We start from the raw sequence: 576,716 nt of genomic DNA, 5'->3' as shown, positions 1-576,716 counted from the left end.
GACTTTTTGAAAGCTTAAACTCCCTCCTGAAACCTAAAGTACAGGCCCCCATCTCCAATCTCAGTGGTGAGGATCTGGCCACTTATTTCCTAGAAAAAAATCAACCACATCCATCAGAATATCTCAGCCCAATCTCCTCAGTGCCTGGATCCCCTTCCCTGCCGCACCTCAAGCTCACTAGACATCTTTGAGCCTGTTTCAGAAGACGTTTCCAAGCTCCTCGCTTCTGCTCGGCCTACAACCTGCAACAGTGACCCCATTCCTTCACCTCTCCTGCAGTCTCTGTCACCAGTAGTCACCACTCACCTGACTAAAATATTTAACCTCTCTCTTTCCTCAGGTATCTTTCCCTCCTCATTTAAACAGGTCATCATTACTCCTTTACTTACAAAGCCATCCCTGGACCAGAACTGCACGGCTAACTACAGACCTGTCTCTAACCTTACCTTCATCTCTAAACTCCTGGAACGCTTGGTCCACTCCCGTCTACTTTATTAGCAAAGGCCTCGTTCTCAATCCGTCAAAATATTCAACAAGTAGTAGCAGTGGATAGAAATTACATTAAAACATAACTTTTAATGAGTTATTTCTATAAAATATTATATACACATACAGTAGTGAAGTGCTAGGTGCAAAAAAATGTGAAAATGTGGCAGTAAAAAATATATACAAAGGATATACCACTAAATAAGTATATAGAAACTATTTCCCTTATTATTAGGGTGTTTCTATATAATTGTATATTTGCTCTTTACTCCCAAATCAGATAGGTAACCATTCACCTTCAACAATGTACACTTAGTATACTAGGTATATGATTTATACTCAAGAGACGGATCTGATAATAACAAAATAATTCGCTATACATTGATGCTTGTGCCATATTAGACATGCACTCAGTACTCCATAATAGTCAAGATTATCAAACCGTTCAGGTATGTACTCTAACCCGAAACACCTCTATATGCTCAACACAGTACCATGTAGGACTAATCACATATCCATCTTGGATCCATATTATGTGATACCTTATATGGCATTACAGACAATATTTTTAGTGGTATACGATAGACCACTCCCGTCTTACCCGCTATCTCTCGGATAACTCTCTTCTTGACCCCTTACAATCTGGTTTCCGCTCTTTACACTCCACTGAAACTGCCCTCACTAAAGTCTCTAATGATCTAATAACAGCTAAATCCAAAGGTCATTGCTCTCTGCTGATTCTCCTGGATCTCTCTGCCGCATTTGACACTGTGGATCACCAGCTCCTCCTCACTATGCTCCACTCCATAGGCCTCAAGGACACAGCCCTCTCCTGGTTCTCCTCCTACCTCTCTGACCGCTCCTTCACTGTATCTTTTGCCGGCTCCTCTTCCTCTCCTCGTCCCCTTACTATCGGGGTCCCGCAGGGCTCAGTCCTAGGCCCCCTCCTCTTCTCTCTATACACTGCCCCTATTGGACAAACAATCAGCAGATTTGGGTTCCAGTACCATCTCTATGCTGACGACACCCAATTATACACTTCTTCCCCCGACATCACCCCTACCCTAATTCAGAATACCAAGGATTGTCTGTCTGCTGTCTCTAACATCATGTCCTCCCTCTATCTGAAACTAAATCTCTCCAAAACTGAACTTCTTGTGTTTCTCCCTTCTACTAACCTCACTCTACCCAACATCGAAATTACCCTGGAGGGTTCAACCATAACTCCCCAGCAGCATGCCCGCTGTCTTGGGGTCATATTCGACACTGAACTTTCCTTTACTCCCTATATCTGATCACTCACTCGCTCTTGTCACCTGCATCTTAAAAACATCTCCAGAATCCGACCTTTTCTCACCGTTGAAACTGCTAAGACTCTTACTGTCGCTCTTATTCATTCCCGTCTGGACTACTGCAACTCTCTTCTGATCGGTCTCCCTCTTTCCAAACTTTCTCCTCTCCAATCCATCTTGAATGCGGCAGCCAGGGTCATATTTCTGTCCAGCCGCTTCACCAATGCCTCCATCTTGTGCCAGTCATTACACTGGCTACCCATTCGCTACAGGATCCAGTATAAACTCATCTCTCTCACCCACAAAGCTCTCCACAGTTCTGCACCGCCTTATATCTCCTCTCTCATCTCCGTCTATCACCCTACACGTGCCCTCCGTTCTACAAATGACCTAAGACTAACATCCCCCGTAATCCGAGCCTCGCACCTCCGTCTCCAAGACTTCTCTCGTGCTGCGCCACCTCTCTGGAATGCACTTCCCCAGACGATCAGACTGATACCTAGCCCCGACCTATTCAAGCGCGCTTTAAAAACCCATCTCTTCAAACAAGCCAACCACATCAACTACTCAGTAAAGTAACTTTGTCCTGTTCCCTCCTTCCAAATATTACTCTGAATCTGCCCCCTACTATTCATCAGTCTCCACACCCTCCATGCACACGATAACTGCACTTGATACTTGACTATTGCACTTAAACACACGGGCTGATGACCGGATCATGCAGCTTTATATGAAAATCCCTATTTATTATAATTGCCAGACCTGAAATAACGAGCACTTTTCACCTATTGTGTCCCCCATTTCCTTGTAGATTGTAAGCTGTGAGCAGGGACCTCACCCCTAATGTCACTGGTTAAATTGTCTTAACTCGCACCGAATTTATTGTTTGTACATGTCCCCGCTTAATTGTAAAGTGCTGCGAAATATGTTGGCGCTATATAAATAAAAATTATTATTATTATTACCTGTGTCAGATGCACAGCGGTACGCCTTGTTGATGAGGCCCAGAAAGAGCATGTGCTCAAGTGGATGGCAAGCGCAGCTTCAAGTGGCCTCTCCTTCCTCTGCCTCAACATCACACCCAGTAGTCCACAGAGGTGGCACCCCAATTGCCCTTGCTTCCCCTCGCGTCACAACTCTCCAACTGCCCAACTAACTGTAGGGAACCACAGATGGGTGAGTGAACAGCTGTTCACACATTCTATGCCACGACATCAAAAGTGCACTCAAAAGCTTCACAGAATCCAAGCTAACAATTTTTTAGCTTGGATCTGGGGCAGGACGAAGTAGGGTCCGAGCAGCATCTTGACAATTATAACCATACGTTAACCCCGGGGGGCGAGGAGGTGATCCTGATGAGACTCAAATATCTGAGGCTCACTCAGACTGCACTGTGCTGTCAGGGCAGGAAGAGGAGGAGGGTGACTCTCAGGGCGAGGAGTATGATAAAGGATGATGATGTGGTATATCTCAGTTGGCATGAACACAGGAACACAGCTGTGTAGCTCATCTGAGGAAGTGGAGGAAGATGAGCAGGTTATGTTGCACCGTACGCCGCAGATACGTAGTGATGTAGCCATGACGAGCAATGCATCCTCAGCCACAACTGTGACTGTGGCCAGCAGCGTTCACGGGTCTGCAGCTCGCAGGGGTGGCAAGGGTTGCCTGGTCGACTCCGTGTGTACACACGAAGTCTGGACTACGGTGTATACAGTACAGACCAAAAGTTCGGACACCCCTTTCTCATTTAAAGATTTTTCTGTATTTTCATGACTATGAAAATTGTACATTCACACTGAAGGCATCAAAACTATGAATTAACACATGTGGAATTATATACTTAACAAAAAAGTGTGAAACAACTGAAATCATGTCTTATATTCTAGGTTCTTCAAAGTAGCCACCTTTTGCTTTGATGACTGCTTTGCACACTCTTGGCATTCTCTTGATGAGCTTCAAGAGGTAGTCACCGGGAATGGTCTTCCAACAATCTTGAAGGAGTTCCCAGAGATGCTTAGCACTTGTTGGCCCTTTTGCCTTCACTCTGCGGATCCAGCTCACCCCAAACCATCTTGATTGGGTTCAGGTCTGGTGACTGTGGAGGCCAGGTTATCTGGCGCAGCACCCCATCACTCTCCTTTTTGGTCAAATAGCCCTTACACAGCCTGGAGGTGTGTTTGGGGTCATTGTCCTGTTGAAAAATAAATGATGGTCCAGCTAAACACAAACCGGATGGAATAGCATGCCGCTGCAAGATGCTGTGGTAGCCATGCTGGTTCAGTATGCCTTCAATTTTGAATAAATCCCCAAAAGTGTCACCAGCAAAGCCCCCCACACCATCACACCTCCTCCTCCATGCTTCACGGTGGGAACCAGGCATGTAGAGTCCATTCGTTCACCTTTTCTGCGTCGCACAAAGACACGGTGGTGGGAACCAAAGATCTCAAATTTGGACTCATCGGACCAAAGCACAAATTTCCACTGGTCTAATGTCCATTCCTTGTGTCCTTTAGCCCAAACAAGTCTCTTCTGCTTGTTGCCTGTCCTTAGCAGTGGTTTCCTAGCAGCTATTTTACCATGAAGGCCTGCTGCAAAGTCTCCTCTTAACAGTTGTTGTAGAGATATGTCTGCTGCTAGAACTCTGTGTGGCATTGACCTGGTCTCTAATATGAGCTGCTGTTACCCTGCGATTTCTAAGGCTGGTGACTCGGATAAACTTATCCTCAGAAGCAGAGGTGACTCTTGGTCTTCCTTTCCTCGGGCGGTCCTCATGTGAGTCAGTTTCTTTGTAGCGCTTGATGGTTTTTGCCACTGCACTTGGGGACACTTTCAAAGTTTTCCCAATTTTTCGGACTGACTGACCTTCATTTCTTAAAGTAATGATGGCCACTGGTTTTTCTTTACTTAGAATTTGTATTATGGCAAGAAAAAAGCAGCTAACAGTCTATTCAGTAGGACTATCAGCTGTGTGTACACCAGACTTCTGCACAACACAACTGATGGTCCCAACCCCATTTATAAGGCAAGAAATCCCACTTATTAAACCTGACAGGGCACACCTGTGAAGTGAAAGCTATTCCCGGTGACTACCTCTTGAAGCTCATCAAGAGAATGCCAAAAGTGTGCAAAGCAGTCATCAAAGCAAATGGTGGCTACTTTGAAGAACCTAGAATATAAGACATTTTCAGTTGTTTCACACTTTTTTGTTAAGTATATTATTCCACGTGTGTTAATTCATAGTTTTGATGCCTTCAGTGTGAATGTACAATTTTCATAGTCATGAAAATACAGAAAAATCTTTAAATGAGAAGGTGTGTCCAAACTGTTGCTCTGTACTGTACAAGAAGTCTGGACTCCTTGTATACACTAAGTCTGGACTCAGTGTATGCAAGAAGCCGGGGCATCGGTGTATACCTCTTCCGACAAGCCTACATCCTCAACCTACTGAACCGCCGCACAACCTGCCCTACCCTCTCCTAGTGTATCCTCACCCACCCCCTGCAGACTGTGAGCCCTCGCAGGCAGGATCCTCCCTCCTTATGTACCTGTGTGCCTTGTTTTTTGCTCATGTTTAATGTATTTGTCTATATTTGCCCCGTATTCACATGTAAGGCGTCATGGAATAAATGGCGCTGTAAAAATGTATAATAATAATAATAACAATACAAGAGGCCGGGGAGTCTGTGTATACAAGAGGCTGGTTGGGGTCACTTTTCTTGCCTGGGGAAACAAGTTTCATCTCTTCGAAGCCACATTTGGCCAAGAACATCAGACATTATGACACAGAGGTCCAGTTATAAATATTAGTTTTTGTGAAAAGTGTATGTCCTCTAGTTATGGGAGACATATTTTCGGCATCATGACAAAGCAGCAAACAAAGCATTTACTTACATCACTGGGCGGTCGCCACATCGGCTCCAAATTAATATCTGACAGATAGAAAACGATATATTCCATGTTCCCCATCTACGGAAAGCTAAAATCATGATAGGAAATATAGCATTAATATCTCCCGCCTGGGACCTCCACGTTGAGATATCCTTATCCTGCGGATCTAATAATTTTTTAGGACCTAGCCGCATCACATTGTGCAGCCCCAATCTGAGGTCACTCAGGGGAGGTATGTGGGTAAGACTTTAATCTGATAAATACAGATTTGAGTTATAATCATTGTCAGTCCTGGAAGACACGTTTCGCCGTAGTTCTGTACTATTTTCCTAAAAGGAGAGCTTCACTCTGCTAGACATCAGTGGATAGCACTGCAGCCTTGCAGTCTGGGGTCCCGGGTTAAAATCCCACCAAGGACAATGTCTGCAGGGAGTTTGTATGTTCTCTCCGTGTTTGCGTGTGTTTCCTCCCACATTCCAAACACATACTGATAGGGACCAAACCAAAAGGAAAAAAAAATCCGCACTGAACAGCTGCTGAAACACTGGTATAGAGTATATAAAGCTTGCTATGCGTTAAATAAGCCAGTTCATAGGATTCGGGTGCTCATTGAAAAAAGCCAAAGTCCAACACGATATGCAAAAACAAAAGGGAAAAAAAGAGCACTCACCATCCAAATGAATTCTTAGTCTTTATTGTGGCATTAAAATAACAGCAGGGTCCCACAGGGAGAACAGTAGTGTCAGGAGACGACGGCCGTTTCGCGCTGCCACGCTTCTACGGGTCAGACTATTGTTCTCTGTGGGACCCTGCTGTTATTTTAATGCCACATTAAAGACTAAGAATTCATTTGGATGGTGAGTGCTCTTTTTTTCCCTTTTGTTTTTGCATAACATACTGATATGGAACCTAGATTATTAGCCCCAAGGACAGTGCCGATAATGTCTGTAAAGCGCTGTGGAACTAATGGTGCTACATAAGCGAGTAAAATAAATAAATCTATATTCTCCATGTGTTGGAATCGGAGGTGTATACGCTATATGTCCAATATTTGGTCTAGTAGCGAAAGCAGCCGTGAACTCGTCCATTATTGCCAGTCAACAGCGTAATTGTCCTGATGATTGGAGGCAACGGAGCGCTGCATGTGACAACTTGGTAAAAACAGGTTGATACCTCTGGGATTCCCCGACTGGTTCCCTGACACAAAGCAATATGTTTAACCCTTAATATCAGCTCTGGGATATCAGTACGTTCCCATCTCCTCTGTACATGTCTGTCACTATTGGTTTGTTCATTGTAACTCCAATTTAGGTTTTGTATGTGATGCCTTCCTATGTACAGCACGATGAAATCAATGGTGCTATAAACATACACAATAGTAATGTTTCTTTGGATTACTTTGCAGCATTGGTGTATTTGTAAATGCAGTAATAACAAAAAAAGGTTAATAATGATAATTCAGCGTGATCACTTCGAAAGCAAACAAGTCTCCAATGATAGGAGTCACACGTTAACTTCTGTTTTTTTTTGGGAGGGGATGTTGGCTAATCTAGCTTAATTCTACCTAAAAATTAAAGTCTATTTGGCTATAAACATTCCCTGAATAACCTGGAGTATATTTATTATCTTACAGCATTTTTCACATTCCATTCGAAAAAAGAAAATGGATTCTTCTCTGTGTGAATTCTCTGATGAGCTTATTTATTTCATTGTAAAATGTTTTTCAGATACAGCACATCAAATTGTCTTCTCGCTTATGTGACTTCTCTGATGCTTACCAAGATGTGATTTGTCTGTAAAGCATTTCCCACATTCTGAGCATGAGTACGGTTTCTCCCCTGTGTGAATTCTCTCATGTTTCACAAGATGTGATTTATCTGTAAAGCACTTCCCACACATTGAACATGAATACGGCCTCTCTCCTGTGTGAATTCTCTCATGTATAACAAGGCTAGATTTACCGGTGAAACATCTTCCACATTCTGAACAGGAAAATGGTTTCTCGCCTGTGTGGATTCTCTGATGCTCCTTGCGTTTGGCATTGGTAATAAAACATTTCCCACATTCAGAACATAAATATGGTTTCTCTCCTGTGTGAATTTTCTCATGTGTGACAAGATTTGATTTTGATTTAAAACATTTCTCACATTCAGAACATGAATATGGCTTCACTCCAGTGTGAGTTCTCTCATGAATAACAAGACTTAATTTACCTGTAAAGCATTTTCCACATATTGAACATGAATAAGGCTTCTCCCCTGTGTGAGTTCTCTCATGGATAACAAGACTTGATTTATCTGTAAAACATTTCTCACATTCTGAACAAGAAAAAGGCTTCTCTCCTGTGTGGATTCTTTTATGTGTAACAAAATTCGATTTATCTCTAAAAAGTTTCCCACAATCTGAACAGGAGTACGGCTTCTCTCCTGTGTGAATTCTCTCATGTATAACAAGTTTTGATTTTTCCATAAAACATTTCCTACATTCTGAACATGAATATGGTTTTATCCCTGTGTGAATTCTCTCATGTGTAACAAGACTTGATTTCTTTTTAAAACATTTCCCACATTCTGAACATGAATACGGCTTCTCTTCTGTGTGAATTTTCTCATGCTGAACAAGGCCTGATTTACAAGTAAAACATTTTCCGCATTTTGAACAGGAGTATGGCCTCTCTCCCGTGTGAATTCTTTTGTGTGTAAAAAGAACTGAGATATAAGGAAACCATTTGCCACATTCACTACACTGAAACCTTTTACCTCCTTTCTGACTTGTAGTTGTGGTAATATTCTGTGATTGGTAGGAAGGTTCCTCATCAAGGGAATTATAGGATAGAGTTGTAGATTGAAGTTCTGGATTAAGGGTATTGAATGTTTCTTCTGAGGTATGCTGCAGGATATCTTCATCTTCTACTTTATTATAAAGCGTTAATTTGAAACTTCCTTCAGAGTTCTTACAGGAATTTTCTGTTAGAATTAAAAAAGGATTTCATGATTTTATTTTTTAATCACAAAGCAGACTAATTCAAGATTTAAATATATATTTTTCTTAACCCCCTTAACACCGTTTTCCCCTTCCTGACGAGGACATAGTTTTGAATTCTGACGTGTCATTTTAGGTCGTAATCATTCTGGAATGCTTCAACATATTCCAGTGATTCTGAGAGATTTTGACACATTACACATTATGTTAGTGATAAATTTAGCTCGATATAATTTGCATTTATTTGCGAAAAAAAATTAAATTTGATAAAAAGTTAGAAAAATTCACAATTTTTGAACCTTGAAATTGTATGTCTTTATAATATATAGTCATACCACTAAAAAGTACCATTTTTTTGAATGATAAACACACTTTTTTCCTAAAATTTTTTTGGGAGAAAATGGGGATGCATCTTATAATCCGAATGTAGCTGGAAAATAGGAAAACAATTTTTTAATAAAATGGTGGTGTGTCTTATAGTCCGATTTCTGTAGCTTTCCAGGGTGGGGTGGCTTCAGTGGAGCCGGGTCGCTGCCGTAGGGAGAAGAGATCTCAATCTGCGCATGCGGCCATTTTCCTGAGGTTCATCGCACTGAATACAATAGAAGTGGTTACAGACTAAATTTTCTTAAATCCCAGGGCTTGCTGCAGCCTCGCACCGCCGAACTCACCCTCCTGCCCGCCCGAAGCCCGCAGCATCGCCCCACTCTGGCTGCAGCCAAATATCTGCAGCAGAGAACTGGCCTCTTTGGACCCTGCTGCACTGCAGTCGCCACCCCCAGAAAGCTACAGCAAAATAGGACTATAAGACACGCCAACATTTTATTAAAAACATTTTTTTCCTATTTTCCACCTCAAAATTTGGAGTGCGTCTTAAGGTCCGCTGCATCTTATAGTCCTAAAAAATACGGTAATTTAAAAAATATATATATCCGTCACCAGGTTTTCACTACCTCATTTGAGAGCATCATAATGTAGTAAAAGTGACACGGATTCCAGCGATGTATCACTTTGCTTATTGGGTGCAGTAGTTGTGATATAGTCAGAGTAGGAGGCCTCAGAAAGCCGGCCCGGCCAAACCCCGATTACCAGCTTTCTATATACATTGTATACCAACAGTAAGATGCTAATCAGTGCTGCACGCGGCAGCTAGTCCGCAGGGTCTCAGCCCAGATCTCATGCTCCCAACAGATTACATAGAAAAAAGCTGCTGACATATTCCACATGTTAACTTTACATCACCGCCATTTTTCACACATATATTTATTTTTGTTGTTAGAAACGCAGAAGGGTTAAACATTTAGCAGCAATTTTTCCAACTAAATTTACAAACATTTTCATTAGGTACCACTTCACACTTAACGTGACTTTTGGGGCCTATGTCAAAAAACCCACAAAAGTGACCTCCTTTTAAAAGTGTATGCCTCAGTGTTAGGGCTGGCGGATCGCACTAAATATAAATGAAGATCAAGTGCGATCACAACCCGGGGACCATCGTGCGGTGATGGAAAACCGCAGCTAGTGAGCTCACACTATAAAGACTCGCAGTGTGAACAGAGCGCCAAGTACCCGGATCTGTTACACCACAGAGCGGTACGAAGAAGAAAGCACTCAGAGCTTTACCGCTAGACGTCACAGGAGTAAAGCAGGAATGGCGCTAGTTGGGGTCCCTATAGCTGCCCCCCAGGGAACTCTAAGCTGCTGGTTGTGCTAACCGCACACACGACTTGAGCCGCCTGGAGTCAGGTGCTAAGCCAAGCGGGAGTTCCCACCCTACACTGCCTGCCTAGACGCCGCACACAGAGCCGTAACATATCCACCAACACACAAGACAAAAATGATCTCAGCACGCCCCAGGAAACCTTTTATACATTCCTCTTCAAGCCCAGTCACACAGGACCTTTCTCGTGGACCAATACGGAACTGCCACATCACCTGAGCAGCTGACGACTGACCACCAATGAGCGGTCACCACCTCACGAGCATGCTCTGTAGAGTGATTTCTGGACTTAGCCTCTGGGACGCCTGCTCGCCGCTGCCTATTGCTAGTTACTATAGCTTTGGCTGGGGAGCCTGCAGTAACCAAGCGAACAGCACAAGTCTGGGAAAGACGCTGAGACTGACGTCTTTGCTGACAAACTCCCACTGCACCGCAGAGGCAGGCAAGGCTTGAGATCTACCCCGTGCAGCTGGAGAATCCTGGCACCTAACACTCACGTTGAGATCTACCCCGTGCAGCGGGAGAATCCCGGCACCTAACACTCAGGTTGGGATCTACCCTGTGCAGCGGGAGAATGCCGGCACCTAACACTCAGGTTGGGATCTACCCTGTGCAGCGGGAGAATGCCGGCACCTAACACTCAGGTTGGGATCTACCCTGTGCAGCGGGAGAATCCCGGCACCTAACACTCAGGTTGGGATCTACCCCGTACAGAGGGAGAATCCCGACACCTAACACTCAGGTTGGGATCTACCCCGTGCAGCGGAAGAATCCCAGCACCTAACACTCACGTTGAGATCTACCCCGTGCAGCTGGAGAATCCTGGCACCTAACACTCAGGTTGGGATCTACCCCGTGCAGCGGGAGAATCCCGGCACCTAACACTCAGGTTGGGATCTACCCTGTGCAGTGGGAGAATCCCGGCACCTAACACTCAGGTTGGGATTTACCACTCCACCGAAACTGACGTGACAAAAATTACTAATGACATACTCACAGCCAAAGATAACAGAGTTCTCCATCCTCCTCCTCCTTGACCTGTCCTCTGCTTTCGACACAGTCGATCACTGCATACTGCTACAGATTCTTTCTTCCCTTGGCATCAAAGACCTTGCCCTGTCCTGGATTGCCTCATACCTTTCCGACCGCACATTTAGCGTTTCCCACTCCAACACCACCTCCTCATCCCACCCTCTCTCTGTTGGAGTCCCTCAGGGCTCTGTCCTAGGGCCCCTACTTTTTTCCATCTATACTCTTGGCCTAGGACAACTCAAAGTCCCACGGCTTCCAGTATCACCTGTATGCAGACGACACTCAGATCTACCTCTCTGGCCCAGATGTCACCTCCCTGCTGTCCAGAATCCCAAAATCCTAAAACTCAATGTAGACAAAACCGAACTCATCATCTTTCCCCATCTCGCATATCCCCCCCTACCTGATCTATCTATTATGGTAAACGGCATCACGCTCTCTCCCGCTCCTGAAATCCGCTGCCTCGGGGTAACTCTCGACTCATCCAAACTCTTGCCACCTCCTGTCGCCTCCAACTCAAAAATATTGCCAGAATCTGTTCCTTCCTCAGCCCACAATCTACCAAAACTCTTGTGCATGCCCTCATCATCTCCCGCCTCGCCTACTGCAACACCCTCCTCTGTGGCCTTCCCGCTAACTCTCTTGCACCTCTCCAGTCTGTCCTCAACTCTGCTGCCCGGCTAATCCACTTCCCTCCTTGCTACTCCCCTGCTTCTCCCCTCTGCGAATCCTTCCACTGGCTCCCAATTCCCCAACAAATCCAGTTCAAACTACTAACACTGATCTACAAAGCCATCCACAACCTGTCCCCTCCCTATATCTCTGAACTAATCTCACAATATCTTCCCTCATGTAATCTCCGGTCCTCCCAAGACCTCCTCCTTTCCTCCACACTTATTCGTTCCTCACACAACCGCCTCCAAGATTTCTCCCAAATATCCCCCATCCTCTGGAATTCCATGCCTCAATAGTCCGACTATCGACCACCCTCGGCTCCTTCAGACGGAACCTGAAAACCCATCTCTTCAAGAAAGCCTACAGCCTGCAATAACCATTCTGCCGCCTCACCATCGCCAGAGCTGCCGCCTCGACCCGACATTCTGTCTCTTCCCCACTATCCCATAGAATGTAAGTCCGCAAGGACAGGGTCCTCTCCCCTCTGTACCAGTCCGTCACTGTAAATTTGTTTACTGTAATCGATATCTATAACCCTGTATGTAACCCCTTTCTCATGTACAGCACCATGGAATTAATGGTGCTATATAAATAAATTATTATTATTATTATTATCTGCCTCATTATAGGGAATCTTCCATCTGAATCAAGTATTTCAGAGATTTACACGGAAACCCTGGTGCAAGTGCTCAGCGGAGAATAAATGTGCGCCGAGCCTTACTGCGATCTTTGGGAGGCAGAATGAAGAAATAAACAGCAGGTGAAGAATTGGTTTTCTTTATTTTTTACCCTGTTTCTCGTGCGGTATAAGTGTTTAGGCGACTTTCTTCGGGTCGGTGCGATTACAGTGAGATCCGTTAGCTAGTGGGGATCTCATTGCAGCTCAGCTGGGAATGCAGCCTCAGTGACCGCAGGTAACCTCTATCACGTCACCCCCGGTCACGGACGCTGCGCTCACAGCAGCAAATTCACCAGTGGTTCTCAGTCTGGACGGTCGCATCTTGGCACTGTCCAGGTTGAAAACTATTTATCCCTAAACATGGATTACGGAACAGAACAACTGACAGGTGAGGGATATGGCTGTTTTTTAATTTTGTTTTATTACAGGAGACGAGGACTTCGGTGGAATAAGTGTTAGATGAGTATAACTGTGTTTGTTATTTTTAAATAAAAATGGAAAATTGTGTTTAGTCTTATTTCAAATAAAAGACTTTATTCTGGCTGTGTCTTTATTTACCATATAACTATAGGATTAGTAATGGATAGGGGTCTTATAGACGCTTCTTTATTACTAAGCTGTGGGCTTGATGTCACCTGACAATACAAAGACAAAACCTCGCTCCAGCACTTTGCGGCTGTATGGATCCTAAAAACCAGAGTCCAGGCTGGGGATTGGGACGGTCTCATCAGATATTGCCTTACCTCGTCAGGAGCAGATCATATAGATGGCTGTGGGAAGCCACAGAAGACAAGATGGAACAGAAGTGATTACCGAGCCCAGAAGCCAACAGAGACCGGACAAGGCCTGATGATGGCACGTACTACGGCACAGTGGTGATGGACAGTGGCCGGCCAGCGCCACAATCTACAGGATTCCCCCACTGTGCTTCGTGCAGTTGGGATTCGTATGTGTATAGAGGAGAGGGAGTCTCTGAAGTCCAACTGGCCATGATTACCGATGTGCTGCTATGTATAGCCATTGTATACAGCCATTATGACATCCCAGTGATATCACTGTAAAATAGTCATTATTACACGCCTGTGATATCACTGTAAAAAACCATTACACGCCTGTGATATCACTGTATAGTCATTATTACACCCCTGTGATATCACTGTAAATAGTCATTATTACACCCCTGTGACATCACTGTATATAGTCATTACACCCCTGTGATATCACTGTAAATAGTCATTATTACACCCCTGTGATATCACTGTAAATAGTCATTATTACACCCCTGTGACATCACTGTATATAGTCATTATTACACCCCTGTGACATCACTGTATATAGTCATTATTACACCCCTGTGATATCACTGTAAATAGTCATTATTACACCCGTGACATCACTGTATATAGTCATTATTACACCCCTGTGATATCACTGTAAATAGTCATTATTACACCCCTGTGATATCACTGTAAAAAACCATTACACGCCTGTGATATCACTGTATAGTCATTACACCCCTGTGATATCACTGTAAATAGTCATTATTACACCCCTGTGACATCACTGTATATAGTCATTACACCCCTGTGATATCACTGTATATAGTCATTATTACACCCCTGTGATATCACTGTATATAGTCATTATTACACCCCTGTGATATCACTGTAAATAGTCATTATTACACCCCTGTGATATCACTGTATATAGTCATTATTACACCCCTGTGATATCACTGTAAGTAGTCATTACACACCCGTGATATCACTGTATATAGCCATTATTACACACCTGTGATATCACTGTATATAGTCATTATTACACGCCTGTGATATCACTGTATATAGTCATTATTACACGCCTGTGATATCACTGTATATAGTCATTATTACACCCCTGTGATATCACTGTATATGGTCATTATATCCCTGTGACATCACTGTATATAGTCATTATATCCCTGTGACATCACTGTATATAGTCATTATTACATCACTGTATATAGTCATTATTACACACCTGTGATATCACTGTATATAGTCATTATTACACCCCTGTGATATCACTGTATATGGTCATTACACACCTGTGATATCACTGTAAAAAACCATTACACCCCTGTGATATCACTGTATATAGTCATTATTACACCCCTGTGACATCACTGTATATGGTCATTATATCCCTGTGACATCACTGTATATAGTCATTATATCCCTGTGACATCACTGTATATAGTCATTATTACATCACTGTATATAGTCATTATTACACACCTGTGATATCACTGTATATAGTCATTATTACACCCCTGTGACATCAGTGTGTATAGTCATTATTACATGCCTGTGATATCACTGTATATAGTCATTATTACACCCGTGACATCACTGTATATAGTCATTATTACACACTAGATGGTGGCCCGATTCTAACCCATCGGGTATTCTAGAATATGCATGTCCACGTAGTATATTGCCCAGTCACGTAGTATATTGGCCAGCCCACGTAGTATATTGCCCAGCCACGTAGTATAATGCCCAGCCACGTAGTATATTGCCCAGCCACGTAGTATATTGCCCAGCCACGTAGTATATTGCCCAGTCACGTAGTATATTGCCCAGTCACGTAGTATATTGCCCAGCCACGTAGTATATTGCCCAGCTACATAGTATATAGCAGAGCCACGTAGTATATTGCCCAGCCACGTAGTATATAGCAGAGCCACGTAGTATATTGCCCAGCCACATAGTATATAGCAGAGCCACGTAGTATATTACCCAGACACGTAGTATATTGCCCAGCCACATAGTATATTGGCCAGCACAGAGCCACGTACTATAGAGACTTTAAAAAAAACACAAAAAAAACAATCACCTATAGCCCGTTGAAGTCCTGCTATACTCACCCTCCGCCGCCTTTCTCGCTCCTCGCCACGCTCCCGGGACCGCTCCATTGCAAGCGGCAGCTTCCGGTCCCGTCCCAGGGCTGGTGTGCGACAAGGACCTGCCATGACGTCATCATAGGTCCTGCTCACACCAGCCCTGGGACGGGACCAGAAGCTGCCGCTTGCAATGGAGCGGTCCCGGGAGCGTGGCGAGGAGCGAGAAAGGCGGCGGAGGGTGAGTATAGCAGGACTTCAACGGGCTATAGGTGATTGTTTTTTTTTTATTATTTGTAACATGACATATTTTTACTTTTGATGCCGCATAGGCAGCATCAATAGTAAATAGTTGGGGACACACAGGGTTAATAGCAGCGTTAACGGAGTCCGTTACACCGCGGGCCGTTACCGCTGCCATTAACCCTGTGTGAGCGGTGAGTGGAGGGGATTACGGAGCGGGCGCCGGACAGTGAGTGCAGGGGAGTAGGGGAGGGACTAATCGGACTGTGGGCGTCACTGATTGGTCGCGACAGCCATGACAGGCAGCTGTTGAGACCAATCAGCGAACGAATAACCGTGACAGAAGGACAGACAGACAGACGGAAGTGACCCTTAGACAATTATGTATATAGATCTGTGACATCACTGTATATAGTCATTATTACACCCGTGATATAACTGTATATAGTCATTATTACACCCCTGTGATATCACTGTATATAGTCATTATTACACCCCTGTGACATCACTGTACATAGTCATTATTACACCCCTGTGATATCACTGTACATAGTCATTATTACATCCCTGTGATATCAGTGTATATATTCATTATTACACCCGTGACATCACTGTATATAGTCATTATTACACCCCTGTGACATCACTGTATATAGTCATTATTACACCCCTGTGATATCACTGTATATAGTCATTATTACATCCCTGTGATATCAGTGTATATATTCATTATTACACCCCTGTGACATCAGTGTATATAGTCATTACACCCCTGTGATATCACTGTATATAGTCATTATTACACCCGTGATATCACTGTACATAGTCATTATTATATCCCTGTGATATCACTGTATATAGTCATTATTACATCCCTGTGATATCACTGTATATAGTCATTACACACCTGTGACATCAGTGTATATAGTCATTATTACACCCCTGTGATATCACTGTATATAGTCATCATTACACCCCTGTGACATCACTGTACATAGTCATTATTACACCCCTGTGATATCACTGTATATAGTCATTATTACATCCCTGTGATATCACTGTATATAGTCATTACACACCTGTGACATCAGTGTATATAGTCATTATTACACCCCTGTGATATCACTGTATATAGTCATTATTACATCCCTGTGATATCAGTGTATATATTCATTATTACACCCCTGTGACATCAGTGTATATAGTTATTATTACACCCCTGTGACATCACTGTATATAGTCATTACACCCCTGTGATATCACTGTATATAGTCATTATTACATCCCTGTGATATCACTGTACATAATCATTATTACACCCCTGTGATATCGCTGTATATAGTCATTATTACACCCGTGATATAACTGTATATAGTCATTATTACACCCCTGTGACATCACTGTATATAGTCATTATTACACCTCTGTGACATCACTGTATATAGTCATTATTACACCCCTGTGACATCACTGTATATAGTCATTATTACACCCCTGTGACATCACTGTATATAGTCATTATTACACCCGTGACATCACTGTATATAGTCATTATTACACCCCTGTGATATCACTGTATATAGTCATTATTACACCCCTGTGATATCACTGTATATAGTCATTACACCCCTGTGATATCACTGTATATAGTCATTATTACATCCCTGTGATATCACTGTACATAATCATTATTACACCCCTGTGACATCACTGTATATAGTCATTATTACACCCCTGTGACATCACTGTATATAGTCATTATTACACCCGTGACATCACTGTATATAGTCATTATTACACCCCTGTGATATCACTGTATATAGTCATTATTACACCCGTGTGACATCACTGTATATAGTCATTATTACACCCGTGTGACATCACTGTATATAGTCATTATTACACCCGTGATATCACTGTACATAGTCATTATTACACCCCTGTGATATCACTGTATAGTCATTATTACATCCCTGTGATATCACTGTACATAGTCATTATTACACCCCTGTGATATCACTGTATAGTCATTATTACATCCCTGTGATATCAATGTATATAGTCATTATTACACCCGTGACATCAGTGTATATAGTCATTACACCCCTGTGACATCACTGTATATAGTCATTACACCCCTGTGATATCACTGTATATAGTCATTATTACATCCCTGTGATATCACTGTACATAATCATTATTACACCCCTGTGACATCACTGTATATAGTCATTATTACACACCTGTGACATCACTGTATATAGTCATTATTACACCCTTGTGACATCACTGTACATAGTCATTATTACACCCCTGTGACATCACTGTATATAGTCATTATTACATCCCTGTGACATCAGTGTATATAGTCATTATTACACACCTGTGACATCAGTGTATATAGTCATTATTACACCCCTGTGACATCACTGTACATAGTCATTATTACACCCCTGTGACATCACTGTATATAGTCATTATTACATCCCTGTGACATCAGTGTATATAGTCATTATTACACACCTGTGACATCAGTGTATATAGTCATTATTACACCCCTGTGACATCACTGTACATAGTCATTATTACATCCCTGTGACATCAGTGTATATAGTCATTATTACACACCTGTGACATCACTGTATATAGTCATTATTACACCCCTGTGACATCACTGTACATAGTCATTATTACACCCCTGTGACATCACTGTATATAGTCATTATTACACCCCTGTGACATCACTGTACATAATCATTATTACATCCCTGTGACATCAGTGTATATAGTCATTATTACACACCTGTGACATCACTGTATATAGTCATTATTACACACCTGTGATATCGTCTCCTGGAATCTCCTCCTTCACATCACTCATACATGGCCGATCACCCATTATCTGCTCTTCTTCATCGATTACTTTAATATCAGTCAGATCTCTAACCTAAAGTCACACATATAACAATTACAAGAACCCCCCAAATATAGGAGTTATGAGCCCCACATAGCGGTGTGGGCTCAGCTTCTTCTACCTTGTGACACAGAGGAGCCGGACCACCCTCCGGGGGGATTCCTGCATGGAGTCCATCTAAAGGAACCAGCGAGACAAGAGCCAGTGACGGATGGGGGCGGCATCCCGGGGACGCTCCCTCCGTACACTGCGCACCGGCCAGGAAAGCCTCCTCCTCCTCTTCATCTACAACCTCAACTTTAAGGTCAAAAACATCTTCATCCTAAAAAATACAAGAAAAGTGTGAAAAGAGCAGAGAATCAATGACTGATGGCCCCGGGGGCGACACGATCACCCACCTACCTGATAATTCACAGGGAAATGCTCCTCTGGGGCGTCCTGAGAATAGCGAGGGGCCGGACATCTCTCCAGGGGACACACTGCAGTGTATTCATCTGTGGGAGACACACAGCGTCTGCAGGACCCCCATATATCTACATACCACACACAGCGTCTGCAGGACCCCCGTATATCTACATACCACACACAGCGTCTGCAGGACCCCCATATATCTACATACCACACACAGCGTCTGCAGGACCCCCATATATCTACATACCACACACAGCGTCTGCAGGACCCCCGTATATCTACATACCAAAGCCTGCAGGACCCCCGTATATCTACATACCAGAGCCTACAGGACCCCCGTACATCTATATACCAAAGACTACAGGACCCGGTATATCAATATACCGAAGACTACAAGACCCCCTATATCTATATACCAAAGACTACAGGACCCCCATATATCTACATACCAGAGACTACAAGACCCCCGTATATCTATATACCAAAGACTACAAGACCCACGTATATCTACATACCAAAGACTACAGGACCCCGTATATCTATATACCAAAGCCTACAGGACCCCCGTATATCTATATACCAATGACTACAGGACCCCGTATATCTATATACCAAAGCCTACAGGACCCCCGTATATCTATATACCAATGACTACAGGACCCCGTATATCTATATACCAATGACTACAGGACCCCGTATATCTACATACCAAAGACTACAGGACCCCGTATATCTATATACCAATGACTACAGGACCCCCATATATCTACATACCAAAGACTACAGGACCCCGTATATCTATATACCAAAGCCTACAGGACCCCCGTATATCTATATACCAAAGACTACAGGACCCCGTATATCTATATACCAAAGCCTACAGGACCCCCGTATATCTATATACCAATGACTACAGGACCCCGTATATCTATATACCAATGACTACAGGACCCCGTATATCTATATACCAATGACTACAGGACCCCGTATATCTACATACCAAAGACTACAGGACCCCGTATATCTACATACCAAAGACTACAGGACCCCGTATATCTATATACCAATGACTATGGGACCCCCATATATCTATACAGCAATATGCAGAAGATTGGGCACCAATGGTGAAATTTACTGCTATTGTCAACAGTTAAGCAAAGTGAAGATGAAATGATCTCTACAATTTACAGTTACAGAACGCGTGTGAAAGACTTGGGTATACTAACAGATCACAGACTGCACATGAGTCAACAGTGTGATGCAGCAGCAAAAAAGGCAAATACAGTTCTAGGATGTATTAAGAGAAGCATAGAGTCTAGATCACGTGAAGTCATTATTGCCCTCTACTGCTCCTTGGTCAGACCTCATCTGGAAACTGGGTCCAGTTCTGGGCACATTGAACTTGCTCCAGTTTTTCTGTTTTTTTTTTCAGAGAAGAGCGACCAGGATGGTGAGCGGACTGCAAATTATGTCGTACGGGGAACGGTTAAAGGATCTGGGAATGTTTAACTTGCAAAAAAGACTAAGAGGAGACTTAACCCCTTTACCCCCCGAGGGTGGTTTGCACGTTAATGACGCACCAATTTTTACAATTCTGACCACTGTCCCTTTATGAGGTTATAACTCTGGAACGCTTCAACGGATCCCAGTAATTCTGACACTGTTTTCTTGTGACATATTGTACTTCATGATAGTGGCAACATTTCTTTGATATTACCTGCGTTTATTTGTGAAAAAAATGGAAATTTGGCTAATATTTTGAAAAATTGCGCAATTTTACAACTTTGAATTTTCATGCCCTTAAATCACAGAGCTATGTCACACAAAATACTTAATAAGTAACATTTCCCACATGTCTACTTTACATCAGCACAAGTTTGGAAGCAACATTTTTTTGTTAGGGAGTTATAAGGGTTAAAAGTTGACCAGCAATTTCTAATTTCTACAACACCCTTTTTTTTTTTTTTTTTTTTAGGGACCACATCACATTTGAAGTCACTTTGAGGGGTCTATATGATAGAAAACACCCAAGAAAACACCCAAGAAAACACCCAAGTGTGACACCATTCTAAAAACTGCACCCCTCAAGGTGCTCAAAACCACATTCAAGAAGTTTATTAACCCTTCAGGTGCTTCACAGGAATTTTTGGAATGTTTAAATAAAAATGAACATTTAACTTTTTCACAAAAAAAATACTTCTGATCCAATTTGTTTTATTTTCCCAAGGGTAACAGGATAAATTGGACCCGAAAAGTTGTTGTACAATTTGGCCTGAGTACGCTGATACCCCATATGTTGGGGTAAACCCTTGTTTGGGCCCACGGAAGAGCACAGAAGGGAAGGAGCGCTGTTTTACTTTTTCAACGCAGAATTGAATGGATTGAGATTGGACATCATGTTGCGTTTGCAGACCCCTGTTGTGCCTAAACAGTGGAAACCCCCAATTATAACTCCAACACATCCCTAATCCCAACCTTAACCACACCCATAACCCTAACCACACCCCTAACCCTAATCCCAACCCTAACCACACCCCTAACCCTAATCCCAACCCTAACCACACCCCTAACCCTAATCCCAACCCTAACCACACCCCTAACCCTAATCCCAACCCTAACCACACCCCTAACCCTAATCCCAACCCTAACCACACCCCTAACCCTAATCCCAACCCTAACCACACCCCTAACCCTGACACACCCCTAACCCAACTGTAAACGTAATCCAAACCTTAACCCCAACTTTAGCCCCAACCCTAATGGGAAAATGGAAATAAATTTTTTTACTTTATTATTTTTCCCTAACTAAGGCGGTGATAATGGGGGGCTTGATTTACTATTTATAGCGGGTTTTATGTTTGGCAGCCATCACACAATAAAAGACGCTTTTTATTGCAAAAAATATTTTTTGCGTCTCCACATTCTAAGAGCTAGAATTTTTCCAGATTTTGGTCCACACAGTCATGTGAGGTCTTGTTTTTTGCGGGACGGGTTGATGTTTTTATTCGTACCATTTTCGGGCACATGACTTTTTTCATCGCTTTTTATTCCGATTTTGTGAGGCAGAATGAACAAAAACCAGCTATTGAATTTCTTTTGGGGGAGGCGTTTATATCGTTCCACGTTTGGTAAAATTGATAAAGCAGTTTTATTCTTCGGGTCAGTACGATTACAGCGACACCTCATTTATATCATTTTTTTATGTTTTGGCGCTTTTTAACAATAAAAACTATTTTATTGGAAAAATAATTATTTTGCATCGCTTTATTCTGAGGGCTATAAATTTTATTGTTTCCCTGATGATGCTGTATGGCGGCTCGTTTTTTGCGGGACAAGATGACGTTTTCAGCGGTACCACGGTTATTTATATCTTTTTGATCACGTATAATTCAACTTTTTGTTCGGCGGTATGAGGATTTTTTTTTTACGATGTTCACTGAAGGGGTTAACTAGTGGGGTTAACTAAAAAACATTTGTGGGGAAAATATGATTTTCTTTTATTTTTACAGTCTAACGTTATAAACTTCTATGAAGTATTTGGGGGTTCAAGTTACTCAACACATCTAAATCAGTTCCTTGAAGTGTCTAGTTTCTAAAATGGGGTCACTTTATGGGGTTTCCGCCTTTAGGCCATCAGGAGCTCCCTAAACTTGACATGGCGTTTGCTAATTCTGCATTCAAAAAAGTCAAATGGTGCTCCTTCCCTTCCGAGCCCTGCCGTACGCACAAACAGTAGTTTTCCCTCCACATTTTGGGTATTGGTGTACTCAGGAGAAATTACGCAGATTTTATGGGGCATTTTCTCCGGTTACGCTTTTGAAAATAATAAAAAAAAAAAAATGGGGCAAAATACAATTTTGTGGGAAAAATTAGATTTTGTATTATCACGGTTCAATATAATAAACTTCTGTGAAGCACCTGGGGGTTTAAGGTGCTCACTACACATGTAGATAAGTTCCCTGAGGGTTCTAGTTTCCAAAATAGTCACTTTTGGGGGGTTTCCACTGTTTAGGCACATCAGGGGCTCTCCAAACGTGACATGGTGTCCACTAATGATTCCAGCAAATTTTGCATTCAATAAGTCAAATGGTGCCCTTTCCCTTCTCAGCCCTGCCGTTCTCAAAAAACATTTATTTTAAGATGACGATGTCCAGTCAGGCGCAGGAGAGGAATTATAAATTACTGACACGCTGGTATAGGTGTCCCGTCCTTCTCCACAGGATTAACCCGAAGATCTCGGACGCCTGCTGGAGATGTGGCTCTGCCACGGGCTCTATGCTTCATGTCTGGTGGTCCTGTGGTCCCCTGCAACCCTTCTGGAACTCAGTCTTCGATGCCTTTCATTTGATGACTGGGGTCCGCCACGAGCCCTCCCCCCAAATGGCACTACTGTCCCTGATACCCAGTTCGATAGCTTCCGTTAAAAAGGGGATCCTGAGATTTTGCCTCATAGCTGCTAGGGCAGTTATTCCCCGACATTGGAGGTCCACTGGGGTCCCCTCCACGGAGGAATGGATAGCTGAAATGGATAGATTACATCGTCTAGAGTTGCTGGTGGCGGGTGATGGTGATGCTGCATATGTCCAGGGACGCACCTGGTTCCTCTGGCAATCCTTCAAGGAAAGCACAGGGTTCCTGACTTGGCTGCGTACATACTCATAATTCTCAATACGTGGGCGTATACATTGCTGGGTCTCCCTTAATCCCCCCCTTCTTCCCCTCCCCCCCCCCCCCTTTTTTTTTCTCTCTCTCTTCTTCTCTTTCTTTCTTTTTCTCCTATCTCTACAATTGCTTTTCTCACAGGTTTTGTATCCTGTATCCATGTCCCGAGGTGATTCTCAAGATGAGAAGCATGTACCCTTTATGTGCCAGAGTCCTTGTTCAACTACACTTGTGCTGTGTGCTCAGAGGCGTAATGTATAGTTCTGGACATTGTAATGATTCATTTTATTGTTCTTCCTGTTTAAAATTTCAATAAATATATTTACTGGAAAAAAAAACAAAAAAACATTTCTTTCCCCCCACATATGGGGTATCGGTGTACTCAGAAGAATGTGGACAACACATTTTATGGTGCAAGTTCTCCGTTTACCCTTGTGACAATGCAAAATTTGGGCCTAAAAACATTTTGTGTGAAAAATTTTATTTTTATTTAGGTTCATGGCTCAACGTTATAAATTTCTGTGAAGTACCTGGGGGTTCATGGTGTTCACAACACATCTAGATGATTTCCCGGAGAAGCCTAGTTTCCAAAATGGTGTCACTTTTAAGCGGTTTCCACCATTTGGGCACATCAAGTGGTCTCCAAACGAGACATGCCATCCGCTCATTATTCCAGCAAATGTTAAATTCAAAAAGTCAAAGGACGTTCCTTCCCTTTCGAGCCATGCCGTGCGCCCAAACAGTGATTTTCCCCCACATATGAGGTATCGGCATGCTCAGGAGAAGTTTTATGGTCTATTTTTTCCTGTTATCTTTACTAAAATAAAAAAAATTGGATCTAAAGTAAATTTTTAGTGAAAAAAAGCTAAATGTTAATTTTTTCCTTCGACATTCCACCAATTCCTGTGAAGCACCTGAAGGGTTAATAAACTTGAGGGGTGCAGTTTTCAGAATGGTATCACTTAAGGGTATTTTCTGTCATATAGACCCCTCAAAGTCACTTTAAATGTCAGGTGATTTAAATAAATGCAAGTCATATCGAAGAAGTTTTGCCATTGTCATGAAGTACAATATATCATGAGAAAAGTCTCAGAATCAGTGGGATCCATTCGAGCGTTCCAGAGTTGTAACCTCAGAAAGTGACAGTGGTCAGAATTATAAAATTTGACCTGGTCAGGAAGGTGATTACAGGCTTCGGGGTGAAGGAGTTAACCCCTTTTCAACATCGGGAGTAAATTTACACCGATGTCAGTCTCCCTCCCTTGAACAGCTGACATGTGCCCGTAACGGCTGCAGGGAGAATTGCGATCCACCCCACGGCTATTAACCCGTTAAATGCTGCTATCAAACTCCAACAGCATCATTTTAACAAGCACTTCAGGCAATCATGCTGAAATCCACCGATCAGTGACCCCTGTCACGTGATTGCGGGTCACCGGTGGGTTAGCATGACAACCAGAGGTGTCCTGGAGACCTCTATAGTGGTCACTGCCGGATTGCTATGAGTGTAGCCTGGTGGTCCGTGCTCATAGCAAGTGAGGTATTCTGCTACATACAGGCGATCTGATCATCGCCTCTATGTAGCAGAGCCAATCAGATTATGGCGTCTTCTAGCCTCCCATAGAGACTGTTGAAGCATGCCAAAAGTGAAAATATAAATAAGTTTTTAACCCCTTCACCCCGAAGCCTGTTTTCACCTTCCTGACCGGGCCAATTTTTACAATTCTGACCACTGCCCCTTTATGAGGTTATAACTCTAGAGCTTCATTGGATCCCAGAGATTCCGAGATTGTTTTTTCGTCAAATATTGTACTTCATGATAGTGGTAATATTTCTTCGATATGAACTGCGCTTATTTGTTAAAAAACGGAAATTTGGCGAAAATTTTGCAATTTGCAAACTTTTTACTTTTTATGCCCTTAAATCAGAGTCATATCGGATTTCTCAAAATTTACAAAACCATTTTAGGGACCACATCACATTTGAAGTGAGTTTGGTGGGTTAATGTCACTGGAAATATCCAAAAGTGACACCATTCTAAAAACCGCACCAGTCCAGCACACTGATCAAAGTGAACCAATGGGAGAAATCTCCTATTGCTGACGACTGCGCATGCGCTCGCCATTTTCTTCCCGGAAGACAACACCGAGGGATGCAGAAGGTGCCGGAGGTACCGGGAAAGTGGGGGGCTCGGGGGACCCCATTTCTCTCCCCCCTGATGTGCTGGATCATAGAGGAGAGAGAAATAAATAGGAAATCTGCCTTTTTTGGGGGTCATCGTTATTCCATGAAAAACGGTGATGGCAACACTGGGGTCAGTAAAAGCCGACCCGAATCATGTTCTCCAAGGTCTCAGCCGAAACCCCAGAGAATTTTCGACGCTGGGGGGAGCTATAACCTTATTTCACAGCGTCGTTAATAAGCGGCGCTGAGGAATAAGTTCCCTTAACTACCACCTTTAAAAGGTCGTTAAGGGGGTAAATATCAGCAGCACACGAGCCATCCCTACCCTGTGACACCACCCTGTTACAAGAGAGTCTAAGAAGAGGAGACACAGCAGTCTGTCAATTGCCTTAGTATCCGTGGGTGAATGCCACCTGGGCTGGGGAATTTGGGGACTCCTTTCTGTGTTATACTAGTTATATCAGGTTGTGAACTTGGATTTTTGCCTTGTTGAATGATCCCTGTAACGGACAATTTATTGGGGAACACGGAAGAAAAGTGCCGTATATACTCGAGTATAAGATGACCCCCCTAATTTAGCCACAAAAACTGGGAAAACTTAATGACTGGAGTATAAGCCTAGGGTGGGAAATGCAGCAGCTACCGGTAAATGTCAAAAATAAAAATAGATACCAATAAAAGAAATTGAGACATCAGTAGGTTAAGTGTTTTTGAATATCCATATTGAATCAGGAGCCCCATATAATGCTGCATAAAGGTTAATGATGGCCCCATAAGATGCTCCATAAAGGTTAATGATGGCCCCATAAGATGCTCCATAAAGGTTAATGATGGCCCCATAAGATGCTCCATAAAGGTTAATGATGGCCCCATAAGATGCTCCATAAAGGTTAATGATGGCCCCATAAGATGCTCCATAAAGGTTAATGATGGCCCCATAAGATGCTCCATAAAGGTTAATGATGGCCCCATAAGATGCTCCATAAAGGTTAATGATGGCCCCATAAGATGCTCCATAAAGGTTAATGATGGCCCCATAAGATGCTCCATAGAATAATATGCCCCATATCATGCTGCATTAATGTTAATAATATGCCCCATAAGATGCTCCATAGACTATTATGCCCCATATGCTGTTGCTGCAATGAAAAAATAAATAAATGACATACTCCCCTTCTCGTGGCTCAGGCCCCGGCACTTGCTATAGTCACCTTTCCCCGCTCCACGCCGCTGTGTCTTACGGGTCCCTACAGTGACTGTTCCAGCAGAGGGCAGCGTGCACACTAAACATCATCGCGCCCTCTGACCTGAACCTCACAGCCAGAGGACGCGGAAGACCGAGCCCGGCGGTGGAACGGGGTCAGATGAATATTGCATGGCTCACCCTCCCAGTCATACCCCTTCCTGGCGCGGTCTGCACATCCCTGCTTCTCCGACGGTCTCTGGCGCACTGCAGCAGCTCTTCCTGTGTTCAGTGGTCACATGGCACCGCTCATTAAAGTAATGAATATGCGCTCCGCCTATGGGAGTAGAGTCGCGCCCATATTCGTTACTGTAATGAGTGGTACCACTTGACCGCTGAACACAGGAAGAGCTGCGGGCGCCGGAGAAGCAGTGATGTGCAGAGACGTGCCGGGAGCAGGTGAGTATGATGTGACAGCTGCCGCTCCCCCTCCACTGCCACGTGACTTTTTGATCGCTTTCCATTCTGATTTTTGGGAACACCAGCAATGTAGGATTTTTTGTTTTGTGTTGTTCAGCTTGTGGTAAAGTTAATCAGACAGCTTCTTTCTTCGGTCAGTTCGATTACAGCAATACCAAAATTACATCTTTTTTTATGTTTAGACGCTTTTATGCAAAATAATTAGTACATATTTTATAGAAAAAATAATGTTTTTTTGCATGGCTTTATTCTGAGAGCTATAACTTATTTTTCCACTGATTACGCTGTATGTTGGCTTGTTTTTTTGCAGGACAGATGATGTTTTCAGCCGTACCATGTTTATTTATAATTGTCTTTTTTTTCCATAAAAATATTAATTCATGGGTACAATACATTTAGATTTTTTTTTTTTTTTTTTTAAATAAGTTTACAAATTATTATTATTTTTTTTTTTTTACATTGTCCCACTATGGGCCTTTTATTTTTTACAGGTTGGCCGCTTGTATAGCATCGGGATGCAGCAGCCTCTCCATACTATAGAAACTGTCAGCCCTGCACTGTGCAGGATCGGCATCTTTCCAAGCTCTGGCGACCCGGATCATGACGACATCGGGTCACCATGGCAACGGCCAGGACCCCGCATCACGCTGCGTGGCCTCCGATCCTGTCAGCCCTCCAGGAATGCTGTGATCGAGCTCGATGGTAGCATTCAGGGGGTTAAAGTGCCGGGAGCGGTGCGGAACCACTTCTGTCATGGAGTGCCGGGTGTCAGCTGTCAGAGTCCGGTGACACACGGAGGCGATCGCTGGGAACTATCCATACGTCCCAGGACAATTAGACCCGGGTCGCAGGGATACATCCAAGGTTGGAAAGGGTTCATGAGCAGGTTTTTTTCTAGTCTAATCTGTCGGTGTTTCCTTTCCTGGTGAAGAGCCTTCCTGTTGATTCTTCACATGTAGTTCAGTTTTGAGAAGGTCTGAATGTGAAACGCGTTAATAAAAGCGATGTGAAGTATGACCGCATGTGGACCTACTCCGGGCACAGCAGGATCTCGGTGTCTGACATCTCCACCATCTGCAGACGAGACGGGAGCAGATGAATTATAATCTACAGGAGTTACTGGAGACGGGACAGAACTCGACCAGGAGCAAAAACACCCCACCTACAATGTGACCATCAACTAACCCTGGGGCTTATATTCTTCTTACCCGCTGATGTCACGAGCTGCTGATCCCGGTACTGTTCACGGTGTCCTCCTACATAATCCCACTCCTCCATCGAGAAATACACAGCGACGTCCTGACACCGGAGGAGAACCTGACAACCAACGAGACCGACATCACCCAGAATCCTCCAGAGTATACTATATACAATCTCCCAGCAGTCACCTCTCATCACCCAGAATCCTCCAGTGTATACTGTATAATCCCCCAGCAGTCACCTCTCCGGTCAGCAGCTCGGTGATCTTGCTGGTGAGGTGGAGGATCTTCTGCTCGTTGATGTCCTTGTGTATATGTAGGGAAGGCTTTGCGATTGGGCTCTTGGTTCTTTCCCACCCTTCGGATACAGGAGCTAGGCCGCATTCACTATTGATTTTCTTCAGTGACATGAAATTCTGAAAAAAGGGATAGATTGCACATCACTAGTCTTTTGCAGAGTCATTTCCACCTCCGACTACCACGCAGTAACGTCATCAGCTTCTCTCACCTCTCCTGTGAGCTGGAAGACGATTTCTAGGGTGAGATTCAGTATCCTCTCTGCTGTCTTCTTCTTGTCCTCATGCATCCTGGGCAGGTTGGTCAGCACAACACTGTTAAAACTGAAAGGAAAGAAGAAGAGGTAGAGTATAAGACTCTACAACCATCTCTAGAGATACAGAAAGAAGGAGGCACAGGACGTTCTTGTGTATAAATAGACCTCACCGATGAGTCCCCAGGGAGATTGAAATATCACAACCCACTCAGTGACCAGAAAACCCAAGGACCCAACGATAGTAGTGTTCTATTAGATGACACATTATGTCACAAACAGGAGACTCCGAGGGAGGCAGAACTCAGAATATCAGTCACCAAAACGTAAGTGGCCTCTGAAGAGACAGCAGTGAGACCGGATCGTGCCACATCCACCCAAGCTCCACAATGACGGCAGAAAGAAGAGACCGGATCGTGCCACATCCACCCAAGCTCCACAATGACGGCAGTAAGAAGAGACCGGATCGTGCCACATCCACCGAAGCTCCACAGTGACGGCAGTAAGAAGAGACCGGATCGTGCCACATCCACCGAAGCTCCACAATGACGGCAGTAAGAGACCGGATCGTGCCACATCCACCCAAGCTCCACAATGACGGCAGAAAGAAGAGACCGGATCGTGCCACATCCACCGAAGCTCCACAATGACGGCAGTAAGAAGAGATCGGATCGTGCCACATCCACCCGAGCTCCACAATGACAACAGCAAGAAGAGACTTTCTCCACTCATGGTTAGTGGTTGGGTGAAGCCATTTATTGTTATTCAACACCTTCAACTCTCTCCTCAATCCCCCAGCACCTCCTCCCTCCCCACTCATCTCAGCTGAAGACTTTGCCTCATTTTTCAAGCAGAAGATTGAGAACATCAGAGACAGTTTTAGTAAACAACCCCCAGAACCCTTCCTCCCAACTACCCAGCCCTCCACCTCCAAAACCAACTTCTCCACCATTACAGAAGACGGACTCTCCACTCTACTCTCAAAGATCGCATCTCACCACCTGTGCACTTGACCCACTCCCATCCCACTTCATCCCAAACCTCACCACAGTCTTCATCCCAACCCTAACCCATCTCTTCAACCTATCACTAACAACTGGCATTTTCCCCTCAAGCTTTAAACATGCCTCAATCACACCTATCCTGAAAAAGCCCTCTCTTGACCCATCCTCTGTATCTAGCTATCGCCCTAGATCACTTCTCCCCTATGCCTCCAAACTACTGGAACAACACGTCCATCTTGAACTGTTCTCCCATCTATCTTCCTGCTCCTTCTTCGACCGCTTTCAATCAGGCTTCCGGTCACACCACTCCACTGAAACTGCCCTAACTAAGGTCACCAATGACCTATTAACCGCCAAGAGCAAGCGACACTACTCTGTCCTCCTCCTCCTCGATCTGTCGGCTGCCTTTGACACAGTGGACCATTCCCTGCTGCTGCAGACCCGCTCATCCCTTGGAATCACAGAATTGGCCCTATCCTGGATCTCATCATACCTAACTGACCGTACATTCAGCGTCTCCCACTCACACACCACCTCCTCACCTCGCCCCCTATCTGTCGGAGTCCCGCAAGGTTCAGTTCTAGGACCCCTGCTCTTCTCCATTTACACCTTTGGCCTGGGACAGCTCATAGAATCTCATGGCTTTCAGTATCATCTCTATGCTGATGACACACAGATCTACATCTCTGGACCAGATATCACCTCCCTACTAACCAGAATCCCTCAATGTCTGTCCGCTATTTCATCCTTCTCCACTAGATTTCTAAAACTTAACATGGACAAAACAGAATTCATCATCTTTCTCCCATCTCACACGACCTCCCCAACGAACCTATCCATTACAGTAAACGGCTGCCCACTCTCCCCAGTCCCACAAGCCCGCTGTCTTGGGGTAATCCTTGACACCGATCTCTCCTTTAAACCACATATCCAAGCCCTTTCCACTTCCTGCCGCCTCCAACTCAAAAATATTTCACGGATCTGCACATTCCTAAACCAAGAATCTGCAAAGACCCTAGTCCATGCCCTTATCATCTCCCGCCTTGACTACTGTAACCTCCTGCTCTGTGGCCTCCCCTCTAACACTCTCGCACCCCTCCAATCTATTCTAAACTCTGCTGCCCGACTAATCCACCTGTCCCCCCGCTATTCCCCGGCCTCTCGCCTCTGTCAATCCCTTCACTGGCTCCCCATTACCCAGAGACTCCAGTACAAAACCCTAACCATGACATACAAAGCCATCCACAACCTGTCTCCTCCATACATCTGTGACCTCGTCTCCCGGTACTTTCCTGCACGCAACCTCCGATCCTCACAAGATCTCCTTCTCTACTCTCCTCTTCCCACAATCACATACAAGATGTCTCTCGTGCATCCCCCCTACTCTGGAACCCTCTACCACAACATATCAGACTCTCACCTACCATCGAAACCTTCAAAAAGAACCTGAAGACCCACCTCTTCCGACAAGCCTACAACCTGCAGTAACCACCGATTGACCAAACCGCTGCACGGCCAGCTCTACCCTCACCTACTGTATCCTCACCCATCCCTTGTAGATTGTGAGCCCTCGCGGGCAGGGTCCTCTCTCCTCCTGTATCCTCACCCATCCCTTGTAGATTGTGAGCCCTCGCGGGCAGGGTCCTCTCTCCTCCTGTATCCTCACCCATCCCTTGTAGATTGTGAGCCCTCGCGGGCAGGGTCCTCTCTCCTCCTGTATCCTCACCCATCCCTTGTAGATTGTGAGCCCTCGCGGGCAGGGTCCTCTCTCCTCCTGTATCCTCACCCATCCCTTGTAGATTGTGAGCCCTCGCGGGCAGGGTCCTCTCTCCTCCTATATCCTCACCCATCCCTTGTAGATTGTGAGCCCTCGCGGGCAGGGTCCTCTCTCCTACTGTATCCTCACCCATCCCTTGTAGATTGTGAGCCCTCGCGGGCAGGGTCCTCTCTCCTCCTGTATCCTCACCCATCCCTTGTAGATTGTGAGCCCTCGCGGGCAGGGTCCTCTCTCCTCCTGTACCAGTTATGACTTTTATTGTTCAAGATTATTGTACTTGTTTTATTATGTATACCCCTCCTCACATGTAAAGCGCCATGGAATAAATGGCGCTATAATAATAAATAATAATAATAATAATAATAAAATAATTGTTCAACATCTTTATCAATGATTTAGATGAAGGAATTGAAGGTAAACTGATTACATTTGCTGATGACACGAAGCTAGCAGGGATAGCTAATTTTAGAGAAGAGAGAATTCAAAAAGATATAAATAAACTGGAGCAGTGGGCAGCAACTAACAGAATGATTTTTGACAGGAAAAAAATGCAAAGTACTACATCTGGGCAATAAAAAAAGCATTTACAGAATGGGAGGAAAAGGGCTAAGCAATATTATGTGTGAAAAAGACTTGGTTATACTAATAGATCATAAACTGAACATGAGTCAACAGTGTGATGCAGGAGCAAAAAAAGGCAAATACAATTCTGGGATGTATTAACAGAAGCATAGAGTCTAGATCATGCGAAGTCATTATTGCCCTCTGCTCCTCCTTGTTCAGACCTCATCTGGAATACTGTGTCCAGTTTTGGGCTCCACATTTTAAAAAAACACATCAACAAACTGGAGCAAGTTCAGAGAACTATATATATATAATTGTCTAAGGGTTTTTCTGTCTGTCTGTCCTGGAAATCCCGCGTCTCTGATTGGTCAAGGCCGCCAGGCCTCGACCAATCAGCAACGGGCACAGCGACGATGATGTCATAAAGGACGTAGACATCTCACGTTTCTGATTCAGCGACGGGCACAGTATCGACATAGATGTCATAATGGTTGCCATGGCGACGATGTCATAAAGGTTGCCTCGACCAATCAGCGACGGGCACAGTCTGCTGCGAATTCTGGAATCATCATTGTCCATATACTACGGGGACATGCATATTCTAGAATACCCGATGCATTAGAATATATATATGATTGTGGCCCGATTCTAACGCATCGGGTATTCTAGAATATGCATGTCCCCGTAGTATATGGACAATGATGATTCCAGAATTCGCGGCAGACTGTGCCCGTCGCTGATTGTTCGAGGCAACCTATGACATCATCGTCGCCATGGCAACCATTATGACATCTATGTCGATACTGTGCCCGTCGCTGAATCAGAAACGTGAGATGTCTACGTCCTTTATGACATCATCGTCGCTGTGCCCGTTGCTGATTGGTCGAGGCCTGGCGGCCTCGACCAATCAGACGCTGGATTTCTACGTCCTTTATGACATCATCATCGCTGTGCCCGTTGCTGATTGGTCGAGGCCTGGCGGCCTCGACCAATCAGACGCTGGATTTCTACGTCCTTTATGACATCATCATCGCTGTGCCCGTTGCTGATTGGTCGAGGCCTGGCGGCCTCGACCAATCAGAGACGCGGGATTTCCAGGACAGACAGACAGACGGAAAAACCCTTAGGCAATTATATATATATATATATATATATATATATATATATATATATATATATATATATATATATATATATATATATATATATATATATATATAGATACATACATACACATATATATATATATATATATATATATATATATATATATATATATATATATATATATATATATATATATATATATATACATACACACACACACACACACACAAATACACTGTAAAAAATTTTTTTTTTTAAATTCCTAAAGAAAAAATAAATATTTTTGCAATAAATACATTTCTTTATGTAAATACAAAAAACAAAAAATAAAAAGTACACATATTTAGTATCGCCGCGTCCGTAACGACCCGACCTATAAAAAAACTAGTTAACCCCTTCAGTGAACACCGTAAAAAATGTAAATAAAAATGAGGAAAAAAAACACTTTTTCATCATACCGGCGAACAAAAAGTGGAACAACACAAGATCAAAAAGACGCATATAAACATGGTACTGCTGAAAACGTCCCGCAAAAAACGAGCCGCCATACAGCGTCATCAGCAAGAAAATAAAAAAAGTTATAGCCCTCAGAATAAAGCGATGCAAAAATAATTATTTTTTCTATAAAATCGCCAAAACATAAAAAAAATGATATAAATGAGGTATCGCTGTAATCGTACTGACCCGAAGAATAAAACTGATTTATCCATTTTACCAAACGCGGAACGGTATAAACGCCTCCCCCAAAAGAAATTCATGAATTGCTGGTTTTTGGTCATTCTTCCTCACAAAAAAAATAATAATAAAATAATAAAAAGCGATCAAAAAAGTCACTTTCCCTGAAAATGGTACCAATAAAAACATCAACTCGTCCCGCAAAAAACAAGACCTCACATGACTCTGTGAACCAAAATATGGAAAAATTATAGCTCTCAAAATGTGGAGACGCAAAAAATATTTTTTGAAATAAAAAGCGTCTTTCAGTGTGTGACGGCTGCCAATCATAAAAATCCGCTAAAAAAACGCTATAAATAGTAAATCAAACCCCCCTTCATCACCCCCTTAGTTAGGGAAAAATAATAAAATTAAAAAAAGTATTTATTTCCATTTTCCCATTAGGGTTAGGGCTAAAGTTATGGTTAGGGGTGTGTTTAGGGTAAAGATTAGGGGTGTGTCTGGGTTAGAGGTGTGGTTAGGGTTACCGTTGGGATTAGGGTTAGGGGTGTGGTTAGGGTTACCGTTGGGATTAGGGTTAGGGGTGTGTCAGGGTTAGGGGTGTGGTTAGGGTTACTGTTGGGATTAGGGTTAGGGGTGTGTCAGGGTTAGGGGTGTGGTTAGGGTTACCGTTGGGATTAGGGTTAGGGGTGTGTCTGGGTTAGAGGTGTGGTTAGGGTTACCGTTGGGATTAGGGTTAGGGGTGTGTTTGGATTATTGTTGGGATTAGGGTTAAGGGTGTGTTTGGATTAGGGTTTCAGTTATAATTGGGGGGTTTCCACTGTTTGGGCACATAACATCAGGGGCTCTCCAAACGCGACATGGCGTCCGATCTCAATTCCAGCCAATTCTGCATAGAAAAAGTAACAGTGCTCCTTCCCTTCCGAGCTCTCCCGTGTGCCCAAACATTGGTTCCTCCCATATATGGGGTAGCAGCATAATCAGGAGAAATTGGACAACAACATTTGGGGTCCAATTTCTCTGGTTACCCTTGTGAAAATACAAAATAGGGACTAAAAATCATTTTTGTGTAAAAAAAAAAAAAAAAAAAAAAAAAAAAAAGATTATTTTCACGGCTCTGCGTTATAAACTGTAGTGAAACACTTGGGGGTTCAAAGTTCTCCCAACACATCTAGATAAGTTTCTTGGGGGGTCTAGTTTCCAATAAGGGGTCACTTGTGGGGGACTTCTACTGTTTATGTGCATCAGGGGCTCTGCAAACGCAATGTGACGCCTGCAGACCAATCCATCTAAGGCTACGTTCACACTAGCGTTCGGCTAGTGTGCGTCGCGCGACGCAGCAGCGACGCACGCGTCATGCGCCCCTATGTTTAACATGGGGGACGCATGCGTTTTTGCTTGTTGCGTTTTCCGACACGTGCGTCTTTTTTGACGCTAGCGTCGGACCAAGAAAACGCAACAAGTTGCATTTTTCTTGCGTCCGATTTTCGTCAAAAAATGGCGCACGCGTCGAAAAACGCAGCGTTTTTGCGTGCGTTTGCACGCGTTTTTCGGTGCGTTGTGCGTCGCGTCACCGACGCAGCGGCGCACAACGCTAGTGTGAACGTAGCCTAAGTCTGCTTTCCAAATGGCGCTCCTTCCCTTCCGAGCTCTGCCATGCGCCCAAACGGTGGTTCCCCCCCACATATGGGGTATCAGCGCACTCAGGAAAAATTGCACAACAACTTTTGGGGTCCAATTTCTCTGGATACCCTAGGGAAAATACATAATTGTGGGCTAAAAGATCATTTTTTTCCACCAAAATTTTTTAAATTTTCATAGCTCTACATTATAAACTTTAGTGAAACAATTGGGGGTTCAAAGTGCTCACCACACATCTAGGTAAGTTCCTTAGGGGGCCTACTTTCCAAAATGGTGTCACTTGTGGGGGGTTTCAATGTTGAGGCACATTGGGGGCTCTCCAAACGCAACATGGTGTCCTATCTCAATTCCAGCCAATTTTGCATTGAAAAAGTCAAATAGCACTCCTTCCCTTCTGAGCTCTGCCATGCGCCCAAACAGTGGTTTACCCCCACATATGGGGTATCAGTGCACTCAGGACAAATTGCACAACAACTTTTGGTGTCCAATTTCTCCTGTTACCCTTGGGAAAATAAAAAAATTGGATCTGATGTAATTTTTTTGTAAAATAAAAAAAAGTTAAATGTTAATTTTTTTTTTTAAACATTCCAAAAATTCCTGTGAAGCAGCTGAAGGGTTAATAAACTTCTTGAAGGTGGTTTTGAGCACCTTGAGGGGTGGAGTTTTTAGAATGATGTCAATTTTGGGTACTTTCTGTCATGTACACCCCCTCAAAGTGACTTCAAATATGAGGTGGTCTCTACAAAAAAAAAAAAAATATGGTGTTGTAAAAATAAGAGATCGCTGGTCAACTTTTAACCCTTATAACTCCCTAACGAAAAAAAATTGGGGTACAAAATTGTGCTGATGTAAAGTAGACATGTGGGAAATGTTACTTATTAAGTATTTTACTTATTAAGTATTTTCCAACTTTATATTTTCATGCCCCTTAAATCACACGTCACGTGTGATTTAAGGGGCATGAAAATATAAAGTTGGAAAATTGCGAAATTTTCTAAATTTTAGCCAAATTTCAATTTTTTCCCCAGAAATAAACGCAGGTAATCTCAAAGAAATTTTACCACTAACATGAAGTACAATATGTCACGAGAAAACAGTGTCAGAATTACTGGGATCCATGGAAGCGTTCCAGAGTTACAACCTCATAAAGGGACAGTGGTCAGAATTGTAAAAATTGACCCGGTCAATAACGTGCAAACCACCCTGGGGGTAGAGGGGTTAATCCCGTGTATTGCCGTGTATGACAGCTTGAAGTCTTTTATGGTTAGCTGTGGATGAGGGTCTTTATTTTCTCAGATGGTAAAGCTGCCCACTCTTCTTGGCATAAAGCCTCCAGTTCCTGTAAATTCCTGGGCTGTGTAGCATGAACTGCGCGCTCGAGATCTCCCCAGAGTGGCTCAATGATACTGAGGTCAGGAGACAGAGATGGCCACTCCAGAACCTTCACTTTGCTCTGCTGTAGCCAATGAGAGGTCGACTTGGTCTTGTGTTTTGGATCGCTGTCATGTTGGAACGTCCAAGTACGTCCCATGGGCAGCTTCCGGGCCGATGACTACAAATTTGCCCCCAGTATTTGCTCATAACGTGAACTGTAGAATGTAAGCCCGCAAAGGCAGGATCCTCTTCCCTCTGTACCAGTCTGTCATTGTTAGTTTTGTTTACTGTAAGTGATATTTGTATTTTGATGTATCCCCTTCTCATGTACAGCACCATGAAATTAAAGGTGCTATATAAATAATAATAATAATAATAATAAACGTGCTGCTTTCATCTTTCTTTCAACTTTGCCTTTGTAGCTCTCACATCCAAAACTTCAGCGATCCACCTCCATGCTTTACAGTAGGAATGGTGTTCCTTTTATCATAGGCCTTGTTGACATCTCTCCAAATGTAACATTTATGGTTGTGGCCAAAAATTTCAATTTTGGTCTCACCACTCCAAATTACCTTGTTCCAGAAGTTTTGAGGCTTGTCTCTGTGCTATTTTGCATATTGTAGGCGAGATACTTTGTGCATTTGCGCAGTAATGGCTTTCTTCTGGCAACTCGATCATGCAGCCCATTTATCTTCAAGTGTCTCCTTATTGTGCATCCTGAAAGCCACACCGCTAGTTTTCAGAGAGTCCAGTATTTCACCTGATTTGTGGGTTTTTCTTCACATCCCAAACAGTTTTCCTGGCAGTTGACATTTTTGTTGGTCTACCTGATCGTGGATTTTTTGTTACAGAGCCCCTGATTTTCCATTTGTTAATCACAGTATGAACACTGCTGACTGGTATTATCAATTCCTTGGATACCTTTTTGCATCCATTTCCTGTTTTACACAGTTCAACTACCTTTTCCCATAGATCTGTTGACAATTATTTTGCTATCCCATGACTCACAATCCAGAAATGTCAGTGGCTGGATGAAAGATGCCAGAGTCTGTCTGGATCCCAGAAACTCACTCAGCTTTTACGACCAAACTGATTACAAGCAAACAGGTCACAGGTGAGGATGTTACCTGTAGTAGCCATTCACACCCATTTGTGTCAACTTCTGTGCATGTTAACAGGCCAAAATCACCAGGGGATGTGAACTTTTGATCAGGGTCATTTGGATGTTTTGGGTTGTCATTATGATTTAAAAAGAGAAAACACAGTAGTCTCACAATAAATGGCTTCACCCAACCACTAACTATGAGTGGAGAAAAGGTTTTGGTGTTATCATTTATATTCTGTGAAAAAAGGCCAAGGAAACAAAAATTCTGCCGGGGTGTGTAAACTTGAGCACAACTATATGTGCGGTGTTCGTGCGTTTTTTACCTGCATATTTTCCATAACTGATGCAATTGTAGTGGGAAACTTGACACATAAAACTCATCGCACTCGTAAGGGAAATAGTCAGATTACGGATGTCAGATATGAATCGCAGGTCAGGTTAACGCTCTGTAAAACAGAAAAAAAAAACACGGTCACTGGAACTGTAAGATGCTTTTCACCAAAAGAAATACGCAAAGTAAAGAACTCGCTAAAAACTCATCATGGGACCTTCCCCTTACAGGTGTGCATCCAGCATTCAGAATGACAGCTTAAAACTAAGAGAGTTTATTCTTTATAGCTAATACATCAATTAAAAATAACACCAAAATAAAAATAAACTTTAGTGGGGGGTTTGGAGCGGTGCCACTGCATAACACGATGCACTGGCGTTCTCTAGGATCCTCCATGCAAGAACTGACATACGCCAATAAAAAGCTCGGCGTCACCAGGTAACATTGGTTACATGGGGAATCCTGAACGCGTCGGCATGAGCGGCCCATGTACATACCCAGGACAATTGTAATCCTAGTGTCCATGTAACCAGGCAACATCAGTAACTACAGAGTGATGACTGTATATGCCGCCATCAGCTGCGCAAGAGCATAGCGTACCACTTAAAGCCACAGTGTCGTACACATCAGACAACACTGCTCTGCGCCATTAGGGTTAGTTCTCACTACCTCTAGTGGTCCACAGTGACTGCTCTACGCCATTAGGTTAGTTCTCACTACCTCTAGTGGTCCACAGTGACTGCTCTACGCCATTAGGGTTAGTTCTCACTACCTCTAGTGGTCCACAGTGACTGCTCTACGCCATTAGGTTAGTTCTCACTACCTCTAGTGGTCCACAGTGACTGCTCTATGCCATTAGGGTTAGTTCTCACTACCTCTAGTGGTCCACAGTGACTGCTCTATGCCATTAGGTTAGTTCTCACTACCTCTAGTGGTCCACAGTGACTGCTCTACGCCATTAGGGTTAGTTCTCACTACCTCTAGTGGTCCACAGTGACTGCTCTATGCCATTAGGGTTAGTTCTCACTACCTCTAGTGGTCCACAGTGACTGCTCTACGCCATTAGGTTAGTTCTCACTACCTCTAGTGGTCCACAGTGACTGCTCTACGCCATTAGGTTAGTTCTCACTACCTCTAGTGGTCCACAGTGACTGCTCTACGCCATTAGGGTTAGTTCTCACTACCTCTAGTGGTCCACAGTGACTGCTCTATGCCATTAGGTTAGTTCTCACTACCTCTAGTGGTCCACAGTGACTGCTCTACGCCATTAGGGTTAGTTCTCACTACCTCTAGTGGTCCACAGTGACTGCTCTACGCCATTAGGTTAGTTCTCACTACCTCTAGTGGTCCACAGTGACTGCTCTACGCCATTAGGTTAGTTCTCACTACCTCTAGTGGTCCACAGTGACTGCTCTATGCCATTAGGTTAGTTCTCACTACCTCTAGTGGTCCACAGTGACTGCTCTATGCCATTAGGGTTAGTTCTCACTACCTCTAGTGGTCCACAGTGACTGCTCTATGCCATTAGGTTAGTTCTCACTACCTCTAGTGGTCCACAGTGACTACTCTACGCCATTAGGTTAGTTCTCACTACCTCTAGTGGTCCACAGTGACTGCTCTATGCCATTAGGTTAGTTCTCACTACCTCTAGTGGTCCACAGTGACTGCTCTATGCCATTAGGGTTAGTTCTCACTACCTCTAGTGGTCCACAGTGACTGCTCTACGCCATTAGGGCTAGCTCTCACTACCTCTTGTGGTCAACATTGACTGCTCTACGCCATTAGGGTTAGCTTTCACTACCTCTAGTGGTGCACAGTGACTGCTCTACGCCATTAGGGCTAGACATTTATTCTCAGTGAGGTAAGGCAAATGTAGGACCTGGTATAAGAGAGATGCCGTAAAGGGGCTACCAGGTACACATAAAATTGGCCATTTTTATGCGCTAAACGCTCTCATTTTTCATATTTCTAGTGCAGTAATGCGGTTCAAATTTCGTTTTTCAAGTTTGTATGTTCTAGCGCTGCAGTGTGCTGCCTTATTTACTTAACTATATACACGAGTTGGCGACTCTAGGTTCAGCACCTGTTCACACTGAGTCTATGTTTGGATGTGCCGGTCAGGTTTTTGAAACATTTAAAAGGGAACCTGTCACCCCCAAAATCGAAGGTGAGCTAAGCCCACCGCCATCAGGGGCTTATCTCCAGCATTGTGTAATGCATTCTGTAATGCTGTAGATAAGCCCCCGATGTAACCTGAAAGATGAGAAAAAGAGGTTAGATTATACTCACCTGGGGGGCGGTCCGGGGTCTCCCATCTTCTTACGACGACGTCCTCTTCTTGTATTCACGCCGCGGCTCCGGCGCACTTTGCCCTGTTGAGGGCAGAGCAAAGTACTGCAGTGCGCAGGTGCTCGGCCTCTCTGACCTTTCCCAGCGTCTGCGCACTGCAGTACTTTGCTCTGCCCTCAACAGGACAGATCAGTACACCTGCACCGGAGCTGCAGCGTGAAGACAAGAAGAGGACGTCATCGTAAGAAGATGGGAGGCCCCGGACCGCGACACCCATCGTACCGGGACCACCCCTGGGTGAGTATAATATAACCTCTTTTTCTCATCTTTCAGGATACATCGGGGGCTTATCTATAACATTACAGAATGCATTACAGAATGTTGTAGATAAGCCCCTGATGCCGGTGGGCTTAGCTCACCTTGGATTTTGGGGGCGACAGGTTCCCTTTAAGCCAGAGAGCTCACCTGGCTGCGTTGGAGAAGGATGCCGAACTGGTGGCTAGCCTGACCGAGTTTGCTGATGTGTCCGCCAGAAAGCAGCAGCCCCCTCATTACGGGAATGGAATTTAGTATTGTGTATCTATGGGGTTTTGTCTCTTAACTGCGACTCCAGCTGATCCAGCCAGACCATTGGTGACCTGGCCGTACAGTGGGGGCTACTGCTGGTTTTAGCCCATCCCCAGCGGCCTCCTATGAACCCTTTAGGAACGAGTCTGCTTTTTTATCCAAGGGGTCTTTTAACACCCCCATATCCTCAAAGGGAAGGGCACATTTTTTAGAGGCGTTGGCAATAGTCATGTCTAGCTTTGGCGCCTTATCCCAAACGACCAAACAGGGTCCTCAAACAGGTATTTCCTTTTTGGGGTAAGAAGGCCCTTCCTGCTTTTTCCCCATTCTCTTAACCCCTTAACGACCGCCGATACACCTTTTAACGGCGGCCGCTAAGGGTACTTAAGCCACAGCGCCGTTAATTAACGGCGCTGTGGAAAAAGTAAATAGCGCCCCCCAGAGTCCGATTTTCTCCGGGGTCTCGGCTGCCGGGGGTAGCCGAGACCCCAGAGAACATGATTCGGGGGGGTTTTTACCGACCCCGCTTTTGCGATCGCCGGTAATTAACCGTTTACTGGCGATGGCAAAAAAAACCCAAAAACGCAATTTTTTAAATTTCTCTGTGGTCCCAGGTAGCCCCCCAATACTTAACTGTCTCCCCCGGTGCTCCTCGTGGCTCCCGATGGGCGCCGCCATCTTTTTCCGGCAAAAAAAAATGGCGGGCGCATGCGCAGTGCGCCCGCCACCGGGAGAATCTTTGGGGTCTCGGCTGCCGGGGATAGCCGAGACCCCAAAGAACATGATCGGGGTCGGTTTTACCGACCCTGTTTTGCGATCGCCGGTAATTAACTGTTTACCAGCGACCGCAAAAAAAAAGAAAGTAAAGTGTAATTCTCTGTCCTCTGATGTGATCGCACATCAGAGGACAGAGAAATAGGGGGATTCGGGGACCCTGCCATACTTACCAGTGTCCCTGGGTCCTCCTGCTGCTCCTCCTGGCCGCCGGCGTCTTCATGGCAAAAGAAAATGGCGGGCGCATGCGCAGTGCGCCCGCCATCTGTCGCCATCTGCCGGCCGGCAGGAGAAGAGCAGTTGGGGCAAAAATTAGGGTTAGGGCTAAATTCAGGGTTAGGGTTGGGGCTAAATTTAGGGTTAGAGCTGGGATTAGGGTTAGGGTTTGGATTAGGGTTGGCATTAGGGTTACGCTTGGGATTAGGGTTAGGTTTGGGGTTAAGGTTAGGGTTGTGATTAGGGGTGTATTGGGATTAGGGTTAGGGTTTGGATTAGGGTTGGGATTAGGGTTAGGTTTGGGATTAGGGTTAGGTTTGGGATTAGGGTTAAGGTTAGGGTTGTGATTAGGGGTGTATTGGGATTAGGGTTAGGTTTGAGGTTAGGGTTGAGATTAGGATTAGGGGTGTGTTGGATTTAGGGTTTTGATTAGGGTTATGGTTAGGGTTGACATTAGGGTTGTTTTGGGGTAAGGGTTGTGATTATCGTTAGGGTTAGTGATTAGGATTATGGATCAGGTTGGGATTAGGGTTAGGGGTGTGTTGGGGTTAGGGTTGGAGCTAGAATTGGGGGGTTTCCACTGTTTAGGTACATCAGGGGGTCGCCAAACACGACAGCCAATTTTGCGCTCAAAAAGTCAAATGGTGCTCCCTCCCTTCTGAGCTCTGCCGTGCGCCCAAACAGTGGGTTACCCCCACATATGGGGCATCAGCGTACTCGGGATAAATTGGACAACAATTTTAGTGGTCCAATTTCTCCTGTTACCCTTGTGAAAATAAAAACTTGGGGGCTAAAAAATCTTTTTTGTGGAAAAAAAATCTTTTTTATTTTCACGACTCTGCATTATAAACTTCTGTGAAGCACTTGGGCATTCAAAGTGCTCACCACACCTCTAGATAAGTTCCTTGGGGGGTCTAGTTTCCAAAATGGTGTCACTTGTGGGGGGTTACTACTGTTTAGGCACATCAGGGGCTCTGCAAATGCAAAATGCCATGCCATCTCAATTCCAGCCAATTCTGCATTGAAAAAGTCAAACGGCGCTCCTTCACTTCTAAGTTCTGCGGTGCGCCCAAACAGTGGTTTACCCCCACATGTGGGGTATTGGCGTATTCAGGAGAAATTGCATAACAAAATTTATGGTTACATTTCTGTTTTTACACTTGTGAAAATAAAAAAAATGGTTCTGAATTAAGATGTTTGCAAAAAAAAGTTAAATGTTCATTTTTTCCTTCCCATTGTTTCAGTTCCTGTGAAGCACGTAAAGGGTTAATAAACTTCTTGAATGTGGTTTTGAGAACCTTGAGGGGTGCAGTTTTTAGAATGGTGTCACACTTCGTTATTTTCTATCATATAGACCCCTCAAAATGACTTCAAATGTGATGTGGTCCCTAAAAAAAAATGGTGTTGTAAAAATGAGAAATTGCTGGTCAACTTTTAACCCTTATAACTCCCTAACAAAAAAAAATGTTTCCAAAATTGGCTGATGTAAAGTAGACGTGTGGGAAATGTTATTTATTAACTATTTTTCGTGACATATCTCTCTGATTTAAAGGGACACTGTCACCTGGATTTGGAGGGAACAGTCTTCAGCCATGGAGGCGGGGTTTTGGGGTGTTTGATTCACCCTTTCCTTACCCGCTGGCTGCAATATTGGATTGAAGTTCATTCTCTGTCCTCCATAGTACAAGGCTGCACAAGGCAAGATTGCACCATGCGCAGGTGTGTACTATGGAGGACTGAGAATGAACTTCAATCCAATATTGCAGCCAGCGGGTAAGGAAAGGGTGAATCAAACACCCCAAAACCCCGCCTCCATGGCTGAAGATTGTTCCCTCCAAATTCAGGTGACAGTGTCCCTTTAAGGGCATAAAAATACAAAGTTGGAAAATTGCGAAATTTTCAAAATTTTCGCCATATTTCCGTTTTTTTCACAAATAAACGCAGGTAATATCAAAGAAATTTTACCACTATCATGGAGTACAATATGTCACGAGAAAACATTCTCAGAATCAGCGGGATCCGTTAAAGCGTTCCAGAGTTATAACCTCATAAAGGGACAGTGGTCAGAAGTGTAAAAATTGGCCCGGTCATTAAGTACCAAATTGGCTCTGTCACTAAGGGGTTAATTAAGGATTGTATTGGTGGGGTCCCTCTGAATACAGGTGGTCACCACATCACTGAAGGGTACTTGTACCACTGTGATTCTCAGATCCCCCCTACAGGCAGTCATCTCTGTGCCAGCGTCTCCTACCCTCATTTAAAGGGGCCACATCACTACAGTGACTACTGTACTATTAGGGGGTTACTTTTATCCTTTTTGGTACTTCTTATGACATCATATACTAGGATTATCTAGTCCGTTTGTACTTACACAATTGGCACATGTTCTGTCTTGATTCTAACTGCTAGGGGTTGTTTTTCATTTACTGTATATACTTGAGTATAAGCCGAGATTTTCAGCACTTTTTTTTAAGCTGAAAGTTCCCCTCTCGGCTTATACTTGAGTCATTGTCCCAGGGATCGGCGGGGGAGGGGCAGTGGTCACATCATACTCACCTGCTCCCGGCGCGTCTCTGCACATCACTACTTCTCCGGCGCCCGCACCTCTTCCAGTGTTCAGCGGTCACGTGGTACCGCTCATTAAAGTAATGAATATGGGCACGACTCCACTCCCATAGGGGTGGAGCCGCATATTCATTACTGTAATGAGCGGTACGATGTGAACGCTGAACACAGGAAGAAGCTGCCGATGCGAGCCGAGACCATCTGTCAGTGACAAGTAGGGACCGAGCAGGTGAGTATAACAGGGGAAGGGGAGTATTCCGATATTCACCTGTCCCCGTTACACCGCAACGTGCCGCTCAGTCTTCCGCGATAACGTGTTTAGTGTGCACGCCGCCCTCTGCCTGAACAATCACTGTAGAGGACACGGAAGACGGAGCCCGGCGGTGGAACGGGGACAGGTGAATATCGCAAGTGCCGGGGGCCTGCTCAGCACAAGAGGTGAGGATGTCATTTTTTTTTATCGCAGCAGCATTATATGGGGCAAATGTTTATATGGAGCATCTTATAGGGCCATAATCAACCTTTGTGCAGCATTATATGGGGCAAATATCTCTATGGAGCATCTTATGGGGCCATAATCAGCATTTATGCAGCATTATATGGGGCATATTTTGTATGGAGCATCTTATGGGGCCATCATGAACTGTATGGAGCATTATATGGGGCTCCTGATTCAATATGGATATTCAAAAACAACCTACTGATGTCTCAATTAATTTTACTTTTATTGGTATCTATTTTTACTTTTGACATTTACCGGTAGCTGCTGCATTTTCCACCCTAGGCTTATACTCGAGTCATTAAGTTTTCCCAGTTTTTTGTGGCAAAATTAGAGGGTCGGCTTATACTCGAGTATATACGGTATATAACTTTTTTCCATTGATTTGGTTAGGTGTTCATTGAGTGGTGAGCGCCAGTGTGACTTATTAATATTTATCTTGGACACTATGTTGTTTAGGTACACGGCGGCTAAGACGGGGCAACTGGAATTGGGAGCGGAGAATTTGCCGAATTTCTTTTGGCGGGAGAGGAGCAATTTTGCTTTTCCAGAGCCTTTGGGCTACCACTAACGTGGAAGCCCCCTATATTAACATATGACAGATCTGAGTGGGGACTTGCATTTTTTGTTCCGCGTGTGCTAAAATTGGTAAGGCAGCTTTATTCTTTGGGTCAGTATGATTACAGAAACCACATTTATTTTTTTATGTTTTGGAACTTTTACACAATAAAAACTTTTTTTATTGAAATCAATATTTATTTTTGCATGGCTTTAGCCTGAAAGTTATAACTTATTTTTCTGCTGAAGGAGCTGTATAGCGGTGTCACGATACGTATAGCGACCCCACGGGGGTCGGTAACAGATGGCAAAACAACCAACGGGATGGAAAAGGGGGGGGAGGAAGGCCCTATCAATACGGAAATTAAAGAATGGTCACCTCCTGCTCAAACCTGAGCCTGTCCCTCCACTCCCCTAGTGCCCTAAGTGGGTCCTTCCCCCCCACCACCGTCAGGAACCTTGTCCCTCACTGACACCTAGCACTGCCCTGGCTAGTGCACTGGTTGGCAAGGAGCGCTAGCCTCACCACTGCAGATTGTCACTATGCCCTGGGTGTTACTAACACAAAAGGGACGAAGAGAAAACACCACACTTAGCTTTCAGACAATGCTGCCAAGCTCCACACCACAGATAGCACAGCAACTGGACTCCAAAACACCCAAAGTGGCTGACACCAGAGAGCTGCTCCTGCTAGGCTGGTCTCCAGAGAAACTATCACAAACAGTCAGCAGATGCATCAGGTGACCATTTAAAGGATGGTGGGAGAGGTCACCGCCACATCAGCTGACCTAAAAGAACTGAAGTTACACCAGATTGCCAACCGGGGAGGGGGCAACTGACTGACCCCCGATGGCCCTGAAAGGAAGACAAGATTAAAAACAGAGAGTGCCAAACAGTTGCCACAAATCCAAAAATGGATTATGACAGTATCCCCCCTTACAATGAAAGGCCTCTGGACCCTGAACACCGGAAATGACGTACGGTGAGGGAGCCTCGATCCACCAGAGTTCACCTGCAGTCACCTGATCCTCAGGCTTAAGGCAAGTGTAGCCCGATGGCAATAATGAAGGCTCCGCAAATCTCCAGAGTGCTGAGTTGTGGAATACATTGTGTACGTCCATCACCGGCAGGAACTCCGGCGGGAACGTCCCCGGGCCGAGAAGACTCCGGCGGGAACGTCCCCAGGCCGAGAAGACTCCGGCGGGAACGTCCCCAGGCCGAGAACAACATCCCCACATGGCGGCTTTACTGCAGCGCTATTTGTAACATGGGATTCTACTTTGTCAGCATTTTAGGACGTTTAAAAATGTAGCAGGAATTTGTCATTTTTCCAAGGAAATTTACAAATTTTTTTTTTTTTTTAGAAACCTATCCAGGTTTGACATGAATTTGGGGTCCTACGTATTTTAAAGCCTCCAAAAGTGATACCATGTTAAAAACAGATAATACACAGGCGACGTCACAAGTCCGACCATCAGACGGAGGCAGATTACACACAGGCGACGTCACAAGTCCGACCATCAGACGGAGGCAGATTACACAGGTGACGTCACAGGTCCGACCCTCAGACGGAGGCAGATTACACACAGGTGACGTCACAGGTCCGACCCTCAGACGGGGGCAGATTACACACAGGTGACGTCACAGGTCCGACCATCAGACGGAGGCAGATTACACACAGGTGACGTCACAGGTCCGACCCTCAGACGGGGGCAGATTACACACAGGTGACGTCACAGGTCCGACCCTCAGACGGGGGCAGATTACACACAGGTGACGTCACAGGTCCGACCATCAGACGGAGGCAGATTACACACAGGTGACGTCACAGGTCCGACCATCAGACGGAGGCAGATTACACACAGGAGACGTCACAGGTCCGACCATCAGACGGAGGCAGATTACACACAGGTGACGTCACAGGTCCGACCATCAGACGGAGGCAGATTACACACAGGTGACGTCACAGGTCCGACCATCAAACGGAGGCAGATTACACACAGGAGACGTCACAGGTCCGACCATCAGACGGAGGCAGATTACACACAGGTGACGTCACAGGTCCGACCATCAGACGGGGGCAGATTACACACAGGTGACGTCACAGGTCCGACCATCAGACGGAGGCAGATTACACACAGGTGACGTCACAGGTCCGACCCTCAGACGGAGGCAGATTACACACAGGTGACGTCACAGGTCCGACCATCAGACGGAGGCAGATTACACACAGGTGACGTCACAGGTCCGACCATCAGACGGAGGCAGATTACACACAGGTGACGTCACAGGTCCGACCATCAGACGGAGGCAGATTACACACAGGTGACGTCACAGGTCCGACCATCAGACGGAGGCAGATTACACACAGGTGACGTCACAGGTCCGACCATCAGACGGAGGCAGATTACACACAGGTGACGTCACAGGTCCGACCCTCAGACGGAGGCAGATTACACACAGGTGACGTCACAGGTCCGACCATCAGACGGAGGCAGATTACACACAGGAGACGTCACAGGTCCGACCCTCAGACGGAGGCAGATTACACACAGGTGACGTCACAGGTCCGACCCTCAGACGGGGGCAGATTACACACAGGTGACGTCACAGGTCCGACCCTCAGACGGAGGCAGATTACACACAGGTGACGTCACAGGTCCGACCCTCAGACGGGGGCAGATTACACACAGGTGACGTCACAGGTCCGACCATCAGACGGAGGCAGATTACACACAGGTGACGTCACAGGTCCGACCATCAGACGGAGGCAGATTACACACAGGTGACGTCACAGGTCCGACCATCAGACGGAGGCAGATTACACACAGGAGACGTCACAGGTCCGACCATCAGACGGAGGCAGATTACACACAGGAGACGTCACAGGTCCGACCATCAGACGGAGGCAGATTACACACAGGTGACGTCACAGGTCCGACCATCAGACGGAGGCAGATTACACACAGGAGACGTCACAGGTCCGACCATCAGACGGAGGCAGATTACACACAGGAGACGTCACAGGTCCGACCATCAGACGGAGGCAGATTACACACAGGTGACGTCACAGGTCCGACCATCAGACGGAGGCAGATTACACACAGGTGACGTCACAGGTCCGACCCTCAGACGGAGGCAGATTACACACAGGTGACGTCACAGGTCCGACCATCAGACGGAGGCAGATTACACACAGGTGACGTCACAGGTCCGACCATCAGACGGAGGCAGATTACACACAGGTGACGTCACAGGTCCGACCATCAGACGGAGGCAGATTACACACAGGTGACGTCACAGGTCCGACCATCAGACGGAGGCAGATTACACACAGGTGACGTCACAGGTCCGACCCTCAGACGGAGGCAGATTACACACAGGTGACGTCACAGGTCCGACCATCAGACGGAGGCAGATTACACACAGGAGACGTCACAGGTCCGACCATCAGACGGAGGCAGATTATACAGGTGACGTCACAGGTCCGACCCTCAGACGGGGGCAGATTACACACAGGTGACGTCACAGGTCCGACCATGAGACGGGGGCAGATTACACACAGGTGACGTCACAGGTCCGACCATCAGACGGAGGCAGATTACACACAGGAGACGTCACAGGTCCGACCATCAGACGGAGGCAGATTATACAGGTGACGTCACAGGTCCGACCCTCAGACGGGGGCAGATTACACACAGGTGACGTCACAGGTCCGACCATGAGACGGGGGCAGATTACACACAGGCGACGTCACAGGTCCGACCATCAGACGGAGGCAGATTACACACAGGCGACGTCACAAGTCCGACCATCAGACGGAGGCAGATTACACACAGGTGACGTCACAGGTCCGACCCTCAGACGGAGGCAGATTACACAGGTGACGTCACAGGTCCGACCCTCAGACGGGGGCAGATTACACACAGGTGACGTCACAGGTCCGACCATCAGACGGGGGCAGATTACACAGGTGACGTCACAGGTCCGACCCTCAGACGGGGGCAGATTACACACAGGTGACGTCACAGGTCCGACCCTCAGACGGGGGCAGATTACACACAGGTGACGTCACAGGTCCGACCCTCAGACGGGGGCAGATTACACACAGGTGACGTCACAGGTCCGACCATCAGACGGAGGCAGATTACACACAGGTGACGTCACAGGTCCGACCATCAGACGGAGGCAGATTACACACAGGAGACGTCACAGGTCCGACCATCAGACGGAGGCAGATTACACACAGGTGACGTCACAGGTCCGACCATCAGACGGAGGCAGATTACACACAGGTGACGTCACAGGTCCGACCATCAAACGGAGGCAGATTACACACAGGAGACGTCACAGGTCCGACCATCAGACGGAGGCAGATTACACACAGGTGACGTCACAGGTCCGACCATCAGACGGGGGCAGATTACACACAGGTGACGTCACAGGTCCGACCATCAGACGGAGGCAGATTACACACAGGTGACGTCACAGGTCCGACCCTCAGACGGAGGCAGATTACACACAGGTGACGTCACAGGTCCGACCATCAGACGGAGGCAGATTACACACAGGTGACGTCACAGGTCCGACCATCAGACGGAGGCAGATTACACACAGGTGACGTCACAGGTCCGACCATCAGACGGAGGCAGATTACACACAGGAGACGTCACAGGTCCGACCCTCAGACGGAGGCAGATTACACACAGGTGACGTCACAGGTCCGACCATCAGACGGAGGCAGATTACACACAGGAGACGTCACAGGTCCGACCCTCAGACGGAGGCAGATTACACACAGGTGACGTCACAGGTCCGACCCTCAGACGGGGGCAGATTACACACAGGTGACGTCACAGGTCCGACCCTCAGACGGAGGCAGATTACACACAGGTGACGTCACAGGTCCGACCCTCAGACGGGGGCAGATTACACACAGGTGACGTCACAGGTCCGACCATCAGACGGAGGCAGATTACACACAGGTGACGTCACAGGTCCGACCATCAGACGGAGGCAGATTACACACAGGTGACGTCACAGGTCCGACCATCAGACGGAGGCAGATTACACACAGGAGACGTCACAGGTCCGACCATCAGACGGAGGCAGATTACACACAGGAGACGTCACAGGTCCGACCATCAGACGGAGGCAGATTACACACAGGTGACGTCACAGGTCCGACCATCAGACGGAGGCAGATTACACACAGGAGACGTCACAGGTCCGACCATCAGACGGAGGCAGATTACACACAGGAGACGTCACAGGTCCGACCATCAGACGGAGGCAGATTACACACAGGTGACGTCACAGGTCCGACCATCAGACGGAGGCAGATTACACACAGGTGACGTCACAGGTCCGACCCTCAGACGGAGGCAGATTACACACAGGTGACGTCACAGGTCCGACCATCAGACGGAGGCAGATTACACACAGGTGACGTCACAGGTCCGACCATCAGACGGAGGCAGATTACACACAGGTGACGTCACAGGTCCGACCCTCAGACGGAGGCAGATTACACACAGGTGACGTCACAGGTCCGACCATCAGACGGAGGCAGATTACACACAGGAGACGTCACAGGTCCGACCATCAGACGGAGGCAGATTATACAGGTGACGTCACAGGTCCGACCCTCAGACGGGGGCAGATTACACACAGGTGACGTCACAGGTCCGACCATGAGACGGGGGCAGATTACACACAGGTGACGTCACAGGTCCGACCATCAGACGGGGGCAGATTACACACAGGTGACGTCACAGGTCCGACCATCAGACGGAGGCAGATTACACACAGGTGACGTCACAGGTCCGACCATCAGACGGGGGCAGATTACACACAGGTGACGTCACAGGTCCGACCCTCAGACGGGGGCAGATTACACACAGGTGACGTCACAGGTCCGACCATCAGACGGGGGCAGATTACACACAGGTGACGTCACAGGTCCGACCATCAGACGGAGGCAGATTACACACAGGTGACGTCACAGGTCCGACCCTCAGACGGGGGCAGATTACACACAGGAGACGTCACAGGTCCGACCATCAGACGGAGGCAGATTACACACAGGTGACGTCACAGGTCCGACCATCAGACGGAGGCAGATTACACACAGGTGACGTCACAGGTCCGACCATCAGACGGGGGCAGATTACACACAGGTGACGTCACAGGTCCGACCATCAGACGGAGGCAGATTACACACAGGTGACGTCACAGGTCCGACCCTCAGACGGGGGCAGATTACACACAGGAGACGTCACAGGTCCGACCATCAGACGGAGGCAGATTACACACAGGTGACGTCACAGGTCCGACCATCAGACGGAGGCAGATTACACACAGGTGACGTCACAGGTCCGACCATCAGACGGAGGCAGATTACACACAGGTGACGTCACAGGTCCGACCATCAGACGGGGGCAGATTACACACAGGTGACGTCACAGGTCCGACCATCAGACGGAGGCAGATTACACACAGGTGACGTCACAGGTCCGACCATCAGACGGAGGCAGATTACACACAGGTGACGTCACAGGTCCGACCATCAGACGGAGGCAGATTACACACAGGAGACGTCACAGGTCCGACCATCAGACGGAGGCAGATTACACACAGGTGACGTCACAGGTCCGACCATCAGACGGAGGCAGATTACACACAGGTGACGTCACAGGTCCGACCATCAGACGGGGGCAGATTACACAGGTGACGTCACAGGTCCGACCATCAGACGGAGGCAGAATACACACAGGTGACGTCACAGGTCCGACCATCAGACGGAGGCAGATTACACACAGGTGACGTCACAGGTCCGACCATCAGACGGAGGCAGATTACACACAGGTGACGTCACAGGTCCGACCATCAGACGGGGACAGATTACACACAGGTGACGTCACAGGTCCGACCATCAGACGGAGGCAGATTACACACAGGTGACGTCACAGGTCCGACCATCAGACGGGGGCAGATTACACACAGGTGACGTCACAGGTCCGACCATCAGACGGGGGCAGATTACACACAGGTGACGTCACAGGTCCGACCATCAGACGGAGGCAGATTACACACAGGTGACGTCACAGGTCCGACCATCAGACGGGGGCAGATTACACACAGGTGACGTCACAGGTCCGATCATCAGACGGGGGCAGATTACACACAGGTGACGTCACAGGTCCGACCATCAGACGGGGGCAGATTACACACAGGTGACGTCACAGGTCCGACCATCAGACGGGGGCAGATTACACACAGGAGACGTCACAGGTCCGACCATCAGACGGAGGCAGATTATACAGGTGACGTCACAGGTCCGACCCTCAGACGGGGGCAGATTACACAGGTGACGTCACAGGTCCGACCATCAGACGGAGGCAGATTACACAGGTGACGTCACAGGTCCGACCATCAGACGGAGGCAGATTACACACAGGTGACGTCACAGGTCCGCCCATCAGACGGAGGCAGATTACACACAGGTGACGTCACAGGTCCAACCCTCAGACGGAGGCAGATTACACACAGGTGACGTCACAGGTCCGACCATCAGACGGGGGCAGATTACACACAGGTGACGTCACAGGTCCGACCATCAGACGGAGGCAGATTACACACAGGTGACGTCACAGGTCCGACCATCAGACGGAGGCAGATTACACACAGGTGACGTCACAGGTCCGACCATCAGACGGAGGCAGATTACACACAGGTGACGTCACAGGTCCGACCATCAGACGGGGGCAGATTACACACAGGAGACGTCACAGGTCCGACCATCAGACGGAGGCAGATTACACACAGGAGACGTCACAGGTCCGACCCTCAGACGGAGGCAGATTACACACAGGTGACGTCACAGGTCCGACCATCAGACGGAGGCAGATTACACACAGGTGACGTCACAGGTCCGACCATCAGACGGAGGCAGATTACACACAGGTGACGTCACAGGTCCGACCATCAGACGGAGGCAGATTACACACAGGTGACGTCACAGGTCCGACCCTCAGACGGGGGCAGATTACACACAGGTGACGTCACAGGTCCGACCCTCAGACGGGGGCAGATTACACAGGTGACGTCACAGGTCCGACCCTCAGACGGAGGCAGATTACACAGGTGACGTCACAGGTCCGACCATCAGACGGAGGCAGATTACACACAGGAGACGTCACAGGTCCGACCCTCAGACGGAGGCAGATTACACAGGTGACGTCACAGGTCCGACCATCAGACGGAGGCAGATTACACACAGGAGACGTCACAGGTCCGACCATCAGACGGGGGCAGATTACACAGGTGACGTCACAGGTCCGACCCTCAGACGGAGGCAGATTACACAGGTGACGTCACAGGTCCGACCATCAGACGGAGGCAGATTACACACAGGAGACGTCACAGGTCCGACCCTCAGACGGAGGCAGATTACACAGGTGACGTCACAGGTCCGACCATCAGACGGAGGCAGATTACACACAGGAGACGTCACAGGTCCGACCATCAGACGGGGGCAGATTACACACAGGTGACGTCACAGGTCCGACCCTCAGACGGAGGCAGATTACACACAGGTGACGTCACAGGTCCGACCCTCAGACGGAGGCAGATTACACACAGGTGACGTCACAGGTCCGACCATCAGACGGGGGCAGATTACACACAGGTGACGTCACAGGTCCGACCCTCAGACGGAGGCAGACTACACACAGGTGACGTCACAGGTCCGACCATCAGACGGAGGCAGATTACACACAGGTGACGTCACAGGTCCGACCATCAGACGGGGGCAGATTACACACAGGTGACGTCACAGGTCCAACCATCAGACGGAGGCAGATTACACACAGGAGACGTCACAGGTCCGACCATCAGACGGAGGCAGATTACACAGGTGACGTCACAGGTCCGACCCTCAGACGGAGGCAGATTACACACAGGTGACGTCACAGGTCCGACCCTCAGACGGAGGCAGATTACACACAGGTGACGTCACAGGTCCGACCATCAGACGGGGGCAGATTACACACAGGAGACGTCACAGGTCCGACCATCAGACGGGGGCAGATTACACACAGGTGACGTCACAGGTCCGACCCTCAGACGGAGGCAGACTACACACAGGTGACGTCACAGGTCCGACCATCAGACGGAGGCAGATTACACACAGGTGACGTCACAGGTCCGACCATCAGACGGGGGCAGATTACACACAGGTGACGTCACAGGTCCAACCATCAGACGGAGGCAGATTACACACAGGAGACGTCACAGGTCCGACCATCAGACGGAGGCAGATTACACAGGTGACGTCACAGGTCCGACCCTCAGACGGAGGCAGACTACACACAGGTGACGTCACAGGTCCGACCATCAGACGGAGGCAGATTACACACAGGAGACGTCACAGGTCCGACCATCAGACGGAGGCAGATTACACACAGGTGACGTCACAGGTCCGACCCTCAGACGGAGGCAGACTACACACAGGTGACGTCACAGGTCCGACCATCAGACGGAGGCAGATTACACACAGGTGACGTCACAGGTCCGACCATCAGACGGGGGCAGATTACACACAGGTGACGTCACAGGTCCGACCATCAGACGGAGGCAGATTACACAGGTGACGTCACAGGTCCGACCCTCAGACGGAGGCAGAATACACACAGGAGACGTCACAGGTCCGACCATCAGACGGAGGCAGATTACACACAGGTGACGTCACAGGTCCGACCCTCAGACGGAGGCAGATTACACACAGGTGACGTCACAGGTCCGACCATCAGACGGGGGCAGATTACACACAGGTGACGTCACAGGTCCGACCCTCAGACGGAGGCAGATTACACACAGGTGACGTCACAGGTCCGACCATCAGACGGAGGCAGAATACACACAGGTGACGTCACAGGTCCAACCCTCAGACGGGGGCAGATTACACAGGAGACGTCACAGGTCCGACCCTCAGACGGGGGCAGATTACACACAGGTGACGTCACAGGTCCGACCATCAGACGGAGGCAGATTACACAGGTGACGTCACAGGTCCGACCCTCAGACGGAGGCAGAATACACACAGGTGACGTCACAGGTCCGACCATCAGACGGAGGCAGATTACACACAGGTGACGTCACAGGTCCGACCATCAGACGGAGGCAGATTACACACAGGTGACGTCACAGGTCCGACCATCAGACGGAGGCAGATTACACACAGGAGACGTCACAGGTCCGACCATCAGACGGAGGCAGATTACACACAGGTGACGTCACAGGTCCGACCATCAGACGGGGGCAGATTACACACAGGTGACGTCACAGGTCCGACCCTCAGACGGAGGCAGATTACACACAGGTGACGTCACAGGTCCGACCCTCAGACGGAGGCAGAATACACACAGGTGACGTCACAGGTCCGACCATCAGACGGGGGCAGATTACACACAGGAGACGTCACAGGTCCGACCATCAGACGGGGGCAGATTACACACAGGTGACGTCACAGGTCCGACCCTCAGACGGGGGCAGATTACACACAGGTGACGTCACAGGTCCGACCATCAGACGGAGGCAGATTACACAGGTGACGTCACAGGTCCGACCCTCAGACGGAGGCAGATTACACACAGGTGACGTCACAGGTCCGACCCTCAGACGGAGGCAGATTACACACAGGTGACGTCACAGGTCCGACCCTCAGACGGAGGCAGATTACACACAGGAGACGTCACAGGTCCGACCATCAGACGGGGGCAGATTACACACAGGTGACGTCACAGGTCCGACCCTCAGACGGAGGCAGATTACACACAGGTGACGTCACAGGTCCGACCCTCAGACGGAGGCAGATTACACACAGGTGACGTCACAGGTCCGACCATCAGACGGGGGCAGATTACACACAGGTGACGTCACAGGTCCGACCCTCAGACGGAGGCAGATTACACAGGTGACGTCACAGGTCCGACCATCAGACGGAGGCAGATTACACACAGGAGACGTCACAGGTCCGACCATCAGACGGGGGCAGATTACACACAGGTGACGTCACAGGTCCGACCCTCAGACGGAGGCAGACTACACACAGGTGACGTCACAGGTCCGACCATCAGACGGAGGCAGATTACACACAGGTGACGTCACAGGTCCGACCATCAGACGGGGGCAGATTACACACAGGTGACGTCACAGGTCCGACCCTCAGACGGAGGCAGACTACACACAGGTGACGTCACAGGTCCGACCATCAGACGGAGGCAGATTACACACAGGTGACGTCACAGGTCCGACCATCAGACGGGGGCAGATTACACACAGGTGACGTCACAGGTCCAACCATCAGACGGAGGCAGATTACACACAGGAGACGTCACAGGTCCGACCATCAGACGGAGGCAGATTACACAGGTGACGTCACAGGTCCGACCCTCAGACGGAGGCAGACTACACACAGGTGACGTCACAGGTCCGACCATCAGACGGAGGCAGATTACACACAGGTGACGTCACAGGTCCGACCATCAGACGGGGGCAGATTACACACAGGAGACGTCACAGGTCCGACCATCAGACGGGGGCAGATTACACACAGGTGACGTCACAGGTCCGACCCTCAGACGGAGGCAGACTACACACAGGTGACGTCACAGGTCCGACCATCAGACGGAGGCAGATTACACACAGGTGACGTCACAGGTCCGACCATCAGACGGGGGCAGATTACACACAGGTGACGTCACAGGTCCAACCATCAGACGGAGGCAGATTACACACAGGAGACGTCACAGGTCCGACCATCAGACGGAGGCAGATTACACAGGTGACGTCACAGGTCCGACCCTCAGACGGAGGCAGACTACACACAGGTGACGTCACAGGTCCGACCATCAGACGGAGGCAGATTACACACAGGTGACGTCACAGGTCCGACCATCAGACGGAGGCAGATTACACACAGGAGACGTCACAGGTCCGACCATCAGACGGAGGCAGATTACACAGGTGACGTCACAGGTCCGACCATCAGACGGAGGCAGATTACACACAGGAGACGTCACAGGTCCGACCATCAGACGGGGGCAGATTACACACAGGTGACGTCACAGGTCCGACCCTCAGACGGAGGCAGACTACACAGAGGTGACGTCACAGGTCCGACCATCAGACGGAGGCAGATTACACACAGGTGACGTCACAGGTCCAACCATCAGACGGAGGCAGATTACACACAGGAGACGTCACAGGTCCGACCATCAGACGGGGGCAGATTACACACAGGTGACGTCACAGGTCCGACCCTCAGACGGAGGCAGACTACACACAGGTGACGTCACAGGTCCGACCATCAGACGGAGGCAGATTACACACAGGTGACGTCACAGGTCCGACCATCAGACGGGGGCAGATTACACACAGGTGACGTCACAGGTCCGACCATCAGACGGAGGCAGATTACACAGGTGACGTCACAGGTCCGACCCTCAGACGGAGGCAGAATACACACAGGAGACGTCACAGGTCCGACCATCAGACGGAGGCAGATTACACACAGGTGACGTCACAGGTCCGACCCTCAGACGGAGGCAGATTACACACAGGTGACGTCACAGGTCCGACCATCAGACGGGGGCAGATTACACACAGGTGACGTCACAGGTCCGACCCTCAGACGGAGGCAGATTACACACAGGTGACGTCACAGGTCCGACCATCAGACGGAGGCAGAATACACACAGGTGACGTCACAGGTCCAACCCTCAGACGGGGGCAGATTACACAGGAGACGTCACAGGTCCGACCCTCAGACGGGGGCAGATTACACACAGGTGACGTCACAGGTCCGACCATCAGACGGAGGCAGATTACACAGGTGACGTCACAGGTCCGACCCTCAGACGGAGGCAGAATACACACAGGTGACGTCACAGGTCCGACCATCAGACGGGGGCAGACTACACACAGGTGACGTCACAGGTCCGACCATCAGACGGAGGCAGATTACACACAGGTGACGTCACAGGTCCGACCATCAGACGGAGGCAGATTACACACAGGTGACGTCACAGGTCCGACCATCAGACGGAGGCAGATTACACACAGGAGACGTCACAGGTCCGACCATCAGACGGAGGCAGATTACACACAGGTGACGTCACAGGTCCGACCATCAGACGGGGGCAGATTACACACAGGTGACGTCACAGGTCCGACCCTCAGACGGAGGCAGATTACACACAGGTGACGTCACAGGTCCGACCCTCAGACGGAGGCAGAATACACACAGGTGACGTCACAGGTCCGACCATCAGACGGGGGCAGATTACACACAGGAGACGTCACAGGTCCGACCATCAGACGGGGGCAGATTACACACAGGTGACGTCACAGGTCCGACCCTCAGACGGGGGCAGATTACACACAGGTGACGTCACAGGTCCGACCATCAGACGGAGGCAGATTACACAGGTGACGTCACAGGTCCGACCCTCAGACGGAGGCAGATTACACACAGGTGACGTCACAGGTCCGACCCTCAGACGGAGGCAGATTACACACAGGTGACGTCACAGGTCCGACCCTCAGACGGAGGCAGATTACACACAGGTGACGTCACAGGTCCGACCATCAGACGGGGGCAGATTACACACAGGTGACGTCACAGGTCCGACCCTCAGACGGAGGCAGATTACACACAGGTGACGTCACAGGTCCGACCCTCAGACGGGGGCAGATTACACACAGGTGACGTCACAGGTCCGACCATCAGACGGAGGCAGATTACACACAGGTGACGTCACAGGTCCGACCATCAGACGGAGGCAGATTACACACAGGTGACGTCACAGGTCCGACCATCAGACGGAGGCAGATTACACACAGGTGACGTCACAGGTCCGACCCTCAGACGGAGGCAGATTACACACAGGTGACGTCACAGGTCCGACCCTCAGACGGAGGCAGATTACACACAGGTGACGTCACAGGTCCGACCATCAGACGGAGGCAGATTACACACAGGTGACGTCACAGGTCCGACCATCAGACGGAGGCAGATTACACACAGGTGACGTCACAGGTCCGACCCTCAGACGGAGGCAGATTACACACAGGTGACGTCACAGGTCCGACCATCAGACGGAGGCAGATTACACACAGGTGACGTCACAGGTCCGACCATCAGACGGGGGCAGATTACACACAGGTGACGTCACAGGTCCGACCATCAGACGGGGGCAGATTACACACAGGTGACGTCACAGGTCCGACCCTCAGACGGGGGCAGATTACACAGGTGACGTCACAGGTCCGACCATCAGACGGGGGCAGATTACACACAGGAGACGTCACAGGTCCGACCCTCAGACGGGGGCAGATTACACACAGGTGACGTCACAGGTCCGACCATCAGACGGAGGCAGATTACACACAGGTGACGTCACAGGTCCGACCATCAGACGGAGGCAGATTACACACAGGTGACGTCACAGGTCCGACCATCAGACGGGGGCAGATTACACACAGGTGACGTCACAGGTCCGACCATCAGACGGAGGCAGATTACACACAGGTGACGTCACAGGTCCGACCATCAGACGGGGGCAGATTACACACAGGAGACGTCACAGGTCCGACCATCAGACGGAGGCAGATTACACACAGGTGACGTCACAGGTCCGACCATCAGACGGGGGCAGATTACACACAGGTGACGTCACAGGTCCGACCATCAGACGGGGGCAGATTACACACAGGTGACGTCACAGGTCCGACCATCAGACGGGGGCAGATTACACACAGGTGACGTCACAGGTCCGACCATCAGACGGAGGCAGATTACACACAGGTGACGTCACAGGTCCGACCATCAGACGGAGGCAGATTACACACAGGTGACGTCACAGGTCCGACCATCAGACGGAGGCAGATTACACACAGGTGACGTCACAGGTCCGACCATCAGACGGAGGCAGATTACACACAGGTGACGTCACAGGTCCGACCCTCAGACGGAGGCAGAATACACACAGGAGACGTCACAGGTCCGACCATCAGACGGAGGCAGATTACACACAGGTGACGTCACAGGTCCGACCATCAGACGGAGGCAGATTACACAGGTGACGTCACAGGTCCGACCCTCAGACGGAGGCAGATTACACAGGTGACGTCACAAGTCCGACCATCAGACGGAGGCAGATTACACACAGGTGACGTCACAGGTCCGACCCTCAGACGGAGGCAGATTACACACAGGAGACGTCACAGGTCCGACCATCAGACGGAGGCAGATTACACACAGGTGACGTCACAGGTCCGACCCTCAGACGGAGGCAGATTACACACAGGTGACGTCACAGGTCCGACCATCAGACGGAGGCAGATTACACACAGGTGACGTCACAGGTCCGACCATCAGACGGGGGCAGATTACACACAGGAGACGTCACAGGTCCGACCATCAGACGGGGGCAGATTACACACAGGTGACGTCACAGGTCCGACCATCAGACGGAGGCAGATTACACACAGGTGACGTCACAGGTCCGACCATCACACGGGGGCAGATTACACACAGGTGACGTCACAGGTCCGACCATCAGACGGAGGCAGATTACACACAGGAGACGTCACAGGTCCGACCATCAGACGGGGGCAGATTACACACAGGAGACGTCACAGGTCCGACCATCAGACTGAGGCAGATTACACACAGGTGACGTCACAGGTCCGACCATCAGACGGGGGCAGATTACACACAGGTGACGTCACAGGTCCGACCATCAGACGGAGGCAGATTACACACAGGAGACGTCACAGGTCCGACCCTCAGACGGGGGCAGATTACACACAGGAGACGTCACAGGTCCGACCATCAGACGGAGGCAGATTACACACAGGTGACGTCACAGGTCCGACCATCAGACGGAGGCAGATTACACACAGGTGACGTCACAGGTCCGACCCTCAGACGGAGGCAGATTACACACAGGTGACGTCACAGGTCCGACCATCAGACGGAGGCAGATTACACACAGGTGACGTCACAGGTCCGACCATCAGACGGGGGCAGATTACACACAGGTGACGTCACAGGTCCGCCCCTTACTCCGGGTGTGCGCGCTGCTGCAGAACATCTTGCCGCTGTGACCGGGCACTTTCTGCTCCAGTGATGAGAAGCTGGTGGGAGTAATGACGTCACCGGAAGGGGCGGGGCCTCCTCGTGCTGACTGTAGCTCCTCCCACTCTCCTGACTAATAAGGCTGCCGTCACACTAGCAGTATTTGGTCAGTATTTTACATCAGTATTTGTAGCCAAAACCAGGAGTGGGTGATAAATACAGAAGTGGTGCAGATGGTTCTATTAGACTTTTCCTCTAATTGTTCCACTCCTGGTTTTGGCTACAAATACTGATGTAAAATACTGACCAAATACTGCTAGTGTGACGCCGGCCTAATGCTTCTGTATGGAAGTTCTCAAGGGGTTAATGGCGCAGACGTCGCCGGCCAGACGGGAAGGGGTTAATGGCGCAGACCTCGCCGGCCAGACGGGAAGGGGTTAATGGCGCAGACGTCGCCGGCCAGACGGGAAGGGGTTAATGGCGCAGACGTCGCCGGCCAGACGGGAAGGGGTTAATGGCACAGACGTCGCCGGTCAGACGGGAAGGGGTTAATGGCGCAGACCTCGCCGGTCAGACGGGAAGGGGTTAATGGCACAGACGTCGTCGGCCAGACGGGAAGGGGTTAATGGCACAGACGTCGCCAGTCAGACAGGAAGGGGTTAATGGCGCAGACGTCGCCGGTCAGACGGGAAGGGGTTAATGGCACAGACGTCGTCGGCCAGACGGGAAGGGGTTAATGGCACAGACGTCGCCGGTCAGACGGGAAGGGGTTAATGGCGCAGACGTCGACGGGAAGGGGTTAATGGCACAGACGTCGTCGGCCAGACGGGAAGGGGTTAATGGCACAGACGTCGCCGGTCAGACGGGAAGGGGTTAATGGCGCAGACGTCGCCGGTCAGACGGGAAGGGGTTAATGGCGCAGACGTCGTCGGCCAGACGGGAAGGGGTTAATGGCACAGACGTCGCCGGTCAGACGGGAAGGGGTTAATGGCGCAGACGTCGACGGGAAGGGGTTAATGGCACAGACGTCGTCGGCCAGACGGGAAGGGGTTAATGGCACAGACGTCGCCGGTCAGACGGGAAGGGGTTAATGGCACAGACGTCGCTGGTCAGACGGGAAGGGGTTAATGGCGCAGACGTCGCCGGTCAGACGGGAAGGGGTTAATGGCACAGACGTCGTCGGCCAGACGGGAAGGGGTTAATGGCACAGACGTCGCCGGTCAGACGGGAAGGGGTTAATGGCGCAGACCTCGCCGGTCAGACGGGAAGGGGTTAATGGCGCAGACCTCGCCGGTCAGACGGGAAGGGGTTAATGGCGCAGACGTCGCCGGCCAGACGGGAAGGGGTTAATGGCGCAGACGTCGCCGGCCAGACGGGAAGGGGTTAATGGCGCAGACGTCGTCGGCCAGACGGGAAGGGGTTAATGGCACAGACGTCGCCGGTCAGACGGGAAGGGGTTAATGGCTCAGACGTCAGACGGGAAGGGGTTAATGGCGCAGACCTCGCCGGCCAGACGGGAAGGGGTTAATGGCGCAGACCTCGCCGGCCAGACGGGAAGGGGTTAATGGCGCAGACCTCGCCGGCCACACGGGAAGGGGTTAATGGCGCAGACGTCGCTGGTCAGACGGGAAGGGGTTAATGGCACAGACGTCGCTGGTCAGACGGGAAGGGGTTAATGGCGCAGACGTCGCCGGTCAGACGGGAAGGGGTTAATGGCACAGACGTCGCCGGTCAGACGGGAAGGGGTTAATGGCGCAGACGTCGCCGGCCAGACGGGAAGGGGTTAATGGCACAGACGTCGTCGGCCAGACGGGAAGGGGTTAATGGCACAGACGTCGCCGGTCAGACGGGAAGGGGTTAATGGCGCAGACGTCGCCGGCCAGACGGGAAGGGGTTAATGGCGCAGACGTCGCCGGTCAGACGGGAAGGGGTTAATGGCACAGACGTCGCCGGTCAGACGGGAAGGGGTTAATGGCGCAGACGTCGCCGGCCAGACGGGAAGGGGTTAATGGCACAGACGTCGCCGGTCAGACGGGAAGGGGTTAATGGCGCAGACCTCGCCGGTCAGACGGGAAGGTTTTTTACGATGTTCTAGATTTTATGGATTTGGATGGACTTTATGCTTTTCCTGATTTATGAATATTACATTACTGTATTATATTATTATTATTACTATTATATTACTATTATATTATTATTAGATTGTGGCCGCATTCTAACACATCGGGTATTCTAGAATATGGATGTAGTTTATTTAAGAAGATTTCAAAATAATGCAATGAATACACGGGCTGTCGGGGGTCTTCGGTGGGCTGTGGGGGGTCTGTGCCGGGCTGTGGGGTTCTGCGGCGGGCTGTGGGGGTGGTCTGCGCCGGGCTGTGGGGGGTCTGTGGCGGGCTGTGGGGGGGTCTGTGTCGGGCTGTGGGGGGTCTGTGGCGGGCTGTGGGGTTCTGCGGCGGGCTGTGGGGGGTCTGTGCCGGGCAATGGGGGGGGGGGGTGCCGGGCTGTGGTGGGTCTGTGCCGGGCTGTGGGGTTCTGCGGCGGGCTGTCGGGGGTCTGCGCCGGGCTGTGGGGGGGGGTCTGTGCCGGGCTGTGGGGGGGTCTGCGGCGGGCTGTGGGGGGGTCTGTGCCGGGCTGTGGGGGGGGGTCTGTGCCGGGCTGTGGGGGGGGTCTGTGCCGGGCTGTGGGGGGGGTCTGTGGCGGGTGTGTGCCGGGCTGTGGGGGGGGGGTGTGCCGGGCTGTGGGGGGGGGTGTGCCGGGCTGTGGGGGTCTGTGCCGTGCTGTGGGGGTCTGCGGCGGGCTGTGGGGGGTCTGTGCCGGGCAATGGGGGGGGGGGGGTGTGCCGGGCTGTGGGGGGTCTGTGCCGGGCTGTGGGGTTCTGTGCCGGGCTGTCGGGGGTCTGCGCCGGGCTGTGGGGGGTCCTTGGGGGTGTGTGCGCGTGCAGGCATCGTCTGATGGGACTACAAGTCCCATCGGGCTATGCCAGCTACAGTGACAGTGATTGACACATTAGCCAATGATGGGACAGTAGTAGTCCCATCATCCGGCTAATGTGTGGAATGTAAAAAAAAAAAAAAACACAAACATACAACATACTACATACATACTGCAAACATACAACATACTACATACATACTGCAAACATACAACATACTACATACATACTGCAAACATACAACATACTACATACATACAACATACTACATACTGCATACAGTACATTCATAGATTACATACTCACCATTACTTGTCATTTTGATCCCCGAAGCCAGTGTCACCTGTAAAAAATATTAAAACAACAAACACTATACTCCCTGATCCGCAGAAATCCTCTGTCACGCACGCGCCCAGACTGGTTGGCGCGGGCATACGGGGGTGTGGCCCCACTGGACCACAGACCAAACTTCCCTGGAAGGGGCGTAACTAAGTAGCTTCCTAGGTGTTCGCTGGAGCCTCTGATGGTGAGGTCAGACTTGTGCAATAGGAAGCTACCAGGTGCCACTCCAGGGTGGAGTCTGGCTGTGGCTGCTGATCCCACTAAGGAACGGAGCGGGCACGGCTGGCACTCTGGCTGGCAGGCTCTCTGGTAGGCAGGCGGGTACGGCTGGAACATAGGAAGAACCGGTAGGGACCGGTCTGCAGGCAGGTATGTGAAACAGGTTGGAACCTGTTCAGACGGGAGGACCAAGTAACAAGTAGAAGGTGGAACTAAGAGAAGAGAAGGAGAAGGCAGAGCCAAGAGCGGAGCTGCAAGTGGCGGAGCCAGGGGAGGAGACGCTGGAGGCGGAGCCAAGAGCAGAGACGCTGGAGGCGGAGCCAAGAGCAGAGACGCTGGAGGCGGAGCCAAGAGCAGAGACGCTGGAGGCGGAGCCAAGAGCAGAGACGCTGGAGGCGGAGCCAAAAGCGGAGACGCTGGAGGCGGAGCCAAGAGCGGAGACGCTGGAGGCGGAGCCAAGAGCAGAGACGCTGGAGGCGGAGCCAAGAGCAGAGACGCTGGAGGCGGAGCCAAGAGCAGAGACACTGGAGGCAGAGCCAAGAGCAGAGACGCTGGAGGCAGAGCCAAGAGCAGAGACGCTGGAGGCGGAGCCAAGAGCAGAGACGCTGGAGGCGGGGCCAAGAGCGGAGACGCTGGAGGCGGGGCCAAGAGCGGAGACGCTGGAGGCGGGGCCAAGAGCAGAGACGCTGGAGGCGGGGCCAAGAGCGGAGACGCTGGAGGCGGAGCCAAGAGCGGAGATGCTGGAGGCGGAACCAAGAGCGGAGACGCTGGAGGCGGAGCCAAGAGCGGAGATGCTGGAGGCGGAGCCAAGAGCGGAGACGGAGCCAAGTGCAGAAACACAGGAGGCGGAGCCAGATAGAACCGCAAAGAGCGGAGCCACAGAGCAAAGCCAGAGAGTGCAAAGCAAGGTCTGAGTGCAGAGCCGCAAGAGTGCGGAGTGTAAGCAGACTGAGAACACAAGGAAAGACAAAGCAGGGAAGGAAGCCAGAGACAAGGAGACCGAGAAAAGACAAAGTACAGACAAGGCAATGGAACAAGACACAGGGACAAAGACACAGGGACCAGGATATTCTGCCTCCTGGAGGGCGGACTACAAGATCAAGGCAATAGCACAGAGAAAAGCTCAGAGGGAGTAACACAGAGCAAGGCCAGGCAAACTCAGCAGCTAAACACTAACTGAGCTAACACATTGCACAGGCCCAGACCACAGGGTGGAGCTGCACTATATACAGGAGGCCTCTTGGTAATTGGTCAGGAACTGATTAGACAGATGCACCTGATTCCTATCAGAAACAGAGAGTTCAGGCGCCGGCCCCCTATACACATAGCCATGAGGCATGCAGAGAGCAGAGACACAGAACATGGAGCTGGCATTAAAGAGAAAGCACATCATGGCCTGGAGCAGTGGGTAAGATTGTGTGAGAGATGTGAGGCCATGCCGTGATGCCAGCAGAGTTGTTACATCCTCGAGTGTCGAACAATGACGGGAGGAAGGTATCCTTCCACACTGTATTCCTCTGCCGCTGTAAAAAAATAGTCCCTAGTCTCACTTGTGGCACTGCTGTGTGAGAAAGTTCCCACACAGCAATTGCCATAAAGTGAGACCAGTGAACTACAGTAACCTCTCAGTGATGCAGTGCAGGAGCCATTGTCTCCGGTCAGTGTGTCACTGAGGGTCCTATAGAGCGGTGACATCACCCGATGTCACTGTTCTATAGGGGAGATCATCGTGGGACCCTCGTTATTAACCCCTTCCCCCCCCCCCCCCCCGAAGCTTTTTCCGCTTTTTCCGCTTTTTCATTTTCATTTTTTGCTCCCCTCCTTCCCAGAGCCATAACTTTTTTATTTTTCCGTCAATTTGGCCATGTGAGGGCTTATTTTTTGCGGGATGAGTTGTACTTTTGAACGACACCATTGGTTTTAACATGCCATGTAACAGAAAACGGGAAAAAAATTCCAAGTGTGATGAAATTGCAAAAAAAGTGCAATCCTACACTTGTTTTTTGTTTGGCTTTTTTGCTAGGTTCACTAAATGCTAAAACTGACCTGCCATTATGATTCTCCAGGTCATTATGAGTTCATAGACACCTAACATGACTAGGTTATTTTTTTATCCAAGTGGTGAAAAAAGTGGTGAAAAAAAAATTCCAAACTTTGCTAAAAAAAAAAAAAATTGCGCCATTTTCATAGCGTCTCCATTTCTCATGATCTGGGGTCGGTTGAGGGCTTATTTTTTGCGTGCCGAGATGACGTTTTTAATGATAGCATTTCAGTGCAGATACGTTCTTTTGATCGCCCGTTATTGCATTTTAATGCAATGTCGTGGCAACCAAAAAAAGTAATTCTGGCGTTTCGAATTTTTTTCTCGCCACGCCATTTAGCGATCAGGTTAATGCTTTTTTTAATTGATCGGGCGATTCTGAACGCGGCGATATCAAATATGTGTGGATTTGATTTTTTTTTAATTGATTTATTTTGATTGGGGTAAAAGGGGGGTGATTTAAACTTTTATTTTTTTTTATTTTTTTCACATTTTTTTAACTTTTTTTTTTTTTACTTTTGCCATGCTTTAATAGCCTCCATGGAAGGCTTAGAAGCAGGCACAGCACGATCGGCTCTGCTACATAGCAGCAATCTGCTGTTCGCTGCTATGTAGCAGAAATGCAGGTGTGCTGTGAGCGCCGACCACAGGGTGGCGCTCACAGCCACCGGTGATCAGTAACCATAGAGGTCTCAAAGACCTCTATGGCTACCATCCTGATGCATCGCCGACCTCCGATCATGTGACGGGGGTCGGTGATGACGTCATTTCCGGCCGCCCGGCCGGAAGCTGTAGTTAAATGCCGCTGTCTGCGTTTGACAGCGGCATTTAACTAGTTAATAGGTGCGGGCAGATCGCTATTCTGCCCGCGCCTATTACGGGCACATGTCAGCTGTTCAAAACAGCTGACATGTCCCGGCTTTGATGCGGGCTCACCGCGGAGCCCTGCATCAAAGCAGGGGATCTGACCTCAGACGTACTATCCCGTCCGAGGTCAGAAAGGGGTTAATAATGGATAGGTGTCTTATTAACGTCTCTCCATTATTAACCCGGCTTAATGTCACCTAACAATAGCAAGGTGACATTAACCCCTTATTAACCCATATCCCACCGCTACTCGGGAGGGAGAAGAGAGGGGATAAGTGCCGGAATTGGCGCATCTTACAGATACGCCATTTCTGGGGTGGCTGCAGACTGGTATTTGTAGCCGGGGGGGGGGGGGAGGGGGGCAATATCCATGGCCCCTCTCTAGGCTATGAATATCAGCCTGCAGCTGTCTGTGTAGCCTTTCTGGCTATAAAATATAGGGGGACCCCACGTCATCTTTTTTGGGGTCCCCCTATTTTAATAGCCAGTAAAGGCTACGCAGACAGCTGAGGGCTGCTATTCATAGCCTGGAAATGGGCCATGGGTATTAACTGTTATGGACCTGGTGGTTAGGAGCACCCGGAACGACCTGATGGTTAAACTCACACAGGACAAGCTCTGGGAAGTGGGAGCTCTGCCGACCGCAACCCCTAATCCTATCACACACACTAGAAATAGCCGTGGAGCGTACCTAACACGACCTAGACGCCTCTTCACAGCCTAAGAGCTAACTAGCCCTAGAAATAGAAAATAAAGCCTACCTTGCCTCAGATAAATTCCCCAAAGGAAAAGGCAGCCCCCCACATATATTGACTGTGAGTTAAGATGAAGTCACAAACACAGAAATGAATCAGGTTTCAGCAAAGGGAGGCCAGACTTACTAAACAGACAGAGGATAGGAAAGGTATCTTTGCGGTCAGCACAAAAAACTACAAAAAGACCACGCAGAGTGTGCAAAAAGACCTCCGCACCGACTCACGGTGCGGAGGTGCCACTCTGCATCCCAGAGCTTCCAGCTAGCAAAGCAAGGTCATGATAGCCAGCTGGACAAGGAAACAATGAACAAATAATTAACTAGCAGGGACTTAGCTTCTGCTGGAGTAGACAGGTCACCAGAAAGATCCAAGAGCGAACTGAACCAGTACAAGAACATCGTCAGCTGGCATGGAGTAACGATCTGAGTGGAGTTAAATAGAGCAGCCAGCCAAAGAATAAACTAAGTCACCTGTGGAAGGAACCTCAGAAGCAGCAGCTCCACTCACAGCCACCAGGGGGAGTCCATGGACAGAACTCGCCGAAGTACCATTCATGACCACAGGAGGGAGTTCGATAACAGAATTCACAACAATTAACCCCTTCCCAGGCTAGAAATATTGGCCCCCTGCTTTCCCCCTATGGCGCAGAAAAATGCGCGAGAGCCCACACCGTTTTTTTCCTTTTTTTTCTTTATGTTCATTAATCTAAACAAAGAAGTAAGACAGGCAATTAACAGTAAAAAGAAAGCATTTGCACTACTAAAGCAGGATGGCACCATTGAAGCTCTAAAAAACTATAGGGAGAAAAATACTTTATCTAAAAAACTAATTAAAGCTGCCAAAAAGGAAACAGAGAAGCACATTGCTAAGGAGAGTAAAACTAATCCCAAACTGTTCTTCAACTATATCAATAGTAAAAGAATAAAAACTGAAAATGTAGGCCCCTTAAAAAATAGCGAGGAAAGAATGGTTGTAGATGACGAGGAAAAAGCTAACATATTAAACACCTTCTTCTCCACGGTATTCACGGTGGAAAATGAAATGCTAGGTGAAATCCCAAGAAACAATGAAAACCCTATATTAAGGGTCACCAATCTAACCCAAGAAGAGGTGCGAAACCGGCTAAATAAGATTAAAATAGACAAATCTCCGGGTCCGGATGGCATACACCCACGAGTACTAAGAGAACTAAGTAATGTAATAGATAAACCATTATTTCTTATTTTTAGGGACTCTATAGCGACAGGGTCTGTTCCGCAGGACTGGCGCATAGCAAATGTGGTGCCAATATTCAAAAAGGGCTCTAAAAGTGAACCTGGAAATTATAGGCCAGTAAGTCTAACCTCTATTGTTGGTAAAATATTTGAAGGGTTTCTGAGGGATGTTATTCTGGATTATCTCAATGAGAATAACTGTGTAACTCCATATCAGCATGGGTTTATGAGAAATCGCTCCTGTCAAACCAATCTAATCAGTTTTTATGAAGAGGTAAGCTATAGACTGGACCACGGTGAGTCATTGGACGTGGTATATCTCGATTTTTCCAAAGCGTTTGATACCGTGCCGCACAAGAGGTTGGTACACAAAATGAGAATGCTTGGTCTGGGGGAAAATGTGTGTAAATGGGTTAGTAACTGGCTTAGTGATAGAAAGCAGAGGGTGGTTATAAATGGTATAGTCTCTAACTGGGTCGCTGTGACCAGTGGGGTACCGCAGGGGTCAGTATTGGGACCTGTTCTCTTCAACATATTCATTAATGATCTGGTAGAAGGTTTACACAGTAAAATATCGATATTTGCAGATGATACAAAACTATGTAAAGCAGTTAATACAAGAGAAGATAGTATTCTGCTACAGATGGATCTGGATAAGTTGGAAACTTGGGCTGAAAGGTGGCAGATGAGGTTTAACAATGATAAATGTAAGGTTATACACATGGGAAGAGGGAATCAATATCACCATTACACACTGAACGGGAAACCACTGGGTAAATCTGACAGGGAGAAGGACTTGGGGATCCTAGTTAATGATAAACTTACCTGGAGCAGCCAGTGCCAGGCAGCAGCTGCCAAGGCAAACAGGATCATGGGGTGCATTAAAAGAGGTCTGGATACACATGATGAGAGCATTATACTGCCTCTGTACAAATCCCTAGTTAGACCGCACATGGAGTACTGTGTCCAGTTTTGGGCACCGGTGCTCAGGAAGGATATAATGGAACTAGAGAGAGTACAAAGGAGGGCAACAAAATTAATAAAGGGGATGGGAGAACTACAATACCCAGATAGATTAGCGAAATTAGGATTATTTAGTCTAGAAAAAAGACGACTGAGGGGCGATCTAATAACCATGTATAAGTATATAAGGGGACAATACAAATATCTCGCTGAGGATCTGTTTATACCAAGGAAGGTGACGGGCACAAGGGGGCATTCTTTGCGTCTGGAGGAGAGAAGGTTTTTCCACCAACATAGAAGAGGATTCTTTACTGTTAGGGCAGTGAGAATCTGGAATTGCTTGCCTGAGGAGGTGGTGATGGCGAACTCAGTCGAGGGGTTCAAGAGAGGCCTGGATGTCTTCCTGGAGCAGAACAATATTGTATCATACAATTATTAGGTTCTGTAGAAGGACGTAGATCTGGGGATTTATTATGATGGAATATAGGCTGAACTGGATGGACAAATGTCTTTTTTCGGCCTTACTAACTATGTTACTATGTTACTATGTAATCAACATCGGCCTATCTATGGATATATCTATAGATATATCTATAGACTAGATGGTGGTCCGATTTTAACGCATCGGGTATTCTAGAATATGTATGTATATAGCAGCCACATAGTATATAGCACAGGCCACGTAACACTTACAGTCACGTAGTATATAGCACAGCCACGTAGTATATAGCAGCCACTTAGTATATAGCACAGCCATGTAGTATATAACATGGCCACGTAGTATATAGCACAGCCACGTAGTATATAGCAGCCACATAGTATATAGCACAGCCACGTAGTATATATCAGCCACATAGTATATAGCACAGCCACGTAGTATATATCAGCCACATAGTATATAACACAGCCACGTAGTATATAGCACAGCCACGTAGTATACAGCACAGCCACGTAGTATATAGCAGCCACGTAGTATATAACACAGCCACGTAGTATATAGCAGCCACATAGTATATAACATAGCCACGTAGTATATAGCACAGCCACGTAACATATAGCAGCCACGTAGTATATAGCACAGCCACGTAGCATATAGCAGCCATGTAGTATATAACACAGCCACGTAGTATATAGCACAGCCACGTAGCATATAGCACAGCCACATAGTATATAGCAGCCACGTAGTATATAGCACAGCCACGTAGTATACAGCACAGCCACGTAGTATATAGCAGCCACGTAGTATATAGCACAGCCATGTAGTATATAACACGGCCACGTAGTATATAGCACAGCCACGTAGTATATAGCACAGCCATGTAGTATATAGCAGCCACATAGTATATAGCACAGCCACGTAGTATATATCAGCCACATAGTATATAACACAGCCACGTAGTATATAGCACAGCCACATAGTATATAGCACAGCCAAGTAGTATATAGCAGCCACGTAGTATATAACACAGCCACGTAGTATATAGCAGCCACATAGTATATAACACAGCCACATAGTATATAGCACAGCCACGTAACATATAGCAGCCACGTAGTATATAGCACAGCCACGTAGCATATAGCAGCCATGTAGTATATAACACAGCCACGTAGTATATAGCACAGCCACATAGTATATAGCAGCCACGTAGTATATAACACTGCCCATGCAGTATATAACACTGTCCACACAGTATATAACACTGTCCACACAGTATATAACACTGCCCATGTAGTATATCACACAGGCACATAGTATATAGCACAGCCACGTAGTATATAGCAGCCACATAGTATATAACAGCCACGTAGTATATAGCACAGCCACGTAGTATATAGGAGCCACGTAGTATATAACACAGCCACGTAGTATATAGCACAGCCACGTAGTATATAGCAGCCACATAGTATATAACACAACCATGTAGTATATAGCACAGCCACGTAGCATATAGCAGCCATGTAGTATATAAGCACAGCCACGTAGTATTTAGCAGCCACATAGTATATAACATTGCCCATGCAGTATATAACACTGCCCACACAGTATATAACACTGCCCATGCAGTATATAGCACAGCCCACGCAGTATATGACACAGCCCACGTAGTATATAACACTGCCCACTGTTGTGAATTCCGCTCTTGGGCTCCCTCCGGTAGTTGTAAGTGGCACTTTTGTGAGTTCTGCTCTTGGGCTCCCTCCGGTGGTTTTAAGTGGTATGGCTGCTCCTTGGATTTAGCAGTCTGCAGCTGCTTCCACTGATTGTCTTTCTGCTCGGCTATTTATGCCTGGCTCTCTCTTCAGCCAGTGCCACTTGTCAATGGTTCCTGGTTGGATTCACATCTCTTTGGATTTCCCTGTTATCCTGACCAGTTCAGCAAAGCTAAGTCCTTGCTTGCTCTTTTCTGTCCACAGGTTGTGGACTTATCCGTTCTGTGCTTTCTATGTTTGTCCAGCTTGTCAGTGTGAATTAATTCAGTGAAGCTGGAAGCTCTGGGAAGCAGATTTACCCTCCACACCTTTAGTCAGGTGTGGAGATTTTTGTAAACTCTGTGTGGATATTTTGTAGTGTTTTATACTGACCGCACAGTATTCCATCCTGTCCTATCTATCTAGCTAGACTGGCCTCCTGTGCTCATCCTGGTTTCATTCTGTGTATGTCTTTTCCCTCTCCACTCACAGTCATTGCTTGTGGGGGGCTATCTATCCTTTGGGGATTTTCTCTGAGGCAAGATAGTTTTCCTGTTTCTATCTTTAGGGGTAGTTAGTTCTCAGGCTGTGACGAGATGCCTAGGGAGTGTCAGGAGCATCCCACAGCTACTTCTAGTGTTGTGTTAAGCTTAGGGACTGCGGTCAGTACAGATACCACTTCCTTCAGAGCTCGTCCCATGTTGCTCCTAAACCACCAGATCATAACAGTACAAGTGGCCAAAAATGAATTAAATGCATCTCAAAAGAAGGAAAAAATTCTGAGCCATTTTTTTTCTGTGCTTTGTTTTGTATTTTTTTTCCTCTTGATCTCTGGGTGGTTCAGGATATATGCTTTGGCATGGATGTTCAGGGTTTGTTTTCTCGTGTGGATCAACTTGCTGCAAGAGTACAGAGTATCCAAGATTATGTTGTCCAGACTCCGGCTTTGGAGCCTAGAATTCCTACTCCTGATTTGTTTTTTGGGGACAGATCCAAGTTTTTGAACTTTAAAAATAACTGCAAATTGTTTTTTGCTTTGAAACCCCGTTCTTCTGGTGATCCCATTCAGCAAGTTAAAATCATCATATCCTTGCTGCGTGGTGACCCTCAGCACTGGGCATTCTCCCTGGAATCAGGGGATCCGGCATTGCTGAATGTAGACGCATTTTTTCAAGCGCTCGGATTATTGTATGACGAACCTAATTCTGTGGATCATGCAGAAAAAACCCTGTTAGCCCTGTGTCAAGGTCAGGAAGCGGCAGAATTATACTGCCAGAAATTTAGGAAATGGTCTGTGCTCACTAAATGGAATGAGAATGCTCTGGCTGCTATTTTTAGAAAAGGTCTTTCTGAAGCCCTTAAAGATGTTATGGTGGGCTTCCCTACGCCTACTGGTTTGAGCGAATCTATGTCTCTAGCCATTCAGATTGATCGGCGTCTGCGCGAGCGCAAAGCTGTGCACCATATGGCAGTGTCCTCTGAGCATAGTCCTGAACCTATGCAATGTGATAGGATTTTGACTAGAACAGAACGGCAGGAATTCAGATGTCAGAATACGCTGTGTTTTTACTGTGGTGATTCTGCTCATGTTATTTCCGATTGCCCTAAGCGTACTAGGAGGGTCGCTAGGTCTGTTACCATCAGTACTGTACAGCCTAAATTTCTTTTATCTGTGACCCTGATTTGCTCATTGTCGTCCTTTTCTGTCATGGCATTTGTGGATTCAGGCGCTGCCCTGAACTTAATGGACTTGGAATTCGCCAGGCGCTGTGGTTTTTCCTTGCAGCCTTTGCAGAGCCCTATTCCTTTGAGGGGTATTGATGCTACACCCTTGGCCAAGGATAAACCTCAGTACTGGACGCAGATGACTATGTACATGGCTCCTGCACATCAGGAAAATTGCCGTTTTCTGGTGTTGCATAACCTGCATGATGTTGTTGTACTGGGTTTTCCATGGTTACAGGAACATAATCCGGTGCTGGATTGGAAAACTATGTCTGTGACTAGTTGGGGTTGTCAAGGGGTACATAGTGATGTTCCTTTGATGTCAACTTCCTCTTCCCCCTCTTCTGAGGTCCCTGAGTTTTTGTCGGATTTCCATGATGTATTTGATGAGCCCAAGTCCAGTTCCCTTCCTCCACATAGGGACTGTGATTGTGCTATTAACTTGCTTCCTGGTTGTAAGTTCCCTAAGGGCCGACTTTTCAATCTGTCTGTGCCGGAGCATGCCGCCATGCGGAGTTATGTTAAGGAGTCTTTGGAGAAGGGGCATATTCGGCCCTCTTCGTCACCATTGGGAGCGGGTTTCTTTTTTGTTGCTAAGAAGGATGGCTCCTTGAGACCCTGTATTGATTATCGTCTTCTTAATAAGATCACGGTCAAATTCCAATACCCCTTGCCTTTGCTTACTGATTTGTTTGCTCAGATTAAGGGGGCTAGTTGGTTTACTAAGATTGACCTCCGAGGGGCATATAATCTTGTTCGTATTAAACAGGGTGACGAATGGAAAACTGCATTTAATACGCCTGAAGGCCATTTTAAATATCTTGTGATGCCATTTGGGCTCTCTAATGCTCCATCTGTGTTCCAGTCTTTCATGCATGATATTTTCCGCAATTATCTTGATAAATTCATGGTTGTATATTTGGATGATATTTTGATTTTTTCCAATGATTGGGAGTCTCATGTGAAGCAGGTCAGGATGGTGTTCCAGATCCTTCGTGATAATGCTTTATTTGTGAAGGGGTCTAAGTGCCTATTCGGAGTTCAGAAGGTCTCTTTTTTGGGTTTTATTTTTTCCCCCTCGTCTATAGAAATGGATCCGGTTAAGGTCCAAGCTATTCATGACTAGATCCAACCCACATCTGTGAAGGGTCTTCAAAAATTTTGGGGCTTTGCTAATTTCTATCGCCGTTTCATTGCCAAATTTTCCAGTGTGGTTAAGCCCCTTACTGATTTGACGAAGAAAGGCGCTGATGTGACGAATTGGTCCTCTGCGGCTGTTGAGGCCTTTCAGGAGCTTAAACGCCGATTTACTTCTGCCCCTGTGTTGCGTCAGCCGGATGTTTCTCTTCCTTTTCAGGTTGAGGTTGACGCTTCTGAGATTGGGGCAGGGGCCGTTTTGTCTCAGAGGGATTCTGATGGTTCTTTGATGAAACCGTGTGGTTTTTTTTCCAGAAAGTTTTCGCCTGCGGAACGCAATTATGATGTCGGCAATCGGGAGTTGTTGGCTATGAAGTGGGCGTTTGAGGAGTGGCGACTTTGGCTTGAGGGAACTAAGCACCGCGTTGTGGTCTTCACTGATCATAAGAATCTGATTTACCTCGAGTCGGCCAAGCAGCTGAATCCTAGACAGGCTCGATGGTCCCTGTTTTTCTCCCGTTTTGATTTTGTGGTCTCGTATCTTCCGGGATCTAAGAATGTTAAGGCTGATGCCATCTCTAGGAGTTTTTCGCCTGATTCTCCTGGAGTCCTGGAGCCGGTTGGCATTCTTAAGGAGGGGGTGATTCTTTCTGCTATCTCCCCTGATTTGCGCCAGGTGCTTCAGGAATTTCAGGCTGATAGGCCTGACCGCTGTCCAGTGGGGAAGCTGTTTGTTCCTGATGGATGGACAAGTAAGGTGATTTCTGAGGTTCACTGTTCAGTGTTGGCTGGTCATCCTGGGATTTTTGGTACCAGAGATTTGGTTGCTAGGTCCTTTTGGTGGCCTTCCTTGTCGCGCGATGTGCGTGCTTTTGTGCAGTCCTGTGGGACTTGCGCCCGGGCCAAGCCTTGCTGTTCCCGCTCTAGTGGGTTGCTTTTGCCTTTGCCGGTCCCTGAGAGGCCCTGGACGCATATTTCCATGGATTTTATTTCGGATCTTCCTGTTTCCCAGAAGATGTCTGTTATCTGGGTTGTTTGTGACCGGTTCTCTAAAATGGTCCATCTGGTACCTTTGCCTAAGTTGCCTTCCTCCTCAGATCTGGTTCCATTGTTTTTTTCAGCATGTGGTTCGTTTGCATGGCATTCCGGAGAATATTGTGTCTGACAGAGGTTCTCAGTTTGTCTCTAGATTTTGGCGGGCCTTTTGTGCTAGGATGGCATTGATTTGTCTTTTTCTTCGGCGTTTCATCCTCAGACTAATGGCCAAACTGAGCGAACTAATCAGACCTTGGAGACCTATTTGAGATGCTTTGTGTCTGCTGATCAGGATGATTGGGTGGCTTTCTTGCCGTTGGCCGAGTTTGCCCTTAATAATCGGGCTAGTTCGGCTACTTTGGTTTCACCTTTCTTTTGTAATTTTGGTTTTCATCCTCGTTTTTCTTCTGGGCAGGTTGAGCCTTCTGACTGTCCTGGTGTGGATTCTGTGGTGGACAGGCTGCAGCAGATTTGGACTCATGTGGTGGACAATTTGACGTTGTCTCAGGAAAGGGCTCAACGTTTTGCTAACCGCTGTCGACGTGTTGGTCCCCGGCTTCGTGTGGGGGATTTGGTTTGGTTGTCTTCTTGTCATGTTCCTATGAAGGTTTCTTCTCCTAAGTTTAAGCCTCGATTTATTGGTCCTTATAAGATTTCTGAAATTATCAATCCGGTGTCTTTTCGTTTGGCCCTTCCAGCCTCTTTTGCCATTCATAATGTTTTCCATAGATCTTTGTTGCGGAGATATGTGGTGCCCGTTGTTCCCTCGGTTGATCCTCCTGCCCCGGTGTTGGTTGAGGGAGAGTTGGAATATGAGGTTGAGAAAATTTTGGATTCTCGTTTTTCGAGGCGGAGGCTTCAGTATCTTGTCAAGTGGAAGGGTTATGGCCAGGAGGATAATTCTTGGGTTGTTGCCTCCGATGTCCATGCCATCGATTTGGTTCGTGCTTTTCACTTGGCTCGTCATGATCGGCCTGGGGGCTCTGGTGAGGGTTCGGTGACCCCTCCTCAAGGGGGGGGGAACTGTTGTGAATTCCGCTCTTGGGCTCCCTCCGATGGTTGTAAGTGGCACTTTTGTGAGTTCTGCTCTTGGGCTCCCTCCGGTGGTTTTAAGTGGTATGGCTGCTCCTTGGATTTAGCAGTCAGCAGCTGCTTCTACTGATTGTCTATTCTGCTCGGCTATTTAGCCTGGCTCTTTCCTTAAGCTTGTGCCACTTGTCAATGGTTCCTGGTTGGATTCACATCTCTTTGGATTTCCCTGTTATCCTGACCAGTTCAGCAAAGCTAAGTCCTTGCTTGCTCTTTTCTGTCCACAGGTTGTGGACTTATCCATTCTGTGCTTTCTATGTTTGTCCAGCTTGTCAGTGTGAATTAATTCTGTGATGGTGGAAGCTCTGGGAAGCAGATTTACCCTCCACACCTTTAGTCAGGTGTGGAGATTTTTGTAAACTCTGTGTGGATATTTTGTAGTGTTTTATACTGACTGCACAGTATTCCATCCTGTCCTATCTATCTAGCTAGACTGGCCTCCTGTGCTACATCCTGGTTTCATTCTGTGTATGTCTTTTCCCTCTCCACTCACAGTCATTACTTGTGGGGGGCTATCTATCCTTTGGGGATTTCTCTGAGGCAAGATAGTTTTCCTGTTTCTATCTTTAGGGGTAGTTAGTTCTCAGGCTGTGACGAGATGCCTAGGGAGTGACAGGAGCATTCCACGGCTACTTCTAGTGTTGTGTTGAGCTTAGGGACTGCGGTCAGTACAGGTACCACTTCCTTCAGAGCTCGTCCCATGTTGCTCCTAAACCACCAGATCATAACAGCCCACATAGTATATAGCACAGCCCACACAGTATATAACACTGCCCACGTAGTATATAACAGAGGCACGTAGTATATAGCACAGCCCACGCAGTATATAACACAGCCCACGTAGTATATAACACTGCCCACGTAGTATATAGCACAGCCATGTAGTATATAGCACAGCCACGTAGTATATAGCACAGCCATGTAGTATATAGCAGCCACATAGTATATAGCACAGCCACGTAGTATATAGCAGCCACATAGTATATAACACAGCCACGTAGTATATAGCACAGCCACGTAGTATATAGCACAGCCACGTAGTATATACAGTGGGGCAAAAAAGTATTTAGTCAGTCAGCAATAGTGCAAGTTCCACCACTTAAAAAGATGAGAGGCGTCTGTAATTTACATCATAGGTAGACCTCAACTATGGGAGACAAACTGAGAAAAAAAAATCCAGAAAATCACATTGTCTGTTTTTTTAACAATTTATTTGCATATTATGGTGGAAAATAAGTATTTGGTCAGAAACAAACAATCAAGATTTCTGGCTCTCACAGACCTGTAACTTCTTCTTTAAGAGTCTCCTCTTTCCTCCACTCATTACCTGTAGTAATGGCACCTGTTTAAACTTGTTATCAGTATAAAAAGACACCTGTGCACACCCTCAAACAGTCTGACTCCAAACTCCACTATGGTGAAGACCAAAGAGCTGTCAAAGGACACCAGAAACAAAATTGTAGCCATGCACCAGGCTGGGAAGACTGAATCTGCAATAGCCAACCAGCTTGGAGTGAAGAATACAACAGTGGGAGCAATAATTAGAAAATGGAAGACATACAAGACCACTGATAATCTCCCTCGATCTGGGGCTCCACGCAAAATCCCACCCCGTGGGGTCAGAATGATCACAAGAACGGTGAGCAAAAATCCCAGAACCACGCGGGGGGACCTAGTGAATGAACTGCAGAGAGCTGGGACCAATGTAACAAGGCCTACCATAAGTAACACACTACGCCACCATGGACTCAGATCCTGCAGTGCCAGACGTGTCCCACTGCTCAAGCCAGTACATGTCCGGGCCCGTCTGAAGTTTGCTAGAGAGCATTTGGATGATCCAGAGGAGTTTTGGGAGAATGTCCTATGGTCTGATGAAACCAAACTGGAACTGTTTGGTAGAAACACAACTTGTCGTGTTTGGAGGAAAAAGAATACTGAGTTGCATCCATCAAACACCATACCTACTGTAAAGCATGGTGGTGGAAACATCATGCTTTGGGGCTGTTTCTCTGCCAAGGGGCCCGGACGACTGATCCGGGTACATGAAAGAATGAATGGGGCCATGTATCATGAGATTTTGAGTGCAAACCTCCTTCCATCAGCAAGGGCATTGAAGATGAAGCATGGCTGGGTCTTTCAACATGACAATGATCCAAAGCACACCGCCAGGGCAACGAAGGAGTGGCTTCGTAAGAAGCATTTCAAGGTCCTGGAGTGGCCTAGCCAGTCTCCAGATCTCAACCCTATAGAAAACCTTTGGAGGGAGTTGAAAGTCCGTGTTGCCAAGCGAAAAGCCAAAAACATCACTGCTCTAGAGGAGATCTGCATGGAGGAATGGGCCAACATACCAACAACAGTGTGTGGCAACCTTGTGAAGACTTACAGAAAACGTTTGACCTCTGTCATTGCCAACAAAGGATATATTACAAAGTATTGAGATGAAATTTTGTTTCTGACCAAATACTTATTTTCCACCATAATATGCAAATAAATTGTTAAAAAAACAGACAATGTGATTTTCTGGATTTTTTTTTCTCAGTTTGTCTCCCATAGTTGAGGTCTACCTATGATGTAAATTACAGACGCCTCTCATCTTTTTAAGTGGTGGAACTTGCACTATTGCTGACTGACTAAATACTTTTTTGCCCCACTGTAGCAGCCACGTAGTATATAGCACAGCCACGTAGTATATAGCAGCCACATAGTATATAACACAGCCACATAGTATATAGCACAGCCACGTAGCATATAGCAGCCATGTAGTATATAACACAGCCACGTAGTATATAGCACAGCCACGTAGTATATAGCACAGCCACGTAGTATATAGCAGCCACGTAGTATATAGCACAGCCACGTAGTATATAGCAGCCACATAGTATATAACACAGCCACGTAGTATATAGCACAGCCACATAGTATATAGCAGCCACGTAGTATATAACACTGCCCATGCAGTATATAACACTGCCCACACAGTATATAACACTGCCCACGCAGTATATAGCACAGCCCACGCAGTATATAACACAGCCCACGTAGTATATAACACAGGCATGTAGTATATAACACTGCACACGCAGTATATAACACTGCTCACGCAGTTTATAACACTGCCCACGCAGTATATAGCACAGCCCATTCAGTATATAACACAGACCACTTAGTATTTAACACTGCCCACGTAGTATATAACACAGTACACGTAGTATATAACACAGCCCACGTAGTATATAACACAGGCACGTAGTATAAAACACAGGCCATGCAGTATATAACACAGCCCACGCAGTATATAACACTGCCCATGCAGTATATAGCACAGCCCACGCAGTATATAACACAGCCCACGTAGTATATAACACTGCCCACATAGTATATAGCACAGCCCACACAGTATATAACACTGCCCATGTAGTATATAACACAGGCACGTAGTATATAGCACAGCCCACGCAGTATATAACACAGCCCACGTAGTATATAACACTGCCCACATAGTATATAGCACAGCCCACGCAGTATATAACACAGCCCACGTAGTATATAACACAGGTACGTGGTATATAACACAGGCCACGCAGTATATAACACTGCCCACGCAGTATATAACACTGCCCATGCAGTATATAGCACAGCCCACACAGTATATAACACAGCCCACGTAGTAAATAACACTGCCCACGTAGTATATAGCACAGCCCACGCAGTATATAACACAGCCCACGTAGTAAATAACACTGCCCACGTAGTATATAACACAGCCCACGTAGTATATAACACAGGCACGTAGTATATAACACAGGCCATGCAGTATATAACACAGCCCACGCAGTATATAACACTGCCCATGCAGTATATAGCACAGCCCACGCAGTATATAGCACAGCCCACGTAGTATATAACACTGCCCACATAGTATATAGCACAGCCCACACAGTATATAACACTGCCCACGTAGTATATAACACAGGCACGTAGTATATAGCACAGCCCACGCAGTATATAACACAGCCCACGTAGTATATAACACTGCCCACATAGTATATAGCACAGCCCACGCAGTAAATAACACAGCCCACGTAGTATATAACACAGGTACGTAGTATATAACACAGGCCACGCAGTATATAACACTGCCCACGCAGTATATAACACTGCCCATGCAGTATATAGCACAGCCCACGCAGTATATAACACAGCTCACGTAGTAAATAACACGGGCCACGTAGTATATAGCACAGCCCACGCAGTATATAACACTGCCCATGTAGTATGTCCACCACCACCATCATTGCCTCTCCCACCAACTCAGGGGCCTCATAGCAGCTGGGTGTGCCACTATTAGCGACATGCTACTGGCTGGGGGTGCCCTGGAGCAGTGGTAACCCTAGGCAGCTGCTGGCCAATATGCCAGCAGGTGTCAGTGCCTGGGCCGACCGGAGAATCCTCCGGTTCGCCGGTGGGCTAGCATGACCCTGCCCAGATGTTTAGAGTTTACGAAGGGAAGGACACCAGGATTGAACCCCCTGAATGTCCCCCTGGCCTGGGAGTGAGTGGGAAAATTGTGCGGGATTTGGTGCACCCACTGCTGGATAAAGGTTATCACCTCTACACCGATAACTTTTATACCAGCATCCCACTTTTCAAATCCCTCTCTGCATGAGGTACCACGGCCTGCGGTACTGTCCGCAAAATTCAGAGAGGCCTCCTGAAAACGTTACTTGGGCAGATGCTCAGAAGGGGTGAGAGTAGAGCCCAATATAGCGACCACCTACTGGTGGTCAAGTACAAGGACAAGAGGGATGTCTTTTTCTTGACCACCATACATGGTGATGGCAGCTCCCTCGGCACTGTACGAGGTACCTCTACACAGGTTTGCAAACCGGACTGTGTACTGGGGTACAACAAAAACATGGGAGGCATTGATCTCCCTGATCAACTCCTCCAACCGTACAGTGCTTTGAGAAAGGCCAAGGTGTGGTATAAAAAGCTGGCTGTGCACAACGTACAAATGGCAATGCTCAACGCTTTTCTGCTGTCACAATGTGAAGGCCACAACAATACGTCATACCTTCAGTTCCAGGAGGTAGTGGTAAAGGCCCTGATATTTGCCACTTAAGAAGGAGCGGGCCCCAGTACTTCCAGAACTGAAGGTGCTCGTATCGTACCAGGTCAGCATTTCTCTGGGGAGGTCCTGCAAACTGGAAAAAAGGTAAGTTGCAAAAAAGGTGCCGAGTGTGTTACAAAAGGGGAATACACAAGGACACCATTTATCAATGTGACACCTGCCCTGATAAACCCGGCCTGTGTATGAAGAATTGCTTCAAATTGTACCACACCTCCATGCACTAGTAATTTACTTAAATTTACATAACAGGAAACAGTAGATTAGTTCCAAAAAGGGGGCACTTGTTGGGCATTGCCACTGTTTAGGCACATCTAGATAAGTTCCTTGGGGGAATAGTTTCCAAAATGGGGTCACTTGTGGGGGGTTTCTACTGTTTAATCACATTAGGGGCTCTGCAAATGGAACATGACGCCCGCAGACAATTCCATCAAAGTCTGCATTCCAAAACGTCACCACTTCCCTTCCAAGCTCTGCCATGCGCCCAAACAGTAGTTTTCTCCCACATGTCGGATACCAGCGTACTCAGGACAAATTGGACAACAACTTTTGGGGTCCAATTTTTCCCTTTACCGTTGGGAAAATGAAAAATTGTGGACTAAAAGATCATGTTTGTGGAAAAAAACATGAATTTTTTTATTTTCACGCCCGGGCGTTATAAACTTTAGTGAAACACTTGGGGGTTCAAAGTGCTCACCACACATCTAGATATGTTCCTTGGGGGGGGGGTCTAGTTTCCAAAATGTGGTCACTTGTGGGGGTTTCCACTGTTTAGGCACATCTCCAACCGCGACCTAGCATCCGATCTCAATTCCAGCCAATTTTGGTTTGAAAAAGTCAAATGGCGCTCCTTCCTTTCCGAGCCCTGCCATGCGCCCAAACAGTGGTTTTCCCCCATATATGGGGTATCGGCGTACTCGGGAGAAATAGCACAACAAATTTATCTGTCCATTTTCTCCTTTTACCCTTGTGAAAATAAAAAATTGTTGCTAAATATTCATTTTTGTGACTAAAAAGTTGAATGTTCATTTTTTCCTTCCATGTTGCTTCTGCTCCTGTGAAACACCTGAAGGGTTAATAAACTTCTTGAATGTGGTTTTGAGCACCTTGAGGGGTGCAGTTTTTAGAATGGTGTCCCTTTTGGGTATTTTCTGCCATATAGATCCCTCAAAGTGACTTCAAATGTGAGGTGGTCCCTAAAAAAATGGTTTTGTAAATTTTGTTGTAAAAATAAGAAATCGCTGATCAACTTTTAACCCTTATAACGTCCTAACAAAAAAAAATTGTTTCCAAAATTGTGCTGATGTAAAGTAGACATGTGGGAAATCTTATTTATTAACTATTTTGTGTGACATAGTTCTCTGTTTTAAGGGCATAAAAATTAAAAGTTTGAAAATTGGAAAAATTTCCAAATTTTCACTAAATTTCAGTTTTTTACACAAATAAACGCAAGTTATATTGAAGAAATTTTAGCACTATTGTGAAGTACAATATGTCACGAAAAACATTCTCAGAATTGACAAGATCCGTTGAAGCGTTCCAGAGTTATTACCTCATAAAGGGACAGTGGTCAGAAGTGTAAAAATTGTGCGGGTCATTAACGTGCAAACCACCCTCGGGAGGTAAAGGGGTTAAGGATGGAGATCCAGTGTGGTTATCCACTAAGAATCTAAGACTGAATGTTCCTTCACACAAACTGGGAGCGAAGTTCATCGGTCCTTTCAAGATCAGTGGTATCGTGAGTTCTGTTGCCTACCGTCTAAAGGTGCCGAGGACCATGAAGGTGCACCCATTATTTCATGTCTCTCTGTTAAAGCCTGTCTCTCCTAATAGCTTCCAGGGATGCGTTGTGCCCCCTCCACACCCCGTACTGGTAGATGGGCAAGGGCAATTCTTGGTGGAAGAAATCAATGTTTCCAGGATCCGCAGAAATTGACTTCAGTATCTTATAAGATGGCAGGGGTATCCACCTGAGGAAGATTCTTGGGAACCCGTTTCTAACATCTGTGCCCCGCAGGAGATCGCTCAGTTCCATCAAAGATTAGCTGAGAAACCAAGTCCAGGACAGTCCTGAGGCCACTGTTAAGAAGGGAGTAATGTCAGGACTCCGGATTCTCTGTTCATCTGTGGTGCTTTATTGCCCTTTTTCAAGATGGCGTCTGCTGCTTCGCTTCAGATCATGTGATCCGCCTTCCGGGTCTTTATAACCCTGGTTTGCCTTCCAATCCATGCTTGTGTATTCTGCTTGAATCCCTGGCTCTGTGCTGCAAGAGATGGCTCCTTTCCAATAGATCCAGTTCAGCCATTCCAGCAAACCGTGTCCAGCTCTCAGCAGCAAGCTGTGTCTGAGCTCCTCTGCATCTGTCTCCACCTGCCTGCCTTGGATATGTAAGTTCGGCCTGCTTCAGCTAACCTAGTTGGTGTGCAGTGGCAGTATTTGTGACTGTTCTGGACTTCCTTAGAAACTCACAGCCATGCACTGTTTTCGGGACTTTTATCCTGAGACTGCCAGCCTTGTTGTGAACTGTGTCTTCTGAACGGCTTTCCCTAGTTTGTGCCTCGCCCAAGAGACTTTGCCTGCAGTAGTGATGCATATGAGCTACTTTACTATCTCCCTGTTTGCTGTTTTCTTGAACTGTTGCTCATGTGCTCACCTGCGTTTATTTGTGTAAATACAGACTTATTACCGGACTTCTGTTCAGTTTAAGCTACGTTCACAATAGTTCACATTAGCGTTTCCCGACGCAGCGTTGGGAAACGCTGCAGCGACGCATGCATCATGCGCCCCTATATTTAACATAGGGGACACATGGACATGCGTTGTGCTGCGTTGTGCGACGCATGCATTTTTTTTGCCGCAAGCGTCGGGCGCAGAATACGCAACAAGTTGCATTTTTCTTGCATCCAAATTTCGGCAAAAAACGACGCATGCGTTGCAAAACGCAGCGTTTTTGCGTGCGTTTTGGTGCGTTTTTATTTGCGTTGTGCGTTGCGTCGCTGACGCAGCGGCGCACAACGCAAATGTGAACGTAGCCTTACTCATTGTCTCAAGCCAAGAGATTCCTGAGTGTTCCACTATAATTGTTACATATTATTTGGTCACTATGTTGTGGTAACAGTGATCTAGTCATGGTGTGGCAGTATTTGTTCCTTGTATGTGGTAGTATTTGGTCACTATGTGGTGTTAATATGTGGTCTAGTCATGGTGTGGTGGTATTTATTCCTTGTATGTGGTATTATAGATCACTATGTGGTGGTAATTTGTTGTCTGGTCAGGGTGTGGTGGTATTTATTCCTTGTATATAGTATTATTCGGAAATCGTGGAAGTAATGTGTCCGGTCATAAGGGGCACTATTTGTTCCTCTATGTGGTATTATTTAGTCGCTATGTGGTGTAATATATGGTTGAGCTTTTCCAAGAGTTGCCCGTGGGACTGTGGAAAGTTTGAGGGCTGGAGGCGGAGCTGGGGTGGAGCCTGGGCAGAGGCTCAAGGCCCAAAAATGTTGCCAGTATAGGGCCCTGATATTCCTAGTGGCTGCCCTGATTTGAGAAACACCTTAAGGCATGCTGGTTCTTTGTGGACCAATGCACCATACGCTATGAGCTGTGTACCCTGGAATTATTTTCTGACTGGTCAAAAGTTGCTTCTGTATTTTCTTTCTTATCCAGAGATGCTTTGGTGAGTATTGCACAATTGTTGGGCGATTAAATAGCAGGATAGGAAGTATTTCTGCGCTCTCCGTATTCAGTCTCACATATTGGACTGTATTGTCACAGGCTCCTTCAGGATGACCATACGTCTTGCACACAATAGATGTACATATCTACATCTTGTATGGTCGGCCTGAAGAAGGAGTCAGTGACAATAAACCTACAGTTCAATCCATCTATATTGCTAAGATTTGCTTTTTGTTTTCGTTTCAGTGCAATGGATAACCATATACGTTCATCAATTAGAAAAAATTGGCATTTGTTAGAACGCGAAAAGGATATAGCCGAGGATATAGCCGATATTGCAGCAAGAGGCCCCCTAATAGCCAATAAACGGAGTATGAGATTGAGACAAACTGGTCAGAAACCGGATTGTAAAACACAATAATAATTGGCTGAGTTCTGGTATTCCCAAAGGAAATTTTAGGTGCGGACATTGCCCACTTTGTAACCAGCACATTGCGGAGCGATTATTACACATGGGAGGTACAGATCACTTAGTTAACGAATTCATATCCTGTAAAACTGATCATGTGGTTTACGTTATCTTTTGCCCTTGCAAGTTTTTTTACATAGGGAAAACCATTCGTCCCTTATATGTCAGATTCCGTGAGCACTTTAAGTCGGTGCGCTCCGGTAAAGGTGTCCCCAGATTAATCGCGCATATTAATGACATACATGAAGGTAATCCCGCGGTGTTGACATTCGCAGGTGTTGAACGTGTGAACTCACCTATTCGGGGAGGCAATTGGGACAATCTCCTCCTAAGACAGGAAGCCAGATGGATTATGCGGACTGACGCCATGGGTCCGCTAGTGTTGTGAATTCTGTTGTCGGGCTCCCTCCTGTGGTCATGAATGGTACTTCGGCTGGTTCTATCCATGGAATTCCTCTGGTGGCTGTGGGTGTTTCTGAGTTTCCTTCCACAGGTGACGAGGTTAATTCGTTAGCTGGCTGCTCTATTTAACTCCACTTAGATCTTTGCTCCATGCCACCTGTCAATGTTCCAGTATTGGTCTTGTTCACTCCTGGATCGTTCTTGTGACCTGTCCTCCCAGCAGAAGCTAAGTGCCTGCTTGTTTTTCTCTGGTTTGCTATTTTTCTGTCCAGCTTGCTATTTTGTTTGTTGTCTTGCTTGCTGGAAGCTCTGGGACGCAGAGGGAGCGCCTCCGCACCGTGAGTCGGTGCGGAGGGTCTTTTGCGCCCTCTGCGTGGTCTTTTTGTAGGTTTTTGTGCTGACCGCAAAGCTACCTTTCCTATCCTCGGTCTGTTCAGTAAGTCGTGCCTCACTTTGCTAAATCTATTTTATATCTGTGTTTGTATTTTCATCTTTACTCACAGTCATTATATGTGGGGGGCTGCCTTTTCCTTTGGGGAATTTCTCTGAGGCAAGGTAGGCTTTATTTTTCTATCTTCAGGGCTAGCTAGTTCCTTAGGCTGTGCCGAGTTGCATAGGGAGCGTTAGGAGCAATCCACGGCTATTTCTAGTGTGTGTGATAGGATCAGGGATTGCGGTCAGCAGAGTTCCCACGTCTCAGAGCTCGTCCTGTATTATCAGTAACTATCGGGTCATTCCATGTGCTCTTAACCACCAGGTCCATTATTGTCCTGACCACCAGGTCATAACACGCTAGGCTTTAATGATAGAGTGGACATGTCAATCTTTTTGTAAATATCTTTCTTGCAAATGTTCGTTTTTTCAGGTATCATTGTTCTTGTGTTATGGCTGGCAATCAGGCAACACAGCGTGCAGTAATCAGCGCACATACAGAGATCTGGCAATAACCAAAAACAATAGGACGAGCTCTGAGACGTGGAATCTCTGTAGACTGCAGTACCTGATCTATCCTCACACAACTATAAGCAGCAGTGGATTGCGCCTATCACTACCTATGCAACTCGGCACTGCCTGAGGAGCTGACTAGCCTGAAGATAGAAATACAAGCCTGACTTACCTCAGAGAAATACCCCAAAGGAATAGGCAGCCCCCCACATATAATGACTGTTAGCAAGATGAAAAGACAAACGTAGGAATGAAATAGATTCAGCAAAGTGAGGCCCGATATTCTAGACAGAGCGAGGATAGCAAAGAGAACTATGCAGTCTACAAAAAACCCTAAAACGAAAACCACGCAAAGGGGCAAAAAGACCCACCGTGCCGAACTAACAGCACGGCGGTGCACCCCTTTGCTTCTCAGAGCTTCCAGCAAAAGTTAATAGCAAGCTGGACAGAAAAAACAGAAAACAAACTAGAAGCACTTATCTAGCAGAGCAGCAGGCCCAAGGAAAGATGCAGTAGCTCAGATCCAACACTGGAACATTGACAAGGAGCAAGGAAGACAGACTCAGGTGGAGCTAAATAGCAAGGCAGCCAACGAGCTCACCAAAACACCTGAGGGAGGAAGCCCAGAGACTGCAATACCACTTGTGACCACAGAAGTGAACTAAGCCACAGAATTCACAACAGTACCCCCCCCTTGAGGAGGGGTCACCGAACCCTCACCAGAACCCCCAGGCCGACCAGGATGAGCCACATGAAAGGCACGAACAAGATCTGGGGCATGGACATCAGAGGCAAAAACCCAGGAATTATCTTCCTGAGCATAAGCCTTCCATTTGACCAGATACTGGAGTTTCCGTCTAGAGACACGAGAATCCAAAATCTTCTCCACAATATACTCCAATTCCCCCTCCACCAAAACAGGGGCAGGAGGCTCCACAGATGGAACCATAGGTGCCACGTATCTCCGCAACAACGACCTATGGAATACATTATGTATGGAAAAGGAGTCTGGGAGGGTCAGACGAAAAGACACCGGATTGAGAATCTCAGAAATCCTATACGGACCAATAAAACGAGGTTTAAATTTAGGAGAGGAAACCTTCATAGGAATATGACGAGAAGATAACCAAACCAGATCCCCAACACGAAGTCGGGGTCCCACACGGCGTCTGCGATTAGCGAAAAGCTGAGCCTTCTCCTGGGACAAGGTCAAATTGTCCACTACCTGAGTCCAGATCTGCTGCAACCTGTCCACCACAGAATCCACACCAGGACAGTCCGAAGACTCAACCTGTCCTGAAGAGAAACGAGGATGGAACCCAGAATTGCAGAAAAATGGAGAGACCAAGGTAGCCGAGCTGGCCCGATTATTAAGGGCGAACTCAGCCAACGGCAAAAATGACACCCAATCATCCTGGTCAGCGGAAACAAAACATCTCAGATATGTTTCCAAGGTCTGATTGGTTCGTTCGGTCTGGCCATTAGTCTGAGGATGGAAGGCCGAGGAGAAAGATAGGTCAATGCCCATCCTACCACAAAAGGCTCGCCAGAACCTCGAGACAAACTGGGAACCTCTGTCAGAAACAATATTCTCAGGAATGCCATGTAAACGAACCACATGCTGGAAGAACAAAGGCACCAAATCAGAGGAGGAAGGCAATTTAACCAAGGGCACCAGATGGACCATTTTAGAAAAGCGATCACAGACCACCCAAATGACCGACATTTTTTGAGAAACGGGAAGGTCAGAAATGAAATCCATCGAAATATGTGTCCAAGGCCTCTTCGGGACCGGCAAGGGCAAAAGCAACCCACTGGCACGTGAACAGCAGGGCTTAGCCCTAGCACAAATTCCACAGGACTGCACAAAAGCACGCACATCCCGTGACAGAGATGGCCACCAGAAGGATCTAGCAACCAACTCCCTGGTACCAAAGATTCCTGGATGACCGGCCAGCACCGAACAATGAAGTTCAGAGATAACTTTACTAGTCCACCTATCAGGGACGAACAGTTTCTCGGCCGGACAACGATCAGGTTTATTAGCCTGAAATTTCTGCAATACTCTCCGCAAATCAGGGGAGATGGCAGACACAATGACTCCTTCCTTGAGGATACTCGCCGGCTCAGATAACCCCGGAGAGTCGGGCACAAAACTCCTAGACAGAGCATCCGCCTTCACATTTTTAGAGCCCGGAAGGTATGAAATCACAAAATCAAAACGAGCAAAAAATAACGACCAACGGGCCTGTCTAGGATTCAAGCGCTTGGCAGACTCAAGATAAGTAAGGTTCTTATGATCAGTCAAAACCACCACGCGATGCTTAGCACCCTCAAGCCAATGACGCCACTCCTCGAATGCCCACTTCATGGCCAGCAACTCTCGGTTGCCCACATCATAATTACGCTCAGCAGCAGAAAATTTCCTGGAAAAGAAAGCACATGGTTTGAACACTGAGCAACCAGAACCTCTCTGTGACAAAACCGCCCCTGCACCAATCTCAGAAGCATCAACCTCGACCTGGAACGGAAGAGAAACATCAGGTTGACACAACACAGGGGCACAGCAAAAACGACGCTTCAACTCCTGAAAAGCTTCCACGGCAGCAGAAGACCAATTAACCAAATCAGCACCCTTCTTGGTCAAATCGGTCAATGGTCTGGCAATGCTAGAAAAATTACAGATGAAGCGACGATAAAAATTAGCAAAGCCCAGGAATTTCTGCAGACTTTTTAGAGATGTCGGCTGAGTCCAATCCTGGATGGCCTGAACCTTAACCGGATCCATCTCGATAGTAGAAGGGGAAAAGATGAACCCCAAAAATGAAACTTTCTGCACACCGAAGAGACATTTTGATCCCTTCACGAACAAGGAATTAGCACGCAGTACCTGGAAAACCATTCTGACTTGCTTCACATGAGACTCCCAATCATCTGAGAAGATCAAAATGTCATCCAAGTAAACAATCAAGAATTTATCCAGATACTCACGGAAAATGTCATGCATAAAAGACTGAAAAACAGATGGAGCATTGGCAAGTCCGAACGGCATCACCAGATACTCAAAATGACCCTCGGGCGTATTAAATGCCGTTTTCCATTCATCTCCTTGCCTGATTCTCACCAGATTATACGCACCACGAAGATCAATCTTAGTAAACCAACTAGCCCCCTTAATCCGAGCAAACAAGTCAGAAATCAATGGCAAGGGATACTGAAACTTAACAGTGATCTTATTAAGAAGGCGGTAATCAATACACGGTCTTAGCGAACCATCCTTCTTGGCTACAAAAAAGAACCCTGCTCCCAATGGTGACGACGATGGGCGAATATGTCCCTTCTCCAGGGACTCATTCACATAACTGCGCATAGCGGTGTGTTCAGGTACGGACAAATTAAATAAACGACCCTTAGGGAATTTACTACCAGGAATCAAATCGATAGCACAATCACAATTCCTATGCGGAGGTAGGGCATCAGACTTGGACTCTTCAAATACATCCTGAAAGTCCGACAAGAACTCTGGGATGTCAGAAGGAATAGATGACGAAATAGACAAAAATGGAACATCACCATGTACTCCCTGACAACCCCAGCTGGTTACCGACATAGAGTTCCAATCCAATACTGGATTATGGGTTTGTAGCCATGGCAACCCCAACACGACCACATCATGCAAATTATGCAGTACCAGAAAGCGAATAACTTCCTGATGTGCAGGAGCCATGCACATGGTCAGCTGGGCCCAGTACTGAGGTTTATTCTTGGCCAAAGGTGTAGCATCAATTCCTCTCAACGGAATAGGACACCGCAAAGGCTCCAAGAAAAACCCACAACGCTTAGCATACTCCAAGTCCATCAAATTCAGGGCAGCGCCTGAATCCACAAACGCCATGACAGAATATGATGACAAAGAGCACATTAAGGTAATGGACAAAAGGAATTTGGACTGTACAGTACCAATAACGGCAGAGCTATCGAACCGCCTAGTGCGTTTAGGACAATTAGAAATAGCATGAGTAGAATCACCACAATAGAAACACAGTCTGTTCAGACGTCTGTGTTCTTGCCGTTCTACTTTAGTCATAGTCCTGTCGCACTGCATAGGCTCAGGTTTACTCTCAGACAATACCGCCAGATGGTGCACAGATTTACGCTCGCGCAAGCGACGACCGATCTGAATGGCCAAGGACATAGACTCATTCAAACCAGCAGGCATAGGAAATCCCACCATTACATCCTTAAGAGCTTCAGAGAGACCCTTTCTGAACAAAGCCGCTAGTGCAGATTCATTCCACAGAGTGAGTACTGACCATTTCCTAAATTTCTGACAATATACTTCTACATCATCCTGACCCTGGCATAAAGCCAGCAGATTTTTCTCAGCTTGATCCACTGAATTAGGCTCATCGTAAAGCAATCCCAGCGCCTGGAAAAATGCATCAACATTACTCAATGCAGAATCTCCTGGTGCAAGAGAAAACGCCCAGTCCTGTGGGTCGCCGCGCAAAAAAGAAATAATAATCAAAACCTGTTGAATAGGATTACCAGAAGAATGAGGTTTCAAGGCCAAAAATAGCTTACAATTATTTCTGAAGCTCAGGAACTTAGTTCTGTCACCAAAAAACAAATCAGGAATCGGAATTCTTGGTTCTAGCATCGATTTCTGATCAATAGTATCTTGAATCTTTTGTACATTTACAACGAGATTATCCATTGAGGAGCACAGAGCCTGAATATCCATGTCCACAGCTGTGTCCTGAAGCACTCTAATGTCTAGGGGAAAAAAAAGACTGAAGACAGAGCTAAGAAAAAAAAATGATGTCAGGATTTCTTTTTTCCCTCTATTGGGAATCATTGGTGAGGCTCCTTGTACTGTTATGGCCGGCAATCAGGCAACACAGCGTGCAGTAATCAGCGCACATACAGAGATCTGGCAATAACCAAAAACAATAGGACGAGCTCTGAGACGTGGAATCTCTGTAGACTGCAGTACCTGATCTATCCTCACACAACTATAAGCAGCAGTGGATTGCGCCTATCACTACCTATGCAACTCGGCACTGCCTGAGGAGCTGACTAGCCTGAAGATGAAATACAAGCCTGACTTACCTCAGAGAAATACCCCAAAGGAATAGGCAGCCCCCCACATATAATGACTGTTAGCAAGATGAAAAGACAAACGTAGGAATGAAATAGATTCAGCAAAGTGAGGCCCGATATTCTAGACAGAGCGAGGATAGCAAAGAGAACTATGCAGTCTACAAAAAACCCTAAAACGAAAACCACGCAAAGGGGCAAAAAGACCCACCGTGCCGAACTAACAGCACGGCGGTGCACCCCTTTGCTTCTCAGAGCTTCCAGCAAAAGTTAATAGCAAGCTGGACAGAAAAAACAGAAAACAAACTAGAAGCACTTATCTAGCAGAGCAGCAGGCCCAAGGAAAGATGCAGTAGCTCAGATCCAACACTGGAACATTGACAAGGAGCAAGGAAGACAGACTCAGGTGGAGCTAAATAGCAAGGCAGCCAACGAGCTCACCAAAACACCTGAGGGAGGAAGCCCAGAGACTGCAATACCACTTGTGACCACAGAAGTGAACTAAGCCACAGAATTCACAACAGTTTTGTTTGTGTATATATTTGTAAGCTTTTTGTATAATTACAATTTTGATTGTTTAGATAAGAAGGTCTTTTTGTGACTATCAGCTTTGCTAATTATTATCCTTTTGTGTATTCGAATTGGATTTATAGTGTTATTCTCTGTTTTTATTCAGTTCTTTTTAACTGGGGTGTGTTTTTGGAGGGGGATGTGGTTTTTTGCCTACATATCTCGTCCACCACCCAGCTCTCACTCATGCAGACCTGTTGAAGCGCTAGCACTGCGCGAAACGGCCGTCGTCTCCTCCTGCTCGCTCGAGCTCCACTCCTCTTCCCCAGCCATGAAGTTTTTCTTATGAAGACTCAATAAAGCTGCTATTTTTTGAAGATTGGTGAGTGCATTCCGCTTTTTTCTCTTTCATCATATGGATTACAATTGTCATTATGGAGTTGCACCCGTGATCTTTTTGAATATGGCTGTCTTACATTGAGACTTACTAAACACACCGGCTTTTTACCCATTAAGGTCTTTTAGACAGTGCCGTTCATTCTTTTCTTTTTATGTTTCTACTATCACAATCCATCTATATGTGTGACTGAATCCGGAGAGCGCAGAAACACTTCCTATCCTGCTATTTAATTCTATGGTCCATGTAAACTGCTGCATCTGATTCTCCAGCTCCATAAGTGTTGTGTCTCACAACCACAGCAGGTTAGCTGTTCTTCTAAATATCAGCCCTGGATAAGACCCTATTGTGCTCTTGCATTTCTCTATTGTTGGATCGATGTGTTCTCTGCCGTCCTTCTCATAAAAATGACTCATGTAAATGACTTTCGACTAACCTCTGCACTAATCCGTACCTCCCACTCCTGACTCCAAGACTTCTCCTGTGTTGCGCCAATCCTCTGGAATGCTCTACCCCCAAGAAAATAGGACCATCCACAACTTGCACAGTTTTAAGCGCTCGTTCAAAACACATTTGTTCAGAGCGGCCTCTCACGTTCCCTAATTATTATTATTATTTATTTATATAGCACCATTAATTCCGTGGTGCTGTACATGAGACAGGGGTTACATGCAGAGTTATAGATATCATGACAGACTGGTGCAGTGGGGAGAGGACCCTATCCTTGCGGACTTACATTCTAAGGGATAATGGGAAAGAGACAGACGGTCGGGGCGACAGCATGGTTATGACAGGCAGTAGGCTTTCCTGAAGAGATGGGTTTCAGGTTCTGTCTGAAGGAGCCGAGGGTGGTCGATAGTCGGACTGTTGAGGCATGGAATTCCAGAGGATGGGGGATATTCGGGAGAATTCTTGGAGGCGGTTGTATGATGAACGAATAAGTGTGGAGAAGAGTAGGAGGTCTTGGGAGGATCGGAGATTACGTGAGGGAAGATATTGGGAGAATAGTTCAGAGATATAGGGAGGGGACAGGTTGTGGATGGCTTTGTAGATCAGTGTTAGTAGTTTGAACTGGATTCGTTGGGGAATTGGGAGCCAGTGGAGGGATTCGCAGAGGGGAGAAGCAGGGGAGTAGCGAGGAGAGAGGTGGATTAGACGGGCAGCAGAGTTGAGGACAGACTGGAGTGGTGCAAGAGAGTTAGCGGGGAGGCCACAGAGGAGGGTGTTGCAGTAGTCGAGGCGGGAGATGATTAGGGCATGCACAAGAGTTTTGGTAGATTGTGGGCTGAGGAAGGGACAGATTCTGGCAATATTTTTGAGTTGGAGGCGACAGGAGGTGGCAAGAGTTTGGACGTGCGGTTTGAAGCACAGGGCAGAGTCGAGGCAGTGGATTACAGGTGTGGGAGAGAGTGTAATGCCGTTTACCATAATAGATAGATCGGGTCGGGGAGATACGCAAGATGGAGGAAAGATGATGAGTTCGGTTTTGTCTATATTGAGTTTTAGGAAGCAAGAGGTGAAAGAGGACATGGCTGATAGACATTCCGGGATTTTGGACAGCAGGGAGGTGACATTTGGGCCAGAGAGGTAGATCTGAGTGTCGTCCACATACAGGTGGTACTGGAAGCCATAGGACTTTATGAGTTATGACTTCTTCCTTTCTGATTCTCTTAACCTTCTAGCTCTTACTGAAACCTGGATCCAGCAGTCAGACACCACCGCTGCTGCTACTCTCTCATATGGTGGACTACACTTTTCTCGTACCCCAAGATCGGACAACAGAGCAGGTGGAGGCGTTGGTCTGCTCCTTTCACCCAAATGTACCTTTCAGGTTATCCCCCAAGCACCCTCACTTGTCTTCCCTTCCTTTGAGGTCCATGCTGTCAGACTCTACATCCCCTTCTCCATGCGAGTGGCGGTGGAGTATCGTCCTCCCGGCCCCTATCATCAGTTCCTGGATCACTTTGCCACCTGGCTTCCACACTTTCTCTCCTGTGACATCCCATCCCTTATCATGGGTGATTTCAACATCCCCATTGCTTTTCCCCTCTCCCCTTCTGCTTCTCACCTTTTATCTCTAACCTCCTCTTTCGGCCTCTAGCAGTATACTAACTCTCAGAGAAAAGAAAAAAAAAGTTGAATTCCAGCTCCTTAAAACATGACGTTTATTGTATCCAAATAAAAAATCCAAATGTCCATGGTGTGCAACCTCCCACCGGTAAGTGCCTGGGATGACAGAGATAAACGGCTACGCGTTTCGATCGGAGTGATCTTTATCAAAGCCATGGTGATTTACCGGTGAGCTGGCTACAAACTCTTTTTCTCTTTGTTACTAGTATACTAACTCTCCAACACATGAAGATGGAAACTCCCTCGACTTGGTCTTCTCCCGGCTTTGCTCAGTGGATGATTTCAGAAACTCCCCTCTCCCGCTCTCTGACCACAACCTTCTTTCATTCTCTATCAAGAACTGCCATCCCGCTCAGGTCACCCCCACTTTCCACACTTATAGAAACATACAGGCCATTAACACCCAGAAACTTATGAAGAACTTGAAGTCCTCATTGGCCCCAATCTCCTCCCACTCATGTCCTGATTCTGCACTGAAGCATTACAATGAAACCCTGCAAAGTGCCCTGGATGAAATTGCACCTCCTATACATAGAGCAACTCGGCACAGACGGCGACAACCGTGGCACACGCTGCAAACACGTTTCCTGCAGTGCTGCTCCAGGTGCACCGAACGTCTGTGGAGAAAATCTAATCTACCCGAAGATTTCATCCATTATAAGTTTATGCTTAAAACGTACATCTCTGCCCTTCACCTCTCCAAACAAACCTATTTCAACACCCTGATCACCTCGCTGTCCAATAACCCTAAACGTCTTTTTGACACTTTTCATTCCCTACTCAACCCAAGAGTGCAGGCCCCAACCACGGATCTCCGCGCTGACGATCTGACAAATTATTTCAAAGAAAAAATTGACCATATCTGACAGGAAATTATTTCCCAATCACAAATCATGCACTGCCTTCCCTCCCCCACTGCATCTAGTTCACTCTCTGACTTTGAACCAGTCACAGAAGAAGTAATCAGGCTTCTTGCATCTTCTCGCCCGACCACTTGCACGAGTGACCCCATCCCGTCACATCTCCTCCAGTCCCTTTCCCCTGCTGTCACCTCTCACCTAACAAAAATATTCACCCTCTCTCTTCCAGTATCTTTCCCTCCTCATTTAAACATGCCATCATACATCCATTACTTAAAAAACCATCCCTCGACCAAAACAGTGCCGCTAACTATAGACCTGTCTCTAATCTTCCCTTCATCTCTAAACTCCTCGAACGCCTGGTCCACTCCCGTCTTACCCGCTATCTCTCAGATAACTCTCTTCTCGACCCTCATCAATCTGGTTTCCGCTCTTTACACTCTACTGTAACGGCCCTCTCTAAAGTATCTAATGACCTACTAACAGCTAAATCTAATGGTCACTACTCCATGCTAATTCTCTTGGATCTCTCCGCAGCATTCAATACTGTGGATCATCAGCTCCTCCTCACTATGCTCCGCTCCATCGGCCTCAAGGACACCGTTCTCTCCTGGTTCTCCTCCTATCTCTCTGACCGCTGCTTCACTGTATCTTTTGCTGGTTCCTCCTCCTCTCATCTTCCCCTTACTGTTGGGGTTCCTCAAGGATCAGTCCTAGGTCCCCTCCTATTCTCTTTGTATACTGCCCCTAATGGACAAACAATCAGTACCATCTCTATGCTGATGACACCCAATTATACACCTCTTCTCCTGATATCACGCCCGCCTTTTTAAAAAACACCAGTGATTGTCTTACCGCTGTCTCTAACATCATGTCCTCCCTCTATCTGAAACTGAACCTGTCAAAAACTGAACTCCTCTTGTTTTCTTCCTCTACTAACCTACCTTTGCCTGACATTGCCATCTCCGTGTGCGGTTCCACCATTACTCCCCAGCAACATGCCCGCTGCCTTGGGGTCATACTTAATTCCGAGCTTTCATTCACCCCCCACATCCGATCACTGGGTCGCTCTTGTTGTCTGCACCTCAAAAACATTTCTAGAATTCAACCTTTTCTTACTTTCGACTCTGCAAAAACTCTTACTGTTTCACTTATTCATTCTCGTCTGGACTATTGTAACTCTCTACTAATCGGCCTCCCTCTTACCAAACTTTCCCCACTCCAATCTGTCCTGAATGCTGCTGCCAGGATCATATTCCTCACCAACCGTTACACCGATGCCTCTACCTTGTGCCAGTCATTACACTGGTTACCCATCCACTCAAGAATCCAGTACAAAACTACTACCCTCATCCACAAAGCACTCCATGGCTCAGCACCACCCTACATCTCCTCCCTGGTTTCATCCTACCACCCTACCCATGCTCTCCATTCTGCTAATGACCTGAGGTTAGCATCGTCAATAATCAGAACCTTCCACTCCCGTCTCTAAGGCTTTTCACGTGCTGCACCAATTCTTTGGAATATACTACCCAGGTTAATACGATTACTGCCCAACCCCCACAGTTTTAAGCGTGACCTAAAAACTCATTTGTTCAGATTGGCCTACCACCTCAATGCATTAACCTAACTATCCCTGTGTGGCCCATTAAAAAAACTTAAACCATAATTAGGTTCCGTGCATTACGTTCTCAGAAGTTTTATGCAATTAATAGCCCTCTGTGTCTGTACTGTTGCATATTTAGGCTGATAACTGGTTCATGCAGCTTTACATGAACACCCGATCCTTACACTATGGCCGGTCCGAACAACGAAAGCAATTGTTACCATCCACCTCTCATGTCTCCCCTTTTTCCTATAGATTGTAGCTTGCGAGCAGCAGGGCCCTGGTGATCGGGGCCCTCATTCCTCTTGGTATCTGTTTTGATCTGTGTTTATTGTTATGCTGTAATGTCTATTGTCTGTACAAGTCCTCTCTATCATGTAACGTGCTGCGGAATATGTTGGCGCTATATAAATAAAAATTGTTATTATTATGAGTTGTCCTAGGCCAAGGGAGCAGTGATATGGGGCGGTAGCTGGGCATAGCAGTTGGGTCGAAGTTTGTTTTTTTGAGGATGGGTGTGACGGTGGTATGTTTGAAGGCCGAGGGGAAGGTACCAGAAGATAGCGATAGGTTGGAGAGATGGGTTAGGGCTGGAATGAGCATGTTAGTGAGGTTGGGGAGCAGGTGGGAAGGGATGGGGTCAAGTGCACAGGTCGTGAGGTGCGATTTGGAAACGAGGCGAGTAAGCTCTCCTTCAGTGATGTTGGAGAGGGAGGTTATTAGGGAAGGGCAGAGGTCTGGTATATGGAGTGGTTGGGGTGGTGGAAAGTAAGGGTTTGCCTTGTTTGGTCGATCTTATTTTTGAAGTAGGTGGCAAAGTCATCAACAGAGATGAAGGGTGTTGGAAGTAGCAGTGGTGGGCGGAGGAGAGAGTTAAATGTGCTGAACAGTTGTTTTGGGTTGTAGGATAATAAAGATACAAGGTTTGTGAAATAGGTCTGTTTAGCGGAGGTGAGGGCTAATTTGAAAGCAAGTGTAGCTTGTTTGAAAGCAGTGAAGTTGTCTAGCTGGCGTGTTTCCTTCCGCAACCCAGGATGCTTGTCGAAGTTTTTTGGTGAGATTGTTGTGCCAGGGTTGTCTATTTATTTGTCGCCCTTTGCCATGCATGAGAGGGGCGACTGAGTCTATGGCTGATGTAAGGATGGCATTATAGGAAGCGGTGGCGTTGTCCATGTCGTGGAGTGAAGATATGGAGGACAGGGGTAGAAGAGAGTCTGAGAGTCTGTGAATGTCTAGGTGTGCGAGGTTTCTGCGAGGATGTGCTAGTGGCTGGACATGGGGGGCGGGTGAGGAGGACAAGGATGAGAAGGTGAGTAGATGGTCGGCAGATGGGGGGATGGGAGAGGTGAGATTAGATAGGGAACAGAGGCGGGTGAAGATGAGGTCTAGTGTATGTCCGTCTGTGTGGGTGGCTGCGGAGGACCACTGAGTAAGTCCAGAGGATGAAGTAAGGGACAGGAGTTTGGAGGCTGCTGGCTGGCGGGTGTCAGTAGGGATATTAAAGTCACCCATGATGATGGTGGGGACATCAACAGAGAGAAAGTGAAGAAAACAGGTGAATTTGTCAATGAAGGCAGTGGCTGAGCCCGGTGGTCGGTATATGACAGCCATTTGGAGATTAGAGGGAGAGTAGATATGGACAGAGTGAACCTCAAAAGAAGGAAGGCTAAGGGAGGGTGGGGGTTGGATAGGGTTGAAAGAGCAGTTTTTAGAAAGGAAACCCTCTCCTCCGCCATGTCTGTTGCCAGAGCGAGGAGTGTGTATAAACTGGAGGCCACCGTAACCCAGTGCAGCAAAGGAGGCCCTAATCAAAGTCATTTTATGTGTAAGTGTGCGTGTGTAGCCCATTCACTATCTCCACCTATCCCCCACCTCCTGAAGATGGCTGGACCTTCTCTGTTGTCACAATAATGTGGATATGCCATGTTTGAGTCTGCCTAGCTTTACAAGAGGCACGCTGCGGGCTACTTTGACCCCCCTCTCTTCTCTTCTGCCTACTGGTGTGTGTGTGTGTGTATGTGAAGAATTTTTATTGCCTCCTGCAAATAGCAGTTTCTGCGAAGGCTGCTCATTTCTCCCTCCTCCCATTTAGTACTAGTTGAAACCAGTATAGTCCCTCTCAAAAAGGCATGGATTTCTATTGTTCTATTATAGTGATATATTGGGCCACCGATCCGGGCTAGGAAAATAAGGAGTACATATTACGAATGTCCATCGGCAGATCTGTCAATCACTGTAAGTGCTAGCAGCTAAACGCAATGAGTGCAAAGTGCGGATTTCTCCTTAAGCGGTTCATGTAAGTATACCGTGCTTGCACTTAAAAGAACCGCCCCGACATGGTGCACCTTGGGAACCTGGTGTATTCCGGATACATGGTTCCTACAGCAAGATATGCATAAAAAATGGTTTTCATATTGTAGGTGAAGGGGAGGTTTTCAGTCCCTAAGTGATGTCACCACAGGGGGAGTGCCTAGGCTTTTGGCTAGGGGATATCTGTGTAAAGCAGGATTCCTGCAGTGTCTTTTGCCAGAGGATTCAGCCAGGACAGGCTGTGCAATCTGACCTGAGAATAAGTGGGGAAGGTCCCCTACCCCTCAGCCAGCACACGGCGTACCATTGAACGATATGAAAGAATCGTAAGTCAATTTTCACTGTTAATCCCTTTTCATTTGTAATTGTAATGTACATGTGGCACCCCTAGGGGTATTTGCCACAAAAATAGTTACTGACACTAAACACAAATATTAAGATAGCAAAACTGCACTACCACCTCCGGCCAGAAGGGGGAGCTCCAGAGACTCCCCTTAATCCATTCTGGTCTGAGAGAAGAAATGGCAGTTGGGCTAAGGAGCTGATAGTGAGAGGTCATGCAGCTGAATTTCTACCAGCCCTGTGACTGTTACCAGGCCTAAATCACCGGCCTGAGGAGAAGAGGGATAGAGAAAAAGGACATTGTGAGAACCGGGTAGCATTAATCACTACCCAGAACAGGCGCAAAGACGGATACCGGATCCGTGGCTGTATTCATTATAGATAATACAGCCACCGGAAAAACGTGAGGTGATATCAGCTTCACTAGGGCCGGACGCAGCAACAGACACAGAGTTCAGCGGTACTCCTGGAGGGGGTAAACCGATAAAAGGACTCGGGTTGCCCGTCGAACCAGGACCCGGAGGGGACAGATTGGGCCGGCAGCCAGTTCACATACAGCAGCAGGGCCACACAGAAATTGCGCACAATAAGAGGCGAAGACCCCGGCAGGGTCAAAGTAACTCAGAGTTCCCATACAGACTCCGGTGACAGGACTGGTTGTAAATCCTTTTATGTTAAAGTAAACTGGTTAAACGTTTCAGTGCCTCAGTCTTTCATTTGGACAATAGCCATCTATCCAGGATCGGGATCGTCACCGCTGGGAGAACCTGCTGCTGATCAAGTAAGTGCCTGTCCCCTCACGATACCCCTTACACTGTGCATTGCCTGAGGCCACAGCACCGGGTCAAGCCACCTGTGACATCCCCCTCAAGAGACAGACCCCATTGGTCCGGTGCTGGGTATCCCGGTCTCCTGGGCGTCACATACACATGAATTTGTCTTCTTTATAATATCTTAATATTTTTGTAAATCCTGCCTACCTCTTTTGTGGAGTAAAATATATAATTTTACTAGCTTGTCTCTCCTGCTCTATACGACTGTGCGTCCTCTGAGGTGAATTACGCTACTGATTTGGGTTGGCTCCGGACCCGTTCATCAGAGCTGGTTGCAGCATACTTTGTTCTGTGCGACTGGGAATCTCTGTAGCGATGGTGGCATTGATAATTATTGTTCCCGCCTGTGCAGGAGTAGTTATATCGCCCTCGCTGCAACGTGCCCAATAGCCAGTACACAGCAGGCAGCCTTTCTGGCGACTGATTACCCTATGTGCAATACCTAATCTGACCTGAGGGTAAGGGGGGCGCCAGAGAGCTGCAAGTTCCAAGCCGGAACTAGGAAGTGGGATATAGATAAATCCCCTTCCGAAGAAACCATGGGGCAACCAAACAACCCCGATTCGTGACAAATTGGTGTGAGTAGTGGGGACGACCAAGATATCCTCCCCGGGTTCCCTGACATATATGCTGGGATCTGTGACATGTTGATGGCAGCACGGTGTGAACCGCGACAACTGTAAATGCATCATTGTAAATACACACCTCTACCTTGTATCTCCCCCTCCTCATTGTAGATTGTAAGCTCTCAAGAGCAGGGTTGTTTTACTTCGCTTTAATCATTATATTATTGTTAACTCTGTTACTTATGACTGTTGTGTTTGCAAATTGTCTCTTCAGAGAGGAAGACGACTAGAACTCTAGTGCCACCTATTGGAAGTAGCGATCCTAACAGTCAATGTGGACTGTTGTGTTTGAAACTATTTAACTGTAAAGCGCTGCAGAATATGTTGGCACTATATAAAGATTATTATTATTATTCTCATCTGTCTTTTGTAATCTAATGAACAAGTCGTGTCCTCTCAGCCGCTGATTTCCTACTACGGCTCAGACAAGGGTCTAACATTTTGCCACCCAGTTCTGTACCCTGTCTGTTGAATCAGCCTGGACCACTTTTCTGTCCATCTTCTACCCCGGGGCGAAAACAAGAACGTCCTGGTAGAGATTTATCTTCTTCCCCTGATGAAATCCAAGTGGCTTATACTGTAAAGAGCAGTCAAGAGAGGATCTGGATTTCCATTTCTCACATCCCAGAAAATCTTCAAAACCTCCTCCCAAAGTGGTGGTTCCTGAACTCATCAGTCGGAAAAGATTATCTTTAACCAAAAGATCCCATTGCCTGATTGAAGGGCTCTGTTTATAATGTCAGCATTTTCATATAAATTGTTCCAAGGTGAAGGCCAAACAGGGAAACTTTGGACACAAGGTGAAGAAGGAGTGATGACCTTTGGGTTAACTCTATCCTCAACTAAAGAAGAACTGGTGGTCATGTCTGTTTCTTTGAGTTCCTCTGTTTACAATACAAGATTCGACTTACTCAGAGCTGCAGAGACTTTTATGGTCTTATCTTTGGCTAGAAGGTGGGAATTTACTGTTGTATTTTTACGGAGTCCTCTGAACTCTTCTTTGTGAAAGACCTTTTTTTTCTTCCAAGTCTTTCCTTCTTCTAGTGTTCCAGAGAGAAACCGACTGTCACAGAAAAGGAGACATGAAATCCCAGCCAGTCAAGAACAGTAAAGACCTCCAATAGACAGTCATTGACCTGTCACTTTCCCAGGTCAGCTCCCATTTTGATACAGGAAAGAAATATACTGTATCTTACATAGTTACATAGTTATTAAGGTTGAAGGAAGACTATAAGTCCATCTAGTTCAACCCATAGCCTAACCTAACATGCCCTAACATGTTGATCCAGAGGAAGGCAAAAAAAAACCATGTGGCAAAGAGTAAGCTCCACATTGGGGAAAAAAATTCTGTCCCGACGCCACATACGGCAATCAGACTAGTACCCTGGATCAACGCCCCATCAGGGAATCTAGTGTATATACCCTGTAACATTATACTTTTCCAGAAAGGTATCCAGTCCCCTCTTAAATTTAAGTGTTATGACCTGGTGGTTAAGAGGCCACACTGACATGACCTGGTGGCTAAAACGCAACATGGAACGAGCTCTGAGAAGGTGGTATCTCTACTGACCGCAGTCCCTAATCCTAACAACAACACTAGAAATAGCCGTGGGATGTTCCTGACACTCCCTAAACACCTCGTCACAGCCTCAGATATAACTACTCCTAAAGAAAGAAATAGAAAGCTATCTTGCCTCAGAGAAACCCCCAAAAGGAAAGATAGACCCCCACAAATATTGACTGTGAAAGGAGAGGGAATTGACGAACACAGAAATGAAATTAGAATTCAGCAAAGGGGAGGCCAATACTAAACTAGATAGACAGAGAGCAAAGGATACTGTGCGGTCAGTATTAAAAACGACAAAATCCACGCAGAGTTTACAAAAATGAACTCCACACCGACTCACGGTGTGGAGGGGCAAATCTGCTTTCCCAGAGCTTCCAGCTAGCCTGAATAAGACATAGTGACAAGCTGGACAAAAAAAGAGACAAATATGCAGAGCAATGGAGTCCAAACAAATGGACAAACAAATACTAGCAAAAACTTATCTTTTGCAGACAAGGACTGGCCATATGAGAAATCCAAGGAAAGAATCAAGTCCAACCAAGAACATTGACAGCAGGCATGGACTAAAGCCCAGAGCAGGTTTAAATAGCAAACCCAGGCTAGGCGATAAGTGAAGGCAGCTGCTACAGCCACCTAACAGAGCAGCAGTACCACTCGAAACCACCAGATGGAGCCCAAGGGCAGAACCCACAAAAATACCATTAGCAACCACAGGAGGGAGCTCCAGAACGGAACTCACAACATTTAAGTAATGAATCACTCATTACAACATCATATGGCAGAGAGTTCCATAGTCTCACTGCTCTTACAGTAAAGAATCCGCGTCTGTTATTATGCTTAAACCTTTTTTCCTCCAAACGTAGAGGATGCCCCCTTGTCCCTGTCTCAGGTCTATGATTAAAAAGATCATCAGAAAGGTCTTTGTACTGTCCCCTCATATATTTATACATTAACATAAGATCACCCCTTAGTCTTCGTTTTTCCAAACTAAATAGCCCCCAGTGTAATAACCTATCTTGGTATTGCAGACCCCCCAGTCCTCTAATAACCTTGGTCGCTCTTCTCTGCACCCGCTCCAGTTCAGCTATGTCTTTATTATACACCGAAGACCAGAACTGTGCACAGTATTCTAAGTGTGGTCGCACTAGTGACTTGTATAGAGGTAAAATTATATTCTCCTCATGAGCATCTATGCCTCTTTTAATGCATCCCATTATTTTATTTGCCTTTGTAGCAGCTGCCTGACACTGGCCACTGAATATGAGTTTGTCATCCACCCATACACCCAGGTCTTTTTCATTGACTGTTTTGCCCAGAGTTTTAGAATTAAGCACATAATTATACATCTTATTACTTCTACCCAAGTGCATGACCTTACATTTATCCCCATTAAAGCTCATTTGTCATTTATCAGCCCAAGCTTCTAGTTTACATAAATCATCCTGTAATATAAAATTGTCCTCCTCTGTATTGATTACCCTGCGCAGAGTTTAGTGTCATAAAAACTGAAAATGTAGGCCCCTTAAAAAATAGTGAGGAAAGAATGGTTGTAGATGACGAGGAAAAAGCTAACATATTAAACACCTTCTTCTCCACGGTATTCACGGTGGAAAATGAAATGCTAGGTGAAATCCCAAGAAACAATGAAAACCCTATATTAAGGGTCACCAATCTAACCCAAGAAGAGGTGCGAAACCGGCTAAATAAGATGAAAATAGATAAATCTCCGGGTCCGGATGGCATACACCCACGAGTACTAAGAGAACTAAGTAATGTAATAGATAAACCATTATTTCTTATTTTTAGGGACTCTATAGCGACGGGGTCTGTTCCGCAGGACTGGCGCATAGCAAATGTGGTGCCAATATTCAAAAAGGGCTCTAAAAGTGAACCTGGAAATTATAGGCCAGTAAGTCTAACCTCTATTGTTGGTAAAATATTTGAAGGGTTTCTGAGGGATGTTATTCTGGATTATCTCAATGAGAATAACTGTTTAACTCCATATCAGCATGGGTTTATGAGAAATCGCTCCTGTCAAACCAATCTAATCAGTTTTTATGAAGAGGTAAGCTATAGACTGGACCACGGTGAGTCATTGGACGTGGTATATCTCGATTTTTCCAAAGCGTTTGATACCGTGCCGCACAAGAGGTTGGTACACAAAATGAGAATGCTTGGTCTGGGGGAAAATGTGTGTAAATGGGTTAGTAACTGGCTTAGTGATAGAAAGCAGAGGGTGGTTATAAATGGTATAGTCTCTAACTGGGTCGCTGTGACCAGTGGGGTACCACAGGGGTCAGTATTGGGACCTGTTCTCTTCAACATATTCATTAATGATCTGGTAGAAGGTTTACACAGTAAAATATCGATATTTGCAGATGATACAAAACTATGTAAAGCAGTTAATACAAGAGAAGATAGTATTCTGCTACAGATGGATCTGGATAAGTTGGAAACTTGGGCTGAAAGGTGGCAGATGAGGTTTAACAATGATAAATGTAAGGTTATACACATGGGAAGAAGGAATCAATATCACCATTACACACTGAACGGGAAACCACTGGGTAAATCTGACAGGGAGAAGGACTTGGGGATCCTAGTTAATGATAAACTTACCTGGAGCAGCCAGTGCCAGGCAGCAGCTGCCAAGGCAAACAGGATCATGGGGTGCATTAAAAGAGGTCTGGATACACATGATGAGAGCATTATACTGCCTCTGTACAAATCCCTAGTTAGACCGCACATGGAGTACTGTGTCCAGTTTTGGGCACCGGTGCTCAGGAAGGATATAATGGAACTAGAGAGAGTACAAAGGAGGGCAACAAAATTAATAAAGGGGATGGGAGAACTACAATACCCAGATAGATTAGCGAAATTAGGATTATTTAGTCTAGAAAAAAGACGACTGAGAGGCGATCTAATAACCATGTATAAGTATATAAGGGGACAATACAAATATCTCGCTGAGGATCTGTTTATACCAAGGAAGGTGACGGGCACAAGGGGGCATTCTTTGCGTCTGGAGGAGAGAAGGTTTTTCCACCAACATAGGATTCTTTACTGTTAGGGCAGTGAGAATCTGGAATTGCTTGCCTGAGGAGGTGGTGATGGCGAACTCAGTCGAGGGGTTCAAGAGAGGCCTGGATGTCTTCCTGGAGCAGAACAATATTGTATCATACAATTAGGTTCTGTAGAAGGACGTAGATCTGGGGATTTATTATGATGGAATATAGGCTGAACTGGATGGACAAATGTCTTTTTTCGGCCTTACTAACTATGTTACTATGTTACTATCTGCAAATATTGAAATTCTACTCTGAATGCCCCCTACAAGGTCATTAATAAATATGTTAAAAAGAAGAGGGCCCAATACTGACTCCTGTGGTTCCCCACCCTTTGTTTCCTACCCCTGAGCCAGCTCTCAACCCACTTGCACATATTTTCCCCTATCCCCATTATTCTCATTTTATGTATCAACCTTTTGTGTGGCACCGTATCAAAAGCTTTTGAAAAGTCCATATACACTACATCCACTGGGTTCCCTTGGTCCAATCCGGAACTTACCTCTTCATAGAAACTGATCAAATTAGACTGACATGAACGGTCCCTAGTAAACCCGTGCTGATACTGGGTCATGAGGTTATTCCTCTGCAGATACTCCAGTATATCATCCCTTAGAATGCCCTCCAGGATTTTACCCACAGTAGAGGTTAAGCTTACTGGCCTATAATTTCCGAGTTCAGTTTTTGTCCCCTTTTTGAATATTGGCACCACATTTGCTATACGCCAGTCCTGTGGTACAGACCCTGTTAGGCTTGTTTCACATTTGCGTTTTTTTGGGTGCGTTTTTGCGGTAAAAAAACGCAAAAAAAAGCATGGTGAAAAAACGCATGTAAACGCGTGCAAACGCTGCGTTTTTTTGACGCATGCGTTTTTGCATGTGGTGAAAAAAACGCGGCGTTTTGACGCGTTTACATGCGTTTTTTCATGCGTTTGCAATTTTTAAACGCATGCTGAGAAATGTGTGACAGCTGCCAATCATCAAAATAAAGTAAAAAACCCACTATAAACAGAAATAGTTAGGGTTAGGATCCCTTAGGGTTAGGGCTAGGGTTAGGATCCCTTAGGGGTAGGGTTAGGATCCCTTAGGGTTAGGGGTAGGGTTAGGGGTAGGGTTAGGATCCCTTTATCACCTTTATGTTGGTGGGTGGCATATCAGTGTGTTTTCTGTTTTTTTAATAAAAAAACGCATGCGTTTTTAATGCAAAAAAACGCATGCACAAAAAAACGCATGCGTCCCCATTGACTCCAATGTATTTTTTGACCCCAAAAAAAAAACGCATGAAAACGCATGCGGTTTTTTTGGTCCAAAAAACGCCTCTCAAAAATACTACAAGTTGCATTTCTGAAAATGAACGCATGCAGAAAAAAAACGCATGCGTTTCAAAACGCGACCAAACGCGTACAAACAAAAACGCATGCGTTTTCAATGTTAAATATAGGAAAAAAAACGCATGCGTTTTTTTGATAAAAAACGCTGCAGACAAAAACGCAAGTGTGAAACCACCTTTATTATGGAGTCTTTAAAGATGAAAAATAATGGTCTATCAATGACTGTACTTAATTCCTGCAGTACTCGGGGTGTATCCCATCCGGGCCCGGAGATTTGTCAATTTTAGTGATTTTTAGACGCCGCCGCACTTCCTGCTGGGTTAAGCAGGTGACATTTAATTGGGAATTTTTATCACTAATCATTTTGTCGCCATGGGATTTTCTTGTGTAAATACTGATGAAAAAAAGTCATTTAGCAGATTGGCTTTTTCCTCATCCTCATCCACCATTTCACCCAGACTATTTTTAAGGGGGCCAACACTATCATTTTTTAGTTTCTTGCTATTTATGTAGTTAAAGAATATTTTAGGATTATTTTTATTCTCTCTGGCAATGAGTCTCTCTGTCTCAATCTTTGCTGCCTTGATTTGCTTTTTACAGAATTTATTTAATTTTCTGTATTTATTTAATGCCTAATCACTACCTACTTCCTTTAATTCTCTATATTCTTTCTTTTTGTCACTTATATTACAGCTTACAGCTCTATTTAGCCATATTGGTTTCCTCCTATTTCTAGTATGTTTATTCCCATACGGTATATACTGTGCACAGGTCCTATCCAGGATGCTAATAAACGTCTCCCATTTTCTTTGTGTATTTTTGTGTCTCAGGATATCGTCCCAGTTAATTGCACCAAGATCCTCTCTCATCCGTTGGAAATTTGCCCTCCTGAAGTTTAGTGTCCTTGTAACCCCTCTATTACACATCTTTTTAAAGGATACATGAAAACTTATTATTTTGTGATCGCTATTTCCCAAGTGACCCCCAACCCTTATATTTGATATGCGGTCTGGCCTGTTGGTTAATATTAGGTCTAGCAGTGCCCCCCTTCTTGTTGGGTCCTGAACCAGTTGTCAGAGGTAATTGTCTCTCATAGTTGTCAGACCCCGATCACCTTTGCTGGAACTGCAGGTTTCTGTTCCCCAATCTATTTCAGGGTAGTTGAAGTCCCCCATAATAATGACTTCTCCTTGAGTCGCAGCTTCATCTATTTGCTTTACGAGGATATTCTCCATTGCTTCCATTATTTTTGGAGATTTATAACAAACCCCTATCAGTAATTTATTATTTTTTCCCCCTCCCCTTATCTCCACCCACAGGGATTCTACATTTTCATTAGATTCACCTATATTATCGCGCAGGATGGGTTTTAAGGATGATTTTACATATAGACACACCCCTCCCCCTCGCTTATCTGTACGGTCATTTCTGAACAGACTATAGCCTTGCAAGTTAACAGCCCAGTCATGGCTCTCATCCAGCCACGTCTCAGATATCCCCACCATGTCATAATTATGCTCCAACAACATTAGTTCTAATTCATCCATTTTGTTGGCGAGGCTTCTGGCATTAGTATACATGCACTTGATGTTCCTCTCTGCACCTCTATTCTTTCTTAAATTATTAACTGCTCTAACCCCACCCCCCATGCCCCCGCCACCCCCAACTTCCTTATTTGTGCCCAGGTCTCTATCTGCACTATCTTCCCCTCCTATAAATTGAATACCCTCCCCCCCAATCCCTAGATTAAACACTCCTCCAACCTTCTAGCCATTTTCTTCCCCCCGTAACCCCCCTCGTGACCTGTCTTATCCATGGTTTTTCCCTTTTTTTTAATATTTTTTCTATACTATGTTGTGCATAAATATGTGATTCTTCAGAATTTGTTTTAGTCTTTGCCTGATGAAGAGACCTGTGTAGTCTCGAAAGCTGCAATTTGTTACCATCTTTTCAGTTCGCCATTAAAAGGTATCAACCACTGAGGACTCTCAATTCGAAATATTTTCCCAGGTCAGTGACTGATAATAGAGGTGACAGCGATTGGGAGGTGAATGATCAGAGGAGACCATGATTGATCATCACGGACTTGTCCATCACAGGCCCCTCTGACCATCAGTGCACTGATTATTATAAGACGGTGTTGGCGTTGTCTCTCCGGCTGGACTTTATTCTGTACCGGCAGCTCCAGCTGGAGGATTGTAATTCAGAGGAATGTTCAGGACCCCAGGAACATACAAGTGTCCACCTAGAAACAGACTTTAGTGCGGCAGGACAAATCATGGGGCACAATGGTGGTGGAGAGAAAGGCACGGCCACCGCCACCATCAGTCATCGACTCATCCACTCCCTGCTCTGTGGAATCCCAGGACTCTCACATCATCAGCCACTTTGTGATCACACGATGCATCATAACCTTAGATTACAGCTGTGGAGATGTATCCGGCAGATTTCGAGGTGACCCACGCTCACTCACAGGATCCAGGAGATCCTGATCTCAGACTGCCCTCACAGGGGCCACGTGTCAGTAAGACGACTGTAGATGCTTCGGCCTCCTTGTGCAGACCTTTATTATGAAAATCTCTTTATTTACAGATCATTTACACAATTAGAAAATGAGGAGACGTGAGAATTGCACTTCTGGAAGTTCCCTCTTATTTATCGGCTTGTACGTAGGAGGTGAACATGCTGTCCGCGCGCTCCAGAAGAACCTCTGGCTTGTCGTACTCCATAATGGCGCCTCTCTTCATGACAATCACCAGATCTGCGTTCAGGATGGTGTGCACCCGATGCTGCAGGAAGAAGAACAACAGGTGAGTAGCGGAGATGGTGCCGTGCGGGAGTGCAAAATGTGCGGTATGGGGGAGGGGCCTGCGCCAAAGGGGAGAGTACGGCGCAAAAAGAGACTGCTCCAGGGAGAGAGGAAAGTGCGGCACAAAAAGAAGGCTGCGGGAAGAGAGTGCGCATGAGAAGCACATTCTCCAGGGAGGGAGAGTGCGGCACAAAAAGAGACTTCTCCGGGGAGAGAGGAAAGTGCGGCACAAAAAGAAGGCTGCGGGGAGAGAGTGCGCATGAGAAGCACATTCTCCAGGGAGGGAGAGTACGGTGCAAAAAGAGACTTCTCCGGGGGGAGAGGAAAGTGCGGCCACAAAAAGAGACTTCTCCGGGGAGAGAGGAAAGTGCGGCACAAAAAGAAGGCTGCGGGAAGAGAGTGCGCATGAGAAGCACATTCTCCAGGGAGGGAGAGTGCGGCACAAAAAGAGACTGCTCCGGGGAGAGAGGAAAGTGCGGCACAAAAAGAAGGCTGCAGGGAGAGAGTGCGCATGAGAAGCACATTCTCCAGGGAGGGAGAGTGCGGCACAAAAAGAGACTGCTCCAGGGAGAGAGGAAAGTGCGGCACAAAAAGAAGGCTGCGGGAAGAGAGTGCGCATGAGAAGCACATTCTCCAGGGAGGGAGAGTACGGTGCAAAAAGAGACTTCTCCGGGGGGAGAGGAAAGTGCGGCACAAAAAGAAGGCTGCGGGAAGAGAGTGCGCATGAGAAGCACATTCTCCAGGGAGGGAGAGTGCGGCACAAAAAGACACTGCTCCGGGGAGAGAGGAAAGTGCGGCACAAAAAGAAGGCTGCGGGAAGAGAGTGCGCATGAGAAGCACATTCTCCAGGGAGGGAGAGTACGGTGCAAAAAGAGACTTCTCCGGGGGGAGAGGAAAGTGCGGCCACAAAAAGAGACTTCTCCGGGGAGAGAGGAAAGTGCGGCACAAAAAGAAGGCTGCGGGAAGAGAGTGCGCATGAGAAGCACATTCTCCAGGGAGGGAGAGTACGGTGCAAAAAGAGACTTCTCCGGGGGGAGAGGAAAGTGCGGCCACAAAAAGAGACTTCTCCGGGGAGAGAGGAAAGTGCGGCACAAAAAGAAGGCTGCGGGAAGAGAGTGCGCATGAGAAGCACATTCTCCAGGGAGGGAGAGTGCGGCACAAAAAGAGACTGCTCCGGGGAGAGAGGAAAGTGCGGCACAAAAAGAAGGCTGCGGGAAGAGAGTGCGCATGAGAAGCACATTCTCCAGGGAGGGAGAGTGCGGCACAAAAAGAGACTGCTCCGGGGAGAGAGGAAAGTGCGGCACAAAAAGAAGGCTGCGGGAAGAGAGTGCGCATGAGAAGCACATTCTCCAGGGAGGGAGAGTACGGTGCAAAAAGAGACTTCTCCGGGGGGAGAGGAAAGTGCGGCACAAAAAGAGACTTCTCCGGGGAGAGAGGAAAGTGCGGCACAAAAAGAAGGCTGCGGGAAGAGAGTGCGCATGAGAAGCACATTCTCCAGGGAGGGAGAGTGCGGCACAAAAAGAGACTGCTCCGGGGAGAGAGGAAAGTGCGGCACAAAAAGAAGGCTGCGGGAAGAGAGTGCGCATGAGAAGCACATTCTCCAGGGAGGGAGAGTGCGGCACAAAAAGAGACTGCTCCGGGGAGAGAGGAAAGTGCGGCACAAAAAGAAGGCTGCGGGAAGAGAGTGCGCATGAGAAGCACATTCTCCAGGGAGGGAGAGTACGGTGCAAAAAGAGACTTCTCCGGGGGGAGAGGAAAGTGCGGCCACAAAAAGAGACTTCTCCGGGGAGAGAGGAAAGTGCGGCACAAAAAGAAGGCTGCGGGAAGAGAGTGCGCATGAGAAGCACATTCTCCAGGGAGGGAGAGTGCGGCACAAAAAGAGACTGCTCCGGGGAGAGAGGAAAGTGCGGCACAAAAAGAGACTGCTCCGGGGAGAGAGGAAAGTGCGGTCACAAAAAGAGACTTCTCCGGGGGGAGAGGAAAGTGCGGCACAAAAAGAAGGCTGCGGGAAGAGAGTGCGCATGAGAAGCACATTCTCCAGGGAGGGAGAGTGCGGCACAAAAAGAGACTGCTCCGGGGAGAGAGGAAAGTGCGGCACAAAAAGAAGGCTGCAGGAAGAGAGTGCGCATGAGAAGCACATTCTCCAGGGAGGGAGAGTACGGTGCAAAAAGAGACTTCTCCGGGGGGAGAGGAAAGTGCGGCCACAAAAAGAGACTTCTCCGGGGAGAGAGGAAAGTGCGGCACAAAAAGAGACTGCTCCGGGGGGGAGAGTGAATAGCAAAAAGAGACTGTTCCAGGGAGAGAGGAAAGTGTGGCACAAAAAGAGACTGCTCCGGGGGGGAGAGTGAATAGCAAAAAGAGACTGTTCCAGGGAGAGAGGAGAGTGCGGCACAAAAAGAGACTGTTCCAGGGAGAGAGGAGAGTGTGGCACAAAAAGAGACTGTTCCAGGGAGAGAGGAGAGTGTGGCACAAAAAGAGACTGTTCCAGGGAGAGAGGAGAGTGTGGCACAAAAAGAGACTGCTCCGGGGAGAGAGGAGAGTGTGGCACAAAAAGAGACTGTTCCAGGGAGAGAGGAGAGTGTGGCACAAAAAGAGACTGTTCCAGGGAGAGAGGAGAGTGTGGCACAAAAAGAGACTGCTCCGGGGAGAGAGGAGAGTGTGGCACAAAAAGAGACTGTTCCAGGGAGAGAGGAGAGTGCGGCACAAAAAGAGACTGTTCCAGGGAGAGAGGAGAGTGTGGCACAAAAAGAGACTGTTCCAGGGAGAGAGGAGAGTGTGGCACAAAAAGAGACTGTTCCAGGGAGAGAGGAAAGTGCGGCACAAAAAGAGACTGTTCCAGGGAGAGAGGAGAGTGTGGCACAAAAAGAGACTGTTCCAGGGAGAGAGGAGAGTGTGGCACAAAAAGAGACTGTTCCAGGGAGAGAGGAGAGTGTGGCACAAAAAGAGACTGCTCCGGGGAGAGAGGAGAGTGTGGCACAAAAAGAGACTGTTCCAGGGAGAGAGGAGAGTGTGGCACAAAAAGAGACTGCTCCGGGGAGAGAGGAGAGTGTGGCACAAAAAGAGACTGCTCCAGGGAGAGAGGAAAGTGCGGCACAAAAAGAGACTGCTCCGGGGAGAGAGGAGAGTGTGGCACAAAAAGAGACTTCTCCGGGGGGGAGAGTGTGGCACAAAAAGAGACTGTTCCAGGGAGAGAGGAGAGTGCGGCACAAAAAGAGACTGCTCCAGGGAGAGAGGAAAGTGTGGCACAAAAAGAGACTGTTCCAGGGAGAGAGGAGAGTGCGGCACAAAAAGAGACTGCTCCGGGGAGAGAGGAGAGTGTGGCACAAAAAGAGACTGCTCCAGGGAGAGAGGAAAGTGCGGCACAAAAAGAGACTGTTCCAGGGAGAGAGGAGAGTGTGGCACAAAAAGAGACTGCTCCGGGGAGAGAGGAAAGTGCGGCACAAAAAGAGACTGCTCCAGGGAGAGAGGAAAGTGCGGCACAAAAAGAGACTGTTCCAGGGAGAGAGGAGAGTGCGGCACAAAAAGAGACTGCTCCGGGGAGAGAGGAGAGTGTGGCACAAAAAGAGACTGCTCCAGGGAGAGAGGAAAGTGCGGCACAAAAAGAGACTGCTCCAGGGAGAGAGGAAAGTGCGGCACAAAAAGAGACTGTTCCAGGGAGAGAGGAGAGTGCGGCACAAAAAGAGACTGCTCCGGGGAGAGAGGAGAGTGTGGCACAAAAAGAGACTGCTCCAGGGAGAGAGGAAAGTGCGGCACAAAAAGAGACTGTTCCAGGGAGAGAGGAGAGTGTGGCACTAGAAGTGCATGCTCCTGGGTGAGAGAGGAGAGTGTGGCACTAGAAGTGCATGCTCCTGGGTGAGAGAGGAGAGTGTGGCACTAGAAGTGCATGCTCCTGGGTGAGAGAGGAGAGTGTGGCACTAGAAGTGCATGCTCCTGGGTGAGAGAGGAGAGTGTGGCACTAGAAGTGCATGCTCCTGGGTGAGAGAGGAGAGTGTGGCACTAGAAGTGCATGCTCCTGGGTGAGAGAGGAGAGTGTGGCACTAGAAGTGCATGCTCCTGGGTGAGAGAGGAGAGTGTGGCACTAGAAGTGCATGCTCCTGGGTGAGAGAGGAGAGTGTGGCACTAGAAGTGCATGCTCCTGGGTGAGAGAGGAGAGTGTGGCACTAGAAGTGCATGCTCCTGGGTAAGAGAGTGCAGTACGAGGGGAACGGGCTCCAAGAGGAGAGGGTTCGGAGTGAGGACTATTCACATCCCACCTCTCGTGATCTAACACTGAGGATACAGGAAGCGTAGTCACCACATATCTGTGGACACAGCTGTGATTTTCCAGCACAGACACTGTGGGGGAGACTGCAGTCCTATGTAAATTACTGCTCACACCATGGACAACTTTGCAGATTGCCAATAGAGTTCATGTTTCCATTCCTCACTATTTTCAGGATCACTGCTTGCTTACAATGAGTAGAAGTATTTATTGTTTGTATCTAGAAGCTGAACGCTCCTCCTGGCTAGGTACAGCTGAGGGTTTGTTACAATGTATCCACAGTTGTGTGCGCAGGAGGTCAGGACCCTTCTATTATCAGGACATTGCTGGACCCTCTTACATACCGCAATAGTGACCACTGTTCGCTCCTGAAATGCCGTCATCACCACCTTCTGCAGAATGTTCTCCTGAGGGAAGAGAAACGTTACAGGACATCACAGACCCTCACACCAGTGATCCGGGGGACAGAGAGGGTTAATCCAGGGGAGACCGTACAGATGGTGGTGCCGCCATGACACCGCACCACCAACCCCCAAATCGCACTGACCGGCATTACTGTAATATTGCATAGCCTAATACCACAAGCGAAGATATCTGACAATAGTATCAGCATTATAGACCCCCATACCATGCAGAGAGAAACTAGGGGTGTGTGGTAAACACGGGATCTGCAGACCCCCCAGATAATGTGATTACAGCCGGTGACAAGACGTAATAGAAGAGATAGCCCTGTTGTCAGACATACGGTGGCCATGTCTATCGATGCTGTAGCTTCATCCATGATTAATATGCTGCTTTTCCGTACAAAAGCTCTGGCCAGACAGAAGAGCTGCCGCTGCCCCACGCTGAAGTTCTCTCCACCTTCTGTGACCACGGCATCTGTAAAAAGAGGCAAACGAAAGAATTACTGAGGAACATGGAGATACCCTTGCCATTTGGGTGGGGGAGCTGCCATGACTGTGATGGGCAGGAAGAGGAGCTACAGGGAGAAGGCGCCGTCGTGATAGTGCCAGGAGGGAGGGAAAAGGAACTGCCATGACAGTGCCGGGAGGGAGAAGGAGCTGTTGTGACAGTGCCGGGAGGGAGGAGCTGTTGTGACAGTGCCGGGAGGGAGAAGGAGCTGTTGTGACAGTGCCGGGAGGGAGGGAAAAGGAACTGTTGTGACAATGCCGGGAGGGAGAAGGAGCTGTGACAATGCCGGGAGGGAGAAGGAGCTGTTGTGACAGTGCCGGGAGGGAGGGAAAAGGAACTGTTGTGACAGTGCCGGGAGGGAAAAGGAGCTGTTGTGACAGTGCCGGGAGGGAGAAGGAGCTGTTGTGACAGTGCCGGGAGGGAGAAGGAACTGTTGTGACAGTGCCGGGAGGGAGAAGGAGCTGTTGTGACAGTGCCGGGAGGGAGAAAGAGCTGTTGTGACAGTGCCGGGAGGGAGAAGGAACTGTTGTGACAGTGCCGGGAGGGAGAAGGAGCTGTTGTGACAGTGCCGGGAGGGAGAAGGAGCTGTTGTGACAGTGCCGGGAGGGAGAAGGAGCTGTTGTGACAGTGCCAGGAGGGAGAAGGAGCTGTTGTGACAGTGCCAGGAGGGAGGGAAAAGGAACTGCCATGACAGTGCCGGGAGGGAGAAGGAGCTGTTGTGACAGTGCCAGGAGGGAGGGAAAAGGAACTGCCATGACAGTGCCGGGAGGGAGAAGGAGCTGTTGTGACAGTGCCGGGAGGGAGAAGGAGCTGTTGTGACAGTGCCGGGAGGGAGAAGGAGCTGTTGTGACAGTGCCGGGAGGGAGAAGGAGCTGTTGTGACAGTGCCGGGAGGGAGAAGGAGCTGTTGTGACAGTGCCAGGAGGGAGGGAAAAGGAACTGCCGTGACAGTGCCGGGAGGGAGAAGGAGCTGTTGTGACAGTGCCGGGAGGGAGAAGGAGCTGTTGTGACAGTGCCGGGAGGGAGAAGGAGCTGTTGTGACAGTGCCGGGAGGGAGAAGGAGCTGTTGTGACAATGCCGGGAGGGAGAAGGAGCTGTTGTGACAGTGCCGGGAGGGAGAAGGAGCTGTTGTGACAGTGCCGGGAGGGAGAAGGAGCTGTTGTGACAGTGCCGGGAGGGAGAAGGAGCTGTTGTGACAGTGCCGGGAGGGAGAAGGAGCTGTTGTGACAGTGCCGGGAGGGAGAAGGAGCTGTTGTGACAGTGCCGGGAGGGAGAAGGAGCTGTTGTGACAGTGCCGGGAGGGAGAAGGAGCTGTTGTGACAGTGCCGGGAGGGAGAAGGAGCTGTTGTGACAGTGCCGGGAGGGAGAAGGAGCTGTTGTGACAGTGCCGGGAGGGAGAAGGAGCTGTTGTGACAGTGCCGGGAGGGAGAAGGAGCTGTTGTGACAGTGTCAGGAGGGAGAAGGAGCTGTTGTGACAGTGCCGGGAGGGAGAAGGAGCTGTTGTGACAGTGTCAGGAGGGAGAAAGAACCATCGTGACAGTGCCAGTAGGGAGACAGGGTAAAGGAGCCGTCGTGACAATGCCGGGAGGGAGAAGGAGCTGTTGTGACAATGCCGGAAGGGAGAAGGAACTGTTGTGACAATGCCGGGAGGGAGAAGGAGCTGTTGTGACAGTGCCGGGAGGGAGAAGGAGCTGTTGTGACAGTGCCGGGAGGGAGAAGGAGCTGTTGTGACAGTGCCGGGAGGGAGAAGGAGCTGTTGTGACAGTGCCGGGAGGGAGAAGGAGCTGTTGTGACAGTGCCGGGAGGGAGAAGGAGCTGTTGTGACAGTGCCGGGAGGGAGAAGGAGCTGTTGTGACAGTGCCGGGAGGGAGAAGCAGCTGTTGTGACAGTGCCGGGAGGGAGAAGGAGCTGTTGTGACAGTGCCGGGAGGGAGAAGGAGCTGTTGTGACAGTGCCGGGAGGGAGAAGGAGCTGTTGTGACAGTGTCAGGAGGGAGAAAGAACCATCGTGACAGTGCCAGTAGGGAGACAGGGTAAAGGAGCCGTCGTGACAATGCCGGGAGGGAGAAGGAGCTGTTGTGACAATGCCGGAAGGGAGAAGGAACTGTTGTGACAGTGCCGGGAGGGAGAAGGAGCTGTTGTGACAGTGCCGGGAGGGAGAAGGAGCTGTTGTGACAGTGCCGGGAGGGAGAAGGAGCTGTTGTGACAGTGCCGGGAGGGAGAAGGAGCTGTTGTGACAGTGCCGGGAGGGAGAAGGAGCTGTTGTGACAGTGCCGGGAGGGAGGGAAAAGGAACTGTTGTGACAGTGCCGGGAGGGAGAAGGAGCTGTTGTGACAGTGCCGGGAGGGAGAAGGAGCTGTTGTGACAGTGCCGGGAGGGAGAAGGAGCTGTTGTGACAGTGCCGGGAGGGAGAAGGAGCTGTTGTGACAGTGCCGGGAGGGAGGGAAAAGGAACTGTTGTGACAGTGCCGGGACGGAGAAGGAGCTGTTGTGACAGTGCCGGGAGGGAGAAGGAGCTGTTGTGACAGTGCCGGGAGGGAGAAGGAGCTGTTGTGACAGTGCCGGGAGGGAGAAGGAGCTGTTGTGACAGTGCCGGGAGGGAGAAGGAGCTGTTGTGACAGTGCCGGGAGGGAGAAGGAGCTGTTGTGACAGTGCCGGGAGGGAGAAGGAGCTGTTGTGACAGTGCCGGGAGGGAGAAAGAGCTGTTGTGACAGTGCCGGGAGGGAGAAGGAGCTGTTGTGACAGTGCCGGGAGAGAGGGAACAGGAGCCACCGTGACAGTGTCAGGATGGAGAAGGAACCATCGTGACAGTGCCAGTAGGGAGACAGGGTAAAGGAGCCGTCGTGACAATGCCGGGAGGGAGAAGGAGCTGTTGTGACAATGCCGGAAGGGAGAAGGAACTGTTGTGACAGTGCCGGGAGGGAGAAGGAGCTGTTGTGACAGTGCCGGGAGGGAGAAGGAGCTGTTGTGACAGTGCCGGGAGGGAGAAGGAGCTGTTGTGACAGTGCCGGGAGGGAGAAGGAGCTGTTGTGACAGTGCCGGGAGGGAGAAGGAGCTGTTGTGACAGTGCCGGGAGAGAGGGAACAGGAGCCACCGTGACAGTGTCAGGATGGAGAAGGAACCATCGTGACAGTGCCGGTAGGGAGAGAGGGTAAAGGAGCCGTCGTGACAGTGCCGGGAGGGAGAAGGAGCTGTTGTGACAGTGCCGGGAGGGAGGGTAAAGGAGCCGTCGTGACAGTGCCGAGAGGGTGAAGGAACTGCCGTGACAGTGCCAGGAGGGAGAAGGAACTGTTGTGACAATGCCGGGACGGAGAAGGAACTGTTGTGACAGGGCCGGGAGGGAGAAGGAGCTGTTGTGACAGTGCCGGGAGGGAGGGTAAAGGAGCCGTCGTGACAGTGCCGAGAGGGTGAAGGAACTGCCGTGACAGTGCCGAGAGGGTGAAGGAACTGCCGTGACAGTGCCGGGAGGGAGAAGGAGCTGTTGTGACAGGGCCGGGAGGGAGAAGGAGCTGTTGTGACAGGGCCGGGAGGGAGAAGGAGCTGTTGTGACAGGGCCGGGAGGGAGGGTAAAGGAGCCGTCGTGACAGTGCCGAGAGGGTGAAGGAACTGCCGTGACAGTGCCGGGAGGGAGAAGGAACTGTTGTGACAATGCCGGGAGGGAGAAGGAACTGTTGTGACAATGCCGGGAGGGAGAAGGAGCTGTTGTGACAGGGCCGGGAGGGAGAAGGAGCTGTTGTGACAGTGCCGGGAGAGAGGGAACAGGAGCCACCGTGATAGTGTCAGGATGGAGAAGGAACCATCGTGACAGTGCCGGTAGGGAGAGAGGGTAAAGGAGCTGTCGTGACAGTGCCGGGAGGGAGAAGGAACCGTTGTGACAGTGCCGGGAGGGAGGGTAAAGGAGCCGTCGTGACAGTGCCGGGAGGGAGAAGGAACTATTGTGAAAATGCCGGAAGGGAGAAAGAACTGTCGTGACAGTGCCAGGAGGGAGAAGTAACTTTTGTGAAAATGCCGGGAGGGAGAAGGAACTTTCGTGAAAGTGCCGGGAGGGAGAAGGAACTGTTGTGACAGTATCGGGAGGGAGAAGGAACTGTTGTGACAGTACCGGGAGGGAGAAGGAACTGTTGTGACAGTACCGGGAGGGAGAAGGAAGTGTCGTGACAGTATCGGGAGGGAGAAGGAACTGTTGTGACAGTACCGGGAGGGAGAAGGAACTGTCGTGACAGTATCGGGAGGGAGAAGGAACTGTTGTGACAGTACCGGGAGGGAGAAGGAACTGTCGTGACAGTATCGGGAGGGAGAAGGAACTGTTGTGACAGTACCGGGAGGGAGAAGGAACTGTCGTGACAGTGCCAGGAGGGAGCGAAAATTAATCTCCGTGACAGTGCCAGGAGGGAGAAGGAACCGTCGTGACAATGCTGAGAGGGAGGGGAAATTAATCTCCATGATAGTGCCATGAGGGATAAGGAACCATCTTGACACTGCTGGGAGGGAAAAGAAGCCACTATGACAGTTCTGGGAGGGAGGGAAAAGGGGCTGCCGTGATAGTGTTGGGAGGGAGAAAGAACCGTCATGAGAGTGCTGGGATGGAGGGAAAAGGAGCCGCCGAAACAGTGTTGGGAGGAAGGGAAAAGGAGCTGCCGTGACAGTGGTGGGAGGGAGTGAAAAGGAACTGCCGTGAAAGTTCCAGGAGGGAGACGAAACCGTCGTGACAGCGCTGGAGGGAAGGAAAAGGAGTCACCGAGATAGTGCCAGGATGGAGGGAACAGGAGCCGCCGTGACAGTGTCAGGAGGGAAAAGGAACTGCCGTGACAGTGTCAGGAGGGAAAAGGAACTGCCGTGATAGTGTCAGGAGGGAAAAGGAGCAGCCAAGACAGTGCCGGGAGGGAGGGAAAAGGAACCGCCATGAAAGTTCCGAGATAAAACCGTCGTGACAGTGCTGGAGGGAAGGAAAAGGAGTCATCGAGATAGTGCCAGGATGGAGGGAAAAGGAGCAGCCGTGACAGTATTGGGAGGGGCAAGGAACCGTCATGACAGTGCTGGGATGGAGGGAAAAGGAACCGTCGTGACAGTATCGGAAGGAAGGGAAAAGGAACAACCAAGACAGTGTCGAGAGGAGGGAAGAGAAGTCGCTGAGACAGTGCCAGGAGGGAGGAAAAAGGAGTCGCCATGACAGTGCTGGGAGGTAGAGAAGAGGAGCCGCTGAGACAGTGTCGGGAGGGAGGGAAAAGGAGCCATTGTGACAGTGCTGGGAGGAAGAAGGAGCTGACATAATAATGCTGGGTGGGAGGAAGAAGGAGCCGCTATACCGGTAGCGGGAGAGAGAAGCCGTGAAGGAGGAGTCGCTGGGAGGGAGATGGAGAAGCTATGAGGGTGGCGGGAGGGAGGTGTCGTAAACACGGTGCTGGAAGGGAGAGGAGAGTCACTGGGAGGAAGAAGAAGCTGCTGTGATGGTGAAGGGAGGGAGGAGTTACTGATAGGAAGAAGTAGCCACTATAATGGTGGTGAGAGGGATGACAAAAGTCGACAAAACAGTGCTTGGTGGGAGAGAGGAGTTGATGGGAGGAAGAAAGAGCAGCTGTGATGATGGTGGGAGGGAGAAGTCACTGTTACGTTGGTGGAAGGAAGGAGTCGGTGTGACGGTGGCGGGAGGGGGTACTCGGCAAGTTAGTGTTGGGCTGGAGACAAGAGTCACTGGGTGGAAGAAGGAGCCGATGTGACACAGGTGGAGGGAGCTGCTGTGACGGTGGAAGGAAGGAGTCGATGTGACACAGGTGGAGGGAGCTGCTGTGACGGTGGAAGGAAAGAGCCGATGTGACACAGGTGGAGAGAGCTGCTGTGACTGTGGAAGGAAGGAGCCGATGTGACACAGGTGGAGGGAGCTGCTGTGACTGTGGAAGGAAGGAGCCGATGTGACACAGGTGGAGGGAGCTGCTGTGACTGTGGAAGGAAGGAGTCGGTGTGACACAGGTGGAGGGAGCTGCTGTGACGGTGGAAGGAAGGAGTCGATGTGACACAGGTGGAGAGAGCTGCTGTGACTGTGGAAGGAAGGAGCCGATGTGACACAGGTGGAGGGAGCTGCTGTGACTGTGGAAGGAAGGAGCCGATGTGACACAGGTGGAGGGAGCTGCTGTGACGGTGGAAGGAAGGAGCCGGTGTGACACAGGTGGAGGGAGCTGCTGTGACGGTGGAAGGAAGGAGTCGATGTGACACAGGTGGAGAGAGCTGCTGTGACTGTGGAAGGAAGGAGCCGATGTGACACAGGTGGAGGGAGCTGCTGTGACTGTGGAAGGAAGGAGCCGATGTGACACAGGTGGAGGGAGCTGCTGTGACGGTGGAAGGAAGGAGCCGGTGTGACACAGGTGGAGGGAGCTGCTGTGACGGTGGAAGGAAGGAGCCGATGTGACACAGGTGGAGGGAGCTGCTGTGACGGTGGAAGGAAGGAGCCGATGTGACACAGGTGGAGGGAGCTTCTGTGACGGTGGAAGGAAGGAGCCGATGTGACACAGGTGGAGGGAGCTTCTGTGACGGTGGAAGGAAGGAGCCGATGTGACACAGGTGGAGGGAGCTTCTGTGACGGTGGAAGGGAGGAGCCGATGTGACACAGGTGGAGGGAGCTGCTGTGACGGTGGGAGGAAGGAGCCGATGTGACACAGGTGGAGGGAGCTGCTGTGACGGTGGAAGGAAGGAGTCGATGTGACACAGGTGGAGAGAGCTGCTGTGACGGTGGGAGGAAGGAGTCGATGTGACACAGGTGGAGGGAGCTGCTGTGACGGTGGAAGGAAGGAGCCGATGTGACACAGGTGGAGGGAGCTTCTGTGACGGTGGAAGGAAGGAGCCGATGTGACACAGGTGGAGGGAGCTTCTGTGACTGTGGAAGGAAGGAGCCGGTGTGACACAGGTGGAGGGAGCTGCTGTGACGGTGGAAGGAAGGAGTCGATGTGACACAGGTGGAGAGAGCTGCTGTGACTGTGGAAGGAAGGAGTCGATGTGACACAGGTGGAGGGAGCTGCTGTGACGGTGGAAGGAAGGAGCCGATGTGACACAGGTGGAGGGAGCTGCTGCGACGGTGGAAGGAAGGAGTCGGTGTGACACAGGTGGAGGGAGCTGCTGTGACGGTGGAAGGAAGGAGTCGGTGTGACACAGGTGGAGGGAGCTGCTGTGACTGTGGAAGGAAGGAGCCGATGTGACACAGGTGGAGGGAGCTGCTGTGACGGTGGAAGAAGGAGCCGATGTGACACAGGTGGAGAGAGCTGCTGTGACGGTGGAAGGAAGGAGCCGATGTGACACAGGTGGAGAGAGCTGCTGTGACGGTGGAAGGAAGGAGTCGGTGTGACACAGGTGGAGGGAGCTGCTGTGACGGTGGAAGGAAGGAGCCGGTGTGACACAGGTGGAGAGAGCTGCTGTGACGGTGGAAGGAAGGAGTCGGTGTGACACAGGTGGAGGGAGCTGCTGTGACTGTGGAAGGAAGGAGTCGATGTGACACAGGTGGAGGGAGCTGCTGTGACGGTGGAAGGAAGGAGTCGATGTGACACAGGTGGAGGGAGCTGCTGTGACGGTGGGAGGAAGGAGCCGATGTGACACAGGTGGAGGGAGCTGCTGTCACGGTGGAAGGAAGGAGCCGATGTGACACAGGTGGAGGGAGCTGCTGTCACGGTGGAAGGAAGGAGCCGATGTGACACAGGTGGAGGGAGCTGCTGTGACGGTGGAAGGAAGGAGCCGATGTGACACAGGTGGAGGGAGCTGCTGTGACGGTGGAAGGAAGGAGTCGATGTGACACAGGTGGAGGGAGCTGCTGTGACGGTGGAAGGAAGGAGTCGATGTGACACAGGTGGAGGGAGCTTCTGTGACGGTGGAAGGAAGGAGCCGATGTGACACAGGTGGAGGGAGCTGCTGTGACGGTGGAAGGAAGGAGCCGATGTGACACAGGTGGAGAGAGCTGCTGTGACGGTGGAAGGAAGGAGCCGATGTGACACAGGTGGAGAGAGCTGCTGTGACGGTGGAAGGAAGGAGTCGATGTGACACAGGTGGAGGGAGCTGCTGTGACGGTGGGAGGAAGGAGCCGATGTGACACAGGTGGAGGGAGCTGCTGTGACGGTGGAAGGAAGGAGTCGATGTGACACAGGTGGAGGGAGCTGCTGTGACTGTGGAAGGAAGGAGCCGATGTGACACAGGTGGAGGGAGCTGCTGTGACGGTGGAAGGAAGGAGTCGATGTGACACAGGTGGAGGGAGCTGCTGTGACGGTGGAAGGAAGGAGCCGATGTGACACAGGTGGAGGGAGCTGCTGTGACGGTGGGAGGAAGGAGCCGATGTGACACAGGTGGAGGGAGCTGCTGTGACGGTGGAAGGAAGGAGCCGATGTGACACAGGTGGAGGGAGCTGCTGTGACGGTGGAAGGAAGGAGCCGATGTGACACAGGTGGAGGGAGCTGCTGTGACGGTGGAAGGAAGGAGTCGGTGTGACACAGGTGGAGGGAGCTGCTGTGACGGTGGAAGGAAGGAGTCGATGTGACACAGGTCGAGGGAGCTTCTGTGACGGTGGAAGGAAGGAGCCGATGTGACACAGGTGGAGGGAGCTGCTGTGACGGTGGAAGGAAGGAGCCGATGTGACACAGGTGGAGAGAGCTGCTGTGACGGTGGAAGGAAGGAGCAGATGTGACACAGGTGGAGGGAGCTGCTGTGACGGTGGAAGGAAGGAGCCGATGTGACACAGGTGGAGGGAGCTGCTGTGACGGTGGGAGGAAGGAGCCGATGTGACACAGGTGGAGGGAGCTGCTGTGACGGTGGAAGGAAGGAGCCGATGTGACACAGGTGGAGGGAGCTTCTGTGACGGTGGAAGGAAGGAGCCGATGTGACACAGGTGGAGAGAGCTGCTGTGACGGTGGAAGGAAGGAGCCGATGTGACACAGGTGGAGGGAGCTTCTGTGACTGTGGAAGGAAGGAGCCGATGTGACACAGGTGGAGAGAGCTGCTGTGACGGTGGAAGGAAGGAGCCGATGTGACACAGGTGGAGGGAGCTGCTGTGACGGTGGAAGGAAGGAGTCGATGTGACACAGGTGGAGAGAGCTGCTGTGACTGTGGAAGGAAGGAGCCGATGTGACACAGGTGGAGGGAGCTGCTGTGACGGTGGAAGGAAGGAGCCGATGTGACACAGGTGGAGGGAGCTTCTGTGACGGTGGAAGGAAGGAGCCGATGTGACACAGGTGGAGGGAGCTTCTGTGACGGTGGAAGGAAGGAGCCGATGTGACACAGGTGGAGGGAGCTTCTGTGACGGTGGAAGGGAGGAGCCGATGTGACACAGGTGGAGGGAGCTGCTGTGACGGTGGGAGGAAGGAGCCGATGTGACACAGGTGGAGGGAGCTGCTGTGACGGTGGAAGGAAGGAGTCGATGTGACACAGGTGGAGAGAGCTGCTGTGACGGTGGGAGGAAGGAGTCGATGTGACACAGGTGGAGGGAGCTGCTGTGACGGTGGAAGGAAGGAGCCGATGTGACACAGGTGGAGGGAGCTTCTGTGACGGTGGAAGGAAGGAGCCGATGTGACACAGGTGGAGGGAGCTTCTGTGACTGTGGAAGGAAGGAGCCGGTGTGACACAGGTGGAGGGAGCTGCTGTGACGGTGGAAGGAAGGAGTCGATGTGACACAGGTGGAGAGAGCTGCTGTGACTGTGGAAGGAAGGAGTCGATGTGACACAGGTGGAGGGAGCTGCTGTGACGGTGGAAGGAAGGAGCCGATGTGACACAGGTGGAGGGAGCTGCTGTGACGGTGGAAGGAAGGAGTCGGTGTGACACAGGTGGAGGGAGCTGCTGTGACGGTGGAAGGAAGGAGTCGGTGTGACACAGGTGGAGGGAGCTGCTGTGACTGTGGAAGGAAGGAGCCGATGTGACACAGGTGGAGGGAGCTGCTGTGACGGTGGAAGAAGGAGCCGATGTGACACAGGTGGAGAGAGCTGCTGTGACGGTGGAAGGAAGGAGCCGATGTGACACAGGTGGAGAGAGCTGCTGTGACGGTGGAAGGAAGGAGTCGGTGTGACACAGGTGGAGGAAGCTGCTGTGACGGTGGAAGGAAGGAGCCGGTGTGACACAGGTGGAGGGAGCTGCTGTGACGGTGGAAGGAAGGAGTCGGTGTGACACAGGTGGAGGGAGCTGCTGTGACTGTGGAAGGAAGGAGTCGATGTGACACAGGTGGAGGGAGCTGCTGTGACGGTGGAAGGAAGGAGCCGATGTGACACAGGTGGAGGGAGCTGCTGTGACGGTGGAAGGAAGGAGCCGATGTGACAGGTGGAGGGAGCTGCTGTGACGGTGGAAGGAAGGAGCCGATGTGACACAGGTGGAGGGAGCTGCTGTGACGGTGGAAGGAAGGAGCCGATGTGACACAGGTGGAGGGAGCTTCTGTGACGGTGGAAGGAAGGAGCCGATGTGACACAGGTGGAGGGAGCTGCTGTGACGGTGGAAGGAAGGAGCCGGTGTGACACAGGTGGAGAGAGCTGCTGTGACGGTGGAAGGAAGGAGCCGATGTGACACAGGTGGAGGGAGCTGCTGTGACTGTGGAAGGAAGAAGTCGATGTGACACAGGTGGAGGGAGCTGCTGTGACGGTGGAAGGAAGGAGTCGATGTGACACAGGTGGAGGGAGCTTCTGTGACGGTGGAAGGAAGGAGCCGATGTGACACAGGTGGAGGGAGCTGCTGTGACGGTGGAAGGAAGGAGCCGATGTGACACAGGTGGAGAGAGCTGCTGTGACGGTGGAAGGAAGGAGCCGATGTGACACAGGTGGAGGGAGCTTCTGTGACTGTGGAAGGAAGGAGCCGATGTGACACAGGTGGAGAGAGCTGCTGTGACGGTGGAAGGAAGGAGCCGATGTGACACAGGTGGAGGGAGCTGCTGTGACGGTGGAAGGAAGGAGTCGATGTGACACAGGTGGAGAGAGCTGCTGTGACTGTGGAAGGAAGGAGCCGATGTGACACAGGTGGAGGGAGCTGCTGTGACTGTGGAAGGAAGGAGCCGATGTGACACAGGTGGAGGGAGCTGCTGTGACGGTGGAAGGAAGGAGCCGGTGTGACACAGGTGGAGGGAGCTGCTGTGACGGTGGAAGGAAGGAGCCGATGTGACACAGGTGGAGGGAGCTTCTGTGACGGTGGAAGGAAGGAGCCGATGTGACACAGGTGGAGGGAGCTTCTGTGACGGTGGAAGGAAGGAGCCGATGTGACACAGGTGGAGGGAGCTTCTGTGACTGTGGAAGGAAGGAGCCGGTGTGACACAGGTGGAGGGAGCTGCTGTGACGGTGGAAGGAAGGAGTCGATGTGACACAGGTGGAGAGAGCTGCTGTGACTGTGGAAGGAAGGAGTCGATGTGACACAGGTGGAGGGAGCTGCTGTGACGGTGGGAGGAAGGAGTCGATGTGACACAGGTGGAGGGAGCTGCTGTGACGGTGGAAGGAAGGAGCCGATGTGACACAGGTGGAGGGAGCTTCTGTGACGGTGGAAGGAAGGAGCCGATGTGACACAGGTGGAGGGAGCTTCTGTGACTGTGGAAGGAAGGAGCCGGTGTGACACAGGTGGAGGGAGCTGCTGTGACGGTGGAAGGAAGGAGTCGATGTGACACAGGTGGAGAGAGCTGCTGTGACTGTGGAAGGAAGGAGTCGATGTGACACAGGTGGAGGGAGCTGCTGTGACGGTGGAAGGAAGGAGCCGATGTGACACAGGTGGAGGGAGCTGCTGTGACGGTGGAAGGAAGGAGTCGGTGTGACACAGGTGGAGGGAGCTGCTGTGACGGTGGAAGGAAGGAGTCGGTGTGACACAGGTGGAGGGAGCTGCTGTGACTGTGGAAGGAAGGAGCCGATGTGACACAGGTGGAGGGAGCTGCTGTGACGGTGGAAGAAGGAGCCGATGTGACACAGGTGGAGAGAGCTGCTGTGACGGTGGAAGGAAGGAGCCGATGTGACACAGGTGGAGGAAGCTGCTGTGACGGTGGAAAGAAGGAGCCGGTGTGACACAGGTGGAGGGAGCTGCTGTGACGGTGGAAGGAAGGAGTCGGTGTGACACAGGTGGAGGGAGCTGCTGTGACTGTGGAAGGAAGGAGTCGATGTGACACAGGTGGAGGGAGCTGCTGTGACGGTGGAAGGAAGGAGTCGGTGTGACACAGGTGGAGGAAGCTGCTGTGACGGTGGAAGGAAGGAGCCGGTGTGACACAGGTGGAGGGAGCTGCTGTGACGGTGGAAGGAAGGAGTCGGTGTGACACACGTGGAGGGAGCTGCTGTGACGGTGGAAGGAAGGAGTCGATGTGACACACGTGGAGGGAGCTGCTGTGACGGTGGAAGGAAGGAGTCGGTGTGACACAGGTGGAGGAAGCTGCTGTGACGGTGGAAGGAAGGAGCCGGTGTGACACAGGTGGAGGGAGCTGCTGTGACGGTGGAAGGAAGGAGTCGGTGTGACACAGGTGGAGGGAGCTGCTGTGACTGTGGAAGGAAGGAGTCGATGTGACACACGTGGAGGGAGCTGCTGTGACGGTGGAAGGAAGGAGTCGGTGTGACACAGGTGGAGGAAGCTGCTGTGACGGTGGAAGGAAGGAGCCGGTGTGACACAGGTGGAGGGAGCTGCTGTGACGGTGGAAGGAAGGAGTCGGTGTGACACAGGTGGAGGGAGCTGCTGTGACTGTGGAAGGAAGGAGTCGATGTGACACAGGTGGAGGGAGCTGCTGTGACGGTGGAAGGAAGGAGCCGATGTGACACAGGTGGAGGGAGCTGCTGTGACGGTGGAAGGAAGGAGCCGATGTGACACAGGTGGAGGGAGCTGCTGTGACGGTGGAAGGAAGGAGCCGATGTGACACAGGTGGAGGGAGCTGCTGTGACGGTGGAAGGAAGGAGCCGATGTGACACAGGTGGAGGGAGCTGCTGTGACGGTGGAAGGAAGGAGCCGGTGTGACACAGGTGGAGAGAGCTGCTGTGACGGTGGAAGGAAGGAGCCGATGTGACACAGGTGGAGGGAGCTGCTGTTACTGTGGAAGGAAGAAGTCGATGTGACACAGGTGGAGGGAGCTGCTGTGACTGTGGAAGGAAGGAGTCGATGTGACACAGGTGGAGGGAGCTGCTGTGACGGTGGAAGGAAGGAGCCGATGTGACACAGGTGGAGGGAGCTGCTGTGACGGTGGAAGGAAGGAGCCGATGTGACACAGGTGGAGGGAGCTTCTGTGACGGTGGAAGGAAGGAGCCGATGTGACACAGGTGGAGGGAGCTGCTGTGACGGTGGAAGGAAGGAGCCGGTGTGACACAGGTGGAGAGAGCTGCTGTGACGGTGGAAGGAAGGAGCCGATGTGACACAGGTGGAGGGAGCTGCTGTGACTGTGGAAGGAAGGAGTCGATGTGACACAGGTGGAGGGAGCTGCTGTGACGGTGGAAGGAAGGAGCCGATGTGACACAGGTGGAGGGAGCTGCTGTGACGGTGGAAGGAAGGAGCCGGTGTGACACAGGTGGAGAGAGCTGCTGTGACTGTGGAAGGAAGGAGTCGGTGTGACACAGGTGGAGGGAGCTGCTGTGACGGTGGAAGGAAGGAGCCGATGTGACAGTGCTGGGAGGAAGAAGGAGCTGACATAATAATGCTGGGTGGGAGGGAGGAGTCGCAAGGAGGAAGAAGGAGCCGCTATACCGGTAGCGGGAGAGAGAAGCCGTGAAGGAGGAGTCGCTGGGAGGGAGATGGAGAAGCTATGAGGGTGGCGGGAGGGAGGTGTCGTAAACACGGTGCTGGAAGGGAGAGGAGAGTCACTGGGAGGAAGAAGAAGCTGCTGTGATGGTGAAGGGAGGGAGGAGTTACTGATAGGAAGAAGTAGCCACTATAATGGTGGTGAGAGGGATGACAAAAGTCGACAAAACAGTGCTTGGTGGGAGAGAGGAGTTGATGGGAGGAAGAAAGAGCAGCTGTGATGATGGTGGGAGGGAGAAGTCACTGTTACGTTGGTGGAAGGAAGGAGTCGGTGTGACGGTGGCGGGAGGGGGTACTCGGCAAGTTAGTGTTGGGCTGGAGACAAGAGTCACTGGGTGGAAGAAGGAGCCGATGTGACACAGGTGGAGGGAGCTGCTGTGACGGTGGAAGGAAAGAGCCGATGTGACACAGGTGGAGAGAGCTGCTGTGACTGTGGAAGGAAGGAGCCGATGTGACACAGGTGGAGGGAGCTGCTGTGACTGTGGAAGGAAGGAGCCGATGTGACACAGGTGGAGGGAGCTGCTGTGACTGTGGAAGGAAGGAGTCGGTGTGACACAGGTGGAGGGAGCTGCTGTGACTGTGGAAGGAAGGAGTCGGTGTGACACAGGTGGAGGGAGCTGCTGTGACGGTGGAAGGAAGGAGCCGATGTGACACAGGTGGAGGGAGCTGCTGTGACGGTGGAAGGAAGGAGCCGATGTGACACAGGTGGAGAGAGCTGCTGTGACGGTGGAAGGAAGGAGCCGGTGTGACACAGGTGGAGAGAGCTGCTGTGACTGTGGAAGGAAGGAGTCGATGTGACACAGGTGGAGGGAGCTGCTGTGACGGTGGAAGGAAGGAGCCGATGTGACACAGGTGGAGGGAGCTGCTGTGACGGTGGAAGGAAGGAGCCGATGTGACACAGGTGGAGAGAGCTGCTGTGACTGTGGAAGGAAGGAGCCGATGTGACACAGGTGGAGGGAGCTGCTGTGACTGTGGAAGGAAGGAGTCGGTGTGACACAGGTGGAGGTAGCTGCTGTGACGGTGGAAGGAAGGAGCCGATGTGACACAGGTGGAGAGAGCTGCTGTGACGGTGGAAGAAGGAGCCGATGTGACACAGGTGGAGGGAGCTGCTGTGACGGTGGAAGGAAGGAGCCGATGTGACACAGGTGGAGAGAGCTGCTGTGACGGTGGAAGGAAGGAGCCGATGTGACACAGGTGGAGGGAGCTGCTGTGACTGTGGAAGGAAGGAGTCGGTGTGACACAGGTGGAGGTAGCTGCTGTGACGGTGGAAGGAAGGAGCCGATGTGACACAGGTGGAGGGAGCTGCTGTGACGGTGGAAGGAAGGAGCCGATGTGACACAGGTGGAGGGAGCTGCTGTGACTGTGGAAGGAAGGAGTCGGTGTGACACAGGTGGAGGTAGCTGCTGTGACGGTGGAAGGAAGGAGCCGATGTGACACAGGTGGAGAGAGCTGCTGTGACGGTGGAAGGAAGGAGCCGGTGTGACACAGGTGGAGAGAGCTGCTGTGACTGTGGAAGGAAGGAGTCGATGTGACACAGGTGGAGGGAGCTGCTGTGACGGTGGAAGGAAGGAGCCGATGTGACACAGGTGGAGGGAGCTGCTGTGACGGTGGAAGGAAGGAGCCGATGTGACACAGGTGGAGAGAGCTGCTGTGACTGTGGAAGGAAGGAGCCGATGTGACACAGGTGGAGGGAGCTGCTGTGACTGTGGAAGGAAGGAGTCGGTGTGACACAGGTGGAGGTAGCTGCTGTGACGGTGGAAGGAAGGAGCCGATGTGACACAGGTGGAGAGAGCTGCTGTGACGGTGGAAGAAGGAGCCGATGTGACACAGGTGGAGGGAGCTGCTGTGACGGTGGAAGGAAGGAGCCGATGTGACACAGGTGGAGAGAGCTGCTGTGACGGTGGAAGGAAGGAGCCGATGTGACACAGGTGGAGGGAGCTGCTGTGACTGTGGAAGGAAGGAGTCGGTGTGACACAGGTGGAGGTAGCTGCTGTGACGGTGGAAGGAAGGAGCCGATGTGACACAGGTGGAGGGAGCTGCTGTGACGGTGGAAGGAAGGAGCCGATGTGACACAGGTGGAGGGAGCTGCTGTGACGGTGGAAGGAAGGAGTCGGTGTGACACAGGTGGAGGGAGCTGCTGTGACGGTGGAAGGAAGGAGTCGATGTGACACAGGTGGAGGTAGCTGCTGTGACGGTGGAAGGAAGGAGCCGATGTGACACAGGTGGAGAGAGCTGCTGTGACGGTGGAAGGAAGGAGCCGATGTGACACAGGTGGAGGGAGCTGCTGTGACTGTGGAAGGAAGGAGTCGGTGTGACACAGGTGGAGGTAGCTGCTGTGACGGTGGAAGGAAGGAGCCGATGTGACACAGGTGGAGGGAGCTGCTGTGACGGTGGAAGGAAGGAGCCGATGTGACACAGGTGGAGGGAGCTGCTGTGACGGTGGAAGGAAGGAGTCGGTGTGACACAGGTGGAGGGAGCTGCTGTGACGGTGGAAGGAAGGAGTCGATGTGACACAGGTGGAGGTAGCTGCTGTGACGGTGGAAGGAAGGAGCCGATGTGACACAGGTGGAGAGAGCTGCTGTGACTGTGGAAGGAAGGAGCCGATGTGACACAGGTGGAGGGAGCTGCTGTGACTGTGGAAGGAAGGAGTCGGTGTGACACAGGTGGAGGTAGCTGCTGTGACGGTGGAAGGAAGGAGCCGATGTGACACAGGTGGAGAGAGCTGCTGTGACGGTGGAAGAAGGAGCCGATGTGACACAGGTGGAGGGAGCTGCTGTGACGGTGGAAGGAAGGAGCCGATGTGACACAGGTGGAGAGAGCTGCTGTGACGGTGGAAGGAAGGAGCCGATGTGACACAGGTGGAGGGAGCTGCTGTGACTGTGGAAGGAAGGAGTCGGTGTGACACAGGTGGAGGTAGCTGCTGTGACGGTGGAAGGAAGGAGCCGATGTGACACAGGTGGAGGGAGCTGCTGTGACGGTGGAAGGAAGGAGCCGATGTGACACAGGTGGAGGGAGCTGCTGTGACGGTGGAAGGAAGGAGTCGGTGTGACACAGGTGGAGGGAGCTGCTGTGACGGTGGAAGGAAGGAGTCGATGTGACACAGGTGGAGGTAGCTGCTGTGACGGTGGAAGGAAGGAGCCGATGTGACACAGGTGGAGAGAGCTGCTGTGACGGTGGAAGGAAGGAGCCGATGTGACACAGGTGGAGGGAGCTGCTGTGACTGTGGAAGGAAGGAGTCGGTGTGACACAGGTGGAGGTAGCTGCTGTGACGGTGGAAGGAAGGAGCCGATGTGACACAGGTGGAGGGAGCTGCTGTGACGGTGGAAGGAAGGAGCCGATGTGACACAGGTGGAGGGAGCTGCTGTGACGGTGGAAGGAAGGAGTCGGTGTGACACAGGTGGAGGGAGCTGCTGTGACGGTGGAAGGAAGGAGTCGATGTGACACAGGTGGAGGTAGCTGCTGTGACGGTGGAAGGAAGGAGCCGATGTGACACAGGTGGAGAGAGCTGCTGTGACGGTGGAAGGAAGGAGCCGATGTGACACAGGTGGAGGGAGCTGCTGTGACTGTGGAAGGAAGGAGTCGGTGTGACACAGGTGGAGGTAGCTGCTGTGACGGTGGAAGGAAGGAGCCGATGTGACACAGGTGGAGGGAGCTGCTGTGACGGTGGAAGGAAGGAGTCGGTGTGACACAGGTGGAGGGAGCTGCTGTGACGGTGGAAGGAAGGAGCCGGTGTGACACAGGTGGAGAGAGCTGCTGTGACGGTGGAAGGAAGGAGTCGGTGTGACACAGGTGGAGGGAGCTGCTGTGACGGTGGAAGGAAGGAGTCGGTGTGACACAGGTGGAGGGAGCTGCTGTGACTGTGGAAGGAAGGAGTCGATGTGACACAGGTGGAGGGAGCTGCTGTGACTGTGGAAGGAAGGAGTCGGTGTGACACAGGTGGAGGTAGCTGCTGTGACGGTGGAAGGAAGGAGCCGATGTGACACAGGTGGAGAGAGCTGCTGTGACGGTGGAAGAAGGAGCCGATGTGACACAGGTGGAGGGAGCTGCTGTGACTGTGGAAGGAAGGAGTCGGTGTGACACAGGTGGAGGTAGCTGCTGTGACGATGGAAGGAAGGAGCCGATGTGACACAGGTGGAGGGAGCTGCTGTGACGGTGGAAGGAAGGAGCCGATGTGACACAGGTGGAGGGAGCTGCTGTGACGGTGGAAGGAAGGAGTCGGTGTGACACAGGTGGAGGGAGCTTCTGTGACGGTGGAAGGAAGGAGCCGATGTGACACAGGTGGAGGGAGCTGCTGTGACGGTGGAAGGAAGGAGTCGGTGTGACACAGGTGGAGGGAGCTGCTGTGACGGTGGAAGGAAGGAGTCGGTGTGACACAGGTGGAGGGAGCTGCTGTGACTGTGGAAGGAAGGAGTCGATGTGACACAGGTGGAGGGAGCTGCTGTGACTGTGGAAGGAAGGAGTCGGTGTGACACAGGTGGAGGTAGCTGCTGTGACGGTGGAAGGAAGGAGCCGATGTGACACAGGTGGAGAGAGCTGCTGTGACGGTGGAAGAAGGAGCCGATGTGACACAGGTGGAGGGAGCTGCTGTGACTGTGGAAGGAAGGAGCCGATGTGACACAGGTGGAGAGAGCTGCTGTGACGGTGGAAGGAAGGAGCCGATGTGACACAGGTGGAGGGAGCTGCTGTGACGGTGGAAGGAAGGAGCCGATGTGACACAGGTGGAGGGAGCTGCTGTGACTGGAAGGGAGGAGCCGATGTGACACAGGTGGAGGGAGCTGCTGTGACGGTGGAAGGAAGGAGCCGATGTGACACAGGTGGAGGGAGCTGCTGTGACTGGAAGGGAGGAGCCGATGTGACACAGGTGGAGAGAGCTGCTGTGACGGTGGAAGGAAGGAGCCGATGTGACACAGGTGGAGGGAGCTGCTGTGACTGGAAGGAAGGAGCCGATGTGACACAGGTGGAGGGAGCTGCTGTGACGGTGGAAGGAAGGAGCCGATGTGACACAGGTGGAGGGAGCTGCTGTGACTGGAAGGGAGGAGCCGATGTGACACAGGTGGAGGGAGCTGCTGTGACTGGAAGGAAGGAGCCGATGTGACACAGGTGGAGGGAGCTGCTGTGACGGTGGAAGGAAGGAGCCGGTGTGACACAGGTGGAGAGAGCTGCTGTGACGGTGGAAGGAAGGAGCCGATGTGACACAGGTGGAGGGAGCTGCTGTGACTGGAAGGAAGGAGCCGATGTGACACAGGTGGAGGGAGCTGCTGTGACGGTGGAAGGAAGGAGTCGATGTGACACAGGTGGAGAGAGCTGCTGTGACGGTGGAAGAAGGAGCCGATGTGACACAGGTGGAGGGAGCTGCTGTGACTGTGGAAGGAAGGAGCCGATGTGACACAGGTGGAGAGAGCTGCTGTGACGGTGGAAGGAAGGAGTCGGTGTGACACAGGTGGAGGGAGCTGCTGTGACGGTGGAAGGAAGGAGCCGGTGTGACACAGGTGGAGAGAGCTGCTGTGACGGTGGAAGGAAGGAGTCGGTGTGACACAGGTGGAGGGAGCTGCTGTGACGGTGGAAGGAAGGAGTCGGTGTGACACAGGTGGAGGGAGCTGCTGTGACTGTGGAAGGAAGGAGTCGATGTGACACAGGTGGAGGGAGCTGCTGTGACTGTGGAAGGAAGGAGTCGGTGTGACACAGGTGGAGGTAGCTGCTGTGACGGTGGAAGGAAGGAGCCGATGTGACACAGGTGGAGAGAGCTGCTGTGACGGTGGAAGAAGGAGCCGATGTGACACAGGTGGAGGGAGCTGCTGTGACTGTGGAAGGAAGGAGTCGATGTGACACAGGTGGAGGGAGCTGCTGTGACGGTGGAAGAAGGAGCCGATGTGACACAGGTGGAGGGAGCTGCTGTGACTGTGGAAGGAAGGAGCCGATGTGACACAGGTGGAGGGAGCTGCTGTGACTGTGGAAGGAAGGAGTCGATGTGACACAGGTGGAGAGAGCTGCTGTGACGGTGGAAGAAGGAGCCGATGTGACACAGGTGGAGGGAGCTGCTGTGACGGTGGAAGAAGGAGCCGATGTGACACAGGTGGAGGGAGCTGCTGTGACTGTGGAAGGAAGGAGCCGATGTGACACAGGTGGAGGGAGCTGCTGTGACTGTGGAAGGAAGGAGCCGATGTGACACAGGTGGAGGGAGCTGCTGTGATGGTGGAAGGAAGGAGCCGGTGTGACACAGGTGGAGGGAGCTGCTGTGACGGTGGAAGGAAGGAGCCGATGTGACACAGGTGGAGGGAGCTGCTGTGATGGTGGAAGGAAGGAGCCGGTGTGACACAGGTGGAGGGAGCTGCTGTGACTGTGGAAGGAAGGAGTCGATGTGACACAGGTGGAGGGAGCTGCTGTGACGGTGGAAGGAAGGAGCCGATGTGACACAGGTGGAGAGAGCTGCTGTGACGGTGGAAGGAAGGAGTCGATGTGACACAGGTAGAGAGAGCTGCTGTGACGGTGGAAGGAAGGAGCCGATGTGACACAGGTGGAGGGAGCTGCTGTGACTGTGGAAGGAAGGAGCCGGTGTGACACAGGTGGAGGGAGCTGCTGTGACGGTGGAAGGAAGGAGCCGATGTGACACAGGTGGAGGGAGCTGCTGTGACGGTGGAAGGAAGGAGTCGATGTGACACAGGTGGAGGGAGCTGCTGTGACGGTGGAAGGAAGGAGCCGATGTGACACAGGTGGAGGGAGCTGCTGTGACTGGAAGGAAGGAGCCGATGTGACACAGGTGGAGGGAGCTGCTGTGACGGTGGAAGGAAGGAGCCGATGTGACACAGGTGGAGGGAGCTGCTGTGATGGTGGAAGGAAGGAGCCGGTGTGACACAGGTGGAGGGAGCTGCTGTGACTGTGGAAGGAAGGAGTCGATGTGACACAGGTGGAGGGAGCTGCTGTGACGGTGGAAGGAAGGAGCCGATGTGACACAGGTGGAGGGAGCTGCTGTGACTGTGGAAGGAAGGAGTCGATGTGACACAGGTGGAGGGAGCTGCTGTGACTGTGGAAGGAAGGAGCCGGTGTGACACAGGTGGAGGGAGCTGCTGTGACGGTGGAAGGAAGGAGCCGATGTGACACAGGTGGAGGGAGCTGCTGTGAAGGTGGAAGGAAGGAGTCGATGTGACACAGGTCGAGGGAGCTGCTGTGACGGTGGAAGGAAGGAGCCGATGTGACACAGGTGGAGGGAGCTGCTGTGACTGGAAGGAAGGAGCCGATGTGAAACAGGTGGAGGGAGCTGCTGTGACGGTGGAAGGAAGGAGCCGATGTGACACAGGTGGAGGGAGCTGCTGTGATGGTGGAAGGAAGGAGCCGGTGTGACACAGGTGGAGGGAGCTGCTGTGACTGTGGAAGGAAGGAGTCGATGTGACACAGGTGGAGGGAGCTGCTGTGACGGTGGAAGGAAGGAGCCGATGTGACACAGGTGGAGGGAGCTGCTGTGACTGTGGAAGGAAGGAGCCGATGTGACACAGGTGGAGGGAGCTGCTGTGACGGTGGAAGGAAGGAGCCGGTGTGACACAGGTGGAGGGAGCTGCTGTGACGGTGGAAGGGAGGAGCCGATGTGACACAGGTGGAGAGAGCTGCTGTGACGGTGGAAGGAAGGAGCCGATGTGACACAGGTGGAGGGAGCTGCTGTGACTGGAAGGAAGGAGCCGATGTGACACAGGTGGAGGGAGCTGCTGTGACGGTGGAAGGAAGGAGCCGATGTGACACAGGTGGAGGGAGCTGCTGTGACTGGAAGGGAGGAGCCGATGTGACACAGGTGGAGGGAGCTGCTGTGACGGTGGAAGGAAGGAGCCGATGTGACACAGGTGGAGGGAGCTGCTGTGACTGGAAGGGAGGAGCCGATGTGACACAGGTGGAGAGAGCTGCTGTGACGGTGGAAGGAAGGAGCCGATGTGACACAGGTGGAGGGAGCTGCTGTGACTGGAAGGAAGGAGCCGATGTGACACAGGTGGAGGGAGCTGCTGTGACGGTGGAAGGAAGGAGCCGATGTGACACAGGTGGAGGGAGCTGCTGTGACTGGAAGGGAGGAGCCGATGTGACACAGGTGGAGGGAGCTGCTGTGACTGGAAGGAAGGAGCCGATGTGACACAGGTGGAGGGAGCTGCTGTGACGGTGGAAGGAAGGAGCCGGTGTGACACAGGTGGAGAGAGCTGCTGTGACGGTGGAAGGAAGGAGCCGATGTGACACAGGTGGAGGGAGCTGCTGTGACTGGAAGGAAGGAGCCGATGTGACACAGGTGGAGGGAGCTGCTGTGACGGTGGAAGGAAGGAGCCGATGTGACACAGGTGGAGGGAGCTGCTGTGACTGTGGAAGGAAGGAGTCGATGTGACACAGGTGGAGGGAGCTTCTGTGACGGTGGAAGGAAGGAGCCGATGTGACACAGGTGGAGGGAGCTGCTGTGACGGTGGAAGGAAGGAGCCGATGTGACACAGGTGGAGGGAGCTTCTGTGACTGTGGAAGGAAGGAGTCGATGTGACACAGGTGGAGAGAGCTGCTGTGACGGTGGAAGGAAGGAGTCGATGTGACACAGGTGGAGGGAGCTGCTGTGACTGGAAGGAAGGAGCCGATGTGACACAGGTGGAGGGAGCTGCTGTGACGGTGGAAGGAAGGAGCCGATGTGACACAGGTGGAGGGAGCTTCTGTGACTGTGGAAGGAAGGAGTCGATGTGACACAGGTGGAGGGAGCTGCTGTGACTGTGGAAGGAAGGAGTCGATGTGACACAGGTGGAGGGAGCTGCTGTGACGGTGGAAGGAAGGAGCCGATGTGACACAGGTGGAGGGAGCTGCTGTGACTGTGGAAGGAAGGAGTCGATGTGACACAGGTGGAGAGAGCTGCTGTGACGGTGGAAGGAAGGAGTCGATGTGACACAGGTGGAGGGAGCTTCTGTGACTGTGGAAGGAAGGAGCCGATGTGACACAGGTGGAGAGAGCTGCTGTGACGGTGGAAGGAAGGAGCCGATGTGACACAGGTGGAGGGAGCTGCTGTGACTGTGGAAGGAAGGAGTCGATGTGACACAGGTGGAGGGAGCTGCTGTGACTGTGGAAGGAAGGAGTCGATGTGACACAGGTGGAGGGAGCTTCTGTGACGGTGGAAGGAAGGAGCCGATGTGACACAGGTGGAGAGAGCTGCTGTGACGGTGGAAGGAAGGAGTCGGTGTGACACAGGTGGAGGGAGCTGCTGTGACGGTGGAAGGAAGGAGCCGATGTGACACAGGTGGAGAGAGCTGCTGTGACTGTGGAAGGAAGGAGTCGATGTGACACAGGTGGAGGGAGCTGCTGTGACGGTGGAAGGAAGGAGTCGATGTGACACAGGTGGAGGGAGCTGCTGTGACGGTGGAAGGAAGGAGCCGATGTGACACAGGTGGAGAGAGCTGCTGTGACGGTGGAAGGAAGGAGTCGGTGTGACACAGGTGGAGGGAGCTGCTGTGACTGTGGAAGGAAGGAGTCGGTGTGACACAGGTGGAGGGAGCTTCTGTGACGGTGGAAGGAAGGAGCCGATGTGACACAGGTGGAGAGAGCTTCTGTGACGGTGGAAGGAAGGAGCCGATGTGACACAGGTGGAGAGAGCTTCTGTGACGGTGGGAGGAAGGAGCCGATGTGACACAGGTGGAGAGAGCTGCTGTGACGGTGGAAGGAAGGAGTCGGTGTGACACAGGTGGAGGGAGCTGCTGTGACTGTGGAAGGAAGGAGCCGATGTGACACAGGTGGAGGGAGCTGCTGTGACGGTGGAAGGAAGGAGCCGATGTGACACAGGTGGAGGGAGCTTCTGTGACGGTGGAAGGAAGGAGTCGATGTGACACAGGTGGAGGGAGCTGCTGTGACGGTGGAAGGAAGGAGCCGATGTGACACAGGTGGAGAGAGCTGCTGTGACGGTGGAAGGAAGGATCCGATGTGACAGGTGGAGAGAGCTGCTGTGACGGTGGAAGGAAGGATCCGATGTGACACAGGTGGAGGGAGCTGCTGTGATGGTGGAAGGAAGGAGCCGATGTGACACAGGTGGAGGGAGCTGCTGTGACTGGAAGGAAGGAGCCGATGTGACACAGGTGGAGGGAGCTGCTGTGACGGTGGAAGGAAGGAGTCGATGTGACACAGGTGGAGGGAGCTGCTGTGACGGTGGAAGGAAGGAGCCGATGTGACACAGGTGGAGGGAGCTGCTGTGACTGGAAGGAAGGAGCCGATGTGACACAGGTGGAGGGAGCTGCTGTGACGGTGGAAGGAAGGAGCCGATGTGACACAGGTGGAGGGAGCTGCTGTGATGGTGGAAGGAAGGAGCCGGTGTGACACAGGTGGAGGGAGCTGCTGTGACTGTGGAAGGAAGGAGTCGATGTGACACAGGTGGAGGGAGCTGCTGTGACGGTGGAAGGAAGGAGCCGATGTGACACAGGTGGAGGGAGCTGCTGTGACTGTGGAAGGAAGGAGCCGATGTGACACAGGTGGAGAGAGCTGCTGTGACGGTGGAAGGAAGGAGCCGGTGTGACACAGGTGGAGGGAGCTGCTGTGACGGTGGAAGGGAGGAGCCGATGTGACACAGGTGGAGAGAGCTGCTGTGACGGTGGAAGGAAGGAGCCGATGTGACACAGGTGGAGGGAGCTGCTGTGACTGGAAGGAAGGAGCCGATGTGACACAGGTGGAGGGAGCTGCTGTGACGGTGGAAGGAAGGAGCCGATGTGACACAGGTGGAGGGAGCTGCTGTGACTGGAAGGGAGGAGCCGATGTGACACAGGTGGAGGGAGCTGCTGTGACGGTGGAAGGAAGGAGCCGATGTGACACAGGTGGAGGGAGCTGCTGTGACTGGAAGGGAGGAGCCGATGTGACACAGGTGGAGGGAGCTGCTGTGACGGTGGAAGGAAGGAGCCGATGTGACACAGGTGGAGGGAGCTGCTGTGACTGGAAGGAAGGAGCCGATGTGACACAGGTGGAGGGAGCTGCTGTGACGGTGGAAGGAAGGAGCCGATGTGACACAGGTGGAGGGAGCTGCTGTGACTGGAAGGGAGGAGCCGATGTGACACAGGTGGAGGGAGCTGCTGTGACTGGAAGGAAGGAGCCGATGTGACACAGGTGGAGGGAGCTGCTGTGACGGTGGAAGGAAGGAGCCGGTGTGACACAGGTGGAGGGAGCTGCTGTGACGGTGGAAGGGAGGAGCCGATGTGACACAGGTGGAGAGAGCTGCTGTGACGGTGGAAGGAAGGAGCCGATGTGACACAGGTGGAGGGAGCTGCTGTGACTGGAAGGAAGGAGCCGATGTGACACAGGTGGAGGGAGCTGCTGTGACGGTGGAAGGAAGGAGCCGATGTGACACAGGTGGAGGGAGCTGCTGTGACTGTGGAAGGAAGGAGTCGATGTGACACAGGTGGAGGGAGCTTCTGTGACGGTGGAAGGAAGGAGCCGATGTGACACAGGTGGAGGGAGCTGCTGTGACGGTGGAAGGAAGGAGCCGATGTGACACAGGTGGAGGGAGCTTCTGTGACTGTGGAAGGAAGGAGTCGATGTGACACAGGTGGAGAGAGCTGCTGTGACGGTGGAAGGAAGGAGTCGATGTGACACAGGTGGAGGGAGCTGCTGTGACTGGAAGGAAGGAGCCGATGTGACACAGGTGGAGGGAGCTGCTGTGACGGTGGAAGGAAGGAGCCGATGTGACACAGGTGGAGGGAGCTGCTGTGACTGGAAGGAAGGAGTCGATGTGACACAGGTGGAGGGAGCTGCTGTGACGGTGGAAGGAAGGAGCCGATGTGACACAGGTGGAGGGAGCTTCTGTGACTGTGGAAGGAAGGAGCCGATGTGACACAGGTGGAGAGAGCTGCTGTGACGGTGGAAGGAAGGAGCCGATGTGACACAGGTGGAGGGAGCTGCTGTGACTGTGGAAGGAGTCGATGTGACACAGGTGGAGGGAGCTGCTGTGACTGTGGGAGGGAGGAGTCGATGTGACACAGGTGGAGGGAGCTGCTGTGACGGTGGGAGGAAGGAGCCGATGTGACACAGGTGGAGGGAGCTGCTGTGACGGTGGAAGGAAGGATCCGATGTGACACAGGTGGAGGGAGTTGCTGTGACGGTGGAAGGAAGGATCCGATGTGACACAGGTGGAGAGAGCTGCTGTGACGGTGGAAGGAAGGATCCGATGTGACACAGGTGGAGGGAGCTGCTGTGACAGTGGAAGGAAGGATCCGATGTGACACAGGTGGAGAGAGCTGCTGTGACGGTGGAAGGAAGGATCCGATGTGACACAGGTGGAGGGAGCTGCTGTGACGGTGGAAGGAAGGATCCGATGTGACACAGGTGGAGAGAGCTGCTGTGACGGTGGGAGGAAGGAGCCGATGTGACACAGGTGGAGGGAGCTGCTGTGACGGTGGAAGGAAGGATCCGATGTGACACAGGTGGAGGGAGTTGCTGTGACGGTGGAAGGAAGGATCCGATGTGACACAGGTGGAGAGAGCTGCTGTGACGGTGGAAGGAAGGATCCGATGTGACACAGGTGGAGGGAGCTGCTGTGACGGTGGAAGGAAGGATCCGATGTGACACAGGTGGAGAGAGCTGCTGTGACGGTGGAAGGAAGGATCCGATGTGACACAGGTGGAGAGAGCTGCTGTGACGGTGGAAGGAAGGAGTCGATGTGACACAGGTGGAGGGAGCTGCTGTGACGGTGGAAGGAAGGAGTCGATGTGACACAGGTGGAGAGAGCTGCTGTGACTGTGGAAGGAAGGAGCCGATGTGACACAGGTGGAGGGAGCTGCTGTGACTGTGGAAGGAAGGAGCCGATGTGACACAGGTGGAGGGAGCTGCTGTGACTGTGGAAGGAAGGAGTCGATGTGACACAGGTGGAGGGAGCTGCTGTGACTGGGAGGGAGGAGTCGATGTGACACAGGTGGAGAGAGCTGCTGTGACGGTGGAAGGAAGGAGCCGATGTGACACAGGTGGAAGGAGCTGCTGTGACGGTGGAAGTAAGGAGCCGATGTGACACAGGTGGAGAGAGCTGCTGTGACGGTGGAAGGAAGGAGCCGGTGTAACACAGGTGGAGGGAGCTGCTGTGACGGTGGAAGGAAGGAGCCGGTGTGACACAGGTGGAGGGAGCTGCTGTGACTGTGGAAGGAAGGAGCCGGTATGACACAGGTGGAGGGAGCTGCTGTGACGGTGGAAGGAGCCGGTGTGACACAGGTGGAGGGAGCTGCTGTGACGGTGGAAGGAAGGAGCCGGTGTGACACAGGTGGAGGGAGCTGCTGTGACGGTGGAAGGAAGGAGCCGATGTGACACAGGTGGAGAGAGCTGCTGTGACGGTGGAAGGAAGGAGCCGATGTGACACAGGTGGAGGGAGCTGCTGTGACGGTGGAAGAAGGAGCCGATGTGACACAGGTGGAGGGAGCTGCTGTGACGGTGGAAGGAAGGAGCCGGTGTGACACAGGTGGAGGGAGCTGCTGTGACGGTGGAAGGAAGGAGCCGATGTGACACAGGTGGAGAGAGCTGCTGTGACGGTGGAAGGAAGGAGCCGATGTGACACAGGTGGAGGGAGCTGCTGTGACGGTGGAAGAAGGAGCCGATGTGACACAGGTGGAGGGAGCTGCTGTGACGGTGGAAGGAAGGAGCCGGTGTGACACAGGTGGAGGGAGCTGCTGTGACGGTGGAAGGAAGGAGCCGTTGTGACACAGGTGGAGAGAGCTGCTGTGACGGTGGAAGGAAGGAGCCGATGTGACACAGGTGGAGGGAGCTGCTGTGACTGTGGAAGGAAGGAGCCGATGTGACACAGGTGGAGGGAGCTGCTGTGACTGTGGAAGGAAGGAGTCGATGTGACACAGGTGGAGGGAGCTGCTGTGACTGTGGAAGGAAGGAGCCGATGTGACACAGGTGGAGAGAGCTGCTGTGACGGTGGAAGGAAGGAGCCGATGTGACACAGGTGGAGGGAGCTGCTGTGACTGTGGAAGGAAGGAGTCGGTGTGACACAGGTGGAGAGAGCTGCTGTGACGGTGGAAGGAAGAATCCGATGTGACACAGGTGGAGGGAGCTGCTGTGACGGTGGAAGGAAGGAGCCGATGTGACACAGGTGGAGGGAGCTGCTGTGACTGTGGAAGGAAGGAGTCGATGTGACACAGGTGGAGGGAGCTGCTGTGACGGTGGAAGGAAGGAGTCGGTGTGACACAGGTGGAGAGAGCTGCTGTGACGGTGGAAGGAAGGAGTCGATGTGACACAGGTGGAGGGAGCTGCTGTGACGGTGGAAGGAAGGAGTCGGTGTGACACAGGTGGAGGGAGCTGCTGTGACGGTGGAAGGAAGGAGTCGATGTGACACAGGTGGAGAGAGCTGCTGTGACGGTGGAAGGAAGGAGCCGATGTGACACAGGTGGAGGGAGCTGCTGTGACGGTGGAAGGAAGGAGCCGATGTGACACAGGTGGAGAGAGCTGCTGTGACGGTGGAAGGAAGGAGCCGGTGTGACACAGGTGGAGGGAGCTGCCGTGACGGTGGAAGGAAGGAGCCGGTGTGACACAGGTGGAGGGAGCTGCTGTGACTGTGGAAGGAAGGAGCCGGTATGACACAGGTGGAGGGAGCTGCTGTGACTGTGGAAGGAAGGAGCCGGTGTGACACAGGTGGAGGGAGCTGCTGTGACTGTGGAAGGAAGGAGCCGGTGTGACACAGGTGGAGGGAGCTGCTGTGACGGTGGAAGGAAGGAGCCGGTGTGACACAGGTGGAGGGAGCTGCTGTGACGGTGGAAGGAAGGAGCCGATGTGACACAGGTGGAGGGAGCTGCTGTGACGGTGGAAGGAAGGAGCCGATGTGACACAGGTGGAGGGAGCTGCTGTGACGGTGGAAGGAAGGAGCCGGTGTGACACAGGTGGAGGGAGCTGCTGTGACGGTGGAAGGGAGGAGCCGATGTGACACAGGTGGAGAGAGCTGCTGTGACGGTGGAAGGAAGGAGCCGATGTGACACAGGTGGAGGGAGCTGCTGTGACTGGAAGGAAGGAGCCGATGTGACACAGGTGGAGGGAGCTGCTGTGACGGTGGAAGGAAGGAGCCGATGTGACACAGGTGGAGGGAGCTGCTGTGACTGTGGAAGGAAGGAGTCGATGTGACACAGGTGGAGGGAGCTGCTGTGACGGTGGAAGGAAGGAGCCGATGTGACACAGGTGGAGGGAGCTTCTGTGACTGTGGAAGGAAGGAGTCGATGTGACACAGGTGGAGAGAGCTGCTGTGACGGTGGAAGGAAGGAGTCGATGTGACACAGGTGGAGGGAGCTGCTGTGACTGGAAGGAAGGAGCCGATGTGACAGGTGGAGGGAGCTGCTGTGACGGTGGAAGGAAGGAGCCGATGTGACACAGGTGGAGGGAGCTTCTGTGACTGTGGAAGGAAGGAGTCGATGTGACACAGGTGGAGGGAGCTGCTGTGACTGGAAGGAAGGAGTCGATGTGACACAGGTGGAGGGAGCTGCTGTGACGGTGGAAGGAAGGAGCCGATGTGACACAGGTGGAGGGAGCTTCTGTGACTGTGGAAGGAAGGAGCCGATGTGACACAGGTGGAGAGAGCTGCTGTGACGGTGGAAGGAAGGAGCCGATGTGACACAGGTGGAGGGAGCTGCTGTGACTGTGGAAGGAAGGAGTCGATGTGACACAGGTGGAGGGAGCTGCTGTGACTGTGGAAGGAAGGAGTCGATGTGACACAGGTGGAGGGAGCTTCTGTGACGGTGGAAGGAAGGAGCCGATGTGACACAGGTGGAGAGAGCTGCTGTGACGGTGGAAGGAAGGAGTCGGTGTGACACAGGTGGAGGGAGCTGCTGTGACGGTGGAAGGAAGGAGCCGATGTGACACAGGTGGAGAGAGCTGCTGTGACTGTGGAAGGAAGGAGTCGATGTGACACAGGTGGAGGGAGCTGCTGTGACGGTGGAAGGAAGGAGTCGATGTGACACAGGTGGAGGGAGCTGCTGTGACGGTGGAAGGAAGGAGCCGATGTGACACAGGTGGAGAGAGCTGCTGTGACGGTGGAAGGAAGGAGTCGGTGTGACACAGGTGGAGGGAGCTGCTGTGACTGTGGAAGGAAGGAGTCGGTGTGACACAGGTGGAGGGAGCTTCTGTGACGGTGGAAGGAAGGAGCCGATGTGACACAGGTGGAGAGAGCTTCTGTGACGGTGGAAGGAAGGAGCCGATGTGACACAGGTGGAGAGAGCTTCTGTGACGGTGGAAGGAAGGAGCCGATGTGACACAGGTGGAGAGAGCTGCTGTGACGGTGGAAGGAAGGAGTCGGTGTGACACAGGTGGAGGGAGCTGCTGTGACTGTGGAAGGAAGGAGCCGATGTGACACAGGTGGAGGGAGCTGCTGTGACGGTGGAAGGAAGGAGCCGATGTGACACAGGTGGAGGGAGCTTCTGTGACGGTGGAAGGAAGGAGTCGATGTGACACAGGTGGAGGGAGCTGCTGTGATGGTGGAAGGAAGGAGCCGATGTGACACAGGTGGAGAGAGCTGCTGTGACGGTGGAAGGAAGGATCCGATTTGACAGGTGGAGAGAGCTGCTGTGACGGTGGAAGGAAGGATCCGATGTGACACAGGTGGAGGGAGCTGCTGTGACGGTGGAAGGAAGTAGCCGATGTGACACAGGTGGAGAGAGCTGCTGTGACGGTGGAAGGAAGGAGCCGATGTGACACAGGTGGAGGGAGCTGCTGTGACTGTGGAAGGAAGGAGCCGATGTGACAAAGGTGGAGGGAGCTGCTGTGACTGTGGAAGGAAGGAGTCGATGTGACACAGGTGGAGGGAGCTGCTGTGACGGTGGAAGGAAGGAGCCGATGTGACACAGGTGGAGGGAGCTGCTGTGACGGTGGAAGGAAGGAGCCGACGTGACACAGGTGGAGGGAGCTGCTGTGACGGTGGAAGGAAGGAGCCGATGTGACACAGGTGGAGGGAGCTGCTGTGACGGTGGAAGGAAGGAGCCGATGTGACACAGGTGGAGAGAGCTGCTGTGACGGTGGAAGGAAGGAGTCGGTGTGACACAGGTGGAGGGAGCTGCTGTGACTGTGGAAGGAAGGAGCCGATGTGACACAGGTGGAGAGAGCTGCTGTGACTGTGGAAGGAAGGAGCCGATGTGACACAGGTGGAGGGAGCTGCTGTGACGGTGGAAGGAAGGAGCCGATGTGACACAGGTGGAGAGAGCTGCTGTGACGGTGGAAGGAAGGAGTCGGTGTGACACAGGTGGAGGGAGCTGCTGTGACTGTGGAAGGAAGGAGCCGATGTGACACAGGTGGAGAGAGCTGCTGTGACTGTGGAAGGAAGGAGCCGATGTGACACAGGTGGAGAGAGCTGCTGTGACGGTGGAAGGAAGGAGCCGATGTGACACAGGTGGAGGGAGCTGCTGTGACGGTGGAAGGAAGGAGCCGATGTGACACAGGTGGAGGGAGCTGCTGTGACGGTGGAAGGAAGGAGCCGATGTGACACAGGTGGAGAGAGCTGCTGTGACGGTGGAAGGAAGGAGCCGGTATGACACAGGTGGAGGGAGCTGCTGTGACGGTGGAAGGAAGGAGCCGATGTGACACAGGTGGAGGGAGCTGCTGTGACTGTGGAAGGAAGGAGCCGATGTGACACAGGTGGAGAGAGCTGCTGTGACTGTGGAAGGAAGGAGCCGATGTGACACAGGTGGAGAGAGCTGCTGTGACGGTGGAAGGAAGGAGCCGATGTGACACAGGTGGAGGGAGCTGCTGTGACGATGGAAGGAAGGAGCCGATGTGACACAGGTGGAGGGAGCTGCTGTGACGGTGGAAGGAAGGAGCCGATGTGACACAGGTGGAGAGAGCTGCTGTGACGGTGGAAGGAAGGATCCGATGTGACACAGGTGGAGAGAGCTGCTGTGACGGTGGAAGGAAGGATCCGATGTGACACAGGTGGAGGGAGCTGCTGTGACGGTGGAAGGAAGGAGCCGATGTGACACAGGTGGAGGGAGCTGCTGTGACTGTGGAAGGAAGGAGCCGATGTGACACAGGTGGAGGGAGCTGCTGTGACGGTGGAAGGAAGGAGCCGGTGTGACACAGGTGGAGGGAGCTGCTGTGACTGTGGAAGGAAGGAGCCGATGTGACACAGGTGGAGGGAGCTGCTGTGACGGTGGAAGGAAGGAGCCGATGTGACACAGGTGGAGGGAGCTGCTGTGACGGTGGAAGGAAGGAGCCGATGTGACACAGGTGGAGGGAGCTGCTGTGACGGTGGAAGGAAGGAGCCGATGTGACACAGGTGGAGGGAGCTGCTGTGACGGTGGAAGGAAGGAGCCGATGTGACACAGGTGGAGGGAGCTGCTGTGACGGTGGAAGGAAGGAGCCGATGTGACACAGGTGGAGGGAGCTGCTGTGACGGTGGAAGGAAGGAGCCGATGTGACACAGGTGGAGAGAGCTGCTGTGACGGTGGAAGGAAGGAGTCGGTGTGACACAGGTGGAGGGAGCTGCTGTGACTGTGGGAGGGAGGAGTCGATGTGACACAGGTGGAGGGAGCTGCTGTGACGGTGGGAGGAAGGAGCCGATGTGACACAGGTGGAGGGAGCTGCTGTGACGGTGGATCGATGTGACACAGGTGGAGAGAGCTGCTGTGACGGTGGAAGGAAGGATCCGATGTGACACAGGTGGAGGGAGCTGCTGTGACGGTGGAAGGAAGGATCCGATGTGACACAGGTGGAGAGAGCTGCTGTGACGGTGGAAGGAATGATCCGATGTGACACAGGTGGAGGGAGCTGCTGTGACTGTGGAAGGAAGGAGCCGATGTGACACAGGTGGAGGGAGCTGCTGTGACTGTGGAAGGAAGGAGTCGATGTGACACAGGTGGAGGGAGCTGCTGTGACTGGGAGGGAGGAGTCGATGTGACACAGGTGGAGAGAGCTGCTGTGACGGTGGAAGGAAGGAGCCGATGTGACACAGGTGGAGGGAGCTGCTGTGACGGTGGAAGGAAGGAGCCGATGTGACACAGGTGGAGAGAGCTGCTGTGACGGTGGAAGGAAGGAGCCGGTGTGACACAGGTGGAGGGAGCTGCTGTGACGGTGGAAGGAAGGAGCCGGTGTGACACAGGTGGAGGGAGCTGCTGTGACTGTGGAAGGAAGGAGCCGGTATGACACAGGTGGAGGGAGCTGCTGTGACGGTGGAAGGAGCCGGTGTGACACAGGTGGAGGGAGCTGCTGTGACGGTGGAAGGAAGGAGCCGGTGTGACACAGGTGGAGGGAGCTGCTGTGACGGTGGAAGGAAGGAGCCGATGTGACACAGGTGGAGAGAGCTGCTGTGACGGTGGAAGGAAGGAGCCGATGTGACACAGGTGGAGGGAGCTGCTGTGACGGTGGAAGAAGGAGCCGATGTGACACAGATGGAGGGAGCTGCTGTGACGGTGGAAGGAAGGAGCCGGTGTGACACAGGTGGAGGGAGCTGCTGTGACGGTGGAAGGAAGGAGCCGATGTGACACAGGTGGAGAGAGCTGCTGTGACGGTGGAAGGAAGGAGCCGATGTGACACAGGTGGAGGGAGCTGCTGTGACGGTGGAAGAAGGAGCCGATGTGACACAGGTGGAGGGAGCTGCTGTGACGGTGGAAGGAAGGAGCCGGTGTGACACAGGTGGAGGGAGCTGCTGTGACGGTGGAAGGAAGGAGCCGATGTGACACAGGTGGAGAGAGCTGCTGTGACGGTGGAAGGAAGGAGCCGATGTGACACAGGTGGAGGGAGCTGCTGTGACTGTGGAAGGAAGGAGCCGATGTGACACAGGTGGAGGGAGCTGCTGTGACTGTGGAAGGAAGGAGTCGATGTGACACAGGTGGAGGGAGCTGCTGTGACTGTGGAAGGAAGGAGCCGATGTGACACAGGTGGAGAGAGCTGCTGTGACGGTGGAAGGAAGGAGCCGATGTGACACAGGTGGAGGGAGCTGCTGTGACTGTGGAAGGAAGGAGTCGGTGTGACACAGGTGGAGAGAGCTGCTGTGACGGTGGAAGGAAGGATCCGATGTGACACAGGTGGAGAGAGCTGCTGTGACGGTGGAAGGAAGGATCCGATGTGACACAGGTGGAGGGAGCTGCTGTGACGGTGGAAGGAAGGAGTCGATGTGACACAGGTGGAGAGAGCTGCTGTGACGGTGGAAGGAAGGAGCCGATGTGACACAGGTGGAGAGAGCTGCTGTGACGGTGGAAGGAAGGAGCCGATGTGACACAGGTGGAGGGAGCTGCTGTGACGGTGGAAGGAAGGAGCCGATGTGACACAGGTGGAGGGAGCTGCTGTGACTGTGGAAGGAAGGAGTCGATGTGACACAGGTGGAGGGAGCTGCTGTGACTGTGGAAGGAAGGAGCCGATGTGACACAGGTGGAGGGAGCTGCTGTGACGGTGGAAGGAAGGAGTCGGTGTGACACAGGTGGAGAGAGCTGCTGTGACGGTGGAAGGAAGGAGCCGATGTGACACAGGTGGAGGGAGCTGCTGTGACTGTGGAAGGAAGGAGTCGGTGTGACACAGGTGGAGAGAGCTGCTGTGACGGTGGAAGGAAGGAGTCGGTGTGACATAGGTGGAGGGAGCTGCTGTGACTGTGGAAGGAAGGAGTCGATGTGACACAGGTGGAGAGAGCTGCTGTGACGGTGGAAGGAAGGAGCCGATGTGACACAGGTGGAGGGAGCTGCTGTGACGGTGGAAGAAAGAGCCGATGTGACACAGGTGGAGGGAGCTGCTGTGACGGTGGAAGGAAGGAGCCGGTGTGACACAGGTGGAGGGAGCTGCTGTGACGGTGGAAGGAAGGAGCCGATGTGACACAGGTGGAGAGAGCTGCTGTGACGGTGGAAGGAAGGAGCCGATGTGACACAGGTGGAGGGAGCTGCTGTGACTGTGGAAGGAAGGAGCCGATGTGACACAGGTGGAGGGAGCTGCTGTGACTGTGGAAGGAAGGAGTCGATGTGACACAGGTGGAGGGAGCTGCTGTGACTGTGGAAGGAAGGAGCCGATGTGACACAGGTGGAGAGAGCTGCTGTGACGGTGGAAGGAAGGAGCCGATGTGACACAGGTGGAGGGAGCTGCTGTGACTGTGGAAGGAAGGAGTCGGTGTGACACAGGTGGAGAGAGCTGCTGTGACGGTGGAAGGAAGAATCCGATGTGACACAGGTGGAGGGAGCTGCTGTGACGGTGGAAGTAAGGAGCCGATGTGACACAGGTGGAGGGAGCTGCTGTGACTGTGGAAGGAAGGAGTCGATGTGACACAGGTGGAGGGAGCTGCTGTGACGGTGGAAGGAAGGAGTCGGTGTGACACAGGTGGAGAGAGCTGCTGTGACGGTGGAAGGAAGGAGTCGATGTGACACAGGTGGAGGGAGCTGCTGTGACGGTGGAAGGAAGGAGTCGGTGTGACACAGGTGGAGGGAGCTGCTGTGACGGTGGAAGGAAGGAGCCGATGTGACACAGGTGGAGGGAGCTGCTGTGACGGTGGAAGGAAGGAGTCGGTGTGACACAGGTGGAGAGAGCTGCTGTGACGGTGGAAGGAAGGAGTCGATGTGACACAGGTGGAGGGAGCTGCTGTGACTGTGGAAGGAAGGAGTCGATGTGACACAGGTGGAGAGAGCTGCTGTGACGGTGGAAGGAAGGAGCCGAAGTGACACAGGTGGAGGGAGCTGCTGTGACGGTGGAAGGAAGGAGCTGATGTGACACAGGTGGAGAGAGCTGCTGTGACGGTGGAAGGAAGGAGCCGGTGTGACACAGGTGGAGGGAGCTGCCGTGACGGTGGAAGGAAGGAGCCGGTGTGACACAGGTGGAGGGAGCTGCTGTGACTGTGGAAGGAAGGAGCCGGTATGACACAGGTGGAGGGAGCTGCTGTGACTGTGGAAGGAAGGAGCCGGTGTGACACAGGTGGAGGGAGCTGCTGTGACTGTGGAAGGAAGGAGCCGGTGTGACACAGGTGGAGGGAGCTGCTGTGACGGTGGAAGGAAGGAGCCGGTGTGACACAGGTGGAGGGAGCTGCTGTGACGGTGGAAGGAAGGAGCCGATGTGACACAGGTGGAGGGAGCTGCTGTGACGGTGGAAGGAAGGAGCCGATGTGACACAGGTGGAGGGAGCTGCTGTGACGGTGGAAGGAAGGAGCCGGTGTGACACAGGTGGAGGGAGCTGCTGTGACGGTGGAAGGAAGGAGCCGGTGTGACACAGGTGGAGAGAGCTGCTGTGACGGTCACTGTGATGGTGCAGTACATGGGCATCTCACCCAGGCCTCCGGGCAGTGCCTTCACCACGTGTTTCAGCTGGGCGATGTCCAGCGCCTCCCACAACATGCAGTCCGTGCATTTATTCTCAGGGTCCAGATTAAACCTGCAGAAAAGAGGAGAATCACTAGAGGTGACAGAGCAGATACCTGAGAACAATGCACTGATGAAGTCACTGATGAAGTCACTGATGAAGTCACTGATGAAGTCACTGATGAAGTCACTGATGAAGTCACTGATGAAGTCACTGATGAAGTCACTGATGAAGTCACAGCAGGGTACCTTATGCTCCCACTGAATAATATCGGGTCCTGGAGAATGATGGACAGTCGAGAGCGCAGCGTCTGCAGCGGCAGTTTAGCTATATCTATCCCATCAATGATAATCCGTCCTGAAAGATATGGAAATAATACAGATGAAACTGTCGGATCCTAATATACAGGACCATATTATCAGCTGCTGACAACCAGCCAGTATATCATGTGTGAAAGGTTGTCAGACCTGCCCCCTGGTGATGACGTCACTGATAAAACTTCCCGAATATTAGTTCTCACCCTGAAAAGTGTCGACCATCCGGAAAAACGCCAGCGAAAAAGAGGATTTGCCGCTGCCAGTTCTCCCACAAATGCCGATCTGTTCTGAAAGAGAGATGGATGAGTCTCCAAGGGACGGGAGGACTACTACTCCTAACAGCTCATCCCACCTTCTGTCCTGGGGTGATGTGGGCGTTCACGTGCTTCAGGACGGGTTTCAGGGAGCTGTCATAGCGCACGCTCAGGTTCTGGATCTGGATCTCGCCGCTGTCTGGCCAGTTCTGTGGGATCTGGGTGGCAGCTGTTGGAGGAGGCTCATTAATTATTTATGATGGGTCATGAGACGTCAGCGATTGTGGGGGTCACTCACACAGAAGTCCCTTGTAATTCTCTGGTTCGGTCTTCAGGAGGCTGTTAATCCTCTTCACGGCTCCCAGCTGAATTTCCATGTCAGAGAGGTTACGCACCATCCAGTTCAGGTAGTTGGAGACCTGTGTACATGACATACAGTGGGGCAAAAAAGTATTTAGTCAGTCAGCAATAGTGCAAGTTCCACCACTTAAAAAGATGAGAGGCGTCTGTAATTTACATCATAGGTAGACCTCAACTATGGGAGACAAACTGAGAAAAAAAAATCCAGAAAATCACATTGTCTGTTTTTTTATCATTTTATTTGCATATTATGGTGGAAAATAAGTATTTGGTCAGAAACAAACAATCAAGATTTCTGGCTCTCACAGACCTGTAACTTCTTCTTTAAGAGTCTCCTCTTTCCTCCACTCATTACCTGTAGTAATGGCACCTGTTTAAACTTGTTATCAGTATAAAAAGACACCTGTGCACACCCTCAAACAGTCTGACTCCAAACTCCACTATGGTGAAGACCAAAGAGCTGTCAAAGGACACCAGAAACAAAATTGTAGCCCTGCACCAGGCTGGGAAGACTGAATCTGCAATAGCCAACCAGCTTGGAGTAAAGAAATCAACAGTGGGAGCAATAATTAGAAAATGGAAGACATACAAGACCACTGATAATCTCCCTCGATCTGGGGCTCCACGCAAAATCCCACCCCGTGGGGTCAGAATGATCACAAGAACGGTGAGCAAAAATCCCAGAATCACGCGGGGGGACCTAGTGAATGATCTGCAGAGAGCTGGGACCAATGTAACAAGGCCTACCATAAGTAACACACTACGCCACCATGGACTCAGATCCTGCAGTGCCAGACATGTCCCACTGCTTAAGCCAGTACATGTCCGGGCCCGTCTGAAGTTTGCTAGAGAGCATTTGGATGATCCAGAGGAGTTTTGGGAGAATGTCCTATGGTCTGATGAAACCAAACTGGAACTGTTTGGTAGAAACACAACTTGTCGTGTTTGGAGGAAAAAGAATACTGAGTTGCATCCATCAAACACCATACCTACTGTAAAGCATGGTGGTGGAAACATCATGCTTTGGGGCTGTTTCTCTGCAAAGGGGCCAGGACGACTGATCCGGGTACATGAAAGAATGAATGGGGCCATGTATCGTGAGATTTTGAGTGCAAACCTCCTTCTATCAGCAAGGGCATTGAAGATGAAACGTGGCTGGGTCTTTCAACATGACAATGATCCAAAGCACACCGCCAGGGCAACGAAGGAGTGGCTTCATAAGAAGCATTTAAAGGTCCTGGAGTGGCCTAGCCAGTCTCCAGATCTCAACCCTATAGAAAACCTTTGGAGGGAGTTGAAAGTCCGTGTTGCCAAGCGAAAAGCCAAAAACATCACTGCTCTAGAGGAGATCTGCATGGAGGAATGGACCAACATACCAACAACAGTGTGTGGCAACCTTGTGAAGACTTACAGAAAACGTTTGACCTCTGTCATTGCCAACAAAGGATATATTACAAAGTATTGAGATGAAATTTTGTTTCTGACCAAATACTTATTTTCCACCATAATATGCAAATAAAATGTTAAAAAAACAGACAATGTGATTTTCTGGATTTTTTTTTCTCAGTTTGTCTCCCATAGTTGAGGTCTACCTATGATGTAAATTACAGACGCCTCTCATCTTTTTAAGTGGTGGAACTTGCACTATTGCTGACTGACTAAATACTTTTTTGCCCCACTGTACGTGACCCTGACGGCACTGTGATTAATCTCATCATCCAAGACGAGGCCAAACCCAAAGATGCTGCAGAGAACAGGGAAGTGATCCGCTCTGTTCTGATATGTTCTCACCTATCCTTTGCCTGCTATCACAAATTGTTCTCACCTGTCCTCAGCCTCCCATCACAAACAGTTCTCACCTGTCCTCTGTCTCCTATCACAAACAGTTCTCACCTATCCTTTGCCTCCAATCACAAACAGTTCTCACCTGTCCTCTGTCTCCTATCACAAACTGTTCTCACCAGTCCTCAGCTTCCTATCACAAACAGTTCTCACCTGTCCTCTGAATCCCATTACAAACTGTTCTCACCTGTCCTCAACCTATCACAAACTGTTCTCACCTGTCCACAGCCTCCTGTCCGAACAGTTCTCACATGTCCTCTGCCTCCAATCACAAACAGTTCTCACTGGTCCTCTGCCTCCAACCATGACTCATTCGCACCTGTCCTCTGCTTCCTGTCCGACCTGTTCTCACTGGTCCTCTGCTTCCCACCCAACCTGTTCTCACCTCTCCTCTTCTTTTTGTCTGACCTGTTCTCACCTGTCCTCAGCTTCTTGCCCGACCTGTTCTCAATCTGTCCTCTGATTCTTGCTGGACCTGTTCTCTTCTCTCCTCTGCTTCCTGTCCGACCTGTTCTCACCTGTCCTCTACTTCTTACCTGACCTGTTCTCACCTGTCCTCTGCTTCTTGCCCAACCTGTTCTCAACTCTCCTCTGCCTCCAACCACTTCCTTTTGACATTTGTCCTATGCTTCCTGCCATTCTGTTCTCACCTGTCCTCTGCTTCCTGTCTGACCTGTTCTCACCTGTCCTCTGCTTTATGTCCAACATGTTCACACCTGTCCTCTGCCTCCAACCACAACCTGTTCTCACGTGTCCTCTGCTTTCTGTCTTACCCGGTTTCATCTGTCCTCTGATCCTGTCCGACCTATTGTCACCTGTCCTCTGCTTCCAATCACAACCTGTTCTCCCCTGTCTTCTGCATCTTGTCCGACCTGTTCTCACCTGTCCACTGCCTCCAATCGTGACTTGTTATCACCTGTCCTCTGCTTCCTTACGACCTGTTCTTACCTGTCCTCTGCTTCCTGTGGTACTCTGACCCGTTCTCACCTTTCCTCTACTTCCTGTCCGCCTGATCCCACCTATCCTCTGTTTCTTATCCAACCTGTTAACACCTATCCTCGTCTTCCTGTCTGTCATTGTCACGATAATGCCAAAAATGCTATATTATATTGTGAGTTTATTTTCAGAAGGACATGGCTTTCTACACACACAATGCAGCTGTGCCCCCCTTTCTTTCCCCCTCTGCATTCCTCCACCCAAATTCAAAGCCTAGAACAGCGACACTGGGTATTTTGAAACTAGTGTGTGAGCAGGGTGTGGCTTTAAATTGCAGGTGAACGGGAGGTCACCCGTTGTCCCTCCCCTCTCACTCAGGAAGCCTTTGTCTGAGACTTTGGAAAAACATAAATAAATATCAGATCAGTGCATATTATTAACCAGCCCTTTAGTGATGTCACAAGCTCAGAAGTATAAGTCACTATACTCTTAGACCAGCCTTCAGTCTTGGTCAGGGAAGCGATCTAACACCAGCTTGGCAAAGCTGTTCCATGCATCTGGATGTATTTATCCTCCTAAGCCACAGGCCAGTCAAGATGATACCATGACATAACCTGTAAGTGTGCTCTTTTCAACATTAATCCTATTTTATTTTGTAATCTGTAATGTATAAATGAATTGTCTCCTTTCTAATATCTTTTTAAACTTCGTAAACACTGCCTAATTTTTCATGGAGTAAAAATATTTAATTGCTAGCTTGTCTCTTCTGCTCTATACGACTGTACATCCTCTGAAGTGAATTGCGCTACTGATTTGGGTTGGCTCCGGACCCGTTAATAGGAGCTGGTGGCAGCATACTTTGTGCGATTGGGAATCTTTGCAGCGACGGCGGCGTTGATAATTATTGTTCCCGCCTGTGTGGGAGTAGTTATATTGCCCTCGCTGCAGTATGCCCAATAGCCAATACACAGCAGGCAGCCTTTCTGGCGACTAATTACCCTAGGTGCAGTACCTAGTCTGACCTGAGGGTAAGGGGGGCGCCAGAGAGCTGCAAGTTCCAAACCGGAACTGGGAAGTGGGATATAGATAAATCCCGTTTAGGAGGCTATCTTTCCTTTTGGGGGTTTCTCTGAGGCAAGATAGCTTTCTATTTCCTTCTTTAGGGGTAGTTATATCTTAGGCTGTGACGAGGTGTCTAGGGAGTGTCAGGAACATCCCACGGCTATTTCTAGTTGTGTTGTTAGGATTAGGGACTGCGGTCAGTAGAGATACCACCTTCTCAGAGCTCGCTCCATGTTGCGTTTTAGCCACCAGGTCATATCAGTGTGGCCTCTTAACCACCAGGTCATAACAGTACAGCAGGCCAAGAATGAATTGAATGCATCTCAAAAGAAGGAAAAAAAAAGAGTTCTGAACCATTTTTTTTTCTGTGCTCTGTTTTGTCTTTTTTTTCCTCTTGATATCTGGGTGGTTCAGGATATATGCTTTGGCATGGAGGTTCAGGGTTTGTTTTCTCGTGTGGATCAACTTGCTGCAAGAGTCCAGAGTATCCAAGATTATATTGTCCAGACTCCAGCTCTAGAGCCTAGAATTCCTACTCCTGATTTGTTTTTTGGGGACAGATCCAAGTTTTTGAACTTTAAAAATAGCTGCAAATTGTTTTTTGCTTTGAAACCCCGTTCTTCTGGTGATCCCATTCAGCAAGTTAAAATCATCATATCCTTGCTGCGTGGTGATCCTCAAGACTGGGCATTTGCTCTTGAAACAGGGAATCCGGCATTATTGAATGTAGATGCATTCTTTCAGGCGCTCAGATTGTTGTATGACGAACCTAACTCTGTAGAGCATGCTGAGAAAACACTGTTGGCCCTGTGTCAGGGTCAGGAAGCGGCAGAGTTATATTGCCAGAAATTTAGAAAATGGTCTGTGCTCACTAAATGGAATGAAGAGGCGCTGGCTGCTATTTTCAGAAAAGGTCTGTCTGAAACCCTTAAAGATATAATGGTGGGCTTTCCTGCGCCTGCCGGTTTGAGCGAGTCTATGTCTCTAGCCATTCAGATTGATCGGCGCTTGCGTGAGCGCAAGGCGGTGCACCATATGGCAGTGTCCTCTGAGCGAAGTCCTGAACCTATGCAATGTGATAGGATTTTGACTAGAGCAGAAAGACAGAAATTCAGACGTCAGAATAGGCTGTGTTTTTACTGTGGTGATTCTGCTCATGTTATTTCTGATTGCCCTAAGCGTACTAGGAGGGTCCCTAGGTCTGTTACCATTAGTACTGTGCAGCCTAAATTTCTCTTATCTGTGACCCTGATGTGCTCATTATCGTCCTTTTCTGCCATGGCATTTGTGGATTCTGGCGCTGCCCTGAACTTAATGGACTTAGAATTTGCCAGGCGCTGTGGTTTTTCCTTGGAACCTTTGCAGTGTCCTATTCCCTTGAGGGGGATTGATGCTACGCCATTGGCCAAGAATAAACCTCAGTATTGGACACAGTTAACCATGTACATGGCTCCAGCACATCAGGAAAATATTCGCTTTTTGGTGTTGCATAATTTGCATGATGTTGTGCTGGGTTTTCCATGGTTACAGGAACATAATCCAGTGCTGGATTGGAGATCTATGTCTGTGACTAGTTGGGGTTGTCAGGGGATACATAGTGATATTCCTTTGATGTCCATTTCCTCGTCCCCTTCTGAAGTTCCTGAGTTTCTGTCGGATTTCCAGGATGTATTTGATGAGCCCAAGTCCAGTTCCCTGCCTCCTCATAGGGACTGCGATTGTGCCATTAATTTGATTCCTGGCTGTAAGTTCCCTAAGGGCCGACTTTTCAATCTGTCTGTGCCAGAGCATGCCGCTATGCGGAGTTATGTAAAGGAGTCCTTGGAGAAAGGGCATATTCGCCCGTCTTCGTCACCGTTGGGAGCGGGATTTTTTTTTGTTGCCAAGAAGGATGGCTCCTTGAGACCCTGTATAGATTATCGCCTTCTCAATAAGATCACTGTCAAATTCCAGTATCCGTTACCTTTACTTTCTGATTTGTTTGCTCGGATTAAGGGTGCTAGTTGGTTTACTAAAATCGACCTCTGAGGGGCGTATCATCTTGTGCGTATTAAACAAGGTGATGAATGGAAAACAGCATTTAATACGCCTGAAGGCCATTTTGAATATCTTGTGATGCCATTCGGACTTTCTAATGCTCCATCGGTATTTCAGTCCTTTATGCATGATATCTTCCGGAATTATCTGGATAAATTTATGATTGTGTATTTGGATGATATTTTGGTTTTCTCCGATGATTGGGAGTCTCATGTGAAGCAGGTTAGGATGGTGTTTCAGGTCCTTCGTACTAATGCGTTGTTTGTGAAGGGGTCTAAGTGCCTCTTTGGAGTTCAGAGGGTTTCTTTTTTGGGTTTCATTTTTTCTCCCTCGGCTATTGAAATGGACCCTGTTAAAGTCCAGGCCATTCATGATTGGACTCAACCTACATCTGTAAAGAGCCTTCAGAAATTTTTGGGCTTTGCCAATTTTTATCGCCGCTTTATTGCTAATTTTTCTAGTGTGGTGAAGCCTCTGACCGATTTGACGAGGAAGGGCGCTGATGTGGTGAATTGGTCCTCTGCGGCTGTTGAGGCCTTTCAGGAGCTTAAACGTCGTTTTACTTCTGCCCCTGTGTTGCTTCAGCCAGATGTTTCTCTCCCTTTTCAGGTTGAGGTTGATGCTTCTGAGATTGGGGCAGGGGCCGTTTTGTCTCAGAGAAATTCTGATGGCTCTTTGATGAAACCATGTGCCTTCTTCTCCAGAAAATTTTCGTCTTCTGAGCGTTATGATGTCGGCAATCGGGAGTTGTTGGCTATGAAGTGGGCATTTGAGGAGTGGCGACATTGGCTTGAGGGAACCAAGCATCGCGTGGTGGTCTTGACTGATCACAAGAATCTGATTTACCTCGAGTCTGCTAAGCGGTTGAATCCTAGACAGGCTCGGTGGTCTTTGTTTTTCTCACGTTTTGATTTTGTGGTCTCGTATATTCCTGGATCTAAGAATGTGAAGGCTGATGCCCTTTCTAGAAGTTTTTTGCCTGATTCTCCGGGAGTTCTTGAGCCGGCTGGGTGTTATGGACCTGGTGGTTAGGAGCACCCGGAACGACCTGATGGTTAAACTAACACAGGACAAGCTCTGGGAAGTGGGAGCTCTGCTGACCGCAACCCCTAATCCTATCACACACTAAAAATAGCCGTGGAGCGTACCTAACTCTGCCTAGATGCCTCTTCACAGCCTAAGAGTTAAAGGGAACCTGTCACCTGAATTTGGCGGGACTGGTTTTGGGTCATATGGGCGGAGTTTTCGGGTGTTTGATTCACCCTTTCCTTACCCGCTGGCTGCATGCTGGCTGCAATATTGGATTGAAGTTCATTCTCTGTCCTCCATAGTACACGCCTGCGCAAGGCAAGATTGCTTTGCGCAGGCGTGTACTATGGAGGACAGAGAATGAACTTCAATCCAATATTGCAGCCAGCATGCAGCCAGCGGGTAAGGAAAGGGTGAATCAAACACCTGAAAACTCCGCCCATATGACCCAAAACCAGTCCCGCCAAATTCAGGTGACAGAGTCCCTTTAACTAGCCCTAGAGATAGAAAATAAAGCCTACCTTGCCTCAGAGAAATTCCCCAAAGGAAAAGGCAGCCCCCCACATATATTGACTGTGAGTTAAGATGAAAGTCACAAACACAGAAATGAAACAGGTTTCAGCAAAGGAGGCCAGACTAACTAAACAGACTGAGGATAGGAAAGGTATCTTTGCGGTCAGCACAAAAAAATACAAAAAGATCACGCAGAGTGTGCAAAAAGACCTCCGCACCGACTCACGGTGCGGAGGTGCCACTCTGCATCCCAGAGCTTCCAGCTAGCAAGGCAAAATCATGATAGCAAGCTGGACAAGAAAACAATGAACAAATAATTAACTAGCAGGGACTTAGCTTCTGCTGGAGTAGACAGGTCACCAGAAAGATCCAAGAGCGAGCTGAACCAGTACAAGAACATTGACAGCTGGCATGGAGTAACGATCTGAGTGGAGTTAAATAGAGCAGCCAGCCAAAGAATAAACTAAGTCACCTGTGGAAGGAACCTCAGAAGCAGCAGCTCCACTCACAGCCACCAGAGGGACTCCATGGACAGAACTCGCCGAAGTACCATTCATGACCACAGGAGGGAGTTCGATAACAGAATTCACAACACTGGGATCCTCAAGGAGGGGGTGATTCTTTCTGCCATCTCCCCTGATTTACGGCGGGTACTTCAGGAGTTTCAGGGTGATAAACCTGACCGCTGTCCTGTGGGGAAATTGTTTGTTCCTGATAGATGGACTAGTAGGGTAATTTCTGAGGTTCATTGTTCGGTGTTGGCTGGTCACCCTGGGATTTTCGGTACCAGAGATTTAGTGGCTAGGTCCTTTTGGTGGCCTTCCTTGTCGCGGGATGTGCGTTCGTTTGTGCAGTCCTGTGGGACCTGTGCTCGGGCTAAGCCTTGCTGTTCCCGTGCCAGCGGGTTGCTTTTGCCTTTGCCTATTCCTGAGAGGCCCTGGACGCATATTTCCATGGATTTTATTTCGGATCTTCCTGTTTCTCAGAAGATGTCTGTTATCTGGGTGGTTTGTGACCGGTTTTCTAAGATGGTCCATTTGGTGCCGTTGCCTAAGTTGCCTTCCTCTTCTGATTTGGTTCCATTGTTTTTTCAGCATGTGGTTCGTTTGCATGGTATTCCGGAGAATATTGTGTCTGACAGAGGTTCCCAGTTCGTTTCTAGGTTTTGGCGGTCCTTTTGTGCTAGAATGGGCATTGATTTGTCCTTTTCTTCTGCATTCCATCCTCAGACAAATGGCCAAACGGAGCGAACCAATCAGACCTTGGAAACCTATTTGAGATGCTTCGTGTCTGCTGATCAGGATGATTGGGTGACCTTTTTGCCGTTGGCCGAGTTTGCCCTTAATAATCGGGCTAGTTCTGCTACCTTGGTTTCGCCTTTTTTTTGTAACTTTGGTTTTCATCCTCGTTTTTCTTCAGGGCAGCTTGAGCCTTCTGACTGTCCTGGTGTGGATTCCGTGGTGGACAGGTTGCAGCAAATTTGGACTCATGTGGTGGACAATTTGACGTTGTCTTAGGAGAAGGCTCAGCGTTTTGCTAACCGTCGTCGGTGTGTTGGTCCCCGGCTTCGTGTTGGGGATTTGGTCTGGTTGTCTTCTCGTCATGTTCCTATGAAGGTTTCTTCTCCTAAGTTCAAGCCTCGCTTTATTGGGCCTTATAAGATTTCTGAAATTATCAATCCAGTGTCTTTTCGTTTGGCCCTTCCAGCTTCCTTTTCCATTCATAATGTGTTCCATAGATCCTTGTTGCGGAGATTTGTGGTACCTATGGTTCTCTCCGTTGATCCTCCTGCTCCGGTGTTGGTTGAGGGGGAATTGGAATATGTGGTAGAGAAGATTTTAGATTCTCGTTTTTCGAGGCGGAAGCTTCAGTATCTGGTCAAGTGGAAGGGTTATGGCCAGGGGATAATTCTTGGGTTGTTGCCTCTGATGTTCATGCTCCCGATTTGATTCATGCTTTCCATTTGGCTCGGCCTGGGGGCTCTGGTGAGGGTTCGGTGACCCCTCCTCAAGGGGGGGTAGTGTTGTGAGTTCCGTTCTGGAGCTCCCTCTTGTGGTTGCTAATGGTGTGTTTGCTAGTTCTGCCCTTGGGCTCCCTCTGGTAGTTTCGAGTGGAACTGCTGCTCCGTTAGGTAGCTGTAGCAGCTGCCTTCACTAATCGCCTTTCCTGGGTTTGTTATTTAAACCTGCTCTGGGCTTTAGTCCATGCCTGCTGTCAATGTTCTTGGTTGGATTTGATTCTTCCCTTGGATTTCTCATATGGCCAGTCCTTGTCTGCAAAAGATAAGTTTTGCTAGTGTTATAGCAGGATCCATTTTATCTTGCTTGCCTCCATTTTGTGTAAGTGTTATTATAGGTCAGATAAACACGTTGTTATTCACTATTCTTCATTTTAGCTGTTATTGCAGATTGTAGCAGGGAATGTCCTTGGTAAAATAACGAATAATGTACTGTGTAAAAATATGTTTGCGAAACCATAGGGAGGCAAGGGAGTAATACACTCCGACGCTTAGCCTATATATGGAGAATCCGCCTTCGACACAAGAATGCATAAAAAGTGTGTGTAAGCTTATTAAAATTAGAGATATACTTCAGATACAGCCCTGGTGCATTGTGTCTTATCTCTCCGGTGCCGTGACGTCATCTCTACGGTGGACTCATCAGAGAGTAGGTCGAGACCTGCGACAACACTAGTTTGTTTGTCCATTTGTTTGGACTCTATTGCTTTGCATTTTGTCTCTTTTGTCCAGCTTGTCACTATGTCTTATTTAGGCTAGCTGGAAGCTCTGGGAAAGCAGATTTGCCCCTCCACACCGTGAGTCGGTGTGGAGTTCATTTTTGTAAACTCTGCGTGGATTTTGTAGTTTTTAATACTGACCGCACAGTATCCTTTTCTCTCTGTCTATCTAGTTTAGTATTGGCCTCCCCTTTGCTGAATTCTAATTTCATTTCTGTGTTCGTCATTTCCCTCTCCTTTCACAGTCAATATTTGTGGGGGGCCATCTTTCCTTTTGGGGGTTTCTCTGAGGCAAGATAGCTTTCTATTTCCTTCTTTAGGGGTAGTTATATCTTAGGCTGTGACGAGGTGTCTAGGGAGTGTCAGGAACATCCCACGGCTATTTCTAGTTGTGTTGTTAGGATTAGGGACTGCGGTCAGTAGAGATACCACCTTCTCAGAGCTCGTTCCATGTTGCGTTTTAGCCACCAGGTCATTTCAGTGTGGCCTCTTAACCACCAGGACATAAGACCTGTCCTCTGCTTCCTGTCCAATCGGTTCTCACTTATCCTCTGGTTCCTGTCTGACTTGTTGTCACTTGTCTTCTGCTTCCTGCCGGACCTGTTATCACCTGTCCTCTGCTTCCTGTCTGACCTGTTTTCACCTGTCCCCTGCCTCCAACCATGACCTGTTCTCACCTGTCCTCTGCTTCCTGTTCGAACCATGCTCATCTGTTCTGCTTCCTGCCTGAAGCATTTTAATCTGTCCTCTGCTTCCTGTCTGACATATTCTCACTTGTCTTCTGCTTCCTGTCTCACCTGTTCACACCTATCCTCTGCTTTATGTCCGATCTGTTGTCAACTATCTCCTGCTTCCTGTAAGACCTGTTGTCAACTATCCTCTGCTTCCTGTCCGACCTGTTCTCACCTATCCTCTGCTTCCTTTCCAACCTTTCACCTCTCCTGTGCTTCCTGTCTAACCTGTTCTCACCTGTCCTCTGCTTCTTGTCTGACCTGTTCTCATCTGTCTTCTGTTTCTTGTCCAACCTGTTCTAATCTGTCCTATGCTTCCTGTCTGACCTGTTCTCACCTGTCCTCTGCTTCATATCCGACCTGTTATCATCTGTCCTCTTCTTCCTGTCAGACCTATTATCACCTGTCCTCTGCTTTATGTCAGACCTGTTCACATCTATCCTCTGCTTTCTGTCTGATCTGTTGTCAGCTATCCCCTGCTTCCTGTTTGACTCGTTCTCACCTGTCCTCTGCCTCCAACCACGATTTGTTCTCACCTGTCCTCTGCTTCCAGTCCAACCTGTTCACACCTATCCTGTGCTTCCTGTCCGACCTGTTCTCACCTGTCCTCTGCTTCCTATCCGACCTGTTCTCAACTGTCCTCAGCTTCCTGTCTGACCTGTTCTCATCTGTCCTCTGTTTCTTGCCCAACCTGTTCTAACCTGTCCTGTGCTTCCTGTCCAACCTGTTCTCACCTGTCCTCTGCTTCCTGTCTGTTCCATTCTCACCTTTCCTCTGCTTTCTCTCTGACCTGTTCTCACCTATCATCTGCTTTTCATCTGATCTGTTGTCAACTATCCCCTGCTTCCGGTCCGACCTGTTGTCAACTATCCTCTATTTCCAGTCCAACCCTTTCTCACCTGTCCTCTTCTTCCTGTCAGACATGTTCTCACCTGTCCCCTGCTTTCTGTCTGACCTGTTATCACCTATCCTCTGCTTCCTGTCTGACCTGTTCTCACCTATCTTCTGCTCAGTTTGACTCGTTCTCACCTGCTCTCTATCTGACCTTTCTCACCAATTCTCTGCTTTCTATCTGTCCCGTTTTCACCTGTCCTCTGCTTCCTGTCTGACCCGTTCTCACCTGTCTTCTGCTTCTTGTCTGACCCGTTGTCACCTGTCCTCTGCTTCCTGTCTGACCCTTTCTCACCTGTTCTCTGCTTTCTGCCTTACCCATTGTCATCTGTCCTCTGCTTCCTGTCCGACCCATTCTCATCTGTTCTCTACCTCCAACCACGACCCATTCTCAGCTGCCCTCTGTCTTTAATCATGACCTGGTTTCACCTGTCCTCTGCTTCCTGACCACCTGTTCTCACCTGTCCTCTGCTTCCTGTTCAACCCTTCTCACCTGTGCTCTGCTTCATGTTCAATCCGTTCTCACCTCTGCTGATTCCTGTCAGACCCCTTCTCACCTGTCCTCTGCTTCCTGTTAGACCCGTTCTCACCTGTCCTCTGCTTCCTGTTAGACCCGTTCTCACCTGTCCTCTGCTTCCTGTCAGACCTATTATCACCTGTCCTCTGCTTTATGTCAGACCTGTTCACATCTATCCTCTGCTTTCTGTCTGATCTGTTGTCAGCTATCCCCTGCTTCCTGTTTGACTCGTTCTCACCTGTCCTCTGCCTCCAACCACGATTTGTTCTCACCTGTCCTCTGCTTCCAGTCCAACCTGTTCACACCTATCCTGTGCTTCCTGTCCGACCTGTTCTCACCTGTCCTCTGCTTCCTATCCGACCTGTCCTCAACTGTCCTCAGCTTCCTGTCTGACCTGTTCTCATCTGTTCTCTGTTTCTTGCCCAACCTGTTCTAACCTGTCCTGTGCTTCCTGTCCAACCTGTTCTCACCTGTCCTCTGCTTCCTGTCTGTTCCATTCTCACCTTTCCTCTGCTTTCTCTCTGACCTGTTCTCACCTATCATCTGCTTTTCATCTGATCTGTTGTCAACTATCCCCTGCTTCCGGTCCGACCTGTTGTCAACTATCCTCTATTTCCAGTCCAACCCTTTCTCACCTGTCCTCTGCATCCTGACTGACCTGTTATCACCTGTCCTCTTCTTCCTGTCAGACATGTTCTCACCTGTCCCCTGCTTTCTGTCTGACCTGTTATCACCTATCCTCTGCTTCCTGTCTGACCTGTTCTCACCTATCTTCTGATCAGTTTGACTCGTTCTCACCTGCTCTCTGTCTGACCTTTCTCACCAATTCTCTGCTTTCTATCTGTCCCGTTTTCACCTGTCTTCTGCTTCTTGTCTGACCCGTTGTCACCTGTCCTCTGCTTCCTGTCTGACCCTTTCTCACCTGTCTTCTGCTTCTTGTCTGACCCGTTGTCACCTGTCCTCTGCTTCCTGTCTGACCCTTTCTCACCTGTTCTCTGCTTTCTGCCTTACCCATTGTCATCTGTCCTCTGCTTCCTGTCCGACCCATTCTCATCTGTTCTCTACCTCCAACCACGACCCATTCTCAGCTGCCCTCTGTCTTTAATCATGACCTAGTTTCACCTGTCCTCTGCTTCCTGACCACCTGTTCTCACCTGTCCTCTGCTTCCTGTTCAACCCTTCTCACCTGTGCTCTGCTTCATGTTCAATCCGTTCTCACCTCTGCTGATTCCTGTCAGACCCCTTCTCACCTGTCCTCTGCTTCCTGTTAGACCCGTTCTCACCTGTCCTCTGCTTCCTGTTAGACCCGTTCTCACCTGTCCTCTGCTTCCTGTCAGACCCATTCTCACCTGTCCTCTGCTGTCGTTAGACCCGTTCTCACCTGTCCTCTGCTTCCTGTCAGACCCATTCTCACCTGTCCTCTGCTTCCTGTCAGACCCGTTCTCATCTGTCCTCTGCTTCCTGTCCACCTGTTCCCACCTGTCCTCTGCTTCCTGTCCGACTATTCTCACCTGTCCTCTGCTTCTGGTCTGACCCGTTCTTATTTTTCCTCTTCTTCCTGTCCCCTGCTTCCTGTTTGCCTGTTCCTATCTGTCCTCTGCTTCCTGTCCAACCTGTTCTCACCTGTGCTCCGCTTCCTGTCCAACCTGTTCTCACCTGTCCTCTGCTTCCTGTCAGACCCGTTCTCACCTGTCCTCTGCTTCCTGTCAGACCCGTTCTCACCTGTCCTCTGCTTCCTGTCAGACCCGTTCTCACCTATCCTCTATTTCCAGTCCAACCCTTTCTCACCTGTCCTCTGCATCCTGACTGACCTGTTATCACCTGTCCTCTTCTTCCTGTCAGACATGTTCTCACCTGTCCCCTGCTTTCTGTCTGACCTGTTATCACCTATCCTCTGCTTCCTGTCTGACCTGTTCTCACCTATCTTCTGATCAGTTTGACTCGTTCTCACCTGCTCTCTGTCTGACCTTTCTCACCAATTCTCTGCTTTCTATCTGTCCCGTTTTCACCTGTCCTCTGCTTCCTGTCTGACCCGTTCTCACCTGTCTTCTGCTTCTTGTCTGACCCGTTGTCACCTGTCCTCTGCTTCCTGTCTGACCCTTTCTCACCTGTTCTCTGCTTTCTGCCTTACCCATTGTCATCTGTCCTCTGCTTCCTGTCCGACCCATTCTCATCTGTTCTCTACCTCCAACCACGACCCATTCTCAGCTGCCCTCTGTCTTTAATCATGACCTAGTTTCACCTGTCCTCTGCTTCCTGACCACCTGTTCTCACCTGTCCTCTGCTTCCTGTTCAACCCTTCTCACCTGTGCTCTGCTTCATGTTCAATCCGTTCTCACCTCTGCTGATTCCTGTCAGACCCCTTCTCACCTGTCCTCTGCTTCCTGTTAGACCCGTTCTCACCTGTCCTCTGCTTCCTGTTAGACCCGTTCTCACCTGTCCTCTGCTTCCTGTCAGACCCATTCTCACCTGTCCTCTGCTGTCGTTAGACCCGTTCTCACCTGTCCTCTGCTTCCTGTCAGACCCATTCTCACCTGTCCTCTGCTTCCTGTCAGACCCGTTCTCATCTGTCCTCTGCTTCCTGTCCACCTGTTCCCACCTGTCCTCTGCTTCCTGTCCGACTATTCTCACCTGTCCTCTGCTTCTGGTCTGACCCGTTCTTATTTTTCCTCTTCTTCCTGTCCCCTGCTTCCTGTTTGCCTGTTCCTATCTGTCCTCTGCTTCCTGTCCAACCTGTTCTCACCTGTGCTCCGCTTCCTGTCCAACCTGTTCTCACCTGTCCTCTGCTTCCTGTCAGACCCGTTCTCACCTGTCCTCTGCTTCCTGTCAGACCCGTTCTCACCTGTCCTCTGCTTCCTGTCAGACCCGTTCTCACCTATCCTCTATTTCCAGTCCAACCCTTTCTCACCTGTCCTCTGCATCCTGACTGACCTGTTATCACCTGTCCTCTTCTTCCTGTCAGACATGTTCTCACCTGTCCCCTGCTTTCTGTCTGACCTGTTATCACCTATCCTCTGCTTCCTGTCTGACCTGTTCTCACCTATCTTCTGATCAGTTTGACTCGTTCTCACCTGCTCTCTGTCTGACCTTTCTCACCAATTCTCTGCTTTCTATCTGTCCCGTTTTCACCTGTCCTCTGCTTCCTGTCTGACCCGTTCTCACCTGTCTTCTGCTTCTTGTCTGACCCGTTGTCACCTGTCCTCTGCTTCCTGTCTGACCCTTTCTCACCTGTTCTCTGCTTTCTGCCTTACCCATTGTCATCTGTCCTCTGCTTCCTGTCCGACCCATTCTCATCTGTTCTCTACCTCCAACCACGACCCATTCTCAGCTGCCCTCTGTCTTTAATCATGACCTGGTTTCACCTGTCCTCTGCTTCCTGACCACCTGTTCTCACCTGTCCTCTGCTTCCTGTTCAACCCTTCTCACCTGTGCTCTGCTTCATGTTCAATCCGTTCTCACCTCTGCTGATTCCTGTCAGACCCCTTCTCACCTGTCCTCTGCTTCCTGTTAGACCCGTTCTCACCTGTCCTCTGCTTCCTGTTAGACCCGTTCTCACCTGTCCTCTGCTTCCTGTCAGACCCATTCTCACCTGTCCTCTGCTGTCGTTAGACCCGTTCTCACTTGTCCTCTGCTTCCTGTCAGACCCATTCTCACCTGTCCTCTGCTTCCTGTCAGACCCGTTCTCATCTGTCCTCTGCTTCCTGTCCACCTGTTCCCACCTGTCCTCTGCTTCCTGTCCGACTATTCTCACCTGTCCTCTGCTTCTGGTCTGACCCGTTCTTATTTTTCCTCTTCTTCCTGTCCCCTGCTTCCTGTTTGCCTGTTCCTATCTGTCCTCTGCTTCCTGTCCAACCTGTTCTCACCTGTGCTCCGCTTCCTGTCCAACCTGTTCTCACCTGTCCTCTGCTTCCTGTCAGACCCGTTCTCACCTGTCCTCTGCTTCCTGTCAGACCCGTTCTCACCTGTCCTCTGCTTCCTGTTCAATCAGTTCTCACCTGTGCTCTGCTTCCTGTCAGACCCATTCTCAACTGTGCTCTGCTTCCTGTCAGACCCATTCTCAACTGTCCTCTGCTTCCTGTCAGACCCGTTCTCACCTGTCCTCTGCTTCCTGTCAGACCCATTCTCACCTGTCCTCTGCTTCCTGTTAGACCCATTCTCACCTGTCCTCTGCTTCCTGTTAGACCGTTCTCACCTGTCCTCTGCTTCCTTTCAGACCCGTTCTCACCTGTCCTCTGCTTGTTTTCAGACCTGTTCCCACCTGTCCTCTGCTTCCCGTCAGACCCATTCTCACCTGTCCTCTGCTTCTTTTCAGACCTGTTCTCATCTGTACTCTGCTTTCTGTCCACCTGTTCCCACCTGTCCTCGGATTCCTGTCTGACTATTCTCACCTGTCCTCTGCTTCAGGCTTGACCCATTCTTATTTTTCCTCTGCTTCCTGTCAGACCCGTTCTCACCTGTCCTCTGCTTCCTGTCAGACCCATTCTCACCTGTCCTCTGCTTCCTGTCAGACCCGTTCTCATCTGTCCTCTGCTTCCTGTCCACCTGTTCCCACCTGTCCTCTGCTTCCTGTCCGACTATTCTCACCTGTCCTCTGCTTCTGGTCTGACCCGTTCTTATTTTTCCTCTTCTTCCTGTCCCCTGCTTCCTGTTTGCCTGTTCCTATCTGTCCTCTGCTTCCTGTCCAACCTGTTCTCACCTGTGCTCCGCTTCCTGTCCAACCTGTTCTCACCTGTCCTCTGCTTCCTGTCAGACCCGTTCTCACCTGTCCTCTGCTTCCTGTCAGACCTGTTCTCACCTGTCCTCTGCTTCCTGTTCAATCAGTTCTCACCTGTGCTCTGCTTCCTGTCAGACCCATTCTCAACTGTGCTCTGCTTCCTGTCAGACCCATTCTCAACTGTCCTCTGCTTCCTGTCAGACCCGTTCTCACCTGTCCTCTGCTTCCTGTCAGACCCATTCTCACCTGTCCTCTGCTTCCTGTTAGACCCATTCTCACCTGTCCTCTGCTTCCTGTTAGACCGTTCTCACCTGTCCTCTGCTTCCTTTCAGACCCGTTCTCACCTGTCCTCTGCTTGTTTTCAGACCTGTTCCCACCTGTCCTCTGCTTCCCGTCAGACCCATTCTCACCTGTCCTCTGCTTCTTTTCAGACCTGTTCTCATCTGTCCTCTGCTTTCTGTCCACCTGTTCCCACCTGTCCTCGGATTCCTGTCTGACTATTCTCACCTGTCCTCTGCTTCAGGCTTGACCCATTCTTATTTTTCCTCTGCTTCCTGTCAGACCCGTTCTCACCTGTCCTCTGCTTCCTGTCAGACCCATTCTCACCTGTCCTCTGCTTCCTGTTAGACCCATTCTCACCTGTCCTCTGCTTCCTGTTAGACCGTTCTCACCTGTCCTCTGCTTCTTTTCAGACCTGTTCTCATCTGTCCTCTGCTTTCTGTCCACCTGTTCCCACCTGTCCTCGGATTCCTGTCTGACTATTCTCACCTGTCCTCTGCTTCAGGCTTGACCCATTCTTATTTTTCCTCTGCTTCCTGTCCAACCTGTTCTCACCTGTCCTCTGCTTACTGTCAGACCTGTTCTCATCTGTCCTCTGCTTCCTGTCAGACCCGTTCTCACTCGTCCTCTGCCTCCAATCATGACCTGTTCTCACCTGACCTCTGCTTCCTGTCAGACCTGTTCTCACCTGACCTCTGCTTCCTGTCAGACCTGTTCTCACCTGACCTCTGCTTCCTGTCAGACCTGTTCTCTCATTCTCTGCTTCCTGTCAGGTCTGTTCTCACCTGTCCTCTGCTTCCTGTCAGACCTGTTCTCACCTATCCTCTGCTTCCTGTCCACCTGTTCTCACCTGACCTCTGCTTCCTGTCAGACCTGTTCTCACCTGACCTCTGCTTCTTGTCAGACCCATTCTCTCCTGATCTCTGCTTCCTGTCAGACCTGTTCTCACCTGACCTCTGCTTCCTGTCAGGTCTGTTCTCTCATTCTCTGCTTCCTGTCAGACCTGTTCTCACCTGACCTCTGCTTCCTGTCAGGTCTGTTCTCTCATTCTCTGCTTCCTGTCAGACCTGTTCTCACCTGACCTCTGCTTCCTGTCAGACCTGTTCTCTCATTTTCTGCTTCCTGTCAGGTCTGTTCTCACCTGTCCTCTGCTTCCTGTCAGGCCTGTTCTCTCCTGACCTCTGCTTCCTGTCAGACCTGTTCTCACCTGACCTCTGCTTCCTGTCAGACCTGTTCTCACCTGACCTCTGCTTCCTGTCAGACCTGTTCTCACCTGACCTCTGCTTCCTGTCAGGTCTGTTCTCTCATTCTCTGCTTCCTGTCATACCTGTTCTCTCATCCTCTGCTTCCTGTCAGACCTGTTCTCACCTAACCTCTGCTTCCTGTCAGGCCTGTTCTCACCTGGCCTCTGCTTCCTGTCAGGCCTGTTCTCTCATTTTCTGCTTCCTGTCATACCTGTTCTCTCATCCTCTGCTTCCTGTCAGACCTGTTCTCACCTGACCTCTGCTTCCTGTCAAGCCTGTTCTCACCTGGCCTCTGCTTCCTGTCAGGCCTGTTCTCTCATTCTCTGCTTCCTGTCATACCTGTTCTCTCATCCTCTGCTTCCTGTCAGACCTGTTCTCACCTGACCTCTGCTTCCTGTCAGGCCTGTTCTCTCATTCTCTGCTTCCTGTCAGACCTGTTCTCACCTGTCATCTGCTTCCTGTCAGACCTGTTCTCACCTGACCTCTGCTTCCTGTCAGACCTGTTCTCACCTGACCTCTGCTTCCTGTCAGGCCTGTTCTCTCATTCTCTGCTTCCTGTCAGACCTGTTCTCTCATCCTCTGCTTCCTGTCAGACCTGTTCTCTCATTCTCTGCTTCCTGTCAGACCTGTTCTCTCATCCTCTGCTTCCTGTCAGGCCTGTTCTCTCATTCTCTGCTTCCTGTCAGACCTGTTCTCACCTGTCATCTGCTTCCTGTCAGACCTGTTCTCACCTGATCTCTGCTTCCTGTCAGACCTGTTCTCACCTGACCTCTGCTTCCTGTCAGACCTGTTCTCACCTGACCTCTGCTTCCTGTCAGGCCTGTTCTCTCATTCTCTGCTTCCTGTCAGACCTGTTCTCTCATCCTCTGCTTCCTGTCAGACCTGTTCTCACCTGACCTCTGCTTCCTGTCAGACCTGTTCTCACCTGACCTCTGCTTCCTGTCAGGCCTGTTCTCTCATTCTCTGCTTCCTGTCAGACCTGTTCTCTCATCCTCTGCTTCCTGTCAGACCTGTTCTCTCATTCTCTGCTTCCTGTCAGGCCTGTTCTCTCATCCTCTGCTTCCTGTCAGGCCTGTTCTCTCATTCTCTGCTTCCTGTCAGACCTGTTCTCACCTGTCATCTGCTTCCTGTCAGACCTGTTCTCACCCGATCTCTGCTTCCTGTCAGACCCGTTCTCTCCTGTCCTCTGCTTCCTGTCAGACCTGTTCTCACCTGACCTCTGCTTCCTGTCAGACCTGTTCTCACCTGATCTCTGCTTCCTGTCAGACCCATTCTCTCCTGTCCTCTGCTTCCTGTCAGACCTGTTCTCACCTGACCTCTGCTTCCTGTCAGACCTGTTCTCACCTGATCTCTGCTTCCTGTCAGACCTGTTCTCACCTGACCTCTGCTTCCTGTCAGGCCTGTTCTCTCATTCTCTGCTTCCTGTCAGACCCGTTCTCTCCTGTCCTCTGCTTCCTGTCAGACCTGTTCTCCCCTGATCTCTGCTTCCTGTCAGACCTGTTCTCACCTGTCCTCTGCTTCCTGTCAGACCTGTTCTCACCTGATCTCTGCTTCCTGTCAGACCTGTTCTCACCTGACCTCTGCTTCCTGTCAGACCTGTTCTCACCTGATCTCTGCTTCCTGTCAGACCTGTTCTCACCTGACCTCTGCTTCCTGTCAGACCTGTTCTCACCTGATCTCTGCTTCCTGTCAGACCTGTTCTCACCTGATCTCTGCTTCCTGTCAGGCCTGTTCTCACCTGATCTCTGCTTCCTGTCAGACCTGTTCTCACCTGACCTCTGCTTCCTGTCAGACCTGTTCTCACCTGATCTCTGCTTCCTGTCAGACCCGTTCTCTCCTGTCCTCTGCTTCCTGTCAGACCTGTTCTCACCTGACCTCTGCTTCCTGTCAGACCTGTTCTCACCTGATCTCTGCTTCCTGTCAGACCTGTTCTCACCTGACCTCTGCTTCCTGTCAGGCCTGTTCTCTCATTCTCTGCTTCCTGTCAGACCCGTTCTCTCCTGTCCTCTGCTTCCTGTCAGACCTGTTCTCACCTCATCTCTGCTTCCTGTCAGACCTGTTCTCGCCTGTCCTCTGCTTCCTGTCAGACCTGTTCTCACCTGATCTCTGCTTCCTGTCAGACCTGTTCTCACCTGACCTCTGCTTCCTGTCAGACCTGTTCTCACCTGATCTCTGCTTCCTGTCAGACCTGTTCTCACCTGACCTCTGCTTCCTGTCAGACCTGTTCTCACCTGATCTCTGCTTCCTGTCAGACCCGTTCTCACCTGATCTCTGCTTCCTGTCAGACCCGTTCTCTCCTGTCCTCTGCTTCCTGTCAGACCCGTTCTCTCCTGTCCTCTGCTTCCTGTCAGACCTGTTCTCACCTGTCATCTGCTTCCTTACCCCACAACACAGCATAAATAGCATCTGGGCCAATCATTGGTGGAGGCTGTGCACAATGTGGTCAGTGAGTGGCTTAGTAGTAATTTACCCCACTGAAGAGAGACCACAGAGGACCAGGTCAGTGTGGGATAAGGATCTGCAAGGAGCGGTGAGGGGCAGCATCTTTTTATCAAATGCTGGACACAGGTACAGGTGTCTCACCAGCAGCTCCGTCCTGGCTTCTTCCTGCCCGTCATCTTGGCCGACAGTTTCCTCCTGGGACCTTCATACTAAGCACTTTTTAAATCCATGTGATCTCACTATGGCACAGTTCCTTCATGGAGCCTGTCAGCAGTTCCTGTGACCCTAAGAAGCATGAAAGCTGACAGTTTCCTTTTACCAACCAATAATCTCTGTTCCTCCCTGCGGAGTGCGTTTACACTCTGCCTGTGACATGCTGCTGAACCGGGCACAGTCTCTAGACTTTTCTGGGCCTTACACCTGTGTCTGTGACGCTACAGGCTTCCAGGACACCCAAGCAGTGTAGTCAATGTATGTGTACACCTCTAGCAGTGGAAGCAGGTCTGTATGTAAGGTCGTGGGGTACCACCACCCTGCCCCAATACTCATCACCCAATACCTATAATATAATTGTTTGCTTACCATCAGAGCATAAGTGAGTCCGAGCCCGACCTGACCTGATGGCAGCAGAGAATTAGTGATGGAGGCAACAGCAGCGACCAGCACCACGCACGCACCAATGTATTCCTACAACCAGAAGTGGGAGAGATATAACCACTGATGCACAATACACTTCCCAACACCGCTGCTGAAATCTCATCATCCCTCATGTCACTCACCATTCGCACCTCTAGCCATCGGTTGGCCGCTGTGAGGAACAGAGAAGCAATGTTATTGGAGTCTGTGAGTTCAAGAAGCTTCTGCCGGAATCGGATCTCGTACCTGCAAAAAGCATAGATCCGCCATGTCACCTGGCACGTACTGAACCCGGACTCCATGCCACCTAGACAGCTCATCACCCAGACATGAACTCAACATGGACAGCACATCACATGGACAGCATATCACCCAGACATGAACTCAACATGGACGGCACATCACCCAGACATGAATTCAACATGGACGGCACGTCCCCTTGGCAGCACATCATTTCCTATTACTTCAATTACACATACAGAGCTCTCAGCTGCAGTTTCCTCTGCCTGCCAGCACAGGCTGGAATTCGAAGCCACTCTTCCTCCCTCCCCCCTGCTATATAGCTGTAGTGTGAGACCAGCGTGCCAGCAACATTCACTGAGGAATTTTTATGGCTTTGAGCTGAGAAAGCCAGTCTTTTATCTGAAACCATGTGTTTCTTTGTGTATCGGAGAGTTATTCAAGATGGAATAATTCCACCCCAAATAGTGACATAGATCTGAAAGTTATATATCTGGTATGTGCAACAAGAGGGCTCCTAACTGGTGGGTTTCAGGAGCCCAGCACGTAACAGAAAGTGAGAAACGCATTACAACGTAACTGGGTCACCCAGGTACCCCATGTCTAGACATCACATTTGTTATGACTGAGCCTTAACACTCACATGGGGATGAACAAACCAGGGGAGATGTTAGACCTGCACACCACAGATTCGTATACAGACCAGGCAAATCCCTAAACAGACCTTGATTTGTCCCTGCCTGAACGTGGAGGTTGGCATCCTAAAATTGTTACCTCTGCTCAATGTCGGCTGCCCATGCGTGTCCTTAACTGCACCCTCAACTATACACAGAGTGTAACCCAAAACAACAAAACATAGTGCACCTAGACTGAAAGTGATATACAGGCTTAAAGGGAACCTGTCACCCCCCCCAGGCGTTAGAAACTAAAAGAGCCACCTTGTGCAGCAGTAATGCTGCATTCTGACAAGGTGGCTCTTTTAGTTATTGGTGCTGTAAATGCCGAAATAATAATAATTTCTCCAAAATACCTGTCTTCAGTCAAGGAGGCAGGTCTTCCCCCCCCCTGCTGCACACGCCACACTGCCGTCACTCAATTGTCTTCTCGGCCGCCTCCTCAGCGCTATTTTGAAATCATCCGGCGCCTGCGCTCTTTTGTCCTGGCTGGGGCAGGCGCAGTGAGCGCTGCCCGTCTGACCTCATATGCAGTCTCGCAGACTGCGCCTTTGCGGCCCCCCTGCTTGTGAATCCCAGCCCCGCAATGTGAATATATCATAAGACTCTGTATTTCTGATGGACAAAGGCCGGAGTCCGTACACTCCAGGAGGGGTATCTATTGTGCCGTGGTCGGTGGTCCACTCTAGTGGGGGTGGTGGTAGCTCTTCCTCAGGTGGGATGGAGTGCACAAAATGTACTGGACGAGATGTGGCTGCGTGGGGCTCCCTCCGAATCCTTGAGGGACAGCCAGACTGCAAATGTTCAGGTTGCCCACACCCATAACATCTCTCTGTGACACCCCCAGGTCGTGGTCGGAACTGTTGGGGCCCAGGATTGTGAGGCGTGATTGTCATCGGCTTGTGACTAGGTGGAAGGGCAGATATAATCGGAGGGGGACGGGGTGCGGGAGAAGGCCGTGGGTCATTGTCCAGAAGCCTCCTCCATTGCGGTCGGATAGTAAGGGCTTAAACGGCCAGGGCTGCAGCTCTATCCACGGTACACGGCGTGCGTTCCCGGACCCTTTCCTGTGCCTCTGCGGGGCACTGGGCAAGAAATTGTTCTATAAGGAACGCCTGTATAACATCTTCCACAGTAAAGGCGTTTTCTGCTTCCAGCCATCTCCGACATGCCTGGGACATCTTATGTGCATACATCCTAAACGATCCCCCCGTAGTGCATGGGAGGTCTCGGAACTTGGCCCTATATGAGTCTGGGGTCATAGCATGGTAATCCAGGATAGTCTGCTTTACAATGTTATAATCATAGTAACATAGTAACATAGTTAGTAAGGCCGAAAAAAGACATTTGTCCATCCAGTTCAGCCTATATTCCATCATAATAAATCCCCAGATCTACGTCCTTCTACAGAACCTAATTGTATGATACAATATTGTTCTGCTCCAGGAAGACATCCAGGCCTCTCTTGAACCCCCCGACTGAGTTCGCCATCACCACCTCCTCAGGCAAGCAATTCCAGATTCTCACTGCCCTAACAGTAAAGAATCCTCTTCTATGTTGGTGGAAAAACCTTCTCTCCTCCAGACGCAAAGAATGCCCCCTTGTGCCCGTCACCTTCCTTGGTATAAACAGATCCTCAGCGAGATATTTGTATTGTCCCCTTATATACTTATACATGGTTATTAGATCGCCCCTCAGTCGTCTTTTTTCTAGACTAAATAATCCTAATTTCGCTAATCTATCTGGGTATTGTAGTTCTCCCATCCCCTTTATTAATTTTGTTGCCCTCCTTTGTACTCTCTCTAGTTCCATTATATCCTTCCTGAGCACCGGTGCCCAAAACTGGACACAGTACTCCATGTGCGGTCTAACTAGGGATTTGTACAGAGGCAGTATAATGCTCTCATCATGTGTATCCAGACCTCTTTTAATGCACCCCATGATCCTGTTTGCCTTGGCAGCTGCTGCCTGGCACTGGCTGCTCCAGGTAAGTTTATCATTAACTAGGATCCCCAAGTCCTTCTCACTGTCAGATTTACCCAGTGGTTTCCCATTCAGTGTGTAATGGTGACATTGATTCCTTCTTCCCATGTGTATAACCTTACATTTATCATTGTTAAACCTCATCTGCCACCTTTCAGCCCAAGTTTCCAACTTATCCAGATCCATCTGTAGCAGAATACTATCTTCTCTTGTATTAACTGCTTTACATAGTTTTGTATCATCTGCAAATATCGATATTTTACTGTGTAAACCTTCTACCAGATCATTAATGAATATGTTGAAGAGAACAGGTCCCAATACTGACCCCTGCGGTACCCCACTGGTCACAGCGACCCAGTTAGAGACTATACCATTTATAACCACCCTCTGCTTTCTATCACTAAGCCAGTTACTAACCCATTTACACACATTTTCCCCCAGACCAAGCATTCTCATTTTGTGTACCAACCTGTTGTGCGGCACGGTATCAAACGCTTTGGAAAAATCGAGATATACCACGTCCAATGACTCACCGTGGTCCAGCCTATAGCTTACCTCTTCATAAAAACTGATTAGATTGGTTTGACAGGAGCGATTTCTCATAAACCCATGCTGATATGGAGTTAAACAGTTATTCTCATTGAGATAATCCAGAATAACATCCCTCAGAAACCCTTCAAATCCCGATTCTGCTGTGAGTCAATGGTTCGGTAAGCCTCCGCCAGGCTTCCGTTCAGGAGTCCCACTAACAAACGCATCCAGCCAGTGGGGGCACCTCCATCACAGCACACTTCTGCTCAAAGTCCTTGAAGAACCCCTCCACATCTCCGGAAGCCTCATCAAATGGCTTACACTCTGTCCTCCTTGTACTCCTGAGAGACGCCTGGGCCAGAACCACCATCTCTTCTTCGCACCACACCACCCACTGGCTTTTTGGGGTGGGGATTCCTGTCTCCAGTACTCGTCCTTCAGACATCTGGGAGGAGGTGGCCGGGATAGCATCCACCAGTAGGTCAATTAAGGCTTCTTTAGTCAGTCCCTAGTAGTTCAAGCCCAGGTCTCTGGATCTCTCCTGTAAACTGGATACAGTCCAATTTCTGTACTCACTCTGTGTGTGGTTCTCCATTAGGTTACACTCTGTTGATCCCTCTGCTTGCCACCAGTTGTCACGGTGTCCTTCTCTGGTACCACACAATCAACAGAGCCAGCGAATAGCGAACAATCCCAAGACCTTTATTTAGGTAAAAATACGAAAGGTCCATATACGAACCACCACACAAAGGATAAAATAGTCCAGAACACGAATGCAGTTCAGTAACAGGATAAAAGTCCAACAATCCAGCAGACAGAGGACAGCATAGTCATAGTAACATAGTAACATAGTAACATAGTAAGGCCGAAAAAAGACATTTGTCCATCCAGTTCAGCCTATATTCCATCATAATAAATCCCCAGATCTACGTCCTTCTACAGAACCTAATTGTATGATACAATATTGTTCTGCTCCAGGAAGACATCCAGGCCTCTCTTGAACCCCTCGACTGAGTTCGCCATCACCACCTCCTCAGGCAAGCAATTCCAGATTCTCACTGCCCTAACAGTAAAGAATCCTCTTCTATGTTGGTGGAAAAACCTTCTCTCCTCCAGACGCAAAGAATGCCCCCTTGTGCCCGTCACCTTCCTTGGTATAAACAGATCCTCAGCGAGATATTTGTATTGTCCCCTTATATACTTATACATGGTTATTAGATCGCCCCTCAGTCGTCTTTTTTCTAGACTAAATAATCCTAATTTCGCTAATCTATCTGGGTATTGTAGTTCTCCCATCCCCTTTATTAATTTTGTTGCCCTCCTTTGTACTCTCTCTAGTTCCATTATATCCTTCCTGAGCACCGGTGCCCAAAACTGGACACAGTACTCCATGTGCGGTCTAACTAGGGATTTGTACAGAGGCAGTATAATGCTCTCATCATGTGTATCCAGACCTCTTTTAATGCACCCCATGATCCTGTTTGCCTTGGCAGCTGCTGCCTGGCACTGGCTGCTCCAGGTAAGTTTATCATTAACTAGGATCCCCAAGTCCTTCTCCCTGTCAGATTTACCCAGTGGTTTCCCGTTCAGTGTGTAATGGTGATATTGATTCCTTCTTCCCATGTGTATAACCTTACATTTATCATTGTTAAACCTCATCTGCCACCTTTCAGCCCAAGTTTCCAACTTATCCAGATCCATCTGTAGCAGAATACTATCTTCTCTTGTATTAACTGCTTTACATAGTTTTGTATCATCTGCAAATATCGATATTTTACTGTGTAAACCTTCTACCAGATCATTAATGAATATGTTGAAGAGAACAGGTCCCAATACTGACCCCTGCGGTACCCCACTGGTCACAGCGACCCAGTTAGAGACTATACCATTTATAACCACCCTCTGCTTTCTATCACTAAGCCAGTTACTAACCCATTTACACACATTTTCCCCCAGACCAAGCATTCTCATTTTGTGTACCAACCTCTTGTGCGGCACGGTATCAAACGCTTTGGAAAAATCGAGATATACCACGTCCAATGACTCACCGTGGTCCAGCCTATAGCTTACCTCTTCATAAAAACTGATTAGATTGGTTTGACAGGAGCGATTTCTCATAAACCCATGCTGATATGGAGTTAAACAGTTATTCTCATTGAGATAATCCAGAATAACATCCCTCAGAAACCCTTCAAATATTTTACCAACAATAGAGGTTAGACTTACTGGCCTATAATTTCCAGGTTCACTTTTAGAGCCCTTTTTGAATATTGGCACCACATTTGCTATGCGCCAGTCCTGCGGAACAGACCCTGTCGCTATAGAGTCACTAAAAATAAGAAATAATGGTTTATCTATTACATTACTTAGTTCTCTTAGTACTCGTGGGTGTATGCCATCCGGACCCGGAGATTTATCTATTTTAATCTTATTTAGCCGGTTTCGCACCTCTTCTTGGGTTAGATTGGTGACCCTTAATATAGGGTTTTCATTGTTTCTTGGGATTTCACCTAGCATTTCATTTTCCACCGTGAATACCGTGGAGAAGAAGGTGTTTAATATGTTAGCTTTTTCCTCGTCATCTACAACCATTCTTTCCTCACTATTTTTTAAGGGGCCTACATTTTCAGTTTTTATTCTTTTACTATTGATATAGTTGAAGAACAGTTTGGGATTAGTTTTACTCTCCTTAGCAATGTGCTTCTCTGTTTCCTTTTTGGCAGCTTTAATTAGTTTTTTAGATAAAGTATTTTTCTCCCTATAGTTTTTTAGAGCTTCAATGGTGCCATCCTGCTTTAGTAGTGCAAATGCTTTCTTTTTACTGTTAATTGCCTGTCTTACTTCTTTGTTTAGCCACATTGGGTTTTTCCTATTTCTAGTCCTTTTATTCCCCCAAGGTATAAACCGCTTACACTGCCTATTTAGGATGTTCTTAAACATTTCCCATTTATTATCTGTATTCTTATTTCTGAGGATATTGTCCCAGTCTACCAGATTAAGGGCATCTCTAAGCTGGTCAAACTTTGCCTTCCTAAAGTTCAGTGTTTTTGTGACTCCCTGACAAGTCCCCCTAGTGAAAGACAGGTGAAACTGTACAATATTGTGGTCGCTATTTCCTAGATGCCCGACCACCTGCAGATTTGTTATTCTGTCAGGTCTATTAGATAGTATTAGGTCTAAAAGTGCTGCTCCTCTGGTTGGATTCTGCACCAATTGTGAAAGATAATTTTTCTTGGTTATTAGCAGAAACCTGTTGCCTTTATGGGTTTCACAGGTTTCTGTTTCCCAGTTAATATCCGGGTAGTTAAAGTCCCCCATAACCAGGACCTCATTATGGGTTGTAGCTTCATCTATCTGCTTTAGAAGTAGACTTTCCATGGTTTCTGTTATATTTGGGGGTTTGTAACAGACCCCAATGAGAATTTTGTTACCATTTTTCCCTCCATGAATTTCGACCCATATGGACTCGACATCCTCATTTCCTTCGCTAATATCCTCCCTTAAAGTGGACTTTAGACAAGACTTTACATAGAGACAAACCCCTCCTCCTCTCCGATTTTTACGATCCTTTCTAAACAGACTGTAACCCTGTAAGTTAACTGCCCAGTCATAGCTTTCATCTAACCATGTCTCGGTTATTCCCACTATGTCAAAGTTACCTGTAGATATTTCTGCTTCTAGTTCTTCCATCTTCTTTGTCAGGCTTCTGGCGTTTGCGAGCATGCAGTTTAGAGGATTTTGTTTTGTTCCAATCTCCTCGCTGTGGATTGTTTTAGAAATGTTCTTACCTCCCTTCTGAGTATGTTTTCCTGGGTCTTCTTTGTTCGAGTCTAATGTTTTTCTTCCCGTCCCCTCTTCTTCTAGTTTAACGCCCTCCTGATGAGTGTAGCGAGTCTTCTGGCGAATGTGTGTTTCCCAGGTTTGTTGAGGTGTAGTCCGTCTCTGGCGAGGAGTCCATCGTACCAGTAATTCACACCGTGGTCCAGGAATCCGAATCCTTGTTGTCTGCACCATCGTCTTAGCCAGTTGTTTGCATCAAGGATCCTGTTCCATCTCCTGGTGCCATGCCCGTCTACTGGAAGGATAGAAGAAAAAACTACCTGTGCATCAAGTTCCTTTACTTTCTTCCCCAACTCTTCAAAGTCTTTGCAGATTGTCGGTAGGTCCTTCCTTGCCGTGTCATTGGTGCCAACATGTATCATATACTCAAGTATCCATATACTCTTCTTTCTCTCTGAGATGCTGTGAACACATCATCATTCCACACAGGACTGATCTGTGTCGCACCTCCTTGATATTTACAAGTCCTTCTCCTCATTCACAGGTCAGGAGGGGGAAGGTCTCAGGGGCTCATTGTTTCAACAAGCTAAGTTAACATGTCATTAGCATATTAGCAAACAATACAGTGCTGTGGGGGCTGATATCAGATGGCAGCAACAGCCATTCACCAATTAGCAAATAACTCCTTCTACAAGAGAACACCATGAAAATAAGTAAAATAGAAATATACACAAAAATGATACCTGTCATGATATGTACTTTTGCCCTGTCCTGTATTTGAATAATATGCCATTTGATGTATGTAACTGTTCTCTGGTTTCTATTAGCTGTAATTTATGTATTTTCTTGTGCTGGGAGTTCACCTGTAACAATATGTCTCCTTCCCCCAATACTTGCAGCCCTGAGCTCTAATGTAATTAAGCTTTGTCAACATCACTAGTGGAGGAATAGCCATTCTTCCTCACAGCAGGTGGCTAGTCAAATGTACATATTACATAGACTGCCTGGAGCCCACCAGTCTAGAATCTTCTGGTGGACCCAACCATTGAATAGAAGGTGTAACCCCTACCCCCTTCATGGGCGGATCCCAGGAGCTCAGACAATCCATTCTTATTTTGAGATCAGATGTGAGTTGATCCTTGAAGGAGAAGGAGTGGGGATTCTTAGCTGAGGCAAGACCCCACGCCCATCTAGGACTGTGGAAGCGAACGGGGCGAGACTTGAGCTGAGTACATATCTCGTCGTTCGTGAGATTGTTTTGGGATCCCTTGGACTAATTGTGGACTATTGCTTTGTTACCTGGCACAAGGATTATCGGGAGGTGCCCCGAACCTGTTCCATTGGACTAATTGTGGACTCTGTAGATCTACCTGCATGTGTTGTTCCAGCGTTCTTGATAATAAATCTGTTGAATCATCCCTCGGCCTGTTGTCCCTTCTTGCTCTGCCGTACACCCCGTCACAAACTGGTGGCAAGCAGTGGGACCAGAGCAGAAGGAATGGAGGACAAAGGCCCATCAACATCGGGAACCAGCACCGCAGAGTACAAGAACTGGACTGCGGTGAACCTACAAACAAAGGCCCGTGAACTGGGAGTCAGCTACAAGGGACTCTCCAAGGAGCAGCTCATTGAGGCTTTGGAAGGAGTTCGCCTGCAAGATGACGCTGAGGAAGGATCCTCAGAGCAAATGGAGGAAAGACTGCAGCCGGAGGTAAATGCCCCAAGGAGTCAGTGGGTTGTGTGGTACGAGGAGGAGTTGGCATTGCTGGGAGAAGAGGCCACCATAGACTATAATAAAGAGGCCATTCACCGAGCTCAAGAGAGGGAGAGGGAGGCCATTCACAGAGCCGAGGAGAGAGAGAGGGAGGCCATTCACAGAGCCGAGGAGAGGGAGGCCATTCACAGAGCCGAGGAGAGGGAGGCCATTCACAGAGCCGAGGACAGAGCTCAGGAGATGGCATTGCTGGAGAGGCAGATCGCTTTGGAAGCAGCTAGAAGCTCCAGACAGACTCTAACCCCAGCACCCACCATGAGGGAACTCCCCAGAGTGTCCCGCAAAGACTTCAAGCCCTTTAATGAGGCTGCAGGCGACATTGAGGGCTTCTTCCAGGACTTTGAGCATCAGTGTCGATTAATGGAAGTCCCAGAAAGGGAGCGAGTCCGACATCTGGTGGGGCTCTTAGAGGGTGGAGCTGCCGCAGCCTATAGAGCTATGGACCCTCGGGGAAACTGTGAGTATGCGGAGATTAAACAGACTATTCTAGAACATTATGCTGTTACGCCAGACACTTACAGGACTCAGTTTCGCACTTTAGCCTGCGATGAGGAAGTGTCTTTCAAGATGTATGCCCACAGACTCAAACAAATATGTCATCGCTGGCTGGAGGCAGAGGAGGCCTTAACCTGGGAGACCTTCTTCCAGGTTATCCTAAAAGAGCAGTTTTACTTCAAGTGCCCTGCTGAGATCCGGGAATGGGTGCGTGAGAGGAGACCAGCCACTGTGGAGGAAGCTGCAGCTCTAGCTGATGAGGCTCTCACCATCAAGCCTCAGTGGAAAAAAACTACTATTCAGTGAGAAAAAAACTACCAGCCCCCCAACGCTGGCGGCCCCTGGTCCTTCGGCCTCCAATATTTACCATCCCACTAGACCATCAACTCATGGTGACCTTCGTGTGACTGTGCCCCGCACTACTCCTGCTCCACCTTTGGGAATACGACGTGGAGGAAGAATCCCAGAGCGCAGATGTTATGGATGTGGGCAGCCTGAGCATCTGCAATTCCAATGTCCAGGTGTTCGGAGGCAGAACAGCTACAGACCGCCTTTGCCTGTTCATTATCTACAGACCCCCTCACCAGGAGAAGAGCTGGATTCAGTCCCTGATGACTTGCCAAGTGACTCTGATATCCTGGCTCCCCTACCAGGAGTCTATGGGGTGCGAGCCCCAGCCACCTGTTCTTCTGATCTTCATCACAAACATCTACAGGAGGTTGTGCTGGATGGCCAAAAAGTTGTTGGCTTCCGTGACACTGGGGCTTTCCTCACCATAGCCGATCCCCGAGTAATTCAACCAGAAGCAATACAAAAGGGACCAGGAATTGCCATTGAATTGGCTGGAGGCACCCAGAGATATATTCCAAGAGCAAGTGTGACCCTGGATTATGGCTTTGGGGCCAAACAATGCATGGTCGGTGTGATGAGCGGCCTCCCTGCAGATGTTCTTCTGGGAAATGATGTGGGAAATCTTCATTGCAACTTTGTCGGTGCGGTAACCAGAAGTCAAGCCAAGAGAGCAGCGGATGTGGACGTGTACAACCCATCCATGGAAATGAGGCCACCAGAACTGTCGTCACAGCCGGTGAGTGATTCTTCTTGTGGGGATAATATGAATGTTACTTGGGATAAAGTTCAGTTTAGACAAGAGGTAGAGACTGACCCCACCCTTGCTAGTTTTAGAGCTCGAGCTGAGATAGGGCAGCTAGGGGAGAATGGGGAAAGAATTATCAGAGAAAATGGACTTCTATATCGGGTTACCAATGCCGACTCCCTAGATAAGCCCTGGACTTATAGCAAACAGCTGATTGTTCCTCAGAAGTACAGAATTCCCCTATTACACCTTGCTCATGACATTCCTACGGCCGGCCATCAAGGCAAAACTCGCACGGAGAGACGATTGACTCAAACTTTCTATTGGCCGGGGATTTCCCAAGCTGTAGCGCATTTCTGCCGAACTTGTGACATATGTCAGCGTAGAGGGCGACCCGGAGATCACCCAAAGGCACCCCTGCAACCGCTGCCTATAATAGAAGAACCCTTTCAAAGAGTAGCTGTCGATATCATTGGACCTCTGGCTAAACCAAGTAAATCTGGAAAGCAGTACATTCTCACTGTTGTGGATTATGCCACCCGATATCCAGAAGCTGTGGCCTTGTCAAGTATTTCCGCAGCCAAGGTGGCCGAGGCCTTGGTTACCATTTTTACCAGAGTAGGATTCCCCAGTGAGATCTTGTCAGACCAAGGCTCCCAGTTCATGTCAGAGCTGGTCCAGTGCCTGTGGCGCACTTGTGGAGTACGAGCAATCCGAACGACCCCGTATCATCCCCAAACAAATGGACTTTGTGAACGATTCAATGGCACTCTGAAGAATATGCTAAGGGCCTTCACTGACAGAGATTCAGACTGGGAGAAGTACCTACCCCATCTCTTGTTTGCCTATCGGGAAGTTCCCCAGGAGTCCACTGGGTTTTCCCCCTTTGAACTACTCTATGGAAGAAAGGTCCGAGGACCCTTAACCCTGCTCAAGGAATACTGGGAGGGGCAAGTTGAGGATACAGGAGCCCCTGTTGTCCCTTATGTCCTAAAGTTGCGAGAAACCCTGGCTCAACTTGCTAGTTTTGCCCAGAGTCATGTGCGGATGGCTCAAACCAGACAGAAGACATGGTATGACCGTAAAGCACGCTATCGGGAGTTTGTAGAAGGACAACAGGTCTTAATGATTGTTCCCCACCGGCAAAATAAACTGCAGACCACATGGGAGGGTCCCTTCCGGGTTCTCAGAAAACTAAATGACACCAATTATCTTCTTGCTTTAGATGATCAGGGGCTAAGACAAAAGACTGTCCATGTGAATATGATTAAGGAGTACCATGACCGGAACATTCCAGTGATAGCAAGCTGTCGGCTGGCTTCAGAAGATTGTCAAGAGGATGAGGACTCCCTACCTGATCTCGTGGAAGCAGCGAGAGCCCCATCCACTGTGGAACAGGTTCCACTGGGGGATCACCTGGATTCCTTACAGAAAAAACAGATGCTGGGAGTGCTTCAACAGAGACAGGCTGCTTTCTCATCCCAACCAGGTCGAACCACCGTCACCCAACATCATGTGGACACTCAGGGTATCCGTCCCATACAACAGGCTCCTTACCGGGTACCTGAATCAGTTCGACACACCATGCAGCACGAACTGGAGGAGATGTTACAGCTTGGAGTAATCCAGGCCTCCCATAGCCCTTGGGCCTCTCCTGTGGTGTTAGTACCCAAGAAGGATGGGAGTACTCGGTTTTGTGTGGACTATCGACGACTAAACGACCATACCGTCAGTGATCCTTACCCAATGCCCCTTACTGACGAACTTCTAGACCGCCTGGCTGGGTCCCGATATGTCACTACCTTGGATCTCAGTAAGGGATACTGGCAAATCCCTCTGACGGAGGAAGGGAGAGAACGGTCCACTTTTATAACCCCATTTGGTCTGTATGAATTTCTAAACATGCCCTTTGGAATGAAGACTGCCCCTGCAACCTTCCAGAGAATGGTGGACCAGATCCTCCGGGGATGTGGTGATTTTGCTTGTGCCTACTTGGATGATATCGCCATCTTCAGCCAGACGTGGGAGGAACATCTGAACCAAGTAGCCGTTATTCTTGACCTGCTTCTTGCAGCAGGCCTAACCATTCGACCAGATAAATGCCAATTGGGGATGGGTGAAGTCCAGTACCTAGGGCATAGAGTGGGAGGAGGGAAGCTCCGTCCTGAGCCTGCCAAAATCCAGGCTATTAGAGACTGGCCTGTACCCCAAACTAAGAAACAAGTTATGGCTTTTTTGGGCACTGCCGGTTATTACCGAAAATTTGTTTCTCATTTCAGCACTGTGACCAAGCCTCTTACCGACCTGACCAAGAAAACGATGCCCCGGCTGGTGGTCTGGACTCCAGCCTGTGATGAGGCTTTTAACCGGCTGAAGGACGCTCTGGTCTGCGACCCTGTTCTGGCTGCTCCAGACTACAAGAGGAGATTCATTGTGCAGACGGACGCCTCTGCTTATGGACTGGGAGCTGTACTCAGCCAGGTGAATGCAGCTGGGGACGAGCACCCCATTGCCTACCTCAGCCGGAAATTGCTGGACCGAGAAGTGGCCTATGCAACTGTTGAAAAGGAATGTCTGGCTGTAGTGTGGGCCCTCAGGAAACTAAGACCGTATCTGTATGGACGAGAATTCACTGTGGTTACTGATCACAATCCCCTCATCTGGCTGAACAGAGTCTCTGGGGACAATGGACGCTTACTACGATGGAGCCTGGCTCTGCAGCCCCATAACTTTACCATACAGTATAGAAGAGGGAGCCAACACCAAAATGCAGATGGACTGTCCAGGCAAGAGGAGCCCTGAGTCCGGTCATCCATGCCTGTGTGTACTTAACCAGCGACCTGTAGAGGTCCCTAGTACGTTTTTCCACCAACATAGAAGAGGATTCTTTACTGTTAGGGCAGTGAGAATCTGGAATTGCTTGCCTGAGGAGGTGGTGATGGCGAACTCAGTCGAGGGGTTCAAGAGAGGCCTGGATGTCTTCCTGGAGCAGAACAATATTGTATCATACAATTATTAGGTTCTGTAGAAGGACGTAGATCTGGGTATTTATTATGATGGAATATAGGCTGAACTGGATGGACAAATGTCTTTTTTCGGCCTTACTAACTATGTTACTATGTACACAAATTGGGAGGGGAAGGGATTGTCATGATATGTACTTTTGCCCTGTCCTGTATTTGAATAATATGCCATTTGATGTATGTAACTGTTCTCTGGTTTCTATTAGCTGTAATTTATGTATTTTCTTGTGCTGGGAGTTCACCTGTAACAATGTCTCCTTCCCCCAATACTTGCAGCCCTGAGCTATAATGTAATTAAGCTTTGTCAACATCACTAGTGGAGGAATAGCCATTCTTCCTCACAGCAGGTGGCTAGTCAAATGTACATATTACATAGACTGCCTGGAGCCACCAGTCTAGAATCTTCTGGTGGACCCAACCATTGAATAGAAGGTGTGACCCCTACCCCCTTTATGGGCTGATCCCAGGAGCTCAGACAATCCATTCTTATTTTGAGATCAGATGTGAGTTGATCCTTGAAGGAGAAGGAGTGGGGATTCTTAGCTGAGGCAAGACCCCACGCCCATCTAGGACTGTGGAAGCGAACGGGGCGAGACTTGAGCTGAGGACATATCTCGTCGTTCGTGAGATTGTTTTGGGATCCCTTGGACTAATTGTGGACTATTGCTTTGTTACCTGGCACAAGGATTATCGGGAGGTGCCCCCAAACCTGTTCCGTTGGACTAATTGTGGATTCTGTAGATCTACCTGCATGTGTTGTTCCAGCGTTCTTGATAATAAATCTGTTGAATCATCTCTTGGCCTGTTGTCCCTTCTTGCTCTGCCGTACACCCCGTCACAATACCCACATAGCATATCACACCATCACACCCTGGATTTGGCTTTTAATAATATTTTATTATATTACATGTGTTTTTATTTGTCATGGTGCGGGCACCTCTTGTATGCAGTGCTATTCTTTACCACTTGTTTTCAATAAAAGTATTTTATTATTATATATTCTCTTGTCCCACATTGTCTTTTGATTATATGTTCGTCTTTTTCTTTTCTTGGGTTGCACTAATTTTCCGAATGGTCCACCATTCATCCATTCAGCAGATGTATACCATTTATTTTACTAAAAAAGAGTATCTACTACATAATTGTCTAAGGGTCACTTCCGTCTGTCTTTCTGTCTGTCACGGATATTCATTGGTCGCGGCCTCTGTCTGTAATGGAAATCCAAGTCGCTGATTGGTCGTGGCAAAACGCCCACGACCAATCAGCGACAGGCACAGTCCGGCGGCAAAATGGCCGCTCCTTGCTCCCCGCAGTCAGTGCCCGCTCCATACTCCCCTCCAGTCAGCGCTCACACAGGGTTAATGGCAGCGTTAATGGACCGCGTTATGCCGCGGTGTAACGCACTCCATTAACGCAGCTATTAACCCTGTGTGACCAACTTATTACTATTGATGATGCGTATGCAGCATCAGTAGTAGAAAGATCTAATGTTACAAATATTAATAATAAAAAAAAAGGTTATTCTCACCCTCCGACGTGGCGCGGTGTCCTTGGCAGTGCAAGCGGCAGGTTCCGGTGCCAAGGATGCTATGCGAGAAGGACCTTCCATGACGTCACGGTCATGTGACCGCGACGTCATCACAGGTCCTGCGCTCATACCAACCCTGGGACCGGAAGCTGCCGCGTGCACCGCACACAGGCACCAGGACTTCAATTGGCCTTCGGAAGCTGAGTATATGTTTATTTTTTATTTTAAGTCTTTTTTAACCACACATATAGTGCCAACATTGCTATATTCTACGTGGGCTGTGTTACATACTGTGTGGGCTGCCTTATATACTACATGGCTGCTATATACTATGTGGGCAGTGTTATATACTATGTGGGCAATGTTATATACTGCGTGGGCTGCGTTATATACTACATGGCTGCTATATACTACGTAGGCTGTGTTATATACTGTGTGGGCTGCGTTATATACTATATGGCTGCTATATACTACGTGGACAGTGTTATTTACTATGTAAGCAGTGTTATATACTGTGTGGGCTGCGTTATATACTGTTTGGCCTGTGTTATATACTGCGTGGCCACTGTTATATACTGCGTGGCCTGTATTAACGCATCGGGTATTCAAGAATATGTCGTGGCCTGTGCTATATACTATGTGGCTGTTATATACATACATATTCTAGAATACCCGATGCGTTAGAATCGGGCCACCATCTAATATATATATTTATTTGTGTTAGTTGGATATATAACTACTGCTGCATCCATTATTTGTTTTCTACACACAGTATAGTGCAGCCCCCCCACACAGTATAATGCAGCCCCCATACACAGTATAATGCAGCCCCCCACACAGCATAATGCAGCCCCCTCCACACACACACAGCATAATGCAGTCCCTCACATACAGTATACTGCAGCCCCTCACACACACAGTAAAATGCAACCCCCAAACAGCATAATGCAGCCCCCTCCACACACAGCATAATGCAGTCCCCCACACACAGTATAGTGCAGCAGACACACACAAACACATAATAGTTAGCTCTCCTCCTCATTCCCCTGCTGCTCTGGCTTCTGCAGAGCATCTCAGCTCTCCTGCTGGCACAGGCTGAGTCACAGACAGAGGGGGAGTGATGGTAGAGGTAGCATCACATGACACTCTCTCTATCACTGCTCTCAACTGTATTGGCATCTATGATGCTGATAAGTTGAATGCACGATACGGGGAGGGGGCAGCACCGGGCCCCCCTTACTCAGAGGCCCCATAGCGGCCATGTGGAGTGGCGCTATTAGCGGCACGTCACTGGCTGGGGGCCCCTGGAGGAGCAGGGGCCCTAGGCAGCTGCCTGGTCTGCCTGCCCCTAACACCGACACTGAAGCTGAGTGGCCATGGCTATTTCTAAAGGGTGTGAGATATTCCTTTAATCTGCTCAAAGCTTAATAAGGAATACAGCTGCTATCACACATCAGTTTTCTGCCGTCAAGCACAATCCGGTGAATTTTGAAAAAACAGATCCGGCAAAAGTTGCCGCAGGATCCGTTTTTTCCACATAGACACAGCGATGGATTCCGACGGATTGCCTCACGTTTCATCCGTTTTTCACCAAATCCGTCGAGAATTGTGTTTCCGATGGCCAGAGAAAACGGACATAGTAACATTTTTTGTGTCCATCGAAAAAAACGGACAGCGATCGATCCGGCCATTTTGGCATCTCTCTCCCCCCCCCCTTAGGATCCAATTAGCCGGATCAGCTTTTCGCAATTTGCGACAAATCCGTTTTTTTTCAACATTCGCAGGATTGAGCCTGGCGGCAAAAAACTGATGTGTGAAAGTAGCCTAAGCCATTTCCTGTCTATTTGTCCAACTTGTCTCTTTGTCAATGCACAATACATATCCTCGTTCAGTCATCTGGGCATAAAGAGGACTCCATGCATATTAATTAAGAGGGTTCACATCTCTTTGCACGCTGCCATTTTACATAACGGCAGCTTTGAGTACTAGCTCATTTACACATTGCAAATGGGAGAGGGGAGAAGATGGGAGGGAGGGGGATATGAGTGACCTCAGAGATTTGTAATATTTTCTATGACAATACGTAGAGTCTAGGGTTTGTAGGTTAAAGAGGGATCTGATAAAAAGGCTCCCCAGATTTTGTGTCTTCAATGTACAGTTATGAATATTGGTGTTAGTATTGATCAGATATTGATGGGACATGCACTTTCAACTTCAGGACTAATAGGGGAAGAATATGCATTTTTTTTCATAACTGTGAGACATGCCAATCAGCCTCAAATCAATAGTGCCCAGATAGCTGACAAACAGCTGTGCCATGTTGACAAACAGCTACATGGTGAGCTGCAGCATGTGCTACATGTTCACAGATCGACCAGAAGAAGAATCCAATTTCACCTGTCAGAAGTGTAGACTAGTGGCCCTTTTAGAAGAAAAGGTGCGGGGTCTGGAAGAAATAATAACAACTTTGAAACTCATCAAAGAGAATGAAGACTTTCTAGACAGAACAGAAGCATCTCTACTGGTCACAGAAGGTGAAAAAAGTGTCAGAGAACCTCCAAAAGCAGATGAGTGGAAGCATGTGACCAAAAGAAGCAAGAAGACCATGGAGAAATCACCAACCACACAACTGAAGAACCGATATCAAATCTTTGTAGAGGATGAAGATGGCACACCTAAGAATGAAGCAATACCAGCAAGCAAAAAAGAAAAGGGCACACAGCAACAAGTGACAGCAAAAAGTACAGCCAAGAAGCAACGAAGAGTGGTGGTGGTGGGAGACTCACTACTGAGAGGCACCGAAGCAGCCATCTGCAGACCGGACATAACTGCAAGAGAAGTATGCTGCCTTCCAGGTGCGATGATCAAGGATGTGACCGATAGGATACCAAAACTCTTCAACTCCAAGGACGTCCACCCATTTCTTCTGATACATGTTGGCACCAATGACACGGCAAGGAAGGACCTACCGACAATCTGCAAAGACTTTGAAGAGTTGGGGAAGAAAGTAAAGGAACTGGATGCACAGGTAGTTTTTTCTTCTATCCTTCCAGTAGACGGGCATGGCACCAGGAGATGGAACAGGATCCTTGATGCAAACAACTGGCTAAGACGATGGTGCAGACAACAAGGATTTGGATTCCTGGACCACGGTGTGAATTACTGGTATGATGGACTCCTCGCCAGAGACGGACTACACCTCAACAAACCTGGGAAACACACATTCGCCAGAAGACTCGCTACACTCATCAGGCGGGCGTTAAACTAGAAGAAGAGGGGACGGGAAGAAAAACATTAGACTCGAACAAAGACGACCCAGGAAAACATACTCAGAAGGGAGGTAAGAACATTTCTAAAACAATCCACAGTGGGGAGATTGGAACAAAACAAAATCCTCTAAACTGCATGCTCGCAAACGCCAGAAGCCTGACAAACAAGATGGAAGAACTAGAAGCAGAAATATCTACAGGTAACTTTGACATAGTGGGAATAACCGAGACATGGTTAGATGAAAGCTATGACTGGGCAGTTAACTTACAGGGTTACAGTCTGTTTAGAAACGATCGTAAAAATCGGAGAGGAGGAGGGGTTTGTCTCTATGTAAAGTCTTGTCTAAAGTCCACTTTAAGGGAGGATATTAGCGAAGGGAATGAGGATGTCGAGTCCATATGGGTTGAAATTCATGGAGGGAAAAATGGTAACAAAATTCTCATTGGGGTCTGTTACAAACCCCCAAATATAACAGAAACCATGGAAAGTCTACTACTAAAGCAGATAGATGAAGCTGCAACCCATAATGAGGTCCTGGTTATGGGGGACTTTAACTACCCGGATATTAACTGGGAAACAGAAACCTGTGAAACCCATAAAGGCAACAGGTTTCTGCTAATAACCAAGAAAAATTATCTTTCACAATTGGTGCAGAATCCAACCAGAGGAGCAGCACTTTTAGACCTAATACTATCTAATAGACCTGACAGAATAACAAATCTGCAGGTGGTTGGGCATCTAGGAAATAGCGACCACAATATTGTGCAGTTTCACCTGTCTTTCACTAGGGGGACTTGTCAGGGAGTCACAAAAACATTGAACTTTAGGAAGGCAAAGTTTGAACAGCTTAGAGATGCCCTTAATCTGGTAGACTGGGACAATATCCTCAGAAATAAGAATACAGATAATAAATGGGAAATGTTTAAGAACATCCTAAATAGGCAGTGTAAGCGGTTTATACCTTGTGGGAATAAAAGGACTAGAAATAGGAAAAACCCAATGTGGCTAAACAAAGAAGTAAGACAGGCAATTAACAGTAAAAAGAAAGCATTTGCACTACTAAAGCAGGATGGCACCATTGAAGCTCTAAAAAACTATAGGGAGAAAAATACTTTATCTAAAAAACTAATTAAAGCTGCCAAAAAGGAAACAGAGAAGCACATTGCTAAGGAGAGTAAAACTAATCCCAAACTGTTCTTCAACTATATCAATAGTAAAAGAATAAAAACTGAAAATGTAGGCCCCTTAAAAAATAGTGAGGAAAGAATGGTTGTAGATGACGAGGAAAAAGCTAACATATTAAACACCTTCTTCTCCACGGTATTCACGGTGGAAAATGAAATGCTAGGTGAAATCCCAAGAAACAATGAAAACCCTATATTAAGGGTCACCAATCTAACCCAAGAAGAGGTGCGAAACCGGCTAAATAAGATTAAAATAGATAAATCTCCGGGTCCGGATGGCATACACCCACGAGTACTAAGAGAACTAAGTAATGTAATAGATAAACCATTATTTCTTATTTTTAGTGACTCTATAGCGACAGGGTCTGTTCCGCAGGACTGGCGCATAGCAAATGTGGTGCCAATATTCAAAAAGGGCTCTAAAAGTGAACCTGGAAATTATAGGCCAGTAAGTCTAACCTCTATTGTTGGTAAAATATTTGAAGGGTTTCTGAGGGATGTTATTCTGGATTATCTCAATGAGAATAACTGTTTAACTCCATATCAGCATGGGTTTATGAGAAATCGCTCCTGTCAAACCAATCTAATCAGTTTTTATGAAGAGGTAAGCTATAGACTGGACCACGGTGAGTCATTGGACGTGGTATATCTCGATTTTTCCAAAGCGTTTGATACCGTGCCGCACAAGAGGTTGGTACACAAAATGAGAATGCTTGGTCTGGGGGAAAATGTGTGTAAATGGGTTAGTAACTGGCTTAGTGATAGAAAGCAGAGGGTGGTTATAAATGGTATAGTCTCTAACTGGGTCGCTGTGACCAGTGGGGTACCGCAGGGGTCAGTATTGGGACCTGTTCTCTTCAACATATTCATTAATGATCTGGTAGAAGGTTTACACAGTAAAATATCGATATTTGCAGATGATACAAAACTATGTAAAGCAGTTAATACAAGAGAAGATAGTATTCTGCTACAGATGGATCTGGATAAGTTGGAAACTTGGGCTGAAAGGTGGCAGATGAGGTTTAACAATGATAAATGTAAGGTTATACACATGGGAAGAGGGAATCAATATCACCATTACACACTGAACGGGAAACCACTGGGTAAATCTGACAGGGAGAAGGACTTGGGGATCCTAGTTAATGATAAACTTACCTGGAGCAGCCAGTGCCAGGCAGCAGCTGCCAAGGCAAACAGGATCATGGGGTGCATTAAAAGAGGTCTGGATACACATGATGAGAGCATTATACTGCCTCTGTACAAATCCCTAGTTAGACCGCACATGGAGTACTGTGTCCAGTTTTGGGCACCGGTGCTCAGGAAGGATATAATGGAACTAGAGAGAGTACAAAGGAGGGCAACAAAATTAATAAAGGGGATGGGAGAACTACAATACCCAGATAGATTAGCGAAATTAGGATTATTTAGTCTAGAAAAAAGACGACTGAGGGGCGATCTAATAACCATGTATAAGTATATAAGGGAACAATACAAATATCTCACTGAGGATCTGTTTATACCAAGGAAGGTGACGGGCACAAGGGGGCATTCTTTGCGTCTGGAGGAGAGAAGGTTTTTCCACCAACATAGAAGAGGATTCTTTACTGTTAGGGCAGTGAGAATCTGGAATTGCTTGCCTGAGGAGGTGGTGATGGCGAACTCAGTCGAGGGGTTCAAGAGAGGCCTGGATGTCTTCCTGGAGCAGAACAATATTGTATCATACAATTATTAGGTTCTGTAGAAGGACGTAGATCTGGGGATTTATTATGATGGAATATAGGCTGAACTGGATGGACAAATGTCTTTTTTCGGCCTTACTAACTATGTTACTATGTTACTATGTTACTATGTTTCCTATCTATGAAAAGGTAAAATGTGATCGTCAGGAGTGAAGATCTCATGAACATTGGGAATCTCAAAATTTTCTGAAACTGAAGCCACATCCCATGACCAACCCTGTTGTAACGGGGTCTACCAAGCTGGGGTACCTCTTTCAGTACCACCCCGCGTTTCAGGGGGTCCACTCTTCTTTGGCTGGAGTCTGAATGAAGGACGCTGGCTAGAATCCCTTGATTACATGGGCGCATATAAAATCTCACTGCTTCTCCACTTACTTCCAGTCTGACAACACTTTATTCACAGGACACAGAATATATCACACAGATACAGAGGGCAGGCCAATAGAAAAGCGGCAGGCCAGACATATATTACAATAGCCGCAGGTGGCCGGAGCCTTCCAATATTTACTGTGGGAATTACAAAGGTGGGGGAGGACAAAAGGGGAATATCTTGTCCCCTCTGCTCAGGGGCGCAGCCTGTGGGCTGATGCATCTCACATGGAACCTATTATACATATATATAACTGCACAACATATTCTAGCCACGTTCACCAGATATTTCCAACTGAAGAGCTCCGCTTCGCTTAGCTCTGAGCCATCTCTGTGACCTGCGTTTACTACATTTTGTTTGTTAATCCTGTAAATTTTACGTAATTGTATATGCTGTATTGCTTTGTCCCCTTTCCAAATTTTTTTGTATAGTTTTTATAAACACTGCCTATATTTCTGGATTAAATAGAAAATGTAACAATCCTGTTCCTTTTGTTCTGTAAATCACACTTCTGGAAGCCATATGCTACCTGTCAGGTGTACAATCGCCCTCGATTGCTGTTGGCAGCTTATAAACAGTCTTTTTTTGCTATTGCGGAGCTGGCAGTGACCGCATCTGTGGTATCCACACATATTCCATGCGATTGAAGAAGTATATACCATACGCTCCCTGTTAGTTGTCCAATAACTGGCCTATTAGTGGTAACAGCCTGCGGCCTCCTCAATTAATCAATGGTCAATTGCATAATTGTCCGGACAATAGAGGGCGGCAGAGGGCTGGTCGTCACAAAACAGTAACAGCGTGGTGGGTTCAGAGTGACCCCCCAGACATGAACTCCACCTGGACAGCACATCCCCCAGACATGAACTCCACCTGGACAGCACATCCCCCAGACACGAACTCCACCTGGACAGCACGTCACCCAGACATGAACTCCACCTGGACAGCACATCCCCCAGACATGAACTCCACCTGGACAGCACATCACCCAGACATGAACTCCACCTGGACAGCACATCCCCCAGACATGAACTCCACCTGGACAGCACATCCCCCAGACATGAACTCCACCTGGACAGCACGTCACCCAGACATGAACTACACCTGGACAGCACATCACCCAGACATGAACTCCACCTGGACAGCACGTCACCCAGACATGAACTCCACCTGGACAGCACATCCCCAGACATGAACTCCACCTGGACAGCACGTCACCCAGACATGAACTACACCTGGACAGCACATCCCCCAGACATGAACTCCACCTGGACAGCACATCCCCCAGACATGAACTCCACCTGGACAGCACGTCACCCAGACATGAACTCCACCTGGACAGCACATCCCCCAGACATGAACTCCACCTGGACAGCACGTCACCCAGACACCGTGGCTGGACCACGGTGAGTCATTGGACGTGGTATATCTCGATTTTTCCAAAGCGTTTGATACCGTGCCGCACAAGAGGTTGGTACACAAAATGAGAATGCTTGGTCTGGGGGAAAATGTGTGTAAATGGGTTAGTAACTGGCTTAGTGATAGAAAGCAGAGAGTGGTTATAAATGGTATAGTCTCTAACTGGGTCGCTGTGACCAGTGGGGTACCGCAGGGGTCAGTATTGGGACCTGTTCTCTTCAACATATTCATTAATGATCTGGTAGAAGGTTTACACAGTAAAATATCGATATTTGCAGATGATACAAAACTATGTAAAGCAGTTAATACAAGAGAAGATAGTATTCTGCTACAGATGGATCTGGATAAGTTGGAAACTTGGGCTGAAAGGTGGCAGATGAGGTTTAACAATGATAAATGTAAGGTTATACACATGGGAAGAGGGAATCAATATCACCATTACACACTGAACGGGAAACCACTGGGTAAATCTGACAGGGAGAAGGACTTGGGGATCCTAGTTAATGATAAACTTACCTGGAGCAGCCAGTGCCAGGCAGCAGCTGCCAAGGCAAACAGGATCATGGGGTGCATTAAAAGAGGTCTGGATACACATGATGAGAGCATTATACTGCCTCTGTACAAATCCCTAGTTAGACCGCACATGGAGTACTGTGTCCAGTTTTGGGCACCGGTGCTCAGGAAGGATATAATGGAACTAGAGAGAGTACAAAGGAGGGCAACAAAATTAATAAAGGGGATGGGAGAACTACAATACCCAGATAGATTAGCGAAATTAGGATTATTTAGTCTAGAAAAAAGACGACTGAGGGGCGATCTAATAACCATGTATAAGTATATAAGGGGACAATACAAATATCTCGCTGAGGATCTGTTTATACCAAGGAAGGTGACGGGCACAAGGGGGCATTCTTTGCGTCTGGAGGAGAGAAGGTTTTTCCACCAACATAGAAGAGGATTCTTTACTGTTAGGGCAGTGAGAATCTGGAATTGCTTGCCTGAGGAGGTGGTGATGGCGAACTCAGTCGAGGGGTTCAAGAGAGGCCTGGATGTCTTCCTGGAGCAGAACAATATTGTATCATACAATTATTAGGTTCTGTAGAAGGACGTAGATCTGGGTATTTATTATGATGGAATATAGGCTGAACTGGATGGACAAATGTCTTTTTTCGGCCTTACTAACTATGTTACTATGTTACTATGAACTACACCTGGACAGAACGTCATCCAGACATGAACTCCACCTGGACAGCACATCCCCCAGACATGAACTCCACCTGGACAGCACGACACCCAGACATGAACTCCACCTGGACAGCACGACACCCAGACATGAATTACACCCGGAAAGCACGTCATCCAGACATGAACTCCACCTGGACAGCACATCCCCCAGACATGAACTCCACCTGGACAGCACATCCCCCAGACATGAACTCCACCTGGACAGCACATCCCCCAGACATGAACTCCACCTGGACAGCACGACACCCAGACATGAACTCCACCTGGACAGCACGTCACCCAGACATGAACTCCACCTGGACAGCACATCCCTCAGACATGAACTCCACCTGGACAGCACGACACCCAGACATGAACTCCACCTGGACAGCACGTCACCCAGACATGAACTACACCCGGAAAGCACGTCATCCAGACATGAACTACACCCGGACAGCACATCACACGAACATCACGTAAGCTGAACAGTACATCACAAGGACAGCATGTCACCTGGACAGCACATCCCCCAGACATGAACTCCACCTGGACAGCACGTCCCCCAGACATGAACTCCACCTGGACAGCACATCACCCAGACATGAACTACACCCGGACAGCACATCACACGAACATCACGTAACCTGAACAGCACGTCACATGGATGGCATGTCACCTGGACAGCACATCCCCCAGACATGAACTCCACCTGGACAGCACATCCCCAGACATGAACTCCACCCGGACAGCATGTCACCCAGACATGAACTTCACCTGGACAGCACGTCACCCAGACATGAACTCCACCTGGACAGCACGTCACACGAACATCACGTAACCTGAACAGCACGTCACACGGATGGCATGTCACCTGGACAGCACATCCCCCAGACATGAAATCCACCTGGACAGCACATCCCCCAGACATGAAATCCACCTGGACAGCACATCACCCAGACATGAACTACACCCGGACAGCACGTCACCCAGACATGAACTACACCCGGACAGCACGTCACCCAGACATGAACTACACCCGGACAGCACGTCACCCAGGCATGAACTACACCCGGACAGCACATTCCCCAGACATTAATTACACCCGGACAGCACATCCCCCAGACATGAACTCCACCTGGACAGCACATCACACAGACATGAACTCCACCTGGACAGCACATCCCCCAGACATGAACTACACCCGGACAGCACGACACCCAGACATGAACTACACCCGGACAGCACATCCCCCAGACATGAACTCCACCTGGACAGCACATCCCCCAGACATGAACTCCACCTGGACAGCACATCCCCCAGACATGAAATCCACCTGGACAGCACATCACCCAGACATGAACTACACCCGGACAGCACGTCACCCAGACATGAACTACACCCGGACAGCACGTCACCCAGACATGAACTACACCCGGACAGCACGTCACCCAGGCATGAACTACACCCGGACAGCACATTCCCCAGACATTAATTACACCCGGACAGCACATCCCCCAGACATGAACTCCACCTGGACAGCACATCACACAGACATGAACTCCACCTGGACAGCACGTCACCTAGACATGAACTACACCCGGACAGCACGTCACCCAGACATGAACTCCACCTGGACAGCACATCACACGAACAGCACGTAACCCAGACAGCACGTCACCCGGACAGAACATCACACGAACATCACGTAACCTGAACAGCACGTCACACAGACAGCATGTCACCTGGATAGGTCATCACCTGCACAGCACATCTCTCAGAAATGAACTCAACCTGGACAGCAAGTCACCTGAACAGCATGTCACCCAGACAGATGTCACCTGGACAGCACATCACCCGAACTGCACATCTCTCAGACATGAACTCAACCTGGACAGCACATCCCCCAGACATGAACTCCACCTGGACAGCACGACACCCAGACATGAACTACACCCGGAAAGCACGTCATCCAGACATGAACTACACCCGGACAGCACATCACATGAACATCACGTAAGCTGAACAGTACGTCACAAGGACAGCATGTCACCTGGACAGCACATCCCCCAGACATGAACTCCACCTGGACAGCACGTCCCCCAGACATGAACTACACCCGGACAGCACATCACACGAACATCACGTAACCTGAACAGCACGTCACATGGATGGCATGTCACCTGGACAGCACATCCCCCAGACATGAACTCCACCTGGACAGCACGTCACCCAGACATGAACTCCACCTGGACAGCACATCACACGAACATCACGTAACCTGAACAGCACGTCACATGGATGGCATGTCACCTGGACAGCACATCCCCCAGACATGAACTCCACCTGGACAGCACGTCACCCAGACATGAACTACACCTGGACAGCACGTCACCCAGACATGAACTACACCTGGACAGCACATCACACGAACATCACGTAACCTGAACAGCACGACACACGGACGGTATGTCACCTGGACAGCACATCCCCCAGACATGAAATCCACCTGGACAGCACATCCCCCAGACATGAAATCCACCTGGACAGCACATCCCCCAGACATGAAATCCACCTGGACAGCACATCCCCCAGACATGAAATCCACCTGGACAGCACATCCCCCAGACATGAACTACACCTGGACAGCACATCCCCCAGACATGAAATCCACCTGGACAGCACATCACCCAGACATGAACTCCACCCGGACAGCACGTCACCCAGACATGAACTCCACCTGGAACAGCACGTCACCCAGACATGAACTACACCCGGACAGCACATCCCCCAGACATGAACTACACCTGGACAGCACATCCCCCAGACATGAACTCCACCCGGACAGCACGTCACCCAGACATGAACTCCACCTGGAACAGCACGTCACCCAGACATGAACTACACCCGGACAGCACGTCACCCAGACATGAACTACACCCGGACAGCACGTCACCCAGGCATGAACTACACCCGGACAGCACATTCCCCAGACATTAATTACACCCGGACAGCACATCCCCCAGACATGAACTCCACCTGGACAGCACGTCACCTAGACATGAACTACACCCGGACAGCACGTCACCCAGACATGAACTCCACCTGGACAGCACATCACACGAACATCACGTAACCTGAACAGCACGTCACATGGATGGCATGTCACCTGGACAGCACATCCCCCAGACATGAACTCCACCTGGACAGCACATCCCCAGACATGAACTCCACCCGGACAGCACGTCACCCAGACATGAACTACACCTGGACAGCACGTCACCCAGACATGAACTCCACCTGGACAGCACGTCACCCAGACATGAACTCCACCTGGACAGCACATCCCCCAGACATGAACTACACCTGGACAGCACGTCACCCAGACATGAACTACACCTGGACAGCACATCACACGAACATCACGTAACCTGAACAGCACGTCACACGGACGGTATGTCACCTGGACAGCACATCCCCCAGACATGAAATCCACCTGGACAGCACATCACCCAGACATGAACTACACCTGGACAGCACATCCCCCAGACATGAACTACACCTGGACAGCACATCCCCCAGACATGAAATCCACCTGGACAGCACATCACCCAGACATGAACTACACCTGGACAGCACATCCCCCAGACATGAAATCCACCTGGACAGCACATCACCCAGACATGAACTACACCTGGACAGCACATCCCCCAGACATGAACTCCACCCGGACAGCACGTCACCCAGACATGAACTACACCCGGACAGCACGTCACCCAGGCATGAACTACACCCGGACAGCACATTCCCCAGACATTAATTACACCCGGACAGCACATCCCCCAGACATGAACTCCACCTGGACAGCACGTCACCTAGACATGAACTACACCCGGACAGCACGTCACCCAGACATGAACTCCACCTGGACAGCACATCACACGAACATCACGTAATCTGAACAGCAAGTCACACAGACAGCATGTCACCTGGATAGGTCATCACCTGCACAGCACATCTCTCAGAAATGAACTCAACCTGGACAGCAAGTCACCTGAACAGCATGTCACCCAGACAGATGTCACCTGGACAGCACATCACCCGGACAGCACATCACCTGAACTGCACATCTCTCAGACATGAACTCAACCTGGACAGCACGTCACCTGAACAGCACGTTACTCAGACAGCATGTTACCCTGACAGCACATCACCCAGACAGCATGTCACCTGGACAGCACGTCACCTGGACAGCACGACACCCGGACAGCACGTCACCCAGACAGAACGTCACCTGGACAGCACATCACCCGAACAGCACATCTATCAGACATGAACTCAACCTAGACAGCACGTCACCTGGACAGCACGTCACCTGGACAGCACACCACTTGGATACATTTTGAACCTGGACTCCACGTCATCTGGACAGGGCATCAACCAGATACCGCATATTCCGGACATCACTTCAGCCAGACAGAGGATCAAATGGACGTTCACCGCCTCTAGACAAAGCATCACCCAGAAACAAACAGGACCCAGACACTGCATCGCTTGGAATCATCACATAGCCCGGACAGTACCTGAAGGCTCGTATGGTAGTCAGTCCTTCCACCGTCTCGGAGAAGTGTGCCAACAGGGGAAGCTGCGTACTGTCCTCCAGCTGCTGTAGATCCCTGGAGCCGCAGTAAGGACAACACATTAAAGGGGTTTTCCCACAAACAAAAGTGGATTTTAATCAATAGATCTTGGGATGATAACAATTTCCACAACTGGATGTTTACATAAAATGTTCCTGTGCTGAACTAATCTTATAAATGTGCCCCTGCTGTATCTTGTGTAATATCGGTGTCTTTTTAAATCAGATACATGTTTATAGAATTTTTCAACACAGACAATACCCATCCCACCCCCTCCGCCCTCCTCGTTCCGGACCACACAGCAATTAGCAAGTATCTCATTATGTAGAACAACATATTTGCGCTGAATACGGCAATCTGTCCACTCATGTGCAAATAAACATTATGAGAGATAAGTCCCAAGTCTCCAAGTTCTTTAGTTTTCACCTGAAACAGGAAGGACATTATGGGAACAGATTTTAGATGCATCACTCCAAGGACCTTAAAGGGAACCTGTCACCTGAATTTGGCGGGACCGGTTTTGGGTCATAAAGTAAAGTAGACATGTGGGAAATGTTATTTATTAACTATTTTGTGTGACATAACTCTGTGATTTAAGGGCATAAAAATTCAAAATTTGAAAATTGCTAAATTTTAAAAATTTTCCAGAAAAAAAGCAAAAAATAAGGTTTGCACTCACCCAGCCCAGTAAAACAATGAAGCCTTTATTAGGACATGTGTCAAATGGACAAGGAGATCATGTTGACCACAGCATGACAGCTGTTTTGCGCACACGACGCTTCCACAGATCCCGATTTAAATTTTTTTGCCATATTTCCATATTTTTTTCATAAATAAATGCAAGTAATATCGAAGAAATTGTACCAGTAACAAGAAGTACAATATGTCACGAAAAAATGTTCTCAGAATCAGCGAGATCCGTTAAAGCGTTCCAGAGTTATAACCTCATAAAGTGACTGTTACGGAACTCCTCAGCACCCAGAATATGTTGTGCAGTTATATGTATGTATAATAGGTTCCATGTGAGATGCATCAGCCCACAGGCTGTGCCCCTGAGCAGAGGGGACAAGATATTCCCTTTTGTCCTCCCCCCACCTTTGTAATTCCCACAGTAAATATCGTCAGGCTCCGGCCACCTGCGGCTATTGTAATGTATGTATGGCCTGCCGCTTTTGTATTGACCTGCCCTCTGTATCTGTGTGATATATTCTGTGTCCTGTGAGTAAAGTGTTGTCATACTGGAATTATGTGGAGACGCAGTGATCTTTTATATGCCCCGTACCACCCGCAAACCAATGGGTTGTGTGAACGCTTTAACGGGACGTTAAAACAACTCATTGGGACTTTTACCAGGACCTACAGGGACTGGGAGAAATTCTTGCCACACCTCCTGTTTGCCTATCGGGAGGTGCCCCAAGAATCCACGAGGTTCTCCCCATTTGAACTGGTATACGGAAGGTGGGTAAGGGGACCCTTAGACTTAGTGCTACAACACTGGGACGGGGAGGGCTCTTTAACGGCGCTGAGAAATAAGTGCATAGTGCCCCCTGGATCTAAATTTCAGCAGGGTCTTGGCTACCGGGGGTAGCTGAGACCCCAGAGAACATGATTCGGTTCAGTTTTTACCGACCCCAGTGTTGCAATCACCATTAACTGTAAAAAAAAAAAGAAGTCAGATTTCCCATTTAATTTCTCTCTCCTCTGATGTGATCGCACATCAGAGGAGAGAGAAATGAGGTCCCCGGATCCCTCCCCCGATACCTCCGGAGTCCCTGCAACCCCCCGTGAAGTTGTCTGGGCCGCCAGCTTCTTCTTCCAGGAGAAAATGTCTGCCCGTGGCTGCAAAATATTTTAACCCCTTCAGATGGATTTACATCGTGGGACATTACAGATCCTCGGAAGGTATGTATATTGTTGGTTTATTATGTTTATTTTGTTACAGAACGAGGGTCTTCAGTGAGTGGATTGGGCGCTAAATAAAATATTACAACAAACGGTGTGTTTATTTCATTAAATTACTTTTTAATAATGTGTGTGTTTTTTTTTTAACCCTTTACTAGTATTGGATTAATAATGGATAGGTGTCATAATTGACGCCTCTCCATTATTAATTTGGCTTAATGTCACCTTACAATAGCAAGGTGACATTAACCCTTCATTACCCCATATCCCACCGCTACACGGGAATGGGAAGAGAGTGGCCAAGTGCCAGAATAGGCGCATCTTCCAGATGTGCCTTTTCTGGGGTGGCTGGGGGCGGATGTTTTTAGCCAGGGGGGGCCAATAACCGTGGACCCTCTCCAGGCTACTAATATCTGCCCTCAGTCACTGGCGTTACTACTCTGGCAGAGAAAATTGCGCGGGAGCCCACGCCAATTTTTTCCGCGATTTAACCCTTAAATTTTAGAGCTAGAGCGCCGAAATTTTGCATATACACACTACTAACATTAGTAGTGTGGAATATGCAAAAAAAAATGGTGATATGAGATGGTTTACTGTATGTAACCATGTCTCATATCATGTCGGGTTTAGGAAGGAGAAAGCAAAAGCCGGTAATTGAGTTACCGGCTTTCTGCTATATCGCGCTGGACGAAATATTAATATATATATATATAGACAGTATATATGTTTTTTTTTTTTTACACATGGATCCCTTGTATAGCCGTATGTCGGTTTTGCAAGCCTGCGATAAAAACACGCAGTACGGATGCCATACGGATTACATACGGAGGATGCCATGCGCAAAAAAACGCTGAAACACCCTGCCTATGGAGGAGCTACGGACCACTATTTCCGGGACTTTTCAGCGTATTACGGCCGTAATATACGGACCGTATTTTCATACGCTGAATGTGAAGCCGGCCTTATGGTTTGGGTTGTGATTAGGGTTAGGGGTGTGTTGGGGTTAGGGTTGTAGTTAGAATGGGGGGTTTCCACTGTTTAGGTACATCAGGGGGTCTCCACCATTGATTCCAGCCAATTTTGCGATGAAAAAGTCAAACGCCGCTCCCTCCCTTCTGAGCTCTGCCGTGCACCCAAACAGTGGCTTTCCCCCGCATATGGGGTATGGGGTACTCAGGAGAAATTGCACAACAAATTTTGTGGTCCATTTTCTCCAGATACACTTGTAAAAATAAAAAAAATAAGTAAAAGTAATTTTTTTGTGTGAAAAAAAGTAAAATGTTCATTTTTTCCTTCCACATTGCTTTAGTTCTTGTGAAGCACCTGAAGGGTTAATAAACTTCTTGAATATGGTTTTGAGCACCTTGAGGGGGGCAGTTTTTAGAATGGTGTCACTCCAAATGTGAGGTGGTCCCTAAAAAATGGTTTTGTAAATGTTGATGGAAAAATGAAAAATCTCTGGTCAACTTTTAACCCTTATAAAGTCCTAACAAAAAAAAATGATGTTTCCAAAATTGTGCTGATGTAAAGTAGACATGTGGGAAATCTTATTTATTAACTATTTTGTGTGACATAACTCTGTGATTTAAGGGTAAAAAAATTAAAAGTTTTATAATTGCGAAATTTTCAAAGTTTTTGCCAAATTTCCGCTTTTTTCATAAATAAACGCAAGTCATATCGTAGAAATGTTACCACTAACATGAAGTACAATATGTCATGAAAAAACAATCTCGGAATCAGTGGGATACATTGAAGCGTTCTAGAGTTATTACCACATAAAGTGACAGTGGTCAGAATTGTAAAAATTGGCCCGGTCATTAACGTGCAAAATTGGTTGTCACTAAGGGGTTAACATCAACTTTTGTTTGTAGGAAAACCCCTTTAATAGGCGCGAGGTGAGGCGGCCATAGTGATCCCGGCCCCTTGGCCTTCCCTTCATGCTCCATGGACAAGACTATCATTTCTATAATCCAAGAATATTCTCTTCCCCCAACCCGCGGCTGGGATAGCTGTGGACCTAAACAGTGCCATGTTCTGCAGAGAGGACAGCTGGCGGTGCTGACTGTGCCGGAGGAAAATGTCGGCCCCTTCCTACCACACAGCGGGGTGGGGGGTTATTAATATTATTAATACGCAGTTCCAGAACAACAAGATCAGGGAATCAGGTTCCAGTGTAATAACGGAAATCCACGACAGCGGAGAGTCTTTACATTCCAGGGTCTAACCTCAGTGTGACCCCAATATCCTGAGGATTAACCACACACACCCGCATCACCTCGCCCACCACAAAAGGGCGATGTACAGGAGAGATGAGATGGTGCAGAAGGTAACACATCGCCCTCATCACAGCCAGCACTGCAGAGGTCAACCCCTTCTATAAGGATGTACTGCCCCTCATGTCCTGTTATACACACATGACCCCTTACCTGGCAGCCACGCGGAAATGCTTCTGAATAAAGTAGCAGGTGATCACCAGAGGGACCAGGGAGATGAGGAAGATTGGGGTGACGTAGGAGATGACGGCCAGCGCCGACACACACAGCAGGGTGGATCGGCTCAGACATTCAAGGGTGGCTGGGATATGCTGCCGAGGAACAGGAGACAGTAAAAGGGAATATCAAGTATCAGGCCCTTCCATCAACCAGGACCCTCTCAAGACTGCGGCGGAGTGCTCTGCTCACACCTCATGTGGAGGGGACTCATTATGTGAGCGCAAACGAAACTTCTCACCCCGCAGCGTAAACATTCCACCAAGCAGCGCAAACCTCCAACCAAGCACCGCAGATCTTCCACCGAGTAGGGCAAACCTCCCGCCAAGCAGCACAAACCTCCAACCAAGCACCACCGACCATCCGCCAAGTAGGGCAAACCTCCCGCTAACCAGCGCAAACCTCCCGCCAAGCAGCACAAACCTCCAACCAAGCACCACAGACCTTCCACCGAGTAGGGCAAACCTCCCGCCAAGCAGCACAAACCTCCAACCAAGCAGCACAAACCTCCAACCAAGCACCACAGACCATCCGCCAAGTAGGGCAAACCTCCCGCTAACCAGCACAAACCTCCCGCCAAGCAGCACAAACCTCCAACCAAGCACCACAGACCATCCGCCAAGTAGGGCAAACCTCCCACCAAGCAGCACAAACCTCCAACCAAGCACCACAGACCATCCGCTAAGTAGGGCAAACCTCCCGCTAACCAGCGCAAACCTCCCGCCAAGCAGCACAAACCTCCAACCAAGCACCACAGACCATCCGCCAAGATGGGCACACCTCCCGCTAAGCAGCGCAAACCTCCCACCAAGCAGCACAAACCTCCAACCAAGCACCACAGACCATCCGCCAAGTAGGGCAAACCTCCCGCTAAGCAGCGCAAACCTCCCGCCAAGCAGCACAAACCTCCAACCAAGCACCACAGACCATCCGCCAAGTAGGGCAAACCTCCCGCTAAGCAGCGCAAACCTCCCGCCAAGCAGCACAAACCTCCAACCAAGCACCACAGACCATCCGCCAAGTAGGGCAAACCTCCCGCTAACCAGCGCAAACCTCCCGCCAAGCAGCACAAACCTCCAACCAAGCACCACAGACCATCCGCCAAGTAGGGCAAACCTCCCGCTAAGCAGCGCAAACCTCCCGCCAAGCAGCACAAACCTCCAACCAATCACCACAGACCATCCGCCAAGTAGGGCAAACCTCCCACTAAGCAGCGCAAACCTCCCGCCAAGCAGCACAAACCTCCAACCAAGCACCACAGACCATCCGCCAAGTAGAGCAAACCTCCCGCTAAGCAGCGCAAACCTCCCGCCAAGCAGCACAAACCTCCAACCAATCACCACAGACCATCCGCCAAGTAGGGCAAACCTCCCACTAAGCAGCGCAAACCTCCCGCCAAGCAGCACAAACCTCCAACCAAGCACCACAGACCATCCGCCAAGTAGGGCAAACCTCCCGCTAACCAGCGCAAACCTTCCGCCAAGCAGCGCAAACCTTCCGCCAAGCAGCACAAACCTCCAACCAAGCACCACAGACCATCCGCCAAGATGGGCACACCTCCCGCTAAGCAGCGCAAACCTCCCACCAAGCAGCACAAACCTCCAACCAAGCACCACAGACCATCCGCCAAGTAGAGCAAACCTCCCGCTAACCAGCGCAAACCTCCCGCCAAGCAGCACAAACCTCCAACCAAGCACCACAGACCATCCGCCAAGTAGGGCACACCTCCCGCTAACCAGCGCAAACCTCCCACCAAGCAGCACAAACCTCCAACCAAGCACCACAGACCATCCGCCAAGTAGGGCAAACCTCCCGCTAAGCAGCGCAAACCTCCCGCCAAGCAGCACAAACCTCCAACCAAGCACCACAGACCATCCGCCAAGTAGGGCAAACCTCCCGCTAAGCAGCGCAAACCTCCCGCCAAGCAGCACAAACCTCCAACCAAGCACCACAGACCATCCGCCAAGTAGGGCAAACCTCCCGCTAACCAGCGCAAACCTCCCGCCAAGCAGCACAAACCTCCAACCAAGCACCACAGACCATCCGCCAAGTAGGGCAAACCTCCCGCTAAGCAGCGCAAACCTCCCGCCAAGCAGCACAAACCTCCAACCAATCACCACAGACCATCCGCCAAGTAGGGCAAACCTCCCACTAAGCAGCGCAAACCTCCCGCCAAGCAGCACAAACCTCCAACCAAGCACCACAGACCATCCGCCAAGTAGGGCAAACCTCCCGCTAACCAGCGCAAACCTTCCGCCAAGCAGCACAAACCTCCAACCAAGCACCACAGACCATCCGCCAAGATGGGCACACCTCCCGCTAAGCAGCGCAAACCTCCCACCAAGCAGCACAAACCTCCAACCAAGCACCACAGACCATCCGCCAAGTAGAGCAAACCTCCCGCTAACCAGCGCAAACCTCCCGCCAAGCAGCACAAACCTCCAACCAAGCACCACAGACCATCCGCCAAGTAGGGCACACCTCCCGCTAACCAGCGCAAACCTCCCACCAAGCAGCACAAACCTCCAACCAAGCACCACAGACCATCCGCCAAGTAGGGCAAACCTCCCGCTAAGCAGCGCAAACCTCCCGCCAAGCAGCACAAACCTCCAACCAAGCACCACAGACCATCCGCCAAGTAGGGCAAACCTCCCGCTAACCAGCGCAAACCTCCCGCCAAGCAGCACAAACCTCCAACCAAGCACCACAGACCATCCGCCAAGTAGGGCAAACCTCCCGCTAAGCAGCGCAAACCTCCCGCCAAGCAGCACAAACCTCCAACCAATCACCACAGACCATCCGCCAAGTAGGGCAAACCTCCCACTAAGCAGCGCAAACCTCCCGCCAAGCAGCACAAACCTCCAACCAAGCACCACAGACCATCCGCCAAGTAGGGCAAACCTCCCGCTAACCAGCGCAAACCTTCCGCCAAGCAGCACAAACCTCCAACCAAGCACCACAGACCATCCGCCAAGATGGGCACACCTCCCGCTAAGCAGCGCAAACCTCCCACCAAGCAGCACAAACCTCCAACCAAGCACCACAGACCATCCGCCAAGTAGAGCAAACCTCCCGCTAACCAGCGCAAACCTCCCGCCAAGCAGCACAAACCTCCAACCAAGCACCACAGACCATCCGCCAAGTAGGGCACACCTCCCGCTAACCAGCGCAAACCTCCCGCCAAGCAGCACAAACCTCCAACCAAGCACCACAGACCATCCGCCAAGTAGGGCACACCTCCCGCTAACCAGTGCAAACCTCCCGCCAAGCAGCACAAACCTCCAACCAAGCACCACAGACCATCCGCCAAACCTCCCGCCCCGCAGCATAAATCTCCAATCTTGCAGCGTAAACCTCCTACCACACAGTGTAAACCTCTCACCCCACAGCGTAAACCTCCCGCACCACAGAGCAAACCTCCTGCCCTACAGCGTAAATCTTCCACCCTGCAGGTTAAACCTCTCACCCCACAGCGTAACCCTCCCGCCCCGCAGCATAAACCTCTAACCACACAGCGTAAACCTCCCTCCCACAGTGTAAATCTTCTACCCCACAGCATAAACCAGCTGCCCCACAGCGTAAACCTCCACCTCGCAGCGTAAACCTCCACCTCGCAATGTAAATCTTCTACCCCACAGCGTAAACCTCCACCTCGCAGCGTAAACCTCCACCTTGCAGCGTAAACCTCCACCTCGCAGCGTAAACCTCCACCTCGCAGCGTAAACCTCCACCTCGCAATGTAAATCTTCTACCCCACAGCGTAAACCTCCACCTCGCAGCGTAAACCTCCACCTTGCAGCGTAAACCTCCCACCTCGCAGCGTAAACCTCCACCTTGCAGCGTAAACCTCCCACCTCGCATCATACACCTCCCGGGCAGCAGTCTTAACCTCTCGCCACTCAGTGTGAGCCTCGGGCCTTGGGCCTACTCCCGAGTCTGGGCTGCCTCACAGATAAGTAGATAGTCAGACCCCCTCCTTCATGTCCAACCATACCACTGTCCGCCATACCTGATCAATGGTGTTGAAGTCTGCAGAGAAACGGTTCAGGATGCTGCCCAGAGGTGTTGTCTCAAAAAACCTGTGGAGGAACCCAGAAAATTCAGGTCAGCAGTGAAGATCAGCAGCGTTAGCCCTGGTGGTCCCCTCTATTCGTGCGCTCCTCTTCCCCTCATGCTGCACCTCATGGGCGCCAGGATGATGGCATTTAGGAGACTGTTGTGCAGCTTCTTGGCAACACGCAGCCCAGTCCATTCCACAGCGATGGAGGTCGCAAGGCACATGATGATGGCGAGGCAGGACAGGACGCTGAACACCATGGAGTATGGAGAGTGGTCAAAGCTGCAGATCTGGGGAGAGAATGGGGTCAAAGTCCTGATAGATTGCACCAGCATTTAACTGCACAATCAAACCACAAGCGAGTCACAGTCATGACGCCTCAATTATTAGGGTTTACCTGCCCGATGCAGCCTGCGGATGAGGTGTTGGAGATCGCGTCTGATGTCCACTTCGCCAGCCAGAAATCAATGGCGACCAAGAGCGAATGCTTGAGGAGCTGAGAGAAGACGAGGATTGGGAGGAGCAGGATTCCTGCCGAGCTCAGGTATTTCCCGCAAGCTCGCCACGGCATCTTCGCCCGCTGGTGCAGAACCGAGGAAAGGTTGTCATCATCATCATCACTCTCCGAAATCTCTTCTGTGGAGGCAACATGACAGGAGAGGAGAACCTCCCTGCATTAAGAAACTGAGGATAGGATTCAGGGAGCAGACGAGAGAACCCCAGACTCAGGGAGCAGACGAGAGAACCCCGGACTCAGGGAGCAGACGAGAGAACCCCGGACTCAGGGAGCAGACGAGAGAACCCCGGACTCAGGGAGGAGATGAGAAAACCCCGGACTCAGGGAGCAGATGAGAGAACCCCGGACTCAGGGAGCAGACGAGAGAACCCCGGACTCAGGGAGCAGATGAGAGAACCCCAGACTCAGGGAGCAGACGAGAGAACCCCAGACTCAGGGAGCAGACGAGAGAACCCCGGACTCAGAGAGCAGATGAGAGAACCCCAGACTCAGGGAGCAGACGAGAGAACCCCAGACTCAGGGAGCAGACGAGAGAACCCCGGACTCAGAGAGCAGATGAGAGAACCCCAGACTCAGGGAGCAGACGAGAGAACCCCAGACTCAGGGAGCAGACGAGAGAACCCCGGACTCAGGGAGCAGACGAGAGAACCCCGGACTCAGGGAGCAGATGCGAGAACCCCCAGACTCAGGGAGCAGACGAGAGAACCCCAGACTCAGGGAGCAGATGAGAGAACCCCAGACTCAGGGAGCAGACGAGAGAACCCCAGACTCAGGGAGCAGACGAGAGAACCCCGGACTCAGAGAGCAGATGAGAGAACCCCAGACTCAGGGAGCAGACGAGAGAACCCCAGACTCAGGGAGCAGACGAGAGAACCCCAGACTCAGGGAGCAGACGAGAGACCCCCAGACTCAGGGAGCAGACGAGAGAACCCCGGACTCAGGGAGCAGACGAGAGAACCCCGGACTCAGGGAGCAGATGCGAGAACCCCGGACTCAGGGAGGAGATGAGAAAACCCCGGACTCAGGGAGCAGATGAGAGAACCCCGGACTCAGGGAGCAGATGAGAGAACCCCAGACTCAGGGAGCAGATGAGAGAACCCCAGACTCAGGGAGCAGACGAGAGAACCCCAGACTCAGGGAGCAGACGAGAGAACCCCAGACTCAGGGAGCAGACGAGAGAACCCCAGACTCAGGGAGCAGATGAGAGAACCCCAGACTCAGGGAGCAGACGAGAGAACCCCAGACTCAGGGAGCAGACGAGAGAACCCCGGACTCAGAGAGCAGATGAGAGAACCCCAGACTCAGGGAGCAGACGAGAGAACCCCAGACTCAGGGAGCAGACGAGAGAACCCCAGACTCAGGGAGCAGATGAGAGAACCCCAGACTCAGGGAGCAGACGAGAGAACCCCAGACTCAGGGAGCAGACGAGAGAACCCCAGACTCAGGGAGCAGATGAGAGAACCCCAGACTCAGGGAGCAGACGAGAGAACCCCAGACTCAGGGAGCAGACGAGAGAACCCTGGACTCAGAGAGCAGATGAGAGAACCCCGGACTCAGTGAGCAGACGAGAGACCCCCAGACTCAGGGAGCAGACAAGAGAACCCCGGACTAAGGGAGCAGACGAGAGAACCCCGGACTCAGGGAGCAGACGAGAGACCCCCAGACTCAGGGAGCAGACGAGAGAACCCCGGACTCAGGGAGCAGATGAGAGAACCCCGGACTCAGGGAGCAGACGAGAGAACCCCAGACTCAGGGAGCAGACGAGAGAACCCCGGACTAAGGGAGCAGACGAGAGAACCCCGGACTCAGGGAGCAGACGAGAGACCCCCAGACTCAGGGAGCAGACGAGAGAACCCCGGACTCAGGGAGCAGATGAGAGAACCCCGGACTCAGGGAGCAGATGAGAGAACCCCGGACTCAGGGAGCAGATAAGAGAACCCCAGACTCAGGGAGCAGACGAGAGACCCCCGGACTCAGGGAGCAGATGAGAGACCCCCAGACTCAGGGAGCAGATGAGAGAACCCCGGACTCAGGGAGCAGATGAGAGAACCCCGGACTCAGGGAGCAGATAAGAGAACCCCAGACTCAGGGAGCAGACGAGAGACCCCCAGACTCAGGGAGCAGACGAGAGACCCCCAGACTCAGGGAGCAGATGAGAAAACCCCAGACTCAGGGAGCAGACGAGAGAACCCCAGACTCAGGGAGCAGACGAGAGAACCCCAGACTCAGGGAGCAGACGAGAGAACCCCAGACTCAGAGAGCAGACGAGAGAACCCCAGACTCAGGGAGCAGACGAGAGAACCCCGGACTCAGAGAGCAGATGAGAGAACCCCGGACTCAGTGAGCAGACGAGAGACCCCCAGACTCAGGGAGCAGACGAGAGAACCCCGGACTAAGGGAGCAGACGAGAGAACCCCGGACTCAGGGAGCAGACGAGAGACCCCCAGACTCAGGGAGCAGACGAGAGAACCCCGGACTCAGGGAGCAGACGAGAGAACCCCGGACTCAGGGAGCAGACGAGAGAACCCCAGACTCAGGGAGCAGACGAGAGAACCCCGGACTAAGGGAGCAGACGAGAGAACCCCGGACTCAGGGAGCAGACGAGAGACCCTCAGACTCAGGGAGCAGACGAGAGAACCCCGGACTCAGGGAGCAGATGAGAGAACCCCGGACTCAGGGAGCAGATGAGAGAACCCCGGACTCAGGGAGCAGATAAGAGAACCCCAGACTCAGGGAGCAGACGAGAGACCCCCGGACTCAGGGAGCAGATGAGAGACCCCCAGACTCAGGGAGCAGATGAGAGAACCCCGGACTCAGGGAGCAGATGAGAGAACCCCGGACTCAGGGAGCAGATAAGAGAACCCCAGACTCAGGGAGCAGACGAGAGACCCCCAGACTCAGGGAGCAGACGAGAGACCCCCAGACTCAGGGAGCAGATGAGAGAACCCCGGACTCAGGGAGCAGATGAGAGAACCCCGGACTCAGGGAGCAGATAAGAGAACCCCAGACTCAGGGAGCAGATGAGAGACCCTGGACTCAGGGAGCAGACGAGAGAACCCCGGACTCAGGGAGCAGATGAGAGACCCCGGACTCAGGGAGCAGACGAGAGAACCCCAGACCCAGCAAGCAGACGAGAGACCCCCGGACTCAGGGAGCAGATGAGAGACCCCCGGACTCAGGGAGCAGACGAGAGACCTCCAGACTCAGGGAGCAGATGAGAGAACCCCGGACTCAGGGAGCAGATGAGAGAACCCCGGACTCAGGGAGCAGATGAGAGAACCCCGGACTCAGTGACCAACAATATGTTGTGCTCATCAGTCAGCAGGACACCTAGCTTCTCCTCGCAGACCCTCCCACTGACCTTCATCTTCCTCGTCGTCCCCCAGCAACGTTTCCCCGGTGCACACTGGTCTCTTCATATTCTTCCTCTCCACTGGAGTCTTCCTCTCTGTGATTTCCTGCAAAAAAACAGTCACAATCAGACATGGATTGTGACAGGCACCACCCAGGTGGCATAAGTCTGGTGTAGAATAGATTGTTAGAGTTTGAAGGGACCTCCAGGGTCATCAGCACCCCCGGGGTCCTCGTGTCCAACCCCCTACTCAATGCAGGACTCACTAAACCATTTCAGACAGATGTCTGTCCAGTCTCTGAAGACTTCCATTGAAGGAGAACTCACCACCTCTCGTGGCTGCCTCTTCCACTCATTGATCACCCTCACTGTCTCCCTTCTAATATCTAATCTGTATCTTCTCCCTTCGGTTTCTTCCATTGCTTCTCGTGTTTCCATGTGCAAATGAGAATAAGGACGTGTTAATCATATGGAATGGTGACTAGGTGTTATGTTTGCTAATGACAGGTGTTATGAAGGCAATCCAGAAACACAGTGTGCTTAGCGATCAGAGCGCACACAGTGATCTGACAAATACCCAAAAATACAAGAACGAGCTCTGAGACGTGGAAACTCTGTAGACTGCACACCTGATCCTATCCTAAACACAACTAAAAGCGGCTGTGGATTGCGCCTAACAACTACCTAGGCAACTCGGCACAGCCTAAGAAACTAGCTAGCCTGAAGATAGAAAAATAGGCCTGACTTGCCCCAGAGAAATTCCCCAAAGGAAAAGGCAGCCCCCCACATATAATGACTGTGAGTAAGATGAAAAGACAAAACGTAGGGATGAAATAGATTCAGCAAAGTGGGGCCCGATATTTTAGGACAGAGCGAGGACAGTAAAGCGAACTTTGCAGTCTACAAAAAACCCTAAAGCAAAACCACGCAAAGGGGGCAAAAAAAAACCCACCGTGCCGAACTAACGGCACGGCGGTACACCCTTTGCGTCTCAGAGCTTCCAGCAAAACAAAAGACAAGCTGGACAGAAAAAAAGCAACAAAAAGCAAAAAGCACTTAGCTATACAGAGCAGCAGGTCACAGGAACAATCAGGAGAAGCTCAGATCCAACACTGAAACATTGACAAGGAGCAAGGATAGCAGCATCAGGCGGAGTTAAGTAATGAAGCAGTTAACGAGCTCACCAGAACACCTGAGGGAGGAAGCTCAGAAGCTGCAGTACCACTTGTGACCACAGGAGTGAATTCAGCCACAGAATTCACAACAGTACCCCCCCCCTTGAGGAGGGGTCACCGAACCCTCACCAGAGCCCCCAGGCCGACCAGGATGAGCCGCATGAAAGGCACGAACAAGATCGGAAGCATGAACATCAGAGGCAAAAACCCAGGAATTATCTTCCTGAGCATAACCCTTCCATTTAACCAGATACTGGAGTTTCCGTCTAGAAACACAAGAATCCAAAATCTTCTCCACAATATACTCCAATTCCCCCTCCACCAAAACCGGGGCAGGAGGCTCAACAGATGGAACCATAGGTGCCACGTATCTCCGCAACAACGACCTATGGAATACATTATGTATGGAAAAGGAGTCTGGGAGGGTCAAACGAAAAGACACAGGATTGAGAACCTCAGAAATCCTATACGGACCAATAAAACGAGGTTTAAATTTAGGAGAGGAAACCTTCATAGGAATATGACGAGAAGATAACCAAACCAGATCCCCAACACGAAGTCGGGGACCCACACGGCGTCTGCGATTAGCGAAAAGTTGAGCTTTCTCCTGGGACAAGATCAAATTGTCCACTACCTGAGTCCAGATCTGCTGCAACCTATCCACCACAGAATCCACACCAGGACAGTCCGAAGACTCAACCTGTCCTGAAGAGAAACGAGGATGGAACCCAGAATTGCAAAAAAATGGAGAAACCAAGGTAGCCGAGCTGGCCCGATTATTAAGGGCGAACTCAGCCAACGGCAAAAAGGACACCCAATCATCCTGGTCTGCAGAAACAAAACATCTCAGATATGTTTCCAAGGTCTGATTGGTTCGTTCGGTCTGGCCATTAGTCTGAGGATGGAAAGCCGAGGAAAAGGATAGGTCAATGCCCATCCTACCACAAAAGGCTCGCCAAAACCTTGAAACAAACTGGGAACCTCTGTCAGAAACAATATTCTCAGGAATGCCATGCAACCGAACCACATGCTGAAAGAACAAAGGTACCAAATCAGAGGAGGAAGGCAATTTAGCCAAGGGCACCAGATGGACCATTTTAGAAAAGCGATCACAGACCACCCAAATGACTGACATCTTTTGAGAAACGGGAAGGTCAGAAATGAAATCCATCGAAATATGTGTCCAAGGCCTCTTTGGGACCGGCAAGGGCAAAAGCAACCCACTGGCACGAGAACAGCAGGGCTTAGCCCTAGCACAAATCCCACAGGACTGCACAAAAGTACGTACATCCCGTGACAGAGATGGCCACCAGAAGGATCTAGCCACTAACTCTCTGGTACCAAAGATTCCAGGATGACCAGCCAACACCGAACAATGAAGTTCAGAGATAAGTTTATTAGTCCACCTATCAGGGACGAACAGTTTCTCTGCTGGACAACGATCAGGTTTATTCGCCTGAAATTTTTGCAGCACCCGCCGCAAATCAGGGGAGATGGCAGACACAATGACTCCTTCCTTGAGGATACCCGCTGGCTCAGATAAACCCGGAGAGTCGGGCACAAAACTCCTAGACAGAGCATCCGCCTTCACATTTTTAGAGCCCGGAAGGTACGAAATCACAAAGTCGAAGTGGGCAAAAAATAACGACCAACGGGCCTGTCTAGGATTCAAGCGCTTGGCAGACTCGAGATAAGTCAAGTTCTTATGATCAGTCAATACCACCACGCGATGCTTAGCTCCTTCAAGCCAATGACGCCACTCCTCGAATGCCCACTTCATGGCCAGCAACTCTCGATTGCCCACATCATAATTACGCTCAGCGGGCGAAAACTTCCTGGAAAAGAAAGCACATGGTTTCATCACTGAGCAATCAGAACCTCTCTGTGACAAAACCGCCCCTGCTCCAATCTCAGAAGCATCAACCTCGACCTGGAACGGAAGAGAAACATCTGGCTGACACAACACAGGGGCAGAACAAAAACGACGCTTCAACTCCTGAAAAGCTTCCACAGCAGCAGAAGACCAATTAACCAAATCAGCACCCTTCTTGGTCAAATCAGTCAATGGTTTGGCAATGCTAGAAAAATTACAGATGAAGCGACGATAAAAATTAGCAAAGCCCAGGAACTTTTGCAGACTTTTCAGAGATGTCGGCTGAATCCAATCCTGGATGGCTTGGACCTTAACTGGATCCATCTCGATAGTAGAAGGGGTAAAGATGAACCCCAAAAATGAAACTTTCTGCACACCGAAGAGACACTTTGATCCCTTCACAAACAAAGAGTTAGCACGCAGGACCTGAAAAACCATTCTGACCTGCTTCACATGAGACTCCCAATCATCTGAGAAGATCAAAATGTCATCCAAGTAAACAATCAGGAATTTATCCAGATACTCACGGAAGATGTCATGCATAAAAGACTGAAACACAGATGGAGCATTGGCAAGTCCGAACGGCATCACTAGATACTCAAAATGACCCTCGGGCATATTGAATGCAGTTTTCCATTCATCTCCTTGCCTGATTCTCACCAGATTATACGCACCACGAAGATCTATCTTAGTGAACCAACTAGCCCCCTTAATCCGAGCAAACAAGTCAGATAACAATGGCAAGGGATACTGAAATTTAACAGTGATCTTATTAAGAAGGCGGTAATCAATACACGGTCTCAGCGAACCATCCTTCTTGGCTACAAAGAAGAACCCTGCTCCCAGTGGTGATGACGATGGGCGAATATGTCCCTTCTCCAGGGATTCCTTCACATAACTGCGCATAGCGGCGTGTTCGGGCACGGATAAATTAAATAATCGACCTTTAGGGAATTTACTACCAGGAATCAAATTGATAGCACAATCACAATCCCTATGCGGAGGTAGAGCATCGGACTTGGGCTCTTCAAATACATCCTGATAATCAGACAAGAACTCTGGGACCTCAGAAGGGGTGGATGACGAAATCGACAAAAATGGAACATCACCATGTACCCCCTGACAACCCCAGCTGGATACCGACATAGAGTTCCAATCCAATACTGGATTATGGACCTGTAGCCATGGCAACCCCAACACGACCACATCATGCAGATTATGCAACACCAGAAAGCGAATAACCTCCTGATGTGCAGGAGCCATGCACATGGTCAGCTGGGCCCAGTATTGAGGTTTATTCTTGGCCAAAGGTGTAGCATCAATTCCTCTCAATGGAATAGGACACCGCAAAGGCTCCAAGAAAAACCCACAACGTTTAGCATAATCCAAATCCATCAGATTCAGGGCAGCGCCCGAATCCACAAACGCCATGACAGAAAACGACGACAAAGAGCATATCAAGGTAATGGACAGAAGGAATTTGGACTGTACAGTACCAATGACGGCAGACCTAGCGGACCGCTTAGTGCGCTTAGGACAATTAGAGATAGCATGAGTGGAATCACCACAGTAGAAACACAGACCATTCAGACGTCTGTATTCCTGCCGTTCAACTCTAGTCATAGTCCTATCGCACTGCATAGGCTCTGGTTTAACCTCAGGCAGTACCGCCAAATGGTGCACAGATTTACGCTCGCGCAAGCGTCGACCGATCTGAATGGCCAAAGACAAAGACTCATTCAAACCAGCAGGCATAGGAAATCCCACCATGACATCCTTAAGAGCCTCAGAGAGACCCTTTCTGAACAAAGCTGCCAGCGCAGATTCATTCCACTGAGTGAGTACTGACCATTTCCTAAATTTCTGACAATATACTTCTATATCATCCTGACCCTGGCACAAAGCCAGCAAATTTTTCTCAGCCTGATCCACTGAATTAGGCTCATCGTACAGCAATCCGAGCGCCAGGAAAAACGCATCGACACTACTCAATGCAGGGTCTCCTGGCGCAAGAGAAAATGCCCAGTCTTGAGGGTCGCCGCGCAAAAAAGAAATAATAATCAAAACCTGTTGAATAAGATTACCAGAAGAATGAGGTTTCAAGGGCAGAAATAGCTTACAATTATTTTTGAAACTTAGAAACTTAGTTCTATCTCCAAAAAACAAATCAGGAATAGGAATTCTTGGTTCTAACATAGATTTCTGATCAATAGTATCTTGAATTTTTTGTACATTTATCACGAGATTATCCATTGAAGAGCACAGACCCTGAATATCCATGTCCACACCTGTGTCCAGAATCACCCAAATGTCTAGGGGGAAAAAAAAAAGTGAACACAGAGCAGAAAAAAAAAAAAAAAATGATGTCAGAACTTTTTCTTTCCCTCTATTGAGAATCATTAGTTTGGCTCCTTGTACTGTAATGTTTGCTAATGACAGGTGTTATGAAGGCAATCCAGAAACACAGTGTGCTTAGCGATCAGAGCGCACACAGTGATCTGACAAATACCCAAAAATACAAGAACGAGCTCTGAGACGTGGAAACTCTGTAGACTGCACACCTGATCCTATCCTAAACACAACTAAAAGCGGCTGTGGATTGCGCCTAACAACTACCTAGGCAACTCGGCACAGCCTAAGAAACTAGCTAGCCTGAAGATAGAAAAATAGGCCTGACTTGCCCCAGAGAAATACCCCAAAGGAAAAGGCAGCCCCCCACATATAATGACTGTGAGTAAGATGAAAAGACAAAACGTAGGGATGAAATAGATTCAGCAAAGTGGGGCCCGATATTCTAGGACAGAGCGAGGACAGTAAAGCGAACTTTGCAGTCTACAAAAAACCCTAAAGCAAAACCACGCAAAGGGGGCAAAAAAAAACCCACCGTGCCGAACTAACGGCACGGCGGTACACCCTTTGCGTCTCAGAGCTTCCAGCAAAACAAAAGACAAGCTGGACAGAAAAAAAGCAACAAAAAAGCAAAAAGCACTTAGCTATACAGAGCAGCAGGTCACAGGAACAATCAGGAGAAGCTCAGATCCAACACTGAAACATTGACAAGGAGCAAGGATAGCAGCATCAGGCGGAGTTAAGTAATGAAGCAGTTAACGAGCTCACCAGAACACCTGAGGGAGGAAGCTCAGAAGCTGCAGTACCACTTGTGACCACAGGAGTGAATTCAGCCACAGAATTCACAACACTAGGGTTGAGCGACTTTTAGTTTTTTTAGAGTCGAATCGGGTTTCGCGAAACCCGACTATCTGAAAAGTCGAGTGAAATCGGCCGATTATCGCGAAAAGTCGGGGATCGATCGAAACACGAAACCCAATGCAAGTCAATGGGGGAGCATAGTCGGCATTGAGTGGAGGCCAGGAAAACACCTACAGAGCCCATTTTAATGGCAAAAACATCCATTCTTGTTACTGAAGCTTGTCAATCTTAATTTACCTTATAATAATAGTTAGGCATTGGAAATTGGGGGTCATTTGGCTAAAGTTGTGGGGGGTAGGGCTGGTTCAAGTATTTAGTGGGCCCAGGTAATCTGGACCACCTCAGGGCAGTGGAGCAGGGAGAGGTAAGTATTTCAACTTTGCAAGTGCTGTGATCCTGAGCAAGCAGGGGGAGCCCACTCATTGGCACTGGCACAGGGCCCCTCAAAGTACGGCGTAGTGTTTGACGGTGGGGGCGCCTCCCACTGACAGCGACACTTTTGCGTACTATGAGGGGCCCTGTGCCAGTGACGTCGCCAACGAGTATTCTCCCCCCCCACCTGATGAAGGAACCTGCACTTTCATCTGCACCTTCCTCTTTGTCCCCGTGTAAGGTGGTATAGTATGCTGGAAGGGGAACCTGACTTTCAGCAGGGTCAGATTCTGGCTGTGTAGAGAGCAAGGGGAATGTAGCGGTCTGGGTCAATGTACCAGCAGAGTCATCTAGCACTGGCTAGGCAATGGGCAGGATGAGGAGGAAACACAGATTTAGTCCCAAATACAAAAGTAGGCTAAATGCAGTTCAAAATTGGTAACAGGACTAAACAGGCGGCATTGCTTTGTTCAGTGGAGGACAACTGTAATGAGAGGCTGACACAGTGAGTAGGCCCAAATCAGTAAGTAGTCTAAATGCAGTTCAAAATTGGTAACAGTAGTAAACAGGCGGCACAGCTTTGTTCAGTGGAGGAGAACAGCAAGAAGCGGCAGACACCGTTAGTAGGCCCCAACCAAACTAGTAGGCCAAATGCAGTGTAATATTAACAACTACTTAACGAGAGCCTGAAGATTAAAGTTCAGGACAGGAAACCAGGAGAAGAGCAAGGAGCGGCAGACACCGTTAGTAGGCCCCAACCAAACTAGTAGGCCAAATGCAGTGTTATATTAACAACTACTTAATGAGATCCTGAAGATCGAAGTTCAGGACAGGAAACCAGGAGAACAACAAGGAGCAGCAGACACCGTTAGTAGGCCCCAACCAAACTAGTAGCCCCACTGCATTTGTTCCATTTAACAACTATTTAACAAGAGCCTGAAGATAGAAGCTCAGGAAAGGCAACCAGGAGAACACTTTGGAGCGGCAGACACTGTTAGTAGGCCCCAACCAAACTTGGAGCCCCACTGCATTTGTTCCATTTAACAACTATTTAACAAGAGCCTGAAGATAGAAGCTCAGGAAAGGCAACCAGGAGAACACCTTGGAGCGGCAGACACCGTTAGTAGTCCCCAACCAAACTAGTTGCCCCACTGCATTTGTTCCATTTAACAACTATTTAACAAGAGCCTGAAGATAGAAGCTCAGGAAAGGCAACCAGGAGAACACCTTGGAGCGGCAGACACTGTTAGTAGGCCCCAACCAAACTAGTAGCCCCACTGCATTTGTTCCATTTAACAACTATTTAACAAGAGCCTGAAGATAGAAGCTCAGGAAAGGCACCCAGGAGAACACCTTGGAGCGGCAGACACCGTTAGTAGGCCCCAACCAAACTTGGAGCCCCACTGCATTTGTTCCATTCAACAACTATTTAACAAGAGCCTGAAGATAGAAGGTCAGGAAAGGCAACCAGGAGAACACCTTGGAGCGGCAGACACCGTTAGTAGGCCCCAACCAAACTAGTAGCCCCACTGCAGTTTTAAAATTCCGACAATTGCAGGTCATTTTTTTTAAGAGGACAGCTATATTGAGTGGCACAGACAGACACTGCTAGTAGGCCTTACACCACAAAGTTGGCTCGATGCAGGTTTAAAAAAGGTTACATGGGTACACAGGCAGCATTGGTGTGGTCAGTGGAGGACTATTGGAAGGAGGGACCGCAGACAGACTTAGTAGGCCTAAAATAAAAAAAGTAGACTCAATGCAGTTTCAATTATCTTGCAGGGGTACACAGGCAGCATTGGTGTGGTCAGCGGAGGACTATTGGAAGGAGTGTCTGACACAGTTAGTACTCCAAAATAATACCTAGATGTTAATGTCTCACAAAAAAAACAAAACAAAACAAAAAAAGGGTGGCATACTTAGGTACAGGGGTGGGCTCCTCTGCTGACTCTCAGACATTGTTATTTGGCGCAAAGTATTTACTGGTGTAAATGTAGGACAGGGCCCCAGAATATTTTAACTAGCATCATACATGTCAACAAATTGGTATTGTCAGTGCCAGGCATTGAAGGATTTCACCGCATAGACTAAAAAGCGGTGGAGCTGTGAGAGATAATTTTGCAAGTGGTAGAGCACAGTTTGAGCTGGGGGGTGGGGGTCAATCTCTCGTGCCCGGCGGTACTGGCCCAGGGCCCCTCATGTTACAACGGTGTGTCTGACATTGGATGCGCGCCACCACCGCCAGAGACACTTTATTGTACTATGAAGGACCCGGTGCCAGTGCTGTCGACCTAAAGTGGGCACACCCACCTCTTCAGACAAACGGCACTCTCACGGGTGCTTGCGCAAAGTGGCGAGACCATGGCCCCGTGGGGGGAGTTAGCCCATTTAGGGAGGTGTAAACATGTCGTATGCTAGACATACAGCAGCTGCAAATGGAGAAATTGGAACACTCAGTAAGACCAGTTCAAAAGCAAGACCTTTTTAAAGGAAAGCTAGGTGTCAGCCGGGAAAGGTGGGGCAAAATAATTAGAAATCCATAAGTGGTTCATTTTAATGAAGGTTAGATCACCAACATTTTGGGTAGCCAGACGAGTCCTTTTTTCGGTCAGTATTGAACCAGCAGCACTGAATACTCGTTCTGATAGCACACTAGCTGCTGGGCAAGCGAGCTCCTGCAATGCATATTCGGACAATTCAGGCCAGGTGTCTATTTTGGATGCCCAGTAATCAAATGGGAATGACGTGTGAGGGAGAACATCGATAGGGGAGGAAAAATAGTTAGTAACCATACTGGACAAATGTTGTCTCCTGTCACTTTGAATTGATGCTGCAGTACCTGTCCTGTCTGCGGTCATTGCGAAATCACTCCACAACCTGGTCAGAAAACCCCTCTGTCCAACGCCGCTTCTGATTTGTGCACCTCTAACACCTCTGCCCTGTTGCCCCCTGCAGCTCGTGTGAAAACCATCACCGGTGCTGTGTGCTGGGAATGCCAGAATCAAACGGTCAACAAGAGTTGCTTGTTTGGTAGCCAATATTTGCTCATGGTTCTCATGTGGCATGATATTTTGTAATTTCCCTTTATATCGTGGATCCAGGAGGCAGGCCAACCAGTAATCGTCATCGGTCATCATTTTTATAATGCGGGGGTCCCTTTTTAGGATACGCAAGGCATAATCCGCCATGTGGGCCAATGTTCCAGTTGTCAATTCACTGCTTGTGCTGGGTTGAGGAGCACTTTTGGGCAAATCAACGTCACTTGCCTCCCTCAAAAACCCTGAACCTGGCCTTGCACGCCACCAGTTTCTATTGCCCCCTGAGAAGCTTCCTCATCCAAAAAATTCTCATCCCCATCATCCTCCTCCTCTTCACCCGCCACCTCGTCCAGTAGACTTCTCTGACCAGACAATGGCTGACTGTCATCATGGCTTCCCTCGTCCTCGGCTGCAGACGCCTGCTCCTTTATGTGCGTCAAACTTTGCATCAGCAGACGCATTAGGGGGATGCTCATGCTTATTATGGCGTTGTCTGCACTAACCAGCCGTGTGCATTCCTCAATCTTGTAGCTTCGACCACTGCACACCTGACAACTCCATGTCTGCCATCCAACTGCCTGCCCGTGTATGTGTATCCTCCCACAAATACATAACAGCACGTCTCTGTTCGCACAGTCTCTGAAGCATGTGCAGTGTGGAGATCCACCTTGTTGCAACATCGATGATTAGGCGATGCTGGGGAAGGTTCAAAGATCGCTGATGGCTCTGCATACGGCTGGAGTGTACGGGCGACCGGCGGATGTGCGAGCAAAGTCTGCGCACCTTCAGGAGCAGGTCGGGTAACCCCGGATAACTTTTCAGGAAGCACTGCACCACCAGGTTTAAGGTGTGAGCCAGGCAAGGAATGTGTTTCAGTTGTGAAAGGGCTATGGCAGCCATAAAATTCCTTCCGTTATCACTCACTACCTTGCCTGCCTCAAGATGTACACTGCCCAGCCATGACTGAGTTTCTTGCTGCAAGAACTCGGACAGAACTTCCGCGGTGTGTCTGTTGTCACCCAAACACTTCATAGCCAATACAGCCTGCTGACGCTTGCCAGTAGCTGCCCCATAATGGGACACCTCCTGTGCAACAGTGGCAGCTGCGGATGGAGTGGTTGTGCGACTGCGTTCTGTGGACGAGCTCTCACTTCTGCTGGAGGACGAGGAGGAGGAGGGGGGGGCCAAGGCCTACAGCCAACTGTTTCCTAGACCGTGGGCTAGGCAGAACTGTCCCAATATTGCTGTCCCCTGTGGACCCTGCATCCACTACACTAACCCAGTGTGCCGTGATGGACACGTAACGCCCCTGGCCATGCCTACTGGTTCATGCATCTGTTGTCAGGTGCACCTTTGTACTCACAGATTGCCTGAGTGCATGGACAATGCGGTCTTTTACATGCTGGTGGAGGGCTGGGATGGCTTTTCTCGAAAAGAAGTGTCGACTGGGTAGCTCGTAGCGTGGTACAGCGTAGTCCATCAGGGCTTTGAAAGCTTCGCTTTCAACTAACCGGTAGGGCATCATCTCTAACGAGATTATTCTAGCAGTGTGGGCGTTCAAACCCTGTGTACGTGGATGAGAGGATGAGTACTTCCTTTTCCTAACGAGAGTCTCTTGTAGGGTGAGATGGACTGGAGAGCTGCATGTGGTGGAACTAGCGGGGGTGCCGGTGGACATGGCAGACTGAGAGAGGGTTGGTGATGATGATATTCTTGGAGTTGGCCTACATACAGTGTTTCCTACCAAGAACCTGGTGATTCCCTGACTGCTTTGGCCTTGCGACGAATCCTCCACATTTGCTGCAGGTGGTGCGGTTAACGGTGGGCTTACAGTGAGGGAAGAGATGTAGCGTTGCTGACTAGCTTCATTGTGAGAGGGTGCAACAACGTTAAGGGACGTTTGGTAGTTAGTCCAGGCTTGCAAGTGCATGGTGATTAAATGTCTACGCATGCAACTTGTATTTAGATTTTTAACATTCTGACCTCTTCTGAAGGTCCTTGAACATTTCTTACAGATGACTTTGCACTGATCATTTGGATCTTGGTTAAAAAAATGCCAGACTGCACTCTTCCTACTATCGGATACCTTTTCAGGCATTGCGCACTGAGCTACTTTAACCGGATGGCCACGCTGTCCTACAACTGGTTTTGGTTTTGCCACACGTTTTTGGCCAGATACGGGTCTGCCAGATGGAACCTGTTGCGATGTTGATGCCTGCTGCGGCTCCTCCTCCGCTTCAGAGCTACTGCCGCCTGCACCCTGTTCCCCCAATGGCCAATGGCTGCCAATCGGGGTCAACAACTAGGTCATCTATGACCTCTTCTTCTATGTCCTGTGCACCTTCCTCTGTGTCACCATGTAAGCCGGTGCTATAGCGTTCGTGACGGGGCTCCATAGTCTCATCAGGGTCAGATTCTGGATCAGTACACTGCGAGGGCAATGTTGTGATCTGAGTCAAAGGAACAGCATAATAATCAGGCTGTGGCTGTGCATCTGTGCACTTCATGTCCGATTCATCTTGTAATGGGCATGGCCTGTTAACAATTTCCCTTTCTAACCCAGGAACGGTATGTGTAAAGAGCTCCATGGAGTAACCCGTTGTGTCGCCTGACGCATCCTTCTCTGTTGTTCTGGGTGAAGGACACAAGGAAGCGACTTGTCCCTGACCGGGAACATCTACTGACGACGTGCTGCTTTTACATTTTGCACTTTCCGAAGAGGAGGCAAAAGAGCTAGAGGCAGAGACAGCAAGGAAAGCCAAAACTTGTTCCTGCTGCTCCGGCTTTAAAAGCGGTTTTCCTACTCCCAGAAAAGGGAGCGTTTGAGGCCTTGTGTAGCCAGACGATGACGGTGGCTGAACAACTCAAGACTTAGGTGCTATATTGCTTTTCCCACGACCACCTGATGCTCCACCACCACTACCATCATTACCAGCTGGCAATAGCTGCCCACGGCCACGACCTCTTCGACCAGACTTCCTCATTCTTGGAAATATGTAACCAAACTAACAAACGGTATTTGGTACTGTAAAACCAGTTACAAGGTGGACGCAAAATTGTTGTGAATTTAAATCTCCCTTTATAGGTGTGTGAGACTGCAGGGAAAATCAGGCCCACTGTATTACAGTACACAGCTTCAGTGGCAGAAAGTGGATGACAGATATGCCACTAACAGGACTGACGCAGATGCACACACTGGAAATAAAAATCTCCCCTTATTTTTTTTATATGGGAGACTAGTGAATAAATCTGGCCCACTGTATTACAGTATAGTTTCTGTGGCAGAAAATGACTGACAGATAACACAGACTGGACTGGCACAGATGCACAGATTTGCCAATATTAATCTCCCCTTTTTGTATGGGAGACTAGTGAATAAATCTGGCCCACTGTTTTACAGTATAGTTTCTGTGGCAGAAAATGACTGACAGATAACACAGACTGGACTGGCACTGATTGGCAATATAAATCTCCCTTTTTAGGTGTGGGACAGTGCAGAAAAATACAGGCCCACTGTTTCACACTACACAGTTTCAGGGGCAGAAAGTGGCTTGAAGATATATATATATATATATATATATATATATATATATATATATATAAAAAAGGGACTGTACTACAATTACTATCTCCCTACAGTAATCTCAGAAAAGTATGGCAGTCAGCAATAAAAAGGACTGCTGCACACAAAAGTGTGGACAAACAAACAAGATAACTGTGCAGAAAGGAAGGAGCAACAGGATTTGTGCTTTGAAAAAAGCAGTTGGTTTGCACAGCGGCGTACAAACAGCAATGCAGCTATCAGGGAGCCTTCTAGGGCAGCCCAATGAGCTACAGCGCTGAGGAACAAAAATCTGGCCTCCACTGTCCCTGCAAAGAAAAGGTGGTGTTGGACAGTGGAAATCGCTACAGCACAAGCGGTTTGGGGGTTTATATTCCCTGCCTAACGCTATCCCTGCTTCTGACAAAGCGGCAGCAACCTCTCCCTAAGCTCAGATCGGCAGCAGTAAGATGGCGGTCGGCGGGAACGCCCCTTTATAGCCCCTTTATAGCCCCTGTGACGCCGCAGAAAGCAAGCCAATCACTGCAATGCCCTTCTCTAAGATGGTGGGGACCGAGACCTATGTCATCACGCTGCCCACACTGTGTCCACCTTCATTGGCTGAAAAACGGCGCTGAACGCGTCATATGAAACGCGACTTTGGCGCGAAGGTCGTTGACCGCGTGGCCGACCCCACACAGGGATCGGGTCAGGTTTCATGAAACCCGACTTTGCCAAAAGTCGGCGACTTATGAAAATGACCGATCCGTTTCGCTCAACCCTAATGTTGACACATCGTCCACATCTAGTTTATGCAACATCTGAACAACAATTATTTTAATCTTGTATTTACTTTTTCAGGTCCTAATAAAGAATGGATTTTCTTGACCTGACTCTAGAAGGGAATTTGAAGTTAGGTAATAATAAAGATTGTAGAATGCACCGTGTCAGTGGCAATCCCACACTGCGCGCAGACAGCTGTCACTCCACCCATACAATTCATTCCATTCCCTACGGAGAATTTTAGAGCTCAAAGAATTTGTTCAAATGAAAAAAAAAAAGAAGAAAGTATAAATATAAAAGAGAGACTAAAAATAGAGGCTATAAGAACCTTAGTATTGAAAACTCCTTTAATAAAGGGCAGAGTATGTCACGTCAAGATATGTTATATACGAACGAAAAATAAAAAAGTCTCCTCTTAGTCTTCTATTTTGCAGCTAAACATTCCCAGATCCTTTAGCCGTTCCTCGTTGGACATACTTTGCAGTCCGCTCACCAACCTGGTAACTCTTCTCTGAATTTGCTCCAGTTTTTTAATGTCTTTTTTTTTAAAAATTTTTAATTATTATTATTATTATTATTAAATGTGGTGCCCAGAACTGGACCCAGTATTCCAGATGATGCCTGACCAAGGAGGAGTAGAAGGCAATAATGACTTCACTTGATCTAGACTCATGTGCAGACTGTAATCTATTAGTATAGTAACATAGTAACATAGTAACATAGTTAGTAAGGCCGAAAAAAGCCATTTGTCCATCCAGTTCAGCCTATATTCCATCATAATAAATCCCCAGATCTACGTCCTTCTACAGAACCTAATAATTGTATGATACAATATTGTTCTGCTCCAGGAAGACATCCAGGCCTCTCTTGAACCCCTCGACTGAGTTTGCCATCACCACCTCCTCAGGCAAGCAATTCCAGATTCTCACTGCCCTAACAGTAAAGAATCCTCTTCTATGTTGGTGGAAAAACCTTCTCTCCTCCAGACGCAAAGAATGCCCCCTTGTGCCCGTCACCTTCCTTGGTATAAACAGATCCTCAGCGAGATATTTGTATTGTCCCCTTATATACTTATACATGGTTATTAGATCGCCCCTCAGTCGTCTTTTTTCTAGACTAAATAATCCTAATTTCGCTAATCTATCTGGGTATTGTAGTTCTCCCATCCCCTTTATTAATTTTGTTGCCCTCCTTTGTACTCTCTCTAGTTCCATTATATCCTTCCTGAGCACCGGTGCCCAAAACTGGACACAGTACTCCATGTGCGGTCTAACTAGGGATTTGTACACAGGCAGTATAATGCTCTCATCATGTATACACAAGTCTTTTTCACACGTGCTGTTGCTTAGTTCTATTCTTCCCATTCTGTAATGTAATTTTTGTTTTTCTTGCCCAGATGTAGAATGTTGCATTGCTCCCTGTTAGAGGGAACCTGTCAACAGGATTGTGCTCAGTAACTGCAGACAGTGTCAGGTCGGCGCCGGTATACTGATTACAATAATACATGTAATGAAATCCGTCTTGTGGTTGTTGTGTGATCTGTATTTTCAATTTTGAATTAATGATATGCTCATGCTCCGGGGTGGCCTGTGGTCTTCATGTGGTGCTCTGTTTAAGTATTCATACTGAAGATTGCTTGGAAAAAAAAAATCACCTTCAGCAGGTAGGCGTCGGCACTGCAGGATGATCGCATGTAAAATAATTAAATGCACATTATACATGCGATCATCGTGCAGCGCTGACACAATACCTGATGAAGGTGATTTTTTTCCAATATATATAATACAGACCAAAAGTTTGGACACACCTTCTCATTTAAAGATTTTTCTGTATTTTCCTGACTATGAAAATTGTACATTCACACTGAAGGCATCAAAACTATGAATTAACACATGTGGAATTATATACTTAACAAAAAAGTGTGAAACAACTGAAATGATATCTTATATTTTAGGTTCTTCAAAGTAGCCACCTTTTGCTTTGATGACTGCTTTGCACACTCTTGGCATTCTCTTGATGAGCTTCAGGAGGTAGTCACCGGAAATGATTTTCACTTCACAGGTGTGCCCTGTCAGGTTTAATAAGTGGGATTTCTTGCCTTATAAATGGGGTTGGGATCATCAGTTGTGTTGTGCAGAAGTCTGGTGGATACACAGCTGATAGTCCTACTGAATAGACTGTTAGAATTTGTATTATGGCAAGAAAAAAGCAGCTAAGTAAAGAAAAACGAGTGGCCATCATTACTTTAAGAAATTAAGGTCAGTCAGTCCGGAAAATTGGGTAAACTTTAAAAGTGTCCCCAAGTGCAGTGGCAAAAACCATCTAGTGCTACAAAGAAACTGGCTCACTTGAGGACCGCCCCAGGAAAGGAAGACCAAGAGTCACCTCTGCTTCTGAGGATAAGTTTATCTGAGTCACCAGCCTCAGAAAACGCAGGTTAACAGCAGTTCAGATTAGAGACCAGGTCAATGCCACACAAAGTTCTAGCAGCAGACACATCTCTACAACAACTGTTAAGAGGAGACTTTGTGCAGCAGGCCTTCATGGTAAAATAGCTGCTAGGAAACCACTGCTAAGGACAGGCAACAAGCAGAAGAGACTTGTTTGGGCTAAAGAACACAAGGAATGGACATTAGACCAGTGGAAATCTGTTCAGTTCCCTTATTTAGATCACTTATAAAAATGTTGAACAACACTGGGGCCAGGACAGAGCCTTGTGGTACCCCACTTGTAACACTGGCGCCAGGACAGAGCCTTGTGGTCCCCACTTGTAACACTGGGGCCAGGACAGAGGCTTGTGGTACCCCACTTGAAACATTTTCCAATTGGAAGTGCAACCATTTATGACCATTCTTTGAGTACGATCACTGATCCAGTGATGAATCCACCTAACCGTAGCGTTGTCAATCCCATACTTGGTCATTTTTTCAATAAGGATAGTTTGAGATACTTTATCAACTGCTTTGCTGAAATCAAGATATACTGTATCTACCGCATACCCCCAGTCAGTGATTCCATCATAGAAGGAAATTAAATTATTATTACCCCTTTATAAATCACTTGTGAGGCAACATCTAGAATATGGGATGCAGTTTTGGGCTCCACATTTTAAAAAGGATAGTCAGAAGTTACAATCAGGTCAAAGACGGGCAACTCGATTATTACACAGGAAAGAGGCCTCTCCTATATTCCACGGGATGGAGGCCTCTCCTACAGTACCTGTGATTTGAGTCTTCTCTGTAACGGGCTGGGTGGTGGAACCACTGTGCCAAAGCCCAAGGAAGACCTGGAGGGGCGTGAACAGGAGCATCGCCCAATCTGACTACGGACGGGTAGCTGGGATGGCCCGGGGGAATGTCCAACAGATGCAGGCAGGCAGTGAAAATGACAGGAACCGCAGGTGCAGACAGGACAGTCTGACGGACAGAGGAGCACTGTCGGGTGCAGCTGCATCCATAGACATTAATATGTGTAACAACTCTGCTGGCATCACGGCATGGCCTCTCATCTCTCACACTCTTACCCACTGCTCCAGCTCATGATGCGGTTTCTATTTCTTGCCAGCTCCATATTCTGTGCCTCTGCCCTCTGCATGCTTCCTGGCTGTGTGCATAGGGGGGCGGCGCCTGAACTCTCTGGTTCTTATAGGAATCAGGTGCACCCGTCTAATCTGTTCCTGACCAATTACCAAGAGGCCTCCAGTATTTAGTGCAGCTCCACCCAGTGGACTGGGCCTGTGCAATGTGTTAGTTCAGTTTGTGTCTTGCTTCTGAGTTTGCCAGGCCTTGCTCTGTGTTATTCCCTCTCTAGTGGTCTTTCGCTGTTTTCTTGCCTTGATCTTGTAGTCCGTCCTCCAGGAGGCAGAATATCCTATCTTGATCTATTGCCTTGTCTGTACTTAGTCTTATCTCGGTCTCCTTGTCTGTGGCTTCCTTCCCTGCTGTGTCTTTCCTTGTGTTCTCAGTCTGCTTTCACCTGCTCTGTACCTTTGTGGCTTTACCTCTGCTCCACACTCCTGCGGTTCTGCTCCGTTCTACTCTACTCCGCTCCCGTTGCTGCAGTAACCTCTTGTTACAGCTCCTCTCCGCATTCCTTGCGGTTCCGCTCTGCTTAGCTTCTGCTGCTGCAGTAACCTCTTGCTGCAGCTCCTCTCCGCATTCCTTGTGGTTCCGCTCTTCTTAGCTTCTGCTGCTGCAATAATCTCTTGCTGCAGCTCCCCTTCACATTCCTTGCGATTCTGCTCTGCTGAGCTTTTGTTGCTACACTATCTCTTGCTGCTCTACCTCTCCTATCCGCAGCCTTGTGGTTCTCTCCTGTGTGAACAGGTCCCTACCTGTTCCTTCATTCTCCTTTCCTCCTGGCTTGTTTCCGTACCTGCATCTCCTGTGTGAACAGGTCCCAACCTGTTCCTTCATTCCTTTCTGCTTGTTTTCTTACCTGCACCTCCAGTGTGAACAGGTCCCTACCTGTTTCTTCATAATACATATCCATACCTGCACCTCCTGTGTGAATAGGTCCCTACCTGTTCCTTCATACACCACACCAACTAGTTCTGTGTTCCTGCCAGCCCTGTGTTCTCTGCCGTGCCTGCCAGCCCTGTGTTCTCTGCCGTGCCTGCCAGCCCTGTGTTCTCTTGTGGTCTTTTGCTGTGTTCTTGCCTTGATCTTGTTGTCCGCCCTCCAGGAGGCAGAATATCCTGGTCCTTGTGTCTTTGTCCTTGTGTCTTGTTCCATTGCCTTGTCTGTACTTAGTCTTATCTCGGTCTCCTTGTCTGTGGCTTCCTTCCCTGCTGTGTCTTTCCTTGTTTGCTCAGTCTGCTTACACTCCGCACTCGTGCGGCTCTGCCTGCTCTGTACCTTTGTGGCTTTACCTCTGCTCCGCACTCCTGCGGTTCTGCTCCGCTCCCGTTGCTGCAGTAACCTCTTGCTGCAGCTCCTCTCCGCATTCCTTGTGGTTCCGCTCTGCTTAGCTTCTGCTGCTGCAGTAATCTCTTGCTGCAGCTCCTCTCCGCATTCCTTGCGGTTCTGCTCTGCTTAGCTTTTGTTGCTACGCTATCTCTTGCTGCTCTACCTCTCCTATCCACAGCCTTGCGGTTCTCTCCTGTGTGAACAGGTCCCAACCTGTTCCTTCATTCTCCTTTCCTCCTGACTTGTTTCCGTACCTGCATTTTCTGTGTGAACAGGTCCCAACCTGTTCCTTCATTCACCTTTCAGTTTTGGGGGCAGCAGAGCGTTGGCCACTTTTCTGCCCTTGGCTCCTCAGCTCTCGGCCTCCTCGCTCTGTAACGTTATGGCGTCTCCACTTCGTGGCTGAGTTGCTGCAGTTTCTTCTACTTCTCAATTACATCAATCACAGATGATTAAGACTCAGTCTACACAGTCAGAAAGGAGCGTGCAGCACTACAACCCCAGTACCAGTACTATAACGTTCACTCCAGCACCAGTACTATAATCTTCTCTCCAGCACCAGTACTATAACCCTCACTTGAGTACCAGTACTGTAACCCTCCTACAGCACCAGTACTGTAACCCTCTCTCGAGCACCAGTACTATAACCCTCACTCGAGTACCAGTACTGTAACCCTCCTACAGCACCAGTACTGTAACCCTCTATCGAGCACCAGTAGTATAACCATCCTGTCATGATAATGTAAAATACCATGGCATCGCCAGGGTGAACCTGCTGAGGTGCGCATGGAGGACTACCGAGACGTTCTGCCTCCGTAGTACAGTCCAAAAGGGGGAGGTGTCACGATAATGTAAAATACCATGGTCTGAGGGATTTTTGCACATGTGACCATGGTCCTAGACACACGGTGCAGCGCGACTTCCCCCCTCCCTTCCACCCCACTGCATTCGCTGGTATAGACACAAAGCCCTATGGCAGAGACACGGTGTAACTTGAAACTCCAGTGTGGGGCTCTGACCCCTCTCCTCCTTTGCAAAGGCAGGAAGGTGCAAATTGTTTTGTCTGAAACCCATGTGCTTGCTGTATGTGGGGGAGAAATTAAAGAAGCCATAATACGATGCCAGTGTATGATAGAAATATGATGGTTACATATTTGAAACGTGCTTTGACAAAGCTTTGCTACAGCGCTTTTTGTTAAATTCCAGCACCAAAAGCCCGAGAAATGGATTTCTCCTGAACAGAGTGGAATAGCTAGTCTGAGTTTGGAATCATTAGAAAGCTAATTTCAATATAAGATGAGTGTTGTGTGTGCCGTTATTCTGCTAGGTTCTCAAGTCCAATTAGGAGTATTATAAGTTTTCTTGCCAAAATGTGCACCCTGGCAACTAGGGGAGGGTGCAGGTAAACCAGCCCCTTTAGTGATGTCACAAGCCCAGAAGTATAAGTTACTGCACTCAGCCCAGCCTTCACTCTTGCCTGGGACCTTGCTGCAACAAGACCCTATGTAATGCATTGTGATGTCTAGCTCCTCCCACCAGCATGGTTAGCCTGGAATGATCTAAGCAAAATGTGAGTGTTCATTTCTGTTTTAATCCTCTTTTATTTGTAGTGGCAATGTACATATGATTGTCTCCTTTATAATATCTTTTTACTACTTTGTAAACACTGCCTAACTTTTTTATGGAGAAAAATATATAATTGCTAGCTTGTCTCTCTCTGCTCTATAACAAACTGCGTGTCCTCTGAGGTGAATTACACTACTGATTTGTGTTGGCGCCGGACCCGTTAACCTTTGGTGCAATCGGAGCTGGTGGCAGCATACTTGGTTCTGTGCATTTGGGAATCTGTGTAGCGACGGCGGCGTTGTTAATTATTGTTCCCGCCTGAGTGGGAGTAGTTAAATCGCCCTCGCTGCAGTGAGCCCAATAGCCATTACTTAACATGCAGCCTTTCTGGTGACTAATTACCCTAGGTGCAGTACCTAATCTGACCTGAGGGTAAGGGCGGTGCCAAAGAGCTGCAAATTCCAAACCGGAACTGAGAAGTGGGATATAGATAAATCCCCTTCAGAAGGAACCAGGTGGCAACCAAATACCCCGGTCCGTGACAAATTGGTGTGAGTAGTGGGGACGAGCTGTGGGATAAAAGAGCATTAGTGGTCTAGTTTGAGCAATCATTCCTCTCACTAAAAACTTGCACAGTTCTTGCAAAAACTCTGCGCAAAAAAGTTTGGCGAGCAAGCTCAGTGTTTACTAGTCCTGAGACAATTGTGTGTACTTGCAATTACCCCCTCCCTTCTCTTTGTTTTTCTATCCTATCTTTTATTTGGCAACCATGGTTGTGCTGGGAGAAACCTTTTATAAAAAGCAGACCAGAGACACCCTTATTGCCTTGTTGAGATCACAGCACATTGACTTTGCAGGCAAAAACAAAGACCAACTGGTCGCGGATCTGGTGTGATGGGAAGCCGCTCTAGAACACTCTCAGAGCGCCGTGGCTGCAGAAGCCAGCACAAGCGAAAATGGTGCTGCAGCAGAGGTCCAACCACTGAATGCCAGCCCTACTTGCAACCAGGGCAGACTGGACCCCAATCTGCTGGCGGTCTTGGAACTACTCCCCGCGGACGACCGTGATGGACGTCGGCAGCTGATCCAGCAATACTGGCAGGAGGCCCAAGCTTGGAGGGCCCATGAACTGCAGATGGCCCAACTTGGGGCAGTACCAGCCACAACACTTAGCAGTGAGCCAAGCAATGCTCAGTTACCCAAACCCCGGCCATAGCACTTTCCTGTGATGGAAAAGGAAAGGACTTGGACACTTTTTGAGGGCCTTTGAGAAAGCCTGCAGACAGTACCGGCTGCCTGGGAACCAATGGGCCCGATACCTGACCCTAGGGATAAAAGTCAAAGCTCGTTTGCTTCTCTCCCGCCAGACCAAGATGATGATTATGAGGCCATCAAGCAGGCCCTGATAACCAAGTACCAGCTACACCTGAGGTTTACCGTAGAAAGTTCTGCAACCTCCAATGTGGCCCACATGACAGCTACGGCGATGTGGTGCATGGACTCAGGACCTACTTTAACCAGTGGATCCAAGGACTGTCAGTGACCACCTTTGAGCAGCTGGGAGACCTGATGATCAAAGACCAGTTCTTACATCATTGCCCAGCTGAGGTGCGACAGTTCTTGATGGACACAGAGCCCAAAGACGTGACGAAAGCAGCGCAGATTGCCGATGCCTATGATGCCAACCGTAGATCGGAAGCGCGGAAGCCAGTCACCACCAGCTGGAGAGGGGGTAAGCATGCAACCAACGTCAGTACCCCTGCCAGCCAACACAATAGAGGCCCTGTCCTCGTTGCCAACAGCATCAGACTTACCACCGACCCTCGCCAGTGTTTTTCCTGTAAGCGGACAGGTCACATCAGCGCCTTGTGTCCAGAGAAGCAGAGGAACCCCCAGCCAAGGCCCCAGGGCCTAATGCAGCAGTTCTGTTGGTGGGCGGGGCAGTTGGGAGGGTCTATGACAACGTGCAGCACGTCACCGTGGGGGGCCATGTTGCTACAAGCCTCAAGGACACAGGGGCTGAACGAACCCTCATCCATCCCGAACTGGCGGCCCCTGAAGAGATCATTCCGGAGAAAACCCTGACTGTCACCAGGATTGGGGACATCAGCTGTCTCTTGCCAATGGCCCGGGTTTATATAGATTGGGGTGCCGGGAGCAAGGTGAAGGAAGTGGGGATGTCCGATAACTTGCCCACCAATGTTTTATTGGGGACTGATTTGGGGCAGATGGTTGCACATTATTTCCCTGACTCCCCTCCCTGATCGAATGCTGATGATGGCAATAGGAGATTGCATGTGTTATCTGACAATGCGTTACCGGTTAATAATGTACTTGATAATGATTTTTCAGGAAATTTCCGAGGGTAATATTGATGATGCTAATGATGAAAATTTTCATGTTTTACCTGATAACCATTTGTTTCCTAGGAATGATGTATTCACAGGTGCAGTAGTGCTCAGCCACGTCACTGCGCGGGGTAGGACGGCTGAGGAAACCCTAGTAGGAGCAAGCAATGGTGCTCAGGAAAATGAGGAGATGCATGGGAACCGTGAGGAAGGTGATGCCGGGCAACTGATCAGAACCACAGAGGAAGGTAACTGCCCTATAAGTAGCACTGCTCCTGGAATGTTGGGGGTGGATGGGGAGGTAGTACCCATAGCAGCACCGGCTGATGGGTCTGTGGAAATCCCTGGGTAGACAGCCTACGTAGCTGCTGTCTCCCGCAGTCAGAGTGCCCGGAAAGCAGATAACATTCTGCCTTCTGGACCCTCATCAGTCACAGGTGTGACTGAACCAGAGATGGACCCAAAGTAGGTCCCAGAGGGTTTCCGTGGGGAAGGGACCCGGACGTCGCTTCTGGCTGCCCCTAGCCAGGAGTTCCAGGCCGCTCTGCACTCAGATGCGAGCCTGGAGAATTTGAGACACCTTGCTAAGACGCCCACCTCCGTGACTGAGAAGGAGAGGGTGTTCTGGTAACGAGGGAGGTTGTACCAGGAGACAGTACCCGGAAAACTGCAAAAGGAGTGGTTGAGGGAAAGACAGCTGGTCGTCCCACAGCAATTCCCGAGTGAGTTGTTGCTGATTGCCCATGAGATCCCGCTCGCCGGACACTTGGGGATTAGCAAAACTAAGGCCCGGTTGTCTCAACACTTCTATTGGCCCAAGATGGGGACAGATGTGTCAAACTACTGCCGCTCCTGTATCACCTGTCAAAGAGTGGGGAAGGCGGGGCCTGCTATTAAGGCTCCCCTGATCCCTTCGCCAGTGATAGAGGAGACCTTTCCAGAGGATCGCGGTGGTCCCTAGCAGCTCTGGGAAGCAATACCTCCTTACTGTGATAGACTACGCTACCCTGTACCCAGAGGCAGTGGCTCTGTCCTCAATTAGGGCAGATAAGGTGGCGGATGCCCTGTTGGCCATCTTTTCACATGTAGGATTTCCCAGGGAGATGCTTACTGATCAAGGGACCCAATTTATGTGTCGCCTAATGGAGGCTCTCTGTAAGAGGATGCAGGTGAGGCACCTGGTATCGAGTGCATATCACCCACAGAGCAATGGCCTGTGTGAGCGCTTCAACGGTACCCTCAAACAGATGCTACGAATGCTGGTTGAGACCCAAGGATGCGAATGGGAGCAGTACCTCCCACACCTGCTATTCGCTTACCGAGAGGTCCCGCAGGCCTCGAAGGGGTTCTCCCCCTTCGAGCTCCTGTACGGCAGGCGAATCCGGGGACCCCTTGGGTTGGTAAGGGAATCCTGGGAAGAGGAGCCGAACCCTTCTGAAGTGTCCATAGTGGAGTATGTCATGCGCTTCTGTAACAAAATGCAGATCTTGACGCAGTTGGTGCATGACAACATGATGCAGGCTCAGGCTGACCAGAAGTACTGGTACGACCAGGACGCCCGGGAGCAGACCTACCACGTGGGTCAAAAGGTGTGGGTGCTGGTCCCCATACGAAAGGAAAAGCTTCAGGCAGCCTGGAAAGGCCTGTACGTCGTCCACCAACAGCTCAACCCGGTCACCTACGTGGTCACGCTTGACCACGCTCGGGGTAGGCGAAAGGCCTTTCACGTAACATGATGAAGGCTCATCACGAACGTGAACCTTACGTCCTACCGGCCTGCAGCCTGCCCGAAGATGGGGAGGGAGATATGGTGGCCCAAACCAAGCCTGGTGGGTCCATCGAGGACGTGGAGGTAAGTGCCTTGCTAACCGAACCCCAGCGGTCGCGGTCCAAGCTAGAACCCTTCCGGGCCGTGTTTTCCAACTGACCTGGAAGGACTGAGTTAGCGGTCCACAAGGTGGACACCGGGAATCATGTCCCACTACGGCGAACACCCTATCGGATCTGTGACGAGTTGCAGCAGGTTATGCGTGAAGAGATCAATGAGATGTTGCAGCTGGGGGTGATTCAATGGTCAAAGAGCGCGTGGGCCTCACCTGTAGTTCTCGTGCAAAAAAAACGGATCGGACCACCCGGTTCTGCGTGGACTACAGGGGGCTCAACGCCATCACAGCTTCTGACGCGCACCCAATGCCACGCATCGAGGAGCTGCTTGAGAGGATAGCTGGCGCAGAATATCTGACCATAATGGATCTGAGTCGAGGATACTGGCAGATTCCCCTGAGCCCCGAGGCACAGGAGAAGTCCGCCTTTATCACACCCTTCGTACTGTACGAATCCACGGTCATGCCCTTCGGCATGAAGAATGCCCCTGCCACTTTCCAGCGGATGGTCAACCACCTGCTTCAGGGACTGGAGAAGTACGTGGTGGCGTACCTGGATGACATTGCCATCTTCAGTTCCACCTGGGGTGAACACCTGCAGCATCTGAGGAGGTGCTCAAGCGAATTCACCGAGCCAGTCTGACCATCAAGCTGGGAAAGTGCCAGATGGGCATAAGTGAGGTCCACTACCTGGAGTACCGTGCCTGGGAAAGAGGACGAGATCGTGTCCTGGCCCACCTCTAGGACCAAGAAACAGGTGATGTCCTTCCTGGGTACTGCCGGGTACTATAGGCGCTTCATACAGAACTATAGTAGCCTGGCAAAACCCTTGACGGACCTCACCAGGAAGAGGCTACCCCACATAGTCGACTGGACTGACGGCTGTGAGGGGGCCTTCCAGGCGTTGAAAACAGCACTGTGCAACACCCCTGTGGTAAAAGCAGTCGACAGCAGTTGACCACTCTTGGTGCAGACCGACGCCGAGTTTGGCCTTGGTACTGTGCTCAGCCAGGTCGACTAAGGGACCCCGTGTTGTACCTGAGTCGAAAGCTTCTGCTGAGGGAAGTGGCCTATTCCGCCGTCGAGAAGGAGTACCTGGCCATATTCTGGGCCCTGCAATGCTTGCAGACCTACTTGTACAGTCGCACCTTCAATGTAGTGACTGACCACAACCCTCTGCGCTGGCTACATGCCATGTGTGGAACCAACGGAAGGTTGCTACGCTGGAGCCTTGCCCTCCAGCAGTACGACTTTACCATTGAACACAAAATGGGCAGGGAACATGGCAATGCAGATGGGTTGTCCCTCCAGGGCGAACCTGCTGTGGTGGGCATGGAGGAGTACTGAGAGGTTCTGCCTCCATAGTGCAGTCCAAAAGGGGGAGGTGTCACGATAATATAAAATACCATGGTCTGAGGGATTTTTGCACATGTGACCATGGTCCTAGACACACGCTGCAGCTTGACCCCCCCCTTCCTCCCCCACTGCATTCGCTGGTATAGACACAAAGCCCTATGGCAGAGACACTGTGTAACTTGAAACTCCAGTGTGGGGCTCTGACCCCCCCTCCTGCTTCGCAAAGGCAGGAAGGTGTGCAAATTGTTTTGTCTGAAACCCATGTGCTTGCTGTATGTGGGGAAGATATTAAAGCCATAATGCGATGCCAGTGTATGATAGAAACATGACGGTAACATATTTGGAACGTGCTTTGACAAAGCTTTACTACAGCGCCTTTTGCTAAATTCTAGCACCAAAAGAGCCCAAGAAATGGATTTCTCCTGAACAGAGTGGAATAGCTAGTCTGAGTTTGGAATCATTAGAAAGCTAGTTTCAATATAAGATGAGTGATGTGCGTGCCATTATTCTGCTAGGTTCTCAAGCCAAGTTAGGAGTATTATAAGTTTTCTTACCAAAATGTGCACCCTGGCAGCTAGGGGAGGGTGCAGGTAAACCAGCCCCTTTAGTGATGTGACAAGCCCAGAAGTATAAGTTACTGCACTCAGCCCAGCCTTCACTCTTGCCTTGGACCTTGCTGCAACAAGACCCTCTGTAATGCATTGTGATGTCTGGCTCCTCCCACCAGCATGGTTAGCCTGGAATGATCTAAGCAAAATGTGAGTGTTCATTTCTGTTTTAATCCTCTTTTATTTGTAGTTGCAATGTACATATGATTGTCTCCTTTATAATATCTTTTTACTACTTTGTAAACACTGCCTAACTTTTTTATGGAGTAAAATATATAATTGCTAGCTTGCCTCTCTCTGCTCTATAACGAACTGCGTGTCATCTAAGGTGAATTACGCTACTGATTTGGGTTGGCTCCGGACCCATTAACGTTTGGTGCAATCGGAGCTGGTGGCAGCATACTTGGCTCTGTGCATTTGGGAATCTGTGTAGTGACGGCGGCGTTGTTAATTATTGTTCCCGCCTGAGTGGGAGTAGTTAAATCGCCCTTGCTGCAGTGAGCTCAATAGCCAGAACATAGCCTTCCTGGCAACTAATTACCCTAGGTGCAGTACCTAATCTGACCTGAGGGTAAGGGGGGCACCAGAGAGCTGTAAGTTCCAAACCGAAACTGGGAAGAGGGAAATAGATAAATCCCCTTCAGAAGGAACCAGGGGGGAACCAAACCCCCTAGTCCGTGACAAATTGGTGTGAGCAGTGGGGACGATCAAGGTATCCTCCCCGGGATCCCTGACATACTGTTGGGATCTGTGCCATAGTGTTGGCAGCACTGTGTGTACCGTGACACCTCCCACAGCCCCAGTACTGTAACCCTCACTCCAGCACCAGTACTATAACCTTCACTCCAGCACCAGTACTATAACCTTCACTCTAGCACCAGTACTATAACCCTCACTCCAGTACTTTAACCTTCACTCCAGCAGCAGTACTATAACCCTCACTCCAGCACCAGTACTATAACCTTCACTCCAGTACCAGTACTTTAACCCTCGATCCAGCACCAGTACTATAACCCTCACACCAGCACCAGTACTATAACCCTCACTCCAGCACCAGTACTATAACCTTCACTCCAGTACCAGTACTATAACCCTCACTCCAGCACCAGTACTATAACCCTCACTCCAGCACCAGTACTATAACCTTCACTCCAGTATCAGTACTATAACCCTCCTACAGCACCAGTACTATAACCCTCCTACAGCACTAGTACTGTAACCTTCATTCCAGCACCAGTACTATAACCTTCACACCAGCACCAGTACTATAACCTTCACTCCAGTATCATTACTATAACCCTCCTACAGCACCAGTTCTATAACCCTCACTCCAGTACCAGTACTATAACCTTCACTCCAGTACCAGTACTATAACCTTCACTCCAGTACCAGTACTATAACCTTCACTCCAGTACCAGTACTATAACCTTCACTCCAGTACCAGTACTATAACCTTCACTCCAGTACCAGTACTATAACCCTCACTCCAGTACCAGTACTATAACCTTCACTCCAGTACCAGTACTATAACCTTCACTCCAGCGCCAGTACTATAACCTTCACTCCAGTACCAGTACTATAACCTTCACTCCAGTACCAGTACTATAACCTTCACTCCAGTACCAGTACTATAACCCTCGATCCAGCGCCAGTACTATAACCTTCACTCCAGCACCAGTACTATAACCCTCACTCCAGCACCAGTACTATAACCCTCATTCCAGCACCAGTACTATAACCTTCACTCCAGCACCAGTACTATAACCCTCATTCCAGCACCAGTACTATAACCTTCACTCCAGTACCAATACTATAACCCTCCCACAGCTCCAGTATTATAACCTTCACTCCAGCACCAGTACTGTAACTCTCACTCCAGCACCAGTACTATAACCTTCACTCCAGTACTTTAACCTTCACTCCTGTACCAGTACTATAACCTTCACTCCAGCACCAGTACTATATCCTTCACTCCAGTACCAGTACTATAACCTTCACTCCAGCACCAGTACTATAACCCTCACTCCAGTACCAGTACTTTAACCTTCACTCCAGCACCAGTACTGTAACCCTCACTCCAGCACCAGTACTATAACCTTCACTCCAGTACTTTAACCTTCACTCCAGTACCAGTGCTATAACCATCACTCCAGCACCAGTACTATAACCTTCACTCCAGCACCAGTACTATAACCCTCACTCCAGTACTAGTACTATAACCCTCCTACAGCACCAGTACTATAACCCTCACTCCAGTACCAGTATTATAACCCTCCTACAGCACCAGTACTATAACCTTCACTCCAGTACCAGTATTATAACCCTCCTACAGCACCAGTACTATAACCCTCACTCCAGCACCAGTACTATAACCTTCACTCCAGTACCAGTACTATAACCCTCCTACAGCACCAGTACTATAACCCTCACTCCAGCACTTTAACCTTCACTCCATTACCAGTACTATAACCCTCACTCCAGCACCAGTACTATAACCTTCACTCCAGTACCAGTACTATAACCCTCCTACAGCACCAGTACTATAACCCTCACTCCAGCACCAGTACTATAACCCTCACTTCAGTACTTTAACCTTCACTCCAGTACCAGTGCTATAACCTTCACTCCAGCACCAGTACTATAACCTTCACTCCAGCACCAGTACTATAACCCTCGATCCAGCGCCAGTACTATAACCTTCACTCCAGTACCAGTACTATAACCTTCACTCCAGTACCAGTACTATAACCTTCACTCCAGTACCAGTACTATAACCTTCACTCCAGCACCAGTACTATAACCCTCGATCCAGCGCCAGTACTATAACCTTCACTCCAGTACCAGTACTATAACCTTCACTCCAGTACCAGTACTATAACCTTCACTCCAGTACCAGTACTATAACCCTCGATCCAGCGCCAGTACTATAACCTTCACTCCAGCACCAGTACTATAACCCTCACTCCAGCACCAGTACTATAACCTTCACTCCAGTACTTTAACCTTCACTCCAGTACCAGTACTATAACCCTCATCCAGCACCAGTACTATAACCTTCACTCCAGTACCAGTACTATAACCCTCACTCCAGCACCAGTACTATAACCCTCACTCCAGCACCAGTACTATAACCTTCACTCCAGTACCAGTACTATAACCTTCACTCCAGTACCAGTACTATAACCTTCACTCCAGTACCAGTACTATAACCCTCGATCCAGCGCCAGTACTATAACCTTCACTCCAGCACCAGTACTATAACCCTCACTCCAGCACCAGTACTATAACCTTCACTCCAGTACTTTAACCTTCACTCCAGTACCAGTACTATAACCCTCATCCAGCACCAGTACTATAACCTTCACTCCAGTACCAGTACTATAACCCTCACTCCAGCACCAGTACTATAACCCTCACTCCAGCACCAGTACTATAACCCTCACTCCAGCACCAGTACTATAATCCTCCTACAGCACCAGTACTATAACCCTCCTACAGCACTAGTACTGTAACCTTCATTCCAGCACCAGTACTATAACCTTCACACCAGCACTATAACCTTCACTCCAGCACCAGTACTGTAACTGTCACTCCAGCACCAGTACTATAACCTTCACTCCAGTACTTTAACCTTCACTCCTGTACCAGTACTATAACCTTCACTCCAGCACCAGTACTATAACCTTCACTCCAGCACCAGTACTATATCCTTCACTCCAGTACCAGTACTATAACCTTCACTCCAGCACCAGTACTATAACCCTCACTCCAGTACCAGTACTTTAACCTTCACTCCAGCACCAGTACTGTAACCCTCACTCCAGCACCAGTACTATAACCTTCACTCCAGTACCAGTGCTATAACCATCACTCCAGCACCAGTACTATAACCTTCACTCCAGCACCAGTACTATAACCCTCACTCCAGTACCAGTATTATAACCCTCCTACAGCACCAGTACTATAACCTTCACTCCAGTACCAGTATTATAACCCTCCTACAGCACCAGTACTATAACCCTCACTCCAGCACCAGTACTATAACCCTCACTCCAGCACCAGTACTATAACCTTCACTCCAGTACCAGTACTATAACCCTCACTCCAGCACCAGTACTATAACCCTCACTCCAGTACTTTAACCTTCACTCCAGTACCAGTACTATAACCTTCACTCCAGCACCAGTACTATAACCCTCGATCCAGCGCCAGTACTATAACCTTCACTCCAGTACCAGTACTATAACCTTCACTCCAGTACCAGTACTATAACCTTCACTCCAGCACCAGTACTATAACCTTCACTCCAGTACCAGTACTATAACCCTCACTCCAGCACCAGTACTATAACCTTCACTCCAGTACCAGTACTATAACCCTCACTCCAGCACCAGTACTATAACCCTCACTCCAGTACTTTAACCTTCACTCCAGTACCAGTACTATAACCTTCACTCCAGCACCAGTACTATAACCCTCGATCCAGCGCCAGTACTATAACCTTCACTCCAGTACCAGTACTATAACCTTCACTCCAGTACCAGTACTATAACCTTCACTCCAGTACCAGTACTATAACCCTCGATCCAGCGCCAGTACTATAACCCTCGATCCAGCACCAGTACTATAACCTTCACTCCAGCACCAGTACTATAACCTTCACTCCAGTACTTTAACCTTCACTCCAGTACCAATACTATAACCCTCGATCCAGCGCCAGTACTATAACCTTCACTCCAGTACCAGTACTATAACCCTCGATCCAGCGCCAGTACTATAACCTTCACTCCAGTACCAGTACTATAACCTTCACTCCAGTACCAGTACTATAACCCTCGATCCAGCGCCAGTACTATAACCTTCACTCCAGCTCCAGTACTATAACCTTCACTCCAGCTCCAGTACTATAACCCTCACTCCAGCACCAGTACTATAACCCTCACTCCAGCACCAGTACTATAACTCCCACTCTGTATAACAAGGTGAACACGCTATATGTCACTGCCGTGGCTCTATCCACCACAAGATGACATCACCTGCAGCACATGACACAGCCGCCATTACTCACAGATGTTGTACTCTAGAGGAAGGGGGGCGATTGGCTGCAGCGGTCAGTTTGGACTCTGGGCTCCTGTGTAGGAGCAGTAACGGTGAGGTTCGGTTGCAGGACACACCTTCTCAAGCTCCTGGTCCTGCCGATTCATCAGCGTCTTCCAGTGATCGTACAGCTTGGGGTCAGAGTTCTGGATGTCCTTCAGAGTTCCCTCTCGCTGGATGGTTCCGTCCTTCATGGCGATTATCTGAAAGGAGACAGACACCAATCATTGTGCGCTAAAACCGTTATTACTGTAGTGACTTGCTGTGTATGATATGTCCATATTATGTGCACCCATTGTTACTAATCTGCTGCTCTACTTGTACCCTTCTATGATTCTGCAGACCGCCTTTCTTGGTGTGTATGATATGTCCATATTATGTGCTCCCATTGTTACTAAGCTGCTGCTCTACTTGTACCCTTCTATGATTCTGCAGACCGCCTTTCTTGGAGTGTATGATGTATCCATATTATGTGCACCCATTGTTACTAATCTGTTGCTCTACTTGTACCCTTCTATGATTCTGCAGACCGCCTTTCTTGGTGTGTATGATATGTCCATATTATGTGCACCCATTGTTACTAAGCTGCTGCTCTACTTGTACCCTTCTATGATTCTGCAGACCGCCTTTCTTGGAGTGTATGATGTATCCATATTATGTGCACCCATTGTTACTAATCTGCTGCTCTACTTGTACCCTTCTATGATTCTGCAGACCGTCTTTCTTGGTGTGTATGATGTATCCATATTATGTGCACCCATTGTTACTAAGCTGCTGCTCTACTTGTACCCTTCTATGATTCTGCAGACCGCCTTTCTTGGAGTGTATGATGTATCCATATTATGTGCACCCATTGTTACTAATCTGCTGCTCTACTTGTACCCTTCTATGATTCTGCAGACCGCCTTTCTAGGTGTGTATGATGCACCCATATTATGTGCTCCCATTGTTACTAAGCTGCTGATCTACTTGTACCCTGCTATGATTCTGCAGACCGCCTTTCTTGGTGTGTATGATGTATCCATATTATGTGCTCCCATTGTTACTGAGCTGCTGCTCTACTTGTACCCTGCTATGATTCTGCAGACCGTCTTTCTTGGTGTGTATGATGTACCCATATTATGTGCTCCCATTGTTACTAAGCTGCTGCTCTACTTGTACCCTTCTATGATTCTGCAGACCGTCTTTCTTGGTGTGTATGATGCACCCATATTATGTGCACCCATTGTTACTAAGCTGCTGATCTACTTGTACCCTGCTATGATTCTGCAGACCGCCTTTCTTGGTGTGTATGATGTATCCATATTATGTGCTCCCATTGTTACTGAGCTGCTGCTCTACTTGTACCCTGCTATGATTCTGCAGACCGTCTTTCTTGGTGTGTATGATGTACCCATATTATGTGCTCCCATTGTTACTAAGCTGCTGCTCTACTTGTACCCCTCTATGATTCTGCAGACCGCCTTTCTTGGTGAGTATGATGTATCTATATTATGTGCTCCCATTGTTACTGAGCTGCTGCTCTACTTGTACCCTTCTATGATTCTGCAGACCGTCTTTCTTGGTGTGTATGATGTATCCATATTACATGCTCCCTTTTTTACTAAGCTGCTGCTCTACTTGTACCCTTCTATGATTCTGCAGACCGTCTTTCTTGGTGTGTATGATGTAGCCATATTATGTGCTCCCACTCTTACTGAGCTGCTGCTCTACTTGTACCCTTCTATGATTCTGCAGACCGCCTTTCTTGGTGTGTATGATGTATCCATATTATGTGCTCCCATTGTTACTGAGCTGCTGCTCTACTTGTACCCTTCTATGATTCTGCAGACCGCCTTTCTTGGTGTGTATGATGTGTCCATATTATGTGCTCCCATTGTTACTGAGCTGCTGCTCTACTTGTACCCTGCTATGATTCTGCAGACCGCCTTTCTTGGTGTGTATGATGTGTCCATATTATGTGCTCCCATTGTTACTGAGCTGCTGCTCTACTTGTACCCTGCTATGATTCTGCAGACCGCCTTTCTTGGAGTGTATGATGTATCCATATTATGTGCTCCCATTGTTACTAATCTGCTGCTCTACTTGTACTCTTCTATGATTCTGCAGACCGCCTTTCTTGGTGTGTATGATGTATCCATATTATGTGCTCCCATTGTTACTAATCTGCTGATCTACTTGTACCCTTCTATGATTCTGCAGACCGCCTTTCTTGGTGTGTATGATGTATCCATATTATGTGCTCCCATTGTTACTGAGCTGCTGCTCTACTTGTACCCTGCTATGATTCTGCAGACCGCCTTTCTTGGTGTGTATGATGTATCCATATTATGTGCTCCCATTGTTACTGAGCTGCTGCTCTACTTGTACCCTTCTATGATTCTGCAGACCGCCTTTCTTGGTGTGTATGATGCACCCATATTATGTGCTCCCATTGTTACTATGCTGCTGCTCTATTTGTACCCTTCTATGATTTTGCAGACCGCCTTTCTTGGTGTGTATGATGTATCCATATTATGTGCTCCCATTGTTACTAAGCTGCTGCTCTATTTGTACCCTTCTATGATTTTGCAGACCGCCTTTCTTGGTGTGTATGATGTATCCATATTATGTGCTCCCATTGTTACTAAGCTGCTGCTCTATTTGTACCCTTCTATGATTTTGCAGACCGCCTTTCTTGGTGTGTATGATGTATCCATATTATGTGCTCCCATTGTTACTAAGCTGCTGCTCTACTTGTACCCTGCTATGATTCTGCAGACCGCCTTTCTTGGTGTGTATGATGTATCCATATTATGTGCTCCCATTGTTACTGAGCTGCTGCTCTACTTGTACCCTTCTATGATTCTGCAGACCGCCTTTCTTGGTGTGTATGATGTATCCATATTATGTGCTCCCATTGTTACTGAGCTGCTGCTCTACTTGTACCCTTCTATGATTCTGCAGACCGCCTTTCTTGGTGTGTATGATGTATCCATATTATGTGCTCCCATTGTTACTAAGCTGCCGCTCTACTTGTACCCTGCTATGATTCTGCAGACCGCCTTTCTTGGTGAGTATGATGTATCCATATTATGTGCTCCCATTGTTACTAAGCTGCTGCTCTACTTGTACTCTGCTATGATTCTGCAGACCGCCTTTCTTTGTGTGGATGATGTATCCATATTATGTGCTCCCATTGTTACTAAGCTGTTGCTCTACTTGTACCCCTCTATGATTCTGCAGACCGCCTTTCTTGGTGTGTATGATGTATCCATATTATGTGCTCCCATTGTTACTAAGCTGCCGCTCTACTTCTACCCTGCTATGATTCTGCAGACCGCCTTTCTTGGAGTGTATGATGTATCCATATTATGTGCTCCCATTGTTACTAAGCTGCTGCTCTACTTGTACCCTGCTATGATTCTGCAGACCGTCTTTCTTGGTGAGTATGATGTATCCATATTATGTGCTCCCATTGTTACTGAGCTGCTGTTCTACTTGTACCCTTCTATGATTCTGCAGACCGCCTTTCTTGGTGTGTATGATGTGTCCATATTATGTGCTCCCATTGTTACTGAGCTGCTGCTCTACTTGTACCCTTCTATGATTCCGCAGACCGTCTTTCTTGGTGTGTATGATGTATCCATATTATGTGCTCCCATTGTTACTAAGCTGCTGCTCTACTTGTACCCTTCTATGATTCTGCAGACCGCCTTTCTTGGTGTGTATGATATGTCCATATTATGTGCTCCCATTGTTACTGAGCTGTTGCTCTACTTGTACCCTTCTATGATTCTGCAGACCGTCTTTCTTGGTGTGTATGATGTATCCATATTATGTGCTCCCATTGTTACTAAGCTGCTGCTCTACTTGTACCCTTCTATGATTCTGCAGACCGCCTTTCTTGGTGTGTATGATATGTCCATATTATGTTCTCCCATTGTTACTGAGCTGCTGCTCTACTTGTACCCTTCTATGATTCTGCAGACCGCCTTTCTTGGTGAGTATGATGTATTCATATTATGTGCTCCAATTGTTACTAAGCTGCTGTTCTACTTGTACCCTTCTATGATTCTGCAGACCGCCTTTCTTGGTGTGTATGATATGTCCATATTATGTGCTCCCATTGTTACTGAGCTGCTGCTCTACTTGTACCCTTCTATGATTCTGCAGACCGTCTTTCTTGGTGTGTATGATGTATCCATATTATGTGCTCCCATTGTTACTAAGCTGCTGCTCTACTTGTACCCTTCTATGATTCTGCAGACCGCCTTTCTTGGTGTGTATGATATGTCCATATTATGTTCTCCCATTGTTACTGAGCTGCTGCTCTACTTGTACCCTTCTATGATTCTGCAGACCGCCTTTCTTGGTGAGTATGATGTATTCATATTATGTGCTCCAATTGTTACTAAGCTGCTGTTCTACTTGTACCCTTCTATGATTCTGCAGACCGCCTTTCTTGGTGTGTATGATGTGTCCATATTATGTGCTCCCATTGTTACTGAGCTGCTGCTCTACTTGTACCCTTCTATGATTCTGCAGACCGCCTTTCTTGGTGTGTATGATGTATCCATATTATGTGCTCCCATTGTTACTGAGCTGCTGCTCTACTTGTACCCTTCTATGATTCTGCAGACCGCCTTTCTTGGTGTGTATGATGTGTCCATATTATGTGCTCCCATTGTTACTGAGCTGCTGCTCTACTTGTACCCTTCTATGATTCTGCAGACCGCCTTTCTTGGTGTGTATGATGTGTCCATATTATGTGCTCCCATTGTTACTGAGCTGCTGCTCTACTTGTACCCTGCTATGATTCTGCAGACCGCCTTTCTTGGTGTTGATGATTTATCCATATTATGTGCTCCATATTGATAGCAGCCACCTCGGTAGGTAGGTCCATGTGCGTCTGGATTGACTAACTGTCCACCCAGATAAAATCTAACTCCCCTAGAGAGGTTATAGCAGAATCTATCTCCATGTTAAAAATGGCGACACAGTTTATGGGGGACGCTTCCGCAGAGTCTGTAAAATTTGTGGCTAGAAGTAATGTACTATCCAACTCGGCGCAGCGGGCCATATGGTTTAAAACATGGTCAGGGGATAGCCAATCCAAAAGCAAGCTCTGCTCCATCCCCTTCTCTAGAACACATGTCTTTGGTCCTGTACTGGATGACACTTTAGAGAGGCCGCTGATGACAAAAGGGGGTTTCCGGAGGAAAAAAAATAAAAAATTTAGTTCCCTTCATAAGCTCCGTCAGTCCTCTAGGCAGGTCTATAAGGGAAAGGGAAAAACAGGCAGGTGGAGTTACCCCAAGGGAGGTAAAGGTAGAGTCAACCAATCGTCCTCCGCTGCACATAGAAGGTCTTTTTCAAACAGAGTGTTTGTGTGTGTGTGTGTGTGTGAAGGGGGTGGGGGTGGGGGGGGGTGGAGGGGGGTGGGGGGGGCATAACCGGCAACAATTGGATCCTGCGAACCATAGGAGAAGGTTACAGGATAGATTTCGCCCATCTTCTCCCTCTATCGGTTTTGCATCACGAAACTCCAATCCTTTTCCGTGCAAGGCAGGCTTTGGACAGATGTCAGAAATCTCTTAGAATTGGGGGTGGTCGAGCCGGTACCTATTGTAGAAGGACCACTACTCCTCCCTATTCTCCATAAAAAAGCCTTCGGGCAAATATCGCACCATCATAAATCTAAAACCCCTGAATCAGTGGGTAAGATACAAAATGGAGACCATAAAATCTGCCATCCAACTGAGAGTGAGACAACACCATGTGCACTTTAGATCTAAGGGATGCATATTATCATGTGCCGATTCACCCAGACCACCGCCAATGTTTGAGGTTCACTCTAACACCATCATGATTCAGACCATCATTTCCAGTTCACATGCCTCCCATTTGGCCTATCCTCAGCCCTGCGCATCTTTACGAAAATAATGACGGAGGTGGCAGCCTTTCTGAGGAAACAAGGGATTATCGTGGTCCCCTACCTGGATGACAGCCTGCTGGTAGCAGACTCTGTTATACACCTCAAACAACAGCTATCCCGCACTATAAAAATTCTGGAGGACCTAGGGTGGCAAACTGGGAAAAATCCGATTTACATCCAGGGACCCAGAAGGTGTTCTTAGGGGTCCTCCTCGATTCCAATCGCAGGATGTCCTACCTACCCCACGTGAAGCAGGAGGAGATCAGAAGCAGGATCTGTGCGTTACAGAGGAAAAAGATGACCTCCATCAGATACACCATGAGGGTCCTAGGACTGATGACATCCTGCATCCCAAGTGTATGTTGGAGTCAGGCCCACTCAAGATGCCTTCAAAGTGCAGTCCTTGCGTCCTGGAACAGGCATCCCTCGGGCCTAGACAAAAAGATGGCGGTCCCCACCGGACTAAAACATTCCCTGTCATGGTGGACATCCAGGGACAATCTTGGAAGAGGAGTGTCTTAGATCCTTTCCCCTGCATCCGGATCACCACCGATGAAAGTTTGAACGGATGGGGTGCAGAGGTAGAGGGTCGTTTTCTACAGGACACATGGGGCCCGGAAGACCGGAGAAGATCCTCCAATTAGAGAGCTAAAAGCTGTATGGGAAACTCTGCAACGCTGTCAGGACACTGTTCGAGATTGACATGTAAAAGTCCTGTCGGACAATATCACAGCAGTTTCTTTGTTGCAACGCCAGGGAGGTCCAAGTGGCCAACTCCTGCAGACCTTAGCCGAAAATATTTTTCAGTGGGCAGAAAGAAAAGTCTGATCCATCTCCACCGTGCACTTGAAAGTTTCCGAGAACATAACGGCAGATTATCTCAGCAGGGAGAAACTTTGGTCCTCAGAGTGAGAACTGAACCCAGAGGTATTCCACCAGCTGACCCGGAGATGGGGAACACCGCGTGTAGACCTGTTTGCAACCTGGACTAAAGCGAAGGTGGCAAGATTCTTCTCCATAAATCCAGCCGACAGCTCAGAAGGCATAGATGCCCTATCTCAGAGTTGGGAAGAAGGTCTTCTTTATGCATTCCCTCCTTTTCCCCTCATACCGAGAATACTAAGTAAAATCAAAGAAGATCAAGCCACAGTGATATTGGTAGCTCCCTTCTGGCCGAAGAGGAGTTGGTTTCCAGTGTTGCACCACATGACTCTGGAAGATCAAGTTCCACTTCCAGGCAGATCTGATCTGCTGTCGCAAGGTCCCCTCTGGCACCAACACCCTCGTCTTCTGCGCCTGATGGCCTGGATTCTGAACGGAAGATCCTAGGTTCCAGGGGATTGTCAGACAGCGTGGCTACTATGCAGGCGAGTAGGAAATCAATAACATCAGAGATCTATTCCAAGATATGGAAAATTTTCTGTTCTTATGTGGGCGAATCTACTTCGAGCACAGCCCACCCAGACACTCCCAGAATATTGGACTTCCTTAAGGAGGGACTTGAGATGGGCTTAAAGCCTAGCACACCGAATGTGAAGATCTCTGACCTTAGTGCCTTCATGGACTTTCCTTTAGCGGACCACCTTTGGGTAGCAAGGTTCTCTCGAGCCATTACCAGATTAAGACCCACAGTCAGAGAAACTGTGCCTCCTTGGAACCTAAACCTGTGTAAATACACTGTGCAGATCCCTCTGAGCCTCAAGAAGAATCCAGCATCAACTTCCTCTATGAAGACGGCATTCCTGATGGCAGTTACCTCGGCGAAACGCTTGGGTCAATTACAGGCACTGTCAGTCAGGGATCCCTATTTACAGATCCTAGAGGATCGGTTAATATTTAGGCTTGACCCGTCCTTTTTACTGAAGGTAGTGTCAGAGTCAAATTTGAGCCAAGAGATTATTCTTCCATCTTTTTGTCATCTTCCAAAAAATGAGAAGGAAAGGCTGTTTCACACACTTGACGTGAGAAGAGCAGTGTTGTGCTATGTAGAGGTCACAGCTTCTTGGAGGCAGGATTCGAATCTCTTCTTGCAATATGCTGGGAAAAATAAGGATAAAAAAGCCTCTAAATTAACTTAGTCTAGGTAGATCACGTCTACCATAGCACTAGCATATGAGTTGGAGAAAAAAGATCCCCCGCTTAAAATTATAGCCCACTCTGCAAGAGCAATTTCTGTTTCCTGGGCCAAAAGAGCAGGGGCTTCCATGGAACAGATTTGCAGGGCAGAAACTTGGTCCAATATAACAACCTTCTGTGGACATTATGAGTTAGATGTTATGTCAGGTCAGCAATTGTCCTAAGGACGAAAGGTCCTACAGGCAGTGGTCCCACCCTGGAATGCCATTTAATTGGTATCTCTCCTGAAGTGCTGTCATGTGGGACGTCCTGGGAAAATACAAATTCAAATTAGACCTACCGGTAATTATATTTCCAGGAGTCCATCATGACAGCACCATTACGCTCCCTTCCCTGAACTTTTAAACTAATGTGAGTTAACATTTGTGTGTAAGTTAAATAAAATAGAGTTGCATCCATGGTGGTGTAGTGATTGGTAAAAGACACTGGGGTTGAGGGGGGGGGGGGGCTTTTAACCTCTTGGTTTGGCTGTCCCTAGAGGATATACTGGACTACCTCCTCCTGACGTGCTGTCATGATGGACTCCTGGAAATATAATTACAGGTAGGTCTAATTTCTATTTTTGTGATGTGTGCCACCACCTGGTTCAGCTGTTATTTCCTTATGGTTTTATATACTATTTTCAATAAAATGTTGTATTTTATATCTTCATTTTTGGTATGGTCTATTCTGCATCATGTTTTCCTATATGATCCTATCTCATTTTGTGCATGACCCCTGATTCTATATTATTTACTATTTATAAACTTGTTCTGTGTCTTGATAGAATAGAGGAAGCCAGATCCTAGCGGGATAAAGCCGCCATAGCTCCGGACCCTCCCCTCACGAGGCCTCCTCCTCTTCAGCAGACTCCTCTCATTCATCAGACTCCTCCCCTTCTAAGACACTCCCATTCATCAGACTCCTCCCCTTCTGAGACACTCCCATTCAGACTCCTTTCATTCATCAGACCCTCCCCTTATAGGACCCCCCATTCATCAGAATCCTCCCTTCTGAGACACTCCCATTCATGAAAGTGCTCCCATTCATCAGACTCCTACCCTTTTGAAACACTCCCAGATGCCTCCCATTCAGAAGACTCCTCCCATTCATCTAATACATGGCTCCATCCCCTCAGTCTATATAATAAGAAATACTATATTAAGACCATTCTATCCTGAGCCCCAGCCGCTTACACAAGTAAACCTGCCGTGTAAAGCATGAGGGTGTCCGAGGCCTGGGGCTTGGTGAGTAAGTATGACAGCATGGTAGAGATCCTTCTCCTGGCACCCCTTACCCAATCAGCGTGAGGCAGGTACTGCAGCTTGTGTGTGACCAGGACGGTGGTGGTCTTGTTATCTCGCAGGATCTTCAGGATGCCATCCTGCATCAGGTGGTCGCTCAGGTGGATGTCCAATGCGGAGAACGGGTCGTCCTGTGGAATGTCATAATGGAGGTAACAAACCCTCAATATGGTGGCTGCAGGCCTGAGAGCCAAGTGTAAGGCTCTACCACCTGCTAACAATCTGCAGGAGCAAGGAGTCGACCACCTCTGGATTTGAGCAGTCTAGAGGGCATGTGGCGGCTCTGGTGAGATAAGCAGTTCTGCAATGGTGGCGGCTCCTACTACGGACGCCAGGCATCAGGCTACACAATTATAAGGGAGCGTGTGGCACTAAAGCCCCAGTACCAGCGCTATAACCCCAGTACCAGCGCTGTAACCCCAGTATCAGCGCTGTAACCCCCAGTACCAGCGCTATAACCCCAGTACCAGCGCTATAACCCCCAGTTCCAGCGCTATAACCCCAGTACCAGCGCTATAACCCCAGTACCAGCGCTATAACCCCCAGTTCCAGCGCTATAACCCCCAGTATCAACGCTATAACCCCAGTACCAGCGCTATAACCCCAGTACCAGCGCTGTAACCCCCAGTATCAGCGCTATAACCCCAGTACCAGCGCTATAACCCCCAGTACCAGCGCTATAACCCCAGTACCAGCGCTATAACCCCAGTACCAGCGCTGTAACCCCCAGTATCAGCGCTATAACCCCAGTTCCAGCGCTATAACCCCCAGTACCAGCGCTATAACCCCAGTACCAGCGCTATAACCCCAGTACCAGCGCTGTAACCCCCAGTATCAGCGCTATAACCCCAGTTCCAGCGCTATAACCCCCAGTACCAGCGCTATAACCCCCAGTACCAGCGCTGTAACCCCCAGTATCAGCGCTATAACCCCAGTTCCAGCGCTATAACCCCCAGTACCAGCGCTATAACCCCAGTACCAGCGCTGTAACCCCCAGTATCAGCGCTATAACCCCAGTACCAGCGCTATAACCCCAGTACCAGCGCTATAACCCCAGTACCAGCGCTATAACCCCAGTACCAGCGCTGTAACCCCCAGTATCAGCGCTATAACCCCAGTTCCAGCGCTATAACCCCCAGTACCAGCGCTATAACCCCCAGTACCAGCGCTGTAACCCCCAGTATCAGCGCTATAACCCCCAGTACCAGCGCTATAACCCCAGTACCAGCGCTGTAACCCCCAGTATCAGCGCTATAACCCCAGTACCAGCGCTATAACCCCAGTACCAGCGCTATAACCCCAGTACCAGGTTTGTGAACCATTCCATTGTAGATTTTGCTTTATGTTTGGGATCATTGTCTTCTTGGTCTTCATGATGCTCTCTGTGCTTCACACAGAACCCTGAGGGTATGTGTCCACGTTCAGGATTGCTCCAGGCTTTGGTCAGGATTTTATGCAGGTAAAATCCTGACCAAATCTGCACCTGAGGTCACTGGCAGGTCACCTGCGGTGTTCTTGCGTGTTTTGCTCATTGTAACAACATGTGCGTTTTCGCGGCTATGACGCATGCGTTTTTTCCTGCATAGTGGAGACGGGATTTCATTAAATCCCCTCCACTATGCTGTAACATCTGGACGCTGCGTTTTTGACGCTGCGGCTCAACGCAGCGTCAAAAACGCAGCGTTTCCTGAACATGTAAACATACCCTGAGACTATCACAGATCAGGTGCATTTATACGGAGACGTGATTACACACCGGTGGATTATATTTATCAACATAAGGCCTCTTTCACACTTCCGTCGGTGCGGGTCCGTCGCTATGTGTCGGGCCGACGTACCGACGGACGTAGTCAATTTTTTGCACGAGGTGGGCAGTGGATGCAGTTTTTCGACATATCTGCTGCCCATTCTGCAGTCCAGAGAGGAGGGGGTGGAGTTTCGTCCTCGCATGCGCGGTCAAAAGTGGCGGACGCAACGGACAAAAAAACGTTACATTGAACTTTTTTGGTGACGACGGTCCGCCAAAACATGACGGATCCGTCGCACGACAGATGCAACGTGTGGCAATCCGATGCGATCCGTCGCTAATACAAGTTTATGGTCAAAAAACGCATCCTGCAAGCACATTTGCAGGATCCGTTTTTTGCCCTAAACGACGGATTGCGACGGGTGCCAAACGACGGAAGTGTGAAAGAGGCCTAAGGCATTTAGGACAACATTGGATCATTCAGAGATCCACAATGAACTTCTGGAGGGAAAGGAAAGGGGCCGAATAATATTCCACGCCACACACAAAAATTTAAAATAACCAATAAATTTCGTTCAATTTCACAATTGTGTTCAACTTGTTGTCGATTCTTCACCAAAAATTTACATTTGGAATCTTTATGTTTGAAGCCTGATATGTGGGAAAAGGTTGAAAAGTTCCAGGGGCTGAATACTTACACAAGGCACTGTATGTGTGTATATATGTGTGTGTGTGTGTGTGTGTGTGTATATTACAGACCAAAAGTTTGGACACACCTTCTCATTTAAAGATTTTTCTGTATTTTCATGACTATGAAAATTGTACATTCACACTGAAGGCATCAAAACTATGAATTAACACACGTGGAATTATATACTTAACAAAAAAGTGTGAAACAACTGAAATTATGTCTTATATTCTAGGTTCTTCAAAGTAGCCACCTTTTGCTTTGATGACTGCTTTGCACACTCTTGGCATTCTATTGATGAGCTTCAAGAGGTAGTCACCGGAAATGGTCTTCCAACAATCTTGAAGGAGTTCCCAGAGATGCTTAGCACTTGTTGGCCCTTTTGCCTTCACTCTGCGGGTCCAGCTCACCCCAAACCATCTTGATTGGGTTCAGGTCTGGTGACTGTGGAGGCCAGGTCATCTGGAGTAGCACCCCATCACTCTCCTTCTTGGTCAAATAGCCCTTACACAGCCTGGAGGTGTGTTTGGGCTCATTGTGCTGTTGAAAAATAAATGATGGTCCAACTAAACGCAAACCGGATGGAATAGCATGCCGCTGCAAGAAGCTGGGGTAGCCATGCTGGTTCAGTATGCCTTCAATTTTTATTAAATCCCAAACAGTGTCACCAGCAAAGCCCCCCACACCATCACACCTCCTCCTCTTGCTTCAAGGTGGGAACCAGGCATGTAGAGTCCATCCGTTCACCTTTTCTGCGTCGCACAAAGACACGGTGGTTGGAACCAAAGATCTCACATTTGGACTCATCAGACCAAAGCACAGATTTCCACTGGTCTAATGTCCATTCCTTGTGTTCTTTAGCCCAAACAAGTCTCTTCTGCTTGTTGCCTGTCCTTAGCAGTGGTTTCCTAGCAGCTATTTTACCATGAAGGCCTGCTGCACAAAGTCTCCTCTTAACAGTTGTTGTAGAGATGTGTCTGCTGCTAGAACTCTGTGTGGCATTGACCTGGTCTCTAATCTGAGCTGCTGTTAACCTGCGATTTCTGAGGCTGGTGACTCGGATAAACTTATCCTCAGAAGCAGAGGTGACTCTTGGTCTTCCTTTCCTGGGGCGGTCCTCGTGAGCCAGTTTCCTTGTAGTGCTTGATGGTTTTTGCCACTGCACTTGGGGACACTTTCAAAGTTTTCCCAATTTTTTGGACTGACTGACCTTCATTTCTTAAAGTAATGATGGCCACTCGTTTTTCGTTACTTAGCTGCTTTTTTCTTGCCATAATACAAATTCTAACAGTCTATTCAGTAGGACTATCAGCTGTGTATCCACCAGACTTCTGCACAACACAACTGATGGTCCCAACCCCATTTATAAGGCAAGAAATCCCACTTATTAAACCTGACAGGGCACACCTGTGAAGTGAAAACCATTCCCGGTGACTACCTCTTGAAGGTCATCAAGAGAATGCCAAGAGTGTGCAAAGCAGTCATCAAAGTAAAAGGTGGCTACTTTGAAGAACCTAGAATATAAGACATAATTTCAGTTGTTTCACACTTTTTTGTTAAGTATATAATTCCACATGTGTTAATTCATAGTTTTGATGCCTTCAGTGTGAATTTACAATTTTCATTGTCATGAAAATACAGAAAAATCGTTAAATGAGAAGGTGTGTCCAAACTTTTGGTCTGTACTGTACGTGTGTGTGTATGTATGTGTATATATATATTGTTTCTGTTCTTCAATGTTTCTCCCAGTACCAGCACTATAACCCCAGTATTGGTATCAGACACACAGCCCCTTCCCCGGTACCAGTACTGGCACTATAGCAATGTACCCGGTATCTGGGCGTGTCCCCGCGCTCGTCTGACGCTGTGACTGCGCCCTTTGTCTGACCCTCCTGTACACAGGTGACCACAGATGATCGCCGCGGTCAGGCTGATGGCGCCGATGTTGTGGGATTAGCTGCTCACCAGGAAAACGACGCTCGTCTGCTGATACAACGCTCTGGCCACGCTGATGCGCTGCCGCTGACCGCCAGACAGGTTAATGCCCTGAAACACAAGACAGGACATCAACCCCCTGCAGCCCAGCTCGGGAACAACTACTGGTCCCGGCAGACCCTGACGTTCTTCTCACACGTTCCCTCCAGTTTGCCTGAGAACGTGGCGCCTCGAGTGGTCATCCGCGGCCCACTCACCCGCTCTCCGATCTGCGTCTGATCACCGTGGGGCAGGATGTCGATGTCCGGCTGCAGGGAGCAGGCGTCAATCACAGCCTTATACCTGGAGACACACGGGACAGGAAGGGTTAACGTGGGTGTAATCAGAAGCTGAGGAAGAAACGTTTTATTGGGGGCATGGACCCTCAGCCAGGGGCCACGTGTAAGAGGGGCCACGTAATACTCATCTAAGAGGGGCCACGTACATAACAGTATAATAGGGGCAACGTACATACATGAAGAGGGGCCATGTATATAGTCATATAATCAGCAGCTATATATACTCTTCCATCATACTTGTATAACACAGATCTGTCACGATAATGTAACTATGCCATGGTCTGAGTAATTTTCTAGAAGGTCCATGGTTCCAGACACATCCTGAGTTTTCACTCCCCCTCCCTCCCCCCTGCTATACAGCTGTAATGTGAGACCAGCAGCCCTCACTGAGGACTTTTATGGCCTTAAACTGAAAGTACAAGTAGAAGCACATGGAAAAAAACAAGGTTTCTTTGTCCTTGCAAATATAAATATCATAGCACCGGTTAATGATAGAAGTGGGACAAATACATTTTTGGCATGTGCCTCGGTAGAACTATCAGCCAGTGAGTTTTCTAGGTTCTAGAACCAGCACAATTGAGAAATGGATCACTACGTAACTGGGTCACCCAGCTACCTCATGTTTATACTTAGGGATTCATTTATGTCACGCTGAGGATAATGAAGTAAAAATGGACCAGTCATATAGAGCGCAAGCAACACAGTTCAGCTGGTATTAAAAAGTCTTCATTTAATATTTCCACAATGCGTTTCAACGGAATAGTTAATGATAACTGCCACCTGAAGAAGATGGAACTATTCTGTTGAATCGTGTTGTGGAAATATTAAATGAAGACTTTTTAATACCAGCTGAACTGTGTCGCTTGCTCTCCATCTGACCGGTCCATTTTTACTTCATTCAGTCTTATCCTCTTCTGAGGCATCCGGCCGGCGCTGCAGCGTGCTATCTGCACTAAACAACTCCCATCACCAGCTTGGCGCTCCTGTGAAGCCGCCTATTCTGACTCTGTTCACACACTGAGAATAATGACATGTGTGTCGTCTTTCTACGAGGTTCATACGCCGAGATATGTGGGATGATGTTTTTTCACATACTCAGGAAAGAGGAGTGCAGACCATAGCTCTGCCCACCCCATGAGGTCATCCAGGGGGGAGATCCTTAGTTTTGGGCAAAGGTATAAAACTCAGAGGCCCAGACAAGGGGGGTCTTTTGCCAGTGGACTCAGCTACGACAGGCTGTGCAATCTGACCTGAAGATTTTTGGGAATGTCCCCTTCCCCCCAGCCACCAGATGGCGTACCACTGAATGACATGAAAGAACTGTAAGTTGATTTTCACCGTTAATCCTTTTTTATTTGTAATTGTCTGTACATATGATACTTGTCTTCTATTATAATATCTTTTTACCCTTTTGTAAACACTGCCTACTTTTGGAGTAAAATATATAAAATTACTAGCTTTGTTTCTCCTTGCTCTATAACGTACTGTCACATCCTCTGAAATGAATTACGCTACTAATCTGGGTTGGCTCCGGACCCATTATTAATTAAGAAATCGGAGCTGGTGGCAGCAGATTTGTCCTGCGACTTTGGGAAACCTGGTAGCGATGGACGGCGTTGTTAATTATTGTTCCCAGCTGAGTGGGAGTAGTTATATCGCCCTCACTGCAGTGTGCCCATTAGCCAGTACATAGTAAGGCAGCCTTTATGGTGCAGTACCCTGTCTGACCTGAGGGTAAGTGGGGCTCCAGAGAGCTGCAAGATCCAAACCGGAACTGGGAAGTAGGATATAGATAAATCCCCATCAGAAAAGAACTGGGGCAACCAAACAACCCGGTTCATGACATATTGGGGTCAGCGGGGTGGGATGATAAAGTTATCCCCCTGTGATTCATGACAAGATCCCATCCACAATATCCCCCCATACACCGTGTGCAGAATCATTATCTGTGTCTCTGATAATTTATCACTGATCGTCATCGTTGCCGTCCATCCAGAAGGTGAAGAATCCTGAGTATAGGAAGTCACAGCGCAGTACTGCTCCGGCCACGGCCCGTCCACCTGCTCCATCCACAGTTGTCTCATGTCATCGATCAATAAAACCTGGGAACAATTTGCATCAGATATTACTTGGCCCAGTCCTGACGTTTCACTTCTGTGTCTTGCTCTGTCGTGGTCGGGCTCAGCCTCTTCACCTTGGCTGTGTATCTGAGTACTGAGCACCTTGTAATTCTGTGTCTTGCTCAGTGGTGGTCGGGCTCGGCCTCCTTACCTCAGCCGTGTCTCTGAGCATTGAATAACTTGCACACTGCGGGAGAGCCCGGGGTCAGATGCTACGGGGAAAGCTCAGGCAGACGGGACCTGAGCAGCGTGCTGAAGATAGCAGAAAACAGAAGGACCTGTGATCATGTGACCACAGGGGGCGGGGCTTAGCATCCTGCTGCTGGAGATGAGTGCAGGATTCTACGGGAACTCTTAAGGAGAGGGGAACTCAGGTCGGACAAGCGGGGGTCATACACGTAGAGGGCAGCGGGGTATAGAAGGGGCGAGCAGAGAACAGGCAGAACGTAGGCAAGGAGTCATACACGGAGATAGCAGCGCAGTACAACAGGGTCACACACACTCGGCCAAGGGTCAGAGTATAAGCGACGAGGAATGAGACAACTATGAGGCTGTAAGAAGCCTCCCAGAATCCCATAGTGAGGCCGCCCAGATTAACCTCTGAACTACCTAATCCCACAAACTATGCAGATCATGACAGGTGGTCGGGCTCGGCCTCCTCACCTTGGCCGTGTCTCTGAACAGTGAACACCTTCGGGCGGCGTCACACTCAGTGTAGGGAAATACGGTCCGTCTTTTACAGTCGTAATACGCAGAAATGTTCCCTGAACAGTGATCCGCATGTCATCCGTAGATAGGGTGTGGCTGCGTATTTTACGCATGTCATCCTCCGTATGTAATCCGTATGGCATCCATCCAGCAAGATTTTCTCGTTGGCTTGCAAGATGGACATAGAATGGATCCATGGGCTCAAATATTCGTGAAAACACACATGTATACAGTATAGTATATACAATGCCTACAAGTAGTATTCAACCCCCTGCAGATTTAGCAAGTTTAATAAGATGCAAATAAGTTAGAGCCTTCAAACTTCAAACGAGCAGGATTTATTAACAGATGCATAAATCTTACAAACCAAAAAGTTTTGTTGCTCAGTTAAATTTTTATAAATTTTAAACATAAAAGTGTGGGTCAATTATTATTCAACCCCTAGGTTTAATATTTTGTGGAATAACCTTCGTTTGCAATTACAGCTAATAATTGTCTTTTATAAGCCCTGATCAGGCCGGCACAGGTCTCTGGAGTTATCTTGGCCCACTCCTCCATGCAGATCTTCTCCAAGTTATCTAGGTTCTTTGGGTGTCTCATGTGGACTTTAATCTTGAGCTCCTTCCACAAGTTTTCAATTGGGTTAAGGTGAGGAGACTGACTAGGCCACTGCAACACCTTGATTTTTTGCCTCTTGAACCAGGCCTTGGTTTTCTTGGCTGTGTGCTTTGGGTCGTTGTCTTGTTGGAAGATGAAATGACGACCCATCTTAAGATCCTTGATGGAGGAGCGGAGGTTCTTGGCCAAAATCTCCAGGTAGTCCGTGCTATCCATCTTCCCATGGATGCGGACCAGATGGCCAGGTTCTTGGCTGAGAAACAGCCCCACAGCATGATGCTGCCACCACCATGCTTGACTGTAGGGATGGTATTGGGGTCGTATGCAATGCCATCCAGTCTCCAAACGTCACATGTGTGGTTGGCACCAAAGATCTCGATCTTGGTCTCATCAGACCAGAGAACCTTGAACCAGTCAGTCTCAGAGTCCTCCAAGTGATCATGAGCAAACTGTAGACGAGCCTTGACATGACGCTTTGAAAGTAAAGGTACCTTACGGGCTCGTCTGGAACGGAGACCATTGCGGTGGAGTACGTTACTTATGGTATTGACTGAAACCAATGTCCCCACTGCCATGAGATCTTCCCGGAGCTCCTTCCTTGTTGTCCTTGGGTTAGCCTTGATTCTTCGGACAAGCCTGGCCTCGGCACGTGAGGAAACTTTCAAAGGCTGTCCAGGCCGTGGAAGGCTAACAGTAGTTCCATAAGCCTTCCACTTCCGGATGATGCTCCCAACAGTGGAGACAGGTAGGACCAACTCCTTGGAAAGGGTTTTGTACCCCTTGCCAGCCTTGTGACCCTCCACGATCTTGTCTCTGATGGCCTTGGAATGCTCCTTTGTCTTTCCCATGTTGACCATGTATGAGTGCTGTTCACAAGTTTGGGGAGGGTCTTAAATAGTCAGAAAAGGCTGGAAAAAAGAGATAATTAATCCAAACATGTGAAGCTCATTGTTCTTTGTGCCTGAACTACTTCTTAATACTTTAGGGGAACCAAACAGAATTCTGGTGGGTTGAGGGGTTGAATAATAAATGACCCTCTGAAAAGACTTTTCACAATTTAAAAAAAACAAAACAAAGAAATAACATTCTTTTTTGCTGCAGTGCATTTCACACTTCCAGGCTGATCTACAGTCCAAATGTCACAATGCCAAGTTAAAGGGAACCTGTCACCCCGTTTTTTCAGATTGAGCTATAAATACTGTTAAATAGGGCCTGCGCTGTGCGTTACTATAGTGTATGTAGTGTACCCTGATTCCCCATGTATGCTGAGAAATACATTACCAAAGTCGCCGTTTTCGTCTGTCAATCAGGCTGGTCTGGTCAGGTGGGCGTGTTCACAGCGCTCTTTTCTTCCCCAGCTTTCCGTTGGTGGCGTAGTGGTGTGCGCATGTCCAGAGTTCCGACTTCCCTGTGCCCACGTGAAGACACAGCGCGCGATCTGCGCTGTAATCCCTTGCATCGGTGGGGGCGGCCATCTTCCTGGGGTCGTGCGTGCGCAGATGGAGTGCTCTGCTGCACGGGGCTTCAGGAAAATGGCCGCGGGATGCCGCGCGTGCGCATTAGAGATCGCGGCGGCCATTTTCCCAAAGCCGAGATGCAAGCTCAATCTCAAAAAACGGGGTGACAGGTTCCCTTTAATTCCAAATGTGTAAACCTGCTAAATCTGCAGGGGGTTGAATACTACTTGTAGGCACTCTGTGTGTATAATATATATATATATATATATATATATATATATATATGTATAACAGAAAAATGGTAGCTTACTGACTGAGCACTCCTCCCGTCACCATGTGGGTTTTAATTACATCTACTCACACTTGGTTCCGGCCAACCCATATGTAGGCTTTACTGACACAGGTGTCCACATTCACCCAGACATTGGCCTTCGGTAAGTGTTCACATTTGGACAGGGAGGTCAGGGACCCATCAGATTAATGAGACCACCTTGACGATGGTTGATGGGCTCACACTATTTGATTAAATTCTGTGCAAAGCGTCTCTCAAATATTTTCCTAATGTTCGAAGGCCATTTTGCTATTCATATTTCATGTATTTCATATTAGACATGCTTTGCCACGGCTTTTCTAGAGAACACCGCTGCGTATTTCTCGCAAGTCACACGCATGGTCCTTGTGTAATCCGTATTTTTCTCGCCCCCATAGACTTTCATTGGCGGATTTTTTGCGCAATACGCTGACAAACGCAGCATGCTGCGATTTTCTCAGCCCGTAAAATCCGGCTGCGAAATATACGGCAGATAGGAGCTGCCCCATAGAGAATCATTGGTCCGTGTAAAATGCGTAGTTTTTGCGCCTCTCATACGTCCGTAAAACTCTCTAATGTGACGCCGGCCATGTCTCTGAGCAGTGAACACCTTGTACTTCTGTGTCTTGCCCAGTGGTGGTCGGGCTCGGCCTCCTCACCTCGGCTGTGTCCCAGAGCATCCTTGTACTTCTGTGTCTTGCTCAGTGGTGGTCGAGCTCGGCCTCCTTACCTCGGCCGTGTCTCTGAGCAGTGAACACCTTGTACTTCTGTGTCTTGCTCAGTGGTGGCCGGGCTCAGCCTCTTCACCTCGGCCGTGTCTCTGAGCAGTGAACACCTTGTACTTCTGTGTCTTGCTCAGTGGTGGTCGGGCTCGGCCTCCTCACCTCGGCTGTGTCTCTGAGCAGTGAACACCTTGTACTTCTGTGTCTTGCTCAGTGGTGGCCGGGCTCAGCCTCCTCACCTCGGCTGTGTCTCTGAGCAGTGAACACCTTGTACCTCTGTGTCTTGCTCTGTGTTGGTCGGGCTCAGCCTCTTCACCTCGGCCGTGTCCCAGAGCATCCTTGTACTTCTGTGTCTTGCTCAGTGGTGGCCGGGCTCAGCCTCCTCACCTCGGCTGTGTCTCTGAGCAGTGAACACCTTGTACCTCTGTGTCTTGCTCTGTGTTGGTCGGGCTCAGCCTCCTCACCTCGGCCGTGTCCCAGAGCATCCTTGTACTTCTGTGTCTTGCTCAGTGGTGGCCGGGCTCAGCCTCCTCACCTCGGCTGTGTCTCTGAGCAGTGAACACCTTGTACTTCTGTGTCTTGCTCTGTGTTGGTCGGGCTCAGCCTCCTCACCTCGGCCGTGTCCCAGAGCATCCTTGTACTTCTGTGTCTTGCTCAGTGGTGGCCGGGCTCAGCCTCCTCACCTCGGCTGTGTCTCTGAGCAGTGAACACCTTGTACCTCTGTGTCTTGCTCTGTGTTAGTCGGGCTCAGCCTCTTCACCTCGGCCGTGTCCCAGAGCATCCTTGTACTTCTGTGTCTTGCTCAGTGGTGGCCGGGCTCAGCCTCCTCACCTCGGCTGTGTCTCTGAGCAGTGAACACCTTGTACCTCTGTGTCTTGCTCTGTGTTGGTCGGGCTCAGCCTCCTCACCTCGGCCGTGTCCCAGAGCATCCTTGTACTTCTGTGTCTTGCTCAGTGGTGGCCGGGCTCAGCCTCCTCACCTCGGCTGTGTCTCTGAGCAGTGAACACCTTGTACTTCTGTGTCTTGCTCTGTGTTGGTCGGGCTCAGCCTCCTCACCTCGGCCGTGTCCCAGAGCATCCTTGTACTTCTGTGTCTTGCTCAGTGGTGGCCGGGCTCAGCCTCCTCACCTCGGCTGTGTCTCTGAGCAGTGAACACCTTGTACCTCTGTGTCTTGCTCTGTGTTGGTCGGGCTCAGCCTCTTCACCTCGGCCGTGTCCCAGAGCATCCTTGTACTTCTGTGTCTTGCTCAGTGGTGATCGGGCTCAGCCTCCTCACCTCGGCTGTGTCTCTGAGCAGTGAACACCTTGTACTTCTGTGTCTTGCTCTGTGTTGGTCGGGCTCAGCCTCCTCACCTCGGCCGTGTCCCAGAGCATCCTTGTACTTCTGTGTCTTGCTCAGTGGTGATCGGGCTCAGCCTCCTCACCTCGGCTGTGTCTCTGAGCAGTGAACACCTTGTACTTCTGTGTCTTGCTCAGTGGTGATCGGGCTCAGCCTCCTCACCTCGGCCAGGTCTCTGAGCACCTTGTACATCTGTGTCTTGCTCAGTGGTGGTCGGGCTCAGCTTCCTCACCTCAACCATGTCTCTGAGCACCTTGTCCATCTGTGTCTTGCTCAGTGGTGGTCGGGCTCAGCCTCCTCACCTCAGCCGTGTCCCTGAGCACCTTGTACTTCTGTGTCTTGCCCAGTTGTGGTTGGGCATGGCCTCTTCACCTCGGCAGCATCTCTATGGTTCTGTGTCCTGTTGACCGTGAACAATTTGGGATATCCCAAATTCGGGAAAGATGTTTTTAGCCATTTTGCTGGAGGAAAACGAGCTGCTAATAATTCAGTACACCCTGAGGAGGGTGGAGGCGGGTGGAGAAGGAGTATCCTGAGGCTGGGCATCCTGAAGCAGATGGGTGGGGCATCATGAAACGCAACATCCTGGGGCGGAGCATCCTGAAGAGGGTGGAGGCGGGGCATCCTGAGGCAGGTGGAGGAGGAGTATCCTGAGGCTGGGCATCCTGAAGCAGATGGGTGGGGCATCATGAGACGCGACATCCTGGGGCGGAGCATCCTGAAGAGGGTGGAGGCGGGGCATCCTGAGGCGGGTGGAGGAGGAGTATCCTGAGGCTGGGCATCCTGAAGCAGATGGTTGGGGCATCATGAGACGTGACATCCTGGGGCGGAGCATCCTGAGGAGGGTGGAGGCGGGGCATCCTGAGGCGGGTAAACTTGGGGCGGGTGGAGGCGGGGCATCCTGAGGCGGGTAACCTTGGGGCAGGTGGAGGTGGTGCATCCTGAGGCAAGCAATCTCTTCCTGGCCATTTTGCCAGCTGCTGCTAATTCTGCACACGGTGTGATCTGCATATAATGGGGATCACATACTTTATATGAGGGGCTACGTTTATACTTGCACAGATTCATCTTTTCTCTTGTAGAAACCTCATCTAATAATTTAAAGGGGTGGTCCATGGTTGGGTAATGGTGGTCCCACCTGTGTACACACTGCAGCAGACATGCGCTGAGCTGCGGCCGATTGTGACACTGTTTATGGGGGACCTTTTTGGTTTCGACTGCCCACCTAACCCCTTCCTGACTGGTCTTGGACCCTTAGTTTAGAGGATTCTTACTTTTGCTTATTGAAGGAACTCTCGAAGGTGATGTTTTCTTCCATGGTGGCATTGAGGAGCCAGGGCTTCTGGGAAGCATACGCTACTGTCCCCCTCCGCCTGAGACAAAAGAAAGGGCATAAGAAACCAGCGATATCAGGTCACATGATGGACAGACGACAAGTAACAACAGGCCGCCATCGCCATAGAGCAAGGGTTGCTTAAGGTCAATAGTCAGGAAATCTCCCGAATACACGGAGGCCGACATCTGCAACAATGGAGAGTGTGAGGGGTGTAACAATGGCGCACCCCTCATACATGGCATACACACACACTATATATGTATTTTACATAAGCATTGTACTCACCAAAAGTATGTACACCCCTGTGCACATTGTAGATTCAGAGTGAAGGCAGCAAAAGCAGGAGAGCGAATATAGAAACAAACCCAAATGTGTGTTTCACGTCAGATTCCTCCTGGTATCCCCACCATTACTCTGATGACAGCTTCACACCCCACGTCATTCTTCACCAGGTCGTCACCTGGAATGACTCCTATGATCAGGTCGCCTCGTCAGGAGTTTGTGTGTAGAATCACCGGCCCTCATAAAGTATTAGCGCCCATCAGGTGTGTTGCAGGGGCAGTCATGGGGCAGAGCTCCATACTGGGCTGACCCTATTCTACAACTGTTCTAAGCCAGAATACGGCAAAAAAAAACTCAACTGGGAGAAACCACAGTCCATCATTACTGCAAGACATGACGGTCAGTCATTCCCGAAAATTGTTAGAACTTTGAAGGGGCAGTGCAAGTGCAGTCATGAAAACGATCAGTTGCTATGATGAAACTTGCTCTCATGAGGATTGCCCTCAACAAGGGAGATCAAGAATGACCTCTGCTGCAGAGAATAAGTTCATCAGCTGTCACGACTCTGTTGTTAGGTCAGGACCCGGGGCTTCTTCCCTGTCCCTAACGCTAGGGGAGCCCTAGCCCCCTGTTCCCCGGATTACATCTAATGGTGAAGATGCCGGGACCACATGCCTTACCTTAGCTCCTAAATCCACACTCAGTCTGTACCCTTCCCCCACCCAGGGAAGAGGGGAGTAGTAGTATACCATAATACACCAACCAGACTAAGAAGGTAATATGAACAGGGAAAAATGAAAATACCAAACATGCAATTATACTCACACATACAACAGAGGAATGCACCGGGGAGTGGAGGATGGGGTTATTCCAAAGTAGAAGAGAATTATCACACACTCAAAACCTAGCAACAGTCACTGATAAATCCACCAACCGCCTTCTCCAATAACCACCACCAACAACCTCCAGCTATGCAGCATAAGCTATGTCTGACAATAAATGCTAGCCAGGGCCCAGATTATATAGGAGATAGGAGGGGCTAACAGTGCACAGCCGAGAGCCTTAATGCAGGAAAGCTTCCAGGAGCTCTCAACTGAGAAGATTAACCCCTGCACTGCTACAAGAAACCTTCATCCTTTTAATATGAAGGTGAAGTGCTTCTAATTAGTGCAGGAGTGGGAGAAATCAGACGCTGCAGTTTTCTGGCTCCTTTCTGCCGAGGTAACCTTGTGACATCAGTCTTAGCCTCAGAAACTGATCTGACAACGTTTCAGATAATGGCCCTCATAAATGATAGTAGTAGAAAACACATCCGGCACTCAAATAAAGGGATAATTCTTGAGAATATTCTGTGTAACAAGAGAATCTTTACTTACAGCCGATATATGACAACATTTCCGACGTTTCGGCTCTCAGGCCTTTTCATGCCGATTCATCTTGTGACAGATCACACAATGAATCCTGAATAAAAAAACTCTGAGAAATCCTTGATAAAGGCCTGAGAGCTGCAACGTCGGACATTTTGTCTTGTCATATATCGGCTGTAAATAAAGATTCTCTTGTTGCACAGAATATTCTCAAGAATTATCCCTTTTTTGAGTGCCGGAGGTGTTTTCTACTCCTGAATATTGTTTTTACTTCTGGGCACCAAACTCATCGAATCGAGTGCAAAAGCTTCTTACTACGTCCCTCAAAAATGATACACAGACATGAAGTAGCAGACACATCTCTTCACAAACTGTCCAGAGGAGATTGCAGCATTTCATCCATAAAGTCCTGCTCCTCACAGAGGCCACGACTGAGGACCACAATCAAGAAGAGACTTGTATGGACCGGACATGACATCGGTGGAAATCTGTCCTGTGTCTGATAGGTCAGAATGAGAGATTTCTGCCACCAGTTCCACGTCTTTGTCAGGTGCTGAAGATGTGAGTAGATGGTTTCTACAGTTGTGCTGCCCACCACCAACCTTGGAGAAGGACGTGTAATGGTGGTGAGGGTTGCGCTGCTGGTGACACTGGTGGTGACTTATTCCAAATTCAAGGCACACTTACCTGCCATGGCCAACACAGCAGCGACTCCATCCCACAATCATCCAAGCTCTACCCAATGGAGATGGTTTGGGAACAGTTGGACGCATAATGAAGGCAAAAAATGTTTAGTACCTCCGGGAAATCTTCCAGGAGTGATGGAAGCCTCCAGATGAGGACCTGAAGAGGACGTTGAGGGGTGTCAAGCTGCCACTAGTGTACCAGGGGGAGATCCAAGGTGGAAGAAACATTCCGCTGGGTGCCACACATGTCTCTTCACTCCTTGTTTCCATATGTGGACTTTGTCATTTCTTTGCCTTCAGTCAATATAAACAATTGACTCATAGTAACATAGTAACATAGTAACATAGTTAGTAAGGCCGAAAAAAGACATTTGTCCATCCAGTTCAGCCTATATTCCATCATAATAAATACCCAGATCTACGTCCTTCTACGACTCGTGTTTATATATATATATATATATATATATATACTAGATGGTGGCCCGATTCTAACGCATCGGGTATTCTAGAATATTCATGCACAGCCCACGTAGTATATTGCCCAACCACGTAGTATATTGCCCAGCCACATAGTATATTGCCCAGTCACGTAGTATATTGCCCAGCCACGTAGTATATTGCCCAGCCACGTAGTATATTGCCCAGTCACGTAGTATATTGCCCAGCCACGTAGTATATTGCCCAGCCACATAGTATATTGCCCAGTTACGTAGTATATTGCCCAGCCATGTAGTATATTGCCCAGTCACGTAGTATATTGCCCAGTCACGTAGTATATTGCCCAGCCACGTAGTATATTGCCCAGCCACGTAGTATATTGCCCAGTCACGTAGTATATTGCCCAGTCACGTAGTATATTGCACAGCCACGTAGTATATTGCACAGCCACGTAGTATATTGCACAGCCACGTAGTATATTGCCCAGCCATGTAGTATATTGCCCAGCCATGTAGTATATTGCCCAGCCACGTAGTATATTGCCCAGCCACGTAGTATATTGCCCAGCCACGTATATTGCCCAGCCACGTAGTATATTGCCCAGTCACGTAGTATATTGCCCAGCCACGTAGTATATTGCCCAGCCACGTAGTATATTGCCCAGCCACGTAGTATATTGCCCAGTTACGTAGTATATTGCCCAGTCACGTAGTATATTGCCCAGTCACGTAGTATATTGCCCAGCCACGTAGTATATTGCCCAGCCACGTAGTATATTGCCCAGCCACGTAGTATATTGCCCAGCCACGTAGTATATTGCCCAGTCACGTAGTATATTGCCCAGCCACGTAGTATATTGCCCAGCCACGTAGTATATTGCCCAGCCACGTAGTATATTGCCCAGCCACGTAGTATATTGCCCAGCCACGTAGCATATTGCACAGCGACGTAGTATACAGCACAGATACATGTAGTATATAACACAGCCCACGGAGTATATCACACAGCCCACGGAGTATATAACACTGCTTATGTAGTATACAGCACAGAGGCACGAGGTATCTAACACAGCCCACGTAGTATATAACAGTGGCCACGTAATATATAGCACAACCCATGCAGTATATAGCACAGACCACATAGTATATAACACTGCCCACATAGTATATAACACTGCCTACGCAGTATATAGCAGCCATGTAGTATATAACACTGCCCATGCAGTATATAACACTGCCCACGTAGCATATAACACAGCCCACATAGTATATAACACTGCCTACGCAGTATATAGCAGCCATGTAGTATATAACACTGCCCATGCAGTATATAGCACAGCCCATGGAGTATATCACACAGCCCACATAGTATATAACACTGCCTACGCAGTATATAGCATCCACGCGGTATCTAACACAGCCCATGTAGTATACAGCAGTGTGGGCACCATATTCCTGTTAAAAAAATAATTAAAATAAAAAATAGTCATATACTCACCTCCTGGGATCCAGCGAAGCTCCGGCGATACGCGCGCAGCTGCCGCCATCTTCCGTTCCCAGGATGCATTGCAAAATTACCCAGATGACTTAGCAGTCTCGCGAGACCGCTAAGTCTTCTGGGTAATTTCGCAATGCATCGCTGGGAACGGAAGATGACGGCAGGCGCGAGGGGCTCGGCTGATAATGGAGGGTGAGTATAGCAGGTTTTTTGTTTTTTTTATTATTTTTAACATTAATTTTTTTTTACTATTGATAGTAAAAGTATAGTATAGGCAGCAGCAATAGTAAAAAGTTGGGGACACACAGGGTTAATAGCATTAACCCTGGGTGAGCGCTGACCGGAGTGGAGGAAGGAGAGGCCATTTTCTTCCGGACTGTGCCCGTCGCTGATTGGTCGTGGATGTTTTGCCGCGACCAATCAGCGACTTGGATTTCCAGGACAGAGGCCACGACCAATGAATATCCATGACAGACAGACAGAAAGACGGAAGTGACCCTTAGACAATTATATAATATATATATATATATATATATATATATTGTACTTGTATACATATAGTGGATGTAAAAATAAAGTCTGCACACCCTGCTCAATCCGAGGCTTTTGTCATATAGAATATCAAATTAAGAGGAAACATTTCAGTGTTTTCCACCTTTAAGTGGTGCAGATTTTTCCGGACTGATTTTTTGTAAACCTGCAGGTAACCCGCACTGCGGAATTATCGTGGATTTACTGCGATTTTTTTATTTTTTTTGCGGATTTTGTGCAGATTCCATCTGCGGTTTTACACCTGCGGATTCCTATTGTGGAGCAAGTGTAAGCCGCTGCAGAATCCGCACAAAGAATTGACATGCTGCGGAATAAACAACGCTACATTTCCACGTGTTTTTGTCTGCAGCATGGGCACTGCGAATTTTGTTTTACATAGGTTTAAATGGTACTGTACAACGCAAACTGCTGCAGATCCGCAGCAAAATCCGCAGTGTGTGCACATAGCCTTAATGTCGCCATAATCTGCACAAATCCATTGAGGAACAAAATGAAAAGGGAAAATAAAATATCAGAATGAAAGCAATATAATTGCATAAGTGTGAGCACCCTCCTAGAACTGTGGTTGTGGTCAGAATCCCATTTCCTCATGTTACATAGTAGTCAGCGCTCGGCCGCCATCATTTACAGTGATTCCGATTCACCTCAGAGGAAGTGTCGCTGCTCCAGGAGGATTTTCCTGACCTTTTCTGGTCCATAAACAGCTGACAACACTGTCATGATATGTACTTTTGCCCTGTCCTGTATTTGAATAATATGCCATTTGATGTATGTAACTGTTCTCTGGTTTCTATTAGCTGTAATTTATGTATTTTCTTGTGCTGGGAGTTCACCTGTAACAATGTCTCCTTCCCCCAATACTTGCAGGCCTAAGCTATAATGTAATTAAGCTTTGTCAACATCACTAGTGGAGGAATAGCCATTCTTCCTCACAGCAGGTGGCTAGTCAAATGTACATATTACATAGACTACTTGGAGCCCACCAGTCTAGAATCTTCTGGTGGACCCAACCATTGAATAGAAGGTGTGACCCCTAACCCCCTTCATGGGCGGATCCCAGGAGCTCAGACAATCCATTCTTATTTTTGAGATCAGATGTGAGTTGATCCTTGAAGGAGAAGGAGTGGGGATTCTTAGCTGAGGCAAGACCCCATGTCCATCTGTGACTGCGGAAGCGAACGGGGCGAGACTTGAGCTGAGGACATATCTCGTCGTTCGTGAGATTGTTTTGGGATCCCTTGGACTAATTGTGGACTATTGCTTTGTTACCTGGCACAAGGATTATCGGGAGGTGCCCCCGAATATGTTCCGTTGGACTAATTGTGGACTCTGTAGCTCTACCTGCATGTGTTGTTCCAGCGTTCTTGATAATAAATCTGTTGAATCATCCCTCGGCCTGTTGTCCCTTCTTGCTCTGCCGTACACCCCGTCACAAACACAGCAAAGGATCTGAGTGTGAAAAGTCCGTCAGGAAAAGGTACAAATACATTTCCCGGGCATCAGATCTACCATGGAGGCTGTGAAGACGTCATCAAGAAAGGGCTGATATGTATCACAACAATGACCTTACCGAGAACTGGACGTCCATCAAAAATTAGTGAGAAAACGTGAAGAAAATTGGTGCTGGAGACGGCAAGAGGCCGACAGCAACATTAGAGGAGCTGCCAGCAGGACTGTGCTGAGTGACAACAAACATTGTCAGGTCGGTGAAATTATACTGATTAGGCCGGAGTCACACTTAACGGATTAAAAATTGGTCCGATTCTCTCGTGTTCTCCGTATGGTCATCCGTGTGCAATGCGATTTTAACAAGAACTTTCACATATAGCAGCTCTCTGTCACTTACACATCGTTTTAAAACAAAATATTCTTCAACATACACACATACAGTATATATATACATACACACATACATACAGTATATATATATATATATATATACATACATACACATACATACAGTATATATATACATACACACATTAGACAGATAGATTAAAAGCCGGCAAATGATCTGCTGCACACAGTATAACAACACTGACAGGTTAGAATAGATAGAATAGAAATCTACATAGTATACATACAGCATATATACATGTCAGTAACACACATATATACGTCTTTATATTGCATAGAGAATTAGTAGTGATAGTAAAATGGGAAATCTGTGTTTTATTTCATGAAGCCTTTATTCTGGCTGTGTCTTTACAGTATTTAACATGGAACTATAGGATTAGTATGGAGAGGTATCTTATAGACGCTTCTCCATTACTAAGTCTTGTGCTTAATGTCACCTTACAATACAAAGGTGACATTAACCCCTTCATTACCCATGTGCCACCACTACAGGGCAGTGAGGAGAGAGGCTAAGTGCCAGAATTGGTGCATCTCACAGATGCGCCTTTTCTGGATCAGCTGGGGGCAGATGTTTTTACCCAGTGGGGGCAATAACCGTGGCCCCTCTCTAGGCTATTAATATCAGCCCCCAGTCGCTGGCTTTCTGTCTGCTGATTCCGAAAATTGCGCGGGAGCCCATGCCATTTTTTTCTCCAGAAATAATCTTTTATTAATTACATACAAGTCTCCTAATTTGCACTCACACTGACTGACATCTATATATCTACCTATTCTATGTGTATTTACTGTATGGAATCCATCTTTTCTATCCTGTCGGCTCTTGCAGTGATTTTACAGAAGCCGACAAATGAATTACCGGCTTTTCTTCTATCTATCTTTCTGTGCAATATTAATATGTACAGCTCTGGCAAAAATGAAGAGACCACTGCAAAATATTCAGTTTGTCTGATTTTTCTCTTTATATTTTTGAGTAAAATGTAAATTGTTATTTTATTCTATAAACTTCTGACAACATGTCTCTGAAGTTCCAAGCAATACATTTTGTATTTTTTTTCTGACAAAGAAAAATGGTTAAAAAAAAAAAAAAATGAATTGCTTGCAGACCTCAAATAATGCAAAAAGACAAGCTCATAATCATTTAGAAACAACAATACTAATGTTTTACTTCAGGAAGAAATCAATATTGTGTGGAATAACTATGATTGTTAATCTCAGTTTTCCTGCGTCTCGGCAGCTTTCCACCAGTCTCTCACACGGCTCCTGGGTGACCTTATCCCACTCCTGGTACAATAATGTCAGCCGTTCTTCTTTGTTTGATGGCTTGTGACCATCCATCTTCCTCCTGATTACATTCCAGAGGTTTTCAGTGGGTTCAAGTCTGGAGATTGGGCGGCTATGACAGGGATGTGATGTGGTGGTCCTTCATCCACACCTTGATTGACCTAGCTGTGTGGCATGGCGCATTGTCCTGCTGGAGAAACCAGTCCTCAGAGTTGGGGAACATTGCCTGAGCAGAAGGAATCGGCTGTTTCTCCAGGATAACCTTGTATGCGGCTGAGTCATACGTCCTTCACAAAGAACAACCTGCCCAATTCCAGCCTTGCTGAAGCCTCCCCAGATCACTACCGATCCTCCACCAAATTTCACAGAGAGTGCCAGACACTATGGCGTATACGCCTCTCCAGGTCTCCGTCTAACCATTAGACGACCAGGTGTTGATCTGGAGATGCTTCAGCAAGGCTGGAATTGGGCAGGTTGTTCTTTATGACGGACGTATGACTCAAGCCGCATACAAGGTTATCCAGGAGAAACAGTGGATTCCTTCTGCTCAGGCAATGTTCCCCAACTCTGAGCACTGGTTTCTCCAGCAGGACAATGCGCCGTGCCACACAGCTAGGTCAATCAAGGTGTGGATGAAGGACCACCACATCACATCCCTGCCATGGCCGCCCAATCTCCAGACCTGAACCCCATTGAAAACCTCTGGAATGTAATCAGGAGGAAGATGGATGGTCACAAGCCATCAAACAAAGAAGAACGGCTGACATTATTGTACCAGGAGAGGCATAAGGTCACCCAGGAGCGGTGCGAGAGACTGGAGGAAAGCTGCCAAGACGCAGGAAAGCTGGGATTAACAATCATGGTTATTCCACAAAATATTGATTTCTGAACTCTTCCCGAGGTAAAACATTAGTATTGTTTCTAAATGATTATGAACTTGTCTTTTTGCATTATTTGAGGTCTGCAAACAATGCATGTTTTTTGATATTTTGACCATTTCTCACTTTCAGAAAATACAAAAATGTATTGCTTGGAACTTCGGAGACAAGTTGTCAGTAGTTTATAGAATAAAAGAACAATTTACATTTTACTCAAATATATACCTATAAAGAGAAAAATCAGACAAACTGAACATTTTGCACTGGTCTCTTCATTTTTGCCAGAGCTCTATATGTATATGTGTGTGTCACTGACATGTGTATATATACACTGTTAAAAAAAAAATAAATAAAGGGAACACTAAAATTCCACATCCTAGATATCACTGAATGAAATATCCCAGTTGTAAATCTTGATTCATTACATAGTGGAATGTGTTGAGAACAATAAAAACTAAAAATGATCAACGTAAATCACAACTAATATTCCACGGAGGTCTGGAATTGGAATGATGATCAAAATCAAAGTGGAAAATGAAGTTACAGGCTGATCCAACTTCAGTGGAAATGAGTCAAGACAATGAAATGATGCTCAGTAGTGTGTGTGACCTCCACGTGCCTGTATGACCTCCCTACAACGCCTGGGCATTCTCCTGATGAGGAGGCGGATGGTCTCCTGGGGGTTCTCCTCCTAGACCTGGACTAAAGCATCTGCCAACTCCTGGACAGTCTGTGGTGCAACGTGACGTTGGTGGATGGAGTGAGACATGATGTCCCAGATTCACGTCTGGGGAATGGGCGGACCAGTCCATAGCTTCAATGCCTTCATCTTGCAGGAACTGCTGACACTCCAGCCACATGAGGTCTGGCATTGTCCTGCATTAGGAGGAACCCAGGGCCAACCGCACCAGCATATGGTCTCACAAGGGGTCTGAGGATCTCATCTCGGTACCTAATAGCAGTCAGGCTACCTCCGGCGAGCACATGGAGGGCTGTGTGGCCCTCCAAAGAAATGCCACCCCACACCATTACTGACCCACTGCCAAACCGGTCATGCTGAAGGATGCTGCAGGCAGCAGATCACTCTCCACGGCGTCTCCAGACTGTCATGTCTGTCACGCCCTCAGTATGAACCTGCTTTCATCTGTGAAGAGCACAGGGCGCCAGTGGCGAATTTGCCAATCCTGGTGTTCTGTGGCAAATGCCAAGCGCCCTCCACGGTGTTGGGCTGTGAGCATAACTCCTATCTGTGGATATCGGGCACTCAGGACATCCTCGTGGAGTCGGGTTCTAACCGATTGCACAGACATGCACACTTGTGGCTTGCTGGAGGTCATTTTGAAGGGCTCTGGCAGTGCTCCTCCTGTTCATCCTTGCACAAAGGCTGAGGTAGCGGTCCTGCTGCTGGGTTGTTGCCCTCCTACGGCCCCTTCCACGTCTCCTGGTGTACTGGCCTGTCTCCTGGCAGCGCCTCCAGCCTCTGGACACTACGCTGACAGACACCGCAAACCTTCTTGCCAAAGTTTGCATTGATGTGCCATCCTGGATGAGCTGCACTACCTGAGCCACTTGTGTGGGTTGTAGAGTCCGTCTCGTGCTACAGCGAGTGTGAAATCGCAACCAACATTAAAAAGTGACTAAAACATCCACCAGAAAGCATTGGTACTGAGATGTGGTCTCTGGTTTCCACCTGCAGAACCACTCCTTTATTGAGTGGGTCTTGATAATTGCCAATTGTCAGGAACATGAGGTATTGGATTGTCTATGATCATGCACACTGAGCTTTGCTATGTCCATTAAAGCTGAGCAAAGACACATGCTCCCCTCTTCACTCTGCCTAGAAAGCTCTCCTCTGTCTTGGCCTGCTGGCAACTCCCCCCACCCGAATACAGCTGTAACTTGAAACTCCAGTGTGGGACTCTATCCCCCCCTCTCGAAGGCAGGAGTGTGTAGAAATCCTTTTGTCTGAAAACCATGTGCTCTCTTGCTCATGTAGAACCTTAATAGTAAGGCATAACTTGACCCCAATTAGTGACAGAGATATGGAAGTTACATTTTTGGCCCCTGCATCGGCCCGGCCATCACCCAGTGCGTTTCCCAATTTCCTGTACTCTTGGCATCCGAGAAATGAATTACTGTTTACTCGCTGTGCCTAGCAAGGACATGTTTGGTCTCAATAGAATGCTAGTCGCACAAGATCAATGATAATTCCAAAATCCAACAAAAGAAAAAAAGTTTGTAGGATGGCACTACCGGGAGAATCGGGGTAATCCAACATGAGACCCAGGTGTCGATCTACAAATCATGTAAAAATCAGCCGCACATCATAAATCCGGGTGCTCTTCTTAGAAAAACAAATACCAAAGCCATGTATAAAAAGGAGCGAAGGCACTCACCATAATGAAAATCCATATCTTTAATCAATCTTCATAAAAATCCCATGGCCGGGGGAGTGAAATACGGAGCTTCTGTGAGCAGGAGATGACGACGGCCGTTTCGTGCTGTGCTTGCGCTTCAACGGGTCAACATCCCCGATTCATGACAAATTGGTGTGAGTGGTGGGGATGACAAAGGTATTCTCCCCGTGAACATGACACCAATAATTTCCATCTGTTTTCTATTCCATTTGCACAACAGCATGTGAAATTGATTATCAAGCAGTGTTGCTTCCTAAGTGGACAGTTTCATTTTACACAAGTTTGATTTACTTGGAGTTATATTCTGTTGTTTAAGTGTTCCCTTTATTTTTTTGAGCAGTGTATATATGTATTCTATGTGTATATTTCTCTTCTATCTATTCTATTCTAACATGTCAGTGTGATTTTACTGTATATCGCAAATGAATTACCGGCTTTTCAAAGTACACCGATGCGTAAAAAATGGACAGCACTTGCATGCTGTTTGTGCTGTGCGTTTTTTTTCTTGCACCCATAGACTTGCATTGGCGAGACTCGGACAATATACACGTACAATCCCAGGATGCTGCGATTTCACTCGCACATAGAATACGCCCGAGAAAAAACCGGTGATGTGAGCTGCCCTGTAGATTAACAGATTAACACTGGTCTGAGTGCAGCGATGCTTTCTCGCATAGCACTCGTCCATGTTATACATGTTCTATTGTAACTCTCTACTAATCGGCCTCCCTCTTACCAAACTCTCCCCGCTCCAATCTGTCCTGAATGCTGCTGCCAGGATCATATTCCTCACCAACCGTTACACCGATGCCTCTACCTTGTGCCAGTCATTACACTGGTTACCCATCCACTCAAGAATCCAGTACAAAACTACTACCCTCATCCACAAAGCACTCCATGGCTCAGCACCACCCTACATCTCCTCTCTGGTCTCAGTCTACCACCCTACCCGTGCCCTCCGCTCCGCTGATGACCTCAGGTTAGCATCCTCAATAATCAGAACCTCCCACTCCCGTCTCCAAGACTTTACACGTGCTGCGCCGATTCTTTGGAATGCACTACCTAGGTTAATACGATTAATCCCCACAGTTTTAAGCGTGCCCTAAAAACTCATTTGTTCAGACTGGCCTACCGCCTCAATGCATTAACCTAACGATCCCTGTGTGGCCTATATTAAAAAAAAAAAAAAAAAATTAATTAACTGGTTCATGCAGCTTTACATGAACACCCAAGCCTTACACTATGGCTGGTCCGAATAACTATAGCAATTGTCACCATCCACCTCTCGTGTCTCCCCTTTTCCCCATAGTTTGTAAGCTTACGAGCAGCAGGGCCCTCACTCCTCTTGGTATCTGTTTTGAACTGTATTTCTGTTATGCTGTAATGTCTATTGTATGTACAAGTCCCCTCTATAATTTGTAAAGCGCTGCGGAATATGTTGGCGCTATATAAATAAAATTATTATTATTATTATTATACATTGGTGTGACGCCGGCCTTACACTGATACCTGGGGATGAAATCTGTCTTGTGGTTGTTGTTTAATCTGTATTTGTAGTTTTCAGTAACTGAGATTCTCGTGCTCCGTGGCGGGGCTGTGGGTGGTCTTGTGGTTGCGGCTTTATGGGGGGCTCTGCTTATTCATCTGTACGGGTTATCTAATATATAATTGCCTAGAATACTACTTCCTGCAATTTGTGCCAACTTCCGTGGCTTTGTCCGGAGCTAATGTCCGGAGCTAATGTCCGGAGCTAATGTCCGGAGCTAATGTGCGGAGCTAATGTCCGGAGCTAATGTGCGGAGCTAATGTCCGGAGCTAATGTGCGGAGCTAATGTCCGGAGCTAATGTGCGGAGCTAATGTCCGGAGATAAGTGACGTCAACAGTGTCCAGTGTCTGATTGGTTGCCGCCTGCTGCGAGCGACCAATCAGAAACGTGCCGTACTGTGACACACTCCGCCCGCCATTTTGGTGTGATTTTTGAATTTTTACCTCACAGCAAGTTTCTACTGCGTGGAGGCGGGCCCAGTGACGTTGCTCTTCAAGCTCCTGCCGAATTTCGTCAAAAAAATGATAATACCATTTACCAAAACTATATATATTTAGTTGTGAAGTGGTTCAGTGACATTTTCACACCAATTTTGAACTTTTGTTTGGTGTTTTCTCCATATACTGCCTATTATTTTTGTTCTTTCTTACTATTATTTATTAATTGTATTATTCTTACATTTGAATAAATAAAGTATATATGGATTCTAGACTCCCGATTCTTTAGAATCGGGCTGCCATCTAGTTGTACATAAATCTCTTTAAAATGTGTATGTAAAATCACCCCTACAAGCCGCAGCGCACAGCGAGGGGCTATGAGGCTCTCAGATATCTGTAGATTTGGTTGCTGACACAGAGGACATTTCTTCACACAATAAGTCCTTGCTGTGTGATACAATACCATTCTCCCAGGTAGTATCACAATTAATGGGACTAGATGACCCTATAAATCACTAACTTGCTACTGTCACGATCGTGGTTTGTGGAACCACTGTGCCACGGACCACGGTGAGCCTGGAGTGGCGTGACTATGCGAACACCTGACTGTTCACTAGATCCTCTGATGGTGAGGTTAGACTTGGCTCCCAATGAACGCCAGGCGCCACTCCAGGGCAGACCAACGGACGCACAGCAGCTGGACCCGGAGGACAGACTGGAGGAAGCAGCAGGCAGAGCTTGCATCAGAGACAGAGTTTGCATCTGAGTGCAGCTAGCAGGATTTGACTGAGTGCAGCAAGCAGGAACTGCACTTGGAATACGGCAGGCAGGATTTGTACCTAGACTATTGCGACCTTACACACCATAGACTGTAACAGGAATGTTGCTCAAGCACCTCCCCAATGGAGAGGAAGCAATATATACATAATGCCTCAAAACCATTGGCTGGGGAGGAAACAGCAAGTGCCCGCACTGGCCCTTTAAGAGGGCGAGTGAAGTGACACATCGGGAAGCCGGCATAGTGCTATCAGCTACTACCCAACAGCGGGGCCGTCACCTGCCGATAGGAGATTCGGTGCCTCACTGCACTTCGGCTTGCCATTACTTGCCCTTTAATACTAAGGTAAATAACATCCTAATCTCGCCAGATGACCTATATATCGTGAGCGCAACCCATGGGCAAAAATATTAGACTTATTGTTCTGCAGTTTAGTCATGATGACAGTATTTACATCCTGCCCCACCCCAGAGCACCAGAATCTCATTAACTGAAAACTACAAATTTAGATTCCACAACAACCACAAGACGGATTTCATCAGCAGGTATCAGTGTAATCAGTATAACGGCACCGACCTGACACTGTGTGTAGTGTAAGACTCATGCTGGTGTGGTAGTTGGAGGCAGGTATATCTCGCCCAGGTGTTTGTCCTATGTGAATTAGGCCACTCAGTATCTTCAGGATGCTAATGGGTTAATAAGTGCAGGAATAAAGGATGACAAGCTGGGGGTTTCCAACGTCAGCCTGGGGCACACAGATTGCCTGTCTGTGTGAGACAAACGTGAGTGAGAGCTGTGTTCAAGAATTGTGTGATGTTAGCTGGGTGGGAGAAGCCCCCCCAGCTGTTGAGATAGCAACGTGTTGGTTTAGTTAGCGCCGGACAGGCTAGGATTTATTTTTATGTTTTGTTTTTCTATGTTGCTTTCACGTTAATAAATCTGACCTGAGGTCAGCCTGCTCAGAAACCTGCTGTACGCCTCAGATTCAATGCACAAACCACGTGACCTTTGACCCCAGCAAAGGCGATCCCAGACTGTTGTGTCACATTGTGGTGGAGAATGCGGGCATACCGTGGCACAGGCGACAGCATGGAAGACGTGGTGAAAGCCTTAGTACAGTCCACTGCCGTACAGCAGCAGGCCACTGCAGCACAGCACGAAGCTAATCGCTTGATGGCCGCACAGCTGAAGGAGTTAGTGGACATGACGGTTGCAGACCGCCAGCTTCTCCAACAGGTGGCGCAGCGCCTGGTGAGCATGCCTGACGCTGACCCGGAAGCAGAGTCCAGAAGGATCCATGTGAGTCGATACTGGCAAAAGCTGACTGCAGAAGATGACGTCGAGGCATACCTGACAACGTTTGAGCGGACGGCAATGAGAGAGAAGTGGCCGAAGGCACGATGGGCCGATTTGATTGCCCCGTTTCTCTCCGGCGAGGCCCAAAAAGCTTACCATGATTTGGACCCAGAGGTCGTCCAGAAGGATCCATGTGAGTCGATACTGGCAAAAGCTGACTGCAGAAGATGACGTCGAGGCATACCTGACAACGTTTGAGCGGACGGCAATGAGAGAGAAGTGGCCGAAGGCACGATGGGCCGATTTGATTGCCCCGTTTCTCTCCGGCGAGGCCCAAAAAGCTTACCATGATTTGGACCCAGAGGTCGTCCAGAAGGATCCATGTGAGTCGATACTGGCAAAAGCTGACTGCAGAAGATGACGTCGAGGCATACCTGACAACGTTTGAGCGGACGGCAATGAGAGAGAAGTGGCCGAAGGCACGATGGGCCGATTTGATTGCCCCGTTTCTCTCCGGCGAGGCCCAAAAAGCTTACCATGATTTGGACCCAGAGGTCGCTCAGGACTTTGAGAAGCTGAAAGCAGAGATCCTGGCCCGGCTCGGTGTGACGACGGCTGTCCGGGCACAGAGGGTACATCAGTGGACATACCAGCAAGATAAACCGGCGCGGTCTCAGATGTTCGACCTGATCTACTTGACAAAGAAATGGCTGCAACCCGAGGTACTGACAATACCCAAAATAATCCAGCGGGTTGTCCTGGACAAGTACCTGAGAGTACTACCCCCAGCGCTGAAAAGGTGGGTAAGCCAAGGAAATCCCACGACAGCGGATCAACTTGTGGAGTTGGTCGAGCGTTATTCCGTGGCAGAAGGACTTCCCGACGACACCGCCAACCCCCGGTCTGTGCCTCCTCCTTGTGGAACCGGTAAGACTGTTCCAGGGACCACGGGTGAAGGAAAATCGCTTAAAACTGTGGGAGAGGAGTCCGGGACTGCTCGCACTCCGAGACCCAAGAGTATTGGACGGTGGTCTCAGTAGGGGACCTGTTGGGTGTTTCCGCTGCCATGAGAAGGGTCATGTTTCTGCGAACTGTCCTGTTACCGCTGAACCCATGCAGTGCGACGTTATAGACTCTAAAAAACGCATGTCTTTGGTTACACAGCTTGTGAGTGTGAATGCGGGTCAAAATGATACAGCGAAACACCTGTGTGAATTATCTGTTGATGGGAAAAATGTTGTGGCATTACTAGACTCTGGAAGTGTGGTGACTCTGGTGAAAGCTAGTCTGGTGGCACTTCCATCTGGTCCATCTGACAAGTTTTCTGTGACGTGTGTGCATGGTGACACCTGCTCGTACTTAACAGCGGTCATATGGATTTCTACTCCCTATGGGTCAGTGCAGCACAAAGTGGGACTCGTTCCCGCATTGTTACAGGATGTAATCCTGGGCAGGGATTTTCCCTATTTCTGGCAGTTGTGGGAGAATCAGTTGCTCCTTCACGGTAGCTGTACCCGTGAATCTTCTCCCATGCCATCTGGAGGTCCCGAGTCCCTAGAGGAGACCCCACAGGAAGATGTTGCTGGGGAGGTTAGTGAATCTAACCTTCAGTACCCCTTCTCCGTCATGGCGGGGGAAACGGAGGAAACCGAGGAACCTCAGCGAGAGGCGGAGGCAGACAGCCATCCGGCACCCTGCCTGCCAGATTTGGGAGTCCAGGTGGATGACTTCCACAACGAGCAAATGAAAGATCCTACCCTGACTCCGGCTAGGAAAAATGTAAAAATGATAGATGGGGTACCCGTAGAACCTGACACTAGGCTAGCGTACCCGTATATGGTTCTTGAAAATGATTTGCTCTACCAGGTAGAAAAAAAAGGGGAAGACACAGTGCAACGGTTAGTGGTACCCAAACCTTATCGGCGGAAGGTACTGGATTTGGCCCACGGACATATAATGGGGGGACATCTGGGGGTACAGAAAACCTCAGAAAGGATATTGCATTGTTTTGTGTGGCCTGGAATACATTATGATGTGCGTAACTATTGTGAGTCCTGTCCAGAGTGCCAAATCGCGGCCCCTAAATCTCGGTTCCGTAGCCCTTTGGTACCCTTTCCTATCATTGGGGTCCCTTTTGAGAGAATTGGGATGGATTTGGTTGGGCCCCTTCCCCGATCCGCACGTGGGCACCAACATATCCTCGTCATCGTGGACTATGCCACTCGTTACCCGGAAGCCGTCCCTTTGCGTAACACAGCTACCAAGACGATCGCCAAGGAATTGGTACAAGTGTTTAGTCGGTGGGAATTCCAAAACATGTGCTCACCGACCAGGGGACTTTATGTCGAGGGTAATGAAGGAGCTCTGCAGGCTCTTACAAATAGACCCGTTGCGTACGTCTGTCTATCACCTTCAAACAGATGGCCTGGTTGAGCGCTTCAACAAAACCTTAAAACAGATGCTCCGGAAGGTGATAGACAAAGATGGGAAGAACTGGGATTACTTGTTACCCTATTTGCTGTTTGCCATTAGGGAAGTTCCCCAGTCTTCCACAGGGTTTTCGCCTTTCGAACTGTTGTACGCCCGTCGTCCCCGGGGACTGCTGGACGTCGCAAAAGAAACCTGGGAAGGTCAAGTCACTCCCTTTAAAACGGTGATCGACCATGTAACACAAATGCAGGATCGTATTGCTGCTGTCATGCCCATTGTTAGGGACCATATGTTACAGGCCCAGGGAGCCCAGAGGCAAAGTTATGATAGAGGCGCTAAGGTCCGTACATTTGCACCCGGCGATAGGGTGTTGGTCCTAATCCCTACGGTGGATAGTAAATTCCTGGCGAAATGGCAGGGCCCATTTGAGGTCCGAGAAAGAGTTGGTGAAGTGAACTATAAAGTGTACCAGCCGGGTAAGAGAAAACCGGAACAGATTTATCATGTGAATCTGATAAAATCCTGGAAAGACCGCTCTGCCCTAACGGCGGATCTGCCCTGTCTGGTTTGTTCACCTACCGTACCGGAGGTGCAGGTTGCCGAGACTCTCTCAGAACGACAAAAATCTGAGGTTAAGCAATTTTTGTTACAGAACCGACAGTTTTTCTCCGAAAAACCTGGCCGGACTAAGTTGGTGAAACATGAGATTGTCACAGAGCCTGGCGTCACTGTTCATGTGAAGCCCTACCGGATTCCGGAAGCCCGCCGTGAAGCCGTCTCCCGGGAAGTGATGGCAATGTTGGAGTCATTGAGGAGTAGCACAGCGCCTGGTCCAGTCCAATTGTGTTGATACCTAAACCGGATGGCTCCATCCGGTTTTGTAATGACTTTAGGAAACTGAATGCAGTTTCTAAATTTGATGCGTACCCTATGCCCCGGGTCGATGAGTTGATCGACCGGCTTGGTAAAGCCCGATACATTACGACCCTGGATTTAACAAAGGGGTACTGGCAGATTCCTCTGGCCGAGGCGGCCAGAGAGAAGACGGCATTTGCTACACCGGAAGGTCTGTTCCAGTATGTCTATATGCCGTTTGGACTTCACGGAGCTCCCGCAACGTTCCAGAGATTGATGGATCGAGTCTTGAGGCCTCACAGACAGTACGCTTCTGCCTACCTGGATGACATCGTAATTTACAGCATGGACTGGGAAACTCATCTCCAGAAGGTACAAGCGGTGATTGATGACCTGCGAGATGCAGGTTTAACGGCAAACCCCAAGAAATGCCACATCGGGCTTGAAGAAGCCCGATACTTGGGCTACGTGATTGGCCGAGGAGTGGTTAAACCCCAGATCGACAAAATACAGGCAATTCAGGGCTGGCCACAACCAGTGAACAAAAAACAAGTACAGGCTTTCCTGGGGATTGCCGGCTATTATCGCCGGTTCATACCCAATTTTTCAGCCATGGCTACTCCCTTGACGGATCTTACCAAGGGGAAGGGTTCCGTCATGGTAAAATGGACCTCAGCTGCTGAAGAGGCCTTCCACAGCCTGAAACGGGCTTTGTGCTCTCAGCCCGTACTAGTGACTCCTGATTTCAGCAGCGAGTTTGTGGTACAAACTGATGCTTCTGATACTGGTGTCGGAGCTGTACTTTCCCAGGTGAGGGACGGAGTCGAACACCCGGTCCTCTACCTCAGTCGGAAACTGAATGTACATGAGCAGAGGTATGCGGTGGTTGAAAAAGAGTGCCTAGCCATTAAATGGGCTCTCGACTCCCTCAAGTATTACCTGGCCGGTAGGAAGTTTAGGCTGGTCACAGACCATGCCCCTCTCAAGTGGATGCACCTCCACAAAGACCGTAATAGTCGGGTAACCCGGTGGTTCCTTGCCCTGCAGGCTTACTCTTTTACGGTGGAGCACCGACCTGGGGTGCAGATGGGGAACGCCGATGCCCTATCCCGAGTGCACTGTTTCAAGAGTGTTCTTGCTCGACCGGAGTGGTCTGAGCAAGGGGGGGGATATGTAAGACTCGTGCTGGTGTGGTAGTTGGAGGCAGGTATATCTCGCCCAGGTGTTTGTCCTATGTGAATTAGGCCACTCAGTATCTTCAGGGTGCTAATGGGTTAATGATTGCAGGAATAAAAGATGACCAGCTGGGGGTTTCCAGCGTTAGCCTGGGGCACACAGATTGCCTGTCTGTGTGAGACAAATGTCAGTGAGAGCTCTGCTCAAGATCTGTATGATGTTAGCTGGGTGGGAGAAGCCCCCTCAGCTGTTGAGATAGCAACGTGTTGGTTTAGTTAGCGCCGGACAGGCTAGGATTTATTTTTATGTTTTGTTTTTCTATGTTGCTTTCACGTTAATAAATCTGACCTGAGGTCAGCTTGCTCAGAAACCTGCTGTACGCCTCAGATTCAATGCACAAACCACGTGTCCTTTGACCCCAGCAAAGTCGATCCCAGACTGTTGTGTCACAGTAGTCGTTGAGCACAATCCTGATCACAGGTATCAGTGTAATCAGTATAACGGCACCGACCTGACACTGCCTGTAGTCACTGAGCACAATCCTGATTACAAATATCAGTGTAATCAGTATAATGGCACTGACCTGTCACTGTAGTCACTGAGCACAATCCTGATCACAGGTATCAGTTTAATCAGTATAACGTCTCCGACCTGACACTGTCTAGTTACTGAGCACAATCCTGATCACAGGTATCAGTGTAATCAGTATAATGGCACCGAACTGACACTGCCTGGAGTCGTTGAGCACAATCCTGATCACAGGTATCAGTGTAATCAGAATAACGGAGCCGTCCTGACACTGTGTGTAGTCACTGAGCACAATCCTGATCACAGGTATCAGTGTAATCAGTATAACGGCACCGACCTGACACTGTGTGTAGTCACTGAGCACAATCCTGATCACAGGTATCAGTGTAATCAGTATAACGGCGCTGACCTGACACTGTCTGTAGTCACTGAGCACAATCCTGATCACAGGTATCAGTGTAATCAGTATAACGGCACCGACCTGACACTGCCTGTAGTCACTGAGCACAATCCTGATCACAGGTATCAGTGTAATCAGTATAACGGTGCTGACCTGACACTGTCTGTAGTCACTGAGCACAATCCTGATCACAGGTATCAGTGTAATCAGTATAACGGCACTGACCTGACACTGTCTGTAGTTACTGAGCACAATCCTGATCACAGGTATCAGTGTAATCAGTATAACGGTGCTGACCTGACACTGTCTGTAGTCACTGAGCACAATCCTGATCACAGGTATCAGTGTAATCAGTATAATGGCACTGACCTGACACTGTAGTCACTGAGCACAATCCTGATCACAGGTATCAGTTTAATCAGTATAACGTCTCCGACCTGACACTGTCTGTAGTTACTGAGCACAATCCTGATCACAGGTATCAGTGTAATCAGTATAACGGCACCGAACTGACACTGCCTGGAGTCGTTGAGCACAATCCTGATCACAGGTATCAGTGTAATCAGAATAACGGAGCCGTCCTGACACTGTGTGTAGTCACTGAGCACAATCCTGATCACTGGTATCAGTGTAATCAGTATAACGTCTCCGACCTAACACTGTCTGTAGTTACTGAGCACAATCCTGATCACAGGTATCAGTGGAATCAGACTGCGGAGACCTGGGTGTCGTAAACAGTGCCTTCCCCCCTCCCACCAATCCCGAAAAGACAATGCAAACAGGCCTAGATGGGATGAACAGGTCGGTCACAGTTTATTAATTTAATAAGCAGGGAGGGGCAATTACATTTCGCAATGTGCTCACAGCCATGGGCCCAGTCTGCGACCAACGGGCAGCCAATGAGCTGCTACGAACCTTTGCCCCTCCCTCCACGGAGGATCACATGTACTACTTACACATGACTCCGACCCCCACCCACCAGCGTTGGGGCCTGTTCGATTCCGTCCTGCAGACCTGACAAAAATATATCAAGCCCAATGTCCGTGAGATGAATACTGTCGGACCTCAGTAACCCTGATTTGTCGCCTTCCAGATGGTAGTGGCGAACTACGATGCCAAATTTTCCCTTTACGAATCTTGCCACTCTCAGGTTGACCTGTTTCCTTGATCGTTCTATGGCTTTTGGGTCCTTAGCTCCCTGCCAGACAGCTCATGGCACTATCTCCAACCATACCAATATCCTATCCGGTAACAGATAGAAAAAAACGCTCGATATCAGCTGTCATCGTTGAACTGAGCTCGATACATCTCCGTTTACCCAGATGGTTGCCGCCGGCATGCAAGACTAGTATCACGGGGCCTTTGGCCCTCTTAGCGATGTCGACTACTTTTGGGAAGATCTTTTGCCATTGTAGCCCTCTTATACCCCTCCAGTTGACCTCTACGTTCCTGAAGCCTAAATTTGCACCGCCTGGCCGATATTCGGCCCTTTTCTTAGCCTAGTAGACTTACGAGTGTCAAACCACCCAAACTGCGGGCTTACAGACACCTGAAAGGTTCAAGAATTGTTACTTAAGCAAGTCGGGTCTTTTGTATCTGGCAAAGCGTGCGGATTTCCATTGACCTAAACGCTGCACTTCAGCCTCTGGAATCCCAGCCTCGGTAGCGGCCCCTATACGGAAAGAATTTGTCCTGTATTCCGCCGGATTGATGCCAACAGCTTCGAGACATCAATTAAAAATTGCGTGGAACTGGTATTTAGTAAGGGGGGAGCAATCTGTATGTGACAGAAAGAATCTACTTGCGTGTTTTATTGCCGTGAATCGTCTGACTATTTTAAGTGGGCATATGGGACCATCCAACGACTTAATGAGGACCCACGTCCCTCTACCGGCGGGGTCGCATCTGGATTTGCGCACCCTAATGCGCAGTGCGTTGCTGCATATAACGAGGTCTTCTTTGATTAGGCCGCCTTCCGATGAGGTTTTTGAACGCGGTACCAGCTCGCTAAAAGAAGCGCTCCGAAAAAGGCAATGGCGAACGCAGCCAATACTAGGATTGACTCATATTGAGACTTGCACACCGATGTGGAAATTGTGGTAATATCGTGCAGTAACCTCAACGAAATGGGACGACGACACTCCTGACTAGGTTGGAGCCTTTTCCAGCCTTTAACGCCTTGTCTGATGAAAAAATACTTAGTCACGTCCGCCCACCTCATTAGCTGGAAGAAAAAGGCTATTCCTGAAAGATAACGCTGCGCCAATGTTCCTGACGTGCCTCTTTGCCTGAGCAGATTCAAAAGCTCGACCAACACCTCGCATCTTGCCCGATCGCACCTATCCACCGGTCTTCCGTGAATTAATGAGCGCCACTCGTCCCACGCCTTACCGTAAACCTGCCAGGTAGGCCGGTGTAACCAATGCGCGGATCAATGGCATCATTGATGGCTACCGTGTCCAAAAGGAGTGTTGGACACTGGACACCCGATGGTTGTGCGTTTGGGTGGAGAGCTTTGAAGGCCTGCCAATCGGAAAATGACAGAGTCAAGGAGGTTATCATTGACTGATGTTACTGTGGCACGACACCAGATGTTGTGTTTTAAGCATAGTAATGCTAGGCTGCGCAGGAGAGCGAGTAAAGTGGGGAAGCAGAAGACATGCTGTTTAAGCTCTTTGATGTGCCGGGGTGTTTGGTTGAGAATCTGATGTTTCTGTTCTCTATTTGTGTGCCTCAGAGCTCGACTGCTGCTACCATTGCAAAGACTTCTAGCAGGGCTGGGTCGTGGCTCCAGCCGGCTGTGGTCCATAATGCTGGCCATCTGCTTTTGCACCATTGATTTTTGTAGATTGCCACAAAACCGTCTCTGAGATTTCCTCCCGCTGCTGATCCTAAATCTTTGCTTAGCATTTCTCGAGACATGACGCAAGTATGGCTGTTGTAGAAATTTAGGAATGTTTTCCAGACTAGCAAGTCTTCTTTCAGTGTGCGAGTAAGCCTAATTCTATGGCCTTGCTGGGAGATGCCCTTCGTCGCCAGTGACAGACGGCGTGAAAAGGTTCGGCCCACCGGCATTAAGCGGCAAGCGAAATTGAGCAAACCGAGCAGGGAATGCATCTGTTGGAGGGTGACTTTTTTTTAACACCGTAGAAATCTTCTACAATTTGCAGAGTTTTTTTTGCAATTTATCCGCTTGTAATCTAAAAACCATTGCGTTGGTATCTATTTGGATGCCAAGGAAAGGCAGCACATTACATGGGCCGACTGTTTTTTCTGTTGAGAGCGGTACCCCAAAATGACTGGTTAGAAACTTAAATTTTTGGAGAAGGAAGGAGCAAAGTTTAAAGTCTTTTGGTCCGATGAACAAGAAAACGTCGAGGTAATGAACTGTTGAATTGCTGCCGTTTCGTAACTCACTACCCAGTGCTGAAAAGTACTAAAAAGCTCAAAATAGTGACAGGAGATGGAGCAGCTTATTGGTAGGCACATGTCAAAGTAATAGAGCTGGTCCACCATACAACCTAACAGGTGGAAGCACTTGGGGTGAACGGGTAAAAGGCGGAATGCTGATTCTATGTCCGATTTAGCCAGCATGGCACCGGGCTCGGCTGTCCATAAGAGTTCGACCGCCCTGTCAAATGATGGGTAGGATACGGACGCTTCTTCTGGGACTATTGCATCGTTGACCGAATTACCTTTAGGGTATGAGAGGTGATGTATTAGCCAATATTTTCCCGGTTCTTTTTTTGGGACGATGCCTAAGGGTGAGATTTTGAAATTCCTGAAAGGCAGAGATGTAAATGGGCCTGCCATCCTGCCTAGTTCTACCTCTTTTTTGATTTTTTTTTGCTGTAAGATCTCGGGGAATTCATGAGCGGATTTCAGATTATTCGCCGATGTTAGAGCGCAACTAAAATTAAAGGGGATAAAGAAACCGAATTTGAAGCTGTGATGAAGGTGCTGGGCCGCCTCTTTATTGGGGTAGAGGCTTAGTCAGGGGCCCATTGCGGTTACGTTCACCGGGGGTTATTCCTTGTAGGAGCTTGACGTGTACACCTTGCTGCAGGGTGTCCGCCTCCGCAGGCTGAGCAGTCATGCTTATATTTACAGGCCACATGGAAGCTGCAGTACCCCTCTTTTTATACAGCAAGCAGGCCCCTGGTCTCCGTACGACCACTGAATTTTGGCCTGCGGTGGCTGGGTAATTAATGGCCGACAACGAAAAGGGGGGCTGTTTTTGGGATAGCATAAGTCGCAACCAAACATCTGTCACTTTAACGAAACGATAGGAGAGGACGGAGCTCTAGGGGAGAGGACGGAGCCCTGGGGGACGAAGGGGAGGCCTCCAGGGGGTCAGCTGGGGAGAAAGAGGAAGGCACTGACCCCGGGCACCTGGATTTAACCCTTGTGGGTGTGGCCGGACGCCCCTTCCTCTTTCTTCCCGTTGGTCAGCTGGGAGTAGTGGGAGGGGGAATTGGCACTGCAGGGTGTTTCCTACTAGCTATTCCATAGGATTCCGCAGTCCGAGGCCCATTCCCTATGCGGTACCGTGCCTGCCAGTATGATGGTGCCGACCTGACACTGTAGTTACTGAGCACAATCCTGAAGACAAGGGCACATTAAAGGAGTTGCAGGGATTTGTGGCCAGTCCTGGTTGTGTCTGGCATGTGACCACAATCTCCCACATCTATATATATAATTGTCTAAGGGGTACTTCCGTCTGTCTAGGTACCGTCACACATAACGATATCGTTAACGATATTGTTGCTTTTTGTGACGTAGCAACGATATCGTTAAGGAAATCGTTCTGTGTGACAGCGACCAACAATCAGGCCCCTGCTGGGAGATCGTTGGTTGCTGAGGAAAGTCCAGAACTTTATTTTGTCGCTGGATCTCCCGCTGACATCGCTGGATTGGCGTGTGTGACACCGATCCAGCGATGTCTTCACTGGTAACCAGGGTAAACATCGGGTTACTAAGCGCAGGGCCGCGCTTAGTAACCCGATGTTTACCCTGGTTACCAGCGTAAAAGTAAAAAAAACAAACAGTACATACTTACCTACCGCTGTCTGTCCCCGGCGCTCAGCTTCTCTGCACTCCTCCTGCACTGGCTGTGAGCGTCGGTCAGCCGGAAAGCAGAGCGGTGACATCACCGCTCTGCTTTCCGGCCGCTGTGCTCACAGTCAGTGCAGAGGAGTGCAGAGAAGCAGAGCGCCGGGGACAGACAGCGGTAGGTAAGTATGTACTGTTTTTTTTTTTTTTACTTTTACGCTGGTAACCAGGGTAACCATCGGGTTACTAAGCGCAGCCCTGCGCTTAGTAACCCGATGTTTACCCTGGTTACCTGGGGACCTCAGGATCGTTGGTCGCTGGAGAGCTGTCTGTGTGACAGCTCTCCAGCGACCAAACAGCGACGCTGCAGCGATCGACATCGTTGTCGGTATCGCTGCAGCGTCGCTTAGTGTGACGGTACCTTCTGTCTGCAACTTCCTATATCAAAGAATTACCGCACACTCAGACTTGATATGATGCAAAAAGTTTTGAACAAATTTATTTTAACAAAAGGAATAGCCATAGAATAAATAGGAGCAAACGTGTTCAAATCAGACCAAACTCAACGTTTCGACCCACCAGGGTCTTATTCATGGGGTTACTTGGCTTCCAGAAATATGTACACTTATGGCAAAAAGGGGAAAAGCAGGAGGGCAATCTTTCTAGTGCAAGTCCTGTCACTGTAATGTCCTAGGAGGGAGCTCCAGTGTCGAGGTGATCGACTGCTAAGTGCTGAAGTAGGTGGTAGGCCGATTATACACCCAAGGTAATACAGTATTATACACAGTAGTCCTATGGTTTCCTGTAGCAGTGGTGCCGGGTACGGTCCAATCGGGTATACGGGAGGTGGCAAATCCACATGCCCTAGTTGAAATAGCCGGACTGAGCGTTCTGTTTCGTCCTGCAGAGACTGCGTATTAATGCCAAATAGGGTGACAGGGGATGATGGACAATTGGGTCCGAATGCTCCTGCTGAGCCTGGAGTAGTGGACATGTGGGTTCCTGGGCTCACTGTGAGGTAAGGTGGTGGAGCGGCACCACTGCTACAGGACACCATAGGACTACTGTGTATAATACTATATTACCTTGGGCGTATAATCGGCCTACCGCCTACTTCAGCACTTAGCAGTCGATCACCTCGACACTGGAGCGCCCTCCTAGGACATTACAGTGACAGGACTTGCGCTAGAAAAATTGCCCTCCTGCTTTCTCCTTTTTGCCATAAGTGTACATATTTCTGGAAGCCAAGTAACCCCATGAATAAGACTCTGGTGGGTCGAAACGTTGGGTTTGGTCTGATTTGAACAAGTTTGCTCCTATTTATTTTATGGCTATACCTTTTGTTATAATAAATTTGTTCAAAACTTTTTGCATGATATCAAGTCTGAGTGTGCGGTAATTCTTTGATATATGACTTTTCGGGCCTCCGGGTCTGTCTTACCAGCACCTCGAATTACTTTTGATCCGGGTGCATGCAATTATTCTCCTTGTCTGCAACTTCCGTCACGGAAATCCCGCGTCGCTGATTGGTCTCGCCAGCTGCCTGTCCTGGCTGCCTCGACCAATCAGCGACGGGCACAGTCCGGCTGAGAATTGGTCCCTCCCTACTCCCGTCCAGTCACTGCCCGGCGCTCCATACTCCCCTCCACTCAGCGCTCACACAGGGTTAATGACAGCGTTAACGGACCGCGTTATGCCGCGGGTAACGCACTCCGTTAATGCTGCTATTAACCCTGTGTGACCAACTTTTTACTATTGATGCTGCCTATGCAGCATCAATAGTAAAAAGATCTAATGTTAAAAATAATTAGAAAACAAAAAACCTGCTATTATCACCTTCCGTCGTCCGTTGATGCACGCGCGCCAGTTTCTGGAGATGCATTGCGAAATTACACAGAAGACTTGGTGGTGATCTGAAGAGGACGCTGTACACAGGAGATGTCCCCGCAATCTGTGGTGACCTGAAGAGCTTACCATACTTGCGGTGGATACCGCGTACACGTACACTCCGTCCCTGTGAGTTGACGGCCTTTGCTGCCTTACTGGTCTATAATCCCAGGTCTATTATATGGATGCAAATTAAGTAACTACCTCTTGGGGCTCAATCAAGTATACGAGTGTATTTAGCACACTGATGAAGGTCCAGTATCGACCGAAACGTTTGTGATTACTGTATTTAAATAAACCCCTCTTTTTGCATCACAACACTTTGGAGTTTGCTAGTCACTTATATATTATGCTGTACACAGGAGAGGCCCCCGCAATCTGTGGTGATCTGAAGAGGGCGCTGTACACAGGAGTGGCCCCCGCAATCTGTGGTGACCTGAAGAGGGCGCTGTACACAGGAGATGTCCCCGCTATCTGTGGTGACCTGAAGAGGGCGCTGTACACAGGAGATGCCCCCGCAATCTGTGGTGACCTGAAGAGGACGCTGTACACAGGAGATGTCCCGCAATCTGTGGTGACCTGAAGAGGACGCTGTACACAGGAGATGTCCCCGCAATCTGTGGTGACCTGAAGAGGATGCTGTACACAGGAGATGCCCCCGCAATCTGTGGTGACCTGAAGAGGGCGCTGTACACAGGAGATGTCCCCGCAATCTGTGGTGACCTGAAGAGGGCGCTGTACACAGGAGATGTCCCCGCAATCTGTGGTGTCTGAAGAGGGCGCTGTACACAGGAGAGGCCCCCGCAATCTGTGGTGACCTGAAGAGGACGCTGTACACAGGAGATGTCCCCGCAATCTGTGGTGACCTGAAGAGGGCGTTGTACATAGGAGATGTCCCCGCAATCTGTGGTGACCTGAAGAGGGCGCTGTACACAGGAGAGGCCCCCGCAATCTGTGGTGACCTGAAGAGGGCGCTGTACACAGGAGAGGCCCCCGCAATCTGTGGTGACCTGAAGAGGGCGCTGTACACAGGAGATGTCCCGCAATCTGTGGTGACCTGAAGAGGACGCTGTACACAGGAGAGGCCCCCGCAATCTGTGGTGACCTGAAGAGGGCGCTGTACACAGGAGAGGCCCCCGCAATCTGTGGTGACCTGAAGAGGGCGCTGTACACAGGAGATGTCCCCGCAATCTGTGGTGACCTGAAGAGGACGCCGTACACAGGAGATGTCCCGTAATCTGTGGTGACCTAAAGAGGACGCCGTACACAGGAGATGTCCCCGCAATCTGTGGTGACCTGAAGAGGACGCTGTACACAGGAGATGTCCCCGCAATCTGTGGTGACCTGAAGAGGACGCTGTACACAGGAGATGTCCCGCAATCTGTGGTGACCTGAAGAGGACGCTGTACACAGGAGATGTCCCTGCAATCTGTGGTGACCTGAAGAGGATGCTGTACACAGGAGATGTCCCTGCAATCTGTGGTGACCTGAAGAGGGCGCTGTACACAGGAGATGCCCCCGCAATCTGTGGTGACCTGAAGAGGGCGCTGTACACAGGAGATGTCCCGCAATCTGTGGTGACCTGAAGAGGGCGCTGTACACAGGAGATGTCCCCGCAATCTGTGGTGACCCGAAGAGGATGCTGTACACAGGAGATGTCCCCGCAATCTGTGGTGACCTGAAGAGGACACTGTACACAGGAGAGGCCCCCGCAATCTGTGGTGACCCGAAGAGGGCGCTGTACACAGGAGATGCCCCCGCAATCTGTGGTGACCTGAAGAGGGCGCTGTACACAGGAGATGCCCCCGCAATCTGTGGTGACCTGAAGAGGGCGCTGTACACAGGAGATGCCCCGCAATCTGTGGTGACCCGAAGAGGGCGCTGTACACAGGAGATGCCCCGCAATCTGTGGTGACCCGAAGAGGACGCTGTACACAGGAGATGTCCCCGCAATCTGTGGTGACCCGAAGAGGGCGCTGTACACAGGAGATGTCCCCGCAATCTGTGGTGACCTGAAGAGGACGCTGTACACAGGAGATGCCCCCGCAATCTGTGGTGACCTGAAGAGGGCGCTGTACGCAGGAGATGTCCCGCAATCTGTGGTGACCCGAAGAGGACGCTGTACACAGGAGATGCCCCCGCAATCTGTGGTGACCTGAAGAGGGCGCTGTACGCAGGAGATGCCCCCGCAATCTGTGGTGACCTGAAGAGGACGCTGTACGCAGGAGATGTCCCCGCAATCTATGGTGACCTGAAGAGGGCGCTGTACACAGGAGATGTCCCCGCAATCTGTGGTGACCTGAAGAGGGCGCTGTACACAGGAGATGTCCCTGCAATCTGTGGTGACCTGAAGAGGATGCTGTACACAGGAGATGCCCCCGCAATCTGTGGTGACCTGAAGAGGGCGCTGTACACAGGAGATGTCCCCGCAATCTGTGGTGACCTGAAGAGGACGCTGTACACAGGAGATGTCCCGCAATCTGTGGTGACCTGAAGAGGACGCTGTACACAGGAGATGTGCCCGCAATCTGTGGTGACCTGAAGAGGACGCTGTACACAGGAGATGTCCCTGCAATCTGTGGTGACCTGAAGAGGACGCTGTACACAGGAGATGTCCCTGCAATCTGTGGTGACCTGAAGAGGGCGCTGTACACAGGAGATGTCCCCGCAATCTGTGGTGACCTGAAGAGGGCGCTGTACACAGGAGATGTCCCGCAATCTGTGGTGACCTGAAGAGGACGCTGTACACAGGAGATGTGCCCGCAATCTGTGGTGACCTGAAGAGGACGCTGTACACAGGAGATGTCCCCGCAATCTGTGGTGACCTGAAGAGGGCGCTGTACACAGGAGATGTCCCCGCAATCTGTGGTGACCTGAAGAGGACGCTGTACACAGGAGATGTCCCCGCAATCTGTGGTGACCTGAAGAGGACGCTGTACACAGGAGATGTCCCGCAATCTGTGGTGACCTGAAGAGGGCGCTGTACACAGGAGATGTCCCCGCAATCTGTGGTGACCTGAAGAGGACGCTGTACACAGGAGATGTCCCGCAATCTGTGGTGACCTGAAGAGGACGCTGTACACAGGAGATGTGCCCGCAATCTGTGGTGACCTGAAGAGGACGCTGTACACAGGAGATGTCCCCGCAATCTGTGGTGACCTGAAGAGGACGCTGTACACAGGAGATGTCCCTGCAATCTGTGGTGACCTGAAGAGGGCGCTGTACACAGGAGATGTCCCCGCAATCTGTGGTGACCTGAAGAGGACGCTGTACACAGGAGATGTCCCGCAATCTGTGGTGACCTGAAGAGGACGCTGTACACAGGAGATGTGCCCGCAATCTGTGGTGACCTGAAGAGGACGCTGTACACAGGAGATGTCCCTGCAATCTGTGGTGACCTGAAGAGGACGCTGTACACAGGAGATGTCCCTGCAATCTGTGGTGACCTGAAGAGGACGCTGTACACAGGAGATGTCCCCGCAATCTGTGGTGACCTGAAGAGGGTGCTGTACACAGGAGATGTCCCCGCAATCTGTGGTGACCTGAAGAGGACGCCGTACACAGAAGATGTCCCCGCTATCTGTGGTGACCTGAAGAGGGCGCTGTACACAGGAGATGTCCCCGCAATCTGTGGTGACCTGAAGAGGACGCTGTACACAGGAGATGACCCCGCAATCTGTGGTGACCTGAAGAGGACGCCGTACACAGGAGATGTCCCCGCTATCTGTGGTGACCTGAAGAGGGCGCTGTACACAGGAGATGTCCCCGCAATCTGTGGTGACCTGAAGAGGACGCTGTACACAGGAGATGTCCCCGCAATCTGTGGTGTCCTGAAGAGGACGCCGTACACAGGAGATGTCCCCGCTATCTGTGGTGACCTGAAGAGGGCGCTGTACACAGGAGATGACCCTGCAATCTGTGGTGACCTGAAGAGGACGCCGTACACAGGAGATGTCCCCGCAATCTGTGGTGACCTGAAGAGGGCGCCGTACACAGGAGATGTCCCCGCTATCTGTGGTGACCTGAAGAGGACGCTGTACACAGGAGATGTCCCCGCAATCTGTGGTGACCTGAAGAGGACGCTGTACACAGGAGATGTCCCCGCAATCTGTGGTGTCCTGAAGAGGACGCTGTACACAGGAGATGTCCCCGCAATCTGTGGTGTCCTGAAGAGGACGCTGTACACAGGAGATGTCCCCGCAATCTGTGGTGACCTGAAGAGGGCGCTGTACACAGGAGATGTTCCCGCAATCTGTGGTGACCTGAAGAGGACGCTGTACACAGGAGATGATCCCACAATCTGTGGTGACCTGAAGAGGGCGCTGTACACAGGAGATGTCCCCGCAATCTGTGGTGACCTGAAGAGGGCGCTGTACACAGGAGATGTTCCCGCAATCCGTGGTGACCTGAAGAGGACGCTGTACACAGGAGATGATCCCACAATCTGTGGTGACCTGAAGAGGACGCTGTACACAGGAGATGTCCCCGCAATCTGTGGTGTCCTGAAGAGGGCGCTGTACACAGGAGATGTCCCGCAATCTGTGGTGACCTGAGGAGGACGCTGTACACAGGAGATGTCCCGCAATCTGTGGTGACCTGAAGAGGACGCTGTACACAGGAGATGTCCCGCAATCTGTGGTGACCTGAAGAGGACGCTGTACACAGGAGATGACCCCACAATCTGTGGTGACCTGAAGAGGGCGCCGTACACAGGAGATGTCCTGCAAACTGACAGATGTGGAGCTACTGCAGGGAGGACCTGGGAAATTGCCAATTATAGATGTACCGCAGTGATAGACCCCGACCCAAAGAATGAACATTGCCAGAAATTCACAAGGGACTGCAAAGGATTAGTAATTAGATTTATGCAACCAAATTATTTTACTACTTTATTTTGATATCTAAAAATATTTCATTTTATTTCTCAATGGATTTGTACAGATTATGTCGGCATTAAAGGGGAAAAAATTCTGAAGTTATTTTTCTTCGTATGATGTTTTACATGACAAAAAGCAGGGTCTCCCATCATCCACCCTGCCCCGCAGGGTCTCCCATCATCCACCCTGCCCCGCAGAGTCTCCCATCATCCACCCTGCCCCGCAGGGTCTCCCATCATCCACCCTGCCCCGCAGGGTCTCCCATCATCCACCCTGCCCCGCAGGGTCTCCCATCATCCACACTGTCCCGCAGAGTCTCCCATCATCCACACTGCCCGCAGAGTCTCCGATCATCCACCCTGCCCCGCAGGGTCTCCCATCATCTACACTGTCCCGCAGAGTCTCCCATCATCCACACTGCCCCGCAGGGTCTCCCATCAACCACACTGCCCGCAGGGTCTCCCATCATCCACCCTGCCCCTCAGGGTCTCCCATCACCCACACTGCCCCTCAGGGTCTCCCATCATCCACCCTGCCCCGCAGGGTCTCCCATCATCCACCCTGCCCCGCAGAGTCTCCCATCATCCACACTGCCCGCAGGGTCTCCCATCATCCACCCTGCCCTGCAGGGTCTCCCATGATCCACACTGTCCCGCAGAGTCTCCCATCATCCACGCTGCCCCGCAGGGTCTCCCATCATCCACGCTGCCCCGCAGGGTCTCCCATCATCTACCCTGCCCCGCAGAGTCTGCCATCATCCACGCTGCCCGCCAGGTCTCCCATCATCCACACTGCCCGGCAGGGTCTCACATCATCCACACTGCCTGCCAGGTCTCCCATCATCCACACTGCCCGCAGGGTCTCCCATCATCCACACTGCCCCGCAGGGTCTCCCATCATCCACCCTGCCCGCAGGGTCTCCCATCATCCACCCTGCCCCGCAGGGTCTCCCATCATCCACCCTGCCCCGCAGGGTCTCCCATCATCCACACTGTCCCGCAGAGTCTCCCATCATCCACACTGCCCCGCAGAGTCTCCCATCATCCACACTGCCCCGCAGGGTCTCTCATCATCCACACTGCCCGCAGGGACTCCCATCATCCACACTGCCCGCAGGGTCTCCCATCATCCACACTGCCCGCAGGGTCTCCCATCATCCACACTGCCCCGCAGGGACTCCCATCATCCACACTGCCCGCAGGGTCTCCCATCATCCACACTGCCCCGCAGGGTCTCCCATCATCCACACTGCCCGCAGGGTCTCCCATCATCCACACTGCCACGCAGGGTCTCCCATCATCCACACTGCCTCGCAAGGACTCCCATCATCCACACTGCCCGCAGGGACTCCCATCATCCACACTGCCCCGCAGGGACTCCCATCATCCACACTGCTCTGCCATTTAACCCTGACTGTAATCACTGGGACGCAGTGCACCCTATCGCTGGAGGTGTTCTTGTGACCCCGTCCTCCCTGCTCCTGACAGAACTCACCTGATCTCCACATCCATGGCCGCGTCACGCTCCAAACTGTAAAATAAGATGCAGACATGTGAGAACAACATGGCGGCTTGACTCCACGCCTCGCACTAACTGCACAGGTCTCTGCACATGGAGAACCCCGATCGCCAGCCGCTGTTATGACCGTTAATAAGAGCTGGGCGAGCGGAAAAAAGATGGCGGACAAGTAACAGCAAAGTCTAGCGGCAGAGGACGTGTAAGGAGGCGGACCGGGCTGTGGGTACCTGTACTGAGCCGGTCCGGAACTGTCTAGGCTGTGTCCCATGTTGCCCGGGGGAAGAAAAAGGGGACCGGACAGGTCCCATGACCTGGGATGAGGAGGCATGGTTGAACCGGAAACAGAGCCGAAAGTGGCAAAGCTGCAGTTAGTTTTCTTGCCATCAGGGAGAGTGCAGGAGGGTGAGCAGCGCGCTCCGCACCCTGAGCATCAGTGCCGCGATGTGCTGCGGTCGATTTTTCCTGAACAATCGAGCAGGACGGTGAGACTGAAGAGCACCGTGCGCCCGGCTGAAAGCGAGACCACGCTCGCGCAGGGAAACGAGAGACGACTGCAGGACATTAAGTTGTGATCCCCTCTGCCGGCCAGAGCGCAGCCGCCCACGCTTGACACTGGGATTTCGCCAGCTCTCTTTGCTTTAGCTGCACAGGCTTATGGACTAGGGGCTCAGCGGGTAAAACCGGTGACCGCCCGCTGCCGCCAGAAGTTGGATCATAATCTGTGGGACCCCATTTCAGGACACTCCACCGGCTGTTGCCAGTACTACAACCCCCAACAGATCACATGCGGCTGAGGAACCTAAGGACACGATAAGTTTGATTACTGGACTGTTGTTACACTGCAATCTCTCGTTTTCAATTTAACTGCTTTCTCCCTGCGAGGACGAGTGGCGGAAAAAGAGTGGCACAAGGCGAGCGACATAAGACGAGCGGCACAAAACGAGCGGTGGAAGGCGAGCGGCAGAAGATGAGTGGCATAAAACGAGTGGTGGAAGATGAGTGGCATAAAACGAGTGGTGGAAGACAAGTGGTGAAAGGCGAGCGGTGGAAGACGAGCGGCAGAAGACAAACAGCACAAAACGAGCGGTGGAAGGTGAGCGGCAGAAGACGAGTGGTGGAAGACAAGTGGCAAAAGGCGAGCGGTGGAAGACGAGCGGCAGAAGACAAACAGCACAAAACGAGCGGTGGAAGGCGAGCGGCAGAAGATGAGTGGCATAAAACGAGTTGTGGAAGAAGAGTGGCATAAAACGAGTGGTGGAAGAAGAGTGGCATAAAACGAGTGGTGGAAGAAGAGTGGCATAAAACGAGTGGTGGAAGAAGAGTGGCATAAAACGAGTGGTGGAAGAAGAGTGGCATAAAATGAGTGGTGGAAGACAAGTGGCGAAAGGCGAGCGGTGGAAGACGAGCAGCAGAAGACAAGCAGCACAAAACGAGCGGTGGAAGGCGAGTGGCAGAAGATAAGTGGCATAAAACGAGTGGTGGAAGAAGAGTGGCATAAAACGAGTGGTGGAAGAAGAGTGGCATAAAACGAGTGGTGGAAGAAGAGTGGCATAAAACGAGTGGTGGAAGAAGAGTGGCATAAAACGAGTGGTGGAAGAAGAGTGGCATAAAACGAGTGGTGGAAGAAGAGTGGCATAAAACGAGTGGTGGAAGAAGAGTGGCATAAAACGAGTGGTGGAAGACAAGTGATGAAAGGCGAGCAGTGGAAGACGAGCGGCAGAAGACAAGCAGCACAAAACGAGCGGTGGAAGGTGAGCGGCAGAAGACGAGTGGTGGAAGACAAGTGGCGAAAGGCGAGCGGTGGAAGACGAGCGGCAGAAGACAAACAGCACAAAACGAGCGGTGGAAGGTGAGCGGCAGAAGACGAGTGGCATAAAACAAATGGTGGAAGACAAATGGCGAAAGGCGAGCGGTGGAAGACGAGCAGCACAAAACGAGCGGTGGAAGGTGAGCGGCAGAAGACGAGTGGTGGAAGACAAGTGGCGAAAGACGAGCGGTGGAAGACGAGCGGCAGAAGACAAGCAGCACAAAACGAGCGGTGGAAGGTGAGCGGCAGAAGACGAGTGGTGGAAGACAAGTGGCGAAAGGCGAGCGGTGGAAGACGAGCAGCAGAAGAAAAGCAGAACAAAACGAGCGGTGGAAGGCGAGCGGCAGAAGACGAGTGGCATAAAACAAATGGTGGAAGACAAATGGCGAAAGGCGAGCGGTGGAAGACGAGCAGCACAAAACGAGCGGTGGAAGGTGAGCGGCAGAAGACGAGTGGTGGAAGACAAGTGGCGAAAGGCGAGCGGTGGAAGACGAGCGGCAGAAGACAAGCAGCACAAAACGAGCGGTGGAAGGTGAGCGGCAGAAGACGAGTGGTGGAAGACAAGTGGCGAAAGGCGAGCGGTGGAAGACGAGCAGCAGAAGACAAGCAGCACAAAACGAGCGGTGGAAGGCGAGCGGCAGAAGACGAGTGGTGGAAGACAAGTGGCGATAGGCGAGCGGTGGAAGACGAGCAGCAGAAGACAAGCAGCACAAAACGAGCGGTGGAAGGTGAGCGGCAGAAGACGAGTGGTGGAAGACAAGTGGCGAAAGGCGAGCGGTGGAAGACGAGCGGCAGAAGACAAGCAGCACAAAACGAGCGGTGGAAGGTGAGCGGCAGAAGACGAGTGGTGGAAGACAAGTGGCGAAAGGCGAGCGGTGGAAGACGAGCAGCAGAAGACAAGCAGCACAAAACGAGCGGTGGAAGACGAGTAGCAGAAGATGAGCTGCACAAAACGAGGGGCGGAAGGCGAGCGGCAGGAGACGAGCAGAAAAAAAATTGAGTGACAGAGGACACGTGATGTCAGATGAGTGACAACAGACTAGTAACAGCAGACAAACCACAGAAGACCACGGACAGTGGATGGGACACAGAAGACAAGCGCCAGTGAATAAGTAACAGTAGAGATGGCGGACGGGTGACTGAAGACAAAGGTACAGAAGACGAGCATTAGAAGATAACAGGTGGCGGACGAGTGTTTACCGAGATATGTGAGAGCGTTTTTTGATTCTTAGCTCTGACTGCAGACGAGCATTATTTCATTTATGCATTAAGGGGCGAGAATCCGAACCTGCAGTCGCACAAGAGACAATCTGCTGCGCGACCTCCCTTCCCATGTGAACACCGCAGAGCGCGGTACCTGGAGCGCTCACCTCATGTCCTCGGTGGTCTCACTGTCACAGCTGGGACTGCTGTAAGATAAAGCGCAGTCATTAGGGGCAGGAAACAGAGCAATCTGCTGCTGAGTACACAGATCAGAGGAAAATAGCGCATGGGACAATACCTGATCACCGCCTCATTACCTGATCACCGCCTCATTACCTGATCACCGCCTCATTACCTGATCACCGCCTCATTACCTGATCACCGCCTCGTGACCTGATCACCGCCACCTGCTGCTGCGTCCATGAGACCAGGTATAAGCACGACAACAGGACGCATCTGCTGACACTCACGTATTATGTCTACCTCCATATACACAGCGTCTGTCAGTGTCCCCTCCATATACACAGCGTCCGTCAGCATCGCCTCCATATACGCAGCGTCTATCAGTGTCCCCTCCATATACACAGCGTCCGTCAGCATCGCCCCCATATACGCAGCGTCTGTCAGTGTCGCCTCCATATACGCAGCGTCGGTCAGTGTCGCCTCCATATACGCAGCGTCTGTCAGTGTCACCTCCATATACGCAGTGTCCGTCAGTGTCACCTCCATATACACAGCGTCCGACAGTGTCACCTCCATATACACAGCGTCTGTCAGTGTCGCCTCCATATACGCAGCGTCTATCAGTGTCACCTCCATATACACAGCGTCTGACAGTGTCCCCTCCATATACACAGCGTCCGTCAGCATCGCCCCCATATACGCAGCGTCTGTCAGTGTCACCTCCATATACGCAGCGTCTGTCAGTGTCGCCTCCATATACGCAGCGTCTGTCAGTGTCACCTCCATATACGCAGTGTCCGTCAGTGTCACCTCCATATACACAGCGTCCGACAGTGTCCCCTCCATATACACAGCGTCCGTCAGTGTCACCTCCATATACACAGCGTCCGTCAGTGTCCCCTCCATATACACAGCATCCGACAGTGTCCCCTCCATATACACAGCGTCCGTCAGTGTCACCTCCATATACACAGCGTCCGTCAGCGTCGCCCCCATATACGCAGCGTATGTCAGTGTCGCCTCCATATACGCAGCGTCTGTCAGTGTCACCCCCATATACGCAGTGTCCGTCAGTGTCCCCTCCATATACACAGCGTCTGTCAGTGTCACCTCCATATACACAGCGTCCGTCAGTGTCGCCCCCATATACACAGCGTCCGACAGTTTCCACTCCATATACGCAGTGTCCGTCAGCGTCACCTCCATATACACAGCGTCCGTCAGTGTCACCTCCATATACACAGCGTCCGTCAGTGTCACCCCATATACACAGCGTCCGTCAGTGTCACCTCCATATACACAGCGTCCGTCAGTGTCGCCCCCATATACACAGCATCCGTCAGTGTCGCCCCCATGTACACAGCGTCCGTCAGTGTCGCCCCCATATACACAGCGTCCGTCAGTGTCGCCCCCATATACACAACGTCCGTCAGTGTCGCCCCCATATACACAGCGTCCGTCAGTGTCGCCCCCATATACACAGCGTCACCTCCATATACACAGCGTCCGTCAGTGTCACCCCCATATACACAGCGTCCGTCAGTGTCACCTCCATATACACAGCGTCCCCTCCATATACACAGCGTCCGTCAGTGTCACCTCCATATACACAGCGTCCGTCAGTGTCACCCCATATACACAGCGTCCGACAGTGTCCCCTCCATATACACAGCGTCCGTCAGTGTCACCCCCATATACACAGCGTCCGTCAGTGTGACCTCCATATACACAGCGTCCGTCAGTGTCGCCCCCATATACACCGTATCCGTCAGTGTGACCCCCAATACTCACAGCGTCCGTCAGTGTCACCCCCCATACACGTGATGTGGGCGGAGTTCTTGCCCCCCAGGTTCTCACCTGTCCCAGCAGACGTCCCCGGAGATCTTGTGCATCTCGCCTAGTGCGGCCAATAGGAGCGAGGATTTCCCGCAGCCCACCTGTCCCACAATCATAGTCAGCTGACCTAAGGGGGCATTGGTCACAGAATGTCATGTACAATGTGCAAGGAGCAGAGCATCATGGGAGACAACGAATCAGGAACATAATCACCTCGAGGAATCCGGATGTCGATGTTGGAGAGTGCGGGAACGCCATCTGGGGTCCACGTGAAAAAGCCGCTGCTGATCTACAGAGAAAGAGATGGTCCAGTAATGCCATCCACGAGAGAGACCCCTCCTCCCCAGCCCTGGAAACAAGGAGACCCCTCCTCCCCAGCCTTGGAAACAAGGAGACCCCTCCTCCCCAGCCGTGGAAACAAGGAGACCCCTCCTGCCCAGCCGTGGAAACAAGGAGACCCCTCTTCCTCAGCCGTGGAAACAAGGAGATCCCTCCTCCCCAGCTGTGGAAACAAGAAGACCCCTCCTGCCCAGCCGTGGAAACAAGGAGATCCCTCTTCCTCAGCCATGGAAACAAGGAGACCCCTCCTCCCCAGCTGTGGAAACAAGAAGACCCCTCCTGCCCAGCCGTGGAAACAAGGAGACCCCTCTTCCTCAGCCATGGAAACAAGGAGACCCCTCCTCCCCAGCCGTGGAAACAAGGAGACCCCTCTTCCTCAGCCGTGGAAACAAGGAGACCCCTCCTCCCCAGCTGTGGAAACAAGGAGACCCCTCTTCCTCAGCCGTGGAAACAAAGAGACCCCTCCTCCCCAGCCGTGGAAACAAGGAGACCCCTCCTCCCCAGCCGTGGAAACAAGGAGACCCCTCCTCCCAGCTCTGGAAACAAAGATACCCCTCCTTCCCAGCTGTGGAAACAAGGAGACCCCTCCTTGCCAGTCGTGGAAACAAGGAGACCCCTCCTCACTAGCTGTGGAAACAAGGAGACCCCTCCTCACTAGCTGTGGAAACAAGGAGACCCCTCCTCTCCAGCCATGGGTGCAGAAAGACCCCACCTCCCCAACCATGGACGCAGTGAGACCACTCCTTCCCAGCTGTGGAAACAAGGAGACCCCTACTACACAGCCGTGGAAACAGGAAGAACCCTCATCCCCAGCTGTGGAAACAAGGAGACACATCCTTCCCAGCCGTGGGTGTAGAAATCTCTCCTCTGCAGCCATGGACGCAAAGACCCCTCCTCCCCAGCTGTTGAAACAAGGAAACCCCTCCTCCCCAGCCACGGACACAAATCTCTTTACTGGCTCCCATTCCCTCAGCATATCCAGTTCAAATTACTAATACTAACCTATGCAAATTGTCTCTTCAGAGAGCAAGAAGAAGACTAGAACTCTAGTGCCACCTATTGGAAGTAGCAATCCTAACAGTCAATGTCGACCCTTTAACGCAGGGGTCCCCAACTCCAGTCCTCAAGGCCCACCAACATGTCATGTTTTCAGGATTTCCTAAGTCTTGCCCAGGTAATAATTGCATTACCTGTGCAATGCAAAGGAAATCCTGAAAACATGACCTGTTGGTGGGCCTTGAGGACTGGAGTTGGGGACCCCTGCTAATAAATAAAATCCTAAGATATTATTATCCTACGTCATGTGACAAGGCTCGTTAAAGGGTCGACATTGACTGTTAGGATTGCTACTTCCAATAGGTGGCACTAGAGTTCTAGTCTTCTTCCTCTCTGAAGAGACAATTTGCATATTTCCCAGAGGAGCATTGTGGCTTTATGTCTCCTCACCTCGACATGCTTATCATGTAATCTCCGGTCCTTCCAAGACCTCCTCCTCTCCTCCATACTTATTCGCTCCTCACCGAACCGCCTCCAAGACTTCTCCCGAATATCCCCCATCCTCTGGAATTCTTTGCCCCAACACATCCGACTATCAACCACATTCAGATCCTTCAGACGCAACCTGAAAACCCATCTCTTCAGGAAAGCCTCCAGCCTGCACTGATCCTGCTGCCGCCTCACCACTACTGGAGCTACCGCCTCACCAACACCGGAGCTACTGCAACCCCCGACCTAATGTCTCCTTCCCCATAATTCCTCATGTACAGCACCATGGAATCAATGCTGCTATAGAAATAAATAATAATAACAACAGTATTTCAAGGGTTAATCTTCACCCTTATGCAGAACTCCTCGGCTTCACCGTCAGTCTCGACCCTATGCTGTGGACAGTTGAAGGCGTTCCAGTCGTCTCTGATTGGACTCTTGCGGTTGACCACTCTGAGGGGCTGCACGGTGGGGGAGACACAGTGAGTGTAGCGGTGGACGGGTCATGTGACTTGTTCGCGTTTTTACACTCACCAGTGCTTGATACTTGTGCCGATTTCCTGTCTTACGCGGCGGCAGACATTTATCTGTGTCCTCTCCAATCTCCTCACTGAAGAAGAACTCGCTCAACTTCTGGACACTGCGAGAACAGAAAACAGCACTGGAACACAGTGACAGACGGCAGCAAAGACCACCACAACCGGCATCACTGACATTACAGGACCTGTTCAGCCGTCTAACTGAGGAGAAAGAGACATTACAGGAGCCGTCCAACCGAGGAGAGAAAGAGACATCACTGACATTACAGGAGCTCTGCACCCGTCCAACCGAGGGGAGAAAGAGACATCACTGACATTACAGGAGCTGTGCAGCCGTCCGAGGAGAGACCACTGACATTACAGGAGCTGGTATGTAACCCAGCTTGTCTTCTGACCTGTTTGTCTCTTGTCTCGGTTACATTTGCTCCCGTCTGGCTCTGACTTCTCGCTTGTATTTGACCACGTGTATTGCTGTGACCTCTGATACCTCCTGTCCTGACGGTTTCTGACTCGGCTCGTCTGACCACTCTTTCACTCTTTACACTAGGTGTGCAACCTTTCTTCCCTCATCAGCACCCCCTAGTGGAGGTTGCGTTATACTGCACTGCAGCAGCATTACAGATCTTTACATTACTGGTCATGGATCCGATTCGTAACTTGGCAAATCAGGTGTCCAGTTTGACACAGATGATGCAGGATTTATCGGTGGAATATCGGGCCCTAACCACGTCCAATACTCAATTACAAAAAGAGTTGACGGAGAATGTTAAGACCGTGCAGGGAACCACCCTTCATGCTGTTAGTCGACCTGGTGATTTTGTAGATGTCGCTTTGCACTCTCCTCAACTCTCGGTTAGGCTTACTGACACCTGTTCTGACGAGAAAGATAAATTTGGCATGTTCAGGGAGATGTGTAAATTATTGTTTTCTCTAAGACCTCGATCATTGGGAAATGAGACTCAGCAGGTGGGGATTGTTATCTCCTTACTCAGGGACGGTCCCCAATCTTGGGCTTTCTCCCTGCCTCCCTGTCATGATCCCAATGGCAGGGGATCACAAAAGGACAAGCACAAAAACAAAACAAGCTCTAGGGTGATGGAACCTGAGCTGACCGCGATCCTGAACCTAACACACAACTAGCAGTAGCCGGGGAACGTGCCTACGATGATTCCTAGACGTCTCGCGCCAGCCGAAGGATTAACTTCCCCTATAAGAAGAAACACAGACCTCACTTGCCTCCAGAGAAACACCCCACAGAAATAGCAGCCCCCCACATGTAATAACGGTGAAATGAGAGGAAAGCACATACGTAGTTATGAAAATAGAATCAGCAAAAATGAGGCCCGCTAAAGCTAGATAGCAGAGGATACAAAAGTGAACTGCGCGGTCAGCGAAAAACCCTTCAAAAAACCATCCTGAAATTACTTGAACTCATGTGCCAACTCATGGAACATGAGGAGTAATTTCAGCCCACTAGAGCAACCAGCAGCAAGGAATCACATATCTGCAAGCTGGACAAGACAAAAATTAAGCAAAACGTGGAACAAGAAAATCAAAACTTAGCTAGTCCTGAAGATAACAGACGCAGGGAGCAGAGGTAAAAAGACACGCTGATTACATTGATAGCCGGCGAGGAAATGACAAAAAAGCCAGGTTAAATAGGAAACTCCCATAACCTGATGGAACAGGTGGACACCAGAGACCGCAGAGAACACAAGTCACCCAGTACCATCAGTAACCACCAGAGGGAGCCCAAAAACAGAACTCACAACAGTACCCCCCCCTTGAGGAGGGGTCACCGAACCCTCACGAGAACCACCAGGGCGACCAGGATGAGCCCTATGAAAAGCACGGACCAAATCGGCAGCATGAACATCAGAGGCAATCACCCAAGAATTATCCTCCTGACCATAACCCTTCCACTTGACCAAATACTGGAGTTTCCGTCTGGAAACACGAGAATCCAAGATCTTCTCCACAACATACTCCAATTCACCGTCCACCAGCACCGGAGCAGGAGGCTCAAGCGAAGGAACGACAGGTACCTCATACTTCCGCAACAACGACCGATGGAACACATTATGAATAGCAAATGATGCCGGGAGATCCAAACGAAACGACACAGGGTTAAGAATTTCCAAGATCCTATAGGGACCGATGAACCGAGGCTTGAACTTAGGAGAAGAGACCTTCATAGGAACAAAACGAGAAGACAACCACACCAAGTCCCCAACAAGAAGTCGAGGACCCACGCGGCGACGGCGATTAGCAAACTGCTGAGCCCTCTCCTGGGACAACTTCAAATTGTCCACCACATGACTCCAAATCCGATGCAACCTATCCACCACCATGTCCACTCCAGGACAATCAGAAGGCTCCACCTGACCAGAGGAAAAACGAGGATGAAACCCCGAATTACAAAAGAAAGGAGAAACCAAGGTAGCAGAACTAGCCCGATTATTAAGGGCAAACTCGGCAAGCGGCAAAAAGGAAACCCAGTCATCTTGATCAGCAGAAACAAAACACCTTAAATAAGTTTCTAAAGTCTGATTAGTTCGTTCCGTCTGGCCATTTGTCTGGGGATGGAATGCAGACGAAAAGGACAAATCAATGCCCATCTTAGCACAGAACGTCCGCCAAAATCTAGACACAAACTGGGATCCCCTGTCAGAAACGATGTTCTCCGGAATGCCATGCAAACGGACCACGTTTTGAAAAAACAGAGGGACCAACTCAGAAGAGGAATGTAACTTAGGCAAGGGTACCAGATGAACCATCTTAGAAAAGCGGTCACACACAACCCATATGACGGACATTTTTTGAGAGACAGGGAGATCCGAAATAAAGTCCATGGAAATGTGCGTCCAAGGCCTCTTCGGGATAGGCAAAGGTAACAACAATCCACTGGCCCGAGAACAGCAAGGCTTAGCCCGAGCGCAAACTCCACAAGACTGCACGAAAGAACGCACATCCCTCGACAAGGAAGGCCACCAAAAAGACCTGGCCACCAAGTCTCTAGTACCAAATATTCCAGGATGACCTGCCAACACAGAAGATGGACCTCGGAGATGACTCTACTGGTCCAATTATCCGGAACAAACAGTCTTTCCGGCGGACAACGATCAGGTTTATCCACCTGAAACTCCTGCAAAGCACGTCGCAAGTCTGGGGAGACAGCCGACAAAATCACCCCATCCCTAAGGATACCAGTGGGCTCAGAATTTCCAGGGGAGTCAGGCACAAAACTCCTAGAAAGAGCATCCGCCTTCACATTCTTTGAACCTGGCAGGTATGAAACCACAAAATTGAAACGGGAGAAAAACAGTGACCAACGAGCCTGTCTAGGATTCAGACGCTTGGCAGACTCAAGGTACATAAGATTTTTGTGATCAGTCAAGACCACCACACGATGTCTAGCACCCTCCAGCCAATGACGCCACTCCTCAAATGCCCACTTCATGGCCAAAAGCTCCCGATTACCAACATCATAATTCCGTTCAGCGGGCGAAAATTTTCTAGAAAAGAACGCACATGACTTCATCACTGAGCCATCGGAGCTTCTCTGTGACAAAACCGCCCCCGCTCCGATCTCGGAAGCATCAACCTCAACCTGAAAAGGAAGTGACGTATCTGGCTGACGCAACACAGGAGCAGAAGAAAACCGGCGCTTAAGTTCCTGAAAGGCCTCCACAGCCGCAGGAGACCAGTCAGTAACATCAGCACCCTTTTTAGTCAAATCCGTCAAAGGCTTAACAACACTAGAAAAATTAGTTATGAAGCGACGATAAAAATTAGCAAAGCCCAAGAACTTCTGCAGACTCTTAAGAGATGTAGGCTGCGTCCAGTCACAAATAGCCTGAACCTTGACGGGATCCATCTCAATAGTAGAAGGGGAAAAAATATACCCCAAAAAAGAAATCTTCTGGACTCCAAAGAGACATTTAGAACCCTCTACAAACAAAGAATTGGCCCGCAGGACCTGAAACACCTTCCTGACCTGCTGAACATGAGACTCCCAGTCATCAGAAAAAAACAAAACATCATCCAAACACACGATAATAAATTTATCCAGATATTCACGAAAAATATTGTGCATAAAAGACTGGAAGACAGAAGGAGCATTAGAAAGTCCAAAAGGCATCACCAAATACTCGAAATGGCCCTCAGGCGTATTAAATGCGGTTTTCCACTCATCACCCTGCCTTATCCGCACAAGATTATACGCACCCCGAAGATCAATCTTAGTGAACCATTTAGCCCCCTTAATGCGAGCGAACAAATCAGTCAACAATGGCAAAGGATACTGATATTTGACTGTAATCTTATTCAAAAGACGATAATCTATGCAAGGCCTCAAGGAACCATCTTTTTTGGCCACAAAAAAAAAACCTGCTCCCAAAGGGGACGAAGATGGACGGATATGTCCCTTTTCCAAGGACTCCTTAACATAATTCCGCATAGCAGTATGCTCTGGCACTGACAGATTGAACAAATGACCTTTAGGGAATTTACTACCAGGAATTAAATCTATAGCACAATCGCAATCCCTGTGAGGAGGAAGCGAACTGAGCTTAGGCTCCTCAAAAACCTCCCGATAATCAGACAAAAATACCGGAACCTCAGAAGGAGTAGATGAAGCGATAGAAATCGGAGATGCATCATCATGAACCCCCTGACATCCCCAGCTTAACACAGACATTGTTTTCCAGTCCAGGACTGGGTTATGAGTTTGTAACCATGGCAGACCAAGCACTAAAACATCATGTAAATTATACAGTACCAGGAAGCGAATCACCTCCTGATGAACGGGAGTCATACGCATGGTCACTTGTGTCCAGTACTGAGGTTTATTCATAGCCAAAGGTGTAGAGTCAATTCCTTTCAAAGGAATAGGAACTTCCAGAGGTTCCAGACTAAACCCACAGCGATTGGCAAATGACCAATCCATAAGACTCAGGGCAGCGCCTGAATCCACATAGGCATCGACGGAAATGGCTGATAATGAACAAATCAGCGTCACAGACAGAATGAACTTAGACTGTAAAGTACCAATGGCAACAGACTTATCAACCTTTTTTGTGCGTTTAGAGCATGCTGATATAACATGAGCTGAATCACCACAATAAAAACACAATCCATTTTTCCGCCTATAATTTTGCCGTTCACTTCTGGACTGAATTCTATCACATTGCATTGTCTCAGGTGCCTGTTCAGAAGACACCGCCAAATGGTGCACAGGTTTGCGCTCCCGTAAACGCCGATCAATCTGAATAGCCATAGTCATGGACTCATTCAGACCTGTACGCGCCGGGAACCCCACCATAACATCTTTAATGGCCTCAGAAAGGCCATCTCTGAATTTTGCAGCCAGAGCGCACTCATTCCACTGAGTAAGCACCGACCATTTCCGAAATTTCTGACAATATATTTCTGCTTCATCTTGCCCCTGAGAGAGAGCCAATAAAGCTTTTTCAGCCTGAATCTCTAGGTTAGGTTCCTCATAGAGCAAACCCAATGCCAGAAAAAACGCATCCACATTGAGCAACGCAGGATCCCCTGGTGCCAATGCAAATGCCCAATTCTGAGGGTCACCCTGCAGGAAAGATATAACAATCTTGACCTGCTGAGCAGGGTCTCCAGAGGAGCGAGATTTCAAGGAAAGAAACAACTTGCAATTGTTCCTAAAATTCAGAAAACTAGATCTATCTCCAGAAAAAAAACTCTGGGACAGGAATTCTAGGTTCAGACATAGGCGTATGTACAACAAAATCTTGTATATTTTGAACCTTAGCAGCAAGATTATTCAGGCTGGAAGCCAAACTCTGGACGTCCATGATAAACAGCTGAGGTCAGAGCCATTCAAGGATTAAGAGGAGGAAAAAAGCAGTCAAGCTGCAATTAAGGCTAGGCAGCAAACACTGAGGAGGGAAAAAAAAAAAAAACTTCCTCAGACTACTTTTCCTCCTACTTCAGCCAAAACGATGACCAATTTTTTTTAGGCCGGCTATACTGTCATGATCCCAATGGCAGGGGATCACAAAAGGACAAGCACAAAAACAAAACAAGCTCTAGGGTGATGGAACCTGAGCTGACCGCGATCCTGAACCTAACACACAACTAGCAGTAGCCGGGGAACGTGCCTACGATGATTCCTAGACGTCTCGCGCCAGCCGAAGGATTAACTTCCCCTATAAGAAGAAACACAGACCTCACTTGCCTCCAGAGAAACACCCCACAGAAATAGCAGCCCCCCACATGTAATAACGGTGAAATGAGAGGAAAGCACATACGTAGTTATGAAAATAGAATCAGCAAAAATGAGGCCCGCTAAAGCTAGATAGCAGAGGATACAAAAGTGAACTGCGCGGTCAGCGAAAAACCCTTCAAAAAACCATCCTGAAATTACTTGAACTCATGTGCCAACTCATGGAACATGAGGAGTAATTTCAGCCCACTAGAGCAACCAGCAGCAAGGAATCACATATCTGCAAGCTGGACAAGACAAAAATTAAGCAAAACGTGGAACAAGAAAATCAAAACTTAGCTAGTCTTGAAGATAACAGACGCAGGGAGCAGAGGTAAAAAGACACGCTGATTACATTGATAGCCGGCGAGGAAATGACAAAAAAGCCAGGTTAAATAGGAAACTCCCATAACCTGATGGAACAGGTGGACACCAGAGACCGCAGAGAACACAAGTCACCCAGTACCATCAGTAACCACCAGAGGGAGCCCAAAAACAGAACTCACAACACCTCCCACTGCCCCTAAACGGATGTCGGTGGCTAGGTTCTTTGAGGCCCTAGGACTTATCTATGCTGAACTGGACCATGTCAGGGTGGCAGAGGACACTATCATGGGTCTGATTCACAGAAAGCGCTCAGCCGAGTGGTACTGCTCAGAGTTCAGGCAATGGTCCCCTGAGGTATCCTAGAATGACTCAGCGCTCAGGTGTCAGTTCCGGAGGGGACTGTCAGATCATCTGAAGGACGCACTGGCTCTCCATCCACCACCTAGTTCCTTGGAGGAGGCTATGACTCAGGCCATCCATATGGATCGCAGACTATGGGAGAGGGGTGTCATGCAGCGAGAAGTCCCTCTCCTTCCGAGTAATCCCGAAGCCACACCTCATTCCGAGCCTATGGAAGTGGGGACAACCACAGTCAGGAAGGGGAGAGGAGACGACGACGAGAAGGGAGACTTTGCTTCTACTGCGGCAATCCAGGACAATGGCGAAAGTACTGTCCTTCCTGTCCTCCTATTCCCAAGGTGCCGGGAAACGCCTAAGTCTGGGTAACTCTTGAGGACGTTGCCCAGACTCCCAGATACCTTTTTCCTCACTACTTAAATTACAATTGGAAGTGGAATGTTTGGTTGAAAACTGTTGTACTCCCACTTCAGCTTTTGTGGACTGTGGGTCATCGCTGAACTTGACTCTGAGTTGGTGGCCAAATGTAAGTTAGAGACAGTCAGGTTGGAAACTCCCATTAATATCATGGCCATTGATAAAACTCCTCTTGCTAAGAATGTGGTTAAGTTTGTCTCCAAGGAGTTTATCCTCAAGGTGGGGTCTTGTCATCAAGAACGTATTACATGTTTTGTTCTGGACAATCTGCCAGCGGGATTGGTGTTGGGGTTCCCCTGGCTTCTAGTACATAACCCGGTCATTGACTGGGAAGCTCGGAACATCGTGAAATGGGGTCCCAATTGTTCTAAGAAATGTCTTATTTCTGTATCTGTGTCATCCGTCAGTCCGGAGCGTATTCCGGAGTACCTGAAGGACTTTGAGGATGTGTTCTCCAAAAAGGAGGCTGAGGTTCTACTACCACACCGCCCATTCGATTGTGCTGTTGATCTTGTTCCTGGTGCCAAATTGCCCAAGGCCCATCTGTACAATCTCTCCGGCCCTGAGCGGGCTGCTATGAAGGAGTATATCTCCGATAGCCTTCATAAAGGGCACATTCAGCCATCTCTTTCCGGTGGTGGGGTTCTTTTTTGTTAAGAAAAAGGATGGTGGTTTACGCCCATGCCTCGATTTTCAAGAATTGAATAAAATCACCGTAAGGAACACTTATGCCCTCCCTCTTATACCTGATTTGAACAATCAATTGTCGGGGGCCAGGTGGTTCTCTAATTTGGACCTCAGGGAGCATATAATCTCATCCGTATGCAGGAGGGGGATGAGTGGAAAACTGCATTTCTCAACTCTGAGGGTTTGTTTGAAAATTTGGTTAAGCTCTTTGGCCTAACAGGCCAGTAGTATTCCAGAATTTCATTATTCATGTTTTCTCAGATTTTATTGGGCACTTCATGGTATTTTATCTGGATGATATCCTTATATATTCTTCGGACAAACAGAGTCACAAGGGTAACCTCTGTGCGGGTCTCCAGAGGCTCAGAGAGAATTCACTCTTTGTTAAACTGGAGAAGTGTTAATTTTTTTTTCACAGAAAAATATTTAGAATTGAGAGTCCTCAGTGGTTGATAACTTTTAATGGCTAACTGAAAAGATGGTAACAAATTGCAAGCTTTCGAGACTACTCAGGTCCCTTCATCAGGCATAGACGAAAAGAAATTCTGAAGAATCAGATATTTATGCACAATACAGCCCAGAAATAATGCCATAGATAAGAAACGTGATGTGAAGCAGAATTGCTATTATGTGATAAACAGTTCATAGATAAGGAAGTCTTAATGTTTTATGGTCCTCTGAATGGGTCTGGTACTGTTATGATGCCCCCACATGGTCTGAAGAGCAAATTCCTTAATTGATGCAAAAAGACATAAATCCATGCGACACATTCATTCCTGCACTGAGAGTGTCAAAGGTCCTCATGAGTTTATATTCCCAGACCCTTCTGTCTCTCTGAGATTTGAAATTACCCTTTAATACCAGTAATCTCATGTCCATGGTGATGTGATCCAGGGAGAGATTCTTTTTTCCCTTATTGTGGGGCGATAAGAGTTCATCCTTGTTCTCAGTTTCGGCCCTGTCTTCCCTACAAACAGACCCCCAGTTGGACATTTAGTACAAATAATTAGGTACACATTAGAATTTTTGCTCAAGAATTGTCCTTTCTTGGGGTCATTTTGTCTGCTGAGGGGTTTCGTATGGACCCTAGAAAGGTACAAGCTATTTTGGATTGGGTGCAACCCAGAGATATCAAGGGTCTTCAGCGTATTCTGGGTTTCGCCAATTACTATAGAAAATTCATCAAGGGGTTTTCCCAGGTGGTCAAACCCCTCACTGATTTAACTCGTAAGGGGGCTGATCTCAAAAATTGGTCAGCTCCAGCTTAGATGGCATTTTCTTCTTTAAAAAACTGTTTCATGTCTGCCCCTTTGCTGATTCAACGTGATTTGTCTAAACCGTTTATCGTGGAGGTGGACGCCTCGGAGGTGGGAGTGGGAGCGGTGGTGTCCCAAGGGCCAACCACGTTAACCAATTTGAAACCCTGTGCCTTCTTTTCGAAAAAAATTTCCTCTGCTCAAATTAATTATGATGTTGGTAACCGGGAGTTGTAGGCCATTAGATTGGAAGAATGGAGGCATTTTTTGGAGGTGGCTGTCCATCATATCACTGTCATTACAGATCACAAGAACCTGTCTTACATCGAGTCCGCCAAATGTTGAACCCCTTAGGCAGGCGAGGTGGCCACTTTTTTTCTCTCGATTTCAGTTTTCAATCACTTTCAGGCCAGGGTAAAATAATGTGAAGGCTGATGCCTTATCTCGCAGCTGGTATCCAATATCACCTCCTGAACCTCCTTCCTCCATTCTTAAGCACGGAGTGGTGGTGGCTGCAGTTTCCTCGGCATTGGAGCGGGAGATTCGTGAGGCTCAATCTCTTCCTCCTCCGTCCGTACCTAATAATAAGTTCTTCGTGCCTGTCCAGTATCGGTTAAGGGTGCTTCGGGAATTCCATGACTCGGCTATGAGTGGGCATCTTGGAATCTCAGCCACGCGTAAAGCCATCGCTAGGCTCTTTTGGTGGCCCTCGGCTTCTGACGTCACTGGGTTTGTGTCCTCATGCGAAACTTGTGCCCGTGCAAAAACCTACCATAACCGGCTGGCTGGGGAACTGGTGCCACTGCCAGTTCCAGATAGACCGTGGACTCATCTGTTCATGGATTTTATCACCGATCTTCTCCCCTCTAATGGCAAACCGTTATCTGGGTAGTTGTTGATTCAGTTCAGTAAACAGGCGCATTTTGTACCATTGGCGGTGTCTTCCTAATGCTGAGACTCAAAACTATTCATTGAGCATGTTGTCCGATTGCATGGTGTGCCTGTCATTGTGGTATCTGATAGAGGGGTGCAATTTGTGTCGAAATTATGGAGGGCTTTTTGTAAAAGGCTGGGTATCAGTCTGACCTTTTCGTCAGCCTATCATCCCGAGACCAATGGTCAGACTGAGAGGACCAATCAGTCTTTGGAGCAGATATTGCGGTATCTTGCCACGTCTAGACAGGATGATTGGTGCTCTTCGGTACCCATGGCAGAATTCGCTTTCAATAATCGTTGTCAATCAAGAAACATTGGGGAGGCTCAGTTCAAGTACAAATTTTTGAGGGTAAAAGAAGGTTCGGTGGAGCTGGCTTTCCAGGTGGGGGATAAGGTATGGTTATCCACCAAGAATATAAGGTTGAGGATTTCTTCAGCTAAGTTGGGTCCCAAGTTTAATGGTCCTTATGAAATTTTAGAGGTGGTTTATCATGTGGCCTTTCGCCTGCGCCTGCTTTCGTCATTCCGGATCCCCAATTTGTTCCACAAGGCGCTTCTGAAGCCATTGGTGTCTTCCTCAGGTGAGTCTCCCTCGCACCCGCCACCTGTTCTGGTAGATCGCCAGACTGGGTATGAGGTGGCACGGGTTGTGGATTCTCGTATGCTCCACCGTTCTCTTCAGTATTTGGTCCATTGGAAGGGTTACGGTCTTGAGGACTGGTTGTGGGTGCCAGCGCGTTTTGTCCATGTGGATCGGTTGGTCCGGGCCTTTCATGCTCGTTATCCAGGTAAACCTGGGGGTCCGGTGGCCCCCCCATTGACAGAGGGACAGCGTGTCTTGATCCAGGCAGGGGTTTGTTTCATGCTATTCTCTCCCTGGTCTGGTCATGCGGGGGTCAACCTTCTCTGCCTTGTTTGGGGTTCTGTGTGGCTATTTAAGTCTGCTGTGGCCTGCAGACCAATGTCAGTGATAGTTCATACTCCCAGGCTAGAGCAGCTGACCCCTTGATACCATGTTTTGTCCTCTGCCCGTTTACTCTGTTCCCGTGACTTCCTTTTCCTGTCACCCCGCTTGTCTTAGTGTTCGCTCCCTGTGCTTGGACCTCTTGGTATGTGAACCGGCTTGTCTCCTGACCTGTTTGACTGTCTCTCGTCTCAGTTATCTTTGCTCCCGTCTGGCTCTGACTTCTGGCTTGTATTTGATCATGTGTATTGCTGTGACCTCTGGTACTTCCTGTCCTGACGGTTTCTGACTCGGCTCGTCTGACCACTCTTTCACCACTTGGTGGCGCTTGTGCTGCTGCTCAGTGGTGTTACTCTGGGTGTGCAACCTTTCTTCTCTCACCAGCATCCCTTGGTGGAGGTTGCGCTATACTGCACTACAGCAGCATTACAGAGACATAACTGACATTACAGGAGCTGTGCAGCCGTCCAACCGAGGAGAAAGAGAAAATACAGGAGCTGTGCAGCTGTCCAACTGAGGAGAGAAAGAGACATCACTGACATTACAGTAGTTATGCAGACGTACAACCGAGGAGAGAGACACCACTGACATTACAGGAGCTACAAGGCTGATTAACTGGGCAGAAAAGAATATGATTCAGTCAGACTGACGAGCCCACTCTTTGCCATCAGCAAGTCCTGCAGGTCACTCCAGGTTACCACGGCTGCTGGAATGCTCAGTGGCATGGCCACACAATTAGCCATCTCTGCCCAGCACCCCCATTTCTCATCATTAGCCCCACAGCCCCTTCCAGTACCAATATGGGTCATGTACCTGACCAGAGCTTTGACAGTAGATCGGACCACACTGGACAGTAAGAATAATGGGGTCACCAGGATGTGGAACAGAGAGAGGGAGGCAAAAGCCACAGCTGGAGAGAAGTCATCACGGCTCAGGAGATGGACATGAACCACGAACGTCTGGATTTAAACAGAAGGGAGAAATGGGTCAGCAGTGGGGGCAGCGATGGTAGCGGAAGCAGAATTTAGTGATAGCGGCGGCAGCAGGGGCCAGCCATAGTGGGAGTAGCAGGGAAAAGCCATAGTGTCGGCAGCAGGAGGGGCCAGCCATAGTGTCAGCAGCAGGAGGGGCCAGCCATAGTGTCGGCAGCAGGGACCAGCCATAGTGTCGGCAGCAGGGACCAGCCATAGAGGAGGCAGCAGGGGCCAGCCATGGTGTCGGCAGCAGGGGCCAGCCATAGTGGAGACAGCAGGGGAAAGCCATAGTGTCGGCAGCAGGGGAAAGCCATAGTGTCGGCAGCAGGAGGGGGCAGCCATAGTGTCGGCAGCAGGGACCAGCCATAGTGTCGGCAGCAGGGATAAGCCATAGTGTCGGCAGCAGGGGCCAGCCATAGTGGAGACAGCAGGGGCCAGCCTTAGTGGAGGAAGCAGCAGGGACCAGCCATAGTGTAGGCAGGAGGGGCCAGCCATAGTGGAGGCAGCAGGGGCCAGCCATGGTGGCAGCAGCAGGAGCCAGCCATTGTGTTGGCAGCAGGGGCCAGCCATAGTGGAGGCAGCAGGGGCCAGCAATAGTGTCGGCAGCAGGAGGGGCCAGCCATATTGTCGGCAGCAGGGGCCAGCCTTAGTGGAGGCAGCAGGGGCCAGCCATGGTGGAGGGAGCAGGGGCCAGCCATGGTGGAGGGAGCAGAGGCCAGCCATGGTGGAGGGAGCAGGGGCCAGCCATGGTGGAGGGAGCAGGGGCCAGCCATAGTGGAGGCAGCAGGGGCCAGCCATAGTGGAGGCAGCAGGGGCCAGCCATGGTGGCAGCAGCAGGAGCCAGCCATTGTGTTGGCAGCAGGGGCCAGCCATAGTGGAGGCAGCAGGGGCCAGCAATAGTGTCGGCAGCAGGAGGGGCCAGCCATATTGTCGGCAGCAGGGGCCAGCCTTAGTAGAGGCAGCAGGGGCCAGCCATGGTGGAGGGAGCAGGGGCCAGCCATGGTGGAGGGAGCAGGGGCCAGCCATGGTGGAGGGAGCAGGGGCCAGCCATGGTGGAGGGAGCAGGGGCCAGCCATGGTGGAGGGAGCAGGGGCCAGCCATGGTGGAGGGAGCAGGGGCCAGCCATAGTGGAGGCAGCAGCGGCCAGCCATAGTGGAGGCAGCAGGGGCCAGCCATAGTGGAGGCAGCAGGGGCCAGCCATGGTGGAGGCAGCAGGGGCCAGCCATGGTGGAGGGAGCAGGGGCCAGCCATGGTGGAGGGAGCAGGGGCCAGCCATGGTGGAGGGAGCAGGGGCCAGCCATGGTGGAGGGAGCAGGGGCCAGCCATGGTGGAGGGAGCAGGGGCCAGCCATAGTGGAGGAAGCAGGGGCCAGCCATAGTGGAGGCAGCAGGGGCCAGCCATAGTGGAGGCAGCAGGGGCCAGCCATGGTGGCAGCAGCAGGAGCCAGCCATAGTGTCGGCAGCAGGGGCCAGCCATGGTGAAGGGAGCAGGGGCCAGCCATAGTGGAGGCAGCAGGGGCCAGCCATAGTGGAGGAAGCAGGGGCCAGCCATAGTGTCGGCAGCAGGGGCCAGCAATAGTGTCGGCAGAAGGAGGGGCCAACCATAGTGGTGGCAGCAGGGGCCAACCAATGTGGTGGCAGTAGGGGCCAACCATAGTGGCGGCAGCAGCAGGTGGTAGTGATAGCGGTGGCCGCAGCGATACTGGTGGCAGCAGTAGGTGGTAGGGATAGCGGCAGCAGCAGGGACAGTGATAGGGCAGCAATAGCAGCAGCAAGGTGCAACGGCAGCAATAGTGGCGGCAGCAGCAGGGGCTAGCAATAGTAGCAGCCACAGGGGCTAGTGATAGTGGCGGCAGCAGGGGCTAGTGATGGTGGCGGCAGCAGCAGGTTGCAGCGATAGTGGCGGCAGCAGTAGGTGGTAGCGATAGTGGTGGCAGCAGCAGGTGGTAGCAATAGTGGTGGCAGCAGAGATAGTGGTGGCAGCAGGGGCTAGCGATAGTGGCAGCAGAAGGGGCTAGCAATAGTGGCAGCAGCAGGTGGTAGCAATAGTGGTGACAGCAGCGATAGTGGTGGCAGCAGTAGGTGGTAGCGACAGTGGCAGCAGAAGGGGCTAGCGATAGTGCCAGCAGGAGGTGGTAGCGATAGTGGCGGCAGCAGTAGGTGGTAGCGATAGTGGTAGCAACAGTAGGTGGTAGCGATAGTGGTGGCAGCAGTAGATGGTAGCGATAGTGGCAGCAGCAGTAGGTGGTAGCAATAGTGGTGGCAGCAGTAGGTGGTAGCGATAGTGGCAGCAGTAGGTGGTAGCGATAGTGGTGGCAGCAGCAGTAGGTGGTAGCGATAGTGGTGGCAGCAGCAGGTGGTAGTGACAGTGGCGGCAGCAGCAGGTGGTAGCAATACTGGTGGCAGCAGTAGGTGGTAGCGATAGTGGCAGCAGTAGGTGGTAGCGATAGTGGTGGCAGAAGTAGGTGGTAGCGATAGTGGCAGCAGAAGAGGCTAGCGATAGTGGCAGCAGCAGGTGGTAACAATAGTGACAGCAGCAATAGTGGCAGCAGTAGGTGGTAGCGATAGTGGTGGCAGCAACGATAATGGCGGCAGTAGTAGGTGGTAGTGATAGCGGCAGCAGCAGGTGGTAGCGATAGTAGTGGCAGCAATGATAGTGGCAGCTACAGTAGGTGGTAGCAATAGTGGCAGCAGCAGCAATAGGTGGTAGCGATAGTGGTGGCAGCAGTAGGTGGTAGCGATAGTGGCGGCAGCAGTAGGTGGTAGCGATAGTGGCGGCAGCAGCGATAGTGGCGGCAGCAGTAGATGGTAGCGATAGTGGCGGCAGCAGTAGGTGGCAGCAGCGATAGTGGCAGCAGCAGTAGGTGGTAGCGATAGTGGCAGCAGCAGCGATAGTGGCGGCAGCAGTAGGTGGTAGCGATAGTGGCGGCAGCAGCAGGTGGTAGCAATAGTGGCGGCAGCAGTGATAGTGGCGGCAGCAGTAGGTGGTAGCGATAGTGGCGGCAGCAGTAGGTGGCAGCAGCGATAGTGGCAGCAGTAGGTGGCAGCAGCAGTCGGTGGTAGCGATAGTGGCAGCAGCAGGTGGTGGGATAGTGGCGGCAGCAGTGACAGTGGTGGCAGCAGTAGGTGGTAGCGATAGTGGCAGCAGCAGTAGGTGGTAGCGATAGTGGCGGCAGCAGTAGGTGGTAGCGATAGTGGTGGCAGCAGTAGGTGGTAGCGATAGTGGCGGCAGCAGTGATGGTGGCAGCAGTAGGTGGTAGCGATAGTGGCAGCAGCAGTAGGTGGTAGCGATAGTGGCAGCAGCAGTAGGTAGTAGCGATAGTGGTGGCAGCAGTAGGTGGTAGCGATAGTGGCGGCAGCAGTAGGTGGTAGCGATAGTGGCAGCAGCAGTAGGTGGTAGCGATAGTGGTGGCAGCAGTAGGTGGTAGCGATAGTGGCAGCAGCAGTAGGTGGTAGCGATAGTGGCGACAGCAGTAGGTGGTAGCAGAAGTTATAGTGGCGGCAGCAGTAGGTGGTAGCGATAGTGGCGACAGTAGTAGGTGGCAGCAGTAGGTGGTAGCGATAGTGGCGACAGCAGTAGGTGGTAGCAGAAGTTATAGTGGCGGCAGCAGTAAGTGGTAGCGATAGAGGCGGCAGCAGTAGGTGGTAGCAGAAGTTATAGTGGCGACAGCAGTAGGTGGTAGCAGAAGTTATAGTGGCGACAGCAGAAGGCGGTAGCGATAGTGGCGGCAGCAGTAGGTGGTAGCGATAGTGGTTGCAACAGTAGGTGGCAGCGATAGTGGCAGCAGCAGTAGGCGGTAGCGATAGTGGCAGCAGCAGTAGGTGGTAGCGATAGTGGTGGCAACAGTAGGTGGCAGCGATAGTGGCAGCAGCAGTAGGTGGTAGCAATAGTGGCAGCAGCAGTAGGTGGTAGCGATAGTGGCAGCAGCAGTAGGCGGTAGCGATAGTGGCAGCAGCAGTAGGCGGTAGCGATAGTGGCAGCAGCAGTAGGTGGTAGCGATAGTGGCAGCAGCAGTAGGCGGTGGCGGTAGTGGTAGCAGCAGTAGGCGGTAGCGATAGTGGCAGCAGCAGTAGGCGGTAGCGATAGTGGCAGCAGCAGTAGGCGGTAGCGATAGTGGTAGCAGCAGTAGGCGGTAGCGATAGTGGCAGCAGCAGTAGGAGGTAGCGATAGTGGCAGCAGCAGTAGGTGGTAGCGATAATGGCAGCAGCAGTAGGCGGTAGCGATAGTGGCAGCAGCAGTAGGCGGTAGCGATAGTGGCAGCAGCAGTAGGCGGTAGCGATAGTGGCAGCAGCAGTAGGAGGTAGCGATAGTGGCAGCAGCAGTAGGTGGTAGCGATAATGGCAGCAGCAGTAGGCGGTAGCGATAGTGGCAGCAGCAGTAGGCGGTAGCGATAGTGGCAGCAGCAGTAGGCGGTAGCGATAGTGGCAGCAGCCGGGATCAGCACCAGCAGCCATTGGGACAAGGATTATTTACTTACTATGAGCACGGCAGCAATGGGGATGGCGGCATTCATGAATACTGCAAGAGAGTAAAGGAGGCGCTCGTCAGTGACACACACAGAACCTTGATAAAGTCTTCACACCATGTGAACTCTTAAAATGTTTTCACATTACACTCGTAAATGTAAAAGTAAGAAATATTAGTGACTGAAGGGAAATATAGGCTCAGAATATACTAAAAATATAAATGTGCACATTGAGCATTTGTATTAGGCCCCTGGGTCAGTGCTCTGTAGGACCACCACTGCTCTGTAGGACCACCTCTCAGAAAGAAGGAATATAAACCAGCTCACCCGCGATGCATAGATCAAACCTCGGGAGCACGGACCCGTCCAGACGTATGAAGTCCAAAAAAGAAGAGAATGTCCAACTTCACCGAATCCATAAAAAAGAGGTTTCTTTATTCACAAACTTTAAACATGAAGGATACAAACTTCAACACGAACCGTACGGGTAAGAACTCAACGCGTTTCTGGAGACTGAGCTCCCTTAATCATGACATTATGAAGCTGGACATTCTCTTCTTTTTAGGACCACCTCTCGCTGCAGTCTTTTGGGGTCTGTCTTTCTTCCTTTCTCTGCAGTCTTTTGGGGTCTGTCTTTCTTCCTTTCTCTGCAGTCTTTTGGGGTCTGTCTTTCTTCCTTTCTCTGCAGTCTTTTCAGGTCTGTCTCTCCCACCTTTCTCTGCAGTCTTTTGGGGTCTGTCTTTCTTCCTTTCTCTGCAGTCTTTTGGGGTCTGTCTTTCTTCCTTTCTCTGCAGTCTTTTGGGGTCTGTCTTTCTTCCTTTCTCTGCAGTCTTTTCAGGTCTGTCTCTCCCACCTTTCTCTGCAGTCTTTTGGGGTCTGTCTCTTCTCCTTTCTCTGCAGTCTTTTGGGGTCTGTCTCTCCACCTTTCTCTGCAGTCTTTTCAGGTCTGTCTCTCCCACCTTTCTCTGCAGTCTTTTGGGGTCTGTCTCTCCTCCTTTCTCTGCAGTCTTTTGGTGTCTGTCTCTCCACCTTTCCCTGCAGTCTTTTGGGGTCTGTCTTTCTTCCTTTCTCTGCAGTCTTTTGGGGTCTGTCTCTCCACCTCTCGCTGCAGTCTTTTAGGGTCTGTCTCTCCCAGCTTTCTCTGCAGTCTTTTGGGGTCTGTCTCTCCACCTTCCTCTGCAGTCTTTTGGGGTCTGTCTCTCCTCCTTTCTCTGCAGTCTTTTGTGGTCTGTCTATCCACCTTTCTCTGCAGTCTTTTGGGGGTCTTTCTCTCTAGCTTTGCTCATCTAGGGGTGACATTTTGCCCCTCGTTCTCGCTCAGTGACATTGGATGGAGTGGTCTGTGATCAGGCAGCTATGGGTTGAATCTGCAGATTAACAGCATTCTACGCGGCCCCCCGCAGTGACGGGAAAAGATTGTTATTCTTCCTGGCTGCCTCGGGCTTTCAGTCGGGGAGGGTGCTCAGCATTAGAGCCAGCTGTCATTCAGCGCTGGGCGCACCCCATGTGACTGAAAGCTGGAGGCTGCCAGGGGGAGTGAAGCTTCTGTCCTCCGAGTAGCTGAGCTTTCAGTGGAGTGACCACCCGGCTTCAGAACGTCATATCTCGCGATTAACTCCATATCTGCAGGTATTGGCCTCACTCCCATATTGATCCAGAAAAGTAGCAGGGGCGTCATGTGAGTACAATGCAAGCTTTGTCACATAGCTCCGTATGTGCAATGCTGTCCTGTGCAGCCATTGTCGTCTTCTATGCTGCAGAATGGTGATGTGTCGGACCGGATGGCGTACCCCGCTGCCGTCCATTTTCTCGCGCACTCATTGACTTGCATTGGCGAATCTTGGCCGATATACGCGGCCACTCGCAGGAGACTGTGATTTTTTTCTCTGTCCGATCCTCACAGATGGGCAGAAACTCCTAGATTAGCATAGGTCAGAGTGCAGCACGAGGTTTTATTGGACGACTGCACTCGTCCGTTTTTCTCGCAGAGGATTGTGAGCACTAAGACTGTTTCTTTACTTCACTTCTCTCTTTGATTCTCTTAATTGGACGGTTTCTGTGGGCAGAGTCCGGTATCCATGCTGGAGAAAGGTCAGATTATTGTGAACAAGGTGATAAGATAAGGAGGTGAGGGCAGACAGAGCAGGACAGATGGGATTCATGTGAATAGTCAGATGTCAAAAATCGAAATGAAAATAATAATAATTCTGTTTCCCTTTCCAAATCGACTTCCTTCTCTTTTTCTTTAAAAGTATAGATGATTTTAATATTGAACCTTGAGGCCGCAGTGTCCAGATGATTTCCCCTTCAGGCTGTTTCCTTTCTCGCACCTTGAAGTGATGGTGCCATTGACCATGTGTGGTCAGGACACATCTCTGATGTGGGGAGTGATCTATGGCGAAGTCCCGGAGCTTGAACTGCGGTGACGAGATCACTGACTTATTCCCAGGGTGCTAATGTCACCCGCAGTTCAGCCTGGCTGGCAACACAGCCTCAGTGACCAGAGGGAACCTCAATGACGTCACCCCTGTTAGGCTACGTTCACACTAGCGTTCGGCTAGTGTGCGTCGGGCGACGCAGCGGCGACGCACGCGTCATGCGCCCCTATGTTTAACATGGGGGACACATGCGTTTTTGCTTGTTGCGTTTTCCGACACGTGCGTCTTTTTTGACGCTAGCGTCGGACCAAGAAAACGCAACAAGTTGCATTTTTCTTGCGTCCGATTTTCGTCAAAAAACGACGCACGCGTCAAAAAACGCAGCGTTTTTGCGTGCGTTTGCGCACGTTTTTCGGTGCGTTGCGTCGCCGACGCAGCGGCGCACAACGCTAGTGTGAACGTAGCCTTAGAGAAGGGATTTCCAACCTACTCAGGTGTTCTGTCTTTTAGGTACCTACGCAATGAAGCAATAATCAGAGAGACACACGCTCGTTGTCTGTCCAAATAGTCTCTGGTCTTTTATTTTTAGGGTTGGGCTTTCAAAGGCCCAAGATCACAAGTAAATGTAGAGTTACACATCCTACTATACAAGATAAATTAGGTGAAAGAATGCGGGGAGGCTTTGCACATGTCTGTGGTTTTATGAAATTCTGGCTGAACATTCAACATCTTTGGGCATTTTCTGACAAGAACAGAATCTGGGCAATAACAACCAGATGTGGTTCTCAGTCTGGACGGTCGCATCTTGGCAACATCCAGGTTGAAAGCTATTTATCCCCAAGACATGGATTACGGCGTGGGACAGAACGACAGACAGGTGAGGGATATGGTGTTTTTTTTTTATTTTAGTTTTATTACAGGAGATGAGGGCTTCGGTGGAATAAGCGTTAGGTGAATATAACTGTGTTTGTTATTTTTAAATAAAAATGGAAAACTGTGTTTAGTCTTATTTCAAATTAAAGACTTTATTCTGGCTGTGTCTTTATTTACCATATAACTAGAAGATTAGTAATGGATAGGGGTCTTATAGACGCCTCTCCATTACCAAACCATGGGGCTTGATGTCACCTGACAATACAAAGGTGACATCAACCCCACAAATACCCCACACTTGCCACCACTACAGGGCAAGTGGGAAGAGACAGGCAAAGCACCAGAATTCTTACATTTAATAGATGCGCCTTTTCTGGGGCAGCTGCGGGCTGCTATTTTTAGGCTGGTGGGGACCAATATCCATGGCCCCTTACCAACCTGACAATATCAGCCCCCAGATGTGTGGCAGGCACGGTACCGCATAGGGAAAAAACTATGCAGTACCAATTCCCCCCTCCCACTAATCCCCCCAGGTGTTGCACTAATTGGGACGCCCAGCTGACCAACGGCAAGAGAGAGGAAGGGGCGTCCAGCCACACCCACAAGGGTTTAAATCCAGGTGCCGGGGCCAGCACCTTCCTCTTTCTCCCCGGCTGACCTCCTGGAAGCTGTTGTCCCGGAACTCCTGACAACCATGTCTGAAGCCATGATTGAGGCCCTGCGGCAGACAGCAGCACAGGAAGGTGAGCAATGGTTACAATCCCTTATGTCTGGCCTAGGTGCTCACCTTCCTGTGCCCCCTCACAACTCCCTAGCCTCCCCTCAAGCCCCCTCATTGTCCCCGGGGCTCCGTCCTCCCCTAACCTATCCCCACATCACACAGGCCGCGTCTCTCCGTCTTCCACTCTCCCCTTTCCTGGGCTGATAGTCCCCCTTCTCCCAACTTCAGACTCACCACTGTCATCCATCGCGCTGGCGGGCGATCCGTTCTCCCATGGTCGGCACGCGGCCGCGTCCTTAGCCTCTGGGGCTCCTGCCGCCGACGTTGCAGCGTTGCCGCTGGGTATATGCTCCGTGCGCTCCTCCCGCCCCCCCTCCCAAGTGTCTGCATGTCAGCGGGGGGCCGGCGCTTCCAAGTCGCCGTGCCCATACTGCTGTTCAGTCCACCGTCCTGGGGTGCGGCGGGTGTCACGGTGCTGTCGCCGGGCGAGGCTGCTGGCGGCAAGGGGCCCTGACAACGGGCCCGTTCGCGATGGGCACATGTTCGGCGAATGCTTCCTTCTCCTCCCTCATGGCCGGGTGGGCCCCAGCCAATTCCTGGTAGCAGGTCCCATCTTCTTCCCAGAGCACAGAACGAGCAGGCAAAGCTATGCCCGCTTCCTCCCTGAAGGCCCGCACTGCTTAGAGTGCTATGCGAGCCACCGAAGCCCTGCCCATTTCCTCCCTGAAGGTCCGCACTGCTGTCCAGAGAGCAGTGCGAGCCAGTGAAGCTCCACCCACCGCCGCTGCCCTCACGCTGCACTGGCCGCGGTACCAAGCCCCCTCAGCCTCTGCCCCCGCCGGCGTCATGGAGCGCGGTCACCAGGCCCGGACGGACCGCGGTAAATCGCATTAAGTGGGGAGCCTTCTCTCCCTTAGGTCTGTGCAGCTCGGTCAGGCCCTGCCTACTTCTGGCTTGCTTCCCCAGTCCCGAGAGTCCGCACAAAGTGTGGCGCGTTCCTGGGAAGCCATGCCCACTTCACCACCCGGCGTTGAGCTTCACAGGCCGCGCTCCTTAGCCCCCGCAGCCTGTTGCCGGGGGTCTCAGGTCCCAGTCAGCCACCCGCCACCCCAGCACAGACCACCAGTCACCCACGACCTGGCCCGTAACGTCCCTCCTGCAGACATTGGTGCAATGCCTGCACGGGGGGCCGTGGAGTCAGGCTGTACAGCCTTCAACATGGTCGCGGAGCACACTGACTGGTCCAACCTGACCGACCAGCGCTCCCCGCAACCACTACAGTATGAAAAAAGCACGCGCATAGTCGCACGCAGCACGAACACGCCTATAATAAATGGTGCTCTGCCAACACCCCCAAACACTCAGACACAAATAGAGTACCATTTCAATACACCCTCCCCAGTCCCTTCTGGCACATCTCATTCGGCATGTCTCGCCGCTTTAGCGCCAACGCTATCATCACGCCCCACACCCGCGGTCACGGCTCACAGCCAGCGCAACCCCCCCTTTTAGTCCCAAAATAACTGCCCCCGACACATTCTCTTACCATGACAGTCGCAGGCATATACGCCGCAGACCGTCCCTATTCTCCTCCGAAGACTCCGGACATCACGTTTGCCATCCCTACAATCCTCGCTATTCCCCCTATGCAGTTCACATAGGTGCCACCACAGGTCTTGGTCCGCTAGATGGCGTTCCCCATTGTGAAGAAACCTGATTGTATCTTAATTTCCCAGACAACCATGTTTTTTTGCAAACCAAAAGAACTGGCTTTTTCTCTGTATATTGGCTTGTGAATTTAAGTGTTTATGTCTGGTGGGTCAAGAAGACAGACTGCCCACTGATATACTATCTAACATACTGTGTAAAGGTACCGTTATACTAAACGATTTACCAACGACGTCACCGCTCTGCTTTACGGCTGGCCGGCGCTGACACAGTGCAGGGAAGCTGATGCCGGGGGACGTGACAGACATCAGAATGTAAGTATGTAGTGTTTTTTTTTTTACTTTTACAATGGTAACCAGGGTAAATATCGGGTTACTAAGCGCGGCCCTGCACTTAGTAACCCGATGTTTACCCTGGTTACAGGTGAACACATCGCTAGATCGGCGTCACACACGCCGATCCAGCGATGACAGCGGGGTGATCAGCGACCAAAAAAAGGTCCTGATCATTCCCCACGACCAACGATCTCCCAGCAGGGGCCTGATCATTGGTCGCTGTCACACATAACGAGATCGTTAGCGGGATCGTTGCTACGTCACAAAGCGTGACGTTACAACGATATCCTTAACGATATCGTTATGTGTGAAGGTACCTTTAGTCTGTAATAGTGACTGTACATAGGGTGTGTTAAGCTTTGTTTATTGATGTGTGCTTATATGTTAATAGTGCTACTTAATCCCATCACCATTGTTTACCTTATCTTGATGTTGGACTGAAGGACCCTGGGTAATTCTAAAAATAGCTTACATGCCTTGGGTATAAAAAGACTCAGAGATCACATCCTGGGACAGAAGTAACAGAGCTACCAGCCAGACATTCTGCAAACCACCCAACAGATAAGAGAAAGGACTGCAGCCAATTCATCATGGCACCATCACGAGGGACACTGGTCTATGATTCTATAGGACACAACCTAGGGGTTTTCGGCTCCGGTTGGAAGGACACAGATCTGATCCAGTGACCATCTCTGCACCATGGATATGTTTGGAAAAAGCCAGGGTTGGGACCCGCTGGTCGCCTGGTTCCATGGAGATGGTCAGATAAGACAGGTGGTGACTCTCGTGTCAACTGGCTTTGGACCTTGTATGGACTCTATGGACAGTTCTTGGTCATATCCCTATGCTTGTCGTTACCTCTTCTCTGTGCGTTCATCCACAGATGGAGTAGCGACCCTGGGAGCTCTGACATGTCATACTGGAAATACGTGGAGATGCAGTGATCTTTTATATGCGCCCATGTAATCAAGTAATTCCAGCCATGTAGGGATTGTTCTGTTTGCTATTGTGTGCTGTGGTTCAATAAAGTATTGCCGCCCTGTTTTACCTTAACCCTGTGTTGTCTGTGTAGTGTATTGCCCACTGGGAGATAGAGCGGGTGTTCAGTGGTATGAGCCGTGGTCGATGCAGTCTTGCTAAAGACAGCCGGGCCAGAGGACGAGAGCACCCACTGACCCCGTTTCTCCACACCCATCCACATGAGGATGGTCCGATGGTTCCGAGAGCCGAGAAAGGCGGTACCGTTGAAGACGGCGGTCACCCCCAAGATCCATCAGAGTCGAAAGGGGGGTACCATCAACACCCCCCAGGGCCGGAGCGACACCATCCACGGTAACCGCTCAGGCTCGGGCGCATGACATGTCATGTGCCCCATCCTCGGCTGCCGGCCATGGAGATTCAACGTTATCTCCCCGGGCTACAGGCCATCTCCAAAACACCGCTACAACAGGAGCCGGAGGAGTTAAGGTATCTTCACACTGAGCAACTTTCCAATGAGAACGACAGTGATCCGTGACGTTGCAGCGTCCTGGATAGCGATCTCGTTGTGTTTGACACGCAGCAGCGATCTGAATCCTGCTGTGACATCGCTGGTCGGAGCTAGAAGTCCAGAACTTTATTTGGTCGTCAGGTCGGTGTGTATCGTCATGTTTGACAGCAAAAGCAACGATGCCTGCAATGTTTTTTCATGGAGCTAGCAACCAGCGAGAACGATAAGTACGTCACTGGATCGCTCCTGCATCGTTCTGCTGTTGCCGTGTTTGACGTCTCCTAGCGACCTAAACAGCGACGCTGCAGCGATCGGCTCGTTGTCTATATCGCTGCAGCGTCACTTAATGTGACGGTACCTTTACTCTTGCCCAGGCACATGGCTGTCTGCAACAACAATGTGCTGCGTCATCGGCTACCTGCCAGGGAGCCCCATCTCCACCTCCCTGGGCTTCCTGCCAACATCAAGTGATCACTACAGGGAAGCAGGAGTACTTCCACCCCCGGTTGACACTCAGCCAGAGTCTGACAGTGGTAAGTGTGCTGAACTCAGCGAACATCACGCCATACACAACATAGGAGAGAGCAAATTAGCATCTACCATCAGGGCGTTAGTCCACCAGCTGACTCGCCCTGCCGGATCCACAGACACAAGGACAACACCGCAATCAGCTAGCCTTCACAAAGACACATTTTTCTGCGGAATTAGTCCACTAGGTACACACGTAGATTTAGAGACAAAACAGAAGATATGGGATAACGATTACGTGGATATATGGTCGCTATTATCAGCAGACCAAAAGTCCGTAGATAAGGAGAGGAAAACAAGATAGGAAAGAAACAGACCAAAAATAACGCAAAGGATGAACAACTGGCTTCAGGCCTTCGCAGTCCTAGGCTGCATTATGGGCCAGAAACACCCAGAACGCTGTTCCGAACTATTTATATACCAGTACCTAGTATATAGCTCATACAAGACCCACGGCTGGCCATGCAACCCGATCTAGGCTGGGTGTAAAAGCGACGGATATTTGGTTTCGACTTATGCTATCCCAAAAACAGCCCCCCTTTTCATCGACGGCCACTAATTACCCAGGCACTGCAGGCCCAAACTCAGTGGTCGTATGGAGACCAGGGGCCTGTTTGTTGTATAACGAAGGGTACTGTCGCTTCCATGTGGCCTGTTAATATAAGCACGACTGCTCAGCCTGCGGAGGCGGGCACCCTGCAGCAAAGTGTACACGCCAAGCAAACAGAGACAACGAGGCATAACCCCGGTGAGCGTAAAGGTACCGTCACATTTAGCGACGCTGCAGCGATCTAGACAACGATGCCGATCGCTGCAGCGTCGCTGTTTGGTCGCTGGAGTGCTGTCACACAGACAGCTCTCCAGCGACCAACGATCCCGAAGTCCCCTGGTAAGCAGGGTAAACATCGAGTTAGTAAGCGCAGGGCCGCGCTTAGTAACCCGATGTTTACCCTGGTTACCATTGTAAAAGTAAAAAAAAAAACACTACATACTTACATTCCTGTCGCGTCCCTCGCCGTCAGCTTCCCTGCACTGTGTAAGCGCTGGCCGGAAAGCAGAGTGACGTCACCGCTGTGCTCTGCTTTACGGCCGGCCGGCGCTCACACTGGGGGACGCAGGGAAGCTGACGCCGGGGGAACGTAACAGGAAGGTAAGTATGTAGTGTTTTTTTTTTTTTACTTTTACAATGGTAACCAGGGTAAACATCGGGTTACTAAGCGCGGCCCTGCGCTTAGTAACCCGATGTGTACACTGGTTACCAGTGAAGACATCGCTGAATCGGCGTCACAAACGCCGATTCAGCGATGTCAGCGGGTGATCCAGCGACAAAATAAAGTCCTGGACTTTCCCCAGCGACCAACGATGTCACAGCAGGGGCCTGATCGTTGGTCGCTGTCACGCATAACGATTTCGTTAACGATATCGTTGCTACGTCACAAAAAGCAACGATATCGTTAACAATATCGTTAACGATATCGTTATGTGTGACGGTACCTTAACTGCAATGGGCCCCTGGCTAAGCTTCTACCCCAATAAAGAAGCGGATGAGCAGCTTTATCACAGCTTCAAATTCGGCTTCTTTATTCCCTTCAAATTTAGTCATGCTCCAACATCAGTGAATAATCTAAAATCGGCACGTGAATTCCCCGAGATTCTAAGGCAAAAAATTGAAAAAGAGGTAGAACTAGGCAGGATGGCAGGCCCATTTAAATTGTTGCCATTCAGGAATTTTAGAATCTCACCCTTAGGCATCGTCCCTAAAAAAGAATCGGGAAAATATCGGCTAATACATCACCTCTCATACCCTAAAGGTGACTCGGTTAACGACGCAATACTCCCAGAAGAAGCGTCCGTCACTTACGCTTCATTTGACAGGGCAGTTGAACTCGTACGGACAGCCGGGCCCAGTGCCTTGCTGGCAAAATCGGACATATAATCAGCATTCCGCCTTTTACCCGTTCACCCCGAGTGCTTCCACCTGTTAGGTTGTAAGGTGGACCAGCTCTTTTACTTTGATATGTTCCTGGCGATGGGCTGCTCCATCTCCTGTCACTATTTCAAGCTGTTCAGTACTTTCCTGGACTAGGTAGTATGTTACGAAACCGGCAGTAATTCGACGTTTCATTACCTCGACGATTTCTTGTTCATCGGACCAAAAGAATCTAAACTTTGCTCCTTCCTTCTCCAAAAATGTAAGTTTCTAACCAGTCATTTCGGGGTACCGCTCTCAACAGAATAAACATTCGGCCCATGTAATGTGCTGCCTTTCCTTGGCATAGAAATATCTACCAACGCAATGGTTTTTAGATTACAAGCGGATAAATTGCAAAAAAAACTCTGCAAATGGTAGAAGATTTCTACGGAGTTAAAAAAACTCACCCTCCATCAGATGCAGTTCCTGCTAGGTTTGCTCAATTTCGCTTGCCGCTTAATGCCGGTGGGCAGAACCTTTTTACGCCATCTGTCACTGGCGACGAAGGGCATCTCCCAGCAAGACCATAGAATTAGGCTTACTCGCACACTGAAAGAAGACTTGCTAGTCTGGAAAACATTCCTAAATTCCTACAACGGCCATACTTGCCTCATGTCTCGAGAAATGTTAGGCTAAGACATAGGACCAGCAGTGGGAGGAAATCTCAGAGACGGTTTTTTGGCACTCTACGAAAACAAATGGTGCAAAGGCAGCTGGCCAGCGTTATGGACCACAGCCGACTGGAGTCGCTCTCCTGCGCCGCCAAGCATTACTATGCTTAAAACACAACATCTGGTGTCGTGCCACAGTAACGTCGGTCAATGATAACCTCCTTAACTCTGTTATTTTTCAATTGGCAGGCCCTCAAAGCTCTTTTCCCAAATGCACAACCATCGGGTGTCCAGTGTCCAATACTCCTTTTGGACACGGTAGCCAATCAATGATGCCATTGATCCGCGCATCGGTTACACCGGCTACCTGGGAGGTTTACGGTAAGGCGTGGGACGAGTGGTGCTCATTAATTCACGGAAGACCGGTCGATAGGTGCGATCGGGCGAGATGTGAGGTGTTGGTCGAGCTCTTGAATCAGCTCAGGCAAAGAGGCGCGTCAGGTACATAGGCACAGCGTCATCTTTCGGGAATAGCCTTTTTCTTCCAGCTAATGGGGTGGGCGGACGTGACGAAGTATTTTTTCATCAAACAAGCTGTTAAAGGCTGGAAAAGGCTCCAACCTAGTCAGGAGTGTCGTCCCCCCATTTCATTGAGGCTATGGCGCGATATTAGCACAATTTCCCCATCGGTATGCAAGTCCCGATACGAGTCAATTCTAGTATCGGCTGCGTCGCCATTGCCTTTTTCGGTGCCCTTCGTATTAGCGAGCTGGTGCCACGGTCAAAAACTTCAGCGGAAGGCGCCTAATCAACGAAGACCTCGTCATATACAGTGACGCACTGCTCATTAGGGTGCGCAAATCCAAATGAGACCCCACCGGTAGAGGGACGTGGGTCCTCGTTAAGTCATCGGATGGTCCCGTATGCCCACTTAACATAGTCAGACGATACACGGTAATAAGACACGCATACAGATTCTGCCACATACAGACGGCTCCCCCTTACTAAATACCAGTTTTACGCAATTTTTAAATCGGTGTCTTGAAGCTGTTGGCATCGATCCGACCGAATACAGGACACATTGTTTCTGAATAGGGGCCGCCACCGAAGCAGCTAAGGCTGGGATTCCAGAGGCTGAAGTGCAGTGAATGGGTCGCTGGAAATCCGCATGCTTCGCCAGATACATAAGACCCGACTTGCTCAAGTAACACATTTTGTCTCTTTCAGGTGTCCGAAAACCTGCAGCTTGTGTGGTCGGACACTCGTACGACAACTGGGCTAAGAAAAGGGCCGAACTTCGGCTGGGCGGTGCGAATTTAGGCTTCCGGAATGTAGAGGTCAACTGGATAGGGATCAGAGGGCTACAATGGCAAAAGATCTTCCCGTAAACTGTCGACATTGCCAAGAGGGCAAAAGGGCCGGTGATATTAGTACTACATACCGGCGGCAACGATCTGGGTAAACGGAGATGTGTCAAGCTCAGTACAACGATGACAGTCAATGATAATGTGTGCAACCTGTAAAGCGCTGTGGAATATGTTAGTGCTAAATAAAAATAAAGATTATTATTATATGGAGCGTTTTTTCTATCTTTTACCGGATATGATATTGGTATGGTCGGAGATGGTGCCACGAGCGGTCTGGCATGGAGCTAAGGACCCAAAAGCCATAGAGAGATCAAGGAAACAGGTCAGTCTGAGAGTGGCAAGATTCATAAAGGAAAAATATGGCATCGTAGGTTGCCACTACCAACTGGAAGGCGACAACTCAGTGTCATTAAGGTCCGACGGTATTCATCTTACGGACATGGGGCTCGACATATTTCTGTCAGGTTTGCAGGACGGGATTGAACAGGCCTTAATGCTGATGGGTCGGCGTAAGAGTGCTGTGTAGGTAGTACACATGATCCTCAGTGGCTAAAGTGGAGGGAGGGACAAAGGTTTGTAGCCGCTCATTGGCTGCCCGCCTGTCGGTCGCAGACTGGGCCCACGGCTGTGAGCCTATTGCGAAATGTAATTGCCCCTCCCTGCAAAATTAATAAACTGTGATCGACCTGTTCAACCCATCTAGGCCTGTTTGCGTTGTCTTTCTGGGATTGGGGGGAGGGGTGGAGGCACTGTTTACGACACACAGGTCTCTGCAGTCTGCTTTAGCAAGGCTGGTTGTCAAAAATGGGGGGACCTCATGCTGTTTATTTATTTAAATATTTAAATAACAATAACAAAAAACAGTGTCGGGACCCCTCTATTCTTGATAACTAGCCTTGCTAAAGCAGACAGCTGAGTGCTGCAGCCCCTAGCTGTGAGGTTTGCCTGGCTGGTTATAGAAAATTAAGGGGAACCCACAAATGATTTTTTATTGTATTTATAGCGCAGGCATCGGGTGATGAATACTCCCATCAGTCGGTCCTGCTCTCGCTGTTATTAGCGGCAGCAGGTGTAGGCTGATGGGAGTAATAGTCCTATCTGTCACCGCCTGCTTTCAGTGTTATAACTTGTATATACTGTAACTCTCATCATTTTCCACTGCTCACACTGATAGCTGACAGAGCAGGGGAGAATGATGAGAGGAGCCTTCAGCACCCGGAGCCGAGGAACAATGTACTGCTGCTTCTCAGGTGCACACTTGTGCGGGATATTTTGCGACCCATGCAGCTGGTAAAAATCAACATATCTAGGTGTGGGTCACACGGTCCATGGAAACACACTGACATGTGCACAGTGTTTTAGTTCAACTCACGTGGTGGTATACAGAGGTAGAAAATGGGAACACTGTCTCTTTAAATTCTTTTTGGTTTATTATAAGGCAGCATAAACCAACACAAGGGGAAAATAAACTCAGCTTTTCCGGCTAAAACAGGAAAACAACAAAAAAAACAAAAACGCTGCAGCACAGTCCATACGTTGCGGGTAAGGCTACTTTCACACTAGCGTTTTCTGCAATCCGTCACAATGCGTCGTTTTGCAGAAAAAACGCATCCTGCAAAAGTGCTTGCAGGATGCGTTTTTTCCCCATAGACTTGTATTGACGACACATTTGCGACGGATTGCCACACGGATGCGTCGTGCTTTTGCGGACTGTCGGGAGCAAAAAACGCTATATGTAACGTTTTTTGCTCCTGACGGACCGCTTTTTCCGACTGCGCATGTGCGGCAGGAACTCCGCCCCCACCTCCCCGCACCTTACAATGGGGCAGCGGATGCGCCGGAGAAATGCATCCGCTGCCTCCATTGTGCAATGCGCTAAACGCTAGCGTCGGAATCTCTCCCCGACGCATTGCGACGGGGAGATTTCGACGCTAGTGTGAAAGTAGCCTAACACCCCACTCTGCAGCAATACGGGTTCAGTCTTTCTTCCACACAAGACACCAAACCACTGGAGACTCCTCTCTCTAGTCTTGCTCACCTTAGACTGCCTGTTGAGCCCATTTATTTAAACCCCAGACCCTGTGACTATTTCCATCATGTGACTGACCACATGATCATGACATCAGACAGGGCCTGTCAGCTCTGCAAGTGGAGATAAAGTGGACCTCCTCCCACTCCCTCTTTGAAGATCCACATGAAACAAGCCCATTATGTAACTTTAACTTAACCCTCACAACCTATAGCGTGCTGGAGGAAAATACTATGGTTTCACATCAATGACGCCATTAAGCGCAGTGACATATATCTCCCCTCTATTACCTTACCAGTGACTTTGTCACATATTCCCCCCCCATCTATCCAAAGTCGATGGTTTTGGCACCTTCACTCGCTAAGCAGGGGAGTCCGGACAGGGCATATGAATTCCCGTGCAATCTTCCTGGCCTATGCTCAACGTAAAAAGTGAAATCTTGAAGCCTAAGAACCACCTAGTCACCAGAGCATTTTTACCCTTCTTTTCCCTCAACCACCTCAGAGGGGCATGGTCAGACACCAGCTTAAACCTACGGCCCAGCAGGTAGTACCTCATGGTATCTACGGCCCATTTTATGGCTAAAGGCCCCTTCACATTAAGCGACGCTGCAGCGATACCGACAACGATCCGGATCGCTGCAGCGTCGCTGTTTGGTCGCTGGAGAGCTGTCACACAGACCGCTCTCCAGCGACCAACGATGCTGGTAACCAGGGTAAACATCGGGTAACTAAGCGCAGGGCCGCGCTTAGTAACCCGATGTTTACCCTGGTTACCATGCTAAAAGTAAAAAAAACAAACACTACATACTTACCTACAGCCGTCTGTCCTCCAGCGCTGTGCTCTGCACTCCTCCTGTACTGTCTGTGAGCACAGCGGCCGGAAAGCAGAGCGGTGACGTCACCGCTCTGCTTTCCGGCTGACCGACGCTCACAGCCAGACCAGGAGGAGAGCAGAGCACAGCGCTGGAGGACAGACGGCTGTAGGTAAGTATGTAGTGTTTGTTTTTTTTTACTTTTACGCTGGTAACCAGGGTAAACATCGGGTTACTAAGCGCGGCCCTGCGCTTAGTTACCCGATGTTTACCCTGGTTACCAGTGAAGACATCGCTGGATCGGTGTCACACACGCCGATCCAGCGATGTCAGGAGGAGTCCAGCGACGAAATAAAGTTCTGGACTTTCTTCAGCGACCAACGATCTCCCAGCAGGGGCCTGATCGTTGGTCGCTGTCACACATAACGATTTTATTAACGATATCGTTGCTACGTCACAAAAAGCAACGATATCGTTAACAATATCGTTATGTGTGAAGGTACCTTAAGCACTCCTTCTGGATGATGGAATAGTTTCTCACATGAAGAGAGCTTCCAGCTCAGATATAGGATGGGAGGCTCCTCCACATTCACTTCATGAAATAGCACGGCTCCCAAGCCGACATCTGACGCATCTGCCTGGAACACAAACTCCTTGCTAAAGTCTGGTATGACCAGAACCGGATGTCTACACAGAGCCTGCTTCAGTTCCTGGAAAGCCATCTCGGTGTCAGCAGACCATTGAATCAACGTGGATCTTGTGTCTTGAAGGTCGGTCAACGGCGCGGCAATCATGGCAAATAGGGTTGAGCGAAACGGCTCGGACATTTTCAAAAGTCGCCGACTTTCAGCAAAGTCGGGTTTCGTGAAACCCGACCGGATCCTAGTGTGGGATCGGCCATGAGGTCGGCGATCTTCGCGCCAAAGTCGCGTTTCGTATGACGCTTTCAGCTCCATTTCTCATCCAATGAAGGAGGACGCAGAGCGTGGGCAGCGTGATGACATAGGTCTCGGTCCCCACCATCTTAGAGAAGGGCATTGCAGTGATTGGCTTGCTGTCTGCGGCGTCACAGGGGCTATAAAGGGGAGTTCCCGCCGACCGCCATCTTACTGCTGCCGATCTGAGCATAGGGAGAGGTTGCTGCCGCTTCGTCAGAAGCAGGGATAGCGTTAGGCAGGGTCCATTAACCCCCAAACCGCTTGTGCTGTAGCGATTTCCACTGTCCAACACCACCTTTTCTTTGCAGGGACAGTGGAGTTTATATTTTTGATATATCATCTCTGTAGCTTATTAGGCTCCTTATAAGGCTCCCTGATAGCTGCATTGCTGTTTGTACGCCGCTGTGCAAACCAACTGCTTTTATAAAAGCAAAAATCCTGAGAAAGTGACATCCAATGTATAAAAAAAGAACAAAATATGAAAATAAACATAAACAAAAAAACAGAAAAAAACAAAAGTATATACATCACATGGGAGAATACAGTCATGATTGAGAATAATAGAACACAACTCCAATAAAGAGACATCAAACAAGATAGCCGAGATATGAAGGCTGCACAGATTGAATGTATGCGAATAAAGATAAGATGTTATCTTTATTGGATGTCACTTTCTCTGTATATATTTCCCTTCAGCACACTGATGAAGGTCCAGTAACGACCGAAACGTTTGTGAATACTGTATGTAAATAAAACCCCCACTTTGCATCACAACACTTTTGGAGTGTGCTAGTCACTTGCATTTTACATAAAGGCTTGGGAACCTATGACCGTGCACCTCCTCCTTTTGGCTGTGCTGAACATTTTCTATATAACTACTTTATTATTTGGGCCTACTAACTGTGTTTCCTTCTCATCCTGCCCATTGCCCAGCCACTGCTAGATGAGTCCCCTTGCCCCCTTGCACTCTACACAGCCAGAATCTGACCCTGCTGAAAGTGAGGTTCCCCTTCCCACATACTATACCACCTTACACGGGGACAAAGAGGAAGGTGCAGATGAAAGTGCAGGTTCCTTCATCAGGTGGGGGGGGGGGGGAAATACTCGTTGGCGACGTCACTGGCACAGGGCCCCTCATAGTACGCAAAAGTGTCGCTGCCGGTGGGAGGCGCCCCCGCCGTCAAGCACACCGCCATACTTGAGGGGTCCTATGCCAGTGCCAATGCCAACGAGTGGGCCCCCCCTGCTTGCTCAGGATCACACCACTTGCAAAGTTTAAATACTTACCTCTCCCTGCTCCACCGCCGTGACGTATTCCACGTTTCCTGGGCCCACGAAAAACTTGAACCAGCCCTACCCCCCCACAACTTTAGCCAAATGACCCCCAATTTTCAATGACTAACTATTATTATAAGATAAATTAAGATTGACAAGCTTAAGTAACAAGAATAGATGTTTTTGGCATTAAAATGGGCACTGTAGGTGTTTTCCTGTCCTCCACTCACTGCCGACTTTGATTTCCCATTGACTTGCATTGGGTCCCGTGTTTCAGCCGATCCCCGACTTTTTGCAATAATCGGCCCGACTCGATCCTAAAAAATTAAAAGTCGCTCAACTCTAATGGCAAACCTTGGGATAAACCGCCAGTAGTAACCCACAATTCCAAGAAACGCTCTCACTTGCTTCTTGGAAAGTGGTTGTGGCTATTTCTGGATTGCCTCAATCTTGTTTATCTGGGGCTTGATCTCTCCCTTCCCGACAACATAGTGTCACGGCCACTCTTTCTGCGGCCGTGCCTGCTGAAGGGACCACCGCCGCTCCCCCCGCTCATACTTTCCCGCTGTGGCACGCTCCTGCTGCAGGCGCGCGTCCTCTCCTTCATTCTTCTCCGCTCTCTGGTTCTCGTCGGGTGCGTGTGCGCACCGCCCACTCCAGCACTTCCTCTTTCTGATTTACAGGCGCTCTGTATCTCCTCTCTGTGATCCTGGAGGACCGTGACCTGGAAGTCCTTCAGCACTCCATGTATTTAAGGCGATTCCTTCCTCTGCCCCTTGCCTGTCTGTCATTTGTGCTTCTGTGACTCAGGTCCATCTCTGTCTTTGCACCGCCTGTTCTGAGTCTCCGCTCTGTCCTGCCAGTTCAGCTTCTCTGCCTTTCCCAGGCTTCCTTATTTCCTCGTCCAGCCTTCCCAGTGTCCGCACCGTACTCTGTTAGTCTGGTGTCTCTGTTCTGTACTGCTTCCTTTGTGTCTTCCCCTTCGCAGTGCTCCTTTGGTCTCGCCTGTACTCAGCTCTTACCAAACTGTATTTCATCTTACCCCGCTCTGTCCGTCCTACGCCCAGCTTCTCTATTTTGTACCTCCTACTACTTTCTCCGGGTTCCAGCTTCTGCGGAAATAGTCTCCCTTGGGTCTGCCCCTAATGCACCCTGTATAGGGGGTGGTCTACCTGGTCAGCTCACCCTTGGGAGGTTTGTTGTCGTGGATCTGCGGGTCCACTCCAGGTGTTCCAAAAGATCTCACACATAGCCTAGATATTTGGCCCCATCCTTTATTATGGCACATATTTTGGGGTTTATGGTGAACCCTGCATTCGTCAACACATCCAGAACTGCTTGTACCTTTTGTAGACTACCCCAGTTTGGACTGAAGACCACAATGTCATCCAGGTAGGCGGCGGTATACTTCTTAAGTTTAGCCAGGATCCGATCCGTAGCCCTCTGGAAGGTTGCTGGAGCCCTCTGGAGACCGAAAGGCATTCTGGTGTATTGGAAACACCCATCAGGCGTCGAGAAGGCAATTTTCTCCTTAACACTCAGGAACATGGGGATCTGCCAGTAGCCCTCAATGCTCTCAATGAGTTCATCCACCCGGGCATTGGCTACGCATCACATTTTGAGACCTCATTCAGTTTGCGGTAATCAGTGCAAAACCGCCACTCACCGTCGGGCTTCGGCATTAGGATGACTGAACTTGATCATCTACTTTTCGACTCCTCAATCACCCCGAGGTCTAACATCTTCTTCACCTCATTTGCTATTACATTCCTACGTGCTTTGGGAATTTTATAGGGCCTTTGGTTCACCCTTACATGTGGCTCTTTCAACATGTCATGCTTGACCACCTGCGTATGCCCTGGCAACTCTGAGAACAGGTCCCGATACTGTTATCTCTGGGCCGGCGTGAGAGTCTCTGCAACGTTGACATCGTCCACTGTGGCTTTGCAACTGGCTCCCAAGCAAGGGGTTTCCAGCAATTCCCGATCTCGCCATGGTTTGAGCAAGTTCACATGGTTTATTTGGTGCGGCTTCCTTCGGCCTGGCTGGTGTACCTTGTAATTCATCTTGCTCAGTTTCTCCACCACCTCGTATGAGCCTTGCCACATGGCTAGGAGTTTGCTCTCCACCATGGGGATAAGCACTAGCACGTGGTCCCTTGGCTGGAACTGCCTCACTCTCACTGAACGGTTATGTACCCTTGCCTGTGCATGCAGAAGATGCTCCTTCATGATTGGCATCACTTTCGGCATCCTCTCGTGTAACTGGGCGAAATGTTCTATGATGCTCCGGTGTGGCATGGCCTTGCCTTCCCAGGTTTCCTTGGCAATGTCCAGGAACACTCATGGATATCGACCATACAGTGAGAAGCCAGTAGAAGCTTGAGGAACTTCTCTAATTGAGAAGAGCAGGAATAGAAGCAGACAGTCCCAGTCTCAACCGTCCTTCTCAATGACCTTCTTGAGCATCGCCTTCAAGGTCTTATTGAAACGTTCCACTAGGCCTTATGTCTGCGAATGGTAAACTGAGGTTCGCAGCTGGGCAATCTGAAGGACCTTACACAAGTCCCTCATTACCTTGCTCATGAAAGGGGTTCCCTGGTCTGTCAAAATCTCCGTCGGCAGACCCGTCCATGCAAAAAATATGAATAAGTTCCCGGGTGAAACTCTTGGCCGAAAAGCTTCTTAGTCGTACTGCTTCAGGGTACCGGGTCGCATAGTCCATGACCACTAAGATGTATTGGTGCCCTCGTGCAGATTTAACTAGAGGACCCACTAGATCCATTGCAATCCTCTCAAATGGGACCTCTATTACAGATAACAGGACTAGGAGATTTTGGAAGTGAGTAGAGGGAGCAGTTATCTGGCAGGTGGGGCAGGATCTACAATAATTTAGCATCTCCAGGTCACACCCCGTCCAGTAGAACCTCTGAATTATTATTTCCTGAGTTTTCTCTATCCCCAGATGACCCCCCAAAACATGTGAATAGGCCATGTCTAAAACCTTCCACCGGTAGGGACCAGGGTAAGATCCCTCACCTGAGCAGAGAAAAAATTTTCCCCTGAAACTCCCAGATCAGGAACCTTGGCCTCACTGACCACTGTCTCATCCTCGTCACCTGCCAGGACGCACAAGGGAACTCCTCCACCTCTGGCTGTGACGGGGATTGATCAGGGTTGAGTTGGCTTCTGTCTGAATCCCATAGCATTCCAACCTTTCCCCACAAGTCCCAAAGCAGGCTAAAGTTCCGCCCGATTATTACAGAGTGTAGCAAGTCTCTCACAACCCTGACCTCTTGGGACTCAGTGTCACAGTTTGTTTTTATATAGACTCTGGCGATGGGGCAGTCCTTGGCATCGCTGTGGATACAGCGGACGCTCATGTCAAATAGTCCTGACACAAGCACTCCATTTATAGTCACGTGACATGACCGCGGCCCCTCTCCGTGCTGATGGTCCACACTGCAAGTGGGATAAGCCTAATACGAGCAGAACCTGCTTAAGCTGCAATCCATCTGCTCAGAAGACAAAGGACAACGGGCCATGAGGAGTTAGGATCTCGTCCATGGCTCTCTGGAAGGTAGCTGGAGCACTTTGTAACCCGAGCGGCATCCATGTGTACTGGAACCATCCATCTGGTGTTGAGAAAGCAGTCTTCTCCTTGGCTTCTTGGGACATGGGAATTTGCCAATACCCTTTTGTGTGGTCTAGGGTGGTAATGTACCGGGCCAGCCCTAGGTTCTCAAAAAATACATCATCACGGGGCATTGGGTATGTATCGAACTTAGAGACCTCATTCAGCTTCCTATTGCAAAACCGCCATTCTCCATCTGGTCTTGGCACTAAGATTATGGGACTGGACCAGCCACTCTTGGATTCTTCAATGACTCCCAAGCTCAGCATCTGCTTTACTTCTTTTGAGATCACCTCTCGGCAGGAATCTGATATGTCTTCAAGTTTACCTGGACATGAGGCTCAGTCAGAACCTCATGCTCTATGATCTTAGTACAACCTGATAGACCTGTTCTCAGAACTCTGTTCCGAGGTAACAACTCTCAGCACTGCTGCTTTTCGGCATGTGACCTACCACGTCAGCTTCAGGATTAGCCACCAAACACGGAGCTTCCATGGGTTCACTATTTTGCCATGGCTTAAATCAGGTTGACGTGGTACCAGTACTATCCACTGAGCAGCATGGTGGCTCAGTGGATAGCCTTGCAGTGCTGGAGTCCTGGGTTCTAATCCCACCTTGGACAACATCTGCAAGGAGTTTGTATGTTCTCCCCGTGTTTGCGTGGGTTTCCTCCGGGTTCTCCGGTTTCCTCCCACATTCCAAAGACATACTGATAGGGAATTCAGATTGTGAGCCCCATTGGGGACAGTAATGATAACGTGTTGAAAACTGTAAAGAGCTGCGGAATATGTTAGCGCTATATAAAAATAAAGATTATTATATTATTAGGACTTTCTTCTTCCTGGTTGGTGGTCTTTATAGTTGACGTCTTTAACCTTTTCAACTGCTTCATAGGGGACCTGCCACTTAGCAAGGAATTTGCTCTCCACTGCAGGTGCCAGCACCAGTACTTGATCCCCAGGGCAGAAGTGTCTCACCCTCGTGGACCTATAGTACACCCTCGCATGCACCTCTTGTGCTTTGAGGCGGTGTTCTCTCATGATGGGCATCACCTCGGCAATCCTCTGTTGCATCTGAGCCACATGATCGATTATATCTCCTTTGCAACATCCAGGAGCCAACGGGGGTGTCGGCCATACAAAAGTTCAAAAAGAGAGAACCCAGTAGAGGCTTGTGGGATGTCTCTGATGGTGAATAGAAGGTACGGTAGTAGACAGTACCAGTCTATGCCATCCTTGTCTACGACCTTCTTCAACATGACGTTCAAGGATTTATTAAACCTTTCCCCGAAACCATCTGTGTAGAGATCGTAAACGGAGGTCCGGAGTTGGGTGATTTGCAGAGTTTTCCACAATTTCCTCATAACCTTTGGTATGAATGGGGTCCCTTGGTCCACTAGGATCTCCTTAGGCAACACTCTTCTTGAAAAGATGTGGACCAACGCCCAGGCTATACACTTGGCGGAGGAGTTTTGTAGAGGAATGACCTCTGCGTACCATGTAGCACAGTCCAATACCACCAGGATATACTGATACCCTCTGGCAGACTTGACCAGGGGTCCCACTAGATCCATGGCTATATGATCAAATGGCACTACAATAATAGGTACTAAGGGGCTACAGAAGTGGGCCACTGGGGAGGTCAGCTGGCAGGTGGGACAGGACCTATAATAATTTACGATTTCTCAGTGACAAATGAGCCAATAGAACCTCTGAAGGTTCCGTTCCTGTTTTTTTTCTATGCCCAGGTGACCACCTAACACATGTGCATGGGCCATGTCTAACACCCTGCGTCTGTACAGCCCTGGCAGCAGTAACTGCTCAATTACCTCTCCTATAAGCTTAGTGATGCAATATATTAACTCCCCATTCACATCAAAGGATATTGGCGCAGTGCACGGGGGGGGTCACATACATGATATTGGCGCAGTGCATGGGGGGGGTCACATACATGATATTGGCGCAGTGCACGGGGGGGTCACATACATGATATTGGCGCAGTGCACGGGGGGAGGGGGGTCACATACATGATATTGGCGCAGTGCACGGGGGGTCACATACATGATATTGGCACAGTGCACGGGGGGAGGGGGGTCACATACATGATATTGGCGCAGTGCACGGGGGGGTCACATACATGATATTGGCACAGTGCACGGGGGGAGGGGGGTCACATACATGATATTGGCGCAGTGCACGGGGGGTCACATACATGATATTGGCGCAGTGCACGGGGGGAGGGGGGTCACATACATGATATTGGCGCAGTGCACGGGGGGAGGGGGGTCACATACATGATATTGGCACAGTGCACGGGGGGAGGGGGGTCACATACATGATATTGGCGCAGTGCACGGGGGGAGGGGGGTCACATACATATTGGCGCAGTGCACGGGGGGGTCACATACATGATATTGGCGCAGTGCATGGGGGGGTCACATACATGATATTGGCGCAGTGCACGGGGGGGTCACATACATGATATTGGCGCAGTGCACGGGGGGAGGGGGGTCACATACATGATATTGGCGCAGTGCACGGGGGGAGGGGGGTCACATACATGATATTGGCGCAGTGCACGGGGGGTCACATACATGATATTGGCACAGTGCACGGGGGGTCACATACATGATATTGGCGCAGTGCACGGGGGAGGGGGGTCACATACATGATATTGGCACAGTGCACGGGGGGAGGGGGGTCACATACATGATATTGGCGCAGTGCACGGGGGGGTCACATACATGATATTGGCGCAGTGCACGGGGGGAGGGGGGTCACATACATGATATTGGCGCAGTGCACGGGGGGTCACATACATGATATTGGCGCAGTGCACGGGGGGGTCACATACATGATATTGGCGCAGTGCACGGGGGGGTCACATACATGATATTGGCGCAGTGCACGGGGGGGTCACATACATGATATTGGCGCAGTGCACGGGGGGAGGGGGGTCACATACATGATATTGGCGCAGTGTATGGGGTCACATACATGATATTGGCGCAGTGCACGGGGGGGTCACATACATGATATTGGCGCAGTGCACGGGGGGGTCACATACATGATATTGGCGCAGTGCACGGGGGGGTCACATACATGATATTGGCGCAGTGCACGGGGGGAGGGGGGTCACATACATGATATTGGCGCAGTGCACGGGGGGGTCACATACATGATATTGGCGCAGTGCACGGGGGGGTCACATACATGATATTGGCGCAGTGCACGGGGGGGTCACATACATGATATTGGCGCAGTGCACGGGGGGAGGGGGGTCACATACATGATATTGGCGCAGTGCACGGGGGGAGGGGGGTCACATACATGATATTGGCGCAGTGCACGGGGGGAGGGGGGTCACATACATGATATTGGCGCAGTGCACGGGGGGAGGGGGGTCACATACATGATATTGGCGCAGTGCACGGGGGAGGGGGGTCACATACATGATATTGGCGCAGTGCACGGGGGGAGGGGGGTCACATACATGATATTGGCGCAGTGCACGGGGGAGGGGGGTCACATACATGATATTGGCGCAGTGCACGGGGAGAGGGGGGTCACATACATGATATTGGCGCAGTGCACGGGGGGAGGGGGGTCACATACATGATATTGGCGCAGTGCACGGGGGGGTCACATACATGATATTGGCGCAGTGCACGGGGGGGTCACATACATGATATTGGCGCAGTGTATGGGGTCACATACATGATATTGGCGCAGTGCACGGGGGGGTCACATACATGATATTGGCGCAGTGCACGGGGGGGTCACATACATGATATTGGCGCAGTGCACGGGGGGGTCACATACATGATATTGGCGCAGTGCACGGGGGGAGGGGGGTCACATACATGATATTGGCGTAGTGCACGGGGGGAGGGGGGTCACATACATGATATTGGCGCAGTGCACGGGGGGATGGGGGTCACATACATGATATTGGCGCAGTGCACGGGGGGATGGGGGTCACATACATGATATTGGCGCAGTGCACGGGGGGAGGGGGGTCACATACATGATATTGGCGCAGTGCACGGGGAGAGGGGGGTCACATACATGATATTGGCGCAGTGCACGGGGGGAGGGGGGTCACATACATGATATTGGCGCAGTGTATGGGGTCACATCTACTATATAATTGTCTAAGGGTCACTTCCGTCTTTCTGTCTGTCACAGATATTCATTGGTATCATATCATACATGATATTGGTGCAGTATATGGGGTTACATACATGATATTGGTGCAGTATATGGGGGTCACATACATGATATTGGTGCAGTATATGGGGGTCACATACATGATATTGGTGCAGTATATGGGGGTCACATACATGATATTGGTGCAGTATATGGGGGTCACATACATGATATTGGTGCAGTATATGGGGGTCACATACATGATATTGGTGCAGTATATGGGGGTCACATACATGATATTGGTGCAGTATATGGGGGTCACATACATGATATTGGTGCAGTATATGGGGGTCACATACATGATATTGGTGCAGTATATGGGGGTCACATACATGATATTGGTGCAGTATATGGGGGTCACATACATGATATTGGCGAAGTGTATGGGGTCACATCTACTATATAATTGTCTAAGGGTCACTTCCGTCTTTCTGTCTGTCTTTCTGTCTGTCACAGATATTCATTGGTATCATATCATACATGATATTGGTGCAGTATATGGGGTCACATACATGATATTGGTGCAGTGTATGGGGGTCACATACATGATATTGGTGTAGTATATGGGGGTCACATACATGATATTGGTGCAGTATATGGGGGTCACATACATGATATTGGTGTAGTATATGGGGGTCACATACATGATATTGGTGCAGTGTATGGGGGTCACATACATGATATTGGTGCAGTATATGGGGTTACATACATGATATTGGTGCAGTATATGGGGGTCACATACTTGATATTGGTGCAGTATATGGGGGTCACATACATGATATTGGTGCAGTATATGGGGGTCACATACATGATATTGGTGTAGTATATGGGGGTCACATACATGATATTGGTGCAGTATATGGGGTTACATACATGATATTGGTGCAGTATATGGGGGTCACATACATGATATTGGTGCAGTATATGGGGGTCACATACATGATATTGGTGCAGTATATGGGGGTCACATACATGATATTGGTGCAGTATATGGGGGTCACATACATGGTATTGGTGCAGTATATGGGGGTCACATACATGATATTGGTGCAGTATATGGGGGTCACATACATGATATTGGTGCAGTATATGGGGGTCACATACATGATATTGGTGCAGTATATGGGGGTCACATACATGATATTGGTGCAGTATATGGGGGTCACATACATGATATTGGTGCAGTATATGGGGGTCACATACATGATATTGGTGCAGTATATGGGGGTCACATACATGATATTGGTGCAGTATATGGGGGTCACATACATGATATTGGTGCAGTATATGGGGGTCACATACTTGATATTGGTGCAGTATATGGGGGTCACATACATGATATTGGTGTAGTATATGGGGGTCACATACTTGATATGGACGTGTAGAGGGCGAACGCCCGCAGGCTGGTCATCTCCTTCTGCCGCGTCTCCTCCACGTTGCGGTGGAATATCTGCTCCCATGAATACAACTTCAGCAGTTTGATTCCGCGCAGCATTTCATTCGTTTTCTTAAGACGCTCGTTGGAATATTCCTAAAACATGGAGCATTATAATCTTCACTAATCCGTTATAAGCTGGGGCGTGGTACTACATGGGAGGCAGGATCTCGTACATGTGATCTCAGGATCTAGCAGGAGAGGATAATCTATATACATAATTGTCTAAGGGTCACTTCCGTCTGTCTGTCTGTCCTTCTGTCACGGTTATTCGTTCGCTGATTGGTCTCAACAGCTGCCTGTCATGGCTGCCGCGACCAATCAGCGACGGCCACAGTCCGGTTAGTCCCTCCCCTGCTCCCCTGCACTCACTGCCCGGCACCCACTCTGTAATCCCCCGCGGTGTAACGCACTCTGTTACCGCTGCTATTAACCCTGTGTGTCCCCAACTATTTACTATTGATGCTGCCTATGCAGCATCAATAGTAAAAATATGTCATGTTAAAAATAATAAAAAAAAAAACAAAACCTGCTATACTCATCCTCCGTCGCCTTTCTCGCTCCTCGCCACGCTCCCGGGACCGCTCCATTGCAAGCGCCAGCTTCCGTTCCCGTCCCAGGGCTGGTGTGCGACAAGGACCTGCCGTGACGTCACGGTCATGTGACCGCGACGTCATCATAGGTCCTGCTCACACCAGCCCTGGGACCGCAAGCTTCCGCCTGCAATGGAGCGATCCCAGGAGCGTGGCGAGGAGCGAGAAAGGCAGCGGATGGTAAGTATATGTTTATTTATTTTTTTAAGTCTCTATAATACGTGGCTCAGTGCTGGGCAATATACTACGTGACTGGGCAATATACTACGTGGCTCTGCTATATACTATGTGGCTGGGCAATATACCGTACTACGTGGGCTGTGCTATATACTATGTGACTGGGCAATATAATATACGTACTACGTGGCTGGCAATATACTACGTGGCTGGGCAATATACTACATGACTGGGCAATATACTACGTGGCTGGCAATATACTACGTGGCTGGGCAATATACTACGTGGCTGGGCAATATACTACGTGGCTGGCAATATACTACGTGGCTGGGCAATATACTACATGACTGGGCAATATACTACATTGCTGGGCAATATAATACGTGGCTGGGCAATATACTACGTGGCTGGGCAATATACTATGTGGCTGGGCAATATACTACGTGGCTGGGCAATATACTACATTGCTGGGCAATATAATACGTGGCTGGGCAATATACTAAATTGCTGGGCAATATACTACGTGGCTGGGCAAAATACTATGTAGCTGGGCAATATACTACATTGCTGGGCAATATACTACGTGGCTGGGCAATATACTATGCGGCTGGGCAATATACTACGTGGCTGGGCAATATACTACGTGGCTGGGCAATATACTACTTGTCTGGGCAATATACTACGTGGCTGGGCAATATACTACATTGCTGGGCAATATACTACGTGGCTGGGCAATATACTACGTGGCTGGGCAATATACTATGTGGCTGGGCAATATACTACGTGGCTGGGCAATATACTACGTGGCTGGGCAATATACTACTTGTCTGGGCAATATACTACGTGGCTGGGCAATATACTACATTGCTGGGCAATATACTACGTGGCTGGGCAATACACTACGTGGCTGGGCAATATACTATGTGGCTGGGCAATATACTACGTGGCTGGGCAATATACTATGTGGCTGGGCAATATACTACGTGGACATGCATATTCTAGAATACCCGATGAGTTAGAATCAGGCCACCATCTAGTCTATATATATAATTGTCTAAGGGTCTGTTTGTCTGTAACCGAAATCCCGCGTCGCTGATTGGTCGCGCCCGGCCAGCCTCGACCAATCAGCGTTCATAAATAAACTACATACATATACTAGAACGAGAATAACATGGAGGACGGTGTGTGAGGGAGAGAATAACATGAAGGACAGTCTGTGAGGCAGAGAATAACATGGACGACAGTCTGTGAGGGAGAGAATAACATGGACGACAGTCTGTGAGGGAGAGAATAACATGGAGGACAGTCTGAGGCAGAGAATAACATGGAGGACAGTCTATGAGGGAGAGAATAACATGGACGACAGTCTGTGAGGGAGAGAATAACATGGAGGACATTCTGTGAGGCAGAGAATAACATGGAGGACAGTGTGTGAGGAAGAGAATAACATGGAGGACAGTCTGTGAAGCAGAGAATAACATGGAGGACATTCTGTGAGGCAGAGAATAACATGGAGGACAGTCTGTGAGGGAGAGAATAACATGGACGACAGTCTGTGAGGCAGAGAATAACATGGACGACAGTCTGTGAGGCAGAGAATAACATGGACGACAGTCTGTGAGGGAGAGAATAACATGGACGACAGTCTGTGAGGGAGAGAATAACATGGAGGACAGTCTGAGGCAGAGAATAACATGGAGGACAGTCTATGAGGGAGAGAATAACATGGACGACAGTCTGTGAGGGAGAGAATAACATGGAGGACATTCTGTGAGGCAGAGAATAACATGGAGGACAGTGTGTGAGGAAGAGAATAACATGGAGGACAGTCTGTGAAGCAGAGAATAACATGGAGGACATTCTGTGAGGCAGAGAATAACATGGAGGACAGTCTGTGAGGGAGAGAATAACATGGAGGACAGTCTGTGAGGCAGAGAATAACATGGAGGACAGTCTGTGAGGCAGAGAAGAACATGGAGGACAGTCTGTGAGGGAGGGAATAACATGGAGGACAGTCTGTGAGGGAGGGAATAACATGGAGGACAGTCTGTGAGGGAGAGAATAACATGGAGGACAGTCTGTGAGGCAGAGAATAACATGGAGGACAGTCTGTGAGGGAGAGAATAACATGGAGGACAGTCTGTGAGGGAGGGAATAACATGGAGGACAGTCTGTGATAGAGAGAAGAACATGAAGGACAGTCTGTGAGGGAGAGAATAACATGAAGGACAGTCTGCGAGGGAGAGAATAACATGGAGAACAGTCTGTGAGGGAGAGAATAACATGGAAGACAGTCTGTGAGGGAGAGAATAACATGGAGGACAGTCTGTAAGGGAGAGAATAACATGGAGAACAGTCTGTGAGGGAGAGAATAACATGGAGAACAGTCTGTGAGGGAGAGAATAACATGGAGGACATTCTGTGAGGCAGAGAATAACATGGAGGACAGTCTGTGAGGCAGAGAATAACATGGAGAACAGTCTGTGAGGGAGAGAATAACATGGAGGACAGTCTGTGAGGCAGAGAATAACATGGAGAACATTCAGTGAGGGAGAGAATAACATGGAGAACAGTCTGTGAGGGAGAGAATAACATGGAGAACAGTCTGTGAGGGAGAGAATAACATGGAGGACAGTATGTGAGGGAGAGAATAACATGGAGGACAGTCTGTGAGGCAGAGAATAACATGAAGGACAGGCTGTGAGGGAGAGAATAACATGGAGGACAGTCTGTGAGGGAGAGAATAACATGAAGGACAGTCTGTGAGGGAGAGAATAACATGGAGGACAGTCTGTGAGGGAGAGAATAACATGAAGGACAGTGTGTGAGGGAGAGAATAACATGGAGGACAGTGTGTGAGGGAGAGAATGACATGGAGGACAGTCTGTGAGGGAGAGAATAACATGGAGGACAGTCTGTGAGAGAGAGAATAACATAGAGGACAGTCTGTGAGGGAGAGAATAACATGGAGGACAGTCTGTGAGGGAGAGAATAACATGGAGGACAGTGTGTGAGGGAGAGAATAACATGGAGGACAGTCTGTGAGGGAGAGAATAACATGAAGGACAGTCTGTGAGGGAGAGAATAACATGGAGGACAGTCTGTGAGGGAGAGAATAACATGAAGGACAGTGTGTGAGGGAGAGAATAACATGGAGGACAGTGTGTGAGGGAGAGAATAACATGGAGGACAGTCTGTGAGGGAGAGAATAACATGGAGGACAGTCTGTGAGGGAGAGAATAACATAGAGGACAGTCTGTGAGGGAGAGAATAACATGGAGGACAGTCTGTGAGGGAGAGAATAACATGGAGGACAGTGTGTGAGGGAGAGAATAACATGGAGGACAGTCTGTGTGTAATGACTCTATAGAATATAGGAGATTCACTTTTTGTATTGAAGAACTGAAATAAAGTATAAAAAAATTCTAATTTTGTAAGAAGCACGTGTATTACACACACACACACACACATACATATAACACACACATATTACAGACATATACATATTACACACACATCTACATATTACACACACATATCTACATAGTACACATATACATAATAAACACATTACACATGAACATTACATACATATACATGTTATGCAAATATACATATTACACAGACATTACACATGAACATTACATACATATACATGTTACACAAATATACATATTACACAGACATTACACATGCACATTACATACATATACATGTTACACACACGTTACACACACATATACATATTTCACACACATATGTTACAAATATATACATATTACATACACACATCTACATATTACACACATCTACATAGTACACATATATATACATATTTAACACATATATTGCACACATACACATAAATATTACACTATTACACACAAATCTGGATAAGTTGGAAACTTGGGCTGAAAGGTGGCAGATGAGGTTTAACAATGATAAATGTAAGGTTATACACATGGGAAGAAGGAATCAATGTCACCATTACACACTGAACGGGAAACCACTGGGTAAATATGACAGGGAGAAGGACTTGGGGATCCTAGTTAATGATAAACTTACCTGGAGCAGCCAGTGCCAGGCAGCAGCTGCCAAGGCAAACAGGATCATGGGGTGCATTAAAAGAGGTCTGGATACACATGATGAGAGCAATATACTGCCTCTGTACAAATCCCTAGTTAGACCGCACATGGAGTACTGTGTCCAGTTTTGGGCACCGATGCTCAGGAAGGATATAATGAAACTAGAGAGAGTACAAAGGAGGGCAACAAAATTAATAAAGGGGATGGGAGAACTACAATACCCAGATAGATTAGCGAAATTAGGATTATTTAGTCTAGAAAAAAGACGACTGAGGGGCGATCTAATAACCATGTATAAGTATATAAGGGGACAATATAAATATCTCGCTGAAGATCTGTTTATACCAAGGAAGGTGACGGGCACAAGGGGGCATTCTTTGCGTCTGGAGGAGAGAAGGTTTTTCCACCAACATAGAAGAGGATTCTTTACTGTTAGGGCAGTGAGAATCTGGAATTGCTTGCCTGAGGAGGTAGTAATGGCGAACTCAGTCGAGGGGTTCAAGAGAGGCCTGGATGTCTTCCTGGAGCAGAACAATATTGTATCATACAATTATTAGGTTTTATACCTTTGCCCGAAACTAAGAGTCTTTCCACCCTGGATGACCTCATGGGGTGGGCAGAGCTATAGAATGCCCTCCTCTTTCTTGAGTATACGAAGAAACATCATCCCACGTATCTTGGCGTATGAACCTCGTAGAAAGACAACACCTGTGTCGTTATGCTAAGTGTGACATAGGAATTCATTTAAGTATAGACTTAGGGTAGCTGGGTGACCGAGTTACGTAGTAATCTGTCTCTCAATTGTGCTGGTTCTGGAACCTAGAAAACTCACTGGCTGATAGTTCTACCGAGGCACATGTCAAAATTGTATTTGTCCCACTTCTATCATTAATCGGTGCTATGATATGCATATTTGCAAAGACAAAGGAACCTTGCTTTTTTCCATGTGCTTCCACTTGTACTTTCAGTTTAAAACCATAAAACTCCTCAGTTAACGTTGCTGGCACGCTGATCTCACATTACAGGTGTATAGCAGGGGGGAGGGAGGAAGAGTGGCTTAGAATTTCAGCCTGTGCTGGCAGGCAGAGAGGAGAGGGGGGTCACAGAACCCATAGAATGTGTCTTGAACCATGGCACCTTCTGAAAAATCACTCAGACCATGGCATTTTTTACATTATTGTGACACCTCCCCCTTTTGGATGGTGCTACGGAGACAGAAACACTCAGTACTCCTCCATGCGCACCTCAGCAGGTTCGCCCCGACGGGACAACCCATATGCATTGCCATGCTCACTGCCCTTTTTGTTTCACGGTAAAGTCATTGGTCTATTAGAGGGCAAGACTCCCGCGTAGCAACCTTCCGTTGGTTCCACACATGGCTTGTAGCCAGCGCAGAGTGTTGTGGTCGGTCACCATAGTGAAGGTGCGACTACAGGGCCCAGACCATGGCCAGGCACTCCTTTTCGATGGTGAAACAGGCGACTTCCCTCGGCAGAAGCTTTCGGCTCAGGAACAACACGGGGTGCCCTTGGTTCCCAGAGTCGACCTGGCTGAGCAAAGCACAGGACTGTTTTCAATGCCTGGAAGGCCCCCTTACAGCCGTCTGTCCAGAAGTCTGTTTGGGGTAGCTTATTCCTGGTGAAGTCCGTCAACGGTTTTGCCAGGCTACTATAGTTTTGTACGAAACATCTAAAATACCCTGCAGTGCCCAGGAAGGACATCACTTGTTTCTTAGTCCTTGGGGTGGGCCAGGATGCGATTGCGTCCACTTTCCCGGGCTCTGGCCTCATGGAGTTCCCGCCTACCCGGTTCCCCAGGTAGTGGACCTCTCTCATACCTATCTGGCACTTTCCTGGCTTGATGGTCAGACCTGCTTGGTGAATTCACCTGAGCACCTCCTGGAGATGCTGCAAGTGTTCATCCCAGGAGAAATTGAAGACGGCAATGTCATCCAAGTATGCCAGCTTGTACTTCTCCAGTCCCTGAAGCAGGTAGTTGACCATCCGCTGGAAAGCGGCAGGGGCATTCTTCATGCCAAATGGCATGACCGTGGACTCGTACAGTCCAAAGGGTGTGATAAAGGCGGACTTCTGCACCTCGGGGCTTAGGGGAATCTGCCAGTATCCCTGTCATGATAATGTGAATATGACATGTTTGAGTATCTACCTAACAGTTTCATGGCTTTTCAGACACACGCTGTGGGCCTTTCCGACCCCCCTCTTCCCAGTCTGCCTGAGTGTGTAATTCAAAACCCCTCATTTTCCCCCTCCCTCCAAGAATTTATATGGCTTTACACTGTGCAGTCAGACTCTGTGAAAATCCCTCATTCCCCCTCCCACCGGGTACTGGTTAAAACTGATATAGGAAGCATGGGCTTCTATTGTGCTTTTAAGGGTGTATATATATTGGCACCGATCAGGGCTAGAGATATAAGAATTATATATTCTGGATGTCCATCAAGGGATCTATAACTCCCTGAAATCGCTAGAACCTAAACCCAACGAGTGCAAAGTGCAGGTTTCTCCATATACAGGTCATGGAAGTACGCCGTGTTTACACTTAAAAGAATCGCACCGACGTGGTGCACCTCTTAATCCTGGTGGCTTTTCATATACGAGATTCATACAGCGAGAGAGAGGCATAAAATGGGTGCCATACCTCTAAGTAAAGGAGAGGTTTCAGCCTCTAAATGAGGTCACCCCATGGGGAGGGCTTCTTCACCTGTCTTTGTCTGGGGTCTAGCTGCTATACAGGGGTGATACATTTGGATATATGCTCGTTCTTCCCCCCACAGCACACGGTCGGCCATGAATTAAGATGTCATAACGAAATGTAAGTGTTTTTCATCTTTAATCCCATTTTATTTGTAATAGTATTGTACATATGATATTTGTCTTCTTTATAACATCTTTTTATACCCTCTGTAAACACTGCCTACCTTTTTTTGGAGTAAAATATAAACATGTACTAGCTAGTCTCTCCTTGCTCTATAAAGAACTGTCCTCTGAAGTGAATTACGCCACTAATCTTGTTTGGCTCTGGACTCGTTAATAATTAAGAAATAGCCAGTACATAGCAGGCAGCTTTTCTGGCAACTAATTACTCTAGGTGCAGTACCTAGACTGACCTGAGGGTAAGGGGGCGCCAGAGAGCTGCAAGATCCAAACCGAAACTGGGAAGTGGGATGTAGATAAATCTCCTTCAGAAAGAACCTGGGGCAACCAAACAACACCGCTTCAAGACAAATTGGTGAGTGCTGGGGATGATAAAGGTATCCTCCCCGTCAACCGTGACATATTGGTGGCAGCATGGTGGGATTCCTGACAATCCCTGACTCAGATCCATTATAGACAGATATTTTGCGCCAGCTAACCGCTCAAGTAGCTCCTCGATGTGTGGCATGGGGTGCGTGTCAAAGGCTGTGATGGCATTGAGCCCCCTGTAGTCAACGCAGACCTGGGTGGTCCGATCCTTCTTTGGCACGAGAACTGTTATGACCTGGTGGTCAGGACAATAATGGACCTGGTGGTTAAGAGCACACGGAATGACCTGATAGTTACTGATAATAAGGACGAGCTCTGGGACGTGGGAACTCTGCTGACCGCAATCCCTAAACCTATCAAACACACTAGAAATAGCCGTGGATTGCGCCTAACGCTCCCTATGCAACTCGGCACAGCCTAAGAAACTAGCTAGCCCTGAAGATAGAAAAATAAAGCCTGCCTTGCCTCAGAGAAATTCCCCAAAGGAAAAGGCAGCCCCCCACATATAATGACTGTGAGTAAAGATGAAAATACAAACACAGAGATAAAATAGATTTAGCAAAGTGAGGCCCGACTTACTTAACAGACTGAGGATAGGAAAGGTTACTTTGCGGTCAGCACAAAAACCTACAAAAAGACCACGCAGAGGGCGCAAAAAGACCCTCACGATGCGGAGGCGCTCCCTCTGCGTCCCAGAGCTACCAGCAAGCAACAAATTAAATAGCAAGCTGGACAGAAAAATAGAAAACCAAAGAAATACAAGCTGGAACTTAGCTTCTGATGGGAAGACAGGTCACAAGAACGATCCAGGAGAGAACTAGACCAATACTGGAACATTGACAGGTGGCATAGAGCAAAGATGTAAGTGGAGTTAAATAGAGCAGCAGCTAACGAACTAACCTAGTCACCTGTGAAACTCAGAAACACCCACCAGAGGAAGTCCATGGACAGAACCAGCCGAAGTACCATTCATGACCACAGGAGGGAGCCCGACAACAGAATTCACAACAGAGAACTACAGGTGAGGCCCACACGCTCTTTGACTGTTGAATCACCACCAGCTGTAACATCTCAACGATCTCCTGGCGCATAACTTGCTGCACCTCGTCGGAGATCTGATAGGGTGTTCATCGTAGTGGGGCATGATTCCAGGTGTCCTCGTGGACCGCTAACTCAGTCCTTCCAGGTCGGTTGGAGAACATGGCCCGGAAGGGTTCCAGCATGGTTCACAACTGCGACCGCTGGGGTTCGGTTAACAAGGCGCTTACTGTTGTGAATTCTGCCTTTGGGCTCCCTCCGGTGGTTGTAGGTGGTAATGCAGTTGTCCCTGGGTTGCAGTCCTGGTCAGGTGTATCTGCTGATTGCAGTTCTGACTGGGGTATTTAGGTGTGCAGGATTCATTAGTCCTTGCGAGTTGTCCATGGTTGTTGGGAGGTGTTAGACCTCTGTCTGGTTCCTCCTGCCTAGCTGCCAAATCAGCAAAGATAAGTGTCTGGTTTTGTTTCTGTGGCACACATGCTGTGTGCTTGATAATTCAGTGCTATTCATTTGTTTTTTCTTGTCCAGCTTAGATTGTGTCAGTATTTACTCAGTCTAGTTGGATTCTCAGGAGTTGCAGATATATGTTCCACGTCTTTAGTTAGATGGTGGAATTTTTTGTATTATCTGCTGTGGATATTTTTGGAAGGGTTTTAATACTGACCGCTTAGTATTCTGTCCTATCCTTTCCTATTTAGCTAGAGTGGCCTCTTTTGCTAAATCCTGTTTTCTGCCTGCGTGTCTTTCCTTTCCTACTCACAGTCAATATTCGTGGGGGGCTGCCTATCCTTTGGGGTTCTGCTCTGAGGCAAGGTAGAATTCCTATTTCCATCTATAGGGGTATTTAGTCCTCCGGCTGTGTCGAGGTGTCTAGGGTTTGTTAGACACACCCCACGGCTACTTCAAGTTGCGGTGTTAGTTCAGGATTTGCGGTCAGTACAGATACCACCTACTCCAGAGAAAGTTTCATGCGGCTCCAAGGTCACCGGATCATAACAGTACAACTGGCCGATAATGAGTTAAATGCATCTCAGAAGAAGGGAAGAAAGGTGTTGAGACATTTTTTTTTCTGCAGTCTGCTTTGTCTTCTCTTCCCTCTTTTTCTCTGGGTGGCTGAGGAGTCTTGAGCTAGCATGGATGTTCAGGAATTAGCTTCTCGTGTAGACCAGCTTGCTGCTAGGGTACAGGGTATTTCTGATTATATTGTTCAGACTCCTGTTTTAGAGCCGAAGATTCCTACTCCTGATTTGTTTTTTGGTGACAGGTCCAAATTTTTGAGTTTTAAAAACAACTGTAAACTGTTTTTTGCTCTGAGACCTCGATCCTCTGGTGATTCCATTCAGCAGGTTAAAATCGTCATCTCCCTGCTGCGTGGCGACCCGCAGGATTGGGCATTTTCCCTGGAATCTGGGAATCCGGCTTTGCTTAATGTAGACTCCTTTTTTCAGGCTTTAGGATTATTATATGTTGAACCTAATTCTGTGTCTCAGGGTCAAGAGGCGGCAGAATTGTATTGTCAGAAATTTAGAAAATGGTCTGTGTTGACTAAATGGAATGATGATGCTTTGGCGGCAATTTTCAGAAAGGGTCTTTCTGAATCCGTTAAAGATGTCATGGTGGGGTTTCCCACCCCTTTCGGTCTGAGTGATTCTATGTCTCTGGCCATTCTGATTGACCGGCGCTTGCGGGAGCGCAGAACTGTGCGCGCTGTGGCGTTGTCCTCAGAGCAGATTCCTGAGCCAATGCAGTGTGATAGGATTCTGTCTAGAACAGAACGACAAGGATTCAGACGTCAGAATAGGTTGTGTTATTATTGTGGCGATGCTTCTCATGTCATTTCAGTCTGCCCTAAGTGGACAAAGAGGATCGCTAGTTCATTTACCATCAGTACTGTACAACCTAAATTTCTGTTATCTGTGTCCTTGATCTGCTCATTGTCATCATTTTCTGTCATGGCGTTTGTGGATTCAGGCGCCGCCTTGAATTTAATGGACTTTGAGTTTGTCAGGCGTTGTGGTTTTCCCTTGCAGCCTTTGCAGAACCCTATTCCTTTAAGGGGCATTGATGCTACACCTTTGGCTAAAAATAAGCCCCAGTTTTGGACACAGGTGACCATGCGCATGGCGCCAGCCCATCAGGAAGATTGTCGATTTCTGGTGTGGCATAATTTGCATGATGCTATCGTGCTGGGTTTTCCGTGGTTGCAGGTACACAATCCTGTGTTGGATTGGAAGTCTATGTCTGTGACTAGTTGGGGTTATCAGGGGGTTCATAATGATGTTCCTTTGATGTCAATCTCCTCTTCTTCCTCTTCTGAAATTCCAGAGTTTTTGTCTGATTTTCAGGATGTATTCGATGAGCCCAAGTCCAGTTTCCTTCCACCGCACAGGGACTGTGATTGTGCTATTGACTTGATTTCAGGCTGTAAGTTCCCTAAGGGCCGACTTTTCAACCTGTCTGTGCCTGAACATACCGCCATGCGGAGTTATGTTAAGGAGTCTTTGGAGAAAGGGCATATTCGGCCATCTTCTTCACCGTTGGGAGCGGTATTTTTTTGTTGCTAAGAAGGATGGCTCCTTGAGACCCTGTATTGATTATCGCCTGTTGAATAAAATCACGGTAAAGTTTCAATACCCTTTACCTTTGCTTTCCGATTTGTTTGCTAGGATTAAGCTGACGTATCAGACAAGCAGGACCGAGGTGGACTTTGTGGACATTAAAATCGAGGTTGATGAAAATCTGTATTTACAGACAGATGTTTTCAGAAAGTCCACCTCTGTCAATTCACTGCTACATGCGGACTCGGGCCACCCATATAGCACCATTAGGGCCATCCTGGTTGGTCAGCACCTAAGAATGAAGCGGATATGCTCTTCTACTGCTAAATTTGAAGCACAGGCAGCTGATCTCAGAAGTAGATTTCAAGCAAGGGGGTACAGTAATAGAAGTATTAGAAAGGGATATTTGAGAGCTAGACATTCACCACGGGATGAATTATTATGCTCAGGAGGAAGAAAACAAAAAAGGAACGAACAACATGATGTTGTACGGTATATTACAACTTACAACAGTGAATGGTCTACAATGAGGGGCTGTCTCCAAAAACATTGGGACATCCTTAGGAGTGATCCAACGCTCTCTAAATAGCCTTACTGATTACCCTGCAATTACTGCCAGAAAAAGTAGAAATTTGAGAGATCTGCTGGTCTCCAGCCACTATGCCCCTAAAAAAACAACTGTGTATGACTTTGGCTCGGGGGGACCACCCAAAGGGTGTTTCCCATGTGGAAACTGCATTACGTGCCCAAATATCTGCCGGACCACTACTTTTGATTCAGTGGACGGTGATAGAACTTATACTATTAACCATCATATCAACTGTAATACAACTCAAGTAGTCTATTATGCGGTGTGCGGGTGTCCAAAAGTTTATGTGGGTTTAACATCTCGACGTTTAGGAACTCGCATACGTGAGCACGTATGCGACATTATGGCCGCAAAAACAGTGACGGATGTGTCGCTGTTAAAGACAATACCACGTCATTTTAGACAATTTCATGGGTGTTGTCCCAAAACATTTCAAGCACGAGGTATAGATCACGTCATCTGTGGCATAAGAGGAGGTGATGTTAAGCGTATACTGGCACAGCGAGAGTGCCGTTGGATTACCCTATTGGGCACCATGGCTCCCATGGGTCTTAATGAAACCCAGGGTTTTTCATCCTTCCTATAGATTATGTCGGGTATGCTTTTCTGTCCTTTGCCATTAGCCATCGATTTTAATTTGTTTCTCTGTCATTGTTTTATTTTAGAATATTGTGAGTCTGATTCTTTCCGACTGCCTTCCGTGATTGGGGACGTCTACATGGATGTGGCACAGGAAGTTATCCATGCCTGAAGAAATCACATGAACTTCTTAAATAGAACACACTGAGGATTACAAAGTGTCATGAAATGATATATTTGTTACGTGTCACAGAGCATACACAGTGATCTTGTTGGTGTGTTCTGATACATAAGCTAATCAGTTGGTATGGTTATAAGTAGATATGAGTGATTTACTGATATACAAACATTTATCTTGTTCCTTTTCATGGGTTGCCCCTGTATCTCGGAATAGACAGTGGGATTGATGATTTTAATATAGGTTATGTAATTCCACATTATGTAATGGCTCACTTTATGTCACTCTCACTTTTTGTTTTACATAGGCTGTTCTGGCACTATTTAATTCACTATGCCTTATGGCACGTGAACCGTATCATTTTTCTATTTTGGAGGGGACTTCTGCCCATGGAGTTAGGCGGATTGTACCCCCAGTAGAGAATTTGACCTATTATATTGTGGTAGCTGGCTATCTTATTTGACCGACCACTGAGAACGATAGCACTTGTCACTTTTTATTGGCACTAGTCACTTTATACGCACCTGATTTTCAGCCCCGTGTTCAAAGGCGACTGCTTGTCACGTGATGTGGGCGTAGCGCTAGCCCGCTCACGTGATAGTGGAGAGCCGACGGAGCATGAGGGCTGGAACGCAGGGATGCGGTTCACGCATGCGCACTAGAATCGGCACTATCGTCGCCTGATTGGCGACGACCTGTATATAAACCGGATGGAGATCCGAATTAGGCTACGCCCCCTGAGGAAGCGGTAATCACCAGACGCGAAACGCGCGTTGGGGTAACCTACAGCAGACCAGGACGGGACTTGCCACGCCAACTATGGGTAAATAAAACCATTGGACCTTACTCCATTGTGCATCACTATTGATTTATGTCTGACCGGCTTGGCGGTGCGACAGCTGTTACATACCACTGGTATTTTACATATGAACTACAATGGGCAATCTAAATGCCATGGTTTGTCAGCAGGGCTACATTTATTAGCAAAGCACATTGGTTGTATGTTGTATATTTGATGGTGGTCCGATCTGGGATCTGTTGTATTTATGTACTTACGGATTTATCACTTGTTATTACATATGTGGTACAAATTTTAACATATTTTGTATAATTTTCAATAAATATTATTCTAATTGGTTATATTAGTCTCGGCAGTGTATTTGACTCTTGGTTCTCCTTGGATATTTGATTATGATTTGAGTCGCCATTATTTATTTGGATAGATAACTTTTACTGATGTTCTGTTTATATATTTACTCAGTCTAGTTGGATTCTCAGGAGTTGCAGATATATGTTCCACGTCTTTAGTTAGATGGTGGAATTTTTTGTATTATCTGCTGTGGATATTTTTGGAAGGGTTTTAATACTGACCGCTTAGTATTCTGTCCTATCCTTTCCTATTTAGCTAGAGTGGCCTCTTTTGCTAAATCCTGTTTTCTGCCTGCGTGTCTTTCCTTTCCTACTCACAGTCAATATTCGTGGGGGGCTGCCTATCCTTTGGGGTTCTGCTCTGAGGCAAGGTAGAATTCCTATTTCCATCTATAGGGGTATTTAGTCCTCCGGCTGTGTCGAGGTGTCTAGGGTTTGTTAGACACACCCCACGGCTACTTCTAGTTGCGGTGTTAGTTCAGGATTTGCGGTCAGTACAGATACCACCTACTCCAGAGAAAGTTTCATGCGGCTCCAAGGTCACCGGATCATAACAGTACAACTGGCCGATAATGAGTTAAATGCATCTCAGAAGAAGGGAAGAAAGGTGTTGAGACATTTTTTTTTCTGCAGTCTGCTTTGTCTTCTCTTCCCTCTTTTTCTCTGGGTGGCTGAGGAGTCTTGAGCTAGCATGGATGTTCAGGAATTAGCTTCTCATGTAGACTAGCTTGCTGCTAGGGTACAGGGTATTTCTGATTATATTGTTCAGACTCCTGTTTTAGAGCCGAAGATTCCTACTCCTGATTTGTTTTTTGGTGACAGGTCCAAATTTTTGAGTTTTAAAAACAACTGTAAACTGTTTTTTGCTCTGAGACCTCGATCCTCTGGTGATTCCATTCAGCAGGTTAAAATCGTCATCTCCCTGCTGCGTGGCGACCCGCAGGATTGGGCATTTTCCCTGGAATCTGGGAATCCGGCTTTGCTTAATGTAGACTCCTTTTTTCAGGCTTTAGGATTATTATATGTTGAACCTAATTCTGTGTCTCAGGGTCAAGAGGCGGCAGAATTGTATTGTCAGAAATTTAGAAAATGGTCTGTGTTGACTAAATGGAATGATGATGCTTTGGCGGCAATTTTCAGAAAGGGTCTTTCTGAATCCGTTAAAGATGTCATGGTGGGGTTTCCCACCCCTTTCGGTCTGAGTGATTCTATGTCTCTGGCCATTCTGATTGACCGGCGCTTGCGGGAGCGCAGAACTGTGCGCGCTGTGGCGTTGTCCTCAGAGCAGATTCCTGAGCCAATGCAGTGTGATAGGATTCTGTCTAGAACAGAACGACAAGGATTCAGACGTCAGAATAGGTTGTGTTATTATTGTGGCGATGCTTCTCATGTCATTTCAGTCTGCCCTAAGTGGACAAAGAGGATCGCTAGTTCATTTACCATCAGTACTGTACAACCTAAATTTCTGTTATCTGTGTCCTTGATCTGCTCATTGTCATCATTTTCTGTCATGGCGTTTGTGGATTCAGGCGCCGCCTTGAACTTAATGGACTTTGAGTTTGTCAGGCGTTGTGGTTTTCCCTTGCAGCCTTTGCAGAACCCTATTCCTTTAAGGGGCATTGATGCTACACCTTTGGCTAAAAATAAGCCCCAGTTTTGGACACAGGTGACCATGCGCATGGCGCCAGCCCATCAGGAAGATTGTCGATTTCTGGTGTGGCATAATTTGCATGATGCTATTGTGCTGGGTTTTCCGTGGTTGCAGGTACACAATCCTGTGTTGGATTGGAAGTCTATGTCTGTGACTAGTTGGGGTTATCAGGGGGTTCATAATGATGTTCCTTTGATGTCAATCTCCTCTTCTTCCTCTTCTGAAATTCCAGAGTTTTTGTCTGATTTTCAGGATGTATTCGATGAGCCCAAGTCCAGTTTCCTTCCACCGCACAGGGACTGTGATTGTGCTATTGACTTGATTTCAGGCTGTAAGTTCCCTAAGGGCCGACTTTTCAACCTGTCTGTGCCTGAACATACCGCCATGCGGAGTTATGTTAAGGAGTCTTTGGAGAAAGGGCATATTCGGCCATCTTCTTCACCGTTGGGAGCGGTATTTTTTTGTTGCTAAGAAGGATGGCTCCTTGAGACCCTGTATTGATTATAGCCTGTTGAATAAAATCACGGTAAAGTTTCAATACCCTTTACCTTTGCTTTCCGATTTGTTTGCTAGGATTAAGGGGGCTAGTTGGTTTACGAAGATTGACCTTCGAGGGGCATATAATCTTGTTTGTATTAAGCAGGGTGATGAATGGAAAACTGCGTTTAATACGCCCGAAGGCCATTTTGAATACCTTATGATGCCATTCGGGCTCACTAATGCTCCATCTGTTTTTCAGTCCTTCATGCATGATATCTTCCGGAATTATATTGATAAATTCTTGATTGTATATTTGGACGATATTTTGATTTTTTCCGATGATTGGGAGTCTCATGTGGAACAGGTCAGGATGGTATTTCAGATCCTTCGTGACAATGCTTTGTTTGTGAAGGGGTCTAAGTGTCTCTTTGGGGTGCAGAAGGTTTCTTTTTTGGGCTTCATTTTTTCTCCCTCATCTATGGAGATGGATCCGGTTAAGGTTCAGGCCATTCATGATTGGATTCAGCCCACATCCGTGAAGAGCCTTCAGAAATTTTTGGGTTTTGCAAATTTTTATCGCCGTTTCATTGCTAACTTTTCCAGTGTGGTTAAACCCTTGACCGATTTGACGAAGAAAGGCGCTGATGTGGCGAATTGGTCCTCTGCGGCTGTCTCTGCCTTTCAGGAGCTTAAACGCCGATTTACTTCTGCTCCGGTGTTGCGCCAACCGGAGGTTTCTCTTCCGTTTCAGGTTGAGATTGACGCATCTGAGATTGGGGCAGGGGCCGTTTTGTCTCAGAGGGATCCTGTTGGTTCCTTGATGAAACCGTGTGCCTTCTTTTCCCGTAAGTTTTCGCCTGCTGAACGCAATTATGATGTCGGCAATCGGGAGTTGTTGGCTATGAAGTGGGCGTTTGAGGAGTGGCGACATTGGCTTGAGGGAGCTAAGCACCGTATTGTGGTCTTGACCGATCATAAGAATCTGATTTACCTCGAGTCTGCCAAACGGCTGAATCCTAGACAGGCTCAATGGTCCTTGTTTTTTTCCCGTTTTGATTTTGTGGTCTCGTATCTTCCGGGTTCTAAGAATATTAAGACTGATGCCCTCTCTAGGAGTTTTTTGCCTGATTCTCCTGAGGTCCTTGAACCGGTCGGCATTCTGAAAGAAGGGGTGGTCCTTTCTGCCATTTCCCCTGATTTACGACGGGTTCTTCAGGAACTTCAGGCTGATAAACCTGACCGCTGTCCAGTGGGGAAACTGTTTGTTCCTGACAGATGGACTAGTAGAGTGATTTCTGAGGTTCACTGTTCCGTGTTGGCAGGTCATCCTGGTATTTTTGGTACCAGAGACTTGGTTGGTAGGTCCTTTTGGTGGCCTTCTTTGTCACGTGATGTGCGTTCTTTTGTGCAGTCCTGTGGGACTTGTGCGCGGGCCAAGCCTTGTTGTTCCCGTGCTAGTGGGTTGCTTTTGTGCTAGGCTGGGCATTGATTTGTCTTTTTCTTCTGCATTTCATCCTCAGACAAATGGTCAGACCGAGCGAACTAATCAGACTTTGGAGACTTATTTGAGATGCTTTGTGTCTGCTGATCAGGATGATTGGGTGGCCTTCTTGCCATTGGCCGAGTTTGCCCTTAATAATCGGGCTAGTTCGGCTACTTTGGTTTCGTGTTATGAACTGGTGGTTTAGGAGCAACATGGAACCTGAACTGACCGCAGTTCCTAAGCTTAACACAACACTAGCAGTAGCCGTGGGATGTTCCTGTCACTCCCTAGACACCTCGTCACAGCCGGAGAACTAACTACCCCTAAAAATAGAAACAGAAAAGCTATCTTGCCTCAGAGAAATTCCCCAAAGGATAGACAGCCCCCCACAAATAATGACTGTGAGTGGAGAGGGAAATGACATACGTAGAATGAAACCAGGATGTAGCAAAGGAGGCCAGTCTAGCTAGATAGATAGAACAGGACAGAATACTGTGCGGTCAGTATTAAAAAACTAGAAAAATCCACACAGAGTTTACAAAAATCTCCACACGTGACCTGACTAAAGGTGTGGAGGGTAAATCTGCTTCCCAGAGCTTCCAGCTTAACTGAATAAATCCATACTGACAAGCTGGACAAAAAAACATAGAATGTACAGAACAATTAAGTCCACTACATGTGGACAGAAAAGAGCAAAGCAAGGACTTATCTTTGCTGAACTGGTCAGCATATCAGGGAAATCCAAGCAGAGATGTGAATCCAACCAGGAACCATTGACAAGTGGCACTGGCTGAAGGAAAGAGCCAGGCATAAATAGCCGAGCAGAAAGACAATCAGTGGAAGCAGCTGCAGACTGCTAAATCCAAGGAGCAGCCATTCCACTTAAAACCACCGGAGGGAGCCCAAGAGCAGAACTCACACAGTGCCACTTACAACCACCGGAGGGAGCCCAAGAGCGGAATTCACAACAGTTTCGCCTTTCTTTTGTAATTTTGGTTTTCATCCTCGTTTTTCTTCTGGGCTGGTTGAGCCTTCTGACTGTCCTGGTGTGGATTCTGTGGTTGACAGGTTGCAGCAGATTTGGGCTCATGTGGTGGACAATTTGGTGTCTCAGGAGGAGGCTCAACGTTTTGCTAACCGTCGTCGGTGTGTTGGTTCCCGGCTTCGGGTTGGGGATCTGGTCTGGTTGTCTTCCCGTCATGTTCCTATGAAGGTTTCTTCTCCTAAGTTTAAGCCTCGGTTTATTGGTCCTTATAGGATTTCTGGGATTATTAATCCGGTGTCTTTTCGATTGGCGCTTCCGGCCTCTTTTGCTATCCATAATGTCTTCCATAGATCTTTATTGCGGAAATATGTGGTGCCCGTTGTTCCCTCTGTTGATCCTCCGGCCCCTGTTTTGGTTGATGGGGAGTTGGAGTATGTGGTTGAGAAGATTTTGGATTCTCGTTTTTCGAGGCGGAGGCTTCAGTACCTTGTCAAATGGAAGGGTTATGGCCAGGAGGATAATTCTTGGGTTTTTGCCTCTGATGTCCATGCTGCTGATTTGGTTTGTGCCTTTCATCTGGCTCGTCCTGATCGGCCTGGGAGCTCTGGTGAGGGTTCGGTGACCCCTCCTCAAGGGGGGGTACTGTTGTGAATTCTGCCTTTGGGCTCCCTCCGGTGGTTGTAGGTGGTAATGCAGTTGTCCCTGGGTTGCAGTCCTGGTCAGGTGTATCTGCTGATTGCAGTTCTGACTGGGGTATTTAGGTGTGCAGGATTCATTAGTCCTTGCCAGTTGTCCATGGTTGTTGGGAGGTGTTGGACCTCTGTCTGGTTCCTCCTGCCTAGCTGCCAAATCTGTAAAGATAAGTGTCTGGTTTTGTTTCTGTGGCGTGTGCTTGATAATTCAGTGCTATTCATTTGTTTTTTCTTGTCCAGCTTAGATTGTGTCAGTATTTACTCAAGTCTAGTTGGATTCTCAGGAGTTGCAGATATACGTTCCACGTCTTTAGTTAGATGGTGGAATTTTTTGTATTATCTGCTGTGGATATTTTTGGAAGGGTTTTAATACTGACCGCTTAGTATTCTGTCCATCCTTTCCTATTTAGCTAGAGTGGCCTCTTTTGCTAAATCCTGTTTTCTGCCTGCGTGTGTCTTTCCTACTCACAGTCAATATTCGCGGGGGGCTGCCTATCCTTTGGGGTTCTGCTCTGAGGCAAGGTAGAATTGATATTTCCATCCATAGGGGTATTTAGTCCTCCGGCTGTGTCGAGGTGTCTAGGGTTTGTTAGGCACACCCCACGGCTACTTCTAGTTGCGGTGTTAGTTCAGGATTTGCGGTCAGTACAGTTACCACCTACTCCAGAGAAAGTTTCATGCGGCTTCAAGGTCACCGGATTATAACAGCTTACCTCCACTTCCTCGATGGACCCACCGGCCTTGGCTTGGCCAGCATGTCCAGGAGGGGGTCTTCCTCCCCGTCTTCAAGCAGGCTGCAGACCGGTAGGACGTAGGCTTCACATTCATGATGAACCATCATCATATTGACGTGAAAGGCTTTTCGCCTACTCTGAGCGTCGTCAAGCGTGACCACGTAGGTGAGTGGGTTGAGCTGTTGGTGGATGACGTACGGGCCATCCAAGATTGCCAGAAGGTTATCCTTTGATACGGGGACCAGCACCCACACCTATTAACCATTCTGGTAGGTCCGCTCCCGGGCGTTCTGGTAGTACCAGTGCGTCTGATCAGCCTGAGCCTACAACATGTTGTCATGCACCAACTGCGTAAAGATCTGCGTTTTGTCACGGAAGAGCATGACATACTCCACTATGGACACTTCAGAAGAGTTCGACTCCTCTTCCCAGGATTCCTTTGCCAACCCAAGGGGTCTTCGGACTCACCTGCCATACAGAAGCTCGAAGGGGGAGAACCCCGTCGAGGCCTGCGGGACATCTCAGTAAGCGAATAGCATGTGTGGGAGATACCGCTCCTAGTAGCGTCCTTGGGTCTCAACCATCATGCGTAGCATCTGTTTGACAGTACCGTTGAAGCGCTCACACAAGCCATTAGTCTGCGGGTGATACACACTCGATACCAGACGCTTCACCTGCATTCTCTTACAGAGAGCCTCCATTCGGCGAGACATGAATGGGGCCCTTGATCGGTAAGAATCTCCCTGGGAAATCCTACCCGTGAAAAAGATGGCCAACAGGGCATCCGCCACCTTATCTACCCTAGTTTGCGGACAGAGCAACTGCCTCTGGGTACTGGGTAGCGTAGTCTAGCACAGTGAGGACGTATTGCTTTCCAGAACTGCTGGGGAAGGCTAATGGGCCCACAATGTCCACTGCGATCCTCTGGAAAGGCTCCACTATCACTGGCAAAGGGATCAGGGGAGCCTTAAGAGCAGGCCCCGCCTTCCCCACAATTTGGTAGGTGTTACAGGAGCGGCAGTAGTTAGTCACATCTGTCCCCATCTTGGTTCAATAGAAGTGTTGAGACAGCTGGGCCTTAGTTTTGTTGATCCCCAAGTGTCCAGCAAGTGGGATCTCAGGGGCAATCCGCAACAATTCACCCCTGAATTGGTACGGGACGACCAGCTGTCTTTCCCTCAACCACTCCTTTCGAGATTTTCCAGGTACTGTCTCCCGGTACAACCTCCCTCACTCCCAGAACCCTCTCTCCTTATCAGTCACGGAGGTGGGCGTCTCGGAGAGGTGTCTCAAAATCTCCTGGCTTGCATCTGAGTGCAGAGCAGCCTGGAAATCCTGGCTGGAGGCAGCCAAAAGCTACATCAGGGTCCCTACCCTACAGGAACCCTCTGGGACCTGACCTGGGTCTCTCTCTGGTTCAGTCACCCCTGTGACTGAGGAGGGTCCAGAAGGCAGAACGTTATCTGCGATCCGGGCACTCTGACTGCGGGTGACAGCAGCTACGTAGGCTGTCCCCCCGGGGATTTCCACAGGCCCATCAGCCGGCGCTGCTATGGGCTCTACCTCCCCATCCACCCCCATTACCTCAGGAGCAGTGCTACTTATGGGGTAGTTACCTTCCTCTGTGGCACAGGACAGTTGCACGGCATCACCTTCCTCACGGTTCCCATGCATCGCCCCATTTCCCTCAGCACCATCGCTTGCTCCTGTTAGGAGTTCCTCAGCCATCCCACCCTGCGAAGCAACGTGGCTGGGCAGTCCTGTACCTGTAGGCACATCATTCTTAGGAAATAAATGGTTAGCAGATAAAACATGCACATTTTCATCATCAGCATCATCAGTATTACCCTCGGCATTTTCAGAAAAATGGTTATCAGGTACATCATTAATCGGCAAAGCATTGTCAGGTAACAGATGCAATTTCCCATCGCTATCATCAGCATTTGCTTGGGGAGGGCAGAAAGGGACATAGTATGCAACCATCCTCCCCAAATCAGTCCCCAATAAAACATTAGTGTGCAAGTTATCGGACAGCCCCACTTCCTTCACCCCGCTCCCGACACCCCAATCTATACTGTATACACCGGGCCATTGGCAGGGGACAGTTGATGCCCCCAATCCTGGTGACAGTGAGGGCTTTCCCCGGAATAATCTCTTCAGGGGCCGCCAGTTCGGGTCGGATGAGGGTTCGTTCAGCCTCGGTGTCCTTGAGGCCTGTAGCGACATGGCCCCCCACGGTGACGTGCTGTTGTCATAGACCCTCCCTACCCCCCACCCACCAAAAGAACTGCTGCATTAGGCCCAAGGGCCTTGGCTGGGGGATTCTTATGTTTCTCTGGATAGTTGGCGTTGATATGACCAGTCCATTTTCAGGAAAAACACTGGCGAAAGTCGGTAGTAGGTTTGGTGCTGTTGGCAATGGGGCAGGGCCTCTGGTGAGTTGACTGGCAGGGGTACTGGCGTTGCTTGCAGGCTTACTCTCTCTCCAGCTGGTGGTGACTGGCTTCCACACTTACGATCTACGGTTGGCCTCATAGGCGTCGGCAATCTGTGCTGCTTTATCCGCATCTTTGGGCTCTCGGTCCATCACGAACTGTCGCACCTCAGCTGTGCACCGATGTAGAAACTGGTCTTTGATCATCAGGTCTCGCAGCTGCTCAAAGGTGGTCACTGACAGTCCTTGGATCCACTGGTTAAAGTGGCTCCTGAGTCCATGCACCACATCACTGTAACTGTCGTGTGGGCCACGTTGGAGGTTCTGGAACTTTCTACGGTACACCTCGGGTGTTATCTGGTAATTCTTCATCAGGGCCTGCTTAATGGCCTAATAGTCTTCATCTTGGTTTGGCGGGAGAGATGGAAACGCCTCTAGAGCTTTGCCTTTTAGCCCTGGTGTCAGGCATCGGGCCCATTGGTTATCCGGCAGCCGATACTGTCGGCAGGCTTTTTCAAAGGCCCACAGAAAAGTGTCCAAGTCCCCATCCTTTTCTTTCTTTCAATGTTCTTTTTATTAAGAATTTTAGATTTAACAAACAGCTTTATAGCAGATGCAACAAATAACATGGTCATCACAGCATATAGATGAAGTACAAAGAGCTAGATTAAAAGGCTCTGAAATTAAACTTTCATAAATTTAGGTACCAACAGTAAAAGGGTGATAACATTTTTCTTCTCTATTCAGAGGAGTTATATTAAACATTTAACAAATCAATAAAAGGAAGAGAGAAAGCGTGAGTAGGTTAGAGTAAGGGATAGGGAGGGGGGAAAGAATGGGAGGGAGGGGTGGAAGAATGGGAGGGAGGGGGGATAGAATGGGAGGGAGGGGGGAAAGAATGGGAGGGAGGGGGGAAAGAATGGGAGGGAGGGGGATAGAATGGGAGGGAGGGGGGAAAGAATGGGAGGGAGGGGGGATAGAATGGGAGGGAGGGGGGAAAGAATGGGAGGGAGGGGGGAAAGAATGGGAGGGAGGGGGAATAGAATGGGAGGGAGGGGGGATAGAATGGGAGGGAGGGGGGAAAGAATGGGAGGGAGGGGGGAAAGAATGGGAGGGAGGGGGGATAGAATGGGAGGGAGGGGGGAAAGAATGGGAGGGATGGGGGATAGAATGGGAGGGAGGGGGGAAAGAATGGGAGGGAGGGGGATAGAATGGGAGGGAGGGGGGATAGAATGGGAGGGAGGGGGGAAAGAATGGGAGGGAGGGGGGATAGAATAGGAGGGGGGGATAGAATAGGAGGGGGGGATAGAATAGGAGGGGGGAAGTGGAGGCACCCTGGGGTGAGTGAATTAGCATGATGGTTATGTCGCCAAATAAAAGGTGGGCTGTTGTTGTGGATTCTGTTTTTGGGCTCCCTCTGGTGGTTACAGATGGTACTGGGTGACTTGTGTTCTCTGCGGTCTCTGGTGTCCACCTGTTCTATCAGGATATGGGAGTTTCCTATTTAACCTGGCTTTCTTGTCATTTCCTCGCCGGCGATCGATGTAATCAGTGTGTCTTGTTACCTCTGCTTTCCGCTTCTGTAATCATCAGGACAAGTTAAGTTTTTGATTTTCCTGTTCCACGTTTTGCTTTATTTTTGTTTTAGTCCAGCTTGCAGTTATGTGATTCCTTGTTGCTTGTTGCTCTAGTGGGCTGATATTGCTCCTCATGTTCCATGAGTTGGCACATGAGTTCAGGTAATTTCAGGATGGTTTTTTGTAGGGTTTTTCGCTGACCGCGCAGTTCACTTTTGTATCCTCTGCTATCTAGTTTTAGCGGGCCTCATTTTGCTGAATCTGTTTTCATTACTACGTATGTGCTTTCCTCTCATTTCACCGTCATTACATGTGGGGGGCTGCTATTTCTGTGGGGTGTTTCTCTGGAGGCAAGAGAGGTCTTTGTTTCTTCTAATAGGGGAAGCTAGTCCTTCGGCTGGCGCGAGACGTCTAGAATCATCGTAGGCACGTTCCCCGGCTACTGCTAGTGTTGTGAATTAGGTTCAGGATCGCGGTCAGCTCAGTTTCCATCACCCTAGAGCTTGTTCTGTTTTTTGTGTGCTTGTCCTTTTTTGATCCCCTGCCATTGGGATCATGACAGGCTGTGACCTGTATCGAGCCCAAGGTTTCCAGATGTTTTGGAATTTATTAGTGGAATGGTTAACTCTAGCAGCAAGTTCCTCTATGCGGTATAATTGATCTACCTTGAGAAGAATTTGTTTTGCTGTGGGTATAGTTTTAGTGTTCCAATTTGAAGGGATTAAGGATTTCCCTGCCGCCATAATGAATTGTGATAATTTGGAAGCATTCTCGTCCTTTGGCCATAGCGGAATGTTTAAAAAGACATTTTCCGGTTTCAAAGCGACATTTTTTTTCAGTAATTTTTGGATGGTGGAGGCTACCACCCTCCAAAAGGGAATTAGGGACGGACAGGACCACCATATGTGTATGAAGTTGCCGCTGTCGGCATCGCACCTCCAACAATTAGAGTTTGCCGAGCGATACAAATTCTGGATTCGGTTAGGGGTTAAATACCATCTGGAAATAATTTTAATTGAATTTTCCTCGATGCGCACACAGGTAGAGGGGCCATGTGTATTTCTATATATATTGCTGATCTGGGAGTCCGAAAAGGTAGTACCTAGATCCTTTTCCCATCGAGCCAAATACGCTCGTTTCGGAGATGTGTCTATTTTGAGCAGAGAATGATATATTGTCGATAGACTTTTAGTGGGTATTCAAGTCCCTATCCTTTTCCATCACAGGAAAGTGCTCTGACCGGGGTTTAGGCAGTTGGGCTCACAGTTCCGCGTGGCCGGGGTTTAGGCAGTTGGGCTCACAGTTCCGCGTGGCCGGGGTTTAGGCAGTTGGGCTCACAGTTCCGCGTGGCCGGGGTTTAGGCAGTTGGGCTCACAGTTCCGCGTGGCCGGGGTTTAGGCAGTTGGGCTCACAGTTCCGCGTGGCCGGGGTTTAGGCAGTTGGGCTCACAGTTCCGCGTGGTAGATGGTACTGCCCCAAGTTGGGCCATCTGCAGTTCATGGGCCCTCTGAGTTTGGGCCTCCCACTCGGCTCTCTCCGCCTCTCGGAATTGCAGGACCAGCTGCAGACGTCTGTCTGTGTCATCTGCTAAGCATTGTTACAGAGGCAGCTGCAGGCGGGGGTCCACGCTACCCTGGTTGCAAGTAGGTCCGGCATTCAGCGGTTGGACCTCAGCCACAGCACCAGCGCAGGTGCACTGGGCTCTGAGAGCGGTTTTGAGCAGCTTCCCATTGCATCAGATCTGCGACCAGTTGGGCTTTGTTTTTGCCCGCAGAGTCAATCTGCTTCGACATGCACAACACAGTAAGAGTGTCTCTGGTCTGATTCTTATAAAAGGTTTCTCCCAGCACAACCATGGTTGCCAAATAAAAGATAGGACAGAAAAACGAAGAGAAGGGAAGGGGGTAATCACTATGCACGCTATCGTCTCAGGACTAGTAAACACTGAGCTCGAGTCCTCACAAGAACTGTGCAAGATTTTAGTGAGAGGAATGATTGCTCAAACCTGATCACTAATGCTCTATTATCCCACCGCTCTGCCACCAATATGTCAGGGATCCCAGAAAGGACATCTTTATCATAGAAAAATAAAAAACAAGCCAGCTCACCAGTGACCACCGCAGGTGCCCGGAACTCCGCTGCGGCAGACGTAGTAGTAAGTAGAAAAGTATAGTATAGTCTGCAATATAGTCCACAGTTTACTAAAATGACAGGCATTATTCATAAATACTTGCCCATTTTATACGAGGATCCACAACATAAATGTGGTGTGAAGGAGAGCGCCAACAATCAGGAACAGAATCGCTCCCAGCAGGTTTTGTTCGGAAAATAAAAAACCAACAAAATCCAGGCTTAATTATACCGGGATTTCCAGATGTGGAACAAACAATTGTAAAACCTGCAAACATGCCGTTATCACCAAAACCTTTCATAATATGGAAAGAACAATAAAATGTGATATTAAACAATATATTAATTGTAATATAGTGTATAAAACTGACTGCAGCGCCTGTAATCTATCATTGTGGGATGTTCGTCCAGGAAATCAGGGACCATCTGTATGACATAAATAATCCCCACAATATGGACAGGAGTGTGTCCGCAGCGTCCAGACACTTTATCACGCCCCACGCCTGCAGGGAATAGAACATGTAAATGCGCCGCCTCGCGGAGAGATATCAGACGAGGTCTCCTTACACCAGAAGCTTTTTATCACCTGAATACCCGATTCCCAGCAGGACTATTGTTCACTATGAGATGGATTTTAACATATTTTGTTTATATGTCTTTCATTGTTTTTATGTTTAGGACCTTGCAATATGTCATGTGACAAACGACTGTGATCTCATTGGACGGTTTTCCCTATATAGAGGTGAACATGCAGACCATGGTATGGCTTTGACAAAGATCGTCGAGATCGAAACGCGTTGCCTCTGTCGTTGGTCGGCATATACCATAGGGAGCATGTACACCATGTACATTATGCTTTTTAATACTGGAAATAAAAGATAGTTATTTTAAAGGAGCTGGAACTATACTTTTTTTTCTACATATCTTTATCATCCCCACCGCTCACGCTAATATGCCATGAACCTGTGTTTTTGGTTGCCCCAGTTCTTTTCTGAAGGGGATTTATCTATATCCCACTTCCTAGTTCCGGTTCGGAACTTGCAGCTCTCTGGCGCCCCCTTACCCTCAGTTCAGACGGGGTACTGCACCTAGGATAAGTAGTCGCCAGAAAGGCTGCCTTACTTTGCACTGGCTAATGGGCACACTGCAGCGAGGGTGATATAACTAATCCCACTCGGGCGGGAACAATTATCAACGCCGTCAGTCGTTACCAGGTCTCCCAAACACACAGGACAAATCCGCTGCCACCAGCTCCGATTTCTTAATTAATAACAGGTCCGGAGCCAACCCAGATTAGTAGCGTAATTCACTTCAGAGGACGTGAAAGTACATTATAGAGCAAGGAGAAAGGAAGCTAGTAATCTATATATATAATTGCCTAAGGGTTTTTCCGTCTGTCTGTCTGTCTGTCTGTCTGTCTGTCCTGGAAATCCCGGCTCTCTGATTGGTCGAGGCCGCCAGGCCTCGACCAATCAGCAACGGGCACAGCGATGATGATGTCATAAAGGACGTAGAAATCCAGCGTCTGATTGGTCGAGGCCGCCAGGCCTCGACCAATCAGCAACGGGCACAGCGACGATGATGTCATAAAGGACGTAGACATCTCGCGTTTCTGATTCAGCGACGGGCACAGTATCGACGTAGATGTCATAATGGTTGCCATGGCGACGATGATGTCATAAAGGTTGCCTCGACCAATCAGCGACGGGCACAGTGTGCCGCGAATTCTGGAATCATCATTGTCCATATACTACGGGGACATGCATATTCTAGAATACCCGATGCGTTAGAATCGGGCCACAATCTAGTTTTATATATTTTACTCCAAAAGGTAGGCAGTGTTTACAAAAGGGTAAAAAGATCTTTTATAATATTATAAAAGAAGACAAGCATTGTATGTACAAACAATTAAATATAAAAAGGGATTAACAGAAGAAAATCGACTTACGTTTCTTTCATATCATTCAATGGTACGCCGTGTGGTGGCTGGGGGGAGGGGACCTTCCCCCAAATCTTCAGGTCAGATTGCACAGCCTGTCGTAGGTGAATTCCCCGGCAAAAGACACCTCCTTGTCTGTGCCTCTGAGTTTTATACCTTTGCCCGAAACTAAGGGTCTCTCCACCCTGGATGACATCATGGGGTGGGCAGAGCTATAGAATGCACTCCTCTCTCTTGAGTATATGAAAAACCATCATCCCACATATCTTGGCGTATGAACCTCGTAGAAAGATGACACCGAGGCCCATGTCAAAAATGTATTTATGTATTTTTCCCACTGCAATCATTAATAGGTGGTATGATATTTACATTGCAAGGACAAAAGAACTTTTTTTTTCCGTGTGCTTCTACTTGTACTTTTAGTTTAAAGCCATAAAACTCCTCAGTGAACGTTGCTGGCACGCTGGTCTCACATTACAGCTGTATAGCAGGGGGGAGGGAGGAAGAATGGTTTAGAATTCCAGCCTGTGCTGGCAGGCAGAGAGGAGGGGGTGGGGGGTCAGAGAGCCCACAGCGTGTGTCTGGAACCATTGCACCTTCTGAAAAATCACTCAGACCATGGCATTTTTTACATTTTGGTGACACATTCATATACATATTACACACACATATTTCATGCATACACGTATTACACACACATCTATATATTGCACACATATACATATTACACACACAACAAACATATATATATATATATATACATATTACACGCACATATTACACACGCATCTATATATTGCACATATACATATTGCACACACATATTACATACATATACATATTACACACACATATTACACACACATATTGCATATAAATACATATTACACATGTATACATACCAGCGTGCTCCTCTGTGCTTGGGAGAGTTTTGTGGCTACAAAATACTGTACAGGGGCTAATACAATGATGACGGCCGCTCCAATTAAGGCACTAATCCCCAGGATGTAATAGAGAAGGATTATCCCGACAATAATCTGCAAAAAAAAGAATCTCATTGAGAGCAAGAGCAGCACCTCACAATCCCCCCACACCCTAAAATCCCCTCCTCACCCACAATTCCCTCCACACCAGACAACCGTGTCTATACTCCCAAATCTTCCAACACCCAAAAAGTCTCCCACAGTCTCCCCCAAACCTCATAATCCTGAGTGTCACCTAGGCTCTCAGAGGTTTCGGGTGTGGGGTGATTGTGGGGTGTCACCCAGGCTCTCAGAGGTTTCGAGTGTGGGGAGTCACCCAGGCTATCGGAGGTTTCGGGTGTGGGGTGATTGTGGGAAGTCACCCAGACTCTCGGAGGTTTCGGGTGTGGGGTGATATTGGGGTGTCACCCAGACTCTCGGAGGTTTCGGGTGTGGGGTGATTGTGGGGAGTCACCCAGGCTCTCGGAGGTTTCGGGTGTGGGGTGATTGTGGGGAGTCACCCAGACTCTCGGAGGTTTCGGGTGTGGGGTGATTGTGGGGAGTCACCCAGGCTCTTGGAGGTTTCGGGTGTGGGGTGATATTGGGGTGTCACCCAGACTCTCGGAGGTTTCGGGTGTGGGGTGATTGTGGGGAGTCACCCAGGCTATCGGAGGTTTCGGGTGTGGGGTGATTGTGGGGAGTCACCCAGGCTCTCAGAGGTTTCGGGTGTGGGGTGATTGTGGGGAGTCACCCAGGCTCTCGGAGGTTTCGGGTGTGGGGTGATTGTGGGGAGTCACCCACGCTCTCGGAGGTTTCGGGTGTGGGGTGATTGTGGGGAGTCACCCAGGCTATCGGAGGTTTCGGGTGTGGGGTGTCACCCAGACTCTCGGAGGTTTCGGGTGTGGGGTGATTGTGGGGAGTCACCCGAGCTCTCAGAGGTTTCGGGTGTGGGGTGATATTGGGGTGTCACCCAGACTCTCGGAGGTTTTGGGTGTGGGGTGATTGTGGGGAGTCACCCAGACTCTCGGAGGTTTCGGGTGTGGGGTGATTGTGGGGAGTCACCCAGGCTCTCGGAGGTTTCGGGTGTGGGGTGATTGTGGGGAGTCACCCAGACTCTCGGAGGTTTCGGGTGTGGGGTGATTGTGGGGAGTCACCCAGGCTCTCGGAGGTTTCGGGTGTGGGGTGATATTGGGGTGTCACCCAGACTCTCGGAGGTTTCGGGTGTGGGGTGATTGTGGGGAGTCACCCAGGCTATCGGAGGTTTCGGGTGTGGGGTGATTGTGGGGAGTCACCCAGGCTCTCAGAGGTTTCGGGTGTGGGGTGATTGTGGGGAGTCACCCAGGCTCTCGGAGGTTTCGGGTGTGGGGTGATTGTGGGGAGTCACCCACGCTCTCGGAGGTTTCGGGTGTGGGGTGATTGTGGGGAGTCACCCAGGCTATCGGAGGTTTCGGGTGTGGGGTGTCACCCAGACTCTCGGAGGTTTCGGGTGTGGGGTGATTGTGGGGAGTCACCCGGGCTCTCAGAGGTTTCGGGTGTGGGGTGACATTGGGGTGTCACCCAGACTCTCGGAGGTTTTGGGTGTGGGGTGATTGTGGGGAGTCACCCAGGCTCTCGGAGGTTTCGGGTGTGGGGTGATTGTGGGGAGTCACCCAGGCTCTCAGAGGTTTCGGGTGTGGGGTGATTGTGGGGAGTCACCCAGGCTCTCGGAGGTTTCGGGTGTGGGGTGATTGTGGGGTGTCACCCAGGCTCTCGGAGGTTTCGGGTGTGGGGTGATTGTGGGGAGTCACCCAGGCTATCGGAGGTTTCGGGTGTGGGGTGTCACCCAGACTCTCAGAGGTTTCGGGTGTGGGGTGATTGTGGGGAGTCACCCAGGCTATCGGAGGTTTCGGGTGTGGGGTGATTGTGGGGAGTCACCCAGGCTCTCAGAGGTTTCGGGTGTGGGGTGATTGTGGGGAGTCACCCAGGCTCTCAGAGGTTTCGGGTGTGGGGTGATTGTGGGGAGTCACCCAGGCTCTCGGAGGTTTTGGGTGTGGGGTGATTGTGGGGAGTCACCCAGGCTATCGGAGGTTTCGGGTGTGGGGTGTCACCCAGACTCTCGGAGGTTTCGGGTGTGGGGTGATTGTGGGGAGTCACCCAGGCTCTCAGAGGTTTCGGGTGTGGGGTGATTGTGGGGAGTCACCCAGGCTCTCGGAGGTTTCGGGTGTGGGGTGACTGTGGGGAGTCACCCAGGCTCTCAGAGGTTTCGGGTGTGGGGTGATTGTGGGGAGTCACCCAGGCTCTCAGAGGTTTCGGGTGTGGGGTGATTGTGGGGTGTCACCCAGACTCTCGGAGGTTTCGGGTGTGGGGTGATTGTGGGGAGTCACCCAGGCTCTCAGAGGTTTCGGGTGTGGGGTGATATTGGGGTGTCACCCAGACTCTCGGAGGTTTCGGGTGTGGGGTGATTGTGGGGAGTCACCCAGGCTCTCGGAGGTTTCGATTGTGGGGAGTCACCCAGGCTCTCAGAGGTTTCGGGTGTGGGGTGATATTGGGGTGTCACCCAGACTCTCGGAGGTTTCGGGTGTGGGGTGATATTGGGGTGTCACCCAGACTCTCGGAGGTTTCGGGTGTGGGGTGATATTCGGGTGTCACCCAGGCTCTCAGAGGTTTCGGGTGTGGGGTGTTATTGGGGTGTCACCCAGACTCTCAGAGGTTTCGGGTGTGGGGTGATATTGGGGTGTCACCCAGACTCTCGGAGGTTTCGGGTGTGGGGTGATATTGGGGTGTCACCCAGGCTCTCAGAGGTTTCGGGTGTGGGGTGATATTGGGGTGTCACCCAGACTCTCGGAGGTTTCGGGTGTGGGGTGATTGTGGGGAGTCACCCAGGCTCTCGGAGGTTTCGGGTGTGGGGTGACTGTGGGGAGTCACCCAGACTCTCGGAGGTTTCGGGTGTGGGGTGATTATGGGGAGTCACCCAGGCTCTCGGAGGTTTCGGGTGTGGGGTGACTGTGGGGAGTCACCCAGACTCTCGGAGGTTTCGGGTGTGGGGTGATTGTGGGGAGTCACCCAGGCTCTCAGAGATTTCGGGTGTGGGGTGATTGTTGGGAGACACCCAGGCTCTCGGAGGTTTCGGGTGTGGGGTGATTGTGGGGAGTCACCCAGGCTCTCAGAGGTTTCGGGTGTGGGGTGACTGTGGGGAGTCACCCAGACTCTCGGAGGTTTCGGGTGTGGGGTGATTGTGGGGAGTCACCCAGACTCTCGGAGGTTTCGGGTGTGGGGTGATTGTGGGGAGTCACCCAGACTCTCGGAGGTTTCGGGTGTGGGGTGACGGTGGGGAGTCACACAGACTCTCGGAGGTTTCGGCTGTGGGGAGTCACCCAGGCTCTCAGAGGTTTTGGGTGTGGGGTAATTGTGGGGAGTCACCCAGGCTCTCAGAGGTTTCGGGTGTGGGATGATTATGGGGTGTCACTCAGGCTCTCGGAGGTTTCGGGTGTGGGGTGATTGTGGGGAGTCACCCAGACTATCGGAGGTTTCGGCTGTGGGGAGTCAACCAGTCACCCAGGCTCTCGGAGGTTTCGGGTGTGGGATGATATTGGGGTGTCACCCAGACTCTCGGAGGTTTCGGGTGTGGGGTGATTGTGGGGAGTCACCCAGGCTATCGGAGGTTTCGGGTGTGGGGTGATTGTGGGGAGTCACCCAGGCTCTCAGAGGTTTCGGGTGTGGGGTGATTGTGGGGAGTCACCCAGGCTCTCGGAGGTTTCGGGTGTGGGGTGATTGTGGGGAGTCACCCACGCTCTCGGAGGTTTCGGGTGTGGGGTGATTGTGGGGAGTCACCCAGGCTATCGGAGGTTTCGGGTGTGGGGTGTCACCCAGACTCTCGGAGATTTCGGGTGTGGGGTGATTGTGGGGAGTCACCCAGGCTCTCAGAGGTTTCGGGTGTGGGGTGATATTGGGGTGTCACCCAGACTCTCGGAGGTTTTGGGTGTGGGGTGATTGTGGGGAGTCACCCAGGCTCTCGGAGGTTTCGGGTGTGGGGTGATTGTGGGGAGTCACCCAGGCTCTCAGAGGTTTCGGGTGTGGGGTGATTGTGGGGAGTCACCCAGGCTCTCGGAGGTTTCGGGTGTGGGGTGATTGTGGGGAGTCACCCAGGCTATCGGAGGTTTCGGGTGTGGGGTGATTGTGGGGAGTCACCCAGGCTCTCAGAGGTTTCGGGTGTGGGGTGATTGTGGGGAGTCACCCAGGCTCTCGGAGGTTTCGGGTGTGGGGTGATTGTGGGGTGTCACCCAGGCTATCGGAGGTTTCGGGTGTGGGGTGATTGTGGGGTGTCACCCAGGCTCTCGGAGGTTTCGGGTGTGGGGTGATTGTGGGGAGTCACCCAGGCTATCGGAGGTTTCGGGTGTGGGGTGTCACCCAGACTCTCGGAGGTTTCGGGTGTGGGGTGATTGTGGGGAGTCACCCAGGCTATCGGAGGTTTCGGGTGTGGGGTGATTGTGGGGAGTCACCCAGGCTCTCAGAGGTTTCGGGTGTGGGATGATTGTGGGGAGTCACCCAGGCTCTCGGAGGTTTGGATTAAGGGAAGTCACCCAGGTTCTCAGAGGTTTCGGGTGTGGGATGATTGTGGGGAGTCACCCAGGCTCTCAGAGGTTTCGGGTGTGGGGTGATTGTGGGGAGTCACCCAGGCTCTCAGATGTTTCGGGTGTGGGGTGATTGTGGGGAGTCACCCAGGCTCTCGGAGGTTTCGGGTGTGGGGTAATTGTGGGGAGTCACCCAGGCTCTCAGAGGTTTCGGGTGTGGGATGATTGTGGGGAGTCACCCAGGCTCTCAGAGGTTTCGGGTGTGGGGTGATTGTGGGGAGTCACCCAGGCTCTCAGAGCTTTCGGGTGTGGGGTGATTATGGGGAGACACCCAGGCTCTCAGAGGTTTCGGGTGTGGGATGATTGTGGGGAGTCACCCATGCTCTCAGAGGTTTCGGGTGTGGGATGATTGTGGGGAGTCACCAAGACTCTCGGAGGTTTCGGGTGTTGGGTGATTGTGGGGAGTCACCCAGGCTCTCAGAGGTTTCGGGTGTGGGGTGACGGTGGGGAGTCACCCAGGCTCTCGGAGGTTTTGGGTGTGGGGTGATTGTGGGGAGTCACCCAGGCTCTCAGAGGTTTCGGGTGTGGGATGATTGTGGGGAGTCACCCAGGCTCTCAGAGGTTTCGGGTGTGGGATGATTGTGGGGTGTCACCCAGGCTCTCAGAGGTTTCGGGTGTGGGGTGATTGTGGGGAGTCACTCAGGCTCTCAGAGGTTTCGGGTGTGGGGTGATTGTGGGGAGTCACTCAGGCTCTCAGAGGTTTCGGGTGTGGGATGATTGTGGGGAGTCACCCAGGCTCTGAGGTTTCGGGTGTGGGGTGATTGTGGGGAGTCACCCAGGCTCTCGGAGGTTTCGGGTGTGGGGTGATTGTGGGGAGTCACTCAGGCTCTCAGAGGTTTCGGGTGTGGGGTGATTGTGGGGAGTCACTCAGGCTCTCAGAGGTTTCGGGTGTGGGATGATTGTGGGGAGTCACCCAGGCTCTCTGAGATTTCGGGTGTGGGGTGATTGTGGGGAGTCACCCAGGCTCTCAGAGGTTTCGGGTGTGGGATGATTGTGGGGTGTCACCCAGGCTCTCAGATGTTTCGGGTGTGGGGTGATTGTGGGGTGTCACCCAGGCTCTCAGAGGTTTCGGGTGTGGGATGATTGTGAGGAGTCACCCAGGCTCTCAGAGTTTTCGGGTGTGGGATGATTGTGGGGTGTCACCCAGGCTCTCAGAGGTTTCGGGTGTGGGGTGATTGTGGGGAGTCACCCAGGCTCTCGGAGGTTTCGGGTGTGGGGTGATTGTGGGGTGTCACCCAGGCTCTCGGAGGTTTCGGGTGTGGGGTGATTGTGGGGAGTCACCCACGCTATCGGAGGTTTCGGGTGTGGGGTGTCACCCAGACTCTCGGAGGTTTCGGGTGTGGGGTGATATTGGGGTGTCACCCAGACTCTCGGAGGATTCGGGTGTGGGGTGATATTGGGGTGTCACCCAGGCTCTCAGAGGTTTCGGGTGTGGGGTGATATTGGGGTGTCACCCAGGCTCTCAGAGGTTTCGGGTGTGGGGTGATATTGGGGTGTCACCCAGACTCTCAGAGGTTTCGGGTGTGGGGTGATATTGGGGTGTCACCCAGACTCTCGGAGGTTTCGGGTGTGGGGTGATATTGGGGTGTCTCCCAGGCTCTCAGAGGTTTCGGGTGTGGGGTGATATTGGGGTGTCACCCAGACTCTCGGAGGTTTCGGGTGTGGGGTGATTGTGGGGAGTCACCCAGGCTCTCAGAGGTTTCGGGTGTGGGGTGACTGTGGGGAGTCACCCAGACTCTCGGAGGTTTCGGGTGTGGGGTGATTGTGGGGAGTCACCCAGGCTCTCGGAGGTTTCGGGTGTGGGGTGACTGTGGGGAGTCACCCAGACTCTCGGAGGTTTCGGGTGTGGGGTGATTGTGGGGAGTCACCCAGGCTCTCAGAGGTTTCGGGTGTGGGGTGATTGTTGGGAGACACCCAGGCTCTCGGAGGTTTCGGGTGTGGGGTGATTGTGGGGAGTCACCCAGGCTCTCAGAGGTTTCGGGTGTGGGGTGACTGTGGGGAGTCACCCAGACTCTCGGAGGTTTCGGGTGTGGGGTGATTGTGGGGAGTCACCCAGACTCTCGGAGGTTTCGGGTGTGGGGTGATTGTGGGGAGTCACCCAGACTCTCGGAGGTTTCGGGTGTGGGGTGACGGTGGGGAGTCACACAGACTCTCGGAGGTTTCGGCTGTGGGGAGTCACCCAGGCTCTCAGAGGTTTCGGGTGTGGGATGATTGTGGGGAGTCACCCATGCTCTCAGAGGTTTCGGGTGTGGGATGATTGTGGGGAGTCACCCAGACTCTCGGAGGTTTCGGGTGTTGGGTGATTGTGGGGAGTCACCCAGGCTCTCAGAGGTTTCGGGTGTGGGGTGACGTGGGGAGTCACCCAGGCTCTCGGAGGTTTTGGGTGTGGGGTGATTGTGGGGAGTCACCCAGGCTCTCAGAGGTTTCGGGTGTGGGATGATTGTGGGGAGTCACCCAGGCTCTCAGAGGTTTCGGGTGTGGGATGATTGTGGGGTGTCACCCAGGCTCTCAGAGGTTTCGGGTGTGGGGTGATTGTGGGGAGTCACCCAGGCTCTCAGAGGTTTCGGGTGTGGGGTGATTGTGGGGAGTCACTCAGGCTCTCAGAGGTTTCGGGTGTGGGATGATTGTGGGGAGTCACCCAGGCTCTCAGAGGTTTCGGGTGTGGGATGATTGTGGGGAGTCACCCAGGCTCTCGGAGGTTTCGGGTGTGGGGTGATTGTGGGGAGTCACCCAGGCTCTCGGAGGTTTCGGGTGTGGGGTGATTGTGGGGAGTCACTCAGGCTCTCAGAGGTTTCGGGTGTGGGGTGATTGTGGGGAGTCACTCAGGCTCTCAGAGGTTTCGGGTGTGGGGTGATTGTGGGGAGTCACCCAGGCTCTCGGAGGTTTCGGGTGTGGGGTGATTGTGGGGAGTCACCCAGGCTCTCAGAGGTTTCGGGTGTGGGATGATTGTGGGGAGTCACCCAGGCTCTCAGAGGTTTCGGGTGTGGGGTGATTGTGGGGAGTCACCCAGGCTCTCGGAGGTTTCGGGTGTGGGGTGATTGTGGGGAGTCACCCAGGCTCTCAGAGGTTTCGGGTGTGGGGTGACGGTGGGGAGTCACTCAGGCTCTCAGCGGTTTCGGGTGTGGGGTGATTGTGGGGAGTCACCCAGGCTCTCGGAGGTTTCGGGTGTGGGGTGATTGTGGGGAGTCACCCAGGCTCTCAGAGGTTTCGGGTGTGGAGTGATTGTGGGGAGTCACCCAGGCTCTCGGAGGTTTCGGGTGTGGGGTGATTGTGGGGAGTCACCCAGGCTCTCAGAGGTTTCGGGTGTGGGGTGATTGTGGGGAGTCACCCAGGCTCTCGGAGGTTTCGGGTGTGGGGTGACTGTGGGGAGTCACCCAGGCTCTCAGATGTTTCGGGTGTGGGATGATTGTGGGGAGTCACCCAGGCTCTCAGATGTTTCGGGTGTGGGGTGATTGTGGGGAGTCACCCAGGCTCTCGGAGGTTTCGGGTGTGGGGTGACTGTGGGGAGTCACCCAGGCTCTCAGATGTTTCAGGTGTGGGATGATTGTGGGGTGTCACCCAGGCTCTCAGAGGATTCGGGTGTGGGGTGATTGTGGGGAGTCACCCAGATTCTCAGAGGTTTCAGGTGTGGGATGATTGTGGGGTGTCACCCAGGCTCTCAGAGGTTTCGGGTGTGGGGTGATTGTGGGGAGTCACCCAGGCTCTCGGAGGTTTCGGGTGTGGGGTGATTGTGGGGAGTCACCCAGGCTCTCAGCGGTTTCGGGTGTGGGGTGATTGTGGGGAGTCACTCAGGCTCTCAGAGGTTTCGGGTGTGGGGTGATTGTGGGGAGTCACCCAGGCTCTCGGAGGTTTCGGGTGTGGGGTGATTGTGGGGAGTCACCCAGGCTCTCAGAGGTTTCGGGTGTGGGATGATTGTGGGGAGTCACCCAGGCTCTCAGAGGTTTCGGGTGTGGGGTGATTGTGGGGAGTCACCCAGGCTCTCGGAGGTTTCGGGTGTGGGGTGATTGTGGGGAGTCACCCAGGCTCTCAGCGGTTTCGGGTGTGGGGTGACTGTGGGGAGTCACCCAGGCTCTCAGATGTTTCGGGTGTGGGATGATTGTGGGGAGTCACCCAGGCTCTCAGATGTTTCGGGTGTGGGGTGATTGTGGGGAGTCACCCAGGCTCTCGGAGGTTTCGGGTGTGGGGTGACTGTGGGGAGTCACCCAGGCTCTCAGATGTTTCAGGTGTGGGATGATTGTGGGGTGTCACCCAGGCTCTCAGAGGATTCGGGTGTGGGGTGATTGTGGGGAGTCACCCAGATTCTCAGAGGTTTCAGGTGTGGGATGATTGTGGGGTGTCACCCAGGCTCTCAGAGGTTTCGGGTGTGGGATGATTGTGGGGAGTCACCCAGGCTCTCGGAGATTTCGGGTGTGGGGTGATTGTGGGGAGTCACCCAGGCTCTCAGAGGTTTCGGGTGTGGGATGATTGTGGGGAGTCACCCAGGCTCTCGGAGGTTTGGATTAAGGGGAGTCACCAAGGTTCTCAGAGGTTTCGGGTGTGGGATGATTGTGGGGTGTCACCCAGGCTCTCAGAGGTTTCGGGTGTGGGATGATTGTGGGGAGTCACCCATGCTCTCAGAGGTTTCGGGTGTGGGATGATTGTGGGGAGTCACCCAGACTCTCGGAGGTTTCGGGTGTTGGGTGATTGTGGGGAGTCACCCAGGCTCTCAGAGGTTTCGGGTGTGGGGTGACGGTGGGGAGTCACCCAGGCTCTCGGAGGTTTTGGGTGTGGGGTGATTGTGGGGAGTCACCCAGGCTCTCAGAGGTTTCGGGTGTGGGATGATTGTGGGGAGTCACCCAGGCTCTCAGAGGTTTCGGGTGTGGGATGATTGTGGGGTGTCACCCAGGCTCTCAGAGGTTTCGGGTGTGGGGTGATTGTGGGGAGTCACTCAGGCTCTCAGAGGTTTCGGGTGTGGGGTGATTGTGGGGAGTCACTCAGGCTCTCAGAGGTTTCGGGTGTGGGATGATTGTGGGGAGTCACCCAGGCTCTCAGAGGTTTCGGGTGTGGGATGATTGTGGGGAGTCACCCAGGCTCTCGGAGGTTTCGGGTGTGGGGTGATTGTGGGGAGTCACTCAGGCTCTCAGAGGTTTCGGGTGTGGGGTGATTGTGGGGAGTCACTCAGGCTCTCAGAGGTTTCGGGTGTGGGATGATTGTGGGGAGTCACCCAGGCTCTCGGAGATTTCGGGTGTGGGGTGATTGTGGGGAGTCACCCATGCTCTCAGAGGTTTCGGGTGTGGGATGATTGTGGGGAGTCACCCAGGCTCTCAGAGGTTTCGGGTGTGGGATGATTGTGGGGTGTCACCCAGGCTCTCAGAGGTTTCGGGTGTGGGGTGATTGTGGGGAGTCACCCAGGCTCTCAGAGGTTTCGGGTGTGGGATGATTGTGGGGAGTCACCCAGGCTCTCAGAGGTTTCGGGTGTGGGATGATTGTGGGGTGTCACTCAGGCTCTCGGAGGTTTCGGGTGTGGGGTGATTGTGGGGTGTCACCCAGGCTATCGGAGGTTTCGGGTGTGGGGTGATTGTGGGGTGTCACCCAGGCTCTCGGAGGTTTCGGGTGTGGGGTGATTGTGGGGAGTCACCCAGGCTATCGGAGGTTTCGGGTGTGGGGTGTCACCCAGACTCTCGGAAGTTTCGGGTGTGGGGTGATTGTGGGGAGTCACCCAGGCTATCGGAGGTTTCGGGTGTGGGGTGATTGTGGGGAGTCACCCAGGCTCTCAGAGGTTTCGGGTGTGGGGTGATTGTGGGGAGTCACCCAGGCTCTCAGAGGTTTCGGGTGTGGGGTGATTGTGGGGAGTCACCCAGGCTCTCGGAGGTTTCGGGTGTGGGGTGATTGTGGGGAGTCATCCAGGCTATCGGAGGTTTCGGGTGTGGGGTGTCACCCAGACTCTCGGAGGTTTCGGGTGTGGGGTGATTGTGGGGAGTCACCCAGGCTCTCAGAGGTTTCGGGTGTGGGGTGATATTGGGGTGTCACCCAGACTCTCGGAGGTTTCGGGTGTGGGGTGAATGTGGGGAGTCACCCAGGCTCTCAGAGGTTTCGATTGTGGGGAGTCACCCAGGCTCTCGGAGGTTTCGGGTGTGTGGTAATTGTGGGGAGTCACCCAGGCTCTCAGAGGTTTCGGGTGTGGGGTGATTGTGGGGAGTCACCCAGGCTCTCGGAGGTTTCGGGTGTGGGGTGATTGTGGGGAGTCACCCAGGCTCTCGGAGGTTTCGGGTGTGGGGTGATTGTGGGGAGTCACCCAGGCTCTCAGAGGTTTCGGGTGTGGGGTGATTGTGGGGAGTCACCCAGGCTCTCAGAGGTTTCGGGTGTGGGGTGATTGTGGAATGTCACCCAGACTCTCGGAGGTTTCGGGTGTGGGGTGATTGTGGGGAGTCACCCAGGCTCTCAGAGGTTTCGGGTGTGGGGTGATATTGGGGTGTCACCCAGACTCTCGGAGGTTTCGGGTGTGGGGTGATTGTGGGGAGTCACCCAGGCTCTCGGAGGTTTCGATTGTGGGGAGTCACCCAGGCTCTCAGAGGTTTCGGGTGTGGGGTGATATTGGGGTGTCACCCAGACTCTCGGAGGTTTCGGGTGTGGGGTGATATTGGGGTGTCACCCAGACTCTCGGAGGTTTCGGGTGTGGGGTGATATTGGGGTGTCACCCAGACTCTCGGAGGATTCGGGTGTGGGGTGATATTGGGGTGTCACCCAGGCTCTCAGAGGTTTCGGGTGTGGGGTGATATTGGGGTGTCACCCAGACTCTCGGAGGTTTCGGGTGTGGGGTGATATTGGGGTGTCACCCAGGCTCTCAGAGGTTTCGGGTGTGGGGTGATATTGGGGTGTCACCCAGACTCTTGGAGGTTTCGGGTGTGGGGTGATTGTGGGGAGTCACCCAGGCTCTCGGAGGTTTCGGGTGTGGGGTGACTGTGGGGAGTCACCCAGACTCTCGGAGGTTTCGGGTGTGGGGTGATTGTGGGGAGTCACCCAGGCTCTCGGAGGTTTCGGGTGTGGGGTGACTGGGGAGTCACCCAGACTCTCGGAGGTTTCGGGTGTGGGGTGATTGTGGGGAGTCACCCAGGCTCTCGGAGGTTTCGGGTGTGGGGTGATTGTTGGGGGACACCCAGGCTCTCGGAGGTTTCGGGTGTGGGGTGATTGTGGGGAGTCACCCAGGCTCTCAGAGGTTTCGGGTGTGGGGTGACTGTGGGGAGTCACCCAGACTCTCAGAGGTTTCGGGTGTGGGGTGATTGTGGGGAGTCACCCAGACTCTCGGAGGTTTCGGGTGTGGGGTGATTGTGGGGAGTCACCCAGACTCTCGGAGGTTTCGGGTGTGGGGTGACGGTGGGGAGTCACACAGACTCTCGGAGGTTTCGGCTGTGGGGAGTCACCCAGGCTCTCAGAGGTTTCGGGTGTGGGGTAATTGTGGGGAGTCACCCAGGCTCTCAGAGGTTTCGGGTGTGGGATGATTGTGGGGTGTCACACAGGCTCTCGGAGGTTTCGGCTGTGGGGAGTCACCCAGGCTCTCGGAGGTTTTGGGTGTGGGATGATTGTGGGGAGACACCCAGGCTCTCAGAGGTTTCGGGTGTGGGGTGATATTGGGGTGTCACCCAGACTCTCGGAGGTTTCGGGTGTGGGGTGACTGTGGGGAGTCACCCAGGCTCTCGGAGGTTTCGGGTGTGGGGTGACTGTGGGGAGTCACCCAGACTCTCGGAGGTTTCGGGTGTGGGGTGATTGTGGGGAGTCACCCAGGCTCTCGGAGGTTTCGGGTGTGGGGTGACTGTGGGGAGTCACCCACACTCTCGGAGGTTTCGGGTGTGGGGTGATTGTGGGGAGTCACCCAGGCTCTCGGAGGTTTCGGGTGTGGGGTGACTGTGGGTGTGGGGAGTCACCCAGACTCTCGGAGGTTTCGGGTGTGGGGTGATTGTGGGGAGTCACCCAGGCTCTCGGAGGTTTCGGGTGTGGGGTGACTCTGGGGAGTCACCCAGACTCTCGGAGGTTTCGGGTGTGGGGTGATTGTTGGGAGACACCCAGGCTCTCGGAGGTTTCGGGTGTGGGGTGATTGTGGGGAGTCACCCAGACTCTCGGAGGTTTCGGGTGTGGGGTGATTGTGGGGAGTCATCCAGGCTCTCAGAGGTTTCGGGTGTGGGGTGACTGTGGGGAGTCACCCAGACTCTCGGAGATTTCGGGTGTGGGGTGATTGTGGGGAGTCACCCAGACTCTCGGAGGTTTCGGGTGTGGGGTGATTGTGGGGAGTCACCCAGACTCTCGGAGGTTTCGGGTGTGGGGTGACTGTGGGGAGTCACACAGACTCTCGGAGGTTTCGGCTGTGGGGAGTCACCCAGACTCTCGGAGGTTTCGGGTGTGGGGTGATTGTTGGGAGACACCCAGGCTCTCGGAGGTTTCGGGTGTGGGGTGATTGTGGGGAGTCACCCAGGCTTTCAGAGGTTTCGGGTGTGGGGTAATTGTGGGGAGTCACCCAGGCTCTCAGAGGTTTCGGGTGTGGGATGATTGTGGGGTGTCACCCAGGCTCTCGATGGTTTCGGGTGTGGGATGATTGTGGGGAGTCACCCAGGCTCTCAGAGGTTTTGGGTGTTGGGTGATTGTGGGGAGACACCCAGGCTCTCAGAGGTTTCGGGTGTGGGGTGACTGTGGGGAGTCACCCAGGCTCTCGGAGGTTTCCGGTGTGGGGTGATTGTGGGGAGTCACCCAGACTCTCGGAGGTTTCGGCTGTGGGGAGTCACCCAGGCTCTCAGAGGTTTCGGGTGTGGGATGATTGTGGGGTGTCACCCAGGCTCTCAGAGGTTTTGGGTGTGGGATGATTGTGGGGAGACACCCAGGCTCTCAGAGGTTTCGGGTGTGGGGTGATTGTGGGGTGTCACCCAGACTCTCGGAGGATTCGGGTGTGGGGTGATATTGGGGTGTCACCCAGGCTCTCAGAGGTTTCGGGTGTGGGGTGATATTGGGGTGTCACCCAGACTCTCGGAGGTTTCGGGTGTGGGGTGATATTGGGGTGTCACCCAGGCTCTCAGAGGTTTCGGGTGTGGGGTGATATTGGGGTGTCACCCAGACTCTCAGAGGTTTCGGGTGTGGGGTGATATTGGGGTGTCACCCAGACTCTCGGAGGTTTCGGGTGTGGGGTGATATTGGGGTGTCTCCCAGGCTCTCAGAGGTTTCGGGTGTGGGGTGATATTGGGGTGTCACCCAGACTCTCGGAGGTTTCGGGTGTGGGGTGATTGTGGGGAGTCACCCAGGCTCTCAGAGGTTTCGGGTGTGGGGTGACTGTGGGGAGTCACCCAGACTCTCGGAGGTTTCGGGTGTGGGGTGATTGTGGGGAGTCACCCAGGCTCTCGGAGGTTTCGGGTGTGGGGTGACTGTGGGGAGTCACCCAGACTCTCGGAGGTTTCGGGTGTGGGGTGATTGTGGGGAGTCACCCAGGCTCTCAGAGGTTTCGGGTGTGGGGTGATTGTTGGGAGACACCCAGGCTCTCGGAGGTTTCGGGTGTGGGGTGATTGTGGGGAGTCACCCAGGCTCTCAGAGGTTTCGGGTGTGGGGTGACTGTGGGGAGTCACCCAGACTCTCGGAGGTTTCGGGTGTGGGGTGATTGTGGGGAGTCACCCAGACTCTCGGAGGTTTCGGGTGTGGGGTGATTGTGGGGAGTCACCCAGACTCTCGGAGGTTTCGGGTGTGGGGTGACGGTGGGGAGTCACACAGACTCTCGGAGGTTTCGGCTGTGGGGAGTCACCCAGGCTCTCAGAGGTTTCGGGTGTGGGATGATTGTGGGGAGTCACCCATGCTCTCAGAGGTTTCGGGTGTGGGATGATTGTGGGGAGTCACCCAGACTCTCGGAGGTTTCGGGTGTTGGGTGATTGTGGGGAGTCACCCAGGCTCTCAGAGGTTTCGGGTGTGGGGTGACGTGGGGAGTCACCCAGGCTCTCGGAGGTTTTGGGTGTGGGGTGATTGTGGGGAGTCACCCAGGCTCTCAGAGGTTTCGGGTGTGGGATGATTGTGGGGAGTCACCCAGGCTCTCAGAGGTTTCGGGTGTGGGATGATTGTGGGGTGTCACCCAGGCTCTCAGAGGTTTCGGGTGTGGGGTGATTGTGGGGAGTCACTCAGGCTCTCAGAGGTTTCGGGTGTGGGGTGATTGTGGGGAGTCACTCAGGCTCTCAGAGGTTTCGGGTGTGGGATGATTGTGGGGAGTCACCCAGGCTCTCAGAGGCTTCGGGTGTGGGATGATTGTGGGGAGTCACCCAGGCTCTCGGAGGTTTCGGGTGTGGGGTGATTGTGGGGAGTCACCCAGGCTCTCGGAGGTTTCGGGTGTGGGGTGATTGTGGGGAGTCACTCAGGCTCTCAGAGGTTTCGGGTGTGGGGTGATTGTGGGGAGTCACTCAGGCTCTCAGAGGTTTCGGGTGTGGGGTGATTGTGGGGAGTCACCCAGGCTCTCGGAGGTTTCGGGTGTGGGGTGATTGTGGGGAGTCACCCAGGCTCTCAGAGGTTTCGGGTGTGGGATGATTGTGGGGAGTCACCCAGGCTCTCAGAGGTTTCGGGTGTGGGGTGATTGTGGGGAGTCACCCAGGCTCTCGGAGGTTTCGGGTGTGGGGTGATTGTGGGGAGTCACCCAGGCTCTCAGAGGTTTCGGGTGTGGGGTGACGGTGGGGAGTCACTCAGGCTCTCAGCGGTTTCGGGTGTGGGGTGATTGTGGGGAGTCACCCAGGCTCTCGGAGGTTTCGGGTGTGGGGTGATTGTGGGGAGTCACCCAGGCTCTCAGAGGTTTCGGGTGTGGAGTGATTGTGGGGAGTCACCCAGGCTCTCGGAGGTTTCGGGTGTGGGGTGATTGTGGGGAGTCACCCAGGCTCTCAGAGGTTTCGGGTGTGGGGTGATTGTGGGGAGTCACCCAGGCTCTCGGAGGTTTCGGGTGTGGGGTGACTGTGGGGAGTCACCCAGGCTCTCAGATGTTTCGGGTGTGGGATGATTGTGGGGAGTCACCCAGGCTCTCAGATGTTTCGGGTGTGGGGTGATTGTGGGGAGTCACCCAGGCTCTCGGAGGTTTCGGGTGTGGGGTGACTGTGGGGAGTCACCCAGGCTCTCAGATGTTTCAGGTGTGGGATGATTGTGGGGTGTCACCCAGGCTCTCAGAGGATTCGGGTGTGGGGTGATTGTGGGGAGTCACCCAGATTCTCAGATGTTTCAGGTGTGGGATGATTGTGGGGTGTCACCCAGGCTCTCAGAGGTTTCGGGTGTGGGGTGATTGTGGGGAGTCACCCAGGCTCTCGGAGGTTTCGGGTGTGGGGTGATTGTGGGGAGTCACCCAGGCTCTCAGCGGTTTCGGGTGTGGGGTGATTGTGGGGAGTCACTCAGGCTCTCAGAGGTTTCGGGTGTGGGGTGATTGTGGGGAGTCACCCAGGCTCTCGGAGGTTTCGGGTGTGGGGTGATTGTGGGGAGTCACCCAGGCTCTCAGAGGTTTCGGGTGTGGGATGATTGTGGGGAGTCACCCAGGCTCTCAGAGGTTTCGGGTGTGGGGTGATTGTGGGGAGTCACCCAGGCTCTCGGAGGTTTCGGGTGTGGGGTGATTGTGGGGAGTCACCCAGGCTCTCAGCGGTTTCGGGTGTGGGGTGACTGTGGGGAGTCACCCAGGCTCTCAGATGTTTCGGGTGTGGGATGATTGTGGGGAGTCACCCAGGCTCTCAGATGTTTCGGGTGTGGGGTGATTGTGGGGAGTCACCCAGGCTCTCGGAGGTTTCGGGTGTGGGGTGACTGTGGGGAGTCACCCAGGCTCTCAGATGTTTCAGGTGTGGGATGATTGTGGGGTGTCACCCAGGCTCTCAGAGGATTCGGGTGTGGGGTGATTGTGGGGAGTCACCCAGATTCTCAGAGGTTTCAGGTGTGGGATGATTGTGGGGTGTCACCCAGGCTCTCAGAGGTTTCGGGTGTGGGATGATTGTGGGGAGTCACCCAGGCTCTCGGAGATTTCGGGTGTGGGGTGATTGTGGGGAGTCACCCAGGCTCTCAGAGGTTTCGGGTGTGGGATGATTGTGGGGAGTCACCCAGGCTCTCGGAGGTTTGGATTAAGGGGAGTCACCAAGGTTCTCAGAGGTTTCGGGTGTGGGATGATTGTGGGGTGTCACCCAGGCTCTCAGAGGTTTCGGGTGTGGGATGATTGTGGGGAGTCACCCATGCTCTCAGAGGTTTCGGGTGTGGGATGATTGTGGGGAGTCACCCAGACTCTCGGAGGTTTCGGGTGTTGGGTGATTGTGGGGAGTCACCCAGGCTCTCAGAGGTTTCGGGTGTGGGGTGACGGTGGGGAGTCACCCAGGCTCTCGGAGGTTTTGGGTGTGGGGTGATTGTGGGGAGTCACCCAGGCTCTCAGAGGTTTCGGGTGTGGGATGATTGTGGGGAGTCACCCAGGCTCTCAGAGGTTTCGGGTGTGGGATGATTGTGGGGTGTCACCCAGGCTCTCAGAGGTTTCGGGTGTGGGGTGATTGTGGGGAGTCACTCAGGCTCTCAGAGGTTTCGGGTGTGGGGTGATTGTGGGGAGTCACTCAGGCTCTCAGAGGATTCGGGTGTGGGATGATTGTGGGGAGTCACCCAGGCTCTCAGAGGTTTCGGGTGTGGGATGATTGTGGGGAGTCACCCAGGCTCTCGGAGGTTTCGGGTGTGGGGTGATTGTGGGGAGTCACTCAGGCTCTCAGAGGTTTCGGGTGTGGGGTGATTGTGGGGAGTCACTCAGGCTCTCAGAGGTTTCGGGTGTGGGATGATTGTGGGGAGTCACCCAGGCTCTCGGAGATTTCGGGTGTGGGGTGATTGTGGGGAGTCACCCATGCTCTCAGAGGTTTCGGGTGTGGGATGATTGTGGGGAGTCACCCAGGCTCTCAGAGGTTTCGGGTGTGGGATGATTGTGGGGTGTCACCCAGGCTCTCAGAGGTTTCGGGTGTGGGGTGATTGTGGGGAGTCACCCAGGCTCTCAGAGGTTTCGGGTGTGGGATGATTGTGGGGAGTCACCCAGGCTCTCAGAGGTTTCGGGTGTGGGATGATTGTGGGGTGTCACTCAGGCTCTCGGAGGTTTCGGGTGTGGGGTGATTGTGGGGTGTCACCCAGGCTATCGGAGGTTTCGGGTGTGGGGTGATTGTGGGGTGTCACCCAGGCTCTCGGAGGTTTCGGGTGTGGGGTGATTGTGGGGAGTCACCCAGGCTATCGGAGGTTTCGGGTGTGGGGTGTCACCCAGACTCTCGGAAGTTTCGGGTGTGGGGTGATTGTGGGGAGTCACCCAGGCTATCGGAGGTTTCGGGTGTGGGGTGATTGTGGGGAGTCACCCAGGCTCTCAGAGGTTTCGGGTGTGGGGTGATTGTGGGGAGTCACCCAGGCTCTCAGAGGTTTCGGGTGTGGGGTGATTGTGGGGAGTCACCCAGGCTCTCGGAGGTTTCGGGTGTGGGGTGATTGTGGGGAGTCATCCAGGCTATCGGAGGTTTCGGGTGTGGGGTGTCACCCAGACTCTCGGAGGTTTCGGGTGTGGGGTGATTGTGGGGAGTCACCCAGGCTCTCAGAGGTTTCGGGTGTGGGGTGATATTGGGGTGTCACCCAGACTCTCGGAGGTTTCGGGTGTGGGGTGAATGTGGGGAGTCACCCAGGCTCTCAGAGGTTTCGATTGTGGGGAGTCACCCAGGCTCTCGGAGGTTTCGGGTGTGTGGTAATTGTGGGGAGTCACCCAGGCTCTCAGAGGTTTCGGGTGTGGGGTGATTGTGGGGAGTCACCCAGGCTCTCGGAGGTTTCGGGTGTGGGGTGATTGTGGGGAGTCACCCAGGCTCTCGGAGGTTTCGGGTGTGGGGTGATTGTGGGGAGTCACCCAGGCTCTCAGAGGTTTCGGGTGTGGGGTGATTGTGGGGAGTCACCCAGTCTCTCAGAGGTTTCGGGTGTGGGGTGATTGTGGAATGTCACCCAGACTCTCGGAGGTTTCGGGTGTGGGGTGATTGTGGGGAGTCACCCAGGCTCTCAGAGGTTTCGGGTGTGGGGTGATATTGGGGTGTCACCCAGACTCTCGGAGGTTTCGGGTGTGGGGTGATTGTGGGGAGTCACCCAGGCTCTCGGAGGATTCGATTGTGGGGAGTCACCCAGGCTCTCAGAGGTTTCGGGTGTGGGGTGATATTGGGGTGTCACCCAGACTCTCGGAGGTTTCGGGTGTGGGGTGATATTGGGGTGTCACCCAGACTCTCGGAGGTTTCGGGTGTGGGGTGATATTGGGGTGTCACCCAGACTCTCGGAGGATTCGGGTGTGGGGTGATATTGGGGTGTCACCCAGGCTCTCAGAGGTTTCGGGTGTGGGGTGATATTGGGGTGTCACCCAGACTCTCGGAGGTTTCGGGTGTGGGGTGATATTGGGGTGTCACCCAGGCTCTCAGAGGTTTCGGGTGTGGGGTGATATTGGGGTGTCACCCAGACTCTTGGAGGTTTCGGGTGTGGGGTGATTGTGGGGAGTCACCCAGGCTCTCGGAGGTTTCGGGTGTGGGGTGACTGTGGGGAGTCACCCAGACTCTCGGAGGTTTCGGGTGTGGGGTGATTGTGGGGAGTCACCCAGGCTCTCGGAGGTTTCGGGTGTGGGGTGACTGGGGAGTCACCCAGACTCTCGGAGGTTTCGGGTGTGGGGTGATTGTGGGGAGTCACCCAGGCTCTCGGAGGTTTCGGGTGTGGGGTGATTGTTGGGGGACACCCAGGCTCTCGGAGGTTTCGGGTGTGGGGTGATTGTGGGGAGTCACCCAGGCTCTCAGAGGTTTCGGGTGTGGGGTGACTGTGGGGAGTCACCCAGACTCTCAGAGGTTTCGGGTGTGGGGTGATTGTGGGGAGTCACCCAGACTCTCGGAGGTTTCGGGTGTGGGGTGATTGTGGGGAGTCACCCAGACTCTCGGAGGTTTCGGGTGTGGGGTGACGGTGGGGAGTCACACAGACTCTCGGAGGTTTCGGCTGTGGGGAGTCACCCAGGCTCTCAGAGGTTTCGGGTGTGGGGTAATTGTGGGGAGTCACCCAGGCTCTCAGAGGTTTCGGGTGTGGGATGATTGTGGGGTGTCACACAGGCTCTCGGAGGTTTCGGGTGTGGGGTGACGGTGGGGAGTCACCCAGGCTCTCAGAGGTTTCGGGTGTGGGGTAATTGTGGGGAGTCACCCAGGTTCTCAGAGGTTTCGGGTGTGGGATGATTGTGGGGAGTCACCCAGGCTCTCAGAGGTTTTGGGTGCTGGGTGATTGTGGGGAGTCACCCAGGCTCTCAAAGGTTTCGGGTGTGGGATGATTGTGGGGTGTCACCCAGACTCTCGGAGGTTTCGGCTGTGGGGAGTCACCCAGGCTCTCAGAGGTTTCGGGTGTGGGGTAATTGTGGGGAGTCACCCAGGCTCTCAGAGGTTTCGGGTGTGGGATGATTGTGGGGAGTCACCCAGGCTCTCAGAGATTTTGGGTGTTGGGTGATTGTGGGGAGACACCCAGGCTCTCAGAGGTTTCGGGTGTGGGGTAATTGTGGGGAGTCACCCAGACTCTCGGAGGTTTCGGCTGTGGGGAGTCACCCAGGCTCTCGGAGGTTTTGGGTGTGGGATGATTGTGGGGAGACACCCAGGCTCTCAGAGGTTTCGGGTGTGGGGTGATATTGGGGTGTCACCCAGACTCTCGGAGGTTTCGGGTGTGGGGTGACTGTGGGGAGTCACCCAGGCTCTCGGAGGTTTCGGGTGTGGGGTGACTGTGGGGAGTCACCCAGACTCTCGGAGGTTTCGGGTGTGGGGTGATTGTGGGGAGTCACCCAGGCTCTCGGAGGTTTCGGGTGTGGGGTGACTGTGGGGAGTCACCCACACTCTCGGAGGTTTCGGGTGTGGGGTGATTGTGGGGAGTCACCCAGGCTCTCGGAGGTTTCGGGTGTGGGGTGACTGTGGGTGTGGGGAGTCACCCAGACTCTCGGAGGTTTCGGGTGTGGGGTGATTGTGGGGAGTCACCCAGGCTCTCGGAGGTTTCGGGTGTGGGGTGACTCTGGGGAGTCACCCAGACTCTCGGAGGTTTCGGGTGTGGGGTGATTGTTGGGAGACACCCAGGCTCTCGGAGGTTTCGGGTGTGGGGTGATTGTGGGGAGTCACCCAGACTCTCGGAGGTTTCGGGTGTGGGGTGATTGTGGGGAGTCATCCAGGCTCTCAGAGGTTTCGGGTGTGGGGTGACTGTGGGGAGTCACCCAGACTCTCGGAGATTTCGGGTGTGGGGTGATTGTGGGGAGTCACCCAGACTCTCGGAGGTTTCGGGTGTGGGGTGATTGTGGGGAGTCACCCAGACTCTCGGAGGTTTCGGGTGTGGGGTGACTGTGGGGAGTCACACAGACTCTCGGAGGTTTCGGCTGTGGGGAGTCACCCAGACTCTCGGAGGTTTCGGGTGTGGGGTGATTGTTGGGAGACACCCAGGCTCTCGGAGGTTTCGGGTGTGGGGTGATTGTGGGGAGTCACCCAGGCTTTCAGAGGTTTCGGGTGTGGGGTAATTGTGGGGAGTCACCCAGGCTCTCAGAGGTTTCGGGTGTGGGATGATTGTGGGGTGTCACCCAGGCTCTCGATGGTTTCGGGTGTGGGATGATTGTGGGGAGTCACCCAGGCTCTCAGAGGTTTTGGGTGTTGGGTGATTGTGGGGAGACACCCAGGCTCTCAGAGGTTTCGGGTGTGGGGTGACTGTGGGGAGTCACCCAGGCTCTCGGAGGTTTCCGGTGTGGGGTGATTGTGGGGAGTCACCCAGACTCTCGGAGGTTTCGGCTGTGGGGAGTCACCCAGGCTCTCAGAGGTTTCGGGTGTGGGATGATTGTGGGGTGTCACCCAGGCTCTCAGAGGTTTTGGGTGTGGGATGATTGTGGGGAGACACCCAGGCTCTCAGAGGTTTCGGGTGTGGGGTGATTGTGGGGTGTCACTCAGGCTCTCAGAGGTTTCGGGTGTGGGGTGATTGTGGGGTGTCACCCAGGCTCTCAGAGGTTTCGGGTGTGGGGTGATTGTGGGGTGTCACTCAGGCTCTCAGAGGTTTCGGGTGTGGGGTGATTGTGGGGAGTTACCCAGGCTCTCGGAGGTTTCGGGTGTGGGGTGACTGTGGGGAGTCACCCAGGCTCTCAGATGTTTCGGGTGTGGGATGATTGTGGGGAGTCACCCAGGCTCTCAGATGTTTCGGGTGTGGGGTGATTGTGGGGAGTCACCCAGGCTCTCGGAGGTTTCGGGTGTGGGGTGACTGTGGGGAGTCACCCAGGCTCTCAGATGTTTCGGGTGTGGGATGATTGTGGGGTGTCACCCAGGCTCTCAGAGGTTTCGGGTGTGGGGTGATTGTGGGGTGTCACCCAGGTTCTCAGAGGTTTCGGGTGTGGGATGATTGTGGGGTGTCACCCAGGCTCTCAGAGGTTTCGGGTGTGGGATGATTGTGGGGAGTCACCCAGGCTCTCGGAGATTTCGGGTGTGGGGTGATTGTGGGGAGTCACCCAGGCTCTCAGAGGTTTCGGGTGTGGGATGATTGTGGGGAGTCACCCAGGCTCTCGGAGGTTTCGATTAAGGGGAGTCACCCAGGTTCTCAGAGGTTTCGGGTGTGGGATGATTGTGGGGTGTCACCCAGGCTCTCAGAGGTTTCGGGTGTGGGATGATTGTGGGGAGTCACCCATGCTCTCAGAGGTTTCGGGTGTGGGATGATTGTGGGGAGTCACCCAGGCTCTCAGAGGTTTCGGGTGTGGGGTGATTGTGGGGAGTCACTCAGGCTCTCAGAGGTTTCGGGTGTGGGGTGATTGTGGGGAGTCACCCAGGCTTTCGGAGGTTTTGGGTGTGGGGTGATTGTGGGGAGTCACCCAGGCTCTCAGAGGTTTCGGGTGTGGGAGGATTGTGGGGAGTCACCCAGGCTCTCAGAGGTTTCGGGTGTGGGATGATTGTGGGGTGTCACCCAGGCTCTCAGAGGTTTCGGGTGTGGGGTGATTGTGGGGAGTCACTCAGGCTCTCAGAGGTTTCGGGTGTGGGGTGATTGTGGGGAGTCACTCAGGCTCTCAGAGGTTTCGGGTGTGGGATGATTGTGGGGAGTCACCCAGGCTCTCAGAGGTTTCGGGTGTGGGATGATTGTGGGGAGTCACCCAGGCTCTCGGAGGTTTCGGGTGTGGGGTGATTGTGGGGAGTCACTCAGGCTCTCAGAGGTTTCGGGTGTGGGGTGATTGTGGGGAGTCACTCAGGCTCTCAGAGGTTTCGGGTGTGGGATGATTGTGGGGAGTCACCCAGGCTCTCTGAGATTTCGGGTGTGGGGTGATTGTGGGGAGTCACCCAGGCTCTCAGAGGTTTCGGGTGTGGGGTGATTGTGGGGAGTCACTCAGGCTCTCAGAGGTTTCGGGTGTGGGATGATTGTGGGGAGTCACCCAGGCTCTCAGAGGTTTCGGGTGTGGGGTGATTGTGGGGAGTCACTCAGGCTCTCAGAGGTTTCGGGTGTGGGGTGATTGTGGGGAGTCACCCAGGCTCTCGGAGGTTTTGGGTGTGGGGTGATTGTGGGGAGTCACCCAGGCTCTCAGAGGTTTCGGGTGTGGGATGATTGTGGGGAGTCACCCAGGCTCTCAGAGGTTTCGGGTGTGGGATGATTGTGGGGAGTCACTCAGGCTCTCAGAGGTTTCGGGTGTGGGGTGATTGTGGGGAGTCACTCAGGCTCTCAGAGGTTTCGGGTGTGGGGTGATTGTGGGGAGTCACCCAGGCTCTCAGAGGTTTCGGGTGTGGGGTGATTGTGGGGAGTCACTCAGGCTCTCAGAGGTTTCGGGTGTGGGGTGATTGTGGGGAGTCACTCAGGCTCTCAGAGGTTTCGGGTGTGGGGTGATTGTGGGGAGTCACTCAGGCTCTCAGAGGTTTCGGGTGTGGGGTGATTGTGGGGAGTCACCCAGGCTCTCAGAGGTTTCGGGTGTGGGGTGATTGTGGGGAGTCACTCAGGCTCTCAGAGGTTTCGGGTGTGGGGTGATTGTGGGGAGTCACTCAGGCTCTCAGAGGCTTCGGGTGTGGGATGATTGTGGGGAGTCACCCAGGCTCTCAGAGGTTTCGGGTGTGGGATGATTGTGGGGAGTCACCCAGGCTCTCGGAGGTTTCGGGTGTGGGGTGATTGTGGGGAGTCACTCAGGCTCTCAGAGGTTTCGGGTGTGGGGTGATTGTGGGGAGTCACTCAGGCTCTCAGAGGTTTCGGGTGTGGGATGATTGTGGGGAGTCACCCAGGCTCTCTGAGATTTCGGGTGTGGGGTGATTGTGGGGAGTCACCCAGGCTCTCAGAGGTTTCGGGTGTGGGGTGATTGTGGGGAGTCACTCAGGCTCTCAGAGGTTTCGGGTGTGGGATGATTGTGGGGTGTCACCCAGGCTCTCAGAGGTTTCGGGTGTGGGATGATTGTGGGGAGTCACTCAGGCTCTCAGAGGTTTCGGGTGTGGGGTGATTGTGGGGAGTCACTCAGGCTCTCAGAGGTTTCGGGTGTGGGGTGATTGTGGGGAGTCACTCAGGCTCTCAGAGGTTTCGGGTGTGGGATGATTGTGGGGAGTCACCCAGGCTCTCAGAGGTTTCGGGTGTGGGATGATTGTGGGGAGTCACCCAGGCTCTCGGAGGTTTCGGGTGTGAGGTGATTGTGGGGAGTCACCCAGGCTCTCGGAGGTTTCGGGTGTGAGGTGATTGTGGGGAGTCACTCAGGCTCTCAGAGGTTTCGGGTGTGGGGTGATTGTGGGGAGTCACTCAGGCTCTCAGAGGTTTCGGGTGTGGGATGATTGTGGGGAGTCACCCAGGCTCTCGGAGATTTCGGGTGTGGGGTGATTGTGGGGAGTCACCCAGGCTCTCAGAGGTTTCGGGTGTGGGATGATTGTGGGGAGTCACCCAGGCTCTCAGAGGTTTCGGGTGTGGGATGATTGTGGGGAGTCACCCAGGCTCTCGGAGGTTTCGGGTGTGGGGTGATTGTGGGGTGTCACCCAGGCTCTCAGAGGTTTCGGGTGTGGGATGATTGTGGGGTGTCACTCAGGCTCTCAGAGGTTTTGGGTGTGGGATAATTGTGGGGAGTCACCCAGGCTCTCAGAGGTTTCGGGTGTGGGATGATTGTGGGGTGTCACTCAGGCTCTCAGAGGTTTCGGGTGTGGGATGATTGTGGGGTGTCACCCAGGCTCTCGGAGGTTTCGGGTGTGGGGTGATTGTGGGGTGTCACCCAGGCTCTCAGAGGTTTCGGGTGTGGGATGATTGTGGGGTGTCACTCAGGCTCTCAGAGGTTTCGGGTGTGGGATGATTGTGGGGTGTCACCCAGGCTCTCGGAGGTTTCGGGTGTGGGGTGATTGTGGGGAGTCACTCAGGCTCTCAGAGGTTTCAGGTGTGGGGTGATTGTGGGGAGTCACTCAGGCTCTCAGAGGTTTCGGGTGTAGGATGATTGTGGGGAGTCACCCAGGCTCTCAGAGGTTTCGGGTGGTGGGTGATTGTGGGGAGTCACCCAGGCTCTCAGAGGTTTCGGGTGTGGGATGATTGTGGGGAGTCACCCAGGCTCTCAGAGGTTTCGGGTGTGGGATGATTGTGGGGAGTCACCCAGGCTCTCAGAGGTTTCGGGTGTGGGATGATTGTTGGGAGTCACCCAGGCTCTCAGAGGTTTCGGGTGTGGGATGATTGTGGGGAGTCACCCAGGCTCTCAGAGGTTTCGGGTGTGGGATGATTGTGGGGAGTCACCCAGGCTCTCAGAGGTTTCGGGTGTGGGATGATTGTGGGGTGTCACTCAGGCTCTCAGAGGTTTCGGGTGTGGGGTAATTGTGGGGAGTCACCCAGGCTCTCAGAGGTTTCGGGTGTGGGGTGATTGTGGGGAGTCACCCAGGCTCTCGGAGGTTTCGGGTGTGGGATGATTGTGGGGAGTCACCCAGGCTCTCAGAGGTTTCGGGTGTGGGGTGATTGTGGGGTGTCACCCAGGCTCTCAGAGGTTTCGGGTGTGGGGTGATTGTGGGGTGTCACTCAGGCTCTCAGAGGTTTCGGGTGTGGGGCGATTGTGGGGTGTCACCCAGGCTCTCAGAGGTTTCGGGTGTGGGATGATTGTGGGGAGTCACCCAGGCTCTCGGAGGTTTCGGGTGTGGGGTGATTAGGGTTAGGGTCCCCCATCTGCTGCACCTGCACAGGCATGGCCCAGAGATTGGGGCACAGGAAGAAGAACCACATGAGCTGATTGGTGTCGATGGCCACGAGGTTACAGATCTGGCCGGACGTCATCTCCCCCATGGACAGGTTGGAAGTGGACAAATGCATGATCTTATTGTAGATCTTGGTCTGCGGAAACACAAGCAGTAGAAATAGTTAAATCACCACAACTCCCAGCATCCCAAAGCCAGAAAGGAGCAGATGTAGTCAAGTATGCGGGGAGAGAGGGAGGAGGGGGGCACAAAGGGGGTGAGAAATGGGAGCGATCTACGAGGCCGACAAGATTATCCCCAATAATGACGCTGCTGATATCTGGGGGGTGCGGTATTTATTCACTGATCTCTGGGGGGTGCGGTATTTATTCACTGATCTCTGGGGGGTGCGGTATTTATCCCGATCTCAGGGGGTCACGGTATTTATCTGCTGATCTCTGGGGAAGTGGTATTTACAGTGCCTTGCGAAAGTATTCGGCCCCCTAGAACTTTTCATCCTTTTCCCACATATCACGCTTCAAACATAAAGATACCAAATGTACATTTTTGGTGAAGAAACAAGTGGAACACAATTGTGAAGTTGATCGAAATTTATTGTTTTTTTTAAATTTTTGTGTAAATTCAAAAACTGAACAGTGGGGCGTACAATATTATTCGGCCCCTTTACTTTCAGTGCAGAAGTTCATTGTGGATCTCTGAATGATCCAATGTCGTCCTAAATCCCTAATGATGATAAATATAATCCACCTGTGTGTAATCAAGTCTCCGTATAAATGCACCTGCTCTGTGATAGTCTCAGGGGTCTGTATGAAGCACCGAGAGCATCATGAAGACCAAGGAACACAACAGGCAGCTCCGTGATACTGTTGGGGAGATGTTTAAAGCCAGATTTGGATACAAAATGATTTCCAAAACTTTAAACATCAGAAGGAGCACTGTGCAAGCGATCATATTGAAATGGAACGAGCATCATACCACTGCAAATCTACCAAGACCCGGCCGTCCATCTAAACTTTCATCTCAAACAAGGAGAAGACTGATCAGAGATGCAGCCAAGAGACCCATGATCACTCTGGATGAACTGCAGAGATCTACAGCTGAGGTGGGACAGTCAGTCCATAGGACAACAATCAGTCGTACACTGCACAAATCTGGCCTTTATGGAAGAGTGGCAAGAAGAAAGACATTTCTCAAAGATATCCATAAAAAGTGCCGATTAAAGCATGGAACAAGCCTCCTGGGAGACACCAAACATGTGGAAGAAGGTGCTCTGGTCAGATGAAGCCAAAATAGAACTTTTTGGCAACAATGCCACATGATATGTTTGGCGTAAAGGCAACACAGCTCATCACCCTGAACACACCATCCCCACTGTCAAACATGGTGGTGGCAGCATCATGGTTTGGGCCTGCTTTTCTTCAGTAGGGACAGGGAAGATGGATAAAATTGATGGGAAGATGGATGGAGCCAAATACAGGACCATTCTTTATGAAAACCTGTTGGAGTCTGCAAAAGACCTGAGACTGGGACGGAGATTTGTCTTCCAACAAGACAATGATCCCAAACATAAAGCAAAATCTACAATGGAATGGTTCACAAATAAACGTATCCAGGTGTTAGAATGGCCAAGTCAGAGTCCAGACCTCAATCCAATGGAGAATCTGTGGAAAGAGCTGAAAACTGCTGTTCACAAACGATCTCCATCAACCTCACTGAGCTCGAGCTGTTTGCCAAGAAGAACGGGCGAGAATTTCAGTCTCTCGATGTACAAAACTGATAGAGACAAACCCCAAGAGACTTGTAATCGCAGCAAAAGGGGCGCAACAAAGTATTAAGTTACAGGGGCCGAATAATATTGCACGCCCCACTGTTCAGTTTTGAATTTCCACAAAAATTTAAAATAACCAATAAATTTCATTCAACTTCACAATTGTGTTCCACTTGTTGTTGATTCTTCACCAAAAATTTACATTTGGTATCTTTATGTTTGAAGCCTGATATGTGGGAAAAGGTGGAAAAGCTCCAGGGAGCACGGTATTTATCTGCTGATCTCTGGGGGGGGGGGGGGGGGGGTGGTATTTATCTGCTGATCTCTGGGGGTGTGGTATTTATCTGCTGATCTCTGGGGGGGGGGGGTGATATTTATCCACTGATCTCTGGGGGCGTGGTATTTATCTGCTGATCTCTGGGGGTGTGGTATTTATCTGCTGATCTGTGGGGGGGGGGGGGGTATTTATCTGCTGATCTCTGGGGGTGTGGTATTTATCTGCTGATCTCTGGGGGGGTGTGGTATTTATCTGCTGATCTCTGGGGGGTGTGGTATTTATCTGCTGATCTCTGGGGGGTGTGGTATTTATCCGCTGATCTCTGGGGGCGTGGTATTTATCTGCTGATCTCTGGGGGCGTGGTATTTATCTGCTGATCTCTGGGGGTGTGGTATTTATTTGCTGATCTCTGGGGGTGTGGTAATTATCTGCTGATCTCTGGGGGCGTGGTATTTATCTGCTGATCTCTGGGGGGTGGTATTTATCTGCTGATCTCTGGGGGCGTGGTATTTATCTGATCTCTGGGGGGGTGTGGTATTTATCTGCTGATCTCTGGGGGGTGTGGTATTTATCTGCTGATCTCTGGGGGGTGTGGTATTTATCTGCTGATCTCTGGGGGCGTGGTATTTATCTGCTGATCTCTGGGGGCGTGGTATTTATCTGCTGATCTCTGGGGGGTGTGGTATTTATCTGCTGATCTCTGGGGGGTGTGGTATTTATCTGCTGATCTCTGGAGGGTGTGGTATTTATCCGCTGATCTCTGGGGGGTGTGGTATTTATCTGCTGATCTCTGGGGGTGTGGTATTTATCTGCTGATCTCTGGGGGTGTGGTATTTATCTGCTGATCTCTGGGGGTGTGGTATTTATCTGATCTCTGGGGGTGTGGTATTTATCTGCTGATCTCTGGGGGTGTGGTATTTATCTGCTGATCTCTGGGGGTGTGGTATTTATCTGCTGATCTCTGGGGGGTGTGGTATTTATCTGCTGATCTCTGGGGGGGGGTGGTATTTATCTGCTGATCTCTGGGGGTGTGGTATTTATCTGCTGATCTCTGGAGGGCGTGGTATTTATCTGCTGATCTCTGGGGGGTGAGGTATTTATCTGCTGATCTCTGGGGGGTGTGGTATTTATCTGCTGATCTCTGGGGGTGGTATTTATCTGCTGATCTCTGGGGGTGTGGTATTTATCTGCTGATCTCTGGGGGGTGTGGTATTTATCTGCTGATCTCTGGGGGTGTGGTATTTATCTGCTGATCTCTGGGGGCGTGGTATTTATCTGCTGATCTCTGGGGGCGTGGTATTTATCCGCTGATCTCTGGGGGGTGTGGTATTTATCTGCTGATCTCTGGGGGTGTGGTATTTATCTGCTGATCTCTGGGGGGTGTGGTATTTATCTGCTGATCTCTGGGGGGGGTGGTATTTATCTGCTGATCTCTGGGGGTGTGGTATTTATCTGCTGATCTCTGGAGGGCGTGGTATTTATCTGCTGATCTCTGGGGGGTGAGGTATTTATCTGCTGATCTCTGGGGGGTGTGGTATTTATCTGCTGATCTCTGGGGGGTGTGGTATTTATCTGCTGATCTCTGGGGGGTGTGGTAATTATCTGCTGATCTCTGGGGGGTGTGGTATTTATCTGCTGATCTCTGGGGGTGGTATTTATCTGCTGATCTCTGGGGGTGTGGTATTTATCTGCTGATCTCTGGGGGCGTGGTATTTATCTGCTGATCTCTGGGGGCGTGGTATTTATCTGCTGATCTCTGGGGGGGGTGGTATTTATCTGCTGATCTCTGGGGGTGGTATTTATCTGCTGATCTCTGGGGGTGTGGTAATTATCTGCTGATCTCTGGGGGGTGTGGTATTTATCTGCTGATCTCTGGGGGGTGGTATTTATCTGCTGATCTCTGGGGGGGGGGTGATATTTATCCACTGATCTCTGGGGGTGTGGTATTTATCTGCTGATCTCTGCGGGTGTGGTATTTATCTGCTGATCTCTGGGGGGTGTGGTATTTATCTGCTGATCTCTGGGGGGTGTGGTATTTATCTGCTGATCTCTGGGGGGTGTGGTATTTATCTGCTGATCTCTGGGGGGTGTGGTATTTATCTGCTGATCTCTGGGGGTGTGGTATTTATCTGCTGATCTCTGGGGGCGTGGTATTTATCTGCTGATCTCTGGGGGCGTGGTATTTATCCGCTGATCTCTGGGGGGTGTGGTATTTATCTGCTGATCTCTGGGGGGTGTGGTATTTATCTGCTGATCTCTGGGGGTGTGGTATTTATCTGCTGATCTCTGGGGGTGTGGTATTTATCTGCTGATCTCTGGGGGTGTGGTATTTATCTGATCTCTGGGGGTGTGGTATTTATCTGCTGATCTCTGGGGGTGTGGTATTTATCTGCTGATCTCTGGGGGGTGTGGTATTTATCTGCTGATCTCTGGGGGGGGGTGGTATTTATCTGCTGATCTCTGGGGGTGTGGTATTTATCTGCTGATCTCTGGAGGGCGTGGTATTTATCTGCTGATCTCTGGGGGGTGAGGTATTTATCTGCTGATCTCTGGGGGGTGTGGTATTTATCTGCTGATCTCTGGGGGTGGTATTTATCTGCTGATCTCTGGGGGTGTGGTATTTATCTGCTGATCTCTGGGGGGTGTGGTATTTATCTGCTGATCTCTGGGGGTGTGGTATTTATCTGCTGATCTCTGGGGGCGTGGTATTTATCTGCTGATCTCTGGGGGCGTGGTATTTATCCGCTGATCTCTGGGGGGTGTGGTATTTATCTGCTGATCTCTGGGGGTGTGGTATTTATCTGCTGATCTCTGGGGGGTGTGGTATTTATCTGCTGATCTCTGGGGGGGGTGGTATTTATCTGCTGATCTCTGGGGGTGTGGTATTTATCTGCTGATCTCTGGAGGGCGTGGTATTTATCTGCTGATCTCTGGGGGGTGAGGTATTTATCTGCTGATCTCTGGGGGGTGTGGTATTTATCTGCTGATCTCTGGGGGTGTGGTATTTATCTGCTGATCTCTGGGGGTGTGGTAATTATCTGCTGATCTCTGGGGGGTGTGGTATTTATCTGCTGATCTCTGGGGGTGGTATTTATCTGCTGATCTCTGGGGGTGTGGTAATTATCTGCTGATCTCTGGGGGGTGTGGTATTTATCTGCTGATCTCTGGGGGGTGGTATTTATCTGCTGATCTCTGGGGGGGGGGGTGATATTTATCCACTGATCTCTGGGGGTGTGGTATTTATCTGCTGATCTCTGCGGGTGTGGTATTTATCTGCTGATCTCTGGGGGGTGTGGTATTTATCTGCTGATCTCTGGGGGGTGTGGTATTTATCTGCTGATCTCTGGGGGGTGTGGTATTTATCTGCTGATCTCTGGGGGTGTGGTATTTATCTGCTGATCTCTGGGGGTGTGGTATTTATCTGCTGATCTCAGGGGGTGTGGTATTTATCTGCTGATCTCTGGGGGGTGTGGTATTTATCTGCTGATCTCTGGGGGCGTGGTATTTATCTGCTGATCTCTGGGGGCGTGGTATTTATCCGCTGATCTCTGGGGGGTGTGGTATTTATCTGCTGATCTCTGGGGGTGTGGTATTTATCTGCTGATCTCTGGGGGTTGTGGTATTTATCTGCTGATCTCTGGGGGTAGGAGGAACACATGTCTGCACAATAGCTGTTCTGCCCTGTATGCACACATGGATTTTTCCTCTCTGAACCCTGTTCACACAGGTAATATACAGATGATCAGGTTTTTAAATACATCAGATAGGGATTGCATACATTAGTTAGGACTGCTCTGATAAGGGTATACCGTGAAGATTGGTAGAGCAGCTTAGTATACATTTTTTGCAAAAAACGTATCAACCAAATACCCTGTTTTTAACATCTTTTACTAGCACTTGCGGATTACTGCAACATTTTTTCAAACTGAGTGTTTTTGGTTTTACTATTCTCTTTTGTGTCTTCAGGTTTCTTGGTGGTGTGTGAACATGATCCTACAGACTTGTTCACTGTGCAAGTAGCCCATGTGTTCCTGTTTCCATAATTGTTCTCTTGTGTCTACAAGACTGGGGAGTTCCACCACTCCTCTTGGGCTATCTGCACAAAAGCTGTTCTACCCTGTATGCACACATGGATTTTTCCTCTCTGAACCCTGTTCACACAGGTTATATACAGATGATCAGGTTTTTAAATACATCAGATAGGGATTGCATACATTAGTTAGGACTGCTCTGATAAGGGTATACCGTGAAGATTGGTAGAGCAGCTTAGTATACATTTTTTGCAAAAAACGTATCAACCAAATACCCTGTTTTTAACATCTTTTACTAGCACTTGCGGATTACTGCAACATTTTTTCAAACTGAGTGTTTTTGGTTTTACTATTCTCTTTTGTGTCTTCAGGTTTCTTGGTGGTGTGTGAACATGATCCTACAGACTTGTTCACTGTGCAAGTAGCCCATGTGTTCCTGTTTCCATAATTGTTCTCGTGTCTACAAGACTGGGGAGTTCCACCACTCCTCTTGGGCTATCTGCACAAAAGCTGTTCTACCCTGTATGCACACATGGATTTTTCCTCTCTGAACCCTGTTCACACAGGTTATATACAGATGATCAGGTTTTTAAATACATCAGATAGGGATTGCATACATTAGTTAGGACTGCTCTGATAAGGGTATACCGTGAAGATTGGTAGAGCAGCTTAGTATACATTTTTTGCAAAAAACGTATATCAACCAAATACCCTGTTTTTAACATCTTTTACTAGCACTTGCGGATTACTGCAACATTTTTTCAAACTGAGTGTTTTTGGTTTTACTATTCTCTTTTGTGTCTTCAGGTTTCTTGGTGGTGTGTGAACATGATCCTACAGACTTGTTCACTGTGCAAGTAGCCCATGTGTTCCTGTTTCCATAATTGTTCTCTTGTGTCTACAAGACTGGGGAGTTCCACCACTCCTCTTGGGCTATCTGCACAATAGCTGTTCTACCCTGTATGCACACATGGATTTTTCCTCTCTGAACCCTGTTCACACAGGTTATATACAGATGATCAGGTTTTTAAATACATCAGATAGGGATTGCATACATTAGTTAGGACTGCTCTGATAAGGGTATACCGTGAAGATTGGTAGAGCAGCTTAGTATACATTTTTTGCAAAAAACGTATCAACCAAATACCCTGTTTTTAACATCTTTTACTAGCACTTGCGGATTACTGCAACATTTTTTCAAACTGAGTGTTTTTGGTTTTACTATTCTCTTTTGTGTCTTCTGATCTCTGGGGGGTGTGGTATTTATCTGCTGATCTCTGGGGGGTGTGGTATTTATCTGCTGATCTCTGGGGGGTGAGGTATTTATCTGCTGATCTCTGGGGGTGTGGTATTTATCTGCTGATCTCTGGGGGGTGTGGTATTTATCTGCTGATCTCTGGGGTGTGGTATTTATCTGCTGATCTCAGGGGGTGTGGTATTTATCTGCTGATCTCAGGGGGTGTGGTATTTATCTGCTGATCTCGGGGGGTGTGGTATTTATCTGCTGATCTCTGGGGGGGGTGGTATTTATCTGCTGATCTCTGGGGGGTGAGGTATTTATCTGCTGATCTCTGGGGGTGTGGTATTTATCTGCTGATCTCTGGGGGTGTGGTAATTATCTGCTGATCTCTGGGGGGGGGTATTTATCTGCTGATCTCTGGGGGGTGAGGTATTTATCTGCTGATCTCTGGGGGGTGTGGTATTTATCTGCTGATCTCTGGGGGTGTGGTATTTATCTGCTGATCTCTGGGGGGGGGTATTTATCTGCTGATCTCTGGGGGGTGAGGTATTTATCTGCTGATCTCTGGGGGTGTGGTATTTATCTGCTGATCTCTGGGGGGTGTGGTATTTATCTGCTGATCTCTGGGGGTGTGGTATTTATCTGCTGATCTCTGGGGGGTGTGGTATTTATCTGCTGATCTCTGGGGGTGTGGTATTTATCTGCTGATCTCTGGGGGTGTGGTATTTATCTGCTGATCTCTGGGGGGTGTGGTATTTATCTGCTGATCTCTGGGGGGTGTGGTATTTATCTGCTGATCTCTGGGGGGTGTGGTATTTATCTGCTGATCTCTGGGGGGTGTGGTATTTATCTGCTGATCTCTGGGGGTGTGGTATTTATCTGCTGATCTCTGGGGGTGTGGTATTTATCTGCTGATCTCTGGGGGGTGTGGTATTTATCTGCTGATCTCTGGGGGTGTGGTATTTATCTGCTGATCTCTGGGGGTGTGGTATTTATCTGCTGATCTCTGGGGGTGTGGTATTTATCTGCTGATCTCTGGGGGTGTGGTATTTATCTGCTGATCTCTGGGGGCGTGGTATTTATCTGCTGATCTCTGGGGGCGTGGTATTTATCTGCTGATCTCTGGGGGTGTGGTATTTATCTGCTGATCTCTGGGGGCGTGGTATTTATCTGCTGATCTCTGGGGGTGTGGTATTTATCTGCTGATCTCTGGGGGTGTGGTATTTATCTGCTGATCTCTGGGGGTGTGGTATTTATCTGCTGATCTCTGGGGGTGTGGTATTTATCTGCTGATCTCTGGGGGTGTGGTATTTATCTGCTGATCTCTGGGGGGTGTGGTATTTATCTGCTGATCTCTGGGGGTGTGGTATTTATCTGCTGATCTCTGGGGGGTGTGGTATTTATCTGCTGATCTCTGGGGGTGTGGTATTTATCTGCTGATCTCTGGGGGTGTGGTATTTATCTGCTGATCTCTGGGGGTGTGGTATTTATCTGCTGATCTCTGGGGGTGTGGTATTTATCTGCTGATCTCTGGGGGTGTGGTATTTATTTGCTGATCTCTGGGGGTGTGGTATTTATCTGCTGATCTCTGGGGTGTGTGGTATTTATCTGCTGATCTCTGGGGGGTGTGGTATTTATCTGCTGATCTCTGAGGAACGTGATATTTATCTGCTGATCTCTGGGGGCGTGGTATTTATCTGCTGATCTCTGGGGGCGTGGTATTTATCTGCTGATCTCTGGGGGGTGTGGTATTTATCTGCTGATCTCTGGGGGGTGTGGTATTTATCTGCTGATCTCTGGGGGGTGTGGTATTTATTTGCTGATCTCTGGGGGGCGTGGTATTTATCTGCTGATCTCTGGGGGGTGTGGTATTTATCTGCTGATCTCTGGGGGTGTGGTATTTATCTGATCTCTGGGGGGTGTGGTATTTATCTGCTGATCTCTGGGGGGTGTGGTATTTATCTGCTGATCTCTGGGGGTGTGGTATTTATCTGATCTCTGGGGGGTGTGGTATTTATCTGCTGATCTCTGGGGGGTGTGGTATTTATCTGCTGATCTCTGGGGGGGGGGTATTTATCTGCTGATCTCTGGGGGTGTGGTATTTATCTGCTGATCTCTGGGGGGGGGGTATTTATCTGCTGATCTCTGGGGGGGGGTATTTATCTGCTGATCTCTGGGGGTGTGGTATTTATCTGCTGATCTCTGGGGTGTGGTATTTATCTGCTGATCTCAGGGGGTGTGGTATTTATCTGCTGATCTCTGGGGGCGTGGTATTTATCTGCTGATCTCTGGGGGGGGTGGTATTTATCTGCTGATCTCTGGGGGGTGTGGTATTTATCTGCTGATCTCTGGGGGGTGAGGTATTTATCTGCTGATCTCTGGGGGTGTGGTATTTATCTGCTGATCTCTGGGGGGTGTGGTATTTATCTGCTGATCTCTGGGGGGTGTGGTATTTATCTGCTGATCTCTGGGGTGTGGTATTTATCTGCTGATCTCAGGGGGTGTGGTATTTATCTGCTGATCTCAGGGGGTGTGGTATTTATCTGCTGATCTCGGGGGGTGTGGTATTTATCTGCTGATCTCTGGGGGGGGGTATTTATCTGCTGATCTCTGGGGGGTGAGGTATTTATCTGCTGATCTCTGGGGGTGTGGTATTTATCTGCTGATCTCTGGGGGTGTGGTAATTATCTGCTGATCTCTGGGGGGGGGTATTTATCTGCTGATCTCTGGGGGGTGAGGTATTTATCTGCTGATCTCTGGGGGGTGTGGTATTTATCTGCTGATCTCTGGGGGTGTGGTATTTATCTGCTGATCTCTGGGGGGGGGTATTTATCTGCTGATCTCTGGGGGGTGAGGTATTTATCTGCTGATCTCTGGGGGTGTGGTATTTATCTGCTGATCTCTGGGGGGTGTGGTATTTATCTGCTGATCTCTGGGGGTGTGGTATTTATCTGCTGATCTCTGGGGGGTGTGGTATTTATCTGCTGATCTCTGGGGGTGTGGTATTTATCTGCTGATCTCTGGGGGGTGTGGTATTTATCTGCTGATCTCTGGGGTGTGGTATTTATCTGCTGATCTCTGGGGGTGTGGTATTTATCTGCTGATCTCTGGGGGTGTGGTATTTATCTGCTGATCTCTGGGGGGGTGTGGTATTTATCTGCTGATCTCTGGGGGTGTGGTATTTATCTGCTGATCTCTGGGGGTGTGGTATTTATCTGCTGATCTCTGGGGGTGTGGTATTTATCTGCTGATCTCTGGGGGTGTGATATTTATCTGCTGATCTCTGGGGGTGTGGTATTTATCTGCTGATCTCTGGGGGTGTGGTATTTATCTGCTGATCTCTGGGGGTGTGGTATTTATCTGCTGATCTCTGGGGGTGTGATATTTATCCACTGATCTCTGGGGGGTGTGGTATTTATCTGCTGATCTCTGGGGGTGTGGTATTTATCTGCTGATCTCTGGGGGTGTGGTATTTATCTGCTGATCTCAGGGGGTGTGGTAATTATCTGCTGATCTCTGGGGGTGTGGTATTTATCTGCTGATCTCAGGGGGTGTGGTAATTATCTGCTGATCTCTGGGGGGTGTGGTATTTATCTGCTGATCTCTGGGGGTGTGGTATTTATCTGCTGATCTCTGGGGGTGTGGTATTTATCTGCTGATCTCTGGGGGGAGTGGTATTTATCTGCTGATCTCTGGGGTGTGGTATTTATCTGCTGATCTCTGGGGGTGTGGTATTTATCTGCTGATCTCTGGGGGGTGTGGTATTTATCTGCTGATCTCGGGGGGTGTGGTATTTATCTGCTGATCTCTGGGGGTGTGGTATTTATCTGCTGATCTCTGGGGGTGTGGTATTTATCTGCTGATCTCTGGGGTGTGGTATTTATCTGCTGATCTCAGGGGGTGTGGTATTTATCTGCTGATCTCGGGGGGTGTGGTATTTATCTGCTGATCTCTGGAGGGTGTGGTATTTATTTGCTGATCTCTGGGGGGTGTGGTATTTATCTGCTGATCTCTGGGGGTGGTGGTATTTATCTGCTGATCTCTGGGGGGGGTGGTATTTATCTGCTGATCTCTGGAGGGTGTGGTATTTATTTGCTGATCTCTGGGGGGTGTGGTATTTATCTGCTGATCTCTGGGGGGGGTGGAATTTATCTGCTGATCTCTGGGGGTGTGGTATTTATCTGCTGATCTCTGGGGGTGTGGTATTTATCTGCTGATCTCTGGGGGTGTGGTATTTATCTGCTGATCTCTGGGGGTGTGGTATTTATCTGCTGATCTCTGGGGGGTGTGGTATTTATCTGCTGATCTCTGGGGGTGTGGTATTTATTTGCTGATCTCTGGGGGGTGTGGTATTTATCTGCTGATCTCTGAGGGTGTGGTATTTATCTGCTGATCTCTGGGGGGTGTGGTATTTATCTGCTGATCTCTGGGGGGTGTGGTATTTATCTGCTGATCTCTGGGGGGGGTGGTATTTATCTGCTGATCTCTGGGGGTGTGGTATTTATCTGCTGATCTCTGGGGGGTGTGGTATTTATCTGCTGATCTCGGGGGGTGTGGTATTTATCTGCTGATCTCTGGGGGTGTGGTATTTATCTGCTGATCTCAGGGGGTGTGGTATTTATCTGCTGATCTCGGGGGGCGTGGTATTTATCTGCTGATCTCTGGGGGTGTGGTATTTATCTGCTGATCTCTGGGGGGGGTGGTATTTATCTGCTGATCTCTGGGGGGTGTGGTATTTATCTGCTGATCTCAGGGGGTGTGGTATTTATCTGCTGATCTCGGGGGGTGTGGTATTTATCTGCTGATCTCTGGAGGGTGTGGTATTTATTTGCTGATCTCTGGGGGGTGTGGTATTTATCTGCTGATCTCTGGGGGTGGTGGTATTTATCTGCTGATCTCTGGGGGGGGTGGTATTTATCTGCTGATCTCTGGAGGGTGTGGTATTTATTTGCTGATCTCTGGGGGGTGTGGTATTTATCTGCTGATCTCTGGGGGGGGTGGAATTTATCTGCTGATCTCTGGGGGTGTGGTATTTATCTGCTGATCTCTGGGGGTGTGGTATTTATCTGCTGATCTCTGGGGGTGTGGTATTTATCTGCTGATCTCTGGGGGTGTGGTATTTATCTGCTGATCTCTGGGGGGTGTGGTATTTATCTGCTGATCTCTGGGGGTGTGGTATTTATTTGCTGATCTCTGGGGGGTGTGGTATTTATCTGCTGATCTCTGAGGGTGTGGTATTTATCTGCTGATCTCTGAGGGTGTGGTATTTATCTGCTGATCTCTGGGGGTGTGGTATTTATCTGCTGATCTCTGGGGGGTGTGGTATTTATCTGCTGATCTCTGGGGGGTGTGGTATTTATCTGCTGATCTCAGGGGGTGTGGTATTTATCTGCTGATCTCTGGGGGTGTGGTATTTATCTGCTGATCTCTGGGGGGTGTGGTATTTATCTGCTGATCTCTGGGGGGGTGTGGTATTTATCTGCTGATCTCTGGGGGGTGTGGTATTTATCTGCTGATCTCTGGGGGGTGTGGTATTTATCTGCTGATCTCTGGGGGGTGTGGTATTTATCTGCTGATCTCTGGGGGGTGTGGTATTTATCTGCTGATCTCTGGGGGTGTGGTATTTATCTGCTGATCTCTGGGGGGTGTGGTATTTATCTGCTGATCTCTGGGGGGGTGTGGTATTTATCTGCTGATCTCTGGGGGGTGTGGTATTTATCTGCTGATCTCTGGGGGTGTGGTATTTATCTGCTGATCTCTGGGGGGTGTGGTATTTATCTGCTGATCTCTGGGGGGTGAGGTATTTATCTGCTGATCTCTGGGGGTGTGGTATTTATTTGCTGATCTCTGGGGGGTGTGGTATTTATCTGCTGATCTCTGAGGGTGTGGTATTTATCTGCTGATCTCTGAGGGTGTGGTATTTATCTGCTGATCTCAGGGGGTGTGGTATTTATCTGCTGATCTCTGGGGGTGTGGTATTTATCTGCTGATCTCTGGGGGGTGTGGTATTTATTTGCTGATCTCTGAGGGTGTGGTATTTATCTGCTGATCTCTGAGGGGGTGGTATTTATCTGCTGATCTCTGGGGGGTGTGGTATTTATTTGCTGATCTCTGGGGGGTGTGGTATTTATCTGCTGATCTCTGGGGGTGTGGTATTTATCTGCTGATCTCTGGGGGGTGTGGTATTTATCTGCTGATCTCTGGGGGGTGTGGTATTTATCTGCTGATCTCTGGGGGTGTGGTATTTATCTGCTGATCTCTGGGGGTGTGGTATTTATCTGCTGATCTCTGGAGGGGGTGGTATTTATCTGCTGATCTCTGGGGGTGTGGTATTTATCTGCTGATCTCTGGGGGGTGTGGTATTTATCTGCTGATCTCTGGGGGGGGGTGGTATTTATCTGCTGATCTCTGGGGGGGGGTGGTATTTATCTGCTGATCTCTGGGGGGTGTGGTATTTATCTGCTGATCTCTGGGGGTGTGGTATTTATCTGCTGATCTCTGGGGGGTGTGGTATTTATCTGCTGATCTCTGGGGGTGTGGTATTTATCTGCTGATCTCTGGGGGTGTGGTATTTATCTGCTGATCTCTGGAGGGGGTGGTATTTATCTGCTGATCTCTGGGGGTGTGGTATTTATCTGCTGATCTCTGGGGGGTGTGGTATTTATCTGCTGATCTCTGGGGGGGGGTGGTATTTATCTGCTGATCTCTGGGGGGTGTGGTATTTATCTGCTGATCTCTGGGGGGTGTGGTATTTATCTGCTGATCTCTGGGGGTGTGGTATTTATCTGCTGATCTCTGGGGGTGTGGTATTTATCTGCTGATCTCAGGGGGGGGTGGTATTTATCTGCTGATCTCTGGAGGTGTGGTATTTATCTGCTGATCTCTGGGGGTGAGGTATTTATCTGCTGATCTCAGGGGGGTGTGGTATTTATCTGCTGATCTCAGGGGGGTGTGGTATTTATCTGCTGATCTCTGGGGGGTGTGGTATTTATCTGCTGATCTCTGGGGGGTGTGGTATTTATCTGCTGATCTCAGGGGGGTGTGGTATTTATCTGCTGATCTCTGGGGGGTGTGGTATTTATCTGCTGATCTCTGGGGGCGTGGTATTTATCTGCTGATCTCAGGGGGGTGTGGTATTTATCTGCTGATCTCAGGGGGGTGTGGTATTTATCTGCTGATCTCTGGGGTGTGGTATTTATCTGCTGATCTCTGGGGGTGAGGTATTTATCTGCTGATCTCTGGGGGGGGTGGTATTTATCTGCTGATCTCTGGGGGGTGTGGTATTTATCTGCTGATCTCTGGGGGGGGGGTGGTATTTATCTGCTGATCTCTGGGGGGTGTGGTATTTATCTGCTGATCTCTGGGGGGTGTGGTATTTATCTGCTGATCTCTGGGGGCGTGGTATTTATCTGCTGATCTCTGGGGGGTGTGGTATTTATCTGCTGATCTCTGGGGGGTGTGGTATTTATCTGCTGATCTCTGGGGGGTGTGATATTTATCTGCTGATCTCTGAGGGCGTGGTATTTATCTGCTGATCTCTGGGGGCGTGATATTTATCTGCTGATCTCTGGGGGTGTGGTATTTATCTGCTGATCTCTGGGGGTGTGGTATTTATCTGCTGATCTCTGGGGGCGTGATATTTATCTGCTGATCTCTGAGGGTGTGGTATTTATCTGCTGATCTGTGGGGGGGGTGTGGTATTTATCTGCTGATCTCTGGGGGTGTGGTATTTATCTGCTGATCTCAGGGGGTGTGGTATTTATCTGCTGATCTCTGGGGGGTGTGGTATTTATCTGCTGATCTGTGGGGGGGGTGTGGTATTTATCTGCTGATCTCTGGGGGTGTGGTATTTATCTGCTGATCTGTGGGGGGGGTGTGGTATTTATCTGCTGATCTCTGGGGGTGTGGTATTTATCTGCTGATCTCAGGGGGTGTGGTATTTATCTGCTGATCTCTGGGGGGTGTGGTATTTATCTGCTGATCTGTGGGGGTGTGGTATTTATCTGCTGATCTCTGGGGGGTGTGGTATTTATCTGCTGATCTCTGGGGGGTGTGGTATTTATCTGCTGATCTCTGGGGGTGTGGTATTTATCTGCTGATCTCTGGGGGTGTGGTATTTATCTGCTGATCTCTGGGGGGTGTGGTATTTATCTGCTGATCTCTGGGGGTGTGGTATTTATCTGCTGATCTCTGGGGGTGTGGTATTTATCTGCTGATCTCTGGGGGTGTGGTATTTATCTGCTGATCTCTGGGGGTGTGGTATTTATCTGCTGATCTCTGGGGTGTGGTATTTATCTGCTGATCTCTGGGGGTGTGGTATTTATCTGCTGATCTCTGGGGGTGTGGTATTTATCTGCTGATCTCTGGGGGGTGTGGTATTTATCTGCTGATCTCTGGGGGGTGTGGTATTTATCTGCTGATCTCTGGGGGTGTGGTATTTATCTGCTGATCTCTGGGGGTGTGGTATTTATCTGCTGATCTCTGGGGGGTGTGGTATTTATCTGCTGATCTCTGGGGGGTGTGGTATTTATCTGCTGATCTCTGGGGGTGTGGTATTTATCTGCTGATCTCTGGGGGTGTGGTATTTATCTGCTGATCTCTGGGGGTGTGGTATTTATCTGCTGATCTCTGGAGGGTGTGGTATTTATCTGCTGATCTCTGGGGGGTGTGGTATTTATCTGCTGATCTCTGGGGGGGGTGGTATTTATCTGCTGATCTCTGGGGGGGGTGGTATTTATCTGCTGATCTCTGGGGGGGGTGGTATTTATCTGCTGATCTCTGGGGGGGGTGGTATTTATCTGCTGATCTCTGGGGGGTGTGGTATTTATCTGCTGATCTCAGGGGGTGTGGTATTTATCTGCTGATCTCTGGAGGGTGTGGTATTTATTTGCTGATCTCTGGGGGGTGTGGTATTTATCTGCTGATCTCTGGGGGTGGTGGTATTTATCTGCTGATCTCTGGGGGGTGTGGTATTTATCTGCTGATCTCAGGGGGTGTGGTATTTATCTGCTGATCTCGGGGGGTGTGGTATTTATCTGCTGATCTCTGGAGGGTGTGGTATTTATTTGCTGATCTCTGGGGGGTGTGGTATTTATCTGCTGATCTCTGGGGGGTGTGGTATTTATCTGCTGATCTCTGGGGGGTGTGGTATTTATCTGCTGATCTCTGGGGGTGTGGTATTTATCTGCTGATCTCTGGGGGTGTGGTATTTATCTGCTGATCTCTGGGGGTGTGGTATTTATCTGCTGATCTCTGGGGGGTGTGGTATTTATCTGCTGATCTCTGGGGGGTGTGGTATTTATCTGCTGATCTCTGGGGGTGTGGTATTTATCTGCTGATCTCTGGGGGTGTGGTATTTATCTGCTGATCTCAGGGGGTGTGGTATTTATCTGCTGATCTCTGGGGGGTGTGGTATTTATCTGCTGATCTCAGGGGGTGTGGTATTTATCTGCTGATCTCTGGGGGGTGTGGTATTTATCTGCTGATCTCAGGGGGTGTGGTATTTATCTGCTGATCTCTGGGGGGTGTGGTATTTATCTGCTGATCTCTGGGGGGTGTGGTATTTATCTGCTGATCTCTGGGGGGTGTGGTATTTATCTGCTGATCTCTGGGGGCGTGATATTTATCTGCTGATCTCTGGGGGTGTGGTATTTATCTGCTGATCTCTGGGGGTGTGGTATTTATCTGCTGATCTCTGGGGGCGTGATATTTATCTGCTGATCTCTGAGGGTGTGGTATTTATCTGCTGATCTGTGGGGGGGGTGTGGTATTTATCTGCTGATCTCTGGGGGGTGTGGTATTTATCTGCTGATCTGTGGGGGGGGTGTGGTATTTATCCACTGATCTCTGAGGAACGTGATATTTATCTGCTGATCTCTGGGGGTGTGGTATTTATCTGCTGATCTCTGGGGGCGTGGTATTTATCTGCTGATCTCTGGGGGTGTGGTATTTATCTGCTGATCTCTGGGGGTGTGGTATTTATCTGCTGATCTCTGGGGGTGTGGTATTTATCTGCTGATCTCTGGAGGGTGTGGTATTTATCTGCTGATCTCTGAGGAACGTGATATTTATCTGCTGATCTCTGGGGGTGTGGTATTTATCTGCTGATCTCTGGGGGGTGTGGTATTTATCTGCTGATCTCTGGGGGGTGTGGTATTTATCTGCTGATCTCTGGGGGTGTGGTATTTATCTGCTGATCTCTGGGGGGTGTGGTATTTATCTGCTGATCTCTGGGGGGTGTGGTATTTATCTGCTGATCTCTGGGGGTGTGGTATTTATCTGCTGATCTCTGGGGGTGTGGTATTTATCTGCTGATCTCTGGGGGTGTGGTATTTATCTGCTGATCTCTGGAGGGTGTGGTATTTATTTGCTGATCTCTGGGGGGTGTGGTATTTATCTGCTGATCTCTGGGGGGGGTGGTATTTATCTGCTGATCTCTGGGGGGGGTGGTATTTATCTGCTGATCTCTGGGGGGGGTGGTATTTATCTGCTGATCTCTGGGGGGGGTGGTATTTATCTGCTGATCTCTGGGGGGTGTGGTATTTATCTGCTGATCTCAGGGGGTGTGGTATTTATCTGCTGATCTCGGGGGGGTGAGGTATTTATCTGCTGATCTCTGGAGGGTGTGGTATTTATTTGCTGATCTCTGGGGGGTGTGGTATTTATCTGCTGATCTCTGGGGGGTGTGGTATTTATCTGCTGATCTCTGGGGGGTGTGGTATTTATCTGCTGATCTCTGGGGGTGTGGTATTTATCTGCTGATCTCTGGGGGGTGTGGTATTTATCTGCTGATCTCTGGGGGTGTGGTATTTATCTGCTGATCTCTGGGGGGTGTGGTATTTATCTGCTGATCTCTGGGGGTGTGGTATTTATCTGCTGATCTCTGGGGGGGGTGGTATTTATCTGCTGATCTCTGGAGGGTGTGGTATTTATTTGCTGATCTCTGGGGGGTGTGGTATTTATCTGCTGATCTCTGGGGGGTGTGGTATTTATCTGCTGATCTCTGGGGGGGGTGGTATTTATCTGCTGATCTCTGGGGGTGTGGTATTTATCTGCTGATCTCTGGGGGGTGTGGTATTTATCTGCTGATCTCTGGGGGGGGTGGTATTTATCTGCTGATCTCTGGGGGTGTGGTATTTATCTGCTGATCTCTGGGGGTGTGGTATTTATCTGCTGATCTCTGGGGGTGTGGTATTTATCTGCTGATCTCTGGGGGTGTGGTATTTATTTGCTGATCTCTGGGGGGTGTGGTATTTATCTGCTGATCTCTGGGGGGTGTGGTATTTATTTGCTGATCTCTGGGGGGTGTGGTATTTATTTGCTGATCTCTGGGGGTGTGGTATTTATCTGCTGATCTCTGGGGGGTGTGGTATTTATCTGCTGATCTCTGGGGGGGGTGGTATTTATCTGCTGATCTCTGGGGGTGTGGTATTTATCTGCTGATCTCTGGGGGTGTGGTATTTATCTGCTGATCTCTGGGGGTGTGGTATTTATCTGCTGATCTCTGGGGGTGTGGTATTTATTTGCTGATCTCTGGGGGGGGTGGTATTTATCTTCTGATCTCTGAGGGTGTGGTATTTATCTGCTGATCTCAGGGGGTGTGGTATTTATCTGCTGATCTCTGGGGGTGTGGTATTTATCTGCTGATCTCTGGGGGGTGTGGTATTTATCTGCTGATCTCTGAGGGTGTGGTATTTATCTGCTGATCTCTGGGGGTGTGGTATTTATCTGCTGATCTCTGGGGGGTGTGGTATTTATCTGCTGATCTCAGGGGGTGTGGTAATTATCTGATCTCTGGGGGGTGTGGTATTTATCTGCTGATCTCTGAGGGTGTGGTATTTATCTGCTGATCTCTGAGGGTGTGGTATTTATCTGCTGATCTCTGGGGGTGTGGTATTTATCTGCTGATCTCTGGGGGGTGTGGTATTTATCTGCTGATCTCTGGGGGGGTGTGGTATTTATCTGATCTCTGGGGGGTGTGGTATTTATCTGCTGATCTCTGGGGGTGTGGTATTTATCTGCTGATCTCTGGGGGTGTGGTATTTATCTGCTGATCTCTGGGGGGTGTGGTATTTATCTGCTGATCTCTGGGGGGGGGTGGTATTTATCTGCTGATCTCTGGGGGGTGTGGTATTTATCTGCTGATCTCTGGGGGGTGTGGTATTTATCTGCTGATCTCTGGGGGCGTGGTATTTATCTGCTGATCTCTGGGGGTGTGGTATTTATCTGCTGATCTCTGGGGGCGTGGTATTTATCTGCTGATCTCTGGGGGGTGTGGTATTTATCCGCTGATCTCTGGAGGGGGTGGTATTTATCTGCTGATCTCTGGGGGCGTGGTATTTATCTGCTGATCTCTGGGGGTGTGGTATTTATCTGCTGATCTCTGGGGGCGTGGTATTTATCTGCTGATCTCTGGGGGCGTGGTATTTATCCGCTGATCTCTGGAGGGGGTGGTATTTATCTGCTGATCTCTGGGGGTGTGGTATTTATCTGCTGATCTCTGGGGGTGTGGTATTTATCTGCTGATTTCAGGGGTGTGGTATTTATCTGCTGATCTCTGGGGGTGTGGTATTTATCTGCTGATCTCTGGAGGGGGTGGTATTTATCTGCTGATCTCTGGGGGTGTGGTATTTATCTGCTGATCTCTGGGGGTGTGGTATTTATCTGCTGATCTCTGGGGGTGTGGTATTTATCTGCTGATCTCTGGGGGGTGTGGTATTTATCTGCTGATCTCTGGGGGGTGTGGTATTTATCTGCTGATCTCTGGGGGGTGTGGTATTTATCTGCTGATCTCTGGGGGTGTGGTATTTATCTGCTGATCTCTGGGGGGTGTGGTATTTATCTGCTGATCTCTGGGGGGTGTGATATTTATCTGCTGATCTCTGGGGGCGTGGTATTTATCTGCTGATCTCTGGGGGTGTGGTATTTATCTGCTGATCTCTGGAGGTGTGGTATTTATCTGCTGATCTCTGGGGGCGTGGTATTTATCTGCTGATCTCTGGGGGTGTGGTATTTATCTGCTGATCTCTGGGGGTGTGGTATTTATCTGCTGATCTCTGGGGGGTGTGGTATTTATCTGCTGATCTCTGGGGGGTGTGGTATTTATCTGCTATCTCTGGGGGTGTGGTATTTATCTGCTGATCTCTGGGGGTGTGGTATTTATCTGCTGATCTCAGGGGGTGTGGTATTTATCTGCTGATCTCTGGGGGGTGTGGTATTTATCTGCTGATCTCTGGGGGGTGTGGTATTTATCTGCTGATCTCTGGGGGGTGTGATATTTATCTGCTGATCTCTGAGGGCGTGGTATTTATCTGCTGATCTCTGGGGGCGTGATATTTATCTGCTGATCTCTGGGGGTGTGGTATTTATCTGCTGATCTCTGGGGGTGTGGTATTTATCTGCTGATCTCTGGGGGCGTGATATTTATCTGCTGATCTCTGAGGGTGTGGTATTTATCTGCTGATCTGTGGGGGGGGTGTGGTATTTATCTGCTGATCTCTGGGGGGTGTGGTATTTATCTGCTGATCTCAGGGGGTGTGGTATTTATCTGCTGATCTCTGGGGGGGGTGTGGTATTTATCCACTGATCTCTGAGGAACGTGATATTTATCTGCTGATCTGTGGGGGGGGGGGGGGTGGTATTTATCTGCTGATCTCTGGGGGGTGTGGTATTTATCTGCTGATCTCTGGGGGTGTGGTATTTATCTGCTGATCTCTGGGAGGTGTGGTATTTATCTGCTGATCTCTGGGGGTGTGGTATTTATCTGCTGATCTCTGGGGGTGTGGTATTTATCTGCTGATCTCTGGGGGTGTGGTATTTATCTGCTGATCTCTGGAGGGTGTGGTATTTATCTGCTGATCTCTGAGGAACGTGATATTTATCTGCTGATCTCTGGGGGTGTGGTATTTATCTGCTGATCTCTGGGGGGTGTGGTATTTATCTGCTGATCTCTGGGGGGTGTGGTATTTATCTGCTGATCTCTGGGGGTGTGGTATTTATCTGCTGATCTCTGGGGGTGTGGTATTTATCTGCTGATCTCTGGGGGGGGGTGGTATTTATCTGCTGATCTCTGGGGGTGTGGTATTTATCTGCTGATCTCTGGGGGGTGTGGTATTTATCTGCTGATCTCTGGGGGGTGTGGTATTTATCTGCTGATCTCTGGGGGGTGTGGTATTTATCTGCTGATCTCTGGGGGTGTGGTATTTATCTGCTGATCTCTGGGGGGTGTGGTATTTATCTGCTGATCTCTGAGGGTGTGGTATTTATCTGCTGATCTCTGGGGGTGTGGTATTTATCTGCTGATCTCTGGGGGGTGTGGTATTTATCTGCTGATCTCTGGGGGTGTGGTATTTATCTGCTGATCTCTGGGGGTGTGGTATTTATCTGCTGATCTCTGGGGGGTGTGGTATTTATCTGCTGATCTCTGGGGGTGTGGTATTTATCTGCTGATCTCTGGGGGTGTGGTATTTATCTGCTGATCTCTGGGGGGTGTGGTATTTATCTGCTGATCTCTGGGGGTGTGGTATTTATTTGCTGATCTCTGGGGGTGTGGTATTTATCTGCTGATCTCTGGGGTGTGTGGTATTTATCTGCTGATCTCTGGGGGGTGTGGGATTTATCTGCTGATCTCTGGGGGGTGTGGTATTTATCTGCTGATCTCTGAGGAACGTGATATTTATCTGCTGATCTCTGGGGGCGTGGTATTTATCTGCTGATCTCTGGGGGCGTGGTATTTATCTGCTGATCTCTGGGGGGTGTGGTATTTATCTGCTGATCTCTGGGGGGTGTGGTATTTATCTGCTGATCTCTGGGGGGTGTGGTATTTATTTGCTGATCTCTGGGGGGCGTGGTATTTATCTGCTGATCTCTGGGGGGTGTGGTATTTATCTGCTGATCTCTGGGGGTGTGGTATTTATCTGATCTCTGGGGGGTGTGGTATTTATCTGCTGATCTCTGGGGGGTGTGGTATTTATCTGCTGATCTCTGGGGGTGTGGTATTTATCTGCTGATCTCTGGGGGGTGTGGTATTTATCTGCTGATCTCTGGGGGGGGTGGTATTTATCTGTTGATCTCTGGGGGGGGTGGTATTTATTTGCTGATCTCTGGGGGGTGTGGTATTTATCTGCTGATCTCTGGGGGGGGTGGTATTTATCTGCTGATCTCTGGGGGTGTGGTATTTATCTGCTGATCTCTGGGGGGTGTGGTATTTATTTGCTGATCTCTGGGGGGTGTGGTATTTATCTGCTGATCTCTGGGGGTGTGGTATTTATCTGCTGATCTCTGGGGGGGGTGGTATTTATCTGTTGATCTCTGGGGGGTGTGGTATTTATCTGCTGATCTGTGGGGGGGGGGGGTGGTATTTATCTGCTGATCTCTGGGGGTGTGGTATTTATCTGCTGATCTCTGGGGGGTGTGGTATTTATCTGCTGATCTCTGAGGGTGTGGTATTTATCTGCTGATCTCTGGGGGGTGTGGTATTTATCTGCTGATCTCTGAGGAACGTGATATTTATCCACTGATCTCTGGGGGGTGTGGTATTTATCTGCTGATCTCTGGGGGGGTGTGGTATTTATCTGCTGATCTCTGGGGGTGTGGTATTTATCTGCTGATCTCTGAGGGGTGTGGTATTTATCTGCTGATCTCTGAGGGGTGTGGTATTTATCTGCTGATCTCTGGGGGTGTGGTATTTATCTGCTGATCTCTGGAGGTGTGGTATTTATCTGCTGATCTCTGGGGGGTGTGGTATTTATCTGCTGATCTCTGGGGGTGTGGTATTTATCTGCTGATCTCTGGGGGTGTGGTATTTATCTGCTGATCTCTGGGGGTGTGGTATTTATCTGCTGATCTCTGGGGGTGTGGTATTTATCTGCTGATCTCTGGGGGGTGTGGTATTTATCTGCTGATCTCTGGGGGTGTGGTATTTATCTGCTGATCTCTGGGGGGCGTGGTATTTATCTGCTGATCTCTGGGGGTGTGGTATTTATCTGCTGATCTCTGGGGGGTGTGGTATTTATCTGCTGATCTCTGGGGGGTGTGGTATTTATCTGCTGATCTCTGGGGGGTGTGGTATTTATCTGCTGATCTCTGGGGGGTGTGGTATTTATCTGCTGATCTCTGGGGGTGTGGTATTTATCTGCTGATCTCTGGGGGTGTGGTATTTATCCGCTGATCTCTGGGGGGTGTGATATTTATCCGCTGATCTCTGGGTGGTGTGGTATTTATCTGCTGATCTCTGGGGGTGTGGTATTTATCTGCTGATCTCTGGGGGGTGTGGTATTTATCTGCTGATCTCTGGGGGGTGTGGTATTTATCTGCTGATCTCTGGGGGGTGTGGTATTTATCTGCTGATCTCTGGGGGGTGTGGTATTTATCTGCTGATCTCTGGGGGGGGTGGTATTTATCTGCTGATCTCTGGGGCGTGTGGTATTTATCTGCTGATCTCTGGGGGTGTGGTATTTATCTGCTGATCTCTGGGGGGTGTGGTATTTATCTGCTGATCTCTGGGGGGGGTGGTATTTATCTGCTGATCTCTGGGGGTGTGGTATTTATCTGCTGATCTCTGGGGGGTGTGGTATTTATCTGCTGATCTCTGGGGGTGTGGTATTTATCTGCTGATCTCTGGGGGGTGTGGTATTTATCTGCTGATCTCTGGGGGGGGTGGTATTTATCTGCTGATCTCTGGGGCGTGTGGTATTTATCTGCTGATCTCTGGGGGGTGTGGTATTTATCTGCTGATCTCTGGGGGGGGTGGTATTTATCTGCTGATTTCTGGGGCGTGTGGTATTTATCTGCTGATCTCTGGGGGGTGTGGTATTTATCTGCTGATCTCTGGGGGGGGTGGTATTTATCTGCTGATCTCTGGGGCGTGTGGTATTTATCTGCTGATCTCTGGGGGGTGTGGTATTTATCTGCTGATCTCTGGGGGGGGTGGTATTTATCTGCTGATCTCTGGGGCGTGTGGTATTTATCTGCTGATCTCTGGGGGGTGTGGTATTTATCTGCTGATCTCTGGGGGGGGTGGTATTTATCTGCTGATCTCTGGGGGTGTGGTATTTATCTGCTGATCTCTGGGGGGTGTGGTATTTATTTGCTGATCTCTGGGGGGTGTGGTATTTATCTGCTGATCTCTGGGGGTGTGGTATTTATCTGCTGATCTCTGGGGGTGTGGTATTTATCTGCTGATCTGTGGGGGGGGGGGTGGTATTTATCTGCTGATCTCTGGGGGTGTGGTATTTATCTGCTGATCTCTGGGGGGTGTGGTATTTATCTGCTGATCTCTGGGGGTGTGGTATTTATCTGCTGATCTCTGGGGGGTGTGGTATTTATCTGCTGATCTCTGAGGAACGTGATATTTATCCACTGATCTCTGGGGGGTGTGGTATTTATCTGCTGATCTCTGGGGGGGTGTGGTATTTATCTGCTGATCTCTGGGGGTGTGGTATTTATCTGCTGATCTCTGGGGGGTGTGGTATTTATCTGCTGATCTCTGGGGGGGTGTGGTATTTATCTGCTGATCTCTGGGGGTGTGGTATTTATCTGCTGATCTCTGGGGGTGTGGTATTTATCTGCTGATCTCTGGGGGGTGTGGTATTTATCTGCTGATCTCTGGGGGTGTGGTATTTATCTGCTGATCTCTGGGGGTGTGGTATTTATCTGCTGATCTCTGGGGGTGTGGTATTTATCTGCTGATCTCTGGGGGGTGTGGTATTTATCTGCTGATCTCTGAGGGGTGTGGTATTTATCTGCTGATCTCTGAGGGGTGTGGTATTTATCTGCTGATCTCTGGGGGGTGTGGTATTTATCTGCTGATCTCTGGAGGTGTGGTATTTATCTGCTGATCTCTGGGGGGTGTGGTATTTATCTGCTGATCTCTGGGGGTGTGGTATTTATCTGCTGATCTCTGGGGGTGTGGTATTTATCTGCTGATCTCTGGGGGTGTGGTATTTATCTGCTGATCTCTGGGGGTGTGGTATTTATCTGCTGATCTCTGGGGGGTGTGGTATTTATCTGCTGATCTCTGGGGGTGTGGTATTTATCTGCTGATCTCTGGGGGGCGTGGTATTTATCTGCTGATCTCTGGGGGTGTGGTATTTATCTGCTGATCTCTGGGGGGTGTGGTATTTATCTGCTGATCTCTGGGGGGTGTGGTATTTATCTGCTGATCTCTGGGGGGTGTGGTATTTATCTGCTGATCTCTGGGGGGTGTGGTATTTATCTGCTGATCTCTGGGGGGTGTGGTATTTATCTGCTGATCTCTGGGGGTGTGGTATTTATCTGCTGATCTCTGGGGGGTGTGGTATTTATCTGCTGATCTCTGGGGGGTGTGGTATTTATCTGCTGATCTCTGGGGGGTGTGGTATTTATCTGCTGATCTCTGGGGGTGTGGTATTTATCTGCTGATCTCTGGGGGGTGTGGTATTTATCTGCTGATCTCTGGGGGTGTGGTATTTATCTGCTGATCTCTGGGGGTGTGGTATTTATCCGCTGATCTCTGGGGGGTGTGATATTTATCCGCTGATCTCTGGGTGGTGTGGTATTTATCTGCTGATCTCTGGGGGTGTGGTATTTATCTGCTGATCTCTGGGGGTGTGGTAATTATCTGATCTCTGGGGGTGTGGTATTTATCTGCTGATCTCTGGGGGGTGTGGTATTTATCTGCTGATCTCTGGGGGGTGTGGTATTTATCTGCTGATCTCTGGGGGGTGTGGTATTTATCTGCTGATCTCTGGGGGCGTGGTATTTATCTGCTGATCTCTGGGGGCGTGGTATTTATCTGCTGATCTCTGGGGGTGTGGTATTTATCTGCTGATCTCTGGGGGGTGAGGTATTTATCTGCTGATCTCTGGGGGCGTGGTATTTATCTGCTGATCTCTGGGGGGTGTGGTATTTATCTGCTGATCTCTGAGGGTGTGGTATTTATCTGCTGATCTCTGGGGGTGTGGTATTTATCTGCTGATCTCTGGGGGGTGTGGTATTTATCTGCTGATCTCTGAGGGTGTGGCATTTATCTGCTGATCTCTGGGGGTGTGGTATTTATTTGCTGATCTCTGGGGGGTGTGGTATTTATCTGCTGATCTCTGGGGGGTGTGGTATTTATCTGCTGATCTCTGGGGTGTGGTATTTATCTGCTGATCTCTGAGGGTGTGGTATTTATCTGCTGATCTCTGAGGAACGTGATATTTATCCACTGATCTCTGGGGGTGTGGTATTTATCTGCTGATCTCTGGGGGGGGGTGGTATTTATCCACTGATCTCTGAGGAACGTGATATTTATCTGCTGATCTCTGGGGGGTGTGGTATTTATCCGCTGATCTCTGGGGGGTGTGGTATTTATCTGCTGATCTCTGGGGGGTGTGGTATTTATCTGCTGATCTCTGAGGGTGTGGTATTTATCTGCTGATCTCTGGGGGGTGTGGTATTTATCTGCTGATCTCTGAGGAACGTGATATTTATCCACTGATCTCTGGGGGGTGTGGTATTTATCTGCTGATCTCTGGGGGGGTGTGGTATTTATCTGCTGATCTCTGGGGGTGTGGTATTTATCTGCTGATCTCTGGGGGGTGTGGTATTTATCTGCTGATCTCTGGGGGGGTGTGGTATTTATCTGCTGATCTCTGGGGGTGTGGTATTTATCTGCTGATCTCTGGGGGTGTGGTATTTATCTGCTGATCTCTGGGGGGTGTGGTATTTATCTGCTGATCTCTGGGGGTGTGGTATTTATCTGCTGATCTCTGGGGGTGTGGTATTTATCTGCTGATCTCTGGGGGGGTGTGGTATTTATCTGCTGATCTCTGGGGGTGTGGTATTTATCTGCTGATCTCTGGGGGTGTGGTATTTATCTGCTGATCTCTGGGGGGTGTGGTATTTATCTGCTGATCTCTGAGGGGTGTGGTATTTATCTGCTGATCTCTGAGGGGTGTGGTATTTATCTGCTGATCTCTGGAGGTGTGGTATTTATCTGCTGATCTCTGGGGGGTGTGGTATTTATCTGCTGATCTCTGGGGGTGTGGTATTTATCTGCTGATCTCTGGGGGTGTGGTATTTATCCGCTGATCTCTGGGGGGTGTGATATTTATCCGCTGATCTCTGGGTGGTGTGGTATTTATCTGCTGATCTCTGGGGGGGTGTGGTATTTATCTGCTGATCTCTGGGGGTGTGGTAATTATCTGATCTCTGGGGGTGTGGTATTTATCTGCTGATCTCTGGGGGGTGTGGTATTTATCTGCTGATCTCTGGGGCGTGTGGTATTTATCTGCTGATCTCTGGGGGGTGTGGTATTTATCTGCTGATCTCTGGGGGGTGTGGTATTTATCTGCTGATCTCTGGGGGCGTGGTATTTATCTGCTGATCTCTGGGGGCGTGGTATTTATCTGCTGATCTCTGGGGGTGTGGTATTTATCTGCTGATCTCTGGGGGGTGAGGTATTTATCTGCTGATCTCTGGGGGCGTGGTATTTATCTGCTGATCTCTGGGGGGTGTGGTATTTATCTGCTGATCTCTGAGGGTGTGGTATTTATCTGCTGATCTCTGGGGGTGTGGTATTTATTTGCTGATCTCTGGGGGGTGTGGTATTTATCTGCTGATCTCTGAGGGTGTGGTATTTATCTGCTGATCTCTGGGGGGTGTGGTATTTATCTGCTGATCTCTGGGGTGTGGTATTTATCTGCTGATCTCTGAGGGTGTGGTATTTATCTGCTGATCTCTGAGGAACGTGATATTTATCCACTGATCTCTGGGGGTGTGGTATTTATCTGCTGATCTCTGGGGGGGGGTGGTATTTATCCACTGATCTCTGAGGAACGTGATATTTATCTGCTGATCTCTGGGGGGTGTGGTATTTATCTGCTGATCTCTGGGGGTGTGGTATTTATCTGCTGATCTCTGGGGGTGTGGTATTTATCTGCTGATCTCTGGGGGGTGTGGTATTTATCTGCTGATCTCTGAGGAACGTGATATTTATCTGCTGATCTCTGGGGGGTGTGGTATTTATCTGCTGATCTCTGGGGGTGTGGTATTTATCTGCTGATCTCTGGGGGTGTGGTATTTATCTGCTGATCTCTGGGGGGTGTGGTATTTATCTGCTGATCTCAGGGGGTGTGGTATTTATCTGCTGATCTCTGGGGCGTGTGGTATTTATCTGCTGATCTCTGGAGGTGTGGTATTTATCTGCTGATCTCTGAGGGGTGTGGTATTTATCTGCTGATCTCTGGGGGTGTGGTATTTATCTGCTGATCTCTGGGGCGTGTGGTATTTATCTGCTGATCTCTGGAGGTGTGGTATTTATCTGCTGATCTCTGGGGGTGTGGTATTTATCTGCTGATCTCTGGGGGGTGTGGTATTTATCTGCTGATCTCTGGGGGTGTGGTATTTATCTGCTGATCTCTGGGGGGCGTGGTATTTATCTGCTGATCTCTGGGGGGCGTGGTATTTATCTGCTGATCTCTGGGGGGTGTGGTATTTATCTGCTGATCTCTGGGGGGTGTGGTATTTATCTGCTGATCTCTGGGGGGTGTGGTATATATCTGCTGATCTCTGGGGGTGTGGTATTTATCTGCTGATCTCTGGGGGGTGTGGTATTTATCTGCTGATCTCTGGGGGGTGTGGTATTTATCTGCTGATCTCTGGAGGGTGTGGTATTTATCTGCTGATCTCTGGAGGGTGTGGTATTTATCTGCTGATCTCTGGGGGGTGTGGTATTTATCTGCTGATCTCTGGAGGGTGTGGTATTTATCTGCTGATCTCTGGGGGGCGTGGTATTTATCTGCTGATCTCTGGGGGGTGTGGTATTTATCTGCTGATCTCTGGGGGGTGTGGTATTTATCTGCTGATCTCTGGGGGGTGTGGTATATATCTGCTGATCTCTGGGGGTGTGGTATTTATCTGCTGATCTCTGGGGGGTGTGGTATTTATCTGCTGATCTCTGGGGGGTGTGGTATTTATCTGCTGATCTCTGGAGGGTGTGGTATATATCTGCTGATCTCTGGGGGTGTGGTATTTATCTGCTGATCTCTGGGGGGTGTGGTATTTATCTGCTGATCTCTGGGGGGTGTGGTATTTATCTGCTGATCTCTGGGGGGTGTGGTATTTATCTGCTGATCTCTGGGGGTGTGGTATTTATCTGCTGATCTCTGGGGGTGTGGTATTTATCTGCTGATCTCTGGGGGTGTGGTATTTATCTGCTGATCTCTGGGGGGTGTGGTATTTATCTGCTGATCTCTGGGGGTGTGGTATTTATCTGCTGATCTCTGGGGGGTGTGGTATTTATCTGCTGATCTCTGGGGGGTGTGGTATTTATCTGCTGATCTCTGGGGGGTGTGGTATTTATCTGCTGATCTCTGGGGGTGTGGTATTTATCTGCTGATCTCTGGGGGGCGTGGTATTTATCTGCTGATCTCTGGGGGGCGTGGTATTTATCTGCTGATCTCTGGGGGGTGTGGTATTTATCTGCTGATCTCTGGGGGGTGTGGTATTTATCTGCTGATCTCTGGGGGGTGTGGTATTTATCTGCTGATCTCTGGGGGTGTGGTATTTATCTGCTGATCTCTGGGGGGTGTGGTATTTATCTGCTGATCTCTGGGGGGTGTGGTATTTATCTGCTGATCTCTGGGGGGTGTGGTATTTATCTGCTGATCTCTGGGGGTGTGGTATTTATCTGCTGATCTCTGGGGGTGTGGTATTTATCTGCTGATCTCTGGGGGGTGTGGTATTTATCTGCTGATCTCTGGGGGGTGGTATTTATCTGCTGATCTCTGGGGGGTGTGGTATTTATCTGCTGATCTCTGGGGGGTGTGGTATTTATCTGCTGATCTCTGGGGGGTGTGGTATTTATCTGCTGATCTCTGGGGGGTGTGGTATTTATCTGCTGATCTCTGGGGGTGTGGTATTTATCTGCTGATCTCTGGGGGGTGTGGTATTTATCTGCTGATCTCTGGGGGTGTGGTATTTATCTGCTGATCTCTGGGGGTGTGGTATTTATCTGCTGATCTCTGGGGCGTGTGGTATTTATCTGCTGATCTCTGGAGGTGTGGTATTTATCTGCTGATCTCTGGGGGTGTGGTATTTATCTGCTGATCTCTGGGGGGTGTGGTATTTATCTGCTGATCTCTGGGGGCGTGGTATTTATCTGCTGATCTCTGGGGGCGTGGTATTTATCTGCTGATCTCTGGGGGTGTGGTATTTATCTGCTGATCTCTGGGGGGTGTGCTATTTATCTGCTGATCTCTGGGGGCGTGGTATTTATCTGCTGATCTCTGGGGGTGTGGTATTTATCTGCTGATCTCTGGGGGGTGTGGTATTTATCTGCTGATCTCTGGGGGCGTGGTATTTATCTGCTGATCTCTGGGGGCGTGGTATTTATCTGCTGATCTCTGGGGGGTGTGGTATTTATCTCCTGATCTCTGGGGGACGTGGTATTTATCTGCTGATCTCTGGGGGGTGTGGTATTTATTTGCTGATCTCTGGGGGGTGATATTTATCTGCTGATCTCTGAGGGGTGTGGTATTTATCTGCTGATCTCTGGAGGTGTGGTATTTATCTGCTGATCTCTGGGGGCGTGGTATTTGCTGATCTCTGGGGGTGTGGTATTTATCTGCTGATCTCTGGGGGGTGTGGTATTTATCTGCTGATCTCTGGGTGGTGTGGTATTTATCTGCTGATCTCTGGGGGTGTGGTATTTATCTGCTGATCTCTGGGGGTGTGGTATTTATCTGCTGATCTCTGGGGGTGTGGTATTTATCTGCTGATCTCTGGGGGGTGTGGTATTTATCTGCTGATTTTTGGGGGTGTGGTAGTTATCTGCTGATCTCTGGGGGTGTGGTATTTATCTGCTGATCTCTGGGGGTATGGTATTTATCTGCTGATCTCTGGGGGTGTGGTAATTATCTGATCTCTGGGGGTGTGGTATTTATCTACTGATCTCTGGGGGTGTGGTATTTATCTGCTGATTTCAGGGGGTGTGGTATTTATCTGCTGATCTCTGGGGGCGTGATATTTATCCGCTGATCTCTGGGTGGTGTGGTATTTATCTGCTGATCTCTGGGGGTGTGGTATTTATCTGCTGATCTCTGGGGGGTGTGGTATTTATCTGCTGATCTCTGGGGGTGTGGTATTTATCTGCTGATCTCTGGGGGGCGTGGTAATTATCTGCTGATCTCTGGGGGTGTGGTATTTATCTGCTGATCTCTGGGGGTGTGGTATTTATCTGCTGATCTCTGGGGGTGTGGTATTTATCTGCTGATCTCTGGGGGGGGGGTGTTATTTATCTGCTGATCTCTGGGGGGTGTGGTATTTATCTGCTGATCTCTGGGGGTGTGGTATTTATCTGATCTCTGGGGGTGTGGTATTTATCTGCTGATCTCTGGGGGGTGTGGTATTTATCTGCTGATCTCTGAGGGTGTGGTATTTATCTGCTGATCTCTGGGGGGTGTGGTATTTATCTGCTGATCTCTGGGGGTGTGGTATTTATCTGCTGATCTCTGGAGGTGTGGTATTTATCTGCTGATCTCTGGGGGCGTGGTATTTATCTACTGATCTCTGGGGGTGTGGTATTTATCTGCTGATCTCTGGGGGGTGTGGTATTTATCTGCTGATCTCTGGGGGGTGTGGTATTTATCTGCTGATCTCTGGGGGCGTGGTATTTATCTACTGATCTCTGGGGGTGTGGTATTTATCTGCTGATCTCTGGGGGGTGTGGTATTTATCTGCTGATCTCTGGGGGGTGTGGTATTTATCTGCTGATCTCTGGAGGTGTGGTATTTATCTGCTGATCTCTGGGGGTGTGGTAATTATCTGATCTCTGGGGGTGTGGTATTTATCTGCTGATCTCTGGGGGTGTGGTATTTATCTGCTGATCTCTGGAGGTGTGGTATTTATCTGCTGATCTCTGGGGGGTGTGGTATTTATCTGCTGATCTCTGGGGTGTGGTAATTATCTGATCTCTGGGGTGTGGTAATTATCTGATCTCTGGGGGTGTGGTATTTATCTGCTGATCTCTGGGGGTGTGGTATTTATCTGCTGATCTCTGGGGGTGTGGTATTTATCTGCTGATCTCTGGGGGTGTGGTAATTATCTGATCTCTGGGGGTGTGGTATTTATCTGCTGATCTCTGGGGGTGTGGTATTTATCTGCTGATCTCTGGGGGTGTGGTAATTATCTGCTGATCTCTGGGGGTGTGGTATTTATCTGCTGATCTCTGGGGGGTGTGGTATTTATCTGCTGATCTCTGGGGGTGTGGTATTTATCTGCTGATCTCTGGGGGGTGTGGTAATTATCTGATCTCTGGGGGTGTGGTATTTATCTGCTGATCTCTGGGGGGTGTGGTATTTATCTGCTGATCTCTGGGGGGTGTGGTATTTATCTGCTGATCTCTGGGGGGCATGGTATTTATCTGCTGATCTCTGGGGGCGTGGTATTTATCTGCTGATCTCTGGGGGCGTGGTATTTATCTGCTGATCTCTGGGGGGCGTGGTATTTATCTGCTGATCTCTGGGGGGCGTGGTATTTATCTGCTGATCTCTGGGGGCGTGGTATTTATCTGCTGATTTCAGGGGGCGTGGTATTTATCTGCTGATCTCTGGGGGCGTGGTATTTATCTGCTGATTTCAGGGGGCGTGGTATTTATCTGCTGATCTCTGGGGGGTGATATTTATCTGCTGATCTCTGGGGGTGTGGTATTTATCTGCTGATCTCTGGGGGCGTGGTATTTATCTGCTGATCTCTGGGGGGCGTGGTATTTATCTGCTGATCTCTGGGGGCGTGGTATTTATCTGCTGATCTCTGGGGGGCGTGGTATTTATCTGCTGATCTCTGGGGGGCGTGGTATTTATCTGCTGATCTCTGGGGGCGTGGTATTTATCTGCTGATCTCTGGGGGGCGTGGTATTTATCTGCTGATCTCTGGGGGTGTGGTATTTATCTGCTGATCTCTGGGGGCGTGGTATTTATCTACTGATCTCTGGGGGGCGTGGTATTTATCTGCTGATCTCTGGGGGGGCGTAATATTTATCCGCAGATCTCTGGGGGTGTGGTATTTATCTGCTGATCTCTGGGGGGCGTGGTATTTATCTGCTGATCTCTGGGGGGCGTATTTATCTGCTGATCTCTGGGGGGTGTGGTATTTATCTGCTGATCTCTGGGGGGTGTGGTAATTATCTGCTGATCTCTGGGGGGTGTGGTAATTATCTGCTGATCTCTGGGGGTGTGGTAATTATCTGCTGATCTCTGGGGGTGTGGTATTTATCTGCTGATCTCTGGGGGGTGTGGTAATTATCTGCTGATCTCTGGAGGTGTGGTAATTATCTGCTGATCTCTGGGGGGTGTGGTATTTATCTGCTGATCTCTGGGGGTGTGGTATTTATCTGCTGATCTCTGGAGGTGTGGTATTTATCTGCTGATCTCTGGGGGCGTGGTATTTATCTGCTGATCTCTGGGGGGCGTGGTATTTATCTGCTGATCTCTGGGGGTGTGGTATTTCTCTGCTGATCTCAGGGGGTGTGGTATTTATCTGCTGATCTCTGAGGGGTGTGGTATTTATCTGCTGATCTCTGGGGGGGTGGTATTTATCTGCTGATCTCTGGGGGGGGTGTGGTATTTATCTGCTGATCTCTGGGGGGGGTGGTATTTATCTGCAGATCTCTGGGGGGGGTGGTATTTATCTGCAGATCTCTGGGGGCGTGGTATTTATCTGCTGATCTCTGGGGGGTGTGGTATTTATCTGCTGATCTCTGGGGGGTGTGGTATTTATCTGCTGATCTCTGGGGGTGTGGTATTTATCTGCTGATCTCTGGGGGTGTGGTATTTATCTGCTGATCTCTGGGGGGTGGTATTTATCTGCTGATCTCTGGGGGGTGTGGTATTTATCTGCTGATCTCTGGGGGTGTGGTATTTATCTGCTGATCTCTGGGGGGTGTGGTATTTATCTGCTGATCTCTGGGGGGTGTGGTATTTATCTGCTGATCTCTGGGGGGTGTGGTATTTATCTGCTGATCTCTGGGGGTGTGGTATTTATCTGCTGATCTCTGGGGGGTGTGGTATTTATCTGCTGATCTCTGGGGGGTGTGGTATTTATCTGCTGATCTCTGGGGGTGTGGTATTTATCTGCTGATCTCTGGGGTGTGTGGAAATTATCTGCTGATCTCTGGGGGTGTGGTATTTATCTGCTGATCTCTGGGGGGTGTGGTAATTATCTGCTGATCTCTGGGGGTGTGGTATTTATCTGCTGATCTCTGGGGGTGTGGTATTTATCTGCTGATCTCTGGAGGTGTGATATTTATCTGCTGATCTCTGGGGGGTGTGGTATTTATCTGCTGATCTGTGGGGGGTGTGGTATTTATCTGCTGATCTCTGGGGGGTGTGGTATTTATCTGCTGATCTCTGGGGGTGTGGTATTTATCTGCTGATCTGTGGGGGGTGTGGTATTTATCTGCTGATCTCTGGGGGGTGTGGTATTTATCTGCTGATCTCTGGGGGGTGTGGTATTTATCTGCTGATCTCTGGGGGGTGTGGTATTTATCTGCTGATCTCTGGGGGGTGTGGTAATTATCTGCTGATCTCTGGGGGTGTGGTATTTATCTGCTGATCTCTGGAGGTGTGATATTTATCCGCTGATCTCTGGGGGGCGTGGTATTTATCTGCTGATCTCTGGGGGTGTGGTATTTATCTGCTGATCTGTGGGGGGTGTGGTATTTATCTGCTGATCTCTGGGGGGTGTGGTATTTATCTGCTGATCTCTGGGGGTGTGGTATTTATCTGCTGATCTCTGGGGGGTGTGGTATTTATCTGCTGATCTCTGGGGGGTGAGGTATTTATCTGCTGATCTCTGGGGGGTGTGGTATTTATCTGCTGATCTCTGGAGGGTGTGGTATTTATCTGCTGATCTCTGGGGGGTGTGGTATTTATCTGCTGATCTCTGGGGGGTGTGGTAATTATCTGCTGATCTCTGGGGGGTGTGGTATTTATCTGCTGATCTCTGGGGGTGTGGTATTTATCTGCTGATCTGTGGGGGGTGTGGTATTTATCTGCTGATCTCTGGAGGTGTGATATTTATCTGCTGATCTCTGGGGGGTGTGGTATTTATCTGCTGATCTGTGGGGGGTGTGGTATTTATCTGCTGATCTCTGGGGGGTGTGGTATTTATCTGCTGATCTCTGGGGGGTGTGGTATTTATCTGCTGATCTGTGGGGGGTGTGGTATTTATCTGCTGATCTCTGGGGGTGTGGTATTTATCTGCTGATCTCTGGGGGTGTGGTATTTATCTGCTGATCTGTGGGGGGTGTGGTATTTATCTGCTGATCTCTGGGGGGTGTGGTATTTATCTGCTGATCTCTGGGGGGTGTGGTATTTATCTGCTGATCTCTGGGGGTGTGGTATTTATCTGCTGATCTCAGGGGGTGTGGTATTTATCTGCTGATCTCTGGGGGGTGTGGTATTTATCTGCTGATCTCTGGGGGTGTGGTATTTATCTGCTGATCTGTGGGGGGTGTGGTATTTATCTGCTGATCTCTGGGGGTGTGGTATTTATCTGCTGATCTGTGGGGGTGTGGTATTTATCTGCTGATCTCTGGGGGGCGTGGTATTTATCTGCTGATCTCTGGGGGCGTGGTATTTATCTGCTGATCTCTGGGGGTGTGGTATTTATCTGCTGATCTCTGGGGGGCGTGGTATTTATCTGCTGATCTCTGGGGGGCGTGGTATTTATCTGCTGATCTCTGGGGGGCGTGGTATTTATCTGCTGATCTCTGGGGGTGTGGTATTTATCTGCTGATCTCTGGGGGGTGTGGTAATTATCTGCTGATCTCTGGGGGTGTGGAAATTATCTGCTGATCTCTGGAGGTGTGGTATTTATCTGCTGATCTCTGGGGGGCGTGGTATTTATCTGCTGATCTCTGGGGGGTGTGGTAATTATCTGCTGATCTCTGGGGGTGTGGTATTTATCTGCTGATCTCTGGGGGGCGTGGTATTTATCTGCTGATTTCTAGGGGGTGTGATATTTATCTGCTGATCTCTGGGGGTGTGGTATTTATCTGCTGATCTCTGGGGGGCGTGGTATTTATCTGCTGATTTCTAGGGGGTGTGATATTTATCTGCTGATCTCTGGGGGGTGTGGTAATTATCTGCTGATCTCTGGGGGCGTGGTATTTATCTGCTGATCTCTGGAGGTGTGGTATTTATCTGCTGATCTCTGGGGGGCGTGGTATTTATCTGCTGATTTCTAGGGGGTGTGATATTTATCTGCTGATCTCTGGGGGGTGTGGTAATTATCTGCTGATCTCTGGGGGTGTGGAAATTATCTGCTGATCTCTGGGGGGCGTGGTATTTATCTGCTGATCTCTGGGGGGTGTGGTATTTATCTGCTGATCTCTAGGGGTGTGGTATTTATCTGCTGATCTCTGGGGGGCGTGGTATTTATCTGCTGATCTCTGGGGGTGTGGTATTTATCTGCTGATCTCTGGGGGGTGTGGTATTTATCTGCTGATCTCTGGAGGTGTGGTATTTATCTGCTGATCTCTGGAGGTGTGGTATTTATCTGCTGATCTCTGGGGGTGAGGTATTTATCTGCTGATCTCTGGGGGTGAGGTATTTATCTGCTGATCTCTAGGGGTGTGGTATTTATCTGCTGATCTCTGGAGGTGTGGTATTTATCTGCTGATCTCTGGGGGTGAGGTATTTATCTGCTGATCTCTGGGGGTGAGGTATTTATCTGCTGATCTCTAGGGGTGTGGTATTTATCTGCTGATCTCTGGAGGGTGTGGTATTTATCTGCTGATCTCTGGGGGGTGTGGTATTTATCTGCTGATCTCTGGGGGTGTGGTATTTATCTGCTGATCTCTGGAGGGTGTGGTATTTATCTGCTGATCTCTGGGGGGTGTGGTATTTATCTGCTGATCTCTGGGGGTGTGGTATTTATCTGCTGATCTCTGGGGGGTGTGGTATTTATCTGCTGATCTCTGGGGGGTGTGGTATTTATCTGCTGATCTCTGGGGGGTGTGGTATTTATCTGCTGATCTCTGGGGGTGTGGTATTTATCTGCTGATCTCTGGAGGGTGTGGTATTTATCTGCTGATCTCTGGGGGGTGTGGTATTTATCTGCTGATCTCTGGGGGTGTGGTATTTATCTGCTGATCTCTGGGGGGTGTGGTATTTATCTGCTGATCTCTGGGGGGTGTGGTATTTATCTGCTGATCTCTGGGGGGTGTGGTATTTATCTGCTGATCTCTGGGGGGTGTGGTATTTATCTGCTGATCTCTGGGGGTGTGGTATTTATCTGCTGATCTCGGGGGGTGTGGTATTTATCTGCTGATCTCTGGAGGGTGTGGTATTTATCTGCTGATCTCTGGGGGGTGTGGTATTTATCTGCTGATCTCTGGGGGTGTGGTATTTATCTGCTGATCTCTGGGGGGTGTGGTATTTATCTGCTGATCTCTGGGGGGTGTGGTATTTATCTGCTGATCTCTGGGGGTGTGGTATTTATCTGCTGATCTCTGGGGGTGTGGTATTTATCTGCTGATCTCTGGGGGGTGTGGTATTTATCTGCTGATCTCTGGGGGTGTGGTATTTATCTGCTGATCTCTGGGGGTGTGATATTTATCTGCTGATCTCTGGGGGGTGTGGTATTTATCTGCTGATCTCTGGGGGGTGTGGTATTTATCTGCTGATCTCTGGGGGTGTGATATTTATCTGCTGATCTCTGGGGGTGTGGTATTTATCTGCTGATCTCTGGGGGGTGTGATATTTATCTGCTGATCTCTGGGGGTGTGGTATTTATCTGCTGATCTCTGGGGGGTGTGGTATTTATCTGCTGATCTCTGGGGGTGTGGTATTTATCTGCTGATCTCTGGGGGGTGTGGTATTTATCTGCTGATCTCTGGGGGGTGTGGTATTTATCTGCTGATCTCTGGGGGTGTGGTATTTATCTGCTGATCTCTGGGGGGTGTGGTATTTATCTGCTGATCTCTAGGGGGTGTGATATTTATCTGCTGATCTTTGGGGGGACACCTCCCTGACCTCCCGTCCCCACTACTAGTCCGGGCCTCTCCTGCTCTCACAGTCTTTAGCTTAATGTGGATGTCCTGTTGTTACTGTAGTGTTCTCTGGTATCAACCCAGTTACTTCTGGTTATGGCCCTCTCCTCCATCTCTATAGGTGGTCCCCAACTGGTTTAGTAATACTATTTATATGAGCAGCAGAGGCATCTCCTTATCTTCAAGGCCCCTGCTACAAATCTTCACATCACATGGGCAGTGAAAGTGCCACACACTGGTGCCAGCTGTCACCATAAGACACAGGCCTCATCAGTGCCCAGGATACACTGAGCCCCTGCCCCAAGCCCTATCATCACCTCCTCCCTGACCAATCTTCTGCCCTGTCTCGGACCCCCCACAACTCTCGCTCCCTCAAACCATTTTCCACCCCTACTAACTCCCACCATCTGCGCTCCCTTGGATCCCCCCTACCCGCAATCCATCCGACCCCCTACACCCGCATTCCCTCAACCCCTCACCACCCGCACTCTCTCGGACACCCCTCCACCATCTGCCCTTCATTGGACCCTACACCACCCATGCTCACTTGGACCACTCATTTTCCTTTCCACCACCTACCCTTCCTCAGACCCCCTCCACTTGTGCTCCCTCCCACCACCTGCACTCCCATGGACCCCCCTCCACTCGCAGTCCCTCCATCCCGCGCTCCCTCCCACCACCTGCGCTTCCTCAGAACCCTCACCACCTGCACTCCCTCCCAACCACCTGTGCTCCCTCGGACCCCCTCCACCCACACTCCCTCCCTCCACCCGCGCTCTCTTGGACCCCCTCCACCTGCGCTCCCTCGGACCCCCTCCATCCATGCTGCCTCCCACCACCTGCACTTCCTCCCATCACCTGCGCTCCCTCTGACCCCCCTCCACCCGTGCTTCCTATCATCAGCTGTGCTTCCTCGGACCCCCCCTCAACCTGCCCTTCCACAGACCCCCTTCCATCCATGCTGCCTTCCACCACCTGCTCTCCCTCGGACCCCCATCTATCTATGTTCCCTCGGATCCCACTTTACCCATGTTCCTTCAACCACCTGTGCTCCCTTGGTCCCCCCTCCACCCGTGCTCCCTCGGACCTCTCCCTTCCTTCACCTGTATTGCTCCGCGCAGGTTGATCCCGGTCTCTATGGCGACATAATATGAGGCCTGGAGGAAGGTTCTCTGCAGCAGGAGGGCGAAGAACAACAGCACAGCCAGGACATAGGCGTTCTCCAGAAACTCCTGCGATGAAATGAAGGAAACCCCGAAAAACTCCGCCTGTGGGAGAGGAGGGCAATGAGGAGCCGAGCACAGGGGACACAGATAGGGGTACATACTGTAGTTGGGGTAGGGGACATCCACATAGATGGGGCAGAGGACGCCCACACAGAATACAAGGGTAGGGGACATCCACATAGATGGGGGCAGAGGACGCCCACACAGAATACAAGGGTAGGGGACGTCTACATAGATGGGGGCAGGGGACGTCCGCACAGAATACGAGGGTGGGGGACGTTAACATAGATGGGGGCAGGGGACGTCCGCACAGAATACGAGGGTAGGGGACGTCCACACAGAATACGAGGGTAGGGGACGTCCACACAGAATACGAGGGTAGGGGACGTCCACACAGAATACGAGGGTAGGGGACGTCCACATAGATGGGGGCAGGGGACGTCCACACAGATGGGGGCAGGGGACGTCCACACAGAATACGAGGGTAGGGGACGTCCACACAGAATACGAGGGTAGGGGACCTCCACACAGAATACGAGGGTAGGGGACGTCCACACAGAATACGAGGGTAGGGGACGTCCACATAGATGGGGGCAGAGGACATCCACACAGAATATGAGAGTAGGGGACGTCCACATAGATGGAGGCAGAGGACATCCACACAGAATACGAGGGTAGGGGACGTCCGCACAGAATACGAGGGTAGGGGACGTCCGCACAGAATACGAGGGTAGGGGACGTCCACACAGAATACGAGGGTAGGGGACGTCCACACAGAATACGAGGGTAGGGGACGTCCACACAGAATACGAGGGTAGGGGACGTCCACATAGATGGGGGCAGGGGACGTCCACACAGAATACGAGGGTAGGGGACGTCCACACAGAATACGAGGGTAGGGGACCTCCACACAGAATACGAGGGTAGGGGACGTCCACACAGAATACGAGGGTAGGGGACGTCCACATAGATGGGGGCAGAGGACATCCACACAGAATATGAAAGTAGGGGACGTCCACATAGATGGAGGCAGAGGACATCCACACAGAATACGAGGGTAGGGGACGTCCACATAGATGGGGGCAGGGGACGTCCACACAGAATACGAGGGTAGGGGACATCCACATAGATGGGGGCAGGGGACGTCCACACAGAATACGAGGGTAGGGGACGTCCACATAGATGGGGGCAGGGGATGTCCACACAGAATACGAGGGTAGGGGACGTCCACATAGATGGAGGCAGAGGACGTCCGCACAGAATACGAGGGTAGGGGATGTCTACATAGATGGGGCAGAGGACGTCCACACAGAATACGAGGGTAGGGGACGTCCACATAGATGGGGCAGGGGACGTCCGCACAGAATACGAGGGTAGGAGACGTCCACATAGATGGGGGCAGGGGACGTCCACACAGAATACGAGGGTAGGGGGCGTCCACATAGATGGGGCAGGGGACGTCCGCACAGAATACGAGGGTAGGAGACGTACACGTAGATGGGGGCAGGGGACATCCGCACAGAATACGAGGGTAGGAGACGTCCACATAGATGGGGCAGGGGACGTCCACACAGAATACGAGGGTAGGAGACGTCCACATAGATGGGGGCAGGGGACGTCCACACAGAATACGAGGGTAGGGGGCGTCCACATAGATGGGGCAGGGGACGTCCGCACAGAATACGAGGGTAGGAGACGTACACGTAGATGGGGGCAGGGGACATCCGCACAGAATACGAGGGTAGGAGACGTACACGTAGATGAGGCAGGGAATTTCCACGCAGATACAGGGGCAGGGGATATCCACACAGAATACGAGGGCAGGGGATGTACACATAGATGGGGGCAGGGGACATACACGCAGATGAGGGGGCAGGGGACATCCACATAGATGGGGGCAGGGGACATCCACATACAGTACAGACCAAAAGTTTGGACACACCTTCTCGTTTAAAGATTTTTCTGTATTTTCATGACTATGAAAATTATAAATTCACACTGAAGGCATCAAAACTATGAATTAACACATGTGGAATTATATACTTAACAAAAAAGTGTGAAACAACTGAAAATATGTCTTATATTCTAGGTTCTTCAAAGTAGCCACCTTTTGCTTTGATGACTGCTTTGCACACTCTTGGCATTCTCTTGATGAGCTTCAAGAGGTAGTCACCGGGAATGGTCTATCAACAATCTTGCAGGAATTCCCAGAGATGCTTAGCACTTGTTGGCCCTTTTGCCTTCACTCTGCGGTCCAGCTCACCCCAAACCATCTCGATTGGGTTCAGGTCTGGTGACTGTGGAGGCCAGGTCATCTGGCGTAGCCCATCACTCTCCTTCTTGGTCAAATAGCCCTTACACAGCCTGGAGGTGTGTTTGGGGTCATTGTCCTATTGAAAAATAAATGATGGTCCAACTAAACACAAACCAGATGGAATAGCATGACGCTGCAAGATGCTGTGGTAGCCATGCTGGTTCAGTATGCCTTCAATTTTGAATAAATCCCCAATAGTGTCACCAGCAAAGCCCCCCCACACCATCACACCTCCTCCTCCATGCTTCACGGTGGGAACCAGGCATGTAGAGTCCATCCGTTCACCTTTTCTGCGTCGCACAAAGACACGGTGGTTGGAACCAAAGATCTCAAATTTGGACTCATCAGACCAAAGCACAGATTTCCACTGGTCTAATGTCCATTCCTTGTGTTCTTTAGCCCAAACAAGTCTCTTCTGCTTGTTGCCTGTCCTTAGCAGTGGTTTCCTAGCAGCTATTTTACCATGAAGGCCTGCTGCACAAAGTCTCCTCTTAACAGTTGTTGTAGAGATGTGTCTGCTGCTAGAACTCTGTGTGGCATTGACCTGGTCTCTAATCTGAGCTTCTGTTATTTCTGAGGCTGGTGACTCGGATAAACTTATCCTGAGAAGCAGAGGTGACTCTTGGTCTTCCTTTTCTGGGGCGGTCCTCGTGAACCAGATCCTTTGTAGCGCTTGATGGTTTTTGTCACCGCACTTGGGGATACTTTCAAAATTTTCCCATATTTTCAGACAGACTGACCTTCATTTCTTAAAGTAATGATGGCCACTCATTTTTCTTTACTTAGAATTTGTATTATGGCAAGAAAAAAGCAGCTAACAGTCTATTCAGTAGGACTATCAGCTGTGTATCCACCAGACTTCTGCTCAACGCAACTGATGGTCCCAGCACCATTTATAAGGCAAGAAATCCCACTTATTAAACCTGACAGAGAACACCTGTGAAGTGAAGACCATTCCCGGTGACTACCTCTTGAAGCTCATCAAGAGAATGCCAAGAGTGTGCAAAGCAGTCATGATACAGGAAAGAAATATATCTTGGTACCGTGTTAGCCAGTAGATAAATATGTGCATAAATATGTGATTCTTCAGAATTTGTTTTAGTCTTTGCCTGATGAAGAGACGTATGTAGTCTCGAAAGCTTGCAATTTGTTACCATCTTTTCAGTTAGCCACTAAAAGGTATCAACCACTGAGGACTCAATTCTAAATATTTTTCAAAGCAGTCATCAAAGCAAAATGTGGCTACTTTGAAGAACCAAGAACATAAGACATAATTTCAGTTGTTTCAAACTTTTTTGTTAAGTATATAATTCCACATGTGTTAATTCATAGTTTTGATGCCTTCAGTGTGAATGTACAATTTTCATAGTCATGAAAATACAGAAAAATCTTTAAATGAGAAGGTGTAGTCCATAGAAATAAGCTGTCTGAGTATTTGATTGTTGATGCACCGGTGGTACCAGTACTGTATGTGCTACCCAAAATACATAAGGATTGTTTAACCCTCCCGGGAGACCAATTGTTTCAGGGAAGGGTTCCTTGTTTAGTAAAACCGCTATTTTCCTGGATCGGGTGCTACGCACCTATGCTATTTCAGCACGATCATATATTCGTGATACGAATGACTTCTTGAATAAGATTGATGATGTGACTGTTTCTGAATACTGAATGACTTCTTATAAACACTGCCTGAAACTTTTGACGGAGTATAATATTTGATACTAGAGTCGTTCTTCATGCTCTAATACGTACCCTGTCTTCTGAAGGGAATTACGCTACTGTTTTGGGTTAGCTTCGGACCCGTTTAATCAAAGCTGGTGGCAGCTTACCGTGTGCCGGCCTTTGGGTGTTGTTGTAGCGACTGCGGCGTTGATAATTATTGTTCCTGCCTGAGTGGGAGTAGTTTATCGCGTCGCTGCAGTGTGCCCAATAGCCAGTACATAGCAGGCAGCCTTTCTGGCGACTAATTACCCAGGGTGCAGTACCTAATCTGACCTGAGAGTAAGGGGGGCGCCAGAGAGCTGCAAGTGTTAAGTGGAACTGTAAGTGGGATATGCATAAATCCCTGCAGTTCGTGGTATATTGAAGAGCAGTGGGATACCTAGAATAAGCTCCTGCTGTAAACTAAGAGGTCAATAGCCTTGTGTGTGTTTTTTCACCACATTGTGGAGTGGAGGGATAACTAAGATAAGCCCCCCTGCACATGTGATAGCCGTCTGTTGGCCTAAAGTCACCCCGATCTGTGACGTGGGGGTGACGGTCACGGTGTTAATCGTGACATGAGCGTATTCCATTTGTTTCAACGTATAATTCAGCTAGCAATCAGGTTGATAGGATTCTAAAAAAAACATTGGTCTGTTTACAACATGGTTTACCGTCAGTTTCGGCTTTTGGATATTACCCTCTGATGTCATACCGAAGGGGACGGAATTTAGGTGATAGATTGGTAAAATCGGATATTGGGACATCAAAAGCTTCAATTCAACAGACCTTAAGCACACCCCGGAATGGTAATTTTCCATGCGTGGGTTGTGCTTGCTGTAATAATATGCTGAAAGGTGAATTTTTCTATCATCCTCATACGGGTAAAAAGATTTTTTTGAAGGAACGATATACCTGCACCTCCAGTTTTGTAGTCTATATGATTGTATGCCCATGTGGTTTGGTTTACGTGGGTGAGACTACAATGGAGGTGAAGGCCCGTGTCAGTAAGCAAAGGAGCACTATCAGGACAGGACTAACTGATTTGCCGATCCCTAAACATTTTTTAGACAATAAACATTCGGTCAACCAATTACGATTTAGAGTGATAGACAGTGTCCCTACCCTGAGAAGAGGAGGTGACAGATTAGCACTATTGAATAGGACGGAGATGAGATGGATTTATGTGCTGGGTCCTTACAACCCAGGGGTCTGAATTTAGTCTTTAATTTACAGGTATGTGTCTCTAAATAATAGTTCTGCTCTTCCTCTGAGGTGTTGCAGCGTCACCACTGGTGTTTTGTTTTTATGTATTTAACACTTTTTTGTACATATTTTATTTTTTGTTTTCTCTAATAGGTAATTGATGTGACAGTCGGTGGACGGACCACTGGAGTTCTTGGAAACTGTAGTTGTGATTATGGTCTTCTTTGAAATGGAGAATACATGGATTTTGTATATTTATCTTTGGTTCATCGTCTCCCGACTGCCTCATTACATATGTATAAGGTTTGCTTTGCGATTGGGTCCGGCCATTTTGCTGGTTTTGGTTAGACCCAATATGTATCCTGTATATTATCTGTATATCTGAATGAGGTTCCGCAGTAATTTCTAATAATATCATTGAGGCTGCTGTCATGTAGTCGCGGTCACGTGGGTCCGCGCTTGGGGGTTGCATGCGCGTCTTCGCTTGATTTGCCCGTATCGCGATTATGTGGTGTGGGCGTGTCGGGCTGATGGTGCGCGTACGCTCTTATGGTGCGGTGCTTGTGAGACCTGCGACCTGGCTATACAGCCTGTGACAGCGTTACCCTGGTTACCGCTTCTAGCCGTAGTCACGTGGGCTCGAGGTTGTGGGAGTTGCTTGCGTGTCATCGCTGGGCATGTCCGCATCGCGATTACGTGATGTGGGCGTGTCTAGTGGGTGGTGCGCTTGCGCTCTCGCGATGCGGTGCCTGCGAGACTTATGACCCGGTAGTGCAGCCGGCTGATGGACGCACATATATAACGTGGTATGGATTTACTATTTAAGGAGACGTCAGATTGGTGATCTAGGGGGCGCTTTTACGTATGTGCTGTAGAGATTGGCTGCTTCTGTTTTTGGCGTCGACTTGTGCTGTTATTGGATTGGCTGTGCGGATAACCATACGAACACGGACATTGGATGAACATCACTATGGATACGAGGATGCTTCATTCTTATTCGCTGAGCAGAAGATAAACATATTCTTAATCTTGTGTTTATCATTGTATATTGAGATTATCTATATGGTGAATTGCATTTTATGGGTGTCTAATTATTATGTTTATCTGATGTGTTATGTGTTGCATTTTTTATGTAATTGATGGCTGGATGGTGATTGGTGCCCTGCGTGGTATCCACAATATTTAAGCCAGTATGTTGTATTGATGTGTATGCTTGAAAAACACCACATTTTGGTCGAAACGTTGCTGTACGATGGCTTAATAAATTTTTCACTTGGATATTACTACACCCGGCTGGAGCGCTGTTCATCTATTTGAAGTCTAAATGAGAAGGTGTGTCCAAACTTTTGGTCTGTACTGTAGATGGGGGAGGGAACGTCCACGCAGATACAGGGGCAGGGGATATCCACACAGAATACGAGGGCAGGGGATATCCACACCTTCAATTCTCTCCTCCGTCCCCCAGCACCTCCTCCCTCCCCACTCATCTCAGCTGAAAACTTTGCCTCAATTTTTCAAGCAGAAGATTGATAACATCAGAGACAGTTTTAGTCAACAACCCCCAGAGCCCTTCCTCCCGACTTCCCAGCCCTCCGCCTCCAAAACCAACTTCTCCACCATTACAGAAGATCGACTCTCCACTCTACTCTCAAGATCACATCTCACTACCTGTGCACTTGACCCGCTCCCAACCCACCTCATCCCAAACCTCTCCAGAGTCTTCATCCCAACCCTAACCCATCACTTCAACCTATCACTAACAACTGGTGTTTTCCCCTCAAGCTTTAAACATGCCTCAATCACACCTATCCTCAAAAAGCCCTCTCTTGACCCATCCTCTGTATCTAGTTATCGCCCGATATCTCTTCTCCCCTATGCCTCAAAACTACTGGAACAACACGTTTACCCTGAACTGTCCTCCCATCTCTCTTCTTGCTCCCTCTTTGACCGCTTACAATCTGGCTTCCGGTCACACCACTCCACTGAAACTGCCCTAACTAAGGTCACCAATGACCTCTTAACTGCCAAGAGCAAGAGACACTACTCTGTCCTCCTCCTCCTGGACCTGTCCTCAGCTTTGACACAGTGGACCATTCCCTATTATTACAGACCCTCTCATCCCTTGGCATCAAAGACTTGGCCCTATCCTGGATCTCATCATACCTAACAGACAGGACATTCAGCGTCTCCCACTCACACACCACCTCCTCACCTCGCCCCCTATCTGTCGGAGTCCCACAAGGTTCAGTCCTAGGGTCCCTGCTCTTCTCCATCTACACCTTTGGCCTGGGACAGCTCATAGAATCTCATGGCTTTCAGTATCATCTCTATGCTGATGACACACAGATCTACATCTCTGGACCAGATATCACCTCCCTACTAACCAGAATCCCTCAATGTCTGTCCGCTATTTCATCCTTCTTCTCCGCTAGATTTCTGAAACTTAACATGGACAAAACAGAATTCATCATCTTTCCCCCATTTCACGCGACCCCCCCCCCCCCCCAATGAACCTATCCATTACAATAAACGGCTGCCCACTCTCCCCAGTCCCACAAGCTCGCTGTCTCGGGGTAATCCTTGACACTGATCTCTCCGTCAAACCGCATATCCAAGCCCTTTCCACTTCCTGCCGACTTCAACTCAAAAATATTTCACGGATCCGTACATTCCTCAACCAAGAATCTGCAAAAACCCTAGTCCATGCCCTCATCATCTCTCGCCTTGACTACTGCAACCTGCTACTCTGTGGCCTCCCCTCTAACACTCTCGCACCCCTCCAATCTATTCTAAACTCTGCTGCCCGACTAATCCACCTGTCCCCCCGCTATTCCCCGGCCTCTCCCCTCTGTCAATCCCTTCACTGGCTCCCCATTGCCAAGAGACTCCAGTACAAAACCCTAACCATGACGTACAAAGCCATCCACAACCTGTCTCCTCCATACATCTGTGACCTCGCCTCCCGGTACTTACCTACACACAACCTCCGATCCTCACAAGATCTCCTTCTCTACTCCCCTATTATCTCCTCTTCCCACAATCGTATACAAGATTTCTCTCGCGTATCCCCCATACTCTGGAACTCTCTACCACAACACACTCTCACCTACCATCGAAACCTTCAAAAAGAACCTGAAGACCCACCTCTTCCGACAAGCCTACAACCTGCAGTAACCACCGATCGACCAAACCGCTGCACGACCAGCTCTGCCCTCACCTACTGTATCCTCACCCATCCCTTGCAGATTGTGAGACCTCGCGGGCAGGGTCCTCTCTCCTCCTGTATCCCCACCCATCTCTTGTAGATTGTGATCCCTCGCGGGCAGGGTCCTCTCTCCTCCTGTATCCTCACCCATCTCTTGTAGATTGTGATCCCTCGCGGGCAGGGTCCTCTCTCCTCCCGTATCCTCGCACAGCCCTTGTAGACTGTGAGCCCTCGCGGGCAGGGTCCTCTCTCCTCCTGTATCCTCACCCATCCCTTGTAGATTGTGAGCCCTCGCGGGCAGGGTCCTCTCTCCTCCTGTATACTCACCCATCCCGTGTAGATTGTGAGCCCTCGCGGGCAAGGTCCTCTCTCCTCCTGTATTCTCACCCATCCCTTGTAGACTGTGAGCCCCCGCGGGCAGGGTCCTCTCTCCTACTGTATCCTCACCCATCCCTTGTAGATTGTGAGCCCTCGCGGGCAGGGTCCTATCTCCTCCTGTATCCTCACCCATCCCTTGTAGATTGTGAGCCCTCGCGGGCAGGGTCCTCTCCTCCTGTATCCTCACCCATCCCTTGTAGATTGTGAGCCCTCGCAGGCAGGGTCCTCTCTCCTCCTGCATCCTCACCCATCCCTTGTAGATTGTGAGCCCTCGCGGGCAGGGTCCTCTCTCCTCCTGTATCCTCACCCATCCTTTGTAGATTGTGAGCCCTCGCAGGCAGGGTCCTCTCTCCTCATGTATCCTCACCCATCCCTTTTAGATTGTGAGCTCTCGCGGGCAGGGTCCTCTCTCCTCCTGTATCCTCGCACAGCCCTTGTAGATTGTGAGCCCTCGCAGGCAGGGTCCTCTCTCCTCCTGGACCAGTCATGGCTTGTATTGTTTAAGATTATTGTACTTGCTTTTATTATGTACACCCCTCCTCACATATTTTAGCACCATTTATTCCATGGCGCTTTATAATAATAGATGGGGGCAGAGGACATTCACACAGATACGGGGGCAGGGGACGTCCACATAGATGGGGGCAGGGGACGTCCACACAGATGGGGGCAGGGGACGTCCACATAGATGGGGGCAGAGGACGTCCACCCAGATGGGGGCAGGGGACGTCCACATAGATGGGGCAGAGGACGTCCACATAGATGGGGGCAGGGGACGTCCACGCGGATACGGGGCAGGGGACGTCCACATAGATGGGGGCAGGGGACGTCCACACAGATGGGGGCAGGGGACGTCCACATAGATGGGGCAGGGGACATCCACGCAGATACAGGGGCAGGGGACATCCACGCAGATACAGGGGCAGGGGACGTCCACATAGATGGGGCAGGGGACATCCACGCAGATACAGGGGCAGGGGACGTCCACACAGATGGGGGCAGGGGACGTCCACACAGATGGGGGCAGGGGACGTCCACATAGATGGGGGCAGAGGACGTCCACACAGATGGGGGCAGAGGACCCCAACATAGATGGGGGCAAGGGACGTCCATACGGGGGGCAGGTGCGCTCTGATTGGCACATACAGAGGGGGGAACGGCCTGATTTTATCTGCTGTATACATTTGTGGGTGACAAACACGGTGGGTGTGTAGGTCTCGCAGCTTTACTAATAGAGAGAACACAGAAGCGGTTGCACACAGGAAGACCCCGCTATCTCGCTGATCTGACCCCAATAATGTTGGCACTGCTCCCTAATGACCACATTACACACTGGAGACATAGGGGGCTGACAAGACAGGACAATAGCACGGCAGCCCATGCAGGGACGTTACCCGTGGGTGGACGGTCTCATTATCCTGGCTGAGGTTGTGCACGATCCCGGACACACAGAGTGGACCTGCGAAGCCCAGCATGTCGGCCATGATCCGGAAGATGCTGCTGAGGATGAGGGGTCTCCCGAACGCGTGGCACAGGGCGCACCAGATAGAGCGGGGGCCAGGGGGACACGGGGAAGACTTACACTGCGGAGAAGAGGGGGCAGCATTGTAACATCATATGGAAGAGTTCGGCAGATCCCTGCACCTCACGTCATGGCTGAAATCAGTCTCCTCAATGCAAGGAGTACAACCACCAACATCCTCACCATGAGGAGCGGACGCCATTGTTGTGGTTCTCTGCTGGCAGCCACAGGCCATAATGACCCCTGTCTGTGACGGGCGCCAACAATGGATTCCGCCCCTCAGGGTGAGCATGTTGGTGGTTGTAGTCCTTGCATTGAGAGATGACTGGATTCTCACATAAGTGAGCACTGGTCGGCGTCATCGTGGGTCTGGGCTGACACAGCTGAGATTTTGTTACAGTGTACCAGCCATCAGCCTGGAGGCCAGGACAGAGACTGATGAGCACATTTCCTACACCAATACACTGCAACAAACCCTCAGCTGCACAGGTATGGCCAGGACAATGATCTCCAAAATGAAAAATCAAAGACGAAGTTCTAGGGCTTTTCATATAACAATTTGCCAGCTGCTCTTACCTAGGACTGCAAAATCCTGTTACTGTCATTTACCTGGGACTGCACAGTCCTGGTACAATCATTTACCTGGGACTGCACAATTATGTTATGGTCATTTACCTAGAACTGCAAAATCCTGTTACTGTCAATTACCTGGGTCTGCACAGTCCTAGTACAAGCATTTACCTGGGACTGCACAATTACGTTATGGTCATTTACCTGGGACTGCACAATCCTGCTACGGTCATTTACCTGAGACTGTACAATCCTGTTACGGTCATTTACCTGGGACTGCACAATCCTGTTACGGTCATTTACCTGGGACTGCACAATCCTGTTACAGTCATTTACCTGGGACTGCACAATCCTGTTACAGTCATTTACCTGGGACTGCACAATCCTGTTACGGTCATTTACCTGGGACTGCACAATCCTGTTACGGTCATTTACCTGGGACTGCACAATCCTGTTACGGTCAGTTATCTGGGACTGCACAATCCTGTTACGGTCATTTACCTGGGACTGCACAATCCTGTTATGGTCATTTACCTGGGACTGCACAATCCTGTTACGGTCATTTATCTGGGACTGCACAATCCTGTTACGGTCATTTACCTGGGACTGCATAATCCTGTTATGGTCATTTATCTGGGACATGCCCTTTAATAACACAAAGCAAAAATGTAGAGTAATCATGAGTCTGACATACAGACCCTTGAAATCTTCGTACCCCGTGAACTCTTCCGCAATTATTCACATGGGACGCGCAGACTATCGGGATGATACGAGTCTCAGAGTTCTATTTTCACAATAATTAGGAAACCTCGCACCATTTCTTCACAGGTCACAAATTCTCGTTACTTTGTGTCATTATCACAGAATATCCAAATGAAATGTATCTAAGTTTGGCATGTAATGTTAAAAGATGGGGAAAGAACATGGGAGGAGGAACGATGCGGGAACATGGGAGGAGGACACATCCAGGCCTCTCCGGAATTCACAGCGACCTGTCCTCACTGCACAATCCTCAATACCAGAAAAGAGAGGAGGAACGATGCGGGAACATGGGAGGAGGACACATCCAAGCTTCTCCGGAATTCACAGCGACCTGTCCTCACCGCACAATCCTCAATACCAGAAAGAAGCAGAGGAGGAACAATGCGGGAACATGGGAGGAGGAACGATGCGGGAACATGGGAGCAGGACACATCCAGGCCTCTCCGGAATTCACAGCGACCTGTCCTCACCGCACAATCCTCAATACCAGAAAGAAGCAGAGGAGGAACGATGCGGGAACATGGGAGGAGGAACGATGCGGGAACATGGGAGGAGGACACATCCAGGCCTCTCCGGAATTCACAGCGACCTGTCCTCACCGCACAATCCTCAATACCAGAAAGAAGCAGAGGAGGAACGATGCGGGAACATGGGAGGAGGAACGATGCGGGAACATGGGAGGAGGACACATCCAGGCCTCTCCGGAATTCACAGCGACCTGTCCTCACCGCACAATCCTCAATACCAGAAAGAAGCAGAGGAGGAACAATGCGGGAACATGGGAGGAGGAACGATGCGGGAACATGGGAGCAGGACACATCCAGGCCTCTCCGGAATTCACAGCGACCTGTCCTCACCGCACAATCCTCAATACCAGAAAGAAGCAGAGGAGGAACGATGCGGGAACATGGGAGGAAGAACGATGCGGGAACATGGGAGGAGGACACATCCAGGCCTCTCCGGAATTCACAGCGACCTGTCCTCACCGCACAATCCTCAATACCAGAAAGAAGCAGAGGAGGAACGATGCGGGAACATGGGAGGAGGAACGATGCGGGAACATGGGAGGAGGACACATCCAGGCCTCTCCGGAATTCACAGCGACCTGTCCTCACCGCACAACCCTCAATACCAGAAAAGAGAGGAGGAACGATGCGGGAATATGGGAGGAGGACACATCCAAGCTTCTCCGGAATTCACAGCGACCTGTCCTCACCGCACAATCCTCAATACCAGAAAGAAGCAGAGGAGGAACGATGCGGGAACATGGGAGGAGGAACGATGCGGGAACATGGGAGGAGGACACATCCAGGCCTCTCCGGAATTCACAGCGGCCTGTCCTCACCGCACAATCCTCAATACCAGAAAGAAGCAGAGGAGGAACGATGCGGGAACATGGGAGGAGGACACATCCAGGCCTCTCCGGAATTCACAACGACCTGTCCTCACCGCACAATCCTCAATACCAGAAAGGAGAGGAGGAACGATGCGGGAACATGGGAGCAGGACACATCCAGGCCTCTCCGGAATTCACAGCGACCTGTCCTCACCGCACAATCCTCAATACCAGAAAAGAGAGGAGGAACAATGCGGGAACATGGGAGGAGGACACATCCAAGCTTCTCCGGAATTCACAGCGACCTGTCCTCACCGCACAATCCTCAATACCAGAAAGAAGCAGAGGAGGAACAATGCGGGAACATGGGAGGAGGAACGATGCGGGAACATGGGAGCAGGACACATCCAGGCCTCTCCGGAATTCACAGCGACCTGTCCTCACCGCACAATCCTCAATACCAGAAAGAAGCAGAGGAGGAACGATGCGGGAACATGGGAGGAGGAACGATGTGGGAACATGGGAGGAGGACACATCCAGGCCTCTCCGGAATTCACAGCGACCTGTCCTCACCGCACAATCCTCAATACCAGAAAGAAGCAGGGGAGGAACAATGCGGGAACATGGGAGGAGGAACGATGCGGGAACATGGGAGCAGGACACATCCAGGCCTCTCCGGAATTCACAGCGACCTGTCCTCACCGCACAATCCTCAATACCAGAAAGAAGCAGAGGAGGAACGATGCGGGAACATGGGAGGAGGAACGATGCGGGAACATGGGAGGAGGACACATCCAGGCCTCTCCGGAATTCACAGCGATCTGTCCTCACCGCACAATCCTCAATACCAGAAAGAAGCAGAGGAGGAACGATGCGGGAACATGGGAGGAGGAACGATGCGGGAACATGGGAGGAGGACACATCCAGGCCTCTCCGGAATTCACAGCGACCTGTCCTCACCGCACAATCCTCAATACCAGAAAAGAGAGGAGGAACGATGCGGGAATATGGGAGGAGGACACATCCAAGCTTCTCCGGAATTCACAGCGACCTGTCCTCACCGCACAATCCTCAATACCAGAAAGAAGCAGAGGAGGAACGATGCGGGAACATGGGAGGAGGAACGATGCGGGAACATGGGAGGAGGACACATCCAGGCCTCTCCGGAATTCACAGCGGCCTGTCCTCACCGCACAATCCTCAATACCAGAAAGAAGCAGAGGAGGAACGATGCGGGAACATGGGAGGAGGACACATCCAGACCTCTCCGGAATTCACAGCGACCTGTCCTCACCGCACAATCCTCAATACCAGAAAGAAGCAGAGGAGGAACGATGCGGGAACATGGGAGCAGGACACATCCAGGCCTCTCCGGAATTCACAGCGACCTGTCCTCACCGCACAATCCTCAATACCAGAAAGAAGCAGAGGAGGAACGATGCGGGAACATGGGAGCAGGACACATCCAGGCCTCTCCGGAATTCACAGCGACCTGTCCTCACCGCACAATCCTCAATACCAGAAAGAAGCAGAGGAGGAACGATGCGGGAACATGGGAGGAGGACACATCCAGGCCTCTCCGGAATTCACAGCGGCCTGTCCTCACCGCACAATCCTCAATACCAGAAAGAAGCAGAGGAGGAACGATATGGGAACATGGGAGGAGGACACATCCAGACCTCTCCGGAATTCACAGCAACCTGTCCTCACCGCACAATCCTCAATACCAGAAAGAAGCAGAGGAGGAACGATGCGGGAACATGGGAGGAGGAACGATGCGGGAACATGGGAGGAGGACACATCCAGGCCTCTCCGGAATTCACAGCGACCTGTCCTCACCGCACAATCCTCAATACCAGAAAAGAGAGGAGGAACGATGCGGGAATATGGGAGGAGGACACATCCAAGCTTCTCCGGAATTCACAGCGACCTGTCCTCACCGCACAATCCTCAATACCAGAAAGAAGCAGAGGAGGAACGATGCGGGAACATGGGAGGAGGAACGATGCGGGAACATGGGAGGAGGACACATCCAGGCCTCTCCGGAATTCACAGCGGCCTGTCCTCACCGCACAATCCTCAATACCAGAAAGAAGCAGAGGAGGAACGATGCGGGAACATGGGAGGAGGACACATCCAGACCTCTCCGGAATTCACAGCGACCTGTCCTCACCGCACAATCCTCAATACCAGAAAGAAGCAGAGGAGGAACGATGCGGGAACATGGGAGCAGGACACATCCAGGCCTCTCCGGAATTCACAGCGACCTGTCCTCACCGCACAATCCTCAATACCAGAAAGAAGCAGAGGAGGAACGATGCGGGAACATGGGAGCAGGACACATCCAGGCCTCTCCGGAATTCACAGCGACCTGTCCTCACCGCACAATCCTCAATACCAGAAAGAAGCAGAGGAGGAACGATGCGGGAACATGGGAGGAGGACTGTTGTGAATTCTGTGGCTGAGTTCACTTCTGTGGTCACAAGTGGTATTGCAGTCTCTGGGCTTCCTCCCTCAGGTGTTTTGGTGAGCTCGTTGGCTGCCTTGCTATTTAGCTCCACCTGAGTCTGTCTTCCTTGCTCCTTGTCAATGTTCCAGTGTTGGATCTGAGCTACTGCATCTTTCCTTGGGCCTGCTGCTCTGCTAGATAAGTGCTTCTAGTTTGTTTTCTGTTTTTTTCTGTCCAGCTTGCTATTGTCTTTTGCTGGAAGCTCTGAGAAGCAGAGGGGTGCACCGCCGTGCTGTTAGTTCGGCACGGTGGGTCTTTTTGCCCCTTTGCGTGGTTTTCGTTTTAGGGTTTTTTGTAGACTGCATAGTTCTCTTTGCTATCCTCGCTCTGTCTAGAATATCGGGCCTCACTTTGCTGAATCTATTTCATTCCTACGTTTGTCTTTTCATCTTGCTAACAGTCATTATATGTGGGGGGCTGCCTATTCCTTTGGGGTATTTCTCTGAGGTAAGTCAGGCTTGTATTTCTATCTTCAGGCTAGTCAGCTCCTCAGGCAGTGCCGAGTTGCATAGGTAGTTGTTAGGCGCAATCCACTGCTGCTTATAGTTGTGTGAGGATAGATCAGGTACTGCAGTCTACAGAGATTCCACGTCTCAGAGCTCGTCCTATTGTTTTTGGTTATTGCCAGATCTCTGTATGTGCGCTGATTACTGCACGCTGTGTTGCCTGATTGCCAGCCATAACAGTACAAGGAGCCTCACCAATGATTCCCAATAGAGGGAAAAAAGAAATCCTGACATCATTTTTTTTTCTTAGCTCTGTCTTCAGTCTTTTTTTTCCCCTAGACATTAGAGTGCTTCAGGACACAGCTGTGGACATGGATATTCAGGCTCTGTGCTCCTCAATGGATAATCTCGTTGTAAATGTACAAAAGATTCAAGATACTATTGATCAGAAATCGATGCTAGAACCAAGAATTCCGATTCCTGATTTGTTTTTTGGTGACAGAACTAAGTTCCTGAGCTTCAGAAATAATTGTAAGCTATTTTTGGCCTTGAAACCTCATTCTTCTGGTAATCCTATTCAACAGGTTTTGATTATTATTTCTTTTTTGCGCGGCGACCCACAGGACTGGGCGTTTTCTCTTGCACCAGGAGATTCTGCATTGAGTAATGTTGATGCATTTTTCCTGGCGCTCGGATTGCTTTACGATGAGCCTAATTCAGTGGATCAGGCTGAGAAAAATCTGCTGGCTTTATGCCAGGGTCAGGATGATGTAGAAGTATATTGTCAGAAATTTAGGAAATGGTCAGTACTCACTCTGTGGAATGAATCTGCACTAGCGGCTTTGTTCAGAAAGGGTCTCTCTGAAGCTCTTAAGGATGTAATGGTGGGATTTCCTATGCCTGCTGGTTTGAATGAGTCTATGTCCTTGGCCATTCAGATCGGTCATCGCTTGCGCGAGCGTAAATCTGTGCACCATCTGGCGGTATTGTCTGAGAGTAAACCTGAGCCTATGCAGTGCGACAGGACTATGACTAAAGTAGAACGGCAAGAACACAGACGTCTGAACAGACTGTGTTTCTATTGTGGTGATTCTACTCATGCTATTTCTAATTGTCCTAAACGCACTAGGCGGTTCGATAGCTCTGCCGTTATTGGTACTGTACAGTCCAAATTCCTTTTGTCCATTACCTTAATGTGCTCTTTGTCATCGTATTCTGTCATGGCGTTTGTGGATTCAGGCGCTGCCCTGAATCTGATGGATTTGGATTATGCTAAACGTTGTGGATTTTTCTTGGAGCCTTTGCGGTGTCCTATTCCGTTGAGAGGAATTGATGCTACACCTTTGGCCAAGAATAAGCCTCAGTACTGGGCCCAGCTGACCATGTGCATGGCTCCTGCACATCAGGAAGTTATTCGCTTTCTGGTACTGCATAATTTGCATGATGTGGTCGTGTTGGGGTTGCCATGGCTACAAACCCATAATCCAGTATTGGATTGGAACTCTATGTCGGTAACCAGCTGGGGTTGTCAGGGAGTACATGGTGATGTTCCATTTTTGTCTATTTCGTCATCCATTCCTTCTGACATCCCAGAGTTCTTGTCGGACTTTCAGGATGTATTTGAAGAGTCCAAGTCTGATGCCCTACCTCCGCATAGGAATTGTGATTGTGCTATCGATTTGATTCCTGGTAGTAAATTCCCTAAGGGTCGTTTATTTAATTTGTCCGTACCTGAACACACCGCTATGCGCAGTTATGTGAAGGAGTCCCTGGAGAAGGGACATATTCGCCCATCGTCGTCACCATTGGGAGCAGGGTTCTTTTTTGTAGCCAAGAAGGATGGTTCGCTAAGACCGTGTATTGATTACCGCCTTCTTAATAAGATCACTGTTAAGTTTCAGTATCCCTTGCCATTGATTTCTGACTTGTTTGCTCGGATTAAGGGGGCTAGTTGGTTTACTAAGATTGATCTTCGTGGTGCGTATAATCTGGTGAGAATCAGGCAGGGAGATGAATGGAAAACGGCATTTAATACGCCCGAGGGTCATTTTGAGTATCTGGTGATGCCGTTCGGACTTGCCAATGCTCCATCTGTTTTTCAGTCTTTTATGCATGACATTTTCCGTGAGTATCTGGATAAATTCTTGATTGTTTACTTGGATGACATTTTGATCTTCTCAGATGATTGGGAGTCTCATGTGAAGCAAGTCAGAATGGTTTTCCAGGTACTGCGTGCTAATTCCTTGTTCGTGAAGGGATCAAAGTGTCTCTTCGGTGTGCAGAAAGTTTCATTTTTGGGGTTCATCTTTTCCCCTTCTACTATCGAGATGGATCCGGTTAAGGTTCAGGCCATCCAGGATTGGACTCAGCCGACATCTCTAAAAAGTCTGCAGAAATTCCTGGGCTTTGCTAATTTTTATCGTCGCTTCATCTGTAATTTTTCTAGCATTGCCAGACCATTGACCGATTTGACCAAGAAGGGTGCGGATTTGGTTAATTGGTCTTCTGCTGCCGTGGAAGCTTTTCAGGAGTTGAAGCATCGTTTTTGCTGTGCCCCTGTGTTGTGTCAACCTGATGTTTCTCTTCCGTTCCAGGTCGAGGTTGATGCTTCTGAGATTGGTGCAGGGGCGGTTTTGTCACAGAGAGGTTCTGGTTGCTCAGTGTTCAAACCATGTGCTTTCTTTTCCAGGAAATTTTCTGCTGCTGAGCGTAATTATGATGTGGGCAACCGAGAGTTGCTGGCCATGAAGTGGGCATTCGAGGAGTGGCGTCATTGGCTTGAGGGTGCTAAGCATCGCGTGGTGGTATTGACTGATCATAAGAACTTGACTTATCTCGAGTCTGCCAAGCGCTTGAATCCTAGACAGGCCCGTTGGTCGTTATTTTTTGCTCGTTTTGATTTTGTGATTTCATACCTTCCGGGCTCTAAAAATGTGAAGGCGGATGCTCTGTCTAGGAGTTTTGTGCCCGACTCTCCGGGGTTATCTGAGCCGGCGAGTATCCTCAAGGAAGGAGTCATTGTGTCTGCCATCTCCCCTGATTTGCGGAGAGTGTTGCAGAAATTTCAGGCTAATAAACCTGATCGTTGTCCGGCCGAGAAACTGTTCTTCCCTGATAGGTGGACTAGTAAAGTTATCTCTGAACTTCATTGTTCGGTGCTGGCCGGTCATCCAGGAATCTTTGGTACCAGGGAGTTGGTTGCTAGATCCTTCTGGTGGCCATCTCTGTCACGGGATGTGCGTGCTTTTGTGCAGTCCTGTGGAATTTCTGCTAGGGCTAAGCCCTGCTGTTCACGTGCCAGTGGGTTGCTTTTGCCCTTGCCGGTCCCGAAGAGGCCTTGGACACATATTTCGATGGATTTCATTTCTGACCTTCCCGTTTCTCAAAAAATGTCGGTCATTTGGGTGGTCTGTGATCGCTTTTCTAAAATGGTCCATCTGGTGCCCTTGGTTAAATTGCCTTCCTCCTCTGATTTGGTGCCTTTGTTCTTCCAGCATGTGGTTCGTTTACATGGCATTCCTGAGAATATTGTTTCTGACAGAGGTTCCCAGTTTGTCTCGAGGTTCTGGCGAGCCTTTTGTGGTAGGATGGGCATTGACCTATCTTTCTCCTCGGCCTTCCATCCTCAGACTAATGGCCAGACCGAACGAACCAATCAGACCTTGGAAACATATCTGAGATGTTTTGTTTCCGCTGACCAGGATGATTGGGTGTCATTTTTGCCGTTGGCTGAGTTCGCCCTTAATAATCGGGCCAGCTCGGCTACCTTGGTCTCTCCATTTTTCTGCAATTCTGGGTTCCATCCTCGTTTCTCTTCAGGACAGGTTGAGTCTTCGGACTGTCCTGGTGTGGATTCTGTGGTGGACAGGTTGCAGCAGATCTGGACTCAGGTAGTGGACAATTTGACCTTGTCCCAGGAGAAGGCTCAGCTTTTCGCTAATCGCAGACGCCGTGTGGGACCCCGACTTCGTGTTGGGGATTTGGTTTGGTTATCTTCTCGTCATATTCCTATGAAGGTTTCCTCTCCTAAATTTAAACCTCGTTTTATTGGTCCGTATAGGATTTCTGAGATTCTCAATCCGGTGTCTTTTCGTCTGACCCTCCCAGACTCCTTTTCCATACATAATGTATTCCATAGGTCGTTGTTGAGGAGATACGTGGCACCTATGGTTCCATCTGTGGAGCCTCCTGCCCCTGTTTTGGTGGAGGGGGAATTGGAGTATATTGTGGAGAAGATTTTGGATTCTCGTGTCTCTAGACGGAAACTCCAGTATCTGGTCAAATGGAAGGGTTATGCTCAGGAAGATAATTCCTGGGTTTTTGCCTCTGATGTCCATGCCCCAGATCTTGTTCGTGCCTTTCATGTGGCTCATCCTGGTCGGCCTGGGGGTTCTGGTGAGGGTTCGGTGACCCCTCCTCAAGGGGGGGGTACTGTTGTGAATTCTGTGGCTGAGTTCACTTCTGTGGTCACAAGTGGTATTGCAGTCTCTGGGCTTCCTCCCTCAGGTGTTTTGGTGAGCTCGTTGGCTGCCTTGCTATTTAGCTCCACCTGAGTCTGTCTTCCTTGCTCCTTGTCAATGTTCCAGTGTTGGATCTGAGCTACTGCATCTTTCCTTGGGCCTGCTGCTCTGCTAGATAAGTGCTTCTAGTTTGTTTTCTGTTTTTTTCTGTCCAGCTTGCTATTGTCTTTTGCTGGAAGCTCTGAGAAGCAGAGGGGTGCACCGCCGTGCTGTTAGTTCGGCACGGTGGGTCTTTTTGCCCCTTTGCGTGGTTTTCGTTTTAGGGTTTTTTGTAGACTGCATAGTTCTCTTTGCTATCCTCACTCTGTCTAGAATATCGGGCCTCACTTTGCTGAATCTATTTCATTCCTACGTTTGTCTTTTCATCTTGCTAACAGTCATTATATGTGGGGGGCTGCCTATTCCTTTGGGGTATTTCTCTGAGGTAAGTCAGGCTTGTATTTCTATCTTCAGGCTAGTCAGCTCCTCAGGCAGTGCCGAGTTGCATAGGTAGTTGTTAGGCGCAATCCACTGCTGCTTATAGTTGTGTGAGGATAGATCAGGTACTGCAGTCTACAGAGATTCCACGTCTCAGAGCTCGTCCTATTGTTTTTGGTTATTGCCAGATCTCTGTATGTGCGCTGATTACTGCACGCTGTGTTGCCTGATTGCCAGCCATAACAGAGGACACATCCAGGCCTCTCCGGAATTCACAGCGACCTGTCCTCACCGCACAATCCTCAATACCAGAAAGAAGCAGAGGAGGAACGATATGGGAACATGGGAGGAGGACACATCCAGACCTCTCCGGAATTCACAGCAACCTGTCCTCACCGCACAATCCTCAATACCAGAAAGAAGCAGAGGAGGAACGATGCGGGAACATGGGAGCAGGACACATCCAGGCCTCTCCGGAATTCACAGCGACCTGTCCTCACCGCACAATCCTCAATACCAGAAAGAAGCAGAGGAGGAACGATGCGGGAACATGGGAGCAGGACACATCCAGGCCTCTCCGGAATTCACAGCGACCTGTCCTCACCGCACAATCCTCAATACCAGAAAGAAGCAGAGGAGGAACGATGCGGGAACATGGGAGGAGGACACATCCAGGCCTCTCCGGAATTCACAGCGACCTGTCCTCACCACACAATCCTCAATACCAGAAAGAAGCAGAGGAGGAACGATATGGGAACATGGGAGGAGGACACATCCAGACCTCTCCGGAATTCACAGCGACCTGTCCTCACCGCACAATCCTCAATACCAGAAAGAAGCAGAGGAGGAACGATGCGGGAACATGGGAGCAGGACACATCCAGGCCTCTCCGGAATTCACAGCGACCTGTCCTCACCGCACAATCCTCAATACCAGAAAGAAGCAGAGGAGGAACGATGCGGGAACATGGGAGGAGGACACATCCAGGCCTCTCCGGAATTCACAGCGACCTGTCCTCACCGCACAATCCTCAATACCAGAAAGAAGCAGAGGAGGAACGATGCGGGAACATGGGAGGAGGACACATCCAGGCCTCTCCGGAATTCACAGCGACCTGTCCTCACCGCACAATCCTCAATACCAGAAAGGAGAGGAGGAACGATGCGGGAACATGGGAGCAGGACACATCCAGGCCTCTCCGGAATTCACAGCGACCTATCCTCACCGCACAATCCTCAATACCAGAAAAGAGAGGAGGAACAATGCGGGAACATGGGAGGAGGACACATCCAAGCTTCTCCGGAATTCACAGCGACCTGTCCTCACCGCACAATCCTCAATACCAGAAAGAAGCAGAGGAGGAACGATGCGGGAACATGGGAGGAGGAACGATGCGGGAACATGGGAGGAGGACACATCCAGGCCTCTCCGGAATTCACAGCGACCTGTCCTCACCGCACAATCCTCAATACCAGAAAGAAGCAGGGGAGGAACAATGCGGGAACATGGGAGGAGGAACGATGCGGGAACATGGGAGCAGGACACATCCAGGCCTCTCCGGAATTCACAGCGACCTGTCCTCACCGCACAATCCTCAATACCAGAAAGAAGCAGAGGAGGAACGATGCGGGAACATGGGAGGAGGAACGATGCGGGAACATGGGAGGAGGACACATCCAGGCCTCTCCGGAATTCACAGCGATCTGTCCTCACCGCACAATCCTCAATACCAGAAAGAAGCAGAGGAGGAACGATGCGGGAACATGGGAGGAGGAACGATGCGGGAACATGGGAGGAGGACACATCCAGGCCTCTCCGGAATTCACAGCGACCTGTCCTCACCGCACAATCCTCAATACCAGAAAAGAGAGGAGGAACGATGCGGGAATATGGGAGGAGGACACATCCAAGCTTCTCCGGAATTCACAGCGACCTGTCCTCACCGCACAATCCTCAATACCAGAAAGAAGCAGAGGAGGAACGATGCGGGAACATGGGAGGAGGAACGATGCGGGAACATGGGAGGAGGACACATCCAGGCCTCTTCGGAATTCACAGCGACCTGTCCTCACCGCACAATCCTCAATACCAGAAAGAAGCAGAGGAGGAACGATATGGGAACATGGGAGGAGGACACATCCAGACCTCTCCGGAATTCACAGCGACCTGTCCTCACCGCACAATCCTCAATACCAGAAAGAAGCAGAGGAGGAACGATGCGGGAACATGGGAGCAGGACACATCCAGGCCTCTCCGGAATTCACAGCGACCTGTCCTCACCGCACAATCCTCAATACCAGAAAGAAGCAGAGGAGGAACGATGCGGGAACATGGGAGCAGGACACATCCAGGCCTCTCCGGAATTCACAGCGACCTGTCCTCACCGCACAATCCTCAATACCAGAAAGAAGCAGAGGAGGAACGATATGGGAACATGGGAGGAGGACACATCCAGACCTCTCCGGAATTCACAGCGACCTGTCCTCACCGCACAATCCTCAATACCAGAAAGAAGCAGAGGAGGAACGATATGGGAACATGGGAGGAGGACACATCCAGACCTCTCCGGAATTCACAGCGACCTGTCCTCACCGCACAATCCTCAATACCAGAAAGAAGCAGAGGAGGAACGATGCGGGAACATGGGAGGAGGACACATCCAGGCCTCTCCGGAATTCACAGCGACCTGTCCTCACCGCACAATCCTCAATACCAGAAAGAAGCAGAGGAGGAACGATATGGGAACATGGGAGGAGGACACATCCAGACCTCTCCGGAATTCACAGCGACCTGTCCTCACCGCACAATCCTCAATACCAGAAAGAAGCAGAGGAGGAACGATGCGGGAACATGGGAGCAGGACACATCCAGGCCTCTCCGGAATTCACAGCGACCTGTCCTCACCGCACAATCCTCAATACCAGAAAGAAGCAGAGGAGGAACGATGCGGGAACATGGGAGGAGGACACATCCAGGCCTCTCCGGAATTCACAGCGACCTGTCCTCACCGCACAATCCTCAATACCAGAAAGAAGCAGAGGAGGAACGATATGGGAACATGGGAGGAGGACACATCCAGACCTCTCCGGAATTCACAGCAACCTGTCCTCACCGCACAATCCTCAATACCAGAAAGAAGCAGAGGAGGAACGATGCGGGAACATGGGAGCAGGACACATCCAGGCCTCTCCGGAATTCACAGCGACCTGTCCTCACCGCACAATCCTCAATACCAGAAAGAAGCAGAGGAGGAACGATGCGGGAACATGGGAGCAGGACACATCCAGGCCTCTCCGGAATTCACAGCGACCTGTCCTCACCGCACAATCCTCAATACCAGAAAGAAGCAGAGGAGGAACGATATGGGAACATGGGAGGAGGACACATCCAGACCTCTCCGGAATTCACAGTGACCTGTCCTCACCGCACAATCCTCAATACCAGAAAGAAGCAGAGGAGGAACGATGCGGGAACATGGGAGCAGGACACATCCAGGCCTCTCCGGAATTCACAGCGACCTGTCCTCACCGCACAATCCTCAATACCAGAAAGAAGCAGAGGAGGAACGATGCGGGAACATGGGAGCAGGACACATCCAGGCCTCTCCGGAATTCACAGCGACCTGTCCTCACCGCACAATCCTCAATACCAGAAAGAAGCAGAGGAGGAACGATGCGGGAACATGGGAGGAGGACACATCCAGGCCTCTCCGGAATTCACAGCGGCCTGTCCTCACCGCACAATCCTCAATACCAGAAAGAAGCAGAGGAGGAACGATATGGGAACATGGGAGGAGGACACATCCAGACCTCTCCGGAATTCACAGCGACCTGTCCTCACCGCACAATCCTCAATACCAGAAAGAAGCAGAGGAGGAACGATATGGGAACATGGGAGGAGGACACATCCAGACCTCTCCGGAATTCACAGCGACCTGTCCTCACCGCACAATCCTCAATACCAGAAAGAAGCAGAGGAGGAACGATGCGGAAACATGGGAGCAGGACACATCCAGGCCTCTCCGGAATTCACAGCGACCTGTCCTCACCGCACAATCCTCAATACCAGAAAGAAGCAGAGGAGGAACGATGCGGGAACATGGGAGGAGGACACATCCAGGCCTCTCCGGAATTCACAGCGACCTGTCCTCTCCGCACAATCCTCAATACCAGAAAGAAGCAGAGGAGGAACGATGCGGGAACATGGGAGCAGGACACATCCAGGCCTCTCCGGAATTCACAGCAGCCTGTCCTCACCGCACAATCCTCAATACCAGAAAGAAGCAGAGGAGAAACGATGCGGGAACATGGGAGGAGGACACATCCAGGCCTCTCCGGAATTCACAGCGACCTGTCCTCACCACACAATCCTCAATACCAGAAAGGAGAGGAGGAACGATGCGGGAACATGGGAGGAGGACACATCCAAGCTTCTCCGGAATTCACAGCGACCTGTCCTCACCACACAATCCTCAATACCAGAAAGAAGCAGAGGAGGAACGATGCGGGAACATGGGAGGAGGACACATCCAGGCCTCTCCGGAATTCACAGCGGCCTGTCCTCACCACACAATCCTCAATACCAGAAAGAAGAGGAGGAACGATGCGGGAACATGGGAGGAGGACACATCCAGGCCTCTCCGGAATTCACAGCGACCTGTCCTCACCGCACAATCCTCAATACCAGAAAGAAGCAGAGGAGGAACGATGCGGGAACATGGGAGCAGGACACATCCAGGCCTCTCCGGAATTCACAGCGGCCTGTCCTCACCGCACAATCCTCAATACCAGAAAGAAGCAGAGGAGGAACGATGCGGGAACATGGGAGCAGGACACATCCAGGCCTCTCCGGAATTCACAGCGACCTGTCCTCACCACACAATCCTCAATACCAGAAAGAAGCAGAGGAGGAACGATGCGGGAACATGGGAGCAGGACACATCCAGGCCTCTCCGGAATTCACAGCGACCTGTCCTCATCGCACAATCCTCAATACCAGAAAGAAGCAGAGGAGGAACGATGCGGGAACATGGGAGGAGGACACATCCAGGCCTCTCCGGAATTCACAGCGACCTGTCCTCACCACACAATCCTCAATACCAGAAAGAAGCAGAGGAGGAACGATGCGAGAACATGGGGGGAGGACACATCCAAGCTTCTCCGGAATTCACAGCGACCTGTCCTCACCACACAATCTTCAATACCAGAAAGAAGCAGAGGAGGAACGATGCGGGAACATGGGAGCAGGACACATCCAGGCCTCTCCGGAATTCACAGCGACCTGTCCTCACCGCACAATCCTCAATACCAGAAAGAAGCAGAGGAGGAACGATGCGGGAACATGGGAGGAGGACACATCCAGGCCTCTCCGGAATTCACAGCGACCTGTCCTCACCACACAATCCTCAATACTAGAAAGAAGCAGAGGAGGAACGATGCGGGAACATGGGAGGAGGACACATCCAAGCTTCTCCGGAATTCACAGCGCCCTGTCCTCACCACACAATCTTCAATACCAGAAAGAAGCAGAGGAGGAACGATGCGGGAACATGGGAGCAGGACACATCCAGGCCTCTCCGGAATTCACAGCGACCTGTCCTCACCGCACAATCCTCAATACCAGAAAGGAGAGGAGGAACGATGCGGGAACATGGGAGGAGGACACATCCAGGCCTCTCCGGAATTCACAGCGACCTGTCCTCACCGCACAATCCTCAATACCAGAAAGAAGCAGAGGAGGTACGATGCGAGAACATGGGGGGAGGACACATCCAAGCTTCTCCGGAATTCACAGTGACCTGTCCTCACCGCACAATCCTCAATACCAGAAAGAAGCAGAGGAGGAACGATGCGGGAACATGGGGGAAGGACACATCCAAGCTTCTCCGGAATTCACAGCGACCTGTCCTCACCGCACAATCCTCAATACCAGAAAGAAGCAGAGGAGGAACGATGCGGGAACATGGGAGGAGGACACATCCAGGCCTCTCCGGAATTCACAGCGACCTGTCCTCACCGCACAATCCTCAATACCAGAAAGAAGCAGAGGAGGAACGATGCGGGAACATGGGAGGAGGACACATCCAGGCCTCTCCGGAATTCACAGCGACCTGTCCTCACCACACAATCTTCAATACCAGAAAGAAGCAGAGGAGGAACGATGGACGTCACCGGAGACACGATATTCATCCGCAAATGATGGGAAAAAGGGCACAAATTTTCACAACCTCTGGATTCTCTAGTCTGGAGTCTGACTCTCCTGTGCAATCACCGACCAATGACATCTCCGACTGCTCGATGGGGACAAGTCCAGAGACGCTGCCGGTAGCTCCTGTGTAATCACTGACCAATGACATCTCAGATGTTCTCGATGGAGACAAGTCCAGAGACGCTGCCGGCAGCTCCTTTGTAATCACAAAGCAATGACATCTCCAAAGTTCTCGATGGGGACAAGTCCATAGACGCTGCTGGCAGCTCCTGTGTAATCACCGACCAATGACATCTCCGATGTTCTCGATGGACACAAGTCCAGAGACGCTGCCTGCAACCCCTGTGTAATCATCGACCAATGACATCTCTGATATTCTCAATAGAGACAAGTCCAGAGACGCTGCCCGCAACTCCTCTGTAATCACCGACCAATGACATCCCCAATGTTCTCGATGGAGACAAGTCCAGAGACGTTACTGGCAGCTCCTGTGTAATCACCGACCAATGACATCTCCAATGTTGTTGATAGAGACAAGTCCAGAGACGCTGCCGGCAGCTCCTGTGTAATCACCAACCAATCACATCTCCGATGTTCTCAATGGAGACAAGTCTGGAGATGCTGCCGGCAGCTCCTGTGTAATCACTGACCAATGACATCTCCGACTGCTCGATGGGGACAAGTCCAGAGACGCTGCCTGCAACTGCTGTGTAATCACCGACCAATGACATCTCTGATGTTCTCGATGGAGACAAGTCTGGAGATGCTGCCGGCAGCTGCTGTATAATCACCGAACAATGACATCTCCGATGTGCTCGATGGACACAAGCCAAGAGACATTGCCGGCAGCTCCTGTGTAATCACCGAACAATGACATCTCCGATGTTCTCGATGGGGACAAGTCTGGAGATGCTTCCAGAAGCTCCTGTGTAATCACCAACCAATGACATCTCCGACTGCTCAATGGGGACAAGTCCACAGACGCTGCCTGCAACTGCTGTGTAATCACCGACCAATGACATCTCCGATGTGCTCGATGGGGACAAGTGCAGAGACGCTGCCGGCAGCTCCTGTATAATCACCGACCAATGACATCTCCGATGTTCTCGATGGAGACAAGACAAGAGACGCTGCTGGCAGCTCCTGTGTAATTACCAACCATTTACATCTCCGACTGCTCGATGAGGACAAGTCCAGAGATGCTGCCTGCAACTCCTGACTCCTGTGTAATCACTGATCAATGACATCTCCGATATTCTCGATGGAGACAAGTCTGGAGATGCTGCTGTGTAATCACTGACCAATGACATCTCTGACTGCTCGATGGGGACAAGTCCAGAGACGCTGACGGCAGCTCCTGTGTAATCACCAACCAATGACTGTCAGGAAATAGGAAGAAATTCTTATTACTTCAATTACACATACAGAGCTCTCAGCTGTAGTTTCCCCTGCCTGTCAGCACAGGCTTGAATTCGAAGCCATTCTTCCTCCCTCCCACCAGCTATATGGCTGTAATGGGAGACCAACCTGCCAGCAACATTCACTGAGGAATTTTTATGGCTTTGTGCTGCGAAAGCCAGTCTTCTGTCTAAAGCCCTCATCCCTCCTCCCACCTGATACCAGCTATAACTGGTACAGCAACTTTCAAACCACATGGGACTCTTTTGTTCTTGAAAAGTTATGTATAATGGCACCGATCAGGGATAGAGATATAAGGGTTACATATTCCGAATGTCCACCGAGAAATCTATAACTCACTGAAATCGATAGAATCTAAACCCAACGAAATGCAAGGAACGGATTTCTCTGTAAATGGGTCATATATCTATGCCGTGTTTATACTTAAAAGAACCCCCCTGATGTGGTGAGCATCATGATCATTGTGTTGTTCTTCTACGAGGTTCATACAGCGAGTTATGTATAGAAATGGCTTGTCATAACTCTAAGAAAGGGGAGTATTCAGCCTCTGAGTGAGGTCACCACAGGGGGAGTGCCTTGGTTTTGGGCATGGAGATAAGTGAGAAAGATCAGTCTTTACTAGTCTTTTGCCCCGGGTCTACCTGCGAGACAGATCTGTAATGCATCTCGATGTATGCTCATCCCCCACAGCACATGGTCAGCCATGATATGATAGAACAATAAGTCTATTTTCTTCCGTTAATCCCTTTTTATTTGTAATTTTACTGTACATAGGAGACTTGTCTTCATTTATAATATCCTTTTACCCTGCTGTAAAATATATATAAAATTACTAGCTTTGTTTCTCCTTGCTCTATAACCTACGGTCACGTCCTCTTAAGTGAATTGCGCTACTAATCGGGGTTGGCTCCGGACCCGGTATTAATTAAGAAATTGGAGCTGGTGGCAGCAGATTTGTCCTGTGCATTTGGGAGACGTTGTAGCGACGGACGGCGTTGATAATTATTGTTCCCGCCTGAGTGGGAGTAGTTATATCGCTCTCGCTGCAGTGTGCCCATTAGCCAGTAAGTCAGCCTTTCTGGCGACTAATTATCCTAGGTGCAGTGCCCTGTCTGACCTGAGGGTAAGGGGGCGCCAGAGAGCTGCAAGTTTTAAACCGGAACTGGGAAGTGGGATATAGATAAATCCCCTTCAGAAAGAACTGGGCAACCAAACAACCCCAGTTCATGACATATTACTGTGAGCGGTGGGGATGATAAAGGTATCCTCCCTGGGATTCGTGACAATGACATCTCCAATGTTCTCGATGGACACAAGTCCAGAGACGCTGCCAGCAGCTCCTGTGTAGTCCCTGATCAATGATATCTCCGATGTGCTTGATGGAAAAATGTCCAGAAATGCTGCCAGCAGTTCCTGTGCAATAACCAACCAATGACATCTCCAATGTAGACAAGTCCAGAGACGTTGCTGGCAGCTCCTGTGTAATCACCGACAAATTACATCTCTGATGCGCTCAATAGGGACAAGTCCTGAGATGCTGCCGGCAGCTCCTGTGTATTCACCAACCAATTACGTCCCCAATGTAGACAAGTCCAAAACCACTACCGGCAGCTCCTATGTAATCACAAACCAATGACATCTCCGATGTGCTCGATGGAGACAAGTCCGGAGAAGCTGCCAACAGCTCCTGTGTAATCACGGACCAATTATGTCCCCGATGAAGACAAGCCTGGAGACACTGCCGGCAGCTCCTGTGTAATCATTGACATCTCCGATGTGCTTGATGGAAACATATCCAGAGATGCTGCAGGCAACAACTGCGTAATCACCGACCAATTATGTTCCCCGATGTAGACAAGTCCAGAGATGCTACCAATAGCTCCTGTGTAATCACCGACGTATGACATCTCTGATGTGCTCGATGGACACAAGTCTGGATACGCTGCCGGCAGCTCCTGTGTAATCACTGACCAATGATATCTCCGATATGCTTGATAGGGACAAGTCTGAAGACGCTGCCGGCAGCTCCTGTGTAATTACCGACAAATGACATCTCCGATGTGCTCAATGGGGACAAGTCCGGAGATGATGCAGGCAGCTCCTGTGTAATCATCGACCAGTTAAGTCCCTGATGTGCCAGATCGAGACAATTCTGGAGACGCTGAAGCCACGGGAACAGATTTAGGCCACACAGGCTGGTCACAATAGTATGAGGAACATGTGCCCTGAGATTGTTGTGTTGGAAAATGGCTACTGGAGAAACTTTGAAGTAACGGTGGCACCACTGGTTCCACCACCAAAATGTAACTCCAAGCTGTTAGTTCCACCCTTGGACTTTATGGCCCTCTCGGTTGTCATATTCCCGGGAGCTGGACTGGTGTGACATTCGTGAAGGCCTCTTTGTGACCCCACGATGTCACTCTGAAAGGCAATCCTTTGCAGAGCAAGATGGCAATGGAGGTTGAAATGGAGAGCTGTCCTCATCTGCAATGATGGTTGAAGATTGGTGTGAAGAACATGTGTGCAAAACCATGAAGAGGCTTCACAAGGGACGTCACACTGATCCTGCTCTTGGGATTACAGTGTTGGTAGCCGGACCCTCTAGTCTTCATTCTTGGAGCAATAACAGCTCAGCGTTACATTGATCTGGTGGTAGAACCAGAGGTCTTTTCTCCAAAGTTTCCCAGGAGCCATTTTTCCGCCTGACACCCCCAGGCTGCAGGTCCATCATTTGCAGATCAATATCTTGTCTCTATCAGGTGATTTCCATCACTCACCACTTCTCCTTCTTGGGGTTGGAATGTGACATGTGAAGTTGTTCCACCACAACCTGCCCCATCTTTATACATCACCTTTTGTGCCTGGAAGGCCCGGTTGAGGAGGACGTAGTTGGTGACGGCCCTCATGGCAATTGGTAGTTTTCCTATTGCTCTCAGGTCGATGGGCTTCTTGTGAGCCGTCCTAATAAAGGTGTTCATCCACCAATACGTAGCCTTTGACAGAAGGTTGACAAAGGGCTGAAGGAAACGCACCCCCAGATCCTGCAGGTCCTCCGGGGGCTTCACTTCTCTGGGACATTTATAAAAAACATATCTCTGAGGAGCAAAAGCAAAAATTCAGACTAAAGATATATAATAAACACATCATTTACACATAGTACACACACTACACATATACATACTGTATACACACACTACACACACATATATATATATCTACATACATAATATACACATAGTACACATATATATAATATATACATAGTACACACACTACACATATATATAATATACACAGTACACACACTACACATATACATACTGTATACACATACATATATATCTACATACATAATATACACATAGTACACACACTACACATATACATAATGTATACACACACTACACACACACATATATATATCTACATACATAATATACACATAGTACACATATATATAATATATACATAGTACACACTACACATATATACAATATACACATACATATATATCTACATACATAATATAAACATAGTACACACTACACATATATATAATATACACAGTACACACACTACACATATATACAATATACACATACATATATATCTACATACATAATATACACATAGTACATATATATATAATATATATACATAGTACACACACACATATATATATATAATATACACGTAGTACACACACTACACATATATATAATATACACAGTACACACACTACACATATACATATATACTGTATACACGCACATATATATCTACATACATAATATACACATATATATAATATACACATAGTACACACTACACATACAGTACAGTATATATAATATACACATAGTACACACACTACACATACAGTACAGTATATATAATATACACATAGTACACACACTACACATATATAATATACATATAATATACACATAGTACACACACTACACATATATACATACTAGCTGTTTCCAGCCAGCTAACGCTCGGCACGCTCATTGCTATCTAATTAACGCTGCTCGTGATTAAACTAAAGTAAATAATGACAACATTCAATGGGGCTTACGCACGTGGTAAATGAAGTTAATAATAATAATCATTAAGAATCTGAATAATACTAATAATACATTTTATTCACAGTGTAAGGCTGTGTGCACACGTTGCGGTTTTTTCGCGGTTTTTCCCGATAAAAACGCTATAAAACCGCAAAAAAAAACGCATACAATAAGCATCCCATCATTTAGAATGAATTCCGCATGTTTTGTGCACATGATGCGTTTTTTTCCGCGAAAAAAACGCATCGCGGCAAAAAAACGCAGCATGTTCATTAATTTTCCGTTTTTTTTTTGCGGATTTCCCACTCCAAAATGCATTGGGAAGTGTCCGGAAAAAAACGCGGCAAAAACAACGGCAAAAACGCGTCAAAACCGCGGCAAAAACGCATGCGGTTTTCTTGCGGATTTCTTGCAGAAAATGTCTGGAAATCTCAAGAATTTTCTGCAAGAAATCCTGAACGTGTGCACATAGCCTAAAATCAAAAACAAACTGGATTCAGTAAGATGTGCGTTTTTTATTCATTCCAGCATCTAAACATATTTCATAACTAAACATAAATTAAGTTAAAATTTCTCTGTAAACACATTTACATGTGTGAGGACGGAGCCTCGTGTGGTAATGTGTGAGGACGGAGCCTCGTGTGGTAATGTGTGGGGACGGAGCCTCGTGTAGTAATGTGTGAGGACAGAGCCTCGTGTGGTAATGTGTGGGGACGGAGCATTGTGTGGTAATGTGTGAGGACGGAGCCTCGTGTGGTAATGTGTGGGGACGGAGCCTCGTGTAGTAATGTGTGAGGACAGAGCCTCGTGTGGTAATGTGTGGGGACGGAGCATTGTGTGGTAATGTGTGAGGACGGAGACTCGTGTGGTAATGTGTGTGGATGGAGCCTCGTGTGGTAATGTGTGAGGACGGAGCCTCGTGTGGTAATGTGTGAGGACAGAGCCTCGTGTGGTAATGTGTGAGGACGGAGCCTCGTGTGGTAATGTGTGAGGACAGAGCCTCGTGTGGTAATGTGTGGGGACGGAGCATCGTGTGGTAATGTGTGGGGACGGAACATCGTGTGGTAATGTGTGGGGACGAGCCTCGTGTGGTAATGTGTGGGGACGGAGACTCGTGTGGTAATGTGAGGGGACGGAGCCTCGTGTGGTAATGTGTGGGGACGGAGACTTGTGTGGTAATGTGCGGGGACGGAGCATTGTGTGGTAATGTGTGGGGACACAGCCTCGTGTGGTAATATGTGGGGACGGAGACTCGTGTGGTAATGTGTGGGGACGGAGACTTGTGTGGTAATATGTGGGGACGCAGCCTTGTGTGGTAATGTGTGAGGACGGAGCATCGTGTGGTAATGTGTGAGGACGGAGCCTCGTGTGGTAATGTGTGAGGACGGAGCCTCGTGTGGTAATGTGTGAGGACAGAGCCTCGTGTGGTAATGTGTGGGGACGGAGCATCGTGTGGTAATGTGTGGGGACGGAACACCGTGTGGTAATGTGTGGGGACGGAGCCTCGTGTGGTAATGTGTGGGGACGGAGACTTGTGTGGTAATGTGCGGGGACGGAGCATCGTGTGGTAATGTGTGGGGATACAGCCTCATGTGGTAATGTGTGGGGACGGAGACTCGTGTGGTAATGTGTGGGGACAGAGCCTCGTGTGGTAATGTGTGGGGACGCAGCCTCGTGTGGTAAAGTGTGGGGACGGAGCCTCGTGTGGTAATGTGTGGGGACGCAGCCTCGTGTGGTAATGTGTGGGGACACAGCCTCGTGTGGTAATGTGTGAGGACGAAGCCTCGTGTGGTAATGTGGGGGGACAGAGCATCGTGTCGTAATATGTGAGGACGGAGACTCGTGTGGTAATGTGGGGGGACGGAGCCTCGTGTGGTAATGTGCGGGGACGGAGCCTCGTGTGGTAATGTGGGGGGGCGGGATTATGTGTGGTGATGTGGTGGGGGGCGGGATTATGTGTGGTAATGGGGTGGGGGGCGGGATTGTGTGTGGTGATGTGGTGGGGGGGCGGGATCATGTGTGGTGATGTGGTGCGGATTGTGTGTGGTGATGTGGTGGGGGGGCGGGATTATGTGTGGTGATGTGGTGCGGATTGTGTGTGGTGATGTGGTGGGGGGGCGGGATTGTGTGTGGTGATGTGGTGCGGATTGTGTGTGGTAATGGGGTGGGGGCGGGATTATGTGTGATGATGTGGTGGGGGGCGGAGCTACTGTGCAGGGGGCGGTATTAGCGAGTAATCACGATGCCTCATATATATAGATATACATAATATAAACATAGTACACACTACACATATATATAATATACACAGTACACACACTACAGATATATATAATATACACATAGTACACACACTACACATATTGTAGGGGTTGTACTCGCTCAGGTGCGACGGCTGACACTCAGGAGGCACATTCCATTAAAAGTTCACAGGGTTTATTGCTCCATAAACCACATAGCAAAAACAGAAAACAAATAGCTTTTAGCTCAGGAAAAGAAAATACAAGTGTCCAGTCCTTCAGGCTCAGTCCTGGAGCCTTAACACACTCTGGAGGCTTTCACCTCCACATACACACACACCTCCTGTGTTAAGCATTAGCCTTTCTTTTATAGATCTAACCACACCCAGGAACCCATCACATGATTAGACATGTGGTTATGACATCACCACAGGTCCTGAAACACATATAGATAGGCATGGCTATGCCCCTTACCCAGGGATGAGGTGTATGGGTAGTCAGACCTTCTCACTGCTTTATGTGCATGAAAGAAAACACTCCGGCTTACATCACAGCGACAAGCCATCTATGTGACACATACCTCCCGTCAACTATACAACCTTTAGCCACGCTACAATATATATACTGTATATAATATACACATAGTACACACTACACATATATATACTGTATACACACACTACACACATTATATATATATACACACATAATATACACATAGTACACACACTACACATATAGGCCGGCGTCACACTAGCAGTATTTGGTCAGTATTTTACATCAGTATTTGTAAGCCAAAACCAGGAGTGGGTGATAAATGCAGAAGTGGTGCTTATGTTTCTATTAGACTTTTCCTCTAATTGTTCCACTCCTGGTTTTGGCTTACAAATACTGATGTAAAATACTGACCAAATACTGCTTGTGTGACGCCAGCCATATACATAATATACACATAATACACACACTACACATATATATACTGTATACACACAATACACATATATATACATAATATACAGGTACACATATATATAATATACACGTAGTACACACACTACACATATATATAATATACACGTAGTACACACACTACACATATATATAATATACACATAGTACACACACTACACATATATATAATATACACATAGTACACACACTACACATATATATAATATACACGTAGTACACACACTACACATATATAATATACACATAATACACACACTACACATATATATATAATATACACATATATATAATATACACGTAGTACACACACTACACATATATATAATATACACATAGTACACACACTACACATATATATAATATACACATAGTACACACACTACACATACAGGTCCTTCTCAAAAAATTAGCATATAGTGTTAAATTTCATTATTTACCATAATGCAATGATTACAATTAAACTTTCATATATTATACATTCATTATCCACCAACTGAAATTTGTCAGGTCTTTTATTGTTTTAATACTGATGATTTTGGCATACAACTCCTGATAACCCAAAAAACCTGTCTCAATAAATTAGCATATTTCACCCATCCAATCAAATAAAAGTGTTTTTTAATAACAAACAAAAAAACCATCAAATAATAATGTTCAGTTATGCACTCAATACTTGGTCGGGAATCCTTTGGCAGAAATGACTGCTTCAATGCGGCGTGGCATGGAGGCAATCAGCCGGTGACACTGCTGAGATGTTATGGAGGCCCAGGATGCTTCAATAGCGGCCTTAAGCTCATCCAGAGTGTTGGGTCTTGCGTCTCTCAACTTTCTCTTCACAATATCCCACAGATTCTCTATGGGGTTCAGGTCAGGAGAGTTGGCAGGCCAATTGAGCACAGTAATACCATGGTCAGTAAACCATTTACCAGTGGTTTTGGCAGTGTGAGCAGGTGCCAGGTCGTGCTGAAAAATGAAATCTTCATCTCCATAAAGCATTTCAGCCGATGGAAGCATGAAGTGCTCCAAAATCTCCTGATAACTAGCTGCATTGACCCTGCCCTTGATGAAACACAGTGGACCAACACCAGCAGCTGACATGGCACCCCACACCATCACTGACTGTGGGTACTTGACACTGGACTTCAGGCATTTTGGCATTTCCTTCTCCCCAGTCTTCCTCCAGACTCTGGCACCTTGATTTCCGAATGACATGCAAAATTTGCTTCCATCAGAAAAAAGTACTTGGGACCACTTAGCAACAGTCCAGTGCTGCTTCTCTGTAGCCCAGGTCAGGCGCCTCTGCCGCTGTTTATGGTTCAAAAGTGGCTTTACCTGGGGAATGCGGCACCTGTAGCCCATTTCCTGCACACGCCTGTTTCCACACCAGACTCAGTCCACTGCTTCCTCAGGTTCCCCAAGGTCTGGAATCGGTCCTTCTCCACAATCTTCCTCAGGGTCCGGTCTCCTCTTCTCGTTGTACAGCGTTTTCTGCCACATTGTTTCCTTCCAACAGACTTACCATTGAGGTGCCTTGATACAGCACTCTGGGAACAGCCTATTTGTTGAGAAATTTCTTTCTGGGTCTTACCCGCTTGCTTGAGGGTGTCAATGATGGCCTTCTTGACATCTGTCAGGTCGCTAGTCTTACCCATGATGGGGGTTTTGAGTAATGAACCCGGCAGGGAGTTTATAAAAGCCTCAGGTATCTTTTGCATGTGTTTAGAGTTAATTAGTTGATTCAGAAGATTAGGGTAATAGGTCGTTTAGAGAACCTTTTCTTGATATGCTAATTTATTGAGACAGGTTTTTTGGGTTATCAGGAGTTGTATGCCAAAATCATCAGTATTAAAACAATAAAAGACCTGACAAATTTCAGTTGGTGGATAATGAATCTATAATATATGAAAGTTTAATTGTAATCATTACATTATGGTAAATAATGAAATTTAACACTATATGCTAATTTTTTGAGAAGGACCTGTATATATATATATATACTAGCTGTTTCCAGCCAGCTAACGCTCGGCACGCTCATTGCTATCTAATTAACGCTGCTGGTGATTAAACTAAAGTAAATAATGACAACATTCAATGGGGCTTACGCACGTGGTAAATGAAGTTAATAATAATCATTAAGAATCTGAATAATACTAATAATACATTTTATTCACAGTGTAAGGCTGTGTGCACACGTTGCGGTTTTTTCGCGTTTTTTCCCGATAAAAACGCTATAAAACCGCAAAAAAACCGCATACAATAAGCATCCCATCATTTAGAATGAATTCTGCATGTTTTGTGCACATGATGCGTTTTTTTCCGCGAAAAAAACGCATCGCGGCAAAAAACCGCAGCATGTTCATTAATTTTGCGTTTTTTTTTTGCGGATTTCCCACTCCAAAATGCATTGGGAAGTGTCCGGAAAAAAACGCGGCAAAAACGCGGCAAAACCACGGCAAAAACGCGTCAAAACCGCGGCAAAAACGCATGCGGTTTTCTTGCGGATTTCTTGCAGAAAATGTCTGGAATTCTCAGGAATTTTCTGCAAGAAATCCTGAACGTGTGCACATAGCCTAAAATCAAAAACAAACTGGATTCAGTAAGATGTGCGTTTTTTATTCATTCCAGCATCTAAACATATTTCATAACTAAACATAAATTAAGTTAAAATTTCTCTGTAAACACATTTACATGTGTGAGGACGGAGCCTCGTGTGGTAATGTGTGGGGACGGAGCCTCGTGTGGTAATGTGTGGGGACGGAGCCTCGTGTGGTAATGTGTGGGGACGGAGCCTCGTGTAGTAATGTGTGAGGACAGAGCCTCGTGTGGTAATGTGTGAGGACGGAGCCTCATGTGGTAATGTGTGGGGACGGAGCCTCGTGTGGTAATGTGTGGGGACGGAGCCTCGTGTGGTAATGTGTGAGGACAGAGCCTCGTGTGGTAATGTGTGGGGACAGAGCATCGTGTGGTAATGTGTGGGGACGGAACACCGTGTGGTAATGTGTGAGGACGGAGCATCGTGTGGTAATGTGTGAGGACGGAGCCTCGTGTGGTAATGTGTGAGGACAGAGCCTCGTGTGGTAATGTGTGGGGGACGGAGCATCGTGTGGTAATGTGTGGGGACGGAACACCGTGTGGTAATGTGTGGGGACGGAGCCTCGTGTGGTAATGTGTGGGGACGGAGACTTGTGTGGTAATGTGCGAGGACGGAGCATCGTGTGGTAATGTGTGGGGACACAGCCTCATGTGGTAATGTGATTATGTGTGATGATGTGGTGGGGGGCGGAGCTACTGTGCAGGGGGCGGTATTAGCGAGTAATCACGATGCCTCATATATATAGATATACATAATATAAACATAGTACACACTACACATATATATAATATACACAGTACACACACTACACATATATATAATATACACATAGTACACACACTACACATATTGTAGGGGTTGTACTCGCTCAGGTGCGACGGCTGACACTCAGGAGGCACATTCCATTAAAAGTTCACAGGGTTTATTGCTCCATAAACCACATAGCAAAAACAGAAAACAAATAGCTTTTAGCTCAGGAAAAGAAAATACAAGTGTCCAGTCCTTCAGGCTCAGTCCTGGAGCCTTAACACACTCTGGAGGCTTTCACCTCCACATACACACACACCTCCTGTGTTAAGCATTAGCCTTTCTTTTATAGATCTAACCACACCCAGGAACCCATCACATGATTAGACATGTGGTTATGACATCACCACAGGTCCTGAAACACATATAGATAGGCATGGCTATGCCCCTTACCCAGGGATGAGGTGTATGGGTAGTCAGACCTTCTCACTGCTTTATGTTCATGAAAGAAAACACTCCGGCTTACATCACAGCGACAAGCCATCTATGTGACACATACCTCCCGTCAACTATACAACCTTTAGCCACGCTACAATATATATACTGTATATAATATACACATAGTACACACTACACATATATATACTGTATACACACACTACACACATTATATATATATATACACACATAATATACACATAGTACACACACTACATATACATAATATACACATAGTACACACACTACACATATATATACTGTATACACACAATACACATATATATACATAATATACAGGTACACATATATATAATATACACGTAGTACACACACTACACATATATATAATATACACGTAGTACACACACTACACATATATATAATATACACGTAGTACACACACTACACATATATATAATATACACGTAGTACACACACTACACATATATATAATATACACGTAGTACACACTACACATATATATAATATACACATATATATAATATACACGTAGCACACACACTACACATATATATAATATACACGTAGTACACACACTACACATATATATAATATACACATAGTACACACACTACACATATATATAATATACACATAGTACACACACTACACATATATATAATATACACATATATATAATATACACATAGTACACACACTACACATATATAATATACACATATATATAATATACACGTAGCACACACACTACACATATATATATAATATACACATAGTACACACACTACACATATATATATAATATACACATAGTACACACACTACACATATATATAATATACATGTAGCACACACACTACACATATATATAATATACACATAGTACACACACTACACATATATATATAATATACACATAGTACACACACTACACATATATAATATACACATATATATAATATACACGTAGCACACACACTACACATATATATAATATACACATAGTACACACACTACACATATATATAATATACACGTAGCACACACACTACACATATATATACTGTATACACACAGTACACATATAATATACACGTAGCACACACACTACACATATATATACTGTATACACACAGTACACATATAATATACACATAGCACACACACTACACATACACAGGGGTTGGACCAAATAATGGAAACACCTACCGTTTTGGCATCATAATCTTCGAACATGTGATAAACATGCAAACCGTGACATATGGTAATGGTTTGTAGTTGATTATTCGTGTTGTGTGTATGTAAATTAACTGTTTGTTTTGCATAATTGTAAGAACATTGATGAGAACCTGATACCAATGGCAGACCTCTCGGATTTTTAAAGAGGCTAATTTGTTGGTGCTCGTATGGCAGGCGCTAGTGTAACAGAAAGTGCCCGAATAATTGGCGTGTCAAGAGGTACTGTCTCCAAAGTAATGACCGCGTTTGAAAGAGAAAGGAAAAACGTCCGCAGCAAAGCACAGATCCGGCCAAAAGTCAAAGTCGACTGATAGAGACCGTCGGACTCTAAAGCGAATTGTGAGAGAGGATCGCAAGACGACGGCTCCGAGAATCACCGCTGAGCTCAATGAACACCTACAGAACCCAGTTTCCACAAGAACTGTTCGTCGGGAGCTGCACAAATCTGGATTCCACGGAAGAGCTGCAATTAGAAAACCGCAGCTCTCAATGACAAATGTTTCCAAATGTTTAGCGGTGTAGAAACCTCCAGAATTGGTCCCTCGAGCAGTGGAAACGTGATATTCTCAGACGAATCATTGTTTACCCTATTTCCGACCTCCGGCCGAGTGTACGTTTGGAGACAACCGAAAGAAGCCTTCCATCCAGACTGCCTTCTCCCAACCGTAAAACATGGCGGAGGTTCTGTGATGATCTGGGGTGCTATTTCATGGAGATCCGCCGGGCCAATGATATCCCTTCATGGAAGAATTAACAGCCGAGATTATTTAGGCATTTTGGGCGACCAAGTGCATCCAATGGTTCAAGCACTGTTCCCGGAGGGGAACGCCATCTTTCAGGATGATAATGCACCAATTCATACAGATAGAATCGTTAAAGCATGGCACGAGGAACATTCTAATGAAGTTGAGCATCTCATCTGGCCCCGACAGTCCCCAGACCTCAACATTATTGAGCATTTATGGGCGATTTTAGAGATTCAAGTTAGGCTACTTTCACACTAGCGTCGGATTCGGCCCGTCACAGTGCGTCGGGCCGAGATTCCGACGCTAGCGTTTGATGCGCCGCACAATGGGTGCAGCGGATGCATTTCTCCGGCGCATCCACTGCCCCATTGTGAGGTGCGGGGAGGTGGGGGCGGAGTTCCGGCCGCGCATGCACGGTCGGAAAAAGCGGTCCGTCGGCAGCAAAAAACTTTACATTTAACGTTTTTTGCTCCCGGCGGTCCGCCACAACACGGCGCAACCGTCGCACGACGGTTGCGACGTGTGTCAATACGTCGCAATGCGTCGGTAATGTTACTCTATGGGGCAAAAAGCCATCCTGCAAACAACTTTGCAGGATGCGTTTTTTCCCCTAAACGACGCATTGCGACGTATTAAAAAAAAACGCCAGTGTGAAAGTAGCCTTAGACGTCAATTTCCGCCGCCATCGTCGCTCAAAGAACTGGAGGGTGTTTAACTGCAGAATGGGCGAAAATTCACACCTTGTATGAATCCAAACCTCGGAGAATTGAGGCTGTAATCGCCGCAAAAGGTGGACCTGCACCAGATTAAACTAACTTTTGTTGATGTTTCCAGGTGTTTCCATTATTTGGTCCGACCCCTGTATATACAGTACAGACCAAAAGTTTGGACACACCTTCTCATTTAAAGATTTTTCCGTATTTTCATGACTATGAAAACTGTACATTCACACTGAAGGCATCAAAACTATGAATTATCACATGTGGAATTATATACTTAACAAAAAAGTGTGAAACAACTGAAATTATGTCTTATATTCTAGGTTCTTCAAAGTAGCCACCTTTTGCTTTGATGGCTGCTTTGCACACTCTTGGCATTCTCTTGATGAGCTTCAAGAGGTAGTCATTTGTGTTAATTCATAGTTTTGATGCCTTCAGTGTGAATGTACATAGTCATGAAAATACAGAAAAATCTTTAAATGACAAGGTGTGTCCAAACTTTTGGTCTGTACAGTACATAATATACACATAGTACACACACTACCAGGGCCGCCATCAGGGCATGACGGCCGTGACTGGCGTATGGGGCCCGGTGAGCAGAGGGGGCCCGCATCGGGCCCCCTCTTATCTGCTCACCGGGCCCCTACCGGCAGCCGCAGGCTAACCGGGCCCTTAGCGCCGACGCTGCAGCTGTTTAAAGCTATTGACGTGCGGGCGCGGGCCCGCACGTCAATAGTTAACAGCCGCGGCGCCGCCAGCCAATCTGAGGCTGGCAGGCGCTGACGTCAGCCGCACCGTGCGTGCATGTCGCCGGCGTCTGACATCATTGTCAGTCGCCGGCGAGTGCATGCACGCTGCAGCTGCGTGGAGACTTCGCCCACCGCAGGACCGCGGCAGGTAAGAAGAACTTTTTTTTTTTTTTTTTCTTGAGAGCGGCGATCCGGGGGCCCAGGGAAGAACACTGGGGCAGAGTGTGCTGGACGCAGAGGGGGCAGAGTGTGCTGGACGCAGAGGGGGCAGAGTGTGCTGGACGCAGAGGGGGCACAGTGTGCTGGACGCAGAGGGGGCAGAGTGTGCTGGACGCAGAGGGGGCAGAGTGTGCTGGACGCAGAGGGGGCAGAGTGTGCTGGACGCAGAGGGGGCAGAGTGTGCTGGACGCAGAGGGGGCAGAGTGTGCTGGACGCAGAGGGGGCACAGTGTGCTGGACGCAGAGGGGGCAGAGTGTGCTGGACGCAGAGGGGGCAGAGTGTGCTGGACGCAGAGGGGGCAGAGTGTGCTGGACGCAGAGGGGGCAGAGTGTGCTGGACGCAGAGGGGGCAGAGTGTGCTGGACGCAGAGGGGGCAGAGTGTGCTGGACGCAGAGGGGGCACAGTGTGCTGGACGCAGAGGGGGCAGAGTGTGCTGGACGCAGAGGGGGCAGAGTGTGCTGGACGCAGAGGGGGCAGAGTGTGCTGGACGCAGAGGGGGCAGAGTGTGCTGGACGCAGAGGGGGCAGAGTGTGCTGGACGCAGAGGGGGCAGAGTGTGCTGGACGCAGAGGGGGCAGAGTGTGCTGGACGCAGAGGGGGCAGAGTGCTGGACGCAGAGGGGGCAGAGTGTGCTGGACGCAGAGGGGGCAGAGTGTGCTGGACGCAGAGGGGGCAGAGTGTGCTGGACGCAGAGGGGGCAGAGTGTGCTGGACGCAGAGGGGGCAGAGTGTGCTGGACGCAGAGGGGGCAGAGTGTGCTGGACGCAGAGGGGGCAGAGTGTGCTGGACGCAGAGGGGGCAGAGTGTGCTGGACGCAGAGGGGGCAGAGTGTGCTGGACGCAGAGGGGGCAGAGTGTGCTGGACGCAGAGGGGGCAGAGTGTGCTGGACGCAGAGGGGGCAGAGTGTGCTGGACGCAGAGGGGGCAGAGTGTGCTGGACGCAGAGGGGGCAGAGTGTGCTGGACGCAGAGGGGGCAGAGTGTGCTGGACGCAGAGGGGGCAGAGTGTGCTGGACGCAGAGGGGGCAGAGTGTGCTGGACGCAGAGGGGGCAGAGTGTGCTGGACGCAGAGGGGGCAGAGTGTGCTGGACGCAGAGGGGGCAGAGTGTGCTGGACGCAGAGGGGGCAGAGTGTGCTGGACGCAGAGGGGGCAGAGTGTGCTGGACGCAGAGGGGGCAGAGTGTGCTGGACGCAGAGGGGGCAGAGTGTGCTGGACGCAGAGGGGGCAGAGTGTGCTGGACGCAGAGGGGGCAGAGTGTGCTGGACGCAGAGGGGGCAGAGTGTGCTGGACGCAGAGTGTGCTGGACGCAGAGGGGGCAGAGTGTGCTGGACGCAGAGGGGGCAGAGTGCGCTGGACGCAGAGGGGGCAGAGTGTGCTGGACGCAGAGGGGGCAGAGTGCGCTGGACGCAGAGGGGGCAGAGTGCGCTGGACGCAGAGGGGGCAGAGTGTGCTGGACGCAGAGGGGGCAGAGTGTGCTGGACGCAGAGGGGGCAGAGTGTGCTGGACGCAGAGGGGGCAGAGTGCGCTGGACGCAGAGGGGGCAGAGTGCGCTGGACGCAGAGGGGGCAGAGTGCGCTGGACGCAGAGGGGGCAGGATGGATACGATGGAGACAGATGGGGCAGGATGGGGAGATCATATGGGGCAGAATGGATACTCATGAGGGCAGGATGGGAGAACATATGGCTGGAGCCTGCAATGAGACACACGGGGGCTAGGATGGCGAATATTACCATAGGGGCTAATTAAGGGATATTATTATTGCAGTGATGTATTTATTTTATTTTTTGAGTATACTGTTTTAAATGGGGGGAGGTCCTGTTACTGTGCAGAGTGACACTATGTCACCTTCTTTATGTGGTGTAATGTAGAGGCTGTGAAAATTAAGTAATGTATTCTGCAAGTGGAACTCAAGATAACTGTGTTATTTCTGCAGAGACGAGTCCTGGCTGGCTGGAAGAAATGATGGCGGTCTGTGCTGGATGAAAGATGAAGGACTTCACCTAGAGACGTCACTGGTGAGTCAGTGTTAACTATACACTGACACTATACACTGTATACTATATACAGAGCTCCTGTGTATTATGTCACCGGTGATCACTGTATTACCTGTAGACACTGCTTACTAATTACAGATCTCCTGTGTATAATGGCACTGATGGTGATAGTATTGTGTTTTTTTTTTTTTATTACTGATCAGTATTGTAGTATTCAGTCACTATGTGGTGGTAATATGCGGTCTGGTCATGGTGTTGTGGTATTTGTTCCTTGTGTTTGATATTATTCGATCACTGTGGTGGTAATATGTCATCTGGTCATAGTGCTGTGGTATTTGTTCCTTGTATGTAGTATTATAGGTCATTTTAAAAATTGAAAAATAAATAAAAATATACCTAAATTGTATTGCATATTTTAACAAATATTTAGTAGGTTACAGTAGAGTAGGAAGAAGAAGAAGACACAAAAGAGAATAGTAAAACCAAAAACACTCAGTTTGAAAAAATGTTGCAGTAATCCGCAAGTGCTAGTAAAAGATGTAAAAAACAGGGTATTTGGTTGATACGTTTTTTGCAAAAAATGTATACTAAGCTGCTCTACCAATCTTCACGGTATACCCTTATCAGAGCAGTCCTAACTAATGTATGCAATCCCTATCTGATGTATTTAAAAACCTGATCATCTGTATATAACCTGTGTGAACAGGGTTCAGAGAGGAAAAATCCATGTGTGCATACAGGGTAGAACAGCTTTTGTGCAGATAGCCCAAGAGGAGTGGTGGAACTCCCCAGTCTTGTAGACACAAGAGAACAATTATGGAAACAGGAACACATGGGCTACAGTAGAGTAGGGCACGGCCAAAAGTGTCTACCGTGTTCTGGTGGCGGCTTAAAAAATCTTTTGGCCAAAACAAAAGCTGCTGGCTATATGTGTGATCTGGTGATGGGAACTGTTAATGTGTGATAGGTGAGAAGTGGAGATTTTCCAAGAGATGGCGGTGGGACTGTGGACAGTTCGAGGGGTGGAGCCTGGAGACGGGGCTGGGGTGGAGCCTGGGCGGAGTCTCAAGGGGGCCCCGAAAATTTTGCCAGTATGGGGCCCCAAAATTTCTAGTGGCAGCCCTGCACACTACACATATATATACATAATATACACATAGTACACACACTACACACATATATATATAATATACACATAGTACACAGACTACACATATATATATACATAGTACACACACTACACATATATATATATATATATATATACATAATATACACATAGTACACACACTACACATATATATATATACATAATATACACATAGTACACACTACACATATATATATATATATACACATAGTACACACACTACACATATATATATATACATAATATACACATAGTACACACACTACACATATATATATACATAATATACACATAGTACACACTACACATATATATACATAATATACACATAGTACACACACTACACACATATATATATAATATACACATAGTACACACACTACACACATATATATATAATATACACATAGTACACACACTACACATATATATATACATAATATACACATAGTACACACTACACATATATATACATAATATACACATAGTACACACACTACACACATATATATATAATATACACATAGTACACAGACTACACATATATATATACATAGTACACACACTACACATATATATATATATATATATACATAATATACACATAGTACACACACTACACATATATATATACATAGTACACACACTACACATATATATATATATATACATAATATACACATAGTACACACACTACACATATATATATACATAATATACACATAGTACACACTACACATATATATATATATACACATAGTACACACACTACACATATATATATATACATAATATACACATAGTACACACACTACACATATATATATACATAGTACACACACTACACATATATATATATATATACATAATATACACATAGTACACACACTACACATATATATATACATAATATACACATAGTACACACTACACATATATATATATATACACATAGTACACACACTACACATATATATATATACATAATATACACATAGTACACACACTACACATATATATATACATAATATACACACAGTACACACTACACATATATATACATAATATACACATAGTACACACACTACACACATATATATATAATATACACATAGTACACACACTACACATATATATATACATAATATACACATAGTACACACTACACATATATATACATAATATACACATAGTACACACTACACACATATATATATAATATACACATAGTACACAGACTACACATATATATATACATAGTACACACACTACACATATATATATATATATATATATACATAATATACACATAGTACACACACTACACATATATATATACATAGTACACACACTACACATATATATATACATAATATACACATAGTACACACACTACACATATATATATATACACATAGTACACACACTACACATATATATATATATACACATAGTACACACACTACACATATATATATACATAATATACACATAGTACACACACTACACATATATATATACATAATATACACATAGTACACACACTACACATATATATATATATACATAATATACACATAGTACACACTACACATATATATATACTGTATAGACACTACACATATATATACTTAATATACACATAGTACACACACTACACATATATATACTGTATACAGACACTACACATATATATATACTTAATATACACATAGTACACACACTACACATATATATATACTGTATACAGACACTACACATATATATACTTAATATACACATAGTACACACACTACACATATATATATACTGTATACAGACACTACACATATTTATACTTAATATACACATAGTACACACACTACACATATATATACTTAACATACACATAGTACACAGACTACACATATATATACATAATATACACATAGTACACACACTACACATATATATATATACATAATATACACATAGTACACACACTACACATATATATATACATAATATACACATAGTACACACACTACACATATATATATACATAACATACACATAGTACACAGACTACACATATATATATACATAACATACACATAGTACACACACTACACATATATATACTTAACATACACATAGTGCACAGACTACATATATATATACATATTATACACATAGTACACACTACACATATATATACATAATATACACATAGTACACACACTACACATATATATACATAATATACACATAGTACACACACTACACATATATATATATACATAATATACACATAGTACACACACTACACATATATATACTTAACATACACATAGTACACAGACTACATATATATATACATATTATACACATAGTACACACTACACATATATATACATAATATACACATAGTACACACACTACACATATATATATACATAATATACACATAGTACACACACTACACATATATATATACATAATATACACATAGTACACACACTACACATATATATATACATAACATACACATAGTACACACACTACACATATATATATATACTTAACATACACATAGTACACAGACTACATATATATATACATATTATACACATAGTACACACTACACATATATATACATAATATACACATAGTACACACACTACACATATATATATACATAATATACACATAGTACACACACTACACATATATATATACATAATATACACATAGTACACACTACACATATATATATACATAATATACACATAGTACACACACTACACATATATATATATACATATTATACACATAGTACACACTACACATATATATATACATAATATACACATAGTACACACACTACACATATATATATACATAATATACACATAGTACACACTACACATATATATATACATAATATACACATAGTACACAGACTACACATATATATACATAATATACACATAGTACAAACTACACATATATATACAGTTAGGTCCATATATATTTGGACAGAGATAACATTTTTCTAATTTTGGTTATAGACATTACCACAATAAATTTTAACCAAAACAATTCAGATGCAGTTGAAGTTCAGACTTTCAGCTTTTATTTGAGGGTATCCACATTAAAATTGGATGAAGGGTTTAGGAGTTTCAGCTCCTTAACATGTGCCACCCTGTTTTTAAAGGGGCCAAAAGTAATTGGACCGATTCAATAATTTTAAATAAAATGTTCATTTCTAGAACTTGGTTAAAAACCCTTTGTTGGCAATGACTGCCTGAAGTCTTGAAATCATGGACATCACCAGACGCTGTGTTTCCTCCTTTTTGATGCTCGGCCTTCACTGCGGTGGTTTTCAGTTGCTGTTTGTTTCTGGGCCTTTCTGTCTGAAGTTTAGTCTTTAACAAGTGAAATGCTGCTCAGTGGGTTGAGATCAGGTGACTGACTTGGCCATTCCAGAATATTCCACTTCTTTGCTTTAATAAACTCCTGTGTTGCTTTGGCTTTATGTTTTGGGTCATTGTCCATCTGTAGTATGAAACGACGACCAATCAGTTTGGCTGCATTTGGCTGGATCTGAGCACACAGTATGGCGGCTCTGAATACCTCAGAATTCATTCTTCTGTCCTGTGTCCCATCATCAATAAACACTAGTGACCCAGTGCCACTGGCAGCCATGCATGCCCGCGCCATCACACTGCCTCCGCCGGGTTTATGCATGCCCGCGCCATCACACTGCCTCCGCCGGGTTTATGCATGCCCGCGCCATCACACTGCCTTCGCCGGGTTTATGCATGCCCGCGCCATCACACTGCCTCCGCCGGGTTTATGCATGCCCGCGCCATCACACTGCCTCCGCCGGGTTTATGCATGCCCGCGCCATCACACTGCCTCCGCCGGGTTTATGCATGCCCGCGCCATCACACTGCCTCCGCCGGGTTTATGCATGCCCGCGCCATCACACTGCCTCCGCCGGGTTAATGCATGCCCGCGCCATCACACTGCCTTCGCCGGGTTTATGCATGCCCGCACCATCACACTGCCTCCGCCGGGTTTATGCATGCCCGCGCCATCACACTGCCTCCGCCGGGTTTATGCATGCCCGCGCCATCACACTGCCTCCGCCGGGTTTATGCATGCCCGCGCCATCACACTGCCTCCGCCGGGTGTTACAGATGATGTGGTATGCTTTGGATCATGAGCTGTACCACGCCTTCACCATACTTTTCTCTTTCCATCATTCTGGTAGAGGTTGATCTTGGTTCCATCTGTCCATAGAATGTTCTTCCAGAACTGTGCGGCTTTTTTAGATGTTTTTAGCCTTTTTCTTCTTGATGCTTATGAGTGGCTGCACCGTGCAGTGAACCCTCTGTACTTACTTTCATGCAGTCTTCTCTTTATGGTAGATTTGGATATTGATACGCCGACCCCCTGGAGAGTGTTGGTCACTTGGTCGGCTGTTGTGAAGGGGTTTCTCTTCACCATGGAGATTATTCTGCGATCATCCACCACTCTTGTCTTCCGTGGGCGCCCAGGTCTTTTTGCAGTGATGAGTTCACCGGTGCTTTCTTTCTTTCTCAGGATGGACCAAACTGTAGATTTTTTCACTCCTAATATTGTAGCAATTTCTCGGATGGGTTTTTTCTGTTTTCGCAGCTTAAGGAGGGCTTGTTTCACCTGCATGGAGAGCTCCTTTGACCGCATGTTTACTTCACAGCAAAACCTTCCAAATGCAGCACCACACCTCAAATCAACTCCAGGCCTTTTATCTGCTTAATTGAGAATGACATAACGAAGGGATTACCCACACCTGTCCATGAAATAGCCTTGGAGTCAATTGTCCAATTACTTTTGGTCCCTTTAAAAACAGGGTGGCACATGTTAAGGAGCTGAAATTCCTAAACCCTTCATCCAATTTTAATGTGGATACCCTCAAATGAAAGCTGAAAGTCTGAACTTCAACTGCATCTGAATTGTTTTGTTTAAAATTCATTGTGGTAATGTCTATACCCAAAATTAGAAAAATGTTGTCTCTGTCCAAATATATATGGACCTAACTGTAAATACATAATATACACATAGTACACACACTACACATATATATATACTTAATACACACATAGTACACAGACTACACATATATATACATAATATACACATAGTACACAGACTACACATATATATATATACTTAATATACACATAGTACACAGACTACACATATATATACATAATATACACATAATACACACACTACACATATATATATACAGTGGGGCAAAAAAGTATTTAGTCAGTCAGCAATAGTGCAAGTTCCACCACTTAAAGATGAGAGGCGTCTGTAATTTACATCATAGGTAGACCTCAACTATGGGAGACAAACTGAGAAAAAAAAATCCAGAAAATCACATTGTCTGTTTTTTTAACATTTTATTTGCATATTATGGTGGAAAATAAGTATTTGGTCAGAAATAAAATTTCATCTCAATACTTTGTAATATATCCTTTGTTGGCAATGACAGAGGTCAAACGTTTTCTGTAAGTCTTCACAAGGTTGCCACACACTGTTGTTGGTATGTTGGCCCATTCCTCCATGCAGATCTCCTCTAGAGCAGTGATGTTTTTGGCTTTTCGCTTGGCAACACAGACTTTCAACTCCCTCCAAAGGTTTTCTATAGGGTTGAGATCTGGAGACTGGCTAGGCCACTCCAGGACCTTGAAATGCTTCTTACGAAGCCACTCCTTCGTTGCCCTGGTGGTGTGCTTTGGATCATTGTCATGTTGAAAGACCCAGTCACGTTTCATCTTCAATGCCCTTGCTGATGGAAGGAGGTTTGCACTCAAAATCTCACAATACATGGCCCCATTCATTCTTTCATGTACCCGGATCAGTCGTCCTGGCTCCTTTGCAGAGAAACAGCCCCAAAGCATGATGTTTCCACCACCATGCTTTACAGTAGGTATGGTGTTTGATGGATGCAACTCAGTATTCTTTTTCCTCCAAACACGACAAGTTGTGTTTCTACCAAACAGTTCCAGTTTGGTTTCATCAGACCATAGGACATTCTCCCAAAACTCCTCTGGATCATCCAAATGCTCTCTAGCAAACTTCAGACGGGCCCGGACATGTACTGGCTTAAGCAGTGGGACACGTCTGGCACTGCAGGATCTGAGTCCATGGTGGCGTAGTGTGTTACTTATGGTAGGCCTTGTTACATTGGTCCCAGCTCTCTGCAGTTCATTCACTAGGTCCCCCCGCGTGGTTCTGGGATTTTTGCTCACCGTTCTTGTGATCATTCTGACCCCACGGGGTGGGATTTTGCGTGGAGCCCCAGATCGAGGGAGATTATCAGTGGTCTTGTATGTCTTCCATTTTCTAATTATTGCTCCCACTGTTGATTTTTTCACTCCAAGCTGGTTGGCTATTGCAGATTCAGTCTTCCCAGCCTGGTGCAGGGCTACAATTTTGTTTCTGGTGTCCTTTGACAGCTCTTTGGTCTTCGCCATAGTGGAGTTTGGAGTCAGACTGTTTGAGGGTGTGCACAGGTGTCTTTTTATACTGATAACAAGTTTAAACAGGTGCCATTACTACAGGTAATGAGTGGAGGAAAGAGGAGACTCTTAAAGAAGAAGTTACAGGTCTGTGAGAGTCAGAAATCTTGATTGTTTGTTTCTGACCAAATACTTATTTTCCACCATAATATGCAAATAAAATGTTAAAAAAACAGACAATGTGATTTTCTGGATTTTTTTCTCTCAGTTTGTCTCCCATAGTTGAGGTCTATGATGTAAATTACAGACGCCTCTCATCTTTTTAAGTGGTGGAACTTGCACTATTGCTGACTGACTAAATACTTTTTTGCCCCACTGTATATATATATACACATAATATACTGTATACATAGTACACACACTACACATACATATATATACATAATATACACATAGTACACACACTACACACATAGTACACACACACACATATATATACATACATACAGTGTCTTGCGAAAGTATTCGGCCCCTGGAACTTTTTAGCCTGTTCCCACATATCATGCTTCAAACATAAAGATATCAAATGTAAATTTTTGGTGAAGAATCAACAACAAGTGGAACACAATTGTGAAGTTGAATGAAATTTATTGGTTATTTTACATTTTTGTGGAAATTCAAAAACTGAAAATTGTGGCGAGCAATATTATTCAGCCCCTGTAACTTGATACTTTGTTGCGCCCCTTTTGCTGCGATTACAAGTCTCTTGGGTTCTGTCTCTATCAGTTTTGTACATGGAGAGACTGAAATTCTCGCCCGTTCTTCCCGGCAAACAGCTGGAGCTCAGTGAGGTTGATGGAGATCGTTTGTGAACAGCAGTTTTCAGCTCTTTCCACAGATTCTCCATTGGATTGAGGTCTGGACTGTGACTCGGCCATTCTAACACCTGGATACGTTTATTTGTGAACCATTCCATTGTAGATTTTGCTTTATGTTTGGGATCATTGTCTTGTTGAAACACAAATCTCCGTCCCAGTCTCAGGTCTTTTGCAGACTCCAACAGGTTTTCTTCAAGAATGGTCCTGTATTTGGCTCCATCCATCTTCCCATCAATTTTAACCATCTTCCCTGTCCCTGCTGAAGAAAAGCAGGCCCAAACCATGATGCTGCCACCACCATGTTTGACAGTGGGGATGGTGTGTTCAGGGTGATGAGCTGTGTTGCCTTTACGCCAAACATATCGTTTGGCATTGTTGCCTAACAGTTCGATTTTGGTTTCATCTGACCAGAGCACCTTCTTCCACATGTTTGGTGTCTCCCAGGTGGCTTGTTGCAAACTTTAAATGACACTTTTTTATGGATATCTTTGAGAAATGGTTTTCTTCTTGCCACTCTTCCATAAAGGCCAGATTTGTGCAGTGTACGACTGATTGTTGTCCTATGGACAGACTGTCCCACCTCAGCTGTAGATCTCTGCAGTTCATCCAGAATGATCATGGGTCTCTTGGCTGCATCTCTGATCAGTCTTCTCCTTGTTTGAGATGAAAGTTTAGAGGGACGGCCGGGTCTTGGTAGATTTGCAGTGGTATGTGTGGTGCGGTGACCCACGTTACAGCCAGGGGGCGCTGCGTGTGCACTTCAAGATGCACTTGGAGGAATAGTTGTGATGAGACAAAGTCCGGCAGAATTGTAGATGGCCGGTATGTGTGTCGCAGAGGAGGACACTCTGCACTGTCAGTCTAAGGTTTGGTTGGTGTTCTGGGACTTGTAGTCCCACAAGTAATTGTGTAGTTCTAATGGGAGATTGGCAGGGCTAGTCTTGAGAGATGGGAGGGTCAGACAAGCCCCACACACCCACACTCCCACCCTGGGAGTGGTTACAGGTATGTAATGTGACCAGGGTGTGGATCACATGTTCCTGGGTGGTTCCTGTGTATGGATCAGTTCGGTCCATGTGCTGTAGGTCCTGGACGGTCAGTGTTGGAGGCTCTTGGGATTGGAGTCGTCCTGGAAGCACTGTGAGACCGTCGACCTGGACAGGTCACCTGTGGTGAGGACCATGGACTGACGAGGAGTCAGCCGGTGGAGCAGGAGCTCCTACGAGGTAACCCCGGGTATGGGGAAAGGACTATGTGCCTTAATGAAGGTCAGTTACTGAACTGTGCGGCATGCAGTCACCCAGGACAACTGGACAAAGTAAGGTCCTGCACGTTTACTGACTATGCTTCAAAGCCGTATACTGTGAAGTGCTAAGAATTATGTGAGGTCTGTGATGTGGAACATGGCCTCCCGTGGTTTATGCTGAGTGAATAATAAACCACATGGACTATTTATGTGAAAAAAACGTGCCTGTCTATGTTTATCCTGCTGCCAAGCGAGTGTCCCCCAAGACACGTAGTGGGTGAAACGCTACATATGATACTCCTTCCATTTCAATACGATCGCTTGCACAGTGCTCCTTGGGATGTTTAAAGGTTTGGAAATCATTTTGTATCCAAATCCGGCTTCAAACTTCTCCACAACAGTATCACGGACCTTCCTGTTGTGTCCCTTGGTCTTCATGATGCTCTCGGTGCTTCATACAGACCCCTGAGACTATTACAGAGCAGGTGCATTTATACGGAGACTTGATTACACACAGGTGGATTATATTTATCATCATTAGGGATTTAGGACGACATTGGATCATTCACAGATCCACAATGAACTTCTGCACTGAAAGGAAAGGGGCCGAATAATATTGCACGCCCCACTGTTCAGTTTTTGAATTTCCACAAAAATTTAAAATAACCAATAAATTTTCGTTCAACTTCACAATTGTGTTCCACTTGTTGTTGATTCTTCACCAAAAATTTACATTTGGAATCTTTATGTTTGAAGCCTGATATGTGGGAAACGGTTGAAAAGTTCCAGGGGGCCGAATACTTTTTCAAGGCACTGTATACATAAAATACACATAGTACACACACTACACATACAGCTCTGGCAAAAATGAAGAGACCAGTGCAAAATGTTCAGTTTGTCTGATTTTTCTCTTTATAGGTATATTTTTGAGTAAAATGTAAATTGTTGTTTTCTTCTATAAACTTCTGACAACATGTCTCCAAAGTTCCAAGCAATACATTTTGTATTTTTTTTCTGACAATGAGAAATGGTCAAAATAACAAAAAAATGCAGACCTCAAATAATGTAAAAAAAAAAACCAAAAAAACAAGTTTATAATCATTTAGAAACAACAATACTAATGTTTTACTTCAGGAAGAAATCAATATTGTGTGGAATAACCATGATTGTTAATACCAGCTTTCCTGCGTCTTGGCAGCTTTCCTCCAGTCTCTCACACGGCTCCTGGGTGACCTTATCCCACTCCTGGTACAGTAATGTCAGCCATTCTTCTTTGATGGCTTGTTACTATCCATCTTCCTATTGATTACATTCCAGAGGTTTTCAGTGGGGTTCAGGTCTGGAGATTGGGCGGCCATGACAGGGATGTGATGTGGTGGTCCTTCATCCACACCTTGATTGACCTAGCTGTGTGGCACGGCGCATTGTCCTGCTGGAGAAACCAGTCCTCAGAGTTGGGGAGCATTGCCTGAGCAGAAGGAATCCACTGTTTCTCCAGGAGAACCTTGTACGAGGCTTGAGTCATACGTCCTTCGCAAAGAACAACCTGCCCAATTCCAGCCTTGCTGAAGCCTCCCCAGATCATCACCGATCCTCCACCAAACTTCACAGTGGGCGCCAGACACTATGGCGTATACGCCTCTCCAGGTCTCCATCTCAGACGATAAGGTGTTGAACTTCAGAGACATGTTGTCAGAAGTTTATAGAATAAAATAACAAGTTACATTTTACTCAAAAATATTCTACAAAGAAAAATCAGACAAACTGAACATTTTGCAGTGGTCTCTTCATTTTTGCCAGAGCTGTATATACTGTATACACACACACACATACAGAGGTGGACTCATACAAGGATACAAGCTAAACATAGCCTGAATGTAACACTCATCTCCCTGTTCTTCATTTTATCTTATTTTGACCCTTGTAAAGTTGGAGTCTTCAATTTCATCTTTGCGCTTAACTATTGGTAAATGTTAATTTTATAGTGTCTGTTTCCACAGGTTTTAAGCTCATTTTGCTCTCCTCGCTTACCACGCCCATCTTGCTCTCCTCGCTCACCACGCTCTCCTTTATCACATCGCTTACCACACCCATCTTGCTCTCCTCTCTCACCACGGTCTCCTTTATCACCTCGCTTACCACGCCCATCTTGCTCTCCTCGCTCACCACGCTCTCCTTTATCACCTCGCTTACCAAGCCCATCTTCCTCTCCTCGCTCACCACGGTCTCCTTTATCACCTCGCTTACCACGCCCATCTTGCTCACCACGCTCTCCTTTATCACCTCGCTTACCACGCCCATCTTGCTCTCCTCGCTCACCACGCTCTCCTTTATCACCTCGCTTACCACGCCCATCTTGCTCTCCTCGCTCTCCTTTATCACTTCGCTTACCACGCCCATCTTGCTCTCCTCGTTGTCCTTTATCACCTCGCTTACCAAGCGCATCTTGCTCTCCTCGCTCACCACGCCCATATTGCTCTCCTCGCTCACCACGCTCTCCTTTATCACCTCGCTTACCAAGCCCATCTTGCTCTCCTCGCTCACCACGGTCTCCTTTATCACCTCGCTTACCACGCCCATCTTGCTCTCCTCGCTCACCACGCTCTCCTTTATCACCTCACTTACCACGCCCATCTTGCTCTCCTCGCTCTCCATTATCACCTCGCTTACCATGTCCATCTTGCTCTCCTCGCTCACCACGCTCTCCTTTATCACCTCACTCACCACGCCCATCTTGCTATCCTCGCTCACCATGCTCTCCTTTATCACCTCGCTCACCACGCCCATCTTGCTCTCCTCCCTCACCACGCTCTCCTTTATCACCTCGCTTACCAAGCCCATCTTGCTCTCCTTGCTCACCATGCTCTCCTTTATCACCTCGCTCACCACGCCCATCTTGCTCTCCTCCCTCACCACGCTCTCCTTTATCACCTCGCACACCACGCCTATCTTGCTCTCCTCTCTCACCACGGTCTCCTTTATCACCTCGCTCACCACGCCCATCTTGCATTCCTCGCTCACCACACTTGCCTTTTATGGTCCGCATTGGCCTTCAAGCTTGATTACTTGTTATGTATATGCCTCCTCCACACTTAAGTCAGTTGACTAATTGTTTAACAAGCTAAACTATACCTAATTTTAGTGACACACTTCCCTATATATTTAGATCTGGTGCAGGAGCTGTGTACATACTATATTTGACAAAGAGCACAGAAGTTATACACGGCTTGAGACAAGTAACCTAAGCACAATATTCTAACAAACTTTGCCACTTGTGCTGTGCTGTGTTTTTTTTCAATGTTGTTTTGCTCTCTCTTTGTTCTCATTGCTGCTGTCTGCCAATCTTTCTGCCCTTTCACACATTCAGTGCACTCTCTCCACATCAGTCCCTCTCTCTTCCCACATCTCATGTACTAAAGCTCACATACCCTTCTCACATTCTAAACGCACTCTAATCCATCCTCTCCCATCCTATAATGCAAGAGACGCTCTCACCAATAACTGAATCATTTGTTCTCTCTATTTTCCTCATAGTCACAGTCACATCTCCTCTTCATCTCTGTCTATCACATTACTTGACCTCTCCACAGTGCTTTACCACCCCACATGTCCTCCTCATCTCTGTCTACCACCATACCTGTCCTCTCTACAGTACTGCACCACCCTACATCTCATCTCTGTCTACCACCTTTCCCGTCCTCTCCACAGTGCTGCACCACCCTATGCCTCCTCATCTGTCTACCGTACTAGCCGTGCTCTCCATAGCACTGCACTGCCCTACATCTCCTCTTCATCAATGTCTACCACCCTACCCATGCTCTCCACAGTGCTGCACCGCCTTAAATCTCCTCATCTATCAGCCACCCTACCAGTCCTCTGCACCATGCTGCATTGTCCTACATATCCTCATCTATGTCTACCACCCTACTTGGCCTCTCCACAGTGCTGCACCACCCTACATCTTCTCATCTTTGTCTACCACCCTACTTGGCCTCTCCACAGTGTTGCACCGTCCTACATCTCCTCCTCATCTGTCTACCACTTACCCATCCTTTCCATAGTGCTGCACCACCCTACATCTCCTCCTCATCTCTCTCTACCACCACCCGTCCTCTCCACAGTGCTGCACAACCCTACATCTCCCCCTCATCTCTGTCTACCACCTAACAGTCCTCTCCACAGTGCTGCACCATCCAACATCTCCTCATCTGTCTACCACCTACCCATCCGTTCCATAGTGCTGCACCACCCTAAATCTCCTCCTCATTTCTCTTTATCACATAACCGTCCTCTCCACAGTGCTGCACAATCCAACATCTCCTCCTCATCTCTGTCTACCACGTACCCATCCTTTCCATAGTGCTGCACCACCCTACTTCTTGTAACACTCGCACCCAGACTGGTTGGAGTGCGCGTGCGGGGGTGTGGCCCCACTGGCCAACAGACCAGACTTCCCTGGAAGGGGCGTAACTAATTGGCTTCCTAGGTGTTCACTGGAGCCTCTGATGGTGAGGTCAGACTTGTGCGGCAGGTAGCTACCAGGCACCACTCCAGGGTGGAATCTGACTGTGGATGCTGATCCCACCAGGGATACGACACAGGCAGGCATGGCAGTGACACTGGCTGACGGACAGGTACGGCAGACGCCATGACGGGCAGACTGGCTAGATGGAGATACAGGCAGACAGGCACGGCTGGCACTCTGGCAGGTGGGTGTATGGAGACAGGTAAGTTCCTGTTCAGACTGGAGGGTATATGGAAACAGGTAGGGACCTGTTCGGACTGGTGAATATAAAGAGACAGGTAGAGACCTGTACGGCAAGTTGCAGAACAGAGATAGCAAGGCCGCAAGAGCGGATGCAAAGCAGAACCACAGGAGGTGGAGTTAAGAGCAGAAAGCGGAGCCAAGAACAGAAACGCAGGAAAGAGCAGAGAAAAGAAAGGCGGAGCTAAAAGTAAAGAAGGAGAAGGCAGAGGAGAGGGAGGAGCTAAGGATGAAGCCAAGAGCGAACACTCTGGAGGCGGAGCCAAGAGCGGAGACGCTGGAGGCAGAGCCAAGAGCGGAGACGCTGGAGGCGGAGCCAAGAGCGGAGACGATGGAGGCGGAGCCAAGGGCGGAGACGATGGAGGCGGAGCCAAGGGCGGAGACGCTGGAGGCGGAGCCAAGAGCGGAGACGCTGGAGGCGGAGCCAAGAGCGGAGACGCTGGAGGCGGAGCCAAGAGCAGAGACGCTGGAGGCGGAGCCAAGAGCGGAGACGCTGGAGGCGGAGACGCTGGAGGCGGAGCCAAGAGCGGAGACGCTGGAGGCGGAGCCAAGAGCAGATATGATGGAGGCGGAGCAAAGAGCGGAGACGCTGGAGGCGGAGCCAAGAGCGGAGACGCTGGAGGCAAAGCCAAGAGCGGAGACGCTGGAGGCAAAGCCAAGAGCGGAGACGCTGGAGGCAGAGCCAAGAGCAAAGATGCTGGAGGCAGAGCCAAGAGCAAAGATGCTGGAGGCAGAGCCAAGAGCGGAGACGCTGGAGGCAGAGCCAAGAGCGGAGACGCTGGAGGCAGAGTCAAGAGCGGAGACAAGAGCCAGAAGGCACAGAGCCACAGGCTGTGGCGAGCAAAGTAGAGAAGAACAGAACTACGGGCAGTGGCAACCAGAGCAGAGAAGTGCAGAACCACAGTCAGTGGCAAGCAGAGCAGAGAGACAGTGCAGAGACACACACAGCAGAGCTGGAACGGCAACAACCCAAGCAGGAACAGACACAAACCAGAGTCCAGACAGAAACACAAACCAGACAGAGACAAAGGCCTGCGCACCGCAGCCCTCAGAGACAGGAAACAGACACGACCTGGCAGCTCAGCAGCAAAAGCTAACTGAGGGAAATAGTTTGCTCAGGCATCCTCAATGGGCGAGGACGCCTTAAGAATCAGAGGCCTCTAGGCTATTGGCCAGGGACACCTTAGGGAGGTGCACGCAGTCTCAATAAGAATCCGGATTTGCCAGCGCCGCCCTCGCATGCACACAGCCAGGAAGTGTACACAGAGCAAGCGGCCATGGAGCACATGGCATGGAGTCGGCGGCAGACAGATCTCACAGCATGGCACTGGGTGAGTGAGTCGATGTAACAGGCAGGTGGGGGATGGAAAGCCATGCAGTGATGTCGGCAGGGTTGTTACACTTCTCATCTGTCTACCACCTACCCGTCCTCTCCACAGTGCTGCACTACCCTAAATCTCCTCTTTATCTTTGTCTACCACCGTACCCGTCCCTCCTTTCCACTAATGACCTAATAATAGCATCCTCTATAATAGGAACCCCCCTCCCCCATACCGTTCTCCAAAACCTCTCTCGTGCTGCGCCAGTTCTATGGAATACTCTACCCCAGGCAATTCTGCTAATTCCCAGTTTCCTCAGATTCAAGCATGCTGTAAAAACTCTACCCTGTTCTCCCCTCCTAAGTTTTCCTCGGACTCTGTCCCTTCCATTACCTGTTTGCTCTCCCTCCATGCACTCAGTACCTGTACTTGTATAGACGGTGGTTGGTGTCGGGGTCATGCTGCGTTCTGTGAATACCCCTATTTATTTTATGATGGCCGGACAGTACAATACAAGCACTTTCTTGCCTCGTGTGTCCCCTATGTCCTCATACATGGTAGCTTGTCATCAGGGCCATCACCCCTCTTGGTAATTATTGTGATACTCTGTAATGTCGTTGTTGTTGGTACATGTCCCCTCCGAATTGTAAAGTGCTGCCGAATAGGTCAGCGCTATAGTAATAGAGATATTTTACAAATGTAGAGGGATCGGTGTGTGTCTTTCTATGCATATACAGTACCTTGAAAAAGTTGTCATACCCCATGAATATTTCCATAGTTTTTCACATTACACTCACAAACCTAAATGTACTTTATTAGGATTTGGCAAGTAAAGGAAATGATATGAGGTTCTCTAAATATTCACAGGGGCTGATCACATATGATATACATAAAATAATTAGAAAACCTTGTATCTTTTATTTACAAATCACAAATACTTTGTATTGGTGTCACATAAAATCCCAATAAAATACATTTAGGTTTGGTGGAGTACCATGAAAAAATGTGGAAAAGTTCACGGGGTATGAAGACGTTTTCAGGGCATCTACATAGAGTACGCTTTATCTGGTGTGGTCATATTTCTCAGGTCAGTGACATTGCTCACCCGCATTCTGATGACATTCATTTCCACGATCAGCAGCACGCCATAGAAAATGGCCAATAATCCGGTCAGGCAGAAGCGCAGCTGCAGGAACCCGATGCCATTATCACAGAACTTCACAAACTTGATGGTTTTCGTAACAAACGCCAAAGTCCAATACACCAGTAACGCTGCAGGAGAAGAGAGAAAGTCCAAATATATAACAGAACACCATATAACATTACATCCCCACCATCACTGTTACGGATGACCGCTAGCACCATCACTATTACTGAAGACCACCAGCACCATCACTATTACTGATGACCACCAGCACCACCATCACTGTTACTGACGACCACCAGCACCATCACTATTACTGACGACCACAAGCACCATCACTATTACAGATGACCACCAGCACCATCACTATTACTGATGACCACCAGCACCATCACTATTAGTGAAGACCACCAGCACCATCACTATTACTGAAGACCACCAGCACCATCACTATTACTGATGACCACCAGCACCATCACTGTTACTGATGACCACCAGCACCATCACTATTACTGAAGACCACCAGCACCATCACTATTACTGAAGACCACCAGCACCATCACTATTACTGATGACCACCAGCACCATCACTATTACTGAAGACCACCAGCACCATCACTATTACTGATGACCACCAGCACCATCACTATTATTATTATTATTATACATTTTTATAGCGCCATTTATTCCATGGCCCTTTACATGTGAATACGAGGCAAATATAGACAAATACATTAAACATGAGCAGATAACAGGCATACGGGTACATAAGGAGGGAGGACCCTGCCCGCGAGGGCTCATAGTCTGCAGGGGATGGGTGATGAAACACTAGGAGAGGGTAGGGCAGGTTGCGCGGCGGTTCAGTAACTTCAGGATCACTGCAGGTTGTAGGCTTGTCGGAAGAGGTGGGTCTTCAGGTTCTTTTTGAAGGTTTCTATGGTAGGCGAGAGTCTGATGTGTTGGGGTAGAGAGTTCCAGAGTATGGGGCAAGCACGGGAGAAGTCTTGGATGCGGTTGTGGGAAGAAGAGATGAGAGGGGAGTAGAGAAGGAGGTCTTGAGAGGATCGGAGGTTGCGTGTAGGTAGGTACCGGGAGACCATGTCACAGATGTATTTAGGAGACAGGTTGTGGATGGCTTTGTATGTCATTGTGAGGGTTTTGAACTGGAGTCTCTGGGCGATAGGAAGCCAGTGAAGGGCTTGACATAGGGGAGAGGCTGAGGAATAGCGGGGAGACAGGTAGATTAGTCGGGCAGCAGAGTTTAGGATGGATTGGAGCGGTGCCAAAGTGCTAGAGGGGAGTCCAGAGAGTAGGAGGTTGCAGTAGTCGAGGCGGGAGATAAGGGCATGCACTAGCGTTTTTGCGGTGTCGCGGTCAAGGAAAGCACGGATCCGGGAAATATTTTTGAGTTTGAGACGGCAGGAGGAGGCAAGGGCTTGGATATGTGGCTTGAAAGAGAGGGCAGAGTCGAGGATCACCCCGAGGCACCGGGCGTGTGGGACTGGGGAAAGTGAGCAGCCATTGACATTGATGGATAGGTCTGGTGGAGGGGTAGAGTGAGATGGGGGAAAGATGACGAATTCTGTTTTGTCCATGTTCAGTTGTAGAAAGCGAGCAGAAAAGAAGGCTGAAATAGCAGACAGACAGTGCGGGATTTTGGTAAGTAAGGAGGTGAGGTCAGGTCTGGATAGGTAGATCTGTGTGTCATCAGCGTAGAGATGGTACTGAATACCGTGGGATTCTATGAGCTGTCCCAGGCTGAAAGTGTAGATGGAGAAGAGTAGGGGTCTTAGAACATAGCCTTGAGGAACACCGACTGACAAGGGGTGAAGTGAGGAGGTGGTGTGGGGGAGGGAGACACTGAATGTTCGGTCTGTCAGATATGACGAGATCCAGGAAAGGGCCAAGTCTGTGATGCCAAGAGATGAAAGAATTTGTAGCAAAAGGGAGTGGTCCAAAGTGTCAAAGGCAGAAGACAGGTCCAGGAGAAGGAGGACAGAGTAGTGTCGCTTGCTCCTGGCAGTTAGTAGGTCATTGGTGACTTTAGTTAGGGCAGTTTCAGTTGAGTGATGAGAACGGAAGCCTGATTGTAACCGATCAAAGAGGGAGCAGGAGGAGAAGTGGGAGGACAGTTCAAGATGGACGTGTTGCTCCAGCAATTTGGAGGCATAAGGGAGAAGTGATATCGGGCGATAGCTAGACACAGAGGATGGGTCGAGGGAGGGCTTTTTGAGGATGGGTGTGATCTTGGCATGCTTGAAGGATGAGGGGAAGACACCTGTTGTGAGTGAGGGGTTGAAGAGGTGCGTTAGGGTTGGGGTGAAGACCATGGAAAGGTTAGGGATGAGGTGGGATGGGAGCGGGTCAAGCGTGCAGGTGGTGAGGTGTGATCTTGACAGGAGGGTGGAGAGCTGATCTTCTGTCATGGTGGAGAAGCTGGTTTTGGAGGAGCAGGGTTGAGCAGCTAAGAGGGGCAGTGGGCGCTGTGGGCCAAAGCTTTCTCTGATCGTATCGATCTTCTGTTTAAAGAAAGAGGCGAAGTCTTCAGCAGAAATGAGGGGGGAGGGAGGAGGTGCTGGGGGACGGAGTAGAGAATTGAAAGTGTTGAAAAGCTGTTTAGGGTTGTGGGACAGGGAGGATATGAGAGATGAGAAGTAAGTTTGTTTTGCGGCAGTGAGCGCAGACTTGAAGCTGGCGAGGGACTGCTTGTATGTAGTGAAGTGGTCGGCAGAGCTGGATTGCTTCCATCTCCGCTCAGCAATCCTGGAAGCCCGTCTTAATTCTTTGGTCAGGCTGGTCAGCCAGGGCTGCCTGTTAATTGTACGAGTTTTACTATGCATGAGCAGGGCGGCCGAATCGAGTGTTGCTGTTATTGTGGTGTTATAAAAAGTGGCAGCAGCATCTGTGTCATGAAGGGAAGCTATGTCAGTGAGAGGGAGAAGGGACTCAGAGAGTGATTGTAAGTTGAGATGTTTGAGATTTCTGCGAGGGTGTATGAGTTTGTGGAGTGGGGGTTGCACATTAGGAGAGGAGAGGGAAGAGAATGTTAGTAGGTTGTGGTCAGACAGGGGGAGGGGTGTGTTAATGAGATTAGTAAGGGAGCAGAGGCGGGTGAAGATGAGGTCCAGCGTGTGGCCATCTTTGTGAGTGGCCTCAGAGGACCATTGAGTGAGGCCAAAGGAGGCAGTCAGTGATAGAAGTTTAGAGGCAGCTGAGGTGGAAGTGTCAATGGGGATATTGAAATCACCCATGATGATAGTGGGGATGTCGACAGAGGAAATGAAGTAGCCAGGTGGTGAAGTGGTCGAGAAAGGTGGAGATGGCTAGTTCTGGGGGGCGGTAGATGACAGCCAGCTGGAGGTTGGAAGGGGAATAGATGCGGACAGAGTGCACCTCAAACGAGGGAAGAGTAGTGGAGGGTGGTAGAGGGATTGGAGTAAAGGAGCAGGTGTCGGACAGGAGCAATCCAACTCCTCCACCACGTTTGTTGCTGGGGCGAGGGGTGTGAGAGAGGTGGAATCCGCCATAGGAGAGCGCAGCTGGAGAGGCAGAGTCAGAGGGGGTGAGCCAGGTTTCAGTGAGGCCGAGGAAGGAGAGTTTGTTGGTGATGAAAAGGTCGTGGATAAATGTCAGTTTGTTGCAGATGGAGCGTGCGTATTACTGATGACCACCAGCACCATCACTATTACTGATGACCACCAGCACCATCACTGTTACGGATGACCGCTAGCACCATCACTATTACTGAAGACCACCAGCACCATCACGATTACTGAAGACCACCAGAACCATAACTATTACTGATGACCACCAGCACCACCATCACTGATACTGAAGACCACCAGCACCATCACTATTACTGACGACCACCAGCACCATCACTATTACTGATGACCACCAGCACCATCACTATTACTGACGACCACCAGCACCATCACTATTACTGACGACCACCAGCACCATCACTATTACTGAAGGCCACCAGCACCACCATCACTGTTACTGAAGACCACCAGCACCATCACTATTACTGATGACCACCAGCACCATCACTATTACTGATGACCACCAGCACCATCACTATTACTGAAGACCACCAGCACCATCACTATTACTGAAGACCACTAGCACCTTCACTATTACTGAAGACCACCAGCACCTTCACTATTACTGAAGACCACCAGCACCATCACTATTACTGAAGACCACCAGCACCATCACTATTACTGATGACCACTAGCACCATCACCATTACTGATGACCACCAGCACCATCACTATTACTGATGACCACCAGCACCATCATCACTATTACTAATGACCACCAGCACCATCACTATTACTGATGACCACCAGCACCATCACTGTTACTGAAGACCACCAGCACCATCACTATTACTGATGACCACCAGCACATCTCCATCACTATTACTGATGACCACCAGCACCATCACTATTACTGAAGACCACCAGCACCTTCACTATTACTGATGATCACCATCACTATTACTGATGACCACCATCACTATTACTGATGACCACCATCACTATTACGGATGACCACCAGCACCATCACTATTACTGATGACCACCAGCACCATCACTGTTACTGATGACCACAGCACCATCACTGTTACTGAAGACCACCAGCACCTTCACTATTACAGAAGACCACCAGCACCATCACTATTACTGAAGACCACCAGCACCATCACTATTACTGATGACCACCAGCACCATCACTATTACTGATGACCACCAGCACCATCACTATTACTGATGACCACCAGCACCATCACTATTACTGATGACCACCAGCACCATCACTATTACTGATGACCACCAGCACATCACTATTACTGAAGACCACCAGCACCATCACTATTACTGATGACCACCAGCACATCACCATCACTATTACTGATGACCACCAGCACCTTCACTATTACTGATGATCACCAGCACCATCACCATCACTATTACTGATGACCACCATCACCCTCACTATTACGGATGACCACCAGCACCATCACTATTACTGATGACCACCAGCACCATCACTATTACTGATGACCACCAGCACCATCACTGTTACTGATGACCACCATCACCTTCACTATTACTGAAGACCATCAGCACCATCACTATTACTGATGACCACCAGCACCATCACTATTACTGATGACCACCAGCACCATCACTATTACTGATGACCACCAGCACCATCACTATTACTGAAGACCACCAGCACCATCATCACTATTACTGATGACCACCAGCACCATCACTATTACTGATGACCACCAGCACCATCACTGTTACTGATGACCACCATCACTATTACTGATGACCACCAGCACCATCACTATTACTGATGACCACCAGCACCATCACTATTACTGATGACCACCAGCACCATCACTATTACGGATGACCACCAGCACCATCACTATTACTGATGATCACCAGCACCATCACTATTACTGATGACCACCATCACCATCACTGTTACTGATGACCACCATCACCTTCACTATTACTGAAGACCATCAGCACCATCACTATTACTGATGACCACCATCACTATTACTGATGACCACCAGCACCATCACTATTACTGATGACCACCAGCACCATCACTATTACTGATGACCACCAGCACCTTCACTATTACTAATGACCACCATCACCATCACTGTTACTGATGACCACCATCACCTTCACTATTACTGAAGACCATCAGCACCATCACTATTACTGATGACCACCATCACTATTACTGATGACCACCATCACCATCACTATTACTGATGACCACCATCACCCTCACTATTACGGATGACCACCAGCACCATCACTATTACTGAAGACCACCAGCACCATCACTATTACTGATGACCACCATCACTATTACTGATGACCACCATCACCATCACTGTTACTGATGACCACCATCACCTTCACTATTACTGAAGACCATCAGCACCATCACTATTACTGATGACCACCATCACTATTACTGATGACCACCAGCACCATCACTATTACTGATGACCACCAGCACCATCACTATTACTGAGGACCACCAGCACCATCACTATTACTGAAGACCACCAGCACCATCATCACTATTACTGAAGACCACCAGCACCATCACTATTACTGATGACCACCAGCACCATCACTATTACTGAAGACCACCAGCACCATCATCACTATTACTGATGACCACCAGCACCATCACTATTACTGATGACCACCAGCACCATCACTATTACTGATGACCACCAGCACCATCACTATTACTGAAGACCACCAGCACCACCATCACTATTACTGATGACCACCAGCACCATCACTATTACTGATGACCACCAGCACATCACCATCACTATTACTGATGACCACCAGCACCTTCACTATTACTGATGATCACCAGCACATCACCATCACTATTACTGATGACCACCAGCACCTTCACTATTACTGATGATCACCAGCACCATCACCATCACTATTACTGATGACCACCAGCACCTTCACTATTACTGATGATCACCAGCACCATCACCATCACTATTACTGATGACCACCATCACCCTCACTATTACGGATGACCACCAGCACCATCACTATTACTGAAGACCACCAGCACCATCATCACTATTACTGATGACCACCAGCACCATCACTATTACTGATGACCACCAGCACCACCATCACTATTACTGATGACCACCAGCACCATCATCACTATTACTGAAGACCACCAGCACCATCACTATTACTGAAGACCACCAGCACCATCATCACTATTACTGATGACCACCAGCACCATCACTATTACTGATGACCACCAGCACCATCACTATTACTGATGACCACCATCACTATTACTGATGACCACCAGCACCATCACTATTACTGAAGACCACCAGCACCACCATCACTATTACTGATGACCACCAGCACCATCACTATTACTGATGACCACCAGCACCATCACTATTACTGATGACCATTGCAGGGCCCCAAGACAATCAGTCCAGCGATCATCCACAATTACAAGTATCCAAAAACGAGGCAGCACTCCATAGTTTAATATAAAAACGTGCAGGGTTTAATTTACCCACATATTCTGGCAATGTTTCAGCTCACAATGAGCTTTTCTCAAGGCTGCCTCGTTTTTGGATACATATATATATATATATAAAGACACAAAAGAGAATAGTAAAACCAAAAACACTCAGTTTGAAAAAATGTTGCAGTAATCCGCAAGTGCTAGTAAAAGATGTAAAAAACAGGGTATTTGGTTGATACGTTATTTGCAAAAAATGTATACTAAGCTGCTCTACCAATCTTCACGGTATACCCTTATCAGAGCAGTCCTAACTAATGTATGCAATCCCTATCTGATGTATTTAAAAACCTGATCATCTGTATATAACCTGTGTGAACAGGGTTCAGAGAGGAAAAATCCATGTGTGCATACAGGGTAGAACAGCTTTTCTGCAGATAGCCCAAGAGGAGTGGTGGAACTCCCCAGTCTTGTAGACACAAGAGAACAATTATGGAAACAGGAACACATGGGCTACTTGCACAGTGAACAAGTCTGTATGATCATGTTCACACACCACCAAGAAACCTGAAGACACAAAAGAGAATAGTAAAACCAAAAACATATATATAAGGATATGCATAAAACGTAACCTTTAATAGGGTATAAAATATAAATTTGACGCTATGTCTATAAACAGGATAGTCTGCGGCCAAACAGCACAATTGTGCAACCACATGTAAAGAGCTCATAACAACCGAGCAGAATAAGAAGGTCAGGTCTCGCCCATGTGTCGCCCGTGTGTCACCCGTGTGTCCTAGTTGGATAGGAACCTCAGGAGCTGCCAATGTCGGGTCCTGGGCAGATGGACATCAGCAGCAATATACCCTGTCGTGCCCCATGAGTTGCTCCTGCCCTTACAAGGGCAGCACCCAAGTGTACCCCAAATAATGTGCATGCCTTCCTACGTGTTTCCTCCTCGATTCCGATGATTCTTCAGGGGAGTCTGTTTTGTGGTGGGGAGAGCGGAGTTATCAACACAGAAAAAGAGGCTCTAGTACTGACTAAGAACCCTATATATGTGCCTGCATGGTGTTGCTTGGCACCAGGAAAAAATGTACGGTCCCATGTGGGGTCTTTTATAGTGTGGGGGTCATTGTTCACACTTGCTATTAGTGTGGAGTCTTCTGTAGTGTGGGGGGTTGTTATAGATAAAAAGAAGGTAGAAGAGCTGACACTTCAATCTCCTTGAAGGAGGCCTTCACATTAAACAAATTGGATTAATTAGACCTAGGAACCCAGTGACTAACTACAACAAGGAAAATGAGAAAGGGAGCTAAAACCTCCATCTCCATTGAAGTAGCAGATTCCTCCAGTGGCCAGGTAATTACAGCAGGGAGATTTGCTGGGAGCCAGATACCAAAATGTGGACTTGTTCACACAGAGGCATACACTTCCTCTCATCAAAGAAAAACTGGACAATTGCAGTAGGAAACTCTGTATCCGTTGAACAGATATGAATATTGTGATCATTACAGGAGATACATTTTTGGTGTCTTAGCCAAGGGACGAACAGAACGCATTCACACAATGTAAGGCCATTATAACCACTCCAACTTAACAACAGTCTGATAGATGATGCTATCCAGGTCATGTTTGATCCATATGTTAAGGTAAAATTGCGATAATAAATATGACATCAATATCTACCACCTGGGACCTCCAGGGGTGAAGATATCTTGTAAATGGGGATCTCATAAAATTCTGAAGGTCCAAGCATATCCCACAATCAGCCCCCACATGAGCTCATCAAGGACCTTGAGCTAATAAAAGGCAGTATTTGGGTTATTGGTCATTCCGAGAAGACATAGTTCATTGTGAGGGAGTTCCATTTTCCCAATCGAAGTACTTACCTCCGCTAATCTCTGAGCCTTTTCCATGACATCTGTTATTCCTTTTTATCCCATGTAATTGTATATACAGTTTATATATCGTTTTGTTTTATTCCCATTTTGTATCATCTTGTATATTTTTACAAGCACTGCTTATCTTTCTGGAATATACCGTATATATAACATGTAATAACGCCGTTCCTTTTGCTCTGTAAACCGCACCCTTGAAGTCATTTGCTAACTGTAACGGGAGTCCGATCGGCCTGTATAAATGACTGGAGATGGCAGATAGTAATGGTTCATTTTGTTATTGTGCAGCTGGAAGTGACTGTACCAGGGGTATATACATATATTCCGTACCTTGAAATCGGAGGTGTATATACTATACGCTCAAAGTGAGTCCCCCAATAACCGGCCTAGTAGAGGAAGCAGCCACAGCCTCGTCCATCACTCATCAGACAATTACGTAATTGTCCTGAGGATTGGAGGCAGCGGCGTTGCATCCCCTGACAAACTGGTGGCAGTGGTGAGATCTGGGTGATCGCTCCGGTGTCATCTGTGACAAAGTGGTAACAGTGGAGAGATCAGCGTGACCCCCGCCCAGCTGTGTATCCATGACAGGGGTCATTGTTCACACTTGCTATTAGTGTGGGTGTGTTATGTTTGCTAATGACAGGTGTTATGAAGGCAATCCAGAAACACAGTGTGCTTAGCGATCAGAGCGCACACAGTGATCTGACAAATACCCAAAAATACAAGAACGAGCTCTGAGACGTGGAAACTCTGTAGACTGCACACCTGATCCTATCCTAAATACAACTAAAAGCGGCTGTGGATTGCGCCTAACAACTACCTAGGCAACTCGGCACAGCCTAAGAAACTAGCTAGCCTGAAGATAGAAAAATAGGCCTGACTTGCCCCAGAGAAATTCCCCAAAGGAAAAGGCAGCCCCCCACATATAATGACTGTGAGTAAGATGAAAAGACAAAACGTAGGGATGAAATAGATTCAGCAAAGTGGGGCCCGATATTCTAGGACAGAGCGAGGACAGTAAAGCGAACTTTGCAGTCTACAAAAAACCCTAAAGCAAAACCACGCAAAGGGGGCAAAAAAAACCCACCGTGCCGAACTAACGGCACGGCGGTACACCCTTTGCGTCTCAGAGCTTCCAGCAAAACAAAAGACAAGCTGGACAGAAAAAAAGCAACAAAAAACAAAAAAGCCCTTAGCTATACAGAGCAGCAGGTCACAGGAACAATCAGGAGAAGCTCAGATCCAACACTGAAACATTGACAAGGAGCAAGGATAGCAGCATCAGGCGGAGTTAAGTAATGAAGCAGCTAACGAGCTCACCAGAACACCTGAGGGAGGAAGCTCAGAAGCTGCAGTACCACTTGTGACCACAGGAGTGAATTCAGCCACAGAATTCACAACAGTACCCCCCCCCCCCCTTGAGGAGGGGTCACCGAACCCTCACCAGAGCCCCCAGGCCGACCAGGATGAGCCGCATGAAAGGCACGAACAAGATCGGAAGCATGAACATCAGAGGCAAAAACCCAGGAATTATCTTCCTGAGCATAACCCTTCCATTTAACCAGATACTGGAGTTTCCGTCTAGAAACACGAGAATCCAAAATCTTCTCCACAATATACTCCAATTCCCCCTCCACCAAAACCGGGGCAGGAGGCTCAACAGATGGAACCATAGGTGCCACGTATCTCCGCAACAACGACCTATGGAATACATTATGTATGGAAAAGGAGTCTGGGAGGGTCAAACGAAAAGACACAGGATTGAGAACCTCAGAAATCCTATACGGACCAATAAAACGAGGTTTAAATTTAGGAGAGGAAACCTTCATAGGAATATGACGAGAAGATAACCAAACCAGATCCCCAACACGAAGTCGGGGACCCACACGGCGTCTGCGATTAGCGAAAAGTTGAGCTTTCTCCTGGGACAAGATCAAATTGTCCACTACCTGAGTCCAGATCTGCTGCAACCTATCCACCACAGAATCCACACCAGGACAGTCCGAAGACTCAACCTGTCCAGAAGAGAAACGAGGATGGAACCCAGAATTGCAAAAAAATGGAGAAACCAAGGTAGCCGAGCTGGCCCGATTATTAAGGGCGAACTCAGCCAACGGCAAAAAGGACACCCAATCATCCTGGTCTGCAGAAACAAAACATCTCAGATATGTTTCCAAGGTCTGATTGGTTCGTTCGGTCTGGCCATTAGTCTGAGGATGGAAAGCCGAGGAAAAGGATAGGTCAATGCCCATCCTACCACAAAAGGCTCGCCAAAACCTTGAAACAAACTGGGAACCTCTGTCAGAAACAATATTCTCAGGAATGCCATGCAACCGAACCACATGCTAGAAGAACAAAGGTACCAAATCAGAGGAGGAAGGCAATTTAGCCAAGGGCACCAGATGGACCATTTTAGAAAAGCGATCACAGACCACCCAAATGACTGACATCTTTTGAGAAACGGGAAGGTCAGAAATGAAATCCATCGAAATATGTGTCCAAGGCCTCTTTGGGACCGGCAAGGGCAAAAGCAACCCACTGGCACGAGAACAGCAGGGCTTAGCCCTAGCACAAATCCCACAGGACTGCACAAAAGTACGTACATCCCGTGACAGAGATGGCCACCAGAAGGATCTAGCCACTAACTCTCTGGTACCAAAGATTCCAGGATGACCAGCCAACACCGAACAATGAAGTTCAGAGATAAGTTTATTAGTCCACCTATCAGGGACGAACAGTTTCTCTGCTGGACAACGATCAGGTTTATTCGCCTGAAATTTTTGCAGCACCCGCCGCAAATCAGGGGAGATGGCAGACACAATGACTCCTTCCTTGAGGATACCCGCTGGCTCAGATAAACCCGGAGAGTCGGGCACAAAACTCCTAGACAGAGCATCCGCCTTCACATTTTTAGAGCCCGGAAGGTACGAAATCACAAAGTCGAAGCGGGCAAAAAATAACGACCAACGGGCCTGTCTAGGATTCAAGCGCTTGGCAGACTCGAGATAAGTCAAGTTCTTATGATCAGTCAATACCACCACGCGATGCTTAGCTCCTTCAAGCCAATGACGCCACTCCTCGAATGCCCACTTCATGGCCAGCAACTCTCGATTGCCCACATCATAATTACGCTCAGCGGGCGAAAACTTCCTGGAAAAGAAAGCACATGGCTTTATCACTGAGCAATCAGAACCTCTCTGTGACAAAACCGCCCCTGCTCCAATCTCAGAAGCATCAACCTCGACCTGGAACGGAAGAGAAACATCTGGCTGACACAACACAGGGGCAGAACAAAAACGACGCTTCAACTCCTGAAAAGCTTCCACAGCAGCAGAAGACCAATTAACCAAATCAGCACCCTTCTTGGTCAAATCGGTCAATGGTTTGGCAATGCTAGAAAAATTACAGATGAAGCGACGATAAAAATTAGCAAAGCCCAGGAACTTTTGCAGACTTTTCAGAGATGTCGGCTGAATCCAATTCTGGATGGCTTGGACCTTAACTGGATCCATCTCGATAGTAGAAGGGGTAAAGATGAACCCCAAAAATGAAACTTTCTGCACACCGAAGAGACACTTTGATCCCTTCACAAACAAAGAGTTAGCACGCAGGACCTGAAAAACCATTCTGACCTGCTTCACATGAGACTCCCAATCATCTGAGAAGATCAAAATGTCATCCAAGTAAACAATCAGGAATTTATCCAGATACTCACGGAAGATGTCATGCATAAAAGACTGAAACACAGATGGAGCATTGGCAAGTCCGAACGGCATCACTAGATACTCAAAATGACCCTCGGGCGTATTGAATGCAGTTTTCCATTCATCTCCTTGCCTGATTCTCACCAGATTGTACGCACCACGAAGATCTATCTTAGTGAACCAACTAGCCCCCTTAATCCGAGCAAACAAGTCAGATAACAATGGCAAGGGATACTGAAATTTAACAGTGATCTTATTAAGAAGGCGGTAATCAATACACGGTCTCAGCGAACCATCCTTCTTGGCTACAAAGAAGAACCCTGCTCCCAGTGGTGATGACGATGGGCGAATATGTCCCTTCTCCAGGGATTCCTTCACATAACTGCGCATAGCGGCGTGTTCGGGCACGGATAAATTAAATAATCGACCTTTAGGGAATTTACTACCAGGAATCAAATTGATAGCACAATCACAATCCCTATGCGGAGGTAGAGCATCGGACTTGGGCTCTTCAAATACATCCTGATAATCAGACAAGAACTCTGGGACCTCAGAAGGGGTGGATGACGAAATCGACAAAAATGGAACATCACCATGTACCCCCTGACAACCCCAGCTGGATACCGACATGGAATTCCAATCCAATACTGGATTATGGGTTTGTAGCCATGGCAACCCCAACACGACCACATCATGCAGATTATGCAACACCAGAAAGCGAATAACTTCCTGATGTGCAGGAGCCATGCACATGGTCAGCTGGGCCCAGTATTGAGGTTTATTCTTGGCCAAAGGTGTAGCATCAATTCCTCTCAATGGAATAGGACACCGCAAAGGCTCCAAGAAAAACCCACAACGTTTAGCATAATCCAAATCCATCAGATTCAGGGCAGCGCCCGAATCCACAAACGCCATGACAGAAAACGACGACAAAGAGCATATCAAGGTAATGGACAGAAGGAATTTGGACTATACAGTACCAATGACGGCAGACCTAGCGGACCGCTTAGTGCGCTTAGGACAATCAGAAATAGCATGAGTGGAATCACCACAGTAGAAACACAGACCATTCAGACGTCTGTATTCCTGCCGTTCAACTCTAGTCATAGTCCTATCGCACTGCATAGGCTCAGGTTTAACCTCAGGCAGTACCGCCAAATGGTGCACAGATTTACGCTCGCGCAAGCGTTGACCGATCTGAATGGCCAAAGACAAAGACTCATTCAAACCAGCAGGCATAGGAAATCCCACCATGACATCCTTAAGAGCCTCAGAGAGACCCTTTCTGAACAAAGCTGCCAGCGCAGATTCATTCCACTGAGTGAGTACTGACCATTTCCTAAATTTCTGACAATATACTTCTATATCATCCTGACCCTGGCACAAAGCCAGCAAATTTTTCTCAGCCTGATCCACTGAATTAGGCTCATCGTACAGCAATCCGAGCGCCAGGAAAAACGCATCGACACTACTCAATGCAGGGTCTCCTGGCGCAAGAGAAAATGCCCAGTCTTGAGGGTCGCCGCGCAAAAAAGAAATAATAATCAAAACCTGTTGAATAGGATTACCAGAAGAATGAGGTTTCAAGGCCAGAAATAGCTTACAATTATTTTTGAAACTTAGAAACTTAGTTCTATCTCCAAAAAACAAATCAGGAATAGGAATTCTTGGTTCTAACATAGATTTCTGATCAATAGTATCTTGAATTTTTTGTACATTTATAACGAGATTATCCATTGAAGAGCACAGACCCTGAATATCCATGTCCACAGCTGTGTCCTGAAACACCCAAATGTCTAGGGGAAAAAAAAAAAGTGAACACAGAGCAGAAAAAAAAAAAAAAAAATGATGTCAGAACTTTTTCTTTCCCTCTATTGAGAATCATTAGTTTGGGCTCCTTGTACTGTTATGTTTGCTAATGACAGGTGTTATGAAGGCAATCCAGAAACACAGTGTGCTTAGCGATCAGAGCGCACACAGTGATCTGACAAATACCCAAAAATACAAGAACGAGCTCTGAGACGTGGAAACTCTGTAGACTGCACACCTGATCCTATCCTAAATACAACTAAAAGCGGCTGTGGATTGCGCCTAACAACTACCTAGGCAACTCGGCACAGCCTAAGAAACTAGCTAGCCTGAAGATAGAAAAATAGGCCTGACTTGCCCCAGAGAAATTCCCCAAAGGAAAAGGCAGCCCCCCACATATAATGACTGTGAGTAAGATGAAAAGACAAAACGTAGGGATGAAATAGATTCAGCAAAGTGGGGCCCGATATTCTAGGACAGAGCGAGGACAGTAAAGCGAACTTTGCAGTCTACAAAAAACCCTAAAGCAAAACCACGCAAAGGGGGCAAAAAAAAACCACCGTGCCGAACTAACGGCACGGCAGTACACCCTTTGCGTCTCAGAGCTTCCAGCAAAACAAAAGACAAGCTGGACAGAAAAAAAGCAACAAAAAAGCAAAAAGCACTTAGCTATACAGAGCAGCAGGTCACAGGAACAATCAGGAGAAGCTCAGATCCAACACTGAAACATTGACAAGGAGCAAGGATAGCAGCATCAGGCGGAGTTAAGTAATGAAGCAGTTAACGAGCTCACCAGAACACCTGAGGGAGGAAGCTCAGAAGCTGCAGTACCACTTGTGACCACAGGAGTGAATTCAGCCACAGAATTCACAACAGGGTGTCTTCTATTGTGTGTGGGGTTATCATTGACACTTATGATCACTGCTGTTGTTGTCTGGTCGCCATCTTGCCTGTGCACACTAGGTGGCGCTCTTTCAGGTTCTCTCTCGCATGTTGGTGCAGGTGACCCTCATGTGACCCTGCTGTAAGCGGCTGATTGGTCACTCCCATTCTCACCTATCAGAAGCTTCGGGAAGTTGGACGTCTCAATATTATGGTAATAGACAATAGACGTGATCCCAGCCAGGAACGCCATGACAGCTGGCATGTAGAGATGGAGGTGCCGCGACCTGGAGAAGCTGAAAACAAGGACGGGAAAAAGAGTTAAATGTGGTCGTGTAAAATAACACTGAGGGACTGGTAGTCGGAGGCCGACATCTGTTAACGTTAATCTGTTAAAGGGTTTCTAGTACAGATCAATATGGCATCAATCACTCTGCCGAGCCGGCCCCTGGGAATGATGTATGTGCCTCCTACACCGCCGATATAATGCCATCACCTGTCCACCAGTGTATGTGCCCCCCTCTTATATTCCGTCTATCCCCCCTCCCCCTCATATATTCTCCCTGTCCCCCTCATATATTCCGTCTATCCCCCTCATATTCCGTCTATCCCCCCTCCTCCTCATATATTCTGCCTGTCCCCCTCATATATTCCGTCTGTCCCCCTTATGTTCCGTATGTCCCCTTCTTATATTCCGTCTATACCTCCCCCCCTCATATTCCGCCTGTCCCCCTCTTATATTCCGTCTGTCCCTTTCTTATATTCCGTTTATCCCCCCTCCCCCTCATATATTCCACCTGTCCCCCTCATATATTTCACCTGTCCCCTTCTTATATTCCGTCTATCCCCTCTCCCCCTCATATATTCCGCCTGTCCCCCTCTTATATTCCATCTGTCCCCTTCTTATATTCCGTCTATCCCCCCTCCCCCTCATATATTCCGCCTGTCCCCTTCTTATATTCCATCTATCCCCCCTTCCCCTCATATATTTTGCCTGTCCCCCTCTTTTATTCCATCTGTCCCCTTATTATATTTCGTCTATGCCCCCTCCCCCTCAGATATTCCGCCTGTCCCACTCTTATATTCCATCTATACCTCCTCCCCCTCATATTCCGTCTGTCCCCCTCTTATATTCCGTCTATCCCCCTCTTATATTCCGTCTATACCTCCTCCCCCTTATATATTCCGTCTGTCCCCCTCTTATATTCCGTCTGTCCCCCTCTTATATTCCGTCTATACCTCCTCCCCCTCATATATTCCGTCTGTCCCCCTCTTATATTCCGTCTGTCCCCCTCTTATATTCCGTCTATACCTCCTCCCCCTTATATATTCCGTCTGTCCCCCTCTTATATTCCGTCTATACCTCCTCCCCCTCATATATTCCGTCTGTCCCCTTGTTATATTCCACCTGTTCCCCATCCACCTCTCACATTCCGCCTGTACCCCATCCCCATCTCGCATTCTGCCTGTACCCCATCCCCATCTCGAATTCCGCCTGTACCCCATCCCCATCTCGCATTCTGCCTGTACCCCATCCCCCTCTCGCATTCCGCCTGTACCCCATCCCTCTCGCATTCCACCTGTACCCCATCCCCCTCTTGCATTCCGCCTGTACCCCATCCCTCTCGCATTCTGCCTGTACCCCATCCCCCTCTCGCATTCCGCCTGTACCCCATCCCTCTCGCATTCCACCTGTACCCCATCCCCCTCTTGCATTCCGCCTGTACCCCATCCCTCTCGCATTCTGCCTGTACCCCATCCCCCTCTCGCATTCCGCCTGTACCCCATCCCTCTCGCATTCCACCTGTACCCCATCCCCCTCTTGCATTCAGCCTGTACCCCATCCCCCTCTTACATTCAGCCTGTACCCCATCCACCTCTTACCTTCCGCCTGTACCCCATCCCCATCTCGCATTCCGCCTGTACCCCATCCCCCTCTTGCATTCCACCTGTACCCCATCCCCCTCTCACATTCCGCCTGTACCCCATCCCCCTCTTGCATTCCGCCTGAACCCCATCCCCCTCTCACATTCCGCCTGTACCCCATCCCCCTCTCACATTCCGCCTGTACCCCATCCCCCTCTCACATTCCGCCTGTACCCCATCCCCCTCTTGCATTCCGCCTGAACCACATCCCCCTCTCACATTCCGCCTGTACCCCATCCCCCTCTTGCATTCCGCCTGAACCACATCCCCCTCTCACATTCCGCCTGTACCCCATCCCCCTCTCACATTCCGCCTGTACCCCATCCCCCTCTCACATTTCGCCTGTACCCCATCCCCCTCTCACATTCCGCCTGTACCCCATCCCCCTCTCACATTCCGCCTGTACCGCATCCCCATCTCGCATTCCGCCTGTACCCCATCCCCCTCTTGCATTCCGCCTGAACCCCATCCCCCTCTCACATTCCGCCTGTACCCCATCCCCTCTCACATTCCGCCTGTACCCCATCCCCCTCTCACATTCCGCCTGTACCCCATCCCCCTCTCACATTCCGCCTGTACCCCATTCCCCTCTTACATTTCATCTGTACTCCCTCCCCCCCGGTATGGGGACCAGCTATTAGGGTATGTGCACACGTTCAGGTTTTTTCGTGTTTTTTTCGCGATAAAAACGCATTAGGAACTGCAGACATATGCATCCTATCATTTAGAATGCATTCTGCAATTTTTGTGCACATGATGCGTTTTTTTTTGGCAAAAAAAAGTATTGCGGTAAAAAAAGCAGCATGTTCATAAATTTTGCTGATTTTTAGCGTTTTTCCCACTATTCTATGCATTTGGAAAATTTGCGAAAAAAATGCACAAAAAACGTGTCAAAAACACATCAAAAACGTGGAAAAAAAAACGCATGCGGATTTCTGGCAGAAATGTCCGGTTTTTGTCAGGAAATTTCTGCTAGAAAATCCTGACGTGTGCACATAGCCTTACAGATGACTCATGAGTCTGCTGGGGTTGGAGGAGTTCACAGGGCCAAACAGCTGGAAGGAAATGCTATGGCCGTCATCGCCAACAGATGCTCCAAGCACAGAACTGGCAGAGAAAACGGAAAATCCTGACCGGACGAGCGGGAGACGTGGACGGGGAGCAGCATCAGCAGCGGGATCTCCAGCCATAATCACTTACCCATCGGACACGACGCCCTCAGCGATCTCACAGACCAACACGAAGAGGAGGATGAAGGTCAGGATCCAGCGGATGTTGTGTCCCGGGAAATGCAGCCACGTGCTGTGATGTATGTGAACCTTAGAGCTCTGACTGCCCCAACCTGTGAGAGAGAGACAAAAAGAGAGAGGGTGAGGAGAGAGAGAGAGAGACAGAGAAAGCAAGAAAAAGAAAGCGGGAGAAAGAAACCAGAAAGAGAGAGAAAGTGTGTGAGAGAAGGAAAGAGAAAGCGAGAGAGAGAGCGAGAGAGAAAGCGGGAGAGAGAGAGCAAGAGAGAGAAAGCCAGAAAAAGTGGGAGAGAAAGAAAGAGAGAAAGCGAGAGAGAGCAAGAGAGAGAAAGAGCGAGAGTAAGAGAGAAAGCGAGAGAGAGAGCGAGAGAGAGAGAGAGAGAGAGAGCGAGAGAGAAAGCGGGAGAGAGAAAGTGTGTGAGAGAGAGAGGGAGAGAGAAAGCGAGCGAGAGAGAGCGAGAGAGCAAGCGAGAAAAAGAAAGTGGGAGAGAAAGAAAGTAAGAGAGAGAGCAAGAGAGAGAAAGAGCGAGAGTAAGAGAGAAAGCAAGAAAAAGTAAGAAAGCAGGAGAGAGTGAAAACAAGAGAGTGAAAGAAACAGAGAAAGCGAAAGAGAGAAAGAGCGAGAGTAAGAGAGAAATCCAGAAAAAGAAAAAAAGTGGGAGAAAGAGAGAGAACGAAAGCGAGAGAGAGAGCGAGAGAGAAAGCGAGAGAGAGCAAGAGAAAAAGCCAGAAAAAGAAAGAAGAGAAAGCAAGAGAGAGAAAGAAAGTGGGAGAGACAGAAAGAGAGAAAGTGAGAGAGAGCAAGAGAGAGAAAGAGCGAGAGTAAGAGAGTATGCCAGAAAAAGAAAGAAAGTGGTAGAGAAAGAAAGAGATAGACTGAAAGCAGGAGAGAGAGAAAGCGAGAAAGAGCAAGAGAGAGAAAGCGAGAGAGAGCAAGAGAATGCCAGAAAAAGAAAGAAAGCCACCAACGGAAAGCTGGGAAAGAAAAGAGCGATGTCACCACGTCCACCCGACCTGACCAGCCTGATTGACAGGCGAAAACGGCGACTTTGGTAATGTATTTCGCAGCATAGGTGGGGAATCAGGGTACACTACATACACTATTGTAACGCACAGCGCAGGCCCTGTTTAACAGTATTTTTATCTCAATCTGAAAAAACGGGGTGACAGGTTCCCTTTAATTATAGAATCCAATTCAATTGTTCTCACCCACAAAGCTCTCCACAGTGCGGCCCCCCATACATCTCCTCCCTCATTTCTGTCTATCAGCCTAACAGACCGCTGCGCTCTGCAAATGACTTTCGATTAAAGGTGAATGAACTTCAATCCAATATTGCAGCTAGCATGCAGCCAGCGGGTAAGGAATGGGTGAATCAAACACCCAAAAACCCCGCCTCCATGGCTGAAGATTGTTCCCTCCAAATTCAGGTAACAGTGTCCCTTTAACCCCTGCACTAATCCGTACCTCCCACTCCCGACTCCAAGACTTCTCCCGTGCTGCACCAATCCTCTGGAATGCTCTACCCCAAGATATTAGGACCATCCATAATTTGCATAGTTTTAGGCGCTCGCTCAATACACATTTGTTCAGAGCGGCCTATCACGTTCACTAATCAAAGTCATGTTATGTTTGTGTGTGTGTGTAGCCCATTCACTATCTCCATCTATCCCCCACTCCATGAAGATGGCCGGACCCTCAGTGTAAATACATCATTGTAAATACACACCTGTGCTTTGTATCTCCCCCTCCTCATTGTAGATTGTAAGCTCTCACCAGCAGGGGCGGCTTACTTTGCTTTAATTATTGTATTGTTAACGTTGTTACTTATGACTTTTGTGTTTGAAACTGTTAAACTGTAAAGCGCTGCGGAATATGTTGGCGCTATATAAATAAAGATTATTATTATTATTATTTTGCGGAAAAACGCAGCGGCAAAAAACGCAAATGTGAAACCAGCCTAAGAGAGAAAGCGAGAAAAAGAAAGAAAGCGGCAGAGAAAGCAAGAAAGAGAACAAAGGAGAAAGCAGAGACAGAGGGAGAGAGAAAGAGCGCAAGAGAGAGAGAAAGAGAGAAATAAAGAGCAAGAGTAAGAGAAAGCAAGAGAGAGAGAAAGGAAGCGGGAGAGAAAGGAAGCGGGAGAGAGAGAAAGAAAGAGCAAGAGAGAAAGAAAGAGCAAGAGAGAAAGAGAAAGAAAGAGCAAGAGAGAAAGGAAGCGGGAGAGAGAGAAAGAAAGAGCAAGAGAGAAAGAAAGAGAGAGAGAGAAAAAGAAGTGGTCAATGCTCAGAGACACCGCCGAGGTGAGGAGGCAGAGCAGACCACCACTGAACAAGACACAAAAGTACAAGGTGCTCAGAAACATGGCTGAGGTGAGGAGGGTTACAGGCCCTCTGCCATTCTTACAGGCCCTCTGCCTCTTGTTACAGCCCCAGTCCTTTCCCCTCGGTCTCTTCTTAAAACCCCTTGTCCACTTCCCCTTGGCCTCTTCTTACAGCCTCTCGGCCTCTTGTTACAGCCCCTCGGCCTCTTGTTACAGCCCCTTGTCCCCTTCCCTTCGCCCTATTCTTACAGCCCTTCAGCCTCTTGTTACAGCCCCTCGTCCCCTTCCCTTCGGCCTCTTCTTACAGCCCCTCAGCCTCTTGTTACAGCCCCTCGTTCCCTACCCTTCGGCCTCTTCTTACAGCCCTTCAGCCTCTTGTTACAGCCCCTCATCCCCTTCCCTTCGGCCTATTCTTACAGCCCTTTAGCCTCTTGTTACAGCCCCTCGTCCCCTTCCCTTCGGCCTCTTCTTACAGCCCTTCAGCCTCTTGTTACAGCCCCTCGTCCCCTTCCCTTCGGCCTCTTCTTACAGCCCCTCAGCCTCTTGTTACAGCCCCTCGTTCCCTACCCTTCGGCCTCTTCTTACAGCCCTTCAGCCTCTTGTTACAGCCCCTCATCCCCTTCCCTTCGGCCTATTCTTACAGCCCTTTAGCCTCTTGTTACAGCCCCTCGTCCCCTTCCCTTCGGCCTCTTCTTACAGCCCTTCAGCCTCTTGTTACAGCCCCTCGTCCCCTTCCCTTCGGCCTCTTCTTACAGCCCCTCAGCCTCTTGTTACAGCCCCTCGTTCCCTACCCTTCGGCCTCTTCTTACAGCCGTTCAGCCTCTTGTTACAGCCCCTCGTCCCCTTTCCTTCGGCCTATTCTTACAGCCCCTCAGCCTCTTGTTACAGCCCCTCGTCCCCTTCCCATCGGCCTATTCTTACAGCCCTTCAGCCTCTTGTTACAGCCCCTCGTCCCCTTCCCTTCGGCCTCTTCTTACAGCCCCTCAGCCTCTTGTTACAGCCCCTCGTCCCCTACCCTTCGGCCTCTTCTTACAGCCCTTCAGTCTCTTGTTACAGCCCCTCATCCCCTTCCCTTCGGCCTATTCTTACAGCCCTTCAGCCTCTTGTTACAGCCCCTCGTCCCCTACCCTTTGGCCTCTTCTTACAGCCCTTCAGCCTCTTGTTACAGCCCCTCATCCCCTTCCCTTCGGCCTATTCTTACAGCCCTTCAGCCTCTTGTTACAGCCCCTCGTCCCCTTCCCTTCGGCCTATTCTTACAGCCCTTCAGCCTCTTGTTACAGCCCCTCGTCCCCTTCCCTTCGGCCTCTTCTTACAGCCCTTCAGCCTCTTGTTACAGCCCCTCATCCCCTTCCCTTCGGCCTATTCTTACAGCCCTTCAGCCTCTTGTTACAGCCCCTCGTCCCCTTCCCTTCGGCCTCTTCTTACAGCCCTTCAGCCTCTTGTTACAGCCCCTCATCCCCTTCCCTTCGGCCTATTCTTACAGCCCTTCAGCCTCTTGTTACAGCCCCTCGTCCCCTTCCCTTCGGCCTATTCTTACAGCCCTTCAGCCTCTTGTTACAGCCCCTCATCCCCTTCCCTTCGGCCTATTCTTACAGCCCTTCAGCCTCTTGTTACAGCCCCTCGTCCCCTACCCTTTGGCCTCTTCTTACAGCCCTTCAGCCTCTTGTTACAGCCCCTCATCCCCTTCCCTTCGGCCTATTCTTACAGCCCCTCGGCCTCTTGTTACAGCCCCTCGTCCCCTTCCCTTCGGCCTATTCTTACAGCCCCTCGTCCCCTTCCCTTCGGCCTCTTCTTACAGCCCCTCAGCCTCTTGTTACAGCCCCTCATCCCCTACCCTTCGGCCTCTTCTTACAGCCCTTCAGCCTCTTCTTACAGCCCCTCATCCCCTTCCCTTCGGCCTATTCTTACAGCCCTTCAGCCTCTTGTTACAGCCCCTCGTCCCCTACCCTTTGGCCTCTTCTTACAGCCCTTCAGCCTCTTGTTACAGCCCCTCGTCCCCTTCCATTCGGCCTATTCTTACAGCCCTTCAGCCTCTTGTTACAGCCCCTCGTCCCCTTCCCTTCGGCCTATTCTTACAGCCCTTCAGCCTCTTGTTACAGCCCCTCGTCCCCTTCCCTTCGGCCTATTCTTACAGCCCTTCAGCCTCTTGTTACAGCCCCTCGTCCCCTTCCCTTCGGCCTCTTCTTACAGCCCTTCAGCCTCTTGTTACAGCCCCTCGTCCCCTTCCCTTCGGCCTATTCTTACAGCCCTTCAGCCTCTTGTTACAGCCCCTCGTCCCCTTCCCTTCGGCCTATTCTTACAGCCCTTCAGCCTCTTGTTACAGCCCCTCGTCCCCTTCCCTTCGGCCTATTCTTACAGCCCTTCAGCCTCTTGTTACAGCCCCTCGTCCCCTTCCCTTCGGCCTCTTCTTACAGCCCTTCAGCCTCTTGTTACAGCCCCTCGTCCCCTTCCCTTCGGCCTATTCTTACAGCCCTTCAGCCTCTTGTTACAGCCCCTCGTCCCCTTCCCTTCGGCCTCTTCTTACAGCCCTTCAGCCTCTTGTTACAGCCCCTCGTCCCCTTCCCTTCGGCCTATTCTTACAGCCCTTCAGCCTCTTGTTACAGCCCCTCGTCCCCTTCCCTTCGGCCTCTTCTTACAGCCCCTCAGCCTCTTGTTACAGCCCCTCGTCCCCTACCCTTTGGCCTCTTCTTACAGCCCTTCAGCCTCTTGTTACAGCCCCTCGTCCCCTTCCATTCGGCCTATTCTTACAGCCCTTCAGCCTCTTGTTACAGCCCCTCGTCCCCTTCCCTTCGGCCTATTCTTACAGCCCTTCAGCCTCTTGTTACAGCCCCTCGTCCCCTTCCCTTCGGCCTATTCTTACAGCCCTTCAGCCTCTTGTTACAGCCCCTCGTCCCCTTCCCTTCGGCCTCTTCTTACAGCCCTTCAGCCTCTTGTTACAGCCCCTCGTCCCCTTCCCTTCGGCCTATTCTTACCGCCCTTCAGCCTCTTGTTACAGCCCCTCGTCCCCTTCCCTTCGGCCTATTCTTACAGCCCTTCAGCCTCTTGTTACAGCCCCTCGTCCCCTTCCCTTCGGCCTCTTCTTACAGCCCCTCAGCCTCTTGTTACAGCCCCTCGTTCCCTACCCTTCGGCCTCTTCTTACAGCCGTTCAGCCTCTTCTTACAGCCCCTCAGCCTCTTGTTACAGCCTCTCGTCCCCTTCCCTTCGGCCTCTTCTTACAGCCCTTCAGCCTCTTGTTACAGCCCCTCGTCCCCAACCCTTCGGCCTCTTGTTACAGCCCTTCAGCCTCTTGTTACAGCCCCTCGTCCCCTTCCCTTCGGCCTATTCTTACAGCCCTTCAGCCTCTTGTTACAGCCCCTCGTCCCCTTCCCTTCGGCCTCTTCTTACAGCCCCTCAGCCTCTTGTTACAGCCCCTCGTTCCCTACCCTTCGGCCTCTTCTTACAGCCGTTCAGCCTCTTCTTACAGCCCCTCAGCCTCTTGTTACAGCCTCTCGTCTCCTTCCCTTCGGCCTCTTCTTACAGCCCTTCAGCCTCTTGTTACAGCCCCTCGTCCCCAACCCTTCAGCCTCTTGTTACAGCCCCTCGTCCCCTTCCCTTCGGCCTCTTGTTACAGCCCTTCAGCCTCTTGTTACAGCCCTTCGTCCCCTTCCCTTCGGCCTCTTCTTACAGCCCATCCCACCTACGAGTCCATGGCATTGCTAGGCATCAGTGAGCGCGGTGGCTATGAGGATGAAGATGTAGCGCATGTGGAGGAGACTCTGGCCAGGTGTCAGGTCAGTACGTCCTGGGTATACTGACAACCAGCGCTCCCAACATCCATCAGAGCGGGGCCCATATATGGAGGCCGCAGCACCACGAAAATAAATAGCTGAAAATAACCAGATCAACCCCACGATGAGCAAAAGATAAGACCCTCCAAGACCTGCTCCGTCCAATCAGCATGCAGGATTACACAGGAGGAGTCGGGGAATGTGCAGAGAGCGAAGATCTGGAGACTGCCGCACTGCTGAGGATTCTGCACAGTGTGTACAGTGACACATACAGTCATACATGAGACACAGTATATACAGACTGTATGTCAGATATACACTCAGGTCGTATACACTACACACACACACACACACACTGTACACACATATATACACTGTACACACATATATACACTGTACACACATATATACACTGTACACACATATATACACTGTACACACATATATACACTGTACACACACACATATATATATACACACACTACACATACACTACACACACACTGTACACACATACAGACATATATACACTGTACACATATATACACTGTACACACATATATACACTGTACACACATATATACACTGTACACACACATATATATATACACACACTACACATACACTACACACACACTGTACACACATACAGACATATATACACTGTACACATATATACACTGTACACACATATATACACTGTACACACATATATACACTGTACACACACACATATATATATATACACACACTACACATACACCACACACACACACACTGTACACACATACACACATATATACACTGTACACACATATATACACTGTACACACACACATATATATATACACACACTACACATACACTACACACACACTGTACACACATACACACATATATACACTGTACACACATATATACACTGTACACACATATATACACTGTACACACACACATATATATATATATATACACACACTACACATACACCACACACACACACACTGTACACACATACACACATATATACACTGTACACACATATATACACTGTACACACACACTGTACACACACACACTGTACACACACACATATACACTGTACACACACACATATATATATATACACACACTACACATACACCACACACACACTGTACACACATACACACATATATACACTGTACACACACACACACTGTACACACATATATACACTGTACACACATATATACACTGTACACACATATACACTGTACACACATATATACACTGTACACACATATACACTGTACACACATATATACACTGTACACACATATATACACTGTACACACATATATACACTGTACACATATATACACTGTACACACATATATACACTGTACACATATATACACTGTACACACATATATACACTGTACACACACACACATATATATATATATATATATATATATATATATATATATATATACACACACTACACATACACTACACACACACTGTACACACATACACACATATATACACTGTACACACACATATATACACTGTACACACACACATATATATATACACACTATACATACACCACAAACACACACACACTGTACACACATACACACATATATACACTGTACACACACACACACACACACACTGTACACACACACATATACACTGTACACACACACACTGTACACACACACATATACACTGTACACACACACACACTGTACACACACACGCATATATATATACACACTACACATACACTACACACACACTGTACACACAAACAGATATATACACTGTACACACATATATATATATATATATACACTGTACACACATACACGTACAGTACAGACCAAAAGTTTGGACACACCTTCTCATTTAAAGATTTTTCTGTATTTCCTGACTATGAAAATTGCACATTCACACTGAAGGCATCAAAACTGTGAATTAACACATGTGGAATTATATACTTAACAAAAAAGTGTGAAACAACTGAAAATATGTCTTATATTCTAGGTTCTTCAAAGTAGCCACCTTTTGCTTTGATGACTGCTTTGCACACTCTTGGCATTCTCTTGATGAGCTTCAAGAGGTAGTCACCAGGAATGGTCTTCACTTCACAGGTGTGCCCTGTCAGGTTTAATAAGTGGGATTTCTTGCCTTATAAATGGGGTTGGGACCATCAGTTGTGTTGAGCAGAAGTCTGGTGGATACACAGCTGATAGTTCTACTGAATAGACTGTTAGAATTTGTATTATGGCAAGCGCTACAAAGAAACTGGCTCACGAGGACCGCCCCAGGAAAGGAAGACCAAGAGTCACCTCTGCTTCTGAGGATAAGTTTATCCGAGTCACCAGCCTCAGAAATCGCAGGTTAACAGCAGCTCAGATTAGAGACCAGGTCAATGCCACACAGAGTTCTAGCAGCAGACACATCTCTACAACAACTGTTAAGAGGAGACTTTGTGCAGCAGCCTTCATGGTAAAATAGCTGCTAGGAAACCACTGCTAAGGACAGGCAACAAGCAGAAGAGACTTGTTTGGGCTAAAGAACACAAGGAATGGACATTAGACCAGTGGAAATCTGTGCTTTGGTCTGATGAGTCCAAATTTGAGATCTTTGGTTCCAACCACCGTGTCTTTGTGCGACGCAGAAAAGGTGAACGGATGGACTCTACATGCCTGGTTCCCACCGTGAAGCATGGAGGAGGAGGTGTGATGGTGTGGGGGGGCTTTGCTGGTGACACTGTTGGGGATTTATTCAAAATTGAAGGCATACTGAACCAGCATGGCTACCCCAGCATCTTGCAGCGGCATGCTATTCTATCCGGTTTGCGTTTAGTTGGACCATCATTTATTTTTCAACAGGACAATGACCCCAAACACTCCTCCAGGCTGTGTAAGGGCTATTTGACCAAGAAGGAGAGTGATGGGGGCTACGCCAGATGACCTGGCCTCCAGTCACCAGACCTGAACCCAATCGAGATGGTTTGGGGTGAGCTGGATCGGAGAGTGAAGGCAAAAGGGCCAACAAGTGCTAAGCATCTCTGGGAACTCCTCCAAGATTGTTGGAAGACCATTCCTGGTGACTACCTCTTGAAGCTCATCAAAAGAATGCCAAGAGTGTGCAAAGCAGTCATCAAAGCAAAAGGTGGCTACTTTGAAGAACCTAGAATATAAGACATAATTTCAGTTGTTTCACACTTTTTTGTTAAGTTTATAATTCCACATGTCTTAATTCATAGTTTTGATGCCTTCAGTGTGAATGTACAATTTTCATAGTCATGAAAATACAGAACAGAACAATCTTTAAATGAGAAGGTGTGTCCAAACTTTGTCTGTACTGTATATATACACTGTACACATATATATATATCTAATATATAAAGCTGAATGTGTGTCTGTGTGTCTGTGTGTGTGTCCGGGATTGGCATCTGCACCTTCGCAGCTACAGCCACAACATTTTGCACAGTCACATGTCTAGACCCCGAGAGCGTCATAGGCTATGTTGAGAGACGGAATTTTAACCCCGCGCTTTCCAATTCACCAAACAATTTTGCCCCTATCTACATAATGGGGAAAAAGTGAAAGGAAAAGTAACATAGTTACATAGTAACATAGTTAGTAAGGCCGAAAAAAGCTATTTGTCCATCCAGTTCAGCCTATATTCCATCATAATAAATCCCCAGATCTACGTCCTTCTACAGAACCTAATAATTGTATGATACAATATTGTTCTGCTCCAGGAAGACATCCAGGCCTCTCTTGAACCCCTCGACTGAGTTCGCCATCACCACCTCCTCAGGCAAGCAATTCCAGATTCTCACTGCCCTAACAGTAAAGAATCCTCTTCTATGTTGGTGGAAAAACCTTCTCTCCTCCAGACGCAAAGAATGCCCCCTTGTGCCCGTCACCTTCCTTGGTATAAACAGATCCTCAGCGAGATATTTGTATTGTCCCCTTATATACTTATACATGGTTATTAGATCGCCCCTCAGTCGTCTTTTTTCTAGACTAAATAATCCTAATTTCGCTAATCTATCTGGGTATTGTAGTTCTCCCATCCCCTTTATTAATTTTGTTGCCCTCCTTTGTACTCTCTCTAGTTCCATTATATCCTTCCTGAGCACCGGTGCCCAAAACTGGACACAGTACTCCATGTGCGGTCTAACTAGGGATTTGTACAGAGGCAGTATAATGCTCTCATCATGTGTATCCAGACCTCTTTTAATGCACCCCATGATCCTGTTTGCCTTGGCAGCTGCTGCCTGGCACTGGCTGCTCCAGGTAAGTTTATCATTAACTAGGATCCCCAAGTCCTTCTCCCTGTCAGATTTACCCAGTGGTTTCCCGTTCAGTGTGTAATGGTGATATTGATTCCTTCTTCCCATGTGTATAACCTTACATTTATCATTGTTAAACCTCATCTGCCACCTTTCAGCCCAAGTTTCCAACTTATCCAGATCCATCTGTAGCAGAATACTATCTTCTCTTGTATTAACTGCTTTACATAGTTTTGTATCATCTGCAAATATCGATATTTTACTGTGTAAACCTTCTACCAGATCATTAATGAATATGTTGAAGAGAACAGGTCCCAATACTGACCCCTGCGGTACCCCACTGGTCACAGCGACCCAGTTAGAGACTATACCATTTATAACCACCCTCTGCTTTCTATCACTAAGCCAGTTACTAACCCATTTACACACATTTTCCCCCAGACCAAGCATTCTCATTTTGTGTACCAACCTCTTGTGCGGCACGGTATCAAACGCTTTGGAAAAATCGAGATATACCACGTCCAATGACTCACCGTGGTCCAGCCTATAGCTTACCTCTTCATAAAAACTGATTAGATTGGTTTGACAGGAGCGATTTCTCATAAACCCATGCTGATATGGAGTTAAACAGTTATTCTCATTGAGATAATCCAGAATAACATCCCTCAGAAACCCTTCAAATATTTTACCAAATATTTTACCAAAAGTGTTGGAGGCAAATTGACAGCTGCCAGATGTGAACAAGGGGGACTTAAAGAATGAGAGCGATGGCGCCAAAGAGTATATACCGTACAGTTGCTAAGGTGGGGCCCCGACATGGGATACTCACCACACACGGGGATATGAACACACACACAAAATGCGCCACACACTACCACGTGCTTGAACACATATCACCCTCAGCACACATTTCATCACACATACACCAACCTCGCCACATAAAAGTCGATACACAAAGGTCGCCGCTCAAAACTCGCCACGCGTAATACTCGCCACATGCAAAACTCACCTCGTGGGAAAACTCGCCACACTCAAAACTTGCACACACGGAAAAATTGCCACATGCACAAAAGTTGCAACACATGCAAAAGTTGCCTAACACAAAACTTGCACATACTCAAAAGGCACCACACATAAAACTCGCCATGCGCAAAACTTGCTGCACACAACTTGCTACACTAACCTGTCACATGCAACTCGACACACAAAAAGTTGCTACACGCATGTCGCCACACAAAACTCGTCTCAAAAAAGTCGCCACATGCAACTCAACATACACAACTTGACATATGAAACTCGCCCTAAAACACACACAAGTCTGGTATTATCCTTCAGAAATAAAAATCTGATTAATAAGCAGACAAACTACAAGAGCAATAAATGTACCATATAGGAAATACGGCAGCTGTCAGTCACATGACCTGTCTATTATGTGTATGTGTGAGCTAATATATACTGCCAGGGGGGAGGGCTTCCTGTTGGCTGGGGATTTATCAGGCTGCCAATTTAGCTTACAAATACTGAGGTAAAAATACTGAGCAAATAATGTGTGAACGAGCTCTAATACAGGAGGAGATGACACACAGGTATATACTATATACAGGAGAGATGACACACAGATATATACTATATACAGGAGAGATGACACACAGTTATGTACTATATAGAGGAGGAGATAACATACAGGTACATACTATATACAGGTGAGATGACACACAGGTATATACTATATACAGGAGGAGATGACATACAGGTATATACTATATATAGGAGGAGATGACATACAGGTATATACTATATATAGGAGATGACATACAGGTATATACTATATACAGGGGAGATGACACACAGATTTATACTATATACAGGGGAGATGACACACAGGTATATACTATATACAGGAGGAGATGACATACAGGTATATACTATATATAGGAGGAGATGACATACAGGTATATACTATATATAGGAGATGACATACAGGTATATACTATATACAGGGGAGATGACACAGCAGGTATATAATATATGCAGGGGAGATGACATACAGGTATATACTAAATACAGGAGATGACATACAGGTGTATACTATATATAAGGGAGATGACAAACATGTATATACTGAGGTGAAAATGAGAGGTGTGAGGTGAAAATGAAAAGGTGTGAGTGCAAAATGAGAAGAGTGAGGGAAAATAGTGGAATGATCGGAAAATGACAGATGTGAGGTCGAAATGACAAGTGTTAGGGGGGAATGAGAGGAGTGAGGGGAAAATGAGAGGCGTGATGGGAAAATAAGAGAAGTGAGGTGCTATAACTAACCACAGATATTTACTATGCCCAGGCAACGCTGGGCTCTTCAGCTAGTATATATATATACACACGCACACATATACACCGTATACACATACACGCATCTACTATATAATTGTCTAAGGGTCACTTCTGTCTTTCTGTCATGGATATTCATTGGTCGCGACCTCTGTCTGTCATGGAATCCAAGTCGCTGATTGGTCTCGGCAAAACAGCCACGACCAATCAGCAATGGGCACAGTCCGGAAGAAAATGGCCGCTCCCTACTCCCCGCAGTCAGTGCCCAGCGCCCGCTCCGTACTCCCCTCCAGTCACCGCTCACACAGGGTTAATGCCGGCGTTACGGACTCACGAGACCACTAACTCATCTGGGTAATTTCGCAATGCATCCTGCAAATGGAAGATGGCAGCAGCCGCGCGCTCATTGCCTGCGCCAGAGCCTCGCTGTATTCGATCCTGGCGGGTGAGTATATAACTATTTTTTATTTTAATTATTTTTTTTAACAGGGATATGGTGCCCACACTGCTGTATACTACGTGGGCCGTGTTATATACCGCGTGGCTGCTATATACTACATAGGCAGTGTTATATACTATGTGGGCTGTGCTATATACTGCGTGGCCACTATTATAAACTACGTGGCTGGGCAATATACGTGACTGGCCATATACTACGTGGCTGGGCAATATACTATGTGACTGGGCAATATACTACATGACTGGGCAATATACTACGTGGCTGTGCAATATACTACGTGGATATACTATGTGGCTGTGCAATATACTACGTAACTGGGCAATATACTACGTGGCTGAGCAATATACTACGTGGCTGGGCAATATTCTACATGACTGGGCAATATACTACGTGGCTGTGCAATATACTACGTGGATATACTATGTGGCTGTGCAATATACTACGTAACTGGGCAATATACTACGTGGCTGAGCAATATACTATGTGGCTGGGCAATATACTACATGACTGGGCAATATACTACGTGGCTGTGCAATATACTACGTGGATATACTATGTGGCTGTGCAATATACTACGTAACTGGGCAATATACTACGTGGCTGAGCAATATACTATGTGGCTGGGCAATATACTACATGACTGGGCAATATACTACGTGGGCTGTGCAATATACTACGTGACTGGGCAATGTACTATGTGGCTGGGTAATATACTACGTGGCTGGGCAATATACTACGTGGCTGGGCAATATACTACGTGGCTGGGCAATATACTACGTGGCTGGGCAATATACTACGTGGCTGGGCAATATACTACGTGGCTGGGCAATATACTACGTGGCTGAGCAATATACTACGTGGCTGGGCAATATACTATGTAGCTGGGCAATATACTACGTGGCTGGGCAATATACTACGTGGCTGGGCAATATACTATGTAGCTGGGCAATATACTACGTGGCTGAGCAATATACTACGTGGCTGGGCAATATACTATGTAGCTGGGCAATATACTACGTGGCTGGGCAATATACTATGTAGCTGGGCAATATACTACGTGGCTGGGCAATATACTATGTAGCTGGGCAATATACTACGTGGCTGGGCAATATACTACGTGGCTGGGCAATATACTACGTGGCTGGGCAATATACTACGTGGCTGGACAATATACTACGTGGCTGGGCAATATACTATGTAGCTGGGCAATATACTACGTGGCTGGGCAATATACTATGTAGCTGGGCAATATACTACGTGGCTGGGCAATATACTACGTGGCTGGGCAATATACTACGTGGCTGGGCAATATACTACGTGGCTGGGCAATATACTACATGCATATTCTAGAATACCCGATGCACACATACATACTGTATATATATACACTGTACACACACTCACACACATATATATATATACACACACTGTACACGGGGCCGCACTCACCGATGAAGAGGATGGGGAAGGTGATGAAGAGGAGGAACACATGCGGCACCACGTTCAGGGCGTCCACGAAGCAGCCGTTGTTCAGGACGCCGCCGTCCACATTGTAGGGGTTGGAGCGGTTGTCGCTGCCGCAGAAAGCCAGAGGCATGGTGACCGGGGACCGGAGAATGGTGACCGGGGACCGGGGACTGAAGACCGGGGACCGGAGAATGGGGACCGGGGACTGAAGACCGGGGACCGGAGAACGGGGACCGGAGAATGGTGACCGGGGACCGGAGAATGGTGACCGGGGACCGGAGAATGGTGACCGGGGACCGGAGAATGGTGACCGGGGAACGGAGACTGGTGACCGGAGACCGGAGAATGCTGACCGGGAACCGGCGGCAGCTCTACCGGGCGAGCGCGACCAGAGCAGGGAGCACAGGCGGAGCCTCCATCACTGGAAGGAGAAGGCGGAGCCGGAGCGGGGTCACCTCCTCCTGGTATATCTGGGGTCCCCTCCTGGTATATCTGGGGTCTCCTCCTGGTATATCTGGGGTCTCCTCCTGCTATATCTGGGGTCTCCCTGGTATATCTGGGGTCTCCTCCTGCTATATCTGGGGTCTTCTCCTGGTATATCTGGGGTCTCCTCCTGGTATATCTGGGGTCTCCTCCTGGTATATCTGGGGTCTCCTCCTGGTATATCTGGGGTCTCCTCCTGGTATATCTGGGGTCTCCTCCTGGTATATCTGGGGTCCCCTCCTGGTATATCTGGGGTCTCCTCCTGGTATATCTGGGGTCTCCTCCTGGTATATCTGGGGTCTCCTCCTGGTATATCTGGGGTCTCCTCCTGGTATATCTGGGGTCTCCTCCTGCTATATCTGGGGTCTCCTCCTGGTATATCTGGGGTCTCCTCCTGGTATATCTGGGGTCTCCTCCTGGTATATCTGGGGTCTCCTCCTGGTATATCTGGGGTCTCCTCCTGCTATATCTGGGGTCTCCTCCTGGTATATCTGGGGTCTCCTCCTGGTATATCTGGGGTCTCCTCCTGGTATATCTGGGGTCTCCTCCTGGTATATCTGGGGTCTCCTCCTGCTATATCTGGGGTCTCCTCCTGGTATATCTGGGGTCTCCTCCTGGTATATCTGGGGTCTCCTCCTGGTATATCTGGGGTCTCCTCCTGGTATATCTGGGGTCTCCTCCTCCTGCTATATCTGGGGTCTCCTCCTGGTATATCTGGGGTCTCCTCCTGGTATATCTGGGGTCTCCTCCTCCTGGTATATCTGGGGTCTCCTCCTGCTATATCTGGGGTCTCCTCCTGGTATATCTGGGGTCTCCTCCTCCTGGTATATCTGGGGTCTCCTCCTCCTGGTATATCTGGGGTCTCCTCCTGGTATATCTGGGGTCTCCTCCTGCTATATCTGGGGTCTCCTCCTGGTATATCTGGGGTCTCCTCCTGGTATATCTGGGGTCTCCTCCTGCTATATCTGGGGTCTCCTCCTGGTATATCTGGGGTCTCCTCCTGGTATATCTGGGGTCTCCTCCTGGTATATCTGGGGTCTCCTCCTGGTATATCTGGGGTCTCCTCCTGCTATATCTGGGGTCTCCTCCTGGTATATCTGGGGTCTCCTCCTGGTATATCTGGGGTCTCCTCCTGGTATATCTGGGGTCTCCTCCTGGTATATCTGGGGTCTCCTCCTCCTGCTATATCTGGGGTCTCCTCCTGGTATATCTGGGGTCTCCTCCTGGTATATCTGGGGTCTCCTCCTGGTATATCTGGGGTCTCCTCCTGCTATATCTGGGGTCTCCTCCTGGTATATCTGGGGTCTCCTCCTGGTATATCTGGGGTCTCCTCCTGGTATATCTGGGGTCTCCTCCTGGTATATCTGGGGTCTCCTCCTGGTATATCTGGGGTCTCCTCCTCCTGCTATATCTGGGGTCTCCTCCTGGTATATCTGGGGTCTCCTCCTGGTATATCTGGGGTCTTCTCCTGGTATATCTGGGGTCTCCTCCTGGTATATCTGGGGTCTCCTCCTGCTATATCTGGGGTCTCCTCCTGCTATATCTGGTGTCTCCTCCTCCTGGTATATCTGGGGTCTCCTCCTGGTATATCTGGGGTCTCCTCCTGGTATATCCGGGGTCTCCTCCTGGTATATCTGGGGTCTCCTCCTGGTATATCTGGGGTCTCCTCCTGGTATATCTGGGGTCTCCTCCTGGTATATCTGGGGTCTCCTCCTGGTATATCTGGGGTCTCCTCCTGGTATATCTGGGGTCTCCTCCTGGTATATCTGGGGTCTCCTCCTGGTATATCTGGGGTCTCCTCCTCCTGGTATATCTGGGGTCTCCTCCTGCTATATCTGGGGTCTCCTCCTGGTATATCTGGGGTCTCCTCCTGGTATATCTGGGGTCTTCTCCTGGTATATCTGGGGTCTCCTCCTCCTGGTATATCTGGGTTCTCCTCCTGGTATATCTGGGGTCTCATCCTGCTATATGGGGTCTCCTCCTGGTATATCTGGGGTCTCCTCCTGGTATATCTGGGGTCTTCTCCTGGTATATCTGGGGTCTCCTCCTCCTGGTATATCTGGGGTCTCCTCCTGGTATATCTGGGGTCTCCTCCTGGTATATCTGGGGTCTCCTCCTGGTATATCCGGGGTCTCATCCTGCTATATGGGATCTCCTCCTGGTATATCTGGGGTCTCCTCCTGGTATATCTGGGGTCTCATCCTGCTATATGGGGTCTCCTCCTGGTATATCTGGGGTCTCCTCCTGGTATATCTGGGGTCTCCTCCTCCTGGTATATCTGGGGTCTCCTCCTGGTATATCTGGGGTCTCCTCCTGGTATATCTGGGGTCTTCTCCTGGTATATCTGGGGTCTCCTCCTGCTATATCTGGGGTCTCCTCCTGGTATATCTGGGGTCTCCTCCTGGTATATCTGGGGTCTCCTCCTCCTGGTATATCCGGGGTCTCCTCCTGGTATATCCGGGGTATCCTCCTGGTATATCTGGGGTCTCCTCCTGCTATATCTGGGGTCTCCTCCTGGTATATCTGGGGTCTCCTCCTGGTATATCTGGGGTCTCCTCCTCCTGGTATATCTGGGGTCTCCTCCTCCTGGTATATCTGGGGTCTCCTCCTGCTATATCTGGGGTCTCCTCCTGGTATATCTGGGGTCTCCTCCTGGTATATCTGGGGTCTCCTCCTGGTATATCCGGGGTCTCCTCCTGGTATATCCGAGGTCTCCTCCTGGTATATCCGGGGTCTTCTCCTGGTATATCTGGGGTCCCCTCCTGGTATATCCGGGGTCTCCTCCTGGTATATCTGGGGTCTTCTCCTGGTATATCTGGGGTCCCCTCCTGGTATATCTGGGGTCTCCTCCTGGTATATCTGGGGTCTCCTCCTGGTATATCCGGGGTCTCCTCCTGGTATATCTGGGGTCTCCTCCTGGTATATCCGGGGTCTTCTCCTGGTATATCTGGGGTCCCCTCCTGGTATATCTGGGGTCTCCTCCTGGTATATCTGGGGTCTCCTCCTGGTATATCTGGGGTCTCCTCCTCCTGGAATATCTGGGGTCTCCTCCTGGTATATCTGGGGTCTCCTCCTGGTATATCTGGGGTCTCCTCCTGGTATATCTGGGGTCTTCTCCTGGTATATCTGGGGTCTCCTCCTGCTATATCTGGGGTCTCCTCCTGGTATATCTGGGGTCTCCTCCTGGTATATCTGGGGTCTCCTCCTCCTGCTATATCTGGGGTCTCCTCCTGGTATATCTGGGGTCTCCTCCTCCTGCTATATCTGGGGTCTCCTCCTGGTATATCTGGGGTCTCCTCCTGGTATATCTGGGGTCTCCTCCTGGTATATCTGGGGTCTCCTGGTATATCTGGGGTCTCCTCCTGGTATATCTGGGGTCTCCTCCTGGTATATCTGGGGTCTCCTCCTGGTATATCTGGGGTCTCCTCCTGGTATATCTGGGGTCTCCTCCTGCTATATCTGGGGTCTCCTCCTCCTGGTATATCTGGGGTCTCCTCCTGGTATATCTGGGGTCTCCTCCTGCTATATCTGGGGTCTCCTCCTGGTATATCTGGGGTCTCCTCCTGCTATATCTGGGGTCTCCTCCTGGTATATCTGGGGTCTCCTCCTGGTATATCTGGGGTCCCCTCCTGGTATATCTGGGGTCTCCTCCTGGTATATCTGGGGTCTCCTCCTGGTATATCCGGGGTCTCCTCCTGGTATATCTGGGGTCTCCTCCTGGTATATCTGGGGTCTCCTCCTCCTGCTATATCTGGGGTCTCCTCCTGGTATATCTGGGGTCTCCTCCTGCTATATCTGGGGTCTCCTCCTGGTATATCTGGGGTCTCCTCCTGGTATATCTGGGGTCTCCTCCTCCTGGTATATCTGGGGTCTTCTCCTGGTATATCTGGGGTCCCCTCCTGGTATATCTGGGGTCTCCTCCTGGTATATCTGGGGTCTCCTCCTCCTGGTATATCCGGGGTCTCCTCCTGGTATATCTGGGGTCTCCTCCTGGTATATCTGGGGTCCCCTCCTGCTATATCTGGGGTCCCCTCCTGGTATATCTGGGGTCTCCTCCTGGTATATCTGGGGTCTCCTCCTCCTGGAATATCTGGGGTCTCCTCCTGGTATATCTGGGGTCCCCTCCTGGTATATCCGTGGTCTCCTCCTGGTATATCTGGGGTCTTCTCCTGGTATATCTGGGGTCCCCTCCTGGTATATCTGGGGTCTCCTCCTGGTATATCTGGGGTCTCCTCCTCCTGGTATATCTGGGGTCTTCTCCTGGTATATCTGGGGTCCCCTCCTGGTATATCTGGGGTCTCCTCCTGGTATATCTGGGGTCTCCTCCTCCTGGAATATCTGGGGTCTCCTCCTGGTATATCTGGGGTCTCCTCCTGGTATATCCGTGGTCTCCTCCTGGTATATCTGGGGTCTCCTCCTGCTATATCTGGGGTCTCCTCCTGGTATATCTGGGGTCTCCTCCTGGTATATCTGGGGTCTCCTCCTCCTGCTATATCTGGGGTCTCCTCCTGGTATATCTGGGGTCTCCTCCTCCTGCTATATCTGGGGTCTCCTCCTGGTATATCTGGGGTCTCCTGGTATATCTGGGGTCTCCTCCTGGTATATCTGGGGTCTCCTCCTGGTATATCTGGGGTCTCCTCCTGGTATATCTGGGGTCTCCTCCTGGTATATCTGGGGTCTCCTCCTGGTATATCTGGGGTCTCCTCCTGGTATATCTGGGGTCTCCTCCTGCTATATCTGGGGTCTCCTCCTCCTGGTATATCTGGGGTCTCCTCCTGGTATATCTGGGGTCTCCTCCTGCTATATCTGGGGTCTCCTCCTGGTATATCTGGGGTCTCCTCCCGCTATATCTGGGGTCTCCTCCTGGTATATCTGGGGTCTCCTCCTGGTATATCTGGGGTCCCCTCCTGGTATATCTGGGGTCTCCTCCTGGTATATCTGGGGTCTCCTCCTGGTATATCCGGTGTCTCCTCCTGGTATATCTGGGGTCTCCTCCTGGTATATCTGGGGTCTCCTCCTCCTGCTATATCTGGGGTCTCCTGGTATATCTGGGGTCTCCTCCTGGTATATCCGGGGTCTCCTCCTGGTATATCTGGGGTCTCCTCCTCCTGGTATATCTGGGGTCTCCTCCTGGTATATCTGGGGTCTCCTCCTCCTGCTATATCTGGGGTCTCCTCCTGGTATATCTGGGGTCTCCTCCTGGTATATCTGGGGTCTTCTCCTGGTATATCTGGGGTCTCCTCCTGGTATATCTGGGGTCTCCTCCTGGTATATCTGGGGTCTCCTCCTGCTATATCTGGGGTCTCCTCCTGCTATATCTGGGGTCTCCTCCTGGTATATCCGGGGTCTCCTCCTGCTATATCTGGGGTCTCCTCCTGCTATATCTGGGGTCTCCTCCTGGTATATCTGGGGTCTCCTCCTGGTATATCTGGGGTCTCCTCCTGGTATATCTGGGGTCTCCTCCTGCTATATCTGGGGTCTCCTCCTGCTATATCTGGGGTCTCCTCCTGGTATATCTGGGGTCTCCTCCTGCTATATCTGGGGTCTCCTCCTGCTATATCTCGGGTATCCTCCTGGTATATCCGGGGTCTCCTCCTGGTATATCTGGGGTCTCCTCCTGGTATATCTGGGGTATCCTCCTGGTATATCCGGGGTCTCCTCCTGGTATATCCGGGGTCTCCTCCTGGTATATCTGGGGTCTCCTCCTGGTATATCTGGGGTCTCCTCCTGGTATATCTGGGGTCTCCTCCTGCTATATCTGGGGTCTCCTCCTGGTATATCTGGGGTCTCCTCCTGCTATATCTGGGGTCTCCTCCTGGTATATCTGGGGTCACCTCCTCCTGGTATATCTGGGGTCTCCTCCTGCTATATCTGGGGTCTCCTCCTGGTATATCTGGGGTCTCCTCCTGGTATATCTGGGGTCTCCTCCTGCTATATCTGGGGTCTCCTCCTGCTATATCTGGGGTCTCCTCCTGCTATATCTGGGGTCTCCTCCTGCTATATCTGGGGTCACCTCCTCCTGGTATATCTGGGGTCTCCTCCTGGTATATCTGGGGTCTCCTCCTCCTGCTATATCTGGGGTCTCCTCCTGGTATATCTGGGGTCTCCTCCTGCTATATCTGGGGTCTCCTCCTGGAATATCTGGGGTCTCCTCCTGGTATATCTGGGGTCTCCTCCTGCTATATCTGGGGTCTCCTCCTGCTATATCTGGGGTCTCCTCCTGCTATATCTGGGGTCTCCTCCTGCTATATCTGGGGTCACCTCCTCCTGGTATATCTGGGGTCTCCTCCTGGTATATCTGGGGTCTCCTCCTCCTGCTATATCTGGGGTCTCCTCCTGGTATATCTGGGGTCTCCTCCTGGTATATCTGGGGTCTCCTCCTGGTATATCTGGGGTCTCCTCCTGGTATATCTGGGGTCTCCTCCTGGTATATCTGGGGTCTCCTCCTGCTATATCTGGGGTCTCCCTGGTATATCTGGGGTCTCCTCCTGCTATATCTGGGGTCTCCTCCTGGTATATCTGGGGTCTCCTCCTGGTATATCTGGGGTCTCCTCCTGGTATATCTGGGGTCTCCTCCTGGTATATCTGGGGTCTCCTCCTGCTATATCTGGGGTCTCCTCCTGCTATATCTCGGGTATCCTCCTGGTATATCCGGGGTCTCCTCCTGGTATATCTGGGGTCTCCTCCTGCTATATCTGGGGTCTCCTCCTGCTATATCTGGGGTCTCCTCCTGGTATATCTGGGGTCTCCTCCTCCTGGTATATCTGGGGTCTCCTCCTGGTATATCTGGGGTCTCCTCCTCCTGCTATATCTGGGGTCTCCTCCTGGTATATCTGGGGTCTCCTCCTGGTATATCTGGGGTCTTCTCCTGGTATATCTGGGGTCTCCTCCTGGTATATCTGGGGTCTCCTCCTGGTATATCTGGGGTCTCCTCCTGGTATATCTGGGGTCTTCTCCTGGTATATCTGGGGTCTCCTCCTGCTATATCTGGGGTCTCCTCCTGGTATATCTGGGGTCTCCTCCTGGTATATCTGGGGTCTCCTCCTCCTGGTATATCTGGGGTCTTCTCCTGGTATATCTGGGGTCTCCTCCTGGTATATCTGGGGTCTCCTCCTGGTATATCTGGGGTCTCCTCCTGGTATATCTGGGGTCTCCTCCTGGTATATCTGGGGTCTCCTCCTGGTATATCCGGGGTCTCCTCCTGGTATATCTGGGGTCTCCTCCTCCTGCTATATCTGGGGTCTCCTGGTATATCTGGGGTCTCCTCCTGGTATATCCGGGGTCTCCTCCTGGTATATCTGGGGTCTCCTCCTGGTATATCTGGGGTCCCCTCCTGGTATATCTGGGGTCTCCTCCTGGTATATCTGGGGTCTCCTCCTGGTATATCTGGGGTCTTCTCCTGGTATATCTGGGGTCTTCTCCTGGTATATCTGGGGTCTTCTCCTGGTATATCTGGGGTCTTCTCCTGGTATATCTGGGGTCTCCTCCTCCTGCTATATCTGGGGTCTCCTCCTGGTATATCTGGGGTCTCCTCCTGGTATATCTGGGGTCTCCTCCTGCTATATCTGGGGTCTCCTCCTGCTATATCTCGGGTATCCTCCTGGTATATCCGGGGTCTCCTCCTGGTATATCTGGGGTCTCCTCCTGCTATATCTGGGGTCTCCTCCTGGTATATCTGGGGTCTCCTCCTGGTATATCTGGGGTCTCCTCCTGCTATATCTGGGGTCTCCTCCTGCTATATCTGGGGTCTCCTCCTGGTATATCTGGGGTCTCCTCCTGGTATATCTGGGGTCTCCTCCTGGTATATCTGGGGTCTCCTCCTGCTATATCTGGGGTCTCCTCCTGCTATATCTGGGGTCTCCTCCTGCTATATCTGGGGTCTCCTCCTGCTATATCTGGGGTCTCCTCCTGCTATATCTGGGGTCACCTCCTCCTGGTATATCCGGGGTCTCCTCCTGGTATATCCGGGGTCTCCTCCTGGTATATCTGGGGTCTCCTCCTGGTATATCTGGGGTCTCCTCCTGGTATATCTGGGGTCTCCTCCTGATATATCTGGGGTCTCCTCCTGGTATATCTGGGGTCTCCTCCTGGTATATCTGGGGTCTCCTCCTGCTATATCTGGGGTCTCCTCCTGCTATATCTGGGGTCACCTCCTCCTGGTATATCTGGGGTCTCCTCCTGGTATATCCGGGGTCTCCTCCTGGTATATCTGGGGTCTCCTCCTGGTATATCTGGGGTCTCCTCCTGGTATATCTGGGGTCTCCTCCTGGTATATCTGGGGTCTCCTCCTGATATATCTGGGGTCTCCTCCTGGTATATCTGGGGTCTCCTCCTGGAATATCTGGGGTCTCCTCCTGCTATATCTGGGGTCTCCTCCTGGTATATCTGGGGTCTCCTCCTCCTGGTATATCTGGGGTCTCCTCCTGATATATCTGGGGTCTCCTCCTGCTATATCTGGGGTCTCCTCCTGGTATATCTGGGGTCTCCTCCTCCTGGTATATCTGGGGTCTCCTCCTGATATATCTGGGGTCTCCTCCTGCTATATCTGGGGTCTCCTCCTGGTATATCTGGGGTCTCCTCCTGGTATATCTGGGGTCTCCTCCTGGTATATCTGGGGTCTCCTCCTGCTATATCTGGGGTCTCCTCCTGGTATATCTGGGGTCTCCTCCTGGTATATCTGGGGTCTCCTCCTGGTATATCTGGGGTCTCCTCCTGCTATATCCGGGGTCTCCTCCTGGTATATCTGGGGTCTACTCCTGCTATATCTGGGGTCTCCTCCTGATATATCTGGGGTCTCCTCCTGCTATATCTCGGGTCTCCTCCTGGTATATCTGGGGTCTCCTCCTGGTATATCCGGGGTCTCCTCCTCCTGCTATATCTGGGGTCTCCTCCTGATATATCTGGGGTCTCCTCCTGCTATATCTGGGGTCTCCTCCTGGTATATCTGGGGTCTCCTCCTGCTATATCTGGGGTCTCCTCCTGGTATATCTGGGGTCTCCTCCTGGTATATCTGGGGTCTACTCCTGCTATATCTGGGGTCTCCTCCTGATATATCTGGGGTCTCCTCCTGCTATATCTGGGGTCTCCTCCTGGTATATCTGGGGTCTCCTCCTGGTATATCCGGGGTCTCCTCCTCCTGCTATATCTGGGGTCTCCTCCTGATATATCTGGGGTCTCCTCCTGCTATATCTGGGGTCTCCTCCTGATATATCTGGGGTCTCCTCCTGCTATATCTGGGGTCTCCTCCTGGTATATCTGGGGTCTCCTCCTGCTATATCTAGGGTCTCCTCCTGATATATCTGGGGTCTCCTCCTGCTATATCTGGGGTCTCCTCCTGGTATATCTGGGGTCTCCTCCTGGTATATCTGGGGTCTCCTCCTGCTATATCTGGGGTCTCCTCCTGGTATATCTGGGGTCTCCTCCTGGTATATCTGGGGTCTCCTCCTGCTATATCTGGGGTCTCCTCCTGGTATATCTGGGGTCTCCTCCTGGTATATCTGGGGTCTCCTCCTGGTATATCTGGGGTCTCCTCCTCCTGGTATATCTGGGGTCCCCTCCTGGTATATCTGGGGTCTCCTCCTGGTATATCTGGGGTCTCCTCCTGGTATATCTGAGGTCCCCTCCTCCTGGTATATCTGGGGTCTCCTCCTGCTATATCTGGGGTCTCCTCCTGCTATATCTGGGGTCTCCTCCTGGTATATCTGGGGTCTCCTCCTGGTATATCTGGGGTCTCCTCCTGCTATATCTGGGGTCTCCTCCTCCTGGTATATCTGGGGTCTCCTCCTCCTGGTATATCTGGGGTCTCCTCCTGCTATATCTGGGGTCTCCTCCTCCTGGTATATCTGAGGTCCCCTCCTCCTGGTATATCTGGGGTCTCCTCCTGCTATATCTGGGGTCTCCTCCTGCTATATCTGGGGTCCCCTCCTGGTATATCTGGGGTCTCCTCCTGGTATATCTGGGGTCTCCTCCTGCTATATCTGGGGTCTCCTCCTGGTATATCTGGGGTCTCCTCCTGGTATATCCGGGGTCCCCTCCTGCTATATCTGGGGTCTCCTCCTGCTATATCTGGGGTCTCCTCCTGGTATATCTGGGGTCTCCTCCTAGTATATCTGGGGTCTCCTCCTCCTGGTATATCTGGGGTCTCCTCCTGGTATATCTGGGGTCTCCTCCTCCTGGTATATCCGGGGTCTCCTCCTGGTATATCTGGGGTCTCCTCCTCCTGGTATATCTGGGGTCTCCTCCTGGTATATCTGGGGTCTCCTCCTGGTATATCTGGGGTCTCCTCCTCCTGGTATATCTGGGGTCCCCTCCTGGTATATCTGGGGTCTCCTCCTGCTATATCTGGGGTCTCCTCCTGGTATATCTGGGGTCCCTTCCTCCTGCTATATCTGGGGTCTCCTGGTATATCTGTGGTCTCCTTCTGGTATATCTGGGGTCTTCTCCTGGTATATCTGGGGTCTCCTCCTGGTATATCTGGGGTCTCCTCCTGGTATATCTGGGGTCTCCTCCTCCTGGTATATCTGGGGTCCCCTCCTGGTATATCTGGGGTCTCCTCCTGCTATATCTGGGGTCTCCTCCTGGTATATCTGGGGTCCCCTCCTGGTATATCTGGGGTCTCCTCCTGGTATATCTGGGGTCCCTTCCTCCTGCTATATCTGGGGTCTCCTCCTGGTATATCTGGGGTCTTCTCCTGGTATATCTGGGGTCTCCTCCTGGTATATCTGGGGTCTTCTCCTGGTATATCTGGGGTCTCCTCCTGGTATATCTGGGGTCTCCTCCTCCTGGTATATCTGGGGTCTCCTCCTGGTATATCCGGGGTCTCCTCCTGGTATATCTGGGGTCCCCTCCTGGTATATCTGGGGTCTCCTCCTGCTATATCTGGGGTCCCCTCCTGGTATATCTGGGGTCTCCTCCTGCTATATCTGGGGTCCCCTCCTGGTATATCTGGGGTCTCCTCCTGGTATATCTGGGGTCCCCTCCTGGTATATCTGGGGTCTCCTCCTGGTATATCTGGGGTCTCCTGGTATATCTGGGGTCTTCTCCTGGTATATCTGGGGTCTCCTCCTGGTATATCTGGGGTCTCCTCCTGCTATATCTGGGGTCCCCTCCTGGTATATCTGGGGTCTCCTCCTCCTGGAATATCTGGGGTCTCCTCCTGGTATATCTGGGGTCTTCTCCTGGTATATCTGGGGTCTCCTCCTGCTATATCTGGGGTCCCCTCCTGGTATATCTGGGGTCTCCTCCTCCTGGAATATCTGGGGTCTCCTCCTGGTATATCTGGGGTCTTCTCCTGGTATATCTGGGGTCTCCTCCTGCTATATCTGGGGTCTCCTCCTGGTATATCTGGGGTCTCCTGGTATATCTGGGGTCTTCTCCTGGTATATCTGGGGTCTCCTCCTGCTATATCTGGGGTCTCCTCCTGGTATATCTGGGGTCTCCTCCTGGTATATCTGGGGTCTCCTGGTATATCTGGGGTCTTCTCCTGGTATATCTGGGGTCTCCTCCTGCTATATCTGGGGTCCCCTCCTGGTATATCTGGGGTCTCCTCCTCCTGGAATATCTGGGGTCTCCTCCTGGTATATCTGGGGTCTTCTCCTGGTATATCTGGGGTCTCCTCCTCCTGGTATATCTGGGGTCTCCTCCTGGTATATCTGGGGTCTGCTCCCGCTGCGGGGGTCTCCTCCTGGTATATCTGGGGTCTCCTCCTGCTATATCTGGGGTCCCCTCCTGGTATATCTGGGGTCTCCTCCTCCTGGTATATCTGGGGTCTCCTCCTGCTATATCTGGGGTCTCCTCCTGGTATATCTGGGGTCTCCTCCTGCTATATCTGGGGTCTCCTCCTGGTATATCTGGGGTCTCCTCCTGGTATATCTGGGGTCTCCTCCTGCTATATCTGGGGTCCTCTCCTGGTATATCTGGGGTCTCCTCCTCCTGGTATATCTGGGGTCTCCTCCTGCTATATCTGGGGTCTCCTCCTGCTATATCTGGGGTCTCCTGGTATATCTGGGGTCTCCTCCTGGTATATCTGGGGTCTCCTCCTCCTGGTATATCTGGGGTCTCCTCCTGCTATATCTGGGGTCTCCTGCTATATCTGGGGTCTCCTCCTGGTATATCTGGGGTCTCCTCCTGCTATATCTGGGGTCTCCTCCTGCTATATCTGGGGTCTCCTCCTGCTATATCTGGGGTCTCCTCCTGCTATATCTGGGGTCTCCTCCTGCTATATCCGGGGTCTCCTCCTGCTATATCTGGGGTCTCCTCCTGGTATATCTGGGGTCTCCTCCTGGTATATCTGGGGTCTCCTCCTCCTGGTATATCTGGGGTCTCCTCCTGGTATATCTGGGGTCTCCTCCTCCTGGTATATCCGGGGTCTCCTCCTGGTATATCTGGGGTCTCCTCCTCCTGGTATATCTGGGGTCTCCTCCTGGTATATCTGGGGTCTCCTCCTGGTATATCTGGGGTCTCCTCCTCCTGGTATATCTGGGGTCTCCTCCTGGTATATCTGGGGTCTCCTCCTGGTATATCTGGGGTCTCCTCCTGCTATATCTGGGGTCTCCTCCTGGTATATCTGGGGTCCCTTCCTCCTGCTATATCTGGGGTCTCCTGGTATATCTGGGGTCTCCTTCTGGTATATCTGGGGTCTTCTCCTGGTATATCTGGGGTCTCCTCCTGGTATATCTGGGGTCTCCTCCTGGTATATCTGGGGTCCCCTCCTGGTATATCTGGGGTCTCCTCCTGGTATATCTGTGGTCTCCTCCTGGTATATCTGGGGTCTCCTCCTGGTATATCTCGGGTCTCCTCCTGGTATATCTGGGGTCTCCTCCTGGTATATCTGGGGTCCCCTCCTGGTATATCTGGGGTCTCCTCCTGGTATATCTGGGGTCTCCTCCTGGTATATCTGGGGTCTCCTCCTGGTATATCTGGGGTCTCCTCCTCCTGGTATATCTGGGGTCTCCTCCTGGTATATCTGGGGTCTCCTCCTGGTATATCTGGGGTCTCCTCCTGGTATATCTGGGGTCTCCTCCTCCTGGTATATCTGGGGTCCCCTCCTGGTATATCTGGGGTCTCCTCCTGGTATATCTGGGGTCTCCTCCTGGTATATCTGGGGTCTCCTCCTGGTATATCTGGGGTCTCCTCCTGGTATATCTGGGGTCTCCTCCTCCTGGTATATCCGGGGTCTCCTCCTGGTATATCCGGGGTCTCCTCCTGGTATATCTGGGGTCTCCTCCTGCTATATCTGGGGTCTCCTCCTGCTATATCTGGGGTCTCCTCCTGGTATATCTGTGGTCTCCTGGTATATCTGGGGTCTCCTCCTGCTATATCTGGGGTCTCCTCCTGGTATATCTGGGGTCTCCTCCTGGTATATCTGGGGTCTCCTCCTGCTATATCTCGGGTCTCCTCCTGGTATATCTGGGGTCTCCTCCTGGTATATCTGGGGTCCCCTCCTGGTATATCTGGGGTCTCCTCCTGGTATATCTGAGGTCTCCTCCTGGTATATCTGGGGTCTCCTCCTGGTATATCTGGGGTCTCCTCCTCCTGGTATATCTGGGGTCTCCTCCTGGTATATCCGGGGTCTCCTCCTGGTATATCTGGGGTCCCCTCCTGGTATATCTGGGGTCTCCTCCTGCTATATCTGGGGTCCCCTCCTGGTATATCTGGGGTCTCCTCCTGCTATATCTGGGGTCCCCTCCTGGTATATTTGGGGTCTCCTCCTGGTATATCTGGGGTCCCCTCCTGGTATATCTGGGGTCTCCTCCTGGTATATCTGGGGTCTCCTGGTATATCTGGGGTCTTCTCCTGGTATATCTGGGGTCTCCTCCTGCTATATCTGGGGTCTCCTCCTGGTATATCTGGGGTCTCCTCCTGGTATATCTGGGGTCTTCTCCTGGTATATCTGGGGTCTCCTCCTGCTATATCTGGGGTCCCCTCCTGGTATATCTGGGGTCTCCTCCTCCTGGAATATCTGGGGTCTCCTCCTGGTATATCTGGGGTCTTCTCCTGGTATATCTGGGGTCTCCTCCTGCTATATCTGGGGTCTCCTCCTGGTATATCTGGGGTCTCCTGGTATATCTGGGGTCTTCTCCTGGTATATCTGGGGTCTCCTCCTGCTATATCTGGGGTCTCCTCCTGGTATATCTGGGGTCTCCTCCTGGTATATCTGGGGTCTCCTGGTATATCTGGGGTCTTCTCCTGGTATATCTGGGGTCTCCTCCTGCTATATCTGGGGTCCCCTCCTGGTATATCTGGGGTCTCCTCCTCCTGGAATATCTGGGGTCTCCTCCTGGTATATCTGGGGTCTTCTCCTGGTATATCTGGGGTCTCCTCCTCCTGGTATATCTGGGGTCTCCTCCTGGTATATCTGGGGTCTGCTCCCGCTGCGGGGGTCTCCTCCTGGTATATCTGGGGTCTCCTCCTGCTATATCTGGGGTCCCCTCCTGGTATATCTGGGGTCTCCTCCTCCTGGTATATCTGGGGTCTCCTCCTGCTATATCTGGGGTCTCCTCCTGGTATATCTGGGGTCTCCTCCTGCTATATCTGGGGTCTCCTCCTGGTATATCTGGGGTCTCCTCCTGGTATATCTGGGGTCCCCTCCTGGTATATCTGGGGTCTCCTCCTCCTGGTATATCTGGGGTCTCCTCCTGCTATATCTGGGGTCCTCTCCTGGTATATCTGGGGTCTCCTCCTGGTATATCTGGGGTCTCCTCCTCCTGGTATATCTGGGGTCTCCTCCTGCTATATCTGGGGTCTCCTCCTGCTATATCTGGGGTCTCCTGGTATATCTGGGGTCTCCTCCTGGTATATCTGGGGTCTCCTCCTGGTATATCTGGGGTCTCCTCCTCCTGGTATATCTGGGGTCTCCTCCTGCTATATCTGGGGTCTCCTGCTATATCTGGGGTCTCCTCCTGCTATATCTGGGGTCTCCTCCTGCTATATCTGGGGTCTCCTCCTGCTATATCTGGGGTCTCCTCCTGCTATATCTGGGGTCTCCTCCTGCTATATCTGGGGTCTCCTCCTCCTGGTATATCTGGGGTCTCCTCCTCATGGTATATCTGGGGTCTCCTCCTCCTGGTATATCTGGGGTCTCCTCCTGGTATATCTGGGGTCTCCTCCTCCTGGTATATCTGGGGTCCCCTCCTGGTATATCTGGGGTCTCCTCCTCCTGGTATATCCGGGGTCTCCTCCTGCTATATCTGGGGTCTCCTCCTGGTATATCTGGGGTCTCCTCCTGGTATATCTGGGGTCTCCTCCTGGTATATCTGGGGTCTCCTCCTGCTATATCTGGGGTCTCCTCCTGGTATATCTGGGGTCTCCTCCTGCTATATCTGGGGTCTCCTCCTGGTATATCTGGGGTCCCCTCCTCCTGGTATATCTGGGGTCTCCTCCTGCTATATCTGGGGTCTCCTCCTCCTGCTATATCTGGGGTCTCCTCCTGGTATATCTGGGGTCTCCTCCTGGTATATCTGGGGTCTCCTCCTCCTGGTATATCTGGGGTCTCCTCCTGGTATATCTGGGGTCTCCTCCTCCTGCTATATCTGGGGTCTCCTCCTGGTATATCTGGGGTCTCCTGGTATATCTGGGGTCTCCTCCTGGTATATCTGGGGTCTCCTCCTGGTATATCTGGGGTCTCCTCCTGGTATATCTGGGGTCTCCTCCTGGTATATCTGGGGTCTCCTCCTGCTATATCTGGGGTCGTCTCCTCCTGGTATATCTGGGGTCTCCTCCTGCTATATCTGGGGTCTCCTCCTGGTATATCTGGGGTCTCCTCCTGCTATATCTGGGGTCTCCTCCTGGTATATCTGGGGTCTCCTCCTGCTATATCTGGGGTCTCCTCCTCCTGCTATATCTGGGGTCTCCTCCTGGTATATCTGGGGTCTCCTGGTATATCTGGGGTCTCCTCCTGGTATATCTGGGGTCTCCTCCTGGTATATCTGGGGTCTCCTCCTGCTATATCTGGGGTCTCCTCCTCCTGGTATATCTGGGGTCTCCTCCTGGTATATCTGGGGTCTCCTCCTGCTATATCTGGGGTCTCCTCCTGGTATATCTGGGGTCTCCTCCTGCTATATCTGGGGTCTCCTCCTGGTATATCTGGGGTCCCCTCCTGGTATATCTGGGGTCTCCTCCTGGTATATCTGGGGTCTCCTCCTGGTATATCCGGGGTCTCCTCCTGGTATATCTGGGGTCTCCTCCTGGTATATCTGGGGTCTCCTCCTCCTGCTATATCTGGGGTCTCCTCCTCCTGCTATATCTGGGGTCTCCTCCTCCTGGTATATCCGGGGTCTCCTCCTGGTATATCTGGGGTCTCCTCCTGGTATATCTGGGATCCCCTCCTGGTATATCTGGGGTCTCCTCCTGGTATATCTGGGGTCTCCTCCTGGTATATCTGGGGTCTCCTCCTGGTATATCCGGGGTCTCCTCCTGGTATATCTGGGGTCTCCTCCTGGTATATCTGGGGTCTCCTCCTGGTATATCTGGGGTCTTCTCCTGGTATATCTGGGGTCTTCTCCTGGTATATCTGGGGTCTTCTGGTATATCTGGGGTCTTCTCCTGGTATATCTGGGGTCTTCTCCTGGTATATCTGGGGTCTTCTCCTGGTATATCTGGGGTCTCCTCCTGGTATATCTGGGGTCTTCTCCTGGTATATCTGGGGTCTCCTCCTGGTATATCTGGGGTCTCCTCCTGGTATATCTGGGGTCTCCTCCTGGTATATCTGGGGTCTTCTCCTGGTATATCTGGGGTCTCCTCCTGGTATATCTGGGGTCTCCTCCTCCTGCTATATCTGGGGTCTCCTCCTGGTATATCTGGGGTCTCCTGGTATATCTGGGGTCTCCTCCTGGTATATCTGGGGTCTCCTCCTGGTATATCCGGGGTCTCCTCCTGGTATATCTGGGGTCTCCTCCTGGTATATCTGGGGTCCCCTCCTGGTATATCTGGGGTCTCCTCCTGGTATATCTGGGGTCTCCTCCTGGTATATCTGGGGTCTCCTCCTGGTATATCTGGGGTCTCCTCCTCCAGCTATATCTGGGGTCTCCTGGTATATCTGGGGTCTCCTCCTGGTATATCCGGGGTCTCCTCCTGGTATATCTGGGGTCTCCTCCTGGTATATCTGGGGTCCCCTCCTGGTATATCTGGGGTCTCCTCCTGGTATATCTGGGGTCTCCTCCTGGTATATCTGGGGTCTCCTCCTGGTATATCCGGGGTCTCCTCCTGGTATATCTGGGGTCTCCTCCTGGTATATCTGGGGTCTCCTCCTGGTATATCTGGGGTCTTCTCCTGGTATATCTGGGGTCTTCTCCTGGTATATCTGGGGTCTTCTCCTGGTATATCTGGGGTCTTCTCCTGGTATATCTGGGGTCTTCTCCTGGTATATCTGGGGTCTCCTCCTCCTGCTATATCTGGGGTCTCCTCCTGGTATATCTGGGGTCTTCTCCTGGTATATCTGGGGTCTCCTCCTGGTATATCTGGGGTCTCCTCCTGGTATATCTGGGGTCTCCTCCTGGTATATCTGGGGTCTTCTCCTGGTATATCTGGGGTCTCCTCCTCCTGCTATATCTGGGGTCTCCTCCTGGTATATCTGGGGTCTCCTCCTGGTATATCTGGGGTCTCCTCCTGGTATATCTGGGGTCTTCTCCTGGTATATCTGGGGTCTCCTCCTGGTATATCTGGGGTCTCCTCCTGGTATATCTGGGGTCTCCTCCTGCTATATCTGGGGTCTCCCTGGTATATCTGGGGTCTCCTCCTGCTATATCTGGGGTCTTCTCCTGGTATATCTGGGGTCTCCTCCTGGTATATCTGGGGTCTCCTCCTGGTATATCTGGGGTCTCCTCCTGGTATATCTGGGGTCTCCTCCTGGTATATCTGGGGTCTCCTCCTGCTATATCTGGGGTCTCCTCCTGCTATATCTCGGGTATCCTCCTGGTATATCCGGGGTCTCCTCCTGCTATATCTGGGGTCTCCTCCTGCTATATCTGGGGTCTCCTCCTGGTATATCTGGGGTCTCCTCCTGGTATATCTGGGGTCTCCTCCTGGTATATCTGGGGTCTTCTCCTGGTATATCTGGGGTCTCCTCCTGGTATATCTGGGGTCTCCTCCTGGTATATCTGGGGTCTCCTCCTGCTATATCTGGGGTCTCCCTGGTATATCTGGGGTCTCCTCCTGCTATATCTGGGGTCTTCTCCTGGTATATCTGGGGTCTCCTCCTGGTATATCTGGGGTCTCCTCCTGGTATATCTGGGGTCTCCTCCTGGTATATCTGGGGTCTCCTCCTGCTATATCTGGGGTCTCCTCCTGCTATATCTCGGGTATCCTCCTGGTATATCCGGGGTCTCCTCCTGGTATATCTGGGGTCTCCTCCTGGTATATCTGGGGTCTCCTCCTGGTATATCTGGGGTCTCCTCCTGGTATATCTGGGGTCTCCTCCTGCTATATCTGGGGTCTCCTCCTGCTATATCTGGGGTCTCCTCCTGGTATATCTGGGGTCTCCTCCTCCTGGTATATCTGGGGTCTCCTCCTGGTATATCTGGGGTCTCCTCCTCCTGCTATATCTGGGGTCTCCTCCTGGTATATCTGGGGTCTCCTCCTGGTATATCTGGGGTCTTCTCCTGGTATATCTGGGGTCTCCTCCTGGTATATCTGGGGTCTCCTCCTGGTATATCTGGGGTCTCCTCCTGCTATATCTGGGGTCTCCTCCTGCTATATCTCGGGTATCCTCCTGGTATATCCGGGGTCTCCTCCTGGTATATCTGGGGTCTCCTCCTGGTATATCTGGGGTCTCCTCCTGGTATATCTGGGGTCTCCTCCTGCTATATCTGGGGTCTCCTCCTGCTATATCTGGGGTCTCCTCCTGGTATATCTGGGGTCTCCTCCTGGTATATCTGGGGTCTCCTCCTGGTATATCTGGGGTCTCCTCCTGGTATATCTGGGGTCTCCTCCTGGTATATCTGGGGTCTCCTCCTGCTATATCTGGGGTCTCCTCCTGCTATATCTGGGGTCTCCTCCTGGTATATCTGGGGTCTCCTCCTGCTATATCTGGGGTCTCCTCCTGCTATATCTGGGGTCTCCTCCTCCTGCTATATCTGGGGTCTCCTCCTGGTATATCTGGGGTCTTCTCCTGGTATATCTGGGGTCTCCTCCTGGTATATCTGGGGTCTTCTCCTGGTATATCTGGGGTCTCCTCCTGGTATATCTGGGGTCTCCTCCTGGTATATCTGGGGTCTTCTCCTGGTATATCTGGGGTCTCCTCCTGGTATATCTGGGGTCTCCTCCTGGTATATCTGGGGTCTCCTCCTGGTATATCTGGGGTCTTCTCCTGGTATATCTGGGGTCTCCTCCTGGTATATCTGGGGTCTCCTCCTCCTGCTATATCTGGGGTCTCCTCCTGGTATATCTGGGGTCTCCTGGTATATCTGGGGTCTCCTCCTGGTATATCTGGGGTCTCCTCCTGGTATATCCGGGGTCTCCTCCTGGTATATCTGGGGTCCCCTCCTGGTATATCTGGGGTCTCCTCCTGGTATATCTGGGGTCTCCTCCTGGTATATCTGGGGTCTCCTCCTGGTATATCTGGGGTCTCCTCCTCCAGCTATATCTGGGGTCTCCTGGTATATCTGGGGTCTCCTCCTGGTATATCCGGGGTCTCCTCCTGGTATATCTGGGGTCTCCTCCTGGTATATCTGGGGTCCCCTCCTGGTATATCTGGGGTCTCCTCCTGGTATATCTGGGGTCTCCTCCTGGTATATCTGGGGTCTCCTCCTGGTATATCCGGGGTCTCCTCCTGGTATATCTGGGGTCTCCTCCTGGTATATCTGGGGTCTCCTCCTGGTATATCTGGGGTCTTCTCCTGGTATATCTGGGGTCTTCTCCTGGTATATCTGGGGTCTTCTCCTGGTATATCTGGGGTCTTCTCCTGGTATATCTGGGGTCTTCTCCTGGTATATCTGGGGTCTCCTCCTCCTGCTATATCTGGGGTCTCCTCCTGGTATATCTGGGGTCTTCTCCTGGTATATCTGGGGTCTCCTCCTGGTATATCTGGGGTCTCCTCCTGGTATATCTGGGGTCTCCTCCTGGTATATCTGGGGTCTTCTCCTGGTATATCTGGGGTCTCCTCCTCCTGCTATATCTGGGGTCTCCTCCTGGTATATCTGGGGTCTCCTCCTGGTATATCTGGGGTCTCCTCCTGGTATATCTGGGGTCTTCTCCTGGTATATCTGGGGTCTCCTCCTGGTATATCTGGGGTCTCCTCCTGGTATATCTGGGGTCTCCTCCTGCTATATCTGGGGTCTCCCTGGTATATCTGGGGTCTCCTCCTGCTATATCTGGGGTCTCCTCCTGCTATATCTCGGGTATCCTCCTGGTATATCCGGGGTCTCCTCCTGCTATATCTGGGGTCTTCTCCTGGTATATCTGGGGTCTCCTCCTGGTATATCTGGGGTCTCCTCCTGGTATATCTGGGGTCTCCTCCTGGTATATCTGGGGTCTTCTCCTGGTATATCTGGGGTCTCCTCCTGGTATATCTGGGGTCTCCTCCTGGTATATCTGGGGTCTCCTCCTGGTATATCTGGGGTCTCCTCCTGGTATATCTGGGGTCTCCTCCTGCTATATCTGGGGTCTCCTCCTGCTATATCTCGGGTATCCTCCTGGTATATCCGGGGTCTCCTCCTGCTATATCTGGGGTCTCCTCCTGCTATATCTGGGGTCTCCTCCTGGTATATCTGGGGTCTCCTCCTGGTATATCTGGGGTCTCCTCCTGGTATATCTGGGGTCTTCTCCTGGTATATCTGGGGTCTCCTCCTGGTATATCTGGGGTCTCCTCCTGGTATATCTGGGGTCTCCTCCTGCTATATCTGGGGTCTCCCTGGTATATCTGGGGTCTCCTCCTGCTATATCTGGGGTCTTCTCCTGGTATATCTGGGGTCTCCTCCTGGTATATCTGGGGTCTCCTCCTGGTATATCTGGGGTCTCCTCCTGGTATATCTGGGGTCTCCTCCTGCTATATCTGGGGTCTCCTCCTGCTATATCTCGGGTATCCTCCTGGTATATCCGGGGTCTCCTCCTGGTATATCTGGGGTCTCCTCCTGGTATATCTGGGGTCTCCTCCTGGTATATCTGGGGTCTCCTCCTGCTATATCTGGGGTCTCCTCCTGCTATATCTGGGGTCTCCTCCTGGTATATCTGGGGTCTCCTCCTCCTGGTATATCTGGGGTCTCCTCCTGGTATATCTGGGGTCTCCTCCTCCTGCTATATCTGGGGTCTCCTCCTGGTATATCTGGGGTCTCCTCCTGGTATATCTGGGGTCTTCTCCTGGTATATCTGGGGTCTCCTCCTGGTATATCTGGGGTCTCCTCCTGGTATATCTGGGGTCTCCTCCTGCTATATCTGGGGTCTCCTCCTGCTATATCTCGGGTATCCTCCTGGTATATCCGGGGTCTCCTCCTGGTATATCTGGGGTCTCCTCCTGGTATATCTGGGGTCTCCTCCTGGTATATCTGGGGTCTCCTCCTGGTATATCTGGGGTCTCCTCCTGCTATATCTGGGGTCTCCTCCTGCTATATCTGGGGTCTCCTCCTGGTATATCTGGGGTCTCCTCCTGGTATATCTGGGGTCTCCTCCTGGTATATCTGGGGTCTCCTCCTGGTATATCTGGGGTCTCCTCCTGGTATATCTGGGGTCTCCTCCTGCTATATCTGGGGTCTCCTCCTGCTATATCTGGGGTCTCCTCCTGGTATATCTGGGGTCTCCTCCTGCTATATCTGGGGTCTCCTCCTGCTATATCTCGGGTATCCTCCTGGTATATCCGGGGTCTCCTCCTGGTATATCTGGGGTCTCCTCCTGCTATATCTGGGGTCTCCTCCTGGTATATCTGGGGTCTCCTCCTGGTATATCTGGGGTCTCCTCCTGCTATATCTGGGGTCTCCTCTGGGTATATCTGGGGTCTCCTCCTGGTATATCTGGGGTCTCCTCCTGGTATATCTGGGGTCTCCTCCTGCTATATCTGGGGTCTCCTCCTGCTATATCTGGGGTCTCCTCCTGGTATATCTGGGGTCACCTCCTCCTGGTATATCTGGGGTCTCCTCCTGCTATATCCGGGGTCTCCTCCTGGTATATCTGGGGTCTCCTCCTGGTATATCTGGGGTATCCTCCTGGTATAACTGGGGTCTCCTCCTGGTATATCTGGGGTCTCCTCCTGCTATATCTGGGGTCTCCTCCTGGTATATCTGGGGTCTCCTCCTGCTATATCTGGGGTCTTCTCCTGGTATATCTGGGGTCTCCTCCTGGTATATCTGGGGTCTCCTCCTGCTATATCTGGGGTCTCCTCCTGCTATATCTGGGGTCACCTCCTCCTGGTATATCTGGGGTCTCCTCCTGGTATATCCGGGGTCTCCTCCTGGTATATCTGGGGTCTCCTCCTGGTATATCTGGGGTCTCCTCCTGGAATATCTGGGGTCTCCTCCTGCTATATCTGGGGTCTCCTCCTGGTATATCTGGGGTCTCCTCCTCCTGGTATATCTGGGGTCTCCTCCTGATATATCTGGGGTCTCCTCCTGGTATATCTGGGGTCTCCTCCTCCTGGTATATCTGGGGTCTCCTCCTGGTATATCTGGGGTCTCCTCCTCCTGGTATATCTGGGGTCTCCTCCTGATATATCTGGGGTCTCCTCCTGCTATATCTGGGGTCTCCTCCTGGTATATCTGGGGTCTCCTCCTGGTATATCTGGGGTCTCCTCCTGCTATATCTGGGGTCTCCTCCTGGTATATCTGGGGTCTCCTCCTGGTATATCTGGGGTCTCCTCCTGGTGTATCTGGGGTCTCCTCCTGCTATATCTGGGGTCTCCTCCTGCTATATCCGGGGTCTCCTCCTGGTATATCTGGGGTCTACTCCTGCTATATCTGGGGTCTCCTCCTGCTATATCTCGGGTCTCCTCCTGGTATATCTGGGGTCTCCTCCTGGTATATCCGGGGTCTCCTCCTCCTGCTATATCTGGGGTCTCCTCCTGATATATCTGGGGTCTCCTCCTGGTATATCTGGGGTCTCCTCCTGGTATATCTGGGGTCTCCTCCTGCTATATCTGGGGTCTCCTCCTGGTATATCTGGGGTCTCCTCCTGGTATATCTGGGGTCTACTCCTGCTATATCTGGGGTCTCCTCCTGATATATCTGGGGTCTCCTCCTGCTATATCTGGGGTCTCCTCCTGGTATATCTGGGGTCTCCTCCTGGTATATCCGGGGTCTCCTCCTCCTGCTATATCTGGGGTCTCCTCCTGATATATCTGGGGTCTCCTCCTGGTATATCTGGGGTCTCCTCCTGGTATATCTGGGGTCTCCTCCTGCTATATCTGGGGTCTCCTCCTGGTATATCTGGGGTCTCCTCCTGGTATATCTGGGGTCTACTCCTGCTATATCTGGGGTCTCCTCCTGATATATCTGGGGTCTCCTCCTGGTATATCTGGGGTCTCCTCCTGCTATATCTGGGGTCTCCTCCTGATATATCTGGGGTCTCCTCCTGGTATATCTGGGGTCTCCTCCTGCTATATCTGGGGTCTCCTCCTGCTATATCTGGGGTCTCCTCCTGATATATCTGGGGTCTCCTCCTGCTATATCTGGGGTCTCCTCCTGGTATATCTGGGGTCTCCTCCTGGTATATCCGGGGTCTCCTCCTGGTATATCTGGGGTCTCCTCCTGCTATATCTGGGGTCTCCTCCTGATATATCTGGGGTCTCCTCCTGCTATATCTGGGGTCTCCTCCTGGTATATCTGGGGTCTCCTCCTGGTATATCTGGGGTCTCCTCCTGCTATATCTGGGGTCTCCTCCTGGTATATCTGGGGTCTCCTCCTGGTGTATCTGGGGTCCCCTCCTGGTATATCTGGGGTCTCCTCCTGGTATATCTGGGGTCTCCTCCTGGTATATCTGAGGTCCCCTCCTCCTGGTATATCTGGGGTCTCCTCCTGGTATATCTGGGGTCCCCTCCTGGTATATCTGGGGTCTCCTCCTGGTATATCTGAGGTCCCCTCCTCCTGGTATATCTGGGGTCTCCTCCTGGTATATCTGGGGTCTCCTCCTGGTATATCTGGGGTCTCCTCCTGGTATATCTGGGGTCTCCTCCTGGTATATCTGGGGTCTCCTCCTGGTATATCTGGGGTCTCCTCCTGGTATATCTGGGGTCCCCTCCTGGTATATCTGGGGTCTCCTCCTGGTATATCTGGGGTCTCCTCCTGGTATATCTGAGGTCCCCTCCTCCTGGTATATCTGGGGTCTCCTCCTGGTATATCTGGGGTCCCCTCCTGGTATATCTGGGGTCTCCTCCTGGTATATCTGAGGTCCCCTCCTCCTGGTATATCTGGGGTCTCCTCCTGGTATATCTGGGGTCTCCTCCTGGTATATCTGGGGTCTCCTCCTCCTGGTATATCTGGGGTCTCCTCCTGGTATATCTGGGGTCTCCTCCTCCTGGTATATCTGGGGTCTCCTCCTGATATATCTGGGGTCTCCTCCTGCTATATCTGGGGTCTCCTCCTGGTATATCTGGGGTCTCCTCCTGGTATATCTGGGGTCTCCTCCTGCTATATCTGGGGTCTCCTCCTGGTATATCTGGGGTCTCCTCCTGGTATATCTGGGGTCCCCTCCTGGTATATCTGGGGTCTCCTCCTGGTATATCCGGGGTCTCCTCCTGGTATATCTGGGGTCTACTCCTGCTATATCTGGGGTCTCCTCCTGCTATATCTCGGGTCTCCTCCTGGTATATCTGGGGTCTCCTCCTGGTATATCCGGGGTCTCCTCCTCCTGCTATATCTGGGGTCTCCTCCTGATATATCTGGGGTCTCCTCCTGGTATATCTGGGGTCTCCTCCTGCTATATCTGGGGTCTCCTCCTGGTATATCTGGGGTCTCCTCCTGGTATATCTGGGGTCTACTCCTGCTATATCTGGGGTCTCCTCCTGATATATCTGGGGTCTCCTCCTGCTATATCTGGGGTCTCCTCCTGGTATATCTGGGGTCTCCTCCTGGTATATCCGGGGTCTCCTCCTCCTGCTATATCTGGGGTCTCCTCCTGATATATCTGGGGTCTCCTCCTGCTATATCTGGGGTCTCCTCCTGATATATCTGGGGTCTCCTCCTGCTATATCTGGGGTCTCCTCCTGGTATATCTGGGGTCTCCTCCTGGTATATCCGGGGTCTCCTCCTGGTATATCTGGGGTCTCCTCCTGCTATATCTGGGGTCTCCTCCTGATATATCTGGGGTCTCCTCCTGCTATATCTGGGGTCTCCTCCTGGTATATCTGGGGTCTCCTCCTGGTATATCTGGGGTCTCCTCCTGCTATATCTGGGGTCTCCTCCTGGTATATCTGGGGTCTCCTCCTGGTATATCTGGGGTCCCCTCCTGGTATATCTGGGGTCTCCTCCTGGTATATCTGGGGTCTCCTCCTGGTATATCTGAGGTCCCCTCCTCCTGGTATATCTGGGGTCTCCTCCTGGTATATCTGGGGTCCCCTCCTGGTATATCTGGGGTCTCCTCCTGGTATATCTGAGGTCCCCTCCTCCTGGTATATCTGGGGTCTCCTCCTGGTATATCTGGGGTCTCCTCCTGGTATATCTGGGGTCTCCTCCTGGTATATCTGGGGTCTCCTCCTGGTATATCTGGGGTCTCCTCCTGCTATATCTGGGGTCTCCTCCTCCTGGTATATCTGGGGTCTCCTCCTCCTGGTATATCTGGGGTCTCCTCCTGCTATATCTGGGGTCCCCTCCTGGTATATCTGGGGTCTCCTCCTGCTATATCTGGGGTCTCCTCCTGGTATATCTGGGGTCTCCTCCTGGTATATCCGGGGTCCCCTCCTGCTATATCTGGGGTCTCCTCCTGCTATATCTGGGGTCTCCTCCTGGTATATCTGGGGTCTCCTCCTGGTATATCTGGGGTCTCCTCCTCCTGGTATATCTGGGGTCTCCTCCTCCTGGTATATCTGGGGTCTCCTCCTCCTGGTATATCTGGGGTCTCCTCCTGGTATATCTGGGGTCTCCTCCTGGTATATCTGGGGTCTCCTCCTCCTGGTATATCTGGGGTCCCCTCCTGGTATATCTGGGGTCTCCTCCTGGTATATCTGGGGTCCCTTCCTCCTGCTATATCTGGGGTCCCCTCCTGGTATATCTGGGGTCTCCTCCTCCTGCTATATCTGGGGTCTCCTCCTGGTATATCTGGGGTCTCCTCCTGGTATATCCGGGGTCTCCTCCTGGTATATCTGGGGTCTCCTCCTCCTGGTATATCTGGGGTCTCCTCCTGGTATATCTGGGGTCTCCTCCTGGTATATCTGGGGTCTCCTCCTCCTGGTATATCTGGGGTCCCCTCCTGGTATATCTGGGGTCTCCTCCTGGTATATCTGGGGTCCCTTCCTCCTGCTATATCTGGGGTCCCCTCCTGGTATATCTGGGGTCTCCTCCTGGTATATCTGTGGTCTCCTCCTGGTATATCTGGGGTCTTCTCCTGGTATATCTGGGGTCTCCTCCTGGTATATCTGGGGTCTCCTCCTGGTATATCTGGGGTCCCCTCCTGGTATATCTGGGGTCTCCTCCTGGTATATCTGGGGTCTCCTCCTGCTATATCTGGGGTCTCCCTGGTATATCTGGGGTCTCCTCCTGGTATATCTGGGGTCTCCTCCTGCTATATCTGGGGTCTCCTGGTATATCTGGGGTCTCCTCCTGGTATATCTCGGGTCTCCTCCTGGTATATCTGGGGTCTCCTCCTGGTATATCTGGGGTCTTCTCCTGGTATATCTGGGGTCTTCTCCTGGTATATCTGGGGTCTCCTCCTGCTATATCTGGGGTCTCCTCCTGGTATATCTGGGGTCTCCTCCTGGTATATCTGGGGTCTTCTCCTGGTATATCTGGGGTCTCCTCCTGCTATATCTGGGGTCCCCTCCTGGTATATCTGGGGTCTCCTCCTGGTATATCTGGGGTCTCCTCCTGCTATATCTGGGGTCTCCTCCTCCTGGAATATCTGGGGTCTCCTCCTGGTATATCTGGGGTCTTCTCCTGGTATATCTGGGGTCTCCTCCTGCTATATCTGGGGTCTCCTCCTGGTATATCTGGGGTCTCCTGGTATATCTGGGGTCTTCTCCTGGTATATCTGGGGTCTTCTCCTGCTATATCTGGGGTCCCCTCCTGGTATATCTGGGGTCTCCTCCTGGTATATCTGGGGTCTCCTCCTGGTATATCTGGGGTCTTCTCCTGGTATATCTGGGGTCTCCTCCTGCTATATCTGGGGTCCCCTCCTGGTATATCTGGGGTCTCCTCCTGCTATATCTGGGGTCTCCTCCTCCTGGTATATCTGGGGTCTCCTCCTGGTATATCTGGGGTCTTCTCCTGCTATATCTGGGGTCCCCTCCTGGTATATCTGGGGTCTCCTCCTGGTATATCTGGGGTCTCCTCCTGGTATATCTGGGGTCTTCTCCTGGTATATCTGGGGTCTCCTCCTGCTATATCTGGGGTCCCCTCCTGGTATATCTGGGGTCTCCTCCTGCTATATCTGGGGTCTCCTCCTGCTATATCTGGGGTCTCCTCCTGGTATATCTGGGGTCTTCTCCTGCTATATCTGGGGTCCCCTCCTGGTATATCTGGGGTCTTCTCCTGGTATATCTGGGGTCTCCTCCTGGTATATCTGGGGTCTTCTCCTGGTATATCTGGGGTCTCCTCCTGCTATATCTGGGGTCCCCTCCTGGTATATCTGGGGTCTCCTCCTCCTGGAATATCTGGGGTCTCCTCCTGGTATATCTGGGGTCTTCTCCTGGTATATCTGGGGTCTCCTCCTGCTATATCTGGGGTCTCCTCCTGGTATATCTGGGGTCTCCTGGTATATTTGGGGTCTTCTCCTGGTATATCTGGGGTCTCCTCCTGCTATATCTGGGGTCTCCTCCTGGTATATCTGGGGTCTCCTCCTGGTATATCTGGGGTCTCCTCCTGCTATATCTGGGGTCCCCTCCTGGTATATCTGGGGTCTCCTCCTCCTGGAATATCTGGGGTCTCCTCCTGGTATATCTGGGGTCTTCTCCTGGTATATCTGGGGTCTCCTCCTCCTGGTATATCTGGGGTCTCCTCCTGGTATATCTGGGGTCTCCTCCTGGTATATCTGGGGTCTCCTCCTGCTATATCTGGGGTCCCCTCCTGGTATATCTGGGGTCTCCTCCTCCTGGTATATCTGGGGTCTCCTCCTGGTATATCTGGGGTCTCCTCCTGCTATATCTGGGGTCTCCTCCTGGTATATCTGGGGTCTCCTCCTGCTATATCTGGGGTCCTCTCCTGGTATATCTGGGGTCTCCTCCTCCTGGTATATCTGGGGTCTCCTCCTGCTATATCTGGGGTCTCCTCCTGCTATATCTGGGGTCTCCTGGTATATCTGGGGTCTCCTCCTGGTATATCTGGGGTCTCCTCCTCCTGGTATATCTGGGGTCTCCTCCTGCTATATCTGGGGTCTCCTGCTATATCTGGGGTCTCCTCCTGGTATATCTGGGGTCTCCTCCTGCTATATCTGGGGTCTCCTCCTGCTATATCTGGGGTCTCCTCCTGCTATATCTGGGGTCTCCTCCTGCTATATCTGGGGTCTCCTCCTGCTATATCCGGGGTCTCCTCCTGATATATCTGGGGTCTCCTCCTGGTATATCCGGGGTCTCCTCCTGGTATATCTGGGGTCTCCTCCTGGTATATCTGGGGTCTCCTCCTGGTATATCTGGGGTCTCCTCCTGGTATATCTGGGGTCTCCTCCTGGTATATCTGGGGTCTCCTCCTGGTATATCTGGGGTCTCCTCCTCCTGGTATATCTGGGGTCTCCTCCTCCTGGTATATCTGGGGTCTCCTCCTGGTATATCTGGGGTCTCCTCCTGCTATATCTGGGGTCTCCTCCTGGTATATCTGGGGTCTCCTCCTGGTATATCTGGGGTCTCCTCCTGCTATATCTGGGGTCTCCTCCTCCTGCTATATCTGGGGTCTCCTCCTGGTATATCTGGGGTCTCCTCCTGGTATATCTGGGGTCTCCTCCTCCTGGTATATCTGGGGTCTCCTCCTCCTGGTATATCTGGGGTCTCCTCCTCCTGGTATATCTGGGGTCTCCTCCTGGTATATCTGGGGTCTCCTCCTGCTATATCTGGGGTCTCCTCCTGGTATATCTGGGGTCTCCTCGTGGTATATCTGGGGTCTCCTCCTGCTATATCTGGGGTCTCCTCCTGGTATATCTGGGGTCCCCTCCTCCTGGTATATCTGGGGTCTCCTCCTGCTATATCTGGGGTCTCCTCCTGGTATATCTGGGGTCCCCTCCTCCTGGTATATCTGGGGTCTCCT

At 49.7% G+C, this 576,716-nt stretch overlaps 2 protein-coding genes across 8 annotated transcripts; both read right to left on the bottom strand.

Moving 5' to 3' along the window:
• Positions 1-7,346: 7,346 nt before the first annotated feature.
• On the bottom strand, positions 7,347-62,744 carry LOC138681009 (zinc finger protein ZFP2-like). Of its 7 annotated transcripts, none has more exons than XM_069768189.1 (9): positions 62,613-62,727; positions 39,032-39,154; positions 29,420-29,531; positions 29,154-29,327; positions 28,921-29,029; positions 19,195-19,286; positions 18,914-19,114; positions 18,717-18,825; positions 7,347-8,632 (listed from the first exon to the last, which is right to left on the bottom strand). In XM_069768189.1, the coding sequence occupies exons 3-9, from the start codon at positions 29,495-29,497 to the stop codon at positions 7,404-7,406; spliced, it is 1,992 nt and encodes a 663-aa protein (XP_069624290.1). In that variant the 5' UTR covers positions 29,498-29,531; positions 39,032-39,154; positions 62,613-62,727; the 3' UTR covers positions 7,347-7,403. The 7 variants fall into 7 exon arrangements, with proteins under 7 accessions (XP_069624290.1, XP_069624293.1, XP_069624289.1 ...); XM_069768192.1 differs by having other exon boundaries at positions 29,101-29,327; positions 62,640-62,727; XM_069768188.1 differs by having other exon boundaries at positions 62,640-62,727.
• Positions 62,745-113,008: 50,264 nt separating this feature from the next.
• On the bottom strand, positions 113,009-547,383 carry ABCC8 (ATP binding cassette subfamily C member 8). Its single transcript, XM_069768187.1, has 39 exons — positions 546,913-547,383; positions 532,240-532,381; positions 529,288-529,409; positions 513,699-513,865; positions 482,819-483,061; positions 461,653-461,841; positions 451,332-451,496; positions 411,878-412,033; positions 386,103-386,237; positions 356,820-356,982; positions 330,625-330,665; positions 325,987-326,132; positions 313,981-314,086; positions 313,797-313,907; positions 311,836-311,911; positions 311,644-311,749; positions 309,771-309,809; positions 306,570-306,605; positions 272,496-272,594; positions 263,868-263,952; positions 263,641-263,721; positions 259,234-259,371; positions 249,982-250,107; positions 218,157-218,253; positions 214,676-214,914; positions 214,402-214,568; positions 214,231-214,300; positions 210,159-210,316; positions 205,774-205,866; positions 177,007-177,109; positions 176,810-176,914; positions 155,193-155,313; positions 154,993-155,123; positions 154,844-154,922; positions 154,572-154,680; positions 154,292-154,395; positions 118,275-118,408; positions 117,874-117,936; positions 113,009-113,248 (listed from the first exon to the last, which is right to left on the bottom strand). The coding sequence occupies exons 1-39, from the start codon at positions 547,058-547,060 to the stop codon at positions 113,111-113,113; spliced, it is 4,731 nt and encodes a 1,576-aa protein (XP_069624288.1). The 5' UTR covers positions 547,061-547,383; the 3' UTR covers positions 113,009-113,110.
• Positions 547,384-576,716: the final 29,333 nt, after the last annotated feature.

The sequence above is a fragment of the Ranitomeya imitator genome, chromosome 5 (assembly GCF_032444005.1).
Source record: "Ranitomeya imitator isolate aRanImi1 chromosome 5, aRanImi1.pri, whole genome shotgun sequence".
NCBI classification, from domain to species: domain Eukaryota; kingdom Metazoa; phylum Chordata; class Amphibia; order Anura; family Dendrobatidae; genus Ranitomeya; species Ranitomeya imitator.
The sequence above is the reverse complement of the archived record's forward strand: the minus strand, read 5'-3'. Positions and strand labels throughout refer to the sequence as shown.

Coding starts and splice junctions, on each gene's coding strand:
- ABCC8 (XM_069768187.1), bottom strand. CDS start 547,060: ATGCCTCTGGCTTTCTGCGGCAGCGACAACCGCTCCAACCCCTACAAT. Junction 214,915..218,156: donor GGACGACGAGGAAGATGAAG/GTCAGTGGGAGG, acceptor TTGCCTCCACAG/AAGAGATTTCGGAGAGTGAT. Junction 214,569..214,675: donor CCGCAGGCTGCATCGGGCAG/GTAAACCCTAAT, acceptor TTCTCTCCCCAG/ATCTGCAGCTTTGACCACTC.
- LOC138681009 (XM_069768189.1), bottom strand. CDS start 29,497: ATGCATGAGGACAAGAAGAAGACAGCAGAGAGGATACTGAATCTCACC. Junction 29,328..29,419: donor TCTTCCAGCTCACAGGAGAG/GTGAGAGAAGCT, acceptor CCCTTTTTTCAG/AATTTCATGTCACTGAAGAA. Junction 19,287..28,920: donor GCAGCTCGTGACATCAGCGG/GTAAGAAGAATA, acceptor TGTCTCCCACAG/ATGAATACACTGCAGTGTGT.